General features: G+C 44.6%; 13 protein-coding genes, 2 non-coding genes and 2 pseudogenes across 24 annotated transcripts in view; 9 read left to right on the forward strand and 8 right to left on the reverse strand.

Moving 5' to 3' along the window:
- Positions 1–4610: 4610 nt before the first annotated feature.
- On the reverse strand, positions 4611–56558 carry LOC122726637 (CGRP receptor component). The gene is made up of 6 exons (XM_043964474.1): positions 56434–56558; positions 42605–42641; positions 39790–39888; positions 34324–34418; positions 15632–15689; positions 4611–6517 (listed from the first exon to the last, which is right to left on the reverse strand). The coding sequence occupies exons 1-6, from the start codon at positions 56439–56441 to the stop codon at positions 6377–6379; spliced, it is 438 nt and encodes a 145-aa protein (XP_043820409.1). The 5' UTR covers positions 56442–56558; the 3' UTR covers positions 4611–6376.
- Positions 56559–61895: 5337 nt separating this feature from the next.
- ASL (argininosuccinate lyase) lies at positions 61896–80125 on the forward strand. Of its 4 annotated transcripts, none has more exons than XM_044002897.1 (17): positions 61896–62012; positions 62355–62413; positions 68852–69046; positions 70219–70302; positions 70840–70896; positions 71075–71172; positions 72425–72502; positions 72588–72665; positions 73075–73127; positions 73858–73920; positions 74167–74281; positions 74818–74902; positions 75136–75195; positions 76360–76443; positions 77271–77381; positions 77537–77643; positions 79202–80125. In XM_044002897.1, the coding sequence occupies exons 2-17, from the start codon at positions 62402–62404 to the stop codon at positions 79344–79346; spliced, it is 1425 nt and encodes a 474-aa protein (XP_043858832.1). In that variant the 5' UTR covers positions 61896–62012; positions 62355–62401; the 3' UTR covers positions 79347–80125. The 4 variants fall into 4 exon arrangements, with proteins under 4 accessions (XP_043858832.1, XP_043858835.1, XP_043858834.1 ...); XM_044002900.1 differs by having other exon boundaries at positions 77271–77351; XM_044002899.1 differs by lacking the exon at positions 61896–62012 and adding an exon at positions 62025–62194.
- A 14301-nt stretch (positions 80126–94426) lies between these two features.
- Positions 94427–110719, forward strand: GUSB (glucuronidase beta). 2 transcript variants are annotated; one of them, XM_043999357.1, is made up of 12 exons: positions 94428–94709; positions 98189–98374; positions 99869–100050; positions 100595–100737; positions 101117–101304; positions 101747–101899; positions 103037–103215; positions 103315–103461; positions 104081–104165; positions 105921–106097; positions 108114–108249; positions 109886–110719. In XM_043999357.1, the coding sequence occupies exons 1-12, from the start codon at positions 94506–94508 to the stop codon at positions 110059–110061; spliced, it is 1956 nt and encodes a 651-aa protein (XP_043855292.1). In that variant the 5' UTR covers positions 94428–94505; the 3' UTR covers positions 110062–110719. The 2 variants fall into 2 exon arrangements, with proteins under 2 accessions (XP_043855293.1, XP_043855292.1); XM_043999358.1 differs by lacking the exon at positions 105921–106097 and having other exon boundaries at positions 94427–94709.
- A 2375-nt stretch (positions 110720–113094) lies between these two features.
- VKORC1L1 (vitamin K epoxide reductase complex subunit 1 like 1) lies at positions 113095–162458 on the reverse strand. Its single transcript, XM_043999359.1, has 3 exons — positions 162180–162458; positions 121497–121606; positions 113095–116907 (listed from the first exon to the last, which is right to left on the reverse strand). Exons 1-3 carry the CDS (start codon positions 162368–162370, stop codon positions 116681–116683), a joined length of 528 nt encoding a protein of 175 aa, XP_043855294.1. The 5' UTR covers positions 162371–162458; the 3' UTR covers positions 113095–116680.
- A 19812-nt stretch (positions 162459–182270) lies between these two features.
- Positions 182271–184091, forward strand: LOC122755300 (annotated as a pseudogene).
- Positions 184092–186672: 2581 nt separating this feature from the next.
- On the forward strand, positions 186673–195240 carry LOC122755302 (annotated as a pseudogene).
- Positions 195241–203984: 8744 nt separating this feature from the next.
- Positions 203985–206233, forward strand: NUPR2 (nuclear protein 2, transcriptional regulator). The gene is made up of 2 exons (XM_044004631.1): positions 203985–204430; positions 205356–206233. The coding sequence occupies exon 1, from the start codon at positions 203993–203995 to the stop codon at positions 204392–204394; it is 402 nt and encodes a 133-aa protein (XP_043860566.1). The 5' UTR covers positions 203985–203992; the 3' UTR covers positions 204395–204430; positions 205356–206233.
- Positions 206234–218450: 12217 nt separating this feature from the next.
- On the forward strand, positions 218451–223878 carry CHCHD2 (coiled-coil-helix-coiled-coil-helix domain containing 2). The gene is made up of 4 exons (XM_043963113.1): positions 218451–218609; positions 221896–222139; positions 222836–222995; positions 223546–223878. The coding sequence occupies exons 1-4, from the start codon at positions 218560–218562 to the stop codon at positions 223554–223556; spliced, it is 465 nt and encodes a 154-aa protein (XP_043819048.1). The 5' UTR covers positions 218451–218559; the 3' UTR covers positions 223557–223878.
- A 14597-nt stretch (positions 223879–238475) lies between these two features.
- On the reverse strand, positions 238476–249784 carry CCT6A (chaperonin containing TCP1 subunit 6A). The gene is made up of 14 exons (XM_044004267.1): positions 249505–249784; positions 248964–249027; positions 247925–248059; positions 247001–247174; positions 246387–246490; positions 245143–245253; positions 244816–244975; positions 244636–244718; positions 244019–244115; positions 242606–242753; positions 241654–241787; positions 240233–240335; positions 239808–239880; positions 238476–239540 (listed from the first exon to the last, which is right to left on the reverse strand). Exons 1-14 carry the CDS (start codon positions 249639–249641, stop codon positions 239468–239470), a joined length of 1596 nt encoding a protein of 531 aa, XP_043860202.1. The 5' UTR covers positions 249642–249784; the 3' UTR covers positions 238476–239467.
- LOC122727113 lies at positions 242017–242158 on the reverse strand. Its single transcript, XR_006353067.1, has one exon. It is a non-coding gene; the product is annotated as a small nucleolar RNA SNORA15 (small nucleolar RNA).
- On the reverse strand, positions 247282–247415 carry LOC122727120. The gene has a single exon (XR_006353074.1). It is a non-coding gene; the product is annotated as a small nucleolar RNA SNORA22 (small nucleolar RNA).
- A 10812-nt stretch (positions 249785–260596) lies between the features above and the next one.
- PSPH (phosphoserine phosphatase) lies at positions 260597–283245 on the forward strand. 2 transcript variants are annotated; one of them, XM_044000601.1, is made up of 7 exons: positions 260599–260899; positions 266826–266957; positions 273358–273516; positions 274400–274534; positions 278043–278188; positions 279704–279852; positions 283052–283245. In XM_044000601.1, exons 3-7 carry the CDS (start codon positions 273377–273379, stop codon positions 283157–283159), a joined length of 678 nt encoding a protein of 225 aa, XP_043856536.1. In that variant the 5' UTR covers positions 260599–260899; positions 266826–266957; positions 273358–273376; the 3' UTR covers positions 283160–283245. The 2 variants fall into 2 exon arrangements, with proteins under 2 accessions (XP_043856537.1, XP_043856536.1); XM_044000602.1 differs by lacking the exon at positions 266826–266957 and having other exon boundaries at positions 260597–260899.
- A 12405-nt stretch (positions 283246–295650) lies between these two features.
- NIPSNAP2 (nipsnap homolog 2) lies at positions 295651–320501 on the reverse strand. Its single transcript, XM_044000600.1, has 10 exons — positions 320391–320501; positions 316454–316593; positions 316327–316372; positions 310640–310734; positions 310205–310275; positions 308988–309128; positions 308105–308136; positions 304993–305087; positions 299328–299411; positions 295651–296880 (listed from the first exon to the last, which is right to left on the reverse strand). Exons 1-10 carry the CDS (start codon positions 320453–320455, stop codon positions 296816–296818), a joined length of 834 nt encoding a protein of 277 aa, XP_043856535.1. The 5' UTR covers positions 320456–320501; the 3' UTR covers positions 295651–296815.
- A 1385-nt stretch (positions 320502–321886) lies between these two features.
- On the reverse strand, positions 321887–326623 carry MRPS17 (mitochondrial ribosomal protein S17). Of its 3 annotated transcripts, none has more exons than XM_043964528.1 (3): positions 326505–326623; positions 324554–324693; positions 321887–322555 (listed from the first exon to the last, which is right to left on the reverse strand). In XM_043964528.1, exons 1-3 carry the CDS (start codon positions 326602–326604, stop codon positions 322289–322291), a joined length of 507 nt encoding a protein of 168 aa, XP_043820463.1. In that variant the 5' UTR covers positions 326605–326623; the 3' UTR covers positions 321887–322288. The 3 variants fall into 3 exon arrangements, with proteins under 3 accessions (XP_043820463.1, XP_043820464.1, XP_043820465.1); XM_043964529.1 differs by having other exon boundaries at positions 326436–326564; XM_043964530.1 differs by lacking the exon at positions 326505–326623 and adding an exon at positions 326296–326429.
- Positions 326624–333730: 7107 nt separating this feature from the next.
- Positions 333731–391055, forward strand: LOC122756337 (merlin-like). Its single transcript, XM_044005581.1, has 18 exons — positions 333731–333866; positions 338523–338651; positions 339764–339889; positions 341727–341849; positions 352542–352625; positions 354350–354418; positions 356786–356868; positions 360525–360600; positions 367717–367854; positions 369244–369318; positions 373397–373510; positions 374132–374254; positions 374479–374696; positions 377065–377167; positions 377980–378107; positions 382450–382603; positions 390288–390494; positions 390930–391055. The coding sequence occupies exons 2-18, from the start codon at positions 338562–338564 to the stop codon at positions 390963–390965; spliced, it is 1947 nt and encodes a 648-aa protein (XP_043861516.1). The 5' UTR covers positions 333731–333866; positions 338523–338561; the 3' UTR covers positions 390966–391055.
- Positions 391056–392432: 1377 nt separating this feature from the next.
- On the reverse strand, positions 392433–402190 carry SBDS (SBDS ribosome maturation factor). Of its 3 annotated transcripts, none has more exons than XM_044001120.1 (6): positions 401902–402190; positions 398861–398990; positions 397133–397333; positions 395855–396019; positions 394991–395162; positions 392433–392822 (listed from the first exon to the last, which is right to left on the reverse strand). In XM_044001120.1, exons 1-5 carry the CDS (start codon positions 402027–402029, stop codon positions 395034–395036), a joined length of 753 nt encoding a protein of 250 aa, XP_043857055.1. In that variant the 5' UTR covers positions 402030–402190; the 3' UTR covers positions 392433–392822; positions 394991–395033. The 3 variants fall into 3 exon arrangements, with proteins under 3 accessions (XP_043857055.1, XP_043857054.1, XP_043857053.1); XM_044001119.1 differs by having other exon boundaries at positions 392433–392825; XM_044001118.1 differs by lacking the exon at positions 392433–392822 and having other exon boundaries at positions 392835–395162.
- Positions 402191–403118: 928 nt separating this feature from the next.
- The window catches only part of LOC122753604 (S-adenosyl-L-methionine-dependent tRNA 4-demethylwyosine synthase TYW1-like), a 244033-nt gene continuing 73503 nt past the window's right edge, over positions 403119–573648 (forward strand). Inside the window, exons 1-13 of the mRNA XM_044001116.1 lie at positions 403119–403250; positions 407751–407884; positions 410808–410957; positions 414532–414633; positions 415895–416089; positions 417940–418224; positions 419939–420061; positions 458931–459048; positions 481791–481843; positions 486324–486442; positions 502976–503085; positions 520307–520484; positions 536317–536452. Of these exons, the coding sequence (XP_043857051.1) occupies positions 403121–403250; positions 407751–407884; positions 410808–410957; positions 414532–414633; positions 415895–416089; positions 417940–418224; positions 419939–420061; positions 458931–459048; positions 481791–481843; positions 486324–486442; positions 502976–503085; positions 520307–520484; positions 536317–536452 (1833 nt within the window). The 5' untranslated portion in view covers positions 403119–403120. The remainder of the gene's footprint in view (positions 403251–407750; positions 407885–410807; positions 410958–414531; positions 414634–415894; positions 416090–417939; positions 418225–419938; positions 420062–458930; positions 459049–481790; positions 481844–486323; positions 486443–502975; positions 503086–520306; positions 520485–536316; positions 536453–573648) is intronic.

The following is a 573648-nucleotide window of genomic DNA, read 5'->3' on the forward strand; positions in this document are numbered from 1 at the left end:
TGGAGCAAGAACAGAGCAGCCAGGACATTTAACTAGCTAACTTCTCACATCTTCAAGCTTTTCATCTGTAGAACAGACATAATCCCCAACCCTGCCTGTGTAAAGGGCATGGGGGTAAGTGCAAAAAACAGTCTGTGCCCTGAAGAAGCTTACAATCCATTGGGGGAGACCAGCCCAAATCATTGGGTATGAACAAAGTGGAAGTGATCCCAGAGGAAGGGCATTAACAGTGGGGAGGACGCAGAAGGTGCAATTCCAGTTGTGTTGGGGGAGGCCAAGAAGGCAGAGGGACAGGGGAGAACATTCCAAGCATAGGGAAGAGTCAGCGTGAAGACGCACAGTGGGGAATTGAAGTGTGGATTGGAGGAACTGCAGGAAGGGAGGTGTGGGATGGTAAGTGAATGGATGGGAGAGAAGTATAAGGTGCAATGAAGGGCTTCGGATGCCAAAGAGAGCATTTCACATTCGATCCTGGAGGTAAAGTGGAGTCAGAAAAGTTTATTGAGTAGGAAGGGATATGTGTGTATGAGTGTGAGTGTGAGTGTGGGGGGGGGAAAGGGAGAGAAAGAGAGAGAGAGAGAGAGAGCGAGAGAGAGAGCCATTTCTGAACTTTAGAAAACCCATTCTTATTTTTAAAATGGGATTCAGATAGAAATGGTGTGAAGACAAGGTACTACCCTGATTTGTTGCTGAGTTGTTTCAGCCATGTCCAAATCTTTGTGATCCATCCTGGGTGTCTTGCCCTTTCCTTCTTTGTTCACTTTATAGATGAGGAAACTGAGGCAAATAGGATGACGTGATTTGCTCAGGGTCATACAGCTAGTAGTCTGAAGCCAGATTTGAATTCAGGTCTTCTTTACTTTAGGCCCTGCATTCTAACCACTGCAGCCTTAGCTGCCCTACTATCCTGATATTATTCCTTTAAATTTAATATTTTATAGAGAGTTTATTGGTTGAATTCTCTAAGATATTTTGAGATCTGTTTGTACTATAGGGACTTATTGCCTGTTAGGTCATGAAAAATAGTGAGTTTCCAACAAATTATCTTAACCACCAGGTCACACAATTACAGGTATTCAGTAGGTGCTTAGTTTTTGCAACCTACAGGGATGCACCGCACTGTCTCCACCATTTCTTTGCATAATCTGCATGGGTCACTAGATCTGGGCTTCTTAAAGAGAACTCTTCTGTAATTTCTGGTGTCATTGACTTGGTTTGTCATCAAAACCTTCTTGGTTTCCACAAACCAATCTGCTGACTCATCCATGTCTGAAGCATCTTTGTTCCCATACTGCTAGATGGGCTCAGGTGAACATCCCCCATGGAGGGCTCTTGGCTTCCTCTCTTCTATCTCAGGGCATGATGGGCTCCATCCAGAAGCAGACCACTTCTGTTCCATTCAACAAAACTGATGCATGGATGGATGTACCAGTTACTGGCCTTTTACTATCATTGGCAAAGTGGCGTCCGCTTATTCCAAAAATATTTCAGTTAGATGTTTGAACTCTGTCATGTATTCTAAGAATGTCTATTAATCATCTTCTTCCTTTTTGGAACCGGGAAAACAATAAATACACACAAGGTAATTGGAAAGAACAACAAAACCACCAAAAAAAATTTGAATGCTGTTAAATTCTAAAGACTAAGCTTAGGGGGCAGCTAGGTGGCGCAGTGGATAAAGCACCGGCCCTGGATTCAGAAGGACCTGAGTTCAAATCCGTCCTCAGACACTTGACACTAGTTGTGTGACCCTGGACAAGTCACTTAACCCTCACTGCCCCCCCCCCAAAAAAGCCTAAACTTAGCTCCAAAGAAGAGATGAGCTGTCTACCTCCCCCAGCTTCTTTGCAGGGGATGACACAGATACAGAACACCGAATTTTCGGATATGTTAGGTTTCATATGCTGAACCTTTTTTTCCCCTTTCTCTTCATTCTTTATTATAAGTGATGGTTCCCTGGGAGGGGATGAGGATAGAGATACCATGGAAAAAGTAGGTGATACCATCCACCTCCCGAGGAAGAACTGATAAACTGAAGTACACATAGCATTGTTTTATATCCATTTATGAATCTGTGTCAAATGGTGATCTTCTCCAGGGCAGGGCAGGGCAGGCAGGGAGGGAGATAGTTCAGAACTTAAAATGTAACCAAAAATCAATTAATTTAATTTAATTTCTAAAAAAGGATGGTGATAGAGGGGATTCTTATTCAGCTATAGGTTCCCTTAGACGGTCATCCCTTCAGCCGTCCCACTTCTTGCACTCTGTGATTCTGTTAAACAAGAAAGGGACGGCTGAAAGGAGAATGATGTGGTGCTTTCTTCCGTGGTCAGTTTCCTTGATGGACTCAAGTCCACTTCTGGACAAATGAAGAGACTGACCCCCAGAGAGTGGAGCTGATTGGCCATTTCAGTGGGTAGGTGGCAGAAGCTGGAGGAATTGCCACTCCTAATCTGTCATCTTTTACAATATTTTTCTAAGCTACCCTTGGGGGACGTTAGAGGGGGAAGAAATACCTGGACTTAGAAAAGCTAAGGGACTCAAAGAATGTAAGCAGACATCGGACTTTAGTCCCTGAACCCAAGGAGAGTTAACTCTCGAACCCTCTCCCTTGTTCTAGTTCACTGAAATGTCTGAATTCATTATATGTAAGACCCCTAACTGCTCATGGCCATGATTCTGTGACCATTTCTCTTCTCTGTGTCTCAGTTTCCTCTGTTGTAAAAGGGTTGGATTGGTTGATTCCTAAGGATTCTCCTGCCCTCCAATGTACACTGGATCTTTGTAAATGAATTCAGTACAGAACCCAGCCCACATCTGGGACCTCACCAATGACAATGATATTTCTGATAATGGCTCCCACAAATACCCGCTGCTGCCCTCACACTGGATTTCTTTCTTTCTATCTCTCCATCCATAAGAAGCCAACTACTCAAGAGTTCTAGGGCGTCCCCGGAGCCCAGCAGACACCTGGAAATGATTTATCGTTCGATGGACTGGGTGGTAAAGAGAGCTGCCATGCAGTAAATCACCTCACCCACTTTAATTCAAAGAGAAACCTCACTGACAGGGACACATGCCCAGCCTCACAGCCAATGCTCAGCGTGCCAGACAAACTGACAAGTGAATCCCTTGCTCACTTCCGAGGTGACCGTAACCTGGCTCAGCTTGATCCAGGGAGGGGATGACCTGGCTCAGCCCAATCAAGAGGAACCAAAATGGGCAACTGCAGCCACATCAACGTTCCAGATGGTGGCATTAAAAGAAAACACATCAGAAAAAATGTGGGCAAAGATCTGGAGAGATGACGACCCCTTTGAAGGAAAGAACCACAGCCCAGACATTTGTGACCGGCCAGTACGGTCTACCCAGAATCCCCACTCAGTCTGAATATAAGGCTGAATAAGAATGAATTTTTCACTTGATAATTACCCTAATTTGGTGGTTCCCATTCAGAGGCCCAGGGGAAAGAGTCCTGGACTAAGCCAGAGGACCTGGGTTCAAATCACAGTTTCTCATCTGTAAAATGAGGAGTCGCTAGGTGGCTCAGTGGGTAGAGCAGTGGGCCTGGAGTCAGAAGGGCCCGAGTTCAAATCCAGCCTTGGACACTAGCTGTGTGACCCTGGGCAAATCACTTCACCCTGTTTACCTCAGTTTCTTCATCTGTAAAAAAATGAGCTAAAGAAGGAAAAGGCAAAGCACTCCAGTATATCTGCCAAGAAAACCGCAAATGGGATCACAGAGTCAGACACAATGAAGTGACAAAAAGAAAAGCAAAGTGATACAGGCTGTCCTATATAATATGGCCAGTGTATGGGGTGGCTGTATTTCTTTGTGACAAAGGAGGATTTAGAGCCAGGCTGGGGGTGGTAGGGTCCTGCGACTGTGGTATAAAAGCAAAAGGTGTCAAAAAGACTAAATTAATAAATCAAATATAATTAAATGAGGATGGATAGAACGGTTTTTAAAAAAATTTATTTATATCTTTTGCTTTTACGTAATCTTCCATTGTAAATCTATCTCACCTTCCACTCCCCAACAATCCAGCAAGCCATTAATCATAAAAAATAATTGAAGGGGGCAGCTAAGTGGTGCAGTGGATAAAGCACTGGTTCTGGATTCAGGAGGACCCGAGTTCAAATCCGGCCTCAGACACTTGACACTTACTGGCTGTGTGACCCTGGGCAAGTCACTTAACCCTCACTGCCCCACCAAAAAATAAAAAATAAAAAGGAAAAAAAGCAGTTCACCAAAACACCAAGTCTGACACTATCTGAAGTATCCTGTACCCACAGCCCCCCACCTCTGCCAAGGATGGAGGGAGATGCATTTTCTCTCTTCTTCAGGGCCAAAGATAAGTTATATAGCCTTTCCTGGCTCCAATTTCTAAGACCCTGTGTCTGGTGTTTAAGCTGAAGGCTATTCTCTCACCTCTAATTTACCTGTTGGAGAAAGGGCAGCTAGATGACACAGTGGATAGAGCACTGGCCCTGGAGTCAAGGGAACCTGAATTCAAATCTCACCTCAGACACTTATTAGCTGTATGACCCAGGGCAAGTCACCGAACCCCCATTGCCTTAAACATCTGGGGCCATCTCCAGTCATCCTGACGTCTATCTTGCCACTGGACCCAGATGGCTCTGGAGGAGAGAGTGAAATCGGTGACCTTTCACAGCTCCCTCTCACTGAAATCCAATTCAGGGCAAGTCATGACATCACCCTGATGTCATGGTCCTAACAACAGCAGCCTGCTGGAGAAGCAGGAGAAAGAAACAGAGCTGAGTCAAAGGACCTGGGTTTGAATCCCAGCTCTGCCTCATTACTTTTCTATGACCTGGGGCCAGTGATTTTGCCTCTCCAGGCCTCTGTAAAATGAAGGGGCTAGACTGGATGACCCCCGTGGACCTTCTGACTCCAAAACTTTGATCCATTTGTGGCAAATGGAGGGGACCATTAGCTGGGGCTCGAGTACTCCCCAAGCCCTGGGCTGGACCAGGAAAGGGATGGGTTTTAAACCAGGCCCAGGAACGGGAGGGAGGGGCTCTTTAAGCCATCTTGGTTGGGCTGGGGGAGAGGGGGGGGTCCCTCCCTTCCCTATTCCTTCCCCTGTTCCTCTCTAGATTAAGGTTTCCTAAAGCGACGTTCCATTCAGGACGGGGTGTTGTGGGATTCACTGACAGATGTGGTCTCAGCATCCAGCTGTTTCTACTTAATTTGGTGATGGTGGTGGTGCTGTTGTTAAGAGAAAAGGTTCAGAGGAGTGATGAAGAATGCTGAATGCTCCCCACATCCTTCCAGGGAGGTGACAGCCCCACTCTGCAGAAGGAGGCATATTTCTGGACAGGTAGCCAGTGGAGGGATTTTTTCTGCATATATGTCACAGAGAGCTTGTCTTTCCTTCTTTTCTTTTCTTTTTTTTTTTGGGGGGGGAGGAGAGAAAACATGTGCTTGTTAACTGAATAAACTTAACCCCCCCAAAAAAAATAACCAGAAAAGAAAAGGGGGGCAGCTAGGTGGCACAGTAGATAAAGCACTGGCTCTGGATTCAGGAGGACCTGAGTTCAAATCCGGCCTCAGACACTTGACACTTACTAGCTGTGTGACCTTGGGCAAGTCACTTAACCCTCATTGCCCAGCAAAAAGAAAGGAAGAGGAGAGGAGAAAAGAAAAAGAAAGAAAAGAATAGAAAGGGTTCCACCTTGGACGGCAAAGCTCCAGAAACCAAGGCTAAAGACAGGAGCGGTGACTCCATCACCACAAGGAATCTCTCTCTACCAACACAACTGAGTGTCTGAGAGGCACCTCTAAGGCAGCGAGGGGTCAGATACTTGCTAGGGTCACACAGCCAGCATGTGTCCGAGATGGGACTAGAACCCAGGCCCATGAAGCCAGCTCTCTTACGCCCTAAGCCAGAGCCGCCTCCGCTGAAGGAAGATCTTGAGACAATAAAATGACTCTAAGAGCACAGACCCTGGGAAGAACGGCTTTCTTTTTAACAATGACTCGCCCCTTCTCTTCCTTCTTTATGGTTCTCTAACAGAATAGTCTGTAACTGCCCAAAGAGCCTGCAGAGCGAGACTGCAGAGAAGGTGCTTTGGGGGGAGGTGAGCATAGGCAACCATTTAAGATGGTGGGGCCAGAACCAGAGAAAAAGAAGTCTTGGCCCCAGGGGGTGATGGGCTGGTTCCCACCCTTCCCCGACCCCTGCCAACCCTTCTCAGCTGGCTCTTCACCATCCCCGCCCTGGTCCTCCACGGCTGATGGGGAGGGGGCTGCTGTAAGGCAGACAGTAAGCCACTGGCATTCTGGGGAGAGACTAAATGGTTGTGAATGTCTTTGAGGTGCTCAGCCCACTCTTTGGAGCCCGGCCTTGGAGTTACTGCGGGTCCCCTTCATCCACTGCCATGCTCTCGGGCTTCTCCTCAGTTTCGGGGTCCCCAGGGAGGATGCTGGTGACAGTCTGCAGGAGGTCCTCAATCTGCTCTTCCGTCAACCTTTCTTCACTTTCTTCTACCATCTGCAGGGAAGAAAACCCAGCAGCCCGTTAGAGGAACCGAGGCACCAAGGCCCAGTGGATCGGGAAAGGCACATAGGAATGGAGAGTTAGGGCCGGAATGGACCTCGGGGGTCACTCAGCATGGACCTTGGGGGTCACTTGGTCCAGCTTCTCATTTTACTGCTGGGGAAGCTGAAACTCAGAGGGGTTTAAATGATCTGTCCAAGTAGCTGGGGCAGAATTTGAACCCAGGGCCTCCTGGATCCAAGCATAGTGACCTATTCCTTAAGCCATACTGCCTCTCAAAGGGCACCAGACTTGGGAGCTAGGAAGGTCTGGGTTCAAATCTGGCCTCAGCCATTTACTAAGCTGTGTGGCTCTAGGTGGGTCCCTTGCCCTTTGAGGATTGGTCTCATTGATCCATAAAACAAAGAAGCCCTAAAGCTAAGAGGCCAACACGGGCACAACCGCAGCAGACACCGGGTGCATGGATTAGTTAGCTCTGCTTGGATTCTTTTTCCCTTTTTTAAAAGTTCTTTGTCATAAGAATGGGCAAAGAGGAGGGGGAGAGAATGTCATACCCAGGGATCGACTGGGATGGGGGCAAGCTGGAAAAGGCTTCGAATGCCAAGCTGAGGAATCTGTATTTTACCTTAGAACAATTGTTAGAATCCTTTTGTTGATGGGGGTGCACAATCTGAGTCTGCCCCTCCCCATATATGCAAGCCTGCTTAGTTATAAACCATAAAGGAGGTCCCAAAAGGTGACCATGGCTCCTGTACAGATTATTGTGCACCTTATATAATTAGTGCACATCAAAATAATCAAAAGGATAATGTAAATATGAAATTTTTAAAAATATATGAAATGGGGCGGCTAGATAGCAGAGTGGATAGAGCACCGGCCCTGGATTCAGGAGTACCTGAGTTCAAATCTGGCCTCGGACACTTGACACTTACTAGCTGTGTGACCCTGGGCAAGTCACTTAACCCCCATTGCCCCGCAAAAAAAAAAAAAAAAAAAAATATATATATATATATATATATATATATATATATATATATGAAATACAGATTTGGTCCTCAAGGTAACAGGGAGCCACTGGAATTTAATGAGCCGAGATTGGAGCTGTGTGGAGGACAGACTGGAATGGGGAGAGACTAGAGGCAGGGAGGCCAGTCGGGAAGTTGTTGCAGTATTACGGGAGGGAGGTGAGACAGGCCTACATCAGGGAGTGGAGAGAAGGGGGCAGACGGAGCGATAGTGCGGACGTGGAAACCTCCGGATGTGGCGCCTGGGACAAGGGTGTGTGGGGAGCAGAGGAGGATGCCAAGTCCGGCTATCCGGGTACCCGTGCCAGAGGCAGGAAGTCTCCAGAGAGGAGAGAGTTTATAGGGGGAAAGAGAATGTACCAAGACCTGCAAATGTAAACTGAAATCTTGGCAGATGTGAATCGGACAAGGGTAAAAATAAATGGGGCCTAACAGCACTGGGCTAGAGAGGACCATGAAAACTGCCCAGTCCCACCCCTCTATTTTATAGGTTGCGATAGCAGAGGCTCAGAAGGGGAAGCTATTTACCCAAGGTGACCCAGCAAGTCCACGACAAAGCTGGGATGACAGTGCAGAGCAGCCCCCACATCATCAGAGAACCATCCTGGGCTTTCCTCGGCCCACCACACTGCCTCCCATGATGCTTTGGTTGGGGGGATATCCCACCACGGATCCCTTTCAGAAAATAAAATGGTCCAAAGGATGCGATCTCTTTGCCAAACGCTCCGAGGGGAAATCTCTGTTTCATCGAGCAGACACCGAGCAAAGCTGGGGCTGCCAAAGGTGTTAAAGCCACACAAGTAAGGGGCCTAAGGGGCACTCCCCACCCCTAGCCCCGGGGTCAGCAGGAGCAGGGCGAGGGGAAGGCCAGGTTTGGGAATTTAACCTGGGAAAAGAAAGCTCCCCGGCTTGTCTGTGAGGCTTAGGGAAGGATTCGGATGCTGGAGATGGGGACCAGCTGTTTTCCATTTCCATGAGAGAGAGAAAGGGTTTTATAAAGAAGGGAGGAGAGATTTGAGACAGGGCAAAGTGGTACGTGAGGACAGGGGGCCGAGGAAGAGGGGGAAAGATGCATGACTCTGCATTCAGAACAGATAATAAAGAAAGATGTGTTTAAATAAAGCAAGCTGGGGAATGCCCTCCCTACAGATGCCTAGAATGAAGATAGATGCCCGACTGTCCCGGACTTTAGCAAATCCTTCCTGGAGCGGGTTGGACTAACAAGGATGCCCTTACCTGGGTTCAAATCCTGCCTCGGACACTGACTATATGGGTGACCCTTGACAAGGCCTCAGTTTCCCCAACTGTAAAACAACGGGCACAGCCCAGCTAGCCTCTGGAGATCTCTCCCAGCTTTAAATCTATGACTCACAGACTCAGGGCAGAGGCCCCTTTCTGCCCAGCAATACAGAGTACCGCTGAGGTGACATCAGCAACTCCTTTCATTTCTATTCAATCCACAAGCATCTATTAAGCTCCTTCTCTGTGCCAAGCCCTGTGCTAAGGGCTCATGAACAGCACCTGACTTCAAGGAGCTGCCCCTCTAATTACACGCTCTCTGCGGTAGCCTTAATATCAATGTCATGGAATTAATACATTAATGTAATGTTAATTCTATCCTATTCCCAGGCCTGGACAGAGAGGATAGTGAGCGGTCAGGCTTCTCTCCTTCTCCCAGGCCTCTTGGGCCTTGTCCTAAGAGCTAAGACCAAAGGGAAGTCGAGCTCTCTGCTCTCACTCAAAACATCTGACCCCACAGAGGCCCCCACAGCATAAGGCTTCTCTTATCACACCTCCCCCTCACCATGTGGCTAATTAGACATACTTTCTTTATTCTCTCCACTCTCATCTCCCCCCCCCCCCAATCTTAAATATATAACAATATATGCTGTTCTCCAGCCACAAAAGGGGCTAAGCTGTTCTGGACTAATGGAAGCCAGGTCTGTCCTTCAATACAGAAAACACATCTCTCACACACACACACACACACACACACACACACACACACACACACACACACACACACCCTTCCTTCACAAATTATATATATTTTTTAAAGTATACACAATCTCTTCTGCCTGGAGTGACTTCATAGTGTCAACTCCGTCATCCTAGAAACTGTTAATTGACATATCCTCAGGAAAAGGGCGTAGGATCCAATGTGGGGAAGAGAACAGCTTTTTAAAATATATATGGAAAAAAAAATATATCATTTGAAAAAGATCTGAGGGTCCTAGCAGACCACAAGCTCAATGTGCATCAACAGGGAGATGAGGGAGCCAAAGAAATCAAATGCTCTCCTGGGCTGCAGGATAGGGGAAGGCACTGGGGAAAGGGGAGGAGCCTTCCAGCAAAAATGAGATGGGGAGAGATGTCAGCCAAGGCCGTCTTCCTCCAAGACCATTTTGAGAATAATGGAAAATGGCCAAGCAAAACAGAGGCTCCATAAACAGGAGAGATGCACTCAAAGAAACACACGGGGGTGGTAACCACCCTGCCCCCCAGCCCCAGCCTGAAGAAAAAAATGTCACAATGGCTGTGAGTGCTGAGGGGGCCCCATCGATCACTGTGGGAGGAGGCAGAGCCCACAGAGCAGAATCCCCAAGGTACCCCCATCTAGGAGATCTCAGGCGATCAGAGGCTAGAGTCTCGGCCTCGGGGATCCCTCCACAGCAGGGGCAGGGTACAGGTGGAAGAAGCACCTACTATGTGCCAAGCACTCTGCTAAACACTTTGCAAATATTGTCTCATTTGATCCTCATAACCCTGGGGGCTGCATAGCTATTATTATCCCCATTTTGCAGTTGAGGAAACTGAGGCAACCACAGAGAGAAGGCTCTGGTCCTAGCTCAGCTTCCTGGGACATGACTGCAGGAGTGGGGGGTGGACATCCTGATTCCAAAGGAGCATCCCCACCAAGCTCTCTGCTGCCCAAGCTCCCAAAAGATAAATGAATGGCGGGTCAGAAAAGACACCAAAAATAACCCTGAGGGCAGCTAGGTGGCGCTATAGTGGATTAAGCACAGGCCCTGGATTCAGGAGGACCTGAGTTCAAATCCAGCCTCAGACACTTGACACTTACTAGCTGTGTGACCCTGGGCAAGTCACTTAACCCCAATTGCCTCACTAAAAAAAAAAAAAAAAGATGATGGTGAAGATATTGACAAAGATGACGAAGATTAAGATGATGATATCAAAGACTCAGAGCTGGAAGGGACCTCAGATGCCACCTAATCCAACCTGTCATTTTACAGATAAGGAAACTGAGGCTCATGGGTGAGCAGGATCACACATGGTAGCAAGTCTGTGAGTCAGGATTCAAAACTAGGTCTTTCTGACTTAAATTCTGGTGTACTCTCAGGGAGATACTTGTACCCAAGGATATGCTAGTAAATATTTAACAACCAGCACTCTAGAGGAAAAAATATGTACCCACAACACATTTTTAAGTTTAATATTCACTCATTTATTTGTTTGGTTTTTTTCGGGGCAATGAGGGTTAAGTGTGTGCCCCAGGGCAAGTCAATGGACCTCTACCCAATTGAGCATCCTAAACTGTCAAATGGAGAAAACAACAGCACTAACTTGGTAGGGTTAATATGAGGATCAAAGACATAGTAATATTTCTAAAGCCTGTATATAGTAAGTGTTTAATAAATGCCTATTTCCTTCCTATACAGAGCGATGACATCAGCAGATCAATTCAGCAAGAAAAATACAAAGAATTTTGTTGTTGCTGCTGCTGCTGTTATAACTTGAAGACCTGACATTGATCCTGGCACTGCCTGACTGGGGCGGAATTGGAATGACCACAATTCCAGGTTCCAAAAGATACAGACTCTCCCTCGGATTCAATGATTCACAGGATCTTTGCTTCAGGCTGGAGGGAAGCTCAGAGACCTCTAGTTCAACCCTTTTTCTCTAGAGATGACCCTCTCTGAGGCCCGGAGGTTACACCCAAGGTCACAGAGATGATAAATGCCAGGGGAAGGAAGGACGTGAGCCCAGGCCCCCGACTCCAAAGTCTGTGCTCTTCCCACTGGCCTATGCGATTACCATGTGCCAGGGACCAGGGGGGTCCAAGGGGACAGCCCCTGCCTATAAAGAGCTTATATTCTACCCAGGGGAGAAAAAGTCAAGGGATACATAAATACAAACCAGACAGAAAACAGAAGAGGCATTTTAGGGGCAGGGGATGGGAAGTGCCTATAAGTGGAGGGGCAATGAGAAGCCAGCTGGCTGCAGCCAATGAGAAGGTTGTCTGGTGCTGGGCAAAGGGGAATGGCAGCCACACAGAAATCCTCATTCCCCTTTCATTTTCCCTTTCACAGGATGAGATTTGTTGTTGTTCAATTGTTTTTCAGTCGTGTCTGACTCTTCGTGTCCTTGGCAAAGATACTAGAGTGGTTTGCCATTTCCTTCTCTAGCTTATTTAATAGATGAGGAAACTGAGGCAAACAGGGTGAAGTGACTTGGCCAGCGTCATACAACTCATCAATGTCTGAGGCCACATTTGAACTCAGGTCCTGCTGACTCCAAGCCCGGGGGCTCTATCTATACCACCCAGCTGCCCAGGATGAAATTAATTAACCTCTTCTCTGGGGGGCAAGTGGTGGTCCTTAAACACTTGTACTGCTTAGAAAATCCTAGAGATGTCACTACCCCAGTGCAAGGGAGAGAATCTCCAAGAGGGGAAAAGGAGAAAAGAGAGAATCTCTCATGGTGGGGGGGGGGGGGGGCAGGGATAGGAAGGAAGGGAGGGAGAGAAGGAGAGAAATGAAAGAATCTCAGAAGGAAAAGAGGAGGAAAGAGAAAATCTCTTAGAAGGAGAAAGGGAAAGAATGTCAGAGGGAGGGAGGAAGGGAGGGAGGGAGGAAGGGAGGAAGGGAGGAAGGGAGGAAGGGAGGAAGGGAGGAAGGGAGGAAGGAAGGAAGGAAGGAAGTCTCTGAGAAGGGGAGAGGGAGAGAGCATGTTAATGAGGGGAAAGATCTCAGAGATAAGGCCCAGATGAGGATGCTGCTTTCTTCCTTTTATAAGTCACTATGACACCATGATCCAAGCTCCAAGCAGAGTTCCTTCAGCTCCTCCTCCTCCTCCTCTCCCCTCCTCCCTTCCTCCTCTCCCCTCCTCCCTTCCCTCTCTTCCTCCTCCCTTCCCTCTCTTCCTCCTCCCTTCCCTCTCTTCCTCCTCCCTTCTTTCCCTCTTCCTCCTCCCTTCTTCCCCTCTCCCTCCTCCCTTCTTCCCCTCTCCCTCCTCCCTTCTTCCCCTCTCCCTCCTCCCTTCCCCCCCTCTCCCTCCTCCCTTCCCCCTCTCTCCCTCCTCCCTTCCCCCTCTCTCCCTCCTCCCTTCCCCCTCTCTCCCTCCTCCCTTCCCCCTCTCTCCCTCCTCCCTTCCCCCTCTCTCCCTCCTCCCTTCCCCCTCTCTCCCTCCTCCCTTCCCCCTCTCTCCCTCCTCCCTTCCCCCTCTCTCCCTCCTCCCTTCCCCCTCTCTCCCTCCTCCCTTCCCCCTCTCTCCCTCCTCCCTTCCCCCTCTCTCCCTCCTCCCTTCCCCCTCTCTCCCTCCTCCCTTCCCCCTCTCTCCCTCCTCCCTTCCCCCTCTCTCCCTCCTCCCTTCCCCCTCTCTCCCTCCTCCCTTCCCCCTCTTCCTCCTCCCTTCCCCCTCTCTCCCTCCCCCCTCTTCCTCCTCCCTTCCCCCTCTTCCTCCTCCCTTCCCCCTCTTCCTCCTCCCTTCCCCCTCTTCCTCCTCCCTTCCCCCTCTTCCTCCTCCCTTCCCCCTCTTCCTCCTCCCCCTCCTCTCTGCTGCTTGCCACATGTCCCTGAGCCAGAAACAGCACATGGTGCTGGTTAGCGTTGGCGGAAGAGATAGAGACACAGCCTGTGACCTGTAACCCAGTGGGACGGGAGTCACAGTCTCGTGGTGGATTGTTTTCAGGGGCTGGTTTTTTCAAGCTTAAACCCTTTTAAGCTCACAGTTTTTGATGTCAAACAGGTAAAAACAGCAGCTGCTTCTTGGGAAAAGTGGGTGAGGGGCAGAATCTCTGCCAAACCTCCCGCCCACGGATGTCCGGCCCCTTTGGAAAGACACTTGGTGGAGAGTGGTATCCTAATTTAACTTTTCTGTCTGTTTGAAAAGGGCCAAAATGGCTCCAGAAAACAACAAAAGCTTTTCTGTCAACACAGAAACAAGAATTAAACATTTTGGAATTTTTCCGGGCTAGGCCTGTGATGGAGACATGGTAGCAGACTAGGTAGTGTCCTAGACCTGGAGTCAGAAAGACCTCTGTTCAAATTCTACCTCAGAAGATTGCTAGCTGCATGACCTTGTGCAAGTCAGCTGACTTCTCTGGGCTTTCATTTCTTCATCTCTAAAAATCTGAGGGATGAACTCAATGACTCATAAGGTCCCTTCTAGTTCAGCCCAAAGTGAATCAGGGGTAAGATGTGAACCCGAGGCTTCAAAGTAAGTGCTCTTTCCACATCTAACTTATCCCAAGTTTCTACAACTAGTAAATATGCCAGAGGCAGCACCTGAAGCCAGGTCTTTCTGACTCTTCACCCATGTGGCTGATGAGCAGTTTCAGCAACATTTAAAAACAAGATCTTAAAATGATTGCCTCTTCCCACCTCTCCTGCTGTGGTGAACAGAGAGCCTGCCTTAAGGCTAAGGAGTCCGGCCTTTGAGTGTTCGACTCTAGGTGAGCAAGTAGGGGTTCTGGGTTAACTCTACAGGGCAGAAAGGGCGCTGACCTACCCTGGCAGAGGGAGTTTCCTCACCTGGGAGTTCTTTATACCAGTGAAACAACAGGACCAGTCCCTATCCCCATTCCCCACCCCCTTCCCCCTAAACACCCCATTCAAAAGGATCTATATATAGGAGCAGCACTTTGGGTTTTTTGTGTCTTTTTTTTCTTGTACACTTTCCTCAATTTCAGTGAAGACATATATATTATCTCAAAACTATTTGGGACAGAAAAGACCTGGAGGGAAGAGCCAATTACTGTACATTTGTCTCCAAAATCTGTCGCCTTTTGTGGTTATGCTTGTCGCTTTATTGCCTTAACAAAGTTTCTTTGGCCAATGCATGGGGCCGTTGACCTGAAAACAGCCTGTCATTTGGACTTCATTAAGCCCTCTCTCCTGCATAGCCCAAGGAGGTCATTATGATCTCTTGATACTAATAGCATCAGAGCTTACATCTCTGGGCCTCATCAGCAGACACTCCGGGATGAGGCCGCCTACAGTGACATGGTTTATTGGCGATCACTGTGGGACTCCCATTCTGTCTGTGCATGGAAAGAGGCCACCGGGCTTGTGGGTCCCCAAGGCCCATCTGCATGCCGAGTCAACGCAGATTCCCTAGAAGCCAGCCAACTGACACAGTTGCTTCCCAACACCCTTCAAAATCAGGACAAATCTATGCAGCTTGGTACACTGGATTTAAAATAAGAGGATCTGGGCTCGATTGCCAGTTCTCACCACGTAGATGGCAGAATATACAGAACACTGGCCTTGGAGTCAGGAAGACCTGAATTCAAATCCAATTGGAGATGCTTACAACCTATGGGACCTTCAGCAAATTCCCTCCCTCAGCCCGTTTACTCATTTGTAAACTGAGGAGAATAAGCACAGCATTGTTGTGAGGCTCAAATGAGAAAACATGTAAAGTGTTTCACCAACCTTAAAGCACTACACAAATGCTAATCATTAGCTATCATTATAATTACTTCCCCTTCAGGGGCTGGACTATGGATGGCTTCTGAGGCCACATCTAAACCGATGGCCTCATCAATCTTGCTCCTACCCTGTCTGGCTCATTCTCCAGATCCCAAGCTCGGAATCACAGAATCTCTGGGTTGGAGCAACCCGTACCTGAACATCTATTAAGTGACAAGAAGCAGTCACCTAGCCTTCGTCTGAAAACTTCCAGGAAGAAGGAAGGAAGCCAGAGAGCTGCCTCTCCCCAATCCCAGCTCTGGGGCCAAGCAGGGCCAAGTCCCATTCCTCATCCACGAGGCAGCCCTTTAAGTAAAGATGCCCTGAAAGACAGCGGGTCTCCTCTGCCTTCCAGCCTCTGGCTCGCTCACCAGCTGGATCTCCACGGCAGTCACGGGTCTGTGATTCACCAGCTGCAGCTTCTCAGCCCTGTTAAAAGCAAAGGACACGTCTTACACGCTTGCAGGTGCGGCAGACCAAGTGTATCTGGAGTCTGGAGGAGGCAGGTTCAAATCTGGCCTCAGACACTTACTACCTCACCGACGCAGCCTGTTTCTTCATCTGTAAAATGAGGAAGATAATAATTTCACCCACCCACCTCCCAGGGTATAAAATGATCTTTGTAAGCACCTTTAGAAAATGCTGTTGTTGAGTCGTTTTCAGTTGTGTCTGCCCCTTCATGACCCCATTTAGGGTTTTCTTGGCAAAGATACCGAGGTAGTTTACTGTTTTGTTCTCCAGCTCACTGGACAGATTAGGAAACTGAGGTTGTGACCCTGGGCAAGTCACTTAACCCCAATTGCCTCACTTAAAAAAAAAAAGGAAACTGAGGTCAACAGGCTTAAGTGACTTACCTAGGGTCACACAGCTACTAAATGTCTAAGGTTAGATTTGAACTCAGATCTTCCTGACTCCGGGTCTGGTGCTCTATTCACTAAGCTACCTAGCTGACCAGCTGCTAGGTGTGTTGTTTAAATTCTAAATGTGTTGTCTAAAAAACCTAATGCATGGCGGCCTTAAGTTAGAAGCTTTAGCACCAGTCTTTGGGCATTAAGCATACCAGGTATTCACATGGAGTTCAGAAAGTTAAGAAAAGGCCTGTCTAGCCTAGAGTTCCAGCCTGGTCGGGTTCTTCCTCAAGTCCTCCGCCATGAGCCTGCTTCAATCATGAACTCCCCTCAAACTGAGTGTGGAAGCTTTTTATAGGTCTGGAGCAGAGGCGGTCCTTACACACTGCTTCAAGCTGATTGGTTCACTGGACTTGAAGGTGGTCTCGAGTTGAGTTAGCTAGCCAGGTGTATTACAATCTAGTTAACCTGAAGTAAGCTAATCAGCAGTCAATCACTCTCAATTCAATCAATTTAGATTAATCTCCAGGTGGGCCTTTAAGTATCTGCTAAATCCCAGTATTTTCTTACATAAGTATTGTTTTCTGAGTCCTTTCCATGCAATCGGAGCTGAACAAAGAAATGATGGAAAACTGGGAATAAAAGAGCTTTATTTGCCTCGCCCAATAAAACAAGGGGATTGACCTAAATATCCCTCCAGTTCCAGCTCTATGATACTAAGCTCCTAATTGGGCCTTTGATGATTCCCTCTCAAAAGGGGTCTGTCAATTGTAACAGGTAATGGTATATCTTAATGCTGTAAGAGTCAATGAACAGCTGTGTGACCCTGGGAAAGTCACTTAACCCCAATTGCCTCACTAAAAAAAAGAAAAGTTAATGAACAGAAAGTACAGGGAAGGGTGGAAGACTTATATGAACTGATACAAAGTGAAATGAACAGAACCAGGGAAACAAGACACATACACAATGACTACAACAATACAAATAGAACAACAATGACAACAACAGCAAAGGCAGACACTGGATGCTGTGTAATTAGAAGGCCCAGGCTGGATACCAAAATAGAGTCATTGCAATGCACCTCCCTTCCTTCTCTGCAGGTGAAGCAGTGAAAAAAGTACCTGAACAGGCTCTGGAGTCAGAGGACCTAGATTCAAATCTTACCATTGCTGCTTAACATGTATATGACCTGGGGCAAGTCTCCTTATCTCTCTAGGGTAAAAAGAAAGGGGTTGGGTGATGGCCTCTTTGATCCGTTCCAGTTCTAGATGGAGGGGGCCTATAACTAAGGATACAGAAACTTGCATCTATTGTCAGGCTAGAAAGATGTTTTGGTTGGATTCGCTGAGCTGCTTTTTCGGTCTCTTTTTTATTCTATATTATAGCAATAGGGGGAGAAGAGAGTGGGCAATGAAAATGATGTAAAAAATGAAAGATATTAATAACTTTTTTTTTTTGCTGGGGCAATGAGGGTTAAGTGACTTGTCCAGGGTCACACAGCTAGTAAGTGTCAAGTGCCCCATTATTAATAACCTTTTAAAAATTGGTCTGTTATATACTCTATAGGGCAGCTAGGTGGCACAGTGGATTGAAAAGAGGGTAGGAGGGAGAGAAAGTAGAGTTTTATTAACTGAAAAAAAATAAATTTCATTTGAGAAATGGAAGAAAAAAGGGAGAAAGAGCAGGAGGGAGGAAGGGAAGGAGAAAAGAAGGAAGGAGGTGGGGAGAGGGGGAGAGAGAGGGAAGCAGGACAAGATGGTCTCTCTAGACTCCAGGCATTTTCTCTTACTGCCTCACCCCCATGCCTGGAATTCTCTCCTTCCTCTGCTCCAACTACTGACCTGCCTGGCTTCCTTTAAGTCCCCACCAAAATCCCATCTTCTACAGGAAGCCTTCCCTGACCTCTCTTAATTCTAATGCCTTCCCTCTGTTCATTATTTCCTGTTCATACTGTATAGAGCTTGTGTTTGTTTGCACGTTGTTTCTCCCATTAGACTGTAAGCTCTTTGAGGGCAGGGACTGTCTTTTGCCTCATTTTGTATCCCCAGAACTTAGCACAGAGCCTGGCATATCGCGGGCACTTAATGTTTATTCGACTGAACTGAATATCATAGAATGTTTTTTTCCCCTGGAGGGGTGGGGGTGGATGGAGCTCCCCCACTCAAACACAACACAGGGCTCTGCCCATAGGACAGAGAGGGGCTGCTCTTTCCTCCCAATTCTCCCAGGTCGGAATTCCGCACCTGAAGACCACGAAGAACAAGTCCCAGAGACCTTCTCCTCTGGTTCATCACAACAGAGCCAGCCTGGCGTGGAGGAGGAGCTGAGAAAATTCACCTCTCTCCACTCTTTGCAGAGGAGGAACATGGGAGTGGAATATTGCTCCCCCATCAGACACAGCGCACACTGGCTGGTTTTGCTGAACTGGTGTTTTTCCCTCTTTCTTTTTTTCATTGTTGTTACTAAGGATGGTTCTCTGGGTAGGGGAGGAGGAAGGCATACGTTCAGAAATGAAGATGATGTTTTTTAAAAGTTATAGATAGGGGCAGCTAGATGGCGCAGTGGATAAAGCACTGGCCCAGGATTCAGGAGGACCTGAGTTCAAACATAGCCTCAGACACTTAACACTTACTAGCTGTGTGACCATGGGCAAGTCACTTAACCCCAATTACCTCACCAAAAAAAAAAAAAAGTTATAGATAGAGATGAGGAAGGTTTGTTTCTTTTGTTTGTTGGGTCTAAGATGTCTGAGGTTAAGTGGTCAGCCTTGGACCAAGCTGGAGCCGGTGTCACATTCTGAGTCTCCAAAGAATGTCTTTTGCCCCTAAGAATAAAGACTTTGAACAAGTTTGGGGCTGCAACATCACCGACTGTGACTGCAGCATCGCTGAAAGGCCTGTTTGTCTTCTCTCGTTTCCAGGGAGTCAGAAGGAGGCAAGAACTGGACGGGTCAGTTCTGTGATAACAAAGGCAGCATACATCCAAGGCCTTGCTCCCAATGGGTGTTCATGGTACAACCAAAGAGGTCTAAAGTTTCCCACCAGTCCCTGGTTCTGGGGTCATAGGACCTGGGGTCTAAATCTCCCCTTTGACCGTTGTTAGATGTGAGCCTCGGCAAGAATCGATAAGCATTTATTCAGAACTCACTGTGTGCCAAGCGCAGGGATGGGTTCTGAGGACACACACACACACACACACACACACACACACAAAGACTCTGGACCAACCTCCCCAGGCCTCGATTTCCTTATCTGTAAAATGAAGGGGTTGGTCTGGATGGCCTCCGAGACTCTCCCAGCTCTAGGACTCCGATTCTTTGGCCTGAATTCTCTCTCAATCTCTGAAAATGTTTATGCTGGAGGACCAGAGAAGGTGTCAACCTGCTTCAGTAGAGGGATTTCCTCATGCAGGGAGTTCAGATGCCATCTCCACCACCTACTTTCTTTGTAACCTTGGAGTCGCTTCATCTCTCTGGGACTCAGTTTCCTCCTCTGTAAAATTCAGGGGGGCCACACTCAACACCCCTTAAAGTCCCCTCACTCAATATGAGCTCCTTGATAACCAACACTGGTTTTTTGCCCTTCTTTGTAACCTTGGTGCTTAGCACCATGGCTTAGACCTAGTAAATGCTTAATAAATCATAATGCTTGTTAAATAAAATGAATGCTTAATAAATTTTAAAAAATGCTTGTTGACTGATTAAATATATCTATGATGCTATTGTAATAATTGTTTGTTGATTTGAGTTAGAATTCCCAGTGACAGCTAAGAAAGTCCTCATTTCTTAGAAAGGTGGGCTTTTTAACCACATTTAACTGCTCTTTTTTTTTTCTTTTTGCGGGGCAATGGGCGTTAAGTGACTTGCCCAGGATCACACAGCTAGTAAGTGTCAAGTGTCTGAGGCCAGATTTGAACTAAATCCAGGGCTGGTGCTTTATCCACTGCACCAACTAGCTGCCCCCCTTAACCACATTTAAACAAATAAATACATTTAACAAATAAACAAACCTTGACTAAGTTCCTACTATATACTGGGCATCATGCAACAGGCTTTGGAAACAAAAGCGATGAAGGAAGCCGACCCTGTCCTCAAAGAGCTTCAATTCTATCCCTCCATCAATAAGCATCAGTCCTAATGTGGGCAGGAACTGGGACCAGTGCTGGGGCTGCCAAGACAGACAAACAGTCCCTACCCTCAAGGAGATTACATCCTATCAGGGAGACAACCAGGCTAGCTTCAGCAACAAAAGTCCATTGGGGAGGGGGGGCAGTTAGGTGGCGCAGTGAATAAAGCACTGACCTTGGATTCAGAAGGACCTGAGTTCAAATCTGGCCTCAAACACTTGACACTTACTAGCCATGTGACCCTGAGCAAGTCACTTAACCCTCATTACCCCCCCCCAAAATAAAAAAGCCCATTGGGGAAGAGAGGATTGTCAAGAGCCAGCAATAAGCCTCCATCATTGCCCTAACCCACCAAAAATTAAAAAATGATTACCAATAATAATAACAACTGGCATTTATGAGGTACATTAAGGCTTGCAAAGTACTTTGTAAATATCTCATTTTATCCTCATAACAACCCTGGGATGGAAGTGCTATTATTTTCCCTATTCTACAGTTGAGGAATATGAGGGATACAGAGATTAAGTGACTTGGCCAGGGTCACACAGCCAGGCTGTGTCTGAGGCTGGATTTGAATTCAGGTCTCCTTGACTCCAGGTCCAGCTCTATCCACTGGGCCACCTTTTAATCTCTCTTTCTATGTCTCTATCTTTGTTTCTCTCTCCTTCTCTGTCTCTGAATCTGTCTCTCTATCTCTGTCTCTCTGTGTGTTTCTGTCTGTGTGTCTGTCTGTGTTTGACTCTCCCTCTGTCTCTCTGTCTATGTCTCTGTTTCTCTCTGTGTATCTCTGTCTCTGTCTCTCTGTCTCTCCTCTCTAAAAGCAGTGAGCTTCATTCTAAGGAAAAGAAGTCTTGGTGCTGGTAAAGTCTCCCACCTGAGCTCAGCGCCTACTCAGGAAGGAATTCCCGATTTGAACTTGATGGGCTCAAGATGTAGACAGAGCCGTACATTTCTGTACGTGGCCAATGTGGGAATGTTTTCCTGAACTGTGCAAACTGGTTATGAAAGGTTTCCCCCACCCCAAGTAGAAGAGGAGGGGGGCGGGAGGAGAGAGAAAATAAATGTTTGTTAAACGAAAAAAAAATAATAATTTACTGATTCAAGGAGAAAAAGAAAAGTCCAGGTTCCCAGGCAACCGTTGCCTCCTCTGGCAAAATGGAAAGCATCAGAGGGATCGTGGGCCTTGGGGGGGTCTCCATTAGCAAATGGTTTTCTTGCCTTGGCTTCTGTAAATTAAGTTGCCGGGCATTATTGTCCCAGCCCTGCTGGTGATGCTGGATTTCTGACATGTGAAAAGTCCTCTCGCCTGATGGGAAGAAAAGCTGCTTCCTCACGTCATTCAAGAGCCTGTTCCTAAAACACAGGCCTGCTTATGCAAAAGGCCACAAGAACCAAGAATTGAAGACACAAGGCAAAGGTCACCAGAGAAGAGGACACGGGAACTGCCAAATCACTGGGGCAAATTCTTTCTTAGGCTTTGACTGGCTTTCTGACTTAACTCATGTCAGTAAAGCAAGCCCTGGGCTGATTGCTTCATTCCTCCCTGATCCAGAAACTTCAGTGGCTCCCTACTGACTCCTGGAGAAAAGGCAAAGTCTTCATCTTCACATTGAAGGCCTTTCACAATTCAGCTCTAATCTACTTGGCCAGTCTCATTGCACATTCCTCCCCTTCATAAGCCCAACATTGCAGCCAAACGGCTCTATTGAGGTCATTCCCCAAACTCAATCCGCCGCCCCACCCACGCACACACCCTGCACACACCCTCCCCTCCACCTCTCCGTCCCCCTGGAAAGGCTCCCCTCACAGGCTGTTTCCTACACAGTCTTTCATGATCCCACTAGGATGTAGGGACCTTTCATTCCTCAAGGAATTATACATATATGGATCTGCGTATGGGCCTTCGCCTCCAGCAGAAAGGAATCTCCTTAAAGGAAAGGGACTGTTTTCCTTTTGTCTCTGTGTCCCTGGTACCACAAAGATCACTGGAATTAGCATTAAAGGACCCAAATTCAATCCCATCTGTCCTCCATCCACCCATGCATCCATCCATCCTTCCATCTATTCATCCATCCATGCATCTATCCACCCTTCCATCCATCCTTCCATCCATCTATCCACCTATCCATCTATCTATCCACCCGTCCATCCATCCATCCTTCCACCCATCCATCCATGCATCCATCCTTCCATCCATCTATCCACCCATCCATCCATGCATCCATCCTTCCATCCATCTATCTACCCATCCATCCATGCATCCATCCTTCCATCCATCTATCCATCCATCCATCCATCCATCCTTCCATCCATCTATCCACCCTTCCATCCTTCCTTCCATCCATCCATCCATCCATCCATCCTTCCATCCATCTATCCACCCTTCCATCCTTCCTTCCATCCATCCATCCATCCATCCATCCATCCATCCATCCATCCTTCCATCCATCTATCCACCCTTCCATCCTTCCTTCCATCCATCCATCCATGCATCCATCCTTCCATCCATCTATCCATCCTTCCATCCATCTATCCACCCATCCATCCATCCATCCATCCTTCCATCCATCCACCCATCCTTCCATCTCCAATCCTTTTATAGATACAAAGACAGATAAAGTGGATGGATAGATGAGTAAGTAGATAGATGGAGATAGAAAGGTAGGTAAGCAGGTAAAAACATAAAATACATAAATAAGTAGGTATAAGGGCAGCTAGATGACATAGTGGATAGAGCATTGGCCCTGGAGTCAGGAGGACCTGACTCCTAAATCTAGCCTCAAGACACCTGACACTTACTAGCTGTGTGACCCTGGGCAAGTCACTTAACCCCAACTGCCTGATCAAAAAAAAAAAAGTAAGCAGGTATAAAGATATATAGGAAGAGAGATATCTCTAGACAGATTAGACAGATGATAGGTAGGTAGATAAGACAGACATATCTAGATAGATAAATTAGATAGGGGGATGGATGGATAGGTGGGTGGGTGAGTAGATGGATAGATGAATGGATAGAAGGAAGGAAGGAAGGAAGGAAGGAAGGAAGGAAGGAAGGAAGGAAGGAAGGAAGGAAGGAAGGAAGGAAGGAAGGAAGATGGATACATCCAGATAAATAGGCAGGTAGGTAGATAAGACAGATAGACTCTGATACAGATAGAGAGGATCTCCAACTATGTGGGAGCGTTGAGCTCCCTGGAAGTGACCAGACAAGACTTCAGGGCTGCCTCTAATAAATGATGTGAAATGATGTACACACAGGAATTTTTCTTTTTATAGAATCCTACACCAAGAGCTCTGAGGAACCTCAGAGGCCGTGTTGTTTCAGCCATTCCCCCACCCCCAAGTTGGCTTGTGTGAGCAGAACTTCCCCCATCTCATCTTCCTGACCAGCCCAGCAGTTGGGAGGAGACCGCTGGCTTTTTCTCTCTGGCCAGTTCTTGTAGACATCTTCTCCTCCCTATCGGCCCATCTGCTCTTATTTAACAGGTCATCACCATTTTGGGACGGAAACATCTAAATGGAAATCAGGCCTAAGGAGAGTGTTTTAGGCAGAGGACATTTAAGTTCAGCCAGCCACATCAGAAGTCTCCTCGTCATAATAATAAATGACTTACAATCATGCAAGGCTTTAAATGCAAATTATAAACAGGTGATTTCTCTTAATCTTCAGAAACCCCCTGTAAGGGCCACTCTTAGAAAGGCAGATTAGTACAGTGGACAGAGCACTGGACTGGGAGTCAGGAAGACCCCAATTCAAGCCTCACCACTGCCACTGACTGTCTGTATGACCATGGACAAGTCACTGAACCTGAAGCTCAACCAATCACTCAACAAGGGCATTTATTTATGTGTCAGGAGCGGGCCAGGGGCTAAGAAGACAGACACAAAAAAGCCTTGTCCTCAAGGAGTGTACAATCCATCACTGAGACACAACAGCATTGGAGCCCTGGATTTGAATCCTGCCTCTGACCCGGGTGACATCAGACAAGTCACTTAACCAGGCATCGAAAGAGGCGGTTAGACTAAAGGGCCTCTGAGGTTCCCTCCCACTCTAGACCCATGAGCCCATCACACGAGTTCTTTCTCTCCATCAATGGAAATGTTCAGACTGGAGGACTGAGCATCAGCCACCAAACCTTCTTAAGAAGAAGAGCTGACAGCAAGGTCAGCCCTGAGTTTAAAGGAGTACCTGGGAGGATGAATGGCAGCACGACTCCCCCTGGTGGTAGAGAAGTGAAGCTCACAATAGTTCTTTCTTCTCTCCATCCAAACCAGAGGTTTGCCCTGATGCCACCTCCCCCTGCCCACCTGGAACAGCAAATGCAGCCTGGACCAGACCTGGGGAGACCCTGGCTGCCGTCTTCCCTGCAACTCCACCTTAGGCTGAGATCTAAACTCACTGGGGAGTGAAGGAGTACAAACTCACCAAACCCCTGACACAGGTATCCACCTGTGAGGGCAGGGAGAGAACACCAACCAGGTACCAGCACTTTATCATCATCATTTCATTTTATCCTCACAGCAACCTGGCAGGCAGATGCTATTATTATTATCCCCAGTTTACATCTGAGGAAACTGAGGCAGAGAGAGGTTAAGTGACTTACCTAGGGTCACACAGCTAGTAAGTGTCTGAGGGCAGATTTGAACTCAGGTCTTCCTGACTCCATACCCAGGGCTCTTTCTAGTAATGATGGTATATTATTTCACAGCTGCCCAAATTCCTACTGCACGAGGTCTGACCAGGGCACAGGGTATAGGCATGTAGCAAGCACTTAATAAATGCTGATCCCCTCTCCCAAGGGAAAGGGGTCTCCTTAGGCTCACAAGATCACAGACAGTGCTGGAAGGGGCCTTCCCGGACACCAGGCCCAACCGCCTCATTTGTATGTATGTATTATTGTAAGTGTGCATGTATATGTGTATATATGTATGTATATGTGTGTATGTGGGTACATGGATATATATACACATGAATATATGCATAGATATGGATATCTCTCTTGTCCCCCCATTAGACAGCAAGTTCTCTTCCTCTCTAGAGAAAGCTAGGTGGCGCGGTGGATACAACACCAGGTCTAGAGTCAGGAAGACCTGAGTTCAAATCCAGCCTTAGACACTAGCTGTGTGACCCTGAGCAGTTCATTTAACCCTGTTTGCCTCAGTTTCCTCATCTGTAAAATGAGCTGAAGAAGGAAATGGAAAATCGCTCTAGGTTCTTTACCAAAAAAAACTCTAAATGGGGTCATGAAGAATCAAAAAAGGCTGAAAAATGACTCAACAACAGATCTCTCTCTCTCTCTTTATATCTATATCTATATATCATCCTGGGGGCAGCTAGGTGGCTCAGTGGATAAAGCACAGGCCCTGGATTCAGGAGGACCTGAGTTCAAATCCGGCCTCAGACACTTGATACTCACTAGCTGTGTGACCTCGGCAAGTCACTTAACCCCCATTGCCCCACAAAAGAAAGAAAAAAAGCATATATATCATCCTCCCATTAGAATGCAAGCTTCTAGATAGACCTCTATAATCATCTATCTTCCTAATCTAATTGCTCTCCACTCCCCACTCCACCCACTTCCCACCACTGCTTTGCAAACAATAAATGTTTAATAAATATTGACTAAACTGGGGATGAGGAGGTAGGGTGGAAGAGCGCCTTAGCCCAGGGAGAAAGAATGAAGAAATGACTCCCTCCACACCCAGGTCTTTAGAATCTCTGGTTTCTTTTGGTGAGGCAGTTGGGGTTAAGTGACTTGCCCAGGGTCACACAGCTAGTAAGTGTCAAGTGTCTGAGGCTGGATTTGAACTCAGGACCTCCTGAATCCAGGGCTGGTGCTCTACTCACTGCGCCACCTAGCTGCCCCTCTGGTTTCTTTTTAGACCAAGCTTAAGCTTCACCTACAACAGTGTCCCCCCAACCCCAAGCTGTGAAAACCCTCTCCACAAGGTTCTGTGGCATCAGTTTTGTAGGAGTTTACATGTGCCTCAATATGTACAAGCTATGTCTCCCATTAGACTGTAAGCTCCTGGAGGACAGGGACTATTTCCCTTTTTTTTTTTTTTTTTTTAATTTCTCAACACCTAGCAGTGCCCAGGACAGAGTGGGTGATTAACAAATGTTTGTTGATTGACTGTTGCTATGCTACTCGAGCCACCAGCATTTTCCTTCCCAAAATAACCTTAAGTAGAAAGTAGACTGGGGTAAGATTTGGCCTTAGCTCCCCACCCCGCAAAAAAGTTTGTTGTTTGTTTTTTTTAAAAGAAATAGTGAAAGGGGAAAAAAAGCAGGAAGAAAAAACCCAATCAGTTTCACCTGGCTGAAAGTGACAGAGAAACAGAGCCCCAGTCCCTGGCCGAGCTGAGTGCCTGGGTTTGAAGGAAATATCTGGGCATCAATGCGCTCATTCTTTCAGAAAGAAATCGCAGCAGGGGCCTGTCTAGTCATCTCTGCTCACCACCTTTCTCCAAAAGGAAGAGGGAGAAGAAAGCAGCCTTTGGGGACTCTCTCTGGCCACAGAATCATAAGATTTTACGGGGAAAAATAGTAGAAGAGAAAGAGTCCTCAGATAACATGGAATGAGGCTCATTCCTCATTTATAGGGTTTTGAGGCTGTTTGCACAGGGGTTCCCAAGTGAGAATTTCTCTGGTCAGGATCCTCTTTTCTACAGAAAAGCTTAGAAACAAGATGCCCATCGCGACATGAAGCATCACCCCATACAGCAGAAGCTTGCTAAGCAACATAACTGAGTCATTATGTTATTTTACTGATACATTCTTGTTTTTATATCACCTTCATTCCCCAAAATATATCCCCTCCTCCTCCCCTACTAGGGAGCCATTGCTTGTATGAAAAGATAAACAAGAAAGAAGGAAAAAAAAATTAAAAAAAAAAAAAGAAGGAAAAAACCTTTGCCCCAAACCAACCAACAGACAATGTCATGTACTGGAGCCTTGCCTGAGTGTGCAAGTCATTTAAATTCCCTCCAGCTCAATTCCCTCATCTGTAAAATGAGGGGGTGGGCTTATGGTCACAAGGCCCCTCCCAGCTCTAGATCCAGGATCTACTAGCCAAGTCTGAAAGCATAAGCAAGATTCCACTCCCATAGTACCCGACCCCTGCACAGAGATTCGGGTTTTTCTCAACTCCTCTCCAAAGCCCAACTTGATGATTACAATTACACCATATTAAGTTACAATTCTTTTCTATCTATTTAACCTTGTAGTCGCTGTAAACCATGATTCCCTTACAAATGCCTGATCTCTATAGAGTAGGGGTCTCCAAACTTTTTTGCTAACTCTGATCATAAAAAAGGACACATGCCCACAGACAATATGCATATATTTGTAAATTATATCTTTGTAATGTATTAATCTATTTACTTGTATGTTTATAAATTACTTATGTAGTCATAGCATAGTCCTAGATTTACAAATTACATATATTCACATGTATATTTCTGAATGGCATAGAGGAACGATTTCATTCATAATTATTTTCATTACAAAACTCAGAGAAAAATTAGAAATTTGAAAAGGATGAGATAAAGATGAGATATCTTTTGATCCTAAAGTTAACAGGAAGCCACATGTGTTTACAGAGTAAAAGAATAACCTCTGCTTTAGGAGGATCCCTTCCACAGCCACATGGAAGATGGTTTGGAGAGGGGAGGCAGGGAGCCAGAAAGGCCAATGAAAAGGCCAATGTGATAGTCCAGTCAAAAGGTGATGAATTCTAGGCACACAGCAGGTGCCTAATAAATTTTTGCTGATTGACCGACTAACTAAAGTAGGGGGATGCTGGGTTAGTAGAAAGAAAGGGGTCAAATGAGAAAGGATGACATGAATGTAAGAATGGCCCCAACAGGGACGGAGGTTGTGAACCTGAATAAGTGGAAGATGGCAATGCCCTGGGACAGTAATGACAAAGTTAGGAAGAGGAACAGGGTGGGAGGAAGGGGTGTCATAAGGTCTGTGGTCTTTCACAACCCATTCACGCCCACTCATTTTGTCCCACCCAAAAAGAAAAGTGAGGAGGAGCTGGGAATCTTACCTGACCCATCACTGCCCTGGAGCACACAGCACACCTGCTGTGATCACCAGGTGATGTAACCAGGTGATCTGGCAGGCAAGGGATGGGCAAATGGGAGGAAGAGAATTTGCCCAAAGGCATTTGTACTGCCACTACTCTGGGCACCCAGCTATTGCTCAGGTTATAACTGCCCAGACAGCAGGTTCTCAAAAGACTGAAAAAATGCTCCAAATTACTATGCAAATTCCCAGAACAAGCAGGTTTCTCTCTCACACCCACTGGATTACAAAGATGACAAGTAACCATTGTAGGAGGCAGTGCAGAAGATCCAGGCCCTGGGAATTGGTCCAGAGCTAACTAAGCTCTAACCTTTAACCTCTAACCTCTAACCTCTTTAACCTCTAAGCTTTAACCTCTGACCCAGTGACATTACCACAAGATAAAATTTCCTAAAAGGCCCAAAGGGGAAAAGGACCCCCATGTACAAAAATCTTTATAGCAGTTCTTTTTGTGGTGGCAAAGAATTAAAAACTGAGGGAAGGGGCAGCTAGGTGGCGCAGTGGACAGAGCACTGGCCCTGGAGTCAGGAGAACCTGACTCCTAAATCTAGCCTCAGACACTTAACACTTACTAGCTGTGTGACCCTGGGCAAGTCACTTAACCCCAACTGCCTCACCAAAAAAAAAAAACAAACACACAAACAAAAAAAAAACAACGGAGGGAAGCTGATTGATCGAAGAATATCTAGACAAGTTATGGTCTGTGAATGTGATGGAATACTACTAGACCACAGGAAACGATGAAGGGGACTATCACGGAGAAAGCTAGGAAGACTTATATGAACTGATGTGGAGCAAAGGGGACACGTTACACAATAATAGCACTGTAGGGGGCAGCTAGATGGTGTAGTGGATAAAGCACCAGCCCTGGATTCAGAAAGACCTGAGTTCAAATCCGGCCTCAGTGACACTTACTAGCTGTGTGCCCCTGGGCAAGTCACTTAACCCTCAATGCCCCGCAAAAAAAAAAGAAACTAGAAATCTTATAAAAACAAATGTTGAAAACTATCTCTACATGTAACTGGAAACACACACAACACACACACACACAAAATAATAATAATAGCATTGTAAAGGAAAACCGCTGGGAAAACCTTCAGAACTCTATGACTCTCTTGGACGATGGTGAAAAACACCTCCCTCTTCTTGGTGATGGGCTCATATGAAGGTTCAGAATGAGATGGGCATTCTCAGATAGGCCCAATAAGCCACAAGACTGTTTCTGCTTGCCTGCAGTCACAGGTGACAAGGGTGGGCTTGTTCAGGGGTTGGGGGATGGCGAAGTGATAGTGATGTGGAAAAAAGAACATCAATGGAATATGTTGTGTGTTTTTTTATTTACTTTATTTATTCATTTATTTATTCATTCATTCATTCATTCATTCATTCATTTATTTATTGCAGGGCAATGAGGGTTAAGTGACTTACCCAAGGTCACACAGCTAGTGTCAAGCGTTTGAGGCCACATTTGAACTCAGGTCCTTCGGAATCCAGGGCCAGTGCTTTATCCACTTCGCCACCTAGCTGCCCCCTGTTGTGTGTGTGTTTTTTTAAAGGCACTTCAGGAGGGGCAGAGACAAGCTGTCTAACATGTTAAGATGGATGTATAATTTTTTTAAATCGAGCTGTAAACATGGCAGATTCAGTTTCACAGGCAAGCCTCTTTTTCCTTCCTTTTTATATAAAAATGTTTCTATGTTGATAACTACCAGGCCCATAATTTAAAAAATAAAATAAAATAATCAATCACATAGAAGATGTCAGTACAAGAAAGAAAATTTTTAATTATTTTTTTTAAAGTAAGCTAAACAGACCCCAAAGAAGTCAGAGACATCAAAGATAAAGGAACAGGATTCCTATGTACAAAAATAATTACAACTGCACTTTCTGTTGTAACAAAGAAATGGAAACAAACCACTTGTTCTCTGGGGGATGGTATTCCATGGTAACATGGCCCCATGAAAGGGCTGAGTCTGAATCCAGGCCCTGCCTTTACTACCTTGTATGACCTTGGGCAAGTCATCTGCCCTCCTTATTTTAATAAGGGGGTTGATCCAAATAATCTCTAGGGTCCTATATACCTATAATGTTATGATCCTAATTAGGCTTAGCATTTTTCCAAGATGAACTCACCAAAGAAAGTCACAGGGAAAGAGCAATATTGGCAAACTCAAGAGGAGATGTTGGCAGGCCACTCTGGGCTGAAATGAACACCAGTGGGGAGGGAATGTTTATATGTCGACTGTTTATATGAAGTCCTTAGTAGCTGAACTTTCCTTCCCAACCATTTTATTGTAAATTCTGATCTTGAAAGAAAGGGAAATGAACAGAAAAACCAAGAGAAAACTATTCCCAGATTAAGAAAATTCGGCTTCTCAGCAATACAGTGGCACAAGATAGTTGCAAAGGACTTGTGATGGAAGATGCCCTCCAAATCCAGAAAACAAAAGAACTATGAAATCTAAATGTATATTGAACCATACTTTTTCTTATTTTTTTTTTGAAGTTTTTCCTTTTTACTCTGATTCTTCTTTCACAGCATGACTAATGGAGAAATATGTTTAATGTGATTGTACATATATAACCTACATCAGATTACTTGCTGTCTTGGGGAGGGGGGGAAGGGGAGGGGGAGGGAGGAGTCGGAGGGGAGGGAAGGAGAGAAAAAAAAATTTGAAACTAGAAATCTTGGGGCAGCTATGTGGCACAGTGGATAAAGCACCAGCCCTGGATTCAGGAGGACCTGAGTTCAAATCCAGTCTCAGACACTTGACACTAACTAGCTGTGTGACCCTGGGCAAGTCATTTAACCCTCACTGCCCTGGGGGGAAAAAAAAAGAAACTAGAAATCTTATAAAAACAAATGTTATGGGGCAGCTAGGTGGCACAGTGGATAGAGCACTGGCCCTGGATTCAGGAGGACCTGAGTTCAAATCCAGCCTCAGACACTTAATACTTACTAGCTGTGTGACCCTGGGCAAGTCACTTAACCCCAACTGCCTCACCAAAAAAAACCAACAACAAAACCAACAAACCAACAAAAAAACAAATGTTGAAAACTATCTCTACATGTAACTGGAAAATAAAATACTTTTTTAATACATTTTTTTTAAAAAGAAGATTCAGGAACTCGAGTGCTAACCTTGTCTCTGGGAGAGACTTTATGGGGAGTGGCAATCCCTGAAAATGATACTATAGCATCCTGCCTCTTGACAAAAGAGGTGATGGACTCAGGGTACAGATGGAGATAGGGTTTTCCGATATAGTCACTTTGGGAACTGGAAATAAAATACTACTCTGCCAAAAGAAATGTTAAAAAAAAGAAAAGAAAGAAAAAGATGGATTTAGATCGTTAAAAGCATTTTCCTTTTCATTTTCCAATGGGAAGGAAAGAGAATACATTTTTGTTCATTGAAAAAAATTAAAATTTTAAATATGCTTTAAGATAATGATTTAGCAGTACTTTCAGTGGTTCCCATGGAATGGCTAAACAAATGGTGGGGGGTAGGGGTGGGGGGGTGGGAATTACTTCACAGTATAAAACAAGCATGAAGAACCCAAAGAGGCCTGGGAGAGCTTAAGAAGGAAGAGCTAATAGAGCACCAGCCCTGGCGTCAGGAGGACCTGAGTTCAAAACCAGCCTCAGATACTTAACACTTACTAGCTGTATGACCCTGGGCAAGTCACTTAACCCCAATTGCCTCACCAAAAAAAAAAAAAAGAAGGAAGAGCTAGAGAAAGACTCTACACAATGACAACCCTGTAAAGAGAAAGAATAAAACAAAACTCAACCCTGGAGGATTATAGCAACCAATAAGCTTGACCCAAGAAAAGAGTTGAGGAAATGGACTCCCCTGCTTTCAAGGCATTGACAGGGGTCATTGTGTTGTTTAATTTTATTGGAATGCTGTTTTTTGGGGTTTTTTTTCTCTTTAAAAATAATTTTGGGGGCAGCTAGGTGGCGCAGTGGATAGAGCACCAGCCCTGGAGTCAGGAGTACCTGAGTTCAAATCCAGCCTCAGGCACTTAACACTTACTAGCTGTGTGACCCTGGGCAAGTCACTTAACCCCAAATGCCTCACTTAAAAAAATTTTTTCTTATAAGAAATGGCACACACTGAGTTGAGGAGGAAATGGATATAGTGAAAAATGACTATTAAAAACATAACAGATCATAAAAAGGGGGGCTGATTGATAGAAGGGAGGATTAATTAGGGGAGGCAGTGGCCAGAAGAAAAACACTTTTGAGGATGGACAAGAAGAAAGGGGAGAAAAAGAGAAAGAGAAAAAGAGAGAGAGAAACACAGAGGAAATAGGATGAAGGGAAATAGAAAATAATTAGAACCGAAAAAAATTTTACAGTAAGTTTCTCTAATAAAGGCCTCACTTCTCAAATATAGATTTATATATATTTAAATTTATTAAAATAAGAGCCATTCTGATCGATAAATGGTCAAAAGATACAAAAAGGCAGTATTTGGACAAAGTAATGAAAGCTATGTATAGTCATATAAAAAATGCTCTAAGTCAGTATTGATCAAAGAAATGCAAATTAAAACAACTGAAGTACTACTATATACCTATCAGATTGGCTAACGTTACAGAAAAGGAAAATGACAAATGTTGGAGAGGATATGGGAAAACTGAGATACTAATTCAGTATTGGTAGAGTTGTGAACTAATTCAATCATTTTGGAGAACAATTTAGAACTATGCCCAAAGGGCTATATAATTCTGTGTATACCCTTTTACCCAGCAGTAATACTACTGTCTATATCCCAAAGAAACCAAAAAAAGAAAAGGCCCTAAATGTACAAAAATATCTATAGCAGCTCTTTTTGTGGTGGCAAAGAATTGGAAATCGAGAGGATGCCCATCAACTGGGGAATGGCTGAACAAGTTGTGGTATATGATTGTGATGAAACACTACTGTACTATTAGAAATGATGAGCAAGGGGGCAACTAGGTGGCGCAGTGGATAGAGCACCGGCCCTGGAGTCAGGAGTACCTGAGTTCAAATCCGGCCTCAGACACTTGACACTTACTAGCTGTGTGACCCTAGGCAAGTCACTTAATCCCAATTGCCTCACTACAAAAAAAAAAAAAAAAGAAATGATGAGCAAGATGGTTTGAAGAAAACCTGGGAAGAATTACATGAACTGATATAGTGACGTGAGCAGAACTAGAACACTGTACACAGTGTATGATGCTTAACTGTGAATGATTTAGTTCTTCTCAGCAATACAATCCAAGACAATTCCAAAGGACTTATGATGAGAAATCTTATCTACCTCCTGAGAAAGAACTGATGGATAGTCTGAATGTCAATCGAAGCATACTTTTTTCACTTCCTTTATTTTTCTTGGGATTTTTTTGTTTGCGTTTTCTTTCACAATATGACTAATATGGAAATGTTTTGCATGACTGCACACGTATAACCTATATCAAACTGCGTGCCTTCTCAATGAGGGGGGAAAGAAGGGAGGGTGAGAATTTGGAACTCAAAATTTTAAAAAACAAATGTTAAAAACTTTTTATATGTAATTTTTTATATTTTTACATGTAATTGGGGGGAAATTTAAAATGTTTAAAAAAGGATCAATAAAAATAATTTTTAAATTGGAGGGGAGAACATTGTTCCTATTTGTATAGCATTTTCACTGAAGCCCTGTGAAATAGAGAATATCATTATCCTCTTTTAGAGAGGAAGAAACTGAAGCTCAGAAAATTCAAGGGACTTGTCCAGGGTCTTACATCCAGGACCTGAAGTGGAAGCTTTGAACTCCAAGGTTGATGGTAACACCACTGAGCCACATGGCCACTCATGATTAGAACAATGGCCTCATCTGAATAACGGGCACCCACATCACAATACCAACATGCTGATGCTCCTAAAGGACAAATATTTTCAGGGCAGAGTTGCTGAGAGTGGCCCTCCCCAAGGAATAATTTCCCTCACATGACATCCCTTTTCCTGCTTGTAAGATGTAAGACTTACTTGGTTAACTTGTGACTCTTCATGGCTATGAGGAATTCCCTGAGGATCTCCGGGCTCTGGTGCCTGCAAGGAGTTTTAGACAGGTACTTCATCGTCTGGAAGGAAGAAAAGGAAGAAGGGAAAGGCATGAAACAGGGAGCAGAGGCGGGGAGCACACAGGAAGGATTCCAAATTGGCCACACTGCCTTCCAAGAGCGTCTGAATCAGCAAGTCCCACACCCCTGACCATCGTCCAACGCACTCATTGCCCCAACACTGGCCAGGCTGATGCTGGGAGAGGCAATTGACCTGAAAAGAACCTCGCTGATGGAAACAGAAGGACTTGGCCAGAAGACCCAAGAGCTGGAAGGGGCAGCAAGGGTCATCTGGTCCAACCCCCTCATTTTACAAAGAGGGAAACTGAGGCCCAAAGTTACACAGAAAGAGTTCCAAGCAGGATTTACACTCAGATCCTCAGAGTTCAGAATTAAGTCTCTTTCCACAGTGCCACAATGTATACATAGGTTATGGAATCCTTAGTTTGGGGGTAGAAAGAACTTAAGAGATGAGAGAGCTTATGTTTAACACTAGCAGCCTGAAGCCTGGAGCAGGGAACAGTTTGGTCCAAGGTCACACGGGTGGAAAATAGCAGAGCCAGGATTCAAATCCAGGTCTTCTGGCACCAAATATAGATGCCTGTCTCTCCTGCATCAATTATGTTACTCCCCAGAATCAGGGTGATTTTAAATGGACTCCAACTTTATTTGTTTATTTGCTTATTAACTTATTTCAAATTGCCATCTGTGATTTTATCCATGGAGAAATAAATACCCAGCTTCCAGCAGGGGCCGTCTCATGGTGGGGGCCAGCACAGGAAGAGTGCCCACACACAGGAAGCGCCGAATGGGGCACTTCAGGGTTGATCAGGCCCATTAACACTGGGGCTGCTTCTCCAACTGAAGCTCCTGAAAATGCTCACAATTCTTTTTGTGGGGTGCTCGTGCCGTCCCCACAAAAAACTCTGGGTTTTACGCATTTTCTTTGTACATACTGATGTGTTCCCCACAGACTTTCATAGAGCTAAGAGATAGCTTTCATATAGACGGCTCTTTGAGCTCAGGGACTGTCTCATTTTTGTCTTTGAACTCCCACTGACTAGCACAGTGCTTAGTACACAGTAGGTACTTAATAATTACAGACAGCTAAGTGACACAGAGGATCCATCACTGGACTTGAGGTCAGGAAGATCTGAATTCACATCCTGACTCTGACATTTCCTCAGCTTTGTGATCCTGGGCAAGTCACTTAACATCTGTTACTTCAATGGTAAAATAATAACAAGGGATAATAATAGTACCTAACAATGATATTTTATTTATATTATATTAATGGTATAAGTTAAATAATATATCAAAATAGTATGTATTTAATACTAATAACATTCCCAGGGTCATTTGTGAGGGCTGAGAAATTATTTATAAAGTGTTTTTCAAGTCTTAACACTATTACACAAATTCAAGATATTATTGTTATTGTTGTTGCTATTGTTACATATTATGTCACATATTACATGTAATATGTAATTATATTATGTTTATATATCACATATTATATGTTTATGTTAAATATGTTGATATATGTAATATACAATTCTATTTTATTGTATTGTGTATGTTCTTGTTATATATTTAGATTAAATATAATTATATTATTATAGATATTACTGTTATGTATTATATTCTATGTTATATATTATTATATTGTCATTACCGCTGTTTTTATAGAATTACATTGTTATTATTATCTCACCTCAGACAGTGTGACCCTGGGACTTATAACTATTAACTCCCAATTGTCTTAAACATTCGGGGTCATCTCCAGTCATCCTGATATATATCTCACTACTGGACCCAGACGGCTCTGGAGGAGAAAGTGAGGCTGGTGACTTTGCACAGCCCTCCCTCATTCAAATCTAATTCATTGCAAGTCACAACATCATGACATCATTTGATGTCATGGTCCTATTTGAGAAGGCCAAACAACAACAAACATTATTATTATTATTATTATTATTATTATTATTATTATTATTATTATTATTATTATTATTATTCATTGATATAGAATCATATTGTTGTTTTTATATAGATGATACATAATTACATTGTTGCTATTATACAATTGTTGCTATTATATATAATGATATTAAAATGATTGATGTTATTGCTACAGGATTATATTATTGATGTTATCATATAAATATAGTATTGTTATTGTGTTAAGATAATGGATTTAGCAGATACTCAGGGACCCACCTGGAGATTTAAACTGATTGAATTAGATAAGGCAACAGACTGTTGAAGCTTACTAAGAGCTTAAGCACATCCGGCGGGTACTTAAGAAAGTAGTTGTTTTCAGAAGCTAACAACTTTGAACTTTGACCACCTTTGGGCCCAGTCAACTTGAAGAACCTCCCATTTCTGGGAGGGGAAGAGGAAGGAGGAAGCAGAGGCTGCACGGAGAGCTCGCTCTTTTTGGCTGGTGGCAGAGGACTTCAGAAGTGGAAGCTAGGGAAGTCCAGGATCGTCGGGTTATAGGAACTCTGTTCTCAATCTTTCTCTTTCTTTTACTATTTTTCAATAAACCCGTAAAAAAAATCCTAAATTCGTTTGTCAATGATTTTAGTCAGTTTCCCCCAAAACTGGGGGAACAGATTAGAATCCACATTTAGAATTTTAAATTACACATTATTATATAATTATCATTGTGGTGGTTATTATTTTGTTATATATTGTTTAATTATACTATTTGAGGGTGTTAGTGCATAATTATATGATTGTGATTGTTATATAGTTGGGTTGTATAAAATCTTAATATTAATAATGCCATTATAATATAATTCCTGTTGCTGTTATTGTTATATAATGTTACATAAAATTATCTTCTTGTTGGTGCTGCTGCTGCCATGGGACAGTTATGGTGACAACAACAAGAGGTGGTTTTGCTACGTGCTTTGGGCAACGGGAAGAAGGAAGCCAGCCATTGACGCATCTACCTCCCTGCCAGTCAGTCGCAGGGAAGGCTCCAGGCCTCGGCCATGTTTCAGGGAGGGTGACCCCAGATGGAAGGCCTGTGGGCAGCTCCCTCTCCTCTGTTACCAGGCCTTGAACTTCCGTTCCAGCTCTCACAAAAGCTTGTCCCCTTCTGTGACCCAAGAGCATCAGTCAGTCTGCATACTTGGCCCCCTTCCCCAGAAGGCCAGAGGAAGGGGAAGAGGGACTGGGGAAGAGGAAGAAGGATGAAGGCTGTTTTGTATGCAAACCCCCACCCCTCCCTCTTCTAGCCCGGCTGCCCCCTCCCCTGCCTGCATCTTCTGTCCTTGAGGCCACCCAACATTTTCCAGGCCAGCCTGAGAACAAGAGACAAGTTCTCTTTACAACTTTTAACCTCGTCTGCGGTCAGTGGGAGGGAGAGGTCCAGGGAGGGAAATTCATTCCTTGGACTGGAGCCCATGCAGATAAGTACGTACAGATGGACGGTTTCAAACGCCAACTCCCCACGGCACGGGGTATAAGGCGAGTCAAGAGGAAATCTCTCTACCAATACCCTCTCAATGAACCTCAAAATGGGCCCCAGTGATAGAGAAATCAGGAACAAGATGGCGACCCAAGACCCCCACCTCCCTCAGTCTAGTCTGACCTGCAATGAGAGGACACTTGAAAATGCAGTCGGGAGGGGCAGCTAGGTGGCGCAGTGGATAGAGCACCAGCCCTGGAGTCAGGAGGATCTGAGTTCAAATCCAGCCTCAGACACTTGACACTTACTAGCTGTGACCTTGGGCAAGTCACTTAACCCCAATTGCCTCACCAAAAAAAGAAAGAAAGAAAATGCAGTCAGATAAGCCAAACACATCTTATTGCAATTAATTGACAAAACATAAGTGAACTCCAAGATGGCATGGCTACTTCCACCATCTGAAAGAGGAGGATCAGGAGAACCAAACGCTAACTAAGTTGTACCACATGCTCACACTGTATAAACTGTCTCCCTCTGTACTCACCATTCTCTGCCTCAGTTTTTCTACCTTTAAAATGGGGGCGGGGGGGTCAATATTTGCTACCTTAAGCATCTCCATTTCTCAAGAGCCCCAACAACTCAGCACAAAAAATGCTCCCAAAGGCAGCTAGGTGGCGCAGTGGATAAAGCACCGACCTTGGGTTCAGGAGGACCTGAGTTCAAATCCTGCCTCAGACATTTGACACTTACTAGCTGTGTGACCCTGGGCAAGTCACTTAACCCTCATTGCCCCACCAAAAAAAGAAATGCTCCCAGTCCACGAGGTGTTGGTGGAACCAGATGTAACCGACTGAGCTAATTCTTAAACTGTTCATGTGAGCATTTATACACCTCAGAAATTGGCAAATGCTACAAATTAGGATTTAATTTATTGTTTTGATGGTCTAGACTTTAAAAAGTGGTAGATTTAATGTTTATCATGTAGATTAAACTTAAAGGTGTGTTGAAGGTGCAGTTTTTCCCTCCTAGAGAGCCAGTTGTCAAACATCTGCATGCCCATTGCTGCCCCAAGCAGCGACAATCATAAAGCATTTAATCAAGTTAAAGCACAGCTAGAAAGAGTGGGTAGAGCTGAATTCTCACCCAGGCTCTGCCCCTAACTTGCTATGTAACCTTGGACAACCAGCCTCTCCTCACTCATATGAAATATGAGGGGGTTGGATAGAATGAGCTCTACAGGGCCCCTTTTGGTGCAGATGAGCAAACTGAGGCAGACAGAGGTTAAGTGAATCATCGTCATCATCACAGCCGCAAGAACAATAATAGCCAACATTTATATAGTGCTTACTATATGCCAGGCGTGGTGCTATGGGTTTTATCGACATTATCCCACTTGATCCTCACAACTCTCGGACAGAGAAGGAAACTGAGGCTCAGACAAGTTAAGGGATCTGCCCAGGGTCACACGGCCAGTAAATGTTCCCCAGGGAGATGTGAGCTCACCCCTCCCTGACTCCAGCATTCCATCCAAAATGCCAGCATGAATCCTGCCCTCACAAACGCTGACCCACCCAATTCCAGCTGCCTCAGGCTTTGGACTTCTGCCTTCCCCGGAAAGTCCCTCTCTGACCCCGAGCATGTGTAACGCTCACCTCTGTCCTCTGCCCCACTGGAAGGGCCCCCTCAGCAGGGGGCCATGGAGGGAGGGGGGGGGGAATGGGGAGGCAGTAATGAGGGAGGGGGGCATAGAGGAGGGGCTGAGGAGCAGGGACTCAGGCAGGTGGGGCCCCCAGAGGACAGATGACCCAAAAAATATAGAGACACCTCCAACTGCAACTTATTTGGCTCTGAGTCAAACCAGGTGGCCATTGGGATCTTGGCCAGGAAGCAGCTGATGGTGGAAGGGGGAGACAGAGAGACAGAGACATAGAAAGGAAAGGGTGGGGGAGAACGAGCACCTTGCAGGCTCACCTCGTACATGATGGTGTTCAGGTTCTGCTGCCCAGAGCTGTGTTTGTTCTTCCCACTCTCTTTCCGCTGCTCTTTGAGATCCGTGAGTAACTGGAATACCTGGTGGAGGGAGACCACACAAAAAAGTTTCGATGAGAAAATCTGAGGCTTTAAACTAAGAATGCTCTCCCCTCCCCTCCCCACCTCTAAAACAAGAGACATTGGAATTCAGTAGTTAGCAAGCCCAGAAAACCTCACCTTGATTTAATCTTGCTACATGTATGATCCTGGGTAAATCACTTAATCTCTCTGGGCCTCAGTTTCTTCCTTCATAAAGTGGGTGGGATGGACCTCTGAGGTCCCTTTGAAGAGGACAGTGTGCTAGAGCTAGTCAAGAAGACTTGAGTTCAAATACGGCCTCAGTTACTTACTGGCTGTGTGACCCTGGACAAGTCACTTATGCTGTTTGCCTCAGTTTCCTCATCTGTAACATGGGAATAATACTAGCACCTACCTCCCAGAGCTGCTGTGAACATAAAAAGTTTCCTTCTAACTTGTAAAGCACTTGGCAAACCTTAAGGCACCATATAATACTAATTATTATCACTACCGCGGTCATTATAAAATGAGATAATAATTGTAAAAAGCACTTGGCACATAGTAAGCATTATATAAATGTATTATTATTAGCTATTATTGTCATGGGCAGTTAAGCGGCACAGTGGACAGAGTGCTGGGCCTGCAGTCAGGAAGACTCATCTTCCTGAGATCAAATCTGGCCTCAGATACTTACTAGCTGTGTGACCCTGGGCAAGTCACTTCACCCTGTTTGCCTCAGTTTCCACATCTGTAAAATGAGCTGAAGAAGCAAATGGAAAACCACTCCAGCATCTTTGCCAAGAAAACCCCACGTGGGTTCACGGGAGAGTCAGACACAACTGAACAACAACAAAAATCACTGTCGTCATTATTATTACATCCATGTCTTTGATTGTGTCTGACACATCCTCCTTTTGCTTCCTGACTTCTCATCCATAAAAAGAGAGATTTGGGCCTGCATTGGTCATATGCCAATGAAATCACAGGCTGGGGTCTAAACCAAAGCCAAGCTGTTTTTCCACACCTGAGTGATTCCTGCAGAAAGAGGGAAGCCTGATTCTCCTAAGAGGAAGTCTGCTACAGAGTCTGGAGGAATAGCAAATGGGCAGGTTGGCCAAAATGCTACAGAACCTCTCCCCCTTTCCTCCCCCCCCCCACCCCCTCTCCCATCCCCTGATCCAGGGCTGATGTCCTTGGTTCTCCGAGCTCAGGCAAAGCCAATGCTATCAAAGGGAGACGTCACACACAAAGAAAACAAAACCCTTCCTGTTTTTGAAAAGCAAAAGGACCACAGAGAATGGAGTCCAGAGGAAGGGCCAAGGTCTCTGGCTGGTAAGGATGAGGCCCCTGTCCTCGCTGGTCCTGCACAGAGCTCACAGGAAGCAGACCCGTGTGTACAGGGAGTGACCTGCCCACAGCTGGGGCCACATTCTCCCAATCACAGAGATATGACTCCCAGGGGCCAGGCCTGGACGGCCAAATATGCAGAGCCAGGGCAGGCAGGGGGCTGGGCTGAAGGATGAGCTGGAGGGCAGGTGGACCACAAGGGCGACCTCACCCATGATCCCAAAGAAGTCACGGTCCCCACAGGCTTGGATGTGGCTGCTTTAGTTCACTGGCTAAATATGCTCCCTTCCTCCCCACCCCCAACCTAATACGTCCCTACACCTCTCATTTGTATATTTGATTTGAGGTTTGCAAAATCTTTATAAATCTTTTTAAATCTTTATGGGGGGGGGGGGCGCAGCTAGGTAGCACAGTGGATAAAGTACTGGCCTTGGATTCAGGAGGACCTGAGTTCAAATCTGGCCTCAGACACTTGACACTTACTAACTGTGTGACCCTGGGGAAGTCACTTAACCCTCATTGCCCTGCGAAAAAACAAAAAAACAAAACAAAAAAATCTTTATGAGGAAAAATGTATTCTCTTCATTGTTATTATGGATACAGCTTTCAATATTTTTGTTGGGTTGAGTTGTTGCAAAGATCGCTGTACCTACTTTACAGAGATGGAAACTCAGACTAAGTTAAGTGCCTTGTCTATGGCCACACGGCAGGATCTGGACCCAAGCCTCCACACTCCCAGCCAAGCTCCTCTCCCACGCTGCAGGTTCTGCCGGACAATTCCTCCAGTCCAGAGCTGATCTCGTCCCTTCCAGCTCAAGCTGCGCCCGTAGCTCGGCAGCATCTCTAAGAACCACTACAGATGGGAAGCCCTCCACAACAGGACGCCCCCTTCCTCCATCACCCCCCTTTTCCAGCACTCTGCAGTCCAACCACACAGGCCAGCCCAGACTCCCCATATCTTAATTCCAGGCACTGGCTGTCCCGAGTCCATGAGCCCTCCTTCCCCCTGCTTTCCTTCCAAGATCAGCTCAAGCCCCACCCTCTTCTACTGATGCCTTTCCTGATTGGATTAGGAATCGAGAGGACCTAGAATTGAGTCCTGGCTGCCTACTCCTTAGAGGACTCTGCGCAAGTCAATCAACCCCTTGGGCCTCAGTTTCCCCATCTGTAAAATGTGAAATCACACACACTAATGGCCCTGGTGAGAAGCTAGATGACCTTTGATCTCTAAATCCTTTAACTCTGACAGCCAGTGTCTAAAGGATCAGGGATGGGGCTGAATGGCCTGTGAGGTCAGGGCCATCTCCGAGGGTCTATCTGTCGCTCACGGGGTTCAGGAGCCACCAAGGACCAAGGCGCTTGTCCGATAATCCAACCCAGAGCCAATTACCTCATAATTGCTGAGCAGAGCGGCATTGGCATCCTTCCTGCAAAGGAAACAGAGAAAGAAAAAACACAGTTATAATCCCATCAAGAAAAACAGAGCAGCAGGAGGATGCTACTAAATGACCTCTAAAGTCCCTTCTAATGCTGAAACCAAGATCTAATTAAACCACCTCCTATTCCCTTGGGCCTTACAGGAAAGTGGGGGTCAGTGGGAAAGAAACAAGCCTCCCCAGGTACCTGGGAGGGGCCTGGGCCTCTCCTCTTCTTAATCAACACATACCAATTCAACAAATAGGGTGAGAAACTACCAGAAGCACTGTAGACAATGGACTCCAGGCCTTGAGTCAGGAAAACTCATCTTCCTAAGTTCAAATATGGCTTCAGACACTTCAGTAGCTGTGTGACCCTGGGCAAGTCATTTAAACCTCTTTCTCTCAGTTTCCTCATCTGTAAAATGAGCTAGAGAAGGAAATGCCAAACCACTCCAGTGTCTTTGCCAAGAAAATCCCAAATAGGGTCACAAGGAGTCAAAAATGACTGAAAATGCCTGAACAGCAATGTGCTAGGCACTGTGCTAAGCAATAAAGATACAAAAAGAGGCAAAAGCCAGTCCCTGCCCTCAAAGAGCTCGCAATCCAATGGGGGAGACAACACGCAAACAAATATATACAAAGTGAACTCTATTCCAGAATAAGAAGACTAGAAAGTGAAGAAGGAGTCAGGTGATGAAGCATAGAGCACTGAGCTTGATGTGAGCCTTGGGACCAGAGCTTGAACCCTGACTGTCTTCTCACATCCTTGAAGAAGTCTTTGGAGTTTCAGCTTCCTCACCTCTAATCCGAGGGGAGTCGGATGAGACGTGCACTGAGGTCGCCTCTAGTTCTATGCTCCAGAGGATAGAGCGGTGAGATATGTGTGGTCTGCAGGGAGGGAAGGAAGCAGAGAGCAGGGGCTGAGTGGAGCCTTCGGACCTGGATGCTCAAAGGAGAGTGTGGAAAGTCCCTAATGTCATCAAAGGAAGAGCAGCAGGAACAATCTCTGCATGTGGCTGCAAGAGCTGGAAGGAGATCAAGCTGAGCCCTGAGAATCAGGGAAGAAAGAGAGCCAAGGAGGATTGGGCCATGTTGGGGAAGGCCTGGTTTGGGCCTGATTCAATGGACAACAGTGAATCACAGGATGTTCTTGGACCAGGGAGCAACAGAAGTAACCTGACGTTGATTATGCATGTGTTGTCTGGGAGAAGCAGGTTGGTATAGTAATAGACATGGACATGGACATGGATATAGACATAAAGATGTATATAAACATAGGCACAGACACAGACATAAACACAGATAAAGACACAGACATAGACATAGACATAGGCATAGACACTGACACAGACATAGGCATAGACACTGACACAGACATAAACATAGACACAGATATAGATATAGACATAGACACAGACACAGACACAGACATAGGCATAGACACTGACACAGACACAGACATAGGCATAGACACTGACACAGACATAAACATAGACACAGATATAGATATAGACATAGACAAAGATATAGACATAGACACAGACACAGACATAGGCATAGACACTGACACAGACACAGACATAGGCATAGACACTGACACAGACATAAACATAGACACAGATATAGATATAGACATAGACAAAGATATAGACATAGACACAGACACAGACATAGGCATAGACACTGACACAGACACAGACATAGGCATAGACACTGACACAGACATAAACATAGACACAGATATAGATATAGACATAGACACAGACATAGACACAGACACAGACACAGACATAAACACAGACAGAGACATAGACATAGACACAGACATAGGCACAGACATAGACACAGACATAGACATAGACATAGACATAGACATAGACATAGACATAGACATAGACATAGACATAGACATAGACATAGACATAGACATAGACATAGACATAGACATAGACATAGACATAGACATAGACATAGACATAGACATAGCTGGCCTGGGAACCAGGAAGACCCAAGTTTGAGCCCTGCCTCTTGGCACACACTTGTTGTGTGACCCTGGGCAAATTAATCTCTTGGTGCTCTGCACAAATTTCTGATACCATACACTCCAGAGAAGGTGCCAACCTGCACTAGTAGAGTTTCTCCACCTGGAAGTTCCCTAAATCAACGAAAGCAAAGCTCTATTCTCTAGTCTATATTTTGGACGTATACACATACACACACACAAATACTGTAGGATCACAGATTTTTAGATGGAAGAAACCAAAGAGATCGAGGCAAATTCTTCCTCATTTTACATATAAGGAAACTGAGGCTCAGAAAAGCTAAATGACTTGTGGGAGGTTTACAGTTTCACAGATTTAGAGCTGAAAGGAACCTAAGAGGCCATCTAAACCAACCCCTTTATTTTACAGATGGGGAAACTGAGGCCCATAGAACTCAAGTGATTTGTCCAGGCCATACCAGTAGCTCAATTTAGAGTAGTAAGAGGTAGGGACTACACAGAGGCAAATTTAGGCAGGACTGACAATTAGAGTTCAATTAATTTGGGCCTTCACCTTTCTGGTATCATAGATCACTCTCCCTTTGGCAGGCAAGGAAAGCCTATGGACCCCATCTCAGAATAATTTTTTTTCAAACAATTCATAATGGAAGGAAAAGCTAAATATCAACGAAAGGTTAGTGAAAATAAAGGTTCCCGCCCCCCCATTCAAGTTCACAGGCCCCTGGAAATCTAACCATACCTTCCTCAACAAAAGCTATTCTAAAAAGGAATGAAATTTCTTGCTTTCTCAGTGAGGAGGGAGGAGAGGGGAGAGCAGAAGAGAAATTGGAACACAAAAAAATTTTTTTAAGAATGTTAAAATTTGGGGCAGCTAGGTGGGGCAGTGGATAGAGCATCAGCCCTGGAGTCAGGAGGACCTGAGTTCAAATCTGGCCTCAGATACTTGACACTTACTACTCCTTTTACATTTTACAGATGGGGAAACTGAGGCCCAAGGGGTTGATAGACCTTGTGCAGAGTCCTCTAAGGAGTAGGCAGCCAGGACTCAATTCCAGGTCCTCTCGCTTACTAGCAAGTCACTTAACCCCAATTGCCTCACCAAAAAAAAAAAAAAGAATATTAAAATTGTTTTTACATGTAATTGGAGAAAAAGTTAAATATTAAATTAAAAGATAAATTAAAAGTGGAATGAGTTGCATTGGGAGAAAAGTGGGCTTTCCCTCATCAGAGGCTGGATTTATTCCATGTGTTGAAGAAATCTGTGCTCAGGTGTATGTTGGATGAGATGGCTACTGAGCTTCCTTCCAACTCGGGAATTTTGTGATTCTGTTCCAGGACTGGGATTTCCTGAAGTCTAAAGTTGGGAAATACACGAGTCTGTTACATCACGGAGAGGGAACAGGAGGTAACAAGTGGATGGTCTTTGTGTTCCATCCATCAATATCCCTGTCATGTCAAGAGGAAGGTCCCCAGCATGTTGGGAGGATCTCTTTTCATCTTCCTAAGTAGAATATATGTTCTTTGAAATCAGGGATTATTTTCATTTTGGTTTTTGTGTTCCCAAAGCCTAACAATTTCTGGTAACAGAAGGTGTCTAATAAATGCTTGTGGACTGAATGACTCCAGGACATTTGTTCTGACCAATAAAAAATGAATTGGACCACACAATGGGTCTAGTCCTGCGCCTTGGTTGGGATTCATGACAGCTGTGGTATGACCATCTATACCTGACCCCACTGGTGCCCCATGGCCTTTGGGTTTTTTTGTTTTTGTTTTTGGAGGCAATTGGGGTTAAGTGACTTGCCCAGGGTCACAAAGCTAGTAAATGTCAAGTGTCTGAGGCTGGATTTGAACTCAGGTCCTCCTGAATCCAGGGCCAGTGCTCTATCCACTGCGCCACCTAGCTGCCCCACCCCATGGCCTTTGGACCCTAGGGACGGGCTGTTGCAGTGATGAATCACTGCTTTAGTAAATCAAATGGGAGACATAGAGAAAGCTACCTTCCCCCAAATGACCTCACCTCTCATTCATTCCATGAAATGGAAAGATGAATTTCCAAAACAAGACCACAGGAAGAAAAAGATCTAATTAGTGTCCACAGTATCTATCCATCTCAACCTGAAAAATGCTAACCAGATCCCACTGATCCTTTACTCATTAAATAATGTAATTCAATTTAATGAAAAGGCAGGGAGGCTTATGGACTGAGGACAATTTGTGAGACCTAAAATGCTTCTGAATGGATGGTTCTGTTCTAAACGGCTTAGCCGGCTCTCTTCTCCTAAAAGATTTCCAGGGAAGGCAAAAGGGGAAAAAAATATATAGGAATCTTGGGACAGCTAGGTGGCGCAGTGAATAGAGCACCGGCCCTGGAGTCAGGAGTACCTGAGTTCAAATCCAGCCTCAAACACTTAACACTTACTAGCTGTGTGACCCTGGGCAAGTCACTTAACCCCAATTGCCTCACTAAAAAAAAAAAAAAGATACACAGAGAATGGATGCAAGGTAACCTTAAAGAGGATGGCATTTATAGCTGGACATAGTGGGGGAGGGAGGAAAGAGACCAAGAAAGGCCTCCTTTGCCACTGAACAAGTATTTCTTAGAAAGTGCCTATAAACCATAGGGCCTCTAGGTGGCGCCACAGTGCACAAGGCAGCGGGCCTGGAGTCAGGAAGATTCGCTCATCTTACTGAGCTCAGATCTGGTCTGAGACACTTACTAGCTGAGTGACCCTGGGCAAGTCATTAACCCTGTTTGCCCCACTTTCCTCATCTGTCCAATGAGCTGGAGAAGGAAATGGCAAAACCCCTCCAGGATCTTTGCCAAGAAAACCCTAGATGGGGTCCCAGAGAGTTGAAAATGACTAAACCACAACTTATAAACCAGTGCTACGTTCCTAGGCTTTTGTCTTTGTGACCCAAGATCTAGCCCAGCCAACTGACCCACTTATTAATGCTTGTTGACTAATAGTTCTTCCCAACAGAAGATCCCAGGTCTAGAGCTGCTGGTGATCTCACAGGCCGTCTGGGCCAACCTTGCTGCCCGCCCCCCCAGTCCACAAACACACTTTATAAATAAGGAAACAAAGGCCCAGAGTGATTAAGTGACTTCCCCATCCATCAATTAACAAGCATTTATTAAGCACTGACATTCCTGAGATAGAGAAACAATCTATAAGCTGTCAAAGGAGACAGCGTTACATCTTCTGTATATATACGGGATCAATCTAAAATAAAGACAACATATTTAGAGAGGGTGGCTACCAGCATGGAGGTATCAGGAAAGAAAACAGGCATAAGGAAGTATCTGACTTGGATCTTCAAGGAGGAGCAGGAATCTCAGGGGTGGAGGAGAGAAAGGCATTCTGGGCACAGAGGATGACCAGTATGGAGGTGCAGAGAGAAGCTGGTCCGGATGGACCAATGTGGGCATAAGGAGAAATGATATGTGATGGAAAGAACAGGAAGACAAAAGGTTCTAAAAGTCTTTAAAAGTCAAATGGAGGGGCAGCTAGGTGGTACAATGGATAAAGTACCAGCCCTGGATTCAGGAGGACCTGAGTTCAAATCCAGTCTCAGTCACTTGACACTAACTAGCTGTGTGACCCTGGATAAGTCACTTAACTGTCACTGCCCTGCCCCCCCCCAAAAAAAAAAGTCAAATGGAGGAGTTTCTCCTTGATTCTGGAGGCAAGAGAGAACCAAGGGGGTTTACTGAGTGTGAGAGTGACATACATCTATCTGGATGAGAGAAAGTCACTTGGCAGCTGTGACGGGCAGGAGTGGAGAGAGCCAGGTGTGAGAAGCGAGGAAGGTTTGAACTAAGGCGGTGGCTCTACAGTGGACATCATGGAAGCAGAAACCAAGGACATGACAAGTGATTGGATACATGGGGTGAGGAGGAACAAGGTGTCTGTCCAGGAGAAGTCTGAGGTTATGAACCTTCAACAGAAATAGGGAAATTGAGCAGAAAATGCGGTTTGTGGGGAAAGATAAAGACAAGAACTTCTATTTCAAACATGTTGGGTCTGCGATGCTTCTGGGACATCCAGTCTGAAATATGTAGGACCAGGGTTTAGAGAGAAATCTCTTGGGAGTATGGAGAAATAGAGAGATGAGAGAGAGATATGAGGGGGGAGGGAGGGAGAGAAGGATGGACAGATAGACACAAATCAAGAGAACGACAGGTGGGGGGGCAGATGGACAGATGGCAAAACAGATAGCAAGGCAGACAGGTAGATAGGCAGATAGATAGATGATAGACAGAAAGATGGATAGATAGATGGATAGACAGATAGGAGACTGAAAAGGACTGATCAGAAAGGTAAGAAGAGAACCAAGAGAGACGCGTCAGAAAAAAATCTAGAGTTGAGAGAGGATACAGGTAGAGGGGAGTGGTCAACAGAGCCAAATGCTGAAAAGAGGCCAGTCACACTGTCAGAGGCAAGATTTGAACCCAGGTCCTCGGATTCCAGGTAGGTGGTGCAGTGGACAGAGCACCAGGTCTGAAGTCAGAAGTACCTGAGTTCATATCTGGCCTCAGATACCATATGACCCTAAACAAGTCACTTAACCCTGTTTGCCTCAGTATCCTTAGCTATAAAATAACCCAGAGAAGGAAATGGTGAAGCACTCCAGTATCTTTGCCAAGAAAATCCCAAATAGGGTCATCAAGAGTTGGATATGACTGAAAAACTACTAAACAAAAACAAAAAATCTGAGATTCAGGAAGTAGAAAGGGTTTTCTCCTGAATCACTGTATCCCCAAGAAGCAATGATAAAGCATATTCAATTAAAATGAGTGTTTATTAAGAAGCTACTTTAGGGCAACTAGGTGGTGCAGTGGATAAAGCACTGGCCCTGGATTCAGAAGGACCTGAGTTCAAATCTAGCCTCAGGGGGCAGCTAGGTGGTACAGTGGATAGAGCACCGGCCCTGGAGTCAGGAGTACCTGAGTTCAAATCCAGCCTCAGACACTTAACACTTACTAGCTGTGTGACCCTGGGCAAGTCACTTAACCCCAATTGCCTCACTAAAAAAAAAAAATCTAGCCTCAGACTCTTGACACTTACTAGCTGTGTGACCCTGGGCAAGTCACTTAACCCTCACTGCCCTGCAAAAAAAAAACAAAAAACAAAAAATAGAAGCTACTTTAAACAAAACCTTTTATCATGATACTCAGAAGATATAGTAAAAACTGAGGGGAATGAATCAATCAATGAACAATGAAGTCCTATGCACTGTGCTAAGTGCTTGGGATAGAAAGAAGCAAAAGATAGTCCTTGCCCTCAAACAGTCTCCAATCTAATGGGAATAAATCAGGATGAGCACAAAAACTGACTGGGTCAGGTCAGCAAAAAGCCTGGTAGTCACATGGGTCATCAAACCCATCAGTGGCAAGATATAACAGCAGGATGGGGGCAGCTAGGTGGCACAGTGGATAGAGCACCAGCCCTGGAGTCAGGAGTACCTGAGTTCAAATCTGGCCTCAGACACTTAAAACTTACTAGCTGTGTGACCCTGGGCAAGTCACTTAACCCCAACTGCCTCACTAAAAAAACAAACAAACAAACAAAACAACTGACAGTATCAGTTAGTCACTCTGAGCCTCAGTTTCTCCTCCTCAAAAGCAGGGAGAAAAAAAAAAAGCAGGGAGCTCAACCCATAGCTACCTCAAAAGGATATTGTTCTGGTGAATGAGATTATAGGGTTAATTCTATTTTGTTTTTTTTGTTTGTTTTTAGTGCTCAACCTGGAGCTCAAGTAGACCTGGGGTCAAATCCCACCTCTTACCCTGAACAAGTCATTTAACACACTCTGGGACTGTAGAATGAGAGGAGTGGCCTCAGTGACCTGTAAGGTGCCTCTGGGGTCTAAAGCTATGCCTCCCATCTAGTCCTTTTTTTGTGTATGTGTGAGGCCACTGTGGTTAAGTGACTTGCCCAGGGTCACACAGCTAGTAAGTGTCAAGTGTCTGAGGCTAGATTTGAACTCGGGTCCTTCTGAATCTAGGGCTGGTGCTTTATCCACTGCGCCACCTAGCTGCCCCAACCTCCCATTTAGTCTTATCCATACTCAAACACAATTCTCCACTCAGCTCAGATTAGTGGTGGTCCAGCCTCTGCCAGTCTAACAACCTCCAAAATCAGCAACCCTTTGCAGGGAAAAACTACATAGTGACCTCATGTTTCTTCTGCCCCCTCTGAACTCAACTACTAGGAAGGGATGGTCCTTGCAGGTGGCCTGGCCATTTAGTTTCACAATCATTTCACAATAATTTCACAAAGTTGTGAAATAAATCAAAATAGGAGTGATTTTACTCACATAGAAAAATAAACCACTGACTATGGCCTCAAAACCTGAACAACAGTGCCAAAAGCTATGGACTCATGACAGTAACCAGGGAGTGCCCAGCCACATAGCTTGGTGAAAGTCGGGAAAGGTCTGCTTTTTTAAGGACACTTGGTTATCATCCCAAACATGGGCGAGGGGAGACCCAAACACCTCCTAGTGGAGCCCTGCCAGAGGCCTGCTTTCCAGTCCTCAATTCCAAGTTTTGACTGCCCTTCTAACAAGCCTGGCTTCTGTTTCCCTGGCAGCTGGATTCGGGTGTTGAGAAAATAAGGAAACAGGGAAAACAAAAACAAAATTCCCCTAGGCAGACACCAGAGTCTCCCCAGACATGACACTTCATTCATTCTCTAAGCTAGGCAGGGGTCTGGGGTTTTCCACAGATGCTGGCAGACAAGGAGCTGCCTGTGCAGCCAGATTTCCAAAAAGCCACTGACAGGGCAGGCAGGAGATACCAGAACCAAAGAATCTGAGCTGCCTCATTTCAGAGAGGGGAAACTGAGGCATGGGAAGGCTGGTACCCAGCTGGTCAGCATCTGAGGCTCAATGACTCAAACCAGCATTAACCCACTCCACCAGAGGGGTCTTTCCCCAGTGACACCCAACAGTGACAAGCTAGAAACCCCTACTCTAAGAAACAAGATTTTAACATCATTTTCTCTTTTTTGCTAAATGAGATAAGAATCGATCTATTTAATGAGCCTACTTACTAATATGCCCCTTGACCTTGGGGAAAAAAAAGGCGGGTTAAGACCCATTTAGATCCGGTCATGTTTTTGTTTACGCTGGATCTGTGGGCTCACCAATGTGGGCAACTCACTCCCACGGGTGTCCGAGCCTTGTCACCCCGTGGATCTCCCATAAATGATGCTCCAGGGCCCTCCCAACACACAGCCTGGGGTCTTCTTGTGTCTCATAGGCATCCCTGTGCCACACTCCTGGCTGCCTACTGGATGTCCAGCAGACACCTCAGACTCAACATGAACAAAACTGAACTCATCACCTTTCCCCCCAACCTTCCCCTCTTCCAAACTGGGGTCAAAGGCCCGTCATCCTTGGGCATCTTGGCAGCCAAATAGACTCCCCCCTCTCCCTCACCCCTCCTACCAAATCAGGGGCCCAACAACTTTGAAAGACGTTAAGACGTCAGAATTCTGATCAATGCAACAACCACCCGTGATTGGAACATGCTACCCACCTCCTGACAAAATGGTGATGGACACAGGCTGCAGACTAAGAAATGTATTTTTGGACAGCACCAACGTGGGGGTTTGTTTTGCAGGACTATGACTGTTTGTTACATGGGTTTTGTTTTTGTTTTTATTTTTCCAATGAAAGGAAGAGATGGGAAGGAGAAAAATGCATTTTTGCTATTTTTAATATTAGATATATAAATATATATTCTGGGGCAGCTAGGTGGCGCAGTGGATAGAGCACCGGCCCTGGAGTCAGGAGGACTTAAATTCAAATCTGACCTCAGACACTTAACACTTACTAGCTGTGTGACCCTGGGCAAGTCACTTAATCCCAATTGCCTCACGAAAAAAAAAATATATATATATATATATATTCTACATTGTACATAGTAACAGCAATATTATATGATGATGAACTGTGAATGACGACTATTTTCAGCAATACAATGATCCAAGACAATTCCAAAGGAATCATGATGAGAAATGTTATTCACCTCCAAAGAAAGGGTCAATAGAGTCAGAATGCATTGCAGCATAGTCTGGTTTTTTCCTTGTTTTTTGGGTCTGTGGTTTTCTGTTGCAACACAGCTAATATGGAAATGTTCTGCATGACTTTCTGTGTATATTTTATATCAAGCTGCCTGCCTTTACTGGAAGAGAAGGGAAGGAAGGAGGGAGAGAATTTGGAACTAATTTTTTTAAAAGGAATTAAAAAGTTTTTTTCTCTGTAATTGGAAAAAATATTTAAATACACACATATATAATAAATATACATATGTATGTATGTGTATATACACACACCTATACATACAGGAGCTGCTAGATGGTGCAACAGACAGAGCACAGGCCCTGGAGTTAGGAGGACTTGAGTTCAAATTTGATCTCAGACACTTAGTAGCTGTGTGACCCTGGACGAGTCACTTCACTCCAATTGCAAGATATAGATATAAATACATGCGTATGTAAATATACATGCATATATATATGTATGTACATGAGTGCATATGTGTGTATTCATTCTATAGTCAGAGATTTGGAGGTCAAAAGAAACTTAAAGGTGAAGTTAATTCAATCATTCTAGACCCTAAACAACAAAAATAAGTAATATGCCTTAAGATAACAGAGATGAATGGTGAAGCAGAGATCTGCCCCCCATGTCCTGATTCCAAATTCATTACCTTCTATTGCACACCAGATATATCAGTTATCCCTTGCTCTCACCTACATATATTCCATAACTATACATACACACACATATATTTAAGTCTCTTATCACATTAGTAATAATAACTCTAAGATTTCATGGGTTATGGGGAATTCCCAGTGTGAAGAACTCCCTCTACTGATGCATGGGGGCTACTCAGTCTATAACTTTCTTTTTTTGGTTAGAACTGTGATTTCACTCCCATTACCCATGCAGGGCACTCTTCACCTCATGGTCTCAGAGAGTGGCTCAGGGCTCAGAGATAGCGTGGGATGTTACCAGGGTCACAGAGGCAGTATGTAAGTAACTTATGGCTATGCAGCTGTTCTGATCTCAGCAACCATTACAACAAGCTTCCTCATCTATGAAATGGGGACAATCCTAGCACACACCTTAGAAGCTCAAATAAGATAGTATACAAGAAACAGGAGGCAAACTACTTACATCCCCATATAAATGTAAGTCATTCTCCTTGTTGTTGTTAAAAAGGCAGCACAGCCTGGTGGATTGAGGGCTGCTCTTATAGAACAGAAGGCAACTTCTAAGCCAATCTCCTTATTAGAATATAAGCTCCAGACAGTTCGTGGCCAAACAAAAGATAGAAAGCATCAGAGAAGGTACAGGCAATTATAAAGTCTTTGCACAAACAAAACCAATGCAGCTAAAATTAGAAGAGAAGCAGGTAAATGGGAGGGGGAAATCTTTTCAGTAAGTTTCTCTCATAAAGGCCTCCTGAACTGATTCAAAGTTAAAAGAATATGAGAGGGGGGCAGCTAGGTGGCGCAGTGGATAGAGCACCGGCCCTGGAGTCAGGAGTACCTGAGTTCAAATCCGGCCTCAGACACTTAACACTTACTAGCTGTGTGACCCTGGGCAAGTCACTTAACCCCAAATGCCTCACTAAAAAAAAAGAAAATGAGAGGGGGCAGCTAGGTGGTGCAATGGATAAAGCACCAGCCCTGGATTCAGGAGGACCTGAGTTCAAATTTGGCCTCAGACACTTGATACTTACTAGCTGTGTGACCCTGGGCAAGTCACTTACCCCTCATTGCCCCACCCAAAAAAAAAAAAAAGAATGAGGCATTCCTCAATTAGTAAACAAATAAAAGGAAATAAACTGGAAGTTTTCAGAGGAAAAAATTCAAGCCATATGGGGTGGGGAGAGCTCTAAATCACCAATAATTAGAGAAATGAAAATTAAAACAACCTCTGTTTACCTTAATCCACTGGAGAAGGAAATGGCAAACCACTCCAGTATCAATATGGACAATATAGTACACCAGGTCAAGAAGAGTCAGACACAACTCAACAACAACAACAACAAATGGTTATTTTAACAACCTCACATTGATCCAATTGGCAAAGTTCTCCAAAAAAGGGGGAAAAGGAATGGACAATTCCTTTAAAAAAGTAAAATAAGAAATGCTGAAGGAGCCATGAGAGAACAGGTGCATTAATACACTGTTGGTACAACAGTGAATTATCCACCCTTTCTGGAAAGCAGTTTGGAGTTTTGACCCCAAAGTTATTAAATTGTACATACCCTTTAAGCCAAAGAAACTACTACTAGCAATATCCCAAGAGATTCAAGAAAGAGGGAGAAGGCCCACATGTACAAAAATATTTACAACATCTAATGTTGTGGTGGCCACAAACTGGAACTTAAGGGAAGAGACGCTGAACAAGTTCTATAGTATAAGAGAAATGTTTCAGGAAGTGGCTTCAAAGAAAACTGGGACTTGCAGTAATTAACACACAGTGAAATGAGCGGTCAGGAGCACCATCTTCACAATAACAAAAATACTATAAAGACAGAGAACTTGGTAAGATGACTAAGGACAGAGTTGATTCCAGAGGGCTCTCAATGACACATGCTCCTCACATCCTGGTCATGGGTTCAAGAGGGCACATACGTATTTTAGGGACATGACCTGTATGGTAAGTTGTTTTTCATGACTACACATTTGTTGGGAAGGCCTTGTTTTCTTTCTTTTTTAATGAGAGGGAAGGAAAGAAGGTAGGTTTTGACTAATTGAAAATAATAAAACAATTTTCAAAAATGTCATAAGCCCCCTTCCTGGAAGGATCTTTGTCAGCCTGTCCCTAGCACCTGGCCCCATGCCCTGCATACAATGGTCCATTAATAAGTACTTGCTGGGGCAGCCCTGGATTCGGGAGGACCTGAGTTCAAATCCGACCTCAGGACACTTGACACTTACTAGCTGTGTGACCCTGGGCAAGTCACTTAACCCCAATTGCCTCACCCCCCAAAAAAAATATTCAAAAAAAAAAAGTATTTGCTGATTGATGGATTTTGAGATGAGGAAACTGAGGACCTCAAGTCTAGCCGAGTTCAGAGGGCACTCGGACCCCGGGTCTTCCCTGATTCCAGGCCTGGGGGCCAGGCTCAGCACGTGCCGATGATATGACCCATGGCTGGTCACCTGCCACTTTGGCTGGCCCAGACCTCCGGGTTAAGACTACACAAAAATGCTGACAAATGAAAAGAATTAACCAAGTAGACGCCGGGGAAAAGCCAGCGAGCCTGCGCACTGCGAAGGAAGGAGGCAGCCAAGGCTGGGCAGTGTCCAGCGTCTGAGCGCAGACGGGGGCGGGGGGATCATGAAGGGCTCCAGGTTTGAGAGGGGAGGGTCCGAATTCGGGAGGTGGAGGGGGGGAGGGTCGGGAGGGAAAAGTGTTGCTGAATCACAAACACGCCTGAGCCCTCCCCAGATGTTCCCACGCTGTGCCCCCCACGCCCCCACCGCGGCCCAAGCGGAGACGTGGATGGGGACACGGACACGGAAACACACACACAAAACGCACACACACACACAGTAGGGGTCCAATAAACGCTTCCAAATGCACACGCATGCACGCCTAGAAATGCACGCGCACGCACGCACAAACGCACATGTGCACCACACGCACGCACACACACGCACGCACACACACGCACGCACACACACACGCATGCACACACACATACACGCACCCCAGCCCGGGCCTCCCTCTCTCCCTCCCACCCGCGCGGCGCTGCCCACTCACACTTCCATCGCGGCTCCTCCTCCTCCTCTTCCTCCTCGCTCTCCTCCGGGATCCGAGTTCCTCACCACGCTGCAGGCCGAGGGGCCGGCCGGGGGCAGGGCTCCCGTTACGTCACGGAGTCGCCCAGCCTCCGCGCGCGCGCACTCAAGACGGGGCCGCCTCCGAATGCACGCGGCGCGCTGACTTAGCTACGAGCCCCGAGCTGCGGGGCCCAGCCCTCCTCCCCTGTGGCCCGGGTGGGGTGGGGTGGGGTGGGGTGAGGCGAGGCGAGAAGCACCCGGAGAATGGCTGTATTTTAGAGAGCAAACTCCCTGAGGACAGGGACTGACGCTCTTTGCATTCCAATCCCCTAGTTGGAGTTTAATCAATTCTTGTCCACTTATCGATTACTGCCAGCCCGAGACGCCCGGTAGAACCTGGCAGTGTCAATCAATCGATAAACATTTATTAAGCCCCAGACTTGCGCCAAGCACCTTGGTAAAGAGTTGGGGAGGGGCAGCAAGATGGCGCAGTGGATAGAGCACCGGCCCTGGAGGCAGGAGTACCTGAGTTTAAATCCAGCCTCAGACACTTAACACTTACTAGCTGTGTGACCCTGGGCAAGTCACTTAACCCCCATTGCCCCACAAAAAAAAAAGATGCTTAATAAGTGCTTATTGGTGATTGAATCTCCCATTCCACTTCTTTGCACTAGTGGTGATTGAATCTCCCATTCCACTCCTTTGCACTAGTGGGGGATAGGGGTGGGGATAGTAGGTACTTAATAAATGTTTGTTAATCAAGCAATCAATCAGCACCTAGTTTTCTTCCCTGAGATGCTGAGACAAGGAAAGCACAGCTACTCTTAATGACTTGATTGATTAATACCAATTAGAAGGTGGAAGGGAATTTGGACAGGAAAGACAGGAGAAAACTGACTTCAGTGGATTGGGGTGGGGGGGTAGACTTGGATTTTGAACTCGGTCTTTCTGTGTTGGAGATCAGAAAGTCTTCCTAGTGAAGCCACCAAGCCAAGATTATTGCCTTTGCCTCAGTTCTCTCCCGTGGCTGGATTTTCTCAATACAAAATTCTTGGAGTTTTTGCAAGTCCAAAGGACATTTAGCTAAAAGTCAGTGTGTACTTCTCTTCATCCTGCTAGATTATAAATTCCATGAAGACAAGGATCGTGTTTTATCCCATTTTACTAAGTGTTTGATGAATGAATGGAAGACCTTGCCTATGTTTATCTTTGTCTTTCAGGATAGGTCTCGATTTACTCCAATAAGCACAAAAATCCTGTTAGAGGAACCATTTTCTGCACACTTATTTGCTTTCTCACATGAAAAATTGGTGATTTAATCATTGGACAGAAACAACCCAAGAATGATTTAGAAAGACAAATCCTAGCAAGCTGATTGAGTGGCAAAGAAATTAGATGACTTATCCAAGGTCACGGAGCTTAGATTTAGAGTGGGAAGGGATATCAGGGTGGGCTAGTCCAAACCAACGCCTCACTCCAGAAGTATCAGATTTTTCCACCATATTGATCCAGCTGGTAAGGCACCATTTGAACCCAGGCCAGACCTCTCTCTCTTTTTCGGTGAGGCAATTGGGGTTAAGTGACTTGTCCAGGGTCACACGGCTAGTAAGTGTGAAGTGTCTGAGGCCACATTTGAACTCAGGTCCTCCTGACTCCAGGACTGGTACTCCATCCACTGCACCACCTAGCTGCCCCCAGACCTCTCATTTTCTAACCCCAGCACTTGCTTTGTTTTGCCACTTCAGCTTTTTCCTGCCTACTTAAGAAAAATTTAGGGAAGAATAATAATTTCTAATACTTAGTGTTCTAAGGTTAGCTTATATTAATATATATGCACATATACTCCCTTTACATATATTATTTCATGTAATCCTGGGGGTGGGAGCCTGCAGGGAGCTGTTATCCCCATTTTACAGATGAGTAAAACTGATCCTGAATGTACATAATAAGTCTTTTTATTAATGGCTCAGGGTCATCATCAGCCAAGGTCTAGTGGAAAGATGGCTAGACCCCAGCCAAAAAAAAAGATGACTAGAACTACAGAGTTTTTTCTACTGTCAGAATTAGAATCTGGACAAGTAACTTAACCATGTACAAGGCCCTGACAGTTTGAATCTGGACTCAGACAATTACTAGCATTGTGACCCTGGGCAAGTCATTTCACCCCATTGGCTTCGGTTTCCTCATGTGCAAAATGAGCTGGAGAAGGAAATGGCAAAAGCACTCCAGTATCTTTGCCAAGAAAACTCCAAATGAATGAGGTCATGGAGAGTCAGACACACTAAAGTTCTTTAACAACGGCTGGCATTTATATATAAGTATCCAGAACACTTTACATACACAATCTCATCTGGTCCTCACAATAACTGAATAAGGTAGAATGTTATTATCTCTCTTTTACAGATGGGGAAACTGAGGCTCGGGAAGGCTAGCCATCTTGCTCAATGTCACAAAGTGTCAGAGGTAAGATTTAAACCTAGGTTTCCTGGCTCCAAAGCCAGTGTATTTAATAATAACAATAATAACAATAACAATAATATTAACCATACACATTTTTTAAAACCAATATTCATAATAATAGAGACAGCTGATGGTGCACTGGGCCTGGTGTCAAGACCTAACTTCAAATGCAGCTCAGAAACTTACTAGCCTTATGACCCTGAGCAAATCATTTAACCTCTATTTACCTCAGTTTCTTCAAATGTTAAGTAGGGATAATAAAACTGCTTGAAAAAAATAAAAATTAAATTAAAAAAATAAATAAAACTGCTTGGCTTCTCAATGGAGGGAGAGAGAATCTGAAGCTTAAAATTTTTAAAACGAATGTTAAAAAAAATTTATAAATTAAAAAAATGAATGCTAAAATTTGTTTTATATGTAATTAGGGGAAAATAAAATACTAAATCAATAATAATTGAAAAGAAAAAATAAAATAGGAATATAATGGCACCTACCTTGATTTTAGTTCAGTGCCTGGCCTATAACAGGTACTATATAAATATTTCTTCCTTTCCCTATCCCTTCTTTAATAATAATAGCTAATATGTAAATAGCGCTTTGAGGTTTGCAGGCCTCATCACAAATATCTCATTTGATCCTCACAACAACCCAAGGTGAAAAAAACAAAACAAAACAAAACAAACAAAAAGGGGCAGCTAGGTGGTGCAGTGGATAGAGCACCAGCCCTGGAGTCAGGAGGACCTGAGTTCAAATCTAGCCTCAGACACTTAACACTTACTAGCTGTGTGACCCTGGGCAAGTTACTTAACCCCAATTGCCTCACCAAAAAAACAAAACAACCCAAGGTGGGCTGAGAAGACATAGAAAAAAAAAATGAAACTTTACCTGCCCTCAGGGAGTTTATCTTCTATTGGAGTTAAAGCTGGTACACCAATGAGTAAGGCTCCATCTGGAAGAGAGTTTGGGATTCCCAGAGTTTTTCCAGACTGAGGATAGCCTACATCCAAAGATATGATGGAAGGTCAAGGATAGGAGGGATCAGTATAGTTTGGGGTGTATAGTGGGGGAGCAAAGTGAGATCAGTCTGGAAGGCTCCACTGGGAGCAGATTTGGGTGTTTGACATTGGAATTGTCGAAGACTATGAACGCTAAATTGCTAAGTTTGGATTTTTTCCTAGAAACACGAGGAAGCCACTAGGACTTTTTGAGCATCGTGGTTGCATCAATGACATCAATTGGGCATCAATGCAAAGCACAAATTGGAGAGAAGAGGCAGACCAATTAGGAGGCTTATTGTAGCATCAAATCCTGCTGAGTCAGGTCCACTACAACTCAGAAAAAACAAGTCCCCAGGAAGGGACAAACTAAAACTGACCAACTGAGCTCCAGTGACATTTTGTAGATGGTGTAATGATGTAAGGGCTCTCGTTGTACCCATCGCTGAAGTGTATGCACAAGGAGTTCAAAGACATGACCCCTGCCCTCTCTGCTTACGGTATAAGTGTACCTTGCTGGTTCTGAGGTCAATGCTTCTGGCACAGGACAGGGACCAAACCCAAAGCTCAGGCCAGGCAGATAAATGGATCTGGTATTCTCGGTGGTCCGTGCCTGTTAGTAGTTTTGCATGAGATCCTGGCGAAAAGCAACTTTCAGAAGTCTTGCAGAAAAAAATGTCCAGTGTGGTCAGAACCTTGGACCATAACCTATATAAGGAAGACCAAGGCTGAAGCTGGATGAAAAGTATATAGCATGGGAGGGCAGCATGGCATGGTGAAAAGAACCTTGTAGTCAGAGGACCTAATCTTTGTGGGAAAGAGCCTATATCTGTATAATCTTGAGTAAACTCCTTAAGTGACCTGTGCCTCGGTTTCCCTATTGTAAAATGAGGGGGTGGTCCTCTGAGGGCCCTTGCAGCTCTGGATCTGGGATCTGAGCATGGTGGGGTTGAGTTCAGCTTAATCTAAATGGGAAGGGTGGGAGACAGGTGCAGAAGACAGGGAGGACACCATGGAAGGATGATATGAACCCAGGAGACATTTTATTTTCTTTTTTAAAATAATAAACATTTTTATTTATAGTTTTGAGTTCCAGATATTATTCCTCCCTCCCCTCCCTCCTCCCTAAGGTGGTAAGCAATCAGATATGGGTTATACATATGCAATTATGTAAAACATGACCATATTAGTCATTTTGTACAAGAAAACTTGAATAAAAGGGAAAGAATGGGGGGGGGCAGGGGCAGCTAGGTGGCAGAGTGGATAAAGCACCAGCCCTGCATTCAGGAGGACCTAAATTCAAATCCGGCCTCAGACACTTGACACTTACTAGCTGTGTGACCCTGGACAAGTCACTTAACCCTCATTGCCCCGCAAAAAAACTGAAACAAACAAATTAATTAATACATACATACATAAATACATAAATGAAAGGGAAAGAATGAAAGAAAGTGAAAAATAGCACGCTTCAGTCTGTGTACAATCAATATCAGTTCTTTCTTTCCAGGTGGAAAGTCCGTTTCATCATTTGGGATTGTCTTGGATCATTGTATTGCTGAGAATAGTTGTCATTCACAGTTCTTTATCGAACAATATAGCTGTCACTGTGCACAACGTTCTCCTGGTTCTGCTCACTTCATTTCATCAGTTCGTATAGGTCTTTCCACACCTTTCTGAAATCATCCTGCCTGTCATTTCTTATAGCTCAATAATATTCCATCACCACCATATACCAAAGCTTGTTTAGCCATTCCCCAATGAATGGGCATCCCTTTGATTTCCAGGAGACAGTTTCTTAGCCACCCTGAGAAGTTCTCCTGGTGGGGAAGTCACACACCCAATCGGGCAGCCAGATTTCACCACAGTTAAGGTTCAACAGTTGGCCACACAAATACGGGCGGCGCCGGGTGACGCCGGGGACAGGAGGCTGCCAACTGGAAGGGCAGGTAAAGCCACAAGCCCCACCCCCACTCATGGAAGGCTTAGATTGGTGCAGCGTCCAGAGGAGGAGGGGCCTGGGAGCGGGACCTGCTGACGTCATCCTCTCTGGGAAGGAAAAACCTTGGAGGAGGGACTGGGGTCTCGGCAGAAGCTGTTGCATCAGGTGAGTCTGTGCTCCTGTCTGCAACCCCCAGGAAGGGGGTGTGGCAGCGGGGGTAGCGGCGTGTTGCCCTGCCCTGCCCTGCCCTGGCCTGGCACGCCTGGCCAGAGCTCGGGACTCCCCGGTGGCCAGGGGACAAGAGCCCGGAGGACGGTCACGTCCCTGCCCTGGGCACGGAGTGGACGGTGGGCTGCCAGGGTGGGGGCCGGCCGGCGGCCTTGTCCCTACTCTGGCCGTGGAGTGGTTGGTCAATTGCGAAGGGAGTGGCCGGGACCCCGCTTTGGGTATTGGGGGGTGGGCTGCCAGGGGACGGCTAACCCACACCATCCCTGTCTTACTTTCCAGATTATCCAAGGTCTGAGATCAGCAAAGGGGAATCGGACTTGTCCAAAATGGCATCGGAGGTGAGCTGTCTCTCTACCTCATCTCGGACACCTCTAGCTCCACCTGCGCCCCCGGCCCTCCATCCCCTCCATCCCCTCCACCCCCGAGGAGGGTTGGGGCAAAGGTTTCCTTGTCTCTGAACTTCTCTCCTGAGGAAATGCTAGAGCTCCCTTTAGAGTCTGTAGGGGGTGGAGGTGCAGGGGAGGAGGACTGATCACGGGACAGGAGTTAAGGGAGATGCCCCTTTCTACCTGCCTCCCGTCCCTAGCCCCATCCTCACTCACATTCCCTCGCTTTCCGGATCACAATGAGTAGCCTTCATTCCTGAGGTCTAGCAAAGCAATGGTCAGGCTTTTCCACCTTATTCCTCTCCTCCTTCCTTCTCCCCTGTTGGTCCCCTACCCTATATTCTCCCTTGCTAAGTAAGAGCCAGCTAACTTTTATGTGAAAACTCTCACAATATCCCACGTGTGGAGCGCGGCCGGCCCTGGCGGCCCTAGCGTGGCAGACGCGGTCCTCCCTAAGTCTTGCTTTGCTCTTTCTCCACATGGCCCAGATCTGGTGGCCCCGAAACCCACTGGAGCCTGGGGATCCACCATTTCGAAAATTGTCTGGGAAATGACTCTTTAGGGGTTGGGGAGAGAAGAGGGAGTAGGAGGAAATAGCGCAGCGCGTTAAAGACTAACCATGCCTGCCCTCCGCCTCCCCCCATACTATGGGAAAGAGGCCTGGCTCCATCTCCAATGCTTACTTACTATCTGTGTGGCCTTGAGCGAGTCTCTTCTCCCTGAGAAGGCAGTGGGCTAGCTGGTCTTTGAGGTCACTTGTAGCTCTAAATCTATAGTCTTATCACCTAGATTCAAACCCTGGCTCGGCCAGTCACCTTGGACAACCCATTTATCCTGCCCCTGCCTGGGTCCAATGAGGGAGGTTCAACTTGCATGAGCTCTCCATCACATGATGCTGCTCTCTGCCTCCTCTTTTCATGGTCCCTCTCTCTTTGACAGATGCACAGGCCTTCCCCAGCCTTTTCAGATTTCCTTATTTGAGGTCTGAGACTTCCTTGGACTCCAGTGCCCCGAACTTCTTCTGATCTTCTAAATCTACCTAGCCACTGCTCTTTTTTAGGGAAAGCCAATCAAGGGGGACGCTGGGAAGGGCGTTGTTCCAAAGAAACCAATAGGGGCAAAGTGCAGAGTAGGGTAGGGGAAGAGGGGAAGTCAGCAAATGAGGCAGAAACTTGGACTGTTGTCTTAGCTAATTTGCCTGGCTCATTCTGCAGCCTAAGGGCCAGGGGCTCGGAGACCAGGATCCGGGGTCCTGTTCCTAGCCACTCGGGGGTGATGAGTCTAAGGCAGATGACTTGAGCTCCCTTGGTTTATCTGTCAAATGGGGATAATAATAGCTGACTGCTTCTATGGGGTGGTGGAAGGGCCACTGAGGTCAAGATCCCTCTGGGCTCTGAACCGTTGGGATGAGAGGTGCAATTTGCTGTGTCAGAGGGTGGTTACAACCCACTTGGTGCCCTCCTCACCACGTAGATGGAGCACTGACTGGGAGTCAAAAGACCCAGCTCTGCTCTTTTGAACAAGTCAGCTTCTCCAAGCCTCAGTTTCCTCATCTCTAAAATGGGAGTGATGATGGTGGTGGTGACAATGATGATGGAGGTGACGAAGATGATACTTTTCCTCCCAACCTCCTTGGGTTGTTTCCAAAACCAAACAAAATACTTTGGGAAGTTACAGACAAGATGCAAATTATTATTCTTATCCCACTGACACCAGCGTAGCCCAGAATCTGCCTCTGGCTATTATTTCAGCACTAGGAGAGGAGGGAAAGCAAACCACTTTATGGTTTCTTCTTTGTCACCAGCCTGGCATGGTGTGGAAACAGCCCTACTTTGGAGTCAACAGTCTTGGGTTCAAATCCCAGCTTTGCCTCTTGTTACCTCTGTGACCTTAAACAAGTCACTTGGCCTCCATTTTAAATGATCAGGGGACAGGATTTTTAAGCTTGGGATCCAGGAATAGATTTCAGGGGATGAATGAACTTGGATGGTTAAAAAAAAACCAAAATCTTTATTTTCACTAACTTTTTGTTTCCTCTGTAATCTTACATATTTTATTTTGTGCATTTGAAACCCTGATTCTAAGAAGAGGTCCCTGGGTTTCACCAGACTGCGTGCCCCAGGGGCCCAAGACACCAAAGGGTGAAGAATCCAGGACTAAATGATTTCCCACCCATTTTTAGTGTCCACGATATCCTTTTCACGTCCTGAATGAAAATCATAGAATCACAGAGATCAAGCTGGCATGAAGCTTAGAGGCTCAACCTCCTCTTATAGTAGAGGAAGAAATGATGGCCCAGTGAGAGAAAATACCCAGGCCAAGGTTGCTAAGCCAGGACCCACCCCCCTTCCTTTTTTTTTTTTTTTAATAGTGAGAGCTAGGGGCAGCTAGGTGGTGCAGTGGATAGAGCACCCGTCCTGGAGTCAGGAGTACCTGAGTTCAAATCCGGCCTCAGACACTTGACACTTACTAGCTGTGTGACCCTGGGCAAGTCACTTAACCCCAATTGCCTCACTAAAAAAAAATAGTGAGAGCTCTTCTTTTCTTTCCCTTTCTTTCTTCCTTTTATCCTTCCTTTCTTTCTTTCCTTCTTTTTTTTGAGACAATTGAGGTTAAGAGACTTGCCCTGGGTCACACAACTACTAAGTGTCTAAGTCTGGATTTGAACTCAGGTCCTCCTGACTTCAGGGCTGATGCTCTAATCCACTTCACCACCTAGCTGCCCCTAGGGTTTTTTCTTCTGAACCACACTGGTGGGGAACCTTGAAGACCCTCCCCTCCCACCTGGCAGGCTTCCCAAGCTTCAAGAACTCATCCCATTCCTTCCCCCATCTCTGACATGTCACCAGCCTCACCAGCCTGGAGGCAGTGGGACCCTCCTGCAGAGATGCCAAAGGCTTCCAGGAGGTTTGCAGTTTTAATCTGCAACCTGACTTGAACACCCAGGGCTGGTTGGAAGCCCAGAACTAATTGATTTGCTTTTGAAACTTGGAGGCACTTAAGTTGTTGTTAATACCAGCAACAGCCCAGGGCTAGGACTGGGGTGAGTCATTTGGGAGGAAATGGTGCCAGATTTCAGCCCCTAATAACAATCCTAATATGACTGCTAATTATTATTATTATTATTATTATAACATAGATTTTTGTGATGCTTTAAGGTTTTAGATTCAAAACAGACAGCATGAAAGAGATCCCACCATCAAAGAGCTTATATTCCTCTGTGGGGAAGGAAGGTATGGAGGAAGATTAAGAGTGAAAGGAGATGATGGGTGAGGACATCTAAATATCTAGAGAAATAGTAGGAGGGAGCTGAGGGGATTCATAGCAGGTAATGAGGTCAGGATCTGGCTGGGTCCAAGTCCTGCCCGTGGCAAACTAAGATAGAAATGGAGGCCACTGAATGGTACCTAAATAACCCTGCAGAAACATATTGACTTAGAAAACCATATATTAACATTATCTATGTTTCATTGTATTTTGTGTATTTATTTATCCTTATTTTTATTTCTTTCTTTATATTGTCAAATATTGCCCAATTGTATTTTAATCTGGTTCAGCTCCAGGTATATTTGAGGTAATTCTCTAAGACTCTTAAGTTACTGAAAAGCTGCTGACCTGCATTGGTGGAGGGAGTTTTCTCCTGTGGGACTTCCCTATAACAATAAAATCACAGATCCAGTCCCTATCCTTAAGGTAGGAGAAAAGCTCTTTCCTTATACTAGGAAGGCAGTTATGGTATAGTGGAAAGAGTACCATAGCTGCAGAATCAGAGGACCTGGGTTCAAATTCGGCCTCTGCCCCACAAGTCACTTGAGCTCTCTCATCTTTGGGCTTCTCTTCTGTGAAATGAGAGAGTTAGATGAGATGCCTGATAAGGTACCTTCTACCTCCAGGCTTGTGAGCCTGGGACAAGAAGTCTTGTCCCTTTTGAATCTAGATCCGTGGCCCTATGAACCTGTAAGTCAGGATTGTTATCCCCATTTTGCAGATGAGTAAACCAAAGCCCACAGAGGTAATGTTAATTGCCGAAGGTCACACAGCTAAGACTGAGAAAGAATCACACTTGAACCCAGCTCTCCCCTGTGTCATCTTCCCATTCAGTATTCCATCTCCAGCAGAAAGACTGATACTGGTCCTCAGGCTGGGTTTGCCCACACTAGCCTGTGCTTCAGTTGGGTTCAGCCCATCCAAGGATGCTGGGTCTGCAGGATGATCAAGGTCATGGGCAAACACAGAATCCAGGGGCCTGGCTGGTTCCCTGTATCTCAATTGGCTGACTGAACTATGTGGTCACTTAGAACTTTGACCCCAGAATGTCAGGGTGAAGGGTCGATACGATATTTCTCTTTGCACGTCCAGAAATGGAGAAATAGTGATGAGGGCAACAGAGATTGCAGGGGCTGAGAGAAAGAGAGAGAGACAAGTCAGCTGCCCTCCCTGGACCCCAGTTCCTCTGTAAAATGAGGGAGCTGCACTGGGTGGGCTCTGAGGTCTTTCAGATATTCCCAGGAGCTGGTAGTCATGTGTCAGAGGCCTTGAAGTCAGAGGGTCCTGGATTTAGAACTGGGAGGGATGCCATCTGGTCTGATCCCCTTATTTTACAGATGAGGAAACTGAGGCACAGAGAGGTTGTTAAAGGACTTGCTCAGGGTCACACAGCTAGTGCTGAAGCTGGGAGAGGAGCTGGTATTACTTCTCAGACTGACAGGGAGGACCAGGGACAGGGGTGGGTATAGAGAAAAGCTGAATGAATACCAGGGGCAGAGTCCTCCCAGTCACCCAATAGCTTCTGTTTACAGAAGAACTGTTAGGTAACTAGATAGGTCTCTTCTGCCAAAACAAGTCCCAGGCAGATTCGAACTCAGGTCTTCCTGAGCCTATCCATCTTGACTCTGTCACAGGCTGGCTGGGTGAGCTCAAGCAATTGACCTAACTTCTCTAGGCTTCTGTTTCTGGGAACAATCACACCTCCTCTGCTGATCTCTCCGAGAATTGTGAGAACCAGAGAGATAAATGAAGTGAAAACTCTTTGGGAGAGACCACCCAAGTCCTCTAGAAATAGCAAATGAACAAGTCAACGCAACAAGCATTTATTAGGCACTTAGTATATGCCAGCCATTGAGCTAGGCAATAGGGAAACAAAGAAAGACAAAAATCATTCCTGTCCTCAAGGATCTTACAGTCTGATAGAGGAGACAACATGCAGACAATATCTGTGTTCAGTTGTGTCTGACTCTGTGACCCTGTGGACCATATCACACCAATACTGTCCATGGAGTTTTCTTGGCAAAGATACTGGAGTGCTTGGCCAATTTCTTCTCCAGCCCATTTTACAAATGAGGAAACTGAGGCAAACAGGGTAAAGGGATTTGCCCAGGGTCACACAGCTAGTAAGTGTCTGAGACTGGATTTGAACTCAGGTCTTCCTAACTTCATGCCCAGCACTCTATCCACTGCTTGTCACCTAGCTGCCTCAAAAGGAAGCTATCTCTTTTTTCTTTCTTTCTTTCTTTCTTTCTTCCTTCCTTCCTTCCTTCCTTTCTATCTATCTACCTACCTACCTATCTATCTCTGTGTCTATACAAACGCTGTCAACTGGAAGCAATCTTATAGGGAGGAATGAAGATAGAGAAAATAATTAAAATTGATAATTAAGATAGAATTAAGGCTGGATGGGCAAAGGCTTCTTGGAGAAGACTCAATTTGAGCGGAGTTTTGGAGGAAGTCCAGGAAGCCGGGAGGAGATGAGGAGAGAGTTCCAAGACCTGGAGTCCTGCAGGAATGGTGAAGGCTGGAAAGGCGGAAGGGGGCCTAGCTGTACATGGCTTTAAAAGCCAGAGGATTTTATATTTGATCTTGGAGGTCATAGGGAGCCACTGCAGTTTGTTGAGTACAGGAGGACTGAGTAGATTTGGAGGAACTATTTACACAGTAGTTGGAGCCCACTGCTGGCTTTTGGAGGCCTTGTGTTCACCAGAGCCTAGCACAGTGTCTGAGGACACATAGTGAGCATTAAATAAATGATTGTTGATTGAATAATTGGCATGCCCAGATGGGGCAGCTGCTCAGGTACAAATCTGTCAAACAGGAGATGTCTCTGAGCTTCCTCCATCACACCTAGGTCTCAGGGACTCCCGCTCTGTGTGGACGACACCCCAGGAGCTGGTGCTAAGCCTTCCTTTCAAACTTACCTGCCCGATGTTCTGGGCTCTGCCCCCTGATAGCGGGCAGCTGGCTGCTCTAATTGGTGGGGAAATGATGCCTTAGAAGCTGAAGCCGGTGCCTTTCCATCCCAGCCTGGGAGGGTCTTGGGCCCTGAGGCTGGGCTTTCTCCTAGGCCAGGGCCAGGATCCTTCAGGTGCTAATGGTGTGCCCTTCTCTTCCGGGCAGAGTGGGAAGCTGTGGGGCGGCCGGTTTGTGGGCTCCATCGACCCCATCATGGAGAAATTCAACTCGTCCATCTCCTACGACCGGCGCATGTGGGAGGCCGACATCCAGGGCAGCAAGGCCTACAGCAAAGGGCTGGAAAAGGCCGGGCTCCTCACCAAAGCCGAGCTAGACAAGATCCTTCACGGCCTCGACAAGGTACCTGGTGTCTCCCCTCTTCCCCATGCATACCCCCAGTGGGCCTCAGAGAAAGTGACCTCCCCATGCATGGGTATTCTCCTGTTACCTAAATTCAGCGCTATTTAACTAGGAGAGGCAGGCTGGTATAATATGTGGGAAGCCAGCCTCAGGGATGGGACGTCCAAGATTCAAGTGTCGCCGCTGACCCACACTGGCTGCGAGACTGAGTAAACCACAGTCTCTCGGTACCTCCTGAAGCTCTCTTAAGACTAGAAGGTGTAGGGGGCAGCTAGGTGGGGCAGTGGATAAAGCACCAGCCCTGCATTCAGGAGGACCTGAGTTCAAATCCGGCCTCAGACACTTGACACTTAACTAGTTGTGTAACCCTGGGCAAATCACTTAACTCTCATTGCCCCCAAAACAAAACAAAAACAAAAAAGACTAGAAGGTGTAGAGCAGGTGCTGATCTGCACCAGGAGAGGGATTTTCCTCAGCAGGTAGCTCCTTAGCCGGTGAAATCATGGGTCCATCCAGACCCAAAATGACAGAGAGACGTGTGATGTGCTTATGAGATAGCGTGATGTGGTGGGTGGGAAAACTGCTGAAGTTGGAGTCAGGAGATATGGGTTCAAATCTCAACACATTAGCTTTACAGCCCTGAGTAAACCCTCCCTTCCCTGTGATGATATTTGCACCCTCTCCCCCACGAGGTTGTGGTAGGGAAAGCACTTTGTAAAAAGCTTAGCACACTATAGGAATGTCAGCTATTCTTATCCATGGTGTCAGCCCGCGGTAAAGATGCCCGGGGTTTTGAGGAGTTACCCCAAGGATGGGAGGTGTCCCACAGGAGCTCCCAGAATACACCTTCAGGTACAGCCACTGTCTTTGTGGGGCTCTGGGGGATGATCCAATTCAACCCAATCCAAGGAGTGTTTATTAAATACCCACTGGGTGCTGTTTGCTGGGGATGCAGAGACAAGGATAACAGCCCTAGCCCTGAAGCTTACGCCCTGCTGGGGGGCACATCCTGGAAACCAATGGTGATGTGAGGACAGAGAGAGCACTAAAGGGGAAAAGATCAGGGTGGGGTCTGGGCAGGTGCCTCCAGGCTTTCCCCCTCCCACTGAGGTATCAGCATCTGGGGCACAGAGGAGCCCCCCTGAACCTGGGGCTGGATGTCATTGACACAGGTGGCTGAGGAGTGGGCCAAAGGCACCTTTGCACAAAACCCCAACGACGAGGACATCCACACCGCAAACGAGCGGAGGCTGAAGGTACGGCCTAACCCGCACTCCCTTCCCTTCACCAATCAAGCATTTACTAAGCACCTGCTATGAACCAAACCCATGCCAGGTGCTGAGGGACTCCCTGCTATCAGGGGAGACAACATGGACATGTCAGTACACACGCAGTAAATACAAGGCAAATGGGGAGGCCATCAGCCAACAGGGCAAGCCTGACTCCCCTTCACTCCCTCATGTCCGAGGCCTTCCTGGGCCCAAGATGCCATCCTCCTGTTCAGTCCTGTGGCCAAGCTGGGATGCCCTTAGGCTGCATTGGAAGGAGTTCCTGCTAGAAAGAGTGGGATAATAAGGGGGGGGGGCTCTGTCTGTTCATCCACAAAGAAGGGGAAGGACAGAGACCGTGTGGGTGGGGGTGACTGAGGGAGCCCTGGGAAGGCCTGACCCTGAGTGAAATGGGGTCCTGGGGTCTAGATGCCAGGGAGAAACCCCGTTCTGTGCCCTGGCAGGCTTGGGGGGAATCAGTGACCGTTTGGTGACCCTCTGGGCCTGTCCCCCACCTCTCCACAGGAACTCATTGGGGAGACGGCAGGGAAGCTACATACTGGACGCAGCCGGAATGACCAGGTAAGGCCCCCCCAGCCCCACATGACCACATTTGACGGCCTGTCTCTCGCCCCACAATGCCCCATCTTCCAATCCATGACTCATCATTCAGGGGTCTCCCTGTGCCACCTCCCTGGCTCTCAGGCTGCACAGGGCCTGGACCCCCATGTTTCTGAGAGTCTCCCCTCCTCTCCGGCAGGTGGTCACAGACTTGAGGCTCTGGATGCGAAGGTCATGCTCCGCTCTGTCTGCCCACCTCCAGATGCTCCTCACGACCATGGTGGAGCGGGCTGAAGCGTGAGTCATGCCCTCCTGTAAAATCCCACCACCGCAGAGTGGCTGAGCTCCCAGGGGCTGTAGTCATCCACCCTGGCTTTTGACAGAGGACCTAGAAAGGGAACTGAGATGGTGTGCGTGGGAGGGAATGCTGGGCTCCCCTCAGAGTCTAACAGTTAATCGAGAAATATTTATTAAGCTCCTACTATTACAAGGGGTGGTAGAGTGGAAAGACTGTTTCCTTTGGAGGTAGAGGATCCAAGTGCGAAACCTGCCTTGTCGGTTATTGCCTATGAGACCTTAATCTCTAGGCCCGTTTCCTCACCCCTAAAATGAGGGGGTTGGACTCAGTACCTCAAAAGTCCCTTCCAGGTCTAATTCTGTGAGCCCGTGATATGGGTATTTAGTGGAACGAATCCCCCAACTCCCTCGTCATAGAAGGGGGGAGGGCACATACATGGGTGGAGAGGGAGGGAGTGCACAGAGAGGAGATGCTAAACATGGATCCACTTTTAGCAAACAGGGATCCAGAGTCCACTGAGCTGAGGACAGAGAGGGCAAAGGTACCTCACATAGCCAGCAATGGGGACCTCCTGGTTAATGTTTAAGTATCTCCCCCTCCCCCTGCTGTCCTGGGAGCACACGCGGGGGCACTAGGCCAATAATGCCAGTGCTAACATTGGGCTCAGCCCCCAACTGGATAGAGGGGATCAGCTTTCCTGGTCAGTCAATAGTCAACAAGAACCTACTATGTGCGAGACACTCAGTGAGGCACTGGGGATATTTTTTTTAAGGCAAAAACATGGTCCCTGTCCTCAAAATGCTTACACTCTAACAGAGAAGGCAACATGCAAAACATCGTACATATAAAATAAATAGAGTGTAAATGTCATCTCAGAGAGAAGGGACTGGAGGGGGACAGGACAGGCCCCTGCAGAAGGTAGGAAGGTAGAGGGTACTAGGGAGAGCTCTGTAGGCAGGGGGATCAGCCACTGCAAAGGTGTGGAGGTGGGAGATGGAGGGCTGGGTTTGAAGGCTAGCGAGGTTAGGCCCATGCACTTGCGAGAAGCCTGGAGAAGGTAGGAGGGGAGAGGCCATGAGCCACAGAAGGACCTCTGAGATACAGTCACGTCCCTGTCTGTTCCCGGGTGGCCCTGCTGAACAGCCCTCGATCCCATATCGGCGCAAGCCAGTGGGGTAGCGAATCCGGATGGTATTGTCCCCCGAGAACTGCTCTGGTTGTGTTGATGGTCCTTCTTTGGTCCTGCCCCAGGGAAAAGGATGTGCTCTTCCCCGGCTACACCCACCTACAGAGGGCCCAACCCATCCGCTGGAGCCACTGGATCTTGAGGTAAGGGCTGGTGCCCCTGGGCAGGGTGGGGTGGGGGGGCACCTTCAACCCCCTCCTGTGCTGACTCCTCTCCTGTCCCCCACAGTCACGCCGTTGCCCTGTCCCGAGACCTGGAGCGTCTGATGGAAGTCAGGAAAAGGATTGATGTGCTGCCCCTGGGGAGGTGAGTGAGGGACGGGGCAGGAAGGGAATGTGTGGACCATCTAGCATATGGGGTCGCTAGACCAGGGGAGGAAGCTGAGGTAGCGAGAGGGGAAATAGTGGGATTGGGGAGTTTGGCAGCAGAAAGGGACCTCAGTGGCCATCTTGTCCGGTCCATGTGGAGTTAGAGACCTCTGCCTTAATCCCACCGTAACCAGCACTGGTGGCCCTGGACAGGTCCCTTCATCCCATCGGGCCTCAGTTTTCTCATCTGTAAAATGAGCACACATATTATTTCTCTCATAGGGATGAGAAGAAAGCACTCTGTAAATCTTAAACGCTCTAGGGATGCCAGTTGTCTTAGCATCACGATTATTGTTAACTAGAGTTTTCCCATGTCTCCCTTCCTTCTTCCCCACTACGTCCTCCAGTGGGGCCATCGCTGGCAACCCCTTGGGAGTGGATAGGGAGCTGCTACGCAAAGGTAAGGCCTGCCCCGAGGTAGGAGGCATCATCTCCTCTCCCCAGGCCCCTCTGCCCCCCTCCATAGAACCTCAGCTCAAAGGTCCCTGAGGCGTAGGGTCCTAGACTCAGCAGCCCAAGCAGCCCAAGCAGGGCCTTGCCCAAGCTCACTCAGGACACCCCTGGACAGGGCAGGATTCCAACCCGAGTCCTGTGCCTCCAGTTCCAGAGTTCCTCCCATGGGGCCATGCTGTGTCCTGGATGTCGGAGCAGGAAGGGCCTTTGGGGGCATCTCTCCCTTTGGCAGGGCAGTCTATGGACCCCTGGACTCCTTTTTGTAAATGCATCAAACAAAATCCATAGGATTACAAAGGAAACCAGGGTAATGAAAATGAAGATGAAATTGTGTCTCCCATCCGAGCCCGTGGACGGCCTGACGTCTGTCCATAGCATTCATGGGCGCCTTGGGTTAGGAATCCCAGATCTAGTTCAACCACCTTGTTTGACAAAGGGGAAACCGAGGCCCAGAGAGGAGAATTCCTTTGCCTAAACTCACAGGGCTCTTGGCCCCCAGACCAAGCTGGCCTTCTGAGCTGAATGGCAGACTCTCCCTCTCCTACCCACCCCCTCCAGGGGGGGCCAGGAGGCTGAGGTGGGGGCTTTGTCAACGACCTCCCTGGGGGTGCTGAGGCCCCCCTCCCCAGGGCTGGGGGAAAAGCTCATCTTCCTGTGGATTTGTTCCCATCCCTCAGAGTTGAATTTCAGCGCTATCACCCTCAACAGTATGGACGCCACCAGTGAGAGAGACTTTGTGGGTGAGTCTTGCTCCCCCCCATCCCCTCTCCTTTGCCCCTGACCTCCCTCCCCGCAGCTTCCCTTCATTCTCGTCCCCTTCCGCACCCTCCCCTCGACGCCTCACTAAATCCCAGGGATTCCACCATGGGTTTCTCCGGAGGTCCTGGGTCTATCCCCCCATAGGGAGGCAGAGGGCCAGTGGGGCAGCTAACCCCTCAGGATGATTCAGCCCTAGGACATTCTTCCTTTTACCCATACCCCCAAAGCCGAGTTCCTCTTCTGGGCCTCCCTGTGCATGACGCACCTCAGCAAGATGGCGGAGGACCTGATCATTTATGGCACCAAGGAATTCGGCTTCGTACAGCTATCCGATGCCTACAGGTAGGGGCGAGGGCTGACCCCTCCGTGCCCTGACCTTCTCCCATGATGGCCAGGCAGGCCGAACCAGCCCCGACAACAGAGCCTCTGGATCCTCCCCACATGGACTCCCTTAGCTTCTTCCCCATGTTAACCAGGCCCTGCCTGGCTTGACCCTTGGCCACAGAATCCAGATCAAGGGCTGGAAGAGACCTTGGAAGCCATTGAGTCTAACCCCCTCATATTACAGACGGGGAAACTGAGGCCCAGGGAAGTTAAGTGACTAGACCAAAGTCATGCAAATAGGGTGGAAAGAGGCCTTTTGAGACCAACTCCCTCATTCTAGAGAGGAAGAAACTGAGTCCCAAGGAAGTTAAATGGTATGCCCAAAAGGAGTAAGAAAGATGGGATTTGAACCCAGGTCCTATGAATCCAAGGCAAGCCTTTCCATTGTAATTTTCCTACTTCCCCCATCTGGGAGTCCTCTGGGATGCAGGTCAAGCAGGACAGTGGGATCAGAATCCTCACCCCTTTTAAATATGTGGTTTCTGTGTCCGTAGCACAGGGAGCAGCCTGATGCCCCAGAAGAAAAACCCAGATAGCCTAGAGTTGATCCGGAGCAAAGCGGGGCGTGTGTTTGGCCGGGTGAGGGCCTTGCCCAAGAGGAGACTGGAGGAACATGGAGGGCAGGGGCGGTGGGTAGGAGGAGGGAGAGGGCTGCCAAGGGCAGAAGATGCTTGTACTCAGGGCGGGCTCCCATACTCCCATGAGGCCAAGGTCTCCCTGGCAGAGCTGCCCCGCCCCTCCCACACCCATGTCCTCGGCCTCCCCCAGGGTCGAAGCCTGGAAGTCTCACCCCCAGCTTTCCCATCATTCAGTGTGCTGGGCTCCTGATGACACTCAAGGGACTTCCAAGCACCTACAATAAGGACTTACAGGTATGGCCTCTCCCAGGACTAACTGACATATACCCCTCCAGTAGATTATAACCTCCCTGAGGGCAGGGCCTCTTTTAGCTTGGTAGATGTCAGTCAATAAACATTAAGTGCCTACTATGTGCCAAGCACTGTGCTAAAAGCTGGGGGTACAAAGAAAGGCAAACTTGATCCCTGCCCTCCAGGAGGGGAGGAGCCAGCACCCCTCACAAACAAGCTGTATGTGGCAGAAGCTGGAAACAAGCAGAATTAAGGGGGATCTGGAAAGGGTTCCTGTGGAAGGTGGGATTTCAGCTGAGACTTTGGAGCACACAGTAGGTGCTTCATAAATGCTTGTTGCTTTATTGACTGCTAAAAAGCCGAGCCAGGATCGCCACACAGGGCCTCTGAGTCCAAATTTAGTTCCCTTTTCTGTACAACAAGATACCTCTCTCTGTGTACCCACATGCCTGCTCACCTATGAACAGAAGTGTGTTTGTACAAAGACCTGCCCTGTCACCTCTGAGTATAAGTTCCCTTCCAGGAGCTAGATGGCTCAGTGGATAGAGCACCAGGCTGGAGTCAGGAAGACCTGAGTTCAAATCCAGACTCAAACACTTCCTAGCTGTGTGACCCTGGGCAAGTCACTTCACCCTGTTTGCCTCAGTTTCCTCATCTGTAAAATGGACTGGAAAAGGAAATGGCAAACCACTCCAGTGTCTCTGCCAAGAAAAGCCCCATATCCCTCACTGTAAAAATGCAGATAATAATGGGACCTACCTCTGCAGAGTTGTTCTGAAGATCAAATGAGACAATACTTGTAAAGCATTTTTGTAATGCCTGGTACACAGTAGGTGCTATATAAATGCTTAATGCTGCCTTTTCCCCTTCATCCTGCATCCACAGACCCAGGAAAGCAGAGCTCCTCTTTTATAGCCAATAAAACCTCTTCTGCTCCCCACTGGGGCCTCATGACTGGGTCTAGGGGCCCTGGGGGGCAGGCAGGCACTTTCCAGGCACTTGGGGCCAACAGAGGAAGCTAGGGAGGCTGGGAATCGATCTCCTTGTACCCATAAAGGAGCATAACATTGAGAGTTTGGGGGCAGGGGGAGGGAGAAGATCCAGAGAGGGGACTCCTCAGCTCTCCCCCCATCCCTGCTAACATCTCTTCCTGCCTTGGCCCCCCAGGAAGACAAAGAGGCCGTCTTTGAAGTTTTTGACACCATGAATTCTGTGCTTCAGGTGGCCGCCGGCATCATCTCCACCATGAAGGCAAGAATGCCTCCCACATCAGGACTCCCCTCCCCCAAATCCTCTACCGACCCTCTTCCCTACTCCTCCAACTCTGCTAGACCCAAGGAGAGTCTGGGCAGGGCCGAGAGAATAAGGGACCATCAGAGGAACACGGGGGAAGATGGGTTCAGTCCAAAGACCCAACAGGAGCCCCATTGAATTTGGAATCCAAGGACTCCCCAGTTTGGATACAGGCTCTGGTGCTCCTAAGCTGTGTGGCTTTAGACCAGTCACTTACCCTTTAAGGGCCTCTATTTCCTCATTTGTAAAATGGCAGGAGGCTGGTCAAGATGACCCCTAAAGTCCCTTCAATCTCTAAGGCCACAAAATGGTATATTTTAAATTTAACAAAATTGGTTTTTTAAAATACATTTTTATTTCATTAAATATTTCCCAATGACAAGTAAAAAAATCTTAGCCATCTTTTTAAAAGTTTGAGTTCCAAATTCTCTCTCTCTCCCTTTCTTGAGAAGGCAAGAGACTGGATATCACTTATACCAGGGAAGTCATGCAAAACATGTTAAAAGTGGCTTTAGGGGCAGCTAGGTGGTGCAGTGGATAGAGCACTGGTCCTGGAGTCAGGAGAACCTGAGTTCAAATCCAGTCTCAGACACTTGACACTTACTAGCTGTGTGACCCTGGGCAAGTCACTTAACCCTCATTACCCCATAAAAAAACCAACAAAGCAAAACAAACAACAACAACAATAACAAAGTGGCTTTAAAATGACCCTATTTGCATGCATTCTTTGATAAACATATTATTTCCTGGTATTTTTCATTGTGTTTTTCCATGTGTTTTTCCAGATTAACAAGGTGTGCATGGAGGAAGCCCTTAGCCCAGACATGCTCGCTACCGATCTTGCCTACTACCTTGTCAGAAAGGGGGTAAGAGGCCACAGACCCAGACTCAATGAGGTGCGGAGATTTGGAGCCCCACAGCCCAGGAGCCTGGGGCACCTGGGAGCCCAGCCTCCAGGCCAGGGGACTGAAGAAGCATCCAGGAGAGGAGGGAGACATGGGAGGGAAGAGGAACAGACAGGGTCATCATCCTCCCTTTCCCTCCCACCCAGATGCCATTCAGGCAGGCCCATGAGGCATCAGGAAAAGCTGTCTTCATGGCCGAGACCAAGAAGCTGGCCCTCAGCCAACTCTCTCTGCCGGAGCTGCAGACCATCAGGTGGGAAACCCCTGCCCAGGGGCCCCCCAGCTCTGGCTGTCTTTCCACTCCTCTCTGTGGAATTCAACAAACATGCATTAAGTACCTACTGTATACACAAGCACGCTGCTAAAGCCCTCCCCTAGGACTCATCCTGATGTGGAGGGCAGTGTGGCTTCTCATTGACCGTGCCAGCAGAACCCAGGTCTGGGCAGGCCTTGACATTTCTTGACAGAGAACACACTTTTCCAGGTTAAGGGAAACAATATCAGCTAGGTCAAGTGGGCAGGTTGTTTGTTTTTTTAACCACATTCTCTGCCGGAGGCCAAACATAACATTACATGGTAGGGGCTGCCCTCGGCCTCGTGGAGCGACTGCTCACACCCGTGCTAGATCACAGTCTTCTGATACTGAATCAATCCACAAGTCTGTATTAAATGCCTACTATGGGCCAAGCACTGGGAAAAAAAGAATTAGTCCCTGGGGGGAGGAGGAAGGAAAATACATAAACAATGGGGTACTGGGAAAAGAGCACTGCTTCTGGAGTCAGGATCTGGGTTCAAATCTTACCTCTCACTCCCTGTATAACCTTGGGCAAACCACCAACCCGGCTGGGCTTCAGTTCACACTCGTGTCCTTTTCCTGAGTAGGTGTGAAGCATTCTCTCAGGTGCCAGGGATCCAGAGAGGAAAATCAACCCAGATCTTCTCCTCAGGCAGCTTACAGTCTAGGGGGTAGGGGGTGGGGCAGAGAGAATGCAACATATACAAATAATTATAATACAACGAAACAGATTTAATCTGGGAAGGTCCCCTCTCCCTCTGCTTTTGCAAATGGGAAAACTGAGGCCCTGAAGTGGTTAGTGATTTACTCAAGGGAATAAGGATTTCTATAGCTTCTACTACTGTGTTCCAGGCATGTTACAAAAGTTATCTCATTGGATCCTCTCAGCCACCCTGGGAGGGGCGGGTGCTATTAGAATCTCATTTTACAGTTAAGGAAACTGAGGCAAAGAGAGGTAAGTTAGTGTGTGTCTGGGGCTGGGCTGGAACGTGGGTCTTCCTGACTCCAGGCCCAGCACATTATCTGCAGTACCACCAGCTGCCTCTGGGTGGCAAGTGACACCCAGGATTCAAACCCAGGTCCTAGGTTTCCATTGCCTCCTGCTGCCTCCCTAGGAAATGGTCAAGTAGAGTCAGGAAGGAAGCACTGCCTTCTAGCCAGGGGCCAGTGTAAAATCAGGGAGAGCTTCCCAAAGGAGGCAACACTTGAGCTTGGCTGTAGGCAGAGGCCGGTGGAGAATGAGTAAGATGATGTTGGGGAGGGGGCAGCTAGGTGGCGCAGTGGATAGAGTATGTGCCCTGGAGTCAGGAGGACCTGAGTTCAAATCCAGCCTCAGACACTTGACACTTACTAGCTGTGTGACCCTGGGCAAGTCACTTGACCCTCATTGCCCTGCAAAAAAAAAAAAAAGATGATGTTGGGGAGGCCAAGAATGGGAAGCTGGCCTGGGATCTTATGTAGGACAAGATGGGCATCCCCCTGTCCTCACACCTTCCCCTTCCTTCTTTCCTCGCAGCCCCCTGTTCTCCAACGACGTGAGCCAAGTGTGGAACTATGCCAACAGCGTGGAGCAGTACAAAGCCTTGGGTGGGACAGCCAGAAGCAGTGTGGAGTGGCAGATTCAGCAGCTGAGAGACCTGCTGCGGACCCTGCCGCAATAGAGACCCCCGCCTAGCCCCCCACCCCTACTCCCAGACTCCCGGGGGAATAAATCTCAGTGGGAGGACTGGGTGTTCACATTCTGGCTTAGCCATCATCCTGGTGACAGCAGGAGTGGTGGCACAGTGGAGACAGGGTGGGGCTGGGAGCAAAGGAGACCCGAGTGCAAATCCTGCCTCATAGCTGGGACACCCTGACCAAGTGACTTAACCCCTCTGGGCTTCAGTTTCCTCATCTGTAAAAAGGAGGGGGTTGGGGCCTCCCTTCTAGTTCTGAGTCTATGGGCTTATATTCCCCCTTATTATCACGTATTCCATGAGGCTGAGGTGCAGCAGGTCTGGACCTGGGAGAGAACAAAGGAAAAGAGAGATGGGCAGAGGAAGAGAGAGAAGGGACTCGGTCCCAGCCTCTGGACCATCACTGCCCTTGGCCTCCTTGCTCTCTTCCCCGGGGATTCTCGACAATCCGCCGCCCCACCCCGGCTTCATTTACTGCACTGGTCTAACTTTGGAAGGCTTGTGCTTTGGCCCCAAATCAGGCGTATAGAAAACCCAGCGTGATCTGTAATCCCCGCGATTTTGTAGTGTCTGCTTACAAAAGAGGCTCCCAATGGATTCATCAGCGAGCACTTGTCAAATGTCTCCTATGTGTTCGGGGCTGGGGATATACAGACCAGAATACTGCCTGCCTGCAAGCAGCTTACCTTCTCTGGGGGAGGGGCAGGGAATAACCTTTATCCATATAAGTAGATACAAATAAACAAAATATATATACAAATACACACACACAGTCAAAGAGCATTGATTAAGTGCCCTCTATGGGCCAGGCAGAAAACAGGTATAACATTTAAATGGATATCAATATCTAACCTATATATGTATGGATATGGATAGATGTCAATATCTATATTTGTCTATATACACACATATATGTATACATGTATACACCAGCATCTTGTTGGTACAGTGGATAGAGCACTGAGCCTGGAGTCAGGAAGATCTGAGTTCAAATCTGGCCTCAAACTCTTACTAGCTGTGTGACCCTGGAGAAGTCCCTTAACCTCTATTTGCCTCAACTCCCTCATCAGTAAAATGGGGAAATTTTATATTGCCCCCCAAAAAGGGGGAAATGCCAGGGGACACCTTCCTCCCATTTACCCCCATCACAAAGTTAGCAAAGTGTTTTCAGATGACCCAATAGGAGGGAAGCATTCCAAAGCTCCCCTAGTTGCTTAGGAGACCCAACCCTTATATCACACCCCTGGCCATGACCACTCTCCACTACCCCCTTGCTATGCCAAGCGCTAGCTTCAAGAAAGTCCTGGTCACCAGCAGCAGATCCAGATGTGGCGAGCTGGGATGCCCACACCCTCCCTCTCCCTGAGACACCAGGGAGGAGCATCATCTACTTGAGGGAACCCGCTCCCCTTGATCAGAACTTGACAGAGAACCCTAACTTCTCCCTCAAGATGGATGGCTAAACCGCAACTAATCTTCTATGGGAGGCGGATGAGTGCCCCCAGGCTATTATTGCCTGGGATAGAGTAGGTGGGTGGATGAGAGAAAAGCCTTCTGCAGGTTGGATGGGACCTCAGAGGTCACCTGCTCTCACTCCCTCATTTGCAGAAGGACAGTTTGCTTTCCCAATATGCATTTCTTCTGAAAACCTGATTCAGGGAGGGGAGAAGGAACAATCCCTATAGATTATTTACACCTAGAATCTTCTTTTAGAGTGTTCTCATTTTAGGGGTGGGCCACTAGGTGGCACAGTGGATAGAGTGCTGGGCCTTGAGTCAGGAAGACCTGAATTCAAATCCAGCCTTAGGCACTTACAAGTTGTGTGATCCTGGGCAAGTCACTTCACCCTGTTTGCCTCAGGTTCCTCATCTGTAGAATGAGCTGGAGAAGGAAATAGCAAACCGCTCCAGTCAGTATCTTTGCCAAGAAAGCCCCAAATGAGGTCACGGAGGGTCAGACATGACTGAACAACAACATGATTTTAGGGGTGCAACCTATATTCAGACCCAAATGAGCACCTCCATTAGGATGACTCCCAAAGCTATATCTCCAGCCCTCACTTTTCTCCTGAGTTCTAGTGCCATGTTTTCAAGATTACTGAGAGTGGGGGCAGCTAGGTGGCGCAGTGGATAAAGCACCCGCCAGGGATTCAGGATGGACCTGAGTTCAAATCTGGCCTCAGACACTTGACCCTTACTAGCTATGTGACCCTGGGCAAGTCACTCATTGCCTTGCCAAAAAAAGAGGTAAAAAACCACTATTTAATTTGGAGTCAGAAAGCATGACCCAATCCTGCCTTATTACCTGGGTGACCATGGGCAAGTCACTTAACTTTTTTTGAACTCGGTTTCCCCATATGGAAAATGATAGTTTCCCTTCATGGGACCAAATGGCCTCTAAGATCCCTTCCAGCTGTCAATCTATGATCCTGCCTCTGCTCCTTGCTAGCTGGGTGGCAATTCACTTAATTTTTTGTGCCTCGGTTTCCTCCCTTTTCTAAGTGAGGGAGTTAACCAAAGTCCCTTCCCTCTAAAAAACTCAGGATCACATGTCCAGAAGCCTACACAGCCTCTGCTTTCTCTGACTCCACCTTCCACTCTCCTGCTGACATCCTGGGATCACCTCAACACTGAGACAGAATGTCCTCCTACCTTTTCCTAGGATGACAGATTTAGAACTGGACGAGATCTTGGAGATTGCTTATCTGATCTAACCCCCTCGTTTTCCAGATGAGGAAACAGGCCTGGAGGTTAAGTGATTTGCCCAATGTCACAGAGGTCAAAAACAGAAGAGCCAAGATTACAAGTCAGGTCCTCAGTCTCCTTATCCAACACTTTTCATTGTACCACAGTGCCCTGAGATCCCTGAAACACATGTTTTCTCCCTCTGCAGAGCTGGTGACCACTCCCTGCATTCAGCCTTCCAAGGTGGAAGGATGGACGAGCAGGGACGGCCATGTAGTGCATGTGGATCTGGCGCTCTCCCAGAATAAGGCCCAGCAGAGTTCCAAGGGTAGCCTGAAGAGTTTGGGGTGTCCTCTCTAATGCTGTCATCAGTTCAAGCTCCCACTGGTTGTGTCCCCGTCACTGTTGGGTGCCACTGACTAGCACCCCAGGTCTATTTAACCTCTTAGCTTTAACAAAGGGATATTTACTTGATCATAAGCAGGAACAAAAGTACAAATATGTGGGGAGAGTAGGCTTAGACTTAACAAAGGTTCTACATAACCTCTGCCCCACCAAGTTCACATCCAGACGAGTCTGGATGAATCTTAGCTACCATGGGAATGTGTACCAAAAATCACTCCAGAAGGTCATTCCTTGCTCTTCCTGGGCATCAATGGTAGGCTAGCTGCAAAATCTGGCCCAGATTCAGACTCACAGAATCTGATAATCACTCTCCTGGCCTTTCAAAATTCTCATGGTCAGAACCTCCATATTGATCTCTAAAACAGAAAGGAAATGGACAAAGGACCCAGACCTATACCCTTGGTAGGGAGAAGAATCAAGTCCTCTCTTCATGTAGCATCGTGTCTCCCAGATCCCCATGGGCAGAGAGCTGCCATGGAAAATATGGTCCAGGCGCTAGTCCATGATACCTTTTCTTTTTTTCTTCCCTTTCTTTCTTCCCTTCCTTCCTTCCTTTCTTCCTTTCTTTCTTTCTTCCTTCCTTCCTTTCTTTCTTTCTTTCTTTCTTTCTTTCTTTCTTTCTTTCTTTCTTTCTTTCTTTCTTTCTTTCTTTCTTTCTTTCTTTCTTTTTTGCAGGGCAATGAGGGTTAAGTGACTTGCCCAGGGTCACACAGCTAGTAAGTGTCAAGTGTTTGAGGCCAAATTTGAACTCAGGTCCTTTTGAATCCAGGGTTGGTGTTGTATCCACTGCACCACCTAGCTGCCCCTCCATGATGCCATTCTGAAGGCACCTCCTAGTGCTTTCGATGTAGACAATCAAAGAGGCGGCCATTTGCTGCATGTTTAGCAGACTGGAACCAATTATGGGCTGTCTCTGTAGGCTCCAATGTCTCGCCAAAGCACTTCCATCCCAGGTCAGCAAACTTCTCCAGGAATCAAGCTTTCCAGCCTCTGCTGTATCAGGTATCTGCTGCTTTGGGGAATCAGCTGAACATGTTGATGCACTTTACCCATGCACCAGTCCCCAACTTACAGATGAGTAAATGCATGTTAATGCCTCACTTACACAAAACTCTGCCATCTGGCAACTTCACCTATCTAAAACAAAGCTTCTTAGACTGTGGGTCACAACCCCATATGGGGTCATGTAATTGAATGCGGGGGTTGCAAAAAATCTGGCCAAAGTCAGTTATGTATACGTATTTTATATACTCATGTATCTGGGGTCGTGTAAAAATTTCTCTGGCAAAAAGGGGGTCATGAATGGGAAAAATTTAAGAAGCCCTGATCCAGAACATGGCCAAGAATCAGGTGGGCAGCCCTTGAACAGCCCATATTCATAATGCAAGGTTCGTGTACCCTGCTCGTGGAGTGGCCTCTTAAACCTTCAATCAGATTCTATTTACTTTTGCTCAAAACAAAGGTCCATAAAGATTTTTTTTATCTGGTTGAACAAACACCCAGCAGGTTGGAAGTAGGAAGAGGGCGCTATTAATAGAGGCCTACTCAGGAGTAAGTGACAGCTGACCGCAAGGAGACAGAAAAGCAAAAATAAGAAGCCCCAAAATACATCATTCTAGGGAGATTTAGTGCAGGGGCAAACAGCCTTACATAATACAATAGGTGGTGAAGCTATCACTGTATCACAGCTCAGACAGAAACTGAATATTCATAATGATAAATCATCAAAAAAAAAGTTTACATTCTCTTCATTTTGTTCTATTTAAGGTGTCAAAGAACTAACCAATTGGAATTATGCCATTTTTATTTTGGAATTATTATGCAATTATGCAAAAATCACCAAATTGCTCATTCCCTTCCAAGGAAGGAAAGAAAGAAAGGGGGGAATAAGGAGAAGAGGAAGAAAAGGAAGGAAGGAAAGAAGGAAGAAATGAAAGGAGGAAGGAAGAAAGGAAAGGGAGGAAAAACAGCAGAAATGAAGGAAGGAAGGGAGGGAGGGAGGGAAGGAGGAACAACAAAATTAATTCAGAGAATGATAGGAAGACATATTAAGTGACACAGAATAAAGAACTCAGAGAGGCAAGAAAAATAGATCCTCCAAAAGGATAACTCTGTAAAAAAAGACAATGTGGACAGGAATTCGCGCTCTAATGTTTTGATGGCTCTGTGGTCTCCTTAATGGCATGGTCCTTTCAGTGGTGCACATCACAGCCTATCCAGGCTTTCTCATCCTATGAGTCTCTTGCCTGTGCTCTCCCATAATTCCTCCACCACACGCTTTGGATCTTCTCTTCCTCTGATTCTCTGGACATTGCAGGGAGACTAATGGACGGCATCGACTAGATCAGCTCCCAGGTCACCCCCTTCCCCTTGCTACATGGGATCCTAGATCTGAAGCTGGGAGGGGAGACCATCTAGTCTAATCCCCTCATTTTACTCATGAGAAAACTGAGGCCCAGCAAGGGATTTAAGTGATTTGCCCAAGTCATAAGTTACCACCTGGTCTGCTTTAGGCAATTATAATCAATCCATCCATCAACAAGCATTTATTAAGGGCCTACTTTGTGTCAGGGACTGTATGTATGAGGTGCTAGGAACACAGAGGCAGAAGTGAAGCACTACCTGCCCTCAGGGAGACTACATTCTTTTGGAGAAGATAAACATGTACATAAATAGGAAAATACACCACAGACTCCATAATTGGGGGTTGGAGGGGAGGCCCCAGGTCAGCTTTGGATAGTTCCTCATTTCCACCTCATACAGTATGGGGAGAATTCCGGACATTACCTCTCACACGACCACCACCTAGCCCTCAAACACAAAGTTAACAAAGGAAAAGGTCCAAGAAAACAGACTAGGATCTCACAACTGGACAAGAACAGTTGTCCAGTGATCAGCCCTCCCCGAAAGATGCCGGTCGGGTCTCAGTCACTTATTGAGTCATTTGGCTCCCGGCAGTAAGAGCTGAACGTCAGGCCACCTGGGTGGGCGTAGTGGGGTGGGGAGAACCAGGAATCCTAAGCAACAGAGAGGGACTGGTAGAAGCTGCAAAACCAATTCTTAGGTTCAAGTCATTTATCCAAGCTCTTTTCTAGTCCCAAGAAGAGTTAAGAGAGCAGCTATCTCAACAGTCACTGTCACAGGCTACAGCTACCAAATATCTGCTGCGAGGCATTTATCCTTGTTCCAAGTCTAAGTCCTTGGCAACTGACTGGGGCAAGAAAACATCTCTGAGAGGAGTGATCAGGAGAGACCCTTCTTCAACCAACTGAATCAGATGGAGGGAGGGAGGAGCAGTTGGAGATCAGATGTGCCCTGATCACGCCATTCTGGATCACAGATTTGGAGTTCTAAGGGACCTCAAGAGGCAGGATTTGAAGTCAGGTTTTCCAGACTGAGGAGGAAGGTAGGTGGTTTAGTGGATAGAGCACCGGGTCTTGAGTCAAGAAGACCCGAGTTCAAATCCAGCTGTAGACACTTAGTAGCTGTGTGACCTTGGGCAAGTCACTTAACTTGTTTGCCTTGGTTGCCTCATCTGATAAATGAGCTGGAGAAGTGTGAGGGAAAAATCCATCCTCTTCTCAATAGTTCGCAGGAACTCAGCAGTGAAGTGACAAAGGCTTTATTTTCTTCTCATGAGAAGGAGGCACCCTAGTGTGCAGCTAGTGGGTGCCCAGAAAGGGGGCTCGCAGGCCCTGTTTTATACCCTAGTCCCTAACTCGAATGGACCTTCCCCTTTTTCAGCACTGGTGGGGTTACAATCTACAGGCAAAAACTAGCTAATCAGAACGCAGTATTCCCACCCCTCTTCCTTGTATGGGCATAACTCAGGAGTGGACCTTATACTTCCTTATATGGACACAACTCTGGAGCAGACCTTATTGAGACCAGGGCTCCTTGAACCATGTGACCTTGCTAACCTGAGGGGGAGGAGGGGATCTGAGACCTTTGTCCTACAAACAGGTCAGGGGGAGTGTGACTGACTGTTAGATCCACGTTGAGAGGAGACAACTGCCCATTTCTCACAAGAAGGAACTGGTATCTCCGCTAAGAAAACCCCCTGGATGATATGGTCATGAAGAGTTGGACACAACTAAATGACTCAACGACAACATTCAAAGTCTATCACCCTACCCACTATGCCACCTATAGATGCCATAATGCCCACAGTCCCAAAGGGAATTGAACCAGGATTCAAATCTCCATTTGAATCTCTGGCTCTAAACAAGGTGCTCTTTGCTTGCATCCTGCTACAGAAGGGAGGATCCACTCACTAGCTGAGCTGTCTTCAAATATTTGAACGACTGTTATATGGGAAAGAGATTTAGATGTGTTTTGCTTGGAGGGTATCCCAATGAACAAGGAACCCTAGAGGGAAGTGGCAGGCTCAAGAGGAAAGATGGCTGGGGCAGTTAGGGAGCATAGTGGATAAAGTACAGGCCCTCAGACACTTGGCACTTACTAGCTGTGTGATCCTGAACAAGTCTCTTAAAAAAGAAAGGAAGGGGGGCAGCTAGGTGGCGCAGTGGGTAGAGCACCGGCCCTGGAGTCAGGAGTACCTGAGTTCAAATCCAGCCTCAGACACTTAACACTTACTAGCTGTGTGACCCTGGGTAAGTCACTTAACCCCAATTGCCTCACTTAAAAAAAAAAAAAGGAAGGAAGAAAGAAAGAAAGAAAAGAGGAAAGATGGCTAAAGCCAAAGTCCTCTGCACCAAGCCCAACTGCCTTTCCTTGGATCCTGATAAATCACAAAGTCATCACCATAAATCTTAGTTCTCCTGTCTCATTCCTCCTATTCCCACATCCACCCCCAGTGCCAAGCCCTTAGCAAGCATTGGGCATCTGTTGCTTACTTAAAGAGACTAAGGAAATGCCCCACACACACACACACACCTCTCCATTGCCTTAGACTTTCTGGACCCAAGCACTAACAATTGCTTGGAGCAATTGACCCGAGGATAGGGTACAGACAAAAGTCATACAAGCTTTAAGAAGCACACGCCCTCAACTACAAAGCCCATGGGCTATTACAATTACTAGCTATGAAAATAAGGGTTTATGGAAGGGCATGCACAGAAGAGAATCACAGAGAATGGGGAAGCTCTGGAGAAGCTAAGCTCTGTCCCTGGGGAGGGAATTCCCAAGCCAGTCAGATCACAGAGATGCAAAAATAGCCCAATTGTATTATGATTATTAACGCGCCATTCAAGTTCTCTCCCAGGGTTATATTATGGTAGGGGGATCGCCCAACTGACACACCAGATGTCAGTGTCTACATGCACTGACCTTGGATTCAGGAGCACCTGAGTTCAAATCCAGCCTCAGACACTTGACACTAGCTGTGTGACCCTGGGCAAGTCACTTAACCCTCACTGCCCTGCCAAAAGAACAAAAAGAACCAGCCTCAGTGAGTCCAAAGAGGCTCTGAGGCCCGCCCACCTCTTAGTCCTGTGACCCAGTGGGGAAAAGGGCACTTCCAAGTTTTCTGCAGTTTTGCTGTCTTACAAAAGATCCTTTCATCTTCTTTTACTTAAATGCCAGTGTGTGTGTGCGCGCATGCGCACGTACACGCTCACGCAAGCCCATGCACACATGCATGCAGTCATTCACTGACTCATCCAAGCAGTATTTATTTAGGGTCAGACTCTGTACAATGTCCCAGGTTTCTCATCGCACATTGTCCCTGTCCTCCCATAGCTTACAATCTAATTGGCAAATCAGCAAGTATTTCTGAAGTACTTACCATGTGCTTACTACAGGGTCACTCGGTGGCACAGTGGATAGAGTACCTGGCTTGGAGTCAGGAAGATTCATCTTCTTGAGGTCAAATCTGGCCCCAGATACTTAGTAGCTGTGTGATCCTGGGCAAGTCACTTAACCCTCATTGCCCCACAAAAAAAAAAATTCTCTGTGCTAGGCATTGGGGGAGTGGGGCACAAAAACAAATCAGTCTTTGTCCTCTAGGAACTTACAATGTGTAGAAGGGGAAGGAGTGAGGAACAATATATATGCATATAAATAAATTCAGAGTAAACTGAGGAAAGGTGGAAAAGCTTCCTATAGAAGGTAGTGTCTGGCCTGATCTTTTAAAAACTTTTATCAATTTTTTTAAATAACAAAAATTAATTTTTCTCTCCCCCAACTGAAAAAAAATCCTTGTAACAAATAAGCATTGTCAGGCAAAACACGTTTTTCTAGCACCCAAATAAAAGACTATTTTATTCTAATTGACTTGTGTGTCATTGATGTGGGAGGGAAGTAGGGTCAAAATGGCCATGAGTTGTCCCAAAAGAATTACAAGACTCAATGACTCAGTTTCCCAAGTTTTATTGCAATACTGTGGGTGAACACAGGGAGAGAACTAGAAAAGTGGAAAGGCATAAGGGGCAGCTAGGTGTTGCAGTGGATAGAGCACTGGCCCTGAAGTCAGGAGTACCTGAGTTCAAATTCGACCTCAGACACTTAACACTTACTAGCTGTGTGACCCTGGGCAAGTCACTTAACCCTAATTGCCTCACTAAAAAAAAAAAAAGTGGAAAGGTATCTCTTGAATAAGGAAAGAAAAGACAGTTATATTTATAGTATAGATAAATTGATTATCAGTCTCATTATAATAATCTCTACCTTAGGGAGGTACTGGGAAGGGTTTATCCTAATTTGGACTTCCTGGGGTCCTAAGCCAACCCCTGAGGCAGGTACCTTTTTCCATAGAGGTGTGTTTTGGGGGTTTACATGTCATAAGGTGAATCTGGGGGCAAATTTGGCCTTTCCTGTGCATGTTACCTCAATTTGCCAAGATCAGAGTGTCCCTGTATTTTTCACTCTCATGTCTAGTTTCAAAATATTTTCATTTATCAGTTAGAATTTCGATACTGTGTATCATTGTTATAGTTAAGGTCCCTATGACCTGCTTCTTTGTGGTTTTGTTATGAGTGGTGATTCATGTGGGTAACAAGAACCTAGGCCCTGACTTGTTTCCCAAGTTTTAAGTTATCTATTAACCCTTTTCAGAACTGGGGCCTGTAAGTTATAGCCCCTCTTGGAGCTCAGATCTAAATTACAGCACATTTCTTAGGTTTTTCTGTTAACCCCTTTTAAGCACTATTGATAGCGACTATTGATAGGTTATCTGTTAACCCTTTTGGCCTCCTCCATCACCAAGAGGTGTAATTATTTTATTCATTTATTTTTTGGGGGGTGAGGCAATTGGGGTTAAGTGACTTGTCCAGGGTCACACAGCTAGTAAGTCTTAAGTGTCTGAGGCCAGATTTGAACTCAGGTTCTCCTGAATCCAGGGCCAGTGCTCTATCCACTGTGCCACCTAGCTGCCCCGCGGTATAATTCTTTAAAGAGGAATACCTAAGAACCCCTACCACCTATTCCCCACCCCCACCCTGACTGGGTCTGGCGCCGAATGTGGGGCATGGAAAATTCCTCTTTCCTATCACCACAAAACCCTGAACTTGGCAAACCACGAAGGGCCTTCTGAAACCTGAGTTAGGCCAGACCCAGTCACAGAAGAAGAATCTTCATCCCTTTTTCCCTTAGATATTAGAGAAAGTGGGGAAATGATCTGTGTCTGGCCTAACTCAGGTTTTCTCCTTCAGAAGCTAAACTGAAGGATGGATGGGGTGACCACACTTGACTATGGAAAGTTCCCTTTAGGGGTGGGGTGGGGGAAAGATTCTTGAGAGTCAGGGAGGGCAGCTAGGTGGCGCAGTGGATAGAGCACCAGCCCTGGATTCAGGAGGACCTGAGTTCAAATCTAGCCTCAGACACTTGACACTTACTAGCTGTGTGACCCTAGGCAAGTCATTTAACTCCAATTGCCTCACAAAAATAAAGAAAAAGAAAAGATATTCAGGGAGAATTTTCTTTTGGAATGATAGTCCTGACCTCTGAAGTTATCTCTGTCTCCTAGCTCAGGTAGTAGCCACAACTTTTTTGCTAAAGAATTTAATCTCCCCTTACTTCTTAGGTGTGATAGCTAGTTTAAACTTTTTTTTTAAGTGAGGCAGTTGGGGTTAAGTGACTTGCCCAGGGTCACACAACTAGGAAGTGTTAAGTGTCTGAGGCCGGATTTGAAACTAGTTTAAACTTTAATAGTCCCTTACTTCCTCTATATGTCCCAACCCCATATCAATGCTACTTCCTTGGTCATACTGGGTATTGAATAGCAACACCCCAAGTCATCATATATCTCTTCTCATTTCTGTTGAGGTGAGAAGGGTACTTCAAAACTAGTACTTTAACCACTTCTGAGTCTGAAGTCCAGTGAAAAGGGCTGGATTTTAAGAAAGATGGTGTGGATTCCATTTTCATCTACCTATGGCGTTCAGCCTTTGTCAACAGTATGTGTTGAACTGATGGTCAGATGAGAGCAAGGCTTTCTGGGACTAGTAGAGTAGGAGCCCAGGGAGAAGGTGCAGTGGGACAAGACTATGGGAAAGCAAGATGTCGCCTGCTCTGATCTTTTGCTTGTAGTTATAAGACATTCTTAAATTCTCCTAGTGTGAAGGCTTTGCCCTAATCTGAAAGAGAAACCTGAGCAGTGTTTAGGTAACCTTTAATTCTGAAGCAGTGTCCTGCTTCCTTCCCTCTCTCCAGATCAGCCTGGGGGGCGGGGGGGGGGGGGGCGGCTAGGTGGCACAGTGGATAAAGCCCTGTATTCAGGAATTCCTGAGTTCAAATCTTGCCTCAGACACTTGACACTTACTACCTGTGTGACCCTGGGCAAGTCACTTAACCCCATTGCCCTGTAAAAAAACAAACAAACAGATCAGCCTAGGGACAATTTCTCCCTGAAGTCATGAGGCAAAGGTGAAAGGTCCTTAAATGAGTCACATAAGAGAAGGAAGAAAGCTTTTCTTCAGCCAATGGAAATATCTGTCGAGTTGACCTTAGACCAAGTAGAAAGAGAACGCTCAAGGAGATATTGAGTAGTTTTAAGAAAATTATATTCCAGGGGTATGCCAAAAGTCCTACCTTATTGCTCTTTCTGATGAAGCAAACTCTTAAATGAACTTTTACCCTAAATTCTGAAACTAAAGCAGCTAGGTAACACAGTGGATAACATGGAAGGCTTGAGTTCAAATCCAGCCTCAGATGCTTACTAGCTACATGACCCGGGGCAAGTCACTTAACCTTGTTGGTCTCAGTTTCCTCATCTGTAAAATGAGCTCGAGAAGGAAATGGCAAAATCACTCCAGTATCTTTGCCAAGAAAACCCCAAATGGGGTCACGAAGAGTCTGGAATGACTGAATGACAATAATAACTGCAACTATAATTTAGCTCACTGTGTGATTTAGTCTATTGTTTAAGGATATCATAGATTATAACTTGTAAACGAAATTCTAAATAAAAAAGTTATGTGGAAATGTTTTGTATGACTACACATGTATAACATATTGAATTGCTTGAGTTCTTAAGGGGGGGTGGGGAGGGAGGGAGGAAGAGAATCTGGAACACAAAATTTTAAAAATTGATGTTAACATTTGTTTTTACAACAACTTGTGAGAGAGAATTCCAGAGCCATGGATTATTTCTAACCATCTTTGGCACGCAGGGTTGAACAGAGGAAAACAAATGTGAGTACAAGTTCACTTCATTGGTGAATTCTTTACTGGGACTCCCTGCCTTCGATTTCTCTTTTCTCCAACCCATCCTTTCCATTGTTTCCCTGTTCAATAAATTCCAGTGGCTTCCTGTTATTGGCTCTCTCACCCACCTCTGCCATCCCCACTCTCTAACTTATTATTTTTTTCTTTTTTTTAATGTCTTCTTAAAAGTTTATTAAATTAACCTTTAATTTTTTTCTAAAAATGTCATTTTTAAAACTTAAAAAGAATTGAGAAAATAATCCAGCTAGCCATTGAAGTCTTTCACTTATTTTTATCTCTCTCTCCTGGCTCATTCCCTACTGCCTACAACCATGCCCATGTCTCCCTCATCCTAGGGAAAAAAAAAACCAAAACCCACTTGATGCTTCCATAGCCTCCAACTCACCTTCTGCCTTTTGTGGCTAAACTCCTCAAAAAGACATCTACACCAGGTGTCTCCACCTCTTTCCTTTCCACTCTCTTCTCAGCCCTTGGCTTTTGACCTTATCGTTCCATTGGAACTGCCCTCTCCAAAGTGACCGGCGAGGGCAGCTAGGCAGTGCAGTGGATGGAGCACTGGCCTTGGATTCGGGAGGACCTGAGCTCAAATCCAGCCTCAGACACTTGACACTTACTAGCTGTGTGACCCTGGGCAAGTCACTTGACCCTCACTGCCCTGAAAAAATTAAAAAAAAAAAAAGTGACCGGTGATCTCTTAGCTGCCAAATCCCATGGCTTTTCCTCTAGCCTCTTTTCTCCCTGGCCTCTGGGAAGTCTTTGACACTGTCAATTACACTTTCCTCCTCTTCTTCTCCTAGGGTTTCAGGGCATCATTCTCTCCTGATTCTCTGCTCCCTCTCTGTCTCCTTGGCTGGATCCTCTCCCGGATCACCCCCTCTAACCACGGGTGTTCTCCTGGACTCTATCCTGGGCCCTCTTCTCTTCTCCTTTTATACTCCGTTGCTTGGTGATCTCATCAGCTCCCATGGATTTAATTACCATCTCTAGGCTGATGATACTTCGATCTACCTAGTCTGGCCCAATCTCTCCGCCAAAGTTGCATGTCCATCCACCTTCCAGACATTTCCACTTGGATGTCCAGTTGACATCATAAATTCAACGAGTCCCAAACTGAACTCATTCTCTTTCCCCAAAACTGTCTTCCTGCCCCCACCCCTAGCTTCCCTATTACTATGGAGGGCAGCCTCCCAATCCCTCAGGCTCACAACCTATGAGTCATATCTCTCACCCTGCCGTGTCTCAGATGGTGCCCAGGTCTGCTGATGTCACCTTTGCAGCCTTTCTCAAATGCCCTTTCTCTCCTCTGACATAGTGGCTGGCCCCTTCTCAGGTGCCCACCCTCATCACCTCACACCTCGATTATTGCAATAGCCTGATGGCAGGTCTGCCTGCCTCGGGTCTCTGCTCACCCCAATCCACTCCCTGTTCAGCCACCAAAGTGATTTTCTTAAAGCACAGGTGGGACCTGGTCACCCCTCTACTCCAACTCCCAATGGCAAGAACAAATAAAAATGCTTGTTTGGCATTCAAAGCTCTTCATTCCCTGCCCTTCCCCCAACAGACACACACCTTTCCGATTTTCTTTCACCTTTTTGCCGAAAGTATTCTTCGATCCAGGGGCAACTAGGTGGCACTGTGGATAGAGCACTGGCCTGAACTTGGCAGGACCTGAGTTCAAATCTCACCTCAGCTATACTTACTCGCTGTGTGACCCTGGGCAAGTCCCTTAACCCCGATTGCCTCAAACATGCAGAGCCATCTCCAGTTGTCCTGTTGTATATCTTGCCACTGGACCCAGATGGCTCTGGAGGAGAGGGTGAGGTTGGTGACCTTGCACAGCTCTTCCTCACTTAAGTTTGAGTTCAGTGCAAGCCATGACGTCTGTCATGTCACGGTCCTCTTGGACGATGAAGGACAAACAACAATTCTTGGATCCGGTGCCTCTGACCTCTTGGCTGTCCCACCCACAAGACCTCCCCCCTCTCAGCTCCGGGCACTCTCTCCGGCTGCCCCCTAAGTCTGGAATGCCCTCTCCCCCCTCCCCAGTCTGCTAAAAACCCCCCGTTCCACAGCGGGAAGTCTTGCCCAGCCCCTCGGGGGCAGGCCGCGTGGATGGGCATCCCTGGCACGAGTCTGTAGAGCGAGTCTGGAGGCCGGCCGCCTCTGCGTTCCTGGCCAGCCCAGCCCGTGGGGGCTGAGCCTTCATCTCCAGCTGGGACTGCCGCGCCCCCTGGCGGCCAGAGGAGGCGTCTCCCAGGGGCCGTGGCTCCCCCCAACACATTCCGGCTGGCTCCTGCCCTTAACCAAAATGGCCCACTAGGAGTCCACGTGACCCGCCGAGGCTCCGCCCCCTCGCCTTCAAGCAAATAAGGAGGCCGGTTCCGGGCCGCATGCAGGAGCGGGAGCCTGGACTGAAGCCCGAGCCGGAATCATGGCCCGAGGGCTCTGGGCAGCCGCCCTATGGGCTGCGATCTGCAGCGGGGCCCTGGCTCTGCAGGGCGGGATGCTCTACCCGCAGGAGACCCGGAGCCGGGAACGCAAGGACCTGGGCGGCCTCTGGGACTTCCGAGCCGACTTCTCGGACGACAGGAACCAGGGCTTTCGGGAGGAGTGGTACCGGACACCCCTGCGGGAGGTGACCTGTCGTCCTAACCCTGGGCACCGGGCACCGCGGGGCGGGGGGTAAGAGGGAGGGAGGAGAGAGACTCCCACCGCCCAGCCCGTAGGGAAGCGGCTCTGACCGGGGCTGGACAAGGATGCCCCTCCCCGGGCATCTGGGCTGCGGGCCCAGTGGGGCTCAGGTTCCTTCCAGCTCCCACTACAATGCCCTTAGCTTCCCCCCTCGCCCTGGCGCAGTTTCTAATCGGAATGCCTGTTTCCGTTCCCTTTTAAGTTTGGGAAGCTTGGGGTACACTCTGAACGTGGAATCTCTGAGCTTGAGTTCGAGTGTGGCCCAACTCCGACCATCTGCGTGACCCTGTACCAGTCACACAACTTAGTTCCCTCCTCTGTAAAAAGAGGTGGTTGAAGCAGATGGCATCAGAGGTACCTACCGTCTCTAGTTCTGCGATTTTTTTGATCCCCGTCTTTCTGGGTAAGGCCAAGAGGACTTCCTGGAGAAGGCTGGATTAGTTTCCCATTGTTTCTTGTCAGGTACAGCCCAGAAAAGCTAGAGACCCAGGTGAAGAATGGGAAGGGGGGCCACACTCACTAAGGTGGGACTTTGCAGTGGGCAGGTTTGAGCCTGCTTCCTGGGAGCTGAGTGCCCATCGCTGACTCTCCCTTTCCCCCAGGATCTGCTCCCTCACCATCCTCCATCCCAGTCTCTTGTAAAAACCCCTCCATGCTCTAGCAGTGTGATACCCGGAAAAGAGGCCTGCCACTACTTCTTGGGTCTCCGTTTTCTCCTCTTTAAAATGGACGTGGTTGTCTCTAAGAGTCTTGGAGAGGTGAATTATAAGGGCAGGGTGCTTGGAGGAGGCAGATGACCGAAAAGAAGGAAGAAAGAAAGGGGAAGTGGGATGAGCAAGAGAGCATGAGGGTGCAAGCAAATATGGGATAAAAGGGGGAGGGGAAGCTGAGGGACCTAAGTGGAGGGGCTAGCCTTAGGGTTCCCAGGAGCCTGTTATTCCCTTCCCCAGAGACGGGAAGCAGGTCACACAGTCCTAGAGAACCTTAGAAAGTCAGAGCCAAGAGCTTAGAGGTCATCTAAGCCCATTTCACAGAGGAGGAAACTGAGGCTCAGAACGGTAGCAGAGTTAGAATTAGGTCTCCAGGCATTTTACAGGGGAGGGAGTTGAAGCCCAGATCGACTTGCCAAGGACTGCCAAGTGTGTTCTCTAGAATCCAGTGCAGCAGGTGCTCAAGTAGAGAGGGTAGAAGGCATATCCGTAGTCATGTGCTCCTCTCTTCCCCATAGGCTGGTACTTTCAGCACATTCACGGTCTTGAGTGAGCCTGTTCTTTCCACTTGTCCTAGCTGAGGAAGAGAGGGAAGGGATATGTGTATGAGGGGGAGGAGGAGGAGGAGCAGGCCCTGCTTCCTGATTCAGTCCTATTTACTACTCATTATTTCCAGAGACCAGCTTTGTGAGATCCAGTAGAAAACCTCATCTGTTACATGATACCCCCACACCCCCTACCCCCACCTCTCTTTGACAGGGAGATCAGTCAGTCACTCAGTCAGTCAATAAACATTTATTAAGGGCCTACTATGTGCCAGGAAGCCATCAGTCAGAGAATTACAGAATATTGGGTCTAGAAAGGACTTCCGACAGCTTCTCCTTTTGATACCTTCTTCCAATTTCTCTGACACCCAAAGTGGGGAAGGGATTTGCTCAAGGTCACAGAGAGTTAACATCCTAGAACTGGGACTAGATCCCGAAGGTCCTGCACCCCCTGAGTCCCAGACTCTTCTGTGTGACTGATTTATGCCTGTAAGTCAATTTTCATGATCTCATCAGTCTATTGGCCAGTGAGAAGCTCAGATTCTAGACCTGCTCCCTTTCACTTGGAGGGCTTAGGAGGAGTTTCTCCTTCTCTTGGTAGGTTCCTAGCTTTGAGACCCTAATAATAGTCACTGACGTTTTGTATACTGGGCATCCTAGAAGTCTTAGTTCAGTTTTAAGCTTTAATGGCTTCAATCTTTTCAGTTCATTAAATATTTATAAGTACCTGTTATATGCCAGGTACTGTGCTAATCACAATACAAAGAATTCTTCATTTTAAATTCAATCATTTATTAAAGATTAAAACCATGCTGACTTTTGGAACATATATATTATAGTAGAATCTTAGACTCTGCTTAGACTTTTGGGGACATAAATATTATACTGGAGTCTTGGACTCTATATTTTGACTTTGGGAATATTTGTGTATCTATATGTATGTTTGTATATATATATACACACATATATGTGTGTATGTGTATCCTCAAAGTCTCATTATATGTAAATATAATAGAATGTAAATATTCTATTCTATTTATTATAGTCAAAAATACTGTATACCTGCAGAAGTGTGACTTGCCCAGAGTCACATAGCTAGTAAGTGTATGAAGCAGCATTCAAATCTTGGTTTCCCTTTCTGTTCAATCCACTAGCCAAACCCTTCTGGCCATTATCCCAGCCAGGAGACACTCCTCTTTGGCCTTTGACTGGCAAGGCCTGGTTTCAGCCAGGTAGAGCTGACAGCTCCCCTCAGGCTCCATTCCATCCGGTTCTTATCTTCCCTAATAACTGAGTGCGAAAGAACTAGCCTATGGCACCCAAGGATTCCAAAGAGCTGGTAAGGGCTTGGTCCCTCTGATTTCAACTCCAGAGTCAGACAGCAACCCACAGAGCTGAAATTCCAGCTTCCTAAAGAGGGCAGAAGATCCTATCTCGCAGCTGTATACTTCCAGGCACACCTGTTTTATGTCAAATGACCCCTCCTGTCCTTCAGAGGGGAAGGTTCCCCAGGCCGCAAGCTCTGGGTTCATGGGAAGAGCCTTGTTGGGCAGGGCAGGTGTGGGTCCAGCCTGAGAGCCTGGGATCACCTCTCGGTCACCCTATAAAATGGAGAGCTGGGGGCAGCTAGGTAGCGCAGTGAATAAAGCACCGGCCCTGGATTCAGGAGAACCTGAGTTCAAATGTGACCTCAAACACTTGACACTTACCAGCTGTGTGGCCCTGGGCAAGTCACTTAACCCCCATTGCCCCACCAAAATAAATAAATAATATAAAATAAAATGGAGCACTGGAGGGAGGCACAGAGGTCTCCAACTCAGGGGTTTTTCACCTGGGGGTCCATGAACTTATTTTTAAAATATTTCGAAAGCTCTGTTTCAACATACTTCGTTTGGGGTTTATTTTATACATTTAAAACTATTATTCTGAACAGAGGTCCCATGTTTCCCCAGATTTCTGCCACAGAGGGTCCACGGCCCAGAAAAGGTTCAGAACCTCTGATCTAGCCCAAACTCCGCCCTTTAGAGAGGGCTTAAGGCACTTGTCCCCAAGGTGGCCAACAGTAGGGGCATCTGAACTCAGATCCTTTGACCTCCAATCCAGTGGGTTTTCTTCTTCCCTACGGGCCAAGATAATCATCACCATCTGTTCCTCCTCTCTGCCTCCAGTCAGGGCCTGTTCTAGACATGCCTGTCCCTGCCAGCTTCAACGACGTGGGCCAAGACCACAGGCTTCGAAACTTCATCGGCTGGGTGTGGTACGAGCGGCAAGTGATGGTGCCTCAGAGCTGGGCCCAAGACCCCCTCACCAGGGTGGTGCTCCGAATTAGCAGTGCGCACTACTACACAATGGTGGTCAGTACTGGGCTGGGGGTTACGGGAGCCGAGGGTTTGTGCGGGATATCTGGGGGGAGCCCTGAATGCTATGGTGAAAGAGGATGTGTGTGTGTGTGTGTGTGTGTGTGTGTGTGTGTGTGTGTGTGTGTGTGTGTCTTTCTGTCCCCCTTTCTGCCACCTACTGGTTGCGTGACCCTAAGCAAGTTGTTCCACCACAAGGCTTCCAGTGCCAGTCTGGAGTGTACCAACACCAGACAAGGCTGCCCAGACGCAAGAGTGGTAAGGAGGCCAGGTTTGGCCTTCAAGCCCACCTCTGGCCTCTTTTAGACCCTGGGCCCTCAGCACTCTCCAGTGGCCCAGGGGCAGCCTGGCCTACCCACCCAGTGCTCCTGCCTTCACTGTCCCAGCAGTGTTGCTGCCCCTGCTCCTGTCCTCTCAGGGGCCTGCTCTGAGCTCAGTCTCCCACAGGCCCTTGTCAGAACATTGGCTCCTCTCTATTGGGCCACCTTCCCAGGCCCACCTTCTCCTTAAAGAGCCACTTCAATGTGGGAAATGCAGGGAAAATAGTCCCAGGTAGAAGATCCTATTGACACTCCTTAAATCCCCAGACAGACCTGGCTACTGTGTACTAAAAACAGAAAAAGAATCAGTTACAGTTTTCATTTCTACACCCTCTTAATTTCTAAAGATTTCCCTCCTTTCCCTCCATACCCCCATCCTTTGTAAGAAAGAATCACAAAGAGGGGAAGAAAAAGCCAGTTCAGCAACATTGACTAATCCATTGAGGCCTAGCCCTGTATGCATACCCTTCTCATACCTCTTCTCTAGGGCCAAGCTTGGTCAGTAGACAACATTCAGATTTGATTCGAAGGGGGTGTCATTATTTCCATTTATATTGTAGTTCTTGTGTACAAGGAGGCAACTCAGTGGATGGAGCACTGGGCCTGGAGTCAGGAAGACCTGAGTTCAGATCCAGCCTGATACTTACTAGCCGTGTGACCCTGGGCAAGTCACTTAACCTCTGTTTGCCTTCATCCTCTAGAGAAGGAAATGGCAAACCAAGGCAGTAAAGAAAACCCCAGGGACAGGATTGGCTGCTGTGCTGTGGTCCATGGGACCACAGAAAGTCAGACACGGCTGAACAAGCTCGTGTCTATATCATTTCCCTGGTTCTGCTCCCTTCTCTGTGCCTCAGTTTAAGTGTTCTTCATCCACCATTTTTCAGGGCCCAGTAATGCTCATGTTCAGTTTGTTTAGCTCTTCTTCAGTCAGTGGGATTACTGTATATGACCTTTGTGAAGCATTCGAGACTGTGTGAGTGTGTGAGTGTGTGTGTGTGTGTGTGTGCGCCATGTGTGTGGAGAGTACACCCATGTGACTTCATATGTACACGTGTGTGTGGAGAGTGCACCTCTGTGACTTCACATGTGCCCATAGGCATGTACAGACTGGTGGTCCCCCCCACCCTGTGCACTGTCTCTCCTCACTCCCCTCTGCTCCCCTTTTTGTCAGTGGGTGAATGGCGTCCAGGTGGCCGAGCATGAGGGTGGCCACCTCCCCTTTGAAGCCGACATCAGCAAGCTGGTTCGGTTCACTACCGGGAAACCGAGCCGCATCACCATCGCCATCAACAACACCCTCACCCCACACACGCTGCCGCCGGGGATCATCGAGCACAAGACTGACAGAACCCGGTGAGCAGGTGCCCCCTTGCCCCACGTGAGCCTTTGTGGAATCTCAGATCCAGAGCTGGAAGGGCCCCAGGGCCCATTGAGTTCAACCCCCTCATTTGACACATGAGGAAACTGAGGCCCCGGAAGGTTGGATGGTTAAGTGACTCACCCAACGTGTTGTTCGGTGGTTTCAGTCATATCGGACTGTGACCCCATTTGGGATTTTCTTGGCAGAGATATGGGAGTGGTTTTCCCTTTTCTTTCTCCAGCTCATTTTACAGATGGGGAAACTGAGGCAAAGAGGGTGACGTGACTTGCCCAGGGTCACCCAGCTAGGAAGTGTCCGAGGTTGGATTTGAACCCAGGAAGATGAGTCTATGCACTATGGCGCCACCTAGCTGCCCCAGCTACCCAGAGGCGCCCCTGTCCTCCTCCAGGGTCAGTCCTTCTTCCCCTGGGCCAGGCCCTCCATAAGGGAATAAGAGCCAAGGGAAAGCTGACTCAGGCTCACTGCTGAGTGGGGGGGAGGGTCGAAAGCGCTCCTTTCCTTGTTGCCCCAAACCAGGTATCCCAAGCATTATTTTACTCAGAAAACATATTTCGACTTTTTCAACTACGCGGGACTGCACCGCTCTGTCTTCCTCTACACCACCCCGGTCAACTACATCGATGACATCACTATCACCACCGATATAAACGAGGGCACAGGTGAGGGGGGTGGCCTTCTGGCCATGGCTTGGGAGGCCCAGGGGAAGGGGCAGGGCTCCCATCTAGCCCTCTGGTCTCTGGGTACATCATGCCCACCTCCAGGCCCCCCCGCCGCAGGGGACGGCCTTCTAGTCAGAACATCCCCAGGGTCCTTCCCGAAGCCTCTCTTCACCCCCTCCAGGGCTCTCTAAAGAAGCCTTAAGAACCAGCAGGGAACTGAGGGCTATAGGCCGATGGACTCAGCCAAGGATGCCCACGAGGATTCTTTCTGCTCTCCCCAGCACCGCCCACTTAATTCCTGCTTGCCACATGCAGCCCAAGCCCTGGCTTCCTCCTGGGTCTTCCTCTCACGGTTCTGATGTGTCTTGGTCCCCTCCAGGCCTGGTGAACTACCAGATTGTTGTGAAAAGTAACGAGTCCTTCTGGCTGGAGCTCCATCTCTGGGACCAGGAAGGGAAGTTGGTAGCCAAAGACGTGGGGCCCCGGGGGCAGCTGCAGGTGCCCAACGCCCAGCTCTGGTGGCCTTATCTGATGCATGAACAGCCGGCCTACCTGTACTCACTGGAGGTAATGTCTCTCTGCCCCCACACTTTGTTTGGAGGCCCAAGCTGGGACCTTGCCCCCGCAGGGAAGGGACGCTCCCTGGGAAATGTGCCTGGCAAACGGTCCCCGGGCTCTTCCCGGCCTCTCAGAACAGCTCACATTTTCATCACACCAAGAATCTCACTTACAACAAAATCTAAGAAATGCTAAGAATTCCTGTCTCCAGAGCCAGAAAGTGAGGAGGCTCAGGGAGGTCACTGGCTCATCCAGTTGGACTTTCTTACTTTGTTTTTCAGTTTTTTCACTAAAAATCGACTTTCCTTCCCGCCCTGTCACACTGCCTGTCTGACTCCTTACCCTGAAAGGGCTCAGAGTGGGCAGCGGGAAAGAGCAAACCTTCGAATCTTGGGTGGGAGCCTGCCCCACCCCCCTGTGACCCCTGTGTCCTGTGCTTTGGCAACCGCAGGTGATTCTAACGGTAAAAACAGGAGACGGGACCGTGCCTGACATCTATACCCTTCCCGTGGGCATCCGCACCGTGCAGGTCTCCAGCAACCAGTTTCTCATCAACGGAAAACCTTTCTATTTCCATGGGGTCAACAAGCATGAAGACTCTGATGTGAGAGATGGGCTCAGGAGGAGGGGCACCCATGGGGGGGGGTTTGGGGGGGTTAGGGCATCCATCCAACACAACCAACATTACTGATAATAACCCAGCACCACTGTAGGGGGCCCTACCCGCAAGGAGATTACATTCCCAAGGGAATATCACCTGTACTCAGGTCACTGTAATGTAAGAGAGTCAAGGGGGGCAAAGGAGAGATCAAAGATAAGAATCAGAGATCAAGATTTGAGGAGGGAGGGGAGAGAACAGGGAAGGCCCCACACAGGTGATGGTACTATATAACCAAGGGCAAAAACAAGGAGGAGCACACGCTAGGCTTGGGGACCAGCCTCTTCAAAGGCCTGGCAGTGGGAGATTCTCACATTCAAGGAGCAGCTCATGGTCTGTCTGGGCTGTGGAATAGCCCAGATGGAGAGCGATGCAGAATAGGCTGTAAAGTTGGGGGCAGGCCTTCCAGCTTGTGGAGGCTCCAGAGGATGAATGGGATCCCGTTGGCATGAGGAAGCCCCCTCAGATTGAGCAAGCTTGTCCTGCCACTCCCCTGTTCAATTGACTCCTCTGGGATCAAATCCAAATTCCTCTTTTGTGCTTGGAGTCATCTACATTTCCAGACTTATCAGACACGACTTCTTCACAGGCTCAGCTGACTCAATTTTTTTTGGTGAGGCAGTGAGGGTTAAGTGACTTGCCCAGGGTCACACAGCTAGTAGGTGTCAAAGGTCTGAGGCCAGATTTGAACTCGAGTCCTCCTGAATCCAGGGCCGGTGCTTTATCCACTACGCCACCTAGCTGCCCCCTTTAGCCTTTCTTTGTAACCCTAGTGCCTGGCACACAATGGGAGCTTTGGGAATGCTGGCTAAGTGCTGTGTGGAGAGATTGGAGGCGAGGAGTCAGATTAGGAGGCTGTGAACAAGGGCCTGACTTAGGACCATGCAAGCTCAGAGGGGCAGAGGGACAGATGATCCCCCTGGGACCAGATCTCAGCCACCCTTGAGTTTTGTGTGTGCAGCTGGTCAGCCTCTGGGATTAGGCTTACGCTGAGTGATGGGTGGGGTGGCTCTCTATGTCCCTCCCACCCCACCCTGCTGCCTTAACTTGGCCAACACAGGTCCCTACCCCCTTCTTCCCTAGATCCGAGGGAAGGGATTCGACTGGGCTCTGGTGATGAAGGACTTCAACCTGCTCCAGTGGCTGGGGGCAAACTCTTTCCGTACAAGCCACTACCCCTATGCCGAGGAGGTGATGCAGCTCTGTGACCGATACGGCATCGTGGTCATTGACGAGTGTCCGGGCGTGGGGATTGTGTTACCGTGAGTATCCTCCTCTTGAGCTCCCTGGTACAATGGAGTGCTGCTGCTACTGCATTGAGGGGGCTGATACCAACCCCTCGCTCTCCTTCTTCCCCATAGGGAGAGCTTTGGGAACATCTCTCTGAATCACCACCTAGAGGTGATGGAGGAGCTGGTCCGGAGAGACAAGAACCACCCATCCGTGGTCATGTGGTCTGTGGCCAACGAGCCCGTTTCCTGGCTGGCACCTGCTAAACACTATTTCAAGTGAGGCCCCTCTCTCTGGGCGGCACGTGGAGCCGTGGGGTGGCCAGGAAAGGGAGGCTGCCTGTCCCGGGGCCAGCCTCAGGATGGTCTGGGGGATGTCTCTGCTTGGAGGGAGAAGCAGCCAAGGTGAAAGCATGTTTCTGCTGTTGGATCATCGGACCCATCTTGGGTCTTCCTGATTCCAGGTCCAGGGCTGTTCTGCTGGCCTGCATGGCCCAGACCCCACCTGGACTAATCCTTCATAGTCCAGCGGCGTCCCACATCTCCCCCCTCCCCTGCCCTGGCAAAATGGCTGGACAAAGCCTGCGGGCTGGGCTGTTAGGTCTTCAGAACAGATGGTGTTAAGCAGACAACACCAAGTCATGGGTTCCTGGCCCCCAGCCTGCTCTGGGTCACTCATTCTGGGGCCACAAGTAGCAGGAAATGAGAAGACCCTCTACCCGCCTTTCCCCCTACCCCCCAACACACACACTGAGAGCCCCAGGAGGCTGATCTTTGCCCACTCCTGGGGGCAGAGGAAGGCCCACATGAGCAAGGGCTGCTGGAGGAGGGAGGGGAGTGGTGACCAGGAGCCCTTCGCCATTCTGATGGGTGGCTGCCTGTGCTCTGCCCTGAATAGGACCCTGATTACCCACACCAAAGCCCTGGACCCCACCCGACCTGTGACCTTTGTGTCCAACTCTAAGCCTGAGGTGGATCATGGGGTGAGTGCTGAGATGGCTTCACTGGCTCTACTTCTTGTCTGCTTTTGCTTGGTCGGGCACGACACGGGGAGACAGAGGAGTCTGGCCCAAGTGAGGCCCCCAGAACGGGTCTGGTCCTTCCACCGCTTTAGTCTGTGCTGTTTATTCTCCAATTATCCAAGGGTGGGACCGAGTGGCAAGGATCTAACCTGAGCCCTGGCACACATGATCTAGTCTTTGGCCAGCTGACTCCCAGGTTACTGCTGAAGGGGATAGAACACCCACTGCCTAGCCCCCCATCCCTTCATTCCACAGAGGAGGAAGCCGCCCCAGACAGTAGCTGGTGCTGGGGGCTTCTTGCCCTATAGCCCACCAGTATTTCCCTGCTGCCTACCATCTTGAAAACCAGGAGTGGGGAAATGGGCCCACTCCCCATTTCTTGTTCAGTCATTTCAGTCACATCCAACTCTTCATGACCCCATTTGGACTTTTTCTTTTTGTAGGGCAATGGGGGTTAAGTGACTTGCCCAGGGTCACACAACTAGTAAGTGTCTAGGGTCTGAGGCCGGATTTGAACTCAGGTCCTCCTGACTCCAGGGCCGGTGCTCTATCCACTGTGCCACCTAGTTGCCCCCATTTGGGCTTTTCTTGGCAAGGACATTGGAACGGTTTGCCGTCCCTGCTTTATCCTTGTTATCCTCATAAGAGGTCACCCAGATTAGGAGTGATCAGAGACAAGTCAAGCCTGCTGCCGAGGCCTTGTTTTGTAAATGTCTGCTTGATGGCACTCCCACCACCTTTGAGGACTTGGGAGATGTGCGCTATAGAGATCGCACAGAAAACACCCTGATTTTGTGCCTCCTTCCCTGGGCCCTTCCACGCCAACTCTTCCCGTGAAGAGGGTGGCTCTCCTGACCTCGCCTCGTTCCAAAGACACTTGGACTTGAGCTGTAGTGCCCCCCACATACACATGCACAGAATCCAACCCATCCAGGGCTCCCCTGCATCGTGGATGCGCCCCAAAAGTTCAGGGAGGAAGAGCCATTATTGAGAGAAGACAGATCACTTCAGGGCAAACACAGATTGGGCATTTTTATTACAGAGGCACGATTATTAAGCTCACAGCAGGTCGTTACACATCAGAGTTGTTCCTCCCGAACCCTATGGCACCATTCCAGCTCAGTTCCTCTTCCCTTCGGTCCATCCCTCAAGGAGTCCCTTTCTTCCATTCCCTAGTGAATTGGACCCCAGCCCAAAAACCTTACCACCAAACTCCCAAGTGGAACAGTGTCCGGGGGAAGGGGATGCTGTCTTGTTGACCTCCCATGAAACTGGGCATGAACCCCTCCTAAATCCTGACATCATTCCTCACCCTGTATCCTGGCCAGCCAGATGTGTAAAACAAGCTAAGCCTATTGCAGTCCTTTACTGAGCACATCTCCTGCCCACCAGAAGCAGGGTAATCTTTGGAGGCAGAGTTTGGGGAGGAAAACCAGTCTGCTCAACTCATACGGCCAAACTGCCCGGTGCTTCTGTGATGAGGGATGGCTTTATCTTAAAAGAAAAAATTTTAAATATCAGTTGATCCGAACCCACCTCACATTCTGTGGGCTGAAAAGCAGGGCTGTTTTGCTTCTGTAAAGACTCGGGCTCCCAAATTGTCTAGGCTGAAAGGGCCGGATCCCATTGCCCACTGGCCTGCCCACCACAGCTCTGGGGATTCTGGGAGTACACCGCCATGCCTGACTAAAAGCAAGCCTTTAAAATTCCTCTCAGGCTCCATACGTGGATGTGATCTGTATAAACAATTACTATTCCTGGTACCACGATTCTGGGCACTTTGAGGTGATTCAGCTGCAGGTTGACACCGAGTTTGAGAACTGGTATAAGTTATACCAGAAGCCAATTATCCAGAGCGAGTATGGAGCAGACACCATCGCCGGGTTTCACCAGGTGAGGAAACACCATTTTGAGCTTTCTTACTGGGGCGAGGCTTGGTCGCCAGCTCTTCTCCGGTCCATTTCCTGTGGTATTTGTAGTGCTAGCAAGCCCCCACAGCGGGAGGCCCCTCCTGGGCCTGTGTCATGTTTCATCTCTTATGGGAGCTGTTGTTGACTTTCAGCCCGTGGTCCTCTTCATTCATCTCCGTGGCTGGATCCTTTTTCTCCTCTCAGGGGCCCTGTCCAAGAGCCAGGGAAGCCCTCACTTGGCTATGATTGTATCCCTGGAAGTCTCCCTTTGAACACCCTAAGGATCGAATGATGGATTCCCTTTTTAAGCTGTCTGGCTCTGCCGAATGTCATCCCTACACTAAACAGATGCACCAGAGCCCCCTTTCTAGTGGGATTAAAAAAACACTTGTAGTGCTTATATGCACCATGTACACACCCCCGGTTTATCCAGCTCTGTAAACGTGTTGATGGTTGTGCATCAAAGCACACCATCACAGTGACATACCCAACAGGTACGGTTCTAGGAACCATAAAGCCTGTTGTTCCCCCTCATAGGCAGCGAGGGGGACTGTGTCAATCTTTTCTCATGGACCCTTTCTCAGAATAATGCTTTAAAATGCATAAGCCCATGGGATTGCAGGTTAGTATAAAGGTCTAATTCATATCCCCTTTAAGTTCATGGAGGCGACCCCAGATTAAGAATTCCCTGTTCTCCACGGGTATTTGCTTAGCATCTCATTCCTCATCTACCCTTTGTGGGGGCAGTGGGGAGAAGAAATGATGATGCAGAAAATACCAAAAATCTCAGGGCTTGGGAGTGGCTAGGTGGCGCAGTGGATAAAGCACTGGCCCTGGATTCAGGAGTACCTGAGTTCAAATCTGGCTTCAGACACTTGACACTTACTAGTTGTGTGACACTGGGCAAGTCACTTAACTCCCATTGCCCCACAAAAAAAAAAAAATCTCGGGGCTCCACGTCTTAGGGAATTCCTTCTACCACTGCAGGTTAACACCACCTCTGTAACACTGGATTAGAATTGTCTAGACTGTGCGTGCGTGCGTGCGTGTGTGTGTGTGTCTTGATCCTGGCTTCCCCCTGGCTCTCTAGCCACTACACCACACTTCCTCTAACCTTTCTCTGCCCCAAGGCCACCTTTGGTACTAAGTCAGAACATCCAACAGATTACTCTCTGTGGTTGGGATAAATCATCAGAGAAAATCATGGCCTTGGGGCAGCTAGGTGGCGAAGTGGATGGAGCACTGGCCCTGGACTCAGGAGGACCTGAGTTCAAATGCAGCCTCAGACACTTAACACTTACTAGCTGCGTAACCCCGGGCAAGTCACTTAACCCCAAATGCCTCATCAAAAAAAAAAGAAAAAGAAAATCATGGCCTTTGCTCTCCATTACTGAAAACATGCTTCTTGGGCCTCCAGAGGCATCCAAGACACCACATGGGGGGGACCTCTGTTATAGCCAGCCTCATTTTCAAAGCCCTTGGCTACCTGGGAGCCAAGATTTAATTAGGATCTTGGAATTCCAGCCCTCCTCCTAACAAACGCTATCTGGCTCCACTCACCCTCAGGGCTGAGGTGACAACGGGCAGCACCAAGATCTTGGGACACTCCAATGAGCTGGTTAGAGCAGGCTGTCTCACGGAGGACCACTACACCTCCCCTGGTCTTTCAGACTGTAGTTCTTGGCCCTTTGGCAGCAAACACCCTGTAAAAACTGTTGGAGTTAACCAGCCTGTACTCCTAGTCAGTCCATGCTCTTTGCTGTATAGTGAACATGCCGTCCACACAGGGCAGTCTGAAATCCAGAATCACTCAAATTGGCCAAGTCCTGTGCGTGCATCAGCAACTCCTTGAGTTCTAACACACAAAAATGCAGGTTGGTCCATCTGGATCTTCTCTGTGCTTCCACACATACCCTTGGAGCAAAGCCATTGAACCAAAGAAGCTCTCCCCAGTAACCACCATGTCCCCTCCTTCCTCTTTCTCTCTGGCTCTGTTTAGGACCCTCCACTAATGTTCAGTGAAGAATACCAGAAAACCGTGCTGCAGCAGTATCATTCGGCTCTGGACCGAAAACGCAAACACTTTGTGGTTGGAGAGCTTATTTGGAACTTTGCTGATTTCATGACAGATCAATGTGAGTGGCCCTGCCTGTCTTCCCTCACTTCTACTTCTCCTTAGTTACAAACACACTGCCAACAAGTTATGGGCAGCAGGACACAATAGATTGCATAGAGATTTTGCTAGGAGAATCTGGGGATCAAGTACTGATTGTAAACCTTTAACTGAACTTGAAAATATTTTAGGGTAGAAAAGCAAGTATTAGAATCAGTCTGTCTTACAATGCCAGTAGTGTGAGTTACTACCAAACTCACCTGTTGTTTCACTTGGGTTTAGAACACATCCAATGTCTCAAGGGTTTAACAAAGAAGCCAGCTTCAGAAGCTGATCAATCCCATTGGGTTTTTTCCTTTTGATGGGAGGTGGGTAGAACATAAGAGATATGAACCAGAAGTTGCCTAGATTGGCATCCTTTCTACAACAAGCTCCAGGAGTTGCTTTGGGGGGGGGGGTTAGGGGAGGGGGTCTAGTCACCCAGACCTTTAGTGTTTTAGTTGGGAAGATTACTCTATTGCTGTGAGGTAGTTTCTTTTGATAAGGAAACTCCCTTTCCTAATGTAAATCCTGTTTTGCAAAATCTAGTCTCAGAGTTGCAAGGGACAGAGAGAGCTAAGTGACTTGTTCAGGGTCACCCAGCCAGTACCTGTAACAGGCAGGACTTGAACCCAGATCTTCTCCGTCCCTTGGCTAACTATCCTTTAGACGGCACTGCTTCTCTGGTCTCAAATACACTAATTTTCAACACTGTTGAAAAATGTTCAATCCATTTTCCAAAGCTTGTTTGAAGGGACAATCACCTGTCTGACAAAGAAATGGTTTCACAGAAATTCCTCATTGTCAGATAAATAGGCCTATTCGAAACAAAAGAGAATTGAGTATATGCCTGTGACTCTATCTGTATCTGTTTTGTTTTAGTTTTTTTTTTCCCTAACAAAGATATAAAACTGTAGTTTTGGTCAAGTAAAATTCTTATTTCCCAATTCCTGTAACATTTTTAGAAGCCTAAAAATGCCGTGATATTATCATGGACTAGGGTGCAAAAGGAAGTCATAGTGGTTAAAGTTGTTTTTAAATGTTAAAGTTCAGCTAAGAAAACAAAGGAGAGAGGGAGGAACAAGGCTACAAAAGGGCAAGGAGTCAAGGGGGAGAAGAGAGAGAAATGATAGAGACTTCTGTTTGACTTGGTGTAAGGAAGTGACTTCTGTGTCAATCAGGAGTCCCCAACCTTTTCATGGAGAACAGTTGGTTTTCATTTAATCACATTCTCTTTGCAATCAGGTGTCTGATCAGAGACAGGTTTACACTGTTCACAAAGAGAAAGGGGGGAGGGGGAGGAATGCCAGAGGGCCAACCAGTAGACCCCCAACTTCTAGGGGCTCATTTTGAAGTTTCTGCTCAAGGAACCAGATGAGAATGTTCTACTCTAGCATTTATTTGGGGATATTACCATAACACTAATCCTTTAAGTTGGCCTCAATAACTCAGTAGAGCCTACCAGTGTTTCATGTGGACCTTTTTTTTTTTAAATCTGGTTTTCTGAGCTTAAAAACTATCCCTGCCCAGTCTAGTAAGTTGGGATCTAGCCCACTCATATGCAGCAGGCAAGAAGACTAAGAAAGGGGCTTCACTGTGTTCTTTTGCCTTGTTTTCAGCACCACAGAGAGTGGTCGGGAATAAGAAGGGAATCTTCACCCGACAGCGACAACCCAAAGGCTCAGCCTTCCTTCTGAGAGAACGATACTGGAAAATCGCCAATGAAACTATGTATCCTCGTTTAGCGGCAACACCAAAGCATTTTGAAAGCCGGCTCTTGTACTCCATCTTATAATAAGAACTGTTTCTCCAAACCTGGAAAGAAACCTACCAGGAAGGTGCTTGATTTGCAAGGGACTCCTGCATTATCAACTATAGTTTACTTGGGGGGGGGGGCGGGAAAGAGAGAGGGAGCTTTTTGATGAAGTTCTGCAAGACGGGATATGTATTGTCAAGGATGAATGAGACCTTTTTCCATAAGAGGAATGTATTTTTTAAAGAACTTGCTATCCCTAAGTGGGAGGCCCTACATGAAAAATATGGCTGACAAGAATTTGAGACCAGTTTGATAGAGAAGTGTGCCTTGTTCTCCCATCCCTTGTGCAGATGGACTCTTAAAATTGGCGTGTTTTAATGACTAGACAGTATTAAAGCTATGCTGTTACAAAATTGTATGCTTTCCCAACAACTGCCCTATGCTAGCACAAAAGCAAAGCCTGGTCCCGTAACACGCAGTAAGTTTTCCTCCACCCTGGACACCACCAAATCAGTTGGAATGAAGTGAGAATTAATAACACATGGTTATTAACATGGAATTAATAACAATGGTTTCTTCCTTGTAACCATGACTGAACTTCACGAGGACCAAAACCCTAAATGTATGATGTATAGGGGACACCGACTTCACTTTGTTGTTACTGATTTATAGGAGTAAAGGCCTCCATGATTCTTTACCTATCCCCTTTCTGCCTGCTTGGTAACCAATCATAAGAGCTTTCGATTATGCATCCTTCTTCCTTACAACCCTGTGATGTAGATAGTACAATTATTTCCTTTTTGCAGATCAGGAAAACGAGGGTTGGAAAGATGATGTAACTTCCCAAATTATAGAACCATAGATTTAGAGTTGGAAAGCCATAAAGTCCAATCTCATTTTACAGAGAAGGAAACTGAGGCCCGGAGAGGATAAGTGACTTCTCTAGGGTCACACAGCTAGCAAGTGTCTGAGGGAGGATATGAACTTGGGTCTTCCCAACTCTGAATTCCCCACTCTTACCCACTACAGCATCCATCTACCTGCCTTTTGAGTCCTGGATGTCTCTTCATTGGTCTCTTGAAGTTATCATTCATAAAAGAGGTTATTTTACTGAAGAAACCTCTATCATTGTCACCACCACTGCTCTACTTAGTGCTGGGGGGAAGGAATTAAGATAAGCCTAAGGCTCCAGTCTGTATCCCAAATTATTAACTCTATCCCATATAGTACAATATGTTTGAAAGGGGGCTACTGTCACAAACTTCAGACTCTATGAACATTTCTTTTTCATTTTTAGCATTTTTTCCTTTTTCCTTTTTTTTTGTTTGTTCATTTGTTTTTGCAGGGCAGTGAGGGTTAAGTGACTTGCCCAGGGTCACACAGCTAGTAAATGTCAAGTGTCTGAGGCCAGATTTAAACTCAGGTCCTCCTGAATGTAGGACCAGTGCTTTATCCACTGCGCCACTTAGCTGCCCCCAACTTCAGTCTCTTCAGTCTCTTAAAGCAACAGCCCACCCTCTCTCTATTCTCAGAAGAGAGTATTTTATAAAACCCATGGGAAGAGGCCTCAGTTTCCTCACCTATACAATTTAGGAAGCAGAAGAATGACAGTGGTAAACAAACATTATTCAAAATGAAAGCTGACATGATGAATTAAAGTCTTCCCTAATACCCATTTTAGCCTTGCTTCCCAACACTTACCAAAGCAGTGCCTCATTTAGTATGCTATCTAGCCCTTCAAAACAACCACCCACAGCACCATCAAATCAGCCCCGTTAAAACTGCACTTAGTTGATCCCCCAAAGAACCATACTCTTCTTTTGTCACCAGAAACACAATGTCATGAAGCTTCTCGAAAAGCATCAAATTCCATACTATTTCAACACTGACAACGTCACATATAAAACCATTAGCCTATAAGAGCCACATGAAAAATGACACCAGTCAAAACCGGTAGGATGAATGTTTTCCAAATTCCTGAGCCCTCCCATTTCACTGGACCCGAGGCATCAGGAGAGTAAAAACAATATCTGTTCCAACTATGAAGTTAAATGTTCTTCGCATAGATTTAAAGATGCTTAAAAGCCACAGTGTTTTCCACCAAAAGAAGGGACATTCCCACTTTAGAAGATTGGAACACTGTCCAAGATGCACGAATCCAAAGCTATGAATCTGAAAAAAGAAAACCACTTAACACAATTCTGTAGACTTGAAGCACTGCAAACAGTTAACACCTTAAAGTCGTGGATTCTTGACTCCAGACAACCATATACCCAAGTCATAATAAAAGGACAGAAATTCCTGGAACTTGAAACTTTAGAGACTTAACATTTCAACTTCTTTTTTTTTCTTTCTTTCTTTTTTTTTTTAGTGAGGCAGTTGGGGTTAAGTGACTTGCCTAGGGTCACACAGCTAGTAAGTGTTAAGTGTTTGAGGCCGAATTTGAACTCAGGTCCTCCTGACTTCAGGGCCAGTGCTCTATCCACTGCGCCACCTAGCTGCCCCAACATTTCAACTTCTTAAGAAATCACATACGAATTTTTAAAAATTAGTAATCACAACTAAGTACACTTCTAGAAGAGTATCAATGTTTAAATAAAAACCATCTAAGGCCCAGCCTGACACTCCAAAGGCCTCTGCATTTAGGTTCGTCCAAGCTCCTGATTGGAAATGCGGAACTGCAGGATAAGAATGAGTGCAGCAAAGACTTCCACAGGAAATGTCAACATTTATTTTATACCAAAAAGTTCTGTGCAACAAATAAGCATTCTTACATATTTACAGGGTTAGTTTTTTCTACCAGTTAGAAAAATTGTGTCCCAAATCTTTCATTGAATGTATCTATCAATGCTGTTCAAAGGATGATCTGTCTGGTGCCTCCTCACTTTAAATGAATGTTTACTTTGGAGATTAAAACACTAACAATAAATATTTCCGAGGGAATGCACTATATGGATCAACCTATGCTGAACACTGTGGCCATGCTTTAAGCCAGGTTAACAAAAATGGAACATTTGCCTTCTCTGGACTAATGTAAAGACGCTCAATCAAACAAGACTGGCCAAACCAGAGTGGAGGATTATCAGATGGTTTATTGAGGGTTAATCCACCTAAATTCAAAGCCCCCATGGCTGGCTGAAGCCTCGAGATGAGATGGTTCTGATGGTCAGTGCAGGTCGGTGTTCACGTTGCCTCTTCCAGATGTGAGTTGCTCCCTCAAAGAGGCATCAAAGGTGGGAGAAGGGAAAGTGTCTGTCCCCTTGAAATCTGTCTGTATTGGTCTAACACTGATCTTCAGCTGGAACTTGTCCAGTCAACTCTGTCAGTCTGAGAATTTACCCCAAAACCTTCCTGTTCCACCACAAGCAAGTAGCACAAATCCAAGATTCTAAAAGAACTGAAGACTCTTGATGCTTTTTGCTGTTGCTTGTCCTTGGAAATATAAAACTATGAGAGCTGAAGTCAATCAGGGTTTAGTCTTCATCATTTTCTACCTCTCTGCCTTAACCTTATGTGCCTGTAACCCAAGAAATCCCAAGATTTCTGGCAGCCAATTCTTGATTTTTTGCTCTTCTATCTGAAAGTAGTCAAGTCCACACACTTTGGGACTCTTAATAATAACGGATTTAATGAGAAGTTGCATGAAATACAAGTACAATTCCTGGCACACAACTGGTTAACCCTGAGCTATTTCACCATAAGAGAAAAGGTTTTTCACCCCAGACATCAGATAACAAAAACAGAAAAGGAAAAAAAAAAAATCCCAAACCTCCCCCAGACCCCCCTAAAGAACTTGTAATCCCACAACTTGTTTTGATCATTTCATCAAATTACATTCAAGACTTACAAAAAATGTGTAAGAGAGCTTCATTTGTTCTGAGTCAATTCACCAATAACACGAACTACAAAAGACCCTGCTTTAAAAAAAAAAAAAGGCTAAGAGTTTTAAAAATTATCTTTTCCCTAACCCATTCTTCATAGATGTTGGCAAATCAAGTTAGCAGGCTAAAACAAACATCCAATCCAAAATGCTTTTCCAGTCTACAGCAACATTTAAATTTGACAGATATCGTGGCTTTTATTGAGGGGGGCGGGGTGGGGGGGTGCAGGGCAGGATCAACTGAGGTTTAAAAAAAATCATGAAATCAAGATTCTTATTTGGAGTACAGATGCTTATAGAGACAGTTACAATGAATGGTAAGCTGGTACATCAAGCAGCACATACTTATCTCTTTTGTGGAGAAAAAGCACATTAAGTCTACTAGTCACAGGAATGTATCAAAATAACTTCTATACAAGATATTAACCAGTGGTGTTTCCCCTAAGACTTAGGAGAGGAAAAGAAAGGAAAGCCATAAGGGTCCCAGTTAAATGTTAGACTCATGTCCTCTCATCAAAGTTCAAGTTGTCTGAGAGAGAACTAAACATCAAGAGAAGCTTCAAGTGTATGCTGTTGGTTCATACAAAATGTGGTGGGAAATTGTCTCAAGTTGGGACAAGAACGTGCAGAGTGCTTCCTAAGTGATGGTGTTTCACCACAGCACTCTTAATTGTTAGAACTTCTCCTCCCAAATCTTAGATAAGAGAACTTAAGTGAATTACCTTAGCAAAACTGCCAACTATTTTTCACAAATTTATCAATGCTCTCCTCCCCAAAAAACCCCACTGCTGACATTCAAGCATTCACTGTCTTCTAGTGTTCTTAAATCATTAGAGTACAAGAAATTCATATTAGAAATTGGTTCTTTAAACATTCACATTCACAGGAAAAGGAAGTTTTTGTTTCAACTGGATCAGGTCATTTTTAAATAAAATGGTTTCTAGTTTAGAGTATACATCCAGATCCCTTATATACCTGCTTGGAGGGCAGAAAACACTACTGATTTTATGAACTGCAAGACTTTAGTTGGAAAAAAAAAAACAAAAAACAAAAAACCCCAAACCCAACCTACCACATTGTTGCTGAGTCTCCAGATTCTGACTTTCTAAGCCTGCTGCTCTCTGCCCTCCAGTCTTCACACATTAATTCCCCGAGCCTGGTCAGCTACACTTGAACACAATGGCTAATGGAACTGGAACCAACACTATTGCTACTACTCAGCCTAAGGTCCAGAATGACCACATACAGTGCTTTCCTATATACTGTGAGTTTTTCTATTCCATTCAAGTGGGGGGGGAGGGGAAGCAAGGACACTTCTGCCTGCTGAGTTCAACACACAAAATATTTGGTTTAAGGATTGAAGACAGAAGGCACTTTTAATATTCTGTTTTAGGATGTTGACCATAGAAACACACTGTCACAATTTCCATTGGATTTATTCAGATCAGCTTTTTAAAAAAAACTTCATCCTGCACTTGCAGTGGCTCTCGTCAAGAGCAACGCCAGTGTTCCTGCAGCCTCCCTCCCTTTGCTACCTACAGTAAGTACTTTCTTTTCCCTCCCATGCAGACTGAGTCTCTTGTGAGAAGTGCAGGGTGTCAGACCTAAAGTTCACTCTAAATATAGTACAAACCGGAGATTCTAAACCAGACCACTCTGTCTCTTAGCTAGATGGAGCAGAACTCATCCACTCGGGAAATCCCTCTGGAGCTACGCAGGACCCAGATCCTCCTGGGCATTCCTTGGGCTTGCTTACACACCTGTTACCAGTGAATGCTAACACTGCTTGGCTGTCTGGCACCAATTCGAATATAAAACGTCTGCAGGAAAACTCAACTGTTGGAAGAAATGAAGCCCCTAAGAACCCTTCCGTTAATATCACCAACTTCACACCCCATCCCACCCCTTTCCCATACTTCACGCCCCAGAGACACCTTCCTCATGGCCAGGTTTGGTCACTCATCCTGCGTAGGGAACCACTGGTCCCATTTCATGATTTCACATAAGCTTGACTGGGGCCTTCTTTCAACTTCAGTTTCTTCCTTAGAGAAGAGGTACAGGGAAGGCGGACCAACACCCCGAGGGTCCATGGGGCTGGCTAGCTCTGCAGCCACAGCTACTAGTGCTGTTGCTGAGATGCTACCCCCCCTGCATGAGCTTCCTGACTCCTGCCACTATATTTCATTAATCAACTATGAGCTGAGAATTCTCCATCGCTATCCTTTATACTAAACTGTAGAGTGAGCTCTGCAGGGATGGATCCAATATTTCTACCTTTATTGACAATATCACATAAATGGATTCTAGTTGAATCTACATGTTTCAATCCATCGGCTAAAAATGTATTACATACTGTAAACATGGCAATATTTAATACAGTATCTCTATTCTAAAATATTTTCATGTCATGATCACATTTTTAATACCTGAAACTGAATTTATACATGTAAGAGAATTACTAGCAACTGTTGCTTCACTTGACAATCGGGGACTGGGGAGGAAAAAAACCGACACTTTGTTATTTCAGAGGCATCTTCAAAGGAAAGTTAAAGCTTGTCTTTGATTGGCTCGGAGTATCCTCTTTTGTATCCATATTCAAACGGAAGAGATTGACACAGAAAATAGATAGGGCCCCTTCTAATTTACAGGATTTTTTTTAAAAATCAGTTTAAGATTCTTAGGGAAAGTGTCTGATATGAAGAATAAAAAAATGACTGCCAAATAAACTGAATGGGCAAAGGGTCTCCAGACGGTCCCTTCAGAGCTTGCCAGGCTGGGTTAGTCCTGTTTGGGTGGCAGCTGCCGTTTCCAGGCATCGTTCAAGTAAACGAGTCGTTTGTAGTTGATGATGAGGAGAATGAAGTTCAGCGTGTAGGTGATAAAACAGAGAATGCAAAATTCCTTCAGCACAAAGTAGAGAATGTACGCCAGGTACAGGGACCCTAACACAGACACTATGGAGGAGGTCATGAGGATTAAAGCTGCGACTGCACTGGCTGTCATGCCTGCAGGAGAGAGAGAGAGAGAGCAATAGCAGAGTCAATCACACCGAGGGAGGAAGCCCCTGTACAAGTGTAAAAGATGATTCTTTTGGAGTCTGACATTTACCATCATCAACACATGCCGATCAAATGTGGCTATGTCTGGGGCGGCTGGGTGGCGCAGTGGATAGAGCACCGGCCCTGGAGTCAGGAGGACCTGAGTTCAAATCCGGCCTCAGACCCTTGACACTTACTAGCTGTGTGACCCTGGGCAAGTCACGTAACCCCAATTACCTCACCCCCCCCCAAAATGTGGCTATGTCTGCAGGCCGCCTGTCCTCATTTTATCAGGCCCATTTGGGGCTGGTTCACATTACTCAGAAAGGGACTTCCACATTCCAGCCTTTCCCCTTTCCCAAACCCTTTGTTCACATCTTTTGCTGCATTTTTAAAATATGCAAATCACTTAGTAAGAAAAAACTGACCTGTGCATTCCGCTAGGTCTAATCATGCAAACCCCAATCACTTTCTTAGGGGAAGGACATTCAAGAGCTCATTTGACCAAAAAAAGGGAGGGGGGGCGCAGCTAGGTGGCGCAGTGGATAGAGCACTGGCCCTGGATTCAGGAGGACCTGAGTTCAAATCTGGCCTCAAACACTTAACACTAGCTGTGTGACCCTGGGCAAGTCACTTAACCCCAATTGTCCCACCCCACCCCCCCAAAAAAAGAGCTCATCTGCTAAGAATCCATGGACTTGCCGGTTAAGTTTTAAAGGTTAAAATGTTGGTATTAGCTGTACTACAGACCTCATTCTTCATACAGTATTTTGTTTTCATTTTTTTCTTCATTGAAGAACTATTTCCATAGACAGCATCACTGGCAAAAAAGTGCTGCAAATATATTCCAGGAAACAGAATTCCCATAGAATTCTGGAAGCCAACTGACCATCTGGATAACTCTACATCTACTACATAGGTATATTCTACTTTGGATACAGCACAACACAGAAAAACCCAAAGACAAAGAAAGGGTGGGATTCCCTGAAACAGAAATGCACTTCGAATAGGGAAGAGATGGCTACTGGAGTGATGATTGCATGGGAATAGCAAATCCCCAGGGGAGGAAGCTGGCTCTACCACCACAGTGATGTCAGCACCTGCTCTGCCACTTATCTTCCTGGACAGTCACACCTGAGGGCACAGAGAGGTTTAGTCATTTGCCCAAGGTCACACAGACAGGATGTGTCAAAGCTGGGCCTGGAGCCCAGGTCTACCTGGCTTCTACCCTCACACTTCAAAGATGACCAGTGTCTGTTACACTTCTCTTCCAGGTCCTGCCATACTTCCATTAAATACCTCTTACACAGGGGGATGGACAATTCCTCAGCAGAATAGAGCTCAGGGACAGAGCACAGACTAAGGGAACTGGGGGGGAGGAGACAGAAGAAAGCCATCCAATAGCACCAACCTATTAGTGCCAAAAACCCACTTTAGCTAAGTAAGGCTTCAATCTCCTTTGGCTAACGAGTCTATTGTGAACTGTTCAGGTGTCCCTCTTCCATATAAAATCATCGTCCTTGGGGACCTGATGTGCCAAGAGATGGCTGTGTCACCTTCCTATGCCCGCGATGACCTCGATCCATTCCCACAAACCTGTATATGACGTTTGGAGGGATTCTGTAGGGAATCTAGCTGTGGCAACCAAGAATTTGGGATTATCAGGGATGTCCCCTACCCCACCCACGGCACACGCACTCAAAGCTCCCAAATCCCACCTAGTACATGCTGTAGCCTCATATTACTTGGCAACTGTCATCTGTCACAGACATTTTTAATGCATTACAACATAAACATGGGGGGGGGGGTGTTATCCTATAGTGAGCTGGCAGCTTTTCTCAGTACCAGCTGCCTGGGGAGAAAAGCATCTTAGTATCAGCCAGGAGGAATGGTGCCTCACTCATCTAGAGTTCTTCTGAGAGGGGGCGTAGCTGATGAAACTCTGCCAAAGCCCTGACTAATGCTCAACACAACACAGGTGATTTTTTTTTTTAAATGATCACAATAGGATGACAGGGGAGTATGCTGGAAACAGCAATGGCTTAGGAAGATCAAAGTTCTGCTGCCAATTCTACTACTGACTAGCTTTGTGACCTTGGACAAAGCACTCCCCCTTTCTGGGCCTATTTACCTCATCTGTAAAATGGGAGAGCTGGGCTAAATGACCTCTCATATCCCTTGTAGCTCTAAAAATCCTAAGGTTCTCGTGAATAAGAAATGGCTCAGAGTCTCTAAATAAATAAATAGTCATGTTTCTAGAGTGTGAAGATGAAGATGAACAAAGGCTTGGTACAACTGGCACAAGAACATTATGATGCATCATGTGAAGAGAGAAATCACTATGCTTATGGGCAATATCAAGCTCTCACAAATCAGGAAGAGGGAAACCCCAAGACAATAAAGATAAACTGAAGAGAAATGCCCACATTGCAGGCATATGGGCATAAAAATAACAGATGCTCCGAGATGAACAAAAATAAGGTAGTGGGCTTATGGACAGACACTTCAAAGGCAATGAGTCCAGTGTCTCAACAACCCAAGAAAGGGCTCTCAGTGTCACTGCAGCCTGCTGCTTTAAGAGATCCGTTCGGTGTGCTGTGCTGGCCAAAAGGTTTACCATAGATCAATTACCATAAAGAGGTCAAACAACATCAATGCTTGGACACACCCATGGTGCATATACATCTGAAATCCATGTAGTCCAGAAGTAGTACATCATAAGAGAGAGAATGGAAAATAAAAAAAGTCTAGAGAAAGGCAGCTTAATAACAAGGGAGATGAAAGAGGCTAGGGAACGAGAATACTTCCTTATGAAAAGAAAAAATATGAAAGAAATTAGGAAGGATGTGTGTATGGGTAAATAGATTTTTTTCCCACAAAACTCTTGGAATACTCGATAACTAGAGGGCATCCAAGGGAGCTTGAAGGAGTTAGTTCTAGAACAAATAAATGGAAATATTAACTGACACTGAAAAGAGTCAAGTCATAAAACCCAGTTCCCTAAAAGAAGGGATAGACGGAAAACAAGCAAGCGCAAAGAACATTTAGATGAAATCATGGGAAATAACAGCTGTTTGGGGATCTCACCATGACCTCCCGAGGTTGAGATCTTGGAAGACCATGGGATCAAAGACTTAAAACTAGAAAGGATCCTTAGAGATCAATGAGGGCAAGCCCCCTATTTTATAGATGTGGGGAGGTTAGCCCCAAAGGTAAGAAGCAGAGTAAAAGGCTCATGTCCTTCCACAAGCTATTTCTCAATGTCCACTTATCTACCAAATGAATCCTATTTCTGATGCAGTGTAGAAATTCTTACTTTTCTTACACTGTTTCATTCCGCACTACTGCCTCCCAAGAGCATAATAAGTATATTATGAAGTGAAAGGCAGCAGAATGTGGACAGAGAAATAGTTGGGGGGGGGGGGCAATGCCAGACCCTCTTGGGTTTGAGCCTCACCTCTAACACAGACGGGCCATCTATGGGCAAGTAACTTACCTGGGTGTTCTCCTCTCTAAGACTGCCCCCTTCTCCCAGCAACTTCACCCTAAAAGGTGACAAAGCTGAGCCCAGGACCTGATTGGCCCAGGGGGCTGAGGCTCAAATGATACCTGCCTCAATGGTCTAAGATTCCAGGTTGTGAGCAGCTGCCAATCTTTATTAGTTAGAGGAAACTTTCTAACCAGGATGTCTGAAATCACAGCTCCAGGGCCAAACCAAAACAAGGCAAAACAAGGCAAATAAAAAACCACAATGTGGAAGAGTGATTCCGTGTCCAGTATGGTAGCAGATGTAGATTACAACACAAGGCCTGGCCTATAGAAATTCTAAGGAATTTACAACCTAATGAGCACAAAATCTGCAAGTATAACATAAGTTCATTTTTTAAACATGAACACAGAAAAGATATTCATTCAACAGGGACACACCAGCATTTCGGCTGAAGGGCTGGGAACCCCTATGAATGAGCTTTCTTATGTCCTGAAGTGACCACGAAGCCAGTGTGAACATGGCCAAAGACCATCAGGAAGCTGCTTCAACAGGGATGCAATCAAGACCGGGAGAGCTTTATCGACTTACAGGGCAAAACCAGCCTAATTCATGCTGCAGAGGGAGAGCTGAACCCTGGTGGATAATGGAATGTCCTAGAAGGACCTGATTTAATCTAAAATAACTTCATGTCAATCAGATTGGAAAGAAAACGATCTCATATAAATTAGGAAAAAAAAAAAAGATTCCCAATTTATGGTATTAGAAAGATTTTCTCTGTCTTTGGAGAGGTTATCCTGGGCATCAGAGCCTGAAAATCCTTCTTTAGCCTAAACAGCTCTGAGTTTAGCTATATTCATATCAGATGTTGGCTGAGCTAATTCCAAGGTTTAACACTAACCATTCTTTAATGTGTTGTGAATTGTGGGCTCGTTTATTAATACAGCTCTGTTCAGTAAATCAGACCCTCCTTTTCATAGAACAATAAAAGCAGCGTTTTGGTTTTTTTCCCTGGCCCAACACACTGCATGCCAACAAACGGATTTCATACTACTGATTAAAAACTTACCAAGTAACAGCTGTAGTATATAAAATATAAGTCCAAAAACACTGTTTGGCTGGTTTATTGCACTGTCCTTTCCAAAGATGGACCCCAAAAGACCAAATCCTTGACCCCATCTGTAAAAGAAAGAACATCAGGAATACTACATTTGAATCTCCACATACTTTTAACCTAAAATAATCCCCAAACACACTATCCAGTTCAAAAACATCAATCACATTCTCTGGTCAAAAACGTTCATTCCCTAACTATTTTAAAAATAATCATTTGTCCATATTAGGAAAATAACTTTTAAAGCTTTGTACCAAACAAATCAGTACAGTATTTTTTTTTTTTAGTGAGGCAATTGGGGTTAAGTGACTTGCCCAGGGTCACACAGCTAGTAAGTGAAATCAGTACAGTATTAAAGTGGAAGCACCGGTTTAGATCTAGTCTTGAAAATTAATACAATTAATAATGCCAATCTGTGGACCCACCCTGGACAGTCCCACTTGACCACACTGATTTCTAGAATTCTGATACCAACTTCAGCATCTCTTGCCTTCTTACTGCAGGCCCAAAGTCACTTCTTGATAGGGATGTCGTTTTCATTATGAACATTGTTATTAATAAGATATTTTCTCCAGTTAAGCTAACCAACACCATCCACAGTTGTATGCTGCAAACTGACAAACGGGTCAGACACAAGGCATTTGTGGTTCTGAGCTTATAAGACACTTCCTCTTTTTGTTAGTGTCAACATGAAGCATATTAGAACCCAGGAAAGGCAGTGCTGTGTAATAGTTAGCATGCTGGATTTGGGAGCCAGACCACATGCCTCTAAGGATTACTAGTTGTATGACTCTGGACAAATCATTGTAACCTCTTTGAGCCTCAAGTTTTCTTTTTTTTTCTTTTTTTTTTTTTTGCAGGGCAATGGGGGTTAAGTGACTTGTCCAGGGTCACACAGCTAGTAGGTGTCAAGTGTCTGAGGCTGGATTTGAACTCAGGTACTCCTGAATCCAGGGCCGGTGCTTTATCCACTGCGCCACCTAGCCGCCCCAGCCTCAAGTTTTCTCATCTGAAAAATAAGGCGATTATAGTCCTAGGTCCTAGTTCTAAATCTATGATCCCTTTCCAAAGAAAAGCCGCACAGACACTTCTGGAAACTTGTTCCCAAGGAACAAAACATAAAAGACTCTACTTGGTTTTTTTAAGTGAAATTTTAAAAGACCAAAACTGCATAAATTCATCATTCACCCAGACGTTCATCTTTTGTTTGTTGGACAGTCGAAAGACTATTTGAAGACCCAATTTAAAGTTTTCAATAGGATTAAAAACACACAGAGCTCCTGACATAATTACCCCCAAAACAGCAATAAATAAAATTTTCAATAGTCTCCCATTTTACAAGAAAAGAGGGATGCTAAATTTTTGATCTACACAACCTGACCTGAAACCGGATCTAACATGATTCCATTTTTTATTTTTAAAAATAATTTTCGGGGCAGCTAGGTGGCGCAGTGGATAGAGTGCCGGCTCTGGAGTCGGGAGTACCTGGGTTCAGATCCGGCCTCAGACACTTAACATTTACTGGCTGTGTGGCCCTGGGCAAGTCACTTGACCCCAATTGCCTCACTAAAAAAAAAAAAAAAATTTCAAACTCTAAAATGATTTTGAATAAAAGGACTAACTGTAACCCTCTTTGTGAAAATCAATTGGAAAAGAGTATAAATCAGTAACCAAACACTTTAAAAACCTAAGATTTGATGTAAAAAATAGGTGAGAATGTGTTGTACCAGAAGCAGCCCAGAATTTGGAGTCAGAGGACCAGAGAGAGTATCTGTATTATGTTACTGATTACTTTCGGATCTTGAGTTTCTCCATATATAAAATAACATAACAAAAGCAGATCACTCGATCAAACAACCAGCAAGAAGGGATCTATTGGCTCTTCTGTGTCACACATTGGGGAAACAAATATAAAAAAGGGACAGGATTTGCCCTAAAGGAGATGAAGGCTCTCCCAGGCCTGTTCCACCCTCTTTCTTTGCAAATGTGATGGTGTTGGGAGTCAGCCCTGATCCCGACCTGACAGACTGACAGTTGGTCCACAGGCTTTTCTTAGGAAGTCCCATTTTAGGACCTGCAAGTTGATCTTCCTTCCACACAGGCAATCTCATGCCAATCCAGCACTGCCAGCCTTCGGCCCTCCCAAGGGTAATGGAAAACAGCTAGGGAGGCTTCCAAGAAGCACTGAGGGGACAGACGATGCTTACTACATGCTAGGAGCTCTTCTCTAAAGCAGGCAAGGGCACTCAGAAAGAGGATTATTTCTGAATTTGTTGAAAACATGGCACCAAGAGTTACTGTCCCCCATAAGGAATACACGAGAAATTATTTCTTTAATGTAATTATTGAGAGGCAGACTGATATAATGACTAGAGAGCCAGCAAGTCCTGGATTCCAGTACCCCTCTGACACATACTGGCTGTAAGACCTTGGGCAAGTCACTGAACCTTATCAATGCTTTGGGAAATCCCAGCTGTAAGTTGCTGAGAAGATGCAACTGCATTACTAGAGGGAGTCTCTTCATCTGGGAATTCCTCAAGACACTAAAAGCAAATATCTAGGGCCTATCCCTAATGTAACCTGTGTATCTAGATCCACATAGTGCACAAACACTAAGTAGCCTTTGTGAACCAGAATAAGCTGAAATGATAACTTAGAAATTCTTTTTACATTTTCTTTAAAAGGAGGTGGACCACAGTGACAGCAATGTTGTTTGATGAAGGACGGTGAATGACTTAGCTCTTCTCAACAATACAATGACCCAAGAGAATCCCAAAGGGCTCATGATGAAGCAGACTGTCCAACCCCAAAGAGAGAAGTGATATTGACTGAACACAGACTGAAGCAGGCTCTTTTTCACTTTCTTTTTCTCCTTTTATTTGAGTCTTATACAAAACTTTAAAAAAAAAGCACTCGGGCATACTTCAGTTTCTGACTATTGAATACCATTTGGGCCACTGCATTTTGGTACCCAAAGTTCAACTTTTTTCAAAAGCCCTTCCCTGTACATTAGCTCACGACCTTAATAACAATCTTGGGAGAAAAGCGGAGCAGGCCTTATGTTGTCCACTTTACGTACGGGAAAACAAAACCGTTTAGAGACTTGACCTAGGTCTCACTGGAACCGGCGATTGGAATCTGGGTCTCCTAATCCTGTGGCACACTATAAGGGAGAGAAGGAGGGGTGGAGGAAAAAAGGAAGAAAAGAGAAGAGAAAGGGGGAAGATGGGAAGAAAGAGGGAGAGAAAGGAGAAGAAATGGGGGGAAAGGTGAGGAGGGAGGGGAAGAGCAGGAAGGCCTCCCTGAGAGAAAGAAGGGGAGAAATAAGAGGGAAAAAGGAGGGGGAGAAGAGGAGGAGGGGGAAGGCAAAAGCAAGGAGGAGAGAGGAAGTGGGGGAAGAGAGGAGGAGGGCAAGAAGGCCAGGCTTCTCTGAGAGAAAGAGAGACACAGAGAGATATGGGGAGAGAGATGGGGGCAGTGGGGCTGGGCTGGTGATATCCCTCCCTCCACTAAGGCAGATCAGCCAGCACCATCCCTACCACTTCCCATCTTGAAGAGTTGCTTTAGAGCACTCAAAGGTTAACTCACTTGCCCAGGCAAGACTTGAACCCAGGGCTTCTTGGCTTTCAGACACACGCTCTTACTGATTAGGATAAACCGGTTCTTTTAACCATCACCTTGGTACAAAAGGTCCTAAGAATCCTGGCAATCGCAACCAAGTGAAGTCCATCACTCACATTTCTTACAAGGTGGAAAAGAGGGGAGAATTATCCTGCAGAGGACAGAACTAGGTTCCATGGCAGGGACGGAGCAAAACTCAAGGAGTAACTTCCTAACTCTCAGCTGCCCCAAAGCGGTGTGGGCACCAAGGAGGTAAAAATAACCCTCCTAATAATAGCTACTATTTGCAAAGCCCTTGACATACATACCTCAGTGGAGCCTCATAACACCACTTGGGGTAAGGGGTAGTCTTGTCCCCACTTTAGAGATAAGAAAGCTGAGGCTCCCAGAGGCGCCGTGGCTTTCCCGTGGGATTGAGTCAGGCCCAAGTTCGTCTGATTGCAAGTGTCCAAGGTCAGCGCACTGGCCATGCTATCTAGAGGGTTCCTCCCCTCTACCCATGATCCCACTGCAAGTCCTTTATTCCCACCCCAGATAGTGGAGTTGTCAGTTATGTTAAAGAAGACATGCCTTAGAAAGGGGCCAACCTGAAGGACCTTTAAGGTTTAAGGGTAGGATTCTATGAAATACATTAAATTTTAATGCATTCAAACCAGATTTGGGGCAGCTAGGTGGCGCAGTGGATAGAACACCAGCCCTGGAGTCAGGAGGACCTGAGTTCAAATCCAGCCTCAGACACTTGACACTTACTAGCTGTATGACCCTGGGCAAGTCACTTAACCCCAATTGCCTCACCAAAAAAACCAAACAAACCAACCAGATTTACTCATTTGATTAAATATGATGCTATAATCAAAGCTGTGTAAAGCAGATTTTCATAAATCCCATTTTCAGTGAACAAAGGAGAAGTTTGTAGCTTAACCTAATGTAACTCAACAGTAAATGTTCCACAGAAAAAAGTTCACACACCCCCCCCCCAGGCAATTGGATCAGTTTTTTAAAACAGGGGAGTGGAGGTAGCAGGGGTCAGTGGGGATCAGTACATAGATATCTAAAGATAGTATCCACCAGAGGGCAGCTAGGTGGTGCAGTGGATAAAGCACCAGCCCTGGACTCAGGAGGACCTGAGTTCAAATCCAGCCTCAGACACTTGACACTTACTAGCTGTATGACCCTGGGCAAGTCACTTAACCCCAATTGCCTCACCAAAAAAACCAAACAAACCAACCAGATTTACTCATTTGATTAAATATGATGCTATAATCAAAGCTGTGTAAAGCAGATTTTCATAAATCCCATTTTCAGTGAACAAAGGAGAAGTTTGTAGCTTAACCTAATGTAACTCAACAGTAAATGTTCCACAGAAAAAAGTTCACACACCCCCCCCAGGCAATTGGATCAGTTTTTTAAAACAGGGGAGTGGAGGTAGCAGGGGTCAGTGGGGAACTGTACATAGATATCTAAAGATAGTATCCACCAGGGGGCAGCTAGGTGGTGCAGTGGATAAAGCACCAGCCCTGGACTCAGGAGGACCTGAGTTCAAATCCAGCCTCAGACACTTGACACTTACTAGCTGTGTTACCCTGGGCAAGTCACTTAACCCTCATTGCCCCGCCAAAAACAAACAACAACAACAAAAAAAGGATAGTATCCACCAGGGCAGACAGATATTCATTTCATTTCAATACAAGCTGAATCAACCAGATGACAACCAGGGGAGGGGGGGGGGAAGCATTTGTTCATCTTTCACCTTAACTGGATCTTCCTCCAGCAATTTGAGTTGGCAATCAAAAACATGCAACACTTTCCCAGGGGAATGAAGTAAGACATTTTTGAGCGATTTCTACACTGCCCCCCTTTCTGCCAGCTTCTTTAGCCAGGCCTACAACCAAAGGGGAAAGAAGTCTTGCTGGTTCTACTGGGAATGGGGACAATTTTTTAAAACATGCACCTCATCTCCCTCTTAACAGGAAAAGTCAAAGCTCAATTATTGGCTGTATTATACTTTTATGTTCTCAGAAAAATAATTCACTCCATTTTAATGATGCCTTTTGTTTTCACAGTACATTCATTTCCAAATATATCCTTCCTCCCCTTCTACCCAGAAATGCATTTCTTTTAAGAGATTTAAAAAGAGAAAAGCAGTTTAGCAAAATTAACCAACAAATTGATCATGTCTGACCGTAAAAGAACTATTCCACACCCATAGTCCCCCACCTCTGCAATGAGAGGAAGGAGACTCACTTCTTCAGTACTTCTCTGAGGTCAGGTCTGGCCATGAAAATTACACAATATTCCATTACATTCTTCTGGTCTTTCCATTTATATTGCTGTAGTTGTCATATGTAGTCTCCCTGGTTCTGCTTACTTTATTCTCAGTGAATCTGTAAGCATCTTCCACGCTTCTCTGAATTCTTCAGTCACCAGCCATTCTTACAGTACAATTCTATTCCATCATGGGTGTGCACCACAATCTGTTTAGCCACTCCCACCCCCCAACAATGGGCATCTATCTACTCTGTGTCAGTACTTTGCTACCACAAAAAGTGCCTCAATCTATATTTCTATATATCCTATAGGACTCTTTTCTCTCTGTCTTTGACCTTTCAGGGCTGTAGAATTCCCATATTTTGCAGAGGGACAATATGAAGGCCTGGCCCAACAAATCAAAGGTCCCTTAGGGTAAACATCGTTTTACCTGATTGGCTATGCAAACGGGCCTTCCTGAAAACAAGCAAAGCACAAACCACACAGGCTTCTCCTGAGACACATGGGAATTTATGGTCCATCTGGAGACATCATTATCTGCTGTCTCAGCTCCCCAACACTCCTGAGCCTTTGGGCTTACACTTCCTTATCTTCAAAGATTCCCTGAGACTTCCTATTACACTGTTTGCTTTCAAGGTTTGAACTGTTAGGCTGATCTGCACTGTACAAACAGAATTAAAGGTATCCTGCTGGAAACCAAGAACCAGGGAGTTAATCAGTCCAGACCTGACTGGCTTATTAATAAAGATAACAAACTTAATGGTCCAGGGACCGTACAACAACCCCTTCTCAACTGCTTAAATACTCCCCTTCCAAATCCCGGGTCTCTCATGCAATGCATGGAAGCGAGTTACTGATCAGAATAAAAACAGATGCTTGTCTTTAAAACTGTGCCTCATTCTGTTTCTGGTTTTTGTGGGAGATAGTTAAGTTTTTGACAGGGCACATATGCCCAAGCAGTGGGATGCCTGGGTCAAAAGGTATGACTCTTGTATAGAGCACCGGCCCTGGATTCAGGAGGACCTGAGTTCAAATCCAGCCTCAGACACTTAACACTTACTAGCTGTGTGACCCTGGGCAAGTCACTTAACCCCAATTGCCTCACTTAAAAAACAAAAACAAAAGGTATGACTCTTTTGGTCACTTTTTTCCCTAAAGCATAATGCCACCCTTATTTGCCAAACATTCTTAAAAGATGAACCATTTCAAACGGACTGAAGATGAATAGCACCAATACCCAAAAAGCTGTAACGGAGATTTCAGCAACCTAAAAAAACCTCTTTGCACCTTAAATTTTGGCTTTACCGGCCCTTATGTCAGTAAAAAAGCCTAAATGTGAGACTGTAGCAAAAATTGTGTTTCCTCTAAACATGTTTAAATATTCAAACAAACCTCAGGACTGGGCACAATACAATAAACACGCATTTATTAAGCACCTGTTATTTGTCGGTCACAGGTGCAATGCTAAGCACTGGGGACAGAGACCAAAATGAATGTGCCCCTGTCCTCAAGGCCCCTCAGCTTACATTTTACAGGAGAGAGACAACCCACAAGCAAAATCAATACAATGATCTGGAAAGAGCATTAGCGACTGGAAAATCTGCAAAGGTCTCTGGAAGGGCTAGGACTTAAGCTGAGTCCAAAGAGATGGAGGTGAGGAGAGAGGGCAGTCTACGTGCAGGACAGCCAGGACAAAGTCCCAGAGGTACAAGATGGAAGGTCGTGTGTGGAGAACAGCAGGGAGGCCCACTTGGCTGAGGCAGAAGAGTGCAAGAGGGGGAGAAATAGGGAATGGGCTTAGAAAGACAATCCACAGTCAGATGGTAAAGGGCTTTAAATGCCAAACAGAAAAGAGCCACTGGAGTTTCTAGAAAAAGGAAATGACACCACCAGTCTTGGGCCTTGGCAGTGTCCCTTCTGAAGCTCTGTGGAAGATGGATTGGAAAGGGAAGAGGCTGGAGGAAGGGAGGGCTCTGTGAGAGTCACAGGAAAGGGGAAGGGGTGGGGGTCTGGCGCATGGCCACTGACTGGCCCTGGGGGCTGAGGAAGCATGGAGGGTCAATGATAGTCAGTGACAGTGAGGTGTTCCCTTCCTCCTCTGGAGGTGATAATTACATGTGAGAAAGAAGGCCTACCACATCACACACACACAGACTTTCTAGGCCACACAGTTTATCCTTGAGGCAATAGGGAGCCCCTGGAGTTGACTTACTAATGAATGATAAGTGAGGCCTCAGCTTTCTTTGCAGCTCAAGACACATTTTGCCTCCACATTCAGATAAAAGTCCCAAACCTTTTTTTCCCACCACATAACCTCTTGCCTGTTTTGCATATACAAGTAATTTTTCAATTAAAAGTTGCTATAAACTTTATAAACTCAACAAAAGGGGTGGGGGGGTGTGACTAAAATCCCCAATATGGCCAGGTCCTAATTAGTACAAGCAATGAATCTCCTGAACTTGTCACATATGTTCAAAGTTATAATAATGTAACATATGGTAACTGCATGCAGCCCAATGGAAATATGTGGTGGGAATTTGGAAAAATACAACTACTCTGAAAGATTCCCTCTTTTTGCACCAATCAGGAATGACCGGTAATCTAAAAACATTCTTTTCAAAGAAAAATATATAAACCTTAAGAAAAAAGAAATAACAACTTATTTAGACTGCAATTTCTTCCAATATCTTTTTGGTGTAATTAGAAAGTAGTTTCTGTTGCCTTAAAAAATAGTTATTGTCAATATGCATATTCTTCTTCTTCTAATTCTACTTTCTGTGCTGTTCATCTCTGCCTATGTTTCCATGTTTCTTTGTATTCTTTCTCTGTGGAAATGGAGTAAGAGACTTGGGTTAAAATTCTAGCGATATCAGTTGTGACATTTGGGGAACTCATCTGACCTCATAGTTGGCAATACCTGCTTTACAGAGTTGTTAGAAGGATTGCTCTCTGCCAATGTGTAACTCCAAAACACTGGATTTTTATATGATTGTCATTTCAATAGGACCTGTTACATTGATATGTGTTTTCTCACAAGTTCTTCAGCTACTGTAATTCAAAATTTTTTTTTTTTTGCAGGGCAATGGGGGTTAAGTCTGAGGCTGGATTTGAACTCAGGTACTCCTGAATCCAGGGCCGGTGCTTTATCCACTGTGCCACCTAGCTGCCCCCTGTAATTCAATTTTGAAACCTGAATTTAAGCCTTTCTATTTTTCCTTGTTAAATTTAATCTTATTGGAGGCAGCTAGGTGGCACAGCAGAGTCAGGAGTACCTGAGTTCAAATCCAACTTCTGACACTTAACACTTACTAGCTGTGTGACCCTGGGCAAGTCACTTAACCCCAACTGCCTCCCTAAAAAAAAAAAAAATGAATCTTATTTAGCTTCATAGTTTTAGCCAAACATTTGAATCTTGATTCAGCAACTCAGTGGCTTAGCTATCCCCTCCCAGCTTTGGGCCATGTGCATCTTTAATAAATAAGCCTTGTTGTTAGGTCTTTAGGAAACTGAAGTAACCTGCTGAGATGGTTCAGTACTCTGCTCCCCTGGGCCTCAGTTTCCTTCTGTATAAAATGAGAGGGCTGGATCAGAAGCCTCTGTGGGCCCTTCCAGCTCTAGACCTAGGATCCTATAAATGAGGTTGTAAATTAAAACTTACAAATCATCTTATCTGCGCATAAGACCAATCTTCTGATGCTACCATGGCTTCCTCGGTGATCCTCTTTATGTAATACGACTGTCTCTGTATTAATTGGGTGACTGTCCCACATTCTGCAGGAGACTTTTTCCCTAGTGTCATTTACTATTTTAGAAAACCCTTTAAAAATGTGCCAAAAGAAAAAACAAAAAAAAACCCAAAACCGAAAGCTCGGTCATTACGACGATCAAACTTTGGCCCCTGAGAAGAGCTGAAATAAACAACATACATGTACCTCACTGCCGTCTCTGCAGAGGGAGAAACCTCTAACCGTGGAATACACTTGTCTTCCATAAGCCACTGCTGAGAGCTTGCTTTTGCTGAACTGCTGCTGTTCTCCTTTTAAAACATCCAGGGTCGGGGCAGCTAGGTGGTGCAGTGGATAGAGCACCGGCCCTGGAATCAGGAGTACCTGAGTTCAAATCCGACCTCAGACACTTAGACACTTCCTAGCTGTGTGACCCTGGGCAAGTCACTTAACCCCAATTGCCTCACCAAAAAAAAAAAAACAAACAAAAAAAAACACACACAAAAAAAAACCATCCAGGCACTATCACTGCTGATCCCTCTCACTGCAGGACAGTCAACAACTATTTATTCTATGAAGGCCTTACAGTGTGCCACATCCTAGGATACAAAGTAACAGAGAAAACCCAAGCTCCTTAAGGAGCGCAACACACTCAGTGGGAGAAAGTGTGCAGCCCTGGGCCTGTGCACCTTTGGGCCTAGGCTGCTAATACCCTTGAAGGGACGGCACTAGTAGCTGAGGAGGAGGGGGGCAGACAAAGCAGGGAAGCCAGGGAGCCTAAGAGGAAAGAGAAGGAAGCAAGCAATTGAATTTATGCAGAAGGAGCGAGCAAGGAGTGGGAGTGGAAGAAGTGGGGAGGGGAGCAGAAGGCACCAAAGGATGGGGCCAAGGCTGTGAGCCTCAGGGAGCAGCAGGGTCCTCGAGGGGAAGGTTCTAGAGTCCGAGCCATTTCCAGGAAGTACTTCCAGTTTAAATTGTTCCACAGGCAAAATTTAGGAAGGAGACTAGAGGCCTCATAGATATGAGTCATCTCGAGAAAACTGAACCCGTACAAGCAAAAAAACAGAAACCAAAAAAACCAAGTGAGACCATACAGGGAGAAAAGAGAAGAGGGCCCAGGCCAGTCCTGAGGTATCCTCATACTGGGCATGGCATGGGTGACACCAAGGAGGATTGGCTGGGAGGAACACTCAAGCCAAGGCAGAGTCATGAAGAGAAAGCAGCTAGGAGAGCTCAGGAGAGGCTGGGCAGCCAGGTCTGGGCTGATTCTGAGGTTGCTGACACCCGCCATGGACAGCCTGGTACATTGGATAGACTCAGGTCCTGAAGCCAGGGAGACCCTGCTTCTTCCACTGGCTACCACTGGGCTTTGTTCAAGTGAACTTTTCTCGGGGGCAGCTAGGTGGCGCAGGAGATAAAGCACTGGCCTTGGATCCAGAAGGACCTAAATTCAAATCCGACCTCAGACACTTGACACTTACTAGCTGTGTGACCCTGGGCAAGTCACTTAATCCTCATTCCCTGCCCCCTCCCAAAAAAAAAACCCAAGAAACAAAAACTATAAAAAGAAGATAATACTGCTTAATGGGTATACTCCTACATGGGGTTATAGACATCAGATGAGATAATGTATACAAAGCACTTCGTAAAGCTTAACGAGCTATATATCATTTAAGTCATGGTTTGTTTGGTCCTGATAAAATAAGGCAACACTAAATATTTCTTTGTATTTATTTTATGTGGTTGATATAAAATTATATTAATTTTTTCCATAAAATGTGGCTTCTCAGAAGCTTCACAAACATAACGATGTAATTTTTTTTTTAATTTAGTAGATGTTGTATATATAAAACAAAGGAAAGAGGTCATGGGGGGGAATGGTTTGGGACTTTTATCAGAACGTGGAGGCAAAATGTGTCTGAGTTGCAAAGTGTTATTGCAGGGACACATCTAATGATCTAAATGGAAAGAATTTCACGGTAACCTGCAAACTCATTATTAGCAATTATGGGCTTAGAAGTGTTCAACAGATAATTGAATTGAGGTAGGTTCTAATCAAGAACAAAGATCAGACTTTTTTTTGGCGGGGCAATGGGAGTTAAGTGACTTGCCCAAGGTCACACAGCTAGTAAGTGTCAAGTGTCTGAGGCCAGATTTGAACTCGGGTACTCCTGAATCCAGGGCCGGTGCTTTATCCACTGCACCACCTAGCTGCCCCAAGATCAGACTTTTTAAAAAAAGAAAAGTAACAGAGTTAAAACTCCATTTTTATGCCCAGAAGCACATTAGAATGCTATGATCTTGAATAGGTTTCACTTACAAAGTACATGAATGGATGAAAGCGGAATTTAGAAACACAATTTGTTGTAAACAAGATTGGTAATTTCCCTTAAATAACACTTTTTCCCCCTAAATAAAACATCTCTTGTTGGATTCCTTTCACATTGTTGCTATGACCTTCTCTAAAAGATGTTTTTCTTATAATAAATACAACTAAGCAAAACAAACCAATATGTTTTATGATGGGGGCTTTATTTTCTTTCTTAAAAAATATCTTTCATTTAGCATTTATTTTTAGCATTCTTTTCTTTTTAAATTCTGAATTCCAAATTCTCTCCCTCCCACCCCTCCAAACTGACTGAGAAAGTAAGCAATATGATATCAATTATATGCATGAAATATTTCCATATCTGCCATATTTCAAAAAAGATAAAAATTTTCAGAGTGAAAAATTATACTTAAATTTACACTCAGAGTTCATCAGTTCTCCCTCTGGAAGTAGATTTCATTTTTTTCATCATGAGTCCTTTGGAAATGTCTTAGATCACTGTATTGATCAGAGTAGCCAAGTCTTTCACAGTCAATCATCATTACAACATTGCTGTTCCTGCACACAATGATCTCCTGGTTCTTCTCATTCCACTTTGCATCAGTTCATATAGGTCTTGCCCTGTTTTTCTGAAACCACCCCTTCATCATTTCCCACAGCACAATCACAATCATATGCCACAACTTGTTCAGATATTCCCCAACTGATGGGCATCCCCTTGACTTCCAATTCTTTACCATCACAGAAAGACCTGCTATATTTTTGTACATACAAGTCCTTTTCTTTTTCTTTGATCTCTTTAGGATACCAACCTAGCAGTGATATTGCTGGATCAAAGGGTATGCATAATTATATAGCCCTTTGGGCTGTAGGCTGTTACAGGCCCTTTGGATCTACTACCAAATTGTTCTCCAGAATAGATGGACCAGTTTACTACTCCAACAGTTCACTAATGTACCTATTTTTTTCCCTCATGCCCTTCAGCATTTGTCATTTCTTTCTTTCTTTCTTTTTTTTTTTTAGTGAGGCAATTGGGGTTAAGTGACTTGCCCAGGGTCACACAGCTAGTAAGTGTTAAGTGTCTAAGGCCAGATTTGAACTCAGGTACTCCTGACTCCAAGGCCAGTGCTCTATCCACTGCGCCACCTACCTGCCCCATTTGTCATTTCTGATAGGTTGGGAGGTGGTACAACTATTGAGTTGTTTTAATTTGCCTTTTTCTAATCAATCATTTAGAGTATTTTCCCACATGACTATAGGTTTGATTTCTGAAAATTGCCTGTTTATTATTTTCAAAAATCTGAGTCAGTTATATATTTGAGAAATGAGGCCTTTATTAGAGAAACTTGCTATAAAATTTTTTGATATTACTTCATTGTCTATGGTATCTTTTAGCAAAATGTAGTTTCCTTGATTATTTCTTTCTTTTAATTATGTCTGGTTTTGCTTTTGCCTTGTCTGAGGTCCTGATTGCCACCCCTGCCCTCTTCAGCTTACTGAAGTCCACTCCAGCCCTTCATTTCAACTTTCTGTCTCTTTCTGTTTCAAGTGTATCTCTTGTAAACAATTATTGTCAGATTCTGGTTTCTAATCTATTCTGCTATTCAATTCTATTTTATGGGATGTTCATCACATTCATACTTATGATTACCAATTGTGTATTTCCCTCCATCCCATTTTTCACTCTTTTCACTTTGTTTTATTGTTTCTTGATGTTTCATGGAATCATTAACCCTCTGCTTGCCCAACTCTAATTTTTAAATTTTTTTTGGGGGGGGGGGGGTTGAGGTAATTGAGGTTAAGTGACTTGCCCAGGGTCACACAGCTCATAAGTGTCAAGTGTCTGAGGCCGAATTTGAACTCAGGTTCTCCTGAATCCAGGGCCAGTGCTTTTATCTACTGCACTACCTAGCTGACCCCCAACTCTATTTTTTAAGGAATTATTTTCTTCAGTGATATTTTGTACCTCCTTTTCTATTTGGCCTTGTCTGCTTTTTAAGGAGTTTTGTTTTCTTCAGTGTATTTTTGTGCCTCTTTTATCATTAGGCCAATTCTGGTTTTTAAGATGTTTTCATGAGTATTTTTTGTGCCTCTTTTACCAAGCTGTAAATCCTCTTTTTATCATTTTCTTGCATCATTCTCATTTCTTTTCCCAATTTTTCCTCTACCACTCTTTATCTTTTTCTTTAACTCTTCCAGGAATTTTTGTTAGGCTTGTGTCTAATTAGCGTTTTTTCTTTGAGGCTTTGTTTTTATCTGTTTTCATATAGTTGTCTTCTTCTGAGTGACTTGGTCTTCCCAGCCACCTTAATATCTTTTTGTGGTCAAATTCTTTTTTTGCTGTTTGCTCATTTTTCCTGTCTATTTCTTGACTTTGAAATTTATGTTGGGTTATATGGATTCTGCTCACCTGGGGGTAGAGGAGGCATGTCCCAAGCTTCAGACTTTTTCATGCTGCTGTTTTCAGAGCTAATTCTGGGAGTCTGAAAGTTTTGGTGTTTTCAGGGTGGTATGATCCTGGAAGAAGTATGGTCACTGCTCTTCTGGTCTGCACTTTGGTCTTTACCCAGGAAGGGTCTTGCTCCCCTGGCACCACAAGGGCCAGCACTCCTCTTTGACCTGAACTGCAACCAGGGCCCCTGCTGCCATGTGAACAATCCACAGTTCTCCTCTTTGCCCTAGAATTGTGACCCAGAACTGCATTTGGGCAATAAAGCTGCCAATCAGTGCCAGCTGTACCTAGTGCCAACAAAGGGTCCCCTGTAAATCTCTTTCTGTACTCTTCTGCCTCTGTGTGATCCCTTTACCATCATCTCTGGGCCAAGAGCTCCCAAAGCTGCTCCGGTGGCTGCTGTTGTGCCACCCTGATATGTGGGCTCCAGACAAGCTTCTACCCTGGTGTCATAAACTTCTGCGAAACTCTTAAGTTTCCTCAGGTCAGAAAAATGTCTTAGCCTGACCTTGATTGGCTCTGCCATTCCAAAATTTTATTTGAGGCATTATTTTCCATTTGTTTGGAAGGGAATGTTGAGAATTTGTTTCAATCTAGGTTGCCTCTATCCACTGTCTTGGCTCTTTATTTCTCACATGTAATTCATCACCTTTCAAGGGGAGGAAGGGAAGACCTCACCATCACCGAGTATCATTGACTCCCCTGTTCCAATCCATCCTCCACAGAGCTTCAGAATGGGCACTGCCAAGGCCCAAGACTGGTGGTGTCATTTCCTTTTTCTAGAAACTCCAGTGGCTCTTCTTGGCTCCAGGATAAAATACAAATTCTTCTGTGTAGCATTTAAAGCCCTTTACCATCTGGCTGTGGGTTGTCTTTTTTTTTTTTTTTTTTTGTGGTGCAATGAGGGTTAAGTGATTTGCCCAGGATCACACAACTAGTGTCAAGTGTCTGAGGCCGATTTTGAACTCAGGTCCTCCTGAATCCAGAGCCAGTGCTTTTTCCACTGCACCACCTAGCAGCCCCTGGATTGTCTTTCTAGGCCTCAACCTAGTGTGCCTCCCTGCTGTTCACTGTTGGTCTGTTTTAACTGTATTTCTTTGTTATAAGAAAGCATTCTCTTGAGGAAGGTATAGCAACAATGTAAAAAAAAAGAAATCAATAAGTTATTTACCTTTTAAGTGTTAAGGAAAATCAATAAAAATCTACTTTTTAAAAAGGAATTTTACAGTTTCAAAGCCTTTTAATCTGATCTTCACAACCCTCTGCAGAATCGATGGCATGATTTCTATTTTACAGATAAGAAAATGAAGTTAAGTGACTGGTCCAAGTCCATGTAACCATTAAATAGTAGTTACAATTGATCCTAGAACACAGAGATGAGGAGAAGGAAGGAGGAGGAAGAGCAGGAGGGAGGAGAAGCACAGTTTAAACAATTTAAAAGACTGTCACAGGAGGTAACACTATCATCTACCTGTACATTAGTGTAAAAGAGTCATTTATCCTTAGAAAAGAAAAAGATGCTTCCGAGTCAAATGTTCAATGTTCAAAACCCAAACAACTTATTATTTTACTCCTTAGGGGCACAAACTTCTGTTCATCTTAACTGGAAGTACTTCTAATTCTATTTGGAGACATTACATTTTTCTTGGTAAATACTAGGAATAACACTAAAAATTAAAGCTGAGAAGAAACTTGAAGATCCTTTCTTTAGTCCAAACTACTCATTTTAGTTTTAAATTTTTTGCCAATAAACTTTATTTTCTTTCCCTCCCACCGCTCCAATGGGAAGGAAAACAACAACAAAAGCCTTATGACAATATCCAGTTAGGCAAAGCAATTCCCTAAATCGACCAAGTCCAGAAATGTCTGCCTCACGCTGCATCTCAAATCCATGACCACTTTATCCAGAAGGGGCTCAAACCCCTTCTTTTAAATGAGAGCCAGAAAAGGGAAAAGTGACTTGCCCAAAGTTCAAGAGTTAACGATTGACTCCATTTTCCCAAGGTCTTCCTGCATAAAATTTTACTTAGTCCCAATTTTTAACCATGCTGTTTTTATGTTACTTTATGGTAATAGCTAAAGAATATTTTAAGGATTGCAAGGTGCTTTACAAATATGTCATTTTATCCTATCCACCCTTCAGACTAGGTGCTGTTATTATCCCCATTACATTTGAGAAAACTGAGGCAGAAAGAGGTCCAGTGATTTGCTCAGGATCAAACAACTGGCAAATTACCAGATCTTTCTGACTCCAGGCCCAACATTCTATCCACTGTGTCACTTAGCTGCCTAGAGCATGTACAACTGGAATCATGTTGCTTGCAAGCATTTATGATTTCGTTACAAATCGTCACACTTATACCTTTGGGATTTTTTGTTTGTTTTTGCAGGGCAATGAGGGTTAAGTGACTTGCTCAGGGTCACACAGCTAGTGAGTATCAAGTGTCTGAGGCCAGATTTGAACTCAGGTCCTCCTGAATCCAGGGCCGGTGATTTATCCACTGCTCCACCTAGCTGCCCCCTATACCTTTGAACAGCATGCTCACTGTAATCTTCATTCACATGAGGACTAAGTCTAAAATGAGCAACAGGCTAAAACAAATAAAACTTAAATCATCTCCTCCCAAACTGCAGTGATTTGGGCCTTATCTCTCTTCTCAATGAAGTACCATCAATAAAGCCCACAGGCCCAGACATGTAGCTACCAAACAAACTTAGATTAGGAAAAAGTGGTCGTTAAGTTTCCTGCTTCTGATCGAAATTGCTTCACGACAACTCTGCAGAGATCAGAGGAAGTAAGGCATTACAAGACATCCAAAAGGGGCCTACGGTTCTTAACAACACAAAGTGACCACAAAATTCCCATGGGTTTTTAAGCTTATGAATCCTTACAAACAAGGGAAAGACTTTCATTGTCTCCCAATGACAAGTGCCCTATAATCTCAATAAATGTTAAGCGTTTATAATAGGAACAGAGATTCTTATCAAATCCTTGGTCAAAGGGACCACTCTTCCAACAAGTATTAACCCATTAAAAACAAATATACCGGGGCAGCTAGGTGGTGCAGTGAATAAAGCACTGGCCTTGGATTCAGGAGGACCTGAGTTCAAATCCAGCCTCAGACATTTGACACTTAACTAGCTGTGTGACCCTGGGCAAGTCACTTAACACCAAAAAAAAAAAAACTCCAACCAATAAATATTAAAAAAAAACAAAAAACAAATATACCCTTTCACATTTAACTTAAGCCCAGATCCTATTTAACTCAATAACTACTCTGAGATCTACTATTCCACTAATGAATTACAACTAGAAAGATGTAAGTTACTATTAAATCTTTAAATATCTCATGATATGACTGGTTTGCATATATACAGGACGCAGTAAAGATAAAATGAGAATGGATTTTTTGTTTTGTTTTTTGTTCGTTTTTTGCAGGGCAATAAGGGTTAAGTGACTTGCCCAGGGTCACACAGCCAGTTAAATGTCAAGTGTCTGAGGCTGGATTTGAACTCAGGTCCTCCTGAATCCAAGGCCAGTGCTTTATTCACTGCCCCACCTAGCTGCCCCCGAGAATGTATTTTTAAAAACCGTTTCTTAAAAAGGAAAACAATGAGTCATCATAATTATTACTATTAGAATAATGATGATAAAAGTACAACTACTTCCCAAAACATATCAGATCTATGTTTTAGGATACTTCTTGGAAACAAGAAATTCAGAAGATGAAAAAGAATCATATTTGAACTCCTATAAGGTGTAGCTTTTTCTACTGGTTAAAAATCAGATCAGCAAACCCTAACTCAACTCAGTAAGAATAATGAAATTAGTTTGTCTGGGTTTCAGAAGATTTTACATTAAAAGAAACGAAGAATCAGTATCTATCCTAATGTAAACAACTGTACCCAAATCTCAGACTTACCAACTTGACTCAATTTTACCTAATCAAGATATTAGGAGTTAATGAGCCAAAAAGGGCCCATTCATATACAAGAATCCTTCCTTTTCTCTCTAATACTGGCTGCATACTTTCGAAGAATTCAACTACAGTTCTTTGCTACCACAAATGACAAATAGCCAATCTCTACAGCAGGCGGCTTATTAGTATATTCGGGAATCCATCTTTTAGGGATAATTTATGCGGCTCTACTTTGCTTCCCAAACTAACTCATACCACCAGCACTCCAGTTACACCATCAGTAGATTATAAAAATATAGTTACTGAGCAAGTTGATTAAAATGATGATCTGCCACAAAAGAGCAGTACACAGCATGATTCCAAGGTCTCTCCTTAATATCAATATAATCCAATTACTACAGGAGCGGCTATAAATGCTTACATCGAGAAAGTCCAAGAATTTGAGCTAATTCCTGGGTCTATATTCTAAACCACCAGTGACTCACTGCTCTCTATTAAGATTCTATCATAAGATTTAAGGCCAAACTCAATTTGCACTTAACCATACCTAGCTGTTATATAAGAAGTTCCCTGAAGAAAAATGGGATCTTTCTAACAAGGATCTCCAATAATGGTGTGATCTTCAAGATCTACAGAAATTAAACACAAATAGATAAGACCAAAAGATAATCCCTAATGGAAAAGTCAAAAGACATGAACAAACGGTCCTCAAAAGAAATGGGCACCACAGAAATAGCCATCACACAAAAGACCACTCTAAGTCATTATGAAGGGAAATAAAAATTGAAACAGAGGTTTCCCCTGACACTGTGAAAAGTGACAAAGCTGCCATGACAAAATATGGAATTGTCCATGTTTTGGAAGGAGGCAGGCACAGCAGGGAAGAGAGGCTCAATAATACAGTGACCTGTTCCAATCATTCTGGAAACCAATTTGGAATTATATGCTAAGCAAGCAATTAAAGGATCCACAGCATTTGACCTAGAAATTCCACTGCTAGGCAAATACCCTAAACAGGTCAAAGAAAGAAAGCATCTCATACTTAACCAAAATATTCATAGCAAGGCTTTTTTCAGGGTAGCATAAAACCTGGAAACAAAACAGATGTCCATCATCTGAGGACTGGCTAAACAAACTGTGGCATATGTGGAAACAATGAAGTGTAACGGAATATTACTGTACCATAGAAATGATGAATATGAAGAATACTGAGAAGTGAAAAATTTTATGAACTAATACAAAGTAAAGTAAGCAGAACCGAGCAAACAAGATACACAATCACCACCACAATATATATGAAAGAATGATGACAACAAATTTTCAGTTGAATGCTGTGAAATTATACCGACCAAGCTTGGCTCCAAATGGTGGCTAGGAAAAAGCAGAAATGGGAATCTTTGGGGGCGGTATACTACGGATAAGGTGGGGTGCAGGGGATGGTTTTGTTGAATGATTTTCTTTGCTATATAAGGGAGGGCACCCTGGGTAGGAGAAGACACTCTGGGTGGGGACCAACAAAGGGAAGAAAATGGAAAATGAAGGTGAGATAAACCCAAAAGCTATCAATGACAGTTTTATATTTGAAAGAACAATGGAAAAAACAATGAGAATGCTACAAGTATGAACAGAGGGTATTACCAAGACGCCCCAAAATGGAAAACCCAACCTTTTTTTTTTTTTAATCATAGCTTTCAGTTCTGGAATTCTCAAATAAGGCTCAAAAATCATATGATAGTATGGACAGCTAGGTGGGCCAGTGGATAAAGCACCAGCCCTGGATTCAGAAGGACCTGAGTTTAAATCCAGCCTCAAACACTTGACACTAGCTGTGTGACCATGGGCAAGTCACTCAACCCTCATTGCCCCGCAAGAAAAAAAAAATCCATGATAGTGACATAACAATAGCCTGAAAATTCTAGTAAAACCAATCAGTTCTGAATGCTTATACTATTGGGGAGAAGGGGAAGAGAGAACTATTGAAACCAAATCTCTTGAAAAACCTCCAAACTGGTCCATGTGACTTTAAAAAATATTCTTATCACACCCCCCCCAATCTCCCACTGCTCCCCTCAACATTTAGGCAACCTGAATCTTGGGATTTAAATGGCAACAGACTACAAAAGGGATCAATGATTTAAGCCAAAGGGTGCTTACAGGTGGACGTTTTCGAAATGAAGACACTAGGTCCAAGGGAGGGGAAGCGCCTCAATGTTAGGCACCTCCGAGCTGTCTCTGGCTCGAAATCCGCCATCCTCAGACTCCAGATCGCCCCCCCCCCCACCAGACCACTCCAATTAGCAAGCATGTGGACACCCAGGCCCAATGTTACTGTATTTATTGCAGAGCCCCATAAGGCCCAGATCGCCACCTTTCAGACCTTTTCTGCTACCAGCAGCTGGAGCTATTGTGGTGCCCAGCAGGAAGCAGGCAGCCAGTTCCTGAGTCTGCAGTCAGGGCCCACTTGTCCTTGCAGATGAGTGACCCCGTGACATTTCCTGGGGTAGGTATCGAGCTTTGGGCGTTGGAGCCAAAAGCAAAGGCAATGAAACCCAACCTGCTACTCTCTGCTGGGCAGGTGGTGCTAAGCCAGCAGGGCAGAGTGGGAATGACCTCGGCAGCTCTATTTCAACATGGCTTCGAGTGTCTGGTTGGATAAATGGGGTTTTATTTTGTTTTACATGCAACTATGCTTAAAGTATACGTACTCTCAAAAAAAATATGTGTTTACTAGTTTAGATAATTAAAAGCGATACAACCTGAGCCAAAATAAACCTGAACACAAAGAAATATATGCTTGGTAACTCCTCTATTATAGAAAAAGATATATTCATTCCAGTGACAGTGATTCTTCAGAAACTTCATGAGCACTCAAAGAAGTGAGTTAGGGGTAAGAGAAGGGAAGCAGCCTGCTTTGGGGCTAACAAGAACCAGGAATCAAGACTCTAGCCCCAATTCTGGGTCCGTGGATAAGCCTCTCCTCTGGACTCTATTAAGGTTCACCATTGGTCAAATGAATGAGTGTACTAAATGATCTCTAAGGTCCATTCTAACCATGATCCTTTGCCATCACATCTACAAAAAAAGCACTAAGAAACACAAGCTAAACTAACATAAATGTGCCAAGAAACTTATGTCATGAACCAGAGGCTTACAGCAGACAGGAGAAGGTAAAAGCTGGGTTCGTGAAAGGAGAAGGGCAGAAACTGAGCCTGGAAAGCAGCAGGGAAGGACCAGGGACAAATGAGGGAAATTCTGAAGGGAGTGATGGGAGAAAAGTGGCAAGAGATAGCTCCAGGTCCTGGGGGAGGCTAGGCTTGTGAGTTAGGAAAGCAGGTTCATCCAACCCCAACAGCATCCTAAGGATGCCTGGGACCCTTTGGACTGTCTTTATAAAGCCCTATGTCTAGAAGAAATGTCAGCAGTTCTACCCACAGAGCCAGCCAAGATGGGATAATGTGATCTGTCATTATGACAGAGCAGACCAAAGAGAAACTGCACCTTGGCCTAGCTTAGTAGAGATAGCCAGGAAAAGGGAGGACAAAGACCCTCTCTGCTCTACCCTGGACAGACCCTATTTGAAGTCCTGGGTTCAGATTTGAGCAATGGGGTATTAGGAAAGACCCAGACAAGTTGCAGCAGGTCCAGAGGAGAGCGACCAATACGGTGATGGGGCTTGAAACTGACACCATCTATTCAAAAAGTCATTATTTAGCTGTGTGACCCCGGGCAAGTCACTTAACCCCAATTGCCTCACTAAAAAAAAAAAGTCATTATTAAGATGCCTTTGAGGGGCAGCTAGATAGCACAGTGGATAAAGCACCGGCCCTGGATTCAGGAGGACCTGAGTTCAAAGCCAACCTCAGACACTTGACACTTACTAGCTGTGTGACCCTGGGCAAATCACTTAACCCCCATCGCCCTGCCCCCCCCTCCTCAAAGATGCCTTCGAGCCAGGGATTCTGTCAGAAAGGAAGGACACAATGAGAGAGAACAAAAAACCCAAGATGAGCTCTTGGACAGGAGACTTCAGGGAAGAAGGATTCATCTTGTTTGCATGGTCCCAGAGGGCAGTCTCTTGGTTTGACAGAAGAGGAAACACATTCAACAAGTCATAGGGACGCAAAGGTCTTTATTCGCTGAAGGCCTTCACACTCCCTTGGACTAGGGCAGATGAGAGTCTACAGCTGTAATATGGGTCGTGTGTGTGTGTGTGTGTGTGTGTGTGTGTGAGTGTGTGAGAGTGTGTGAGTGTGAGAGTGTGTGAGTGTGTGAGAGTGTGTGAGAGTGTGTGTGTGAGAGTGTGTGTGAGAGTGTGTGTGTGAGTGTGAGAGTGTGTGTGAGAGTGTGTGAGAGTGTGAGTGTGTGTGAGTGTGTGTGAGAGTGTGTGTGAGTGTGAGAGTGTGTGAGTGTGAGAGTGTGAGAGTGTGTGTGTGTGTGAGTGTGTGTGTGTGTGAGAGTGTGTGAGTGTGTGTGTGTGTGTGTGTGTGTGTGAGAGAGCACACTAACATCCTTTAAAATACTTCTCAGACCCTTCAAAATAGCCATACCCACTTCCTGACACCTGAAATTCTTCCAACAAAGGGAAAAACTTGGACTTGGAATTCTTGTGTGAGGAATTAGCCAAATGTCAAAATTTTGCTAAAATGCAGGTTATTAATATGAGGTTCCATTAAAGAATAACCATCCAGTTAATCAACAAGTCTAGAAATGGATTCTTCCCTGTTTTACCGGGAGACAAGGTGGAGGAAGAGGAGGGTGCAGAAGGGGGAAGGTGTTACACTGACTTAAGAACCTTCACAACTTGAAGTTTGGCCCCATTTAGCTTCAAGTGAATCTAAAGAAATAGTTTGATCTGCAGTCTACAAATGAAGACAGTTGTGCTCATTTTTTAAAAACTAAAGGGATTTTACTCCAAAGCTTTTTCTTTTTTTTCTTTCTTTTTTTTTTTTTGGGTGAGGCAATTGGGGTTGAGTGACTTGCCCAGGGTCACACAGCTAGTAAGTGTCAAGTGTCTGAGGCTGGATTTGAATTCAGGTCTTCCTGACTCCAAGCCAGTGCTCTATCCACTGTGCCACCTGGCTGGCCCCTCCAAAGCTATTTCTTTTTTCTTTTTTTGCAGGGCAATGCGGGTTAAGTGACTTGCCCAGGGTCACACAGCTAGTAAGTGTCAAGTGTCTGAAGTTGGATTTGAACTCAGGTCCTCCTGAATCCAGGGCCAGTGCTTTATCTACTGTGCCATCTAGCTGCCCCCAAAGCTATTTCTTAATCAAGATATTCTAGTAATCTATCGCCCTCAAAACAGGATTAAGTGATAAATAAACCTAGGAGGAAGTCCAGGGAAATGGGAGCTGCACTTTGAGGGCAGGTTTGTCTTCTCTGTTCCAGGCCCTTTGCAGACATCTAACTGTTGACTGACAAAGAGAAATCAGGAAGAGTCAATCTGCTGCCCAAGTAGATGCCCTCCCTAGTCAGGCAAGACCTTGGCATCACTCCTCAACATCCCACACCACTGAGCGAAGGCAGTGACCGAAAACTAACTATCTGTGAGGGCAGGACAAATTGCCAAGTCATCACAGCGTCTATTACTTTCTGGACAGTCTTACCTATGGGTAAGCAAAAGCCCCTCTCCTACACACCTTTGTTTTATCATCAATAAAATGAGAGGAAAATAAATAAATCAATAAAATGGGAGGAGAAGCCCCAAACCTCACACTGTGCCAGGAGCAGGGCCTGGGCTTATGATTTCATTGACACGTGGAATTCCTGGGCAAGGAAGTGTACTGAGTGGTCAAAATGGAGAAAGCCAATATATGTCAGAACTCGACCCTGAACCTAGGTCTTCCTGGCTCTAAAGCTGGCTCCCAACCATGACCCGCTGCCTCTCTGAGCTGACAGTAAGAGAAGTAGTCCAGAAGGGAGGAAAGCTAACTCCCAGACACAAGATACCCTCATCAGACCACATCTACAGTAGCGTACCCACTTTGGGACACCAGGACTTAGGAGAGACCCTGACAGGCTAGAGCAGCCCTCTCCTACCAACTGCCTATGTCCTATACTGCCAATGTTTTTGTTGAGTTGTTTCAGTTGTGTCCAACTTTTCATGACTCCATTTGGGGTTTTCTTGGCAAAGATACTGGAGTGATTTTGCCATTTCCTTCTCCAGTTCCTTTGAAAGATGAGGAAACTAGGGCAAATGGGGTAAGTGAACTTATTCAGGGTCACACAGCTAGTGAGTATCTGAGGCCAGGTTTAAACTCGGGTCTCCCTGACTCCAGGCCCAGCTCTATATCCACTGACCCACCTAGCTGTATTACTAATGCCCATCTCCAACTGCATGAGCTGTAGTCAACTTCTCTCCCGTCTCCCCCAAACCCTGCCTTCTTCCTAACTTCCTTTCATTCTTCCTGTTACCAGGTTCACAACCTGGGCTCCTCCTTCTCCCTTCCAGTCAATCTCCTGCCAAAGTTTATCAATCCCACCTCCACAATACCTGCCCCCAGATCCTTCCTCTCCATTCACAACCCAAGACCACCATTATAGTGCCAGTTTTCATCACCTCTGACCCCAATTACTGCAAGAGCCTTTTAACTGGGCTCCCTGTGTCCAGGCCAACAGTTACCAAAGCACAGGGCTAACCATGTCCCTGACTTGCTCCTCTATTTGGCTCTCAAAGGTGCTCATAATCTGGTTCCAGATTCATGGGTCAGGGCTCTTCACACACTTAACATTCTAGGCACACTGGCCCTGCCTGCTACTTCCCACCTCCCCACTTTTGCCTAGACTGTCCCACATGCCCAGAATGGGCTCCCCCCATCACCCTCTGCAGTGCTGCCTCCTGTAGAAAGCCTGATCTGATCCCACCTCCAAGGAATTCAATTCGATATCGTTTGTATTTCATTGTCTATGCCCACAATGTTTCCTTCTCCCACCTCCACCGAATGTAAACTGCTTGAGGGAACTTGGTTTGTCTTTCTACCCCGGGGGGGGGGGGGGGGGGGGGGGGGGCCACGCAGAGTGCCTGTCACAGAGCAGGAAGACAGGGAGCGGATACGCACAGAAGGGAGAGGGAAGGGCCGTCATGGGGAAGAGGGCCACACTCTTGCTTATTAAGTTCAGACCTAGCTTTAGACTCTGGGGTTGGGAAAACTTCCTAGCGGCTTGGAAGTGCCCCAGAGGGCCTGGATGGCCAGGCTGAGGAGGCAATGGGGCCTCTCTCCCGGATGCTCTGCAAGCTCTTCCTACACCAAGCCTGATTCTGTAAAGTCCAAAGCCAAGTCAAGGACCCCTCAACGTGCAGATGGCAAAGGAGGGAATGAAGGGCACAACTGCCTGGGGGCTGCTCAAGATTCTCAGACTCCAATAACCCAAAGGGAGATGGGCAGACAAGGAGTAAAGAAACCTGGAGGCCCCTGGCCACGCGTTCAAGGCCCTTTGGGATCTGATCCTTCTGCAGAGCCTCAGGGACTTAACGTGGATCTCCACACAGGACTGAGAACCAATGGCCTACAACCTACAGTGAACCATCACCATCTGGGTTTTCATTCTTTAAGAGGTAAAAAATGCATCAGGCTCCTGCTAACCTTGGGAGCCAGCTCCTAGAATTAAAAAAAAAAAGTCAAATCTTGATCTATGTGACCATGAAAAAAATCTACTTAACCTCTGATTCTCCACGTCATCTTTCAAATGAAAAGGTAATCTGGGAGGTAGAGGTGAGGGAGGAGGATATTCCAGGAACAGACAACAACAAAGGCAAAGCTAAGGAGATGCCAGTGAAATGAAGCATCACATGTGAGGAACAAGTCTGGCTGGTGGAGAGGAAAGGAGAGGAGAGGGAGGGGAGGGGGAGGAGAGGGGAGGGGGAGAGGAGAGGAGTAACACATTAAGGCCCAGGAACAGGTAAGTTAGGGCCAGGCTGTGAAAGTCTGGAAACACCAAACAGCTGACTGCAGATTTTCTCCTAGGGGCAGTAGAGAGCTACTGGAATTTATTGAGCCATCGTTACTGTGACACCATCCAGACTTTTAGCAGCTGTCTGGAAGATGCACCTGAAAAGGGAAGAGACTGGAGGCAGGGAGACCAACGCACAGGCTACTGGAAGAGGCCAAATCCAAAGTGATGAGGGTGTGAAATAGGGTGTTGGCCATGTGACTTGAGAGAAGGAACTGGATTGCAGATGCTTGGAGAGGGAGAAGCAACACTATTAGGGAAGTAAAAAAGACCAGTGAGTTTGGGGGAGAGGGCAAGGTAAGATAATCAGAGTGAGCAACAATGAGAATGGAGAAAAGGATACAGATGCAAAGCATATAATGGAGGCAAAAGTGATGGGGCTTAGCAATGTGGGGGAGCAAGATGATTCATAGTTAACCCTGCCACACCGCAGGGGTTAGGAGCATGGAGCCCCCACTCATCAGAAATTTTGGCCCTCTTTTCATACCTGAGAAGTCGAAATTTTTTCTTTTTTCTTTTATGGGGTGCCGACAGTACCCTGCTCTAAAATTTGGGTTAAGTATTTGGTCATGGGCTCTGTGGCATCTGCAAAACTCTATGCCTTTCCATGGGCTGTTCCCTCCTGGAAGCCCTTAGCCCATTCAAATGCTCAGCTGGGGGGGGGGGGGCCCTTCCTTTTCTGCTTTCCTCAGCTGTTAGTGATTCCTCAAAACCTTTTCCTACACCTTGAATTTATTCATTTGACACTATACTGTAACCCCTCCTTCCAGGGGAAAATAAGTTGCTTAAGAGCAAGGACTAATTCACAGTACCCAGCACATAGTAAGCACTTAACAAATGTTCATTTATTGATTATTATCTGGTCAATGTTTTTAGTGGTCTGTCTCTACAATCATCAATGTAATAAGCAAAAGCAGATAAACAAACTCTACTTCCGTCCAAAAGCCTATTTAAGAAGACACGTCTTCCACACTCGACTCCCAAAGGGAAGCCCCCTGAATAAAATGTTCAAGTTACAGAGCCTTTATGTGGAGCACATAAAGGGACTGATAAACTGAGTAACTTTAAAAACCTCAACAGCATAATGATGACTTCTGATTGTGAGACACAATAATATGCCCCTGCTTTGAAAGCACTTTATCAACTACCAGTTTCTCTTAATATGCATCAGTCACTAATGCTTTCCAGGTTAAAAAATACTCTACTACAGCAGCATTCACACAACCACTGCTGTAGGAAGCTTCGCCTGAGAATTAGCATGAAACGCTCTTAATTTAGACCCAACTTCCTAAACCAACTCCACAGAATTGTCCCAGAAAATGAAAGTAACCTATAAACAGCTGGCTAGGTAGGCAGCCAAAAGGTCTTTTGTATCCCCGCTGACTTTAAAGGGAAAAAGTGGGGTTTTAGTTAGCTTAAACTTAAAAAAAAAAAACCAACTACACGAGTTCAAAGTAGCCGATAACTTCACCCTAAAATATACCATATCATACACCACTAAGACCCCAATCATGCAGGCAATCAGGATTTTGATAGTCAACGGCAGATGGTGTGTCATGCAAAGGAAACTGGCATGGGATTAATGTTTGAACAAACAGGACGAAGTCAATGCAGTACAGCCAAAAGAAACCACGATTTAGGCCAATGTAGATCAAGCTGCCAGGTCTTCATCCTCCCTCCTCTCTCCAGGTGTTTAGCAGTCACTCACGCTGTGGCTCCCTCCAATACTGCCTTCCTCAGAGCCCATGTCCAGTGGCTAAAGGCAGGGATGGTCAGAGGTCAATCTCCCCATGGCCATTCCTCTGCCTGACCATCCTCTCCCCAATGGGCCTCACCTCTCTTACTAAGCCTCTTCTTCACCCTTACCAAGACCTACAATTCCTCTACCCCTTAGGACTTTCGGAGACCATTATCTCAACTTGAAATTCACTTTCCTCCCTTCCCAATCCTGACCCAACAGTTTCTAATTCAATACCACAAGTGGACTCCAGCCCCGTGAGTCCTGCCAGGCCCTTATCGGCCTACTCGACATGCTGCCAAATGGAGCCCAGAGGAAGGCCAAGGGCCTTCACCGCAGAAAGGCAATCCTTTTGTTCTTCTCACCCCACTACTCTTCTGCTGAGGACCCGGATTTTAACTTTACAGGGAGAAATGGATGCTCTCTGCATCCACTACCCTCTCCTCCTTCCAGGAGTCTCTCCTGCGGTGGTCCTTCTCCTTGCTAGACCAACTCCTATATCCGGGCCCTGGAGCCCTCCCCCTCCCTTCTTTTCCAGCAGATCGCTCCTCCCTCGGTCATTTACATTTTCTCTAATCTTCAATTTCTTCCTATCTGCTCATGCCTGTCCTACTGCCTTCAAACAGATGCAAGTCACCTTCATTCTTAAAAAATCTTCACTAGGCACGCACTTACTATGCCCCTGAGCATCATTCTAACTTCCCCCTTCTCCTAGGAAGAGCTGTTGACACTCACTGCACTCACTTCATTTCCTCATCCCTTCACAATCTGGCTTCTGACTCCATCGCTCAAGTGAAAGTGCTCCCACCAGTTAGCAATGCCATCTTCATTGCCAAACAGGACAGTCTTTTCTCCGTCCTCACTGTTCTTGAACTCTCTGCTCCCAACCTCCCAACCTCTCTTTCTGGATACTCTCTCCTGGTTCCCATCCTGTCTGACCCTTCTTTCTCAGTCCTTTCCAAGTACAAAGGCCTATCCTGGGCCCTCATCTTTTCTCTAGATTCTTTCAGTATAGAGACCCTCACAACTGTCTCACCTCCCACAAGTTTAATTATCAACTCTACAAAGACGACCCCTACCCTTCCTTCTCCCCTGAGCTTCATTCCCAAATCTACAACTGTTTATTGGACATTTCAATATGGACATCCCTTCAGCACCTCAAACTCAGAATATCATCTTTCTCCCCAAACCTACCTCCTCTTCTAAATTTTCCTCTTCCTAGTTAAGAAACAACCAGAGGGGGCAGCTAGGCGGCACAGCGGATAGAGCACCGGCCCTGTAGTCAGGAGTACCTGAGTTCAAATTTGGCCTCAGACACTTAACACTTACTAGCTGTGTGACCCTGGGCAAGTCACTTAACCCCAATTGCCTCACTTTAAAAAAAAAAAATGAAGAAACAACCAGAGGCAGCTAAATGATGCAGTGGATAGAACACTGGCCCTGAAGTTGGGAAGGAGCTGAGTTCAAATCTGACCTCAGATACTAGCTGTGTGACCCTGGGCAAGTCACTTAACCCCAAGTGCCTTAAACATCTGGGGCCATCTCCAGTCGTCCTGATATATATCTTGTCAATAGACCCAGACGGTTCTGGAGGAGAGAGTGAGGTTGGTGACTCTGCACAGCCCTCCCTCACTTCAATCCAAATCACTGCAAGTCATGATGTCTCCCTGATGTCATGGTCCTCTTTAAGAATGAAGGACAAACAACAAGAAGAAACAACCATTTTTCCAGACTCCCAGGTTTGTAACCTTGGCCTTATCCTCTATTCCTTATTCTCTCTCACTCCATATAGCCAATCGATTGCCAATTTTTCCCATTTCTACCACCACATCAGGCAGCTAGGTGGTACGGTGGATAGAATGCCAGTCCTGGAGTCAGACACACGCTAGCTATGACCCTAAAGCAAGTCACGCAATCCTGTTTGCCTCAGTTTCCTCATCAGATGAGCTGAAGGAGATGGCAAAACACTCCACTACCTTTGCCAAGAACACCCCAAGTGAGGTCACAAAGAATCAAACATGGCTGAAATGACTGATCAACAACAAAACTACCAATCTCTTCTCTCTACCCACAGGCACTTCTTTATTTGGGGTCACCATTACCTCTTGCCTAGACCACTGAAACGGCCTCCAAATTAATCTGGCTCGCCTCTCCCCACTCCAATCAATCTTCTACTAAGATGACAAAGTAACTTTCCTTCAGCCCAGCTCTGACCATGTGACTCCCTCTACTCAATTCCAGTGGCTTCCTATCACCTCTAAGACAACACATCGATTCCTGTTTGGCTTGTAAAGCCCTTTAAACTCTGGCCCCAACATATCTTTCCCGGCTCATTAAGCACCAGTCCCCTCTCCCCACTGTCTGGTTCTGCTAAAGTGGCCTATTCTCGAGGCTCACACTAAGCGGGGGGTGCTCCTGCTCCTGCTCCTCCTGCCCCTCCACCTCCTAGCATCCCTCCCTTCCTTCAAGAGGCAGTAAGCCCTACCTTCTATAGGCTGCCTTCCCTGGGGCTCTCCCTCCCTCCCTTCCAACCAGATGTTCTGTATTTATTCTGCATATCCTTAGATATGTAGGACCAGGGTTCCTCATGGAACTGAAGTTCCTCGAAAGCAAGCATTGTTCCAATTTGTCTGTGTATGCCAAGAGCCTAGCACAGCACAGCGCCTTACACATACAAGGCTTGCTGATGGAGTAAGCGAGTTGTTAAGATTGCTCTCTGCAAAATGACTGCTTGGATTTGTGACCTTCTTGAGCCAAAAGAATTTTTGACCTTCTGAGTAATCACCATAGGAAAATATTTATTCCAATGATTCTCAAAATATTTTCAAACTGTCATTTTGAAATAGCTTTTAAAGCTAATTTAAGCCATACAAAAAAGTCAAGTTTCATTTTCTAACCATCCTTTGGTTTTGCCCCCAAATAGCATTATCCAACCTTAATGATGCTCTTTATTCCACTTTAGTTTCAAATGTTTGGCTTCTTCCAAAAATCAAATCCATTCTCAAAAGTCAAAGATTTCCTGTGTCCAACAACGAACTGGGAATTGCAACCAATGACTGGGAATGACCCGGTAAACTGTAGCATATGGATGCAAGGAATTACCCTAAGCAATTACAAAAATAAATACATTGAAACATGGGAAGATAAGAACAGCACACAGGACGGTGAAAACGAAGAACTCTTTCCACTTCAAGAAAATTCAAGGTCAATAGAATGGATGATGATACTACCTTGTTAAAGGTAATGCACTCAAACTCCATTTCTTTTCATAATCAGTAAAATAACAGAAGTATGTGGTTTCAAACAAGAAAGAGGCAAGTCCCCAAAATAAACAACTGTTATTCTACCATAATCCTAGAAAGGAAGTGAAAGTACTTCAGGGCTCCTTCACCTATATAATTAGTACATACCAATATGGTTCCCTCAGATGAAAGATGCATTGGAATAATTTTCCATCTCCACACATCGCACTGTGAGCTGTTTCCTGGGGTTGGTGTTTTGATTTGTGGTCCAAAATGATGACTTTATCTGTAGAGGCCTACATCTCGGCCTTAGCAGCCCTTCTTGCTACCTGAGGTCACCAAGAAAGTGACTTGTCTAGGGCCACACAAAGTGTGGGTCTGAAACAGAGCAAGGACCTAAAAGGTTTTCTACTTGAACCTCTTCTATTTAGCAGAGGAAGAAGCTAAGGGCAGAAAGGGTAAGTGTTGTCTATAGTCAGTCATGTGAGGAATAAGTGGAAAAGCAGGGACTCTGAACAAAAATTAAATCCTGATCCACCAACATACTGTTCCACACTGGCACACCATTTTCAAAAATTCTTCAACCTAAAGCACAAAATATCCTTGGCACAAAAACCCATTTGAGCCCTTCTTTCCCAGACATCTCTCTGGTAATTTTTTAAAAGGTATCAACCTAGGGTGCTTCAGTACTGACATACTAAGGAAATTCCTTTTCAAAATGATATACTTTACTGAATGGCATCTGGTCATCTCTAATCATATCAAATAATATTTACAAAGACAGTAGCAAAGTAATGTTTTATTTCAATTTTTAAAACTGAATTAGAATGGGGGCAGCTAGGTGGCACAGTGGATAAAGCACCGGCCCTGGATTCAGGAGCACCTGAGTTCAAATCCGGCCTCAGATACTTGACATTTATTAGCTGTGTGACCCTGGGCAAGTCACTTAACCCCCATTGCCCCAGATAAGAAAAAAGAAAAGAAAAAAAAACTGAATTAGAATAACTGAAACATCTTTTCAATCACCCAATTAATTAAGAAGCTCAAATCACTTGCAGGAGTGTGTTCTAGAAAGCAGTTGGTTATCAATAAAAATTAAGTGCCTACTATATGCCAGGCACTATGCTAAGCACTGGAGACACAAATGAGAAAAAGACACTTCCTGTCCTCAAGGAGCTTCCAATCTAATAAGGGACAACAACACACAAAAAAGGAAGCTGAAAAGCATGTGGGGGTTGGCACCAGGGAGTACATACAGACCCAAGATGAGTACCCAAACAGAGCAGGTGATGATAAATTAAGTCAGCTGGAAAAGGCTAAGCACCCCATAAAGGAAGACCTTGGGAGGAGTCCATTGTTCAGCCCTCCAATCAGAGGGGAGAGGCAAGTGAGGCTGCTAAGGAGGTGATGAGTATCAAAGCTGAATCATTCTCCAAGATTATGACAGTTCAGCTGATGATCACAAGATAATAACTGTCATGTAACAATCACAATGCTGTAATACTAATTCATTCAACAAGCATTTATTAGGCACCTACTAAGTGTCATGAACTATGCTGGATACTGGAGATACAAAGACAAAAACCAGAGTCCTTGCTCTCAAAGAGCCAATATCTATCTTTTTTTTTTGGGGGGGGGGGGAATCAACATGAATACAATTAAGTAGGTACAATTTTGTGCATATGTGTGTGTGCCTGTGCATGTACATATATGTGTGAACACACACATATAATTTTCTTTTAAAAAATAATAAATGAGTGCCTGGAGCCTTACAGGCTCTAACCAACTGTGATATTCATAGGAGTGGAATGTCAGAGATGACACTGGAGATGAGACTTGGAATTCTCCATGGTGGAAATGAGGAAGGAGTGAATTTCAGGCATAGGGACCAGACTGTACAAAGGGTCTTGTTTTACTTGAAGAGATCCATACACAGATAAGTACTAATGCTAGGCAATTATTTCTATAGTGTTCTCTTTTCTTTTCTTTTTTAGTGAGGCAATTGGGGTTAAATGACTTGCCCAGGGTCACACAGCTAATAAGTGTCAAGTGGCTGAGGTCAAATTTGAACTCAGGTCCTCCTGAATTCAGGGCCAGTGCTGTATCCACTGTGCCACCTAGCTGCCGATGCTAGGCAATTAGCTGATGGATCAAAGGAAAGCCAGACAAGGCTTGGAAGGCTTTATGGAAGGAAGTGGTGGCACCTGAGCAAAGGGTTATGAACAGTGAATCAGGTAAGGCTATAGATTCCAGACAGAGAGATGACTTGCATCCATGCACACCGTGGGGGACAACAACCTGCTAAGTTTGCAGGAACAACTGGAAGTCCAGTTTATTAGCAGAAAAAGTGGTACGGAGAACACTGAACGTAATGGATCATAAGACTTAGGAGCTGGAAAGGAAACTGGAAGTCATCTATCCAATCTCCCCTTACATTTTAAAGGTTTATTGATGACTTTTGTTTTAGAAAAAAATCATTTCCAAATATAGGTTCTTCTCAAAAGACCCTCCTTTTCACAAAAGAAAGCAATGTGAGTACAACCAACCTTTAACACAACTATATCTGTCAGTACCAAAATTCAGCATCTGGCATCCTCTCTTCTCTATATACTGAGGGGCAGGGACTTGTTTCATCCTTTTGTCCATGGAAACCAATGTTAGTTACAGCATTTAATCTGAGTCAGACTTTCTTTGAATGCTCTTTTCATTAGCATTAATCATCATTGGGCCTGTTTCTCTCCTGCTTCTGCTGCAGCCACTTCAAAATCAGCCCATGTTTCTTTGAATCCTCATTTCTTGAGGCACAATAATATTTCAAACCATTTCAAGTATAGGTGTGTTCAGGCATTCTCTCCCTCCCCACCCAAAGTGATGGACATTGCTTTTTCCTCCCCGTTATTTTGCTCCTAAGCTCTGCTATGAGCATTTTGATAGATACAAGACTTTTCTGTCTTTGAGCTCCTGGGAGTATATACCCAATAATGGAATGGATGATGAGCCAAAGGATATATGAACAGTCATGACTTTTCTCCCATAATTCCAAACTGTTTTCCAGAATGGCTGGCCCAGTTCACAGTTCCACCAACTGTCTATTAGGTATGCCTGTATTCCTACAGACCTTCAGCATTATTTCCATCTTTTATCATCTGGGCTAACTGGTTGGGTATTAGTGAAGCTTCAGTATTTTAATTTGCAAAATGAGGGTGCAAATGACCTGCATTTTAAAGATAAGGAAAAAAGACCTGGAGAAGGGTCAACAAAACACCCAAGATCACACTGTATCAGAGCCCAAATTCAAACTCAGGTCTCCTGACTCCAAATCCAATGCTCTCTCCATGGCCTAGTTATACACTAGGGTTTTTCTAGTCTAGAGATGTACAACACAGAGATGTAGTGGAAAACTCAAGTCTAGGCTGAACAGATTAAAATGTAACTGATAATTTTTTTTTTTTAGTGAGGCAATTGGGGTTAAGTGACTTGCCCAGGGTCACACAGCTAGTAAGTGTCAAGTGTCCGAGGCCAGATTTGAACTCAGGTCCTCCTGACTCCAGGGCTGGTGCTCTATCCACTGCGCCATCTAGCTGCCCCAACTGATAAATATTTAACAAAATAAAGAAAAATACAAATAAACCACAGGTAACATTACGTTTTAAAACTAAGTCAATATGCAGCATGGGGATCCTTATGTAGGGATTAGTGATCCCCATTTCTACATGAGTTTGACACCAATGCTCTTGCCAATCTTAAGATGTAAAGCATGACAAACAGGCGGGTCATTCAATCCTACACCCGTTTCCTCCTCTGTAGAAGGCAAGAAATTCTTGTACTACCCATCCTGGGAAAGAAGGGCTTACGAGATCACCACGGAGGCCCCGGGCCTAGGTTTGAATATCTGAAGATCTTCCAGGGGGCAGCTGGGTGGTGCAGTGGATAGAACACCGGCCCCGGAGTCAGGAGGACCTGAGTTCAAATCCAGCCTCAGACACTTGACACTTACTAGCTGTGTGACCCTGGGCAAGTCACTCAATCCTCACTGCCCCGCCAAAAAAAAATCTTCCATAGCTTTCCAACCTGACCCACCACAGATCTGGGAAGCTCACTGGTTCCCATGTGGCTCATGGGCACTGAATGAAGAACGTTTTTTTGTCCTGCTAGTTATGAATGGGCAGTGACTTCTCATTTAGACTCCATAATTAAAGGTATCATTTAATACCATGTCATAACTAGCGCTCACCATTCCTGTGGGCTGAGTCCTCAGTAACTGACACCAAGCACCCATGAACAAGGAGCGTGTCCTGTACCATTCGAAATCTCTGTATTTTACTATATCAAGCATCACATGGCCCAGATCAATGACATTCCAGCCTCACCTGGTATCCAGCTCTCTGTTTATAATAAGTAACTCCTATAAAGACCAGGGTTGCAACTACTTAATCCTATATAATAAAGCATTAGCTTGTTTTCAACTAGCAGCTGTTAAACTCTTGGGTTGAAGAGTTAGGAGACCTGGATTCTTGTTCTAGGAACGCTAAGAACTTCCCATAACTTTGGCAGATCTGTGGGTATCCACTTTCCCAACTGTAAAAAGAAGGGTCATATTTGTCCTACCTGCCTCACAGGGTTATTGTTAGGGCAAAATAAAATAATCCATTTGGAAGTGCTGTACGAATGGAAAGGATTTTTTTTTTTTAATTAAACTGAGTAAAACTGACTAACTCAGAAAGTCCCAAATAAGACAAGGAGAGAGACAGGCATCAAATATCTGTATTTGCAAAGATTATGATTATTACTTATGCTAAATTTGAAAGCAACAGGATTACTATCATATTCTTTTTGTGTGTGTGTGTGTGTGAGGCAATTGAGATTAAGTGACTTGCCCAGGGTCACACAGCTAGTGTCAAGTGTCTGAGCCTGGATTTGAACTCAGGTCCTCCTGAATCCAGGACCAGTGCTTTATCCACTGTGCCACCTAGCTGCCCCTTATAATATTCTTTTTTTTTTTTAAATAAATTTTTTGTGTGTGTGAGGCAGTTGGGGTTAAGTGACTTGTCCAGGGTCACACAGCTGTTAAGTGTTTGAGGCCGAATTTGAACTCTGGTCCTCCTGACTCCAGGGCCAGTGCTCCATCCACTACACCACCTAGCTGCCCCTTATAATATTCTTTAAGGAGAAATTATCAAAAAACAAATGTTGAAAACTATCTCTACATGTAACTAAAAAATAATAAAATACTTTTATGATAAAAAAGGATAAATGATCAACTCCAGAGTGTTCTGTGAACAGAAAGAAAACTATTCCCTAAAAGACAAATTCTGAAATACAAGGAACTCAAGAAATGAAACATTTGTTCACAGCATTTCTTCATTATATCTGTAAGGCACTGTGACACATCAGGCCTTGGAAACCCAATAATATTTAGACAATTACAGCTACTATGATTGTGTACAGTGGAAAGAACACTGACTTTAGGGTCTGAGGATGGGTCGTCCAATCCCTCATGGGTTACTTTGGGCAAATCACCTGGTCTAAGTCCCAGTTTCCTCATCTGTAAAATTGGAAGATTAAGCCAACTGATCTCGGCATTCCCTTCCATCTAGTTCTCTAATCTATGACCTCAGTTTCCTTCCCATTTCAATCTCCTAACACTAAAATTGTAGAATTCTTCTGGCTTTTTCCCTCTAAGTTCCTTATCAAGAAACAAGGGTTACATAATACTGACATACGTATCTATTTTACATGTATGTGTACATACTTATTTGTATATGCACACATAGGTAGATTTTAAATTAATTTTTGTCCAAGTTAAGCACTAGAATATTCACATTTTCATAGGACCACAAGTTTAGAGTTGAAAGGAACTTCCAGTCCAACTCCCTCAATTTACGGATTAGAAAACTGAAGTACCCAGGAGTTAAGTGACCTGTCCAGGGTCATACTGCTAATATCCGAGGTAGCACCAGAACTGAGGTCTTGCTGACTTTAGGTCAGATTTTTTTAAATGGGGTCCATGGATTGATTTCAGGAGATCTGTGAACTCAGATGGACGGAAAGTTACATTTTAATTGTGACTAACCTCTAATTGAAATTTGTTGGCATTCCCTCCAATTATTTATAAACATTATCCTGAGAAAGGGTCCATCCACCAGATGGGCCACAATATGCCACCTTGCTGTGTCAATGAAAGGAAATCCTTCTTCCAAGCTGGAATTCCCTGGCATGGGCTTTAAAAAAAAACCTGGCTCTGTGACTTTGCTGGTGTCAGGCACACCGTCCCTCACTGCAGAGCAGCAGTGCTCTAAGTCGCCCTTAGCTGCAGCTACCCAAGGCAGGTAGCAGAGGTGAGTGATGCTGGGAGCCCCATGGTGCGGGCTCCTCCATCCACTCCACCAAGCTGCTTCCTGCTCAGATCTAAGAAGACACAGACCAGCCATGATTCCAGCGTCCTCCCAGGCCCTGCTCAACCTACACCAAGGGCAGGAGGCCTTTTGTGATGCTCCAAGCTTTAACCACCTCTCCCAATCTCCCAAATGACTCTGTATTTCATTTCTTTGAGTTGTTCCCTCCCCTACAATAAAATAGAAGTTCCTTGAGGACAGGATCGGTTCCATTTTTGTCCTTTTATTCTCGGAGACGAGTAGGCACTTAATTAGAAAAGGTCCCATAGAGAAACAGACATAAAACATTTGAATTCTATTCCCTGACTGCCACTAAGTCAAAGGGAGGCACTGGGCAAACTAGCTTGGTAAATCTGTCAATGTTATATCAATCTGTTTAATAAACGATGATCATCATCATCGTTGTTGTTGTTGTTGTTGCTGTTATTCCCCTCTTTACACCTTAGTTTCCTCAAATAAGGGCTGGGCTAGGTGATTGGAAGTCTTTTCTAACCATGACCCTCAAGGAATTGGGCACCAAGCCCAAAAGGAATTTAACGGATCACTCTTTCCCTTCCTATTACTTTGTTTGGACAAGATATGGAGGGGATGACTAACCAACAAATTTTGCAATCCAGAAAAACTTTCTATGGACCCAATCATTCTGAAAATGATTTCCAAAACTGTCTCGAGACACTGAGAAGTTGTCATGTCTGTCAGCTGTATTCTCTCAAGAGGTGGGCCGCTAGGTCCTGTTTTATATAACGTGATCTAGACATCACCTATGAAGTAGTCTCAGTTCTGGTTCTTGTTACACTTCCCAAAGTGCTTAAAATGGTCTTCAGTTCTATTCTTATATGGTGCCTGGGGAGCAACTGAACAGCCCAGGAACGATGTAAATTCAATGTGTACACCTTGTCATCTCAAGGAAGAAAAGCTTAAATAACTGAAGAGTCTATGATTCACCTGATGCCTTCTAAAAAGGTGCACCAACTTACAGAAAGAAAAGCTGGCTTTTGTAGTCTATCTATGTTGCTGTTAAAAAAAAATCTTAGGCATCTTTCTAATTCCTACCTCATCCTTATCTGACAGCATACCTACAGACTGAGAAACTGAGATAGGGAGGTTAAACAACTCCAAGTCACATGAGTTCATGCTGGAGAAGGGAAAAGAAGTCAGTCAGAATCTTCATTAAATCTTATGCTGTCTCACCTTAATTCTCCCATTCTACTAGCTCGAACTTTCTTTCCCCCCCCCCAAACTTTTCTACATTAGTGATATTGTTAATATTTCTGCTGCATGACAATTAATACCTGAATCAAATAACAAAAAATATGACTAGAAGTATTAAATTGATGTTCACATGTGTTTTTGAGGCTATTTCACATTAGCCACATTCATTCCATTAACTTCTAGAGGAGAAATAAAAGTAGGTTTAAGGTTCTAAATTCTCCAAACTACTTCAAAAAATAAATTAAGATGGTATATCAAGTCACGGGGGAGCAGACTTATTGGACATGATCTTTAATAAATCTCTTATCAAGAAATTCTTTATGACCATCTACCATGATCTCTTTGGCAAGTGACAACACATTCCTGTATTTCCCCGCCTCTCCCTAACATAAGGTTTGCTCATTCTTTTTCACCTCTCCCTAAGAACCACATCTTCTCCACACATTTAAATAATCCTGTAACCTTAGTTTCAGTCCCAAGACACTATTCCAGAAGCAGCTAGGTGGCACAGTGGATAAAGCACTGTCCCTGGATTCAGGAGGACCTGAGTTCAAATCTGGCCTCAGACACTTGACACTTACCAGCTGTGTGACCCTGGGCAAGTCACTTAACCTTCATTGCCCCTCAAAAAAATAAAAATTTTAAAAAAGACACTATTCCAAAGCAGGAGGGTTCCCTAAAGCCATTAAGTCAACCCCCTAATTACAGATGAAGAAACTGAGGCCAGGGATTGCCTAATGACAACCAACCCCAGCAAGCACAATGTCACCATATCTCACTTAGAATTACACTACTCCTTTGACACATGGTCATTTTTTTTCCTCTGTTATCAATCTCTAGGAAGTACAAGACCAAAAATGAAGAGAGGGCATAAAAACAAACAGGCCAATTTCCCCCCAAAAGAAAAAAGGATAAAATAGTCGTCGATGCGTCTCCCAAAAGTACGTTCTCTTAGAGAAAGTTAATCAACTCCGAAGTCCGAGGGATCAAAGACAACCCCCACACCCACCCTGGCAGCTGTGCCCAGCAGGATGAAATTCTCGGTGCGGCTGTCTAGCAGAGGGGAGGACAACAGGTCAGAAGATGCTGATTGAAATGTTATCGCTGATAACGTCCCCCAATACCAGGAGGCGGAGCTAAGAAAAGGTAAGAGGAGGAACGCCAAGCACGGACCCGGCCAGCCCGGTCCGGACCCGGCCCCCACACCTGGAGCTTCTCTCAAGTTTGGGGCTCGAGAATAAATCAAAGAACTTGTTCACGAGCAAACCCCAGCTCGGGGGGCGCCGCTCAGGAGAAGAGGGGCCTCTCCGGATGGGGGGAGGTCACCCCCTGCCCCTCCTCTTCCCCCCCCCCCCCCGCTGTTGCCTCTCAAGTCATCCTGCACAGGTGCCGGCCAGAGCCTCCCCCGCCCTCAGTCCTCCTCCAGGAGAATGGGCTGCCTCCTGTCCAGACACCCGCAACATACGGGGGAGGACCGAGCGTCTGGTGGCAGGGCAAGGTCACAGTCGCGGGTGGGGGCCAAGCGCTGCCTCGCCCACGCCTCCCGGACCCTCCTCGGACAAGAGAGCCCCCCCAATCCCCTCTCTCTCGACCCCGGGACGCCTGCCCCCACTTACCTTTCGGGGCCGGGGGAGGGCGGACGCCGGCGGGCAGAGAGGCCGGGAGGGGCCGGGCCACCTGTCCGTCCCGGCCCCGCCCGGCCAGGCCGCCCCCTCCCCCCACCCCGGGCCTCGTCGTCGCCCTCGCCCCGGCCCTCCCCCGGCCGCCCGCCCGGCCCGGGGCCGCGTACCTGGAGGAGAGGGCGGCGGAGCAGCGCACCCAGGGCCCCAGGTCGCAGAGGGCCCGCGCCTCGGGGTCCCGCTCCTTCTCGCGCTCCACGTGGTAGGCGTACAGGGAGAGCAGGATGCCGGCAGCGCACACGGCGCACCGGGCCGCCCGCTCCCAGCCCGGCACCGACACCCGCAGCACGGGCGCCGCCATCTTCCGCCGCCCGATCCTCCTCGGCCGCCGCCGCCGCCGCCGCCTCAGCCGCCGCTCCCCTCCGTCTCAGCCACCGCCGCCGCCGCCGCCCGCCGGGGCCCGATCCAGCCTCAGGCCGACCCCAGCGCCGGCCCCCGCCCAACCCCAGCCCCAGCCCCAGCAGCCGCCGCCTCCTCGGCCGCGCCGCCGCCGCCGCCTCTACCGCCTCCTCCGCGGCCGCCGTTGCCGCCGCCGCTGCCGCCGCCGCCGCACGCCGCCGCCGCGCCCCATTGGCTCAGCCGCCGCCGCCGGGCCCCGCCCCCTGACGGCGCGCGGACGAGCCGGGCCGGCCGGGCGGGGAGGGGGCCGGGAGGGAGACTGGGAGGGGGGAGCGGGGAGGGAGGAGGGAGCGCGCGCCCCGCCCCCGCCCCCGCCCCCGTCTGGCTGTTTCGGTCCCGCGCGGCTCCGCCCTGGGGAAGGAGAGGGAGTTGGAGCGGCCCTTGGGAGGGGCTGCGGCTCGGGGACGCGCGCAGAAGGGGCGGGGCGTGCCGGGAGGGAGGGCCGACGCCTCGCCCCTGGGATGCCGGCCCTACCCCGCTGCCACGGCGGCGGCGGTTGGGACCCGATCCTCTGAGAAGGGGACGGCTTGCCGCCCGCCCACGAGGGTCCTTTCCCAGAAATAGGTGGGGATCCCCGGAACCGCAAGCGCCCCTTCCTGGTCCAGAGGGGAGAGACCAACCCCCCCCCCCCCCGGCATCCCAGCTCCCCATCCCGAGCGTCCCCGCCCCATCCTCATCCTCCCGAGCGTCCCCGCCCCCATCCTCCCCAAGTTCAGGACACAGAGCCCCCAGCCGACCCGCACCTCCCAGGGGTGAGGTCTGTCCTAGGGGATGAAAGCAGCTGTCCAGCCTTGGGCCAGTCGCTGTTCCTGAGGGGCTAGAGAGCCGGCCCGACGCCCTGAATTCAGAGCTGCCTCACACTCACTGGCTGTGCGACCCCTGAAAGTCACTCAATCCTGCTCACCCTACACGTTTCCTGGGATCCAGTGACCCCGGTCTTGTGGTTGGTGTCCACTCCGAGATCTTTCACTGGATGTCCCCCCCAGGCCTGGAAAACACTCCCTGATTTCCCTGGCTCCCTTGAAGTCTCAACTCACCTGCAAGAAGCTTTTCCCAATCCCCCTGAGATGACCCCCTGGCCTCCATCCCTCCAGAGATCCCCTCCATTACCTTGCCTTACTTGTTACCCCCACTTGATCCTCACAAACAACCCCTGGAGGTAGGAGCTATTGTACGCTAAGGCAAACACACAAGCCCTACCTTCGAGGAAGTCACATTTTAATGAGAGACAACATGAAAACATTGGTCATACAAGATGCATTCGCAGTAGATGCCTTTGAGCTCCCTGGAGGTCCAGGCTGTACACAGCAGTCCAACAGAAGATCCCCCCTTCCTCCTTTGTGGAGCCAACCATCTGGAGGGTTTGCTGAGTAGAGAACTGCCCTACTTTTAAATTTCTCTGTCAAATGAAGTTTTCTGAGGTTTTCCTCCCTGCCATCGTCAAGAGTATATTTAGGACGACAATATGTAAATGAATGCATAAGACTTGGGGACAGGAGTACATTAGAAATATAGGAGTGAGAGAGACAGACTGAAAAAGAAGAGAGGAGAGAGACAGAGACAGAGAAAGAGCAGTAAAAAAGAGTACACAAGTCTGTCTTTTCCTAAGATGAGATATTTGCTTAACACAGTGCCTGGAACATAGTAGGTGCCTAATACATGCTTGTTCCCTTCCCCGATTTTCACTTCCCCCAAGCATGGCATGTGCCAAATCTAAGTTGATAAATGAAGCCAAGACCTCTGGCTCCATTGGTTAGGCCTAAAGGGAAAACTGTCTGCCAGGCATTTTCTACTGGGAATGCCTGCAAGGGTCAACTTAAGGGTGTGGCAATCAGTTGGAGGTCTGTCAGCTGCTTGTACACATGCCTGTCTGCTACAGGACCATGGAAAAATCCTCCTACCTCCCTAGATAATAAACAATGGGGGCTCCAAAGAGGTTCAGGGGCCAACTGATGGTAGGCACAAACATCATCTCCACATCCCAAGGAGAGACATTCTGCTTTTGTTACATCATCATCATCATCATGATGGAGGAAGAACAGTATTTTTTTTAAATGGCCAGTAAGGGAAAGGGTGGTGAACTCACCGATTATGATTGAATTGTGCTCTTCCTCTCCACAAAGATAACATCAGGGAACCAACCTAAGTAGGACATGGGGTGGGGGAGGGAGTCAAAATGATGGATGAGACAGCAACTCACCTGAGCTCTCCCCAAAACCTCTCCAAATACCTTTAAATAATGACAATGCCTGAAGCAGCAGAACCCACAAAAGGATGGAGTGAAATAATTTTCCAGCCAAAGACAACATAGAAGGTCAGCAGGAAAGTTCTATCACACCCTGGCGAGAGTGGAAAAGGGTCCAGTGAAGGCCACTCCGGCAAAGACCCAGCCCCAGGAAACCAGGAGCAAGCCTTAGGAGCCACTGTATCTGGTCAGAAGGAAATTACAGGTGTGGGTCTCTTTGCTAGCACTGAAGCAGGACTCTGTTACTTTGCCCATACTGTGATCCTAGTCTCAGTACTGGGTGGCAGTCCCAGGGCAAGGAGGAACACTAGCACACCAGACCTTGTGGCTGCAGTGGAGGACCCTCCTCACAGTTCCAGGGTAGAAAAGAGAGCTTGTGGTCATTCACAGACCAGAACATGGACCAAGAGAGTCATAAATACACCTCTCCTTTGATTACACCACCTTGGAAGAACTGAAAACTCACAAGTCCCTAGAAGTACCTCTGTAAAACAGTTGCACAACACCCCTGAAGCTTGGCACAATGCGCCCTCCACCCTGGAATCAAAGCCCTACTTTAACAAAGAGTTAAAAGTCAAGAAATAGGCTGGAGAAAATGAGTAAACAACAGAAAAAATTCTGGCCATAAAAAGTTAATACGGTGACAAGGAAGATCAAACACACCCTCAGAAGAAGATAACAAAGTCAAAGCTCCTACATCCAAAGCCTCCAAGAAAAATATGAATTGGTCTCAGGTCATGGAAGGGCTCAAAAAGGACTTTGAAAATAAAGGGAAGAGAAATGAGAGTGAATTGAGAAAATCATGAAAAAGGAGTCAATAGCTTGCCAAAGGAGACACAAAAAAAATAATGAAGAAAATAACACCTTAAAAACAGACTAGGCCAAGTGGTAAAAGAAATACCAGGGGCAGCTAGGTGGTACAATGGATGGAACACTGGCCCTGGAGTCAGAAGGACCTGAGTTCAAATCCAGCCTCAGACTCTTGACACTTACTAGCTGTGTGACCCTGGGCAAGTCACTTAACCCCAATTGCCTCACAAAAAACCCAAAACCAAAAGAAGTACCAAAAGCCAATGAGGAGAAGAATGCCCTGAAAAAGTAGGATTGGCACAAAAATTCACTAAGTAGGACATGTGCAGGGAGGTTAGCATTCCTCATACTATTTGGTTTGTTGGTTGGTTGGTTGGTCACCCAGGTTTTATGAATGTAGTATTCTTTCTCCTGCCCTCTCCACCAGCATAACCAAGTTGAAAAAAATCCCTTCCAGTTTCCTGCCTGGGGTGGATCAGGAATAAAAAAGACACAAATCCTCTTTTCCTCTGGCCAGGTTCCTATCCTAAATTGTAAAGAAAGATTCATTATGTCCTCATTATTACTATTCCAGTCATGAGCAACATTAAATATTCTGTTTCCTCATTACAGTATATCTCCCAATTCATTGAAGCATCATAAAGGGTCCACTTCATCATCACCCCTGGCCACTGAGTCCATTTCAAAGACTGGTATGGTTGCTCTGCCTGTGCTCTTACAGTAACTAGTCATTGGTAGATTGGCAAGTGAAGCCAGGAGTTGCCATGCCCAGGCTGGGAAGACTCCTCTGAGACTTAGCATACTCACTACATGACTCACTCTCATATCAGATGCTGCAGAAATCAGAGTCTCTAGCACACTTTTTTTTTTTTTTAAGTGAGGCAATTGGGGTTAAGTGACTTGCCCAGGGTCACACAGCTAGTAAGTGTTAAGTGTCTGAGGCTGGATTTGAACTCAGGTACTCCTGACTCCAGGGCCAGTGCTCTATCCACTGTGCCACCTAGCCGCCCCTCTAGCACACTTTAAAAAAAATGATCCCACAAAACACATCCCGAATATCCCCAGATCCTTGCTGATCTCAGAGATTGAAATGCCTGACTTGGTTTTCTTCATCATTTGTCTCTCACGTTGTATATTTATGTGACCCTTGTCTTAGAGGCCTTTAGGCTGTCTCAAGAGCCCTTTAAGTATTGGAGTTGCCTGTTTTCACAGCTCTTCCCTTGCTTATGCACCTAGATTCTTGACTCCATACCAGTGTGGAAAACCTTTTCTGTACTTCAGAAACCCTTTTTCAGGGAAGGAGCTTATGTTCTAGGCGGCACAGTCAATAGAGCACTGGCCCTTGAGTCAAGAGGACCTGAGTTCAAATCTCACCTCAAGCATTTACTAGCTGTGTAACTTAACCCCAATTGCCTTAGATATCCAGGGCCAAAAAACAAGTTGCAGAACAAACAGAGTATTAATGATCTACTTCATGGCCCTGTATGGGAAAATACCACAATGTTGATATGATGGGTTGATTTTTGTAATGATAAATGCCTGCTTCCTAAGTTTTTAAGACAAGAACTTTATTCTAAAAAGACAAGAGAATATCTAAACTTGCTGTTTTGTCCTTCGTTCTTGAAGAGGACCATGACATCAGGGTGATGTCATGACTTGCACTGAATTGGATTTAAGTGAGGGAGGGCTGTTCAAGGTCACCAACTTCATTCTCTCCTCCAGAGCCATCTGGATCCAGTGGCAAGATATACATCAGGACGACTGGAGATGGCTCTGGATGTTTAAGGCAATTAGGGTTAAGTGACTTGCCCAGGGTCACCATAGCTAGTAAGTGTCTGAAGTCAGACTTGAACTTCTGAGTCAGTGCTCTATCAACTGCTCCACCAAGCTAGCTGCCCCATGGAAATAGGGAGAGAATTAACCAAGACATAGTTGGTGTGTTTAAAGTAGAGAATGAACCCAAAAGAATTCTTCCAAAACACTAGATTCCTACTGAGGATATGTGTTTTAAACATTTGTCTGCCAATAGAATGCCTATGAATTTTTTATCATTTTATTTGTCTAAAAACATCCTAATTAACTCCCCTAAGAAACTGTAACTCTCAACAATTCACAAAAGGCCTGAGAATAAATTGGTTAAAAATCATTAATGCAGGGGTGGCTAGGTGGCACAGTGGATAAAGCACCGACCCTGGAGTCAGGAGTACCTGAGTTCAAATCCGGCCTCAGACACTTAACACTTACTAGCTGTGTGACCCTGGGCAAGTCACTTAACCCCAATTGCCTCACTAAAAAAAAAAAATCATTAATGCTTCACCTAATTTTATAATCTCGTTGTCATCTTTCCATGGACAATTAATGTCACTGTTCTTGAAATGGTTTTTTTTGTTTGTTTGTTTTTTGGTTTTTTTACTCAGGTACTCCCGACTCCAAGGCCAGTGCTCTATCCACTGCGACACCTAGCTGCCCCTGAAATGTTTTTTCAGAGAGATGTGTCTCCCATAGAATTCCTGTGCTAGCAATACAACCTGTTCTAGCAAGTCTTCAGGCCTGCAACTAGATGCCACTTCTCTCATGCAGAAATCACAAAAACATGCTTAACAAGGATTTGGTAGTCATGGACCAATTCCATAAATGTCCTGGAAGGCTCCGGATCCTCGGCTCTTTGATAAAACTAGAAAATGTCGCCTTCTGTACAAATCTAGTTTTGACTGGCATTAGGTCAAATTAGCTGGAAGCCCAATTAAATCCAGACATTATTGTTAGTGTCCTGCCTGTAATGTATCCAACTAGGTTCACAGACGAAGGAACTATGCAGCAAGCCACTCCCAAATCACACTGAAGGTCAGATTTTTAGCAAAGTGTTGTGCCGTGGATGTCTTATTACTTAAAATGTCTTTGGGAATTAAAGTCGCCCAGTTACCATTTCCCTTTAGACCTATTCCAGAATATAATTAAACCACTCAGGGACCTGGGAGATGAACAATTCCATGGAGCTTTTCTAAAATTCTATTTGTGAACCACATGCCTGCCACAGAAGGTTTGCTCAACTCATTCTCTCATACAGGTAAGGCACCCAGAGCTGTCTAGGATTTCACATTGTAGCAAACGATGACTCTACAGGAATGGCCCTTAATTTTTTCAAATCAGGATATGGGGGAAGTATCCTTATTGTTCATATAGGAAATGGGAATTCAGTTCCCCAATGGGAACACTTTTAAAATTACAGAGGAGGCGTGCTCTGGTGGGGACCAAAAAAATATGTTAGGAGTACAAAGACCTGGGTTCTAGCTTCATTTCTGCCATTATCAAGCTGTGTTGACATTGGGTGAGTCACCACACCTCTCTGGGCCTTCTCTTTCCTTATCTAGAAAATAAACTGTTTGCTAGACATGGTGGAAAGGCCTCTACTCCAGCCTTCTTGGGAGGCCTCTGAGGATGGTGGATGACTTCAGCTCTGGAGTTCTGAGTGGTGCTCACTGGCAGTCACTACTAAGTTAGAAATCAATAGGGCAAGTCCCTAGGAACTCAGGCAGAGGGTGACCAGAAGCATACGTCAAGAGGGTCAAATTGGACTATACTGATTAGTACTATGATGGGGCCCATGAGTAACTCCTGTACTTCTAGCCTGGGCAAGATGGGGAGGCCAACTGATAGACTAGATACATTGATGGACAGATGGATGGAATAAAATGAAATGTAATGATTGAGGACTCCAGAGAACCAATAATGAAACATGCTACGTACCACCTAAGAGAAAAGTGATGGACTCAGGGTAAAGAATGAGTCCACCCTGGATGTGGCCAATGGGGGAATTTGTTTTGTTTTATCTTGCATATTTTGGGGGTGATGGGGTGAAGGTAGGGAAAATCAATTTCGGTTAATTAAAAAAAATTAAAGTTTAAAATAAAATTTTAAAATAGGGGCAGCTAGGTGGCACAGTGGATAGAGCACTGGCCCTGGAGTCAGGGGTATCTGAGTTCAAATCCAGCCTCAGACACTTAACACATACTAGCTGTGTGACCCTGGGCAAGTCACTTAACCCCAATTGCCTCACCAAAAAAAATAAAAAATAAAATAAAATGAAAGATGATGGTGAAGGTTCCTCTCAACTCTGTGATTCTGCAGTTCCACTAGTCTTTTTTTTTTTTTTTAGTGAGGCAATTAGGGTTAAGTGACTTGCCCAGGGTCACACAGCTAGTAAGTGTTAAGTGTCTGAGATCGGATTTGAACTCAGGTACTCCTGACTCCAGGGCCGGTGCTCTATCCACTGCGCTATCTAGCTGCCCTCCACTAGTCTTTTCTTTCCCCACTAGTCTTTAAATAAAGAAAAAACTCCAGGAGAATCTTTAATAGTCCCACATAGGCAAGACAATAAATTTGGGAGTGATCACAGAGATGTACCCCTTACTTTCCACTATTCTGGCAAAATTACAGAATTGATGAATTTCAGTCTTTTAAAAAATGTTTTATTCATTTTAAACAAATAGAAAATGAGGGGAAAAAAGAACATTTCCAAGTACACAGCAGAACATAAAGAGATGATTCAATATACAAACATAAATTTCCATTGCAGACTGTACTTTAAAAAAAAACAACTATGTAATAAATACTACCTATTGTTTTCAAGAATACCCTGCTTTTCTGTGCTTCCTTCTAAGTTTTCTTTTGTTCTCTGTGATGTACTTTTTTTTCTCTCCCTCCCCACCCTGCCCTAGAGAAAGTTACAGTCAAATACGGATATATAGATATGCACACACACATATATGTAAGACCATATTATACATATTTCTATTTGTCAGTTCTTCAGAGATGAATAGCATTTTTCTTCAAAGGTCCAAGTCTTTCCATGTTTTTTCTATAATCAACCAGCTCATCATTTCTTATAGCACAGTAGTATTCCATCACAATCATATAAGACAGCTTCCCCATTGAAGGACATCTATCGTTTTAACCAATCTGATAGATGTAAGATACTATCTCAAAGTTGATATAATTTGCATTTTCCTAACAATAATAATTTAGAGCATTTTTTCATATAACTATAGTTTTGATTTCTTCATCAAAAAAGTGCCTGTTCATATCCTTTGTCCATTTATCAATTGGGAAATTACTTACATTTTTCAAACAATCTTTTACTACTGTGTATTGTATGTCTACTCTCTTCTTTTTTTTTTTTTAGTGAGGCAATTGGGGTTAAGTGACTTGCTCAGGGTCACACAGCTAGTAAGTGTTAAGTGTCTGAGGCTGGATTTGAACTCAGGTCCTCCTGACTCCAGAGCTGGTACTTTATCCACTGTGCCACCTAGCTGCCCCGTCTACTCTCTTCTACTGATCTACCTTTCTATTTCTTAGCCAGTACCATATAGTTTTGATATTTGCTGCCTTATAATATAGTTTGAAGTCTGATGCTACTAAACCTCCTTCCTTTTTTTATTAGTTTTTATGAAATCCTTGACCTTTCGTTCTTCCAAATGAATTCCATTATTTTTTCTAACTCTGTAAAATAATTTTTTCGTAATTTAATTGGGATGGCAGTGAATAGATTCGTTAAGTAAAACTGTCATTTTTATTATGTTGGCTTTGCCTACCCATGAACAATTAATATTTCTCCAATTATTTAAATCTGATTTTATTTGTAAAAGAATGTTTTATAATCATGTTCATGTAGTTCCTGGGTCTGTTTCGTCAGGTATACTCACAGGCATTTTATAGTGTCTGCAGTTATTTTAAGTGGTCTAAAACAATATTAAATAATATTGGTGACAGTGCAGTTTCCCTGTTTAACTCTTTTAATTAAATCTATTTTAGCTTTAACTTTGTCTGAGATCATGATTGCTACCCCTACTTTTTTCTACAACAGCTGAAGCATAATAAATTCTATTCTAGCCCTTTATTTTAACTGTGTATACCTCTCATTTTTTAATTATGTTTTTCTCGTAAGTAACATTATCAAATTCAGATTTTTAATCCATTCTATCCTTTTCTTTTTTATGGGTAAATTCATCCCATTCACATTGAAAGTTATAATTACTAGCTGTGTATTTCCCTTCATTCTATTTTTCCTCACTATCCTTCTCCCCTCTTTACCCTATCCCTAACCACTACCTTGCCCTCCTATTCCTTAATCTACTAACCCCCTCTAATAGTTTCTCCCTTATCCTCTCCCCCAACCCTCCTAATTCTTAATCTATACACCCCCGTTTATCCTATGCCCTCACCATCTTATTTCTTTATAAATTTAGAAGTCTTTTTATACCCTTCTAGATGTATATGCTATTTCCTCTTTAACCCATTTCTGATGAAGAATTTCAATCTTGAAAGGGACCTCAGAGGCCATCTCATCCAATCCATACCTGATCAAAAATCCCTTCCTCCACACCGTCAACAAGTCATTATTCAACCTTAGCTTAAAGACCTCCAGTGAGATGAAACTATCCCTCAAAGGAAGTCTTTTCCACTTGGGGATAGCTCGAATTACTGGGATTTTCCCCTAAAACTGTCCCTTTGCAACCTATATCCATTGCCCTAGCGCTACCCTCTAGAGTAGAGCAAAATAGAACAACAGAAAGTTCTACCCTTCAAACCTCAAAACCTGCCACTATGTTGGGCTGTCTTTACCCCTCTAAGCTGAGTATCTTGAATGGCTGCTATTGATCTTTGTATGGTAAATTCTTCAGCCTTCCCACTGTCCTGGCCATGATCATTTCCATGAATTCAGAATTATTAATATCCTTCCTAAAACGTGGCACCCAGAAGTAAACCCAGCACTTCAGATACTGTCCAGTCTGGGCAGAGGACCCGACTATCACCTCACATCGGGGGCTTTCAAAAGGGCGTTCCAAGGCACACCAGTATGCCGTGAGTTTCACTATGAATTTTGGGTGTTATTGTAGATAAGAAAATTGTAAGTAATTTTGTTTACTATAAATTTTACTCACAAGAATTCATAGTATAGCAAATATAGTATTTGCAAAAATAAATAAAACTCGTTTCTGAAGGTGCTCACACAAACCTCAAAACACCTCAGACTTTGAACTTGCAAAGAACTCAATAAAAACAGCTGCTTTTTTGGAAGAGAAACTGCACATTAATGAGTCTCCCAGCTCTCCCATGGTGTTACCACCTTAGACATTCAATGTGCCACAAATACTCTTAGCAAAGAATTCCACACCATTTGCAACGTGGAAAAAAAGTGTGCAAACCACTTCACCACAAACTCCCTCAATGGAGCCTAGAATGGGAGTTTTTAATCGGGGGCCCTCTGCCCCTAGTAGATGTCAAGGGACTCTGTGAATTTTTTAAAATTGATAAATATTTCGGTCTAATTGGTTTCCTTTGTAATCCTGTTCGTTTTATTTTATGCGTTTAAAAGCACCACTTTGAGAAGAGGTTCGGTGTTTTACCAGATTGCCAAGGAGGTCAATGACACACAAAAAGGTAAGATTCTGTCCTACCACCCCTGGCTTAAAGCCCCCAGGACGGTGGGTGAGCAACCTGAGACAGAGCTAATGGATGACATGGACAAGGGTTACACAGGACAATAAGGCATGGATTGGTTGCTCTGTGCACTGACAGAGAAAGTACCATTAGGATGAGATCACTTATTTCAAAATAAGTTAATTCTAAGTCACAGGTTGAGGAATACCTGAGATGTCAAGAGAAATTTTGCATGTGTGTGGTACGTAGAAGGATGATCGTGGTAGATGCATATTACAAAGTTTCCACTTGTGGCTGCATTATTATTATTATTTTTTTTTTTTTTTGCGGGGCAATGGGGGTTAAGTGACTTGCCCAGGGTCACACAGCTAGTAAGTGTCAAGTGTCCGAGGCCAGATTTGAACTCAGGTACTCCTGAATCCAGGGCCAGTGCTTTATCCACTGTGCTATCTAGCCACCCCCGTGGCTGCATTATTTTTAAGGTCATTTAAACAGTCTTATGCTAGTAGCTCTGATACATAGAAAGGAGTGTTCTTTTATGCATCTTCTTGAATTCAAATCCAGCCTCAGACACCTCCCAGCTGTGTGACCCTTGAATGAATGACCATTATTTAAGGCACTGAATGTCAAATTTCTCATCATGTGAAATGTCTTCAAGTACAGCATTCTAAATATTAAAGAAGCATATGAAGAGGCAGTAATGTTAAGAGAGCTCTCACCCAGCACAAATGACTTGAGGAACATAGGGAAACATGCTAAATTTAAAATACGATTTCAAGAAATCGTACTTAACAGAATGTTGTGGTTTCATAGTCAATCCTCTCTTTTGTTTCTCTTTATACTGAAATTTTGTTTGTTGATTCATATTGATATAAATTATACTATATACTAAAAATTCCTATTTGTTTATAACAAAATATTTTAAATAATTAATAAAATAATGATAAATTACTTTTGTCTGTGATATTACATCAAGTTGTCATTTGATCAATTATCCAAAGGACTAATAAGACTATTAGGAAGGTCAGAGATTTACTACATTTATACATATTATTAACTGTGATAATGATGAGTAAAAACTTCAATTTAGATAAAGGAATACCCTGACTCATTTAAAAGATAAGTTGAACATGAACAATTTTTCTGCAAAGATCATTCTACATAATCCTAAGTGATTTACAAAAGACAGAGACAGAGAGAGACTTGACATTTATTCCTGTCTTTCCAAAGAAGTTAACAAATCTTGGAGGAAAATAATAGTTATGAAATATGGTTTTCTCAAGTGTAACATGGGTAATTAGGAGAGAGGCCCCCAGAACTCTTGGGCTAGTACCTTTCCCATAGAACTGCTACACTCTGGTGTCTTCCCATTGTGCTATACTTATTTTGGAGCATATTTTTCCTTTGATCTTCCTTGGAAGGGAGGGGAGGGGACTTCTCTCCCTACTTCACAATCCCAGCAGCCTTGGAAACCTGGATTCATGTCAATGGGAGTCAACAAGTGCTTGTCTAAATGAGCCTTAGACAAAGCTTTTCGATCATAGCTGACGTGTGTATATGTGTGTTTATTGACACTTCTAGTCCTTTCAGTAACCTTGAGTGTTTGAGAGGTCAGAAGATCTTTTGTCAGATGTGGGTTGGGGGCAGCTAGGGGGTGCAGTGGATGAAGCACCAGCCCTGGATTCAGGAGGACCTGAGTTCAAATCTGGTCTCAGACACTTGACACTTACTAGCTGTGTGACCCTGGGCAAGTCACTTAACCCCCATTGCCCTGCAAAAAAAAAAAAATATATATATATATATATATATATATATATATGTGTGTGCGTGTGTATGTATGTATGTATGTATGTATGTATGTATGTATGTATGTATGTATGTATATGTATGTGGGTTGGCCATGAGGAGGTGATTTCCAGAGAAGCTCTAGTAAAAAAAAGTGCTACCACCAGGATGATTCTACAACCAATGGGCTACAGCCAAAGCCATAGGTAGCAACCAAGAGATCTGGACCTTGTGAGTTGTTCAGGAAGGCTGATATGAGGTACAAGTGAATTGTCTGATTCATAGTCCCACAAAGCACCTTTAACTTTCAGGACAATGTAATAAAGTTGATGGGTTATTGTGGGGGGTTTTTAAGTATTTAATCCATGTTCATGAGTCTTTTTTTTATTTTAAGCATTTATTTTATGTTAACCATCCCATATGCAATAGCTGTTCTATCCCTGGTATCTCTTTTGTACACAGAGTACCTTTTCTAGAAGGTGCCCTATTAATCCCTTTTAGGAGAGACCCAAGACATGGTATATACATAAGCTTTGTTTAAGAGATCTGCACAGGAACTCTGAGATAGGACTACAACAAGCTAGACAATGAGAAAAAAGCCTTTGGGGTCAGGCCCAGTAGGACTGAACCTGCTTCATGGGAATCCGGATCAGGAGCCCCTTGTGAGAGGGAGCATCCCCAGTACATTGGGTAACATCAGTACAACATGCAAATGGAAGTCAGAATTTGTAATATCAAAATGCATCATCCCAGAAACCCAAAACTTACATCAGACTCAGAAGTGAATGTGCTATTGATTTGGTTCTTTGACATTCATGTCTGTCTTCATGCAGAATCAATCTCCCAAAGAAAGATAGTCAGGGGCAGCTAGGTGGCACAGTGGATAAAGCATTGGCCTTGGATTCAGGAGGACCTGAATTCAAATCCAGCCTCAGACGCTTGACACTTAACTAGCTGTGTGACCCTGGGCAAGTCACTTAACCCCCACTGCCCCGCAAAAAAAAAAAAAAAAGTGTTTAAAAAAAAAATTCGGAAGCAATCGAAAGTTTCTCCACAATCTGCCTTCTGTACCATGGCAATATTCCTACCCCAAGTTGGGTTTTTAGTGAACTATTTTGTTTGGGTTTTTTTGTTTGTTTTTGCAGGGCAATGGGGGTTAAGTGACTTGCCCAGGGTCACACAGCTAGTAAGTGTCAAGTGTCTGAGGCTGGATTTGAACTCAGGTACTCCTGAATCCAGGGCCGGTGCTCTATCCACTGCGCCACTTGGCTGCCCCTTTAGTGAACTATTTTGACCAAAATCCACACTGTCTGAAGACTTGCATCTGAATGACTTTGGGCTGTCTCCAAAAATCAAGGCCACTTTCAAAGGACAAAGATCTCCCAGGCCGAGGATAGGGTGAACTCTGAAGGCAGTTCCAAAGAAGGGTTCCAATAACATTTGAATGAAAGACATATTTTTTATGTAATAAACATTTTTATGTATAGTTCTGGGTTCCAATTTTTATCTCTCTTTTCCTCCCTCCCCTCCCTACTCGCTGAGGCGGCAAGCAATTAGATATGAGTTATATATGTATGATTATGCAAAGTATTATCATATTTGTCATTTTCTACAAGAAAACTTGATTAAAAGAGAACAAATGAAAGCAAGTGAAAAATAGCATGCTTAATATCAGTTCTTGTAAAAGTCAAGTCATTCACAGTTCTTCATCAAACAATATCACTGTCTCTGTACACACTGTTCTCTTGGTTCTGCTCATTTCACTATATATCAGTCCACACAAGTCTTTCCAGGCTTTTCTGAAGTCATCCTGCTTGTATTTCTTATAACACAATAATATTCCATCACCATCATAAACCACAGTTTGTTTAGCCATTCTCCAATGGATGGGCATGCCTTTGATTTCCAATTCTTAGCCACCACAAAAAGAGCTGCTAGAAATATTTTTGTACAGATAGGTCTTTTTCTCTTTTGGGGGATGTCTTTGGGATATAAACCTAGCAGTGGTATTGCTGGATCAAAGGGTATGCACAGTTCTATAGCCCTTTGGGCATAGTTCCAAATTGCTCTCCAGAATGGTTGAATTTTTTCACAACTCCACCAACAGTGTATCAGCGTCCCAGCTTTCCCACATCCCCTCCAACATCCGATATTTTCTGTTTTTGTTATGTTTGCCACTCTGATAGGTGTGAGGTGATACCTCAGAGTTGTTTTAATTTGCATTCCTCTGATCAATAGTGATCTAGAGCATTTTTTCATATATGATTATAGATAACTTAGAACAAGTGTGAAGTCTCTCAAAGGTGACTACTTCCACAGAGTCAAACTTTGTTTGATTAAGTATTTTGATACACCTAACTCATGGGTTCTTAACCTGCTAACTTGTTATTTTAAATAAATATCTGGATAATTGCATTTCAATAGAATTGGTTTCCTTTATAATCCTGTGTATTTTATTTGATGCATTTGAAGATATAATTCTGAGCGGTGGTCCACATACTTCCCCAGATATTGGCAAAGGGGTACAGCACATCGACCAGGTGAAGAACCCCATTATTTCATCAATGTTGGTACTTCCTCCACCAAAACAGATAATTTCTCCACACACCCTATACAACTCCTGCCCAAGGTTTATCATAAATCCCCCATAAAGCACCTGTGGAGGGTGGTGGCAGCCTTGCTACTCTTTTTTGTATCTTGAAAGTATTTGCATATCAGTCTGAGAGTTCTTGGGTTGTTTATCATTAACTTTAAGGTACTCCCACTCCTTTACCAAACAAAGAAGACCTGAAGCAGGGCTAGGCTTTCAATGATTCCCCAGACCCCCTTCCCTGCACACTCCTGCAAAAACCCCTCTATTAGGGGGCAGCTAGGTGGCAGCTAGGTGGCTTAGTGGATAAAGCACCAGCCCTGGATTCAGGAGGACCTGAGTTCAAATCCGGCCTCAGACACTTGACACTTACTAGCTGTGTGACCCTGGGCAAGTCACTTAACCCTCATTGCCCCACCAAAAAAAAAAATTTTTTTTTTTAAACCAAACCCTCTATTTAATGCCATCATTGTAGGGGTTGCACTATGTGGTTGCCGATCACAGATCACACTCTAATAAGAATTAAAATCACTAACTCAAAGGGCCATGGAAAGACACACCATGGATCTAACCCATTTGCTATGGCTACTTGCATGCAAAAAGTAGAGCTCACTGAGAATTTAGTCCAATAAAACCTGTGGTCTTTCTACACTAGGGATATCAGTCAAGAGAGACACAACATAGACACTTCTCAGAAGAGCTTATAGTTGAATAAGAAGGAATCTATTTCAATGGTTGTTTGAAAAAGCCCAGTCTTCTACCTTTATCGTATATGTTTCTTACACCATCATGAAAGGTGCCCAATGGAACACACTGGTCCTGCCAACGTTAGGGACCATAGTCCAAGGTGGAAAAGCTCTAGAGAAAGCTGTCACTTCCTCAGCCCCGATGACAAGCAGCGTGTCCCTTGCCTTTTGTACCCTGGCCAGCCCCATTTCTCAACCCTCCACTTGTACAAGCTTGTTAGCAGCATAATCTAATGAACCAGCTCTGCAGCCACTCGTCCTTGTTTGCTCTGGAGGGCAAAGGCTGCCAATGACCCAGCCCAGTTCCCAAACTCCTAAGTTTCCTCCTCTGTATACAATGGGGGGGGGGAAGGGCTGGAAAACTTTCATGCTGCTTTCTCGCTCCAACACTGTGACTCTGTGTGATCCCAGGGTTTCCATTTCTTTCTTCAAATTAGATTAGTGGAACCTAGGTTTCTCAGGAAGGCCCAGATGCTGTGGCTCGCTTACTAACTAGCTGTGTGACCCTGAACAAATGACTTCCCTTCTTTGGCTTCGCTTCCCTCACCCATATAATAAGTAGGGTGAACTGGATAAGCTTTGAAGCCCCTGCCAGCTATGAAAATGTCATAATTATAAGTTGCCTTATTCTTGCTGTTCTTTGTTATAGTTCAGTCGTTTCAGTCACATCTGACTCTTTGTGAGCCCATTTGGGGTTTTCTTGGCAGAGAGACTGGAGTGGTTTTGCCATTTCCTTCTCCAGCACATTTGACAGGTGAGGAAACTGAGGCAAACAGGGTAAAATGACTTGCCCAGGATCACACAGTTCAACTAAATCCGAGTCAACAAGCATTTAATGAGCGCCTACTATGTACCAGGCACTCTATTAGGTTCTGGGGGAATAAATGCAAAAGTGAAACAATGGTGTCCCCAAAGAGCTTCTCTTCTGGAGAGAAACAACATAAAGAGATAAATAACTGAATGAATGAATAAAGAAAGAAGGAAATAGATGAATAAATCCACATGCACACATACATATAGGTGCATATACGTATACATGCACATATGCATGTATGTATCAGGCATACACAAGATGTTCCAAAAGTCTTAGTGCAGTTCTAAGCTATGACAGTGTGTTTGTGTATATGTGTGTGCATGTATATAGACACACATATGTACACAATGTGCATGGGCACACGCCATGTACGGTATGTGCATGCACACATATGTGAGCCACTTACATAAACAGGTATACATCTATATATCTCACAGGCTGAGTTTAACCTCCCAACCCCAAACTCCACTATCAGTTGAGGACCCCACCCCCCAAGCCCCAGAGCATGTCGAGCTACTTCTCTTCTTTGGGATAACCCTGAGGGATTGAGAAAGGGTCTTCAGATCAATCATGAGTTCCCTGACTAATATGTCTCTACAATATCAATCACTAGTAATCATCGATCCAATATCAATTCACCAGGCACTTGATCTCTCTTTAATATTATCTAACCATGGTGAAGTGGATACAGTATCAGTCCTGGAGTCAGGAGGACCTGAGTTCAAATTCACTCTCAGACATTTACTAGTCGTGTGACCCTGGGCAAATCACTTAACCCCAATTGCCTCAAAAACAAAATAACGGACACAAATGAATTATCTAACCACTGATTACTGCCCAACATTTTGACTAGTAATGACTTCAATATCATTGATAAACAGCTGATATATCATCCCAATATCAATTAAGCAATTAACATTCATTAGTTTTGCAAAGAGATATTTACTGGGAAAGTACAAAAAGAATGAAAGAATAACAACCTCCTAAAATAAATAGATAGATAGATAAATAAATAATAAAAGGCAGCGAGGTGATGCAGTGGATAAAGCACTGACCCTGGATTCAGGAGGACCCGAGTTCAAATCTGGCCTCAGATACTTGACACTTACTAGCTGTGTGACCCTGGGCAAGTCACTTAACCCTCACTGCCCCAGAAAATAAAAATAAACCAGGAGGCCTCTCTCAACTACCAGCTTGATTTCTAGGGGAGACAATACTCAGAACTAAAGTGATGACTATCAACATTCTCCACCACCAAGTTCACTTCTGGTTGTGGCATAACTGGTAGAGAAGCTTTTCCTTGACTTTCTTAGCTACTGGACCCATCTAAGCTCTAGGGAAACAAAAAAAGGCTTTCTTTTCTTCTTTTTTTTTGAGGCTAGCGGGGTTAAGTGACTTGCCCAGGGTTACTGTCTGAGTGCCTAAGGCCAAATTTGAACTTGGGTCCTCCTGACTCCAGGGCCAGTGTTCTACCCACTGCACCACCAAGCTGCCCCATTACAGGCCCTGCTTTCAAGGAGTCTAAGGGGGCAGCAATATAAAAACAAGCAATATGTGGGATAAATTTGAGATGATCAAGAGAGGGAACACACTCCTATTAGAGGGGACTGGGAGAAGCTTCGGGAGAAGCTTCAGTAGAATTTGAGAGGGTAGCTGGGATTGAAGGCAGCCAGATTTTACAACTGGCTAACTGATTTATAGGAAGGAAAGGTTAATGCTAAAAGGAATGTGCTGAAAAGTTCACTGCTGAAGGGAAACGATAGACAGGGTTCTGTAGGGGAGAAAAGGTGGCTAGAGGGAAGCTGCCCACTTGACTCACTGTTTGCTCAGCTGTCTGCTCAGCTGTCTGCTGTACCTCCACACCCTGCCCACCTGAGCATGACTCTGCCCTGTGGCCTCCTGGAGGTCTGGGCAGTGAGTCCCTGCCTGAGAACCCTGCCCCGGGCACACTGCTCTCTGTCCTTCCTTCTCACCTTCTACCTGCTTCACCTACACACCAGCTGCCGGGGTCCCCTACTTCCCTCCCTCCCTTTCCAGCTCCCCTTTATGTTGTGTCTCCCTCTATCAGAATGTGAGTTTCTTGAGAGTAGGGCTGTCCAAAGACATCCCCGCTAAGAGAAAAAGCCCTATCTGTATGTACAAAAATATTTGTGGTGGCTAAGAATTGGAAATCAAAGGCATGCCCATCCATTGGGGAATGGCTAAACAAGCTGTGGTGTATAATGGTGATGGAATATTACTGCACTATAAGAGATGACAAGCAGGATGACTTCAGAAAGGCCTGGAAAGACTTGTATGAACTGATGTATGGTGAAGTGAGCAGAATCAAGAGAACATTGTGGGGGCAGCTAGATGGTGCAGTGGATAGAGCACCGGCCCTGGAGTCAGGAGTACCTGAGTTCAAATCTGGCCTCAGACACTTGACATTTCCTAGCTGTGTGAACCTGGGCAAGTTACTTAACCCCAATTGCCTCACTTAAAAAAAAAAATTAAAAAAAAAAAAAGAGAACCTTGTGCACAGACACAGCAACATTGTTTGATGAAGAACTGTGAAAGACTTAACCATTCTCAACAATACAATGATCCAAGACAATCCTATTGATTAATGAAACATACTATCGACCTCCAAAGAAAGAACTGATATTGATGGAACACAGACTGAAACATGCTATTTTTCACTTTCTTTCATTTTTTATTCTTTTATTCAAGTCTTCTTGTACAAAATGACTAATATGGCAATGTTTTACATAATCGTACATCTGATTACTTACCACCTCAAGGAGGGTAGAGGGAAGAAGGAATAAAAATTGTAACTCAAAACTATAAATAAAAATGTTTATTACAAGAAAGAGAGTAGGGGTCATCTAGTTGTATTGTTTTGTATCTCCAGGGCTTGGCACAATAGTAAGTACACAGTAAGGACTGTTTAATAAATATACTCTATATCTATCTACCTATCTACCTACCTACTTTATCTATCTATGGATCTATCCATCTTTCTATCTATCTATCTATGGCAACTGGGTGATACAATGGATAGAGAGCTGGGCCTGTAGTCAGGTAGACTCATCTTCATCAGTTCAAATCCAGCCTCAGACATTTACTAGCTAAGTGACCCTGGACAACTCACTTTACCCTGTTTGCCTCAGTTTCCTCATCTGTCAAATGAGCTGGAGAAGGAAATGACAAACCGCTCCAGGATCTTTGCCGAGAAAATTCCAAAATGAGATTATGAAGAGTAAGACACAAGTAAACAACTCACATCCATCAGTCTGTGGGTCTCTCTGTTTTTCTATCTAACTCAGGGTAACTCCACTGTAAAGGGTCAAGAGAGTCCTCTTCTTCTTCAACATCTTCCTGCCTCTCACAGCCATGAAGGTCGAGCTGTGCGGCTTCAGCGGGTACAAGATCTACCCGGGTCATGGGAGGCGCTACTCCTGCACTGACAGGAAGGTTTTCCAATTTTTGAATGCAAAATGTGAGTCTGCATTCCTTTCAAAGAGGAGCCCTCATCAGATCAATTGTACTGTTCTGTATAGAAGAAAGCACGAGAAGGGACAGTCAGAAGAAATTCAAAATGACACGGGGTAGGGGGGTTTGGGATAGGGGTTAGGGGTTTGGGGTAGGGGTCCCTAGGAATTCCTCTTTAAAGAATTACACCCTCTTGCACACAAATCCAATAGAATAAGATTGAAGTTTATTTAGGGGCTGGGGAAGGGAAACCAAGAGAGAAATCCTTTGAATTCTTCTCATGGGGAGGAGGCATGGCACAGAGTCTGGCTCTGAGATACCAATCTCCTCAAGCAGAAGACAGGCAGATACTTTTATAGATGTCCAATGGTGGTCTGATGAGGTGATCGTCTGACTATGGAAAGTTCCCCCATTGAGGGAGGAACATTCCCCACTGGTGGTGTCTGGGGGAGTTGGGTAAGGGGTGGCTACGAATCTCTCAAGCCATCTCTCTGCTCCTCCAGCCACAGAGGTAGCAGCCACACCTAATCTTATCTCCCCAGGAGTGAGGGAGACTAGAATGAAGGGTGGGGGTCCCTGGAGCTAGCTCAGTCCGATCTGGTTCTACTTATCTCTTTGGGTATGTCTGTCCTCTGGTTAAGTTTCTCAAGGAGAAGGTTCCTTGATGTACCCCAGAGAACTTCTGGGGTGCTCTGGGCCCATAACAAAAAGAAAAGAACTTGCTGGGCTGTTAAATTCCAGAGGGCCATCTCTGGGGCTTCTCTCACTGATAGGAGGAAACAAAGAGGAAACAAAACCCTGAAGTTCGAAAGGCCCAACAAGAACAAGCCATCAGAGCTACCAAATGTCATGGAGAGAAATGGTGTCATGGGGGGATTTCCCCCTAACAATGGGGTAGGGGGTTAGGGGTTTGGGGTCCTTAGGAATTCCTCTTTAAAGAATTACACCCTCTTGGGGCAGCTAGATAGTGCAGTGGTTAAAGCACTGGCCCTGGATTCAGGAGTACCTGAGTTCAAACCTGGCCTCAGACACTTGAAATTTACTAGCTGTGTGACCCTGGGCAAGTTACTTAACCCCCATTGCCCCTCAAAAAAACCCTCCCAAAACCAAAAGAATTACACCCTCTTGCACACAAAAGCAGTTAGAATAAGACGGTAGTTTATTTAGAGGAAGGGGAAGGGAAGGGGAACCATGAAAGAAGTCCTTGGACTTCTCATGGGGAGAAGGCATAGCACAGAGAGTGGCTCTGAGATACCAATGTCCTCAAGCAGATGGGGGTGACCATCTGACTGTGGAAAGTTCCTTTAGTGAGGGAGGACCATCCCCACTGGTGGTGGCTGGAGGAATTGGGTGAAGGGTGGCTGCAGATCTCTGGAGCCATCTCCTCAGGACACAAAGGAAGCAGCCACACCTAATCTTATCGCTCCTGGGTTGAAGGAGACTAGAATGAAGGGTGGGGGTCCCAGAGCTAGCTCAGTTTGATCTGGTTCCACTTATCTCTCTAGGCGTGTCTGTCCTCTGGTTTAGTTTCTCAATGAGAAGATTCTTTGATGTGCCCCAGAGAACTTCTGGGGTGCTATGGGCCCATAACACAAGGAAGCAAAAAAGGCTAAGCAAGCAACTAGGAAAACAGCTGCTAAGGCTCCTACAAAAGCAGCACCTAAACAAAAAATTGTGAAGCCAGTGAAAGTTTCTGCACCCCAAATTGGTGGAAAATGTTAATTGTCCACTAAATTGGACTAAGTAAAATAAAATTTAAAGCAACTGTGTTGATGTAAAAAAAAAAAAAGGTCAAGCAAATAGGAAAGATGAGATTTTGGAAAGTCAAACTTTTTATTTTTTTAAGTCAGGTTCACTGCTTCCAGTCCTGCCTTGGAAGAAAAAAAAAGTCATTACCAATTAAACTAAAACTCTGAAGTTACTCCTTGTGGTTCCCAGGGTGCAAAATAAAGAAACATGAGAATACTTGGGAAATCAAGAAGAAAATTTCTAAGTTAGAGGTGTGACACAAAATTTAATAATCTAGGTACAGATAAGATAGTTAATGAATGGATAAACCACTTAGATTTGATGGGGCTGCCTTATTATCCAAAAGAATTTTATGAAACCTTGAATTAACGAGATCAAAATGCCCTCCAACAGAACCCAGACAATGTATAAGTGAGCATCAAAAAAACCCCAGAGTTATCTGGGGTGCTGCATACCATTGGCCTCTCCAAATGTCTGGGAGTTTATAGCTAGCAGATAAGCCCCCATCCGCCGTGACTTCTTTCCCCAGGAGTAATTGGGAGGTTTTATAGCTTGAACAAGAACCATCCTGTTTTCCTCCTCATACTTGTAAAAACATCTGGGCATTCTTCTCCATGACACCCCCTTTTGAATCATATACTCTTGTCATATTGTTTGCTTTTCAGTCTGAGCTGTCAAACTGATTTGTATCACACTAATGGAACTGAAAACATCCTGGGAAAGTGGAAGTTAATCAATCTGGATCTGATCGATTTGCCAACAGAGACCTAAAACTTGGATGACTAAGGTCTAGTCAAATACTCTCACTAACAAATGGGTTTGAGCTTCTTCTTTGGAAGGAGTATCTAATGGTATAATAAGCTTGTGTTGTGTTTTCCTATCTGCTCTCTGATCTGTTCTGTAAATTTCTCACTTTGTTTTCTGTAGGAGACAGTTATGAAAATATTTTTTTTCAGAGTCCAGCATCTTCCTTAATTGTCACTACCCTCATTTCCTTGTTGCCAATGGGAGATTTCAAGCTCCTTCATCCCCCCTCCTCCCCCCACCCTGGTCTCATGCCCCGTTCCATTTCATCAGCAAAGGAAGCAGTGAGCCAATACTACATCCTCCCAAGGCTGCGGTGGCCACCACTTTGGACTTTTCCCCAAGGACTATGAAACAATAAAAGAAGACAAAGCAAACATTCAAATCAGCACAGCCATTAGTGCCTGCTTTGTTCTCCTAGACAAAAGCCCGGCTCATCAAAATGTACTGGGGAGCAACTCAAGCAAAGTGGACGTCCAAAAGAATGGACCAGTTACTGTCCTGGATGCATTGGAAATGCTTTAACAATACAGAGTGTGTTTCTTTTTCACCCATTTCAAGTTCAAGAAAAGGTCTCCTTTGTTCAAAGACTGGCATGAGAGAAAACAGGGGGCCCAGTTTGGAAGAAATCCCCACTAACTGAAGAGTAAGATTCAGCTGGAGCTCTGCATTGTGCATGAACTCAATTCAACAGCACAGTTGAAGCCAACTTTTCTTCTCTCCACCTATTTCAGGCATCTCCCTTGCTTTGAACCTTAAGGAGTATTTTGTACTGAGTGTCTCACATGCCTCCTCACCTCCACCTCGCAGAGTGCCTCTTTTCATTTACGGCACAGTCCAAAAACCTAGGAAGGTAAAAATGTATTTGGGGCAAGGGAAAAAATATTTATTAAGTGCCAACTGCATACCTGGCACTTTACAAATATTATCTCCTTTGATCCTGTGGTGCTTTTTTTAATCACTTGCTATGACTGTGTTTTATAATTAATTAATTGCAATTGAACCAGTTTGGGCAGTAAGTATATAATTATTTTATTAATCTAATATATCAGTAAAGAATTGAGGGGCAGCTAGGTGGCACAGTGGATAGAGCACTGGCCCTGGATTCAGGAGGACCTGAATTCAAATCCGGCCTCAGACACTTGATACTTACTAGCTGTGTGACACTGGGTAAGTCACTTAACCCTCATTGCGCCACCCCAAAAAAAAGTCTATTTAAAAATTAAGCCATCCCCATCTATAGTTTTAATCTACTCCCCCTTGGTTGTTTTTTTTTTTAATTTGTCTTTTAGAAATTTGCAGTAATGCAAATTCTGGTTGAGGTTACCCAGATATCTCTCCATTACCTATCTGGAATATGTTATAGTTGTGTTATTCATTGCCTTAGACTGTTAATGTGCAACCTGGGATTTGTAAAACAGCAGCCACTTTCTGCCCTGATGATATTTCTATTATAATCATTATATTATATTATTATTATTATGGTGAAGCAAAAAGAATCAATCCAGCCAACATATGAAGCCCCTACCATGTGCAAGGTGCTAGGGATAACAAGTACAAAGAATGAAAAAATCCCCATTCAAAGTGAACTTACGGGAGAGAGCAAGGGTGTATAAAAATATATCCAACATGAATATCAAGTAAATAAATACAAATTTATTCAAAGTAGATAAATACAAGATAGTTAGGGAGGGAGGCTACCAGGGGTCGGGGGGTGGGGGGGATTAGAAGGAATCCAAAGCAGAAGACCATGCCTAAACTTCATCCTAAAAGAAAAGAACTCAGCCCAAACCATGCTGCAGAACCCATCATGACTAGGTGGGAAAGGGACAGCAGTGGAAATCAAGTCATTCACCCTCAGTGATTCATCCTCATTCTGGGAAAAATATCTCACAATTTGGAGCAATCAAAAGGAAAGACTGGGGAATGGGCAATCCCGGGGGGGGGGGGGATGGAAGATCCAGGAGAGAAAATAAGCGCTACCTTAAAGCGAGTTTGGTGAAGAAGCTATGAACTCCTTACAGAAATCCAGTGCTGAGAGACAAGAGACGGAAGAACAATGACACAAACTGTTTGGCCCGAGAAGATTTAACAGTTTATAAGGGATGATCCTCGAAACACTGATAACGCGTGGATGGAGACAGAGGCTGTGAACTATCGTGATGGGACAGGTGAGACGATGGATAATTGGCTCTGGAAGCAGGAGATGATGCTAGGAAAGTGAAATGGGTGGACATCAGTGACAAGTTCAAGTTTTATGCCAGTCATTCCCAGTTCATCAAACAGGAGCTCACTGAAGTGGCGGCCATGGATGGTTTTGTAAACCCCACATATATTTCAGGTCTTCAAATGAACAGTGGTGGATGGTACAGAACACAAATTAGGGCAGGTCACTGTTTTTTTTTGGATGAGGCAATGGGGGTTAAGTGACTTGCCCAGGGTCACACAGCTAGTAAGTGTCAAGTGTCTGAGGCTGGATTTGAACTCAGGTACTCCTGAATCCAGGGCTGGTGCTTTATCCACTGCACCACCTAGCCGCCCGCAGGTCACTTCTTTTGATGGTAGCTTTAATCATTTCTGAAATTGTGCTTGAACGTTTTTACATTCCAGGTATGATCGAAAATAGAGTGTAACACTTAAAGAAAAGAAAAGCTTTTTAGCTACGAAAAGAGGAATACAAGAAGTAGCCTTTTGTACATCTTATATTTAGGCATGGCTTAAACCAAATTAAATTACTGCTGCTTTTGGAAGAACTGCAGACCTAAATAAATGACTGAATGAATGGAAAAAAAAAAAAGAAGAGAGCAACTCTATGGAGCAAAAGTCAGTCGGAAAACAGACATTTATGAAGCACCTACTTTGTGCCAAGCATTGTGCTAAGAGCTGGGGAGGAGAAGAAAAGAGGCAAAAGACAGTTCCTACTTTCAAGGAGCTTACAATCTAATGACGGCATTTGAAAATGTGTGTGTGTATAATATATGTATATGCATATTATATATACATATATATGTGTATATATATATATGTCTGTGTGTATGCATATGTAGATATATACCCAGAGCGAGCAAACTATATCTAGGAGAAACAGGAAATAATTAAAAGAGGGAGAGCATTCGAATGAAGAAGATTTAGGGAAGAATTCCTCTAAAAGACGGGATTTTACTTGGGACTTAAAGGAAGCTGGGGAAGCCAGTAGGCAGATATGAGGGGGAAGAGTATGCCAAGCACGGGGTCCTAGCCAGAGAGAATGCCCAGAGCATCCCCCAGCTGAGAGATGGGGGGTCTTGTTCATGGAACAGTCAGGAGGCTAGTATCCCGGGATTGTAGAGGGCTGGGGAGTAAGGTGTAAGAAGAATGGAGAGGGAGGAAGGTGGCTGGGTTATGCTGAAGAGAGCATTTCACATTTCCTCTTGGGGACAATAGGGAGCTATTAGAGCTTACAGAGGAGTGGGGGGGGGGGACATGCTTGGACCTATGTTTTAGGTAAATCACTGGTGGCTGAATGGAGGATGGAGGGACCTCAGGCAGGCAGGCAGGCAGGCCCACCATCCATCAGCCTCTTGCAATAGTCCAGGTGTGAGGTGATGAGGGCAGTGTCGGAGGAAAGGTGGGTGTGTATTTAAGAGATGCGGCAAAGTCGAAATCCACAGGCAAAGGTGGGGAGGTAGTGCATTCCCAGATCGAGGAAACAGAGATAAGAGATGGATGACTGTGTGGGAGGACCAGAGAGAAGGCCAGTTTGGCTGATTCACAGAGCGTGGGAGGGGGACCAATGAGACTGGAAAGATTGACTGGGGCCAGTTTAATTTAGGACTTTAAAAGCTAAACTGAGGAATTAATCCTAGAACCTTTGATAAGAAGCCACTAGAATTGTCTACACTGAGGAGGCCTTTGGGCCAATCTCTGCTGGAGCAGTGAGTAAGAGTGAGGGAGAGACTTGAGGAAGGGACACCAATTAGTTGTAATAATGCAGCAAAGTGGTAATGAGGGAAAGAACTAAGGAGCCAGCTTTGTGAGTAGACAGACAGGGCCAGATGTAAGAATCATTTTTAAAATTAAAATTAAAAACCAGTAAGATTTGGCAACTACTTGGAAATGTGAGATGAGGAAGAGTGAGGAGTCCAGGATGATGCTGAGGTTATGAACGTGGGAGACCAGAAGGACAGTGGGGCCTTTGATAGCAATAAGGAAGTTAGGAAGAGGGGGAGGGTTTAGGAGAAAAGGAAATGATTTCAGTTTTGGACATGGTGAATTTTAAATGTCTTCAGGCCAAGCAGTTTGAGATGTCTATTAGGGAACTAATGATGTGAGACCAAAGCTCAGCTGAGGGAGAAAGCTAGAGCAGATACACAGATCTGGGAGTCATCGGTATAGAAATGATAATTAAATCCATGGGGACTCATAAAGAGATGGAGAGAGAGGGAAAGATGGAGATAGTTGGAGAGAGAGGAGAAATGGCAAGAGAGAGAGAGAGGGAAATGGTGAGAGACAGACAGACAGACAGAAGAGGATCTATAACAGAACCTTGAGGAAACCCCACAGTGAGGGGGCATGATAAAGATGATGAGAAAAATATGTCACAAAGGAATGAAGAGAACCAGGATAAAGGAATGTCATTAAAACCAACCCCCCCCAAAAAACAACAACAACAACAACAACAAAAAACCCAGAGGAGCAGCTAGGTGGCACAGTGGACAAAGCACTGGCCCTGGATTCAGAAGGACCTGAGTTCAAATCTGACCTCAGACATTTGACACTTCCTAGCTGTGTGACCTTGGGCAAGTCGCTTAACCCACATTGCCCCCACCAAAACAAACAAACAAACCCAGAAGGAAGCAAGTATCGAGGAAGAGAGTGGTCAGCAGTGTCAGAAGCGGGAGAGATGGAAGGAAGTGTGAGGACTGAAAAAGCCCATCATATTTGGGAATTAAGAAATCATTAGTAACTTTGGAAAAAGCAGCTACAGTTGAATGATGAGGTCTGAAGCCAGACTGCAACTGCAGGGAAGGGGTGTAGCTAATTCTTTCTAGTAGTTCCCTGGAGAAGGGACAGAGAGATATAGGACAATAGCTTGAGGGGATGGCATATCTATTGAAGATTTTTTTTTAAGGATGGGGGAGATTCAGCCATGCTTGAAGGAAGCAAGGAAGGAGTCAGTTGGTAGGGAGAGGTTGAAGACATGAGGAAGGGTGGGGAATGATTGAGGGGAGAGGATCTCTGATAGGGGAGAAGAGGGGACAAGATCGGGGCCATAGGAAGGGAGTTGGCCTTGGCAAGGAGGAAGGCTGCCCCTGTGTCAAAGACTGGGGGAAAGGAGATGGGAAGAGCTGATGTCAGGGGTTTTGCAATGACTCATCACGCTACAATTCTCTCCTCTGCTACGTGGAAGGGTACAGGGGTGATGTGGTGATCTGTAAAGGCCTTTGAGACAGGCTGTCAGAAGGTGCTTCTGAAGGGCAGTGTGATTGGTCATTCTAGGCCAAGTCATTGATGATGGTACTTTGCACTTTGGTGTTTGTGCTAAACCTGATTTTTAAGCACTTGAAGACTTTATTTTCTAGAAAAAAGTTTTCCTTTGTCTTTCCTAATGAATGACCTTTGTTGTCCAGGATAAGAGTTTCGAAATATTTGAGCAGCCAGGTGTTGCAGTGGCTAGGGCGCTGGCCTTGGAATCAGAGAGACTTGGTTCTGAGGCTAGCTCTGATCCACGGACTCACTGTGTGATCCCGGACAGGTCACTCAGTCCCTTTCAAACTCAATTTTGGGCACCTCCATTCCACAATAAGGAAGCCTAGTGAGATTTTGGTTAAAGAAAATGAGCCAGAATAAAGCTGAATGTCAATTTTATAGAAGCAGGCTGAAGAGCTGAAATAATAATTTCATGGGGAGATGGTATACTATACTAACCTGTGGTTTTATCTATGCAGAGAATTCCCTCTGTGGAGAAATCCCCCTACTGGTATATGAGACCATTTGTAATTTATCATCTTAGAAAGTCACCAGGGCACTTAGAAATGACTTGCCCAGGGTCACACAATTAAGTGTGTGTCTGAGCCAGGGTGTGACCCTAAGCCTTCCTGACTCTACTTTCCAACAATATAATTATTATGTCAACTATAATAATAATATGTCAATAGGAACAATGAGTAAATATTACCATAGTTAGATGGATGTCATAGGAAAATTTCTCTGGTCACTGGAAAACAAAATTAATGAATTTAGAAAAATAGCTAACATTTATATAGCACTTACTGTGTGCCAAGCACTGAGCTAAAAATGTTTTACAAATATTGTCTCATTAGATTCTCACAACAATCCTGGGAAACAGGTACATTATTTTCTTTTATTTTTTTGCAGAGCAATGAGGGTTAAGTGACTTGCCCAGGGTCACACAGCTAGTAAGCACCAAGTGTCTGAGGCCAGATTTGAATTCAGGTCCTCCTGAATCCAGGGCTGGTGCTTTATGCACTGTACCACCTAGCTGCCCCGGAAACAGGTACATTATTATATCCATTTTCTAGATGAAAAAATTGAGGCACATAGCAGTTAAGTGATTTGCCCAGGATCACGCTGCTAGTAAGTGCCTAAGACTACATATGAACTCAGATCTTCCTGGCTCCAGGCCCAGCCATCTAGCCACCCCCAATTCAGAAATCTCATAAAAATCCCAAAGGTCACAAAACACCAAACACTTGGAAAATACCCCCAGAAGACTCTAAGCAAGCTTCTACAGCAGGGCACTAGGGAAGATTCTATGGGCACCAATCTGAAAATCTTGGGACTAGGAAAGCTTTCTATAATGAACGGCTTTGAAGGCAACTTTGTCATCATGGATTTTCTAAACGGCTCCAGTGAGTTGTGATGCCTGGGGAACATCAAGGTTTGAGCTTGGTTGCTTTTTGAAGATGTCACTTCACTCTGTTTGCCTCAGTTTCCTCATCTGTCAAATAAGCTGGAGAAGGAAATGGCAAATCACTCTCGTATCTCTGCCAAGAAAACCCCAAATGGATCGTGGATCATGAAGACCCGGATATAACTAAAAATGATGGAAGAACAACAAAATAAATTCTTTTAAAAATATGACAAAGCCCCATAGAGTTTATGTTCTTTAGGAAGAAAGGAAAGGAAAGGAAAGGAAGGAAGGAAGGAAGGAAGGAAGGAAGGAAGGAAGGAAGGAAGGAAGGAAGGAAGGAAGGAAGGAAGGAAGGAAGGAAGGAAGGAAGGAAGGAAGGAAAGAAGGAAGGAAGGAAGGGAGAGAGGGAGGGAGGGAGGGAGGAAAGAAAGAAAGAAAGGAAGGAAGGAAGGAAGGAAGGAAGGAAGGAAGGAAAGAAAGAAAGAAAAGAAAAGAAAGAAACCTTCTATTTTTCCAAAAAAGAGAAGAGAATGGAACCAGCAAACTCTAAACCAATGAAATTGACTTTTATCGGGCAGCTAGGTGGTGCAGTGGATAGAGCACCGGCCCTGGATTCAGGAGGACCTGAGTTCAAATCCAGCCTCAGACACCTGACACTTACTAGCTGTGTGACCCTGGGCAAGTCACTTAACCCCAACTGCCTCACCAAAAAAAAGAAAAGAAAAAAGAAATTGACTTTTATCCTATTGTTATAGGTATAGGTTAGAAAACACCCAGGAAAGCAAGCATTGGTCATAAATGGCCATAGGGGTTCAATCCAGAGTTGACCAAGTCCATTTCCTTTTCTGATAGGGATCCTAGAATGGTAGATCAGGAAAGGGCTAGAGATAGAGTTGAATTTTTTTTCTTTTTCTTATTTTTTTTTTTTGGTGAGGCAATTGGGGTTAAGTGACTTGCCCAGGGTCACACAGCTAGTAAGTGTCAGGTGTCTGAAGCTGGATTTGAACTCAGGTCCTCCTGATTCCAGGGCTGGAGCTCTAGCCACTGTGCCACCTAGCTGCCCCGATAGAGTTGAATTTGATTTACCTAGATTTTAGGGACACATTTAACAAAGTCTTTCATACTATGCTTGTGGAAAATATAGGGATATGTAGCCTCAGTAATAGTACAATTGGGCAGATTCTGAACTCATCGAATGGTTGACAGCAAAGAGTAATCGTTAACGATTCAATGACAACTGGAAAGGAGGTCTCCAGTGGACTGTCCCAGGGATCCCTTCTGGTTCCTGTGTAAACAACACAGGTTTCAGTTTCTTGAATAAAAGCATAGATGCTACATAAATAAAATTTGCAAATAATAATACATTAGAAAGGATAACACCAAAAAAAAAAGGGGGGCAGCTAGGTGGCTCAGTGGATAGAGCACTGGCCCTAGATTCAAGAGGACCTGAGTTCAAATCTGGCCTCAGACCCTTGACACTTACTAGCTGTGTGACCCTGGGCAAGTCACTTAGCCCCAATTGCCTCACCAAAAAAAAAAAAACAACAACAAAACAACAAACAAAAACAGAAAGGATAACACATTAGACGAGTCAAGATTGAAAAATATTTTGAGGAGATTGGTATCTCAGAGCCACTCTCTCTGTGCCATACCTTTCTCCCCATGAGAAGTCCAAGGACTTCTTTCATGGTTTCCCTTCCCCCTCCCTTCCCTTGCCCCTAAATAAACGACCATCTTATTCTAAAAAGAAAGAAAGAAAGAAAGAAAAGAAAGAAAGAAAAGGAAGAAAGAAAGAAAGAAAGAAAGAAAGAAGAAAGAAAGAAAGAAAGAAAGAAAGAAAGGAAAAAAGAAAAGGAAGAAAGAAAGAAAGAAAGAAAAGAAAGAAAGAAAAGGAAGAAAGAAAGAAAGAAAGAAAGAAAGAAAGAAAGAAAGAAAGAAAGAAAGAAAAGAAAAATACCTTGAAAAATTCGGCCAAATGTAATAATATGAATGCAAATGCCAAATGTAAAGTGCTTTGAAGGCAAAGCATTCTTTTTTGGATTCAAAATATCAACTGTGAAATTATAAGAAGAAGAAGGCACAGCAAGACACCAATTTGACTGAAAAAGATTGGGGGCTGGGGAAGTGTTGGAGTTTCTGGATTGCAAGCTTGGTATGAGACAGTGGTGTGATATGACAACCAAGAAAGCTAATGAAATCTTAGGTTGCATAAGAACCTGGAGTCTAAGATTAGGGAGGTGATAATGGCGCCGCATCTGCCCGGCCAGACCACTTTTGGACTATCATCTCCCATTCAGGCTGTAATAAGCCAGAGAGGAAGGTCCAAAGGAGGACAATCAGGATGGCCAAAGGCTTCATATGAGGATCAGTGGTGGGAACAGGGGACATTTAGCTTGAAGACAAAATTTAGGACAGGTTGGCTGGCTTCAAGTATCTGAACGGCTGTTGCATAGAATCATATTAGACTTGTTCTGCTGGCCACAGAGATCAGAAGGAAAAGCAAAGGATGGGGGCAGCTAAGTGGCGTATTGGATAAAGCATTGGCCTTGGATTCAGGAAGACCTGTGTTCAAATCCAGCCTCAGACACTTGACACTTACTAGCTGTGTGACCCTGGGCAAGTCACTTAATCCTCATTGCCTTGCCAAAAAAAAAAAAAAAAAAAAGGCAAGGGATGGATGTTACAAAGAGGCAAGTTGAGGCTTGAGGTTTGGAAAAATTTCCTAACAGTTAAATCTGTACTAAGGGGAGCAGGCTGCTTCAGGAGGCAGGAGGTTCCCTCTCGTTGGGGGTTTTCTTTTATTTGCTGGTTTGTTTGAAGCTGGGTCTCCACAGCCTGGAATTACGTAGTGGCCACTCACAGCCCCATCTCACTGCTCTTGGGATCAGATATAAAATGCTGCACTTGGCATTCCAAGCCCTTCATAACCTAGCCACCTCCTCCTGCCTTTCCTGTCTTCTTGCACCTCACTCCCTGAGGCATACTCTTCCGTTCCGTGACACTAACCTCCTGGCCATTCCATAGACAAGACACTAGGCATTTTCTCCATGCCTAAAATGTTCCCTCTATCCCACTCTGACTACTGACCTCCTTAGCTTCCTTTAAGTCCCAACTAAAATCCCTTCTTTTACCTAAAGCTTTTCCCACACCCCTCTTAATTCCAATACCTTCCCTCTGTTAATTACTTCCTATTTCTCCAGTAGATAGCTTGCTCTGTATAGATTTGTCTCCCGATTAGATTATAAACTCCTTGAGGGCAGGCATTTGTCTTTTGCCCCACTGCTTAGCACAGTACCCAACACATAGAAGGCACTTAATAAATGTTCCGTGATTGGTTGACAGGCTCAGAAGCGTTGACCTGCTCCATTTCCTACTTAGGTTGGTTCATCCTTCCTTAGACAGCCCGGCAGCCTCCTGCTTCCAGTGGCTCACTACATTGGTGTCATACTTAGCACAGATGCCTGAAGACTTTTGCCTATTCTGTTTTGTTTTTTGTTTTTTGCGGGGCAATGGGGGTTAAGTGACTTGCCCAGGGTCACACAGCTAGTAAGTGTCAAATGTCCGAGGCCGGATTTGAACTCAGATACTCCTGAATCCAGGGCAGGTGCTTTATCCACTGCGCCACCTAGCTGCCCCCCTTTTGCCTATTCTGTAGCTCAGAATTCCCAAGTCAAGCAAATCACCAGCATCAATCTCCCCTAGTAGCAGGGATTACACCTATGCCTCACCATGCGTGGCTCCTGAAGGTTTACAAGCAAAATTTCAGTGACTGCCCATTGTATATCTTGTAGAGGGGATTCATGTTTGGATCTAGGTTGAGCTAGAGAGCCTCTAACGTCCCCTCCAGCTGAAATTCGGTGATCCTAGATCTGGAGCTGTCAATAGTACACCTCCTGGGCAGACAGAAACTGGGCTGAATAAGGGATGAAATCTGTCGGCTCCTGTTTGCTTTTGCATTTCTTTTTGACTCACTAAACTAGACAGCTTTTATCGAATTCATCTAACTAGACAAAGCTAATTTAAATAGTTTCAGTCATGTCGGACTCTTCATGACCCCTTTTTGGGGTTTTCTTGGCAAAGATACTGGAGTGGTTTGCCATTTCCTTCTCCAGCTCATTTGACAGATGAGGAAACAGGGTGAAGTGACTTGCCCAGGATCACAGTTAGTAAATGACTGAGGCTGGATTTGAACTCAAGGAGATGAGTCACCCTGACTCCAGACCTGGAGCTCTATCCACTGAGCCCCCTAGCTGCCTCTGGTTTTAGTGTGTAGGAAATCATGGGAAGAAAAAAATGAAACCTGGAATAATAATTACAATTCTGCTTCATTATTTGCACGGATTGATGTCATGCCCAAATTACAAATGTGTTACGCATGTGTAAGGGGGGACTGGATGTGGACTCTGTCCTTAGCCCATGTGGGCTTCCTGGTGGGGATTATGGAACATTCAAAATATTCACATTCTGCCAATCCAACCCTTCGAGGGAGGCTTGGTGAACATACTTCTGGGCAGCCCCTCCTCTCTCACTTTAGCACAGGTATTCTCTGTTGCACAGAACGTGATTTGACGATGACTTTGATCAATATCGTCGGCATTTCAGGAAGCCAAAGCTGAGAGTAGTGCATGCTACCCTAACTACCTGAATCGAATTCAAAAGGAAGCTCATTGTGTGCTGTGGCCAGCACCGCAGAAGTGCTTAATCAGGGCTATTGGATGGGTGGGGCTGTCCCGCCCCCTCCCCCCATAGTGACTAAATACTGCCTGAAAAGGTTTCTGTTTATGGAGAGGGATATCTGCACACATTCCTTAATTGAAAGAGATCCACAGTGATGCCCAAGCCCGGCCGTGACAGGGTGGGAACCCAGAGTGAATTAATCATCAGGAACACAGAACTGTCCATCAGAATGAGGCTCAGCTTCCAGGCAAAGAATGGCCTGTGGGTGTGGGCCCAGCTGGTGGCTTGAGGCTGCTTTCCTATTTGCCTGGGAGCCACAACGTGACTGAATTTGGGCTCACTTTTTTCCTTCCGAGTTGCATGGAGTCGGGGTATGAGGATGGAAGCAATGCATCAGTGATTTATTAAAAATAGTCCTCCGGGACTTGTCCTCTTAATGAGTCACCAAAATTGCACTGCTCCTCACGATGTTATGTAGGCCACTCTCCTCACTCCTAATTATATGGCACCAAATAAGAGAGTAAAATTTTTTAAATGGGTGGTTTTGCAGGCAGCCTGCCACAGTAGGGAAAGTACTGATTGTGGACCCAGAAGGTTTCTGGGAATGTCACCACCCCCCCCCAAGCCCCCACCCTGTGGGACCTTGGGCAAGTCCCTTAACCTCCATGGTCCTCAGTTTCCCCATTTGTAAAAAAAAAAAAAAAAAAAGGAAGTGAACCTAGAGGGCTTTGAGACCGCTTCCACCTCTAGATCTCATCCTATAAGCCACTTCATCTTCCTGAGCCTCAGTGTCCTCGTCTGTAAGAGAAGAAGCCTGGACACAGTGGCCTCTGGTTGTATCTTCCAACTCTGGCTCTATAAGCCTGCCAGCCAGGACTCCAGAATAACCAGGAACTGAAAAGATGTCTTCGCCTGAGCATCGATGATGTTCAGTCAGTTTGGCCATTTCTAGGGAAGAGTGGGTTGGTTAAAACCACCTGAAAGGGGCGGGGCCACCTCCTCTGGCTTGTCATATTTTCCCCAGAGTAGTTTCTCCGGAAGGAGCGATTAGATCATTACAACTAGGAGTTGATGGAAGAACTCAAAAGGTGCAAACAAGATAATTGTCCCCCAGATGCTGGCCTGAGGTGGTGAAGTCTAGACCTCAAACTTTTCTAGCAAAAAATAAATAAAATCTGAGAGCATGGGACGTGCCCCAATTAACCTGGGCTTCTGCTCGTTTGAATGGCACACCCAGGCCCTATCTGGTGCCATGGGCTGTCAGGGTTGGGCAGGGTCAGCAGCGAGGCTGTGAGCTTGACTCATCTACCCTGGGGTTAGCCTGCCATTGTGTGATAGGCTCCCTTCCCAGGCTGGAACCGGCTTCTGCCTCTTGTGGCTAGGGAACTCTGAGGATTTCCACCTTAACATGGGAACCACTCCTGAGTCACTGAAGAGGCATCGTGGGGGGCAGAGGACAGATGCCTGGCTTAAAGGCAGAGGACCTGAGTTTTGAGTCATAGGTTGGCTGGTGACTGCAATCCAGGGGAAATGAAGTCATTCCTTCCTCTCTTTTCTCATCTGTGTCCTCCTCAGTTCCAGATTCTGCGAAGGGAAGAGCTGAATGAGATGATCTCTAAGGTTCTTTTCAGTACTAGAACCTGTGCTCCCATGGGAACTTCTGTTAGAGCTTGGGAAGAAGAGCCACTATTCTAGAACTATCTAGAAAGACTCCGACAGGGATTAGAGGAACATCCACCAGAAGCAGAGAATATTGTCCCCTTGGAGGTCCAGATCTTCTTCAGCTATGCCATTGTCTCTGCCTGGGCCCACTGGATACTTGGATTCAGCCCCAGAACCATCCTAGGCTCCAGAACCTGCCAGGATCCAGGGTTCTAGCCCATTTCCTGCCTATGTCTCTACCATGGCTACCTTGGACCTTGCCTTCCCCCTTCCCTTTCCAGCTTATCCACTATATTGTCTTTCCTTATTAGAGCATAAACTCACTGAGGTCAGGGGCTGTCTTGCTTGCTCGTATATGTATTCCCAAAACTTGGCACAGTGCTGGGGACATAATAAGTCCTGAATAAATGCTTTCTCTATCTCCTGGAGAACAAAGTAATCTTATTTTCAACAAATCTTATGTTCAGTAAGTTCATCTGTAGCCACGTCATTGTGAGTCCTCCCTCTTCCAGTGAGATCTCATACCTTCTGGTACTAGTCAACTCCAGTCCATGCCCATCTATATCAAGTCTTCCCAAGGGGGTCTACCCAACCATCTGAGGAAGGGGGCGGGGTCTTCCTCTATTTCCCTTAACTTTATATGATTATCATCAATAAACAGGCCTGAGGTCACTAAGACCCCAGTACAAATCCACCCTCAGACACTTACCTGGGGTGTGATGCTGGGCAAGTCACTTAACTGCTGCCTACCTCAGTTTCCTCATCTGTCAAATGGGAATGCTAACAGCACCTAGTTTCCTAGCCCTGAGGATTGCTGGGAGGATCAAGCAAGCTAATGTATCTAAAGTGCTTTGCAAACCTCAGGGCGCTACGTGATCCTGAGTTACCATACTTTCTCCCACTTGGGTCTCCCAGCACAATTGGCTCACTTCCATTTTTAGTCCTACTCCCTTTGACACCTTTCAGACAGCTTCCTTTACTCTTGTTCATCGTTGCTAAAAAGTGCTGTGGCCTGTTTATACATCTTTTTTTCCCCTCACATTAGATAAAATCCTCATCTCCTGTCAATAGCTGCAACAAAAAACCAGAGTTGAACTATCTCAATGATCCCAGATTTTGTCTATGCAGGCACTCCCCCTGCAGTCACATGTTGTAGAACACAACTTCTCCATCTTTTGTGGTTGCTGTTCGGTTATTTTCAGTCATGTTTGACTCTTCTTGACCCCATTTGGGGTTTTCTTAGCAAGGACACTGGAGCAGTTTGCCATTTCCTTTCCAGTTCATTTGACGGATGAGGAAACTGAGGTAGACAGAGGTAAGTGACCTGCCCAGGGTCACACAGCTAGTGTCTGAGGTAAAATTTGAACTCAGGATAAAGAGTCTTCCCAACTCCAAGACCAGCACTCTGCACAGTATGACGCCACCTAGCCGCCCCTCTCCATCTTTTAGCAGGTGGTCTTTGTGGGTTGTTGTGGTTGAACATTTAGCCAACCTGCACCTGGCTCTGGTCCTCAGACAATCAGCACTTCAATCCTTTACTAGGCTTGAAGTCTTGGTGCCTTGGTTTCTGCCAGTCAATGCCAGAGCTAGGCTAAACTTCAGTGGCTTTTAAGATGTAGGGACAACTTCAGGCAGTGAAGGAAAAGCAAAAACTATTCTTGGTGAATTCTGCATATTTGTCTTGTTGGCCCTAGATTGAACAGAACCATGGGATTTTACGTCTGCTGGCTTTCCCTTAGCCCTACCCTAGTACAATAAGTTAAACTCTAATATAATTGGAAGGGACGTCAACAATCATCTAGTCTGGCCTTCTCATTTTACAAGGAGGGGAAATGAGGCCTCAGTAGGTACCCAAGGACACACCAATTTTTTTTTTTCTTTTTGTAGGGCAATGGGGGTTAAGTGACTTGCCCAGGGTCACACAGCTAGTAAGTGTCAAGTATCTGAGGCTGGATTTAAACTCAGGTCCTCCTGAATCCAGGGCCAGTGCTCTATCCGCTGCACCACCTAGCTGCCCCCAGGACACACCAATTATGAGACATTATGAGAAATGTTTCAACTGGGTCCAAATGGGTCTCGGTTGTTTTGGTTTTTTTCCAGGGTGAAATTGAAAGATCCAAGACTTTTCCAAATTGAGTTCATCCAATCTGACACTGGGACTGGCATGGGGAACTCTCACATGAGGAAAGTCCTTCCACCAATACAAGTTGGCACTTTCTCATGTCTTGGAGAGGTGCCTGGGGGGCACCGAGAGGTTGTGTGACTTGCCCAGGGTCACCAGGCCAGTATGTGTCAGAGGCTTGGCCTGAAACCCTGGTCCTCCTTGCCGAGGCAGGTTTTTGATGGGGTGGGAATGGAATGGGTAGAGTAAGTCTGTGAATTTGAAAAGCAATGAAAGAAGAGAAAAATTAGAAGTAGATTTCCTAGCTTCCACCACTATGGATAGCAGATGTCTTCCTGTCCAAACAAGGGATTCTTCCAGAATCATCTAAGTCCAGTAGGATGGGACAAAAGTCAAGAGGATGGGTGACCAAACTCTAAGTGTTCCAGAGCACCTGCTTCAGCCACCTCCACGGACGTGAGAACAAATTGTTCACATCTGCCCATTCTGCCGGGAAAGTCTTCACATGCTTGGGGCAGACACTCCCCCCACCCCACCCCAACTCACCCACAGGCTTGAGGCCTGTCACTTATCTTCAATCTAGTTTAACCCGTTGGCTGAGATGGTTTTACCTGGGTGTGGCCAATGTACATACCACCATTCCTTGGAACCACACATCATTATGTTATATATTTCTAGAAATATGACCAAACAGATCATCGACTATAAGAGGTGAACAGTTGACAAAAGAATTGGATATAGCCAAACAAACCACATCAATAACAATGAGAGAAGAGTGAATCAAGACCCAAACAACCCTGAGATTTCACCACACATCTTACAGCTTGGAAAAGATGACAGAGTATGGCAACAATCAACTTTGAAGGGAGGGAGTGTTGGGGGCAGATAGGCCTCCTGGTATGTTGTTGTTGGAGCTGTGAACAAGTGCATAACCATTTAGGAAAGCAATTTGAAATTATGCAAATAAAGTGATTAAGATATGCATGTCCTTTGACTCACAGCTTCCATTACTGAATTTCTTCCCTAATGAGAGCATTGATGAGAAGAAAATCCTGGGACCGCTAGGTGGCGAAGTGGATAAAGCACCGGCCCTGTATTCAGAAGGACCCAAGTTCAAATCCAGCCTCAGACACTTGACACTTACTGTGTGACCCAGGGCAAGTCACTTAACACTCATTGCCCCGCCCAAAAAAAAAAAAAGAGAAGAGTGTCTTCGTACATGCCAAAATATTTATGACAGTGCCTTTCCTAATGGCAAAGAAATGGTGTTCAGGAATGCCCATCGACTGAGAAATGGCTGGTTGTGGTAAGTGGATGTAGGTGAGCATTACTGGACTGCCAGAAATGATGAATGCAGAGAAGCATGGAAAGATTTGCATGAACTGATGCAGGATGAACCAGAGACAAGATGGCAATATACACAATCATGACAAAAATGTAAATGGAAAGGACACACATACACCAAACGAAAGTGAACATAGCAAAATTATTAAAGAACAAGCATGGCCCCAAAGAAGAGCTATTGAGAAGATACCTCCAGCTCACTTTTTTTTTGCAGAGGTGGGAGATATGCAAGTGTGGTACACTGCATATATTTTCAGACTTTTTAGATGAAGTGATCAGTTTTGTTGATTTGTTCATCTCTTTTTCTTTTTTTTTCCTTTTTTTTTTTTTTTGTGAGGCAATTGGGGTTAAGTGACTTGCCCCGGGGTCACACAGCTAGTAAGTGTTAAGTGTCTGAGGCCAGATTTGAACTCAGGTACTCCTGAATCCAGGGCCAGTGCTTTATCCACTGCACCACCTAGCTGCCCCATCTCTTTTTCTTAACAAAGATTATTTCATGCATGGAATGGCTCTCTGAAGGAGTGGGGGAGGAATACTGCTTTTGGGTTTTTTGCAAGACAATGAAGGGTAAGTGACTTGCCCTGGGTCACACAGCTAGTGTCAAGTGTCTGAAGCCTGATTTAAACTCAGGTCTTCCTGAATCCAGGGCCAGTGTTTTATCCACTGCCACCTAGCTGCCCCTGGGGGAGGAATATTGGAAGAAGTTTTGGGGGCAGTTAGGTGGTGCAGTGGATAAAGCACCGGCCCTGGATTCAGGAGTTCCTGAGTTCAAATCCGACCTCAGACACTTGACACTTACTAGCTGTGTGACCCTGGGCAAGTCACTTAACCCCCATTGTCCCGCAAAAAAAAAAAAAAGGAAGTTTTGGTCATGTTTTTAAAGAAAATAGATAAGAGACACAAAGAGTCACTAAACAACAGCTTAGAAATCTTTGATTATAGAATGGTATTGAGAAAATTCTCCCCAAGAGCACTGGACAGGAAAGTAGGAGAACTGAGTTCTAGTCTCACCTCTAAAATTTATGGATCACATAATTATTAATTTGGAACTAGAAAGTAACTTAGCTAGTCCAACCCCTTATTTTGCAGATGAGTAAACTGAGACCGAGGGAGAGTAAATGCTTCCTAGACCAAGATCACACGGAAAGCAAATGACAGGTCATAGATGGGATGACATAGAGCTATAGCTGGAAGAGACCTCAGGGACCATCTTGTCCAACTCCCTCATTTTGCAGATGAGAAAACTGAGGCCCAGGAGAGGAAGTGACTTGCTCAAAGTCACACAGGTTTAGTAAGTAGCAGAGCTGGGATATGAATCAAGGTGCTCTTATTCTTCATTAACTAGTGGACCAAATGGCCTCTGGGGCCCTGTCCAAGCTAGATCCAGGATGATTCCAGGGTCCTCAGTGAGCGGGCTGGACTGGGGGACTGGGGGCCACTAGTTCCCTCCCAGGATGCCCAGGGCATGCCTCAGTGTCCTCATTTGTAAAACGAGGGGCTGGGATTAGACAGATGGCCCCACAGAGCTGTGACCCTCTGGTCCTTTATCAGCCTATGATCTGAACATACAGGTGTCGGATGGATCCGGAAATGGGGGGGGGTATGCCGAGGAGCTAGCTCAAGGATAGAGACAGAAAGTTAGAACCAGTAAATGAGGCAGACAAATGAGCTGTAGGCGAAGCACGGTGAGATATAAATGCTAGCTATTATTACTGGAGATCTTCTGATAGATAAATAAACCAATACGCAAAGCCCTGTGCAAATCCTAAGAGCAACGCGAGCCGTCGTTTTTATCAGCCAGCTGTAACATACGCAAAGCGCTTTGTCGGTCTTAAAGCGCTAACGTTACCATCGGGTGCACACAGAGAAACGCAAAGCGCTTTGCAAGCCTCACGACTTTCCAGAAAGGCTGGCTACGTAGAGTACCTTCTATTTATATCATAGAGCATGTCATCCTCATTATTATTAGGCAGACAGGTGGATGACTTCACTGTCAAAGTAGGCAGAGAGACGGACGGACGGACGGACGGACTCCGGAGAACTTAGTAAGCAGCTTCTATATACCGCGTTTAAAGACAAAGTCCTTTAGCCCCCTAGCTAAGCATGCTGGGATCGGTAGTTCGGAAGGGTTCTTTAGGTTGTAAGAAGTCCCGCGAGAGTATAAACGAGAAGAGAAGGCATGATGAGCGGGAGGACCCTCCCTCTTCAAAATTCTACAAGGAAGGAGGGAGCTAAGCCGGCAGCTCAATCTACTAGGGAGGGTTTCCTTGCTTGTGGCTAGGCGGGAGGAGGTCAGAGTAAGGCGGGTGACGTAGGTCGGACGGCGATTGGTTGCGCGCTCTTGTGACGTAAGTTGAGGAGCGGGAAGCGCAGGTCCCGCCCCTCGGCTAAGCCAATGGTGGTCCCGGGCTCATGTCACATGGCGGGCTTCTTACTCTCGAGGGGAGCGCCGAGGCGCCCGAGTGCGCCCCCGGGATGGAGAGCGAAGCGGAGCGGCAACCGACATCGCCCCTGCCGCCGTCCCCGCCGCCGCCTCGGTTCCAGCCCCTGACCCGGCAGAAGTCGCAGGCAGAGCTGCCGCTGGCGAGCTTCGAGGAGGAGCACTACGACTGGTACGACTACTACAACCTGCGGGAGTATCCGATCCGCGGGCCCGGCTGGAGCAAGGGACGCACCCGGCGGGAGCGGGAGCTCCGCACCAACCGGCCAGTGCCCGCGGGCCATGAGCGGAAGATTGCCCAGAAGCTCTACAACAGCCAGCGGAAGCGGCGCCAGCGCCAGCTGCAGCCCCGGCCTCGCACCCGACTCTGCTGAGGGGGCGGCTCCCGCGGCCCTGGTCCGACGGCCACGGTGCGTGTGCGCGTGCGCGCCCGGCGCCGGCTGGGTTTAGGACTTCCCGGGGACCCAGACCCGTTTCCGGAGCTAGCCCCCCTCCCCTCGTCCCCCGAGACCGCGCCTTTGTGGCGCTTTGCGGAGGCGACCCCATGAGCCCGGGGCTAGCCGAGGGAACTCCGTTTTTCACATGGGGAAACTGAGGCCAAGAGTTCAGGGATTGACCCGAGGTCACACAGCCAGGCAGCGTGCAAGGCGACATTTGAACTCAGGACTTTTAAATTCCAAACCCAAGAGCCCATCAACTGCCCATAAGCTGCCTGTCCTCTGTGTCCTCTCCCCTGGGCCCAGGAGCCCCGCCCCACCCCTTCCAGAAAGTCTACTCCCGAGGCCAGGGCTTTTTAAGTGGAGTTTTCCCAAGGTTTAGTCATTTAACACCCAGAAAAGTACTAACGTTTTGTCCATTCACAGTTCAACTGACAGCCTGCTCTTCACACTAAAGATAAAAGATAAAGCTTTTATTAAGCGGTCGGCAAACATTTATTAACCGCCTCCTGTGCCCCTGGCGCAGGGCTGAACCGGGGACACAAATTCGAGGAGAGGACAGTTCCTACTCCCAAAGAGCTTCCCTTCTAAAGGAAAATTTCCCTCTTTAGACTGAGCTCCTCCAGCACAGGGACTGCTTGGCCTTAGCATTGTGCCTGGCACATAGTAGGTGCTTCGTAAATGCTGATGAATTGTAAACGGACCAGTGAGATGTGTTGGCTTTTAGAACTGGCTTCCATTATAAAACCTTGGGAGATGCCACTTTAAAAAATCCCAGGAACTTAAAGTCCTTTGAAGCTACATAGACATAGACGATCCTCCCAAAACCGAGTGTTGCCCCCATGGTGACCCTCTCCGGGAAAAGATCCATTATCTTTTTGTGTTTAATTTTTTGCAGGCTGCACAGAGGACATGTTAAAGTCTTTTCTCTGACTCCATCTGTAACTGTTACCATAAGGGAGAGTCCATGTTGGTCACCAAAGCTTTCTCCTTGACACCTCAGTCAGTGCCTTTTCCCTTTGAGCTGTTCCTTCAGTAAGATCTGTGTACAGTCCCTTTGGGTGTGTCTTCTCTTTAGGATTCCTCATTAAAGGAGAGCAGCAAGAATGACTTCAACTCTTCTCTTTTGGTCAGTTAATGTTATTCCGAACACAAAAGTGGTTTTAAAATAGATGCTTATAAGACATTGATGGGATTGTGGCAAATGCTGCTTTGTAGTTTAGATACCAGAATAATAAAGATTTAATCTGTTGTATTATATAGCAGGGCTGCTTAAACTTTTTCCACTCGCGCCCCCTTTTCACCTGCGACCCCAGGTACATAGATAAAACAAGTATGTATAACCTTTTACTGTTGCCAGATTTTTTCACAACACCCACACTTAGACCCCATATGGAGTTGAGACCCACAGTTTAAGAAGCTAGAATATATAGTGCCTGTACATGTGCTTTTTCCAGCACTCACTCATCACAATGGCAGGCTTATGTTAGGTAAGTTAAAAATCCACCAAGACTGATTTTTGCAAATGTGCTAAAAATAATCAGGAGGTATACTTAGCACCTGTGCAGAGGCCTGAACTTGGAGTCTGGAGCCTAGATTTGAAGCCTGACTCTGCTAGTTAATACCCAGTCTGACCTTGGGCCAGTCTGCTTTTAATATGGGACCCTTAATTTCTTCATCTGTAAAATGAGAGAGTAGGATACATCATCTCTAAAGACCTAGGGCAGTTAGGTGGCACAGTGGATAGGGAAAGGGCTGGGCCTAGAGTCAGGAAGACCTCAGTTCAAATCCAGCCTCAGATACTAGCTGTGTAACCCTGGCTAAGTCACTTAATTAACCCTCTTTGCCTCAGTTCCCTCATCTGTCAGTTGAACTGGAGAAGGAAATAGCAAACCACTCTAGTATCTTTGCCAAGAACCCCCAAATGGGTTCATAAAGAATTGGACACAACAACAAAGACCTCTAAAGATTTTTTTTAACACTTAAAAAAAATAGACACTTAAAATTACTATGGAAAATACTTCATTCCAAGGCTAATATTTTGTGGTGAAATAAAAATACTTTCTAAAAAATTAGATATTTTAATTGTTATTCTTCCAGAGACCAAGATACGGTTTGAGTTTTTTGTTTTATTTTATGTGACTGAGAACAGGATTCTCAGAAGCATTTAGTTGTTTTAAGCTTCATGCTTAAAACAGTTCCCTGCTGTTGGGCAGTATTGAATGTTCTTGTATCTGAAGCTTCTAATATTTCCAGGAATAAAAGAGAAATTATAACAATTCTTTTTTTTTTTTTTTGGTGAGGCAATTGGGGTTAAGTGACTTGCCCAGGGTCACACAGCTAGTAAATGTTAAGTGTCTGAGGCCAGATTTGAACTCAGGTCCTCCTGAATCCAGGGCCGGTGCTCTATCCACTGCACCACCTAGCTGCCCCCATAACAATTCTTTATGAAGTTAAACTAATTAAGTGTGGTGAAAGCTTTTCTATCTCCTTATGGTCAGCCTCTCCTTTGATCTATGCAGCATTTCCCCACTTCCTTACACACAGATGATTGGCTTAAGGTGGATCCAGATGGAGCCTACAACAGATGTTGGGGGATCTGTTTTGTCTTGACTGCTTATTTGTTGTTTTTTTTTAGTGAGGCAATTGGGGTTAAGTGACTTGCCCAGGGTCACACAGCTAGTAAGTGTTAAGCCTCTGAGGTTGGATTTGAACTCAGGTACTCCTGACTCCAGGGCCGGTGCTCTATCCACTGCGCCACCTAGCCGCCCCGACTGCTTATTTGTTAGAAGAGGTTTGGGAATGGCTTAAAGGGAGAGAAAAGAAATGCTTGCTGATAGGAACAAACAACATCTCCATAGCTTCATTCCTCACTTTCATACCCTATACCTAGTATCAGGTCTTAAACCTAGCCAGTCATTAAGTTGACTTTTCCTTTTGAAGAATCCTATCAGTAGTAACATGTTCCTACAAACACTGCCCTAGGCCGGTCCTTACAATCTCACCACCTCCAACTTGAATTCAACAACATACATTTATTAAACACTGTTAGTCGATTGACAGCATGTATAGAATAATAACTTTGAGAGGGAGAGAATGTGAATAAGGGGTCGTGGGAATCCATAAGGCTTTGTGGGAGATGGCACCTTTCCTCTGCTTTAAAGGAAACTAGGGCTCAAGGCGGCACTGATGTGGCTTTTGCTCCCTAGGAACCCAAAAGGCAAGTTAAGTCTTCTGGCAGGGTTCTGACTGCTCACCCACCTCCAGTCTTATCTTTTCCCTGATCAATCTGTCCTGTAGACACCATTGCTGTGCCAGTTTTCTCAGGAGCTAGGTGGCACAGTGGATAGTGCCGGGTCTGGAGTCAGGAGGACTCATCTTCAGTTCAAATCCAGCCTCAGACACTTAGCAGCTGTGTGACCGTGGGCAAATAATTTAATCATGCTTGCCTCTGTTTCCACATCTGTCAAATGAGCTGAAGAAGGAAATATCAGACCACCCTGGTACCTCTGCCAAGAAAACTCCCAATGGGGTCACGAAGAGTCGGGCATGACTAAGCAACAACAAAATAGCAATTTTCTGAAATGCCTTTTCCATCGTGAAGCTTCCTTGCATAAAAAACTGTACTGGTTTTCCCTGATTTGGCAGACACTCTGTGTCCTCTGCCCAGCCTTGCCCACTCTCCAACACAAGTGCTTTCCATCCATCCATGGATCTTCTCACTAAATCCTGAATGCTTCCTCTGTCCAACGTCCCTGCCTCCTTTTCACCCATCCAAATCTGACCTGTCCTTAAAGTGCTTTGCCACCTTGGTTCCTCGGAGACTTCTAACTCTACATGAAACCTTTCTTAATACCCCTAGCTAATAGTGCCATCCTCAAGCTACCTTGGATTAATTTTGTATACTTTATGTATTATCTCATACGTTTTCACAGGTCCCCCACCTGTTCTCAGTAGAGTGTGAGCTCCCGAAGGACATGAGACCATCATTTTTGTCCATCTCCCCAGGGGCTGGAGGCTGTGTGCTTGGAGAGTTGGCCAGAGCCCGGGAAGATGTGTTTCAAGTGCCCACTTGATTCATGCTGGCTGTGTGACCCGCCTTGCTGGAAGGAGTTGCCTCATCCCAGAGTTTCCTAAACATATGGATTCACTGGTCAAGCCCCTATCCCTTTTCTAGCTTATCCCCAGGGCATAGCACAGGGTCCGGCAAATAGAAAACCATTAATAAACGCTCATTCGTTGATTGTGGTGGGGAGTGTACCACACCCCTACCAGCTGAAGGAACCAGGCATGTTTATTCTAAACTAGAGACTTAGGGTAGGATGAGAATCAGGTTCCAGTATGGGAAGGACTGGCCAGTGGGAAAGGGTTTATAGATTTTTTATTGTTTTTGTTTTTCAAACCAACAAACTATTAGACACCTGCTGTATGCCAGGCACTGTGCTAGGTGCTGGTATGGATACAAAGAGAAATGAAGTTGCTGTGAGGAAGATGTTTCTTGCCTCAAGCCTAAACCATTCTGACAATGAGATCTATTGAAAAGTCAAATAAGATTGAGCAAGCCCAATATCTTAAACTATTTACATGGCCAAAATGGATACATGACCTAAATAAAAAGGAAGATATTGCAAGAAAATTAGAAAAACATGGAACATATCACCTATCTGACTTATAGATAGAACAATCCATGAATAAACAAGGGGTAGAGATCATTGTGAGTTGTAAAATGAATAATTCTGATCACATTAAAAGAGTTTTGTACCAATTAAACCAGTGTAGTCAAGATTAGAAGGGGGCAGCTAGGTGGCGCAGTAGATAGAGCACTGGCCCTGGATTCAGGAGGACCTGAGTTCAAATCCAGCCTCAGACACTTAACACTAACTGTGTGACCCTGGGCCAGTCACTTAACCCCAACTGCCTCACCCCCCCCAAAAAAAAGATTAGAAGGAAAGCAGAAAATTGGGGGAGGGGTATTTTATAGACAGTCTCTTAGATAAAGGTCTCATTTCTCAAATATATAAAGAACTTTATCACATTTATAAGAATATAAGTCATTCCCCGATTGATAAATGGCTAAACAATAGACACGCATTTTTTCAATGAAAACAGCAAAACTATATGTAGTCCTATGGAAAAAAATGCTTTAAATCATTATTGATTAGAGATATTAAAACAACTTTGAGCTACCATCTCACATCTATTAGTAGCTAAAATGATAGGTGCCCTCCAGTGGGGAAAAACTAAAAGAAATTGTGGTGTATAATTGTGATGGAACATTATTGTGCTATAAGAAATGATGAGTTGATTGATTTTTGAAAAACATGGAAAGACTTCCATGAAATAATGAAAAGTGAAATGAGCAGGACTGAGAGAATGTTATACAAAGTAACAAATATTATCCTAAGAATAATTAATTCAACTTGACTATCAGAAATACTCAAATCGGGGCAGCTAGATGGCGCAGCAGATAGAGCACCAGCCCTGGAGTACCTGAGTTCAAATCCGGCCTCAGACACTTAATACTTAACTAGTTGTGTGACCCTGGGCAAGTCACTTAACCCCAACTGCCTCACTTAAAAAAAAAAAAGAAAGAAATACTCAAATCAACTACAAAGGACCTGTGAAAAATGCTTTCCACCTCCAGAGGAAGAACTGATAAACAGAAGTATATATGGTACTAGACAGAAAGATAGATGGATGTGTGGGTAAATGGATAGATATGATATATTTGTGTTTAATTGTAGTCTTCTCTAGGAAGGGATGGGGAGGGAGAGAGAAAAAAATAAGTGCACCACCAAGAATAAAAGAAAGCTTCAGAGGAAGCACAAAAAAGCAAAATGGCTTTGAAAACAATGTGTAGTATTTGTCCCATAGGTGTTGTTTTTTTTTTAAGTATACTGTCTGAAATGGAAATTCATTGTTTTATATTGAATCCTCCCTATGTTATGTTGTGTACATGGAAATATTCTTTCTTTTGTCTTTTTGTATTTAAGTTCAAAACGATTTTTTAAAATGAAAGTAGGGGCAGCTAGGTGGTGCAAGCACCAGCCCTGGATTCAGGAGGACCTGAGTTCAAATCCGGTCTCTGACACTTGACACTTAACTAGCTGTGTGACCCTGGGCAAGTCACTTAACCCTCATTGCCCTGCAAAAAAAAAAAAGAAAGAAAAGTACAAAGAAAGACCAATAAGCTAGACAAAGAACAGTGGTTCTTAATGCTGTTTGCATCATGGGCCCTTTGCAACCTGGTGATGCCTAACCTTTTAATGTTATTAAATGCATAAAACACAATGCATAGGATTACAAAGAAAACCAATCCTATTGAAATACAGTGATTTTGTAAAACAAGTTCCTGGGATATAGTGAGTTCCTGTTAAGTACTAGAGATCTTTGAGTGAAGGCTGCATGACCCTTTCTTGGGGAAGTTGTTGAGGGGGCTCTTCTATGCGTTGGAATGAATGGCCCCCAGAAGACTCTTCCACCTCTAAGATTCTATAGTTCTGTGAAGAGCTCATCGATTAGAGCCCAAGCTGCTTTTTACGATTTCACTTGTTTTCTATATCACTCTTTGGGCACATATTCACATATTATCTAACTATGCCACGTGGCTATGATTTCCCTCCTCCAGAAGGCCTCTTAGTCCAGATTGTATGAACCCTTGCCCTTAGACCCTTGGGAGACAGTATGATGTGCTTATAAAAGAATACTGCGGGGATGCAGCTACGCATCAGCGGATAAAGCACTGGCTCTGAATTCAGGAGGACCTGAGTTCAAATCCAGCCTCAGACACTTGACACTAGCTGTGTGATCCTGGGCAAGTCACTTAACCCTCATTGCCCTGCAAAAAAAATAAAAATAAAATAATATAGTGTTTTTGGTTGTCATCCCTCTGTTAGATTGTAAGTTCCTTTCTTATATAAACTTTCTCTTCCCCAGTGGTTTGAACACAGTCTGTGCTTACTCATTTATTGTTTTGGTTTCCTAGCCACACTGGGTATAGGACCCTTAAAAAAAAGTATATTTGACTTACTGAAACTTAGAAAAATATACATTGAGACATCAATAGTCACAAACGTGACTTTTTTCTCCCCTGCCTTACATTATCTCCTTTATGCAAGGACTCTCTGAGTCTTATCTCCCACTTCCACACTTTCTAGTCCACATTTCTAAATACCTGATGAATATACTGTAAGCACAGTATGCCCTTGTTGGCACTTCCACTCAATGTGTCCAGACTTAGCTAGGCCTCTCCCAAGCACCACCCCTCTTTTCAACTACCCTATATTTTCTGATGGTACTACTGTTGTTTTTCCTTTTTTCTGGAAGAGGACCGTGACATTGGGGAGGTGATATCATGACTTGCAATGAATTGGATTTAAGTGAGGCAGGGCTATGGAAAGTCACCAGCCTCTCTCTCCTCTAGAGCCATCTGGGTCCACTGGCAAGATATACATCAGGACAACTGGAGATGGTAAAAGGCAAAGAGAGGGAAAGACCCTCAGGGTTTTTGACCAAAAGAGATACAGTTGCTATCTAGGCCCACCCTGAACCAACAATTTGTATTCCTTTGGGCAGAATGCCCACAGGTAGAGGGGAGAGAAGGGGAAGGAAAGAAAGAGAGAGGGAGGGAAGGACGGAGGGAGAGACAGAAAGAGAAATAGAGAAAGAAAAGAAAAGAAAGCTGGTCAGTTGGGTCTCTAGTGGGACAATACAAATTTGTCTGCAGAAATCTCACAACATTTCTTGGGATGTCTTCTAAGGACCACTTCTTTATTTTTTTTTTTAGTTTCATGTTCAATCATCTTTGTTATTTTTTTAAATCATGAAAGTATTTTGTTCTTTTCTAGTTACATGTAAAGATAGTTTTCAACATTTGTTTTCATAAGATTTTTAGTTTCAAATTTTTCTCCCTCCCTCCCTTTCCTCCCCCCTCCCCAGGACAGAAAGCAATCTGATATAGGTTATATATGTACAATCACATTAAACATATTTCTGCATTAGCCATGTTGTGAAAGAAGAATCAGAACAAAAGGGGAAAACCTCAAAAAAGAAAAAACAAAAACAAATATAGAAACAGTATGATTCAATCTGCATTCAGAATCCACAGTTCTTTTTTCTGGATATGGAGAACATTTTCCATCATGAGTTCTTTGGCACTGTCTTGGATCATTGTATTGCTGAGAAGAGCTAAGTCTATCACAGTTGATCATCACACAATGTTGCTGTTACTGTGTACAACATTATCCTGGTTCTGCTCACTTCACTCAGCATCAGTCCACTTAAGTCTTTCCAGGTTTCTCTGAACTCCTCCTGCTCATCATTTCTTATAGCACAATAGTATTCCATTGAATTCATATACCACAACTTGATCAGCCATTCCCCAATTGATGGGTATTCCCTCAGTTTCCAATTCTTTGCTACCACAAAGAGTGCTGCTCTAAATATTTTTGTACATGTGGGTCCTTTTCCCTTTTTTATGATCTCTTTGGGATACAGACTTAGCAGTTGTATTACTGGGTCAAAGGGTATGCACAGCTAAGGACCACTTCTTAAAGCTAAAGAACTCTGGCCCAGGTCTCATTTTGCCATTGTTTGGGTTCTACGTGGCCCAGGGTGGGCCTAAATAGCAACTGTATTTCTTTTGGCCAGAAACCCTGATGATCTTCGTCCCCTTTTATCTTTTTTTTTTTTTTAAATCAGGTAAAAGAGGCCCTTTTTTGCCTTCTTTCTAACCTAGACTTAATCACTGAATGGGGGTGCTGCCTCAAACAAACAGACTCGTGAAAGGCCTTAGCTTAAAAGGCCAAGGTCTCCCACTGCATTCCATCCATGGGGCCACGTCCACTTGTGCTACAATTATATTAAATATAGTTAGAAAAAAAATTAAGCATACTATTTTTCACTATTTTTGTTCCAAGTCTTCTCGCATAAAATGACTAATATGGAAATGTTTTACAGGATTGCATATGTACAACCTACATCAGACTGCAATATCAGGGAGGGAGGGAGAGAGAGAATTTGGAACTCAAGAAAACACGAAGGAATTGTCATGGTGAAATGGTGGTCTTTAGGTATTCCTCTGTAAAGAATTACACTCTGGAACACAATCCAATTAGGGTTAAAACGGTCTTTTATTTGGCCCTGGAAGGCAAAGATTTAGCCTCAAGGGGAGGAAATGGCTTAGAATCATCTTCCTCCCAGAAAAGATGGAATGCAAAAGCTTTTATAGAGGATAGGTGAGGTGACCACCTGAAAAGGAAAAGTTCCTTTTGGGGGTAGGGTGGGAAAAGATTCCTGAGAGTTGGGGGATGTTCTTTTCTTGGAATGATAGCCCCAACCTCAGGGGTTATCTCTGTCTCCACCTCAGGTAGTGGCCACCAGGCCTAACTTTCCTGCTATAGAATGTTATCTCCCCTTTCCTCTTAGGTGACTCAGTCTTGATACCTAGCCAGCCAATTTAAACTTTAATAGTCCCTTGACTCCTTGATATGTCTGTCCTGTCCTAAGCTCCATGTCATGAATGTTAAAAATTGTCTTTACAGGGGCAGTGAGGTGGCGCAGTGGATAAAGTGCTGGCCCTGGATTCAGGAGGACCTGAGTTCAAATATGCCCTCAGACACTTGACACTTACTAGCTGTGTGACCCTGGGCAAGTCACTTCACCCTCATTGCCCTAAAAAGAAAAGAGAGTTCCTGCTACCAAAGCTTTAGTCCTGAATCACCAATTGCCTGTCTGGTTCAAATTGGATGCCCTGAAAAACTCTCAAATTCAACATGTTCAAAATGGAATTATCCTTCTCCCCAAACCCAACCAACTTGTAAACTTCTTTTTTCTTTAGGCAGTGGGGTTAAGTGACTTGCCCAGGGTCACACAGCTAGTAATTGTCTGAGGTTGGATTTGAAATGCAGGTCCTCCTGACTCCAGGACAGTGTTTTCTTCAAAGGTACTACTGTCCTTCCAATCTCCCATGTCCATAACCTTGGTGTTACCTTCAACTTCTCATTCTCCCAAATTCCTCATTTTCAATCAATTGCCAAATCTTGCCATTTTTACCTCCACAAAATCTCTTGAGTCTAACCTACTGTCCTCCCCCTCTATTTTCTTTTCTTTTCTTTCTTTCTTATTTTTTTTTTAGTGAGGCAACTGGGGTTAAGTGACTTGCCCAGGGTCACACAGCTAGTAAGTGTTAAGTGTCTGAGGCTGGATTTGAACTCAGGTACTCCTGACTCCAGAGCCGGTGCTCTATCCACTGTGCCACTAGCTGCCCCCTCCCCTCTATTTTCAACAATAATAAAGAACGGGGCAGCTAGTTGGTGCAGTGGTTAAAGCACCGGCCCTGGATTCAGGAGTACCTGAGTTCAAATCCAGCCTCAGACACTTGGCACTTACTAGCTGTGTGACCCTGGGCAAGTCACTTTACCCCCATTGCCTACAAAAAAAACCCAAAAAAACAAACAAACAAACAAAACAATAATAAAGAACAAAACCCTCACAAGAAACTCTCAGAGAGGGTGGAGCCGAGATGGAGGAAGAAAGGCATTAAGTGCTCAGAGCCACTGAAACAATTACTCCAGAAACAGCTGTCAGACAAGGCCACAGACAGGCTGAGACTATTTTCCCGCCAAGGACAGCTTAGAAGCTTGACAGGAGGGAGCCCCTGTACTGGACTGGGAGTAGAGTCCAACCCTGACATCGCGATGACACAGATCCAGCCCCAGGCAAGCTCTGCTAGAGAAACTTACCCCCAAGCCTCCGAATCAGCTGCAGTGCCAGCGTCTTCTGGAACTAAGCTTATGGTCAGGCAGGAGGCCCAGGTAGGGGAGAGGCCCAGGTAGGGGAGGGGCGCAGGCTCCTCAGAGCTAACAACCACAGCACACAAAGTTTTGCTGTCTGGTTAATTAGCAAGTTGACCTGAGGTTATCTTCAGACCAGAGCACAGGCCAGGCAAGAGAAAAACCTGCCCTTCCTTAAGCTGAAACATCTGGGACCCTCTAAAGTGGGATAATTGGAATGACACCCCCTGCTGGGAGCAGGCAGATCTCATACTTTAGCCACATGTTTCTCTTTACTTTTATATTGGGATATACTTTAATAAATACTTAATGCCCAAAGATTGGCGCTGTACCTCTTCTAATTTAAGGCGACCACTCAGATTTTAGACATCACAGTGAGAATTTTATTACACGATGATTGGAAAAAGATGAGGCTGGGTTGGTGCTGAGGACTGAAAGAAGGAAGATTGACCGGCAATGATGAGAATTGATGAATGGTGCTTGATTGATGGTGGTGGCAAAATGTATGGTACTTATTTTGCTGGGCTATTGTGAAGAAAATTCTTTGTCAAGCTTAAGGTACTATAAAAGTCATCTATTACTGTTGTTGCAACAATCAACCTTATAGGTTCATTGTAGGGAAATCTTTAAAGTACTGTATGGGGGGCAGCTAGGTGGCACAGTGGATAAAGCACCAGCCCTGATTTCAGGAGGACCTGAGTTCAAATCCTGTTTCAGACACTTGACACTTACTAGCTCTGTGACCCTGGGCAAGTCACTTAACCCTCATTGCCCTGCAAAAAAGAAAAAGAAAAAAAAACAACACATGGGAGCAGCTATGTGGCACAATGGATAAAGCACCAGCCCTGGATTCAGGAGTACCTGAGTTCAAATCTGGCCTCAGACACTTGACACTTACTAGCTGTGTGACCCTGGGCAAGTCACTTAACCCCATTACCCGGCAAAAAAAAAAAACAAACCCAACAACACTACTCACAGAGACTAGCAGAGCAACCCCCCATGCTGGCCATGTCCAAAAGTGCTTGTCTTGTTCTGGATTTTAAGGACACAACTTCTTGGGCAGGAGGTAGGTGAATGGTTAATGCTTAGTCCTCCAGACTCCCATTGTATCATCATAGGCAGAATTCTAAAGACTTTCAAAAGTGTTTTTTAGCATGTCATGTAAGTTATTCTAGTTCTGGTCATCACATCCATTCATAGCGAGCTTCCCAGTTTCCTCTGAATCTGTCCATTTCTTACAGCACAGTAATATTCCATTATATTCATCTATCACAATCCCTAATGACTGGGAGCCTCCTTCATTTCCAGTTTTTGCGACCATGAAAAGAGCTGCTATAAGTATTTTTGTATTTATATATGCTGAGCCCTGGTTCAAGCCCCCATTGCTTCTCTCCTCACTACTGAAATGGTCTCCTGGCCTCCATTCTCTCCCCATTCCAATCTATCATCTGTACACAGTTGTGCAGATCTGACCACGTCACTCCCCTACTCATTAGCCCCAGTGGCTCCCTACTGTCGATAAAATAGAAATGCCTAATTTTGCCTTCTAAAATCACTCCCACCTGGTTCCAATCTATCTTTCCAGCCTCCTTATGATTATAACAGTATTCATAGGCTTCACATACATTAGCTCATCTGATTCTCACAACAACCCCATGAGGCAGGCGCCATAATGACCCCCATTTTACAAATGAGGAAGCTGAGGCAGATGCGTTAATTGACTCGCCCGGAGTCACTGGGCTTGAGTTGGCATTTGAATTGAGGTCTTCCCGACTCTCAAGTCCAGCATACGAGCTGCTTGCGCCACCTAGCGGCCTCGTTCTGCATCACTCCTCTTCGTCTAGCTCCCCAGCGGTGCTCTGGCTCCGGCTGTTTGTTCCTCCTCACCTCGGCTTCACAGAATCCCTCTCTCCAAGATATTCCAGCGCATCTTCTACCCAGACTCCCCCACGGCTCCCAAGTGCTGCCGATGCCCCTCCCCCCAAACCACCTTGTAGTTCTATTTTGGCGTACACGAGTGTTTTCTCCTCGGACAGAAAGGACCCTCCCGGGCGGCGGGGTTAAATCTGTGTAACGTGCGCATCCCCAGCACGTAGCACAGCACCCGGCGCAGACACCTTGTTGATGACCATTTTCTCATCAATTACCAAAGCCCGTAGTAGATTCTGCCTCCACGTCTTTCCCACCGCCCCCCCCCATTCTCCCCAAGTTCAGGGCGCTTGTCTAGGCACATAACCTCCCGATTTCATCTTTCTGCCCCCAATCTTTCCCCTCACTAATCTACCCTTCCCACCACGGCCCAAATCACCGTCCTAATAAACTTTACTAAACCTATCTAACCCGGCATCAAACCCCTCTTCGGGCTGTCCCCATGCCTGAAATGCTGCCTCTCCTCACCTGCACCTGCAGGCTCAGTCCAAATCTCACCATCTGAGAAGCCTTCCTGCCCCGCTCCCCCTGCCGCATGCCAGTGCCTTCCTTCTCTCTATAATTACTGTCTCTTTGCATCTTGTCTCTATATAGGTGCTTCCCTTTAAACTGTGGGCCCCTTGAGAGCAGGACAGCACCGAGCCATAACGCTTGGGCTCGGACAAAAAAGCAGGTGCCTAATAAATGCTTGTTGGCTGGCTGGCTCTACAAGCAGGCGGCCCCGGCGCTGGACCCACGGCAGGGTCGGGGCAGTTGGGAGCACAGGGATAGGGATATGGAAATGTGGAGGCACGCCTTGAAGGCCGCCTCGGAGCTCTTCGTCCCGGACTCCGGTCAAGTCCACAAGAACTTATTATGCACCTACTATGTACGTGCTTGGCGCAGGGAATACTAGGAGGGCTGCCCCAGTAGCTCTGTCAGCTGCGTCCTTGAGCCCAGTGACAACTTGGAAAGTTCTCGGAGGTAATTCTGGCCCTGACTGCGCCTAGTTGGCCAATCCCACATTTCCCCGCCCCCTGGAAAGAAGATGTAGATCCGTTTCTAGTCTCAAACCGAGTGGCGGTTGCTAGGCAACCACGTGTGCTTCCGTCTTAAAAAACGGAGGGGAGGGGCCCGATGAGTGACGTCCAACGGGCGCGACACGTGACTCCGCCTAGTGACCTTCACCGATGCGGTCAGAGGGGGGCGAGCCGGAAAGGCCTTGCGAGGAAGGCACTGATTGGCTAGAGGAAGCTCGCGGAGGCAGACGGCCGCTGATTGGCCGCGAGTGTGCAGGTGGGCGGCCGCTAATTGGTCGAGGGTGTTGGTAGCCATTCAAGGAGCGGTCGCCTTCTCTCTCCTCTCATTTCTCCCCAGGACCTCTGTCTTTAGGAGACGACTATGCCGCGCGGAAGCAGGAGCCGGACCTCCCGGGTGGCCCCCCCGGCCAGGTAAGAGGCGAGGCGAGGCGAGAGCGGGGTGACTCCGGCGAGAAAAAGGCGAACAGCGGCAGCTCGAAGCGCCGTGACGCAGCCGGGAAGGCCGCTGGGGGGGAGGGGCGGCTAATGCGAGGGCCCCCCATCAATCCTCCCCCCCCCCACTCCTCTTTGTCGCATGCGCGTTGCCCCCCCCACGGCCCACGTGGTTCCCGCCGTGGGGGGCCCTTCCAAGCGTTCTCCTAGTCCGGGGCTGAGCGGGTCGCCTCCTGCGGGGCAGGCCCCGCTCCAGAGAGGATGGAGCTTGGAGCCAGACAACGGCCACTCTGCCCCATGCCTGAACACCCAGGGGGCCGAAGAGCCGGGCGCTAAGCGGTGTTAGGTACACCCCACGCCCGCTCCGTGCCCAAGTTTACCTCCCTGCGCCTTCAGGGTCCGGGCCTCAACTACCGTTAGTTACGCCAAAGCTTCGTAAACTTTCCACTCGAGACCCTTTTTCGCCGGGAAATCTTTACACGACCCTGGGTACATAGGTATATAAAATAGGTATACATAACCTTTTATTGTGGTTAGATTTTTTTTTTTTTGCGATCCCCACGTTCATGTACGCGACTGGACCCACATTTTAGGAAGTTTTGTTTGGTTTGTTGTTTGTTTGTTTTTGGTGGGGCTGTGAGGGTTAAGTGACTTGCCCAGGGTCACACCGCTAGAAAGTGTCATGGGTCCGGATTTGAAGTCAGGTCCTCTTGAATTCAGGGCCGGTTCTCTATCCACTGCGCCACCTAGCTGCCCCTGGAAGTTTTGTTTTAAGCCGCTAAACAAAGGACAGAGAGGACGGCAAGTTTTATTTCAAAGTAAAATTGTAATGAGGTTTCTAATGTTAAAGCCAGAGTTCACTCATCACTTCCTCAGCCCACCCCACTACCCTATTTCTGCAACTCTTTCCTGAAGTGTGGTTCCGAACGTTTTTTAATTCCCTAAACCCCTTCAACAACAAAATAAGTATTATAACTCTTACTTACTTACTGTTTTAAGAGCTGTCAGCTCTGTGGACCACCTAGGAAGGTGGTTGTGTCTCACGCGCTCAGTAAGCTCCAGTGGCTCCCTGTAATATCCATGATGAAACATAAAATCTCTTTTGGCTTTTCAAGCCTTTCATATAACCTGTCACCCTCTCCATTCCCAGGCATTATGCCATTCAGTGACTCGGGGCCTCCTTGCACAACACTTTTAACTCCAGGTAGTTACACTAGTTTTCATAAGTGCCTGGAATGCTCTTTCGTCTCCATCTCCTGGCTTCTTTTAAAGTTCAGCTAAAATCCTTTTTTTGTTTTTAAATAAAAGTTTTTATTGAAAAGTTTTGAATTCCAAATTCTATCCCTCCCTCCCCACCTTCTCCCTGAAGTGGTAAGCAGATAGAGGTTATGCATGTGCAATTATATAAAACATTTCTGTATTAGTTAGTTCTGTATAAGACAACTCGAATAAAAGAAAAAAATGGAAGAAAGTGGAAAATAACATGCTTCAGTCTGTATTCAAACAATATCATTTCTTTCTTTGGAGGTGGATCGTATGCTTCATTAGTCTTTTAGGATTGTCTTGGATCATTGTATTGCTGAGACTAGCTAAGTCATTCACAGTTCTTCATTGAACAATATTGCTGTCACTGTGTACAACATTCTTCTGGTTCTGTTCACTTCACTACGCATCATGTTCCTTCTAAATCTTTCCAGGTTTATCTGAAATCATCCTGCTTGTCATTTCTTATGTAGCACAATACCATTCCATTATAATCATATACCACAGCTTGTTTAGCCGATCCCCAATTGACAAGCCCCCTCCCCCCTTTGATTTCAAGTTCTAAGCCAGCTGTGAAGAACTGCTTTGAATATTTTTGTACAGGTCCTTTCCACTTTGGGGGGATGTCTTTGGGATATAAACCTAGCAGTGGTGTTGCTGGATCAAAGGGTGTATGTACAGTTTTATAGCTCTTTGAGCATAGTTCCAAATTGCCTTCCAGAATGGTTGGATCAGTTCACAACTCCAAACAGTGGAAAACCCTACCTTTACTACTCTGACTTCCTTTTGTGATTATCTCCAATTTATTCTCTATATCTTGCTTTTATATATTTGTTTGTACATGGTGTCCTCTTCCTTTAGACAGGAACTGGTTTTTTTCTTTGTATCCTCAGGGTTTAATTAATTCAGAGTAGATACTTAATGAAATGTTATCAAAAAAATATTTAAGTTCATGGACCCCAAGTTAAGAATCTCAGTTTAAAAATCTTGCTTAGATCCTCACCATTTTGTTGAGGGCCTAAAGACTATGCCATACACAGTTATGCTCTGCTGGTACCATTCTCACCCCATTATGGGCACATCCTTGGCTTCCTGTTATGTGAAATGAGGGATTGTACTAGATTAAAGGTCCCTTCTGCACTAAATCCTTTGAGCCTAAATGTAATCCACTGCTTGAGTTTAGCATGGGTCCCACCCCCAAGTCACATGAGACTTGATCTACCCATCCAGGATTACTTGGGCTTGGGTGTTTATCGGTCCCATCCCTGTTTTTATTACTATTGATTATAAAGGCAGGATCTGTTCGGCACTTGAAGATTTTCAGATTGCTTCTATGTTTCATTTCATTGAGACTTCAAATTACTTTATTCTACATGCAGCAGGGGATATTTTAAAAAACCCACAGATATTGAAGTGATTTGCCCGAGGTCCCACAGTGACAGCCATTGAACCCAGTTCTGGGTCCATGTATGCTAACATTTTTCTTTTATGCCAGGAGGGTTTTTGAGATCTTCTGTCAGTTTAGTATAGAAGCGAATATAATTCCTGGTTTGGGACTATGTCTGTAACTTCCATATGATTCTGCTTTTAAACAGTTTTTTGTTGATATCTTTCATTTTTACATCCCCTATATTTTCCTCTTTTCCTAACTTAGTATATGCAAAGTGTTTTCAGCATAACCCAGTGACATTTGGACTTTGTATAGTAATAATAAAAAGAATGAACAATATTTTGAATAAAGAGTCAGGTTGTTGAAAGTAAGTGTGCAGGGCAGCTAGGTGGCACAGTGGTTAGAGCACCAGCCCTGGAGTCAGGAGGACCTGAGTTCAAATCCGGCCTCAGACACCTCACAATTTACTAGCTGTGTGACCCTGGGCAAGTCACTTAACCCCAATCGCCTCACCAAAAAAAGAAAGAAAGAAAGTAAATATGCAACATTTTCTCCCTCCAGTTTGTTAATCTTTGTTAGTTTGAGGCAGAATCTTCTGTTTCTCTTTTACAGTCGGGCACCCCCAATGAGAGCTGCCCCAGCACCAGCAGTTCACCCTCCAGCAGCAGCACCACCCTCTGCAGTTGCACCACCCTCTGCTGCACCCAGGCAGCCAGGGTTAATGGCCCAAATGGCTACCACCGCAGCAGGAGTGGCAGTGGGCTCAGCTGTTGGGCACACCATTGGTCATGCCATTACTGGAGGCTTTGGTGGTGGAAGCAATGCTGAGCCTGCAAGGCCTGACATCACCTACCAGGTAAATAAACCCAGGATGTTTTAGTATATACTGCGTGGATGCCTTATCCTCCCCAAAAGCTGCCACTGTCTTATTCAGTAAGGGGCATTTGGCAATGGGCACTCTGGATGGATTTAAGCCATACCAGATGTTGTGGAGGGGACTGCATTTCAGTCTTCTTGTCTGTCAGTCTCTCCCTTAGTCACATGTTTTTCTGTTTCTTTTTCTGTGCTTTGTGTGAGATGTCCAAGTGCTTTTTGAGGCGGGGGGGGGGGGGGGGTGTGTGTGCAGGGCATTGAGGGTTAAGTGACTTGCCCAGGTTCACACAGCTAGTAAGTGTCAAGTGTCTGAGGCCGGATTTGAACTCAGGTCTTCCTGAATCCAAGGCCAATGCTCTATCCACTGTGCCACCTAGCTGCCCCTCTATAAGTGCTTTTTAAAAGATCCAGTGTAATGATTATCTTCCAGTTTAATTTTTAAAAATAAAAAGGGGGGGGCAGCTAAGTGGCACAGTGGATAGAGCACTGGCCTTGGATTCAGGAAGACCTGAGTTCAAATCCGGCCTCAGACACTTGACACTTACTAGCTGTGTGACCCTAGGCAAGTCACTTAACCTTCATTGCCCACAAAAACAAAAAATAAAAAGATGTGTTTGTTCTTAAAAAAACAATTGCTCAAGATGCCTTTCTTCAGTATCTTAACATGCCATCTTCTCAGGAGCCTCAGGGAGCCCAGCCAGGGTACCAGCAGCAGCAGCAGCAGTTTGGCCCCTGCCACTACGAGATGAAGCAGTTCTTAGAGTGTGCCCAGAACCAGGGTGACCTCAAGCTGTGTGAGGGCTTTAGCGAGGTGTTGAAGCAGTGCAGGTTTGCAAACGGTAAGTGCGGATGCATCGTGGCGGTACCCATCTCAAAGCTGTGGGGGAGAAGCATCTATTTCTTGTCTTGTGAAGGTGGCTCCATGCTGCTCCTAGTTCTGAGAATTGCTGCTCCAGGGCCTACGCATTCTTTGTACAGATGGTGACATCTCTAAGAAATGCTAGCAGAAACTTCCTTTCGTGGGAGGGAGATTCCTGCTCTGCACAAGGAGAACTTTGCTGCAGTTTGAGCTGTCAGTAGAATGGGCTATAGAAGGCAGTGATGGGTTCCCTGTGGTGGTTGGGGGTCTTTGAGTAGAGCCTGCATGGCTGCTGCTTCTATAGCATCCCTCATCCCTAGCACCTTAGGAGACGTGGCTGCTATTGTTTTAACTGAGGAAACAAATGACACGCCTGTGATGTGACATGAAGGCAGAATTGGAACTTAAGTCTTCTGGCTGGCCCAGATCTGGTACAAAGGCCTGTACTTTAGGCTCTGAAGGATTACAGTCGCTAAGCCTTGATGTAGATGCTTTCAGTAAATGTTAATACTCCTCTTTTTCTTTTGCAGGATTAGCCTAATTGAGACCTTCAAAAGAAAGAAATGGAAAAATCACCTCTGAAGACCAATCGAATTTATTAATCCATAATTGATAGGGAAATGATAAAGAAAGCTGAGACCACCCATACTTTGTTTCTTTGTCTATGTCACTAACAGAACAGGCTTCAAGGGGAGGGACGGATGGCATTCGAACTGTGGAAATAAGGAGATGATATAAAATGTTGGGACAAGACAAATGCTTGTGTGGTCTCCTCAAAATGAATGATTGTGATGTAAACTCTTAGCAGCAAAAAGCATCTTAAGTTATGGATAGTCATTCAAATAAAGCTATTTCCTCCTGGATGTGAGGTCTGTGAGTGTGGGAATGGGAACTTGGCTATCCTTGGTTGGGGGAGGGGGTGATAAAGCACAGCTAAGGTGGAAAGGGGAATGGCTTTTTTAAAGCCCATGGATCTTTTGGGGGGGGGGGGTCCATTGCTTGCATTGCTACAGCACAGCCTTGCTGGTTTCCAGATGAAGCCATGGCTTGACCTTCCCAGCTCCTGCCATTCACATAAGTGCTTCTGTGAGCCTTGTTTTGCGCAACCCAAGAGGTCAAGGAGAAAATTGATTGTGTTGTCAGAACTGCCCTTCAGAGTTGGTGAAGGTCCAGTTCTCTGGTGTGTGTGCATGTTCCTCATGGCCTGTTGGTGATGAAATCCAGAGGCACGTGTAGTTTTCCACGGAAACCTTAAGGGGACAGCTGTGATGTTTAAAAGGTGCCAGGATTGCATGGGTCCCACCTGCTTTTATCTCGCAGTAAGGTGGGGGGAGGGTCAATGCTCATCCTACATCAGTCCCAAATGTAGTAAGGAGGGATTGGAGAGTAATAAAACATTGGAAAGATAGGAGGGGTCTAGGTTACAAAGGGTTTTGACTGCCAAATGAGCATTTAGTATTTCTCTGGTAGACTAATAGTTTACTGAGCAGGGGAGTGACGGTCAGACCTGCGCTTTAGGAGAATCACCTTAGTGGCTTGTAAGGGGTTAAGAGTGAGAGGAAGTGGAGGCCGATTGTAAATGGCCTTTTCCCGGAGTTCAGCTACAAAAGAAGTGATACAGGATGATTGCAGGGGTGGAAAGGTCAGGGTAGAGTGGGGTCAGAAGAGAGTGGAGCAAATAGCAGATTCCCTGGGGCCGGGCACCATTGGCTGGGAGTGTCAAGGTTGAGACAGCTCAAGGAAGTGGCGCTTCTTAGAATGTGGGCCACCGGCCAGTGTCGGATACTCAGCCCCTTAGACGCCTGTAGCTATTTAGGGCTATCTGAGGGGCATGAGGGCAAAGTGGGCCTTCAGAGCTTGAGTGGGTGAGCCAGTCTTAAAACCACTCAATTCCTCCTTTGACCATTTCCTTCGAGACCTTCCTGTGATGAACATACCCTAAACCTTTTCACAAATTCAATTCGGGGAACGTTTATTAAGTGCCTACTGTATGTGAGGAACTGTTATGGGCTGGGGTATCTCATTTGAATGGGTCGGCAAAAGAACCTTCTCCTTAAGAAACTAAACCAAAGGACAGACACACCTAAAGAGATAAGCAGCACTTATCTCTTGGAACGGCTTTAACTCCAGGACCACCACCCTTCATTTCAGCCTTCCCCACCCCTGGGGAGACTAGATTAAGTATGGCTGTTGCCTTTGGGGTGTAAGGAGGAGAGAGATGGCTTGAGAGATCAGGAGCCGCCCCTCACCAACTCCCCCAGCCCCCCCTCCCCTAATAAGGAAACGTTCCACAGTCAGAAGATCACCTCATCAGACCACCATCCGTCCTCTATAAAATTCTGCCTGCCTACTGCTCCCGGAGAAAGGTGTCTCAGAGAGCCTCGCCTCTGGGCCATGCCTTCTCCCCACAAGAAGTCCAAGGATTTCTCTCTTGGTTTCCTTTCCCTAGCACCTAAATGAACTATTATTTTATTCTAATTGGATTTGTGGGCAAGAGGGTGTAATTCTTTAAAGAGGAATTCCTAAGACCCCCTACCCCAAACCCACACTATTTCCCCATAACAAAAGGAATCTGGAAAAGGGGGTATGGGGGCATCTTGTGCAGGCAGAGCTGCAGATCATGGCTCATTCCTCCAAGGAATGGGGAAGGCTATGTTCTCTATTAAACCTTAGGTAGTTGTTCTAAATTTAGTTGCCACCCTTACCCCATTTTCTCCGGACCTGGTGTTCTTGACCTTTTGCTTATTTCTTGCTTAGGGGAGAGTCTGGAAGGGCTTTTGGAGAAATCTGTTAACATTTTAGTGAAACGCAAGGTTTTGAATGTGCTTGTCACATGAGAGGGAGGTCCCTATTCTCAAGGACAGCCACACACACAATTGAAGTGTGAATCCAGGGCCTTGTTCAATCAAACAGGTATTTTGCTGAGTAACAAGTGCTTGGTGTGGATGGGTGCTGAACTTACTGTCCCAACTTCACAGAGTGTGCCCTGTGAGGCTCTAAGATAGTTTACAGAACTGGAAAGAAGCAGCACAATTAGACACTGTGCAGACTGATCCTCTATAAAGTTTCAAAACAGGTTCATACATTATAATGGAGATGCACGTGCCCAGGGACATCCCTCACCTTTAAGGACCATATCATGGAAGGTAACTCCCATGATCCCCCAGGGCACTGCTCCTGAATGGACAGACTCTTGCTTGCCATGTGTGTGATGAACCAGGAGAGGCAGGCTTAGGCTTGACCTAATGAAAAGCTTCCTGAACATTAGAGCCTCCCAAACGTAGAGGGGGAGGGAGGGATTTAAGCCATACCAGACGTTGTGGAGGGGACTGCATTTCAGCCTTCAAAATCTCCACTCAGAGGCTGAATTGTACTGACCAGTAGTTAGACCCACGGCGATATTCTAAATTACGTTAATGACAGTGATAATCCACACGAATTCTACTTGGACATCTGCTGGAGGATCATCCTCACAAACAGGGAGGGAGGGAGGGAGTGCACGGAAGGAAAGCTGGATTGGGAATGAGAGGCCCAGCCTGGAATGCATGATTCGAGGTACAATAAAGGGAGATGGAGATAAAGGATTTCCTCCCTCAGTGAATTTAGGACTTCTGAAGGAGCTAAGCGTGTATGTGAGATTACATACATCACTAAGCAATCGACCTTTTATAGTGGAAAAATCACAGAGTGGAGTCAGCATAAGTTCAAATTCTTGATACTTGTTACCTATGTAACCTTAATCAAGCCACATCCTCCCTAAACTTCCAGTTTCCCTGTGTATAATGAAAGGCTTGAGTCAGATGACCACAAAGGTCACATAGTCCTTCCAACTTGATAGCTGAGCCTGTAAGTACGAGTAAGGCTGGGCGTTGTCAAGGTCCATCCAAATTAACAAGAGCTTCTCTAATTATCTGGTATTTCTCTAGTAAGAATTTGGTGGTTCCGGTGGTATCTTCCTCCATTAGAATGAGATCTCCTTTAGGGCAGGGATCCAGATTTTATCTTTCTTTGTCTTCCCTTTGCTTGGCACATAGTAAGTTTAATAAATACTAGTTGACTGACTGACAACCTACTTAGGGTGCTAAATTTACACAAAAACTATAATACCTTTTAAGGAGGAACCATTATAATATTGTTCAGTTATGCCTTACCCTTCTTGAAACCATTTGGGGATTTCTTGGCAAAGGTACTGGAGGGGTTTGCCATTTTCTCTTTCAGCTCATTTTACAGATGAGGCAACTGAGGCAAGCTGGGATTAATTGACTTGTCCAGGGTCACACAACTAGTAAGTGTCTGAGGATTTGAACTCAGGTCTTCCTGACTCCAGTTCTATCCATTGCACCATCCAGCTGCCCCCAATCATTATAATAGTTAATATTTATATAGTCCTTTTAAGATTTGAAAAGCACTTTATAAGTTTTCTCCTCATAAAACCCCTGGGAGGTAGGTACAATTATATCATTATGTATTTTGTATATATATGTGTGTGTGTGTGTGTATACATATATATATTATGTATTTTGTATATATACATATATATGTTATATGTTATATATAATGTATACATTATAGCTATTATTATATTCATATGTGTATATGTGTACATGTGTATATATAAACTAAATGTCCCCATTTGTAGATAAGGAAACTGAGGCAGACAAGGTTAAGTGACTTGCCCAGGGTCACACAGCTAGTAAGTGATTGAGGCAGGATTTGAACTCAGATCTTACTGATTCAAAGTTCTACATTTTATCTGCTGCACTACCCATCTGCCTAAACAATCTGGTATAGCGGTTCTGGATTCAAATGTCACATTTGTTTGTAAGTTCTATAGGACCTTGGGCAAGTCATTAACTTTCCCTCGGCCTCATCTGTAAAATGAAGAGTATGGATTAGAGCAAAGCTTTCTAAACTGTGGGTGATTGCTCCATAGGAGGTCAAGTAACTGAATGTGGGGGTCACAAAACATTTGGCAGCATTCAAAGGTCACATATGCCTATTTTATATAACTATGTACCCCGGGTCACATAAACATTTCTTAGGTGAAAAGGGGCAGTGGCGAGGGCAAGATTAATTAGACCTGCATTAGAGGATCTCTGAGCTCTCTATCTGGGCTCTGTGATGGCTTCAGTCATCCCCTCTGTGCCTAGAATCTGAGCTCTGACCTCCGAATGTATGGCAACCACACACAAGGCAAATCCATGTTCCCCGATCTACCTGTATTTTGCCTCCCTCACAAACTCCTTTCCAAAGTAAGGCCCCCCCCCTCCCCCAGCGCAGGCTGCTTGCTACTCTCCCCTCAGCGAGCTGTCATGGCTCCAAGGTTTCCACATGCCATGTATTTTGGGCATCTCCATCTTCAGATCGGATATCAACCCAAAGAGCTCTGTCTCACATCCCGGTTGTGAGTGTGAGCCTGGGGCTCATTCCCCACCTGTTCCCATGGCTGCTCCTCCCCACACTGGGATTGCTGTCCTCCTGTCCCTTGCTGGGAGGCCTTGGTGAGTAGCCAGCTCAGGGATCGATGTGCCTGCCACCATCCTTTAGGAAGAACTAAGGCAAGAAGAACCTCAGAATTACAGCGACTAATGAGCCTAGGTTAGCACCATAGGAGTCCTCCATGAAGCAAATAAATGGTTGAGGGCACTTGGGCATCATCATCTCCTGGTGGGAAACTTTCTCTGGGCCCCAATTGAGTTAAAGACCTTTAAATGGAGGGGCAGCTAGGTGGCACAGTGGATAAAGCACCGGCCCTGGATTCAGGAGGATCTGAGTTCAAATCCAACCTCAGACACTTGACACTTACTAGCTGTGTGGCCTTGGGCAATCCTCAATGCCCCGCCAAAAAAAAAATAAAAGGAAAAAAAAAAGACCTTTAAATGTCTCCACTACAAAACTCAGACCCGTGCCAGGGATAATGTTTGTAGGTCATGTGCGCACAACCAGTTTGACAGGGGCACCTAGAGCCTGAGAGGTCATTTGTCCAGGTGGGGGAAAGGTTGCAACTGAGATCCATCCCTCTTTCCCTTCTCCAGGGCCTCCTCTCTTCTGGCCTCTGTTGGCTCAAAGTTGTACTAAGGTCTTGGGAACACTACATAGCAACCTATCTTTGCATAGAAGGAACAGAGACAGAGGCAGAGACAGACAGACAGAGAGAGGGAGACAAAGAGACAGACAGAGAGGGAGGGAGAAAGGAGAGAGAGAGAGAAAGAGACAGAGACAGAAAGAGAGAGAAAAAGAGACAGAGGGAAAGGGAGAGGGAGAGAGAGAGAGAGAGAGAGAGAGAGAGAGAGAGAGAGAGAGAGAGAGAGAGAAAAATTCCTTTGACATTCAGGAGTGTCCTGATAAATGTTTAACAATTGGCTCTCAAAAAAAAAAAAAAAGAGACCACAACTCACTTTTGTTTTTTTTAAGTGAGGCAATTGGGGTTAAGTGACTTGCCCAGGGTCACACAGCTAGTGAGTGTTAAGTGTCTGAGGCCGCCTTTGAACTCAGGTCCTCCTGAATCCAGGGCCAGTGCTCTATCCACTGCTCCACCACCTAGCTGCCCCCACAACTCACTTCTAAGTTTAATTTACATTATTAATTATTTTCTCTCACTTTCTTAAATCTTGGCAGCAACAACAACAACAAAAATAAATCAAGCGCCAATTTGTAACACTGATTTCTAGGATGTGTGTATATATATATATATATATATATATATATATATATATATATATGTATGTATATGTATATGTATATATATGTATATATATATCACATTTCAATGTATTCATATTTTTTTTACATATAAGGTATTTTATTTTTTCCGTTACATGTAAAGATAGTTCTCAACTTTTGTTTATACAAGCTTTTCAATTTCAGATTTTCCTCCCTCCCTCCCCCCTCCCCTAGACAGCAGGTAATCTGATATAGGTTATATCTATATATCTCTATACATATACATATATCTATCCATCTATCAATGTATTCATATTGAAAATTTTAACAACCAGCTCTCCTCTCCTAAGCTACTTCTGGCTGGTTTCAGCACAGTCTTGGCTACAGTTGTCCTTCCTGAGGTCAACATAAGACTGACCTCTTCAGAACAGGAGAAGAACTGATCCCTTCCTGTGGGAGTTTCCCAGGGTCTCTGTGATGAGGGACTGATGGCCCAGCAAGGCTTACTGACCTCACACTCTTTGGACACGGATAGTTGAAGTTCCTTTCAATGCCAAGTTCCCTCAAGTAGAGTTGGGGAGGGGATGTGGCAGGGGAAGGGCCCTGGGGGAGGAGTTACAGGAGGACAAATTCCAACCATTTTAGAGCATCCTTTCAGCTTGGGGGCAGGGTGTGGGCTCCCTAACCTCTAGGATCTAGGAGTTTGGGGATTAAGGGTTTGTTGTTTTTGTTTTCTGGAGGGTCACACTTTTTTCCTCTTAGGGAGTTATAAGCAAATGACTCCCCCAAGAATCTACTCATTGTGTCTGAATCCAGATGTGCTCCTAGTAGCACAGGGTCACAAATTTAGAGCTAGAAGAGAACATAGGGGTCGTCGGGTCTGACCCTTTCATTTTACAGATGAGGAAACAGAGGCAGAGAGATAGCAACTTGTTCAAATAAATGTAAATGGAAGAGACAAGATTCGAACCCAGGTCCTTTTGCATGAAATCCAGGGTTAGTGAACAACACGTGGTGGTGGTGGGGGGGTCTCCTTGATGTAGGAGGCAAAAAGGGGTTGATACAAGACCTAAGATCCAAGTTCTAATTCAGATATGAGCTCTAAGAGGGATTCAGATGCCAGTTAATGGATAGTTTACAAGTCAGGATGCTAAGTTCTCTTGCCCACAGTAACAGGGAACAGAGGGAGAGTCTATGAAGACCTTAGACTATAACAGTGAAAAACATGATAGGCTATAGAGATTTAGACTAGAAATAAAATAAAAATGAAGATGTTTTGAAACTAAACATGAGAACCAAAAAGAGATATGAGCAGAAAAGGCCAAATTTGTCCCCAGATTCACCTTATGACAGGTAATCCCCCCAAACACACGTCCACAGAAAAAGGTACCTGTCTGGGGGGGGGGTTAGTTTAGGGTCCTAGGAACTCCAAATTAAGATAGGCCCTCCCCTGTCCCTCCCTAAGGTGGAGATTATTATAATGAGACTGATAAATCAATTTATCCATACTAGAAATATAACTTTCTATCTTTCCTAATTCAAGAGATTACCTTTCCACTTTTCTGGTTCTCTCCCTGTGATCACTCACAGTATTACAATAAAACTTGGGAAACTGAGTCACCAAGTCTTGTCATTAATTCTTTTGGGGACGACTCATGATCAACTTGACCCTAAATCCATCCTACATCACCCTCAGGAAGGGGGCAGGGCTGGTCCCTCCAGGGCTGGTCCCTCTAGCCCCGGATGCTGCTGCTGTTGCTGTTATTCTAAACCCCACCTCAGTCACCAGGCCCTGACCTAAGGGCACAAGAGCCTCTCAGAAGGGCCAACATCCTGAGGCTGCCGGGCGTCAGACACACCAGGATCTCCCTGCCAAGGGGTGCCCCTGGGACCCTGCCAAGGCTTCCGTGAGAGATTTCCCCGTTTCTTCAGTTTTCCCTTTCCCCCTCTATCCTGTGTTCTGCCCATCAATAGTCTGAGGTTTTTCTGAGGCCCCTCAGACCAGTCCAGAAGGACTAGAGTCTCATCCCTCAGCACCCTTTGTACCTCTGCCACTGTCCTAACCAGCCGTCTTCCGTCTCCCATGGGCCTGGCTGACCCTCCCGAGGAAGGGCTTCTGGGCCCACCTCAGGGTTCTGGGACCCAGAGCCAGAAGTTCACCAGGATGGGACGCAGGGCCGTTTGCTTCCTCTCGTGGAGGCTGGCCAGGGGGTGGGGGTGTGGAGGAGCCATCTTTCTGAGCTACAAAACCAGTTATTTTATTAACTGAACAAAAGAAGCAGTTGCCCAAGCTGTCAGCAACATTGGGTAAGAGGACATAAGGTTATCAACAAACATTTGCTGAGAACCTGAGTCACTCCCCAAACCTGGAATGTCCTGCCCTTTCCCTCCCTTCCTCCATCCCTGACCATCTTCCCTTCCCTTCCCAAGCCTCCCCCTCCAACTTTGCCCAGTGCTTGGAACATAGTAAGTGCTTAATAAATGCTGGTGGCCTACTGTCAATATACAGGCCACCTAAAAATCCTTCAAGGGCTATCGGAGAGAACTCTGGGAAGCTCATCAATCAATTCCCAGTGTCTGACTTGTTCTAGGCAGAACCAAGAGGAGTGGATGGGGCCCAGAGGCAAGTTTTCAGCTTGATGCCTGGGTAGAAAGGGCTGGTTCAGGAGGGGGCTGCTTTTTCCCCTGAGTGGAAGTCTTGGAGTAGAGGCCGGCTGAATATTTGGCAGGTGGGTTGTAGAGGGACAGACTTGGCAGGTTCCTTGCAAATCTACTCTGGGATTCTGAGCTGTAACAAGGACCAAGCAAGTGAAGAGGCCCACACTTCAGGCAGGAGAAGCTGAAGAACCCAGATATATACCATCCACCCACCTGCCATCCCACGAAGCTATTCCCTCAGGGATTGGGAGGGGCAGTTTTCTATTTTTGTCTCCAGCACAATCTTAGCTTCTTGTCAGGCTGATCACTGGGACCAGCTCTGCACCCCAACCCCCAACCCCCAGCTTAATACAGACCCACAAAGCTGCAGTCTGACTGGCTGCAGCCTTCCAGAACCCAGGGTCCTCTCTAAATCATGATTTTGATGAAGGAAGCCCTGAGTTCAAATCCAGTCTCAGAATCTTATAGCTATGTGCCCTGGGCAAGCCACTGTTAGACTGTGAGGGCTTGTCCTTTGCCTTTCCTTGTACCCCAGAGTTTTTTGTTTTTTTGTGAGGCAGTTGGGGTTAAGTGACTTGCCCATGGTCACACAGCTAGTAAGTGTCAAGTGTCTGAGGCCAGATTTGAACTCAGGCACTCCTGAATCCAGGGCCGGTGCTTTACCACTGCGCCATCTAGCTGCCCCTATCCCCAGAGTTTAACACAGCATGGGGATTAAAATTGTCCAACCTATGGGGGCAGCTAGGTGGCACAGTGGATAGAACACCAGCCCTGGATTCAGGAGGACCTGAGTTCAAATCCGGCCTCAGGCACTTAATACTTACTAGCTGTGTGACCCTGGGCAAGTCACTTAACCCCAATTGCCTCACCAAAAAAAAAAAATTGTCCAACCTTCAATGAGAGACCACTGAGGCAGAGCTCTGAGCCAATGGCACTTCATGAAAGGGTCCATGGTCCCATCTATCCTAGATTCTCCTCACAATCTGAGATGCCCCCTTCTTCCAGGGCCTTATCTTTATAAGGTTTGACACCTGGTCACTCTAAAGAGGCTACACAAGTACAGAATCCCATTGGTCCACAGATCTTGCTTCACAGGCCAAAAAAATGATACATCAGCTAGAAAAGGTATGTCAAGGGGGTAGTGACTTGGGTTGGGCTAAGCATGGGTCTTCTCCACTAAGTGGTCATGAGATGGTCACTTGCTCATGTTGGACAAGAGAGTGGTCTGGAGATATAAAAATAAGTAGGGGGACTTTTCCATGTAACTGAGTCACCTCTGCCACACTGGGCTTCCTATGATTAAGCAAGTGAACTTACAATTTGCAGCTCACAGCTCAGGGGCCTAATATACAGAACTTATAATCACCACCCCTATGGAACCATATGAAATGGATCAGTACTGACTGGAATAGAGGAGGGGGCCACATGAATTATTTCTCACAGTAGTGCCTGGCACAAACTGATCTATAAAAAGGGGATAATAATTGTGTCTACTTCAGAGTAATATGAATTGTGGCAGCCATTCTAGAAATTAGGAAAAAATTATGAAACTGTTCACATCCTCTGTCCCAGGGATACCACTTCCAGGTCTATACCCCCAAAGAGACCAAAGAAGGAGGAAAAAACCCTATATGTACAAAAATATTTATAGCAACTCTTTTGATATTAGCTAAGAACTGAAACAAAGGGGGCGTCCACCTATCGGGAAATGGAGAGGGAATAAGCATTTATAAAGCAACTACTATATATACCTTCCTTCCTTCTGTATGGCCAAAGCCACACAATATAGGCCAGAGACAGGTGAGTCAGGAATTCAAGAGAAAGTTTATTTTCTAAGTGAGGAAAAAGGCTTGCAAGCAAGGAGGAATCATAGACACATGTGCAGAGGCCCCCTCCCCTAGTGTGTGTGTGTGTGTGTGTGTGTGTGTGTGTGTGTGTGTGTGTGTGTGTGTGATCTGAGGTAGTATGGAGACATCTCAGTATTTATACTATTATATATACTTATTTGTATATATATAGATCTGAGCCAGTGTGGGGACATCTCAGTATTTATACTATTATATATACTTGTGTGTGTATACACACACACACACACACACATTTATAATACTGACTGCTCAGTGAGTTGTAGCCCTACCAGTGAAGGAGCAGCAAGCATATGACGTTTGATTCACTGCAGGACTTTCCGATTTTGTTCAGTGCTTGTCTTTGATCAGAGAACACCTGAATTGTGTGACTAGCCCAAAGAGTGAGATCATCCAGAGGGTAACCACAAAGGATTGTTGTCCTGCCAAGCTCAGGGTGCAGCTTGTCCACAGGACCTTAGCTCTGGAAAACAGGGGATCTAAGTTTTACTTCGTCTCTTCCTCTCTCCCTCTCTCCCTCCCTTCCAAACATTAGCTTAATTGATCCTCATAACAATTCTAGGAGGTAGATACTATCATTGTTTCCATTTCACAGAGGCAGACAATGGTCTTAGTGACTTGCCCAGGAATACAGACCTAATGAGGATAGATTGGTACCCAGGTCATCCTTACTCAGGGGATAGAGCACAAAACCTGAACTCAGAAAGACTCATTTTCCTAAGCTGGGCTCAGACACTTATTAGCTGTGGGACCCTGGTTAAGTCACTTAACCCCGTTTGCCTCAGTTTTCTCCTCTGTCCAATGAGCTGGAAAAGAACATGGCAAAAGCACTCCAGGGTCTTTGCCAAGAAAACCCCAAATGGGGTCACAGAGAATGTGACAAGACTGAAATGACTGAACAATTTCCTTGCTCAGCACTCCATCCATTGTTCTACCAGCCACCTCTGTTGAATGGCTAACAAGATGGAATAGAGCCATGGTAATAGTCCATAAATATTTATCAAGCACCTACTATGCACCAGGCACTGTACAAAGTACTAGGGATGGGGCAGATAGGTGGTGCAGTGGATAGAGCACCAGCCCTGGAGTCAGGAGTACCTGAGTTCAAATCCGACCTCAGGCACTTAACACTTACTAGCTGTGTGACCCTGGGCAAGTCACTTAACCCCAGTTGCCTCACTAAACAAAACAAAACAAAAAAACCCAAAGTACTGGGGATACAAATAGGAAAAAGAAAGTCTCTGCCCTCAAGAAGCTTACAATCAAATGGTGGAAGAAGACACACAGAAGTTAGCTGAAAAAGGGAAGATTGTGCTACAAGAAGTGAAATGAGCCACCTTTGGTCAGTTAACTGAAAAGGGCCCTCTTCTGATTTTCACTCCTTGTAAATCACTGCTCCTGCTCCATATAGCACTCCACACTGTCATTTTTCTTATTAGTTAAGACTCTCTCAGCCTGAATTTTCTGGTGCCTCATCTTGTGCTGAGCCACGCATGCCTCCAGGACACTTCCGGCCCTCTCCAAACCACATTGCCACCATACTCTCCTCATTCCCACCATTAGAATGTAAGCTCTTTGCAATTTGGAACTATACCCAAAGGGCTATGGGACTTTCATACCCTTTGACCCAGTGGTACCACTGCTAGGTCTGTATCCCAGAGACCATAGAAAAGGGAAAGGGACCCACATGTACAAAAATATTTATAGCAGCTCTCTTTGTGGTGGCAAAGAATTGGAAATCGAGGGAATGCCCATCAATTGGGAAATGACTAAACACGTTGTGGTATATGAATGTAATGGAATACTATTGTGCTGTAAAGAAACAATGAGTGGGGCAGCTAGGTGGCGCAGTGGATAGAGCACTGGCCCTGGAGTCAGTAGTACCTGAGTTCAAATCCGGCCTCAGACACTTAACACTTACTAGCTGTGTGGCCCTGGGCAAGTCACTTAACCCCCATTGCCTCACTAAAAAAAAAAAAAAGAAAAGAAACAATGAGGAGGAGGAGTTCAGAGAAACCTAGAAGGACTTACATGAACTGATGCTGACTGAGAGGAGCAGAACCAGGAGAACATTGTACACAATAACAGCAACATTGTGTGAGACTTGGTTCTTCTCAGCAGTGCAAAGATCCAAAACAGTTTCAAAGAACTCGTGATAGAAAATGTTCTCAAGATCCAGAAAAAAGAATTGTGAATTATGAATGCAGATTGAACCATACTGTTTCTACTTTTGGACTGTTGTTTTTTCCATTCTTTTTTGAGGTTTTTCCCTTGTGCTGATTCTTTCACAAGATGACTAATGTAGAAATATATTTAATGTGATTGTACATATACAACCTATATCAGGCTGCTTTCTGTCTTGGGAAGGAGGGAGGATGGGAGAACTAAAATTCCTGTGAAAACAAATGTTGAAAACTATCCTTATATATAACGAGAGAAAAAAGAATGTAAGCTCTTTGAGGACAGAGACCCTGGTTTGCCATTATGTGAATCCTTACTGCTTGGCACCTAACAAGGGCCTCTACTAGAGTCAGAGACAGACTCTCTAAAAGGGGGTTGGGGACTCCACACCTGAACAAGGGTCACAAGTTATCCTTATTCCCAGAGTAGTGCCTCCTGCACCAGGGGATTTATGGAAATGCCTGTGGCTGGGCGGGCTCATCTACACCATGTGCCTTTTGAGAAAAGCAGGAGCACCACCTAGTGGCCAAATAAAGAGCAGCCTCATCCTTGCTTACTGCACAGGCGTCTCCTCACTTTTCTGTGGGCCCCTCCAAGCCTGGCTTCCTTGTCCCCAAACCCCAGCATGTTGTGAGCCACAAGCCGACATCCCAGCGCTTCATTCACGTTCCGCCCACAGGGCTGGTCCTGAAGTCCAGGCAACAGCTCTTAAGGAAAACCAAAGGTCCTCGGAGAGACAGTGCTGGAAGGGTAGCACAGAAGCGCTCTCCACTAGCCCGGGAGTGCACAGCACAGCACAGCAGCAGGCAAGGATTGTTCCAGCAGGTCTGCGGGAACATTCGACCAGATTAATGGTAGTTTAAGTTCATTAGATCGCTTCCTATCACTTGCCTCGCCCAGTTTTTTGCAGCATAATTAGCAGTTCTGTTAAGATGGATGAGAGACTGTTAATGCTTTTTTCCAATACAGATGGGGATGATCTTGTTGGAGGACAGGTCTGGGCCCTGAGTCAACCCACACCAAAGACAAGTTTTTTCTCTTCCTTCCCTCAAAGGGAAGGATCATGAACATCTACATGGAACTGGCTGGTAACTGCGGGCAGCCATGACGGTCCCCTCGGAGAATTTTTTTTGTTTTTTTTTAGTGAGGCAATTGGGATTAAGTGACTTGCCCAGGGTCACACAGTTAGTAAGTGTTAAGTGTCTGAGGCCGGATTTGAACTCAGGTACTCCTGACTCCAGGGCTGGTGCTCTATCCACTGAGCCACCTAGCTGCCCCTCCCCTCGGAGAATTTTAAAGGGCCATCAGCTAGAGGATGTTTCTCGGCCCATATCTACCCTCATGTGTCTGATGCATCAAGTGCACCAATCTACATCTTGGCCTTGCCCTGGACCACGCCCCCCTCCAAGGCCAGACTGCAGTGAGGACACACATGCTGGTAGTATAGAACCCTTCCTAGCTCTCCTGGTTCGGACCTAATGATTTGGTTTGTTAAGGGACTTGACTAAAGCAGTTTGGGAGCTTGGACTGCCTGTGCCAACCCCACACTGCCTGGCCCTGTTTGGACAAGAATCCCCCTTTTCTCATTTCAAGTCCAGTCCTTAACAAACCAGCACTGTCCATTATGTCCTCAGAGATCACACACTCATCACACCTGGTTAAGTATCAAGAGCTCAAACCTTCATCTTCTATCCTGTGGCCCCCACCCCCCCATGTAGATGTAAGCTGCTAGAGGGGAGGCAATCTTGTTTTTGGCTAGCACTTTGCCACGACACACAGTAGGGGCTTTTCCCCTTTAGTACCTGGCACCTAGCAGTGCCCTACATAAAAGATGAGCCATTAATGCTTGTATTAACAAGTAAAAATGACCAAACTTAACCCTGAACAAGTGAGAAAATTCACCTCCCCCTTCTGTGCAGAGGTGGAGGACGTGAGATGGACTGAGTGCTGTCCATGCTAGTGTCTGACTATTCCTGCCTTTCCTGATCTCCCCCCCATCCCATCTTCCACCCATATATACTCTGCATATACAAAATGCAGCCATGGGGATTCAGGGTGTGGAACACTGGAAAAGCGAGTGATATGTTAGCTGGTTTCACGTCACTGTATCTTTCTCTTTTTTATTCTTGGTTTCAAGGAATGGATGGTTGGGAAGGGGAGGATATAGTCAGAAATGAAAGTGATATAAAAACAAGGTATCAAGAATTTTAAAAAAGAAAAAAATCAGCAATACATTTTATACACACCCAGGAATGAGTTCTACTATTTTACATCCAAAAATTAAAAGGCACCCCCCCCCAGCCCACCATAGGACACACTTTTCTAAGACCACACACTAAGGCAATTGGACTTTTGTCAAAATAACCTAAATAAAAAGGTTTTAAGTTAAAAGCTGATAAGAATGGGTTCAAGTCAATCTGTACAAGTTACTAGTAAGACTGACATTTGACTAATACATAGCATTACTTTTCTAAGTGCATATTAAATATCCATCAACTCTTTCTTTCAACAAAAGGAAAATCTTAGAGAAAATACAAACTAACAATTTACTTTCAACAAAAGCTTTTATGCTTTAGGGCTTGCACTAGAACAGAAAAGTGGTTGCAGAAGGTAGAATTCATCTCAATGATGAGAAACCTTCAAGCCCCCTTTGTGTCTAGATTTAGACAGAACGAAGCCACTGGAGAAGTCAGACACTGTAAAACCAAGCACAACTCTATGGGACACAATGAAGAAACGAGCAAGGTCTAAGCTGCACACCAGAGCTACTAACACAAGACATGAAGCCAGGCAGGACGATTATCGATTGGGTAAAAAGGACCGCAGCTTTAATTGTAGGCCTCAGTGCAATTAAAAAAAAAAAAATAAATACTGTAATCAATTTTAGGACCTTACATTTGAATACGGGCCAATAATTTCAGTTTGAGAAACCCAGGTTTGCTGCAACAGTAAGAAAAACAATTATTCTTTGGAAAAATCCTTTGGTGGCTGGCAAGAAAAATTCCGCCGCCAAACACACATTTTGTTGTTCTTTCTGTAGGGCCTTCATGATTCAGCTGATTAAGACAGAAACCTCTGATTCCACTCAACCTTTCAGAGAAGACATTCCAGCACGCATGATCTCATCAACCAGGAGAATATTGGTGGCAATCACAGTGCTGAAAGGAGATTTAAGGCATTACATACTGACCAGAATCAAGTTTGACTTTTTTTTTTAAGTGAGGCAATTGGGGTTAAGTGACTTGCCCAGGGTCACACAGCTAGTAAGTGTTAAATGTCTGAAGTCGGATTTGAACTCGGGTACTCCTGACTCCAGGGCTGGTGCTCTATCCACTGTGACCCTGGGCAAGTCACTTAACCCCCATTTCCCTCCACACAAAAAATATATTACAAGACTACCATACCCTCACCTCTTCCCTACTTACCAAGAGTGAAGCAGCTGCTTCTTGACACAATAGTTATCCCAGATGCCAGCTTCAGCCGCATTAACTGGCTCACCTGTAAGGGAAACCAAATGACCCCCTCAAATTGACCATCTGGATGCCATCTTCCCTGGAAGGACCCTGGCAGCAAAAGGCCCAGGAATACACCCAGTGTGATACCAGCTACCTTTGGGGCTCAAGAATATCTCCTCCAGCACCCACAGTTTGTTCTTAAGCTGGAGGCTGTAGACTTGTTTTGCAAAACATTCTGGCAATGAAATTTCAATATGATGAATTGGTTTCCTTTATAATCCTCTTTTATGTATCTCACAAACCCATTTTTCCCGGGCAGGGCTGGTTCCTGGAGTACCTGAGCACCCTGATCTGAGAAGTCAATCCCAGCTTCCACAGGGGTACCAGCCTCTCACCTGTCTTTAGGTCAACACCAACAAGCTGTCCTGACTCCGAATGTTCGGCCTGTAACTTGACTAGTGTCTCCTGAAGGTCAAAGCCAGAGTTCTGAGCAAGAACCTTTAAAAACAAAGACAACATTTAAACTTTCAAAACATAAAAGGCCCCCACTGGCTAATGAGAATAAAAGTCATTTTCTGGTGACATTTATCCTGAAGCAAGGTAAACCACACACCTCAAGGTGGATAAGATCTCCAGGCACTTGGGGCACAGTGGACAAGGAGATCGAACCTAGAGACTGACCTCAAAATCTTGCCTCAGACACTTACTAGCTGTGTGACCCTGGGCAAGTCACTGTCTGCCTCAGTTTTCTCGCCTGTGAAATGGGGGTAGTACCACTTCCCAAGGTTGTTGTGAGGATAAAATATCTTTTAAAGCTCTTTCCCAACCTGAAGGCACTATATAAAGGATAGCCATGGCTATTTCCGAATTCATCTAATCCAACACCCCCATTTTACAGGTGAGGAAACAATACCAAGAAATGTCTCCTCTGCCAGTTTGAAAAATTTCTCACTGAAAAATAGGATCAGGTCCAGGCAAAAGCCCCATTGGTGGCCTACCACAAAATCAGTGCAATTCAAGTGCCGTAAGGTCACTGCAGAAGCCACCAGACTGGCCTGAAATGGTTGGAAGAGACCTCCTGGCAGAGCCCCCAGTCAGCCTGATTATGGGTAGCCCAGAGGGAAGCCTGCCCACGCTCAAAGATCTCTGGGTGTGACACTGCCTCCATACCCAGGGTGTTCATAAACGGTTTCATTTGGGTCATACTCAGAACTGGGCGAGCAACATTTGACTGGTCTTTTGGTGTGTTTTTTTTGTGGGGCAATGAGAGTTAAGTGACTTGCCCAGGGTCACACAGCTAGTAAGTGTCAAGTGTCTGAGGTCAGATTTGGTTTTTTTAGTGAGGCAATGGAGGTTGTGACTTGCCCAGGGTCACATAGCTATTAAGTGTTAAATGTCTGAGGCCGGATTTGAACTCAGGTCCTCCTGAATCCAGGGCTGATGCTTTATCCACTGTGCCACCTAGCTGCCCCCACAAGCAACATTTGAAACAAAGATATGCTTTCATTTTTTTAAAGTGAGGCAATTGGGGTTAAGTGACTGGCCTAAGGTCACATAGTGATATGCTTTCATTTTAATTAAAGCCACAAACTTCTGACTTAATTACTTATTGTCTAAAAGCAGGGTTTGGCCTAGAAAAAAGCTAACAGACAGTGGGAACTTCTGAGGACACTCATGGTCCAGTAGCTGTAATGGACATTAACAGCTATTTTACAAGTGAATCATGCTATGCCCAATCTAGGATTATTTAAGGCACATGGACATGTCTTCTAAATATTAAGGTCATCAACAAACCATCAATTGAACTTCCACAAACCTTGGGAATAATGAGCAATGCATCAGCAAAAGCTTGCACTCCAAGACGGGCCCTTCCCTTGACATTGGGCTTATGTTGGATAAGAGCTTCAGCTATAGCTACCTCCACTGCGCCAGCACCGGGAACCACACAGCCTGGGGAGGGAAAGGAAGACACTACAAATGGGGGGAAATGTAAACCTGTAATAAAAAGGCTTGTCTGCTAGAGGTTGAGGGGTTCCCCCCCCTCCCTGGATGAAACGGCGCCACCTCTTCTGCTGTCAAACCACCTGCTTCCAGAAGAATGGCTGCTATGGTCTTCGACTCTGTGATTCTGGCTCATTTTTCCCATTTCTCAAGCCATCCTTACAAAGTCAGGGTAAACACCTGTGATTCCTTTTAGCAATGGCATGCCAACGACAACCCTTAGCATCCCATTAAGACCATTTCAAAGGAGAAGTATTTGCTTTCGCATGGTGTCTGGCTGTGCTGACTACTGACAAAGAGAACACAGTATTCATCCATGCACTTAGAAAGTAAAAATAATCCAACGAGTTCAACATATACCAACCCATTCACCAGCCAAGACCTGGAAACAAAGAGATGCCTCAACTTGGGGAATGGCCCCAGTGTGGCATAGTACACAAACGTCATAAGGGAATATGAAGATCACAGGGAGGCAAGGGAACAAATGTGAACCAGTGCCAAATGGACTCGGCAGAACCAGAATCACAACAATGGAAATAGAAATGCAACCCCATAATCCTAAACACAAAGTGTGGCCCCAAAGAAGGACCATGAGAACACATTCCCCCCACCCCTGGCCTTTGTGGAACTCCTATTCCCCCCACCTAATTCTTTGTTCTAACCGAGAACACGGAGTGGGGAAGGATCCATTGGGAAATCAAAGTGACATGAAACCTGCCAATGGTTTAACTGAAGCCACTGTGTCCCGTGGAGATGACAAAGCTTACCATCTTCAATGGCGTTCTTGACAGCTCTCAGACCGTCTCTTACTGCATCCTTGATCTGCGTAATTGTATGCTTATTTGGTCCTTTGATCAACAGTGTGACAGATCGAGGATTGCCACATTTTTCAATAAAGGTGAATTTCTCTTCTCCCTACAAAACATGTTTATGAAAACACCAGAAACACTGGGTGGCACCCAATGAGTTCTAAGGCATCACCAGTATTATTTCCAAAAATAGGACATGGTATATATGATGTGATGACAAACTCTAGAAGAGGGACACCACAAGCCTCACTCACTCCTGTCATGACACTGCTCATGTTAATGATGAAAAAAATTAGCTATTTGATCTTGTCAGGTGACTTCCTTTCAGAACATATTTAAGCAGCAATTAAGGTTTATGAATAAGAGATATTATGAAGTAGGCAGCTGGGGTCCAGACCAAACTGTGTTTCCAGTTTGATGTCAGTTGCCATTTGGAAGAAGGTTTGGGGGGCAGCTAGGTGGCACAGTGAATAAAGCACTGGCCCAGGATTCAGGAAGACCCCAGTTCAAATCAGGCCTCAGACACGTGACACTTACTAGCTGTGTGACCCTGGGCAAGTCAGCCCCCATAAAAAAGAAAAGGTACGAACATCTATTTTTGTGCTGTCTGTAAATAAGTAGGCAATGTAACAGGCCATGATTACTACAGACTGGCAAATGCACTTTGCCTTAAAAGGACCCCAAACAGTGAATTTTCTAAACAATGCTGGCCCAGTGGAATATGGGATGCTAAGTAGGGATACACAAAGGGAGGCAGTGACTTGCCTCTTCTTCCCACAATGAAGCCAACATCACTTGGGGGGGGGGGGGGGCGGCGGCGGCTGGGCAATGAGGGTTAAGTGGCTTGCCCAGGGTCACACAGCTAGTAAGTGTCAAGTGTCTGAGGCTGGATTTGAACTCAGGTCCTCCTGAATCCAGGGCCGGTGCTTTATCCACTGTGCCACCTAGCTGCCCCCCTCCATCACTTCTAAAGTCGTCTTACAGCTAAGTGCTAACACACTGGTCTAAGGGAAACATCTGTAGTATCAGAAACACTTTTAGTTCAAAGGATACCTCATATCTCCATGGAACCAAATGTTTATTCTGCATTATTTAAACAACAAAACAAACACACAAACAAACCTAAAGCTTAACAGATAATGTCTAGCGTCAAATTCCACTTAAGATCTGACCAGCTTTTGACAATGTACTGGCTGGGCAAATCCCTGTGAAGTACAGAGGAATGACTGATCTACTCTAGTAGATATTTCCTCACCAAAAGAGCTCTCTACACCTATGTAATCAAAGGTCTACCCAACAAACAAGTCTCATCAAATCTCAAATGCAAAATAAAAATGGACGTAATCAAGAGTCAGAAAGAAACAGACTTACCAGTGTGTATTCATAGACAAGTCCTGCATGTCCCAAACAATCAGCACTTAGGTCATCTAGAGAATTCATGGCCATCCCACCACATGCAAGAGTCAACCTCAATTAAATAAGGAAAATTTACTTTATATTTCAACGTTAAGAAAAATTTATTCCCCGTAACAACACCCAATTCATTACCATATTTAGATGGGAGTTCTTAAAACTAGTTCCCCTAGTTCAGTGAGGGTAATATGATGATTCACATGTAGGAATTGGCATCCTTATAGTTCCCTCAGGCCACCCCGCCCCAATTACACCCTTTGGCCAAGGATTTTTGTCTTTAGGCTCAAAATACCCAGGCCTTGCAAACAAAAAAGCTTCCAATAACTACAGAAACAAACATTCTTGCTTTCTGTCAATTTGCATTACACATTAAATTTGAGTTGGCAGAAGGCAGTCAGGGGTCCTGTGCCTGATCCAAGCATAAAAGCCACTCTAGTTACAGGAATACACAGAGTCCAGGGAGTGGAAGGAAAGGACTGAGGAACTGACCACTCATAGTATGTAAGAAGTGGCTGTATAAAAGCCCAATTACATGTAGTAAATTTAGATTACTTGGTCCACCCACCAAAACTTACCTCTCCATATTTCTTCTTTTTGCTCTGCGGAGAGCTACTATGCCTTCTTTTGCAAGAGCATCTAAAGAAAACGGGTCAATTCCCTGCAATGATTAAAAAACAAACAAAAAAACTTAAAAAAAGACCAGACTATTTAGGTGATTGAGACCAGACCACATAGCATTACAATTTCATTCTCACCTTTTGATTAATAACAACAAATCCTTTGTCTGAATCACCACACACTTTTCTTTTCAGTTCCACTATTTTCTTTACTCTATCTTCAATGAATTTCCTTTCGGCTTTTACTAGTTTCTCTCTCTCTTCTGCACTTTTGTAAAAAAATCCAGAATTCACTTCTCTAAAGAAATAAGAACAAAACTATTTAAAAAGCCAGTAAAAGAATACCAAATTCACATGTATAGTTTCTGAAAATTCAAATGTCACAGGACCATAGATTTAGAGCTGCTAGAGGGATTCTTAGAGGTCATTAACTGCGATCAATTTACGAAGGCAGCCTCAACTTACGTTTTTTCATATTCTAATGACACGTTGCATGTAAGAATGTAAGCATCTTCTATTCTTTTCTTCATATCAGGATGTCGGGCACCATGATCCAAGACCAGTCCTCTGATCAACCTATTAAAAGAAGTTATTATAATCTATCTGAAAAACAGTCTATCAAGCAATGAGATATAAAAAAGCAAATTCAAGAGAGACAACTTTAACAGCTTCATTCACAGCCTTTAAAAGTTACTATTTTGTTTTAAAGCCCTGAAACAAACTTGTCCTTGGGGACCTGTTCCCCACTCAACCCCACCAAAAAAACCTGGGCAGATGCCATTTACTAAATGCAGCTAGCTTTTTAAATTTTTTTTGGTGGGGCAATGAGGGTTAAGTGACTTGCCCCAGGGTCACAGAGCTAGTAAGTGTCAAGTTTCTGAGGCCAGATTTGAACTCAGGTCCTTCTGAATCCAGGGCCGGTGCTCTATCTACTCTGCCCCCTAGCTAGATTAACAAGCAAACAAGTGAGGGAAAAACATTCTGACTGGACAGCCTCACCACTAATGGATTGGGTTTTGTGCCAGCCTCTCTCCACAAGACCTTTGGCATAGGCCTTGTTCCTTCTAAATACTACCCCAGCAGTGCTGGGTGGTGGGCTCTACATACAACATACAAATTTACTCATTTTCCTACAGAGTTCTGCCAACCACCAACGCAGCATTAGCAAAACTTGCATAGTGGGGCAGGTAGGTGGTGCAGTGGATAAAGCATGTGCCCTGGATTCAGGAGGACCTGAGTTCAAATCTGGCCTCAGACACATGACAATTACTAGCTGTGTGACCCTGGGCAAGTCACTTAATCCCAACTGCCCAAACAACCCCCCCACCAAACAAAACAAACTACACTTGCATAGTGTGTGATATACAGAATTCATCTATGCAAAAGACCTATCTCCATTACTCATCCAAAGATATCACACACAAAGAGACAAAAATATACCTCATGGCACATTCATTCTACAAGTTTCCCTAAAAAATTGCTTCAATTTAATTCAACAGTTAATACAATAAAAATTCAGTCAATAGGGGCAGCTAGGTGGTGCAGTGGATAGAGCATCGGCCCTGGAGTCAGGAGTACCTGAGTTCAAATCCAGCCTCAGACACTTAACACTTACTAGCTGTGTGACCCTGGGCAAGTCACTTAACTCCAATTGCCTCGCTAAAAAAAAAAAAATCAGTTAACATTACTAACAACTTTTAACTACCTACGTTGTGTCAGTTTCCGACTTATGCTTCATCTCCATTATCTCTACCATGAAAAGATCGACAGGTTCACCTGGCTTCCTGATAGCCAGCACTGAGTCTACCACCGCCTGAAACAGAAGGGGACACAAAGATAAAACAAACAAGGCTGTTGTCCACATTTTAGTCTAGTCCCAATTTTCTTAAAGGCCATTAAAATCAACTATCACCCACCAAAAATACATCTAGTCTCCCCACACACATTGCAGCTTCAAGGTAGCAATCAAACTAACAAAAATTGTCAATTCCTAACGTAAAATGCCGTTTCCTAATTTCATGGCTCCCACCACAGACCTAGTATTACGCCAGGCCCAGAATCACCACTGCTGCTCTTTCAAACAAAAGTCAGTATGCTGACAGACACACAGGTCAAATCAAACTGCAATACAAATCTCTGTATTTGTATATGTATCTCTAAGCTCTAAATGCTAAGATGAGAAAAGGTTTTAAATTACACATAGAACAGAACTCTAATACCACACACACAGACTGGTGTGTGGGACACTAGCAGCCTTTCTGCTTCTCACTTTTCTATTTCACAACATGGGGAGCCCGACTTCTGCACTGTCTCCAACACCTACCTCCGTCAGCACGTCAGCCAGGTCGGCATTAACTTTGGTGCGCAGGGATGTCCGGGCCACATCAATGAGGATTTCTCGATCTATTTCCTTGCTTATTTTTATCTGATCCAAGACTTCGAGGGCCTTCGTCTTGGCAGCTTCAAATCCTTCTGTGATGATTCGAGGGTGCAGACCCTGTTGTTTATAAAGCCACCCATTAGCCTCCTCACCAATCAATTCTGGCTCTAAGCTTAAACCATTTTTATATAGAGCAGGGCCCATTAGTTACCACCACGTCTCAGAAATGTGCTGCCCTTCTGAATACATGTAGAAGGATGGACAGTCCTTCCAACGCAGAGGAAAAGAGCAGATGTTATTCTGGCACAGACTTTACGCCAAGGGAACTACAAAGCACACTTGGGTGTTCTCCGTGCAAATGATGAGGAATAAGGGACACCCCCCCCATCTTGATGCTTTGGTTAGGCATATTTTCCATAAGTTAGCTGGAACTCCACTTAGAAAACAACCTCTCATTTTCTCTAAATTAAACAAGTTAGGAAATCTATGGCACTGAAAGCACCTCAGACAAGTCCTTATGGTTGTCTTCCACGACTCTCCAGTATATGAAACCTTCTCCATCCTGTCCCTCCTTCCCTTTCTAATAAATTGGTTCAATGTACAAGAGGTTTTGACTGGCCTCAATAGAAGCAGCATTTAGGGCTAAACAATAGCCCTGATCCCCTCCCTTCTTTGCTGATAACTCTCAGAAACTTTTCATTGAGAAACCTCACATTTTTAAAAGTTAAGATAAAAATAGCTGCTAACCTTATCTTTAGTTACATAAGGGGCAAATCACTAATAGCCCCTTAAACCTGCCAAGAGCAGACAAATAAAACATTTCCTATTCAGAAGAAAATACCACAGGAATGTGACAGTCATGTGTACTTCAGAGATGTAGAGATCCGCCTGCTTCAGCAGCTCTCCAATGATGAGAACATTTGAAGTGGTGCCATCGCCAGTAATGTCATCCTGGGCTGTAGCCACTTTTGCTATCAAGGAGGCTGTTGGGTGCTGAATTTGCTAAAAATAGAGAATGAAAATTATAGAATTAAAATTTGAGAGAAAAGACGGATAAATTGTAAGTAACAAAAATACTCCCCCCCCAAACAGTCTGCATTAAAAGCTTTGAATAAATGTCGTCTCACGGACAAAATGAGGTGGGACTAATGAACCTCAAAAGCAAATAACAACTATCAATATATGATTGTCACTCATTATTAGAGTCCCTGCTACAATATGTATATGACATGGGGGAAGCTAGGTGGTGCAGTGGATAAAGCACTGGCCCTGGATTCAGGATGACCTGAGTTCAAATCTGGTCTCAAACACTTGACACTTACTAGCTGTGTAACCCTGGGCAAGTCACTTAACCCCCATTGCCCCACAAAAACGAACAAACAAAAAAATGTACATGACGTTACTTAAATAAATAAATCCTGTTACAATAAGGTTTTAGAATATCACTTAAATTTTTCCTGTTATCTTAATATTAATAGTAATGGAAACAGAATTTCAGCTGAAAACAGACAATTAAATCCTCAGAAAATAGATTTCTCTTTCTGAAGGAATCTTTGACTATTTAGCTCAATTATTAAAAAAAACTAACCAGGACCTCTTCGCCAGTTAACGGCAGAAAATAAGAGATAAAAGGGGATAGTGATAAGCCTAGAGTCTGGAAGCCCTGAGTTTGAATCTGGCCTTCAGTATCACATATTAGCTGTGTGATCCCAAGGTGATGACCAGTGCCCAGCACGCAGGAAGCCCCCACGGATAATAACCCCTACCCCTCCATTTTTCAGGGATCGCTGAAGACACAGGCTAAAAAGTGACCCCCAACTGGGGCACACGAGGCCCCGTGATCGGACTTCGGGGGTCCTTCCTAGCCCGCTCCCCGCTTTGGGGGCCCGGCCCGGGGGCTGCTCACCATCTCGTGTAACAGCACGTTGCCATCCTTGGTGAGCTTGATGTCTCCCGCACCGGAAACAAGCCTAGTGGGGCAGAATGACCGATCCACTGGTCAGGGCCAGGCCCAAGGCCGCCCTTGCACCCACTCTCTCGCGTGTTCGAGCACAGTCACAGACGCGCACGCGCGCACACGTTCCAGGGTTGAGGAGTAGGCGCGAGGTCTTGGGGTGTCCCCCGGCCCCGCCCCAGGAAACCCCCCCTGACCCCCGGGGGCCGATTTTTAAACTCTAACCGGGCGCACGGCAGGGGGCACTTCCATCGGTCGCGTTTTCGGCTTCCCCTCCTCCCTCCACGAAGCCAGGCCCGGGACACGGGCCGACTGTCGCCCGCCAGGCCGGGCCCACGTGAGCTCGGGAGAGCCGGAAGGCTCGGACCGGATGCTGGGCCCGGCGGACGGTGGCCGCCGAGGCCCCTCCCGCGCAGGCCCCGCGCCCCCCCTTCCCCTTCCCCTCCCCCTCCCCCAACCCGCCGGCCGCGCGCTCCCGCACCCGGAGCCTTACATCTTCATGGTGCCCTTGGGCCCTAGGTTGGTCCTCAGCACGTCCTGCAGCCCCCGAGCCGCGCTGATGTTCACGGCCAGCGCCGCTTGGGCCCGAGCCACCTCGGCTTTAGGGTTGAGCGCCTTCACGGCCGACATGGCTGCGGGAGAGGAGCAGGAGGAGGCGGCGCAGGAGAAGGAGCTCGGGAAGTGCTCAGCTCAGCCGCGGCCCCAGAGCTCGCTGCGCGTGGACCCGCGAGACGAGACGAGAAGAGACCCAGCCCCTTCTAGAAACCTCCAGCGCCTCCGGGGCCCGCCTCTCGAGCCTCCTGGGCGGCCGCTCGTCATTGGGCGCCAGCGGCCCACACGCCGCCGCCATTGGGCCGCGGACCTGCTCTTCCGCTCTCGACCCACCCCTCCGGCCCGCGGCTGCCAATCCCCCGCTGGCTCCGCCCCCTCGCTCCCCGCCGTAGACGTAGGGACGAGCTAATTCCCATGGTAACGAGGCATCTCTTCCTGCCCTGCAGATGCAGGTCTGGGGAACGCAAAGCTTGTCGGATGTGGGGCCTAGCGGGGCAAGTGGAGCACAGGATCTACCCGTCCTCGGGAGCCTGGGAACGCCGCCGCTTTGGAAGCGCCTACCCGAAGTCCAGTGTCACCGAGTTTAGGGATGAGCCTCAGTTCCCCTCCCTGTAAAAATGCGCCCAAGCGTACTTTCTCGGCATTGCAGGCTCCGAGCACCCTGGTGCAGCAGGTGTTCTGAGGATTGTAGGGGAAAAGCCCTAGTCTTAGTACCCAGGAACAAAAAGCAAAACAAACATTGAGAAACCAAAATAGGATTGTACATTAAAGTGTAAACTTCGTTAGGGACAAGGGACAGGGCCTGGGCTCGTGATTTCATTGTTATAGGGAACTCCCGGTGGGAAAATTCCTTCTACCCACCCAGATTTCCCTGCAACTTACCCTGAAGCATGAACTGAAGTTGTGACTTGCCCAGTTGTGGGAATCCAGTTGTCTTGTAAACAAAGAAACGTGTACACAGCCAGAAGTATCAGAAGTAGGATTTGAACTCAAGTCTTCCCGGCTTCTTCCCAGCCTTTATCCATTTCACCAAGATGCCTTTTTCCATTATTATCAATTAAAAAAACCAAAATGCACAAAAACTTGTTAACTAACAGACTAATAAAAACAACCTATTTGCTTCCATGTTCCTTTTTGATCTTTTTCTTTGTGTTTTTATTTTGTTGGTACTTTTTTTACAATTATTGTTCTGATTTTCATCAACTCAAGTTTTTCCATATTTCTTTATACTCTTTATTATTTATCATTTCCTAGGTGCAGTTAGTTACATTCACATGCTACAGTTTTTTCTGCCTTCACAGTTGTTTATTATTGCAAATAAGGCTGTTGGGACTATTTTTATACACATACCTATGTACCTTTTCAATAATACCCTTAAAACAGTGCTTCTTTAACTTTTTGGTCTGAAGACCCCTTTAAAAATTACTGAGGACTCCAAAGAACTTTTGTTTATGTGAGTTATATTTATCAACATTTCCAGTGTTAGGAACTAAAGCTGATAAAATTTAAAAATATTTATTAATAGTAAACCTGTTACATGATAAAGTAAATAACATTTTTAAATGAACAATATATTTTCCAAAACAAAATTTAATAAGACTGGCAGTATTTTACACATTTTGCAAATCTCTGATGTCTGGTTTACTAGAAAACAGCTGGAGTCTTATATCAGCTTCGACATTCAATCTTTTGAGAGATGTTGTTTGACTAAAGTATGAGAAGAAATCTAGCCTTTCACAAATAGGTAGTTGGAAAAGGGTGGGGCATTAAAGGCAGAGAACATCTTTGTATTATTATGAAAATAGTTTTGACCTTGTAGACCCCCTAAAATAGTCTCAGGGAATCCCTGGTGTTGTTGATAATCCCTTGAGAAACCCTTCCAAAAAGATGACACCAACTCAATTTCAGAGCATTTGTGTGCTTTTTCTCCAGTTCTTTATACATTCATTGAATCTGTGCATTTTCCCATTTCAGGAAAACTGAAGGTGTAGCCTTTGCTTACTATTTCCATTTTGTAAAACAAATTAAAGCAACTAGGGAAGGGTAGCAAATGTACTTTGCCAATATTGGTCAGAAATATATTATTTAACATGTTAGAGCTTAAAATACATTTCTAAGAATTTGAAATAAAGATTGCAGGAATAATGTAGGAATTTATGTGCCAGGGCTGGAGAAGCACAGGTGGCAATAGGTCCTTCAGTGCATCCATTTCTAACATCTAAAGTTCAGGGAATCTATTTGCAGTGTAGGAGATGTGCTCGGAAAATAAGCGTGTTTTGAACCTGAAATAAGAATCCCTTAATTCCCATAGCACTTTATATTCAATGCATGTTCACAACATGCATTTGAAAATGGTTTGATCCTCATAACCCTGAGGTAGGTAGAATAATGTCTTATTCCCATTTTGCAGATGAAAAAACAGATTAAGTGATGTCCCCAAAATCATATAGTGAATCACGGTAGAGACATGATTAGGGTTTCAGATGCTTGACTTCTAGGTAGTTGTTCTTTCTTCTTTACCAAAAGATCAGTGAAAAGAAATAGGGGGAACAACTAGGTGGCATAGTGGCTATAGGTCAGCTTTGTAGTCAGGAAGACCTGAATTCAAATCTAGCCTCAGACAAGTCACTTAACCCTGGGCAAATCACTTAACCCTGTTTGCCTAAAAACAAACAAACGAAAAAAGGAATAGGGGAAATAGTTGGTTGAAAAGATGCAGAAAGTTGCCTCTAAGTTTAATGTTTCACCTATCATCACATATATGAGAAGACCTTAATTAAAATGAAGATTTTCATTTTCAAATTAGTTTGAGGAGGTAGGGCAGCTAGGTGGTGCAGTGGATAAAAAAACCCTCTTCTTTGTTTGTTTGTTTTTTTAGTGAGGCAATTGGGGTTAAGTGACTTGCCCAGGGTCACACAGCTAGTAAGTGTTATGTGTCTGAGGCTGGATTTGAACTCAGGTACTCCTGACTCCAGGGCCGGTGTTCTATCCACTGTGCCACCTAGCTGCCCCTAAAAAACTCTCTTCTTTAAAGATTCATTAATGTTTAAATCTATGTTTAGTGGGAAAAATTAATAATTTAGGTGAATTTTTAAAAATACTTCAAGAAGTGAAAAACTATTTGGTTATCAACTTCAGATATATTCTAAAATTAGTTACATGGGTTTAAAGAATAGATTGAAGGGTAGCTAGGTGGTGCAGTGGATAAAGCACTGGCCCTGGATTCAGAAGTACCTGAGTTCAAATTCGGCCTCAGACACTTGACACTTACTAGCTGTGTGACCTTGGGCAAGTCACTTAACCCTCATTACCCTGCCAAAAATAAAATAAAATAATAAATAGTGATGACAATGATCTCAATGATAACAAGGAATCTTTGGTGACCAGATCTTCCTTCTATTGAGCTGAATTCTGCCCCCTGCAACTTCAACCCATCTGCCTTAGCTCTGTGCTCCAGAGCAGAGACATCAAATATTGGCCTGCTCTCCCCTCTCCCCAGGGTAGTCGGAACCATGGAATTGAAGAAGGTGATGGAAATATTCAACAAAATCAATGAAAATACAATTGAATAGAAATCATATTGGTATGGGATTTTCCAAGTCAGTGTGTGGCTGGTAGAGGGCCTTATGGATGGTTTCGTGGTCCAGTTTCTCCTTGAGTTTGACACCCTGGCTCCAGAACATAGCAGAATAAAGCTAGATGGAAAGAGGGCATCCCTTCAGATATTGAAAGGAAACTATCATGTCTCTCTCCCCCAGCTTTTCTTTCCTTTAGCCTAAATAGCATCAGCAGTTACTTGTCCTCCTTATGACATATTTTCAAATTCCCTCAAAATCTTGGTCATCTTTCTTTTGGGGGGGGGGGCAGGGCAGTGAGGGTTAAGTGACTTGCCCAGGGTCACACAGCTAGTTAAGTGTCAAGTGTCTGAGACCAGATTTGAACTCAGGTCCTCCTGAATTCAAGACCAGTGCTTTATCCACTGCACCACCTAGCTGTCCCACATCTTCCTTTTGATTTACAGAGAATAGCAAGTTAAAATCGCTTAAATTATGTACTTCAGTAAAATTATTGATATAATATTTTATGTAGCATAGGGTACCCTTAAGAATGAAGGACCACAAGGAGCAGCTAGGTGGCACAGTGGATAATCTGGCCTCAGACACTTGACACTTGCTAGCTGTGTGACCCTGGGCAAGTCACTTAACCCTCATTGCCCTGCAAAAAAAAAAAGAAAGAAAGGAAGGAAGGAAGGAAGGAAGGAAGGAAGGAAGGAAGGAAGGAAGGAAGGAAGGAAGGAAGGAAGGAAGGAAGGAAGGAAGGAAGAAAAGAAAGAAAGAAAGAAAGAAAGAAAGAAAGAAAGAAAGAAAGAAAGAAAGAAAGAAAGAAAGAAAGAAAGAAAGAAAGAAAGAAAGAAAGAAAGGAAGAAAGAAAGGAAGGAAGAAAGAAAGGAAGAAAGAAAGAAAGAGGAATGAAGGACCACAGAGTGAAATGTTAATAGTTGGTGGTAGCAAATTAGCACTTAGCACAGTGCCTGGTACATAGTAGATGCTTAATGCAAGTTTATTGATTGGTTGATAAGAGTGGTCTCTAAGCCAAAATTAGGTTCTTATTTCATAGTTCCTTGTGGGTCTTAGAGACTGAAGTCCAAGTTCTATGATTAAAGCAACCTAGTATTATGTAGAGCCTTTTACATTTTTTCCCCCCACAGGGCAATGGGGGTTAAGTGACTTGCCCAGGGTCACACAGCTAGTAAGTGTTAAGTGTCTGAAGCCGAATTTGAACTCAGATCCTCCTGAATCCAGGGCTGGTGCTTTATCCACTGTGCCACCTAGCTGCCCGAGCCTTTTATATTTTAATACTAATAAGTACCTTTTTATATGTTACTTTGTTTTTTAAAATTTTATTTTATTTTAAATTTTTTTCCAATTACATGTAAAGGTTTTTTTTTAAGTTCCAAATTTTTCTCCCACCCTCCTTTCCCTTCCCCCTCCTGAGACTAGCAATCGATCTGATCTAGGTTATACATGACAATATGATAGATACTTTGTTCTGGGATCTCATTAGTTTGGAAAACCTATTGATAACTTGTCCTCTGAAAGATAGAGCCAGTCCACCCAACATGTTGAGGGCTTTCTTTTAGATTTCTTTATTCTGTCTAGATGACAGCAGAGCCCTAAGACTGTCCATCAGTGACCCTTTACTCTTTTAAAAATATATTTTTTTATTTTTTTAACCATAAAAGTGTTTTATTATTTTCCAGTTACATGGAAAGATAGTTTTCAACATTTATTTTCATAAGATTTTTCGTTCCAGGGGCAGCTAGGTGGCGCAGTAGATAGAGCACTGGCCCTAGATTCAGGAGTACCTGAGTTCAAATCCGGCCTCAGACACTTAACACTAGCTGTGTGACCCTGGGCAAGTCACTGAACCCCAACTGCCTCACCAAAAAAAAAAAGAGATTTTTAGTTCCAAATTTTTCTCCCTCCCTCCCTTCCCTACTGCCTCCCCAAGACAGAAAGCAATCTGATATAGGTTATATATGTACAATCACATTAAACATATTTTTGCATTAGTCATGTTGTGAAAGAAGAATCAGAACAAAAGGGGAAAACCTCAAATAAGAAAAAGTAAAAACAAAAGTAGAAACAGTATGGTTAAATCTGCATTCAGAATCCACAGTTCTTTTTTCTGGATGTGGAGAATATCTTCCATCATGAGTTCTTTGGAATTGTCTTGGATCATTGCATTGCTGGACCCCTCACTCTTGACACATAACCAGCTCAAACCCTTTTCCAGAAAACATTTCCTTGATGATATCTTTTATGCAGTTTCTTCCTTGAATGTGTTCATGCGTAATGATGCTGCAGCCTACTCACTTGTATCTTGTCCTCTGTCTCTCTGGGGGAAATCATCAACTTTAACTCTTCACTAACTGTCTTGGTCTCTGCCTTGTAACCAGAAGGGACCATGAAGAATAAAGGTGTTGTTTTTTTCAATGGGTTTTTGAACTTGAGTTCATCAAAAGCAGCATGCAGTTTCCCAAATGGCCCACCTTCTTTGTGCTAGTTCATCTTGGGCCTGGTTCAAGATGAAATGAGAGGGGGCAGCTAGGTGGCAGCTAAGTGGTGCAGTAGATAGAGCACTGGCCTTAGATTCAGGAGGACCTGAGTTCAAATCAAGCTTCAGACACTTGACACTTACTAGCTGTGTGACCCTGGACAAGTCACTTAACCCTCATTGCCCTGGGGGAAAAAAAAGATGAAATGAGAGATAATTTGATTCAATACCCTCCTGATTCTGAGACATAAGCCAGAAAGAGGTGTACTCACAAAGGGTATTTGTCATGTTAAAGGGTCTAGTGAGCAGCAGAGTCCAAGAAGAAAAGGAGTTCTTTCTCCATGGGGAGGTCCTCTAAGGGCTCTTCATTATATAGTACACATCCCAAATATCACAGAACGTTGTAATCACTTTGGAGTGTTCCAAGTAGATACAGAGAGTGCCAATTGTCTAGATTTCGACAGGAAGTTGGATGGACTCCTAGAGCTGTTTCATCAAGATTTTCATCTTAGACACTGGACATGTATAAAGAAAGGATCCCACAGGGGCAGCTAGGTGGTGCAGTGGATAGAGCACCTGCCCTGGAGTCAGGAGTACCTGAGTTCGAATCTGGCCTCAGACACTTACCACTTACTAGCTGTGTGACCCTGGGCAAGTCACTTAACCCCCATTGCCTCACTAAAAAAAACAAATTAAAAATAAAAAAAAAGAAAGGATCCCACAGTTGGATACATGATCGATTTGCTCCTGAGAAATTCTATCTAAACTGTATTTTTGTAAGTTAATTTTTTTTTTGTGGGACAATGGGGGTTAAGTGACTTGCCCAGGGTCACACAGCCAGTAAGTGTCAAGTGTCTGAGGCCGGATTTGAATTCAGGAACTCCTGAATCCAGGGCTGGTGCTTTATCCACTGTGCCACCTAGCCACCCCCAAGTTAATCTTTAAAACAAATGAAAGGAATTTAATGTTTGAAAGTCATTCTACTGTTCTACTATAAAGTGAAGACTCCTGTCACGTTTAGAATTACTTCTTGAAATCTTGATTATTTTTAGAAAAATTCACATTTTTGTATACCAGTTTTGCTTTCAGAACAAGACACAAAGGCATGGCTCTACTACATTATACTGAATTTTGTTGTTTTTTTGTGGGGGGGCAGGGCAAGGAGGGCTAAGTGACTTGCCCAAGGCCATACAGCTAGTGTCAAGTGTCTGAGGCTAGATTTGAACTCAGGTCCTCCTGAATCCAAGACCAGTGGTTTATCCACTGTGCCATCTAGTTGTCCCTATACTGAATTTTATATAGTTATCTTGCTGTTCCACAATTTATAAACCTAGGAATTGATATGATATACAATACTTTCTTTACAGAATGTTCAGGACCCTTAGCCAAACCAAGAATTGGCAAATTTCCTTGACTTATATTTTTTGTATTTTCTTTATTCCAGTAAATTTACTTCTCCATTTGTTCAACTACTGCTTGTGTTGAATCCTTGGTTGTATCATTGCATATATTTGTCTTACTACATGTTCAGCCTTCCTTTTAGACCAGCCTTTGCTGGGGGCACCTTTGCCCAGACTCAGAAACGTCTCTGGCAGGAGTTGGTGATTCACCCTGAGCTACAGAGCAGAATCCAAGGTCACACAGTTTCCTCTTCTCTCCAATGACAGCTCTCCATCTCCTATCTCCAGTCTAGAGGAGCCTATTCTAATCAATATCTGGAGGAGCCACCTTCCTAGCTCACACCTAAGCACTGCCTGGGGCCTCAACTGAAATTGCTTCCTTACAACAGCTCCTCTGCTACAAAGCCCTGTCTAAACAGCTTCTACAACTTCCTCTGTTGCTCTCCTCCCCGGTGCTGGATGGATGTCCGACTGACCAAGGGCTGCTGGTTCATTGATGAACAAATGATAGTTCATGGAAAAATGGATGCTTCCAGCAGCCCCTCATTACCATTTCAGCTACCTATTAAATATCTGGAAACTATGAATAATGACATAGAGCAACTCTTTTCTATTCAATCATATTTATTGAACTTTTAAAATATCTGTAGTTTTCTTGTTTTCCCCGACTAAATCCTTACTCGTGATAGTTTCAACATGCCACAGAACACTGGGTACCCACTATCAAGTTTTTCCCATAACAACCTTTGTGAATGAGTTTATTAGCACACAAATACCTTCAAATTTACTTAGGTTGTTACTGTAACCCAGTTGTTATCTCAGGTGACTGAGCGGGTTCCCTGGCCAGAGCTGTGTGAATAAGCAAACTCTCCCAACAGAGGGACCCAAGTCCACTGCTGATCTCTTTACTTAGCTCTGGATTCCTTTTGTACACCTGCCTGCCAAAGTTGAAAGTTGGAATCACTGGGGTTTTGCCCCAGAGTACTCACCTGGTTGGGTGCCAGCCTCCCTCTGCTCCTCCTTCTTCCACCCCAGGGCCAAACTATCTATCCCACCCCCACAAGGTTCATAGGCTCACTGATTTACAGTTGTAACCACTGTTAACAAACACTTCTTCAGCCAAGATTTCTTGGTTTTACATTCCTTCCATTACTGGTGTTCACTGGAATCTAACTTTCTCTGGAAGACACCCTATCTCTTGGCACATCCTCCAAGACTTTTCCTTCTCTCACCACCACCAGCCTGGACACAAAGGGGCAAGAGGAGTAATGGGAATATTTTTGCCTCCCCCCCTTTTCACTTTCAGACCCTCCCTCTACCTCCATTACTCATTCATTCCCTCTCTCCTCTAAAATTCACTTCACCTTGTTCAGATCCTTGTTAGTGTCATCAGGAGCCTTCAAGTCACTCTCCCTCAGCAGTAGGTTCAGTAACTGGGTCATAGTCTTCTTCTTCAGCCCAACCCCCATGGCTTGACCCAGACAAGCCATCCTTGTACTGCATGACTCAATGACTCATCTTCAATGGATCATCAATCACTCAGGCCAATAGTACTCTCTACCTCAATCAATAATAAGAACAGTTCGCATTTACAGAGTACTTTAAAGTTTGCAAAGTACTTCTCATACATTATCTCATTTTATTCTCATAACCCTGTGAGGTAAGAGCTAATATTATCATCACCACATTATACATGATGAAACTGAGGCTCAGGAGGGTTAAACAATTTGCCTAGGATAACACAGCTAGTAAGGATCGGTGGCAGGATTCAAACCCAAATCTTGCTGATTCCAGTGTTCAATGCTGTATTCACTATACAAAACTGTTTCAACATCTCAGGAATGTTATCATCAGTCATCTCACTGTGGTGTCCCAGGCGAGCCCATCCCTTCCACAAGGACATGTAGTCAAACTTTACAGTTTGGTAAGGAATTGAAAAACATGCTGACCTCATGGAAAGAGTATGAGATGTTATTTCACTTCCAGACTGTGTCACTCCTTACATCTAGGTCTATGTTTGTTTGTTTGTTTTTAAATATCATGGTATTGGTCTTTATTTTATTTTGTTTTTATGGGGGCAATGAGGGTTAAGTGACTTGCCCAAGGTCACACAGCTAGTAAGTATCAAGTGTCTGAGGCTGCATTTGAACTCAGGTCCTCCTTAATCCAGCTCAGTGCTTTATCCACTGCACCACCTAACTATCCCCTTTATGATCTTTTTTTTTTTTTTTTTGGTGAGGCAATTGGGGTTAAGTGACTTGTTCAGGGTCACACAGCTAAGTGTCAAGTGTCTGAGATCAGATTTGAACTCAAGGACTTCTGACTCCAGGGCTGGTGCTCTATCCACTCCCTCTATGATCTTTTAAGCACCTTAAGTTTACCATAATGTCTTGGTCTGTCCTCTCCCCCAGTTAAAAAATGGTAGTCCCTACAAATCACACATGGGCAGACGGCCCACATCTCCAATTGTGGATGCGAACATCTCTCTGGGCTCCTGGGTATGCTCAGGCAGCTCACCCGGTGTAGTAGCCACTCTCTTTCCATAGGCCCCTAGTTGGCATAGTGGATAGTGAGGGATGGACTTGGAGTGAGAAAGACCTGAGCTGAAATCTTAGACACTGATACCTGTGTGACCTTTCCTCATCTGAAAATGAAAGCCCCTCCCCCCTGCCCCGGCTTTGGGAATTTTCTCTGGCTGTCCCCCATCCCTTGAATACTCCTCATCTCTGCCTCCAGACTTCCTTCAAGTCCCAGCTAAAACCCCACCTTCAGCAAGAAGCTTTTCCTGGTCCTCCCTAATCTCAGTGCTGCCCCTGTGAGATGATTTCTAATTTATCTTGTTGGTAGGTAATCCTTGTGTTCCTCATTAGACTGGGAACTCCTTGAGGGCAGGGAGCGTCTTTTGCCTCTCTCTGAATCTCCAGAGTTCACCAAAGTGCTGAAGTGCCCAGCACGTAGCAGGCACCGAATAAATGCTTGTTGACTTGATCTGTTACAGCACCTGCCTTACAGGTTGTTGGGAGGATCAAATGAGGAAGCGCCAATAAAAGTGCTTTGCGCATTTTAAAGTGGAATAGAAACGCTACCTATTATTTTATTATTATTTCCCGAATACTTTTTCCAATGTCTTCCCCTCCCCCTCAAGGAGTTCAGAGCAGTGTGCTGTCCTCTCCGGGTAAGTTACAATACTTCTTTCTGTCTTCTTTTCTAGAAAATGAGGGGGTTACGTCAAGTGACCTCTAAGAGTCCTGGCAGCTTTAACATTCACAAAGTCTGGAGTCAGGACCTGGCCTTTTTCTTTTGGGGGGGGAGGTTAGTTCCTGGTCTTTGAGAAGACAAGAGTACACATTTAGGACTGTATTTGCTTTATTGCGAAAGAAAACGATCAAATCCTTTCTCTTCAGTGACCCTCCCTCCCTGTGCCCCCAGGGGCTAGCTTTTCCAATTCTCACCCAAGTTGGCTCACTTGGTTTAAGGTCATTGAACTTCCCTGTTGAGTCCTGTACAAAAAGGAGGTAGAAACCATGCTGTTTCTGACTTTGGGGAAAGAATGCTGTACCGCGCGGTCTGCTGGTCCTCACCAACCAACAGGAGAAGGAGTAGGGTGGTGCTAAGGGAGCCACTCCCTCCAAGAGGCAGGGCTACGGGGTCTCTTCTAAACAGGTTTCAGACCTTCGAGATCCTGGAGGCTTTGGTTTAGGAAGGCATTATGCAAAAATCCCCCAAGCTTGCTCAGCAGATCTGAAATGAGCATTTATTAAAGTCAGCTTTCTCCCAGAAGGGTCATCTTCTTCGGATCCCCAGCATGTGACTGGAAGTCCAGACTGAAGCTTCATTCCTCTGCAGCCGGAAGGATTCACACAGGGGCTTCGGTACTCTGTAAGTCGAGAGGCATGCATGTACTGATCTTCTCTTACAGGACACTGGACTGCACTCATGCCCTCAGATCGACCTGGCTTGGAAATTCTGTAGAGCCAGAAATGAGGGGCAGTGTCTGGGATTTCAGGACTTCCTCCATTCATGAGTGGATCTGTTGATTTCTCCAGCTTGGATTTCTCCTCACTCTGTCTGCCTGTTAATTTCAGGATGAATGAATGATGCAATCCTATGTGAGAGAGCCATCAGCCCACTATGGGGGTGGTGGTGGTGGTGTAAAATCCCTAGAGTCTGGTGCTAAGACTCCGATAATTGAATACCTTGGACTCCCTCCTTCCACCCTATTAGCATTTAAACCGTAGTTTTAATATTTTTGTCCACTGTGGCCATTGGTACAAAAAGTCAACTGGTGGGTTGCACATTCATTCATTCAATGGATAGCATTCTCTTTCCCTTTACTTATGTCTGGGGCAGGAATACTTGTGGGTTGATTAATGTTATGGGAGAGCAAAGAAGAAATTAGTTCGACACCTTGTGTGTTTTATCACAATCCCTAGGTACGTTTTCAGTGTCATAATAAGGAGAGGCTCCCAGTAGAAAGAAGGTTGACTGTGGAGTCTGGAAGACACCGGTTTAGGCTCTGACTTTGACACAAATTAGCAGTGTGCCAACAAATGATTCACTTAATCTCGCTAACCCTATAAATTGTCGGTATGGAGCAACAATAATGACAAAGAGTGCAATCCTGTACAGTTCAAAGCCATCGGGCAAACTGAGAGACAGCAAGGCACTGGGGATGGGGTCTTGTCTGTCATCTGGATGACTTCGGTTCAAATTCTTCCTTCAATACCGGCTGTCATTTCACCTTTTTAATGCCCATTTTCTTGTCTGCAAAATGGTCCCTTTCAACCATAAATGTATAAACCTCTCTGTGAAGTTGGGGAAATGAAAAGGGTGTTTGTTGCAGGTTGAATGTTTCATTAATTCCCTAGGAGATTCTGAAGGATTCTGGGCAGTTAAGCTAGAGTTGAGTAACACCTGGGTCATAGGTACCTCCTGGCAGCTCCAAGACCTCTAAAGCCCACAGTTAAATATAACACTCACTTTGGCTAAAAATTGACAACGCCGGGGGAATGAAAGGACAAAAACAAAACGGGCCCTGCCCTCAGGAAGTTTACAGTCTTTTGCCCTGGTTTGACCAAGGAAGCTTTTCAAGGGCTTCATCAGTAATTCAGAGGGTCTCCTTCCTCAATTCATTTAAATATTATGATCCCCTCACCCCCGGCCCCGCTGGATCTGATTTCCTTTTTTTTTTTTTTTTTTGGCGGGGTGATGGGGGTTAAGTGACTTGCCCAGGGTCACACAGCTAGTAAGTGTCAAGTGTCTGAGGCCAGATTTGAACTCAGGTCCTCCTGAATCCAGGGCCAGTGCTTTATCCACTGCGCCACCTAGCTGCCCTGGATCTGATTTCCAAAGAAATGCCAAGCCTACCAGAAGAACCTAAGTTTTCTGACTTGGAGTTTGTAGCCATTTCTGTTACAGCTCCACTGACCTCTGGACTGTTCTTGGAAAGTCTGAGGCTTCTTTTTGTAGCAACAGCTGGATAATACTATCAATCACTCAATTACTAAGCATTTATTTGACCCTTACTATGGGATCTACCCTCCTGGGACAGTCCTCTTGAAATCTGGGAGTTAGTTATAGCATGGGGAATGCCCTCCACTTAAAGCAGATCTTCAACTTAATGGATAAATACTAGGTTTTTGCCTGAGCCATAGAAAGATGAAGTTACCTACCTAACTTCCCAGAAATGGGCATCAGGAGTAGGATTGGAACTCAGATCTTCCTTACTCCAAGTTTGGCCATTGATAATAATAGCCAGCATTCACATAGCATTTACATTTTTGCACACTGATTCACAAAGATGATCTCATTTGGTCCTAACAACAGCTCTGGGAGGTAGGTGCTATTATTTGCAGCCTCTCAGAGCTTCAAGCCCAAACCATGTGGGGAAGGGCTTCTGCTCAGCCAACTGGAAGGAAGGAAGGAAGGGCATGACTTTAGGCATGGCGGTGTCCCTTTTGGTACACCTTGTTCTCTTACAGGTGAGTACTATTTGTCATACTGAGTCTTCACCTCTCTCACCCCTGTCGTAATAAAGATAAACTAGTGAAGGTGGAAGGCATCATGGGAGAGTGGAGACAGACAGATCTGGGATGGAATCTGTGATCAATAGACATCTAGCCTTGAAGTCAGAAAGACCTGGGTTTGAGCCCTGAAAGAAAGGTCCTGGGTTTGAATACTGTCACCTGTGTGACATCAGGCTAGTGGCATAAGCTCCATGGATCTCCATTTTCCCATCTTTAAAATTGGGGAGTTGGGGGCAGCTAGGTGGCACAGTGGATAAAGCACGGGCCTTGGATTCAGGAGGACCTGAGTTCAAATCTGGCCTCAGACACTTGACCCTTACTAGCTGTGTGATCCTGGGCAAGTCACTTAACCCTCATTGCCTCGCAAAATAAATAAATAAATAATTGTTAAAACTGGGGAGTTGAGGGGCAGCTAGGTGGTACAATGGATAGAGCACCAGATCTGGAGTCAGGAGAACCTGAGTTCAAATCCGGCCTCAGACAATTAGCACATACTAGCTGCGCGACCCTAGGCAAGTCACTTAACCCCAATTGCCTCATTAAAAAAAATTTTTTAAAATAAAATAAAATAGGGGGCGGCTAGGTGGCGCAGTGGATAAAAGCACTGGCCCTGGATTCAGGAGTACCTGAGTTCAAATCTGGCCTCAGACACTTGACACTTAACTAGCTGTGTGACCCTGGGCAAGTCACTTAACCCCCATTGCCCTGCAAAAAAAAAATAATAATAATAAAATAAAATAAAATAGGGGAGTTGGAGTAGTTGACCTTCAAGGTCCTTTTCAAATCTTATCCTGTGAACCTGTCTTCCTGAACTATGGGGTAGGTTGGCTGTCTGTATTGTGGAGGGAGTTTCTATACTGGGAATCACAGATTCTGACTAGTCTTATCCCCTGAACAACCTACTGCCTCACAGGGTTATTGTCTCTAGTCTGATTTCTGGGGAGGGCCCTTAGAACCCCCTTTATTTAAAAAAAAATTTTTTTGTGAGGCAATTGGAGTTAAGTGACTTGCCCAGGGTCACACAGCTAGTAAGTATCAAGTGTCTGAAGCTGGATTTGAACTCAGGTACTCCTGAATCCAGGGCCAGTGCTCTATCCACTGTGCCATTTAGCTGCCCCCTCACAGAGTTATTACGAGGACCAAAGGATAATTCCTTTGTAAACCAGGAAGCCTTTTGGAAATGTGAGCTGTTATTGTTGTTATTCTGGGAAGATTCTGAGCATGTGGGTTTGAGTCCTCCACTGCAGTAGCCACCTGCCAGATGATGCTTTCTGAAGCCCCTTTGAGCTCTAGATTCTATGATCTTGTCCTACTCTGACGCTTTATCTCTACATAAAGCTACATGGCAGGGGCAGCTAGGTGGCGCAGTGGATAAAGCACCAGCCCTGGATTCAGAAGGACCTGAGTTCAAAATCCGACCTCAGACCCTTGACACTTACTAGCTGTGTGACCCTGGGCAAGTCACTTAACCCCAATTGCCTCACTTAAAAAAAAAAAAGCTACCTGGTGTTCTCAGAAGCTATGCTGGCATCGCATAGCTATGAGAGAGTTCTACTAAGCTGGTAGAAAGACTTTGAGGATGGCCCAGCATTGGACCAGCCTGGCTCAAGTTTAGAGTCCTATCCCCGAGGGTTGGCCAGCCAGTCCACAAATGCAGCCCATGGGCCCCTCCACTAAGGTGGCCTACATTATACCCTGGCTTCCATTCCTTCTCTACATGTGGCCCTCCCCGAGACTTCCAGATATTCAAAGATCCAGAGTCCATTCTAACTATACCATTTTCTACCCCTGTGTCCCTCAAAGTGGATCTTAACCATTGGCCTGGGTTGTCCCTTTCCTAATCTAGAGAGCATAGTCTTACTGACCCCCTCCACACACACAGTGAAGTATTGAAGTGTGTGAGGGGTGCTCTGGGCTAAGAAAGGGCAAGAGTTGTATTTACTGAATTGTTTGGTTGACTTCCTTTTGTCTTTTTTTCTTTTTTCACTCTCTCCCTTTCCCTTTCTCTCTCTCTGTCTCTCCCTCCCTTTCTTCCCCCCTCTCCCCCATTCTCCCTCTCAGTTCCTTCTCTCTCCCCCTTTCCCTCTGTCTTTGTCTCCCCTTGACTTGTTTTACCTGATGTCCCCAGGCTTCATCCTTTGTTTTTCCTTCTTTCTCAGTCCCAGCATGTTTACCCTTTTTTCTTGTCTTTTCATCTTTCATGAAGCGCTCATGTTATAACTTCCAGATCTTGGCTATACTGTTTTTTTTTTTTTTTAGTGAGGCAATTGGGGTTAAGTGACTTGCCCAGGGTCACACAGCTAGTTAAGTATTAAGTGTCTGAGGCCGGATTTGAACTCAGGTACTCCTGACTCCAGGGCCGGTGCTCTATCCACTGCGCCATCTAGCTGTCCTTATACTGTCTTTTGCTTGTGCAATAGGCCCCTTCCCAGACTCCAAGATCTTCCTTGGAATTCCACTGAATTTCTTTTCTCATTTCAAAAGGGGACAGGGTTCTTCTCAGCTCTCATTTCTTGCTTTTGGAGTCTATGTAAATGTACATGGAGTGTCTTTTCCTTCTTTCCCCATCTCTTTTCTCAGTCACCCTTCTTCCTATTTTCTTCTTCCTTTGTAACCTGCTTATCATGTACAGGCTACTTTGGGGGTTATACCTGGGCTTTTGCAGAGTGGAAGCAACAGAACAAGACATGCTCTATCTTTGTAGCTCTTGAGCCTCAACCAAATGTTTGAAGGAGGTAGAGTGACTAAGAAAGACCTAGTAATCCAGCCAATTACAGAAGATCCCTTTTTATTTTTTTAACCAAAGGAAACTCCAAATACTGTCAATTGCCTCTTGGACACTTTCCATGAATGAGTCATCCTCAACTCCTCACTCTCACTCATCCCTCATATCCAAATCTCATCTCTTCCCTTCATCCCTCCCTCAGGGCCTCATCACTTCTTGCCTGAACCATCACAGTAGCCTTCTAAATGGCCTCCCTGCCTCTCATCTCTTCCCTTTCCAATCCATTCTCAGTCTAAAGCCCTACCCTCTTTCAATAAACTCCAGTAGTTCCCTGTTACCTCTGGGATAAAATAGGAAGCTATCTAAAGTTTTTTAGGCTTTCCAACTTTCTTCTTCTTCTTCTTTTTTTTTTTGGCGGGGCAATGAAGGTTACGTGACTTGCCCAGGGTCACACAACTAGTAAGTGTCAAGTGTCTGAGGCTGCATTTGAACTCAGGTCCTCCTGAATCCAGGGCCAGTGCTTTATCCACTGCGGCACCTAGCTGCCCCCTCCCCCAACCTTCTTATACTCCTTTCCATGCACTCTGTGACAGTAAGCCTCAAATATTGTCCAGCTTCACATGGGACTTGCTATCTCCCAACTCCGGACCTTTGCCCTGGCTGTTCCCCGTGCTTAGGACACCTTGCCTCCTTCTAGTTTCCCCTGCTTCATTCAAGACTCAGTTCAGGTCTGGTTTGCAGGAGGCCTTTCCCAGCCCCCTAAGCTTCCAGGGCCTTCCCATCTGAGATCTCCTTCTATCCATTGTGTATGTATCTCTACTTAATTACATTCTGTTTCTCTCATTAGAATGTAAACTCCTTGAAGGCAAGTACTCTTTTGACTTTTGTCTTTGCAATCTCCACTTAACAAAATGACCAGCACCTCATGGGTGCTTAATAAATGCTTGTTCATTGACTGAGAAATAGACAGGGGCCATAAAGAAGGTGAATCCATACTATTTTTGTTCTTTCCTTCACTCATCATGATCATACTTTCTTTGTGATCTCTTTCCAGATTGTATTTGTGTTTAGAGAGCTCAGGAAGCCTTTCATAGAGACATTTGGAGCTGGGATTCCATTATCTCCCTCTCTTTCAAAGGAGCTAGCTGTGGAAAGCAAATCCTTTAGAATTCAGCACTGGAGACACGTGAGTCTGGCAGCTTCTGCCTCTTCTTGCTTTTCAAATATCACCTATGTTTAAGTGCTATATGTTCTAAAATAGTGGCTGGCACCTTAACTCAACCAATAAATGTCCATGGCATGTGTAAAATATCTGGTTCCCCCTCAAATGACAATGGGTAGCTAGGAGGGTACAGTCAATAGAGCACCAGCCCTGGAGTCAGGGGGGCCTGAGTTAAAATTTGGCTCAGATACTATCTGTGTGACCTTGGACAAGTCCCTTAACCCTATTTGCCAAATTCTCTGACTCCAGAGGTACAGCTTTTTCCACTGGAAAACACTGCTTCCCCTACCTGTGCCTTGTGCCTTTTCCCTTCCCCCGCCTCAACTGGGATCTTACCCATTTCCCTGAGTCATGCCCTTCTCTGAGGTATAGGGAGCACACTCATGCCCCTGGCGGAAAAACACCCACAGTTTCTTGGCCCAGAGTTTCAACTGGGATTGCTTTTCCCAGGTTGGGGAACAGAGAGCCTCTGGGCATCTCAGGAATGGCAGGAATGGGGGTGGGAAGACTTTGGAAAGATGGGATTGGGGATGAGGCCTTCAGCTCTGAGCCATGGCAGTGGTAATGAGACTCAGAACCAACAAGGGTTGGAGAGTGGGATCAAAGATCTTTGTCACTAAGGAGACCTTCAGACAAACATCCAGCCTCTCTGTGCCTCAGTTTCCTCCTCTGTCAAATGAGGGTGCTGGAGAGGTGATCTGATGCTCTGTGATTCCATTCAGTCTTTTTTAATTTTTAATTTTTAAATTTTTTTTTAGTGAAGCATTTGGGGTTAAGTGACTTGCCCAGGGTCATACAGCTAGTAAGTGTCAAGTGTCTGAGGCCGGATTTGAACTCAGGTACTCCTGACTCCAGAGCCAGTGTTCTATCCACTGCGCCATCTAGCTCCTCCTCCATTCAGTCTTTGACAGATCATTAGTGTATTTACTAGCAGTGTGGTATATTGGGTAGATTGGAATTGGGAAGTTGTTGTTCAGTTGCATCCAACTCTTTGTGACCCCATGTGGGGTTTTCTGGGCAAAGATACTGGAGTGCTTGGCCATTTCCTTCTCTAGCTCATTTGACAGATGAAGAAACTGAGGCAAACAGGGTGAAGTGACTTGCCCAGGGTCACACAGCTAGTAAGCATCTGAGACCAGATTTGAACTCATGAAGATGAGTCTTCCCGACTCCAGGCCCAACGCTATGTGTATTGTGCCATGTCAAAAATATGGCTCCAGAACTTGCCTTTGACACTATAGCTGACTGACCAAGGACAGGTCCCTTAATCTCTCTGAGTCTCAGGCAACTTTCTGAGAGTGTAAATGAAACTCTCTGTAGGTAGAGAGAGTTCTTACACTGACAAAATCTGATGTCTTTTAAGGGCTCACAATGAACACTGAACTATCTGTGGTGTCAGGAAATACTCTCAGCAAAGATGTAATAATACAATGCAATCATGTGGTGGTTTCCACTTAACCAGACGATTTCCATGTAGATGATCTCATATGATCTTTTCAATAAGGAAGTGTGATTATTCCCATTTTACATACGAGGAACCAGAGGCTCATAAAGATTACAGGATATGACCAAAGTCATAGAGCCAGTAGATGATGGAGCTGGGACTAGTTCGGGACCAGTTCTAGATTCTATTCTAGTACCTTTTTTTTGGGGGGGGGAGCAGAGCAATGATGGTTAAGTGACTTGCCCAGGGTCACACAGCTAGTAAGTGTCAAGTGTCTGAGGCCTGATTTGAACTCAGGTCCTCCTGACGCCAGGGCCGGTGCTCTATCCCACTAGTACTTTTTTTACAAAAAGTTTTTTCTTCTTTTTTATGCTTTTCATACTGTTGTTATCGTCTGGTGATAGTGCTCTTAAGACCTCCACGTAGCAAAGGAATGCAGTTAAACAAAAAACAAATCCACCCTTTGACTATGTCTGACAGTATATGCTGCATTATCCCTCTGTAGTCCACCACCTATGGCCACCCATGTTTGTGGATATTGTTCATCACCTCTGCACATCCTGCTTGGCAGTTTAGTATAGGACGAGCTTTTTGGATAATGGTCAGTTATGCCTCAGGACTTCATTGTTCATAGCCCTCTCTTCCTCTTTAAGAGGGATTAATGGTGAGGTGGTTGCCATTGTGCCTAGGGCTATGGTGGCAGTAGGTTCATGCTTTATAGTCACAAAAAACCCACAACCACCTCCCCAAAGCCCTTTAGCTTGTCTGGAACTGGATTATACATCAATAAGTTTGTCTGCTTATTTCTACAAGAACAGACTGACTTTCTTAAATGGATTTTTTACTTCTTTCCTTGCCCATGCATCACTGTGCCTAGTGTTTCCCAAGATGCAGAGTGTTGTGGCAACTTACAGAGCTTATTAGAATTCTGGGCTACTTAAACTATTATATTTTCCATTTTAAAAAAATTAAAATTTTTTTAATGAACAGAAATTATTTTATTTCCTTCCCACACTTCAACTATTTTTTTTAAAGAAAAAGAACAAATTTCTGAATTGGCTATGCCCCCCCAGATATATGTCTCTTTCTACAACCTGGGGTTCAACCTCTGTCTGGCAGGAAGTGGATAAGAGGCTTCAACACTGGTCCTCTGGAATCATGGATGGTCATCACATTGATCAGAGTTCCTACAGCTTTCAGAGCTGTGGGTTTTTACAGTGTTGTTGCTATTGTCTAATTGTTTTGCTGGTTCTGCTCCCTTTAGTGTGAATCAGTTCATAGAAATCTTGCTAGGTTTCTCTGAAACCATCCCCTGCATCATTTCTTATGGCCCAGTGATTTTCCGACACATTCATATGCCATCATTTGTTCAGCCATACCCCTTAGTTTCTAGTTCTTGCTACTGTAAAAAGTGCAAGCTGGTCCACTGTTGGGGTCTCTTTCGGGTTCATCTCAGTACATAGGACTACTCTGGTTCACAAAAGCACCCATCTGTCTTCTCTTGTGCCTCTTCTGCAGACACTTGCAGATCTGGGTTCTGGTCTTCCCTCCAACAATTACCAGCGGAGGGGTCTTAGCAAGTCACTTACTTACCTTCATTTCTCTGGGTCTCAATGATGAAATGGGGGCGATATCACACCTGCCTGTAAGATGGGGGTGATTTCTCTCAGTCTGTATCACCTTTGAGATGTATGGTTCTATTCTAAGTGCCTAGCCTTGTAGGACAAAGGGCAGCAGAGAGGCACATGCCAGACACCAGTCACATGTGATGCATGTAAACAGTTACCAAGGAGAGGAGCAACAGTTACTGAGGAGAAGTGGTATTATCCTTGGAGCACTGAACTGGCCGTGTAGCAAGGGCAAGGGACGGGTGGAACGTGTGCTCCACTGGTATCCACACAACATGAAGGGAACAGGAGGCTTCTGGTACATAGCAGGGACCCTTGTAGTGTATTTAGGAGAAGGCATGGAGGAGAGTCATGTGGGCTGGGTGGAATAGATGGGAGTCAGTAGTCACATTAATATAATATAATACAATATAATATAATACAACATATAATACAATACAATATAATATATAAATATAATTGCATTTATATAATTCTTTAAGGTTTGCAAAACACCATACCTATGTTATCCTAAGGATTTTCTATTGTCTGCAGGTATATATGTACATATTTTTTTTGGTGAGGCAATTGGGGTTAAGTGACTTGCCTAGGGTCACACAGCTAGTAAGTGTTAAGTGTCTGAAGCCGGATTTGAACTCAGGTCCTCCTGAATCCAAGGCCAGTGCTCTATCCACTCTGCCACCTAGCTGCCCCATCTGCAGGTATTTTAAATGAAATTTCTCTATCTCTTCCTGCTGTGGATGGTTGATAATATAAAAAAATGCTGATGACTTATATGTATTTGTTTTATATGCTGAGGAGGCTAGGTGGCTAGTGGATAAAGTGCTGGCCCTGGAGTTAGGAAGACCTGAGTTCAAATTCTGCCTCAGAAAATTAGTAGCTGTGTGACCCCAGGGAAGTCACTTAATTCTGTTTGCCTCAGTTTCCTCATCTGTCAAATGAGCTGGAGAAGGAGATGGCAAACCACTCCAGTATCTTTGCCAAGAAAACTCCAAATGGGGTCACAAAGATTAGGACATGACTAATTGACTAAACAACAACAAACATTTTATATTGTTTGCAGTTGTTTAAATGGAATTTCTCTTTCTACCTGTACATGTGTTATCTCATCTGCTTCTCACAACCATTCTGGGAGGTTGGTACTTGTTATTATCCCCATTTTACAGGTGGAGGAAACTGAGGCTGGAAGAGGTTAAGTGACTTGCCCAGTGACTTTTCACACATCTAGTGTCTAAGGTAGAATTTTAACTCGGGTTTTCCGATGCCCTAACCACTGTGGCACCCAGCAACATCATCTCTAGCAGGAACAAAGACTGTTACAAGAACTTTTGAGTTGGGAAAAATGTTTTACAGTAGGAATTCTAGGCTGTTAAGATGCCCACTGCATCTTCAAGCATGGCTGCCAAAACATGACCCAGATCTAAGCCTAATCGGTCTGCTGGTGATGGGGGACAGAGCCAGCAGAGTGCTATCATCTCTGACTTGGCTGTTTGTGGGGACCTCACCTTTGGCACTCAAACCCAGCTTCCAGAGTCCAGGACCAACCAGTCATATAGATAAGATAACAATGTAAACAACCCCAGTGTTTGTCCACCATTTATCCTGTTAAAAGTCTTCTTAGTGATATCTCCCAATTTATAACGCTCCTTTTGGCTGAAGTTTTGCATTTTTTGTGCAAGTCATGCCCATTCAGAGTTTAAGACTCAGTGGGATCATCACGCTCAGTCCACATTGTCCTATTTAAGTTCTCTCTGACAATCAGCCACAGTCGTCCCTTGCTGAACTTTCAGGTCTTGCAAGATTTTCCACCTACGCAAAAAAGTGGAGCCAAAACCTTGAGCAAATGATTGTGGATTTAATTTCTTCCTGTGCTCAGTACACAGAGAGATGAGATCTCTGAACTGCAGCCTCCACCTATTGGCATCTTGAATGCCAGCCTCCAGGGGCTGCAGAAAACAGGTGTGGACAGCAGGAGCCGTATCACATGTCCCAACCTGAAGATAGGCTGCAGCAAGATGAGATGTGAAGATGACTGTCACAATCACCCACAACTTTATGGCAGCCGTTGAGTGAGACCACACAGCTGCTTGTGTTCCAAAGTTCCTGGAATTTTGAGGGAAATTCTGTCCCTTCAGACTGTAGAGGAAGGAAAATTAGAATAAAACCCTATAATATGGACTTGGCACAAAATCCTTTAAGATCTTTAGAAATTGGGGCAGCTAGGTGGCACAGTGGATAGAGCACCGGCCCTGGAGTCAGGAGGACCTGAGTTCAAATCCGACCTCAGACACTTAACACTTACTAGCTGTGTGACCCTGGGCAAGTCACTTAACCCCAATTGCCTCACTAAAAAAAAAAAAAAGAAAAGAAAAAAAAAAGAATATCTTTAGAAATTAAAAAAAAAGAAGAAGCTTTGAGCCTGGTCAAGCCTTGAGCTTGCTGCCGATGATGTGTTACAGTAGGAATCAATTTCAGAGCCAGCCCTTACGAATGTGTTTTCAACTGCATTTAAAAGGGGACTCATTAGATTAGGATATCTGGTGGACACCTAACACCCTAATGAAGGATACAGTAAGGGCCCCATTAATAATAGCTATTGTTGGGGCAGCTAGGTGGCAAAGTGGGTAAAGCACTAGCCCTGAATTCAGGAGGACCTGAGTTCAAATCCAGCCTCAGACACTTGACATTTAGTAGCTACGTGACCCTGGGCAAGTCATTTAACCCTCATTGCCCCACAAAAAAATCAGAAAAATAAATGAATGAATAAATAAATACATTTAAATAATAGCTACTGTTTATATAGTGCTTACTACGTGCCAGGCACTGTGCTAAGCACTTTACCAATATTATCTCATCTGATCCTCACACCAGCCTTGGGAAGTGTGTGCTGTTATTACCCCTGTTTTATAGTGGAGGAAACCAAGGCAGACAGGTTAAGTGACTTGCCCAGGGTCACTTAGCTAGTAAGTGTCAGAGGCTGAATTTGAATTCATTTCCTTCTCCAACTCATTTTACAGATGAGGAACTGAGGCTAACAGGGTTAAATGACTTGCCCAGGGTCACCCAGCTAGCAAATGCCTGAGGCTGAATTTGAACTCAGGTCTTCCAGACTCTAGACCTGGCACTTAATCCATGGCACTACCTCCTCGTTTCTCTTTTTTTTTTACTGTTGTCTACTAATATCTCAGACCGGTGCTTTGCACATAGTAGATACTTACTAAATGTCTGTTGGTTTGAATCAGATTGCTTATATCTCTCACCCTTTTCTTAAATGCCTTGTTTTGTCTTGCAGAAGGAGAATTCTCTAAAGGATGGTCTCCCACTCGGAGCTGAGGGAAATTTTCTGCTCTGCCGATGCTGTCTGTTTTGACGTTGACAGCACGGTCATCAGAGAAGAAGGAATTGACGAGCTGGCCAAGTTCTGCGGTGTTGGGGATGCTGTGTCAGAAATGTATGAATAATTAAACACTGGGTCTCTCTTCGGTCGGCTGAGCACTAGAGAATCACTAGGGGAGGCTAGATAGGAGTCAAAGTGCACCAACTTCGCTTGTGGGCTTGCCCACATGGACATGGCTCAGTGGCTTCACCTCCCTCTGAGCCTCCATTTTCCCATCTCTGAAATAGGGACTTTTCCGGGGCTGAATCTAAAGGCATCTACAAAGACCCAATAGCCACTGGGTGCTCCTCAGATACAAGGGCCCTGAGTTAGGTTATACTATGGAAAGGGCTGGAGTCAGTGGTCCACTCACAGGATGATCTTGATTCAGGAGGTGATACACATTTGTGTCAGAATATTCAGACAGATTGGTAAACTGACTCACTCAGAGAGTCACCTTCCTCCCCAGGTTGCGACAGCTTTCTCTGGGACCTACTCTCAGCCTCCATAATTATCCATTTTGGGGCCCCTGGGAACAAAGGTCATTCCAAATGCCCTGCAGCACTGTGGAGTTTCCAGGGAACACCTCTCCATCATCCAGCCTTCCTGTACTGCTTTCTTTAATACCCTGGATTGGACTTCTGCCATTGTCAGGTCAGACACAGGGGAAAGCTCGTCTGCCCTTCTGCTAGAAGCTTGCTCTGTCTTTTGACCCTTCCCCAGCTCCCCCAAGCAGCTAGCTCCCAAGTAAGAGACAGCTGTTTAGGCAGTGGGGATTTCTCAGGCCCCCAGGCTGGGCCTCTGGAGAGCCCAAGCCCATGATGTAGAGTAGGCCAGTGCATACGACTCGGAGTCAGTTCTTTAACAGTTGACTTGACGTGGCCTCATCCATCTGGTGCTGTGGTGTGGCTGGACAGGGGAATGTGGTCTGCATTGATTTGTTGAATCTCCTTCTCAGGACCCGAAGAGCCATGGGCGGGGCGGTGACGTTCAAGTCAGCCTTAACAGAGCGATTAGCACTGATCCAGCCGTCCAGAGAACAGGTGCAGAAACTCCTGTCAGACCACCCACCACACCTCACTCCTGGGATCAGGTAGGAGGAATCCTCACTTCCCAGTGCTTTACAAACATCCTACGTATGGGTTCTCTCAGTTGAGGCCCATGAAGGACCCACTCGTCCATCCTTCAGAAAGATAGAAGGGCTCAAACTGGAGTCGTGGGGCCTGGGTTCAAAACTTGGTTCTGCCATTTACTACCTGTGACCTTGGACAAGTCATTCACCTTTCTTGGCCTTAGTTTCCTCCTCTATAAAATGGGAACACTGGGCTTAATACCTTCTGGAAGGTCCCTTCCAGCTCTGAATCTATGCTCCTTTGCTGATAATTGATAGCCTTCATTTGATACTTCAGGGCAGCTAGGGGGCGCCATAGTGCATAGAGCACCAGGCCTGGATTCAGGAAGACTCCTTCCTGAGTTCAAATCCAGCCTCAAACACTTAGTAGCTGTGTGACCCTGGGCAAGTCACTTCACCCTATTTGCCTCAGTTTCCTCATCTGTCAAATGATCTAGAGAAGGAGATGGCAAAACATTCCACTATCTTTGCCAAGAAAAGCCCAAATAAGGTCAAGAAGCATTGATGATGACTGAAAAACAACTAAACAATAAGAACAACTTGACATTTTATACAAATACTGCTTTAGACTGAGGCAATTAGGTAGTACTATGCATAGATAGACCGGCAGACCTGCCACTGGGAAGACCTGAGTTCAAATCCGTTCTCAGACACTTATTAGTTGTGTGCCCCTGAACAAGTCATTTAACTTCTGTCTTCTTCAGTTTTCTCAATTGTAAAATGGGATAATAATAGCATCTACCTCCCAGAGTTGTTATGAGGATTAAATGAGATAATATTTGTGAAGTCCGTAGCATAGTTCCAGGCACATAGTAGGTGCTATGTAAATGTTAACTTGTACTAGTAGTGGTGGTGGTAGTAGTGGTACTCGTAGTAGCAGTAGTGGTGGCAGCACTAGTAGTGATAGTGGTTGTAGTATGGTGGTGGTGGTAAGTGGCGGTATCATTTAATCTCTCTTCTGTGTGAGCCTTGAGTCTCCAGATGGATTGTATGCTCCTTGAAGGCAGGGATGGTGCTTTCCATTTCTCTGGATGCAGACTGTACTTGTGAGGTCAATCATCCTTGTCTTGTCAAGAGAACAGGAGGAAGGTGCTTAGAATGTTGGGTTGGGGGCAGCTAGGTGGTGCAGTGGATAAAGCACCGACCCTGGATTCAGGAGGACCTGAGTTCAAATCCAGTCTCAGACACTTGACACTTGCTAGCTGTGTGATTCTGGGCAAGTCACTTAAGCCCCATTGCCCCTCCCCCCCAAAAAAAAGAATGTTGGGTGGATGGGACAAGATTTGCAGGGAAAGTACAGGGATGGTTGGATTCCCATGTACCCACACCCATGCACTCACAGATCTAGTGGAGCAGGCTGTACATCATTGTAAGCACTCAGTCAGTTTATCTTTTTTTTTTTTTTTTTTGCAGGGCAAAGAGGGTTAAGTGACTTGCTTAGGGTCACACAGCTAGTAAGTGTCAAGTGTCTGAGGTTGGATTTGAACTCAGGTCCTCCTGACTCCAGGGCTGATGCTTTATCCACTGCACCAGCTAGCTGCCCCTCAGTCAGTTATTCTTGACCAATCGATTTCCATAGCCTAATGAATCACCATTTTCATGGAATAGTCTTGATTCATGTCTAAGTTGACAGAAGAGGGATGCTGGAGCATCATTAGGCACAACCATTTTGTGACAGCTTCCTGATTAATGAAGACTCAGAGTGGGGAGTGCCACACCAGACCCCAGGGCCATTGATAATTCTGTTACTATATTGAATTCACTCTATCCTTCCAACAATGCAGATTGTGGACCATCCTTGCCTGTGCCACTCATAAGGTCACTCACTAAAACTGATAGGAGAGGTACTGGTCCTGTGATTTCATTGGTATAGGGAACTCTCAGGTGAGCAAACTCCCTCCACCAATGCAGGCCAGTGCCCTCTCTGCAACTTACAATGTTGCCTGAGTGTAACATACTGAGTTGTCTGAATGGTTAAGTGACTTACCCGGGCCCCCATGACTTGTACCCAGGTCTTCTTGGCTTTGAGGGCAACTCCCTATCCACTTCGCCAAACCACCTCTCTCTTAAGATGGGTATTATCAACAATACGGTTAAAATAATAACTGTTTCCTAAAGTGAGGAGGTGAGGGGGCAGGGTTGGAAACTTTTCCACCGCCTGGAACAGGAATACACAGGGTTGGAACTCCCTCATTGTGGTTTTAAGACTGGATGTCACACTAGAGTTTTGTTGAAAAGCTTTTAAAAATATGTTAGTACAATTAAAATATTAGAGGAGAATTGTAAGACTTGGCGCTGGAACTTGGGACCTTTGTGGTTATTTCATCTAACAACTCCCATTTAAAAAAATTTGTATTTTTTTTCAATTTTTTGTGAGGCAATAAGGGTTAAGTGACTTGCCCAGGGTCACACAGCTAGTACATGCCTGAGGCCGGATTTGAACTCAGGTCCTCCTTAATCCAGAGCTGATGCTTTATCCGCTGTGCCACTTAGCTGCCCCAACACCTCCCATTTTATAGAAGGGACTGAGATCATACAGGTAGTAAGCAATAAATGCAGGATTCAAATTTGGGTCTTGGGTCCCCAATCTCCAACATCCTTTTTTTGTGCATCACATTGGAAATTTTGCTACTGTTGGTTACTCTAACGATGATAATGATGTCTTTCTCTATTGATGTAGACTGGCACCTGCTCTTCAGTTAAAACTTTCCTTGGGTCTTTGTTGTTGTTGTTGAGTCAGTTTTCTTTAGTTTTGTCCAACTCTCTGTGACCGCATTTGGGGCTTTCTTGGCAAAGCTACTGGCATGGTTTGCCATTTCCTTCTCTAAATCATTTGATAGATGAGGAAACTGAGGCAAATAGGGTTAAGTGACTTGCCAAGGTCACACAGATAGTAATTGTCAGAGGCCAAATTTGAACTCAAGTCTCCCTGATTGCAGACCCAGGGATCTATCCACTGAGCCACCTTCATGCCTTTTTCAGCTACCTTATGTACAATATGGAGCTAAACTTAGGCTCAAATGTTTTGTTATAGGTAGGTGGTGCAGTGGATAGAGTGCCAGGCTTAGAATCATCTTCCTGAGTTCAGGTGTCCTCAGACACTCATTATCTGTGTGACCCTGGGCAAGTCATTTCACAGTTTGCCTCAATTTCCTCATCTGTCAAATGAGCTGGAGAAGGAAATGGCAAACCATGCCAGTAGCTTTGCCAAGAAAACTCCGAAAGGGTTCATGGAGAGTTGGACATGACTGAAACAGTAGAAAAAGGAAATTACACCATAGATATGTCATATTTATAAAAACCTTATTTTCTTGAAGTTAGTGATTGCTCTAACCAAACCAGGAGAATTAAGAAGCCACGAACCTAAGCAAAAGCCCTAATATGAGATACAAATGTATTTCTGGGGCCCGTCTTTCATGGGCTTCCCTTTGTTCCTTCTCTTTGCTGATTTAATTTCCATCACCCCTAGGGAGCTGGTGAGTCGCTTACAGCAGCGGAATGTTCAGGTCTTCCTAATATCTGGCGGGTTCAGGAGCATCGTAGAACACGTCGCTTCAAAGCTCAATATTCCCACCACCAATGTCTTTGCCAATAGGCTAAAGTTCTATTTCAATGGTAAGTGTCCATTTGGGATACTCTTCTTTCTCATCAATTTCTGTTTCACTGATACAGACTGTTCAGATAAAGGGGTCACTGGGGATGGGCCCAGGCTGTGGGAATAGTTTAAGGAACAAAAAAGGGTCTCCCCCTACATACTGAGACAAGTCAACCTCGCTAGGCTTCATTTTCCTCACCTTTAAAATGAAGGGTTGGACAAGATGGCATCTGAGAGCCCTTTAGTCTTTAGGTCTGTGACCCTATGTGTATTGGCTCCGAGGTCAGCAGTGACCATCATATCTTTGCCCATCTATTAGTATTTGGTAAAATGCCTCCGTTTTCACAGATAGGCTTTTTTCCCAAGGGATCTATGAAGCTGTCTTCTGAGCACTTTCATTCATTTGATTCCCATTAGGTCATGGATTCTTAACCTGGGGTCCATGAATTTGGGTCTTAGGACTCTGCTGAATGAGCCTGGTTACCTCTAGAAGTCTCAAAACAAAATTGGTTGAGTGGGGGAGAAGCGAGAAGGAGGAAGAGAATTTGTAACTCAAAAAAATGTCTTAAATAAATGTTAAAAATATATTTTTGAGGGGGAGGGGGTCCAGATGTGTGATCCCATTCACATGCCATCAAGGCCTTTGGTGATGGGGCAGCCAGGTGGCACAGTGGATAGAGCACCGGCCCTGGAGTCAGGAGTACCTGAGTTCAAATCCGGCCTCAGACACTTACTAGCTGTGCGACCCTGGGCAAGTCACTTAACCCCAATTGCCTCACTTTAAAAAAAAAAAAAGGCCTTTGGTGAGAGTGGGCTAGGCAGAAGGTATTGTACAATCCAATGGGACATTTCCAAGAAGAAGGAGAGTCCCTACTGTTGGCAAGATAGTAAAGACAGCCTTTTGTGAGAACCTTGGGCTTCTCCAGCCCCCATGACCAGCTCCCCATGGGCTTCCTGGGGAGTCCAAGAAGAGCTCCAAAATCCTCCTTTCCTTCTCTTTTTACTCTCCAATCAATCAATCAATCAATCAATCATCAATCAACAAGCATTTATTAAGCACCTACTATACGCCAGACACTGTGTCAGGCACTGGGGATGCTAATGCAAAACTGAGACAGTCTCTACTCTCAAGGAAATAACAGGGAAGATAATGAGGACATGTGTGAGTAAAGACAGAAGAAATATCTAAGGAGAGGCTAAAAGGAACCAACAACTGAGGGGGGAGGGGTGGCTGGTGAAAGTTGGGATTCTCAGAGATGGAGGGGAGGAGGGCAGGCCTTTCAGGTCATAGGGCCTTTGGGTAGGGCAAGAAAGCCTGCGGGCTGGATTGTAGACTGCATGATAGGAAGCAATGTTTAATGAGTTTGATAATAATAATGGCAGTGAGTTGTGAAGTGCCTTAAACGCCCAACAGAAAAGCTGATATTTGAACCTAGAGGTAATAGGGAGCCACAGACGTTTATTATTATTCCACCCTCCTGGTACATTTGTAATATGGAAGGAAGGAATCTTTAATCTATCACTGTTCTTTCCAGGTGAATATGCTGGCTTTGACGAGAGCCAACCAACGGCTGAGTCTGGTGGGAAGGGCAAGGTGATTGGACTCCTGAAGGAACGGTTTCATTTTGAGAAAATTGTCATGATTGGAGATGGAGCCACCGACATGGAAGCTTGTCCTCCTGCTGTGAGTTCTGCAGATGTTAATGCTTGTCCTTTATTAGCAAACAAAATCAGAGGCGTGAGAAGGTCTTTTCTCCCTACATCTACAGGGGCACGGGCATAGGCTTTGGAACCAGAGTCCTGTCTCTGTGACTTACAGCCTGTGTGGCCCCAGGCAGGCCACTTTCATCTGGCTCCTCAGCTAGAAAATAAGGGGGTTGAACTAGATGGTTCCTGAGGTCCCTGCCGGCTTTTTTTTTTTCAAGGCAATGGGGGTTAAGTGACTTGCCCAGGGTCACACAGCTAGTAAGTGTCAAGTGTCTGAGGCCCGATTTGAACTCAGGTCCTCCTGAATCCAGGGCTGGTGCTCTATCCACTGCGCCACCTAGCCTCCCCCTCCCTACCAGCTTTAAATCTATGATCCCAGAGGGTCCATCTCTGCCACTGCAGAGACCAGGGAACTGAGGCTCAGAGAGGTGACTACCCCATGGCAAGACTCATTCCCTTACAGCTTTTGGTCCTTGTCATCTTCTGCTCCCATGTACGGTCAGGGAAGAGAATGGAGCATGTGGATCACAGAATCATAGTTTTAATTGTTGGTTTTTAAATTTTTTTTTTTATTTTTTAGTGAGGCAATTGGGGTTAAGTGACTTGCCCAGGGTCACACAGCTAGTAAGTGTTAAGTGTACAAGGCCGGATTTGAACTCAGGTCCTCCTGACTCCAAGGCCGGTGAGAATCATGGTTTTAGAGCTTGACGGGACCTCTCATTTTATAGATGAGGAAACCGAGACCCAGAGACCTTTGAAGTGGGATTTGAACTTTGGTCTTCCTAACTCCAAGTTCAATACCTTGTCTCAAAATACTGAGTTTGGAAAAATAACTTGAGGCAAATGTATGGATGAACCACAGAATTTGAATTTTATCCTCTAATTCCAAATTCAGTGCTCTCCTTTTTTTTTTTTTTGAGTGGGGCAATGAGGAGTAAGTGACTTGCCCAGGGTCACACAGCTAGTAAGTGTCAAGTGTCTGAGGCCAGATTTTAATTCAGGTCCTCCTGAATCCAGGGCTGGTGCTTTATCCACTGGGCCACCTAGCTGCCCCCTCAGTACTCTCTTAAAAAAAAAACCCCAAACCATTGATAGTTTTTAATCGCTTACATCACCATTGACTCCACAAAGTACTTTGCACCTCATAGGCATTTAAGAAAATGTTTGTTCAATTGAATTAACTCCTGTAGATAATGGGGAGCCTTTGGTTGGTTTTAAAAATGAGAGTAGGGGGCAGCTAGATGGCGCAGTGATCAAGCACCGGCCCTGAAATCAAGAGTACCTGAGTTCAAATCTGGCCTCAGACACTTGACACTAGCTGTGTGACCCTGGGCAAGTCACTTAACCCTCATTGCCCTGAAAAAAAAAAAAGAGAGTAAAGATAAAAATGATGCATTTGGGTAGATTAATCTGACTGACTTAAGGATGGATAGAATGAAGAAAGGAAATAAATGTTTATTAAGTGCCTACTATGTGTCGGGAACTTGGTAAACTCTTCCCTTATGTTATCTCAGGGAGAGGCTGTAGGCAATTGGTCAGCCATCACAGTAATAATCCTGCTGTGGTGGTAAAAGCAAAGTCCTTGTTGGCAAGAAGCAAGAAGGGGAAGAAAGGGAAGGGACTTTTTAGAAAGTTGTGTGTGGCTTTTTTTTGTTGTTTTGTTTTTGGCAGGGCAATGAGGATTAAGTGACTTGCCCAGGGTCACACAGCTAGTGTCAAGCGTCTGAGGCTAGATTTGAACTCAGGTCCTCCTGAATCCAGGGCCAGTGCTCTATCCACTGTGTCACCTAGCTGCCCCCAGAAAGTTGTGTGTTTTACACCATGTCTATACGCACTGGTATAGACATGAGAAAGGGAGAGGGATCTGACGACTTTCAAAGATTATCACTTTTGTTTTATTGAAGCACTTTGGGTTTTATTGAAGCACAGGCTCTTCCCAACAAATACCCCAACAAGCCTCCCTAGACAGGTACCTTCCCAGAACAATCATTAAGCAAAATTGTCTTTCATCCTGATCGGTTGCACCTGAGAGCATGAATCAGATTCCACTTTCCTGATTGACTGACGGAGAAGAGAAAGGCTGGATGCTTTACTTCCGATAGTCCACTGCCAACATCGGACTAATGTCTGCCCCAGTTCTGCTGCCTTTTCATGAGGGCAATATTTGCATGTAATCATTGTGTAATTGTTCGACAAGCTCTGCTTCTCTTACTCTAAAGACAATTAACTGAGAATAACATCAATGAGGGCACATTCTCTAAAAAATGTCATTGTACTGATCATGCCTGGAGCTTGCTGAGCCTCCCCCTTGAGAGGTGGGGGCGCTTGCTGCCCGCAGGAGTCTGGATCAATTTCCTCCCCCAGCTCCTCCAGGCCTCACTGGTCTCTATTTGAATTTCTGTCTGTACCACCTTATTAAGCACTTGGCCCTCTCCAGTCTTGGCAACATGTCAGAGACCTGTGAATTTAATAGAGTGGGGACTTCCTTCCTCCACCAACTGGTTTATTCCTCAGTGGATAGTTGGTATGGGAAATTGTCTCCGATTCAGAGAACTTAAGTGGTCTACCCAGAGTCATCCCGTTCTTGAAGCCAGGTGCTGCTTTCTATTCTCTGTGACCTCGGTCTCACCTTCCTTGTTAGATCATAAGCTGTTTGAGGGCAGGTCCTAACACACTATTTACTCAATGGATTGATTAGTATGGAGGTTCAAGATGAGGTACAGAGGAATGGTTCTCTTTGCTGAACTGGCTCTAAGATCTATTGGGGGAAAGCCTTCATTAGAATGGAAGTTCGAGGGCAGCTAGGTGGCGCAGTGGATAAAGCACTGGACCTGGATTCAGGAGGACCTGAGTTCCGATCCGGTCTCAGACACTTAATGCTTACTAGCTGTGTGACCCTGGGCAAGTCACTTGACCCCCAATTGCCTCACTTAAAAAAAAAAAAGAATGGAAGTTCGATCCTGGTAGGTACTATGTTTTTCTTTTTCTTTACTTTTCGAGCAGTTAGGTTCCAGGCACATAGTAGGAGCCTAATAAATGCTTGTTGACTCAGGACAAGTGGGTGGTTCCCTCCCTACCCTCCCCCTCCCCAATTTATGATTTATACTTTCAGGCTCAACACCTGTGGCTGCATAATTTTCTTCTGATGTTTTTGATTCCTTTTTTCCCCCTTTTAGGATATTTTCATAGGCTTCGGGGGAAATGTGATCAGGCAACAAGTGAAGGACAAGGCCAAGTGGTATATCACTGACTTTGGGGAGCTTCTTCAAGAACTGGAAAAGTGACGTCTGATTTAAAATAGATGAAATAAATAGGCACATATGTTTTATTAGCATTTCCAGATTAATTAAAGAGAACATTTATGCGGCTCGATAGTGTTGGCTTACATTTACCCATTGCCTTTTTTACATGCCCCAATTTGGTGTTGGTCCCTCTGCTGTGCTTTCGGGTTAACTAGAGACTGCTTCCTCACTGCTGACCACTGAAGCTCACGGTTTAAGGTCAGCTGAAAGCATTCCTCCTTGCTTGACCTTTGAGTAGAACACTAAGCCACGGGTGGAAGTCCCCTCTCCCCCATAGGAATGTGTCATATGTGGGATGGTACAAAGGTCTCATTTACAGAACCCTAGAACACCAAACAGAATTTTTGGTGTCTCAAAACAAAATTGTTTGTCCTTAAAGATCAAATGAAGAAAAAAATGCTACTAATTCCACAGGAAGATTGGCAGGTTCTCCTCTCCCTATTGAAGTCAGAAATAATTCTCAACAAGTGCTATGCAAACAATTGCAAAAGTACACCTGTAAAGTTGTGAAAGTTACAACGTTTGTTTTAGTTCTCAGCAGGGCTTAGCAAGAGATACTTCCAAATGTGACTTGAAAACACCAGGTCTCTCTATCTCTTCCCTGTTTTCCAAATTTAGTGGGGAAAAGGAGGTTGCTGGGGCAAGAAGCACGCTATAGACACATTTGAGACTTGAAGAGGGATTTTCCAATGGGAACTTATTCGCAAAACTTACAGGCAAGTGACTGACTGGACAAATGCTTTTCAGAATTTGAGTCTCTGCAGCACTTTAAGGGGCATGTGAAGCAGGGTTGGCAAACTCTTCTATCAGGCTGCAAATAACTAAGCAGTTGTTCGCTCCCGGTGAATTGGCAGCTGTCCATGAACCTGTCTTGTTCAGCCTCCATTTTTAGGAGTGCCATGCACAGGACTTGGGCAGACATATTAAAGTTTCTAACTTAAGTTCAGAGAATAGTCTTGAAAACTTTTTAATATTTGAATTAAACACATACAGATACACACAGACACACACAGATACACACACAGTGTTCCCTTCCTTGCAGGACAAAGAGATGATCTTTATAAAAGCAAAAGATTATTAAAATGCTTAAGAGGTCTCAGGCCTCTTTACCCATGAGGAGAAAGCTCACCAAATCTAGCCCTCCACAGATCAGTGATTTGAATAGCAACTGTGACAAGGAAAGGCTGATTCTGGCTCAGATCTGTCTAATCAGCTGGGAAATGTCCCCTTGTCCCCAATAAAACAATTGTCCCTCTTCCCAGAAGGCTTCTCAGCTCTTAAGGAGCTGTGGGAAAAACCCAACAAACCATCCCCCACACAATGGTTCCTTTATGTGTGTGCTGGAGGGGGTGAGTTTAAATTTAAGCAATGGAGGACTGGCATCCTGGGCGCCCTCTAGTCCTGCACACTGTAGAAACTTATCTGTGGAGCTGCTACACAAGGAGTTATGGGCCTGGTTATACTGGGACTGCATTCAGATAATAAAAATGTTCACTGGAATCCGTAAGTCATCTTTTCTCATTTTCATTCATCTGGGGAGGATTTCTACTCATCTGGATAGGGGGAAAAGGGAATAATTTGGGTGACAAACAAGCTAGAGATTTCAAATCTATTATGGAAAAATGCTGGAAGAATGGCTTTTGTTGCTTTAAAAAAAGAGAAATTTATGGCTTTTGCCCAACCCCTCCAAGGTTTCTTCTGTATCTGAGGTTATTCTCCTTGAAAAGACTGAGCAGCCATGACATCGAGGTATGTCTGTCTGGTTTCTACTCCAATAATATGAGATCCTCACATTTATAGTGTTTAAATTTAAAATTTCTTTTTTCCAATTAACAAGCACTTCTCTTCCTCCCATCTCTTCTTCCTTCCCATTGGGAAAAAAGAAAAACAAAACCATTGTAACAAATATGCATAGTGCCAAAGAAATATTACTATGCTTTCCATTAGAAACATTTATTTTAACTTTAAGCTAACATCAAAGCATTTCTAAGGGGGAGAGAGAGAGGGAGGGAAGGAGAGGGGGAGGGGGGGAGAGGGAGAGGAAGAGAGGGAGAGAGAGAGAGAGAGAGATATTCAAAATATCATAGTTTCGGGGCAGTTAGGTGGCGTAGTGGATAGAGCGCCGACCCTGGATTCAGAAGGACCTGAGTTCAAATCTGGTATCAGACACTTAACACTTACTAGCTGTGTGACCCTGGGCAAGTCACTTAACCCTAATTGCCAAACCAAAAAAAACCCACACGCAAAATATCATAGTTTCTCCCACCCTGACCTTTGTATGTGACTCTACTCCTGGAGATCTGAGATAACTTTTATAGGAATCTTGAACAACAACAAAAAGATCATAGTAGGTTAAAATCCCAGAATAGTCACTGCTCAGTTCGTCCCTTGATCACCCCTACAAGGAAGCAAGAGTGTTTGAGGATGTTGCTCCAGTGGCAAGACCACAGGGAAGACCGCCCTTAGGGGAAGGGCAGAGCAGGAGAGACCTCACCTGACAGCTAGAAGAAGACGAGCATTTTGGTAGCTCCTTATTTTAACTAATTAATTTTGCCAATAGAGTGCTATTTGATGGGCCTAAAAGATTGAGAGATTCTTCCCATTCAGAGTCCAGAAGACCTGGAATCAAATCCCAGCTCAGACATATCCTATTTGTGTGACTCTGGGCTAGTCACCCAGCACCTCGTTCCTTAAGACTATTTATTGTTGTTCAGTTGTTTCCTGACTCCATTTGGCATTTTCTTGGTAGAAATACTAGAGTGATTTGCCATTTCCTTCTCTAGCTCATTTGACAGGTGAGGAAACTGAGGCAAATAGGGTTAAGTAACTTGCCAAGGGTCACACAGCTAGAGTCTGAGATCAAATTTGAACTCAGGTCTTCCTGACTCCAGGTTGACATCCATTGTGCTTTGAACTACTTTTTTTTTTTTTTTAGTGAGGCAATGAGGGTTAAGTGACTTGCCCAGGGTCACACAGCTAGTACGTGTTAAGTGTCTGAGGCTGGATTTGAACTCAGGTCCTCCTGACTCCAGGGCCGGTGCTCTATCCACTGCACCACCCAGCTGCCCCTGAACTACTTATTGTAGAGAAAGTGCTGATCCTTGGTAGAAGTTTTCTCCCCTTTTCCTTTGAAATCACAGATCCTGCCAAAATAACATTTGAGGTTAAGCTTAGTGGTCTGTATTTGCTGAAGAAACACAAATGTTAATCAATGCTCTGGGTAAAATCAAAAGATCAATTGGCATTTGGTAGGTACATAGTAGGAGTCCAATAAAATGCTTGTTGACTTGTTAGACTTCCCTTTCGTCATCTGAAAAATGAGATGACCTCTGAATTCCCTTCCTGCCTTAAATCAATGACCCTAAATCACAAACCCCAACTCTGACACTTACTGCCTTTGTCACCTTGGGGAGGTCTCTTCCTCTCTCTTGGCATCAGTTTTTCAAATCTGCAGCTGAAGGAAGGGCCCAAGATTCAGGTCAGGAACAGGAGAAAAAGCAGTTTCTAGAAATAATAATAACAACTAGCATTTACCTAGTGGGGTTTTTTTGGGGTTTTTTTGTTTTTTGTTTTTTTGCAAGGCAGTGGGGTTAAGTGACTTGCCCAGGGTCACACAGCTAGTAAGGGTCTGAGGCCAGATTTGAACTCAGGTCTTCCTGAATCAAGGGCCAGTGCTTTATCCACTGTACTTCCAGCTAATTGGGTTGAAGAAGAGAGGAAAGAGGTGGCCACCAAATCACACCAATCAAAGTTAAAAAAACAGTTCTAGGGAATGGAGAAGTCAAAAATAACCAAAATGGAAAGGAAACTCTTAACTTTGAAAGTCAGATGCCACTCGAGGAAGCTCAGGATAATGAAAACCCTGCTCAGGAGGATTTAAAAAGCCCTACATGGTCAATTTGACTTGACAACTTTCAAATCAGGCAGTTCAAAGCTAAAAAGGGAACAAATAAAAATAGTTGCTGAGACTGAGGGTGTGAGATACACACTTTGTACCTGGTGCAACCAAAGGCCCCACACTCAAAGTCACACCAGCACCTAAAAATAAGCCATGCTGTTCAAATTCAATCTCCCCCTCATGTACTTCCTACATGAGAACTGGCCTAAAAAGAACAAGTTAATTGTCACTGAAAATAAGGAGCGGGAGAAAAATCTTAATTAAAACCCAGAAAATAACACTGTTATTCATTCTTTTTTTTTTGCGTATTCATTCTTTTTTAATTTTCTTTTTCTTTTTTTGACTGGAGCACTTTGAATTTAAGAGTAGAGAAACTGATGATCTCATTAACCAGGGTTATTAAAGTAAACAATATTCTGAGAAATAAGCAGAATTAAAACTAAAGACTGCTTTTCTATTTACTTTGAAAAAAGGATTTGAAGTTAATTATTGACCATATTCTCCAACTGATATGAACAAAGCACCAGGATATGAAAAAAACAGCAGAAATACACTATGAAGGGCCATGTTTTATGTTTTTTCAGTGTTTATTCTATTTCTTTAAAAGCCATGTAAGGAAGTCAAAAAGAGGCAAGAAAGAGAAGCTAACACCAATTCAATTTAAACAGTGTCTTTTGGAGATTAAGTTCTAAGCGGAGAGACTGTGAAACTTGCAATATTTCATATGGCGCTAATCTGGGCATTATGAATGTTCAACAGATGGTAGATGATGATGGGGGTAGTGGTGGTGATGGTGATGGTGGTAATAATGATGATGAAATTAACAAACTCAAATAAGCAGAAATTAAGCGACTCCACAGAAACCTGGGTCCAGTCACTTTTGAATAAAAGACCCCAGGCTCCTGTTCACTGAGCAGCCACCAAAATGTATGGTGTTTTGTGGGACCCCAATAATTTGCTCATTTACTCAGATTTTAATCAGACTTCAATAATGATAATGATAATGACCACTGTAACAATATAATACAATAATCACTATTGATATCATGCTTATGATGTGCCAGGCCCTGTGCTAAGCAGTTTGGAATTATGATCTCATTTGACCCTCACAATCACCCTGGAAACTAAGTGCTATTATGATCCCCATTTGGCAGATGAGGAAACTGAGGCACACAGAGGTTAAGTGACTTGCTGCGATTGGATTTGAATTCAGGTCTTCCTGGCACCAGGTCCAGTGCTTTATCCACTGTGCCACCTAAAGAACTAGATTGAATGATGATATAAAATTCAGAGAGAAACAGCAGTAAACTCCTTTATCCAGGCCAGGGCTCTAACCCTGAAGCCACAAGCTCCAGAAGAGGCATGTTACCAAGAAATCCAGCACAGGCTCAGCAACACCTTGAGGGAGGTGGGAGATAGCGCCTTGGAGGGATGGAAGTCCAGACTGGGGAGGTGATGCTGAGAACAGAGACAGCCCACTATCCACTATGGAGCTTTGACCAGGGGCGTTGAAGCCTGACAGCATTCTGTTTTGTTTTGTTTTGGTTTTGGTTTTGGTGAGGCAATTGGGGTTAAGTGACTTGCCCAGGGTCACACAGCTAGTAAGTGTCAAGTGTCTGAGGTCAGATTCAAACTCAGGGACTCCTGACTCCAGGGCCAGTGCTCTATCCATTGCGCCACCTAGCTGCCCCCGACAGTATTCTGAATAAATACAACAGGGGGAGGAGGGGAGAAGCAGGTGACCAGGCTCTGAATAACTTATTCAAGACTTTGGGAGGGGGCAGAGCCTGGCTCTGGCACAACCAAATAATAAATTAAGGTTGGAGATACGGGTAAACAGAAGAAAGCACTGAACACTATAAAGAAATATTGTGGGTCAAGAGATGACTAAGAGGTAAGCTCCCTTGCCCCAGTAATTCTGTGATGATTACAAGGAAATCCTCAGAGAAAAAAAAATGGTCACAAGTTCTAAGTGGAAGAAATTAAGCAAGAAATAAAAATGGAGTTAGAAGTGAAATAAGAACTGTGGAGGAAAGAACTGGGAAAATATATAGCTTAGAATAGAAGGTAGAAATCTTACCCAAGTAACAGACTGCCTGAAAATAATATTAGAGCAGATAAAATTCAGTGACTTTTAAAAAGAACAAAAGTAAAAGATTGAAAAATATAACAACATATAAATTATCTACTGTTTAAAACAACTGATCTGGAAAAACATATTAAGAGATTTGGGGGGGGGCAGGGCAATGAGGGTTAAGTGACTTGCCCAGGGTCACACAGCTAGTGAGAGCCAAGTGTCTGAGGCTGGGTTTGAACTGAGGTCCTCCTAAATCTAAGACCAGTGCTTTATCCACTGCGCCACCTAGCTGTCCTCTCAGGTCCTGTTGAATCCAGGGCTGGTGCTTTATCCACTGTGCTACCTAGCTACCCCTAAGAGATTATTTGAGAAATATTAGACTCCCTGAAAACTATTAAGAAACAAAAAGCCTGGATACCATATTTCAAGATGTGATAAATGAAAATGGCCTAGATTTACTAGAAACAGAGGGCAAAATAAAAATAATAAGTCCATTGGTCACTTGCTGAAAAAAATCTCGAAATGAAAACATCTAGGAATATATCAGGCAAAATTCAGAGCTCCTAGGTCAAAGAAAAAACAATACTGTAAGCAGCCAGAAAGAAAGAATTCAAGTATCAAGTGATTTAGGATCACACAAAACTTGGTACAAGAAAAGTGTGGATCATGTTTTTCAAAAAAGCAAAGGGTAAAAAGGCTTATATATAAAAATAATTTACTCCCAAAGACTGAATATAGTCCTATAGGAGAAAAAAAAAAGAATCTTTATTGGAATAGAGGATTTTTAAGCATTGCTGATAAAAGGACCAATGCTGAATAAAAACTTTGAATTGCTAGCAGAGAAGTCAAGGTTAACCCAGTTAAAGGTACAGTTGAGTAACTGGAAGAGGTTACGTGGTGATAAAATACTTCTATTCTATTAGGGAGAGAACAGATAAATATATCTTCAAAATCTCATTGTCTGCCAGGGTCACAGAAGGAAATAAATGAGATAAACAGAAAGATTGAAGAGTGGCTTTCTTCTTTACTGCTTGTCTTAAGAGAGGAAAGAAAAGGAAGGTAAAAAGGAATATACCAAGAAAGGAATAGAATTTACTATATGAGAAGAGATACAAAGGAAGGAGTAGAAGAATGGGAATCATATGGACCTCACTCTTATCTGAACCTGATTGAAGAGGGTTAAACACATACTCCTACTCATAAAGAGTTTTGTGTGCATCAAATTTAATAAGGAAACAGGTAGAAATAGGGTAAAAGGACAGGGGGGTTTAAGAAGGGTGACAGAGTCAGGAAGAGAACAATTACACACAAAAACCCAACCCAAATCAGCTTCAGTGGGTGCATCAGGAAAAGACAATTATAAAGAAAGAAGGGGTCTGGGCCAGGGGAAGAGAAGTGGAGTAGTGAAATAGAAGCAGATGGCTTCAGTTATAGATTACATCCTTTTTCTGTTGCCACCCCCTTTTTCTTTTTATAGAGGAAGACGAGATAGAGAGAGGGAAAGTTTTTTTAATTTTAATTTTTGGTGAGGCAATTGGGGTTAAGTGACTTGCCCAGGGTCACACAGCTAGTAAGTGTCAAGTGTCTGAGGCCGGATTTGAACTCAGGTACTCCTGAATCCAGGGCCAGTGCTTTATCTACTGTGCCATCTAGCTGCCCCAAGAGGGAAAGTTTAAAAGGATATGATGAAGGGAAATGCACAATTAATAATTATAAATGCCAATGTAAATGAGTTGAACTTACCCATAAAATGGAAAAGGATAGCAGAATTCATTAGAAAGCAGACTCCAATAATATGTTGTTTACAAGAATCACTCTTAAATAAGATTCACATAGAAAATGTGGGGCTGGAGTGGAATATATTATGATTCATGTAAGCTTAAAAAAAAAAGGCCAGAGTAATGTGATATTTAAATTCTAAATGTGATGTCTAAAAAATCTAATGTGTGGTTGCCTTAAATTAGAAGCTTTAGCACCAGTCTTTGGGCATTAAGCATTTATAAAAGCATACCAAGTATTTTGGTTCTTCCTCAAGTCATCTGCCACCAGCCTGCTTCAATCACAAACTCTCCTCAAACTGAGTGTGGAAGCTTTTTATAGGTCTGGAGCAGAGGCGGTCCTCACACACTGCTTCAAGCTAATTGGTAGGCATCATCCAAATCCATTGGTTCACTGAACTTGAAGGTGGTCTTGAGTTGAGTTCAAAGTCCTTAGCTTCTAAGAACAATGCCTTCTTAAGGGCTAGCCAGGTGTACTTACAATCTAGTTACCTTGAAGTAGGCTAATCAGCAGTCAATCACTCTCACTTAATTCAATCAGTTTAGATTAATCTCCAGGTGGGCCTTTGAGTATCTGCTAAATCCCATTATTTTATCACAGTAATAAACACGATCCCAGACAGGACACCAGTAAAAATATGATTAGGGACCCCAAAGTGTCCTCTCAAACCTAGTCAAAACTAGCAAAAATAGAAACGATAAAGAAGTTAAGGACATCAACAGAAATTAGATGTGCTAGATCTCTGGAGATAACTAAAGGGAAAGAATTTCCCATCTGTGTATCTTTTTTTTTTTTTTTGTGAGGCAATTGGGGTTAAGTGACTTGCCCAGGGTCACACAGCTAGTAAATGTTAAGTGTCTGAGGCCAGATTTGAACTCAGGTCCTCCTGAATCCAGGGCTGGTGCTCTAGACATTTCGCCACCTAGCTGCCCCCCATCTGTGTATCTTTACAACAATTGTCAATGTATGAGGGCATAAAAACCTTATAAACAAAGACAAAAAAGAAGAAATATTAAACACATCCTTTATTGAGCACAATGTAATAAAATTACAAACAATAGAGGGTCTTTGAAGAAAGAATTCACATTTAAAAAGGAGAAGAAATAATTTATTCCTAAAGGATTGGTGGGTCAAAGAAAATAACATAGAAATAATAGGAAATTTTATTAAATGAAATGACAACAGTGAACAAACATACCTAAACTTTTAGGATGTAGCCAATGTAATCCTTGGGGGAAAATTAATATCATTAAATATTTATTAAAAAGAGAAGAAGGGCAGCTAGGTGGCGCAGAGGATAGAGCACTGGCCCTGGATTCAGGAGGACCTGAATTCAAATCTGGCCTCAGACACTTGACACTTATTAGCTGTGTGACCCTGGGCAAGTCACTTAACCCCAATTGCCTCACCAAAAAACAAAAACAATGACAACAAAAAAAAAAGAGAGAAGAAAATTAAATTACCAAAATAAAAAAATGAAAAAAGCAAAACCTGTAACAAATCAGAAACTAGAAATGATTTTATACACCTGCCAACAAAATTGCTAACTTAAAGGAACTGGAAAAAGATTTGTAAAAATATATTCTACCCAGATTAACAGAACAAATGGACAATTTAAATAACAACCTCAGAAAAAGAAATCAAAGCCCTACAGCAAAGGTGTGAGCCGATTCTCCCATGCCCCCTCTTGTGCCTGTAACTTGGCTCCACGCTTCCTCCATCTGTGCCTCACCAAGGGTGTTCTCTATGTGTGCCCATCCTTCCTACAGATGCTATGTGCTTCTGTGGGGCTCTTCTTATTATGCTGCTTACTAAATGCTTTTGCTTTGAAAAAAGACAAAAGAAATGGCAGGTATAGCAACAAGACAAGAAAAATAAATTAGAGGGGAATAAGCATTAAAAAAGTGAAAAAAATTATTACATTTTGCCATATGATGGTCTACTTAGAGATTCTTTCAGATTCAACTAAAATTAATTGAAATAATTATAGCAAAGTAGAAGGATATACAATAAATCTACACATTCACTTTTCTGTATATTAGTAATGAAATCCAAAGCGAAGAGATAGGGAGAAAAGTTCTATCCAAAATAACTATAGAATGTACTTGAGAGTCCATCCACCAAGATATGGTATTATATAACTATAACTACAAAACTTTTTTTTTACAGAAATATAGACCAAAATAATCGGAGAAATAACAATTGCTCATGGTTGGGCCATGCCAACAAAAATAACTAAATTAATTTATTTATTCATAAATAATTAATGTATTCTATATAGCAAGTATAAATTAGCATAATTCATCTGGAGGAACAAAAAATATCAAGAATCTCAAGGCAAATAATGAAAACAAGTGGGAAGGAAGGGAGCTTTGTAAACCATATTACAAGATAGTAACAATCAAAGCTACTTGGTAGGGGCAGCTAGGTGGTGCAGTGGATAAAGCACCAGCCCGGGATTCAGGAGGACCTGAGTTCAAATCCGGCCTCAGACACTTGACACTTACTAGCTGTGTGACCCTGGGCAAGTCACTTAACCCTCATTGCCCTGCAAAAAAACCACCAAACCAAACACACACAAACTACTTGGTACTTTTAAAGAAATTGAAAAATTAATCAGGGAGGACAGATTAGGAATAAAAAATTCAGAAGCAAGTGAACATAGTAGTATAGTGTTTGATGAAGCCTAAAACCCTAACTAATGGAGTAAAGACTCACTATTTGATTAAATTTGCTGCAAAAAGTGCAATGTGCTTTGATAGAAATTAAGTTTAGACTGTCATCTCATGTCATAATAAGCTCCCCATACTTTTTGGGGGGCAGTGCAATGAGGGTTAAGTGACTTGCCCAGGGTCACACAGCTAGTAAGTGTCAAGTATCTGAGGTCAAATTTGAACTCCTGACTCCAGGGCTAGTACTCTATCCACTTCACCACCTAGCTGCCCCCTGCCAGCTGGATTTCTGAACCAAGTTCAGAGACAAAGAACCATGACTTAGGCAGTAACAGGACAAAATTAACTATAAATAAAATCAGCTTTAAAAAGGCAGAATCAATCTGATTATTTTAATCATGAAAAGCAGAAGAGTACTTTTTTAATCACTGGAGAGATAGAATCAAAGGAGATAAAATGGATAATTTTGATTACATTAAATTGAAAAGCTTTTGTACAACTAAAAACAATGAAACTAAAATTAGGGAATTGGTGGAGAAAAAAATCTCTGCAGCAAATTTCTTTGATAAAAGTCTGACAAACAAGATATATATAGGAATTGATTTAAAAGTATAAGAACAAGGGGGTGGCTAGGTGGCACAGTGGATAAAGCACCGGCCCTGGATTCAGGAGTACCTGAGTTCAAATCCGGCCTCAGACACTTAACACTTACTAGCTGTGTGACCCTGGGCAAGTCACTTAACTCCAAGTGCCTCACTAAAAAGAAAAAAAAAAGAAACTAAGGGAGTGCCTGTCAATAGGGGAATGACTGAACAAATTATGGGCTATGAATTTAATGTCATATCATTGTGGTATTGTTTTTCAGTCATGTCCAACTCTTCGTTTGTGGTTTCTTGGCAAAGATACAGGAGTGGTTTGCCATCTCCTTCTCCAGCTCATTTTACAGATGAGGAAACTGAGGCCAATAGGGTTAAGTGACTTGCCCAGGGTCACACAGCTAGTAAGTGCCTGAGGCCAGATTTGAACTTAGAAAGATGAGTCTTCCTGATTCCAGGCCCAGCATTCTATCCACTGTACCACCTAGCTGCCTATTACTGCAGTGTAAGAAATGACAAAAAAGGAAAGATTCAAAGAAGATTTAATACAGGGACTACATCATTTCAAAGGAAAACAACTTTGACAGCCTTAAGAACTCTGACCAATGCAAGGACAAGTCAATGTAATGATGAAACACTATGCTTCCCACTTCTTGACAGAGAAGTGTTGAGCTCAAGGTGCAGAATAAATAAGGCATTTTCAGACATGGTCAATGGGGATTTGTTTTGCCTGACTATGCTAATGTGTTTCAAAAGAAGAGTGGGGTTTTTTGAGGGGGAAGGAGAGAAAAAGATAGGGTAGTGATAACAGTGGCAAAAAGACAGAAAAGAGTGGCAATAAAGCATTTAAAAAAATGCACCAGAGAGATTAGGAAGTTCAGAAGCCACTGTGTGATGAGATCTGTGATTTCATATATAATCTTTTTTCGGATTTTCTTCTTTTCAAATGGAAACGTTCATGTTTGTTGGTGATTGTTGGATTCAGAAGAATGAAAAAACCTTTTTAACATAAGATTTTATTAAGGAAAAAAACTAGTGTCTATAAGGCAGAAACATTAGAGAACCACTACCTGCTTTCGTTTGTTTCTTGTGAAGCTAAGAGAAGTCAGTCTTGTCTAGTACTGTTAAAAGCCAACAAGGACGGGGCAGCTAGGTGGTGCAGTGGATAGAGCACAGGCCCTGGAGTCAGGAGGACATGAATCCAAATCCAGTCTCAGACACTTGACACTTACTAGCTGTGTGACCTTGGGCAAATCACTTAACCTCACCAAAGGGGGGGGGGGGGAAGCCAACAACATTGGGAAGGGAACATGCCCATTGCTTTTATTACACAGTTCCTGAGGTTCTTTTGGTGGTGGGTACACTGGAAAAACAGACTCATTTGTTTGTGGAGCAAATCATTTGCCACTGCACAAACACACAAAAGGACTGCAATAATGGCACCAGAAACGTGAAAATTAAAAGGATTTTATTGACTTCATCTGCTTTTGCAGAAAAGCATTGACATGTACAAGTTAGACATCGGGGAAGAGATTCGTATACACTGTATTTCACACAGCAATTTTTAAACTCTGGGTCAGACAAAATGTTCATTTCAATAAGATTTCCACAATATTACAGACACGAACAAAATTGTTATGCTACATTCAAAAATGAAATCAGACAGAACTGGACGGAGTACTCTGCCGTATGCCAATCTGAACATCTCAACATGCACCACCTTCACATGGCCTCAGAAATATCTGCTGTATGCTTATTAAAATATTAACTCAGAAAACACGTCTGAGGGTCACATGTAATTGCTTATAAAATAAAACCTCTTTTCCTAGTGCTATGTGTTTCATTATAGAAAAATATTTTTTAAAAAAAATCAGTGCTCTTCAAGATGTTTATTTCAAAACTAGAGACCATGCAGTTCAAAGAACACGTTCGATGCAGTGATTTTTTTTCCATATAGACATCATTATAATGCTTTATCAAAACGGAATTCTTGCTCAGGTGTACATATCAGCCACGGCCAGACTGGCCACGTCACACAGTTTTCCAAGATTCATAACTTATTACAGAGGAGAATAGATCAGAACACGTTCAGGTGCTGGGTACACACGTTCATGGTTCTTTCTAGTTCAATAATCAGAAAAACTGCTGGAGTAACCGTACTAGAATTAGGAGTGAACGACGTGAGTACAGAGCTCTTCCTGAAACAGGAAGGAAATTAATCTGAGCCCTGTAATTCTTCAATCTATTTGCTTATCATCAATCAATATTAATAAATTGGTTTCATGATTGGGTTCCTATTAGAAAATGATTCTAATTGTAGTCTGTTTCCTCTTTTCCCCATTGGGCTCGGGTAAGGTATGTCAGATCAAAACAGTGATATTTCATCAAAGACCACTGAGCACTGTTAGAACGAGCCAATTTTCTTTTTTTCTTTTGTAAGTAACTTTTATATGAACATTTAGAGTCTAAAGAAAAGAGGTCTCTCTAATAAGCTACATACAGCAGTTTTATATTTCAATGTTTCTTTCTCACCATGATATACAATGTATACCATAAAATGAATTTAAGACAAATACTTGTCACTTAACTCTATGGAGGCACATGACAATTCCAACTTTACTTGAGGGGTGAAATCTTCAGGGGTATCATGATTCTTGACTCCATTTCCTGAATTAGGGGCACTGAAAAGAGGACAGAGATGCAGGTTAAGGAGGGTTTTGTGTGAGTCTTAGTGCTATAGCGTGCTCATTCATCCCAGTGATGCTGCATCATACAGAATCCCATGAATGACTTTCTCAAACATATTATGACACGGAGTTTTATGTACAAAGAGAAACTGTAAAGAAACAAGTGATATTGTCCAGAGTGTTCTAGGGGGCATAACAGGCAGGGTCAGGCAGACCTGAGTTGGAATCTGGCCTCAGACTGTTACTTGTTGTGTGACCCTGGGTGAGTCACTTTACCTCTACCTGCCTCAGTTTCCTCATCTGTAAAATGGAAATAACGGGAGCACCTCCCTCCCAGGGCTGTTGTGAGGATCAAATGAGAAAACTCTTGTCACGTGCTTCACCGACATTCAAGCCCCATATAAATGCTAGCTCTTGTCTTGGAGCTGGAAGGAATGTGGTGGTACACCAGAATGATGGCTGGGGATCATGAGTCTGGAGCCAAAAGAGCTCTCAGAGACTATTTCCTGCATCCCATTTTATGGCTAAGGAAGCTGAGGCTTGGGGAGTTTAATGACTTGTCCAAGGTCATCCAGGAAGAGACAGAGGCAAGTTCTCTAGCAGGTCTGGAGCCTGCGCTGCAGCCAGTGATGGATTTCTGAGTGTTCTAACAATGGTCTAACCAAGCAGATCTGAACAAGGCTCAGCATCCACGTACAGGAAGGAATACCCACCAGAGTTAGGTGAGGGTGGGGTTGTAGGGGGTGGGGGGTGGGGAGATCTTTGTCCTCAAACTCTCCTTCCAGCTAAGGTGACATGATGTCATGTGACGAGGTAATCCCAAGGGATTTTGCATGTTACATCCTGTGGTGTGTGTGCCAGAGACTTGAACAGCCATATCCCATACACTTTGGTTTTATAATTACCAAAGAATACTTCACTTCTCTAAATGGTAAAGAAGACAGAAAGGAAGAAAGGCAAACTTACATCTAACTATGGAGCAATGGATTTAGCTAAAAGGACTCAGGAGTGGGCTGATTTGCTCTTCCCCTCCTAGGAAACCCAAGATGGCCAGAGGGGCTCTTTCTCTTATTTTCTTTCTTTTTTTTTTGTTTTTGTTTTTGTTTTTTTTTGCGGGGCAATGGGGGTAAAGTGACTTGCCCAGGGTCACACAGCTAGTAAGTGTCAAGTATCTGAGACCGGATTTGAACTCAGGTACTCCTGAATTCAGGGCCGGTGCTTTATCCACTGCGCCACCTAGCCGCCCCCCTCTTATTTTCTTAATGGTGAACAATCTGCATGTGCAAACTCTAGGTTAGCAACGTTGTCTGACCTTCTATAATGTCATTGATAATTATTCCTAATAATGATTGTCCAAGAGAATCTGACATGTTATCCGTTTGTATTACATTTATTTCAGTTGTTTTCTCTTAAAAACAAGTGAGTAGGGGGCAGCTAGGTGGCGCAGTGGATAAAACACTGGCCCTGGATTCAGGAGGACCTGAGTTCAAATCCAGCCTCAGACATTTGACACTAGCTGTGTGACCCTGGGCAAGTCACTTAATTCTCACTACCCCCAAAACAAAAACAAAACAAACAAACAAACAAAAGTAAGTAGGGTTTCACTGCATACAGGCAATTTTTTCATTGAATTAATTAACCTAATTAAGTTAATTTTCAAAACATGTTTTTTAATTGGCACGACAATGAAGCACGTCCTAAAGAATTCTTTTTTTTGGGGGGGGCAGGCAATGAGGGTTAAATGACTTGCCCAGGGTCACACAGCTAGTAAGTGTCAAGTGTCTGAGACCGGATTTGAACTTAGGTCCTCCTGAATCCAGGGCTGGTACTTTATCCACTGTGGCACCTAGCTGCCCCCTAAAGAATTGTTTCTTAAAATAAAGTACGGGGCAACTAGGTGGCGCAATGGATAAGGCACTAGCCTTGGATTCAGGAGGACCTGAGTTCAAACCCAGCCTCAGACACTTACTAGCTGTGTGACCCTGGGCAAGTCACTTAAACCCCATTGCCCTGCAAAAACAAAACAAAACAAAACAACAACAAAAAAAACCAAAGTACTATCAGGAAGCAGGTGCTTCCTCTTCTGCCTTTTCAGAGAAGTCAAAAGATAAGGAAGAGGGGGCAGCTAGGTGGCACAGTGGATAGAGCACCGGCCCTGGAGTCAGGAGCACCTGAGTTCAAATCGGGCCTCAGACACTTAACACTTACTAGCTCTGTGATCCTGAGCAAATCACTTATCCCTCATTGCCCGGCAAACACAACAAAAGAAACAAACAAAAAAAAATAAAATAAACAAACAAACAAAAAAGATAAGGAAGAAATTTACCTAACTAAGCTGTAAAACTCTCTTGGCCAATTCAGATTTTTGAAAGAATGCCTTTGAACAAATGCTGCAACTGCCCAAGGCCCAGTCAGCCATGTGCGGAGTATGAAGCTCTTACCTGTATAATATACCAACTCTTCCCAGCCGTGTTTATGCCATGCAGCATTCCTGGTATCTTCCCTGGACTGCAGATCTTTGTAAGCTTGAAAACAAACAGATGGAAGCTGACTTTAAAACCATGGAAATGCCCTACATTTCATCACCATATCCTTTAGTATTTATTTCAATATGTTTGCTGTTTTTGTTAAACGATAAAAAGATTAAGGGAAAGCTGGGGAATTCTGTTTAAATGTAGCGCCCTAGGGGCAGCTAGGTGGAGCAGTGAATAGAGCACCGGTCCTGGAGTCAGGAGTACCTGAGTTCAAATCCGACCTCAGACACTTAACACTTAGTAGTTGTGTGACCCTGGGCAAGTCACTTAACCCCAATTGCCTCACCAAACAAACAAAAAAATAAATGTATTGCCCTGAAGTGAGAGTCTGTACCTGCCATTAATTCACATCTTTGCTTACCCAACAGGTATTCATTGTCTTCTGGTGTGTGACAATGTGCCTGTTGTGTTCGCAGCAAGGCAGTGTGGGAGATAGAAGGATGAATGAGCCATCATTGTTCCTGACCTCGAGGAGTTTGTAGTCTAGTAGAGAGCAGGCCACCTTCAAAAGCTTCATGTGTGGGGTGATTATATTTGGAATATAACTAGAGTTTTTGAGGAAATAGGTGAAACAGAACCATCGCTTCTATGAGAAACCAAACAATTGTTTAGCAGATTATAATGCTCTGTTCTCTCTCACTCTCTTTTTTTTTTTGCTGGGCAATTGGGTTTAAGTGACTTGCCCAAGGTCACACAGCTAGTAAGTGTCAAGGGTCTGAGGCTGGATTTGAAGTCAGGTCCTCCTGACTCCAGGGCCAGTGCTCTATCCACTGCGCCACCTAGCTGCCCCTTAATGTCCTGTTCTCTCAAGGGAAAGATAAGATAATTTGAATGCCAAGTTCACTTCTTCCACCTTTGAGATTGAACTCCCAGAGGGCAGGGACCATTTTTGCCCTTCTTTGTAACTAAACCCTGGCATGAGTTTGTTGATTTGACTTTAAAAGGAATTTAACATCAACAATAAATAAGGTAAAGCAAGAGAGCACAGATATCATACTCTAAACATCGTTGAAAGGTGAAACAATGCCATCCAGAAAATAGGATCTGATCATTAGGAAAGTCAATGGCAAAATGGGAAATGCCAATGTATGACTAATTGGCACAATCAAACTTCGACTAACTATCGACCAACCTTCCTGGCTTTCTAGGCTGCTCTCCCCACATTCCTCTTGGGTTTTCCAAAAAGGACTGGCCCTTCCTTATAGATACCACCAGAGGATCTGAGCATTTCTTACTTCACACATGGAAAACCAGCCAATCATAGTGTGTCCAAGGTAATCTTTGGGCTTCATGCCTTTAATAGATCCACAGATGGTTGGAACTGGAAGGGACCCTAATGACAACCCAATCCAACCCCCTTTTTACAGGTGAAGAAACTGAGGCATTAGAAGGATGAAGCAGTTTGCCCTTTAAGGTCACCAAACTGATGGATGATGGAGCTGGGATGGGCATTCCTCCAGGCAGCCGAGGAACTTACTCAGCGCTCCTCAAACACAATTTTGAGTGGGAGAGGAGAGTTACAGGTTCAGAGGCTACTCTGAACAAAGAAGCCCCTGAAGGCATTGGCCGTGTCTACACTGTTCGCTGTGCTGTATTACTGTGGCCATTGGCACCTCAGAGAAGCTCCAGAGATAGGACGAGCCATGGTGCCAGATACTGTGGTTCATGGGAGGCACAGATTCCAATCTTTACCCAATCGATCCATCAATCGACAAACATTTATTAGGTGCCTGCAATGTGCCAGGCACCACACTGAGTGCTTGGGGACTCAGAGAGAGGAGCTCACATCCCAACAGAGGAAAACAAAGAGCAGACTTGACAAGGAAAGGCTATGCAGCCAAAAGGCAGGTGGTGAAGCAAAATATTGTTCTGAAATTCTTTGCAGATGTTGAACCATCTAGTTATGGATCAGTCCCACATGACGTAACCACCTCAATCAGAGGAGCCACTGTTTGGCTGGAAGGTTCTTCCTGAAAGCCTCCAGCCCAATAGTCTTTGAAAAGGCAGGAGATTTTTATCAGCAAATGCAATATACTGAGCATCAAGTGATCTTCCAAGGGGAGCTTTAGCCATGGCTGGGATAATGTATGAGGCTGTAACTATGAAAATTGGAGTGACGCCCCCTGATGGAGAGATACTATAGGAAAGCTTCGCCACGAGGAGAAGGCATCTGAGGGCAAGCCATGTGGCTTGGAAGGTCAGTTCCTTGGCATCGGGAAGTGACATTTGCGCATGGGTACTGTCGATCAAAGCTACCAGCCAATGTGTATGGGTGGATGGGATGTTTCTGGTTTTGACAGGAGGCTTGTGGGACAAAGAAAGGGTGAGGTTCTCTCTCTTTTTTGCTAGGACCTGGGGTGGAGTGGGGCTGGAGACGCTGGCTCCCTGAGATAGATAGATGAATCTAGGCCTCTTTCTCTCTCTTCACCAAATTCTTATGCTCCTTAATAAATGCTTAAAAGTCTAAACTTTTGCTAAAGCTTCTAATTTATTGGCAACCACTCATTAGATTTTTAGACAGTCTAGCTAGAATCTTAGCCACCTTACAGACAGAAACTATTCAGATGGTGACCATGAAGTATTCATAACACAGCAGGTGCAAAACAGCAAATCAAGACAATGCAGAAGAGCGTTTTGACTTTGGGGGACAATTCATTGCTGAGAACCCCATTCCCTGAGCAATTTCCTCATATTTCTGAAACCTGCTTACTTTGGCAATACTTACTAATTAACTTGATAACCAATGAAGGTCAGAAGCCTGAATTGGTTGCCATGGGATATTCTAAGACTTAGAAGGAGCCTTCCAGTATATTGGGTAGACTTACACGAAGGACTTATGGGAACAGAGGGGCAAGAATCTATAGATCTGCAGCAATGGAAGTAGGCACCTTAGGAATAACATAACCAACAGGACCATGGAGGTTTTCAGGTATTGCCAACTTGTACCATGGAGGGGTGTGCTACTGAACTTAAGTCCCCTCAGGGTTTAAACAAAATAGGGTCCAGATAAACCATTCTTTTCACATGTCACCTCTGTAGGTTTCCATAACAGAAAACCACTCATGATTGGCAAAATTTCATCACTCCAGAACTTTCAAGGGCGTCACACATTTATTTACCTATTGCTTAACAGAGAACAAGGAGAAACATGAATGGACAGAGCCAGTTTTTGAACTAATGCTATCATCTTTTTGTATTTTCAGCAAAAGATTATTTTAGAACTATGGGTGGATTTGAGACTAGCAAGGCTCTTTGATTGCTTAACAACTGTAGTTCCCTCTGAGGAATACAGGTTAGTGTTGGGACGTTTCACTATCTTCCCTGCTCCTGATGTTACCTCATTGATAAAATCATTGAGAATATAAAATTATATTCTACAAGAGATTTCTTGAGAAAACAAGCCATTATGAAGGTATTTCAAAAGACTTTCAGGCATTATACCATTAATGATGCACTTTTTAAAGCTGATTGTACCTGGAATTTTTTGTTTTGTTTTTGTTTTTTTGGTGAGGCAATTGGGGTTAAGTGACTTGCCATGGGTCACACAGCTAGTAAGTGTTAAGTGCCTGAGGCCGGATTTGAACTCAGGTCCTCCTGAATCCAGGGCCGGTGCTCTATCCATTGCGCCACCTAGCTACCCCTTGGAATTTCTTTAAAAGCCAAACACTGAGGAGAAGTTAGAGAAAAATGTGCTCTGTTGTCCCATCAGCAGAAGCATCATCTTCTGATGATGAATTTGTCAGTCCTGTCCCAGATGCCCTGGCACTATCCTTGCCAGGGTGACAGACACCCCTCTTTCATACCCAAAGAACAAATTTAGAACACAGATGAGCACAAGGCCCCACGGATATAGGTGGAGTCCTTTAAGTTAGTGATGGAGAAATTACAGATGAGATGGTGTTTGAAAAAGTGCTGACAGGTCAAAAAACTGTGATGGCATCAGGAAAGTCTTTCTGTACATTGATAAAGCCATTTGGGACAAGGTCAAATTAACCTTTTATTTCTTATTTAATTTTGAAGAAAAGTAGTTTTCCATATTTTGCTGTCTGAGTAGTCATACATCTGTACATGTTCCACTTAATCTTTAAAAGAAGGGGGAGGGGGGCAGCTAGGTGGCGCAGTGGATAGAGCACTGGCTCTGGATTCAGGAGTACCTGAGTTCAAATCCGACCTCAGACGCTTAACACTTACTAGCTGTGTGACCCTGGGCAAGTCACTTAACCCCAATTGCCTCACTTAAAAAAAAAAAAGAAGGGGGAGGGGGCAGCTAGGTAGAGCAGTGGTTAAAGCGCTGGCCTTGGATTCAGGAGTACCCGAGTTCAAATCCAGCCTCAGACACTTGACACTTACTAGCTGTGTGACCCTGGGCAAGTCACTTAACCCCCATTGCCCCGCAAAAAAAAAAAGAAGAAGAAGAAGGGGGAAAAGGAGCAAAATTATATTTAGGGATTTTTTTCATCAAAGCAAAACTTTTAAAAAACATTCATTTGTTTTTATTTGTAACTCAACACCAATAAAATAGGCATTTCCACATACACAGAAGAGTAAAAGAAGATGTCTGCATATAAAATGACAAATTTCTACCATGTAAACCTTGACTTTCTTTTTCTTAAACTCAACTTGTAGCTATGAAAGCAAGTCCTGAGACCATGGATGGGATCAGTATCCCTTGCCAATGCTGCAACGTCAGCTACATTGCATCCTCAGCGTTATCACATGCACTAGAGCTCATCATGTCCTTGAACTATTAAGAAAAAGTCTAACTATACTTAGTCAACTCTGTTAATAAAGCAAGGAAGTATAAAGCACATTGTAAAATATTCTAAATGCAAAGGATTAACTCTCAGCTATCTGGGAATCTTGGTTATCTAGAATAGCATTTGCTGAGGGTTTGGGGGAGTATGCTATGTGTCACTTAGTTCACTAACCTTGGTCAACTGGCAAGGCTCGGGAATGGGATATTTTAAATAGCTTGATTTGTTGGTCAGTTGATCCAGATTGCTTCTGTTTCACATCGTCCATCTTCTTCCACCTTCCCATCATCACCTTCCCTTGAATTTGTCTCCATTTTTTATGTCCTTTGTTCTTTCTCTACCTGGCTTCTTTTTCTATCTCTTCCCTCTCCTACAGTTTTTATTCTGTCAATCAATCATGGTGCTCATTCCATTGGTGGGGCTTCTGCCCACTGACCCAAACAGACCTTTGCTATGAACTCTGTACCTATGTGTCTTTTTTTTTTTTTTTGTGGGGCAATGAGGGTTAAGTGACTTGCCCAGGGTCACACAGATAGTAAGTGTCAAGTGTCTGAGGCCGGATTTGAACTCGGTTCCTCCTGAATTCAAGGTCGGTGCTTTATCCACTGTGCCACCTAGCTGCCCCCCATGTGTCTTCTTGAACCCCCAGCTTTTTTTGGACTCCCATCCCTTACAAGTAGTTGGCTGTAGGAGAATGGCTAGCAAAGGCTTCCCTTTATTATATCCCCCATGTGCCATCATGCTCATATGGGGATGTACACTTAGCATACATCCCAGTGAATCTGGGCCTGATAAGAGAAGGAGAAAAAGATTCTTACCCCAAAGATGATGTACCATATACAACTGCCCAATCTGAGAGAAAAACCCTCCAACTGCTTCTTCATTGTCCTGCCTAAAACGAATTGCACGAGCCCTGTAAAAGAAAATAATTTCCATTCACTACATGACAGATGGGAAAAAGGGTGAGTAGACTGAATCTTTTCTAAATCACACAACAATTATATTTAAAGCAGAGCTAATCCCTGCCAATCCCCACATGTTGACAAATGTTATAATGTAGGTAAAATAGATTAACCTTCTCTACCCAGCAAGTGATCACTTTCCTAGGCACTGCTGTCTCTTGAAAACATCTTTGCCATACCTACTGCTGTCACCTGCATTGGCAGGAGAACTGGGTTTAAGAATGTTCTGATGAGCTTTTGTAATCTAACACTTACTTCCAAGTAATAGGAGACATGTGACTATTACCTGTCAAAGAATATAACTGCTCTCTTATATGATGGGTTTTGAGTTCCTAAAAAAAAGAGAATGTTCTTAACATTAATACATGTCTCTCTCTCTCCCAAATCAGGTTATTTTTTTTTTTAGTGAGTATTACAACTACTCTCAAATTTAGAATTTTTAAGTGATTGATTTTCTGTCAATCAAAAGTGGTAATTCTGATCAGCAAATTAATGAAATTAAACAAATTGCTTTAATGTGCAGAGTGCATTGTATGTTTCATTTTAAGTGATAAGCATTCATTCTTATTTAGTTTTGAATTTTTCTAATTCATTTAAGGTAAGTAAAGAAAACTTACACTTGGCTGAGCCTGACAAAATTCATAAGGACATAGTAAGGTAGTCACCACTTAAAACCTATTTGTCAAGAGACATATCAAATGCTGAACTAGCTCTTTTTTTGTTTTTAATTGCAGGGCAATGAGGGTTAAGTGACTTGCCCAGGGTCACACAGCTAATAAGTGTCAAGTATCTGAGGCTGGATTTGAACTCAGGTCCTCCTGAATCCAGGGCTGGTGCTTTATCCACTGCGCCATCTAGCTGCCCCCTGAACTAGCTCTTAAAAGTTAATTTCCTTTTGGAAAGAAAACTTATTGGTAAAATATTGGAGTTAGAGGATTTAAAAAAAAGCATTTCACATCTATATCTGGTTTCTCTATTAACAGTCTTAAATTAACAATATGTAAAATCTACTTAATAACTGAATGTCTTCAATGATTGACCATATAATCGTATTTGTTAGCAAAACGTTGGTATACAATAGCCAGTGGAATAACTTCTATGCATATGCTCTCTCACTCAACACATTGAACGTTCTGGCTTGCATTATTTGGCCCAATTTAAAAACGAGTCACTGGAGGCCAAGGTGGTGGAGTTTACAAAAGATTAAGTGAGTTGAATTATAGGTACAATTCAAGCAGAAACTGTGGGAGAGTAAATTACATACTGGCAGCTAAGCTTATGGAAACATCATTTCCAAATTAAAAAACCCAAAACAAAACCCAAAACACTTTGTATAGGCAGACACTCTGATGCATACTTTCACTATCCTTGGGCCAAAGTACATGGAACTAGACTAATATTTATTTCCAGAAGACAGTGAATAAGGAATAATCTTGAGTTAAATTAGCAACTACATTTTCATGGCTCTTGAAAACTATTCTGGGCGAAATACCTTTGTAATAGACACTTACTTCTCCATCCATTTTCTACTCTAAAAATTCTTTACTTCCTAAAGATTCCAAAAACAACTGGACTGGAAAGTATCAGAAGTTTTCTATCGCATGTTGCTAGAACCATGTGACTGGCAGGAATGGGTTCATTTCTCCAGACAAGACTAAGATTTCCCTAGAACTAGAGGAAAAGGAAGATGATCTTTCTGAAAGATCCTCAGGGATGGATATTCAATAACCTTTCTTCAAGGTGGCAACAGTATTTAATCATACCATCATGGAAGTTCTTCCTTATTTCTAAACCTAGATCTCCCTCAAGAGTCTTAAGATAATTTCCTTTCTCTCTTCTAGCCTTGAAAACCGTGGGTAGGTAGGGCTTTCTTCGAAGGTTGACTCCATGTCAAAAAAAAAAATCTAATGCATGAAAATCCAACATGTAAAGGAGATGCAGTTGAGGATGGTTATTTACATTGTAAAAAATTCACATTGAGTGGGCGTTACTATTTATATACTCATGTCCTTGTTTGTCAATTATTTTACTAGAGAGAAGAAAGAAAAAAGTGGGAGAAATCCCTGCCAACTGAAGATTAGATGGAAATGGAGATGCCAATTACTCATATGGTCACGATGAAGGTAATGGGAAAACAGGATTTGACTCACCTCCTTTTTTTCTAACGACACATTTAATTATACAAAGTGAGGCAAAGGTCATAACCTATCATAGATCTGAAGGCTTAAGCAATCATTCTTTCCTCTGTATACAGTTAATTCCCTTCATCTTTTCTCAAGTCTTGATTTCTGCGCCATCATTGATTTTTGTTGCTTGATTTTTGCATCTACTCAGTGCTCTGCATCCTTTTTAGAACATCCACAGCAAAGTTGACCTGGACACTCTCCAAGAAGGGCCTCCTGATATAGTAAAAAGAATCCTCACCAACTCTCACATGTCATATTTCCATCATCATGTTGGCCTGATCTCACTGTTTTTGCCCTAGACATTTGGCTCATGGCCCATTCTGACCCTAAGGTCTTTTACAGTCCCACTTAGTCCTAGCCAGTCATTTCCCATCTTGAATCTACTGAAATTAATGGTGCTTAATCCTTAAATATTGTACCTTATATTTGCCTTGAAGGGAACTTCATCTTGTTTTTGGTAGATAATTTTGGTCGGCAAAACTTTGAATTCTATTCTTGCCTGCTGAGGTATAACACCACCTAACTTGGTAAAGAAATTGGTTCTTTGCTACTCAATCTAAAAAGACAAACAAGGGTAGTAGCCACATAAGTGAGAAAATATATTTGTGAGTGAAAGTAATATTTTAGGAAAGATGAGGTCTGTGAAAATGAGAAAAGAATTCCTAAGCTAGTGTCGAACCCTGACACCAAAGATCCCAAACTCTGAGACAGAGAGATGAAAGAATGGCCCAACACAATCCATTAGTAAGATTTAGAAACTCACCATGCTGCCATGAACTTACCAATAGTTGCCCCATTCAATCATCGTTCCTGGCTGAAAGAAAACATTTTTGTTTTGGAATGTTGGTTCTTTGATTGGGGAATCATTTCAATGAAAAATACAGAGTGAGGCCAACTAGTTTGTAGCTCACTTAACAAAAAGACAGCCTTGATTTCTAATAGCCATCATCCACTTGGTTCATATTTCCCCTACTTAGAATAGTCATCTTTGGCTTAATTCAAGTCAATAATGCATGGATGGTAATAGCTTAAAGATACTTGCCTTAAGCAAATATCCATTCACCCCCACACGCGTGCACACATGCACACGCTCGCACTCGTGCTGCTGAAATCTGTCCCACTTCTATTGTGTCTTTAGCCTCTTCACACACACAAAATAAGACCATTATAGATTCAATAAGAAATTCAATTTTTTTTCATATTTGGGAAAAAAGGACTTAGGAGGGTGCTCCACATTTCTAGTAAAAAATAAAAGTATCATTTGAGACTAAGCTCTATTAAGATTTAATGGATGTGGTCACGAGGAGTAGTAATCCAGGTTGTCTGTAGTTGAAGTTGCTTTAGGCTTTGGTTTGGGAAAGCACACTTCCCAATCTGATGGCATCTCTGCACTTTTACACTGAGGCTATGATGGTTGGTTTGGTCATCTGATTTTTATTAGCTCCTCTAATTCCACTGTCATAAGAGCTATAAAAAAAACTCTGGAGTTTTAGGCCTTTCCTCTAGAACAGCTACGAAATGCAACCAGGAGAGAGGCCAAAGAATGGGCAGTAAGTAGTTCACAAGATAGGAACAGTAAGAGTAAGTAAGAGGGAGAAGTGATGAAGGCACAGAGGAAAACCGAAGAAGGGAGAAGTTGGGGGTACGGCTTGTTTTCGTACTTACTCTAAGTTGGTAAGACCTGAGTTCATAGATATTGGGCCCCGGTCTGGGCACAGGTTCATTCCAGAAACTGAATTCTAACAGCAGCTGGTTCTTTCGAGAAAGTAGCATGTTACCTCTCTCCTTCCGGAAAGCCACAAATTCCTTTGAAAGAAAGTTGCCATGAAATTTTTCAAGTATATGTATCCAGAAATGCCTATTAACAACATGAACTCTTTGCATCCTGTCTAGGCTACACTAAGTTCAATTTTTCCCAATAAATCTCACCTATACTTTGGGAAAATAAGCTTATCGATAGTTGACAATTGATATCAGCAGAGGTCACTTGGGGGATCACAAAGAAAGAGTGCATACATAACCCCAAGCCTGCCATGTTAATGATGTGTGCATTAAAGCAATGGTTCTCAAGCTTTTTGGTCTCAGGACCCCTTTCCAATCTTCTTCTTTTTTTTTTTTGGTGGGGCAATGAGGGTGAAGTGACTTGCTCAGGGTCACACGGCTAGTAAGTGTCGAGTCTCTGAGGCCGGATTTGAACTCAGGTGTTCCTGAATCCAGGGCTGGTGCTTTATCCACTATAGCACCACCTGGCTGCCCCTTGCCCTTTCCATTCTTAAACCTTACTGAGGTCCCCAAAGAACTTGTTCGCGTGTTTTTTATCTATTGGTATATACCAGATTAGAAATGAAAATATCTTAGTATTACTGTGAAAAGTTTTGACCCTGCAGATCCCCAGAAAGGATCTTGGGGAAGCCTGAGGGGCCCCAGGACCATACCTTGAGAACTACTGCATTAGAATGATATTCCAATCAGTTTGCTTACACCTAGGGGTGAGGGTAGTGGACAGGAAATGATGGGGAGCAGCTGAGATGGCCACAGGAGGCATAAGAAGCTAGCCCAGGATTACAAATAAGACATGACCCACAAAAAAAAAAAAAAAAGAAAAGCCATGAACAATTTACAAAGGAGCTATTTTGCTTACTGATGTCTAAAGCAGATGTACTTACTATGAACATTTCAAATGAAACCTATCATTTCTAAGCTACAACTCACTCTTGCCATGAACTGTTATTTTAATGTCAATACAGACACTATTAGAAAAAATCTGCAGATCAAAGTGTGTATTTTTAGCAGAGAAACAGATGTAGAGAAAAGAGACACTTAATCTAGACTAACAGATACTATTGGAAGTTAGAATTAGCAAACATTTAAAAAAATCATACCTTATTTTCTCTGAGCTTACTCATGACCTCATTGAGGGCTGGGTAGCCTCCCTCATACCTCCAGAGGTGGACTGAAATATATTTTTAAAAATACATATACATTTAGAGGTTCATGGTAACAGCTCAGTTGATTTAAAAATATGTTACACACAGAGAGTTGACAGTAGCAAATTGTAAGTGTACACAAAAGTCAGTCTAGGCATACGAATTATTGAAATAAATTTAAACATTTAAAGGCAATGAAAAATTCTATCAAACTAGAAGAAAAAACATATTTCCTTTAACCATGAATTTGTACAATGATTTTAGAAAGTTTTTCTTGCAATCAAGCCTGGCATCGGAAAATGACTTATGCAATTCCAAGAAAGGTTTAAGAGACAAGGTCCATTCCAGCATTATGGCTAGGATCTAAGAATCATTCTTAAGATTTCTTACCAGCCTGATCTTGCTCCCCGTACCATGTATTCCAAGTCCCCACCAATGTACAAGGGTAGTGTTTTTCTTCGTGAATCTTTGGTAGTACCTCTTGACTTAAAAAATAAAGGAAATAAAAATTCCATGTTTTCAACTAGTCTGGTTAATCAACCAGCAACATTTTACTGAGAACTTAGCAATGTCTGGCCCAGCATTGGCTGTTTGGCCAACTATTTAAAGGGCACTATAAACACATTTATACATTTTGTTAGACCTCTTGGCAGGATTAACATCTTAGGATCCTTTCCATCATCTAGTGACACCTTCCTTGAATGTCTGGGATCGTTCATCACCAGGGTAAAGTAACTGTCTCATATCCACGAGTTGTGACCAAAAAGGAAGAAGAGTCAAGGTTCCAAAGAGGACAGAAGAGGGAATATTTATGATCATTTGATTGCAGATGGTTGGAAATGCTTAAGTCTGTGGGGGATAAGGTCAAGAACCACCGGAGATGTGACTTAAAGAGGACGGAGAAGAAGGAAGAGAGAAATTGTGGAGTGAGGAGAGTAGGCAGTAGTGATGAGGCCAGCAAGGAGTAGATCCAGGGGAACATGAAGCAGGAGCCAGGAGCCACGGCTTGTGAAAGAGCAGAGTCACTTGGGAACTTTCCCATCAGATGCAATTCCTCTGCATAGCAACAAGGGCCTCAGCCACAAGGGAACCTGAAGAAGCTGAAATCACATCAGCAGTAGAGGCTGTGAGCAAGAATGCCAGGGCAAGCGTTCTGATGATCTCAGTCTGATTCGTTCTGAACTAATCAAAGGTTGGAGGTTATAGAGCCCCGGGGGATGCCATACATATGCCCGTACTGTGAGCGGCTGGTGCGGACGGAGATGTTTGGCATTGTTTGCCACGTGTTCTGGTGAGAGGAAGCCTTGAGTGATGGCCAGAGTTCAACTTGGGAGTCAGAAAGACCTGCACTCTACTCTTTTGTTTTGTTTTTTTAGTGAGGCAATTGGGGTTAAGTAACTTGCCCAGGGTCACACAGCTAGTAAGTATTAAGTGTCTGAGGCCAGATTTGAACTCAGGTCCTCATGACTCCAGGGCTGGTGCTCTATCTACTGCACCACCCAGCTGCTGCCCCTGGGCTCTACTCTTGCCTGCCCATAGGTGGTCACCTACCCTCTCTACGCTTCAGCTATCAAAGTGGGGGGTGATTTGGTTTCCGTGCTCTGCCAATGAAATCGTAGATGCCCAATGTGTTCTAAACTGTGGGAAGTGGAGTTTAGAAAGTCATTCCTCCAGGCTAGGGGAACCTGAGTCATCATGGACCCCATGGTCCACGACATAGGACTCTCCTAGGTCCTAGCAGAGAATCTAGATGAAGATGAGTATGGGATCCTTCAGACCTTGAAGTCCAGCTGAAAGACCTGTCTGGGCAGAAGAGGAAGGGTTGGTGAGGAAGATTCCAGATGGGCTGTGAAAGCCAAAAGGTCTGCCAAGCCAATGCCACTGGTTGGAAACCAAGAGCCTGGTGTCCCAGGCCGCCCAGACAGCAGCCGGTTGGCTGACTTTAAGATAAGACTGAGAAGTAGCAGAGGAAGGGTCAGGCAGGCCAAAGAAGAGGAACGTGGGGTGAATCAGGTGTCTTTCTCCTGTGAGTGCGCCTGTGATGCTTTGATAGCTTTTCCCTTTTGAAAAATTCTCCTAATCTCCTGTATGTTTCCTTGTAATGTTTTCTAGCAAAATCCATCCTCCCAAACACTCCCAAAGAAGGGCTTTCTGATCTTCTGCAGAGCAAGAGAAGGGGCAGAGTCGAGGTCTGCAGCCTGTAAGCTAACCGGGTGGATGTACCTGAACTTGACAGACACCATGCTGAGGAAGGGACTTAATATAATGGAATGAAGAGAGCCCTGAATGCAGTCAGAAGGCTTGGGTTCAATACTGCCTAGAGGCAGCTGAGTGGTACAGTGGACAGAGTGCTAGCCTTGGAGTCAAGAAGATCTGAGTTCGAATCTTGCCTCAGAGAGTAAGAGCTGTGTGACCCTGGGCAAGTCACTCACCCCTCTCTACCTCAGCTTCCTCCTTGCTTAGCAGGGGGAGAATAACAGCACCTACCTTGCGGGGTTATTGTGAGGATAAAATTAGATAATATTTGTAAAGCACACTTCAAACTTTAAAACCCCAAAGGGAAATGCCTTATAAAATGAAAAACAAAACGCTTAATCATTGGGTGAGCATAAGCTCTCTAGTATGGGGACAATCATCCATGGGACACTGTAGTGAGTCTAGTGCTCCTAAGCCTTATAGCACTGCATTAATGGGAGTCAAGGCACTAAAATCTTGGTGGCCCAGAAGACCTGCTAGGTCCTTCCCAAGGCCAGAAGTGTGGGGCCCATGCTGTATTCCAGTCATAGCATGTCTGAGGCCTGCAGGAACTTGTAAGTTTCACCAGTTCTAGAATGGTGGCAAACCAAGACACAGATCAAGAAAAACGCTGCCGTTGGGGGAGGAGCCTGAACCTGTGAGCAAGGCCTTGACGACCGGCCATAATGTTCAGTCTGTATTCCAAACTGCCCCTGGAGAAAGGCGGGGCAGAAGATGGGCAGCTGCACTGACTCTGGAAGAGAGTACACAGGACTCTGCGGGCATGATTGGCATATAGCCAGGAGAGGAAGACTGGCATGCAATACTGGCTCTTATTAGGGCATGCTTTCTTTTTTTTTTTTTTTAGAATAAGATGGTAGTTTATTTAGGAGCAAGGGAAGGGAAGGGTGGGGGGAGGGAAACCATGAAAGAAATCCTTGGACTTTTCATGGGGAGATTTGGCATAAAGCACATGGCTCAGAGGTACCAAATCTCCTCGAACAGGAGACTGGAAGGTACTTTTATAGAGGACTGCCCGTGAACAGTTCCTTTAGTGAGAGAGGACCATCCCCCACTGGTGGTAGCTGGGGGAATTGGGTGAGGAGTGGAGGACCATCCCCCACTGGTAGTGACTAGAGGAATTGCTTGAGGGGTGGTTACGGATCCCTCTTCAGAACACAAAGGCTGCAGTAGGGCATGCTTTCTTTTAAAGTGTGATAGGACCCAAGGTCTCAGAGAGCATGGATGATCTCTGCAGATGCTGAGGCAAAAGAAGTTTCTGCATGCCGTATACCATGGAAGCTGGTATCCTCATGGGCTTCATGACTTTGTTTTTTAACCTTTCACAGACCTTTGGTTTCCTTTGTATCTCTTGGTATTGTATTTTGTGCAAGACTCTGAGACGGGGTTGATCGAGTACTTTAAGGAATGTTACCCTCACAACACTGGGAGGTAGCTTCAGTTATTATCTTCATTTTATAGATGAGGCCAACAGAGGTGAAGTGACTTGCCCAGGGTTACAAAGCTAGTAAGTGTCTGAGGCAAGATTTGGACTCAGGGCTCTATCCATTGTACCAGACAGTTGCCCAAAGGGTCCATGAAAGAGAAAAGGATGTTTTACACCAGGGCTTCTTAAACATTTTCTACTCTCAAGACTCCTTTTCACATGAGAAATTTTTACCTGACCCTGGGTACATGGGTATATAAAATAGGTATACATAACCTTTGAGTGTGGCCAAATTTTTTATCACCCCCACATTCAATTAATTGACCCACAGTTTAAGGAGCTTTGTTTTACATGACTTGCCCATGACGAAAAGGGAAGAGAGAAACCAAGATTTCCGAAGACCAATATCTGGTAAATTACAAATTCAGAGATTTTTAAGAGAAAATATAATTGACTGTGACTTGTTTGTGTTTCAAAACTTTAGCTTTTCAGAGTGTAACCTGACATGAGAAAGCTGAACAGAACTGGACAAGAAGGAGCCCATTAACCTCCATAACCCCTCTGTGTGTGTGTGTGTGTGGGGGGCGGTAAGATGTGTAAGTTCATAGCAGACTTCTCATCATTGGCCAGTGCTGTGGCTCTCAAGGAGGAGAGAAGCACATTTGTAAGGTCGTCCATTCCTTAGTGTCACATGCCAAAGGTATGCAGATCTGCGGGACTAGAGGGGAGACCTGATTTTTGGGAAGAGTGGTCCATAAGACAGATAAGGTAGACCCAGATTATAAAGACTAGACAGTGAGACAGAAGAGTTTAGCTTTAATGAAGCTAGAAATTTGGAGTTACCGAAGAGATCTAATCAGAAAAGTTACATGCCAAACCTCATAGTCTATACATTAGTGCTGGTCAAGAACGTTAGTCCAGGGACAGCTAGGTGGCGCAGTGGATAAAGCACTGGCCCTGGATTCAGGAGGACCTGAGTTCAAATCCAGCCTCAGACACTTGACGCTTACTAGCTGTGTAACCCCGGGCAAGTCACTTAACCTCGATTGCCTCACCAAAAAAAAAAAGGAAAAAAAAGAACGTTAGTCCAAAAGGAAAATGCTAGATGGATTGGGCTAAGGACAAGCTTGGTGAGGGGGCTGTTGAAGTAATCCAGTTCTGAGGCAATGAAGATGTGGAATCGGGTTCTTGACATGGGCATCAAGAAGAAAGGAAGGATGTTATGACCAGTCCTTGGTGACTCCCTAGATACTGAAGATCAAGGAGAATGATCACTCAGAGGTGACTCTGATGAATTTTGAGCTCAAATTACTGGAAGGATTGTGGTGCCACTAATAAAACTGGGATCTGGATTGGGGTGGTGGTCGTGGGGAATAGGACTGTGGGGTTAGGAGTCAGAAGGGACCTCAGAGGCCATTTAGTTCAAATACCTCATTTTCCAGATGAGGAAACTGAGGCTCAAAGAGCCATCTAGTCCAACCCATACCTAAACACGAATCCCCATTACAACTTGCCCCACAAGAGCTCATTCTGCCTTAGCTTGAAGACCTCCCCTCCCCACCTTAGAGGAGGACAGAACCACTACACCCTGAGGATGCCCATTCTAGCTTGAGAAAGGTCTAATCATTAAGTAGATTCTCCTGACATCAAGACTAAGTCTGCTTCTCTTCAACTTCTATCAGTGGAAGGAAAACCAGTCTAGTTTTGGACAAAGTGAGATTCAGAAAAATTTGCCCAGAAAAACGAGTCCCGATTTAGACAAGGTGAGTTTCAGCAACTGGCAAGACTGGAAGTTCAGGTTGGGGGGGGGTGGGGCATCTGCAGCTGTAACAGCTGGAAGGTCGAGAATGAAGGAGAAGTAGATGGCTTGGGTTTGCTGCAGAATCAGATTTTTATTTAAAATATGTAGGGATAAACAAGAAAATCTATACTATGGTTGTTTTTCCCTGAACAACCCTCCCATAAAGGGGGTAAAAGTTTTTGCTATTGGACATTTCTGGGCTTTTGGAAACTCCCTTTGAACCTTGGTAGAGGCTACAAAATCACCTTTACCATGTATGCTCTTGTATATGAGGAGGATGAAAAGGTGGTTTAATGCAAAATTCATGAGAAGCCAATCAGTTCAATTTTCCCACTTCTCTGAAGATAGCTAAATTCCAAGAGAATATACAGGACTTTACACCATATGAGGTGTATAGGGACATATCCTTTCACTTCAGTAACCTCACTGGGGTTCAGTTTAAGAGCCTTTGCAAAGAGAGAATAGTTTAACAGGAATGCTTCCCCTTTAGCAATTTCCAGAAGAGCCAACACACACACACACACACACACACACACACACACACACACACACACACACACACTTCACCATCTCCCCCAAGTCAGGGGTACATACCAAATTTTGTTGTATGCTTCCAGGCACTCCGGCTTCACATTGTGAACTGAAACAAGAACATTCAATAATAAATTTATGAGCAAAGGAAGGAAATTCAAATATCAAAATGTAAAAAACCCCCACTCACACTGTATTTTGTACAGACTGCTTGTTTCCTTTTTGGCTAGAAGATTGGAATGAGCATCTTTTCTTGGGTCAACTTTCCGGACAAATAAAGATTTTAACCAGCTATCTTCACGAGGTCTGTTGGTAGAAGTTGCCAGACCCCTAGGAATGAACAAATATGTCAGTACAGGTTTAATAGAATTGCAGTGGCTTATATGTGTTGGAATTAAGTAGAGTCAAATGACTATATTTTTCCTTTTTTTTTCTTCCCATGGCAATGGGGGTTAAGCAACTTGCCCAAGGTCACACAGCCTGTAAGTGTCAAGTGTCTGAGGATAGATTTGAACTCAGGTCCTCCTGAATCCAGGGCCAGTGCTTTATCCACCGTGCCACCTAACTGCCCCCCAAATGAGTATATTATTCACAGAAGAGAGCATTAGGTGCCCATGCCCCACATTTACTAATCATCTGACCTTGGAAGGGTCACTTCAGTTTCCTCACCTGTAAAATGCAGATGATAACCTTGCAATTTCTACCTCACCAGGTTCTGAGAGATTAATTTATAAAACTCAAGAGTGCTTAATATACACAGGTGTTATTCAAACTGGCTTATCAAAATGTATTATAGTATTATCGAAGCTTAAAAAAACTATTCAAACATTTTATCAAGTTATCTCATCTTATCAGGAGAGGCAGAGTACTAGTTTATCACACTATTTTAGCCCCAAAAGTGATAGTCAAGTAGAATGAGAAAGATTTTTGACACTGCATTTCTTTTCTTTCTTTCTTTTTTTCTTTTTTTGACACTGCACTTCTTACCAGAGCACCCATACATAAAAATTTTTGTATTCGGATTCTATGAATACACTTCTCCTTTCAGCTTTTGACAAAGCAAAATTTGCACAAAGAAAATGAAAAGTATTTCCCAAATGACTTTACACTAAGGGCAGTCTTCCTACTGTAATTAAAACCTAAAGACACAAACACCACCCACACAGAACAGATCAGATACTTTCCAACTTCTTTTTCTTTTTTTTAAGACCCTTTGTGAAGGTTAACTGGGTCTTTTATTTTTATTTTTTAATTTTTAATTTTTTTGGGGGGGTGGGACAGTGAGGGTTAAGTGACTTGCCCAAGGTCATACAATTAGTAAGTGTCAAGTGTCTGAGGCTGTATTTGAGGTCCTCCTGAATCCAGGGCCGGTGTTTTATCCACTGCACCACCTAGCTGCCCTCATACTTTCCAACTTCTAAATGAATTTCTACTGCAATATTCAATTGATCAATAAGCCTTGATTAAGCACCTACTGTGTGCCAAGCAATGCCTTTAGTATACATGCACTGTCAGAGACCAGACAGGCACTTTTACAAGGTGGTACCGGTCAGTGAACATTCTCTGCAAACCCTTCCTCAACTTCCTTACCAGTCTGGTGGATCTTCACTGTCTTGGCCCAAATTATGTTCTGTCCCCGTCCTACCACCTCCATTAAACCTCTTGCATTCTCACTGCCCTGTAGATCAAGTTCAATCCCTGGAGCAAGGCTTTAAGAAGTGATCTGCACTCAGAAAGGAGTATCAAATGAATTCTGAGGATCTCTCCTGGATATATTACTTGTAACTTCTTTCACCATCTCTCAGTAAAGTCAACTCAACAAATATTGCCTGGGGCAGCTAGGTGGCTCAGGCCCTGAATTCAGGAGGACCTGAGTTCAAATCCAGCCTCAGACACTTAACACTTACTAGCTGTGTGACCCTGGGCAAGTCATTTAACCCCCATTGCCTCACCAAAAAAACAAACCCAAAAAACAAATATTGCCTGACCTCTTCCTATGCAGATGGTCCTGTGCTGTGCCTGAGGTAATTATCAAATTTTCAGTCATGACAATTGTGCCTAAATAAAAAATGCTGGAGGATCTTTGTTCCTCCCTGTAAAGGCATAAAACAGCACATTATGCCAGGCCTGTGCATCAGGGATCTCCTGTAGCTTCTGAATTTAAAGGAAATGAAGACAATGACTACTTAGTCACAGAGTAGCACAGAAGTGTTACTTTGTATACCCTATCCAGGCAGCCAACAATAACCAAGGCTGTCTGACAGTTCTGAGCAAAGTGTGGGAGGACAGGACAGAACAATAGCTGGTAGCTGGTAATTAGGAAGGTGACCTTCAGGGTGAGGAAATACAGGGAAGAAAACGGTCAAGGATACAAATCTCCCTCTGTTCCACAAGATAAACACACATGCTCATAATTGAAAATCTTACAAAATCACACACATCTGTTCTTATTCAATATATCCACCTACTATGTAAAATTGTGTTTTTCTTATTCTTAAGATTAACTTGTTGCTCTTACGAATCTACTGAACTCGTCTTCTTCCCAGTGCCAGTCGTTAAAAAAAAAAAAAGCTGCTCTGGACCCTAATGACTTTTACTTATATCAGTTTAAGATGGTGTTGGGGTATTAGCCAAAAAAAAAAAAAGATTCTTAAAATCCTCACAAGGTTAAAAACAGCAAAAAAGGTCAATAAATAGAATTACATTTTGTGTAGGTTAATATTGTACGTTGGAGAGTATCTTGTAAATATTTAAGGATATCTCTTACTGGCACACACAAAATACAAAACCAAATAATCTGGATAATCTCTACCATATTTTTTTTAATGAAGTTTAGGTTTTGGTCAATTTTAACTTTTATTCTGGCAATCTATTATTAAACTTCATCAGAAATTTAAAAATCAAAACTGATTGCCTTGAAAATTGCCTTTTGAATTTGAATTAGATTACTTGCCTTCACTGAAATTAAAACAATTTCTTTGCTTTGTCTGCCTCTTTAGCAATCCCTTAGTATATAAGAAGCACTTTGAGAAAGGCAGTTTTCCAAAGTGTCAGATCAAAACATCAAAAGACATTCTCTGCCAGTTTGTGGTAAAGGTTGGAATGATTTTTTTTTTTAAGGATAGGAGCGCTGGCTGTGAACTGAAGAAGCATTCCAATGAATGCAGATGCATAGATTTATTTGGGAGTTGGAAGAAGGACCTGCAAGCATCATTTCGCTGCCACGTTTATTTTCCTATCATTGTTTCACTCCTCCGTGTGTGTGAGTGTGTGTGTGTGTTTGTGTGTGTGTGTTTGTGTGTGTGTATGTGTGTGTATGGTGCGTGCCCAAATACACCCGAAGTGCCTGGCGATAACATGTACATGAAAAAGAGTGGGAGTGGAAAACATCTAAATAGGAAAAACAAACCTTGTCTGGTGCCTTCTCACAGGCCCAGGGGAAGGCGTAATGAAATTGCTGAGCTCTGCGAGAAGTTGTTCTGGTCAGTTACATGCTAGGCACCCCTGTCAGTTACCTGGGCGGACCGCTAGCCACGGACTACGTGTCACCCGCGCTTAGGGCCCCTCAAAACCGAGCAAATTTAAAGCTGTCTCTAAAAGGAGGCCGAGGACGACCTGGGAATTAGAGGTCCGGACCTGCAGGCAGAGCCAGAAGGCCGGCTTCCGGGAAGGGCAATGTCACGGTCAAGAGTCCAGGTGTCCGGAGACGTGTCAGTGCCTCGGGCACTGGCCCGCGGCCCGAGGGCTACAGCGGCGAAGCGGGGGCCAGCGGGGATCGAGGCGGATGCCTGAAAGCTCCTCCTCGGCCACGGCTCACAGTCAGGTCCGGCCAGGCCGCCCACTCCCACGGCCACGGTCACGGTCGGTCCCCCGGTCCCGCGCCCCCTCCCTCCCTTTTGGGGTGGCCCGCGGGGGAAAGGGCCCCTCGTTCCCGCCCGACTCCCGCCCAGGGCAGTCGGGGCGCTCGGGCCCCTACAGGCCCCCGGTCGTGACCTTGAACCCCGGCTGGGGCTGCCTGGCAGTTGGGGTGCCGGGACGGGGACTCTGCCCGGCCCAAGGCCGCTTGCGGTTTCGCCCGCCCTGGCCGAGGTTCAAGGTCATGGCCGGGCCCGCCGGGCGCTGCTCACCTGAGGGCCGGCCGCAGGCGAGGGGGCGCGGCCGCTCCCAGGGACCGCAGAACTCGCGCCGCCATCTTGCTCTGGCGCCTCCACTCGGCCCCTTCCCCTCCCCCCCAGCCCCCCCCGCCCCGGGCCGCCACCCCCTCCCCCATGCCAGCGCCGCTTGACGGAGGCCGAAGGGGCGGGCCCAGGCTGGGCGGCCTGCGCTGTGCCGCATCATGCCGCCACCAGGGGGCGTCCTGGAGCGCCGCCCCGCGGACACCATGGGCAATTGCAGCCTGGGCGCCCTTCGGTGCACTTAACCTTGGAGAGGCCACCTTGGCTCCCGGGCGCAGCAGAGCGCCCTCCGCCCAGTCTCTGAAGGCTGCGCTGCTGGAGACTCCCTCTAAGCGAGCTCCCAACGAAGCCGGGTCTGAGGCCGCAGCCCCTGGACCCCAAAGGTTCTCACTTGTTCCTTAAGCAGGGGGAGTGGGGGGAGGGCGAGGGCTGGACTGTCTGAGATATTGTCTAACAAAGCAATTGGAGGAGAGACTCTGGGGGGGGGGGGGGTCGGGAAGACCCTGGCTGGCTGCTCAGCTCCTGCCCCATAACCGTCCCACACCACCCCAGACTGGACATTTTGGGGGTAAATGGCTGATGGGCATTTGTATGGGGAATTTCCTCAAGGGGGACCACAAGGCAAAAAAACCACAAAACCCCCCCAAAACCTAACAATACACACGATTAAGAGCATGAGGGACCTCTCATCTGTCCAACTAGAGGGGCCACTTGAACTGACTGAGCACTTCTTGGCAAAGTCTGTATTTTGTCAATCTAACTTTGAAGAGGTCTATTCTTTTGCCTTAAAATACATTGTTGGAGGGGGCAGGCTAGGTGGTGCAGTGGATAAAGCACCTGCCCTGGATTCAGGAGGACCCAAGTTCAAATTTGGCTTCAGACACTTGACACTTGCTAGCTGTGTGACCTTGGGCAAGACACTTAACTCTCTTTGCCCCCCCACCCCCACATTGTTGGTGTTAGCAATCTTCCCAACAATACTCCATAACTCGGTGACAAACAAAACAGCAAAGTGTCTTGTAAACCCAGCACTATTGAAGAATTCTATAATTTGGTCCTAACACTTCACAACTTTCTGGTTGACACCCTACAGTCCAGTGAGACATGGGCACAGGTGGTGCAGCAATCCTCCCTCCCTCCGGCCTTGTCCCAAAAAGGCTCATCATTAAATGCAACCTGTAACTACTTGGTTTGGAAACAAATTCCAGCTAAGATTTTATCACCAAAGGAAAGCCTCATTTTAGGGAATTTTATATAAAGGAATGAACATTTTGCTTCTTGGAAACAAAATATGTCGCAAAGATTCCTTTTCCCCAACCCCTTAAAAGGTTGTATTAATTCAGTTTAATCCATATAAATAAATCTGGCCATAAAACTGAAGATTTTCTTTCCCTTTACTATCAGAGGCGAGAGAAAAACAATACAAATTGCTAAAAATAAAATCCCACTTGAAGTACTTCCAATATGTTTTACTATTTAAAAAAGGATCATAATTTACAAACATGTTCCCTACTTGCCCTCCCCCCCAAGTTCCTACGTTTTTTTTAAAAAAATTCTGTAGGCCAAATAATTCCATTTCCCCAGTCAGCTTATTCGGTAATGTCGCCTGTTGCTATAACCTCAGAGACTCCAAGAAAGTGATATTTACATTGTTATTCTGATAAGGTAATTTGAAACAGTTACTCTCCATTGGGAAGACATGTTCTTCAAAAAGTCCCTTGCATATTGTTTCGTTTGGGATCCTTCATCTTCAGAAGGCCGGCTGGAATTGAAAACGTTTACGGAAACATCTCCTGCCCATATGTTTAGTGTGTCCGTCCCTTTGCAGACTTCTTCGGGCCTTCATGCTACTATGCTGAAGGAACATCGAGTTCTTTTGCACTGGGGTTTAGTGGGGCACTCTCAGAACTCACTGGGCTTTCCAGGTACGCGGTTCCTGCACAGGGTTTCCCGGTAATTGGGTCGATGACTCTTCCAACTTTGAAGATGATCTCAGCCAATTCGTGTTTCACGTGCTTGGTTCTTGGCACTGGCAAAGCGCGGAGAAGCACGATGTCTCCGACTGTGCACTGCTCAGAGGCATCATGAGCAAAGTAAGTTTTACGCTTATTAAAGTACTGTTGAGAGAAGCAAAAAGGTCAAGTTGGTAGTGAAAATGATTTGACTTCATAACCTAATAGTACAATGCAACACTTCTGCAAGTCTTCTCTGATGACATTCTGCTGGTATCCACAAGAGGGTAAGACTGATGAGAACTGACCTGGGAACCCTGTTCCTGGGACTTGACTTTTAGGATGTAGTTAATCAACAATACTGAAGGAACAAAGTACTTTCCACATAGTTCTTATGTGCATCCCACAATTGCCCCCCCTAGGTCTCCGTAGCTTTCCTCTACAGATGGGGAAATTGAGGCTCAGAGGAGACTTGCCTCTGGTGGCAAAGCCAAGATCCAAGGTAGAAGTGGAACCCAACACACAGGCCCTTCTTCTGATCTCCCATCACCCACCATGGTTACCACCCATGGAGACTTTTTGTTTGTTTGTTTTTTGGTGGGGCAATGGGGGTTAAGTGACTTGCCCAGGGTCACACAGCTAGTAAGTGTCAAGTGTCTGAGGCTGGATTTGAACTCAGGTCCTCCAGAATCCAGGGCTTTATCCACTTCAACACCTAGCTGCCCCTCCCATGGAGACTTTTAAATATTTGTAGCTGTACTGTGTACAAGAATGAAAAATGGTCAACAACCTGGAGTCAGGAATACCTTAGTTCTAATCTGGTCTCACTTACTAGTTGTGTGACCCTGGACAAGTCACTTTACCTCTGTCTGCCTCAGTTTCCTCATCTGGAAATTGGGAATAACAGTACCCAACTCCCAAGGTCGTTGTGAAGATCAAATGAGGTATCTATAAAGTACTTAGCAGAGTGCCTGGCACATACTGAGCACTGTAGAAATGCCAGCTCTTATTACTGAATATGAAATGGGGAGGATGGCTGAATAAATGGTAGGATGTCAATGTAATAAAATACTAAAGTGACATAACAAAGGAAGCAGAATTAGCTGGTGAAATGGATGGGTCAGGAAGATTCCTCTTACTGAGTTCAAATCTGGCCTCAGACAATTACCAGCTGCATGACCCTGTTTGCCTCAGTTCTTTATCTGTCAAATGAGCTGGAGAAGGAAATGGTGAACCACTCCAGTATTTTTGCCAAGAAAACTCCAAGTTGGACAAGACTGAACAATGTGAGAGTATTATTAATATTACAGGGGCCCCCTGTTGTGTGAGCATGTGACCCTTCTCAACCAATTAGCTTGAAGCCGTGGGGTGGGGAGGGAGAGGGAGGGAGAAGGCGAGAGCGAGAGAGGGAGAGAGGGCTGGAGGGGGGGAGAGAGAGAATGAAATGGTTTTGGGAGTTGGTGGTTGGAACCGCATGGGGTTGGCAGCTGAACCAGGAGTGGTTGAGGTAGTTAAGGTTTTACTCTTTTTTCATAGACACTTGTTCTCTCTTTGTTAACCTCTAATATATATTTTTTTCTTTTTTTTGTTGGGCAGTTGGGGCTAAGTGACTTGCCCAGGTTCACACAGCTAGTAAGTGTTAAGTGTCTGAGCCCGAATTTGAACTCAGGTCCTCCTGAATCCAGGGCTGGTGCTCTATCCACTGCACCACCTCTAATATATTTTAATAAATGTTTAATACCTAAACTGTGAAACTGTTATCCTAGTTAGCTTTCCCCACAAGGGATAGGGTGGCCACACACATTTGGTTTTACCTGTCACAACAATGACAAGACATTGATGGGGACCAGATATTAAAATGACACAAATAGAATTGATTGGATTTAGAGATTAGAGACACTAAGGGAGTAGTATGTAAAGTATAAGCTTGTTTAAAGTAGATACAATTTGAAATGTGTTCACACTGAGTTTGGCATCTAATTTATAACGACATTTATTTGCAAAACAAGTTTTAAAAGAAGGGTTAGATTTGAGTGAACTTAGCCAATAATGGTTTTTCCACCATATAAATGGCTTGGCTCATCTCTGAAGGAGAGTGACAAGTGAAATCCTGTGTGTTGTGCTTTATAAATCACATTTAATGATAGCCATGATAAGATTCACCTTTAGTAAGTAGGGATCCAGAACAAGTCTGTTTACTTGCACTTTGGCAGTTCTTTGCATGGCTGTCCCAACCACCTTCCCCACGATCCATTTGGCATGGACAGCAGAACGAACAACGGACATTTTGCAGCCTGGGTCACCTGAGGAAGAAATTTCAAAGTTTAAACACCGTCTAGTTGGTACTTATGATGGATAACACAAGGAAATATCCTTCTGTTCAGAGGACCACCCAAGTCCATGAAATCGGGTCCCACTGAGGAACGCAGGATGAGAGTTTAACCAAGTTCCCTATTTTGCTTCCTACTTTTCACTCTCACCCAAGAGGGAGTCGAATACACAGAAACCCTTCACTGTTTCTGGAACCTGGCAAGAATAATCAAGCAGAGAGAGGAGTGTTTGAGCCCAGGCTCGGCCACGTGGCAGCAGGCACATCTCCTCCAGTCTACCAGACCTGGTGTTGTCCTGATTAGGGGAAACCTTTGGAAATCAGGTGAAACTTATGGATCCCTTCTGCTAACTGTCAAGTCATTTCATCCAACTCTTCGTGACCCCGTTTGGGATTTTCTGTGCCAAAGACACTGGAGCGGTTTTGCCATTTCCTTGTCTAGTTCATTTCACAGATGAGGAACCTGAGGCAGAGGGAATGAAGTGACTCACCCCGGGTCACACAGCTAAGTGTCTGAGGCAGGACTTGAACTTAGGAAGTTGAGTCTTCCTGACTCCGGGCCTGGCACTCTTTCTACTGTGCTACCTAGAATTCTGCTAATACTGGTTTTAAAACACATGGGAGGGGGCAGCTAGGTGGCACAGTGGATAGAGTACCGGCCCTGGAGTCAGGAGGACCTGAGTTCAAATCCAGCCTCAGACACTTAACACTTACTAGCTGTGTGACCCTGGGCAAGTCACTTAACCCCAATTGCCTCACTAAAAAAAAAAAAAAACACATGGGATTAGAAAAGCACAGAATTATGTTGAAACCGTCATCCAAATATTTAATAAAACAAATTCATTAACCTCGGGCCTTGGTCCTTGGCCTAGCCTTCTGGGGCCCTTTCAGCTCGATGTTCAAGTCTGAATCTGACTCCTAAAGGTGAATAAATCTGATAATAATCCCTGGATCACAGCTATGGAACCGAAAGGGGTGGCTGGGGCTAGAAAGGACCACACAGCCCCAGTCCCTCCTTTCACAGAACAGGAAACTGAGGCCCAGGGAGGTTCAGTGCCTTGTTCGAGGTCGCAGTCCGCTAATGAACATTGATTAAGACCCGTTGCGGGTCAGGCGCTGCACCGGGCAGGGCACGGGGAACCCTTCCTTACAGGAAGCCCGGGGGTCAGTAGGGCAGCCTCGCGGGCAGGGGGGCGGCCAGACACGGCCAGGAAGGAGGAGATGGAGGGTCCTGTCCACGAAACGGCCGAGTCCGGTGTCGGTGGGACGGGCCCGCGGTCTGAGGAGGAGGGGGTTACACGCTGAGGCCTGGGGCGGGAAACACTCGAGAGCCTCCCCCCCACTTCGGGATCCCGGACCAGGCGCTCAGAGGGGCATTAATCGGCCTCCAGGCTGTTAACAGCCGGGGGCCGCTACACGCGATCACGCAACCGCGTGCCAGGCCCCTGCCTCGGTTTCCCCCCTGTAACGGGGGGTCGGGGCCCCTTCCAGCCCAGGCCGCACGCCCCTTCTCCCGCCGGGTCGCGCTGCTCTCAGGCCTGACCCTCCTGGGGGGCAGAGGGACGTGTCCCTTTACCCTCCTCGGGCTTTTCCGCGGGTGCCGGTTCCTTCTCCAGCCCGAGGCCCGGGCCTAGAGGCCGCGGGTCCGACCTCGAGCCCAGGCCCGCAGCTTCCTCGGCCCTCCCGCCGCTCCGCGGGGTCCCAGAGGCCTCGTACCCCGACCGAAAGCCGTCCCCGCATCCGACGGCGACGCCTCCACACACCGAGCCCTGACCGTTCCCTCACCTCCAGCCCTGACCTCTGAACTCCGACCGAACGCCGGCGTTCCACGGCCCGGAAAACGTGGTGACGTCACGGCGGACGGGGCGGTGCTCGGCCGCTTCATGCCTGGTCGTCCCGCCTCCCCTGGGCGCAGCCAGAATATCCACCACACGCTCGGAGGCGTGGCCTGAGATCTTCCCCGCCCCCTTTCCCATTTCTCCCAATCATAAGGCCCGAGGGCGGTTGGTTGGGCAGGTGTCAGGATGCCGCGCGGGCGGAAGTGACGGCGGGTTCTTTGCGTTCTTAAGAGTCCCGCGGAATATGAACCGAAGCGTCTCGGAGCTCTAGCGGGCTTTGCGTGCCTTGTCGCGTCCTGTGCCGGCTGCCCCCGGCATCGCTCCGTCCCGTGGCCTCCTCTGAGCGCTCAGGCACAGCTCGGGGCTTGGAGCTCTCCCCGCCCCAAATGTACGTGGATGGAGCCTGTTCATCCCCAGACTCGGGGGGCGATAACCACGTCAACAACAATAGTGTCGGGGGCAGCTAGATGGCGCAGTGGTTAAAGCACCGGCCCTGGATTCAGGAGTCCCTGAGTTCAGATCCGGCCTCAGACACTTGACACTATCTGTGTGACCCTGGGCAAGTCACTTAACCCCCATTGCCTGCAAAAAACAACAACAACAACAACAACAATAGTGTCTGACCGGTGTAGGGCTCGAGAGGTTGCCAGGAGTAGCTTCCCCATTGTACAGCTTGAGGAAGCCGAGGCTTTTAGAGGTAAGAGGATGCAGCGTGCAGTGGAAGGAAGGGTCCTGGCTCTGGGTTTGAATCCCGTCTGGCCACTTACCACTACTGTGTGACCTTGGAAAATAAGCTTAGCCTCTCTGGGTCTCGGTTTCTTCCACTGTAAAATGAGGGAATTGGGGCAATCCATCTATGAATCTTTGCTCCCGTGCCTTAGCTGCCATCACAAAGCTAGTAAAGGATCCAAACTAGTTTCCCCATAGCCTGCAATCCCATCACACGGAATCCTTATCTTTGTGACGGCTCTCTATCACCCTACATCAGCTCTCTGGGCAGAATTTTATTTTTTAATTTTAATTTTATTTATTTATTTTTTTTGCAGGGCAAATGGGGTTAAGTGACTTGCCCAGGGTCACACAGCTAATAAGTGTCAAATGTCTGAGGCCGGATTTGAACTCGGGAACTCCTGAATTCAGGACCGGTGCTTTATCCACTGCGCCACCTAGCTGCCCCCAGAATTTTACGTAGAGAAAGTTAATGGGCTCCTAAGGTTTTAGAGTTTGAACTCTACAAGAAGATGTCTTTCAGGGCTTAACATCCGTTACAACAACCACAAGAGGTAGCTTAATTCAGGTTTTATAAACCCTGTTTTGTAAAACAGGTGAGTATTCAGAAGCCCTGAAAATTGCAATCACTTGTCCAGCTAGAGTCCGGCTGAATTCAAACCCCGGCATCTAGCTATATTTCTGATATACTAAGCTTCCTGGGGACTGTGGAGATGGAATTCAGTTCAACAAATATCAAGCAAGTACAGTACTGCTCAATTGGCTTGGTGTTTGAGAAATCAAAGATAAAAATGAAAACCTAATGCACTCTAGAGATTTATTTTAGATATACATTCATTCAGTCAACACTAAGTGCCTAGATTTTGTCAGGCCCAGTGCTAAGTGCTGGGGATATGAGAAGTAGCAAAAAACGGTCCCTGCCCATAAGGAGCTTACAGTCTAATGGAGACAACATGCAAACATACCTATGTAAACATATACATACATAGATGTTTATTTTATATTTTTAGCTAGCCTGCATGTGATATATTACAAATATCTGAACCATTTTTTGTGTGTTTGAATAATGTTTTACTAAAATTATATGTAGATCACATGATCCACAAAACTAAGACTGGCCTTGGGCTTTTGCTAAATTGAATTTGACTCTCACCTGAACAGTTTCAGTGTATTTATACAAGTAACAGTCATGTTTTTCCCTCTAACACAAATAGTATAAATAGCTTCAAAAATATGAAGCAGTCCATTTATCCTTTTAGCTTTTCTTATTGTTCTAGGGTCCTTAGCCTTTTAATCCAAAAAGTGAATGGTAGATACCCTTCTTTAAAGATCATGTACACAAACTATGTCTGCTAAGTTGGGTGGGAGGGACAGTTCAATAAACACAACCACAGGTTGGAATGTCAATATGATGGCAAAGAATTGGAAATCAAGGGAATGCCCATCAATAGGGGAACGGCTAAACAAGTTGTATATGAATGTAATAGAATACTATTGTGCTGTAAGAAATGATGATGGGGGCAGCTGGGTGGCTCAGTGGATAGAGCACCGGCCCTGGAGTTAGGAGGATCTGAGTTCAAATCTGACCTCAGACACTTAACACTTACCAGCTGTGTGACCTTGGGCAAGTCACTTAACCCTCATTGCCCAGCCAAAAAAAAAAAGAAATGATGACCAGGAGGAGTTCAGAGAAACCTGGAAGGACTTACATGAACTGTGCTGACTGAGAGAAGCAGAACTGGGAGAACATTGTACACAGTAACAGCAACATTGTGTGATGAACAATGGTGATAGACTTAGCTCTGCTCAGCAGTGCAAAGATCCAATACAGTTTCAAAGAACTCGTGATAGAAAATGTATGTTCTCAATATCCAGAAAAAACTGTGAATTATGAATGCAGATTGAACCATACTGTTTCTACTTTTGGGCTGTTTTTTTTCCTTTTTTGTTTTTTCTTGAGGTTTTCCCCTTGTGCTCTGATTCTTTCACAAGATGACTAATGTAGAAATATGTTTTTTTAATTTTTAAAATTTTTTTAGTGAGGCAATTGGGGGTTAAGTGACTTGCCCAGGGTCACACAGCTAGTAAGTGTTAAGTGTCTGAGGCCAGATTTGAACTCAGGTCCTCCTGACTCCAGGGCTGGTGCTCTATCCACTTTGCCACCTAGCTGCCCCTGTAGAAATATGTTTAATGTGATTATACATATACAACCTATATCAGACTGCTTTCTGTCTTGGGAAGGAGGTAGGGAAGGGAGGATGGGAGAAAAATTTGGAACTAAAAATCCTGTGAAAACAAATGTTGAAAACTATCCTTTTATGTAACTGGAAAATAATAAAATACTTTAAATTTTTCACACCAAAAAAAAAAAGAATGTGAATATGAAAAAAAAGGAAGGAAATAATGCATTTATTAAATACCTACTGTATCCGGCAAGTGCTTTACAAATGTTGTTGCTCACAACAACCCTGGGAGGTACATGCAATTATTAACTGTAAAATCCACATTTTACAATTGGGGAAACTGGGGCATACATAGGTTAAAGTAATTTGCCCAGGGTCACATAGCTAGCAGGTGTATGAAGCTAGATTTGAACTCAGGTCCTCCTGATTCCAGGCCCAGCACAGTTAGATTACTTGTAAATGCTGATGAAGTGAGACTTCAATCTACTTCACAGGATCAAAGAGCCTTCAATCAGTCTTTCAAGAAGTATGTATTGGGGCAGCTAGGTGGTGCAGTGGATAGTGCTCTGGCCCTGGAGTCGGGAATACCCGAGTTCAAATCCAGCCTCAGACACTTAACACTTACTAGCTGTGTGACCTTGGGCAAGTCACTTAACCCCAATTGCCTCACCAAAAAAAAAGAAGTATGTATTAAGTGCTTACTAAGAACATCCAGCCCAACCCCTTCAGTTTGCTGATGGAGAAGCTTGGGCCCAGAGAACTTCAGAGGTGTTTCATATGATTTGCCTTGAAAGACTTGGATTTGGAATTGAGATGTTTGGTTTAACATCCTCCTATACCATCAACAAAGACCAGATGTGTGATCCCTGCTCAGAATCTCTGTCTGCATTCTCCTTGGACTCTGATTAGTCACCTTGCCTCCTCCTGGTTTAAGGCTCACTAGGCCATTTCTTAGCTGTTTATTTTTCAAGCTCTGTTACTGAATGCTTTTCTCCCTCCCACCTCCCCAAGCGTACACACACAAATCAGCACTACCATTCCCCTATATATGTTGTCTTCCCCTGTTAGAATCTAAGCTTCTTGAGGGCAAAATTGATTGCTTAGTGCTTAGCATACTGTCACATAGTAAGTGCTTAGTAATTTTTTTTAATTCATTCATTTGTGAAGATCAATTGAGATAATAATAACTAACATTTATATAGGGAGAAGTAGTTTACATATGATCCCCATGACAATGTGAGGTAGGTATTATTATGCCCATTTTATAGATGAGAAAACTGAGCCTGAGAGAGGTTAAATGACTTGCCCAGAGTTACATAGCTAGTGCATGACTGCTGAGGCAGGATTCAAACTTAGGTCTTCCTGACTCCAAGGCTTCGACTCTATCCACTGGGCCACCTAGCTGCCTCTACTTATGTGTGAAAAGTGTGTGTGTGAGCTCTCTGTCTCTGTTTCTGTCTGTCATATTTGGGTATCTATCTATCTTTAGATATTCCTATCTACAGATGCTGAACTATGTCTATATGTGTATATGTATGTCTATATGGAAAAAGTTTGAGTATTACCCTGAATTTAAGACTACAAAGAATTTTCTAAAATATATTTTCCAAGAAGAAACACTCAAGTCAAGTGAACAGAATTTATTAACTGGTTGCTCTATGCCAGACACTGAGCTAAAGTGGAGTATACCAGAGGCATTTGTGAGGATTTATTTACTTAATGGTGCACTGAATGGTGGGATACAGAAATATAAAGAAATGCCTTCAAATCATTTCTCTGACCATATCATTCCTCTGCTTCCCATGGCCTATAAATAAAGACCAAAGTATTTGTCATGACATTTAAGGCTCTTCATGCTCTGGCCTGAACTGATCTTTCTGTAGGCTTAGCTCCTACTTTCCCATCTCAGGTACCCAAACTTTTCCTGAAAAACCAAACCTAACCAACAACAACCTGTGTGTTGACCATGTTCATTCCATCTGAAATGTCCTTCTTCTTTATTCTATCCATCTGTCCAAACACACCTATCTCTTTAGGCCCATGTTCAGCATGACCCTGGCCAGTAAGGAGTTTTCGGTACAGCACAGTGGAAAAAGCAAGAGATTTGGGCTTGCAGGCCAGTAACAAAGGGTGGGCCCTGCTCATTAATTACTACTCATTTGGGCCTCAATTTCCTCATGTATAAAATGAGGGGGAGAAGTTAGATGATCTCTAAGGTTCCATCAAGTTCTAAATTGTGTCATCCTGCATATATATTTGGTTCTTATACATGTACTATTGATCCACTGTCAGCTTCCTTCATGAGGCAGCCAATGAATAGAATGCTAGACCCACCTGGCATCAGGAAGACCTGAGATCTCTGGTGCAAGGTGACATTACTCTCTAGGACCCTCACTGTAGTCAAAGGATGATGGTTCAAATCTTAGCTCTGTTACTTATTGTTAATTTAAATATTATTATGCATATTATCTACTTCAGAATACTTGTGGCAAGCCTCATAACTTTTCTGGGCCTTAAGTTTCCTCATTTTTTTCTTTTTTTCTTTTCTTTTTTTTTTCCAGGGCAATGTGGGTTAAGTGACTTGCCCAGAGCCACACAGCTAGTAAGTGTCAAATGTCTGAGGTTAGATTTGAACTCAGGTCCTCCTGAATCCAGGGCCAGTGCTTTATCCACTGTACCACCTAGCTGCCCCATTTCCTCATTTGTTAAATGAAGTTGTTAGCCTAGATCAAGTATTCTTCCTCATATGTTTTGTTTTGTTTTTTTTTCTGGGGCAATGAGGGTTAAGTGACTTGCCCAGGGTCACACAGCTACTAAGTGTCAAGTGTCTGAGGCTGGATTTGAACTCAGGTCCTCCTGAATCCAGGGCCAGAGCTTTATCCACTGCGCCACCTAGCTGCCCCCAAATCAAGTATTCTTAACTTGGGTGTCCATGAACTTTAAAAAAAATCATAACTAATTTATCGTAGCTGGTTTCTTTGTAATTTTATTTTATGCTTTTGAATCATTCTGAGAAGGGCTTCACCAGATAACCAGAGGGATCCATTACTCAAACAAGGTTAACCCCTGCAGCAAATTATCTCTAAGGTTTTTGACAATAATAGTAGGTATTATTTACATAGTATTTTAAGGTTTGCAGAACCCTTTATAAAATATCATTTGTTCCTTAGAACAACCCTGGGAGTTAGGTGCTATTATTATTCCCATTTTTTGTTGTTGTTCAATCATATATGACTCTTTGTTGGCCCCATTTGGGGTCCTGGAGTGGTTTGCTATTTCCTTCTCCAGCTCATTTTACAGATGAGGAAACTGAGGCACACAGGGTTAAGTGACTTTCCCAGAGTCACACAGATAGTAAGTGTCTGAGGCTGGATTTTAACCCAGCATTTCTTGACTCCAGTTCCTAGGGTTCCATCCACTGCACTGCCTGCCTACCTATTTACACTTCTTTGTCCTATGAACTAATGGGAATAAATGAGCTAGGGCTCATTGACTTAACATTTACTCACACTCATTATCTGCAGGGCCATGGAAACCATAGTTTATTGTTGTTGTTGTTTTTATTTTGGGGGGGTTGGGCAATGAGGGTTAAGTGACTTGCCCAGGGTCGCACAGCTAGTAAGTGTCAAATGGCTGAGGCTGGATTTGAACTCAAGTCCTCCTGACTCCAGGGCCAGTGCTCTTCCACTGTGCCACCTAGCTGACCCCTGTTGTTGTTTTTAAATTTGTTTTTCAGAGACACCTCATCTACCTATCAGTGGCTACAATTATCCCTTACTGTTTTTTTGTTTGTTTTTAGTGAGGCAATTGGGGTTAAGTGACTTGCCCAGGGTCACACAGCTAGTAAGTGTCAAATGTCTGAGGCCGGATTTGAACCCAGGTACCTCCTGACTCCAGGGCCGGTGCTCTATCCACTGCACCACCTAGCTGCCCCTTTTGTTTGTTTTTTAAAGCAAGCTCTTTGCTCTCTGTGAATCCACCATCATTTTGGCCCCTCTGCTGGCAGGTCTGGGGTCCACTGGACAGGTGCAGCTGTGAAAGTGACTCCATAGGCTGGTCTGTTTCAAGTCTTTAGGTCACCTTCCTCAGAGCAGGAAGGAGTTAATTCTCCTCCCTCCGAGTTACCTGCTCAAGCAACTCTTGGCTTTGTCAGAGGGCGCTAAGTGACTGCTCTTCCTAGGAAACAAAGAAAGGGAGAACTTAGAAAACCATCTCTCGAGCTTGTTTGTGTGTGTGGCAGGAGCCTGGGAGGCTGTCTGTGGCGGGATCCTGGATGTCTGCCCTAAGATGTGGAACTGGGGGCTCCGAAGCATCTTGTCACTCTGTCCTGCTTCCAAGAAGAAGCAGGCATCTGACTCCACTTGGGGAATTTAGACTTTCGTGAGTTTGCTCTTAAGGTAAGAAAATCCTTGACTGGCTGAGATTTGAAAGCCACCTTCTGGCGAGAGAGCATTTGCTGTGGCTACAGCTTTTGAGCTCGCAGAAGTAATTGAGAAGGAAATGAAAACAATTAGCCCGGGTTCTCTTTTCAGCTGTTCCTGGGCTTCTTCCATTCACTGGACGCCAGGCTAACCGGAAAAAGCTCAGACAACGAAATTGGACATGGAAATTGATGTCAGTGTTTACCCCCCTATGTATGGAGCAGGCAAAAATCTCTTCAGGTTATACAGTATTGGAGGCATATCAGAAGGGAATGATGCCTAGGGACATCAAGGGATAGCTAGAAGATCAAAGAAAAGGATGGGAGAAAGGTGACATTATCCTTACATTTAGAACCTGTGTAACGTCTGGGTATCGTATTTTAGTTTATCTCTCTGAAGAGCAGATGTCTGTCCCGGTGCTCAATTATGCACAAGTGCCTTACAGATACATTCTTGTACTTGGTGACTTTCAGAGCACATTGTAAACACTAATTAATTCAGTTGTTTTGTACTTCTGTTTGGTGATAACCTTTAATAAACTGTGTGTTGTTTTTTTTTGGGGGGGGGGATGGGAAAACCTCTAAACAGAGGTTCAATACAACCATTAAATATGCACAATATCTAGTCCCCTCTGTATTTGTAATAACTTGAATGAATTAATGACAATAGTTTCTATTTGCTTTTATTTTCTGTTTTCAGTCTGTACTCAAATAGACCTGAAGTAGATGTGTTAGATGATAGGTATCTTTTGTGAAGGTCTGTGTTATTTTTACATTCCTCATGACTGAAGAAATGAGGTGTTGATTTTCTCTGCCGCTTTTATTCTCCCTTGACCTCATTTATTGTGATTCCTGCTTTCTGGGCTTGCCCACCGACTGACAGAGTGGACCACACCTAGTCAAAGAGGACTGACGGTTCAGCCAAGAATGACAATTGGGGGTATACTTCATGAGCTAATTTCATGAAAAAGCTGTGGAAAATGATATTAGGTTTGACTAGAGCACTCTGTCCCTCTGTCTCACTGTCCCACACAGTTTTGTGAGTAGTGAAGGAGAATGTGACAGAGCTACATAGATTTTTTAATGGTAGTGGCTTGTTTCAAGAATTAATTCAGCTGGTCCATAGACTTTGGTTTGGTTTGGTAAACTTTGATTATGTTTCCAAGTTCCAGGATGATGATCAGAAAGTTCCTACCTTCCACTTATTGTCATCGGTGAATTTTGAACGAGTTAACAGAACAAAGGAAGCAGTTTTGGTACCTGTTTCTCTTTTCATTTTGTCTCCAGCCCTTAACGCTTAGAAAGATGTAGCTAGGGGGCAGCTAGGTGGTGCAAGGGATAAAGCACTGGCCCTGGATTCAGAATGACCTGAGTTCAAATCCAGCCTCAGATACTTGACACTTTACTACCCGTGTGACCCTGGGCAAGTTATTTAACTTAACCCTCATTGCCGTAGCTAGACAAACAGTTGTTAAAACTTTTTTTTTTTTTTTTTTTGGTGAGGCAACTGGGGTTAAGTGAGTTGCCTAGGGTCACACAGGTAATAAGTGTCAAGTGTCTGAGGTCACATTTGAACTCAGGTCCTCCTGAATCCAGGGCTGGCAATCTATCCACTGCGCCACCTAGTTGCCCCTAAAACCATATTTCTTTCTTTCTTTCTTTTTTTTTTTTGCAGGGTAATGAGGGTTAAGTGACTTGCCCAGGGTCACACAGCTAGTAAGTATCAAGTGTCTGAGGCCAGATTTGAACTCAGGTACTCCTGACTCCAGGGCCCGTGCTCTATCCACTGCGCCACCTAGCTGCCCCCTTAGTCTACATTTTTGATGAGCAACTAGGATTGTAACGTTTTAAAATAGTTCTGGCCAATCAGGGGTTATGGGGTTCTGTCTATTTGCTGTGCTTTAGACTATAACTCCATTAATGCAGAACATAAAGTGAGAATTTCAGCAGAATACAGAATGACTCAGTGGGCAAAGAGGGGCTAACTTTTCTAAGCAGCTCTGTGGTCTCCTTATCTGTGTTTAACCTTGGGCAGCTTACATTCTCTGCCTCAGTGTCTCAATTTTGTTATCCAGGAGGTGAAGTTGAGAGTAGCTCAATAATGGCTCATTAATCTGATGATGGAGAGTGAACTTTTTACATGAATAAATTTTCCAAATAGTTAAATATGACTATCCTTTTAAACACAAAACTTCAAAAAAAGTTATTTAAGATGGAAATCTTTCTAAAATATGCTACATATTGCCTTTTTGAGCAGAACATCCTGAACATGATTTCTTGACTTGGGGTCATCATTATAAATAACAGTGTCAATGTAGAAGGATACAATGTGGTATAGCAGAAAGTTATTAAACTGGGAATCAGGTGCCTGGTGTCCAAGTCCTGCTCTGTCACCAACTAGCTGTGTGGCCTTGGGCAAGTCACAGGCCCCGGGTTTCTTCTGCTGTAAAATGAGAGCATTGAAATCCACTCTGGTTTTAAATATCTTGGGTTCTATTGTATATCTAGAGTTGGTCTTACATTAAAGCCCATCTTTTAGTTTTTAAGGTATGTGGAAGGGCCAGATGGCTTGACCCATATGGAAATGAATGTGGTTAGTTGACTGTGATGACTTGCTGGACTCTGGAATTTTTGTCTAAGTCTGAGGGACACTAGCTCCTCTTAGGCTGGACTTTTAAAAATTTTTGGGTGGGGCAATGAGGGTTAAGTGACTTGCCCAGCGTCACACAGCTATTAAGTGTCAAGTGTCTGAGGCCGGATTTGAACTCAGGTACTCCTGAATCCAGGGCCGGTGCTTTATCCACTGCACCACCTAGCTGCCCCTTAGGCTGGCCTTTTTGATGTCCTAGGTACCCTGGAAGCAATAGCAACACCTTGAGTCTTAGTCCCATGGACCAACCAAAGGGACCAAGTTTTGGCATCTCCTTTCCCTCCTTTCCCCAGAGCAGGGGTGAGATTTGAACCCTGATTCCAAGTCAATATTCTCCCCCTGATAACTAGAAGTTAATTTAGAGAAGTTAACTTTTTGAAGACCAATTTGTATGTCCCCAATCCCTTGAGGAGAAGGCACTTACCAAGTGTTTGCTGAATGGTGGCAAGTTGGTCCTGTGCTAATGGCCTGAGGCTAATACTTCTCAAAGTCTCGGCATCTGCCTTTCTTCGGGTTTTCAGGCTCTTCTCCTTGATATCAGCTGTTTCTTCCAACTGAAGTCACTGCTCTTGGCTGTTGCAATTCATAAAGTCCTAGGTTCTTAGATTTAGAACTGAAAGGAACTTCAAAGGGCACAGAATCGTTTTACAAAAGAGGAGAGTGAAGTCAATGAAGCGATTTACTTAAGGTCACATGGGCACTAAAGTGTCAGGGATAGCATTTGAACCCAGATCTTTGGACTCCAGAGCCTATTCTCCTTTTATTGTTTGCCCACCCCTTCTAGTTTGCTGGTCCTGACTGATGATTTGGAAGAGCAGATAATAAGTCTAGGGAAGAGTTGAGAAAATGTGTCTTTCTTTTCCCTTTTACAAGGTGGGAGATTCTGAATTTGGGATAATCAATGCATTTACGATGAACTCTATTGATGTGGTAGTTGGTTTTACTGAACTACTATTTTTCTTTTTCCTTTTTTTTTTTTGTTAAAAAGGAATGACCTTTGTCCCTTAGGGACTGGGCAGAGAAATGTGGTATTAAGAAAAAAAACAATTTTTTTAAAGGTGGATTGGGGCAGCTAGGTGGTGCAGTGGATAAAGCACCGGCCCTGGATTCAGGAGGACCTGAACCCCCATTGCCTTGCAAAAACAAACAAACAAAAAAGGTGGATTGTGAAACCCCAGATGCACAGAGGTAGAATCCAGCCAACAGAGGTTCACTATGATGTGGTTAAGATTAGAGAGAAATGAGGGGCAGCTAGGTGGCACAGTAGATGGAGCACCGGCCCTGGATTCAGGAGTACCTGAGTTCAAATCCGGCCTCAGACACTTAACACTTACTAGCTGTGTGACCCTGGGCAAGTCACTTAACCCCAATTGCCTCACTAAAAAAAAAAAAAAAGAAGATTAGAGAGAAATGAAATCATACAATCTGTTTTTTTGTTTTGTCTTTTTTACGGGGCAATGGGGGTTAAGTGACTTGCCCAGGGTCACACAGATAGTAAGTGTCTGAGGCCGGATTTGAACTCAGGTACTCCTGAATCCAGGGCCGGTGCTTTATCCACTGCGCCACCTAGCCGCCCCAGAAATCATACAATCTGAGGCCACTGGGTGATATGTCTAGAGGATGTTTCAGGAAAAAGGAAGAGAAATCTAGGTTCATTTGCAGAAACAAATCAGGAGCTGGAAAATGTGTTTGGAACTAAAGTGAATAACATACAAAGTATTACTTAAATTAAATTGAATAATTAAATTAAATATCCTATTTGTCAATAGCAACCGCTTCAGTGGCAGGATTATGGCTTTGATTTGGCTTAGAAGTGAAAACGCAATTTGCATGTCTAAAGCGATAAAACTCCATTCTGCAAAGCTATTTTGGAGAAGAATCATTTTCTACTTGCCTCATTTCCATTTTATGAAATATAACTTTAGAAATCATTTTTTATAATCTGGAGAGATGACTCCTTTTTTTATTATTGTTCAATATCAGGTCAATTCATCGACTGGAAGGTCGTTATTTCAAAAAAATATGTCCATCAGGGGGTTGAAGAAAAAGCAGCCAAAGACTTTCAAAGTCAAAGTTATCACAATGGATGCCGAGATGGAATTCAGCTGTGAGGTAAGAGACACAGTGATATATTTTTATAAATCACTCAGAGAAAAAGGAATCTTGGCTTTGGCCATTCTGGTTTCTCTGGGAAATATTTTATAAGCACCAGGAGCAGAGGAATGTGTAGGAAAGTATGAAAATTGTGTAATTTTCATGGATTTTCATTAATTTGCACAATTGATTTTTTTTTTGGGGGGGTGAGGCAGTTGGGGTTAAGTGACTTGCCCAGGGTCACACAGCTAGTGTTAAGTGTCTGAGGCCGGATTTGAACTCAGGTCCTCCTGAATCCAGGGCTGGTGCTCTATCCACTATGCCACCTAGCTGCCCCTTAATTGATTTTTTAGTCTCCTGAATACTAAATGAATTAGCTGTTAGTTACTCAGACTTGAAATCTTTTACCACTGGAATCCTGGGTGAATGTGTCACAGTGTTAGGGGCTGTCTTGATGCATAGACACTAACCAGAAGCACATGTGTATCAGTAGGACAAGTTTGCACAAAGCCCCACAGTAAATCTTCCTTTTTGGCTTCCAGGAACTCTATGTTGACCAGCTGCACATGGGTTATTCTATTGACTTGGTGTTCTTTATTGACCTTCTTAAAATACTGTAGAGAATAAGAGGATGAATCTTTGACAGTGATCCAGGTGTTGGTAAAGGCTTATTCTTCCTTCAAGACTTAGCTGACAACTTGGTAACACCAATGAACTAAGCATTTCTTAGATCAATGATGCACAAATCTTTGGTACCTTAGTCTGAGGTGCTTATCTCTGATCAAATGGGGAATAGTAAAAGCAGGATACTCCATTCTGAGAAGTGGCGAGAGTGATTTCAACACCTCTTCCATTTGGGGACATCTCTTCTTGTTTCTGAGTGTCCTGAGTACACGAGGCCATTTCCCTCCACATAGGGATTTCCTGGTTCTAGCCTCAGAGCTATGGGCAGTACTTACTGAAGATGGAAAGGTTCAGTGAGATGCCAACAATCACAAGGAGTTTCTTGATCTAAGGCTTTGGCTGATAACATGCTATCTATAAACTAGAATGGTTGAGAACAGTCAGGCAGATTGAAAGAACCCCCTAGACATCATGAGGATTGAGTCATATTCTTATTCTTCTTCCAGATGAAATGGAAGGGGAAAGATTTGTTTGATCTGGTGTGCCGAACTCTAGGGCTCCGGGAAACCTGGTTCTTTGGCCTTCAGTATACCATTAAAGGAGTCTGTGCCTGGCTGAAGATGGAAAAAAAGGTAAGGAAAACCCCCAACCACCAACTCCTTAATAGAGTGAGTCTTTTGGGAAAACATCACGTAAATGATTTCTTACATGGTATTTAGTTTAGGTGTGACAACAACTCTAGGGCAGTTAAAAGTGTTTCTCATGATAAATACATGTGACACAATATACAAGAATAGAAATGATAGTGAATCATATATTTAAAAAAATAAAATGTTCATGATTATACAAATATAACTTATATCAGATTGCTTTCTGTCTTGGGGAGGGGGGAGAGAGGGAGAAAAATTTGGAACTCAAAATCTCATAAAAACAAATGTTATGGGCAGCTAGGTGGCCCTGGATTCAGGAGGACCTAAGTTCAAATCTCACCTCAGACATTTGACACTAGCTGTGTGACCCTGGGCAAGTCATTTAACCCCCATTGCCCCACCAAAACCCCCACAAAAATAAATGTTGAAAACTATCTTTAAACGGATATTGATTGAACACAAACTGAAGCATGCTATTTTCACTTCTTTAATTTTTTCCTTTTATTCAAGTTTTCTTATACAACTTGACTACTATGGTCATGTTTTACATAATCATACATGTATAACCTATATCTGATTGCTTACCACCTCAAGGAGGGGCAAGGGGAGGGAAGAAAGGAGGGAAACCAAAACTATAAACAAAAATGTTTATTACTTTAAAAAGAAAGAAAACTATGTTTACATGTAATTGCAAAATGATGAAATACTTTTATGATTTAAAAAATAAAAAATAAAATAAAATGATCAACATTGGAAAAAGATCCTTCAAAACAGGTGAAGATCTGAGGATACGTGCCAAATAGTTTCTTGTTAACTGTCTAAAGTCTTTTGTTTCTATTGAAGCATGAAACTTTTCCTACAGATTTGCTGGGGGTAAAATATGGACAAATGCCTTCTCTGTGTTGGTTTTTTGCCCACTGGTTTCTAATATACTCTTTCCTTCCATATGTGGTTGCCATTGAAATGGGCATTGTTGGTCTTTTTCCCAAAGAAATCATGGAAAGGGGAGAGGGACCCACATGTACAAAAATATTTATATCTGCTCTTTACGTGGTGACAAGGAATTGGAAGTTGAGGGGGTGCCCATCAATTGGGGAATGGCTGGACAAGTTGTGGTATATGAATACAATGGAATACTTATTGTGCTGTAAGAAATGATGAGCAGAAGGAGTTCAGAGAAACCTGGAGGGTCTTGTGTGAGCTGATGATGAGTGAGATGAGCAGAACCAGAAGAACATTGTACACAGTGTCATCAACATTGAGTGTTGACCTACTGTGATGGACTATATTCTTCTCACCAATGCAATGGTACAGAAGAGTTCCAGGGAACTCATGATAGAAGAGGATCTCCAAATCCAAGGGGAAAAAAAAAAGAACTGTGAAGTATAGATGCTGATTGAACCATACTATTTCTTTTGTTTTGGGTGCTGTTGTTTTTTTTTTCTATTTTGAGGTTTTGCATTACTGCCCTGATTTTTTCTCTTATAACAGGATTAATGCAGAAATAGGATTAATGTTATTATGGATATATATGTGTGTGTGTATCTATATATCTGTATATAGATATATAGACATAACCTATATCAGATTACCTGCTGTCTAGGGGAGGGGGGAGGGAGGGGAGGGAGGGAGAAAAATCTGAAATTGGAAAGCTTGTATAAACAAAAGTTGAGAACTATCTTTACATGTAACGGAAAAAAAATAAAATACCTTACATGAAAAAAAAAAAGAAATGGGCATTGTTAGCACGATGACTTTCCTCTGCAGTTCCTAATACTTAGCATTTTGCCTCTTTTTATGTTTGCATGCTTGGAAACAGGTTTTGGAACAAGAAATTCCCAAGGAAGATCCAACACAGTTCCGGTTTTTGGCCAAGTTTTACCCAGAGAAGGTGGAGGAAGAACTCCTTCAAGAAATCACTCAACACCTGTTTTTCCTGCAGGTCAGGGGGCTGATGGAAATAGTACTCTTTCCTGAAATCCTTACTGTTCTGCCTCCTTTCCCTTCTAAAGTGCCTTAGAATAGCATCAATCAGGTTTCCTATACCTTCCCATCTGTCTGTTTTGTGAGGAGAGCTAAGTGTTACCTAAAGCCACTCTATTTACATACCTGCCATTGGGAGGTGATCAAGCTGAGAGACTTCAGAAGATGCATGGTTTTGTAGAAAGAGAGAAGAGAGAAGCTTGGGTTTGGATCCCACCACAGCTACTCAGCTGGGTGATTGTGGGAAAGTCTTTTTTTTTGCTGGGCAATGAGGGTTAAGTGACTTGCCCAGGGTCACATAGCTAGTAAGTGTCAAGTGTCTGAGGCTGGATTTGAACTCAGGTCCCCCTGAATCCAAGGCCAGTGCTTTATCCACTTCACCACCTTGCTGCCCCCAGGAAAGTCATTTAATCTCTCCGAGACTTACATTGTCATCTTCCAAATGGGAGTGATAGTTATGGGGATAAAACACTCCTTGCTTTTTATAGGGTCAAGATATTTGAGCCACTCTGACTGCCTGTTATTTCTGCTAGGGTCTGTTGACTTTCCAAGGTTTTTCTTTGCTATATATGTGAAAGTGAAACAGTATATGTAGCTAGAATAATTGGAAAAAATGAACCACGAAGGTCAGCAGAACCATGCTTTGAATAATCAGTTGGTGATCCTCAGAGCTAACATCCTTCCACCCTTGTATCAGTGTTTGGAGGTGGCACAGTGTTAGTGTGCTGACCTGGAGTAAGGAAAACCTGAGTTCAAATGCTACCTCAGATATTCATTAGCTGGGCAATTCCTTGTCTGTAAAATGAGTAGAACTTAGCTCCCAGGGTTGTTATGAAGATCAAATGAAATAATATTTATCAAAAGTGCTTATCATAGTGTCTGGCACATAGTAGGCACTTAATAAATGCTTGTTTCCTTCCTTCCTTCATATTCAGATCATGATAAGCTACCAGTAAGCTCAAGAGTTTAGTTGTTTGTTTCTCATAAATAGTGGTTTATTTGTTTTTGTTTGTTTGTTTGTTTTGGTGGGTTTGGAAGCTCAGAGAACATGTAAACAAACCCATAATTAGAGGGAAAGGGGCAGCTAGGTGGTGCAGTAGATAGAGCAACGGCCCTGGAGTCAGGAGGACCTGAGTTCAAATCTAGCCCCAGACACTTGACATTTACTAGCTGTGTGACCCTGGGCAAGTCACTTAACCCCAATTGCCTCACAAAACAAACAAACAAAAAAAAAACCCCAAACAAAATAGAGGGGAATTGTGACTTGAAAGATTTAATTTTTTTCTGATTCATTTCCGGACCAGCAGTGAACAGACTCCAGAATGCAGTTCTCTTCCATTATGTGATGAAATATCCTTGGCTGATATTTACATAGCACTTTGACGTTTTGGAAGTGCTTTATACACATATACTACAGACATAGTTACCCCTATTTTAGAGTCAATAGGCATGGAGCTAAAAAGTCTCATTTGGTTGTTGTTCCATCCTGTCTGACTCTTCATGAAGCCATTTAGGGTTTTCTTGGCAAAGAGAATGGAGCGGTTTGGCTATTTCCTTCTCCAGCTCATTTGACAGATGAGGAAATGGAGGCAAACAGGGTTAAGTGACTTATCCAGGGTCCCACAACTAGTAAGTATCTGAGTCTAGATTTGAACTCAGGTCTTCCTGACTCCAGGCCTTGTGCCATCTAGCTACCCTAAAAAAAATAGGAAGGATTAAAACTCACAGTTGTTTTTTGTTTTCACTGATTCCATACTAAGAGCTCTTCCCACTATACTGTGCAGTCTCTCGGTTAAGACCAAAGTTAACAGTTTGAAGACTTGTCTGGGTGCACAGAGTCTCGCGTTGTTGTAGCCTGACATAATGCTTTGCTCATAATAGGGGTTTAATAAATGTTTCTTGAATCAATTATTCCCCCAGATGCTGTTGGGTAGGATATTCATAGGGTTAAAATACCTGAATTTTCCCTTTGACCTTTGAAGTGTTACTTGATGATGGTTTTCCAAAGCAGGGCTTTAGAACTTTTTCCGCTCGAGACCCTTTTTGGCCCAAGCAAAATTTACACGACCCCAGGTCTATAAAACAGGTACACATCGCCTTTTACCATTGCTAAATTTTTCATGACACTCACATTCAGTGACTCGACAACCCAGAGTTTAAGAAGCCAGGGTCTAGAGGCACCTTGGAGTGACAGGAGCACCACAGTTTTCCTTGAAGTTGCACAACAAAACCCACCTTTTTAGTGTTTCTTTTCTTTTGAACCTGCCTCAACTGGCCTTAATGCTTAGAGATGCAATTAGCGAAATTCTCCTCATTCCAAAGCAGGAAAGCTGGAGACCAAAACATATTTGAACTTGCACAGTGCCCTGATGATAAAGCATTTAAGGTCACACCTGATTGTTAATTGCAGAACATGTACAGACAACTGGATCTTAGTAAATTTCCATTTTACATCTAAACCATCCTGGCAACATTTACATAACTTGTAGTAAGGGGATCCCGCAGGAGCCAAATATATGGGACAAAGCCTAGGCCTCATTGCTTATGTTTGCTGCATAGAAAGGTAAAGAAAAGAATGATAAAGAGTCGTGGTAGTATTTATTTATGTCAAAAACAACATACTCAGAAGTGTCTCTCAGTCATTTTCTGTGGTAAAATACACTGTTTGTATCATTATGAGGATTATAAAGACTTTCACTTGGGAAGCAAAATATTTTCCATTTTTCCATTTTAATAGTTCGGCAATGCCTTTACCTGTGTTTCAAATCAAACCCATTTACTTGACTCATCTGAGAATAGAATGCAGAGAAATATGAGTCTTCCGTGGCTGGGCTTCTGTCTGGCTCAGGACGTTTTTGGAAGGAGAGCTAAGTGTGACTTGAAATTTCTCACTTTTTCCACATGGGACCTCGTTAAGACTGGGAGCTAGTCTTTCCTAATTCTTACTTTGTCCATCTGAAGGAGAGATTTGGGTAGACATCTCAGGATGGGCTGAGGCAACAGCTAGCAAGGTTCCCAGAAACTGGCCCATAGAATGGGCTGAGTTGGAAAGAAGCAAGTGATGAATGCTCTTCCCGTGAATATGGTACCATGAGTCATCCTGCTGATTCCTGTGTCTGAATTATGTTGGCTTTCCTTTTAGTTCCTCCTTCTGTTAGGAGAACACATCTGCTATTGCCACTGAAATAAGATCCTGGGAGATAATAGGGAAAACATAAGGGATGTTTACATTCTCCCTGTGTTCACAGTGTCAGGCTTGAAGAAGTTGTTTGCTTTCCATCATTTAGACTCCAAAGTCATATTTCCTTTTCAGTTGATATTTGATAATATTTAAGTCTTCAAAGCCATCTAGATTTGGGGATGGGTGGGGTAGGTGGGGCAGGCTTCAATTCATTCACCAAGGTGGATAAAATGGGTAAATGGGGGAGGGGGAGGGAGGAATCTCCAATTCTTTATCAGTGTAAGGTTTTCTAGAGGTCTTTTTTTTTTTTCGGGGCAATGGGGGTTAAGTGACTTGTCCAGGGTCACACAGCCAGTAAATGTCAAGTGTCTGAGGCCGGATTTGAACTCAGGAACTCCTGAATCCAGGGCCGGTGCTTTATCCACTGCGCCACCTAGCCGCCGCCCCCCCCTCCCCCCAGGACTTTCTTAGGGGAGAAATGGGCCTCAGATTGTGTGGAATGGATGGGCTTAATTCTTTCTTTCCAAAAAAGTCCTAAATAAAATAAATATCTGAGTTGTCACCCAGTAACAACTTATCTTTCTGGAATGTGGCTCCCTTAGCAGCCTCAGCTATCTAGAATACCATCCCCAAAAAGGAAATAAACAGAAAAGACTTCTAAACAGCCAGAATAGATGTCACAAAACCCATTCATGAAAGCTGATAGCTAGCATTATCTCATTCAACTCATTTTACAGAGACAGACAGAGGTCAAGTAACTTAGTTAAGGTCACATGACTAGGAAGTTTCTGAGATTAGATTTGAACTCAGGTTTTCTTGACTCTGGGTCCTGACATAATTGTAGGCTATTAGGTAGCAAAGACCATAGAGTTACCTTCAGTCTTTCCCAACATCAGGGTCTTTTCCAATGAATCCCGTCTTCTCATTATGTGGCCAAAGTGTTTAAGCCTCAGCTTCAGTATTTGACCTTCCAGTGAATGGTCTGAATTCATTTCTTTAAGTATTGACAGATTTGATCTCCTTGCTGTCAAAGGGACTCTCAAAAGTCTTCTAGCACCACAAATTTGAAAGCACTGAAAGGCTCTCAGCTTTCCTTATAATTCAACTTTCATAGCCATACATTGCTCCTGGAAAAACCATAGCTTTGACTATATGGACCTTTGTCAGCAAGACGTCTCTGTTTTTTAGTTTGCTGTCCAGATTGGTCATAGCTTTCCTTCCAAGAAGCAAGCGTCTTTTAATTTCATGGCTGCAGTCACTGTCTGCAATGATCCTGGAGCCCAAGAATATAAAGTCTGATTTTTTCTCGCTCTATTTGCCAGGAAGTGATGGAACCAGTTGCCAAGATCTTAGGGGTTTTTTTGTTGTTGTTTTTTTTTTTTTTACGTTAAACTTTAAACCAGCTTTTATATTTTTGTCTTTCACCCTCTTCAAGAGGCTTCTTAATTTTTCTTCACTTTCTGCCATCAGAGGGGTATCACCTGCATATCTGAGATTGTTGCTATTTTTCTGGGCAATGTTAATTCTGGCTTTTGATTCATTCAGCCTAGCATTTTGCATGATGTACTCTGCATTTAAACTAAATAACCAATGAGTTATTCCTTTTTTAGTTCTAACTATTGCTTCTTCTTTTGTGGGGGAAGGGGTTGTGGGGTTGGGACATAAACTGACCAGCTAAACTAAAGGACAGACACACCTTGAGAAGTAAGGGAAAGAGGCAGCTAGGTGGCACAGTGGATAAAGCACTGGCCTTGGATTCAGGAGTACCTGAGTTCAAATCCAGCCTCAGACACTTGATACTTAACTAGTTGTGTGACCCTGGGCAAGTCACTTAACCCTCATTGCCCTGCAAAAATTAACACAAAACAAAAAAAAAAACAAAAGAGAAGTAAGGGAAATAAGCCCCTTAGGTGTGGCTGCTGCCTGGTCAGTGCCAGGGGACAGAGATAACTCCAGAAATCAGAACAACCACCCTCACCTGACTTCTCCCAACCCACCCCCAGTAAGGACTTCGGTCCCCATCTACCATCTAAAAAAGCTTTTTCCTTTCTCCTGTTCCCAGAGATAGGTATCTCAGAGAATCATCTCTGAATTATCTCCCTTTCAGAGAAGGCCTTGCCTTCTCTCTTGGTCTCCTTTCTCTCTCTCTCCTTTTTTTTTTTTTTAATGAGGCAATTGGGGTTAAGTGACTTGCCCAGGGTCACACAGCTAGTAAGTGTCAAGTGTCTGAGGCCAGATTTGAACTCAGGTACTCCTGAATCCAGGGCCGGTGCTTTATCCACTGCTCCACCTAGCTGCCCACTATATTGTACTTTAAAGGGAGATTTCCTTGCAAAACGCCCATGAGGCTGATTATTGCAACAACAATAATAGCTTACATTTATATAGTACCTTATTCCTGACAAAGAATTTTCTTCACAATAGCCCAGCAAAGTACCGTCATCTTCATCCTCATCTTACATTGTTCTTGCCTCTTCTTCAAAATTTTTCCCCCAGTTAGTACTATTGTTAACTGTGTTTCTCTCCATCCTATTCACTCCCCATGATATTTATTCTATTTTCTATCTTCTTTTACCCTTTTCCTCTTCAAAAGTGTTTTACTGAGGCAGCTAGATGGCGCAGTGGTTAAAGCACTGGCCCTGGATTCAGGAGTACCTGAGTTCAAATCTGACCTCAGACACTTGACACTTACTAGCTGTGTGACTCTGGGCAAGTCACTTAACCTCCATTGCCTGCAAAAAACCCCAAAACAAACAAAAAGTGTTTTACTTCTGGATCGTTGTCATTTTTAATATTATACCCCAGTACTGCTTTTCTCACCCTTTTGTTAATGATGAGGGCTTTTTCATTTCTTCTAAGGGATTCTTGCCCTCATTAGTATATGTAATGATCACCTGAATTAAATTCACCCATTCCTGCCTATTTGATTTCACTGATACCCAAGATGTAGATATTGAATTTTCCATCTCCTGTTGGACCACATTCAATTTACCTTGGTTCATGGAAGTCAACGAATCTAATCCTTGCCCAAAGCATTATTCAGATTCCTCTGTGTCTAATCCCTTATTCTCAACTTTTTTTTAGGCAACCTATTCTGTTTTGAAACATAGCTGATTATTGGGAATTTTCTCCTTTTATTGAGCTGACATATACCTTCTTTTTAAAATTCTACCCACTCGGGGGGGCGGCTAGGTGGTGCAGTGGATAAAGCACCAGCCCTGGATTCAGGAGTTCCTGAGTTCAAATCTAGTCTTAGACACTTGACACTTACTGGCTGCGTGACCCTGGGCAAGTCACTTAACCCCCATTGTCCTGCAAAAAAAAAAATTCTACCCACTTTTCCTCATTCTGCCCCTCTAGGCCAAGTAGAAACTCTTCAGATCCTGATCAGAGAAGGCAGGTAAATTTGGAATACGGTTTAGAAATTTGGCATCCAAAACTTGGTTAAATAATTGAAATTAGAAAAAGAAAGTTATGCTTAAAGCAGTGAATTCTCAGCTAGTCAGAAAATTCTACCACCCAGAATGACATTGTCTCCAAGCTTCTGATTAGTTGAGGCCTTACCTAGATTATATAAATTTACTATTTTGTAAAGTCATTGTGAGTTCAAAGGGTGCTTTGTTTGGATTTATTCAAATCGCTTAACCTCTATCTGCCTGTTTCCTGTGTCATATCACACTGATGATTCATATTGAATTTGCAGTCCACTAAAACCCCCAGATATTTTCAGACAAATCTACCTTTCAGTCTTCCTCGGTCTCCCCCTAGTCTTTTACTTGTTAGGTTGATTTTTTCAAATCAGTTTATAAGATTTTACATTTATCTCTGTTAAATTTTATCTGATTAGATTTAGCTTAACATTCTAGCTTGGCAACATCATTTTGAGCTCCACCTCTGTCATTCAGTCTACTAGCTATTACTTATAGCTTTGTGTGATCTGCAAATCTTATAAGTATGCCACCTTTATCCCTGGCACTGATAAAAATGTTAAAACAGCCTGAGCCTGAGCACACCTCCCTGGGGTCTTCTACTGGACAAACTACTCTCTTCCCACAGTTGCTCTTTGGGTTTGGAGATTCAGTCTGTTCTGACTCCAGCTAATTGTACCATCATCTGTTCCATGTGGCCCCGCTGGTTCCACTGGGTAGCATGAAACTCAGTTGAATGTTGCCCTACAGTCTAGGAAAACTATCATCTTACCTTGATCTACTAGTTGGATAACCCTATCAAAAAAACCGGAAATTACCTTAGTCTGACATAACTTCTTCTTGATGAAAATGTGCCAGTGAATATTGAATTTTTCCAGGAATCCAAGGCAAAATCATTGGCCTTAGTTTCCAGGGTCCATTTTCATTTGTCTTTTGAAAATCAGGGCATTTTTCCTTTTCTAGACCCATGACACCTCTCATTCTCTACAATCTTTCAGAGATAACAGTCCTTGTGATTCAGCAGATAGGTCTCCAGATCTTTCCAGAAGGGTCAATGGAATTCAACTGGGCACAGTGACTCAGCCTCCTTAGAGGCAACTGGACATTTTCTTACTTACTGCTTATCTTGGGTCTCAACTCCTTATTAGGTATTTTTGTTCTTTTCAGCCCAAAGATAATTTTTGTTGGGAAGGAGAAAAAAAAAAACCTCAAGCAAAATAAAAGTTGGACAGCTCTACTTCTACTCAGTCTGTTGTCATGATTAGATGAATAAATTTTTTTTTTTTAGTGAGGTTAAGTGACTTGCCCAAGGTCACACAGCTAGTAAGTGTTAAGTGTCTGAGGCCGGATTTGAACTCAGGTACTCCTGACTCCAGGGCCGGTGCTCTATCCACTGCGCCACCTAGCTGCCCCTAAAATTTAAAAAAAAAATAAAAATATTTTTTAATTTTCCAGTTACATGTATATTTTCTAATCTTTTTTTTTTTTTAAGTGAGGCAATTGGAGTTGTGACTTGCCCAGGGTCACACAGCTAGTAAGTGTTGAGTGTCTGAGGCCAGATTTGAACTCAGGTACTCCTGACTCCAGGGCTAGTGCTCTATCCACTGCTCCACCTAGCTGCCCCTACATGTATATTTTCAACATTTGTTTTCATAGGATTTTTAGTTCCAAATTTTTCTCCCACCCTCCCTTCCCTCCCTCCTCCCCAAGATGGAAAGCAATCTGATATAGATTATATAAGTACAATCACATTAATCATATTTCTGCATTTAGAGGAATAAAAATTTTTTTAAGTTTTGGTTCTTACAGTAATGAATCCTCAGCTGTCCAGAAAATTTTGCTAGACACAGTGTTTTAGTCCCCAGGGTTCTTTTCATCCAAAGACAGAAACTGTTGCATATTGGTCTACTTAGGTCTGGCACCTAGTAGGTGCTTAATAAATGTTTTTGATCATTCCATCTATCCCATCCCTACTCCTACTCCATTGTCCATTGTCAATATGGCTAAACAAAGTCCTAAATGTTTTTATTGTCTTTAGTTTCCTTCCCTGTCTTAGCTCTTTCTGAACTTGGGCCCACGTGTATACCTGGGAAAGTAGTTACAAAGAATGTGTGAATGGGAGCATAGTTTTAGGACTTTCCAAGCACATCAATATGCAAATAGTTCTTCCCCTTCCTACCCCCTCTTCCCCAACAGAATATGTTTGCATGGCATCCTGGAATCTTTCACAACCTGAAAGTATCCTTGGTTGCTAAATCCAGCTGTGGCCTCACAGGCACCTTTGTGGGGGTGACAAGGGAAGACCCAGATTCTCAGAAACTCCCAGGTCTTGGTGCTCTCCCAGATGATATTATCCTTTTCCACCTTTCCAACCAGATTAAAGCATTTCCATAGGGGATTTCCAAAGTAGGAGAAGTTCTCTAGGGAAGGGTGTGTTCCATAGAATGTGCAAGTGATGTAAAAAAAAAATTTTTTTTTTTTTGCTGGGGCAATGAGGGTTAAGTGACTTGCCCAGGTCAGGCAGCTAGTAAGTGTCAAGTGTCTGCAACTGGATTTGAACTCAGTTCCTCTTGAATCCAAGGCCGGTGCTTTATCCACTTCACCACCTAGCTGCCCCCGTGCAAGTGATTTTAAAGTGATATCATTAGGGTTTGGGCCACCAAGAATTTCTATTCTTATTCCTACCAATCCAGCAAGACAAATAAAGGGCCTTCCATGTGGAAAAAATCTTGCTAGTCTGGGATACCAAGAAGGAAGTAGTCTTTCCAAGAGCTTCTGTGGTGGGTTATAACTAGGAGGCAAGTCAATCCAGGTGGCTCAGAGGAAGGAGAGAGTACTAGCCATTGGGGGATTCATTCATTCAGAAAGTCATTCAATCAATATTTATTAAGGGCCTACTGAGTGCCAGGCACTATGCCAGATATACAAAGAGATATGGAGATGAAAAACGAAACCGTCTACCCTCAAACCACTTATAGTCTCATAGGAAGGGGACATATACTAATTAGTTTGTGTGTGTGTAAATATATATATGAGATATATAATGTATATATTTATATATAATATGTATAAGAAATCTAATTGGTCAATACACAATATATCTAGATGCCAGGAATTTCAGTGTATGGCGGTGGGTGAAGACTCTAATACATGGGAGGACCAGGAAAGCCCTTTTATTGGAGGGGCACCTTGAGCTCGGGGTAGGAGGAAGCTTGGCATTCTAAGAGGGGAGGCATATCGGCCTTGGTGGGCAGGAAGTTTATAGAAAGGCACAGAGACGGGACTGAGGTCTATGAGGAACAGGTCAGGAATGTAGACTGTAGGAGAAGGGATGTATCACTGGGGAAAGATAAGTTGGAACTGGATTGTGAAGGGCTTTTTTTGTTTTTAGTGAGGCAATTGGGGTTAAGTGACTTGCCCAGGGTCATACAGCTAGTAAGTGTTAAGTGTCTGAGGTCGGATTTGAACTCAGGTCCTTCTGAATCCAGGGTGGGTGCTCTATCCACTGCGCCACCTAGCTGCCCCCCCCCTTTTTTTTGGTGAATATAGCATAATAATTTAACACAAAGTTCGCTTAGAACATTTTTTGACTTGATTCAAAAAATCAAAATGAAGACAATCTGAACAATACGTCGTCCCCTTTCTAAGCTGCCTTAGCCTATTGGATGATGAATGCAACCTCAGTTTTCACCAGTATAAGTTGCACAAAACCTTTTTTACAAAATTAAAATGAAGGGGCAGCTAGGTGGCGCAGTGGATAGAGTATAGGCCCTGGAGTCAGGAGGACCTGAGTTCAAATCCAGCCTCAGACACTTAACACTTACTAGTTGTGTGACCCTGGGCAAGTCACTTAACCCCAATTGCCTCACTTAAGAAACAAAAAAAATTAAAATAAAAAGAATAGGAAAGAGACCCTCATTGTGCTCCTGTTGTGGGGACTTATTTACTTGATCACTGGAATGTTTATTTGACCACTGGTACCTTTAACAAAATCCTAACTTGGGGCCAACTAGAATCAGGCATAATTGTTATTATGTCTTAGGTGAAGAAACAGATATTAGACGAAGAAATCCATTGTTCTCCAGAGGTCACTGTTCTGTTGGCTTCATACGCTGTCCAGGCTAAGGTGAGTGTACAGAACTTTTGCCTTTACTTTTAGCTTTTTAAAAGTTTAATGTCATTGGAAAAGTTGAATATTGCTTCTTACTGAATATAAAAAAGCACATACCACGGACTGTTTTCCTAAAGAAACAAGGTAATAATGTAAATAACCTCTTTGGGGAGGATGAAATACATTCAATCAGTTCAATAGTGTTTTTTTTTTCTTAGTCATGCCTGACTTTTTGTTTGTTTCTGTGCTTGTTTTTTTTTGGTGGGGCAATGGGGGTTAAGTGACTTGCCCAGGGTCACACAGCTAGTAAGTGTCAAGTGTCTGAGGCCAGATTTGAACTCAGGTCCTCCTGAATCCAGGGCTGGTGCTTTATCCACTGCGCCACCTAGCTGCCCCCATGCCTGACTTTTTGTGACCCCATTTGGAATTTTCTAGGCAAAGATATTAGAATAGTTTGCCATTTCCTTCTCCAGCTCATTTGACATATGAGGAAACTGAGGCAAACAGGGTTAAGCGACTTCCCCAGGGTCACACAGATAGTAAGTGTCTGAGGTTGGATTTGAACTCAGGAAGTTGAGTCTTCCTGACTTCAGGCCTGGTGCTCTATGCATTAGGGCGCCACCTAGCTGCTCTTCAAGTATCTTTAGGGCTGTTATAGAAAGGCAGTGTTGGGGCAGCTAGGTGGCGCAGTGGATTGAGCACCGGCCCTGGAGTCAGGAGTACCTGAGTTCAAATCCGGCCTCAGACACTTAATGCACACTTACTAGCTGTGTGACCCTGGGCAAGTCACTTAACCCCAATTGTCTCACTAAAAAAAAAAAAAAAAAGAAAGGCAGTGTTGGAGTAGTGGAGTAAAGAGCTGATCTTGGAACCAGGAAGATCTGGATTCAAGTTCTGCCTCTGACAATCACTGGCCACATGACCCTGGGTCAGCCATTTGTCTCTGAGCTTTCTAGGCACCTACCTAAGTCCAAGTTGTGGAGAGATTGCTGATCTGCATCTGGAAATCACGGGTGTGGTCCCTGTTCTGACCTTGGCCACCAGACTGCAGGGAGGCACTTCTCTGTCTCTGGAAGTACTCTTCAATCCAGGATCACTGGCTGCCAAGACAGCTAGGTGCTGGATGAACTAGAATGATGGGCCTTCAGTCAAGAAGACCTGAGGTCAAATCTTTGTCTCAGACACTTACTGGCTGTGTGACCCAGGGCTTGTCACTTAACCTCTGTTTGCCTCAGTTTCCTCAACTCTAAAATGGAGATAATAATAGCACCCCCTCCCCTAGGGTTGTTGTGAAGATCAAATGAGATAGTAATTATAAAGAGCTTAGCACAGGGCCTGGCGCATAGTAGGTTCTATATAAATGTTAGCTGTATTATTATCTCCCAGCTCTGGGCATCTTCTCAGCTTGTCCCCCATGCCTGGAATATTCTCTGCTCAGCTCTGTCTACCAATTTCACTGATTTCCTTTAAGTCTCAGTTAAAATCCAGTCTTTTGTAGAAAGCCTTTCCCAACCTCTCAGTTAATCACTTCTTACTAATCCTCCACAGAGCTTGTGTGTATAGATTTGATTATACATTGTCTCCCCCCTTAGATGATGAACTCCTTGAGGGCAGGGACTGTCTTTTGCCTCTTTTTGCATCCCAGCACTTAGCACAGTGCCTGGTATACAGTGGGTGCTCAATGAATGTTTACTGATTGATTGATCTTCAAGTTAAAAGGAGTATTGTTTATATTTCAGTATGGTGACTATGACCCTAACTTTCACAAGCCAGGCTTCTTGATCCAGGATGAGCTGTTGCCCAAAAGAGTAAGTATCTAGAAAATTAATTGCATTTCTCTCCCCCTTTTGGGTTAAGAGATGTCATGAGACGTTCGTGATGAGAAAGGAGGGGATTCTTAAGAGACAGCTTTTCTCTTAATTCTGCCCATCTCTGTGCTCTCCTTCCAATCCTTCAAGGCCCCTGGAAATCCCCACTTTCTCTGTGAAGCTTTGTCCACCCACTTCAGCCAGCACAGATTTCTTTCCTTCTAACTTTTAAGGGCACTCATTCTCTGACCCCTGAGTTTCCTCATTCAGTTGTATTTCATTTTGTACTTTAGCACGGGCTCTGTGCATCCTAAGGAGTCTGGAATAGAGTTTAGGGACCCATGAATTGGCAACTTAATATTTTGATAACTTTGTTTCTGTCAAATTGTTTTCCTTTGCAGTTCCACAGGCTTCATCAATACAAAGAAGTAAAGCACCTGCTTTACTTTACAAGTGTTGTTCTGTGTTTGCAACTTGGTCTAGTGTTAAGAATATAGACTGGTGGGGGCAGCTAGGTGGTGCAGTGAATAAAGCACCGGCCTTGAATTCAGGAGGACCTGAGTTCAAATGTGGCCTCAGACACTTGACACTTACTAGCTGTGTGACCCTGGGCAAGTCACTTAACCCCCATTGCTCTACAAAAAAAAAAAAGAAAAGAAAAAAGAAGAATATAGACTGGGAGGCAGGAGACCTGGGTTCTAGTCCTGTCATTGACTCTGAGACCTTGGGAAAGTCATTAGACTTAAAGGTCATGAGTTTTCCCCTCTCTCTGGCCTCGAAGATCTCAGAGGTCTCTCTTAGCTCTACAATCCTATGAGTCCCCCAAACATCTTTTTTTTTTGCTATTGTTAGTGAGGCAAATGGGGTTAAGTGACTTGCCCAAGGTCACACAGCTAGTAAGTGTTAAGTGTCTGAGGCCGGATTTGAATTCAGGTACTCTTGACTTCAGGGCTGGTGCTTTATCCACTGTGCCACCTAGCTGCCCCCCCCCAAACATCTTTGAAGGAAAGACCTGGAAGGTTCTGGGGCTCTCGGCTGCCTGGTATCCAACATAGGTAGCATGGGGGTTCCACAAGGATTTTTAATTAAACTGGAATATATGGCATCTTCTGTGCCACGTGGAAGGATGAGGCTCTTGGGAAATGTAGGAATGACAGCCAGCCCTCTTTTCAAATAGCAGAGCAATACTCCTTGTTTGCTGTGTGTGAGTGTGTGTGTATGCGTGTGTGTGTGTGTGTGTTGATTGACACAGAGGCCAAAGGTCAACCTCTCATTCATTATTCTTTTCTTTTCTTTTTTTTTTGTGGGGCACTGAGGGTAAAGTGACTTGCCCAGGGTCACACAGCTAGTAAGTGAAGTGTGGGAATACTCTCCCCCACAGATACTGAGTGTAGTGGTGGGTGAGTGTGACCTGGATTGATGTATGGATTGTAGTGGATTTATTATTTCTATACTTGCTTTATAAAGTATAAAATACCAGTTTTTTCTTTGCCTTATTGTTGAAGAAATGATTATCTAGTAGTTTGCTAAGTGTTGTTATTATGAATGGCTGATTTTGTGTAAATAGAAGCACCTCAGTGGAAATCTGAGGGTTGAAGGGGTCAATAGGGGAAATATATTGCTCCATAACAGGGTTACCTCTAGGGATTTGAGAGAGCTGGAGCGTAACTTCGTGGTGGGGGTCCTTCCCTGGAAATGCAGACTTGTTAGTGTGAGGGTGGGTTGGTGTGAGTAAGCCAGCATAGGGAATGAAATGGGAATCCACATAACCTGTTTGGAAGGGGCAGCTAGGTGGTGCAGTGGATAGAGCACCAGCCCTGGAGTCAGGAGTACCTGAGTTCAAATCCGGCCTCAGACACTTAATGCACACTTACTAGCTGTGTGACCCTGGGCAAGTCACTTAACCCCAATTGCCCGGCAAAAACAAAAATAAAAATAAAATAACATCGCCTGTTTGGAAGGTCTGAGCTGCCACAGTGGGTGGCCAACTGTTACACCCTCCTTTGTTACATTTAGTAAGACTCCATCTAAGAATACGGTCTTTTTTTACCTCTTAGGACTGTTGTGAGAACCAAAAGAAAAAGCATACATGAAGTGCTTTGTGATAGAAAAATGTTAGCTCTTATTATTAACGAAATTATCCTGTGATGGAAATTACCCAGAGCAGTTGCTTTTGGGGTTGAGGAAGAGGAGGGTGATAAGGATGGTGGCGGTGGTGAAGAAGAGGAGGGGGAGGAGGAAGATGAGGATGTGGAGGAGGAAGGGGAGGATGCTGCTGCTGAGGATGACAATACCGCTTCCATCTTTAGCTAGCAATGGAGGAAGCTTTTCCTCCTCAGAAGTCTCAGTTCTTCTTTTTCTTGGCAGGTCCTCAAGCAGTATCAGATGACAGTCCACATGTGGGAAGAAAAAATAACAGCCTGGTATGCAGAGCACAGGGGTATTGCCAGGTAGGGAAACACAACCCACATTAGAGAAGACCATGGGCACCAGGCTGGACTGTTTGAAGCTACTGGAGTCAAGCAACCAGCATTTTTTTTTTTTTTAGTTCTCAACTTTTGTTTATATGAGCTTTACAATTTCAGATTTTTCTCCCTTCCTCCCCTCCCTCCCCCCTCCCCTAGACAGCAGGTAATCTGATATAGGTTATCTCTATATATCTATATATCTATATACATATACATATATATATATATACATAATAACCTTAATCCTATTTCTGCATTAATCCTGTTACAAGCGAAAAAATCAGAGCAGTGATGTAAAACCTCAAAATAGAAAAAAACACAACAGCACCCTAAACAAAAGAAATAGTATGGTTCATTCAGCATCTATACTCCACAGTTCTTTTTTTTTTTTTTTCTTGGATTTGGAGATCCTCTTCCATCATGAGTTCCCTGGAACTCTTCTGTACCATTGCATTGGTGAGAAGAATATAGTCCATCACAGTAGGTCAACACTCAATGTTGATGATACCGTGTACAATGTTCTTCTGGTTCTGCTCATCTCACTCATCATCAGCCCACGTAAGACCCTCCAGGTTTCTCTGAACTCCTCCTGCTCATCATTTCTTACAGCACAATAGTATTCCATTGTATTCATATACCACAACTTGTCCAGCCATTCCCCAATTGATGGGCACCCCCTCAACTTCCAATTCCTTGCTACCACGTAAAGAGCAGATATAAATATTTTTGTACATGTGGGTCCCTTTCCCCCTTCCATGATTTCTTTGGGAGAAAGACCTAAAAGTGGAATTGCTGGGTCAAAGGGTATGCACAGCTTTATCGCCCTTTGGGCATAATTCCAAATTGCTCTCCAGAATGGTTGGATCAGTTCACAGCTCCACCAACAATGCATTAGTGTTCCAATTTTCCCACAGCTTCTCCAACATTTATTATCTTCCCTTTTTGTCATTTTAGCCAATCTGATAGGTGTCAGGTGGTACCTCAGAGTTGTTTTAATTTGCATCTCTCTAATCATTAGAGATTTAGAGCATTTTTTCATATAGGAATAGATAGCTTTGGTTTCTTCATCAGAAAACTGCCTGTTCATATCCTTTGACCATTTCTCAATTGGGGAATGACTTGGATTCTTATAAATTTGATTTAGTTCCCTATATATTTTAGAGATGAGACCTTTATCAGAAGTACTGGCCTCAAAAATTGTTTCCCAGCTTTCTGCCTCCCTTCTAATTTTGGATGCATTGCTTCTGTTTGTACAAAAAATTTTTAATTTAATATAATCAAAATCATCCATTTTGCATTTTATAATATACTCTATCTCTTGTTTGGTCAAAAACTGTTTTCCTTTCCAAAGATCTGATAGGTACACTATTCCTTTCTCTCCTAATTTACCTATGGTATCACCTCTTATGTCTAAATCATGTATCCATTTTGACCTTATTTTAGTATAAGGTGTAAGATGTTGGTCTATGCCTAATTTCTGCCATACTATCTTCCAGTTTTCCCAGCAGTTTTTGTCAAATACTGAGTTCCTATCCCAGAAGCTGGAGTCTTTGGGTTTATCAAACACTACATTACTAGTGTCATTTACTACTGCATTTCCTGAGCCTAGCCTATTCCATTGATCTACCACTCTATTTTTTAGCCAGTACCAGATAGTTTTGATGACTGCTGCTTTATAGTAAAGCTCCAGCAACCAGCATTTATTAAACACCTATGGTATACCAGGCTCTGTGAACATGATTCCTGGATTGGTTGCCTGGATTGTGGTTTACAAGCTGTAATTATCCTGGATCCTCAGTCAAATACTGTCATTGCAGTGTGTAAGGGCCCCTTCTTTATGAAATAACATGTATAATGAGATTTGTACATCATAATGCTATTTTATTTATTGCATACAATTATTAATAATAGGGGACACAATGCATAGCACAGAGAGGCTTGTCTGTGCCTTCTTTTTTGGTCCTACAACAATCCATGGGGGTCAGAAGGATAAGCATCTGCAGGATTTACAAGAGGAAAGTGAAGCTCAGTGAGAACCCTGGAGCGGTGGTGGTGGATAAGGAGAGCCTGGCTTTCTCTTTTCTTTTCTTTTCTTTCCTTGGCAATGAGGATTAAATGACTTGCCCAGGGTCACACAGCAAGTAAGTGTCAAGTGTCTGAGGCCAGATTTGAACTCAGGTCCTTCTGAATCCAGGGCTGGTGCTTTATCCACTGAGCCACCTAGCTGCCCCCTAGAAGATGGTCCTCTTGCTACTTATAGAGTTCAGCCTCCTTGGGTATTTCTATGTTGTGCCATCTCTCTCTCTCTCTCTCTTTTTGCAGGGCAATAAAGATTAAGTGACTTGCCCAGGGTCACACAGCTAGTAAGTGTCAAGTGTCTGAGGCTGGATTTGAACTCAGGTCCTCCTGAGTCCAAGGCCAGTGCTTTATCCACTGTGCCACCTAGCTGCCCCTCATCTTTCTCTCTCTCTCTTTTTTTTTTGGTGCCATCTATTTAGATTTGTGGGAATCTGCCAGAAGACAGGGAGGCTGCCTGGTGTTGGGGCAAAATTGGCTGGACTGGGAGTGAGGAGAAATAGGATTAGAATCCTTGTCTTAACACTCATTAGCTATATGATCTTCAGAGTATAATTCACTTTTCCAACTCTCAGTTGGTAATTTGAATGGGAGTAACAATGCTAACTGCCCTTCCCTTTCCCTCCAGATTCATAGAATCATAGGCTTAGAGAGGATATTGGAGGACATTTAGTCCACCTTCCTCTTATTATTATTTTTTTTTTGGTGGGGAAATGAGGGTTAAGTGACTTGCCCAGGATCACACAGCTAATAAGTGTCAAGTGTCTGAGGCTGGATTTGAACTCAGGTCCTTTTGAATCCAGGGCCGGTGTTGTGCCACCTAGCTGCCCCCCCTTCATCTTTTTACAGATGAGGAAACTAAGGCACAAGAAGGCTGGAGGACTTTGCGGTGGTCACCACAGCTAGTATTTAAGGTCTTCTTGACTCCAAGCTCAGTGCTTCCTCCACTATACCTTACATTGTTATAGTAAACCTTACACTGTAAACTTTAGATTAATATAGTGTTGTAACTTTTGAGTAGGAAGGGGCCTCAGAGGTCACATAGTCCAACTCCCTCATTTTTACAGGTGAGGAAATTGAGGCCCACCCAGAGTCTGGGATTTGTCTGGGATCACACAGATGTAGGAAGTGGTGGAGATGAGTTCTGAAGCCAGGTTCCCTGACTCCAAGTCCAGAGCTTCTCCCACTTTTTTTTTTTTAAAGTGAGGCAATTGGGGTTAAGTGACTTGCCCAGGGTCACACAGCTAGTAAGTGTTAAGTGTCTGAGGCTGGATTTGAACTCAGGTCCTCCTGACTCCAGGGCCGGTGCTCTATCCACTGCGCCACCTAGCTGCCCCTGAGCTTCCACTTTGCCTTGCTGAAGATTTCCTTCATCTGTAATTATAGCAGATAAAAGATGTAACAAGTTGTATTTATTTTTTAAACATCCTGCAGAGTGATTAGAAATCAATCAAATTAAAAATATGATTAAGTTGAATGTTAGCATAAAAGGGTAGATTTTTAAAATAAGGTAATAGAAGTAATATTTTAGCTTTTTCCTGAACTTTGTGTTTGTTCTCCAGGGATGAAGCTGAGATGAACTATCTAAAAATTGCCCAAGATTTGGCGATGTATGGTGTCAATTACTTCCCCATTGAAGTAAGTAGAATTTGCTCTTAAATGGGTCAAGCAAATCTCTTCAGTTTTCAGTCTCTTCATAAAGGCTGCTTTTTTCAGGGTTATTTTGGGGATTACCAGTGAAATGCATTTGGGTGTATTTCTAGATTGCTGTCCCCTTTTCATTTGCAGACCCTTTTCCAAGCTGGAAAATGTCAAGTGCTCTGAGGACATGTTAGATATAACCACGTTTGAGACCTTGGGATCCCAGAAAGACTCAGCCCGAATAAATTGACTGGAATGATTTTTTGTTTGGTTGTTTTTTTTGGTGAGACAGTTGGGATTAAGTGACTTGCCCAGGGTCACATAGCTAATAAGTATCAAGTGTCTGAGGTTGGATTTGAACTCAGGTCCTCCTGACTTCAGGTCCAGTGCTCTATCCACTGTGCTACCTAGCTGCCCCTGGAATGATTTTTTATAGATGTTAAAAAGATCTGGTCTATAATATACTTTCTAAACCTGAATCCAGAAAAAAAAAATAGATGTAGAAGAGACTTGTATTCCTGGAAAACCATTCAAGGGTCTTATCTAAGGCTTTATTAATTGTGTAGGCTGTACAAAACCAGCCAATGTTGTAAGCTAAGCTAACAACTGAAAGAAAATTGTATAAACGTGAATAGAAGCAGGCCCAGGAGTAGTGGTGGGACTTTCTTTGAAGGAATTGTCCTTTGTTAGTTAAATATTTCAGCACACTGAATTCTTCAGTCTTGTGCTTTGGGTCTAGCAGGTTCAGCAGAATTGGGAGGGCTCTGAGGAGTCCAGTGATTAGCTAATTATGCCTGTCATCTGAGGTCCTGCCTAATGAGGTGCAGAGAGGCTCATTATCAGAAATAGGCCTGCCTGGTGAAGAGGCTTCTTCACTAGTGGCCACTTACATTGGATACCCACTAAGGCCTGGTGAGTTTTCAGTCATCACCATTGGCTGGAGGATGCCACCAATGAAGCCACATGGAAGAGAGCTGGTGAAGGGATGCTTTATTCTTGACATGCTCATGAAGTGATCCCCATCTCCCCACTAAGCTGAGAGAGAGAAGTTACATTCATTCCTCTTCTTCTAAAACTGGGCTGACACCTGGGTTCTTGGTTCTCCCGTCACTCACAACTGCCGTACTAGAATTTCTCTGGATGTTACCACTTAAGCTTTCTAAATTCTGGCATGGATAGGAGGCAGCTTCTTTGCAAAATGTGTGTGTGTGTGTGTCCCTTCTGTGGATAGCTTCTTTCTTTTGGAGGAAACAATGTGGCAGAGTGGATAGAGGAACAGACATGGTATCAGGAAGACCTAAGGTCAGATCTCTTTCTCTGAAATATACTAGCTCTGGGACCCAAATCACTTAACTACCGTCTGTCTCAGTTTCTTCATCTGTGAAATGGGGGGAAAACCTACCTTCCAGGGTCGTTGAGAAGATAATATTTGTAAACAGGCTTTGCCAAGGCTAGCTATTATTATTGTGGTTATGATGATTATACAATCCCTCCCAGTTGGTGATTCTTCTTTTTTTAGCCTAAATTGGGTCTTGTTTGGATAGCGTGAGTAGAGTTGTTATACATAGCTTTCAGGAAACGACTGTATTCTAATTTAATTCTACTCCATCCCCCACACAGTATTTACCTCCTTGCAATGTGCCAGCCATTGTGCTGGGCACTGGGAATCCAAAGACAAACATGAAAACAGCCCCTCCCCCCAAGAAGCTTACATTCTACTGGAAGTCAATGACAGGTACCCAGAGATAAGGACAAAGTGAACCCAGGCTTCTCAGAAGCCTCTGGTGTTTATGACTAGTACTCCCTTCTCCCCCTTCTTGAGTGGTCATGGTGCTGCTCTCTCCTGGTTTTCTTTCCTGTTTGATTCTTCTTAGTCTCCTCTGCAGGGTCATCCTCTGTGTTTGCCTCCTATTTCTAGGTGTGTTCTAGCACTCTGTTGGATCTGTTTTCCTCTCACCACATACTCTTTTTTTTTTTTTTTTTTGTGAGGGGCAATGGGGGTTAAGTGACTTGCCCAGGGTCACACAGCTAGTTAAGTGTCAAGTGTCTGAGTCTGGATTTGAACTCAGGTCCTCCTGACTCCAGGGCCGGTGCTCTAGCCACTGCGCCACCTAGCTGCCTCTCACCACATTCTCTTTTGTTTATCTGATCAGCCCCCATGGGTTTAACTAGAGTCTCTCTGCAGATTACTCCCAGGTATACAAATCTAGTCTCATCTCTCTCCTGATCTCTAGTTCCATATCACTGATTGCCTGCTGGATCCCAACTTTCATAGACATCTCACACATCCATCCAAAACAGAATTCAGTTCGATTTGAACTCCCTAAATCCACTTCTCTTCCTAACTTCTTTATTAAGGGTTCTACCATTTTTTCAGGGTTGTAGGTTTGTATACTAGAAATCATCCTTCATTCTTCTCTCAATTCCAGTTCCAATCATTTGTCAAATCTTGTTGATTCTACCTCCACAATAGGTCTCACGTCTCCTCCCCTCTCACTTGACTCTCACTATCAGACTATCAAGTGGATTTATCACAATCTGCCCCTGGGGTTGTCTTTCATGGATGGGCTTGGCTGGACTTTCCCACATGCACTGGACACTCCAAGCAAACTACCTTCCACCATATTCCTTTAGCACTAGTGATGTGAACACAGAAAGGAGTGGGGCCATGAATCTGGACATGAGGATCTTTGCTGGCTGCTGATGGATTTAGTCTTAAAATACAATATTATTTATGTTTGATTCTGATTTTGTTTATTTTCTTAAATGTTTCCCAATTACCTTTTAATCTGGCTGGAGATGTATGTTGGACACCCCTGTTTGACCACATACTCCGTCTTCTGCCTGCATGTCTTTAACTCATGTTCTTCTCTTTGGTTAGTTCTTCTCAAAGGCCATCTCCTAACAGAGTGGTTGCTGTTAGTGTTCCCCCTGATTTTACTTTGTCATTATTTTGTGTATACTTTATGTTTTCTTATACTTGCGCACACATTAGTTCCTCTCAGTAGAATGTAAACTCCTTGAGGTCAGGGGACTTTTTGGTTTTTGTCTTAATATTCCCAGAGTTTAGCTTTGTGCTCAGCATATAGTAGATGCTTAATAAATGCTTGTTGAATGGGATAGAACTGAAAGATCCCTTGTAAGAGCTGACCTTTGAGCTTGAATTAAGCTAAGGACCACCACTGCTATTGACACCCCCCACTCACTACTAAGACTACTACTACTACTACCTTCATTACTACTATTACCATTATTACTCCCACTACTCTACCACCACTACTAGACAATTACTACTACTGCTACTATGAGTACTACTAATACCATTATTACTATTATCACCACCCGGCCAGCTAGGTGGAGCAGTGGATAAAGCACCAGCCCTGGATTCAGGAGGACCTGAGTTAAAATCGAAATTCAGACACTTAACGCTAGCTGTGTGACCCTGGGCAAGTCACTTAACCCCAACTGCCTCACTAAAAAAAACCCCAAAACTATTATCACTGTTAAGGGCTAAAATTTTAGCTAGTCTGTCTAAAATATCTAATGAGTGGTCGCCAATAAATTATAAGCTTTAGCAAGAGTTAGACTTTTAAGCATTTATTAAGGAGAATAAGAATTTGGTAAAGAGAGAGAGAAAGGCCTAGATTTCTATCTATTAAGGGGAGAGCACATTTCTAGCTCCACTCTCCACCAGAGTCCAAAGGAAAGAGCGCGAGACCGAGCGCCAGTCTCTTCCTTCCTCCTCCCACTAGCCCGCATCACTTCCTGACGCCAAAGAAAAGACTCCTGGTCTTGCCCTCAAAGACCTTCGCTTCATGGACAGAACTCTTCTACAGTAAGTCTCCAGCAGGTGACGTCATTCCAATCGTTACATCACCACCACCACCATTACTGCTGCTGCTGCTACCACCACCACCACCACTATCACCACCACCTTGTGTTTATATAGTATATTATGTTTTTCAGTTTGATTCCATTTAATCCTCTTAAGCACGCTGTGAGGTTGGGAGGCTGGGCAGTTAGGATTATGATTATTTAAGGAAGATGATAGAGAACTTCAGAAAGCTTCAATGACTTTTCCAGGGCCAAACAGAAGCCAGGTCTTGTGATGCCTTGTCCAGTGCCCCTCTTCTTCTGCATGGGACTTCTTTTCCTTGGATGTGATGGTGCAATGACCTGGGCTGATGTGTCTTGGACAGAGCCCCCTGGAGGAGAGACCATTACCAAGGGAATGGCTTCTGCCCACACTGGCATTCATGGTTATTCCATGTAGCACCAGTGTCTCAGGGAGAGATGGGAACATGAGCTGGTGTTTACTATGGGAACATTAGCCTTGAATGAATGGATATATTATTAACCCAGGAATGTTTCAGTCAACCAGAACCTTCACAATGCTTCTCCTTGTGTAACAGACCATGCTTTGAAGTTGTTCAGCCTTTTGATCTCAGGGATCGGTAACATTTTGGCTCCCGATTCTCTGGCTTGTGAACCTGTTAACGTTTTCCCTGGCATCTGCCCCTACAGTTATATCTGACATGCCAGGGCAGCTCCAGTAAACCACCAGGCTGGCTGGCTTCCTACCCAGTTTTAGTCCTGGCAGGTACTGCTTCAGGGTGCTACGATGCAAGCTGTTTTGTTCCCCTTATAGTTTCATAGAGAAGAACCCAAAGATCAGGGGGACATGTGGCATTTTAGAAACCTTACCTTCTGCTGTAAGAATGTCTGCATTGAATGTGGGGAAATAAGCCATCAAGAAGTTATTTAGCACCTATTGTGTGCCAGGTGGGCAGTTAGGTAGCACAGTAGACAGAGTGCCAGGCCTGGAGTCAAGAAGACTCAGCTTCCAGAATTAAAATCTGACCTCAAACACATAAGCTGTGTGACCCTGGGCAAGTCACTTCACCCTGTTTGCCTCAGTTTCCTCGTCTGAAAATGAGCTGGAGAAGGAAATGCAAACCCCTCCAGTATCTCTGCCAAGAAAACCCCCAAAAGGGTCATAATTAGTTGGACAGGTTGGAAAAAACTGAACAAGAACCACAGCAATATGCCAGGCAATGGGTTAAGCTCTGATACAAAGAAAGACAAAAACAGTCCTTGCTCTCAAGATATTCACATCTGATGAGGGAGACAACAAGTAAAATAATGATGTACTTACAAGATGTGTACAGGGCAAATTGGAGATAATCTTAGAGTCAGCAAGTCCATGATCAGTTATTAAGCACCTACTAAGTGCCTGGCATTGGTGGTACAAAGAAAGCCAATCTCACAGGTGTGAGGTGCTATCAAAGTGCTTGTATTCTTTTTTTTTTTAATTTTTTTTTTTTTATTCTTTGCAGGGCGATGAGGGTTAAGTGACTTGCCCAGGGTCTCACACAGCTAGTAAGTGTCAAGTGTCTGAGGCTGGATTTGAACTCAGGTCCTCCTGAATTCAGGGCCGGTGCTCTATCCACTGTGCCACCTAGCTGCCCCCAAAGTGCTTGTATTCTAACAGGGAAAATACTCAACTCAAGGAGCTTACAGTCTTTTAAACAATTTTAAAATGTTTAATTTCAGTTCAAAATTCTCTCCTTCCTTCCACTCCCTCCCCCATTCATTGAAAAAGCAAGAGATAATGATATCGATTATAAATATGAAGTCATACAAAACATATTTCCACATTAGCCATGTTATATAATAAAAAAGAGGGGCAGCTAGGTGGCACAGTGGATAGAACACCGGTCCTGGAGTCAGGAGTACCTGAGTTTAAATCCGGCCTCAGACACTTAACACTTACTAGTGTTAAGGGCTAAAATTCTAGCTAAACTGTCTAAAATATCTAATGAGTGGTCGTCAATAAATTATAAGCTTTAGCAAGAGTTAGACTTTTAAGCATTTATTAAGGAGAATAAGAATTTGGTAAAGAGAGAGAAAGGCCTAGATTCCTATCTATTAAAGGGAGAGCACATTTCTAGCTCCACTCTCCACCAGAGTCCCAAGGAAAGAGCCCCAGTCTCCTCCTTCCTCCTCCCACTAGTCCGCATCACTTCCTGATACCAAAGAAAAGACTCCTGGTCTTGCCCTCAAAGACCTTCGCTTCATGGGCAGAACTCTTCTACAGTAAGTATCCAGCAGGTGGCGTTATTCCAATCGTTACACTAGCTGTGTGACCCTGGGCAAGTCACTTAACCCCAATTGCCTCACTTAAAAAAAAACAAAACAAAAAAAACTAAATAAAGAGAATATGCCTCCATCTGCACTCAGAGCATCACTTGTTTCTGGAGGTAGACAGCATTTTTTTTTTTTTTAGTGAGGCAATTGAGGTTAAGTGACTTGCCCAGGGTCACACAGCTAGTAAGTGTTAAGGGTCTGAGGCTGGATTCGAACTCAGGTACTCCTGACTCCAGGGCCGGTGCTCTAGCTACTGCACCACCTAGCTGCCCCTGTAGACAGCATTTTTCATTGTGGGTTCTTTGGAATGATCTCGGGTCATTGTCTTGATCAGAGTAGCTAAGTCTTTCACAGGTGATCATCTTTAAGATATTGCTCTTACTGTGTACAATGTTCTCCTCACATCACATTACATCAGTTCATGTAAGCCTTCCCAGGTTTTTCTGAAACCATCATGCATCATTTCTTTTTTTTGTTTCCAGTCATTTCTTATAGCACAATTGTACTCCATTACAATCATATACCACAACTTGTTCAGCCATTCCCCAGTCCATGGGCATCCCCTCAGTTTCCAATTCTTTCCCACCACAAAATCTGCTATAAATATTTTTGTACAAATATGTCCATATCCCTTTTCTTTGATCTCCTTGGGGCATAGACATAGTGGTATTGCTGAGTCAAAAGGTAGGCACAGTTTTATAGCCCTTTGGCTATATGAATTTAAATTATTTCTCCTGTGCAATTCATTTTCTGTTTCTGTCACATTAGCCAATCTCACAGGTGTGAGGTGCTATCAAAGCGCTTGCATTCAGAACAAGGGAAGGTAACAGACAAACAAGATAACATAGAGACAAGATAGATACAGGGTAAACTGGAGCTCATTAGCAGTCACTCCAATGTTTGCTTTCTTTGCTTCAGCAGATTTGTCTTTTTAACTTCTTTGTTCTGCATTTGGTTCTTTTGCAGCAAAATAAAAACCACAGAGATCTCTTGCTTGGTGTAGATGCCAAAGGGATCCATGTCTACAGCATCAATAATCGGTTCTCTCCAAATAGATCTTTTGAATGGAGTGCTATCAGAAACATTTCCTACAGTGAGAAGGAGGTAGGTGGGGGTGGGTGGACCTTTCATGTTTTGTGAGAGTGTGGTTGGTTTGAGCTTTTTAAAGTACAGCCTGTTTGGGCCCTGGGATGAGAGAAGGTGAGTCATTCTTATTTTTTATTTTTATTTTTTTGCGGGGCAATGGGGGTTAAGTGACTTGCCCAGGGTCACACAACTAGTAAGTGCCAAGTGTCTGAGGCTGGATTTGAACTCAGGTACTCCTGAATCCAAGGCCGGTGCTCTATCCACTGTGCCACCTAGCTGCCCCAGTCATTCTTATTTAAAGGGGCATGCAAAAAAAAAAAGGAGGGAAAATAATCCACTGAAAGAATTGGGGCTTCCAGAGGGGGGACCCCCCCCCAGCCCCCACCACACCTTCTCTGAGAGAAGACTGATGATCACACTCTGCTGGTGCTGCCAGCTGGGGCAAGTTGTAACCCTTTCTTTGACATGTTTCCCATCAGAATGCTTGAGTGAAGATTTGGTAACAGGAGGCAGATTTACAAAAGACCTACTTGGCTTCATGAGTCAGAACTAGGGGTTGGGAGCCCAGGGCACTGATTGCAGTGAACAAAGGAAGTGGAGAGCCTGTTCTTTAAGCTCAACTATTACCCGGCAGGAGAGGATGATGGGAGGGAAATGGCCTGAGGGAAAACCTCTTCAAAGCTGTGATCCAAGTTTGGTAGATGCAAAGAATGGACTGGAGCAGGCTGCAACAACTCACAAATCAGTGCTTGATTGATTGTTTTGTTGACTGTCTGGACGTGAGGAAGCGATGGAGAAAACGTGTCCCATGTACCTCCCAAGCTGGTTGTTAAACATTCACCAGCACAACATTGAGTATTTGGCTCTGACTCCTAGGAAACTCCCTTCTGGTGGGGCCCTTGGGTCAGCTTGCTGTTTCTGCGTCTCCCCCACTGTCTTTGCATTCATCTGAGTTGTCAACCTAAGCAAGTGAAGCATGGAAAACCAAATATGAAACTGCAGCTCCCAAGCCCACACATTGTCGTAGGGAAATGAGTGAATGAACTTCTTGGAGCAGAAAACGCTTTACTCCTTTGTGTTTCTTCTGCTTGCCTCCAGCTCTTTCCCCTTCTTGTGGCTGCACACTTGCCTGGTTGTTTGTGTGCCACCGACAAGTGGGGGCTCTTTGCTGCTCCCCACAAGGGGCTGTGCATGTGGGTGCTTTCTGGCTCCTGACTCGAGGCTGAATCGGGCTGTCCTTTTGGCAGCTGCCATGTCAGGGCCCGCACTGGGCCAGATGTGCCTGCTAACTTTCCTGTCCTGGAGCCTCCACTGCCTATCTCTTGGAGTCCTCCTGGTCAGCAGGGAGCTGACTCTTCTGAGGAGACCCTTGGCTTGTTAATGACCATCTTTTCCTCTCTCCACCAGTTAACGATTAAGCCTCTTGACAAAAAGGCAGAAGTTTTCAAGTTCTTTTCCTCACAGCTGAAGGTGAATAAATTGGTAAGCAGTTACCCTATTAAAGTCCTGTAAATTACCTGATTTGAAAAAGAAAAAAACAACACCCCAAACAAGCCGATAGGGGTGAAGTCAGAAGGTCTGTTATTGATGTAGTTCAAGGAATGCCCTCTGCAGTAGAAAGGTGAGAAAAGGACACTGAAAGGGTGTGTGTGTGGGGGGGGGGGGCCGAGAAAAGAAGCAAAATCACTGTTTCATCGTGTTTTACTTAGAGAATCCTAAGTGTTAACCTGGAAATTAAGGAAACAATTGTTATGGGGGAAATGGGGTATGGGGTTTGGGTTCTTGGGAATTCCTCTTTAAAGAATTACACCCTCTTGCACACAAAAGCAGTTAGAATAACACAATCAGTATAAGGCAGAGGAACTATAGCTCGTGGTATGGCAAAGCTAGGAATACCCAAAGGTGGGAACAGAGGACAGGGTTTTTAATGGGGTAACAGAACAAAAAGGGAACCAAAAGATGGCTCCAGAGTGACCCATAGCTAATTAATTAATGTAAATGAACCTTTGATAAAAATAATGGAACTGCTCCTAAGTTAAGTCTAGGCATTACTGACTCAGAATAGAAAGTATTTAATGTAGGTGGACCCTTTTTACATAATAACAAAGTCCTGGGAGTCAGTTGGGGACCGTTGGGAGGGGATAAGTTGCTTGGGGGAAGGTCCTTAAGTCCATCAGGAGTCTGGAAATGACAAAGACAGTCAGCCCCGGGCAATTCACCTGCCTGCGAAAGAGGGGACTGGGGGGGTGGGGGGGAATCAGTTCTCAGTAAATTTTGCTGTTCTCATAAGAGTCAACAAAACAAGTCAGTTGAGCCCAAGGACCAAACTCTTCTGTCTGAATTCTAGGCCAGAAATGGAATTCTGCTTCTATTCACTGACTTAACCAGGGCTTCTCTGTCCATGAAAAGATAAATAATAATTGTTTTCTTCTGGGGATTAGGGACATGGAGTTTAGAGAGTACTGGAGACCCTCTGAAGCAATAGCCATTATGTTTAAAGCAGCCGCCTGTTCCCAGACTACAAGATCAATCCAGCAACTTTCACGTTTGCCCAACAGTTTTGATAAGCTATCGTGCCACGAGGGGCAGTTAGGTGGCTCATGTGTCCATCATCATTGCTACCGGAGAGGCTGAGGATGGTAGATTGCTTGAGCTTACTGGTTCTGAGCCAAAATAGGCCTAAAGCTGAGTGGGGGCACCACTAAATGTGGTGCCACTATGGTGAGCCTTCGGGAGAAAGGGGCCACTGGGCTGCCTGCCTAAGGAGAGATGAGCCAGCCCAGGCCAGAATTGGGCTGGCTGAGGCTTCCATGCTAATCAGCAGTGGGACCAACCTGGTGGCTGACCTTCCAGCCTAGGCAAGATGGGGAAATGTAGTCTCAAAAGAAAAAAGAAAGAGAAAGAAAAAGAAAGAAAAGCAATTGTATTCAGTGATGGCCTTGAAAGACTTTGGGGATGGTTGTGCCTTGGGTACAGCAACAATGTGTAAAATGTGAAGTTGTGATTGAGTTCTTAGGTGTGTGGGTGAAAAGGTGGAGGGTGAAAGGGAAAGGAAGAAGGAAGGAAAGTGAAAGGACAGAAAGAAGGAAGGAAAAAGAAAGGAAGGAAAGAAAGAAGGAAGGAATAGATGTGTGGGGAGAGCACAGCTGGTCACCTGTCTACTGACTGTGGAGGGAGCAAGTTGGAACAGAAGCCTGTGAACACAAAGGCCTTGAGGGGTGTTGTCAGGTGCCAGATTATGGACCAATTGGCTGCAGTTTTTTCCTATTGTGTCTTTTGAAATGGGGGCAGGTGGCACATTGGATAGAGCACCGGCTTTGGAGTCAAGAGGACCAGAGTTCAAATCCAGACTCAGACACTTAGCACTTACTAGCTGTGTGACCTTGGGCAAGTCACTTAACCCTAATTGCCTCACCAAAAAGAAAGAAAGAAAGAAATTAGATGGGGGTGCCTGTCCCTGTTCTAGGTTTTAGGGAACTTAGCTGGGGTTTCTTGTTATGTTCTTTTTTTTTTAATTAATAAAGTATTTTATTTTTTTCCATTACATATAAAGATGGTTCTCAACTTTTGTTTATACAAGCTTTACAGTTTCAGATTTTTCTCCCTCCCTCCCCTCCCTCCCCCCTCTCCTAGACAGCAGGTAATCTGATATAGGTTTTATATATATATATATATATATATATATATATATATATATATATATACATAATAACATTAATCCTATTTCTGCATTAGTCATGTTATAAGAGAAAAAATCAGAGCAATGATGAAAAACCTCAAAATAGAAAAAAACAACAGCATCAAAACCAAAAGAAATAGTATGGTTCATTCAGCATCTATACTCCACAGTTCTTTTTTTTTTTTCTTGGATTTGGAGATCCTCTTCTATCATGAGTTCCCTGGAACTCTTCTGTACCATTGCATTGGTGAGAAGAATATAGTCCATCACAGTAGGTCAACACTCAATGTTGATGACACTGTGTACAATGTTCTTCTGGTTCTGCTCATCTCACTCATCATCAGCTCACACAAGACCCTCCAGGTTTCTCTGAACTCCTCCTGCTCATCATTTCTTACAGCACAATAGTATTCCATTGTATTCATATACCACAACTTGTCCAGCCATTCCCCAATTGATGGGCACCCCCTCAACTTCCAATTCCTTGCCACCACGTAAAGAGCAGCTATATTTTTGTACATGTGGGTCCCTTTCCCCTTTCCATGATTTCTTTGGGAAAAAGACCCAAAAGTGGTATTGCTGGGTCAAAGGGTATGCACAGCTTTATCGCCCTTTGGGCATAATTCCAAATTGCTCTCCAGAATGGTTGGATCAGTTCACAGCTCCACCAACAATGGATTAGTGTTCCAATTTTTAGCTGGGGTTTCTAATACATTGCTATTTATAAATTAGAGGCTTTAGCTTCAGTTTGGGACATTAAGCATTTATAAAATAATTTTAAATGTTAGTAAAGAGAGAGCACATGGCTCAGAAAGTTCAGAAGCCCTAGGTATCTAGGATAGAGGGAACAGAGAGAGCGCCTTGTAGCTGCCTCCTCCAGTGTTGTCCCAGGTCCAGAGAGCGAGAGAAAGCATCAGCTCCCTGTGGTCAGGAGGAGAGGCTGTCCTTCCACACTGCTCCAAGCCAATTGGCTAGCATCGTTCAAATCTATTGGTTTACTGGACTTGAGGGTGGTCCGTATTAAAATGAGCAGTAGGCGCTGAGGTCAGAGTCCAGAAGACGATGCTCTGTGGGGAAAGGCTTCCAGGAAAGTATGGTTTTCATTTCTAATGTCTCTATTCACAGTTCAAGGTCCAACTCGACTGACTCTGGACTGGCCTTAAAAAAGTCAGGCAGTTAGGCCCTTGAGTGGGGGAGGCCTCTGGGATCCTCAAAATCCATTATTGCCTCACACTATGGATTTCAGAACATTCTTTCAGAAAGTATTCAAGTACCAGGCAGGGAAAACAGAGACAAAAGTGAAAGAATTCTTGCCTTCAATGAGCTAAGAGTCTGATGGGGGGAAATGATGTGAACGAAGAGAAGTAAACATAAAAGTCATTTCCAGGGTTGGGATTGGGGAGGCATTTGTAATAGGGGGAGGAGCTGGAATCAGTGCAGGAGCAGGTCCCTGAACTGAGCCTTGATTGAAGTCAGTTTCAGACTAGGTGACTTTGGGGGTGAGGGTGGGGGGCGTCACTGAGACCCTTTTCCCCTCTAGATTTATGGGCCTGGAGTTCCTTAGTCTGATTCCAGAAGGCAGGGGTAAGGAGGGAGTTGTCCAGGCATGGGTAACAGCCATGGAAGTCACAGAAATGGGAGAAGAAATGGGGATGGGTCACTGCAAGAAGACCAGCACCGCTGGTGTGGAGTGCCCGAAGGAGGGTGATGGGCAGTGAGTTTGGAGAGGCTGAAGGGCTGCCAAGGCAGAGTGCCCTGTGCTTGCAGCATCCCAGTGTGGCAGCTGTGTGTGCAGGATGGACCGAAGAGGCCGGGGATCGGTCAGGGTGCGGAAGAGTCCCAGTGCAAACCTATGAATCATTGGACACTTTTGTTTGGTAGATTCTACAGCTGTGCATTGGAAATCATGACCTATTCATGAAGAGGAGAAGGGTGGACTCCATTGAGATTCAGCAGATGAAGGCTCAAGCCAGAGAAGAAAAAGCTCGGAAGAAAGTGGGTTGGCTATTTCCTGCTTAGAAGCGTGTTTTCCCTCTGAGGGCTCCCTTCCTCTACCACTTGCTCCTCTGGAGGTTACTGTGAGCCGATGGGATGAGCCTTTTCAGGAGATTATCCCTGAAGTGTTAACTATTTCCATCCTCAGGATCACATCTAACCTGGGGTTCACCCTGACCCTCGCCCTCTCCCGTCATTGTTCGCTATGGCCGAAAGAAATGGCCTGAGAACATTGGGGATTTGGTGTGATCGAAGGGCTGGTGGAGCTTGAGTGAGGAGGACACCTGTGTGAAGTTTCCCAAATGTTCCCCCAGGCTCTCAGCTCTCCATGTGGGAAGTGTGTTCTTTCTTTCCCCATCCTGTTTGCTGATTTCACCACTGTTCAAAATTTGCCCATCAGGTTCTCAGTTGTAGGCACACACGTGCAGTCCGGGCAGACAGCCGCAAAATGTCTTAGCTTACAAAATCCAGTAAGTGCAAACAAAAGTGCTTTTTTGTTTTTAAGGTGAGCCCTAATTCAGTTTTCCCCCAGTCTAGTTCCATTCGAGGAATAAAGGTGGTGGTGGTGGTGGGGTGGAGGTGGACATGGAATCTGCATGTCTCCCTTTGTCTCTTTTCCAGATGGAGCATCAGAGGCTAGCCAGGGAGAAGCAGCTCAGAGAAGAGGCCGAGAGAGCCAAAGATGAGCTGGAAAGGCGGATGTTTCAGCTGGAAGCCGAGGCCCGACAGGCCAATGAGGCCTTAGTGAGTATCTCCCTGAAGCACACATGTTGCCAGGCCGTCCTTCCCCTTCATTTTATAGAAAATCCAACTCTGAGGGGCCTAAACTTGTGTGGCTTTGAAAGTCCCCTGCCCTTGGTGGAGAAAGCCTGCCTGGTTAAGTCTCCCGGTTATCCTCCAGGTTGTTGTTGCTTTCCCCTTTGACCCGGGCCCTTCTAGGAGCTAAACCCAGTGCCATGTTTTTCCAGCTCCACTCCAAAGAAACAGCAGAGCTGCTGGCAGAGAAGGCTCAGATTGCTGAGGCAGAGGCCAAGCTGCTCGCCCAGAATGCCGCAGAGGCTGAGCAGGAGCGCCAGCGGCTGGAGATCACGGCTCTGAAAACCAAGGAAGAGAAACGGCTGATGGAGCAGAAAGTGAGGGATGCAGAAAGGATGGCTGCCAAACTGGTCAAGGAGTCCCATCTGAGGTGAGGCAGAGGGGCCCCTTAGGACACTGACTGTGCCTTTTCTTGGCCCAGGGGTGCGGGCTCACCCCCGGGCCTGACATCACAGTTGCTGACATTTTTTATGGTGGGTGAAAGTTTCAAAGCCCATTCTGCACATGCTTGTGTTCCATCGTTACTGTTTGGCTGGTGAGGACTCTGGGGCCCAGGAAGTCTTAGGGATTTGCCCATGGTGACACATGGATGTGGGTCAGAGGCATGACTCATTTTGCGTCCACAGTGCTCTCCCCTGTATTGCTCTGGGAGCAGCAGGAGGTTGGGTACAGAAGCACCACAGTCCTCTTTCTGGAAGGCTTTTTGGCTGGCTCCTATGTGTTCCATTTGCCAGAAGGTGCCTGTGCCAGTGCGTGCCAGTCTTGGCCAAGTTAATATTGCAAAAAGTTTTGTAATGCACTGATAAAAACGATGTAGCACATGTGCTGGGGCTCATTCTCCCAGCTCCCACAGGCTCCAGTACATTGGGTGGTCAGAGCTTGGCCATTTCTGAGGACTCATGGATTATCCATTGTTATAAAATGGCCAACCAGACTTAATTGTCTTTTAGAAATGGGCATTTACCAAAGTGATATAGGAAGAAGAGTTTGTACAAGATATCTCCCCAAACAGGGGAGACAGTCTCCGGCAAGTATAGGTGAGAGTTGGCTCCCTCTTAGAACACATGTGACTCAGGGGGTAAAATCATAGCTCCTGGAAGTACCTTCTGTCAGATTTCTGGGGACCTCCTGAAGATCCCCTTTTGTGTGGCATAGTTTTCTGCTAGGCCTGAGGGTTGGGGCTCCTGTGGAGTCATGATGCCTTTACCCAGTATGTTTAATTTATCCTCAACTTTTTTTTTTTAGTGAGGCAATACTCATGTATTTACTTTTTTTTTTTTTTTTTGGTGAGGCAATTGGGGGTTAAGTGACTTGCCCAGGGTCACACAGCTAGTAAGTGTTAAGTGTCTGAGGCCGGATTTGAACTCAGGTCCTCCTGACTCCAGGGCCAGTGCTCTATCCACTGCACCACCTAGCTGCCCATATCCTCAACTCTTGATGTAGACACTGTCACGAATTACTGCTGTTCTGGGGATGCTGCTAGGATGGGAAGGCCAAGCCTTCTAGATTGCTTGAGGTTTGCAACATCTTCCTCTGGTCCAGGTTGGGGGCGGGGCAGGGGCTCTGCTCTGCCCCCTCAGTGATTTGCTCTCAGGGGGCTTGGCTGGGCTGCTCTTTGCTGCTCGAATGTCTGACTTCTTAATGAGGTCTTGATTCTGTGAACGATCAGAGGATCTCTTCAGCCCATTCCAGCATGCTTTGTGTGGGGACTCCTCTAGGCTTCACTCAGTGATGTTGATACCTTCCAGATCAAGGACTTTTCACACTTACTGGGGGTACCGAACAGGCATTTTATCCAAGTGGAGTGAGGTGCTCGGTTGATTCAGAAGAGGGCTTTGTAAACTTTCAGGTGCTATAGTCATTAGTGGCATGAATGTTCTTGTTCTCCCTCCCCTTGGGCAGAGAGGACCTGGGTTTTCAGGACTCTGAGATTCATTCTCTCTTCCATGGTCCCCCTGGTGGACAATGGCATTATTACCAGCCAGGCTGGTTAATATTCTGGCTGAACCAGCAGAAGGAGCTTTTGGGGTATATAATGCGGACCCATGTAAAGATCAACATTGTGCTCTTGGCCAGTCTAACTAGCTAGGACAATCCCTGTTGTCATTCAGTACGGCTTGGTGGAAAGAGCGATGCATTCACAGAAGATCTGGGCCCAAATCCTGGCTCAGCCACTGACTGCCCACGGGACCTTGGCTAAGCTATTTCCTCTTTCTGGACCTCAGTTTCCTATTATGTCAGGTATGTTTGTGGGTCTTTTGAAGTTCCTTGTTGCTCTAAAGCAACTGATTAATTAGTTGACATGGCTAGTATATTTTCATCTGAAATATTAATATAATTTAGTGTTTTAATATGGTTTTATCAAATGTTGAAGATAGTGAATTCATGAAAATATTGGCATTTTCAGAAAGGTTCAGTGGTCTACAGCTGATTAGAAGAGATGAGATCTTTAGGTGAGCAAAGTCCTGGTGAATGGCTAGGGATGGGAGAGTTAAAGGGACTGCAGAGCCCAATGAGGATGAAAGAGGTCGGCCTTGGGGAGCCAGTGACACGTTTGCTTTGTTTGGAGACAGTTCACTAAGTCTGCAAGGGTAGATTAGGTGCCTCCTGCACACACCGGGGCCTCCTGCCTTTTATGGGATGGCGGCATGGCCTTTTCCCATAGAGCATACATAGTTTGGAAGCGGAAAGACTGGATGACGTCCATTGCTTCACCTGGGGGATGTTTTGTCTAACAGAACCAAGGAAACGGAATACCTGAAACAAGACCTGAGCGAAGCCAGAGAAGCTGAGCGCCGAGCAAAGCAGCAGCTCCTAGATGTCACCTGGGTCTCTCATCCTGTATGTTTACACGTCGGCACTTTATTGAGATGGTGGGGTGTCTTACAAGAGGCATAAATCACAAGGGAATGCCACCTCACCCCAGTGAGAAAGAAAACATCAATCAGTAAACATTTATTTATTGTCCACTATATGCCAGGCCTTGTGCTAAGTGCTGGGATACAGAAAGAGGCAAAAGACACTCCCTGCCCTCAAGGGGCTGATAGTCAGCACACAAACAAAACACATACAAAATCAGCTGTACACAGGATAAGTAGGAGATAATTAAAGGAAAGATGGCCCTGGAATTGAGAGGGGCCTGGGACGGCTTTGATGCCTCAAACCATCATCTCACACATTTGCCTGGTGCCTAGAAATTGTAGGTACTGGGTCACCTTAGTTATATGTTATTCCATTCATTTAGCTAGCATTCGAGACTCCACTCTGTGTACTACATCATACCTGGCACTCTGGCAAACAAAGAAGATGCAGTGTTTGTCCTTAAGGAGCCATTCTGTTGCCAAACCTTAAAACCCCATTTTATTCTCCCTGGGAAACTTAAGGATACGCTCTCCATATACTCATTTCACAAAGGAAGAGAGTGCTGTCTGGCAAATCGGGGCCCAGTTTGAGACTCTGGTCTCAGTTAATTTTCCCAGTTCTGCCAATGATACCTGCTGGGATCTTAGGAAAATCATGAAATCTCTCCAGGCCTTATTTAAACTCTTTCTAAGCAGTGAATGATGTTTCTAAAGCAGCTGATGGGCTCAGACTGAAGGCTCTAAGTACATAAAACTCCTGAGCTGAAAAACAGGGCTCTTTTTCTTTTCTAGCACACAAATCTGTATCCTCAACCTTCCCCTGTTGAAGATGGAGACCTTGGAACTGAAAAAGGATGTATGAGGTTTGATTTGAAGGATATTGACCTGAAGAGACTGTCCTTGGAGATAGAAAGGGAGAGGTAGGTACTGCCTCTGAGCACCAGCGTTATCAAATGTGTGTGTCTGGGGAGTCGAGATAGACACACATACACACACACACATATAAATACATACTACAACACATGTATAATAGGTATACACACATATGTATATACATAATATACGTCAGTTGGTTGTTCTTCAGTCTCGAAGAGGACCAAAATGACATCCCTGTAATGGAGCCAAGGTATAGTGTGTCTGACTGTGGCTGATCAGTCCAAAAGGAGCCCGGAATGCTCTACCACAGGTTTGGTACAAATAATCCATGGGAACATTTGGGCTGGATTCTCTAAATTTGCACATCTCATGTTTCTTTTGAGCTGCTTCAATCCTGCTTTGCTCATAGAGCACAGCACCATCTCTGATGAGGGTGTGCCATGCGGGGCAGTCCTGTGCCAGTGTCTCCCATGTCATTCAATTCCAAAATTATTATTTTTTCCCCAAAAAGTTAATTAATTTTAAGTTATGCATGTGTGGTCACACAAAACATTTCCACATTCATCAGGTTGTGAATGAAAATAGACAAAAAAAACTCAAGAAAAAGGAATTTTTAAAAATTATGTTTCAATCTGTATTCAGACACCATCAGTTCTTTCTCTGGAGATGGATTGCATTTTTCGTAAGTCCTTCAGAGTTGTCTTGGATCATCGTATTGCTGAAAATAACTAAGTCATTCACAGCTGATCATCTTATAAGATTGCGGTTACTTTGTATATTGTACATTTCATTTTGCATCCCCTCATGTAAATCTTTCCAGGTTTTTCTGAGAACATCCTGCTCATCATTTCTTATGGTACTGTAGTGTTCCATCATAATCCTATCCCACAATTTGCTCAACCATTCCCCAATTGATGGACATCTCCTCAATTTTGAGAATTCCAAAATTCTTTTGTTTGTTTGTTTGTTTGTTTGTTTTGTGGGACGATGAGGGTTAAGTGACTTGCCCAGGGTCACACAGCTAGTAAGTGTCAAGTGTCTGAGGCTGGATTTGAAGTCAGGTCCTCCTGAATCCAGGGCTGGTGCTTTATCCACTGTGCCACCTAGCTGCCCCCAAGAATTCTAAAATTCTTAAGAGAGACCCCAGGGCCATCCTTTATTGCTTTTTCTGACCACCATGAGGGTACTTGTCTTCTGTGAGTTCTCCATAAAAGTCTTTAAGGTAAGTGTACACTTGGCATTTGAACAACGTGACCAGCCCATCGGAGTTGTGCTCTCTGCAACAGAATGTGAATGCTTGTCAGTACAGCTCAAGAAAGGACTTCAGGGTCCAGTACCCTGCTGTGACAAGTGATCTTCAGAGTCTTCCAAAGACAATTCAAATGTGAGCGATTCAGTTTCCTGGCATGGCGCCAGCATACTGTCTAGGTACGTGTGTTTATATAAAATGAGTTGCTACCTGAGATTTCAAGGAGCTTTGTAAATGTTGGCAGAATGGATTCACAATCCCCAAGGCCTAGCTATTGACCCATATTGATCCAATCTTTAGATGTCTTGATTCTACGATTGGATGGCCTGCTTGTTCAGTGTTGTTCTTTGTGTTTGTGTAAGGGAGCAGAGTAGCAAGATTGGAGGCCTGGAAGCCATTTCTCCTGTTAAATGAGTCGGTGACATTTAACCTTCATTCTTTTTTTTTTTTTTTAGTGAGGCAGTTGGGGTTAAGTGACTTGCCCAGGGTCACACAGCTAGTAAGTGTTAAGTGTCTGAGGCCGGATTTGAACTCAGGTACTCCTGACTCCAGGGCCAGTGCTCTATCCACTGTGCCACCTAGCTGCCCCCTAACCTTCATTCTTTAATGTGAGAGATGATTCAGATGTCAGTGTCAGTTGTTCCTCATGTGCATTGGAATAATGAAGATCTGATTATTGAGCTGTGATACCTGTTTTGCTTTGTTCTGGAAGTGTCTGATAAAATCTAAAAATGAGAGCTCTTCCACAGGGCAGTGTAGTCCTGGCCCCTTCTATAGGGAGAACTCACTAAATCATGATAAATCTTTATTGTTGTTCATTTGTTCCAGTTATGTCTGACTCTTTGTGACCCCAATTAGGATTTTCTTGGCCAAGATACTGGAGCAGTTTGCCATTTCCTTTTCCAACTCTTTTTATATAGATGAGGGAATGGAGGTAATGAGGGTTAAATGACTTGCCCAGGGTCACACAGCTAGTAAGTGTTGGAGGCCAGATTTGAACTCAGGTCTTCCTGATTAGTCCTGGTGCTTGATCCACTGCACTACCTAGCTGCCCTAGTGAGTGATCTAGATGTTGTCCAAAGAGGGAATGGGAATTATTCTAGGTAACCTAGACCTCTAGAGACTTTGTGACCAGTGTCACTGCTGTGAAGGACTTCTTTCCTTGTTTCTTCTGACATAGTCAGTGCTCTTGAGAATGGTTTCCTCTGTTGAGTGAAGTGAAGACCTGGAAACTCACCAGAAGAATGTAGAAGGGAGCAGCTAGGTGGCACAGTGGATAAAGCACCGGCCCTGAATTCAGGAGTACTTGAGTTCAAATCCAGCCTTAGACACTTGACATTTATTAGCTGTGTGACCCTGGGTAAGTTACTTAGCCCTCATTTCCCACCCACCCCTAACCCCACCCCCCCACCCCCCCCAAAAAAGAAGAAGAAGAATGCAGAAGTCACACTGGCAAGTTATCATTAAAGAAAACCACAGTCAGCCAATCATCAAGCATTTATTCAATAGCTATCATGTGCCAGGCTCTGGGTTAAGTGCTGGAGATCCAGAGACAAAAAGGAAGAGAGTCATTGTCTTCAAGGAGCATCTGTTCTACTGGAGAAGACACAGACACATGGAAGTGTAGACAGAGGATTGTAGATTCAGAGCTCAAAGGGACCCCAGGGCCATCCATCCAACCCCTGCATTTCACAGATGAAGAACTGAGGTGGAGGTTAAGTGATTTGCCTAGCATCACATAGCTAGTAAGTGTTAGAGGCAGAGGCTGGTCCTCAATCTTTCTGCCTTCAAGCCCAACACTCTGTCCACTGTGCTGTGCTGATTGGGAAGTCGTGCTTCTAGGAGAGGGGAATCAGGAAAGCCCGTGTGGACAAAGCCTGCCTGGACAGGTGGCCCTTGAGCTGTGTCTGGAAAGAAAATCAAGTAGAGAGAATGTCCCAGCCTACGAGAAGGCCTGGGCAAAGGTAGGCGAAGTGTCCTGGGGGCAGAACAGCCAATCTGCCCTGGTGGCTGGACTTTAGCATGTTGGGAAGTGATGAGCTGTTGGAAGGTGGCCACACTGTGAAGAGATTTAAATAGAGATGCACTTCAATAGATGTTCAATTCAGTAAGCATTTATTAAGCTCCAATATGTGCCCGGGCCCTGTGCTAAATGCCAGATACAAAAAGAAGCAAAAGACAGGCCCTGCCCCTAAGGAGCTTATAGTTTAATGGAGGGAGACAACATACAAACAGACACAAACAAAACAAGCTCTATACAGGATAAGTAGGAAATAATGTAAAGGAAGGTGCTGGAATTGAGAAGCATTGGGAAAGGCTTCCTGTAGAAAGTGGGATTTTAGTTGAGACATAAAGGAGGCCAGGGAGGTTAGTAGTCAGCAGAGGAGGGAGAAGGTTCCCGGCAAGAGGGACAGCAGAGAAAATGGGAGTCATAAGGTGATACTTGAAATCATGGGGGTTGATGTGGTTGTCAAATAAATGTAGAGAGAAAAGAGAAAGACCTCAGGACAGTTAATGGGTGTGACATGAATGGTGAATCAGCAAGGGAGACTGAGAACAATAGGTGGGATGCAGAGCCCAGAGCTAGGAGACAGCCATGTTCTAACAACCCACCCCATGTAGGAGTGACAAAACAGGAAGAGAGAGGGGTCTGCAGGATCCATGCTGCCAAGGGGTTAAGGAAGTTTGAGGATTGAGAAAGGGGCCTTAGATTTGGCATTTACTCCAGAGACCACAGGTAGTTTAGGAAAGGGCAGTTTCAGTTTAGTGATGAGAATAGAAACCCCTTTACTGGAGATTAGGAAAAGGGAGGAGAGGTAAAGTAGGCCCAGAATCAAGGAGTTGGCAGAGAAAGGATGGAGGTTTTGTCTATAAGAAATTCACCCAAAACAAACATAGACACAAAGAAAAACAATCCATGCACGCCGGTGTGATTCATTAATCTGAATCCAAATGCCACAGCCAGAAATCGTCATTTAGAAACTGGCATAAGCTCCAAATTGTAATGAAATAACATTAAAATGAAGTAATCTAAGTCTCATTTATCTGTTTAGTTGTCCAGGAGAGACCTGATAATAGATCATGTGCGAGGTCAGTGAATATTACTTCTGGGTCATCTGCCCTTCTGTGGTTTTCAGGTTAGATTATTTGGAGAAGAGGAAAAATTTTGAAGATCGATTAAAAGAACTGAAGTCTGAAATACATGCCCTGAAACTTGAGGAAAAACAAAAACAAAAGAGACCAGTCTCTTATTGGAATGAAGTCTTTGTATCAGTAGACACCTTAAAAAAGGTATGTAAAGAGAAGTAAACAAATAAGGTACTATGCAAAAAGTGGTGAATTCAGCCCAGTGGTGACTATTCCCAACATCCTCTCCTCTTCTTATTTCTGTTTTTTACTCTTCTTCCTTCCTTTCCCTTGGTTTCCTTACACCTGTTCCAAGTAGCTTCTTTGGGTCCTGACTTGTGATTCCATCTGTGTAAGGACCTCTCCTTTCTTAAGATTATCAACTATTCGGGGCAGCTAGGTGGCGCAGTGGATAGAGCACCGGCCCTGGAGTCAGGAGGACCTGAGTTCAAATCCAGCCTCAGACACTTAACACTTACTAGCTGTGTGACCCTAGGCAAGTCACTTAACCCCAATTGCCTCACACACACACAAAAAAAGATTACCAACTATTCTATAGTTTATAGTTTAGGGAGTTGGTTGGGGCATTGAGAGGTTAAGTTTTTCTTTTCTAGGCATACACAGCCAGTATGTGTCAGGGACAGGATTTGAAACTAAGTCTAAGAAGACTTGGGAAATATTTAAAACTTCAGATATCCCCCAGGATGTGTACAGGAAAATCTCATTACTGGGATGACAGATGAAAAGAACCAATCTGCACTTGTTTCTTGGGTTTCTGATTTTGTCACGATGCCTTTTTAAAACTGGAAGAAAAAGTGATCCACAAAATACACAGAAAACACTAAGAAAGGCAACCTCCCAAGGATGCATCAGTTCTAGGAGCAGAGTTCACAGTCCCTGCATCTCGGATGCGTGTTGTAATTTGTCTGCCATTTTCTGAATGAAATGGGATTATGAAGTTTGATCATGGGAATCACTTCAGTTTATAGTTATTGAACACCTACTGTGTGCAAGGTACTGGGATGACACTGCCTAACACCAAGGAGCTTATGTTTTCCTGGGGTAGATGTATTTACTGGGGAATATGCTGCCCATTATAGTGTATTGGAGGCAAAGGAGAGATCCAGGTAGAGAACATGAGTCGGAGAGCAACAGGAAAAGTCTCAAGCTGAGTCTGGAAAGAAGAGAAAGATTCTGGAAGGTGGAGATGAGGAGGAAATGTATTGCAGGCATGGGAGATGGCTTCACAAGGTTGGACAAAGCTAATATTCTGAGTTAGCTGGTCAAAGAGTCATACAAGCAGGGCAACTAGATGGCGCTATAGTGGATAGAGCACTGGCTCTGGAGTCAGGAGGACCTGAGGGGCAGCTAGATGGCGCTATAGTGGATAGAGCACCGGCCCTGGAGTCAGGAGGACCTGAGTTCAAATCCAGCCTCAGACATTTAACACTTACTAGCTGTGTGACCCTGGGCAAGTCACTTAACCCCCATTGCCTCACTAAAAAAAAAGAGTCATAGAAGCTCAGTTTGACCTGATCTCAGTGCATGTCTGGTCCATTCTGTATTTAAGAAGAATCCAAGAGGTCATGCAGGCTTCCCTCAAAGATCTCCAGCAAAGAGGAAGCCCCTGTATTCCAAGGCAGCCCGTTCTACTTTTGGATAACTTCGATTGTTAGGAATTTCCCCCCATACATTGAGCCTTAATCTCTGTGTTTGCACTTTCTATTCATTGCTTCTAGTTCTGCCCTCTGCAGCCAAGCAGAACAAGTCTAATCCTGTTTGCCTGTAATAACTCGACATTTGAGGTCAGTTGGCAGTGTCCCCCAAATGTTTTCTTAGTGATGCTATGTTCAGTTTTCTTCTTTCATTCATTTCTGGTCATGAATGAGAAATCCTCTAGGATTTGAATTGGTGGTTTTTGTTATTTGATTAGTTTTTTCTTAGCCGCTAAAAGCATCTTTGCTGCTGTTTGGATACTACATTTCGGGGTGATCCGATTCTGGAGTTCCCTTCTTTTTTGTGTTCTATGATTTTTGTTTGTTTGTTTGTTTTGCTGGGCAATGAGGGTTAAGTGACTTGCCCAAGGTCACACAGCTAGTAAGTGTCAAGTGTCCGAGGCCAAATTTGAACTCAGGTCCTCCTGAGACCAATTGGGATGGGCCAGGGCTGGTGCTCTATCCACTGTGCCACCTAGCCGCCCCTAATTTCTTTTTTTTTGGCTTATTAACCACTCTGAAAAATCTCGTGAATAGATCTAGCTTAACTTTGGGGGCTTTTTACTTTCTTGTTTTTCAGTTTCTTTTATCCCGTAATACTTATTCATTTTGTTGTAGCCTTTTTTGGTCCTTTTGCCAATCTTTTCTTCTCTGTGAGATGATTCTTCTTGTTTTAAAATTTTTCCTGTTCTTTTATTTTTATATGTTTATCATTGTTTTTGAGGTGATTTAAGGGATCTAATCTAAAACATGAACACTCGCTCCATCGTTTTATTGGAGAATCCCTTGAGAGGATCTTTCCATCCCATGGACACCAGGGAATCTCCAAATAAAAATTCTTGCCATCGACCTTGAAGTGCTGGGTTGAAGGAGGACCTCTATGAAGAGGACCTCTTCTGTCTTCTTTATATTAAGCTTCTTTATAGGAGGCATGGAGAATTAAGGTACTCACTGACTCCTTGCCTGTTATAAACTCTGAAGAGGCTTCGGTTGGTCCCATGTGTGGTAAGATTATTGGAATTTGGCAGACCAATTGGGATGAGCCACACCTGGCCTGCCCTGAGCGACGATTTGGCCCTCACACAGGAAAACTTCTTGGGTCTACATGTGCCATGGTGGTTGTAGTCACACTTTTGCTGTCACCACAACTTCCCTTGGAAATTCCAGGTAATCTTTGATATAGGTATGATTTGGGTGGGCTTGGCCTAGCCTTTTCAGAAGTTAAAAAGATTTGTAATAATGATGATGATAATAGCTAACACTTACATAGAATGCTTTAAGGTTTGCAAATCACTTGACCTATGTTATCTCGTTTGATCCTCACAACACCCCTGGTAGTAGGTACTATTATTATTTCCATTTTACAGTTTAGGAAATTGAGGCGGCCAGAGGTGGGTGACTTGCTCAGGGTCACATAGCTAGTGAGTACCTGAGGCAGGATTTGAATTCAAGTCTTTTTGACTCCAGGTCCAGTGTTCCATCCACTTCACCACCTACTTGCCTCATGCCTCATGCCTCAGGTTTTGCTCATGGAATGACATAGATATAATGATCACTTGAGACCCACTGTCATGAACATCTGAACTCTCTGTCCCTTCTGTCCTTCAATTCAGTTCATCTCTTGGTCCACGGAGAGTCATTCTAGGCTAAGGTAGCTTCTGTCCCTGTCTGTTCACCTTTTAGTGGTTTTAGAAATCCATCCATAAAAGTCATGGAGTTTTTGGTGTGCTAAGGACTGGTTCTCTTCTTGTATATATTCATCAATCAACCAGTCAATCAACCATCAAACATTTATTAAACCCCTACTATGAGCTAAGTACTGGGAATACAAATAAGTTGAACACCATTGTCCCAGACCTTAAGGAACTCATGTTCTAATGGCAGAGCCAACGTATAAATAACCGCACATACAAGATGTATGCAGCACCAATGTGGGTCATTCCAGAGGAAAGGCCAGCCGTTAGTCGGGAGGAAACAGGGAAGGTTTGAGCCTTGAAGGGAGGCAAGGAAGTGAGTGGGCAGAGGTGAGGAGTGAAAGTATTCCAGGAGTGGAGGACACCGAGGGTCACGGATGAGGCACAGGAAGAAGGCCGGTGTCTCTGGGTCACAGAGGACATGGGTGAGTAGAGTATAAAAGACTGGAAAGGTGGGAAGGGATTTTATATTTTATCCTGGAGGTAAGAGGGAGCAGCTGGAGCTCACTGAGTATTGGGGTGACATGGTCAGATGTGTGCTGTAGGAAGATGGACAAGAATGGGGAGAGACTCTAGCCCTGGAGACTGAGCAGAAAGTTATGGCAGTAGGCCAGGGGTAAGGCGATAAGAACTGGCACCATGGGGATGGCTGTGGGCGTGGAGGGGAAAGGACATGTTGTGAAATGCCAAGAGACTGGCACGATTGGTTGTGTGGGGTGGGTGTGAGAGGGGAGGTGGGGAGGGTGCCTTGGTTGTGAGCCTGGGCTGGTGGGACAACAGCGGTGCCCTTGACTGTAATGGGGGGTTTGGAAGTGGTGGTGGTGGTGGTGTTAGGGAAAGTGAGGGCAGTTTTGGCCATGTGAGTTTAAGGTGTGTAAGGGACATCCAGTTTGACATTCTGATAGGCAGCTAGAAATGTGTATCTGGAGGTCAGAGAGAGATTAGGCTGGATTGGAAGTAAGAGGGAAGAGGGGATGGTTTTGGGGAAAAGAGAATGAGTTTTGTTTTGGACATGATGTGTTTGAGGTGCCTGCCACTTGTCTTTTTATTTATTTATTTATTTTTTAGTGAGGCAATTGGGGTTAAGTGACTTGCCCAGGGTCACACAGCTAGTAAGTGTTGTGTCTGAGGCCGGATTTGAACTCAGGTACTCCTGACTCCAGGGCCGGTGCTCTATCCACTGCACCACCTAGCTGCCCCCTTTTAATTTATTTAAAAAAAAATTATATAAATTGATTTGTTTAGGATTTTCCCCTAGTTATATGTAAAAAAAAATTTTACATTGATTTTTTTTTTTTTTTGGTGAGGCAGTTGGGATTAAGTGACTTGCCCAGGTTCACACAGCTAGTAAGTGTTCAGTGTCTGAGGCCGGATTTGAACTCAGGTCCTCCTGAATCCAGGGCCGGTGCTCTATCCACTGTGCCACCTAGCTGCCACTTCACTTAACCCCAACTGCCTCACTAAAAACAATAAAATAAAATTAAAAAAAACCCTTTGTGTTCCAAATTTTCTTCCTCCTGCCCTCCCCACCCCTCCCTAAGAAATCAAGCAATTCAATATAAGTTATATATCACAGCCTTCTTCTTCCTCCTCTTCTTTTTTTTTTTTTTGCAGGGCAATGAGGATTAAGTGACTTGCCCAGGGTCACACAGCTAGTAAGTGTCAGGTGTCTGAGGTCAGATTTGAACTCAGGTCCTTCTGAGTCCAGGGCCAGTGCTTTTTCCACTGCACCACCTAGCTGTCTCCAACACATCTTCTTTAAGATGTCCAAAGTATAGGAGTCTGTTCTGGCCTCCACAAGGATGACAGAAGCCTGGCTATTACTATTGATATAATTTCCTTGTTTATGGAGCCTCTGTGCACAGCCCAGTTTCTTTGTTTGTCTGTTCATCCTGGGCAGGTTCTCACATTACTGTTCTAGTGGCTCACCCTGTTCCCTGAGTGTCACAATTTGCCACTGACACACCCATCCCCAGACAGTCTCCATTAGAAGAAATTGAATCACTGGGTCTATACCAGTTGTGTTGACGTCTCTTCTGGGTGACCTCTGTGTCCTGATTTCTGGAGTCTTTGTAGGACCCAACTGGGGGTAGACACACAAGGCCCTCTGGGACACAAAAATGTCACACAAACTCTGTCCAGAGCCGTATCCTGCAACAGCAAGAAGGACAGTGAAAGACTCTGTCTTACCACAGCTGGAAAGCTGCAAGCTGGGAGCCTCCTCTCTTTTGCCGATGTGTTTAGGCGCCACAAAAGCCTTTCCCATGGCTGGGGCTGACCTGACCAAAGTGTCCCAGCATGAGCAGCGGGCTCTCTTGTCATCCTTTCCTGGTCAGTGTTAGAAAAGGTGGGCAGCTCGAGGCTGGACCTGCTGTGTTTCCTCTCCTAGTGTAGGGGATGGAAGAGTCCAGAAGATGGAGGCAGCCATTCAGCCAGAGACGGGGCCTGGCTGGCCAGCCCTCATCTAGCTTCTCTGGGCCTCTCTTTGTTCAAAGGTGAAAGGTGGCTACGCAGAGTGTCTGCTGCCTTATTGGGTTGTTGTGATGATCACATGAGATCCAGAGCATGTCAACGCCCTGTGGTCCATGAGGTGCCATGCCATTGTGAGTCATTACTTTTATCAGTTCTGACAGTAACTCGAGCATGTCCCCTTTCCTGAGTAGGTCTTTCTCCTTGGGCCCTGATGATTGCCTTTGACCACAAGCATATTGATGAGAATAGATCAATAAAAATGCCCTCAGATCTCTTCTATGTTCCCTCTGTCTGTTGTCCTTCCAATCTCAGCAGCAAATGCACTGGTAAAGCGTGGTTCAGCTGGTTCTAATGTCAGCTTCTTTAGAGGTTGGTTGGTTGTTTTTTTTTTTTTTAGTGAGGCAATGGGGGTTAAGTGACTTGCCCAGGGTCATACAGCTAGTAAGTGTTAAGTGTCTGAGGCTGGATTTGAACTCAGGTACTTCTGACTCCAGGGCAGGTGCTCTATCCACTGCGCCATCTAGCTGCCCCGGTTTGTTTTTCTTAAGTGGCTTTTCCCTGCTCTGTGACTTGGTGCTATTTTTGAGCTATCATCTTCCTCAGCACTTTATGATCTGTTTATGATCGATCACTCCCTCAGCACATATGTTTCGGACATTACATCTCCGTATCTCACCCGGGCTGAAAGTGCTCTGCCCCTCATAGAGCCAAGTCCCCTGCTGATTGTTGGGGGGGCTTTGGCCCACTCCATTTCTGACCTGGGCTGGTTCACCCTTTTTTAGTCAGCCAGGTGGCCCCCACTCTAAGGGACTTATTCCATGGCTGATAGATATGGTAGAAACACCAGCTGTGCTTTACCCTCTGCAGCTCAGGCATCTGCCAGCCTCAGTTTCCTTGGTGGAAGGATTCCAGGCCTTGGAGACCTGGGGCCTTCACTGGTATTTTTAAATGAGCTGCAAAGTCTTTGGGTCCTATGTCCTGGCAAGGAGTTTAAGGCTCCTCCCCCATGAAGGTCAGGATGGTTTCATTCTTGTCTTTGTACCCTCAGAGTCTAGACCCGCAATGACTGTTGATTGACTATCTGATTGACAGGCTGAGGGTGTTTATGGAGCTCTTCTGCCTTCACTGTTGTGATACTTTTGCATCAGCTAAATTGGTCCAAGAAGGGTTGATTTTAAGAATCAGCAGCTTTACTCTGGCCAATTCCTCCACAAGTCAGGTTGGAGTTACTGGAATTTCACAAAGTATCTTCTTTCTCTATTGTTTCTTCTAATCTGATCATATTTATTCCAACTGGTCAGTGATTTGACAGGGCAGACGGATGATTTTGAAATAAATGCTACTTTTGCAATCAGCTATTTCCTTCCTCTTGAGATAATTCAGTTTAATTTTTTGTTTTGTTTTGGGTTTTTTGTTTGTTTGTTTGGTTTTTTGTGGGGCAATGGGGGGTTAAGTGATTTGCCAAAGGTCACACAGCTGGTACGTGTCAAGTGTCTGAGGCTGGATTTGAACTCAGCTCCTCCTGAATCCAGGGCTGGTGCTTTATCCACTGCGCCACCTAGCTGCCCCTTAAATTTTGTTTTTAAAGGTGATGTTTGGTGTTTGCCACATTTTGTTCTTTCTGCTTTTTTTTGGAAGGAGGTTTTTATGATGTACTGGTTTGAGGTCGCATTGCTTTCATTTCATGATCCCTTGTCATATTTTCTGACAGAATTTCCCTCATCTTCTTGGACAAATATATTTAAGGTATTTTTTATTGTTAGTCTTTGCTTTCACTTTGCCTTCCTTCCCAAATCGATCCCTTTTGACTTCCTTGAGGCAGAGAGCTGTCACTCAGAAAGAGGTTTTTATGTGTACTTTGTGGCCAGCTGCGTCATTAGTTTACGGACGGGGGTGGTGGGGGTGGGGGGGTGGGGGAGCACTACAGTGGGATGGCATTTTGACTTGGGTATTTCTTTGCTTTTGAAGGCACCATCGTGGATTAAGCCAAATGAAAAAGGAGGCCGATGGGAGGAAAGTCTCCAGAGGGCCTCCCCTCCTGATCCACTGAACGCTTTGAGTAGCTGGCCACGCAACAACAACAACTGCCATTGCACAACAGGAGAAAAGTGTTCTCGAACCAACACCTTAGTTTCTAATAATGTGGGAACAGGAACGTACAAAAACATTGTGAAGGTAAAACACCATTTTGCTTCTACCAAAACGATGGGCCTTTTTTATGCTTCACGAAATTGTCCAATGTATATGGTCAGTTCCACTGTTTTAATCATTGATGGAGGAAAGAGCCTTTCAGTCAGCCCCTCCCCTGGTGGTGATCGGACTCAAGGTTTTAATGCTTTTCACGGGTTCTTTTCCATCATTAAAACTTTTTGTAGGCCTCATGCTTAGGACCGTATGCTGAGATTTCATTCTGAATGCAATTTTCCTCTTTCAAAACCTCTCCCTGCCCAAAGTAATACATTGCTTAGATTGCATTTCAAACTCACACAGATTAATCACTTCTCCATTTCAGCTCCATTGGAGCTCTCAGGAAGAAGACCCGTGCTGAATCAAACTGCTCTAGTCCATAGGATTAATTTAACGTGGGGGAAAAATGTGTTTTTCATCTAGGTTCAGCAGCATGACTCGGATGTGATCTACATTTGAAGTTTTTTGGACACATGGCTTCCAGAAGGGGAAAAAGTCTAGTTTGTGTCCAAGTGCCTTCTGCAGGGGTTAAGCGTAGCATCCATGGGGGCTTCATCGTGTTCCATGCTTCAGAGAGGGCCACCTCCTTATAAAGGAGTACCGAGGACTCTTCTTGATGTGGTTAATTTAGAGGGTGGGCCCCGAAGAAAAGGACCCTGTCCCTGGAAGAATGGCTCAAGTCCTGCAAGTTGTTTGGACTCGATTCTGGACGCAGACTGTTCCTGTCGTCTTGGTATGGAACGTGTTGGCTTACCCTCTGATCACGCCTGGTGTGGATGAGGTAGACATTCTGTCTCTGCCCCTGCCACCCACTATGTAGTGCTTGGTCACTGGCTTGGGCTCCCTCTATGGCTTCTGGAGCCTCTCTGGCTGGGAACCTTTTGACCCTGGCCTTCCTTGCTGGCAAAGGTACACGTCTTCAGCTGGAGTCCTAGAAGACCCTTAGCTCTTGTCCATTCCAATTTCCTTCTCCCAGTCTTGGCATGGGGCTGGGAGAAAAAGTAAATCTATATCCATTTCATATTCTTTTCAGTGATGAACACTATTCTTCTTTTCAACCCAACATGAACTACCACTTAGCAGTTTTAACGTTGACCTTCTCTCCCATGTTTTACCGTGGTGGTAGCCTAATAAGAAAATGTCAAGCCCTGCTAGTTTGGTTTCTCTTATGGGTCTTCAATGTTAGGCTGACATCAGAGAGAAAGGTGGAGGCTCTCTGTGAGTATCACTGTCTCACACCTAAAAGAAGTGGCAGCCTCCCACCTCCCTGAGAAGGTTGAGGTCACCTGACTCCCCTTGTCCACACGGCATAACTTCTCAGAAACCTCACTCTTCTCCATTCCTCAGAGGACGAGCCGGGCCTTCTCCTTGGTGACAGTAATCCCTCCCACCTTCTGTTTTCCCCTTCTCTGACCGGCATCTTTACTTTCTTCTCTTCCATTAACTCCATTCTGCATGCAAGCATTGCCTCCCCTATTAAAAAAAAAAGGGGGGGGCAGCTAGGTGGCGCAGTGGGTAAAGCACTGACCCTGGATTCAGGAGTACCTGAGTTCAAATTCGACCTTAGACACTTGATACTTACTAGCTGTGTGACCCTGGGCAAGTCACTTAACCCCCATTGCCCCGCAAAAAAAAAAAAAAATAAGCCTTTTCTCTTCTAACCTTAACCAAACTACCACTCCATCTTTCTTTTCTTTTCATGATCAAGTCTTTGGCCCTCCCACTGCTTTCAGAGATAGCATGTTTCTAGAAGCACACCCCACTCTATATTGTCAAGGCCAGACCCAGAAGCCACTGGTCTCTGCTTGAGTGGGTGGCTGTGATCCTCATGAAGTTAGAACCACCTTCCTGAAGGCTGTGAAAACACTCAGTTGTTTCTTTTTTATTTTAAAAAATTTTATTTTTTTAATAATCAAAAATTGATTGTTCTCTCCCCATGCCCTTCCCTTCAACCATGTTAGAAAAAGAAAAACCAAACCCTTGTAAGAAAACCAATTCCCACACTGGCCACATCTGAAAATGTGTTTTGTTTTTAGTCCATGCCCTCTGTGGGCAGGCCACATCCTTCATCAGGAGTTCTCTGGAATCATAATTGGTCATAGCATTGATCAGAGTTGTCTTTACAGTCCTGTCATTGTAGGAACCATTCTCCTGGTCCTGCCCACTTCCCTCTGCATCAGTTCATGCCAGTCTTCCCAGGTTTCACTGGAGCCATCCCTTTCTTCGTTTCTTACAGCTCAATGGTAGTTACACTCACATGCTATTTGTTCAGCCATGCTATAGTTGATGGGCACACCCTTAGTTTCCAGTGCTTTGCTACTACAAAAAAAAGAGCGGCTATAAATATTTCTGTACATTTTGGCCCTTTCCCTCTTCCTTTGATCTCTTTGGAGCATAAGCCTACTAAAGGATAGTCAATTCAGTAATACTTTGGGCATACTTGCAATGCTTTCTAAAGTGTTTTTTTTTACCACTTCACGGCTCCACCAACAGTGCACTAAGGCCTGTTTCCCAGCAGCCTCCTCAACATTTGTCACTTTCTTTTGGTTGTCCACTGTCAATATGATGATAGATGGATAGAACCTCAGATTTCCCTTAATTTGCATTCCTCTAATTATTAGTGAGTTGGGGTGGTTTTCCATATGGCTGTTAATAGCTTAGGTCTCTTCCTTAGAAAACTGCCTTTTCACGGTCCTTTGACTATCAACAATGGGCCCTTTTAAATGTTGTGTTTTACCCATTAGTTGACAAAATTCATGCTTTTAGAAAATCCTTATTAGGAAAACATCAACCATTCATCTGGGCAGTCAGTGAGAGTCTGGTTTGCTTATGTGAGGATTTCCTCATAGGCCAAACTGAGTATCTGAATGTTACAGGTATATCAACAGAATACACCTAAGAAAAACCAATTTATTGGCCCCAAACAAGCAGTCCTCTATGATGGCTGACAAGAACCCAAATGAATGCACTTCATACACCTTTAAAAGTTAGCTTCCTCACGTCAGGGGTTCTTCTGCCTTTTCTACTTTCATTTTAGCCATTACTCTAAAGATGATGACTGGGGGATTAGGACATTTTAACATTTCACTCCAACTCCCACTAAAGATGTCTTCTTGATCAACAAGAGACAATTGTATCATAAAGAGTTAATAAAGAAGCACCATAGCACTATGGTTAATGATAAATGCATTTAATGCTAACGACACTTTGTAAACTGATTACAAAAATGTCTTGGACAGAACTGTAAAGCCACTGCCAACTTGTTGGGCACTCTCTGCGCATGTCAAATACCATCATTAATATTCTTTTCCACACATGTGGAGCAGTAAGAATATTGTGTCCTACTAGAAGGAATGTAAAACTTGAAATAACCATTTTTAATACACAATTTTAGTATAAAATAATTTAGTCTTAGGAGATGTTTGTATCTGAGAAAGGCCTAATTAGGACACCTGGTCCATGATCAGGGTATATGATTAAGAAGTACCTATGACTTGTATATAGGGCTTTTTTACAAAGGGAATTTATTTATTTTCTATTTTTTACTTAATTACTAAGGAAAAATATTATTTTGTTGAAATATATCTCTGTTGCATAAAGCTATCGTTCATTTTCTGTAATGTAACCTCTTTTAGGAGAGTTTGTCTTTAAAAAAAGTCTATGCCCATTCATTTGGATGTTTGTATTAAGTAATTAAACTTTCTTTTACAAGGCCAAAAGAAGGCATGTTATTTCTCAGTCCTACATCATGAAGAATGTAAAACTGACAAAACAGGAAAATAATGTTTAGAAACACACGTGCCATTGTTTAAGAAAAATAATAGAGGTTTTTATTTGTTACATATAACTTCATTTGTATTAACATATATTAGAAATTTAAAAATTATCATGAATGACTATATATATTTTTAACCAAGGATAATCTTTTATATTTTGGCAGCATGTTTATTAAACAAGAATACTGATGGACTCTTAGTAACTGCATATATACACACACATTAAAAGCAGTATGATTTGGGAAGTCACAGCACCCAGCTGAACATTAGGCCAAATGAAAATTACTCAAATTCTGTCATATAGAGATGCTATGGGCTTACATTTTTCTGCACACATTCCATTTCTGTCAAGGGACATTTCTAAAGCATGAATTTTTAGTATAAACTATGAGACAACTTTCATGGATGTAAAATTAACCAAGAATGACCACTGTCAAAAATTAAGGTGACACAGAGAGCCCAGCTGTCCAGGCAGAATGCAAAATGGGAAGAGATTTGCCCATTCTTTTAATATTAGTAGTCCAACTTGACCAGCCTGGATGCATTTATCTCACATTAAGATTTTTATATTGAATATTCTGTATACAAGTGACTCATTGAGTTCACATACACACACTAGAAGGAAAACCTCAAATTAAGCAGTTTGAGCAAGTGTTTGGCAGAAAAAAAAACCCACAGAAGCTAACATTGTGAGGGAAATGAGAACACCTGTTAGTGTTGTGTTTACAAGTGAAGAGACAGTGAAAAGCTTTCATTCAAATTTCTCATCTCCTTCTTCCACATCTTTCAAGCTGAGAACTTCCAAGGAACCTTTTCCTTTTGTCTCCCTCTGTATCAGCTCATCGATTTCTCTAAAGCAGCCGGGGTCAATTAGACACACCTGAAACATTTAACAGAGTTCTTTGATAGGGATAGACAGACAGACATAATCTTTGTCTCTACAACTACAGATGTGAGGATCTTTCAAGACACAAATTGGCCAAATGATCTTTTTTTGGTGGGGCAATGAAGGTTAAAGTGATTTGCCCCGGGAATCTACCTTTGCAGGGTTGTTGTGAGGATCAAAATGAGCTAAAAAATATTTTTACACATTAGGCACCACATAAATACTCTCCCACTCTACAGTCCCCCCAAAGCAAAATCAAACCCCCCCAAATTATCACCATGGTAAGCCAATGTACTCGATACCACTAGGTTTCTCATCTGTGAATATTTTAAAAGCCTTAGATTTTAAAACATTATAAGCTCAGTCTATGAGCTGTGTGCTTTTGTCATTTCTTTGGAACATTCTGTGGGGAAGTGCTCCGATCATTTCATCGATGTGATCATATGGACTTCCATCACACTGCCCTGCGCTCAATGAATGTTGCTGCCAGGCTTCTTAAAGTGCTTCCCTCCCCAGGCCAGGAAAACAGTCACTCTTTAGCACTGTTATCTATAACTTTGTAATTTCAAACACTTTTCCCTACACACATTTTACCATGCGCTACTTTCCAATGTGTCTTGCAACACAATTGCAGAAATAACTTAGAAAACAAATTGACAAAGGAATAAAATGATTTTTGAGCTTACTATTTCTAACTGTTCACCGTAGTCTTCGCTTTCTATCACCTTGAGCAATGGTTTGAGTTTTTCTTTTAGCTTTTTCCCCTCCCTCACAGGTAGGATGAATCGAAGCCTCATGTGAGCCCGCTCAATCTTCATGCTTTCCTTCAACTGTTTTATTACTTCCAAGGCCTATGAAGATAAAGGAAAAGTTATTCAACTGGTCACCTCTTGGTCACCTTTACGATTTCACAGGATACTCATTTCCTTGGCTGCCCCCCATGCCTGGGAGTCTTCTCCTTCCTTATCTCCACCTTCCCCGGCTTTCTTCAAGTCTGAGCTACAATTCCAAGTTCTACGAGAAGCCTTTCACAATCCTCCTAAAGAGCCTTTCCTCTGCTGAGTATTTCTTTTCTATTGTTTTACATTTTTTCTTCATCATTTTTTCCCAATTACATGTAAAGATTTTTTTGAGTTCCAAATTCTCCTACCCTCACTTTCCTCCCTCCTCCCTGATATAGGTTATACATTACAATCACGTTAAACATATTTCCATTTTAATCACAGAAGAGAAGAATCAGTACAAAAAGGGAAAAATCCCACAAGAACAAAAACTAAAAAGCAACAACAAAAGTGAAAATAGTCTGCTTCGGTCTGCATTCAGACTCCATAGTTCTGGGGGCAGCTAGGTGGCGCAGTGGATAAAGCACCGGCCCTGGATTCAGGAGTACCTGAGTTCAAATCCGGCTGGGACACTTGACACTTACTAGCTGTGTGATCCTGGGCAAGTCACTTAACCCCCATTGCCCCGCAAAACAAAAAACAAATAAACAGACTCCATAGTTCTTTTCTGAATGTGGAGAGAATTTTCCACCGGAAGTCTTTTGGCATTGTCTTAGATCGTTGTATTGCTGAGAAGAGTTAAGTTTATCCCAGTCTCTGGATTATTTCTAAGACTCCTCTTCCTGAGTTCAAATCTAGCCTCAGACACTTACTAGCTGACTCTGGGCAAATCACTTAAGCCTGTTTGTCTCAGTTTCCTCATCTGTCAAATGAGCTGGAGAAGGAAATGGCAAACCGCTCCGATATCTTTGGCAAGAAAATCCAAAATGAAGTGCTGGACATGACTGATAAATGATTAAACAACAACATTTAGCATGATGCCTGGCACATAGTAGGTGTTTAATAAATGCTCATTTACCTAACTGAAGACTGACAACAGGATAAACACCATGTTAAACCGAAACTTATTTCCCTGGACAGAATTTCGAGGATACTTAAAACCCCAAGCACCCACATACTGACCTGCTGCTTTGTACTCTTGTTGGGTTTGACAGAATAGTGGATATCCTTCATTGCTCTTTCAATGAGGATGACAGTGTATGGTCTCTTTGTTTCAGGATTTACACATTTATCTGCTACAATTGTTGCAATGTCCCTAAACATTTGCTCCAGCTGTGTGTGTCGTTCTTTATCTGACACCTGTACTTCTCCTTTTGTTAAAATCTAGAAGGAATAAACATTATTTATCAAACACATTTTTATTGATATTGTTTGGGTTTTCATCACCTATATTTCTCAATGTACTCGTGCCCCCTTCCTGAGAGCCATGGCTTAGAACAAAGGATAAAAAAGCTTGGAAGAAGGGAAGGTGCCTTCTCATAGCTCTCTGTAGGTACTAAAGGGGACTAGAGTTTTGCTGCATTCAGTTTCGATGAGCTGTTTTTTTGCCTTGTTGTAATCATTGTGAATATCAATTTCTTGGTTCTGCTGACTTCACTTTGCATTAGTTTCTCTATCTTTTCTCATGCTTCTCTGTTTTACCCAGTCACTGTTTCCTATAGCACACTCATGGACTTCAATCTTTCATCATCATTATCTACTTTTATAACCATTAATTTTTAAGTGCCCATATCATAAGCTAGTTGACCTCCAAAGATAATCTGCTATAACCACAAAGATGACTGAGTTTCTGGCATGAAAATCATTATTTTAGATATGAGGATGGAAAGGCCTCTATTCATTAAGGTTAACTGGATTATTATCTGTGCCATGTGAACAACTGTAGAGCCTCTTTAGTTTGGGATGATGTCTGCTAGAGGGAACTGGATTATCTATGAAATTTGAATGATGGCAGTAAACATTTTAAGTATTTCTAAGTGAGTAAAAAGAGCCAGTTAAAAATCTAATTTTAGATAAGCCATAATGAAAACTGGTCACAAAAGGAGAACATAATTTGGAGAAACCTGAAATTTCTTGAGGTACAGGTTTGAAAAAAGTGACTGATTATCAGACTTAAATCCTTTTTCTTTTCCAAACTTTTCTATTTTAAAACTATGATTTCATTAGTATTAATGACTACCAGAGCCCTCCTATTCTTTGTTAAGTTTTTATGAGTTGCTGTGGTTAAAAACTTTATTCAGTTGGTGGCCAATTTTTTAATCAGAGACCTCTGCCAACTAAACTAAGCTGGTCACCACACCAGAGACAGCTTGTGCCTGTTGTGTTTGGCAGGACTTGCTTAAGTTTGAGTTCTGCATCTTCCTGGCATCAAGATGAAGTAGAGAGGCAGCTAGGTGGTGTAGTGGATAAAGCATCAGCCCTGGATTCAGGAGGACCTGAGTTCAATGCAGCCTCAGACACTTGACACTAGTTGTGTGACCCTGGGCAAGTCACTTAACCCTCACTGCCCCGCAAAAAACCCCCCCAAAACAAAATGATGAAGTAGAGAGCAAGGCTTGGGTGGATCCCTAGGGTTCCTTCCAGCTGTTATGAGTCTATAATATTTTAAACATTTGGACCTTTTTAGAGGAAGACATTTTTATTAAGCAGAAAGGCAAGACACCCACATCTGAATTATTACTCAATTCTGAATCGGTGTGCTTCAAGTTAGCCAGGTAACCCTGCTGCTTTAAAGTGCTTTCCAGGGTGAGCAACGAAGTCAGGAAAAGAGCCCAGTTCAGTTTGGAACATCTACTTTGGAGAATAAGAAATACAAAACACTCCACTCATATCAGATTTTTCGCAGCTCACCTGTTTACATATTTCAGTCTGGTCATCAGTTCCAAAAGCACTGATAAGATCTTCCTTTTTAGCAACCTGGCCTTTAGAAACATTTACAAACACGGAGTGGGTCTGCAAAACTTCATCAAGATCTTTTTCCCTGAATTGAGGAGGGTTGGGGAGGGGGAGGAAGAAGAGAAAGTCACCCATGAATACAACTGAGAGCTTCAGAAAGTCCTGCTATTTCAGTATACCAGAATGCTCTTGTCTTCAAGAACATTCTGGGTCACATTCTCAGTAGCAACACAATGTCCTGTGAACTGATTATTCTCAAGACAATAGGCCACATTACACTATGCCTCTGATTACCCAACAGGAAGTTCCTAGTACAGTTTATTGCCAGGGTCTGCAGGCAGCAATGATGCTACTGAGCATTATGGATTTTAGAAATGAGAGGGATGGCAGAGGTCAATAGTTCCCACTCATTTTACATAATGAGAACCCCAGGCCCAGGTTGATCAAGGGATCTGTCCAAGGTCACTCAGCAAGTGGCAGCACTTGTGTTTGAACGAAGGTCTTCAGATGCCAATTCTAGGGGCATTTCCACTTCTCTGCAGTATTGGGTAAAACAATCATCACAAACATTTTCATATAGTGTTTTACTTGTTATTTCTCCCTTGACAATCACCCTGTGAAGCAAGCACTATTATTACCCCAATTTGTAAGTGAAGGGATAAATGGCCACAGGGGGAAAAGGGGATTTAAACCCATATATTGCCATCAGTATTAGCAGATGTACCCATGTGCCAGCAATCCACAGCAGGGACAGTGAAGAGATGTGGGGGGTGGGGAGGGGGTTGTTGGGATGATGCTGGCTCTGGCCTGATCTCAGATTTTTAATTCAATTCCTCAGATCCCATACTCACCCATCTCCTGGAGAAGCCTGTGATTATCCCCCTTTCTGGCTAATTTTCAATCTCTCCTTAACAACTGGATCCTTCCCTATTGTTTACAGAGACCTAGCTTTACAGAGTAAAACCTGATTCTACCATCTTTGCCATCCCCATCAGTCTAGAGCAGAGTTTCTTAACTTTTTTTATGTCCTGGACCCTCTGTGGCAATCTGGTGAAGGATATGGACCTTTTCTCAGAATGTTTATAAATGCATAAAATAAAATACACAGGGGGCGGGGAGGGGGGAGGGCATGGGCGTGCTCAGGGCAGCTAAGGTGGCGCAGTGGATAAAGCACCAGCCCTGGATTCAGGAGGACCTGAGTTCAAATCCGGCTTCACACATTTGATACTTACTAGCTGTGTGACCCTGGGCAAGTCACTTAACCCTCACTGCCCCGAAAGAAAGAAAAGAAAAAAGACAAATTTTTCTCATTCAAATTCCATCCCACAGTAGTGATGGGGGGGGGGTGTCCATGGGTCTTGCTTTTGTTGGTCCCTTGTTCTGGAAGAAGACCAATAACATTAGGAGGGTGATGTCTTTATTTGCAAGTGAACTGGTTTTTGGTGGAGCAGGGCTATGCAAAAGCATCATCCTTACTCTCTCCTCCAGAGTCTTTAGAATCCAGTGGCAAGACATGGGTCAAGATGAGTTGGCAATGCCTGCCCCTGGGGTCCCCTCCCCAATCACCTTAACCTTGTACTAACCCCTTTCCTTCTCACGAAAGAATTAAAGGCCTCACTGTCCTTAATGACACCCAGGCTCACAACCTTCTCTTCCTTTTCTCCCTCCTCTTCTTCCCTTCCAATCTAATCCATTGTCAAGTCCTGCTCCTTCTCCCTCCACAGCATCTCAAGCTTTCTCCTTCTCTACACCCACATCCCCATGATTCTGGGTCAGGCCTTCAGCACGTTGCTGGACCTTTGGAATAACCTCCTAATTGGTCTTCCTCAGCCAATCCGGGGGGCCCCCCCTCCCTCACCCCCCTCCCTTAACGTGCACCTCTTCCGTGTTTACGTTCTTATCTCCCCCCCCCCCAGTCCCTATGTAGGCCCCTGGAGTGCAGGGGTTGTTTCGTCAGCACCTACTATGTGGCACGCATTGTGCTAAGAGATGGGGGTATAAAAAAAGGGGCAAAACCCGGGCCCTACAGTTAAGAAGCTCAAATGGGAGAGAAAAGCAAATACGCACGACAAGCTCTATGCAGGATAAATAGGACATGGGGAGACACTAGAATGCAGAGGGGTTGGGAAAGGGGTTTTAGTTGGGCTCTGATGGACGCCAGGTGGCTGGAGAGCATTCCAGGCCCCCGGACACAGCTGTCAGACCCGACTTGATACCTCCCATAGCTCCCTATTACTTCCAGGATAACTCCATGACGTTCCCTGTCTGGCATTTATGGCTCTTTATAACCCGGCCCCTCAGTGCCAAGCACACAGACCGCCCGCCCACAGCATCTGTTGCCCCTCCCAGGATAACTCATCACCTCTAACCTCCCACCTGCGGCTAATACAGCGGGGGACGGGACGCCCCCCCCCCTCCCGCCTTGGGGCTGCTGGGTGGGGAGCCGAACCCGCTCCCAGGCCTTCGTCTAGAGAGGGCCCGCCGCCGGGCCCCCCCCCCCCCGCTGCGCCCCATCCCCTTTGCAGCCTCCTTCCAAGTGGACCCCACGGGGGCGGGGGTTTTCTTTTCCTCGTCTGTATCCGCAGCGCCCGGCACACAGCAGGCGTTTAATAAATGGCAAGGAACAGCCATTTTGCTTGCCCGCCACACTCCATACCCAGCCTACCGCCCCGCCCCCAGCCGGGGCGCCCCCGTTCCTCACCCCCCCCCATTATCCTGCACTTCTTCCGTGTTTACGTTTCTTGTCTCTCTCTCTTCGCCGCCCCCTCCCCAGCTCCCCCGTAAGCCCCTGGAGGGCAGGGGCTGTTTCGCCAGCTCCGGCACAGAGCCCGGGACCCCAAGTGCTTGAACGCGGCCCATCAGAGGGCAGTGACCCCCCGCCCAGCCCCCGGGTCTTTCCTCCGGCGGAGCTCGGCGCACCGCAGGGGATCTAACAGGTGCGAGCGGGAGGTGGGCGCTCACGCCAAGCCCCCAGCCCCGCCCCTCCGCTCACTCACACGCCGCTGCGCCAGCCCACGACCTTGTTCTTGTAGCAAGCGATCTCAAAGCGCTTTCCCCCGCGCTTCATGCGCACCACGGCCACGTTCGTCAGGCGGATCTGGTTGGTGGGCGTGAAAATCGACATCGTGGCGGCCGGTCCTCACCCGGTGGGCGGACTTGTTAACGGCCGCCGGCCCTCGAGCAGGGTGGCGCAGACTCTCCGCGGGAGGCCTCGAAGCTGAAGCCGCTGCCGCTCCCACAACAACCTCCGTCAGGCGTTCTAAATGCGCAGGCGCCGGGAAAGGACTGGGGAAAACAGAATTTAACATCATGTGGTACGTCGGCGTAACCCGAACCAATGAGAAGGCAGAAGGCAGGAGCACTTGATGGGCCCTTGGCTTGACCAATGAGAGATGAGCAACGGCTCTCTTACGTTTTCTTTTACTTCTCTCCGGTATTACCCGGTTGCTTTAGGCTGAAATTGAACCACCTTGTGGAGTCGGCTTTTATTGACCGGGTGGAAACCTGTATTCGGAGAAATAGGGTTCCGGGGCGGGCGGAAGTCCGCCTTCACTCACTGTTGTCCATCAATCAACTGACATGCATTAATGTTAGGTGCTGTCAGGAGGAGCTCACAAGCAGAGGCAGCTAGGGGGTGCGATGGTTAGAGCACGGAGAGCTGAGTTCAAATCCAGCCTCAGATCCTACCTGTGGGACACTGGGCGAGTCAATTCACCTATTTGCCTGTTTCCCCGTGTGGAAAATGGGGATAATAGCACCTACTTCTCAGGACTGTTGAGGATTGAATGAGATAATTGTAAAGCGCCTAGTATGCAGTAGGCGCTACATAAATGTTAGCTTTTATTACTAAAGCACTTAGCACAGTGCCTGGCATTCAGCAGGTGGCTAATGAATGTTAGCTATTATTCTTTACACATCAAAGCTGCTAAAGGGCAAAAGAGCACTACCTCAGGAGTAGCAAGGGGTGGGTTCAAACCCCACCTCTGAGGCTAACACCCCTGGACTTCCGTTTTTTCATCTGTAAAACAAGTGGACAGTAATAGAGGATCCCTCCCAGTTCGATACTGTATGATCCTGGACAGGTCCTGGGGGCAGGGAAATCACTATGAGGACCTTAGGGAGCCGTTCTCCCATTCACAGGACCATGGGGGCGGGGCTGGCGGCCGGAGACCCGCCCCAGGAACTGGAATCCCGCCCACTCCCGCCCGCCAACCAATGACGGGCGCCGACCCAGCTGCCCCTCTCCCCGCCGCCCGGCCTCCCGGAGCCCGCAGCTGTAGCGCCTGTTGGGCTTCCGCTGCCTGCGGCGCTGCGACTGTGCTCCCGCCACCCGCCGAGGACATGGGTAAGGTCCGCTTTCGGTCCCCGGCTCCCTGGGTCGGGTTCAGGCTCGTGCGAAACCTGCCCTGGCCGGCTCGGAGGCTGCGCGTCTCCTTCCCCGGCCGAGCCCAAGCTCCCCCCGCGCACCGTTGGGCTCTCTCGGGGGCCGTCCGCACGCGCATGCGCAGGCGCGCTCGCTCCCGTTGGTGCGTGCGCGCACGCGCATGCGTGGAGGCGGGACGGAGTGGAGATTGGTGGGGCACACGTTTATGCCCAGCGATTGACTGTTCTCTTGACCAACGTTTATTAAGCACTCACCACGTGCTAGCTGGGCGGGTGGTAGTGGTGTTGCTGCAGCTGCAGCCAGCAGAATGAGGCAAAACTCCAGCCGCCCCTTCCCTTCTGAAACTTCCATTCCATTGGGGCCGACCACGTGGTCATGGCATTCTAGAGCCCGCCTGGGCCGATAGCTGGATTTCAGACGAGGAAACAGGCTTGGCTGGGGATACACAGCTAGTCGGTTTCAGAGGCTGAATTTGAACTGAACTCTTCCTGACAACGTGATTGCTTGGGCTCAGCAGAAATCAAATCATCAAACGTTTATTAAGTGCCTGCCGTGCTCCCGGCACTGTGCTAAGCAATGCCATTCTTGACTATTGTTGTGTCCTGGACCGCCTTTGATCCTGTGAGAAGCCCTGGGGGGGGGGGAAGCGGGGGAGGGCCCCCCCCCCTCCAGTGCCTTCCCTTTAAGACAATCCCCAGCTTATCCCATGTATTTCTTAATTGCACCTGGTTGTTTTCATGTCGTGTCTTTTGCACTGAGCTCCTCCGGGGAGAGGGGGACTGTTTATTGCCGTGTGTGTGTGTGTGTGTGTGTGTGTGTGTGTGTGTGTGTGTAGGTGCTGGCATCGATAAATGTTTATTGAATGATTCTCCGTCCGCCACAGTCCCTGGAGCAAACCTCAGAAGCACTTTTTTCCCCTCTTTTTTTTTTTTTGCTGGGCGATGAGGGTTAAGTGACTTTCCCAGGGTCACACAGCTAGTAAGTGTCAAGTATCTGAGGCTGGATTTGAACTCACGTCCTCCTGAATCCAGGGCCAGTGCTTCATGCACTTTGCCACCTAACTGCCCCCCACAAGCACCTTTAAAAATTTTTTTTATTTTGGTGAGGCAATTGGGGTTAAGTGACTTGCCCATGGTCACACAGCTAGTAAGTGTCAAGTGTCTTAGGCTGGATTTGAACTCAGGTCCTCCTGACTCCAGGGCTGGTGCTCTATCCACTGCACCACCTACCCCCCCCAAGCACCTTTTTAAATGCCTAGAATCACATAAGTAAGATTACCCAGAAAGCCAGTTATATTGAAATATAGTTACTGAGGTATTAAAAACAAGTTCCCCTGTAGATACAATATAAGTAAATTCAAAATACATCGATACAAAGTGACTACAAGGCAGAAGGGGTGGGGGAGGCCTTGTGTAGGAGAAGGAAGCTCAGTTTGGAAGGAAGGAAGACAGGGATGCTAAGAGGTGAGAGAGATGAGGACGTTGCAGGCATTAGCGATGGCCAGGAATCAGAGAATGAAAGCACAGAGAGAGGATGTCTGGGCCACCTTCTGCCCTCATCCTTTCCTTTCCCCTTTCCCCTCTCTCCTTTCCCAACACACACACATTGGGAAAGGACCAACTCCTTTTCAACTGGAGGGTTAGTTGCTAAGGGTCCCCTGGTGCCCCTTGTCACTGGAGAGATGGGGTGGTGGGCCACGTCTTGCTGGCATTCTACAAAGGCTGTCTCCCATGTTCAGAATGCCCAGTTATCCCTTCCACATCACCGGTGCTAGGGGCATACATAGCACCCCTCTATCTGGAAAATCTATGCAGTTTTTTGGCCCTCCCAACAAAGAAGTCTGAATTTTTTCTTTTTTGGGGGGTACATATAGTAACTTAGTGTAAAATTTGGTTTAAGTATTTCAGCATAGGCTTGATGTGGGATGGAATTTGGGGTCAAATTGATCATGAGTCATCCCAAAAGAATTATAAGACCCAGTTTCCCAAGTTTTATTGGAATGCTGTGAGTGATTGCAGGGAGAGAACCAGAAAAGTGGAAAGCTATCTCTGGAATAGTGTGGGGAGGTACAGGGGAGGGCTTATCCTAATTTGGAGCTCCTGGGGTCCTAAGCCAACCCCCGAGGCCATTTTTGGGGTTTACAGGTTTTAAGGTGAATCTGGGGACAAATTTGTCCGTTTCGGCACATGTCACTTTCTGGTTTCCATGGCTAGTTTCAAAACATGATTTTTTTCTAGTCTGAATTTCTATAGGCTATCATTTAGTCTAAAGTCATCATGGCCCAGCTCCCTCTGTTCCCCTTATGGGTGCTGGTTACTGTGGGTAAGAGAACTTAGCATCCTGACTTGTAAGTTATCCATTAACTGGGGTCTGACTCCCTCTTAGCACTCATATCTGAATTAGAGCTTGGGTCTTAGGTTTTTCTGTTAACCCTTTTTTCACCTCCTACATCAGGCTCGTTATCCTCTGAAGGTCTTTGCGTGTTGTCTGTGGCTTCTGCATAACTCCCCCCGAATATCTATTTAATTTCTTATGCCAACCTGTGATATATTGAAACCCATGATGGGAAAAGTCACAATGTGGAAGGGATAATTGTACTCCTTGCATGCCCTCTGCCTTCTTTCTCTCTCTCTCTCTCTTTTTTTTGGGTTGGGGCAATGAGGATTAAGTGACTTGCCCAAGGTCACACAGCTAGTAAGTGTCAAGTATCTGAAGTTGGATTTGAACTGAGGACCTCCTGACTCCAGGGCCAGTGCTTTATATCTCTGCCTTCTTTCAAAGGTCAGCTGAAGCACTCCCTGCTTCCAGAAGCTTTCCTTTTGCCCTCTCCCTGGAGATTACTCTGTATGTATCTCAGATTTAGTTTTGTTTTTTTTTTTGGTATGTATTTCCTCCCAGTAGAATATAAATTTTTTGAGAGTTGGCCCTGTCTGTCTTGGCATGTGCCTGGCAGATGTTGAAGTCAGTGCTTGTCAGATGTTGCTGTGGAATTGGGGACCCTCTGTGTGACCCTGAGCAAGTCACTGGGGTCCAGTTTCCTCAACTATAAAATGAACAGGCTGGACTTGATGACTCTCAAGGCCACTTCATAAATCCAGAGTGTTGAGAGACTTCTGAGGCTCTCACAATTTGGGGGTGAGGAAACAGGCCCAGGGAGCCAGGGTTAGTTACCCAGGTAGTCAGGGGCAGAATGGAGATTTGAACCCAGGTCCCGTGACTCCAAATCTAGTGTTTTCTCCATACCGCAGAGCCCATAGCTGGGTTTGACCTGGGATATGTGGCTCACACCCCGGAGGTTCTTGGGGCTTCAGTGACTTTCTGAGGGTCATATGGCTTGTCATGTGAGACACCAGCAGCCTTTGGCCCCAGGTCTCCCTGATTCTATGCTGCTGCATATTTCAAGGGTACTTTGGTATTGAATCTGATGGAAGCGGCAGTTTGCATTGACGTGGTCATTTTGTGTCCCTGTGATAAAAATGCTTCGTGGAATCTCCAGCACTATGGAAACAAAAGTGCTTTGGGTAGTGTGAGTACTGAGTCCCCATTTTCTAGTTGAGGAGACAGGCCGTGATTGTGAAGTGCCCTCTTAGGTCCACCCCTCTCAAGCCTTGTCCAGAAGGCCGGTTTTGAACCCAGATGGTCTGATTCCAAGCCCAGCACTTTTTTTTTTTAAATCTATGTCTCACCTATTCTTTCTGATAGCAGCTCACCAATTTGTCTCATTTTATTTTGTGCTAGTGAAAACATGGCCAACTTTCAACGTTTTGAGGCAAGGGACATTGAGCAAGTCTGGTTTCCGTGACATTGTAGGGTGTATTGCATTTGGCAGCTCCATTAGTCAAACTTTATTACCATGTAAAAGGCATGAACACAGCTGGAATAGGCAAACATGCTTGATAAACTCTGGTGGCCTGTTCAACCCTTTGCAGTAAGCCTCCTTTTGATCTTTCTTGTCTAAAGAGGCTGGATGGCCCAAAGTATCTGCTTTTAACAAGGCAGTAGTGTGAGCACAAATGAGCTGATTCTTCTGTTGGCCCTACAGATGGTTAAATGTATTCATCTAACACGGGAATGGGAAGTTCATTTCCCAGAAGCCTTTGTGGGAAGTAAAGAAACCTAGACACTGCTCAGTGAACCTAAAGGTATACATGGGAGTTTGCCCCCTCTCTGTACTCATAGAAGTGCTTTCTTGGCACAAACTGATCTTTGAAGAATAGGAACTCATTTTCAGGTGCTTAGAGAAACACTGAACACTGTCCAGCTGCCTTCTCAGAAACAGGTTGTGTGAGTGGCTTAAGTATTGAGTTGAATCCTGGTAAATTAATATAGCCAGAGTTCACTCAGGGCTCATACAGGTTAGATTTACTGGTGCTACTTATTTGAATTTATAATGTGTTTTAATAGGAAAAAAAAAGATTTGCTCATGCTATACTTACCTATGCGGGTGTCATTTCTGTTTAGATGCTCCCTTGGATGCGTGGGACCACTTCTACGTGCCTTTGAGAACCTTGTGGGTGAACAGGTTTTATGTGTACTTGGGTCTTGCCTTCGGCATTAGCCTGTGCCTCTGTGTCCAAGTCGTCATCAAAAAGCTCGTAAGTAGAGTTATTTCTGAAGGGGATGGATGGAGGTTTGCTGGGGTTCAGATTTTATGTATTCGGTTCCTAAAGGTTGTAGAGTATGTTTGTTGCTTTACTCTTTTATGGCTCTGCTAAGACTGAGTGAACGAATGAAAATGCATTTATTAAGCACTTACTGTATGCCTCAGATTAAGAAGATATCAAAGTTCCGTAATAATAATAGTTAGCATTTATATGGTACTTTGCAAAGTGCTTTACAATTATTCTCATTTGTGCTATTATTATTCCCATTTTGCAGATGAAGAAACTGAGGCCAAGGGTAGTATAAGTGATTGTGAAGCTAGGAAGAGTTTGAGACTGGATTTGAACTGAGGGCTTACTGACCCTATAGGCCCAGCTCTTTATCTTTTGTTGACACTTAGCTATTTTGTATTGAAAAATTTAGCTTGAAAATGTTTAGTTTTGAAAAAAATAGTAGCCGCCTCTCCTCCTTTCCCTGTAGTTCTTACAAATCTAGAGGGGACAGCACACATATGGTTGACAGAGTTAGGGTCCAGAAAGTTCTTCACAGGCTTGGAAATTGGGCAGACTTGAACAAGTCTGAACTTTATTTGAAATTTAAGAGGGAGAAATGTAAAGTGTTACATTTGGGTTCAAGAAATCTACATCCCAATGATAGGATGGGAAGAGTGGCTGGTAAGCAGATTGTCTGAAGAAGTGCCTGGAGTCTGAGAGGACCAGACATTTAGTGGGGATGTGGCAGCCCTAAAAACTGGTCCATGTCAGAATCAGGTTTTTTAATGCAAGAAATAAAATAACATTGTTACCAAGGAGATAGATTATTTTGAAATGTGATATTTTTAAAAAGCAAATTCATGGGCAACCAGGTTGAGAAGCCCTGTGCTAGCGGCAGGAGGGATGAGCAAGGGCAGAATCTGATTGGACTTGTACTTTAAGAATGTTCATTTCACAGCTTGGGGAAGGTGGATCAGGCAGGGAGAGGCTGGAGGTGAATCGACCAGTTAGGGCCAATTGCAGAAGTTGAGGTGGCAGGTGGCGAGCCCCTGAAGGAGTATGGTGGGAAGGGACAGATGTGAGAGGTGGCACCTCAGTAACCTGAAAGGTGAAATGAGGAGACTGACTTAGGTGATTTCTAATGTCTCATTTAGATCTAACATTCTATTATTCTATGAGTCTGCAAAGTGAGTTCTTAGGGGCAACGAGAAAGCCAAAAACCTCGATAAAGTAAGTATTTAGTTGAGTTACTCATGAATTGTCTCCTCACCATCGATTAGTCTTTTTTGTTTTGTTTTTTTAGTGAGGCAATTGGGGTTAAGTGACTTGCCCAAGGTCACACAGCTAGTAAGTGTTAAGCGTCTGAGTGTCTGAGGCCGGATTTGAACTTAGGTCCTCCTGACTCCAGGGCTGGTGCTCTATGCACTGCGCCACCTAGCTGCCCCCATTGATTAGTTTTTGTTGTTGTTGTTGTTTTTTTTTTTTTTTTGAGGGGCAATGGGGGTTTAGTGACTTGCCCAGGGTCACACGGCTAGTAAGTGTCAAGTGTCTGAGGCCGGATTTGAACTCAGATACTCCTGAATCCAGGGCTGGTGCTTTATCCACCGCACCACCTAGCTGCCTCATCAATTAGTTTTAAAAAAACTTACTTTATTTTAAATTTATGGAATAAAAAAAAGAATTTCCACAATACAGTATAATAAAAAGATAATTGCACACAAGCATGTAGATCTATTATGAACAACTTGCTATGTTAAATAAATCATCAAGTTATCACATAAATTTCATTAAAAGAAATAAATGGGGCACCAGGTAAGATACCAGGGGTGAGGCAGAGAAAAGAGCTGAACATGAATCTTTAGGTCATGAACCTGGACGATTGGAAGAAGAGAGATGCCCTTAATAGAAATAGTGTAGTTTAGGAAGAGGAGAGAGACTGGGCAAAGAGAATGAGTTTGGGTTTGGAAATGTGGAATCAAAGCCTTGTGTGACATCCAGGAGGAGAGGTCCAGCAGGTTGGAGATCAATCAGTCAATCCATGAACAGTTACCAAGCACCTGCTATGTGCCAGGCACTGTGCTAAGTGCTGCATGAGGGATGGGAGGTGGAAAGAGAGATGAGGGGATTTATATGTAGATCTGTGAATCATCTCCATGCTGATGATAACATGATGACAGAGAGAGAGAGAGAGAGGGAGAGAGAGAGAGAAAGAAAGGAGAAGAATATGAAGGAGGAGGAGGAGGAGGAGAGAAAGAAGAGAGAATGCCAGCTGAGAAGAGAGCCTTGGGAGCCACTCACAGTTAGTGGACAGGAGGGGGAGCATCATGCTACAGAGGAGGTTGAAAAGGAGCAGTCTGACAGGTCGGGGGAGGACCAGGGGAGGGTGGTGTCCCTGAGAGCATCCACAGGGAGGGGATGGCCAGAAGTGCTGGATGCTCCCTAGAGGTCAGTGAGGATGAAGATTTAAGACAGCGCCACTGGATTTAGTCAGAAAGAGATAACCCTGATCTGGGAGAGAGCCGTTTCAGAGATGGATCGGGCAGGGCCGAGCTGGCTTCAAGTCCACAGCAGGGCTTCAGTTTGCAAGAGGGATTAGGTTGGCTTGGTTTGGCCCCAGAGCTCAGAGCTCAGAGCAGTGGGTGGGAATTGGGACTGGAGCTCTCAGACTAGAATGGGCGGCCTCTGGGCGGGGTCTTCGCTCCTTGGGGATCTTCCTGTTAAGGCAGGATTACTCCTTGTGGAACAGGTAGTCATGGGGCTTCTTTTTCAGGTGCTCTCTAAGGGTACTTCTGCATCTTAGGATTTTAATTTCCTAACCTCATAAGAAGTCCATTTCTTTACCCATTTCTGTCATCAGGAAGGCGGGGGATTGTAGAAAAAGATTGATTATGACGGCCAAAACGTGTACATTTTTGTCTTTAAGGGTGACAGAGCCACAAAGAAATCTTCCGTCCAGAAGGCCCCCACGGCCCGAGTGACTCCTGTGGCCAATGGTCCCAGTTCCCATCAGAAGAAAGAAGTCCATGTTTCTGGGGTAAAGGTCTTCTATGCTTCTCAGACCGGCACCGCCAAGGTAAAGGGGCCTCGCTGTCGTTTTGACCTTTGGTTTCCAGGCTTGTTCTTGTGAGTCAGATTGACAGTTTTATTCCTAAAGTTTTTGTTTTCTTCATCTTTCCTGCTGCCCCCTCGTGAATATTGTGCAGAGCAGAACTTTCATTTTTGTTTTATGGAAAAGGCTCTTTGTCCTGTTTTCTGCCATGACTGTGCCCTTCTCTGAGGAGGGTGGGCCTCAACTGCTGGGAGGTGGCAAGGATCAGAAGTAATAGGTGGGGTGGGGGTGGGGCTGGAGGGGGTGTCTGGGTCTCGTGATCAGCCACCAGCCCCATGTGGCAAAGCACCCATGGCAAAGTCCCTGGATCAGGCTTTCTCACCAGGTTTCTTTAGGTGGGTTCCATGTGTGATCCTAACAGGTTTGGCCTTCTGCCTTTCCCAGGCCATAGTAGACTTAAAGCTCCTTGCTGAGGCAGGCGCTGCTGGACACAGACACATTTTTAGCAGGAAGAAGGCTGATGGTAGTGGAGAAGACAAAAAGCCTCTGAGGTAGATGGGGGGCTCAGGAAGCATGGCAGCCCATGGCTGTTGGCACAGGGGCAAATCTCCGTGGCTCAGGATGCTCGGAGGGCAGGATGGTGTGCAGCGCATGTGTGGGGCAGGATTTACAAGATACTCCAGTGTCATCGGGACATGAGGAATTACAGCCGGGCTCTGGACATAAGGGCCACATCTGGTTCTGAACTGACTTAGCAGCAATCCCCATTGCTCCCATTTCTGTAACATGTCCTAGGCACAAGGCCTGGTGAAGCCCCTTGCAGCTGTGTTCTCCTTTGGACCTAGAAGGAGTTTCCTCCCTGGGTTAGAATTAAAGTCACAGGCCTGATTAAAAGGAGGCCAGGACGTGCGTGATCCCCTTTATTTTATTATGTTGTCCTCCTTATATATATATGTATTTTTTTGGTGAGGCAATTGAGGTTAAGTGACTTGCCCAGGGTCACACAGCTAGTAAGTGTCAAGTGTCTGAGGCCAGATTTGAACTCATGTTGTCCTGAATCCAAGGCCAGTGCTCTATCCACTGCACCACTTAGCTGCCCTGTCCTCTTTATATTTTATTTTTAATTTTTTAATTTTTAAAATTTTTTGGTGGGGCAATGAGGGTTAAGTGACTTGCCCAGGGTCACACAGCTAGTAAGTGTCAAGGGTCTGAGGCTGGATTTGAACTCAGGTCCTCCTGAATCCAGGGCCGGCGCTTTATCCACTGTGCCATTTAGCTGCCCCCACTCCTTATATTTTAACTTGACACAGTCACAAAGCTGACCCAGTGCCTCTGTGGCTTCACAGGCCCTGGGCTTAGCTTTGGGGGTGGCCCAAAGATGAGTCTCCCAGGGCAGCTCCCTAGGAAAACTCCCTGGGTTTTCTATCTCCTCCTACTACCTTGTTTTGGGTTGGGGATGCCACAGAAAACTGACAGAGACCCACGTCAGCTCCTAGTCATCCATGGGCTAGGAAGTCACCTTGCTGGCTGCTCTAAAGGCTTATGGAAGTTTTAAGCTGTGATCGCTTGTTGGAACAGCCTTTGTCCAGGACAGAAGGGAAGTACGCATGCGTGAGCTGTGAACAGGCACGTCATCCCTCCTTCCTGTCCATTAGTCCTTGCTGGCCTTCTGACTAGCCCTGGGGTGGGGTGGGGACTGGCCCTTCTCACCCTCACCCCAAAGGGGAGTTTTGATGGTTTTCAGATCGATCCACCGCTCCCTATAGTAAATCCCCCCTTTCCCTGGGAGCTGTCTAGTGTTCTGCCCTCCAATCGAAGGCCCGCTTTCCCTGTGAAGCCCCCTTCTTGGAGAGAGGACTGGGGAGTGCTAGGGTTGACCCCTTCCCCTGTACTTGGACAGTGCAGGTCACTCCCACCACTGCTGAGGGACAGGGCTTGGGTTTGCTTCTCTGTATTGTGGCTCTGGTCCTTGTTGCTCCTTAACCTTGTTCCTGCTTCTTCTAGGGAGGGGAGAAGGGAAGGGAATAAGCATTTATATAATGCCTACTATGTGCTAGGCACAGTGCTAAGTGCTTTTTACCAATATTACCTTCATTTGATGAACTTGATGTTCCAGGTTCCAGGACCCAGGGGCCTCCTCCCAGAGGTTTGTTCTGTGTACATTCCCCCCACCCCCCACCCCGTCAGTGTGTATCACAGCCTCTTGCTCATGTCCCTGGGGCTTCTGGCTTGGTCTGGGGCTCCTCCTTGCACCACCAGCTCACTACCTCCCTTTGGAGGCTTCCTCTGCTTTTGGTGCTCCACAGTCCCTGGAAAGCCACGGGGCTGCTCAGGCTTCCTCCCAGGCTTCCTCTGACCACCTTCTTCCCGGCTCTCAGTCCTGGTTCGCTTCCTGTCCCTAATAGTCTGGCCTTTTTAAAAGAAGGCCAAGTCCAAGGATGTGTGATTCAAGGAGTCGCCCTCACTGTGGGCAGGGGTCAGGGCAGGATGCTGGGCCAGCTGGGTTCTGCCTTCTCAAAGGGGCACCTTTGTCAAGGGCCTCTTCCTTAAGCAGACAGAGGAGGGATTCAGAAAGCCCCCAGGGGGCTCTCCTGGGCACACACTTACTATGTAGATCTTTGTAACTACTTATGCTTAAAAATAGCTTTGATGCAGAATCCATTCAGAATTCTTTTTACTTCCCCAGTATTCCATTCTGTTTGGCCATTCACCTCTCAGTTTACGTCCCTGTTTTCCTTTCTCCAGCCACAGTTGGTGGAAGCGTTACTCTTCTGTTCATACTTTGTAATTTAAGCACTGCTCACTATCCCAATAAGTCCTTTACAGTTTCTTATCTTCCTCCTATCTATCATTTGTAAGAGCAAAATTGTAGGGTTCCTTCTCATTTCTATACCCTAGTTGAATCAACCATTTGCCAACTATTGGACACTTAGGTTGTTTCCAGTTGTTTGCAATTACAAACAATGCTGCCGTACATCTGTGTGAACAGATGTATCTTTTTTCTTTATGATAATGCTCTCGGGGCACATGGGATGATTGGATCAAAAGGTATGATCACAGGGAGACAAGGAGAGTGCTGTGCAGAGAGAGCCAGACACCTCTGATCCTCGGTGTCCTCATCTGTTCATTGAGGAGGAGACTGGACCAGAGGATGCTCTAAATCTGGGACCCCAAGGTGGTGCTTGTGCCACTGTTTGGGATCTGCAGGAGGCTGTCTGCTGCGATGCCACTCCTTGGCTCTGCCAACCTTGCCGAGGGCCCCCAGGGCCTGGCAGCATTGTCGGGTCCGAGCCTCGGTGGAGGGCCTGAAGTGATCCCCTCACTCCATTCCTCTGGTCCTTAGGGAGGCGAGAATTTTCTTCAAGCAATTGTTTCCAGTGTGTTTCTTCTTGTAAATTCTGTTTGTGGCTTTTGACCATTTACCCAATGAGATGCAATCTGTGATTGCCATGGAGGGAGTTAATAAAAAAAAAAAGTCGGTGTTTAAAAGGGGTTAAGAGCAGTCCTGGAAAGTTCACACCTGCTGAAATGGGGTCACTTACGGGTCCCCGTTACTCTCAGTCTCTCGAACACTTTGTCTGATTTTTTTTTCCCTCAGGGATTTGCAGCAAGTCTCGCCCAAGCAGTAACGGCTCTTGGATTGCCTGTGGTGGTCATTAATTTGAAAGACTATGACCCGGATGATCATCTGGGGGAAGAGGTAGGTGATGGATTGTCTTCTGTCTCTTTCACCACTGAAGCACCTTCTGGTGTCTGACTCCTTGGCTGCTCAGGAATACTTGGGTCTTCTAGAATCAATTTAATCTAGAAAAGGATCTTTGTAGAAGGGAATCTGAGGCCAGATGATCCCTGTTGTAGCCATCACTCTGAGACCCTGTGGAATCTGAGCCTGGGAGGACTGGAAAGCCTGTGTCTGCAGCCTGGAGGGCTGATGATGTTACTGTTATAAAAGACTATGTAACAATCGCGATTGTTGTGAGATGGATAGTATTACATTGTAGTATATTGTTTATGGCAATATCATATATTATTGTATGCTTTATATTATGTAATATCAACAACAGCTGGCATTTATGCAGCACCCTAATGTTTGCAGAGTGCTTTGCATACATTATCTCATTTGATTCTCCTTAACAGCCCTTTGAAGTAGGCCTCTTATTCCTCTTTTACAGGTGAGGAAACTGAAGCTGAGAGAGATAGGGTGACTTACCCAGGGTCATACCGTTTGCACGTGTCTTCCTGGCTCCAAGCCTCTGTACCGTGCCACCAAGTTGCCCAGACTAGGTGCCCTCCAGCACTGAGTGTGCCCCAGGAAGTTTCCCATCTGAGGCCTGACTGGGCCCTCCCTTACTCGGCTTTGGAGATCAGACAAGATGGGGCCCATGCTGGGTGGGAGGCCTGGCTGGGGCCATGTTAGTTACATGAAATTTGGCTTCCCCATCGCTCTTTACCTGCAGGGGTATTTTTCAATGTGTAGAGGCCACAGGCACATTTCATGTGCTAACACAAAGCCTCTGGTCTTTTTGCCACCTTCAGGATGGTCTTTAGACCCTTTTCTGTCCCTTTATGTCACTCCCTCTTACTCCCCAGGACTCAGAGTCCCTACTCAAGAAGGAGACCGTGACACTTAAAAAGATTCCTGGTGCCCGAGCATGGGGCTAAGGGCCATGGGGCTCCCCGGCAGTTCTTCTTGCTCCATGGATGCCCTTGAGGCTGTGGGAGGTTGAAAGGGCACAGCTCACCACTTCTGGGCACCACATCCTCTATCGCTAGCCACCCTACTTCTCTCTTCTATGAAACAGGGATAATCACAGCTCTTCTCTCTCAGTTTTGAGAATTAATAACACATGAGAAAGACTCTTCCATTTCTTGGAGGCCGAGACAACACGAATTGAGTTTAGAAAGATACCCCTTTCATTAGGATGATTGGGAAATCCTTTGGGAATGCTTTTTATTTGTAGGTGACCAGTAAAAGTATCTGCGTCTTTCTGGTTGCTACGTACACGGATGGCCGACCACCAGACGGTGCAGAGTGGTTCTGCAAATGGTTAGAGGAAGCCTCCAGTGACTTTAGATTCGGCAAGACTTATCTGAAGGGCATGAGATATGCAGTGTTTGGACTGGGAAACTCAGCGTACGAGAGCAACTTTAACAAGGTGAGGGGTCGGCTTGCATCCCCTTGGTGGGGGTAGTTGGGATCGCTCTTCCGTTCCAGGGTCTCCCAGCAGGATTGTCCCACGGGGATGGAAGCTCAGAAGAGCTGTCCCCACAGCAGCAGGGGTTCTTGCTCATTCCCTGGTTGCAGAACGTGACCCTTCAGGTGGTACTGGACAGTCTTCATGAGGTGCTGTGACCAAAGACATTCACTCTCTGGTGGTGGGATTTGGAGAACTGGCTCTTCAGTGATATACACAGCTTCTCTTGGGGCTGTATTCAAAGCCTCATCAGCTTGTCGTGGGACTTACTAGAGGCTGGCACAGCCTCCTCCATCATGCCTTGGTAATCAGTGGGGTAGAGTCTGGCAAAAACACATGAACACTGGGTCGGGTCTGATGGGGCATACCTCATCCTGTACCCGTAGTCCTCCACTCTCTGTTGAGAGGGGAGAGGTGCAGTCTCACCAGTTACGTTTTGGGGCAGAGTTGATCATTGCGTGTCACCCTTGACTGTTCATCCTTCATCACCCCCATGTCTGACCAGTTGCCAGTCGGGTTCACCTCCTCACCTTCTTGTATTTGCCTCCTCTCTCCTGACTCCACAACCCCGAGCGTGGGCCCCCTTGGCCTCTTTCAGGAGCCTCCTGATTGCTGTCCCTGTACCCAGTCTCTTGGAACCGCTCGCTCCCTTCCTGGGTCTTCCCAGTTTCCCTTTCCTTCGGAGACCTTTCCTGATTCTCTTACCTCCCCACATCACTGAGTGTCTTGCACATGTCCTGTATCTACTCATCTGTGAGCATTTGTGGCTCCTTAGTAGACTGGGAACTCATGGAGGGCAGGGGTTGTCTTACTTTTGTGTCCGTAGGCACACCAAGTTGGTGTTTATCACACGCTTGTTGGCTGATTGGTTGTTTGATTTCAGAAGTAAAGGAGCAGCTCCCACATTCAGTGGGAGCCTGTTTCACAGCTCTCACAGTTTCATCAGTCTCTGTTTGGGCAGGGGTTAGGTGGGGGAGGGGTCCTATAATCTGCCTCAGGGGGTTTTCTGCATAGTAGGACACTTCAGAGCCACTTTTTCAGATAAAGGTCCCTTGAAACCTGATGAGCTTGTAGGACAGACTCCTCCTGCTAGTCACTGCGGCCGCTCACTGCTGCCTTCTCTCCAAGGGGCTTACTGCTGTCCAGGAACAAGCCTGGCTTTCTCTGTGCTGGCCCAGACTGTAGGCCCAGTCATAGGTTCACCCCAAAGGCCAGATGGGGATCCCAAACCTTCCTCAGGGCCCACCGGCTTCACTCTTTACTTTGACTGCATTCCCTCACTCTGTCAGCCTCCCCAGCCAGCGTAGATGCCTAGCCCCAGGTCCTGGCCTGGTTCTTGGCAGGGGGTGAGCTCTTTTTGGACCCTTCCCTTCTCTGATTCTTGGGGGCCCAGCTCGACAGACCTGAAACACTTTGGGGGTATTTGAATTTATTTGCTCTTGTCCTTTTTCTGTGCTCATGGGAAAGCACAGGTTACAAGTCCCCCAAATGAGGCCGGATGGTGCTCCTGTTGAAGCCTTCTCTAGATCCATTAGCCCTGATTCCTTTGGGGCTCATTTCAGTCCCTTCGTGTGTTTTTTTCTGTGGGGCCGGAGCGCTTGCCCTTGGAAACATCATTTATGATCAGCTTCTGAGGTGCCCAACCCATGAGTCTTGGCACATTTGCTGAATTTGTGTTTTACCAAATTGGTTGTTGGCTAGTAAACTTGCCATGTTGAAATTCAGTCTTTTCTGTTTAATTTCTCTACCTCGGCCTTGACTCACACTCAGGACCGGGTCCCTGCATGATTGGTTTCCCTTGTCTCTTGCAGGTCGGCAGAAATGTTGATAGATGGTTGTGGATGCTCAGTGCCAGGCGGGTCATGACCTGTGGGGAGGGTGACAGCAATGTGGTGAAGAGCAGGCACGGAAACCTGGAAGCGGACTTTGCCGCTTGGCAGGCCCACTTCCTTTCCCAGCTGCAGGACCTAAGCCGAGGCAACTTTGGTGAGAAGAAGGCCTGCCGCAAACACCACGAGGGCAGCTGTGAGAAAGGCAACTGCAAACTCAAGAAGAAGGAGGGCAAGGGTGAGGGGCCCCGGCGGGAGGCCCCAGAGGTACGCTGCTCCCTGTGCCCATTCCTGCCTCCCTCCCCTCTCCCTCCTTCCTTCTTGCCTTCCCTCCTTCTCTCCTTCCTTCCTTCTTCCTTCCCTCCCTCCCTCCTTTCTCCCTTCCTTCCTTCTTCCCTTTCTCCTTTACTTTTTCCCTTCTCTTCCTTCTTCCCTCTCTTTTTCCTTTTCTTCTTTTTCCCTCCTTCCTTCCTTCTTTTTCCCTTTTTCCCATCTTCCCTCTCCTTTTTCGTTCCTTCCTTTTCCCTTCTCTTTTCTCCTCTTTCCTTCTTCTAACCCTCCTTTTTCCTTTCCTTCTTCCCTCTTTCCTCTCTTCCTCCCTCCCTTCTTCTTGCCTTCCCTACTTCCTTTTTCATTTCCTTTCTTCTTTTCTACTTAACTCTCTTCCTCCTACCTTCCCTTCCTTCCTTCCTTCCTTCTTCCCTGTCTCCTCTTCTCTCCTTCCCTCTTCCTCCTCTTCTTTCCCCCTTACTCCCTCCCATCCTCCCTCCTTTCTTCCTTCCTCTATGTCCCCCTTTCTCTACATATGCCACACACAAGCTATTTTATTGTATTTCATCCATCTGGAAGGTGCTGGAGCTGCCCCACTGCCCAGCAGCCTGATTTTAGGGGGGACTGCATCCATTCTGACAAGAAACCTGAGGTGCCTTTTCCATGATTTACTAATAATGATGACAGTCATCCTAATAATAACCAGCCAGCTCCCATTGAGGGCTTTTGGAAAAGCTCTCCAAAGGTGACATCACCTTTGCTCTTAAAGTCCCAGAGGTGAATCTTCTACACCAACAGCCTCCAGCCATTATCTGCTCTTCTCCACTGGCCCTAAGACTATTTACATGGAGTCTGAGCACAGTGATGTCTAGTCTCTCCTGCCCCATTCTCCCTGGAACAAGGAGCACCCACCTGCCAGGGGAGTTCACCGACCATCTCCAAGTCAGCGAGGTGGCCGCTGTCTCTGACCCACCACAGGGAATGCGATGGGTGATTTGCTTCTTTTTGCAAAGAATCCTGTCTCGCTTTTTCTGTGAAGACTGCCTCGCACAGAGGGGAGAGGCTGGTTCCCCTCTGTCTTCCCAGGGGGAGATGGCACTTAGGGCTCTGGTGCTGGCGTCTAAGAGAACGAATGAACAAAAAGCGTCTCTTCAGGGCTTACTCTGCGCCCTGTGCCGAGTGCCGGGAAGATGCCTGTGGGCCAGGGGAGAGAGCCTGCCCTCCAGGAGCTTACATTCTAAAGAGGGAGGCCTCACATCTGGGTTTTGGCTTGTGAAGCCACAGGGCTGGGATGGGGCTGGGTGGGCCGTTGGCTGGTGTGCCCTGTCCTGGCCCACAAGGGTGTCTGTGGATTATGGTGCCTGGGTTGGCGGTGGGATGCACCAGGAGATGGGCAGAGGCCCCCCCCTCCCCAACTGAGGTAGAGAGCTTGCCCCAAGTGTCATGCAGATCCTCAAGGGCTCTCAGAAAGACCGTCCTTAGTGAACTTCAGGGGTCTGCCCTGAGGCTGCGGGGGCATGGCTGGGTCCTCCAGTGGGTGCTCCCCCCCCCCCCAAGTCTTTCTGAAGTTGTCACTGGGCTCTGGGAAGGGGAGCACTGGGAACTAAGAAGGCCGCATAGCTCTGGGCCCTCAGTGACCCAGCCTAGAAGACCCACACTGACCCTTTAAAATCGACTGAAGAACCTTTCTTTGCACATGTTTGTGCTCCAGGAGGAAGAACAGTTTGAAACCACGAGTGAGGAAGAGTCGGGCGCCGAAGAGGGCCGGAGCCACAGCCCAGTGGTGGACGTGGAGGATCTGGGCGAGATGATGGGCAGCATGAAGAAGGCGAAGGTACTGGTCTGTTAGCCGGGGGCTCTGGCCACAGCACCTGGGAGCCTCCTCCTTCCTAGGCACTCAGACCTGTGACGAGGAGCCGCTGAGTCACTGTCTGCTGGGGGTTCTCAGGCATCTGGGGGCTCTGGGAAAATAGGCCAACAGGATGTTTCCTACAGGCTTTGTCCCTACGGGCTGCAAGGTGGTTAGGTGGGTGGGGGCTTGCCTTGCAATCAGATAGACCCGAGTGTGAATTCTGCCTCATTCACTTATTGCTGTGTGACCCCAGGCAAGTCACTCAAACATCTCTGCCTGTTTCCTCATCGATAAAATGGGGATGATAGTAGTGCCCCCTGCTGAGAATGATAGTGAATGACAGTGAAGATCAGGAGGGATAAACTCGGGAAAGCACTTTGTAAGCCTTAAGCACCCCTTAGCCCCTTAGAGGCCCAGCTCCTTTGGGTGGCCATGGGTAGGGGCCGGGAGATAGTGGTCCTGGGCCTTTGGCAAGCGTCCCTTCTGCTGAGCTGGCCTCAGTTTAGTGGGAAGTGGACACGCTTTGCTCTCGAGGTCAGGAGAGAAGTTGCACACTTGTGTGATCATGCAGCCCCTCAGTAGAACACATTGGAGTACACGCGCCCAGTATCTGTCCACTGATTTCTTGTAGATATTGTAGGAAAGTTTTATGGACATTGTAGAGGGTATGGGTTGTACCTGTGGAGCTTAGTCCTATAGAATCGCTTTGAGCGCAGAGAAGTGACTCCCCCAGGGTCACACAGCCTTGAACCCAGGACTTCTTTGTGTCAAGTCCAGTTCTCTGAGCTCCACGACATTACATGGTAAGACCATTACATTAGAAAACATACATAAACAGAAATGGAAAGGCATGAAGTAAAGATAAAGGAAGCCACAGTTTAATGATAATGGTTAGTAGTTGCTAGCATTTATGTAGCCCCTTTATGTAGCCTTTCTTCTCACAACAACTGTGGTGGGTGGGTGCAGCAGTGACGTGACTCACCCAGGGCCACACACTTGGTCTTTAAAAATATTTATTTTTATTTTACCTATTAATGCTATAAATCCCTCCTTTTTTCTTACTACTAAAATAATGAATAATAGTATTTCTTATTGAGAGAAGTGTAATTCAATATGCTTTGTTGTTTTAGACAATCTTGGTTTAACTCTTTGTGACAGAGCAGTTTGCAGGCCTGTTTCCAAGCTCAGTTGTTTTCAGCATTTGGTTTCAATGGTCATCATAGCTGAAAAAAGAGAACTCCCAAAGATATGCAGACCCCTGGGAAGAGCTACATTGGATGAGACAGTGGAAGCAGCTCTGTTGTGTTTTCCCTGTGCTCGTCCATCACTTAAGCCTTTCTTGAAGGGCAGTTACTCTCTTACTCACTCTTGAATTGTCCCTTCTACCTACAAGGGACACATCATGTTCCTGGCAAGAGCCTTGTTCTTCCTTTTGGCCATTTTTGGGTGTTTGTTTAGTTAAAGCTAAAGATGTAAATCCACGTAGCCAGGCACTCAGTATTCTGAAAGGGAAGGGATGGAAGAGGTGCCCGCCAGCCCCTTGGCCCACAAGGCTCCTGCTACTCCTCAGGAAGCTGTGGAAAATGTCCATGGAGTGCCATTGATGCCTTAGTGTAGGGAGGGCCCCAGTGGCATCTGCCCGTGTATCGATGCTGTTTTTTTAGATTGAGGAGTATATAAAGAGAGGGGCTAGTGTTTTCTACCTGTCCCCCACGGATCGTGCATCTGACGCTGGAGACCATCGATTAGAGGATCTGGCTTCTGTGAGGGGAGAGGACTTGAGGCTGGGATGCTGCAAACTTGGCATGCCAAGACACTGAGTCCTGGTTGTTGTTTGAAAGCTATGTTATCTTTTCTTTTTATTAAAGAGTAGCTAGATGTCTGAGGCAGCTGAATTGCAAGTACCTACAACCATAGAATAGGAGTCAGGAAGACCTGAGTTCAAATCTAGCCTCAGACACTCATTGGCTATATGATCCTGGGAAAGTCACTTAACCTCTGTGTGCCTCAGTTTCTTTTTTTCTTTTCTTTCTTTCTTTTTTTTTTTGGTGAGGCAATTGGGGTTAAGTGACTTGCCCAGGGTCACACAGCCAGTAAGTGTTAAGTGTCTGAGGCCAGATTTGAACTCAGGTCCTCCTGACTCCAGGGCTGGTGCTCTATCCACTGCGCCACCTCGCTGCCCCTACCTCAGTTTCTTCATCCGTAAAATGAGGATAATAATAGTACCTTCCTCCCAGGATTATTGGGAGGATCAGACGCAGTAACATACAGAAAGTGCTTTTTAAGAGCTTCTTTGAGTGATACATAAATGTTAGCTGTTATCATTATTCTGTGATGATGATGGTGATCTAGAACAGCTTTATAGAAAAAGAACTCGTGCTCGTTAAATAGTCAGCTGTATTTCAGACTCATGGTCTCAGTTTATATACTACACATGTTTAGTTTTGGCGTCCTGTTTGTTTCCATATCTATCCATATATCTGTCCCTTTCTTCTCTCTTATCCAAAGAACTGTCTTTTCTAACAAAGAATAATGAAGAAAGAACAAAAAAAACAAAAAACAGTTCAGCAAAACCGACCTAAGAACATAAAGTCCTTGGAGAAAAGCTTTGTATCTGATAGGAATGGCTGGGAAAATGGGTTTTGGCAAGACTGAGGTTTGGCAGAAATTCAGATTAGGCCAGCATTTTACACCACTTACCAAATAAGTCAAATAAGTATGTGACCTGAATAGTAAAGATCACACCATCAAAAACAATTTGAAGAGAACCGGATCAAGTACCTTCCATTGCCTCGGAGGGTGGGGAGAATTCTTAATTACACAAGGGGCAGAGGCAGTCATGAAAGAATATGATTTCAGTTAGATGAAACTGAAAAACTTTTGTACTACCAAAATCAGTACAAGTAAGATAAGGAGGGAAGAGTTTAGTTGGGGAAGAAGAAATCTTTGCAATGAATCTGCAGAATGTCATTGTGGTCTGGTAGGGTATACGTCTTGAAATCAGGAAGTCCTGAGTAAAAAACCTGCCTTAGTCACTTACTGTCTGACCTTGAGTAAGTTACTTAATCTGTTTGCCTCAGTTTCCTCATCTGTAAAATGAGGGGGCTGGGCTTATTGGTCTTCAAGATCCCCCTCTATTCTAAATTGACTATCCCATCATCAGGGTCTTATATCTAAGATGGGTAGGGAACTTGCACAAATAAGTAATATCTCAAACCATTCCATGATAGGTGGCCAGAGGAGGTGAACTAACCATTTAAAAAAATTGCAAACCATTGACAACCACATGAAAGAGTGCTCCAAAGTGTTATTAATAAGAGAGATACAAATCAAGCAGCTGTGATATTTCACCTTACACCTAGCAAAATTTGCAGAGATTTCAAAAGATGGAAGTAGTCATGTCTGAGAGGTTGTGCCAAGACAGGTATACTAATACATGGTTGGTGGAGCTGAAAGAAATCTGCAATTACGCTAAAAGAATGACTAAAATGACCATGCCATTTGACCTATAGGTCTGCTTCATTGTTAGACATATGCCCCAAGAAAGTCATAGATAGAAGCAAAGGCCCAAAATGTACCAAAATATTTGCAGTAGCATTTTTTTTTATAGTGCATATGAATGTAATGAAGTACTATTGCCTTGTAAGAAATGACTGATGAAGACTGCAGGGGTGAATGGGAAGACTTTAATTCACTAATAAGCAGAGTCAGGAAGACTGTACACAGTAACTTTAGCAGTGTAAACAGAAGGAACCACAGTAATTGATCAGAAGTGAATAACACAATTATAATGATCTGAGAAGGTACCTCCCTTCCTCCTTTTCCGAGGTGAGGGTCTATGGAGGTGGAGCACAGCCTTCCCCTTGCAGTGATGTCATTATGATCAGCTATTTCATTTTACATTCTGTACTTTTCGTGGAAGTCCATGTTAGGCGTTATCTTGCATACGGCCTCTACGCTAAGCATGTGTGTATGTATTGGCACAACCTCCACACATTTTCAGAGCTGATGGGGGATGGGCCTCGGTTCACCCAGCCGTCCTTTACAAGGGTCATCCCAGCTTTGCCGTGAAGGGCACCGTGGCTGCAGTGGCCTCTTCTTGGGCCATATTCCCTGGAATGAATGGCTGGGCTTTTTTGCCTGCTGCCTTAAGTCTTAGAGGTTGCTGGGAAGCCGCAGGGGACACAGAGCCTGGACTCAGGAAAACCTGAGTCCAAATCCTCCCTAGTTGTGTGACCCTGGGTGAGTCACCTGTTCTCTGCCTGCCTCGGTTTACTGATCTATTAGATATGGGTAATAATAGCACCTCCCTCCCAGGGTTGTTGTGAGGGTCATATGAGGGAACACAAAGTGCTATTACTGTCATTTGTAGCATTGCTGTGACTGAGGTGCTTGGGACACCTTTCCCAGCTGACCCAGGGCAGTGTGGGCTCCCTCCTGAGTGTGCAAAGACTTGGGAGACCAAGCAAGTGAAAATGGCCCGGTCACCACTAGAGGGCAGCACAAGCCGCGCTTTTGGCCTCCTGGTGCTGGTGCTGGAATGAACTTGGCAGAGAAGGGTCTTGGAATGCTCCCCATGGGGCCAGCCCCAGACCTGGCCAGGGGAGCTAACATCCTCGCGGTCAGTGTCTAGCTGGGGCAGCCGGGAGGCTGATGTTCTTCCCTGTGGTCTGAGCAGAGGAGATGGGAGGGGCCCCTCTGGTGTTTCAGTATTTTAGTGCGATGATCACAGGGCCATAGAGCTGCACGGGAACCCCTCCCCCCATTTTACAGATGAGGAAACTGAGGCTGTGGTGCCCAGCCCCCTCACCTGCTGACCATTAGGCAGAGGGACAGGATTGGCACCCAGGTCTCTCTGTCTGCGGCCAGTGCCTACACGCCATGGTGCTGCCTCTCAAATGGCACATCAAGGTTGAATGCTTTGGTCTCTACTACAGACCTTTCGCTGCCTTAGTTTCTCCTTTTGAGTGTTTTTTTTTAAATAACAAAATTTAATTAAACAAATTCAAGAAAGTTATGAATTCAAATCAGCTAACATCTGTGAAGGATCACGCACTATGCTGGTGTGTGCTGTGTGTGCCAGGCCCCGTGCTAGAGGCTGAGAGCTAGAAAGAAATAGTCCCTGCCCTCAGGGAGCTTACTTTTTGTTTGTTTTTGGTGGGGAACAGCCTGTATGCAGTTAGGGCTGCAGGATACAGTATTATGTGGGGGGCGGGGATCAGGAAAAGCTCTAGTACATAGTTGGCTCAGATCCGAGCCTGGAAGTGGGTCAGGGTTCTAGTTGGACCAGGTGTAGAGAAGCCCAGGGGGAAGGCTTAGAAAGAAGGCTGCCTGGTGCCTGCTCCCGCGGAGCCGCTCGCTGGGTGGTGATGGGGGTGGCCCGGCTCCTCTCAGGAGCTCCCCTTTCCTTCTGTAGCTGCTTCCTCCTCACTCAAGGCCAGGCTTCATCCATGGGAAACTTTTTAGTGGGTGTCGGGTGCCTCGGAAGGAGGACTTGTGGTCCCTTGGGTCCCATGCCAGGCTGCTTTTACCTGTATCACCTTGCTGGAGCTACCCAGTAATCTTAGAAAGGAAGGACAGCTGGTCCTTCTCCCGCCCCCCCCCCCCCAGCTCCTAAGGCCTTTTTTTGGGGGGGGGGGTGTTTGCAGATATCAGACTTGTGATTTTATTGCTATGACAATTCCCAGGGAGGGGATTGGCACCTGCCCTCAATCCCAGAGTCTGGGAGTTGCCTGGAGTGCCGCAGGCTTGGTGACCACCAGCGATGCCCAGCCTGGACTGATGTGGTGGAGACAAGGCTAGAGCCTGGGGCTTTGTGGCCCTGAGGTCACCTCTCCACTCCATCTGCTGCTCCTTGGGGGCTCTCATGTTCGGTGACTTTCCAGCTTGTCACCACATTAGGGGCTGCCCATGCTGCCCAGCTGCCTGTTGTTAGGGGGGAGTATTTCCTGGATGTCAGCTTTACTCTGGGATAGGGCGCACACAGGTGCTGTTTAGGCATGACTCCTGTTGTCTGAGCTTCCAGCTTGAAAATCCCACATGTAGGACGTTAGGGAAGGGTAGGGTAGGGTAGGGAAGGGAAGGGAAGGGGCAGTGGAGTCATTTTGTCATTGTGATCAGGAAGGTGCTGCATTATTAAATCGATCCCGGGCTCAGTCGACATCCGGACTGCCTGTCGAAGGGTGTGCAGACTTCTGACCCATCATTGTCAGAGGGCACTTTGTTACTGTTCAGCAGTAAACACTTCCCTGGCTCCCCATAGGATGCTCTCCACTCCACAGACAAATAGCTTATCAGTATCATTGGTTATGGAAATAAATGGCAAATATTTGGTGGAAGTTCTCCAGGGAAACATTTGTTTATAGCCATTTGAATTGCAAAATGAGCCCCCGAGTGTGGCCAATTTCTGAAATAAAAATACTTAGAATTGTGGTGGGTTGGATTTGTGGCTGATTCTCTGCTTATGAACCTGGTTTTTTGTCTGTATCTCTCAGTGCTTAACTCGTGCCAGAGGTGGAAGGGAGCATCCCTTCCTCACACCCTGCCTGGCCCCTTGACTTCACGAGTCATGGACTCGTTCTTTTGAACCTGACTTTCCCCTATCACGGCTGCTGTGGGGTTTAGGGGCAACCGAGCTTCTCTTTTTCAAGAGCAATCTGGGCTTCACTTCTTCCACATGATGCTTTTAAAAAAGTTTTTATTGATATTTTCTCTTTCTTACATCATCACTCTAGCCCACATATCCCCTTCCCAGAGAGCCTTTCCATATGGTAAATAGTATTTTTTTTGGAGGGGGCGGAGTCAGCACAACTGACTGCATTGAAAAAAATCCATGTAATGTGTAACTAACGCCTGTAGGCCCCTTACCTCCACCAAGGGGCAGGTTGGGGGTATCTTTTCATATCTCTTCATTCAAGTCCCCTCTTGATCTTTATAATTTTGTTACATTTTCTTTTGATTCTTTGGTGTGTAGTCGTTCTGTCCATTTTCATTGTTGTAGTCACTGTGTATATTGTTTTCTTGCCTTTGTTGACTTCATTCTGTGTTTGTTTTTGTATTTTCTTTCTTTCTTTCTTTTTTTTTTTTTTTTTATGGGGCAATGAGCGTTAAGTGACTTGCCCAGTGTCACACGGCTAGTGTCAAGTGTCTGAGGCCACATTTGAACTCAGGTCCTCATGAATACAGGCCCAGTGCTTTATCCACTGTGCCACCTAGCTGCCTCCCAGCTTTGTTTTTCTGCATTCATCATTCACATCATTGCTTGAAACAGTAATATTCCATTATGTTCATGTACCTTGGTTTGTTTTACCATTTCCCAGTTGATGAGCATCTCCTTGTTTCTAATTCTTAGTTATTGCAAAAAGTGCTGCTATAAATATTGGAGTATATGGGATCTTTTTTCTTATTAATGGATTCCTTGGGCCATAAGCCCAGTTATGGAGTCTCTGGCCCAAAGGGTATGGTCGTTTTTGTCACTTTTTTGCATAATTCCAAATTACTTTCCAAAATAGTTGTACCATTTCACAACTGTACCAACAATGTATTAGTGTGCCTATCTTCCCACAGCCCCTCCAGCACTGACTTGCCATTTTTTGTCATTTTTGCTAATTTGCAGGGTATGAAGTGAAACTTCAGGGTTGCTTTGATTTGCATTTTTCTTATCAGTAGTGATTTGGAACTTTTTTTTTCTTGTGGTGGTGAATACTTTGCATTTCTTCTTTCAAGAAATGTTTGTTCTTGTCCTTTGACTATCTATTGAGAAATGACTATTTGTTACATGCCCCCCCCCCCATATTGCTTATATATCTTTGAAACCAAACTCTTAGTGGAGAATTGGACGCAAAGTTTTTTTTCTGCCATTTGACTACTTCCCATTCTTACCCTACAAGCTTTAATGTTATCTGAGCAGAAATATTTCAGTTTCAAGTAATCAAATTATCTGTTTGATGTTTTGCAATTGCCTCTATCTCATTTGGTTAAGAATACTTCTCTTACCCTTAGTCGTGACAGGTATATGATCTATTTCTCTTCTAATTTTTTTGCGTGTGTAGTATGCTCTTTAATATTAAGGTCTCATATCCATTTAGAATGTATTTTGTGTAGTGTGGTGTGAGGTATTGGACTATCTAATTTCTGCCAGACTGCTTTTCAGTTTTCTGAGCAGTTTTTATCAATTGAGGAGTTTTCCCCTGGATAACTTATGGTTATTGAGTTTTATTGCTTCTGATTCTCCTTGGTCTAGTCTGTTCCATTGGTCTGTCTCTCTATTCTTTAATCAGCACCGTATGGTTTGGGTCTGGAAGTGCTATTTCCCTCCTTTTGTCCTTAACTTCTTTTCATCCTTTCCCTTGGCACTCTATTTGTTTTACCAAATTATTTTGAACTGACTATTAGGATATGAACACAAGGTTCAGTAATTCTTTTTTTTTTTTTTTTTAATTTTTGCAGGGCAATGAGGGTTAAGTGACTTGCCCAGGGTCACACAGCTAGTTAAGTGTCAAGTCTCTGAGGCTGGATTTGAACTTGGGTACTCCGGGTACTCCTGAATCCAAGGCCAGTGCTTTATCCACTACGCCACCTAGCTGCCCCCCAGTAATTCTTTTTTAAACTTTATTGGTCACATAGGTGGTTTAAAATCTCTTAAATGACTTAAGAACAGCTTTGTAAATAATAAAGCAGGATATTAATTTATAGTCAATTTATATTCATTCATCATATTCAAAGTGTGATAACTATTTTTGTGTATATTGAATACTCATCGGATAAATTTAGCAAAAGAAAAAAATGAGATATGTATGGCCCTCACATCAATGTTATCTTTTTTTGCTTGTTTGTTTGTTTGTTTTTGGAGCAATGAGGGTTAAGTGACTTGTCCAGGGTTACACAACTAGTAAGTGTCAAGTGTCTGAGGTCAGATTTGAACTCAGGTCCTCCTGAATCCAAGGCTGGTGCTTTATCTGCAGCACCACCTAGCTGCCCCCACATCAATGTTATCTTTTTTATGTAAGATTTTTTTTTTTTTAATGTATGAGGTATTTTATTTTTTCCATTACATGTAAAGATAGTTCTCAACTTTTGTTTATACATGCTTTACAATTTCAGATTTTTCTCCCTCCCACCCCTCCCTCCCCCCTCCCCTAGACAGCAGGTAATCTGATATAGGTTATATCTATATATCTCTATACATATACATATAGATAGATATATATATATACACACACACATATATATACACATAATAACATTAATCCTATTTCTGCATTAATCCTGTTACAAGAGAAAGAATCAGAGCAGTGATGCAAAACCTCAAAATAGAAAGAAAAAAAAAACCAACAGCACCCAAAACAAAAGAAATAATATGGTTCAATCAGCATCTATACTCCACAGTTCTTTCTTTCTTTTTTTTTTTCTTGGATTTGGAGATCCTCTTCTATCATGAGTTCCCTGGAACTCTTCTGTACCATTGCATTGGTGAGAAGAATATAGTCCATCACAGTAGGTCAACACTCAATGTTGATGATACTGTGTACAATGTTCTTCTGGTTCTGCTCATCTCACTCATCATCAGCTCACACAAGACCCTCCAGGTTTCTCTGAACTCTTCCTGCTCATCATTTCTTACAGCACAATAGTATTCCATTGTATTCATATACCACAACTTGTCCAGCCATTCCCCAATTGATGGGCACCCCCTCAACTTCCAATTCCTTGCTACCACGTAAAGAGCAGATATAAATATTTTTGTACATGTGGGTCCCTTTCCCCCTTCCATGATTTCTTTGGGCAAAAGACCTAAAAGTGGGATCGCTGGGTCAAAGGGTATGCACAGCTTTATCGCCCTTTGGGCATAATTCCAAATTGCTCTCCAGAATGGTTGGATCAGCTCACAGCTCCACCAACAATGCATTAGTGTTCCAATTTTCCCACAGCCTCTCCAACATTTATTATCTTCCTTTTTTTGTCATTTTAGCCAATCTGATAGGTGTCAGGTGGTACCTCAGAGTTGTTTTAATTTGCATCTCTCTAATCATTAGAGATTTAGAGCATTTTTTCATATGGGGATAGATAGCTTTGGTTTCTTCATCAGAAAACTGCCTGTTCATATCCTTTGACCATTTCTCAATTGGGGAATGACTTGGATTCTTATAAATTTGATTTAATTCCCTATATATTTTAGAGATGAGGCCTTTATCAGAAGCACTGGCCTCAAAACTTGTTTCCCAGCTTTCTGCCTCCCTTCCAATTTTGGATGCATTGCTTCTGTTTGTACAAAAATTTTTTAATTTAATATAATCAAAATCATCCATTTTGCATTTTATAATATACTCTATCTCTTGTTTGGTCAAAAACTGTTTTCCTTTCCAAAGATCTGATAGGTACACTATTCCTTTCTCTCCTAATTTACCTATGGTATCACCTCTTATGTCTAAATCATGTATCCATTTTGACCTTATTTTAGTATAAGGTGTAAGATGTTGGTCTATGCCTAATTTCTGCCATACTATCTTCCAGTTTTCCCAGCAGTTTTTGTCAAATACTGAGTTCCTATTCCAGAAGCTGGAGTCTTTGGGTTTATCAAACACTACATTACTAGTGTCATTTACTACTGCATTTCCTGAGCCTAGCCTATTCCATTGATCTACCACTCTATTTTTTAGCCAGTACCAGATAGTTTTGATGACTGCCGCTTTATAGTAAAGCTCCAGGTTTGGTACCGCTAACCCACCTTCCTGTGAATTTTTTTTCATTATTTCCCTGGATATTCTTGATTTTTTGTTTTTCCAGATGAATTTTGTTATTATTTTTTCTAGCTGTATAAAATAATTTTTAGGTAGTCTGATTGGTATGGCACTGAATAAGTAAATTAATTTAGGCATCAATGTTATCTTAATTGAGTAGTACAGTTAACAACACAATAGTATAGGTGGTACAGTGGATAGAGCCCTATGCCTGGAGTTAGGAAGACCTGAGTTTAAGTCCAGCCTCAGACACTAGCTAGCTCTGTGACCCTGGGCAAGTCACTTAACCTTTATTTATCCCAACTTCTTCAACTATAAAATGGGGATAATAACAGTACTCACCTCCCCAGGTTGTTGTGAGACTCAAACAAGATGATATCTTTGAATGCTTAGTATGTGCTTGGCACATAGTAGGTACTATGTAAATGTGAGCTATGATGTGGGAATAGAATCAGCGTTCTGCCCTCTTGCTTATAAAACATCTTGGATTTGAAGAATAACAATTCTTTTTGCTCCTTAGTTCACTTGATCCTTACAGCGGATGTCGGAACCAGGAAGGGCTGGTTTGATGATCTTTGTTTTGAGATGAAGACATAGATTTTGGTGCTGGGAAGTGTCCCAGGCCCTCAGACGTGGTCTTCTGCCTCTAGGTGCCTGCTGGTTTTCCTTTACGTGGCTGCCCTCTCTAAACTTCTGGCTTTGTTCACACTTGGAGGTGAACCTGGGCTATCGGGCAGAAGACTGGGACTCTGGGGCCTCGGTTGGCCTTGTGCCCCAAGGTAGCAAGTGTGAATGGATGTCAGGGCTTATGAGGAGCCCGAGTGAAGCCTGTTGATGTTTAGCAGCCCTGAAGGAGACAGGGGAAGTCTGACTTGGGACCAAGGGCACATCTTGACTTTTCTTCTCATGTCTGGAGTGCTTAGAGCCCTTTCTTTCTATTTCAATCTTTTTGCGATGCTGAGACATCAGTGTATTTGGAAAGGCATCACTGTGCAGCACTGGTTTTGTAGCATCTGTATTTCAATAACTTCTGGCTTGTCTCCCCTCTCAGTCTCTGTCCTCGCCCCTCACCTCTTCCCTGGCCAATCTGGCAAATGATTACTTACTCAGCTGCCTTTCTCATAGGAAGAGCTGCTGAACGGTGCAGTGGATGGAGCACTGGGCCTGGAGGCAGAAAGACCTGAATACAGGTCCAGTCTGAGACCCTTATGAGCTGTGTGACCCTGGGCAAGTCACTTCACCTTGCTTCGGTTTCTTCATCTGTAAAATGAGCTGGAGAAGGAAATAATGAACCACTTCAGTGTCTCAGGAAAACCCCAAGTGGGGTCACAGAAAGTTGGACATGTGTGAAACAACAGAACAACAAAGAGACATCTAGAGGCACTTGGGTATTAGACTTGGGTTCAAGTTTTGGCCCTGCCCTTGACTAACTCCTTTGTTTCTCTCTGTCTCAGTTTTCTTACCTCTAAAGTGAAGGGGTCGGACCAGGTCCAGCCCTCAGTTGTTCCCGTCTGTGGTGCCATGGGGAGGCTCGGTGTGCTAGAGTCTACGGGCCTGGGTTCCCCTCTCCCCCTGGTCCTTATTGATTTTGGGAGGGGGTTCCCAAAGCCTCTCTGAGTCTCACAAGTTTCCTCATCTGTAAAATGGGGGTAAAAATGCTGGAAGCAGCTGCCACTCACCGTCTTCAGTCTATCACCCCGCCCCCTCGATAGAGCATGCTGTTATTCCCATTTTACAGGTAAAGAAACTGAGGCTGGGGGAGGGGCAGTGAGACTCAGGCTGTCTGCCTTTGGGTCCAGGCTTCCTTAAAATAGGAAACCCCTTAATATCAGGGTAATTTTCTTCACGTGTAACCTCAATCTTCCTAACAATTTAAGTCTTTCTAATTGTCCTCCAGGGAGATGAAATATTAAACAGGAATTACCCTTTGCCCTTAACCTTCTGTGCTTTGTACTAAACAATTGCACCTCCATGCTTTTGCTCCTTTTAGATGCTATTGGCCCAATCCTTTAAGGGCATTTAGTTATTTTTGCCTCGTTTGGATGTTTCTGATTTTCCCGCATCCTTCGATGAAATCCTTCACCAGATAATTCACTTTGATGGAAAAGCGCCTCTTGGCAGTGACTGACCTTGGGCAGGTTCTGACCTTCCCTTTTCCCTTGGCTCTGGATTCAGACACACTATGCCTTCCTTTCCTGTCCTTCAGAGTTATTCTCTCACCATTTGCTAGACACAGTCATGTGGCACCAAGTGCTCCTATTTTTAGCCCCTAAGGCCATGACTATTAATCAGAGATGGGCCATCTTTGAACACGGAGCCTTTCTCACAGCTGGGAGACAGTGATAAACTTGAAATACTGATTTGCCAAGGACTGATTCCGGAAAATTTCATTGCTTCTTTAACCTTTAAGACCATATTTATAAAGTGTATTCATGAATAACAGTAATTTTCTTTTGGGGATTTGTGAATAAGCAATTAAGTGCATGTGCATGCATTGTGTTTAAAGATGGTCTTTCACCTGCTCCGCCAACAAATTCAATTCAAGAAACATTTGTTGCAATGATTATATTGCTTGTGGTGATTAAGCCCCAAACTCCTATTGGTAGACTAGACATGGAGCTTGGAGGAATGAACAGCTCCTCTACTACCCATTCACGCCCCATGGTTTTCCTGAAGTCTTGCTTGGACCAAAGGACTCTTTTCACTTCTGAGCACACTAGCAAACCTTGGTGTGCTAAATAGGAGAAGCAGAGGCATAAACACGGACGTCCTTTTCACAACTAACTACTGAGTTTCCCACTAGCTTCTGTACTGATGAACTAAAGCTGATGATAGTGTGATAAAATCTTTAATGTCTTTACTTCAAAGACAGGCGATATGAGGTTCCATTTCCGGGTGCTAGATCAGAGTATGTCTGTCCTGGTAGGCCTGAGGGTGTGGTAATGACCAAAGCGCTGTCCTTGAAGCCAGAAATACCTTGGATAGAATCCTGCCTTAGTCATCAGTTCCTTGTATGACCCTAGGCAAGTCATTTTAACCCCCTGAGAGTCTGTGAAATGGGGACGATAAGAAGAGGTTACCTTAGGGTGTTGTGGTGAGTATCCAAAGAGATGATGCTTGTGCAGTGCTTGCACCATCTGTTCATTGTTGTTGATGTTGTTGAAGCATTGCTGAGGTATTGCTGAACCTGGGGGAGAAGCATCAGTTTGATAATTCTTGTTGGATGTTGCCATTTTGTGCCCCCAAGGTTTGTGCTTATCAGGGGAGCCAACAACAGTGCAGTCAAGAGTGCCAGTGGTAACTTTCATCATCATCTGCCTTTTTTTTTTTTTTTTTTTGGCCAATCTAATGGGTACAACATATGAGGTGCCGTCTGGAAGTTGTTCTGATTGGCATTAGGGAATTTGAGCACCTTTTCCTGCAGTTAGGAATAATTTGTGTCTTTCGCCTCAGAAATCACCATTTCTTATTCTTTGACCATCTCCCCATTGGGGAATGTGTGTGTAATTCTCATGGGTTGTATCATTGGATCTTAAAAGTCAGGGGGGAAGGGACTTTAGAGGTCATCTCTTCCATCTCCTTTTATTTTCCAGGTGAGGAAACAGGTCTAAAGCGGTGAGATGATTTGCTGAAGGTCACATGATTATTAAGTAGGTTGGATAGGGTTGAAATGAGGGCCTCTGATTTCCCATCAAAGGCTCATTTCTTGGGAGATTCTGGAGGTTGGAGCTTTTGCTGATGTGTTTGCTTCTCCCCAATCTGTTTCTTTCCTTTTAATTTTTTGGCTGTTGCTTTTTGTTACAGGTTCATTTTTTCTTTACATAATCAAACTCATCGCTTTTGTCCAGTAATTTCTTCCATTTGTTTGATTAATAAAGATGTCCTACCTTTCCATAGTTGGCTGAAGCACATTATTCCTTCCAGTTTTTAAAAAATGGTTTTGTTTTTAGCCTTGAGAGCATTAATCTGATTAGAGTTTATAGTAGTATACTATGTTGTCTGGGGAATATATCTAAAATCATTTTTTGCCATGCCGTTATTGTTTTCCCAACAGATGTTATTTAATAATGATTCCGCTTCCCAGTGCTTTTTGAGACATGAGTTTATCAACCTTTTACATTAGCTGGATTCGGTTTCTGGATTTTCTAGTTTGTTTCAATGATCTGTTTCTCTATTTCACCCGCCCCAGACCCAGACAGTTTAAAAAAAACCATTATTGCCTCATCCAGTACGTTGGGATATGTGGGATGGCAGGTTCCCCATACCCCGGTTTTTGTCAGAGCTCTCATTTTCTGTTGAATTTTATTAGGACTTTTATCTAATTCTGTGAAGCAGCTTATTGGTATTTTGATTGGTATTGTGTCAGAAGCATTGAATTTGATTGCCAAGAAGGCAAAGAATTGGAGCACAATTAAGTGTTAATGTGAACCTGGAGAATCAGCCTCGTGCATTTTGTAGCTATTGGCCTTTATATCATGTCAGTGAAGAATCAGAGATCAACGGTGGGAGAGACAGTGGCCAGATTAATGAGTGAACCCTTGGATACCTGTGGGCCTGCTAATTGTTTGTCAGCATAAACAAGGCCTGCAGTCTTCTTAGAGGAGCAGGGAAGAAAGTGGGTTGAGCTTGGGGCTTCAAAGGGCATTATAAATTTGATGAAGTTCAGACAGATTTAGGAAATTCATTTATATTTGCAAAATGGGAAACTGCTTTTGTTTACTTAAAGGCAAATAAGATAGTAAGGGTGGAGCCTCGTCCAGTGTGAAGGAGGCATCTGATAAATTTGGCTTGACTTAATTTGAATTTAATAATTACAAAACGTGAAGTAGAAACAGAAACAGCAGCGCATTCCTGATCATTCTTCCATTCGGCTGGGGGAAGGGAGAGGATATTATGTGTTACTGCACAGAAAGGGCACCCCTGGGGATTTGGACCCATTAAAATCGGGAGCAGGCAGATAATAGTTTATTTTTAATTCAGAATAGTAAAAAATAAAGCATTTCCTGCATCATTTTGTCTTGACCTTCACCTGGGTGATGTCGCCCATGGAACGCCGGCCTGACTTTGAATCCTCCCTTGACATTGCGTAGTTGGGCGTTGCTGGGCTAGTCACAGGCTCTCTGCCTCGGTTTCCTCATCTGTAGAGTGAGGACACTATCGCATCTCTGACACAGTGAAGTTGGGAGGATCAGATGGAAAGATACGTGTGGGCACCAGCCTTGGCCTGCTGCCCTCCAAAGCATGCTCTGAAAATGCTGGGACACACAGAAATATCTTCCTCTTCTTACAAAGGGAGGACCTAGTGTTTTCAGAGGCTGTGTGGCGTAGTGGCGAGAGCCTTAGCTTGGAGTTAGGAGAACCCAACTTTGACTCTGACCTTAGGCTGTGTGATCCTGGGCAAGTCATTTAACGGCCCAGAGCCTCAGTTTCCTTCCTCATCTGTAGAATCAGGATAATAATAGCGTCTCCCTTGAAGGGTTGTTGTGAGGTTCTAATGAGATAATAACACAGTGCCTGGCACATGGTAGGTGTCCTATAAATCCTTCTGCCCTTCCCTGCCCCCTGCTACTCCCCATTGTGAGGATTAGATGAAAAGTTCTCTGTCAGTCTTAAAGAGCTATAGAAATATTTGCTGTTCTTCTTATTTTTTTTCTGGGCAATGAGGGTTAAGTGACTTGCCCAGGGTCACACAGCTAGTAAGTGTCAAGTGTCTGAGGCTGGATTTGAACTCAGGTCCTCCTGAATGCAGGCCTGGTGCTTTATCCACTGCACCACCTAGCTGCCCCTGTAGACTTTTTTCTCATAGCTCTCATTTCTCTTTCCATTCTTTCCTCCACCTCTCTAAATCTTCCTTCTATTTCTCCTACTTTCTCTTCAAAGTCCCTTTTGAATGCTTCCATGGCCTGAGACCATTTCATATTTTTCTTGGAAGCTTTGGATATAGGGGCCCTGAGGTTGCTATCCTCTTCTTCTTTTTTTTTTAAAGTGAGGCAGTTGGGGTTAAGTGACTTGCCCAGGGTCACACAGCTAGTAAGTGTTAAGTGTCTGAGGCCGGATTTGAACTCAGGTCCTCCTGATTCCAGGGCCGGTGCTCTATCCACTGCGCCACCTAGCTGCCCCGCTATCCTCCTCTGAGGGTGCACTCGATCTTCCTTGTCGCTAAAGAAACTTTCTATTTTTCTCAGCTTTCTTTGCTTGCTCATCTTGCCGTTTTTTCCTTGACTTTAAGCTCCCCCTTACGGTGGGCCCTGCTTGCAAGCTACACTGCCCAAGCTTCAGAGGGTCCCAGGTGTCTGGGTTCGAGGGAGGGCAGGTTTTTCTCTCGCCTGGCTGTTCTTGGGTCCCGAGGTAGTCTCAAGACAACTTTCTAGTTAAGCAGCAGCAGAGGGGTTTTTAGCTTCGAGGAGCCTGTGCCCTTCCCTTACCTGGGCCTCTCCCTGGTTCCCTGCTGGGGTGGGATATCTGAACTCCTCCTCAGGTCCCGCAGATAGCCCTGTGTTTTCTACCAGCCCTGGCCAGCCGTTCAGCCTTCTCACCTGATGGTAAGCTTAGTTCCAGAAGACACCAGTGCTGCAGCTGATTCAGAGGCTGGGGGTAAATTCCCCTTGCGCATTGTGTTTGGGGTCTGTGTCGGTGCCATCAGGGGTTGGATTCTGCTAGCAGCCCAGTGTGGCCCCTTTAATCTGGAAAATAATCTCAGTGTCTTTTTGTGGGTTTTACCACTCCAGGGCTTGTTTTATTGTTGCTTTTGGGGTAAATTGTATCAGGAGCTCTGTGTTTCTGTTTTTTAAAAAAAATTTTTTTCGAGAATAATGTTGTTGTTATTGTCTAAATTGACCTCCTGGTTCTGCTCACTTCGTTCATATCGGTTCACACAAATCTTCCCAGGATTCTCTGAAACCATACTTTTCATCATTTCTTATAGCGCATGAGCACTCCATTACATTAACATACCACAATCTGCTTAGCTGTTCCTCAGTTGATGAACAAGCTTTCTCAGTCTCCACTTTTGTATATAGAGACTCTTTTCCACTTCCTTTGATCTCTTTGGGGAGGGGGGTGCAGGCTTGATCACCAGGTCACAGGCTGCAGCCAGTCTAGGGCCTTTTGGGCCATTGCCCCAAATTGCTCTAAAGAATGGCGGGTCCACCCCCTGCTCCATCAACACTGTGACACCAATTCCTCCTGAGGGCACGATCAGAAATCTACCTGCTTGGTAATTCACTACATGTGCTCTGGATTTACCTGGATGCCTCATCTGGAAAACAAACGAGAGGTTTTTAGCTCCATTCCTGTTGTTGATGTTGTTCTTGTTTAAATTTTCCTCCTCTAAGATCAGAACTCCTTCTTGGAGAATGACTTAATGTCTTAACTAATTTAGGTCTCCTCATAGCTTGCACTGTGTGAAAGTCTCTTTAAGGCTGTAGATGATGTTGAGAGAGATGCCAAGTTTTGTTGCTATTTAGTTGTGTCCAGCTCTCTGTGACTCCATTTGGGGTTTTCTTGGCAAAGATTCTGGAGTGGTTTTGCCATTTCCCTTTCCAGCTCATTTGACAGATGAAGAAACTGAGGCAATCTAGGTCGTGACTTGCCCAGGGTCACACAGCTAGTCAGTGTCTGAGACCAGATTTGAACTCATGAAGATGAGTCTTCTTGGTTCCAGGCCCTTTGCTCTATTCGCTGTGCCTCCTAGCTGCTTAGGGAGGCCAAGGGACATGCACTAGTGTCCCTGCCTCCAGCCTGGTCCTGTATGGCCAGGGAGGCTTCTTTATTTGCAGTGAGAGACAGCGTGGTAGAATACTTAGTTAGAATACCTTAGAGCTTTAGCCCAAACTCTTCATTTGGTATAGGAACAAACTCAGCTGCAAAGAGTGACTTGTCCAAGGTAACCCCACCAGTTAATTCTAGAACCAGGGCTGGAGTGCTGATTGTCTACTTCTTAGTCCAGCCCTCTGGCTGAGGTGTGGAATGAGGAAGGAGAATTCAAGGGCAAGAGAAAGCACCTGTCTTCTCTAAACTAGTTTCATTACTGAGAAGATTTTGAGCCTTCAACAAAGGGGATGATCATCTCATTGGACTCTGCACTGGTTGCACCACACCTGGAGTATTATATACAGTTCTGGCTAGCTTATCATGTGTTTTTTTTTATTTCAGAAAATTAAATTTCTTCAATTTACAAGCATTTATTTTCTCTCCATCCTGCTCTGGAAAAAAGAAAAATAGAAAAACAAAACCCTTGTAGCAAACCTGCACAATCAAGCAAAACCGATTTCCCTGACAGTGAGAGAGCACATACAGAGGGAGATAATCTCAGGGAGGATTCAGGATTGGCCCAAAGACCTGAGATCGGAGTGTCTTAGGGAGGCCTTGTTGGCATTTTCACAGAGTGGGGCTGCTCTGTGTAAGAAGAGGAAGATCGAGTTATTATCCTGTGTGGTTTCAGAGGACAGAATGAGATTCGAATTCAGCACACATTTACTGGAGATACTTAACTGTGGACACAGTTCTGGGGTGGGCAGATTCTGGCTGAGCATCAGGAAGGACTTTGTCATGGTTGGAACTGTCCAGCCTTGGGAGGCAGCGAGTTCTCTGCTTCTAGAAGGGCCTGGATAGCAAGGTATAACCCAGGACTTCTTCACTTTTTTTTTTTTTTTGGTGTCCTGGCAGAATAATGAAATCTGTGGACCTCTTCTTAGAGTAATGTTTGTGGGGCAGCTAGGTGGCGCAGTGGATAAAGTACTGGCCCTAGATTCAGGAGGACCTGAGTTCAAATACAGCCTCAGACACTTGACACTTATTAGTTGTGTGACCCTGGCCAAGTCACTTAATCCTCATTGCCCGGCCCTCCCCCCCCTCCCGTCCAAAAAAAGTGTTAGAGTAATGTTTGTAAATGCACAAAATAAATAGGATTATTAAGGAAATCAGTTAGGTTGAAATAGTTCTCAAAATGAAAAACAAACGAATGAGCAAGTCCACAGATGCCAGGTTAAGAAACCCTGTAGTGGAGGCTGCTTCCTTGTCCAGGTTTTTGTGGGTTGATTGGCTCCTTCAACACTTATGGGTCTATGAAAGATGATAAAGAAGGATGGTGGCTCTGGCAAGGCTTAGCCCACCTGTGGGCAGCTCCCCATGGCTGCCGGCTTCTCGAGAAGCAGGCTTGGAGCCCCGCATTTTCCAATTTTCTGATTCCCTGTGGACAGGCTTTTAATTACTTTCTCTCCTGGTTAAGTGAGTGGCAGATTCCCACGAGCCCAACCGCACGCCTGGGTGCTCTGATTCAAACGGCCGACAGGTGGGGGTCAAGAAAACCGTCTTTCTTTTAAGTGACTCGAGGAGGTTCCTGGATGCAGAGCAAAGTAGGAGCTAGGTATGTTAAAGAAATTCCACTGAAACGTGATTGTCCTCATACCATTTTGGGTTTGATCTCAAGTTAGAAGCCGTAGGAAGAGACTCTTGCTCCAAGGACATGTGGCCTCATTCTGTTGAGAGTTCCCAGGAAACCTTGAGCCCCAAACTCTCCAACTGAACTGATTCTTCTCATTTTAAAAACCATTTTATTCGGGGTGGGGTCGGGTCCAGACCTATGATTTCATTGGCATAAGGAATTGGCTCCCTCCACCAAAGCAGATCAGTCCCAGCTTCAATCTCAGAGGGATGTTGGGGGCACAGATAAATTCACCGACTTGTCCAGGGTCACACAGCTAATCCTTCTTAAAGGTGCGGCTCGAACTCAAATCTTCCAAACTCAGGCCTGCTTTCCATCCACTAAGCCAGTTGTCTTGTTTTTTTTTCCTTTTTTTTTTTTCAGTAGAAATAGAAAAAAAAAAAAGGAATCTTCAAAGAAGTGTTTTTTTTTTTTTTGAAAGTTCTCAAGGGGTGGGGATTTTGGTGAGTGGGTTTGGGAAGACTCCTTTCCAGGGTCTTGTGAGGAGAAGCACTGGCATTTTGGGGGATGGTGCTATCCATGAGAGGTCCTGTGAGCCTCTAATGTTACCCTGGACCTCAGAAGAACCTCAAAGGTGGAAAGGATGTTGGGGGCAGCTGGCCTCTCTGGGTGTGGTGTGGGTGCTAGTGACTCCGGATGGCTGAGAGCCTTGCCATGTGCCCCATTCCATTTCTGTTCTTCTCAAAGCTTTAGCAAACTTCCTCCAATGTCTGTGGGCAGCTTCTGCCCATCAGTCCTACTTGTCTTCTGGGCCAAGCCAACCATACCAGATCCTTCTTTGTTTCTTTTTTTTTTTTTTGGTGGTTTTTTGTTGTTGTTTGTTTTTTGGTGAGGCAAATTGGGGTTAAGTGACTTGCCCAGGGTCACACAACTAGTACATGTCAAGTGTCTGAGGCTGGATTTGAACTCAGGTCCTCCTGACTCCAGGGCCAGTACTCTATCCACTGAGCCACTTAGCTGCCCCAATATAGGAGAAATAAGGTCTTTAATCGAGGCAGAGGAACAATATAGCTCATGGTATCACAAAGCCAGAAGCTAGGAATACCTAAAGATGGGAACCAAGGACAGAGTTTTTCTTTTTTCTTTTGTAGGGTAATGGGTGTTAAGTGACTTGCTCAGGGTCACACAGCTAGTAAGTGTCAAATGTCTGAGGCCAGATTTGAACTCAGGTCCTCCTGAATCCAGGGCCAGTGCTTTATCCACTGTGCCACTTAGCTGCCCCTCAGATCCCTCTTTGACAGCGTGGTTCTTCTTATGTTCAAAACCCCTACCAGGGACCCCTTTCTCAGGCTGGCAGGCCTCATTCCTTCCCCTAATCCTCTGGTGGTATGGTTTTTAGTCCCTTCTCCCCAGTCCAGGCTGCCTCCCTCTGTTCGTACTCCAGCTTGTGGGCCTGGTGCTGGACACTGCCTTACAGAGACGGCCTTGGCCACCTCCCCGTGGGCCGTTCGATTTCTTTTAGGGCAGGAGTGAGCTCCTTCCCTCTCCTGCTCATCCATACTGGGCCTGCAGTCCAAAAGAACTCTGGGGCCTTCCATAGCTGCTTCCTGGTCATGGACGCCCCAGCCTAGCCTCCCATTGGGAGTGTGTCCCATTGACTCCCTGGAGCTGGAATCTCCTTGATTGGCCACTTCCTCCTCTGGGGCAGATGGCAGCCTTCTCATTGTTTGCAATTCTTGTTCATCATACCCTCCCACTGATATTCCACTGAGGATCGGTCCAGTGCACAGGTTGGGGTGCTTACAGCAGTATAGCATACAGTACAATACCTTCATACCACCATCTGACACAGTGAGAGCTAAAATTCAGGTTAAAAATTGATTTAGTTGGGGCAGCTAGGTGGCACAGCTGATAAAGCACTGGCCCTGGATTCAGGAGGACTTGAGTTCAAATCCGACCTCAGACACTTGACACTGTGTGACCCTGGGCAAGTCACTTAACCCCCATTGCCTCGAACAAAACAAACAAAACAAAACAAATCAAACCAAAAAACCAACAAAGAAACAAAGCTAAGGACCCGGGTTCTGCTGACCAAACCCAGTCAGAACTTGATTTTTTTTTTGTATGGATCGTTGGGCCCATCTCTTGATCAGCCATAGGTCTCACTGAGGTGGCCTCGTAGTGATCTTGGGCTTGGTGTAATCTGCACAGCCAGCCTCCCAGAGAAAAGGGCTCACCAGCCACAGGGAGTGACTTGGGGCATCATGCCAAAGGTCTTCTCACCACCAAACATAGTGGGCTTTTCTCATTGTTTAACTTCGATTCTCTTACAACATTTGATGCTTTTGAGTAACCCCTTCTTCGTCTTTTTTTTTTCCCTTAGCAACAAACATTTATTTAATTTTTTTCCTGTTACATGTAAGGGTAGTTTTCAACATTCATTTTCATAAGATTTAGAGTTCCAAATTTTTCTCCCTCCCTTTCCTCCCCCCTCCACAAGACCACAACCGGGTTATCTGTGTACAATCCACAAGTGCTCTTTTTATCAGTTCTTTCTATGCGGGTGGATAGTAAGCGTCCTCATCAGTCCCTTGGGATTGTCTTGGATCATTGCATTGCTGAGAGTAGTCAAGTCGTTCACAATTGCTCATTGAACAATGCTGCTGTCATTATGTACAATGTCCTCCCAGCTCTGCTCACTTCACTAGAGTGACCCCTTCTTCTGCCTCCTTCCTCCTCCCTTGGCTTCCGGCACATCCCTATCTCTTCTGATTCTTCTCTCTTTTCTTCCCTGGCTTCTCATCCTCTTCTCAGCCTCCTGATGTCAGTTCTTCCCGAAGTCCTTTCTTCAGCCCTCTCATTACTTTATACTGTTTTTCTTGGCAGTCTCATTCACTTCCACAATTTCATCTATCACCTCTCCAAGCTTAAAAGTGAGGCAGGATAGGGCATAGTGGCCAGAGCACTGGACTTGGAGTCGAGAAGACCCGAGTTCAAATCCTCCTTCAGACACATACTTGGCTGGGTGATCCTGGGCAAGTCACCTCACCATTCTGTGCCCCAGTTTCCTCATCTGCAAAACAGGGATAATAATAGCATCAGGGTTGTTTTGAGGATCAAATGAGATACAGGGCCTGCCATGTGGCAATCGCTTAATAAATGCTTACTTACTAGCTGGCTGATGCATTCCTCAGCCCAGCGCGAGATTGCTCTTCCTTACGTTATATCACTCTTCTTCTTAAAATCATTTATTGGCTCCCTATGGCCTGTGAAAAGGTCCATGCTCTCTGGCCTTGCTCTGCAGGCTCTTTGTGACCTGCTGCCACCTGGCTGTGTGTTTGCCTGCTCTCCATATATTTGGCCTTCATTCCCAGGGGCGCCCTCCTCCCACCTCTCATCCTCTGTTGCTGCTGTGAATTATTTACAGGCTCCCTCAGATGCTGCCTCTGTTTTCTCTTGCCTGGAAATGACCTGACTGCTCTTGTATGCATTTGGGCATTACTTACTTGCTCATGTGTCCCCCCCCCGCCCCGCCCCAATTCCATGGGGGCATTTATGGCCAAGCATCATCCAACCTTTGTATTTCCCCTGTTGTTCTGTACAGGGCAGACTCTTCACCAAATGTTTGTTGAATGACTGAATGAAAGACTATTTACTTGACTTCTTTTTCTTAAGGATTTCCAGCAAAATGCTTTTGCGGCCTTCTTTCTAATACTTGCGAGTCCTCAAAGTCAGAAGTTTTTTCTTAAGATCTGTTTTGTTCCCTTTGGTTTTTTCCAGGGTGGTGATGTAAAAGGCTCTTCTCTCTCTCCCTGGTGAGAGCGAGCCCTACACCTGTCCTGGCCTCCTCCTTCCGTAGCTTCCCTTCCTGGGCTGGGGTGGGGGAGTGATGCAAGTGCATGTATCTTTCCTCAGCATTCCGGCCGCTCGCCTTTCTTTAAAGATCTTATTTTATGGCCATTTAGTTGCTCCACAACTCTTCTGGATTCTCTCCAGGGCCCCCTTCCCCCTTACAAAGCTGTTGTTTTCTGAAAGACTTGGTGAAGTGAAGTGGAGACAGAAACCAGGAGTTTTTACTGGTGCTCAGTGCTGGGTTGGTACTTCCTCAGGCCTCCGTCATTAATGATGATGAGGTTGGAGGGGAGCCTCACCCAGGGACACAGCTTGGCTTGTCCTCCACTGCAGTGCCGAGAAGCGACGACCGATGGAGAGCCGGTTCAAGAAGAGGCCTGTCTGCCCTTTTGGTCCCAGGGCGTCCTTCTGCCAGACTCCAGGTGCCTGCAAGTATTCTAATTAAAAACAATGTCCTCAAGAGAAGCTGCCTTTGCAAAGGTTGGATGGATTCTGGGCCAACAACTGCCCAAATGTGATCCCCACCAAGACGGGAGCTCTCATTGACACCTGCTCTTTTGTTATCGAGGTCAGAGAAGGGCGTTTTCTCTTTTTTTTTTTTTTTGGTGGGGCAGTGAGGGTTAAGTGACTTGCTCAGGGTCACACAGCTAGTAAGTATCAAGTGTCTGAGGCCGAATTTGAACTCGGGACCTCCTGAATCCAGAGCTGGTGCTCTATCCTCTGCGCCACCTAGCTGCCCCCTAGAAGGGCGTTTTCTCATGTGATGAAGCCTTTGGTTCCACGGTTTACACAACTCCTGCTGCAGAGGTGACTTTTAATCAAGGTAATCCCTGGTTCATGCTTGAACAGCCCTTTCTCTGATGCTGTTCTAGTGGGTTTGGACTTCAGGTTTCTGAACTTAGGGTGGAAGAGGTGGCAAATCTGATGGGCTACATTTTTAATGATGACCACTAGGTGGTGCCACAGTGCACAGAGAGCTGGAATGGGGAAGACTGCTGAGTTCAAATCTGGCCTCAGACACTAGGTGTGACAAGTCACTTCACCCTGTTTGCCTCAGTTTCCTCATCTGTAAAATCAGCTGGAGAAGGAAATGGCAAACCACTCCAGGATCTCTACCAAGAAAACCCCACATGGGTCATGAAGAGTCAGACAACACTGAGAATGACTGAAGAACAAATATTTGAAAGAATGTTTGTCGTGGTCCAGGTATGACCTTGGGACCTAGTGACCCCTGCCATGAAAATGTTGGTTATGGTGAAATCATGTGGGGGATGAATAGAGGTAAAGTGTTTAGAGGAGAGCTTTGTCACACGGCCCTCCTGTATTATTATTATTATTATTATTTTGTTTACGGGGCAACAGGGGTTAAGTGACTTGCCCAGGGTCACACAGCTAGTAAGTGTCAAGTGTCTGAGGCTGGATTTGAACTCAGGTCCTCCTGAATCCAGGGCCGGTGCTTTATCCACTGTGCCACCTAGCCACCCCCTCCTGTATTATTATTAAGGAGCTCATGTTTATGGAGTGCATTACAGTTGGTCCAGGGTTTCCCTTATAACTGAAGTTGTGCCCATTTTAAAGATGATGACAGAGATTCCAAGAGATGACCTGTCCAGCATCACACTGGTCACAGGGTCTTTGGTGAAACCAGGTGTTCTGACCCCAATTCCTGTGCACTCTCTACTACCGAACCCACCTTCTCATTTAAGGGGCACTGAGTTGTGTGTGCTTTGTGAGGCACAGACTGTCGTCCTACCATATAATTGGAGTGGCCAGATCAGCAGGTTGTTAGAGGCAGTACCCTCACGGCAAGTTTCCTATGCCAATGAGAAGGCCTGGATCTTCTGTCTGGGGGGGAAATCTGAGGCTTTTATTTTTTCTTATAGAAATGAGAAGTATTTCTCCTAAAACATGCAAAAATTGACTAACTCTTTTTCAGTTGTCATCTTTCTGCCCAAGATGTGTTGTGTCTCTTGAATCGAAGGCTCTCCCCTTATTCCAAGCTATGGGAAAGTGTCGGATTCCTCTGGAGATTGTGTGAGGGTCAGCTAGTGAGCCAGGTAGGGGTCATTGACAGTGTCTTCAGGATGCCCCAAGTGCCTCCCATGCATGTGTTAAGGCTTTCTTGAGAGATGTGGTCTTGGTGATGACCTTGTTCACTTGGTGCATCAGAGACAGAAAAGAGGCAGCAGCACTTTGCTCCCCAAAGGTGTTTGTGAGGGTCTTTGAGGTACCCGGCCCTATACAAAAGTTTGGGTTGATCCTCCCGCTTGGTAACTTAGATCTTGCTTTGAAGGGATTCCCCATAGATGGTGTGCTTCTCCAGATGGTGGATCTTGTCTTTGGGTTTGTTGGACTGGTTACATCAGGCTTCAGAAAATGCTGGGGCCTCCACAACCTGAAATTTGTGATCGCTCAGTAGAGATTGGCCCAGTAATTCACTTCCTTCTTGGCTGCCTCCTCCCACTCCCCCATCCCCATCCAATCTGTCTTCCAGTGGTATTCATTCTCCCTTGCTAAGGTTTCTCTCCACTCACAGCTGTTCCCCTCCCTCCATTAGGGCCTCATCAGCTTTCCTGTGGTTCTTTCTTCTCATTGTCTTCTCCAACCCAGCCTTGACAGAGCTGATCAAGTGTGATTCCTGCCACCCAGCACTGGCTGGGCCACTTAGGCTTAAGAAGCTTTGCCCTTGGTTTGATAGAATACCAACGCCTTTATTTGGGATTTAAAACCCTTCCCCATCTGGCTTCATTTCATCCATCTTTCTTTATGTGTTTGTTTTAAATTTCCGCATTTTCTCACGATTGACCGTTTGGGTTTTCTGCTTTCTTCTTGTGTTCCTCTTTTCCTGATCACTCGCCTCTCGTTTTCTCCTCCCTCTTTGATCCCAGCAGCTGGGTCGCTGAGAGTCCTCTACCCCCTGAGTTGAGAGTTCTTGGGGTCAGCTTCCTGGACGCTGCCATGACTAACGTTGAGGAAGAGTGGCCCGGCCTACTTGGGTTTCCTCCCTTTCCCCAGACATCCGTGTCCTTTTACCCGGCCTCTGAGATCGCTCCTGTGTCTGTTTCCCTCTCCCCTCCTCACTATTAGTACCTCTCCTTTTCCATCCTGTGTTTGAGCAGACTCACTGGCTGCTCCTCGTTGTGGGTTGGGACTGGGAGAGATGCACAGTGAGGTGCTGCTGTGGGGAAGTGGTCTTGGCCTTCCAAGCTGCACTCTGGGCCTCCAGCCTGGGAGTTTGTGCTCCCTGTGCCTGCTACCTGGAATGGATTGGGTGGGACAGGGAGAGTGAGTATTGACATTGTCCTGTTAATGCACGAGGCTTTTCTGTTTTCTTATCTTGTGCCTTCAGCTGCAGTGACTTTGTATCTAGTATGGAATTGTGGTGTTTTTGTTTTCTGAGGTTGTTGGAAAATAGTCTCCACCTTGTCAGTCTTATGACCATATTCCCTTATGTCCTTCCTTCCTTCCTTCCTTCCATGTGTCCATCCTTCCATCTGTTCCTCCTCCCCTCCCTTTCCCTCCCTCCCTTTTCCCACCTTCCCTTTCTCCTCCCTCCCTCCCTTCTCTCCTTTTCTTTTTTGTTTTTTTTTTTTTTTTTTTTTTTCGGGGCAATGGGGTTAAGTGACTTGCCCAGGGTCACACAGCTAGTTAAGTGTCAAGTGTCTGAGGCCGGATTTGAACTCGGTGCTTTATCCATTGTGCTATCTAGCTGCCCCCTCTTTTTTGTTTTACTGATGCCCTTTCCTTTTTATATTGGTGTCCCTTCCCAATGACACCCCTTCACCATGGGAACCTTCTGTTATAGCAAAGAAGGCCACTAGACAACACAAATCCTTCTGCACCTGGGGTTACCCCCTCAGTACCAAGACAGGGAGCCATGCTTCATCTCAGCTCCATCCTCTGAAGTCATGATGGGTCTGCAGGGTTTATCTTTTTTTTTTTTTTTTTTGCGCAGGGCAATGAGGGTTAAGTGACTTGCCCAGGGTCACACAGCTAGTTAAGTGTCAAGTGTCTGAGGCTGGATTTGAACTCAGGTCTTCCTGAATCCAGGGCCAGTGCTTTATCCACTGCGCCACCTAGCTGCCCCCCTTTTTTTTTTTTTTCTGCAGGGTTTATCTTAATATTATTGTGACTGTCTTGTAAATTGTTCTCCTTGTTTCATGTATATGGTTCACACACATTTTTCCAAGTTTCTCTGAATTCTTATTGTTGGTCTTAAGGCCCAATCGGGCCACATTTGGTTTCCCCATCAGTGGACACTCACTTTGGTTGTAGTTCTTTCATTCCCCAGAAAGTGCTGCTCTAAATCTTTTTGTTTATTTGGGACCCTTTCTTTGTTCTTTGACCCTTTTGCATCTATATCTCATTGTGCTTTTCCTGGATCAAAGGAGAGGTACAATTTTCATGGCTTTCCTGGTATAATTCAAAGTGGTTTTCTCCGATTGTTTGCTGGGTCCAACAAACAGTGAGTTACTGTACCTGTTCCCCCTCTGGACCCTCCAGCGTTTTCATTTTCATCTCTTGTGGATATTTGCCAAATCTAATGGGTATGATGGGAATTCTCAGCGTTCCTTTCATTTACACTTTGTCGTAGTGTTTGGGAGCATTCTTTCATGTAGTTGTGGATAATTTGCATTTCTCCTTTTGAAAACTGCTTGTTCATACCCTTTGAACACTGATGTCTTAGGGAGTGCTTCTTGTTCTTCTATATTTGTGTCAGTGCCCGGAGCAGACCTCTCTCAGAGATTTGTTGCAAGAGTTGTGGGTTCCCCCCGCCCCGACTGATCGCTTCTTGTCTTGCTCTAACTGCATTGATTTTGTTCTTTGAAAAGATTTTAAAATTTATTTCATCCGAAGTGTCTATTTTATCTTTGATGTTCACCCCATGGCATGTTTGGTCAAGAATCATTCCTCAGCTGTGCTTGTATAAGGCATTTCCTTCCGTTCATCCCATCTTGGGATGTGTCCAGGCTACCTCTCTGGAAGGATTTCATGTGACTTCCCTTCAGGGTTTCTGCCCTCCTGCTCAGTTGCCTTCCTAGCCATTCCCTGTGCACTTTGCTGCCTTTGCTGAGGCCGTACCCCATATTTGGAGTGCTGTCCCTCCTCTGCTTCTTGGAATCTCTGGCTCCCTTCAAGGCTCAGCTCAAGGACCATCTTTTAGTTGAGTTCCCTTACAGGTAGCCCAAGTTCTTATTGAATCACTTGGTATATACTCTGTATGTATTTATCTGTGTCTGTGTCATTTCTCTCCAGCAGAGTCTAAGTTTCTCCTCCTCCTCCTCCTCCCCCTTCTCCCCCTTCTCCCCCCTCTCCCCCTTCTTCCCCATCTCCCCCCTCTCCTCCTTCACCCCCTTCACCCCCTTCTCCCCCTTCTCCCCCTTCTCCCCCTTCTCCCCCTCCTCCCTCCTCCCATTGGGGTTAAGTGACTTGCCCAGGGTCACACAGCTAGTCAGTGTCAAGTGTCTGAGACCGGATTTGAACTCAGGTCTTCCTTAGTCCAGGGCCAGTGCTTTATCCACTGCACCACCTAGCTGCCCCTGAGTCTAAATTTCTTGAGGGCAGGGATCGCTTCCTTTTTATCTGTGTATCTGCAGTGTCTTGCACAGCGTCTCGCATGTTACAGGTGCTCAGTGGGTGCTTTTGGAATGGGGTGGAATTCACACAGGAAGAATCAAGTGGATGCAATGGGAAGATGACTGGGTTTGGTGCCTGAGCCTGCCTCTTTCTGGCCTTAGGCGTCCTAGAAGATGGAAGGACTGGACAAGGTCACCCCGGAGGCCTTTCCAGCTCTAGCTCTCCCGTAGGACACTGACTTGTTGAGGCGGCCCAGCTTTACCTATATTCTGGAAAGGCCTGGACTAGAATTCTAGGCCTAGGACTCCACGGGGAATTGATTGGATGCTCGTTAGGAAAGTGTGCAGTGCCTTCAGGATCCCCAGCTGGTTTCTGATGTAAAGTGACCGCAGTGTTCTTCCAGTGATGAACAGCAGGATCTCATAGAAACAAAAATCAGTGCCCTCAAGGGCTGTGGGAAGACACTTGGTGTTGTGAGAAGGGAGCACGTGCCCTGGGCTGGGAGGGAGGGAGGCTTTGGAGCAAGAAGCGGACGTACAAAAAGCATTGTTGGCAAGAAGGAGGTGAGCTTGTGGTGGTGGAGAGGAAGGCTCTCACAAGTCTGGGCCCTGCTCATCTAAGCACTTTCTTTAAGTGTCCAGACGGCCACTCAGAGTCCTCACGGAGAGAGAAAAACGGGCTCCGTTTGGATCTGAGAGTCCAGGCGACTTGGGCCCTGGAGTTTTAAGGCTTTGTCTCCGGGCTGCTTTAGCCCTTGCTCGTGCCTCCTCACCCACACTGATCAGGCCCCGGAGGCGTCAAGTATCCTTCCAATTCGTGTTTCAGGAATGATGTGTAGGTGTGTGTGTGTCTAGGGAGGGGAGTGGTGGGGGGTAGGAGGGGGCTTTAACTCCTTTCTAAGTCAGTGGGAGCATCCAGTGATTTCTCCAGGCCCGGGAACCTTTCTGACCTTAAGCAACAAGCTGGGATTTGACTTACTGCGTTTCTCATTTTTGTCATGACTGACCTCTTTGTGAGTTAAAAAATTATCTATCTCTCTATCTATCCATCCATCATCTCTCTCTCTCTCTGTCTATCTATCCTCTGAACAGGCAGATGTTCCTTGATGTCCCTGCTGTTTCTCTTGCTCACCTCCCTGTAGCTCCCTCCAAATGCCTTGAATGATGAATTACTGGACCTATGATGCTCCTTAGAGAAGCCAGCTCTTCCCACTAAAGCTAGAAGGGTTTTGGGGCAGCTAGGTGGCTCAGTGGATAGAGCACCGGCCCTGGATTCAGGAGTACCTGAGTTCAAATCCGGCCTCAGACACTTAACACTTACTAGCTGTGTGACCTTGGGCAAGTCACTTAACCCCAATTGCCTCACTAAGAAAAAGGAAAAAAAAGCTAGAAGGGTTTCTCTCTCATTGTTCTGATGATAACTTTCTCCCAGACCTACAGCATATGATGTGTCCTCAGCTGTGCATGAAGCAGCGGGACCAAATCTGGGACCTGGAGTTGCCGTTTCTGCCAAGGTCATGTAGCTCTGGAATTGGAGAGTCACAGCCCCAGGGAAGGGGTGCAGGAAAGCACCCCCCCCTCCCACTCCTTTGCAAGGGGCAGGGTGAATGGTGCAAACAGCACCAGAGGTTTGTTTGGTGACGGACTGCTTGGTTTTGCTGATTGTTTTCCTCTCTTTTTCTTTTTTTTTTTTTGGGGGGGGGTGTTTTTGCAGGGCAATGAGGGTTAAGTGACTTGCCCAGGGTTACACAGCTAGTGTCAAGTGTCTGAGGCCGGATTTGAACTCGGGTCCTCCTGACTCCAGGGCCGGTGCTTTATCCACTGTGCCACCTAGCTTCCGTCTTTCCTTTTTCTTTAAAAAAATTTTGTGTTATAAGGAATCATTCTTTGGAAGGGAGGAAGTGGGGGGTATAGGGAGAAATGTAGATGATGGAGGAACATAAGGTATCAATGAAAACCTATTTAAAAAAAGATAAGAAAGGTGACTTGTCAAATCTTGGTCAGGGTTATTGATGTTCCTGCAATTAAAATGTTTGTCGTTTGGCTTCCAATCGCTTTGGGGGGAGGGAAAGCATCTCATTCATTGGCCATGTTTCTTTGTAGAAGAATTTGCTTCCTTGTGCTCAGAGGAGGATTGATTGCTCCAGAATGGGGATCCCTCGCACCCTCACCTCTGTTTTTCCTGTCCTTCAAGAGTTTCTCTCTCTCTTTCTCTCTCTCCCTCTCCCTCTCTCCCTCTCTCTCCCCTCCTCCCCCTCTCTTTCTCTTTTGTGGGGCAATGAGAATTAAGTGACTTGCCCAGGGTCGCACAGCTAATAAGTGTCAAGTGTCTGAGGCCAGATTTGAACTTGGGTCCTCCTGAATCCAGGGCTGGTGCTTTATCCACTGCACCCCTTAGCTGCCCCCTTTTCTTTCTTTCTTTGTTTCTTTCTCGTTCTCCCTCCCTCCTTCCTTCCTTCCTTCCTTCCTTCCTTCCTTCCTTCCTTCCTTCCTTCCTTCCTTCCTTCCTTCCTTCCTTCCTTCCTTCCTTCCTTCCTTCCTTCCTTCCTTCCTTTCTTCCTTCCTTCCTTCCTTCCTCCCTCCCTCCCTCTATCCCTCTCTCCCTCCCTCTATTTCATCAAGAGAAGCAATGTTTATATTTTATAAGGGAAATCAATAATTTATCCTATGAGTTGGCCCAGAAAATGTTTCCTGGCTTTCTCGACAAGTTTGTTCATTTCACCATGAGGAATTCAGAAACATTAAAAAAAACAACTTCCCTTGGCATTTGTAGAGCTTGGTAGAGTGGTTAGGGGCCAGGGGCCAGGGGCACAGCTGGTGTTTGACTCTGGGATTTAAGTCATTTTTGGAAAAAGCGAGCAAACCAGAGACCTTTTGTTTTTTTTTGGTGGCCAAAGTTTTCAGAGGCAAGTAGTGATGCCTCTAGTCAGTTTGCTTGTGATTTGTGGTGGAAAAACATGCCTGCGCCCAGGATATACTTCAAAGGCTCTAAGTCACCTCAAGGTGAAGGCTGGCTCATCATGCGGCTTCCCCTTCCTGCCTCTGCCTTTTGCCTTCAAATCTGTAAATGACAAAACAACCACAACAATCCCAAAGCATTAAAAAAAACGAGAAAAGCAGATGAATGGAGTTGTTTGGTTTCCACCAAACACTTGAATGCTGTGGAGGAGAGGAGAGCGAATGATTGATGTTTTGTTTCTAAGTTTCCTCAAATCCGTCTGGAAATGCGTGGCTAAAAGCCGTATTAACAGCAGCAAAATTCTCCATTAACTTCACATTTGGACTGTATTTAGTCATTGGAAGCATCAACTTTCACTGCAAACAGGACTTAGTAATGGGAGGCTACTCTACGCACTTGACAGCTCTGCCCCTCCGCTCTCCCAGGCATTTTCACTTTCTTTGCTTTCCTGAGGGAGTCACTAAAAAAAAAAGAAAGAAAAGAAAAGAAAGACTAGAGGAGGGACAGGAAATTACCTCGGAATTTCATTCTTCTTTCACTTAGTCAGCATGAACTGATGTAGCTTTTACAGAAGAATGGGTGCTGGGTGTTCCTCTCTGGGCTTGGTATTGTGTTTGAACCTGAGCTCAACAACTTCCATTGGCTTATTTCTATATTTTTATTTATTTACTTTTCCCAAGGGCATCTTCTATTTTTTCACAGGGCTCTTTGGCTGGTGTCTCTTTCTCCTTGTCTCTTCGCAGAGTTTCATCCCTTACAGCAAAGATGCAAGGGTGAGGGGGAGGAGGGAGGAAAGCTAACCACACATGGGCACGTCCACCATTAGATGTAGAATCACCACCCACAGCGCCCTGCCTCTGCCTCTCTGGGGCCAAACATGGGCTTCCATATTTCCTGGCCTCCCATTTGGGTTCCTTTGTTGTTCCAGTTACCGTGTGATGGTAAGTTGCTGGGGACCTTGTCCAGGTTCTGCTGACTTTGTTACACGTTTGCTTGTGTCGATCTTCTTTTGCTTCTGTGAAATCTCTGTGGGTGTCCTCTCTCACACAGAGCTGGATTTGGTGATTTTCATGAACAGCCTTTCATCTGCCCACTCCCCAGTCAATGGGCTTCTGCTTTGTGACTGCAGATAATTGAGCGCCTGGGAGACTTTTCTCTCTGTCACAGCACAGGCCTGGTATGTGCTTTCCTGTCTTCCCCAACCCACCTGGGGTGGTGGTAACCTTCTGCCACTGGCCCCTCTTTAGCTCTCCTTAGGTGTTTCCTTCCCATCATCAAAGATAAGCTTCTAGAGGACAGGGACTGTTTTGTTTGGCTTTTGTTTTCTCCGTGCTTAGTACAGTGAATGGCACATAACAAATGCATAATAAATCCCCTTCCTTCCTTCTTTCATTTATTCATTCATGCATTCCTTCATTTTACATTTCAGGAAACTGAAGACCCAGAAGTCAAGTGACTTCCCCAGGGTCAAACAGGCAGTAATGCCAGAGGCAGGACTGGCACCCGGCTCTCCTGATGCCAAAATCAGTTCTCTTTCCCTGTACAACATGGGGGGTTGCCTTGTGGTGGGATTGTCGGGGCAGAGGGAACAGATCCTTGAGTTGCTTTCTTGGCATGATTCCGACTTGCTTCCCGGAATGGTTGACCCAGCTCACAACTCGGGCCTCACGCCCGTGGCTCCCCACCCCCTTCCAGCCATGACTCTTCCCATGGTGAGGCTGTATGACTCCCTGGCCCTATGACCTTGGGCAAGTCCCTCACCTTCTATGACCTTCATCGGGAGTCGTCCTTTTATTCCTCATTCCCTAGGCTGGTGTGAAGATCAAATGCGAGCTAATCACTATGGAAGTGTCGCTCATGTGCCAGCGCTAACTGTCCTGCCCGACCTCTTCTAGAGAAAGCACAGTGAGCTTGTCAGCACTTGAGGGTCAGTCTTCACCCCTGTGGGCTAGAGTCTCCCTGGCGTTTTAAAGAGCCGCTATCATGACTTAATTGATTGCTTAAGTTGCATGTGAAAATGACCCTCTTCAGAGGGTGAAAACTTTTCATTTAGGCAGCCTACGGCACAGTCCTGTGCAGAGCCTGGGGTCAGGGAGACTTGAGTTCAAATCTAGCCTCAGACAAGTTGATTAATCTCTGCCTTAGTTTCTTCATTTGTTAAAAGGAGACTATAATAGCATCTGCCCCCTTCCCCTTGCTGTTGTGAAGATAAAATGAGATATTTGTAAAGCATTTTGTAAACTTTAAAGCACTGTAGAAATGCCAGCTGTAGTAACTGTTTATTAATGATGCTTGTTAATTATTCTTAAGGATAATGTTATTCAGCAAATGTTTATTAAACACCTCCAAAGTGTGGGGCACTTGGGGTTGCAAGTGTAGTCCCTGCCCCAGGGGTGCTCACAGTTTACAGGACGTGTGGACAAGGGTAACACTAGCTATAATGGGCCACGGGCAAAGGCATGGGCACTCTTTTTGCGTGTGGGTGGACCAGGTGGCCACACAGGTGCCTCCAACCCTCTGATTCTGTGGTTGACCCTGCACGTGGGTTCCAGCCACAGTCGCCCCGATGCTGTGGGCTTCAGTTTCTTCATCTGTAGAACAAGAGGGTTAGGTCAGATGATTTCAAAGGTTTCTTCTAGCTCCAAGGCCTAAGAGGATCGTCCCCCCCCCCCCCAATGCCACATCAATGTTTGGGGAAGAGAGAAACCCCTTCCTTAGGTGGATGGTTAAGGGGAGGGTCCTTGGAGGTGGTCCCTGAGTAGGACCTTGGACAGAGAGAAGGATTTAACAGGAAGAGAAGTGGGGGGAATATGTTCCAGGCCTGGGGTTTGGGGAGAGGTTGGCGAGGGAGAAAGTCGCCTGGGGCAGGGGGGAGAGGAGGAGAGACAACCTGGGTGAATGCATGGAATGGGAGGTGGCAGGATGAGGTTGGAATGATTTCCAGTTCAGTTTGACTGGAGCTGAGGGTGTGCAAACGGGAATAGTGTGAGCTAAGTCTAGAGAGGTAGGTTAGTGCCAATTGGGGGGGCCTCAAATGCCAGGCTAAGAAGTTTGTGTTTTGTGATATAGGCAGTAGGGACCCATGGATGGTTCTTCGTTTAGGGACAAGTGCTTTGAGATCTACAAAGCACTTTCTCCACAGGGATGCTGTGAGGTGGGTCATGCAAACATCATTCATCTCCAAGCTGACAGTGATTTTCCACGGTGTCTGAGCCGGCATTGGAACCCACAACCCGTGATTCCAGATCTAACACACTGGGCTCAGTGCAGGGGAGTGGGGGAGAGGTCAGAATTGACAGTGACTTCCAAGTCTTCAGCCTCGTGGGAGTAGGGAGGGGCTGGTTGTGTCAACAGGAATACAGGAGAGTTGGGAGGAACAGCCTGAGGCCCCTAGGGCTTTCAGTCATGTTGGTTGAGTTTGAGGTGCCGGGGAGGAGACAGGAGAGCTTGTCTGGTGGCCTGTGAGTTCAGATGAGGGGCAAGGACTGGGTAGGTAGACCCCTCTGCATGGAGCTAATGAGGAGTGTGGAGGAGAGAGGTCAGGGCTGGCTTCTGTGTTTATTACTGCTGGGGCTGGAGTTTTAGTGATGAGGGGTTTTGCAAGTCTGAGGTGGAGACCAGTGGGATGTTGGTGTGTATGTATGTATTGATGAAGCTGGGTGCTGCAGTGAACCCAGCTCCAGGCCTGGAGTCAGGAAGACTCATCCTCCTGAATTCTGATCCAGCCTCAGACACGGACTAGCTGTGTGACCCTGGGCCACCCTGTCTGCCTCAGTTTCTTTATCTGTAAGGTGGTGATAATAACAGTACCTACCTCACAGGGTGAGTGTGAGGATCACAGCCCTTCCCTTATTTCCTTTCCCCTAGAGACTTCTTTTTTTTTTTTCCTGATAAAAGTATTTTATTTTTTTCCAGTTATGTATAAAGATAGTTCTCAACATTTGTTTATACAAGCTTTCCAATTTCAGATTTTTCTCCCTCCCTCCCTTCTCTCCCCCCTCCCCTAGACAGCAGGTAATCTGAGATAGGTTTTATTTTTATATATATACATATACATAGATATACATATATATAATAACATTAAACATATTTCTGCGTTAGTCATGTTATAAGAGAAGAATCAGAGCAATAAGGAAAAACCTCAAAATAGAAAAACATCAGCACCAAAAACAAAAGAAATAGTATGGTTCAATCAGCATCTATACTCCACAGTTCTTTTTTTTTCTTTTCTGGATTTGGAGATCCTCTTCCATCATGAGTCCCCTGGAACTCTCCTGTACCATTGCACTGGTAAGAAAAATCTAGTCCATCATAGTAGATCAACACACAATGTTGATGATACTGTGTACAATGTTCTTCTGGTTCTGCTCATCTCACTCAGCATCAATTCATGCAAGTCCGTCCAGGTTTCTTCCCCTAGAGACTTTTTGAATTTGGTATGTTCTAAACAGAACGCACTGTCTTATCCCCTCTTCTTAACTTCTCAGTTACTGTCCAGGGCACCAGCCTCTTCCCAGGCACCCAGGCTCACACCCTCCCAGGCCCCCTGAATGCAATCAGTTGTCTGGTCTTGTTTCTGCCTTTGTAGCATCTCTTCTCTCCTCTGCCCCCCCCCCAAAGCCCAGCTCTGACCCTGTGGTCCCCTCTTCCCCATCCCCACTGCCAGGGCCTGGCTGGCTTTGAATGCCCTTTATAATCTCACCTCCTGCCCCTTTACACTTTTCATTGCCTCCCCTTACTCTTGGAACTGGTGATCCCACTGGCCTCCCATCTCTTGATTCTTGGGTGTTTTCACTGGCTGGTCCCCAGGCCTGAAATACACATCCTCCCTCCTTCTCTCCCCACCCCCACCCCCCACTTCCTTCAGGTCCCTCCTAAAACCTCCACCTTCTGCCAGAACCTTTTCCCTGGCCTCTTTAATTGGAGGATTGTTGTCTCTGGGTAGATGGGAAGCTCCTTGAGGGCAGCCATGATTCTGTCTTTCTTTGTAACACCAGTGCTTAACACAGAGCCTGGAACATAGTAGATGCTTGGTAAATGCTTGGTGACTCTCTAATTGATAACTTAATCTAGGATCTAGGGGGAGAGAAGACCCCTACAGTGCTGCAGAGATGGTATTAATTTGATTATGACATTAGGATAAAGAGAGAAAAGTCTGAGGTGAGGCAGAGGAAGGAGAGAGCTTTTTTTAAAAAAATAATAAACATTTGTATTTATATTTTTGAGTTCCAATTTTTATCCTTCCTTTCCTCCCTCCCCATTCCCCTCCCTGAGGTGGTAAGCAATCAGATATAGGTTACGATTATGTAAAACATTACCATATTAGTCATTTTGTATAAGAAAACTTGGATAAAAGAAAAAAATGAAAGAAAATGAAAAATAGCATGCTTCAGTCTGTGTTCCATCAATATCAGTCCATCAACAGTCCTCTGGGATTGTCTTGGATCATTGTATTGCTGAGAAGAGCTAAGTCTATCATAGTTGATTATGAACAATATTGATGTCTCTGTGCACAGTGTTCTCTTGGTTCTGCTCACTTCACTATATATCAGTTCATACAAGTCTTTCCAGACTTTTCTGAAATCATCCTATTTGTCATTTCTTATAGCACAATAATATTCGATCACCATCATATACCACTGCTTGTTTAGCTATTCCCCAATGGATGGGCATGCCTTTGATTTCCAATTCTTTTTTTTTTTTTAACTTTTTTTTGGTGAGGCAATTGGGGTTAATTGACTTGCCCAGGGTCACACAGCTAGTTAAGTGTTAAGTGTCTGAGGCCGGATTTGAACTCAGGTCCTCCTGACTCCAGGGCTGGTGCTCTATCCACTGTGCCACCTAGCTGCCCCTGATTTCCAATTCTTAGCCACCACAAAAAGAGTTGCTATAAAAATTTTTGTATAAATAGGTATTTTTCTCTTTTTGGAGATGTCTTTGGGATATAAACTAGCAGTGTTATTGTTGGATCAAAGGGTACGCACAGTTCTATAGCCCTTTGGGCGTAGTTCCAGGAAGAGTTTTTAAATGGGGCAAAGTGTTGAGAAAAAAAAGCTGGGCTTTGAATATGGACAGGCGGAGGAGAGGGTGGGCATTACAGGCCAAGGAAGGGCCCAGGAGTGGAGGTGGAAAAGTGTTGGGCAGAGACTGGTTGTGGACGGCCTTGGACGCTGGGCTGGGGAGAGGAGGCTTTGGAGATGGGCTTGGTGTTTGTTCTGATCCGAGATTTCTGGGAAGGGGACCCTGGAGAGGAGGCAGAAGGTGGGCTCTGGGTCAGGGATGGACTTTCCGTGTGACACCAGGGAAATATTGAACTTCCTCTTCTTTTTTTTTAACTTAGAAAGAAAGGGAGCAGCAGGACATGGAACTGGATTTGTCCCGGAGAATGGGGAAGAATGAAGGCAGTGAGAAGCGAGAGATGATCACTCCAGCTCTCCGAGAAGCCCTTTCCAAACAAGGTGAACGTCTCAGCCAATTGTTGGTAGATGACATTATTTTTGAAGCTTGCTAATGTGGGGCCTGCTTCCATGAAAGGAGCAGGAGGAGGAAGCAGGTATTTATTTACTCTTGTGTCCTGGAGTTGGTTCAGCAGGTACAAGAGAATGAGCAACCAATGTAGAATGCCATGATTGTGTTCTTACCACCCTGTGCCCAGGCCCTGGGTGCCCCCTCTGCTCCTTGTGCCCAGGCTTTGGCCCTGAGTGTCCCCTCTGCTCCCCTGCCTCTCTCGTGCCCAGGTTTTGACTCTGGGCACTCCCTCCATCACCTCTTTTGTGCCCAGGCCTTGGCCCTGAGCCTGTCGTCTCACCTTCTGCCCCCACCCTTCTTGTGCCCAGGCTTCTGCCCGGGCTGGCTGTGCAGAGCAGCAGCGTTCCCATTGACCTCGTCTGCTCATCTCTGCTGGGGGCAATGTCGAACACTCTGGGACAGCAGATGCCCTGAGTTCATCTCTGGCTTCTTACTGGGTGACTCCTGGTGTGTTACACCTCAAAGTTTCGGCTCACTTCCTCCTCGTCATCTCTTTCTAACTTCGGTTTCTGTCATAGATTTCAAGGATGGGATATTTTAGTGCTGAAATTTATTTCAAAAGGGTGAATGAATTTAAATGAACCGTGAAGATGATCCATTTATGACATGCGGCTCTGCCCTTCTCAGGAGAGTACATATCAGAGTCTTGAGCCCCATCCTCTCTCTGGCCTTTCTCCAAATATTTCTGTGCTCTCACTCCATGCCAGACTGGGAACTTGGAGACCGAGGTTCAGCACAGTGCCACATAAAGCTACCTGTACGCACTGCCAGGCTCTTTAAGTCAGATTTAAATTAGTGGGTTGTTATCGGCATGGAAAGTGTCTGAGTTGGTATTGTTTTCACTTAGTCATGGACAGACTAAATCCTCACACTCTTCCCCACCCTCCCTTTTTTCTTCTTTTCCCCATTGTTGGGATCTCCTCTGTTGATACATTTGCTTATTAAGTTGAATTGAATTGAGGCTTGATTGAGCTCAGTGACTTGAGAAGGCATTAGATCCAATTCTTTTTGAATCCAGTCTTCTTGTTTTAGAGTTGGTCCCATCTCCACTCCCCTAAGGGCAGCTGGCTTGCACAATGGATAGAGCACTGGGCTTGGAATCAGAAAGATTCATCTTCATGAGTTCAAATCTGGTCTCCGACACTTACTAGTTGTGTGACCGTGGGCTAGTCACTTAACCCCATTTGCCTCAGTTCCTCATCCGCCAAGTAAGTTGAAGAAGGACGAGGCAAACTACTCCAGTATCTTTGCCAAGAAAACTCCAAACGGGGTCAAAGAGTCAGACCCGACTGAACAAAACAACTCCCCCAATTCCTTTAAAATCTATGATTTCATTTGCTTAAGGAACTCTTAGTGGGGAAACCCCAGATCCCTCTGCAGATGGGAGACTTTTCTGTGATGTAATCTCTGGGAGCCACCCTGTGGCACTGAGAGATCAAAGGACTGGCCTGGGCTCTCCTGCAGCCTGTAGGCCCTGAGGAGTCAGTTGAACCCAGGCGGCCCTCTCTGTATGAGAGGAGTCCCATATCCCGTTGCTTGTATCTCAGTGGTTCATGAAACCCTTGTTAAGGCTCGTGGTGGTAGTGGTGTGGGTGAGGGGCTTCATGCCTTAGGTGGTCTTCTTGAGTTGCTGGGCTAGAACTGTCATGTGGGACTGATCTGGGGATTGACCTCTCTGAATTTGGCCCGGGAACCCAGGGACACCTTTTTCTTTTTTTAATCATAAAAGTATTTTATTATTTTCCACTTATATATAAAGATAGTTTTCAACATTTGTTTTTATAAGTTTTTGAATTCCAAATTTTTCTCCCTCCTTCCCTTCCTTCCCCCCTCCCCAAGACAGAAAGCAATCTGATATGGGTTATATATGTACAATCACATTAAACATATTTCTGTATTAGTCATGTTGTGAAAGAAGAATCAGAACAAGGGAAAAACCTTAAGAAAGAAAAAAACCAAAAAAAAAATGAAAATAGTATGTTTCAATCTGCATTCAGATCCCACAGTTCTTTTTCTGGATGTAGAGAGCATTTTCCATCCTGAGTCCCTTGGAATTGTCTTGGATCACTGTATTGCTGAGAAGAGCCAAGTCTATCACAGTTGATCTTCACACAGTGTTGCTGTTACTGTGTACAATGTTCCCCTGGTTCTGCTCACTTCACACAGCATCAGTGCACTTAAGTCTTTCCAGGTTTTTCTGAAATCTGCCCGCTCATCATTTCTTAGAGCACCATGACATTCATATACCACAACTCATTCCTCCATTCCCCACTTGATGGGCATTCCCTCCATTTCCAATTCTTTGCCACTCTCATGGTCCATAAGGGATCGCTTTCCCTGCTTGTGGAGCCGAACAAGAGAAGCTCTCCCCAATGTGCTTTGGAAAACTAGATTCTTGTCTGTGTTGTCTCCCCTGTTAAAATGTGAGCTTCTTGGGGCAGCTAGGTGGTGCAGTGGATAGAGCACTGGCCCTGGAGTCAGGAGGACCTGAGTTCAAATCCAACTTCAGACACTTTACACATTTACTAGCTGTGTGACCCTGGGCAAGTCACTTAACCCCAATTGCCTCACCAAAAAAAAAAAAAAGAAGTCAAAATGTGAGCTTCTTGAGGGCAGGAACCAGCCCATGTTTGTCTTTTTACCCCCAGGGTCTAGCGCATAATAGGCCCTTATTGATTGCCATTAAAGGCTCTGTAGATGACGGTAACCACGCACTTACTGAAATGATTATACAAGATCCTGTGGTTGGTTCCTCCTCAGCCACTCATCACAGGTTTAACTTCCTTCCTTTTCAGTGGGATCCCTTGGGCACAATTAGGCAGAGAAAAAAGCCCCAGAAGTTAACTCTGCTATTGGGGGATGCTGGGCCTTGGTCTGACTTTCATTCATTGCCCTTTGGACGCCGTGCTAATCATTTATATCGTCCAGGAAAATCGATGTCATTGATGGCAAAGTAGGTAAGCTTAGTACTGATCCTAGGAGTGTTAGTGCTGGCGACGTTGTGGCAATTTAAATCTGACCTGACGCTGCCCAGACCTCCTGGAGCTAGTTTCTTAAGAGCGTTGTGCTTCATCCAAGTTTCTGAGCAGCATTTGTATTTGGTCTGAGGTATTGCTGAAAGCTTCGTTTGGAGAGCAGATGTTGCTGCTGAAGGATGCAGAGTGCATTTGAGGTTCAGCATCCAGTGGTTTGGTGAACAACAAACCACAGACAGAAACATGGGAGGAGATCGTGTGGGGCTGGGGATGGTGGCAGCTCAGAACTGCTTCCCAAGGTGCCATACAGGAATACTGTATTGTTGGGGGGGGTGGTGGTCATGATAAAGAAAAGACAGACGAGAGGAGGGTGAGACCTCATCAGGACAAGAGCCCCGTGAGTCTAGCCCTTGTGCTAGCCAGCCCAGGGTTCTGCATTGGGTGTATTCAGCAAGCAAATGAATGAATGACCCTTGTATGTGGGCGTGTCCAAATGAAGGCCAGAGCTACTTATCCTAAATTGGCCTTTTTAGACACTTAAGAATACCTAGAAAGCAAGATTGACGTGGTCTGATGCAGAATGAAGCAACACCTGTAGTAACTGTGCCCACCTAGATGGAAAGAGTGACTGTGGAGCAATTAAAAGTGAAGGTCGTGGAATTAGAGGACAAGCCTGGCCCCCCCAAGGAGAGCCAGGAGAAGATGCTCCAGCCTCTCCTTTTAGCGGTCAGGGCCACAGGGCTGGACCCCTGCCGAGATTTTCAGACTCTTCCTGCGTCTGGATTGGTTTTGCTGACTTTTTCCCTCCTTTTTCCTAAAAAATATATTATATGGGATGACCCTCTGGGAGAGAGGAGAGGGATTCTGGGAGGAATTCTGGTGATGGAAAAGCAAAAGATATCAATAAAAAGGATACACAGATAGGGTTCTTGTCTTCTGAGTTTATCACCATTCTGACTGTCATTGTTGCAATGATCATTAGATAGTTAAGGGCCCCAACCTAATGGGAAATCCGTCACTCTTACTGTCACTTATCTGATTCTGATCCATGTAGCTGGTGCCTCTCAGTGATGTGAGATGTCTGTAGTCCTGGGGGACTCAGCGGTTGTTCCTCGGTGTGGTGGTGCCACACAGGAATACTGTATTGTTGGGGAGGTGGGGAGATGGTCATGATAAAGAAAAGACAGACGAGAGGAGGAGGGTGAGACCTCATCAGGACAAGAGCCCCGAAAAGAAAACACGTGCTCAGAGACTCCTCTGCTCTCAGGTCTGGTGCCCAGACAGGCAAAGAAGTCCAGGCTGTAGAATCAAGAAAACCAACCCTGTCCAGAGTTACCAGCACAGTCTGAATGGTAAGGGCCCCCAGATCCACATTCATCAACCTTTTCTGTCTATGTGTGTCTGCCATCCCGCCATCATGTAGACAGAAAAGGCTGATGAATGTGGATCACAGACCCTGACACCCAAGGCATTCTACCATGTCCCATGTATACCTTGATTTAGCATATTCATGCCTGTTATAGTGACCAGGTGCCTGGAGTCTGCTTACACTAGGCTGATGCCTTTGGCAAAGGCTCTGGATGGCTCTCCCTAAACTCTGGGGGCCCTTACCATTCAGACTGTGCTGGTAACTCTGGACAGGGTTGGTTTTCTTGATTCTACAGCCTGGACTTCTTTGCCTGTCTGGGCACCAGACCTGAGAGCAGAGGAGTCTCTGAGCACCTGTTTTCTTTTCTTTTTCTTTTTTTTAATCATAAAAGTATTTTATTATTTTTCAGTTACATGTAAAGATAGTTTTCAACATTTGCTTTCATAAGATATTGAGTTCCAAATTTTTCTCCCTCCTTTCTTCCCTCCCCCCTCCCCAAGACAGAAAGCAATCTGATATAGTTTATATATGTACAATCATGTTAAACATATTTCTGCATTAGTCATGTTGTGAAAGAAGAATCAGAACAAAAGGGAAAAACCTCAAAAAAGAAAGAAAAAACCCAAAGTGGAAACAGTAAGGTTCAATCTGCATTCAGAATCCACAGTCCTATCTCTGGATGTGGAGAACATTTTCCATCATGAGTTCTTTGGAATTGTCTTGGTTCATTGTATTGCTGAGAAGAGTTAAGTCACAGTTGATCATCACACAGTGTTGCTGTTACTGTGTACAACGCCCTCTTGGTTCTGAGCATGTGTTTGCTTGCCTCCTTTTTATGGGGGTGCACCATTGGTGGGGTGCATATGCTCAGTAGACCCTGGAGCTAGACTTGAAGGAATCTGGGCTCTGCTTCTGTTTCCTGAGATGCAGAACTGGGCCAGTTTGCTGTCCTATTGGGGAGTCATGTGTGGAGCTTGGCTCATCACCTTTGTTCAACAAGGAGACCTCAAAGAAGATCGGTCTCTTTGGCTCTATGACCTCAGGACTCATGAGGCATCCAAATTCTCTTGGGTCGTCACGCTTGTGGTCAGCATTCTGGGCACCAGATTCTCCATAGGGGATAGGGGATGGGTTCCTTGGATTCAGTCTTCCTTGGGCTTAGCACTTAACACAGTTGTAATCAGTGAGGGAGACTGGGGAATGAGAGAAAGCAAGAACTCTAGCAGGTGTTTGTACATGTATTCTCTCTGTCATAATTACAGTAATTATATCTGTTATTTATGTAGTATCTTTCTTCCAAGGGGCTCAGTGAGCTTTCGGCTCATTCATCCTTCTCTTATCTGAGTAGCCTAGGACACAAATATAGGGACTGCCCTTCCCTCTGATAGATGGATGAGGGAAACTGAAATGTTGGGTTGGAGTCTCGTTGCTGGCTCCAAGTAGGTGGGAGCTTAGTAGGTGCTAAGTGTGGGGGCATGAAGGAAGACGAACAAAAAACTATGTTTCCTGCCTGCAAGGAGCACACAGTCTAATGAGGAGACAGCATGCAGACAACTCTTTACATATAAGAAATACAGAGTAGAAGGGAATCTCAGAGGGGAAGGTGCTATTGTGGGGGGGATCAGGCAAGAAAGTATCTTGTGTGGACAGTGAGATTTGGTCTGCGTCTTTAAAGGAGGCTGAGTCCTCAGCTCTTGGTCAAGCCCCTTAGGGAAGGGAAGTGAGGAAAGGAATAAACATTTATATAGTGCCTGCCATGGGCCAGGCTCTATGCTAAGGGACTGAGTAGGTGTCACATACTCTTCCTTGCAGCCAAGACTAGAATCTACTTCTTTTTTTTTTTTTTTAAGATTTCTTTTTTTTCTTTTTTGGCAGGGCAATGGGGGTTAAGTGACTTGCCCAGGGTCACACAGCTAGTAAGTGTCAAGTGTCTGAGGCTGGATTTGAACTCAGGTACTCCTGAATCCAGGGCCAACGCTTGAACCACTGCGCCATCTAGCTGCTCCCTTTTTTTGTTTTTTTTTTTTTTTAGTGAGGCAATTGGGGTTAAGTGACTTGCCCAGAGTCACACAGCTAGTAAGTGTGTGTTAAGTGTCTGAGGCCGGATTTGAACTCAGGTACTCCTGACTCCAGGGCCGGTGCTTTATCCACTGCGCCACCTAGCTGTCCCTAGAATCCACTTATGCTGGTTATTAGCTGGGCCTCCTCTTGCCTTAATGACACTGCCTTCTGGCCTCAGTGGAGCATGCCTATATTCATGCGGTTGTCTTCGCTGTAAGTGTGCCTGCCATCTCTGGATTCTACATTCCTCAGCCTCTCAGGAGTGTGTAGCCCTTCCATCATGACCAGAAAGCCCAATATGGGGACTGACCAGTGAGGGGCAGAAAATGTGAAGAAAACAGGACCCTGAAAATGTTCTTGAAAGCAGCTGCTGGGCAGCTGCTGCTCTACTCTCCAAGAGCTATTAATAAGATTGTTCTCAACTAGAGCTTTGGACAGAAAGATGAGGTGCTTACGTTTGGCTAAACTGCCCGGAGACATTTGTTGGCCAGGCCTGGTCTTGTTGTGGTCAGCTATTGCAGGCTGCAGCACGTTCTTGGCGAGTGTCTAGTAGCTGTCATTTGTTGGCAGGTCTGATTTCCTCCCTTGTTCACCCGGGGCATTGACAGTGGGTTTGAGATGGTGGATACCTGATTATCGGTGTCAGCAGTGGGGGTGCTGATCTCTTGGGGTGGGGCTGTGCGCTGTGCACTAAGGACTTGATGCCTTGTTAATTCCAGACCATGCTTGGAAGTATCTTAAAGGTAATCGGAGAGAGAAGTAGAGAGAAGAAGGCCAGAGGAAACTCTGATTTGGAATCTAAATTTATGTGGCATCTCTGCATTTGGAATGAACGGATACAATTTTCTCTATGTCAGGTGTTTTCCCCCCAAATAATTTAAAAGAAGTAAGATTTCATCGCCTCACAATGTCCATGCCTCATGAAGACTCCCTCTAGCTGGCGTTGGTGAGCACTGATGAGACAACTCTTTTTATTAGGCCCTTTTTGTGTGCACAGCTGAAGGCCGGCCATTCGGGAGAGGGTGCCGGGCTGGAAGGAAGCGTGGCAGAGCTCAGTCATGCAGAAGAGAAGGAACTCTGCTTCTGGCTCACATAAATTCATTTCCTCATGCGTTTTTTCAGGGGACTGTCTTAAGAAGATACAACCAGCCTCCCAAACCCAGCAGAGGGCCAGTGGCGATGCTTTGATGGTAAAGGGAGCCTCTGCCTTGTGTTTCAGAGGTTTAAGTGGGCTGGCTGATACCTTTCCAGATCCTCCCTCATAGGGATGTGGGAAGGATGAATGGAATGAGAGTTGCTACCGGTAGACAGGAGCTTCCTGCAAGAGCAGCAGATGTGCTGGGAACTACATGTGACTCATTCCTAGTAGCAACCATAATAATGGACAGTTGCAGTAACCCCACCTTTCCAACTTGAGCAGATTATTTCATTCAGCAAATCTAGGCTTTCACTACGTACATTATGATTTTCCTTTGCAAGTGGGTGATGTAGATACTGTTTTGGACAATCAGGTTCTTTGGGAATTTTTTCCTCAACCTCCTTCTCAGATGGTGTGTAGCTGTTTAGATATGGAGGGTAGGATGACTCTGGTTTTCATAGACTTCTCATTATTCTAAAGTAAGAAAATGGCTTGGGAATCATTGAAATATAAGTCTGGCCTTGTGGAGGATTGGCAATATTAAGCTTCAGGAAATCTCCTAAGGGCCTTGTGAACTCTGAGATGACAGTAACCTTACCAGAGCCCACCAGTCACTGGTTTTCAGGACATGCTCAGTTCGTGCCTCTGAGGTACAGTATGTCTGACAGTTGCTGAAAATTTCCCACACTGTCCTAGTTTGGTCCTTCAGGCTAAAAATGTATCAATAAGATTTAGCTTTGTCCCATCAGCAAGCAGTGTTGTTCACACCGCATCTGGGGGAGGAAATGTAGCAGCAGCTGAGGGAGTGGAGGCTTCTGCCTGCTGGGGGAAGGCTGAGTGTGGGGAGAGGCTGAACATTTTGAGAATTTGCATATGTGGTGGTCTGCATTGCATGCAGCCTGAGGGTTTTTGGTTTGAAGGCATTTTTAGACTACATTTAAGCCGCAGAGATGAAGGATGACCTACCTGATAAAGCCTGGCAGAGAAATGTTTAGTGGCCGTGGCCCACTGGTCCTCAGCAAACAGATGTACACAGATAGGACCCAAGAGGGATGGATGCCCCTGGAGCTGTGGGATTCCACAGAAAAGACCAAGGGACCAGAAGCAAGAGTCTTCAGTGGAGTGTATGCATCTCATGGTATATAGAAGATAATCCATTGGGGTTTGGGCTTGGGAAGAAAATATTAGAACTTCTGTTTATGTATTTTTTTCTTTTGGTGAGGCAGTTGGGGTTAAGTGACTTGCCCAGGGTCACACAGCTAGTAAGTGTTAAGTGTCTGAGGCTGGATTTGAACTCAGGTAGTCCTGAATCCAGGGCTGGTGCTCTATCCACTGTGCCACCTAGCTGCCTCTCGTTTATGTATTTTTTAATCTCAAAAAAGAAGGAAATTGGACTTTGCTAATATTTAACACGGATCCTGATGTGGTCCCTGTCTTATGGCCCCATGTCATGGATTTGAAGGGGGCACCCTCATTAGTTTGCTCCCTTTCACCTCCATTTTGGCATGTCACAATTTACTGCTGAAAAAGAGGTGTTAGTGAGTTTTCTAGTTTTAACCGAACATGTTAACTTTGAACATTTCCTGCAAAGAAGTCTCAGCTTGAGGACTCTACTGAAAAGGTGAGGACAAAGAAGATGGCAGAGTGTGCACAAGGTTCTCATCAGCCATTTCATGAGGTAACGATGACGATGATCTCATCAGATCTGACAAGAAGTTGGCCAAGAAGACTCAGAATTCTCAAGAAGAGAATTGGAGGGGGCAGCTAGGTGGCGCAGTGGATAGAGCACCGGCTCTGGAGTCAGGACCTGAGTTCAAATCTGGCCTCAGATACTTGACACTTACTAGCTGTGTGACCCTGGGCAAGTCACTTAACCCCAATTGCCTCACCAAAAAAAAAAAAAAGAAGAGAATCGGAAATGTGGACTAACTTCTGCCATATTGCCGTATTTAACTATGAACCTTGTTCTACTCGTGTATTAGGTCATTAGATCTTAGGTATGAAGCCATGATGATTAGCACGTCATTTACAAATGAGGCTTTTGTTCACAAAAACCTGTGAAAATATCTGTGTCACCCCTGAAAAAACTTGGAAATGGAATTTTCTAACCTGTTTAAAAATCTTCCAAATGAAGAATTTCAGTAAGTGTTTCGAGCTCATTTGTTAAAAATATAAAAATGCAGTGCCTTCCACTTAGTTTGCAGGAGCAACTGCTTGACATCACGGAAGACAGAAATTTATTAGCTGAATTTCAAGACAAACTCTTGACTAATTGGAGGATAGTTGGTAGTGCAGTGGAGTAAGGAGGACCTGAGTTCAAATTTGACTTCAGTCACTAGTTGTGTGACTCTGAGCAAGTCATTTAACCCTATTTGCCTCAGTTTCCTCATCTGTCAAATGAGCTGGAGAAGGAATGGCAAACCACCCCAGTATCCTTGCCAGGAAAATTCCAGATGGGGTCATGAAGAGTCAGACGTGACTGAAAATGACTCAACAACAGCCAATGATCTCCTTCCATCTGAATCTGTATCTCTTTGTAAAGTCTCCTTCAGCCACGATAGCTATTAAAACCAGATGTCTCTATACATTGTCCATTTCATTTTTTCTTATGGCACAGTATTATTCCATTATGTTCATCATGTAGCACAATTTGTCTAGCCATTCCCCAGAAAGAGGACAGTTCATTAGTTTCTAGTTTCTGACTACCATGAGAAGAGCTGCTATAAATATTTTTGTACTTCTAGGTTCTTTTCCTCTCTCTTTGATCTCTTTGGAACATAGGCCTAGCAGTAATATTGCTGGCTCATAGGTTATGCAGAGTTTGGTAACTTTTTGGGCATAATTCCAAATGCTCTCTAAAAAGGCTGGACCAGTTCACACCTCCACCAACAATGCACTAGTATAACTTTTCTTCTAGTATCTCTGGTATTTGTCATTTTCTTCCTTTGACAATTTGATAATAGATGTGAATTGGAAACTCAAATTTGCTTAAATTTGTATTTCTTTAATTATTAGTCATTTTCAACATTTTTATATGATTGTTGATATAGCTTGGCTTTTTTCTTTTGAAACCTTTCTGTTCATATCCTTTGGCCATTTATCTGTTGGAGAATAATACTTAGAAAATAATGTAAATTAGTTTATTATGGGTCTTGGAAACAAGACCTTTAGCTTCAGAGATTTTCACCCCTCTACATTTATACACTTTAACAATCTAAATATGAGATTCTTGACCAGTGACAAATGAATGGACATACCACTGGGAACAACAGAATTGTATCAATCTTGAAATTCTCGCTATAAATGAAATCAGAAAGCCAAGAGCGGCTCATAGGTTATCCTTGGAGAGGCAAATGAAAGATTTGGTAGAGTTGGTTTTATTGTGTGACTAAAGGCCTTAAGGAACCTCATTTCATGGGACATTTGGAGTCTATTAAAATGTGGGCTCGTAAACAGGGATTGTTTTGTTCTTTGTTCTTTTATCCTCAGTGCTTTCTTGGTGCTTAATAAATCCTTGTAGATTGGTTTTGCTTATAATAAGCATTTGTAAAAAGACGGCCGTGAAGATAATTTGTTGGCTGTGCACCAACATTTGTTGGAAAGGTTAAACATGTAGAGAAATTCTATGAAGATGCTTCAGATTATATTGTCATTTACTTTGATACTTAGTGACTTCAACACAAAGGTGGAAGTAGCTGAGGATGGTGAGAATTATTTCAGAAAACCCGGCTCAGGAATAAGGAATGAGAGAGGTTAAAAACTTGAGGGCCCATGGAAATCTTGTGCCTATTGACATGAATACTTTATTCAAGAACAGAATTGTCAGGGGCTGGAAAACACAAGCACCAAATAGCATCAGAAAAATGATACTAATTATATCATAATAGACAGAAAATGACTTGTTAGCAATATGAGAGTTGTTCCTAGCCGCTTGCTTATGCTAACTTGTGAGGGCAAAGATCAATGCTACAAGAGAGAATAGAATAGAAAAAACAACATGTGGTTAGCTGAAACAACACATTCTTGACCTATCTACACAAGGTAGCAATCATGCAAAGCATATAATGCTTGAAAAAAAGGGTAGCAGATATAGACTATATCATAATTTCATGTAAAAGTTTAATTGTAAATCAGTTACCAGGGACCTAGAAAGCCTCCAAGTGCCTTAGTCAGCAAACTCTTAATTTACATAGAGAGAGATGGCAGCTAGAGGCAAGTCAACTGGTTGGTGTAGTCTTATTGAGCAGGACAACCCATTTCAGTTCCAGATGTGCTTACAAAAGAAATAGAAGTATTGGAGAGAACAAAGAGAAAGAAGCAGCTGAATAAGACTGAGTGTACCTAGAGGAGATCTGTACTTGGGGTGGGGGGGGGTGGTCACACAATTATGTATGTGAGTGGTCAGGGATTGATTCACAAGGAACTTTAAAGGGAGGAACATAGCAAACACATGGAAAAACTCCCAGAAGTCATTAATTCTGAGAAATGGTGGCTGAGTGAGAACATCAACAAATCAGCCCAAATGCCTTCTTTCCTATTTGTCTAAAATCTTTTTGAGACTCATCTGCACACATATTGAAAGCATTCTCAATGAAGCAAGCCTTTACAAGCAGTATCCTACAGTAGACCACGTCTTTACCATTGCCCTTCTGACTAAATACAAGATTTTACTGTGTTGTTTGTTGTGAAAAAGTGTTTGACTTGGTAGAGCAGAATGATCTTTTACAGGCTTTTCCCCAACAAGGCATCTCCATGTATTTATCAAAATAATTCGAGAGAGAACAACTGTGTTGGATGACCCTCTTCCTCATGAATATGAGGGAGGCATGCTTACCAAAGTGGTTCACCATTGGGATGGAGGAGATCCCATGCAGAGTCTGAGCTGAAGAGGGATTCTCTTTGGACAGTGAAGGCCTCTATCTGGTCCTGTTCGTGGATAACATCATGCTGCTTTCATCAAGCTCTGGAACTTTGCCAAGCCTCCTGGTAGAGAAAGGAAACCACTCAAAAGAGTTTGGTTTAATCATTCACACACCAAAAACCAAGTCAGCGTAGAGTGTCTGTTTCTTTTAGGACTATTTCCTTTCAGTCACTAAACTATATGTACTTTTTTGACCCAACGATATCACTGCTAGGCCTATATCAATGAGATCAAAGAGAGAGGAAAAGCACCCTCAGGTACAAAGCAATTTATAGCAGCTGTTTCTGTAATGCCAAAGAACTGGAAACAGGTGATGCCCACCAATCGGCAAATGGCTGAACACATTATAGAATATGAATGCAGTGATGTTGTGGGGCCATAAGAAATGATGAAAGGGATGGTTTCAGACAGACCTGGGGAAAATTTGTATGAACTGATTTAGAATGAAATGAGTGGAAGTAGAAAAGTTCAGACCATACTAACAGAATCGGGAAGACAAACCGTATTGAAAGACATCAAGGCAATGATTCTAGAAGACTAATGATGAAGAATGGTATCTTCTTCCTGCAGAGAGGTAACAGGCTTAAATACATTTTTGGACATAACCACTATGGGTATTTGTTTTGCTTGCCTATGCATATTTGTGACAAGGTTTTTGTTTTATTTTTCTCCCAGGGGAAGGAGGAGGGAGAAAAAAATTAGGACAATAAAGAGGTTTAAAAAAAGGAATTTCTATTGCTTAGATTATGCCGTGTAGTTATAATAGACAAGACCTATTGAGCTTGTCCATCTCTGTATCAATGTGTGTATAATGTATTTGCTATAACACACATACTTACATGTACATATACATGTATCACAGCATGTATATAAATGCATACACACGTTATAGCATGTATACACATTTAGATGTATATTTATATATCTATATCTAATCTTTGGGACAGATAATACAAATAGACAATAAATTGGACCCAGAATCAAGAGGAAAGTCGCATGGCCACAATTCATGAAAATTGTGGTCTCTGAGAGATTTTAAAAATGAAAGTCATGCAGAGGGTAGTGTAGAGGGGCATAGTGAGGGTGGGCAGGCTATGACATATAACAAAGTAGGAACTTTAAAGAAATGGCTATTTGAAAAAGAATGAGGCACCGCAGATGGGTATGCCATGTGCTCCACTGGTATCCTTGGCATGTCCAGAGAAAGTAAAGATGCCCTCTGGCTCACTGGGTAGATCCCTTTTGGTGAAGTTAAGGGAGGGATATGAATAACAGGCCCCCAGTTTGAGCAAGCATGAGTGGGCTGCATTCTACGTTGTTGGAGGGAACACTGAAATCGATGATAATGGATCCATTTTGAGTGTTTGAGGGTGACACTATTGTAGGACTGACAGCAGTACATAGAAGCTATTATTTTGCCGTATTTTTCCCTATTAAAATGATACATCAAATTAAATAGTTGTAATAGTGTGGTACAATTGAGATGCTAATGTAGGTCTGTCCTTATTCACAAAGCAGATTATTTCTGTTTTTTCTTGATAGCCTATATCTTCTTTTTGTGTCTTGGCTGTATGTTTTTGACTGCAAAAGCCATTAAAAAGCCGTTATAAATAATTGATAATACTAATAAAAAGGGAATTCTCAGCAATAATTCCACGTGAATATTCAAAGTAAATGTTCCTCCTCATTTTATCAGCTACTTCTGTTGTCCACTTCAGTACTAATTTGGCGTCTGATGGTTTCAATGATAATATTCCAACTTGACTTGGCTACAGTGGATTATATGCTATAGGGCATGGTTCTGACCGATCATCCTTGCTATACTATCACATGACCATAATCCTCCCTCCCCCTTTTTCTTTGGAGTTGGTATAGACACTTTAGCTTATGTATTTTTCTAGCAGAGCCCAATTACTGAGACTCTGTCTGGGGAATAGCCTGCCAGATTGAACGACAGATACTAGTTTTATTCATCAAGCCCCCTTAAGACCTATTCCTGTGTGCCTGTATTCCTGAGACTGAATACCTCTTGGTTTTGGAGGGTTACTCCTTTTTTTTTTTTTTTTTGATGCTAATGCTCCATATTTATTAAGTATTTTTAAGATTTGCAAATTTCTCTACGTCCAATATCTTATTTGATCCTCACAACTTTTCTGTGAGGGTATCATTAGCCAAATTTGAGAGACAACAGTAGAAAGAACATTGGATTTGGAGTCATGGGATCTATGTTCAAATGCTCCTTTTGTCATTTAGTACTAATACGACCTTGGGCAAGATACATAGCCTCTTTAGACCTCTTCCTTAGTTGTAAAATCAGGGAGTTTGACTATGTCCTCTGAGGTTCCTTCCATATTAGGAAAAACACATAGAAATTGGGACTTGTCCAGTCATATAAGCTGATAATCATCAATCAATCATCAATCAAAGATGGAAACCTAACTATTCCTGATTTCAAATCTAGCCAATGATGCTAATGAGCCCTCTCTCTGAACAATATATTTTAAATAAATACTTGTTTCCCCCTCATTCCTATTTTATTGCCTCAGTATGGCATTCAGGGGATTCTAGAGCAAAGGTTTTTAACCTTTGGAGTCATGGTTTCTCTTGCCTATTTGGCAAATCCATTGGAACCCTCCTCAGAATGATATTTTTAAATAGGTAAAATATATAAGATTACAAAAGAAACTAATAATTTTGAAATTTAGTTAATTATCCATTATCTATCTATCTATCTATCTATCTATCTATCTATCTATCTATCTATCTATCTATCTATCTTCTATCTGTCTCTCTTTATCTGTGCATTGTTCATAGAATCCAGATTGAGAATCCCCTCCTAAACTCTTTTTTTTACATATAAAGTATTTTATTTTTTCCGTTACATGTAAAGATAGTTCTCAACTTTTGTTTATACAAGCTTTACAATTTCAGATTTTTCTCCCTCCCTCCCCTCCCTCCCCCCTCCCCAAGACAGCAGGTAATCTGATATAGGTTATATCTATATATCTATATACATATACATATATATATCTATACACACATATATACACATAATAACATTAATCCTATTTCTGCATTAGTCCTGTTATAAGAGAAAAAATCAGAGCAATGATGCAAAACCTCAAAATAGAAAAAAAACACAACAGCACCCAAAACAAAAGAAATAGTATGATTCAATCAGCATCTATACTCCACAGTTCTTTTTTTTTTTTCTTGGATTTGGAGATCCTCTTCTATCATGAGTTCCCTGGAACTCTTCTGTACCATTGCATTGGTGAGAAGAATATAGTCCATCACAGTAGGTCAACACTCAATGTTGATGATACCGTGTACAATGTTCTTCTGGTTCTGCTCATCTCACTTATCATCAGCTCACGTAAGACCCTCCAGGTTTCTCTGAACTCTTCCTGCTCATCATTTCTTACAGCACAATAGTATTCCATTGTATTCATATACCACAACTTGTGCAGCCATTCCTCAATTGATGGGCACCCCCTCAACTTCCAATTCCTTGCTACCACGTAAAGAGCAGCTATAAATATTTTTGTACATGTGGGTCCCTTTCCCCCTTCCATGAATTCTTTGGGAAAAAGACCTAAAAGTGGAATTGGTGGGTCAAAGGGTATGCACAGCTTTATTGCCCTTTGGGCATAATTCCAAATTGCTCTCCAGAATGGTTGGATCAGTTCACAGCTCCACCAACAATGCATTAGTGTTCCAATTTTCCCACAGCTTCTCCAATGTTTATTATTTTCCTTTTTTGTCATTTTAGCCAATCTGATAGGTGTCAGGTGGTACCTCAGAGTTGTTTTAATTTGCATCTCTCTAATCATTAGAAATTTAGAGCATTTTTTCATATGGGAATAGATAGCTTTGGTTTCTTCATCAGAAAACTGCCTGTTCATATCCTTTGACCATTTCTCAATTGGGGAAGGACTTGGATTCTTATAAATTTGATTTAATTCCCTATATATTTTAGAGATGAGGCCTTTATCAGAAGTACTGGCCTCAAAAATCGTTTCCCAGCTTTCTGCCTCCCTTCTAATTTTGGATGCATTGCTTCTGTTTGTACAAAAAATTTTTAATTTAATACAATCAAAATCATCCATTTTGCATTTTATAATATACTCTATCTCTTGTTTGGTCAAAAACTGTTTTCCTTTCCAAAGATCTGATAGGTACACTATTCCTTTCTCTCCTAATTTACCTATGGTATCACCTTGGAGGGTTACTCTTAATGACTTTGAAGACATTCTGGGGACTTGGTCCTTGGTTTATTTGTGATGTACTTGCCCCCTTAAGAGGCACCTGGAAGGTGGAATGGATAGAGGCCAGGCCTCGAGTCAGGAAGACTCCTCCTCATGAGTTCCAGTTCAGCCTCAGACATTTACTAGCTGTGTGATCTTGGGTAAGTCACTTTACCCTATTTGACTCAGTTTCCTCCTCTGTAAAATGAGCTGGAGAAGGAAATGGCAAACCGGTGCAGCATCACTGCCAAGAAAACCCTAAATGGGGTCACGAAGGGTCAGACACGACTGAAACAACTCAACAACAGCTGCCCCCTTAAGAGACAGTTCCATATTTCTCTGCTTAATGCTTTCTCAGAGCATGAAAGGCTTGTTTTTCTGGACTCCTGGGTTTCTTCATGGGTGAAGGCTTTTCAAACATTATCCATTTGGGGCCAGTTGGAGATGTTGTGACAGAACCTGGCCTTCATTCGCTTTGGGACGTGGGCTTGCTCTCCAGCCCTTAGCTTCTTTGCAGTGTGGACGGCATGGGTTCTCTGCGTGGCAGACACCAGAGCCTCTAGTTCCTTCTTTAACCAGCTCCGGCCTGACTCTTGGCAAATGCTGTCATCCATAGTTATGCGATGAATTAGGCTTTGATTCTGCACGCAGTCAGAGACAGGCTTGGCTGCACCAATTTGTTTAATACTTCTTCAAGTCATATTTACAAGTCACTTAACACCCCTTCCCAGGAAATAGTGATGAGTTCTGGAGTTACTGAATCTTTTTTTTTTTTTATTCTACCTAGGGTTCTAGGAGCTTAAATTTGTTAGAATAAATTTGGGAGATCCCTATAGACTACACACAGTGTCCCCAAAATCTTAGTGCAGTTTAAAGCTTTAATTACTTAAAACCATATGAAGACATTTGGGAGATCTTGTATATGGTTTTATAACTTATAAAGTGCTTTGCATACTTATCTCATTGGATTCTTATAGTCACCTGGTGAGAACATAATGTCGGGGCAGCTAGGTGGCGCAGTGGATAGAGCACTGGCCCTGGAGTCAGGAGGACCTGAGTTCAAATCCAGCCTCAGACACTTAACATTTACTAGCTCTGTGACCCTGGGCAAGTCACTTAACCCCAATTGCCTCACTTAAAAAAAAAAAAAAAGAAAAGAAAAAAGAAAAAAAGGAACATAATGTCATCACGCTCACTTTGCAGTTATGTGATCCCCATGTCTCCATTTTCTGATTCTGTACCTTTGTACAAATAGTATCCTATAGCTAGAATTTCCTCCCTCCTCCACTTTGAAACCCTTTGGTTCAGTTTTGTTTAACTCTTTGTGACCCCATGTGGGTTTTTTTTAGCCGTGATACTGGAGTGATTTGCCTTTTCCTTCTTTTTTTTTTTTTCCTTTTCTTTTTCCCGATTTCCTTCTCCAGCTCATTTGACAGATGAGGAAACTGAGGCAAACAGGGTAAAGTGACTTGCCCAGGGTCACACAGCTAGGAAGTATCTGAGGCCAGATTTGAGTGCAGGAAAGTGAGTCTTGCTGACTCCAGGCCCAGCGCTCTGTGCACAATGGCGCCACCTTCTGGACATTACTTTGCATGTATTTTGTGTCTAATTACTTGTATCCACATTGTAACCCTTCAGTAGACTTAGCTTTCTGAGGGCAGGGAGTGGTTTTTTTTTTTTGTCTTTGTATCATGGGCTCCTAGCACTGTTCCCAGTGTGTAGTAGGTGCTTAATAAATGAATAAATAAATGCTTGTTGAATTAAGTGATGAAACTGAGGCCCAGAGAGATTAGGTCACAGAGGCTAGCTGGTCCAAATTGTGCCTGAATAAGAATGTACTCTATGGAAAATACAGCTTTCGTGTAAAGACCTTGAAGGAGGGAAAACCCATTACCTCCTGGGGGGCTCTATCCATTTATGGACAGCTCTGATTATTAGGAAGACTTAGTGAGAAATGAGGCAGCCTACCAGAGTGGGCTTGGAGGCAGGAAGGGGCTTAACAGAAGGGAATAGCAGCCATCAAGGGCCTACTGTGTGCCCTCCAAAGTGCTAGGTGCTTTATCAATATAATCTTGTTTGACTTAGGTTCACATCCTTCCTCGGATACTTACTAGTTATGTGCTACTGGGCAAGTCACCTAACCTTGATGTGCCTCAGTTTCATTTGTTAAAGAAGAGAGTTGACCTTGATGGTTGCTAAGGTTACTTTTTTTTTTTTTTTGCAGGGCAAGGAGGGTTATGTGACCTGCCCAGGGTCACACAGCTAGTAAGTGTCAAGTGTCTGAGGTTGGATTTAAACTCAGGTCCTCCTGAATCCAGGACCGGTGCCCTATCCACTGCGCCACCTAGCTGCCCCTCTAAGTTCACTTCTTGATGTAAATCTGTGATCCTATGAGGCACAGCTGGTTGTCTTGGTTGGGGCCTTAGTATTCTCTCTAACACATCATATTGACTCCCCATTGGTGATGATGTTTCCATGATGAAATCCAGCAAGCCCCTTGGGAGAATGCAGGCGACCTTGGATATGGGGTTTTTACAATTTTTGATAATGTGTAGAAACTCAATTTACTGACCAGATTCTTTTGTTAGACGTTAAACAGGTGATAGAGCTTTAGCCTTTGGAGCCCACCTTGGGGGTGAAACAGATCTAGGGGCACCCTCCTACCGTGTGCTTCCTGCCCCTCAGATAGATGTGGCGACCCTCCTGTGGAGAAGAGACTGAGTTTCCCAGGGCTTCATCACAGAGGAGTGAAACAAGAGGCAATTTCCCTTTATGTCCCTTAGGTTACCATTCACGATAGAGAAGCTTTGCTGCTTTCATGTTCGTCCAGGGAGGAGGCCTGAGTTTCCCTTGTCAGGGGCTCGTGTTATCTGGATTTTCCGGGGCTCTATTTCCCTTGAAGGTGAATACATTGTCTTTTAGAGATAAAACACTTGTAGACTGTTATGGAGCTGAAAATTCAAACAGACAAGCGTCAAAGGTCACCCGTGACCCCATTTTCCTTCCAGAAGGATGACTCTCCTATATTGGGAAGACTCCCCAGTATGGGAGACAGAGGAACCAACCTCCCTGCTCACTGATGTCATGTCTTGGTCAGCCTTTTACCTCTGACCCATATGGGCTTCATTTCTAAAGAGGAACGATAAGACTCCAAGTGTTTGTAAACTGGAAAGGAGCGTACAAAAGTGAATGACTTTGCTGATCCTCATAGAAACAGTTTCATACCCTTACCCGCCCTGAATGAGACCTTGGAGGAACATTTTTACGCTTTCTCAGTCTCAGGGACTTGGGCTCTCCCTCTTGTTCTTCCTTGGCATCGGTGTCGTGTCTAGTATAGGCTGGAAGATGACTTGGAGAAATACTTTTCTGGGCTGTACATTTTGAGGTTCTGGTAAGGGTGGTTCAGTGGCTTTACAAATTGGTTTTGTTTAATCTTTCATCTCTGTCAAGTCTCCTGCAAGTTCAGAAAGCCCTGGCCTCTAAGTCCCAAGGCCCTTCCTTTTCCTCCAGCGGTTGAGAGGCATGTGAACCCTCCGAGTAGGAAGCAGGGGAGTCAGTAAGAGAGAGTTGGGGGCAGCTAGGTGGCGCAGTGGATAAAGCACTGGCCCTGATTCAGGAGGACCTGACTTCAAATCCAGCCTCAGACACTTGACACTGAATGGTTGGTTTCTGTAATGTGGCTAAAATTCTAATGAGTGGTTGCCAATAAATTAGGAGCTTTAGCAAGAGTTTAGACTTTTAAGCATTTATTAAGGAGCATAAGAATTTGGTGAAGAGAAAGAGGCCTAGATGCCTACATCTATCTATCTCAGGGATCCAGCATTTCTAGCTCCCCTTCCCATGAGGTCCTGACGAAAGAGAGAGAGCCTCACCCCTTCTTCCTCCCAGAAGCCTCCTGTGAAAACCGGAAACATCTCATCCCCCCCCCCCCACCCCTCCAAGCTGGTAGCTTGGATCGACAGTACCCATGAGCAAACATCACTTCCTGACGCCAAGGAACTGACCTCCCAAGCCACATGGCTTGCCCTCAGACATCTTCTCCTCATGGCAGAGCTTTTCTACAGTAACTCTCCAGCAGGTGGCATCACTCCAATTGTCACAACATTTACTAGCTGTGTGACCCTGGGCAAGTCACTAAACCCTCATTGCCCCGCAAACCAAACCAAACAAATCCAAACATAATTGATGTCTTTTGGGGGCAGCTAGGTGGCACAGTGGATAGAGTACCAGCCCTGGATTCAGGAGGACCTGAGTTCAAATCTGGCCTCAGACACTTGACACTTACTAGCTGTGTGACCCTGGGCAAGTCACTTAACCCCAATTGCCTCACCAAAAAAAAAAAAAAAGAGAGAGAGAGAGAGAGTTGGATTAGCCCAGGACCCCCAAGGGCATTGGTGCCAGTCAGGGTAAGGCCTCTGGAATAAGAAGATCCAGGCTTCTGGGAAGCAGATACCATTCCACACTTTGGCTTTCTCGTCCTGGGTGGATTCCTAGTCTTTGTGCTCTCTCATTGGCAACTGCCTCCTGTGAACAACTCAGATCCTTGGTTAATGGTGTCCCGGGCACTTGAATGAATGACTGACTGGGCCAGACCTTTGGATCACCTCTGCTTTCCTCTTGTCTCATCTCCTTTGCTCTAGGAAGGCAGTCTTCTTCCTTAGACTCAGGAATGACAATGCCACCCCCAGCAGGACCTGGCATTTATATCATACTTGAAGGTTTGTAAAGCCTTGGGGCCTGTTTGGGACTTATTAAGTTGTGGTGTAGACAGAGTAGTCTGATTCCACCTCCCCTGGTCTGCTGCTGCTGACAGTGGCTTGTTACAGATGGGAAATTTCCGGGTCCTGTTGACGTTGTTCACCTCTGGGATGAAAGATGTGATCAGTTAGTTCTGAAAAATGGTCTAAGCACATCAGCGTCCTCAGAGGCTGAACTTCCTGAGCTCTGCAGCTTCAGACCTAGCATGTGTGGGTCCAGGGAGACTTGGGCTGGCTGGGCTGGGGTGAGGGGGGCATGCTGCCGGCTGTGTTGTCATCCTGTATCGGGATCCCACCACGTGTTCCCAGCTCACGACATGGTTTTCCCTACGGCTGCAGTGTAGCTGCCGAGCAAGCTATTGTAACCTTAGGTTCCGTTATTGGAAAGATGGGCAGTGTGGTGAAGTGGAAAGGGCCTGGGGTTTAGAGTCAGAAGACTCAGGCTGAACCTTGGTCCCTCCACTTTTACCCTGCTGGACTCTGGGCAAGTTGTGAAGCCCTTTGGTGCCCGGGACAACTCTCTAAGACTGTGAGTTACAGGGTGAAGGGAGTTTGCACACTGGGAGCCCTTTACATAATGATGTCACATATTTGGAACCCCTGACCCTGTAAACAGATAAAAACAAGAACCCTCCTCCCATTTATTTAGCAGTGTCAGGGTGCTCTGACATCACCAAGCCCTGTGAGGGAGGTGGTGGGAGCCCAGAGTCACTGGATGTACCATCGGGCTGGGGTGAGTGTCCCCAGTGGTGCCTTCCTCCCCCCTATTTTATTTTTGGTTTATTGGATTTGGGGGTGGGGAGAGTGATGCATTGGGAAAAGAAGGGGCTGTAAAAAGAGCAAAGATACCAGTAGAGATTAAATATGTAGGAATGAGCAATAAACAATAGTTGTGATGGATGATCTCTGATTTACAGAGAAGGATGCTGGTGTCCAGAGAGGTTAAAGACTTCCTTCCTCATCCAGGGTCACACAGCTAATGGCAAATGTCTATTGCTGTAGGGAATTCTTAACTTAAAAAAACAACCTACTTTGGTGTTGCGTGGGACCTTAGGAGCTACCTCATCTAACCTCTGACCTCTGATTGATTCCTTTGCCAACATCTGTGGCAGATGGTGATGGGAGTGGCCAGTGAAGCAGGGATTTTCTGCTTGGTAGCATGTGGGGTGGCCCACGACTGACTGAGTTCTGCTTCCCTTGGCAGGTTATCAATTGATTGGGAGCCACTCCGGGGTGAAGCTGTGCCGCTGGACCAAGGTATTTATTGAATCGTTAAAATCTTGTCGAAATCTGTTCTACAGCATACGCATATTTACACACACACACACACACACACACACACACACACACACACACACACACACACACACACACAAACACACACACACCCTCCATGCACTGTCCCAGAAGTTTTTGTGGCTTTAATGCCTTAATGAGACAGTCAGATTTTTGGGACACCCTGTATATGATGTGTGTATATAATATATAAAAGATATTTGATGTAAAAATAGGTATTTTAGATAAAAATGAAATATAAGATACATTTTACTTAAAATATAAACAAAATACATTTTGTATAAAAATATAAATATAAACTATATTTTGTGTAAAATATAGTTTATATAAAACATACATAATTTATATTACACACACACACACACACACACACACACACACACACACACACACGTGCATATACACTCCCTGAAGTTTGCTTTGGAGCAGCACTACACATCAGAAGAGTAGCAGCTTTGTTGGCTCCTGTTGATGCTGCTGTCAGCAGTCAGGTGCAGGCACTATTTATTCATTCATTCATTCCTTCATCTATTTATTTAAAGTTTTGAGTTCTAAATTCTATCCTTCTCTCATTCCCTCTCTCCCTCCCCTCCCCTCTCCCTGAGGTGGTAAGCAATCAGATCTAGGTTATACATGTGCAATTATGTAAAACATGACCATATAAGTCATGGTGCAGGCATTTTTGATGTGACTTGGGAGCAGTGTTATGGTTGATCCTGGCTATCTAAGACAAAAATTCCTCTGTGAGCAGCTTCTCCTTTTCCATGAACAGTTAGAAGTGAGCAGGAGACCTCGGCAGAACCAGGAGCCTGGCAGAGTTTGCCTTCGGCCCTCTTCCTGGGTGTGTTCTGCCCCGCCTCCCCCATGCCTCCATAGCTTGGGGTATGGCTGTTTTGCAAAAAGCAGAAGCAGGTGTTGAGGTTCTTGGCCAGGCTCTACTGACCAGCTGTGGGACTCGGGCAGTTCTGTTGACTTCCCTGATCTTCAGGTTCACAGAACTTTCTAGAATTTAAAAGTTGGAAGAGACCAAATGGCCACCCAGTCCAACCCATCTCTGGGAAAGAATCCTTGCCATGACCCACCCACCCACCAAGGACTTGTTCAGCCTTTGCCCGAAGCCTCCTGGTGGTGGCTCAGTTCCCTTTGAGATAGCGCTACTTGTTGGGTAGTTTTTCCTTTGTGAAGTCCAAGTTTGCCTTTCACAACTTCTGCCCATTGCTTCTAGGCCTGCCCCTTGAGGGCAAGCAGAGGGAGCCTCAACTTCTCCACATCCTTTTTTTTTTTTTTTTCGGTGAGGCAATTGGGGTTAAGTGACTTGCCTAGGGCCACACAGCTAGTAAGTGTTAAGTGTCTGAGGCCAGATTTGAACTCAGGTCCTCCTGACTCCAGGGCCGGTGCTCTAACCACTGCGCCACCTAGCCGCCCCCTCCATAGACAATTTTATCCTTTTCTCTATTCTTTTAGTTTAAAACTCTTTTGATTAGATTGGTGGGAAAGAGGGAAGATTCATGCTCAACAGCCTTTGTCGGCGTGCTTCATCCCTGACCGGGAACTTTTATTGTAGACAGTGGTTCAGGAACCTTAGTCTTAAGTCTTAGACATCTTGTTCTAAGCCAGCTGTTTAATTTCCTTCTTATGGTTTCCTCATCTATAAAATGAAGGGCCTTGGCTAGGCGACCTTTGAGGATCCTTCCAGTTTGAAATTTTTGAAGTATCTGAATCTTTAAGTGGCTAAAACATTTAGCAGATGGCTTCTTGCCACTAGATCCATTAGCGTTAAGGGATGGGGATTAGAGAACAGCAGGGTTTGCTGTTCAGGGACCTTTCAGGTTGGGGACTTGGGGAGGACATCCAAAGGACCGGGAGATGGAAAACAGTGTCGGTATCTTTGGCCCTTGGGTTACTAGCAGGGAAGAATCTAGGGAACGTAATGATTGGGGATTGGATTGAGGACCTTTTGTCTTTTAATGAATATGGGTTTTTGTTTTTTTTTTGGTGAGGCAATTGGGGTTAAGAGACTTGCCCAGGGTCATATAGCTAGTAAGTGTTCAGTGTCTGAGGCCGGATTTGAACTCAGGTCCTCCTGAATCCAGGGCCAGTGCTCTATCTACTGTGCCACCTAGCTGCCCCATGAATATGGTTTTGAGAATATGTTTGTATAAAATTAGTACTAAATGGCATATTAAGAAAAAAATTTAACTATAAATGCTATTTATAGATCCTAGAAAAAAAAAGAAAAAGTAAAAACTTGATTTTGTCATGTAAAAGTAATATTAATTATAGTCATTTATGAAAACTGGGGGTAATTACCATATGTGCAGTAACTATATGTCCATTATACATGTATATATTAAATATTTTGTTGTTCAGATAACCCCACTTGAGATTTTCTTGGCAGAGATACTGGAGTGGTTCGCCATTTCCTTCTCCAGCTCATTTGACAGATGAAGAAACTGAGGCAAGCAGGGTTAAGTGACTTGCCCAGAGTCACACAGCTAGGAAGTGTCTGCGGGAAGACTTGAACTCAGGAAGATGAGTCTTCCTGACTCCAGGCCTGGTGCTCTGTGCACTGTGGCGCCACTTATTAACATATAGGACCATAGAAAGTGAGCACCAGACTCCTGTCACTTGCCAAATGTGGAAGCTGTGGTCCAGGGATGTCGAGTGATTTGCTCATGATTACAGGACTAGTTGATTAATCTCGACTTCTAGTTCAGTGTTCTCGCCTCTGTCAGATAAATTTTCAGGTTTTATTTGTTTACAGTATATACCCTGCTTGTATCTTCTGTTCATGTAACTTTAAGACCAGACCTTGCTTCTGGTCTGCCATATCTTCCTCCAGGGCATCTTCAAGTCTTTCATTTTGATGGTTTCACTGCTATAGCTTGGGAGCCTGGCCAAGGAGCCTTGTCTGCGGTTGCTTCTGCCCTCACTGTGCAACCCTGACCGAGATCTTGGCCCCCGCTCTGCGATTTGGCTAAATGTGCCCATCAGGAGTGGGGAGGTTGCGAGATTTTGATGTAAGACATTCTTGGGGGTCTTCTCTTTGCCCTTGTCAAACTCATGTGCTTTTCCTTGCTGTGAAGACTAATTCCATTCAAAGATTCCATTAAATCAACTCCAAGAGAACAAGAATAACAGAAACAATATTTAGAATTGGCAGGTATCCAAGAACGGGTTAGGCCCTGCATCCAGCCAGTCAACGTAGAGGGAGGCTCATTTCCATTCCTGAGCTGGGGAGCAGGGGAAGGGGTGGAGAGGGACTGTCAGCCCAGCTTCTGCCCATCTGTAAGGCTGGGAGGGGTGAGAGGAAGGGGGATGGGGCCATTTCATGGAGCCTCCCCAAGTGAGCTCTTTCATTGCCTCATTCATCTTTATGTGGGTGGGGAAGCAATGGATATTATAATACTCTGTGCTTTTGTAATCTCTATCAGCTCTATTGAAAACCCCCTTTCTGTGACAATTTAGAAGTTAGGGCATCTGTAACTCTTAGTGAAATGCCAGCAACAAACAGAGTGCAGCATATGCCCCCATCGGGGAGGGGAGGCCTGCCCCCGGCGCATCAGGCAGGAGAGAATCACGGCCGGCACACGTGCACATACATCCACATGTGTTTAAACCACGATGGGGTTTGATATCTGGTTCTCAAGACTAATGACTAAATCTGAGCTGGAATATTTTTACTTTAGAAACAAGACATCTGAAAGCATTAAAAACCAAACCTCTGAACTACCACGAGTCCTGAGCAAGAGAGAACTTGGGGAAACCAATTACTTTAGACAAAAGACTGGAGCATCTTGTGGTGATTAATCAGCCTGCGGGTTATTGTATTTCAGTAAGGGGCAGTCACGAATTGTGTGCTGTTGACATGAATGTATAAATATTTGTTTTGTCACAGACTCTTGTGTCAACTGAAAGGTCTGCTCTAGGTTATTCTGGAATAAGCAAGGTTACACTTCATTATTCATGGTTGCCTAAATCACTCTGCCTTCTTCAGTCAGTTCATGGATGGATTTGAAAATCGAGACATTCCTTTGCTTCCTTCTTTGGAGAGGTGGTGGACCATGGATGGGGAATAGTGCACCTGCTGTCAGAAGTGTTGGTTGGCTTGGCTCAACTGTTTTTTCCTCCTTTTAGTCAGTGTTACAAGAGATGGCTCCTTGGCTAGGAGTGGGGGTAGGGGAGAAGAGGGAAGGAGATGGAAGAACAAAGGATACTAAAAATTAAATCAAATTACTTAGGCCTTTGTTGCTGATCTCTTAGTGTTACTGAGCCCCAGGGCTGTTGCACTGGGTTGAATCAACAGGCGCTGGGTGCTGTCTTCTCTCATTCCCTCTTGGGGAGAAAGATGTGTTATTATCTTTAAAGTCATTGATGTCATAATTTCAAGCCCTTGACTCGTGTATGTAAATTAATCTGCTGTTGGTTTGGTTTCTCACAGTCCATGCTGCGGGGCAGAGGAGGCTGCTACAAGCACACTTTCTATGGCATTGAAAGCCACCGCTGTATGGAGACCACGCCGAGCCTGGCATGCGCAAACAAGTGCGTCTTCTGCTGGAGGTAAGGGCCTTGCTTGATTCTCCCTGGGAAACAGCGCTGCTGGGGGGCGTGGGGCCCGAAGTCTTCTGTGCCCACTGCCTCAGACGCCTTCTGCTCGTCACTAAGCTTCCTCTCCTAACGTCAGTGAGTTTGGGCACTTGGAAATCTGTGTGTGTGGTGGGGAGGGGGGCTGTGTGCTGGGATCCAGGTCAGCCATCCAGCCAGCATTGAAGGAAGGCTCCTGATGTGTCTGGCCCTGCCCAGGGTGCTGTGGATGCCCTCAGGAAGCGGGCACTCTCTTGGGGGCAGGCTGGGAAGTCGTGTGCAGACACAGGCCAGTCTCAGTGCCTCCCCCAAGGCCTTGCCCTTGGCCGAGGCACTTGGTAACTGTTGGCCAGATCAAATTCTGGGAACTTGAGGAGGGAGAGAGCCCTGGGCGGAGCCTGGAGGGCTTCAGGAGTCCTTGGCCTGAGAGCCTTCCAGGCCCAGTGACTGCGGTGTGGAGGCTAGAGAGGAGGCAGATTGCGGAGGCCCTGAATGCCAGGCCAAGACCCAAATACTCTAACCCAGAGCCATCAATGGCGCCGAAGGCTTTCTGAGCAGGGCATCGAAGTGGAGGTCATTTCCACAGCAGTCTGGACAGTGGACTCTAGGAAGAGACTGAGGGGGCTGGGGTGGGGGGGCCTGAAGGAACCACGTGGGAGGCTGTAAATAGTCCAGGAGAGAGGTAATGAGGGGAAGGACTGGGAGAAGGGGGAGGCAGGGGGAGGCATGTTCTAGCTCTGTAAGGGAGAACTTTCTGATGGAATAGGTTGCCTCGCTGGCAGTGGGCATCCAGAGGCTGGATGGCCCCCGGGGCTGTAGGATTAGAGCAGATGACCCTCTGGGTCCTTGTGACTTTGTTTTGTTTTGTTTTAGTGAGGCAGTTGGGGTTAAGTGACTTGCCCAGGGTCACACAGCTAGTAAGTGTTAAGTGTTTGAGGCCGGATTTGAACTCAGGTACTCCTGACTCCAGGGCCAGTGCTCTATCCACTGCGCCATCTAGCTGCCCCCATCCTTGTGACTTTGAAATGAGAAAAGCAGGCCTACCCAAGGCACTCCAGGAGACTTACCCCCCCCCCCCATACCAGGCCTTATAAAACTGAAACTGTCTATTTGGAGAACCCTCTCCCAAAAGAAAGCTTGCCCTGGGGTGGTCCATGAGCTTTTCTTCTTCCTTCTTAGGATGGACTTGCTCCGCCTTCTGCTTGTTTCCGTTGAATTCCTGTTGTTGCTCATCTCTTAGAAATAATGTTCTCAGGACAGCTAGGTGGTTCAGTGGATAAAGCACTGGTCCTGGATTCAGGAGGACCTGAGTTCAAATCCAGCCTCCGACACTTGACACTTACTAGCTGTGTGACCCTGGGCAAGTCACTCAACCCTCATTGTCATCCCCCCCCCAAAAAAAAATAATGTTCTCCCCTTCAGAAAAACACTCTCTAATCTTTGGGGTCTCAAATAAGGAAATTCAGATGCTGAAAGGATACTTTCAGGTGTTATAATTTGTTGGGAAAAATTATTCTTGAATATACTGCTTTTCAACTTGTTGCTGTTATATCTTGTATGGGGTTGGATGTGAAGCAATTCAGGAAATTGGGAATTTGCAAATGAAAGGATTGTCTAAGTCATTGAGGAGGCCCCTATCTTCCTGAGCACCCCTCTCTGCATTTCTAGGGACCCTGCTAGCTCTAGTTCCTGTCTAATAATATTCATAAATCCTATTGCTTTAATTTTGGTAAATGCTAGAAAGCTGATTTATCAATTTGCACCTGACTTTCTACAAAGCAAATAATTTTTCTGATTGTGCTTAATACCATTCTAGTTCATTTATCATCGTGGTTAAAATGAAAACTGTCTTCACTAGAATATTTCATATCCCTGTTACCAATAGATTGTATTCTATACAATTAAAAGAATTAAGAATCAAAAATAGGTGCACAGGAATGGGGGAGTCTCTTGTTCAGGGTGATTTGCTGGGGTTAGCTGTGGGACCTTGTGGGCATTTGAATGATATTCCAGTTAGATATAAATAGGGAACACTAGGCATTTCTTGCCCAGTGCGCACCATTTTTCATTCTAAACTTGCTGGACAGGATGGGCAGTCTCTGCTTGAGGCCCCGGCCTTGGGGAGCAGATGCTTTGCATTTCAAGATTAGAAGTGAATTAATGGAGCTCTGTAGGGAGAGCTTATATTTATACTCACTACCTGTCTCAAGCCAACCATGTTCTATCACGCACTCAATTATGAGTGCTAAATTCACTCACACTAAAAAAATAAAAAGAAGAAGCAAATAGCAAAAGCTTCACAAATTCATTAACTTAATGAGCTTGTAGAACGACATGACTAAATGTAGCCTTTCATCGACCAAGCCTGCTGGTAAAGAAATATTAATATATTAACTTTTAAAATTAGAGTTTACCATCTGTTCCATTTGAGGGTATTACAGCAAACACATCAGAAAAATCCTAGTAAAACATTGTCTAATAGCTTTCACAAACTTTTTCTTTTCTGCTTTTTGGAGAGATACTCTAAATTTATTTTAAAAATCTTCACAAAGTCCACAGAGTTCTAGTGCCTAAAACTGGCCCTGAGTTCGCACCCAAGAACGTTCTTCTGCCATGCCAGCCACCTTCTCCCATTGATGAGTTCCTTCTGGGGGGGCTCAGTTTTGGGGATGAGCCCAGGCTGGCCACTCTTTGAATGAGGTAGCTGTGCTTCTGGCCTTTCCTACTGTACCCCTGTGTGGGCACCTTCTCTCCCCATTCCCATTTATCATCTCCTTTCTATGTGTTGTGTTCTTCTTTTAGAATAGAAGCTCTTTGAGGGCAGGGACTGTCTTTTCTTTTTGCTTTTATTTGTATTCCCAAGGCTTTGCACAGCGCCTGGTACATAGTGAGTGCTTAATAATATGCTTCTTGCCTGCATAGCCTGTCTACCTCAGCTTAGTTGGGGGCAAGGAGGAGGGAGGGAGGGAGGGAGGGAGGATGCCACAAGTCCTTACCATCTTTTTTTTTTTTTTTTGAGGCAATTGGGGTTAAGTGACTTGCCCAGGGTCACACAGCTAGTAAGTGTTAAGTGTCTGAGGCCGGATTCGAACTTAGGTACTTAGGTACTCCTGAATCCAGGGCCGGTGCTCTATCCACTGCGCCATCTAGCTGCCCCCTTACCATCTTTTTTAATGAAAAAAATCTAAACACAAAAAGAAAAAAAAATTCCATATAAACAGTAGAACATTAAAAAAAGATGATTCTATGTGAATCTGTGAATCTCTATTCCATGTAGTTTGCTTCTGGCTATTGATTCTTTTTTTTTTTTTTAAATAAATTATTTTATTTATTTATTTTTTCCCGTTACATGTAAAGATAGTTCTCACCTTTTGTTCATACAAGCTCTGGCTATTGATTCTTGAAGGCCGTGCCAGAGGACTTCCATGCCAGGCCGACCTCCTACTAGGCTGGGAGGGCTTGGAATAGAGTCCACATGAGAGTTTTCTATTCTAGGAACAGCTTGGTGGAGTACAGAGAACTAACCAATGGTCCAGCCAGTTGTGATCCATTGTTTGGTCATGGTGATCCACGAAGCAAAGATACAAAATAGCCTTTGGTCCTATGTGCTGGACCCCTTCCCACTTCTGCAGGGACAGTGACAGAAAAGGAGACAGAAGATTATATGAACCCCCAAAGCTTTAGGCATATCTATCAACATGAACATAGCTGCTGTTGCTCTCAAGGCGAGCTCCTCTAAGAAGAGGGAGGATCCAGCTTGTACTGTATTAGGAGAAAAATGAGGAGATGCTTGGCAGGCATCTCCAGGCCGAGCTGCTGAAACAGGCTGTTAGCCCTGAAAAATTGACAATGGATCAAAAAACTGATATTGACACAGAGTCGATGCTACCATTTCCCCAACATTTTTTATAGATGTAGATGAACCATCACAGTGAGGACTGAAAAGGGCATGAAAATTGTAAACAAGAGTAGGGATGAACAAGGGTAAGGATATAGTATCCAAAGACAATAATCAGTTTAGAATATAAACTTATTTGGAAAACTTTACAGGGGAAGTTGATGAAAGATCATTAAGAACCTATTATGTGCCTGCAGGCACTATGTGGGGATCCTGAGAATACAAAGATAAAAATGAAATGGTCCTCGCTTTCAAGGAACTAGCATTCTGCAGGGGCTGTGGGTCAAGCAACTTGTGTACAGTGTTAAGGGCTAAAATTCTAGCTAAACTGTCTAAAATATCTAATGAGTGGTCGCCAATAAATTATAAGCTTTAGCAAGAGTTAGACTTTTAAGCATTTATTAAGGAGAATAAGAATTTGATAAAGAGAGAGAGAGGCCTAGATTTCTATCTGTTAAAGGGAGAGCGCATTTCTAGCTCCACTCTCCACCAGAGTCCAAAGGAAAGAGAGTGAGAGTGAGCGCCAGTCTCTTCCTTCCTCCTCCCACTAGCCCGCGTCACTTCCTGACGCCAAAGAAAAGACTCCTGGTCTTGCCCTCAAAGACCTTCGCTTCATGGGCAGAACTCTTCTACAGTAAGTCTCCAGCAGGTGGCGTCATTCCAATCGTTACAACAGTTATGGTGGTGATAATGATGATGAAAGCATTTATTTTCAGCTACTATGTGCCAGACACTGTTCTAAACACTTTATAAATATATCATCTCATTTAATCCCCACAATGACCCTGGAAGATTATTATCCCAGCTGCTAATTGTCTAGGGTCAAATTTGAACTCAGATCTTCTTGACTTCAGGCCCAGTGCTCTATCTGCTGTGTCACCTTGCTATAGAAATTGTTTTGTATTTATTTAGAAGATAGATACAAAATAATTTCAGAGGGCTAAGCACTAACAACTGGGAAGACCAGGACAGACCATTGGTAGAAAGTGGCCCCTGAACGGAGCCATCACAGAATTTGAGAGTTGGGAGTGATCTCATTGGCCATTCAATTTAACTCCAAAGGATGTTGCATGATAACATACCTCAATTTGTTGTTGTTGTTGTGTCATGTCTGACTCTTCTCGATCCCATTTGGGGTTTTCTTGGCAAAGATACTGGAGTGTTTTGCCATTTCCTTCTTCAGCTCATTTTACAAATGAGGAACTGAGGCAAACCAGGTTCACACATCTAGTAAGTGTCTGAGGTTGGATTTGAACTCGGGTCTTCCTGACTCCAGGCCCAGTACTCTGTCCACTGCACTCTTGGTGATCATCTTGTTGTTCATCCTACATTTTTGAAGAGGACCAGTGACATCACGGGGCCTCATCTTGACTCCTGCATGAGCTGGATTTAAGTGAGGCAGAGTTGGGCAAAGTCGTCAGCCTCACTCTCTCTTCTAGAATGATTGAAGTCCAGTGGCAAGATAGAAATCTGTGTGAAGACCTCCCAGGAGGGGCACCCCGCCGTCCTCTCTTGAGGCCGCCCGTGCCACTTTGGGATGGTTCTCATTGTTCTCCAGATAGCTGAAAGAGAGGAGGCAGCTGAGGAAAGAGTGGTAACCACTGCCCCGTGAGCCAGACTGTTCCAGAAGAACCCACATGTGCTGTGAGGGCATCCTTGTTGGAAGCTGAGAAGCTGACTTGGTGGGCATTTGCCTGTGATAACAGACTGTACCTTCATAGCCACAATGATATCACTATGCATCATGTTTTTGATTGTATTAAAAAACCCAAAGTGTTCGATTGACTAGAGCCGAGAGCTCTCAACAAGCTGCCCCTTGTGCATATGGAAACTCATGCCAGATTCCTTTTTTTTGGGGGGGGGGCAGTGGGGATTTAGTGACATGCCCAGGGTCACACAGCTAGTAAGTGTCAAGAGTAAGAGGCTGGATTTGAATTCAGGTCCTCCTGAATCCAGGGCTGGTGCTTTATCCACTGCGCCACCTAGCTGCCCCCAGATTCCTTAAAACATGTCATGACAGAGGTATTTCTGATTTTGCTTTGATCATTAATTGGAAGGGAGAAACAAAATGGGGATGTAGCTCATCCAAGGTGCTTATCATCATCTTGGAGGGTGTCCAGTGCAGAGTATGGATGGAAGAGAGGTTTTTTGTATAAGGCGAGGTTGTCCAGACCCTCCCATTTCCAGATGACATTTTGCTGATTGTGCCAATCCCTGCAAACGCCGAGCAGGCTCCTTAATGAGATCCAGAGTCATTCAAAAGAGTTCATCCTCACTGGCCACATAGGAGCAACCTTGTGCCTGAAAGAATGCCCCTGGCCTTGCTCATGCTGTGCATTTGAGTGTATGACCCATAGAGCTGGTCTATCTGGCACAGATCTGGGGTAGATATTCCATATGGACAATGAGCCAGGCCCAGAATTGGACAGGAGGAAGAAAGCAGGTGGACTTGCCCTTCAGAAAATGCTTCTAGTTATTGTAAGCTTTTCCTTGAAGCCAGAGTCCATGGTTTTAATATTATTCCCACTATTTTGTCTGGCTTTGAGTCATGAGACCTCATAAACTTGGTGTACAAGTTACACCGAGGGCCCTGGATCTGCTTATGGGACAGAGGTGGGTGCGTAGATGGTGCTCAAACATTGGACAGGAAAATATCACAGAAGTCAGCTGAGAATTGCAATTGTAAAAAATGAGGTGGGGTATTTGTGCATCCTCAAGAAATATATAGGGTGGTGGTGCTCAGGAAAGTCTTGTGGGTGATGTCTCCCAACCCCATGTGGAATATTTCTGGAGAGACTTGGACAAGCATTGAACAAGATGGGAAGGTGTGGGGGTGGGGAGTCGCATTAGTGAGGTCACAGATAATAACTAGCTCCTGTCATTTTAAATGGGCTTCATTTTTGCAAGTTAAATTTTCTTTCAATCAATAAAAATCTGCCTTTTCTCCCTTCTGCCTCTGCCTACCCCCAAATGAAAAAGAAAAGCAACACCTCCCCCACCATTATGAACATGTGTAGTCATGTAGAATGCATTTCTGCTTTGGCCAAATCCCCAAAGATTCATGTCTCAGTCTGCATTGAGTCCATAATCTCTGTCAGGAGGCAGGCGGTGTGTTTTTCTGTGACTCCTGTGAAATCAGTGATGGTCATTGTATTGGTAAGAGTTCCTAAATCTCAATGTTTTCCTTACAACATTGTTATTTTATGACCTGTTCTTGGTTCTGCTTATTTCACTGTCAGTTCATACATGTCTTCTCAGATTTCTCTGACACCATCCCCATCATTGTATCATAGCTTGCAACACAAGAGTATCTTATCACACCCACATAATGATTGAGGGGACAACCCCTCAGTTTCCAATTCTTTGCCACCACAAAAGTGATAGCCACAAGTATTTTTGTATATATGAGTCCTTTCCCTCATTTTTTGATCTGTTTATTAGCCTTATATATAGACCTAGTAGTAGTATCACTATGCTAAGAGATATTCACAGTGTAATAACTTTTTGGGCATAGTTCCAAATTGCTTTTCAGAATTTCTGGACTAGTTTACAGTTCTACCAACAGTACATTAATATACCTGTTTTTACATAGCCCCACTAGCATTTGTCATTTTTTAAATTGACTTTACCAATCTAATGGATGTAAGGTGCCCCATCAGAATTGTTTTAATTTGCATTTTTCTAATTATTGGTGACTTAGAACATTTTTCATATGCTATTGATACCTTGAATTTCTCTGAAAACTGTTCACATACTTTGACCGTTTATCAATTGGGGAATGGCTCATATTCTTGTAAATTTGAATCAGTTCTCTGCGTATTTTTAAAATTAGACTTTTATCAGAGAAATTTATTGGAAAGATTTTTTCTTCCCACTAAATGTGCTTTATACCAATTAATTTTAGAATTTGATGCTGTTAAGGTCTGTTCGCCTTCCCTTCCCTTCCCTTCCCTTCCCTTCCCTTCCCTTCCCTTCCCTTCCCTTCCCTTCCCTTCCCTTCCCTTCCCTTCCCTTCCCTTCCCTTCCCTTCCCTTCCCTTCCCTTCCCTTCCCTTCCCTTCCCTTCCCTTCCCTTCCCTTCCCTTCCCTTCCCTTCCCTTCCCTTCCCTTCCCTTCCCTTCCCTTCCCTTCCCTTCCCTTCCCTTCCCTTCCCTTCCCTTCCCTTCCCTTCCCTTCCCTTCCCTTCCCTTCCTTCCCTTCCCTTCCCTTCCCTTCCCTTCCCTTCCCTTCCCTTCCCTTCCCTTCCCTTCCCTTCCCTTCCCTTCCCTTCCCTTCCCTTCCCTTCCCTTCCCTTCCCTTCCCTTCCCTTCCCTTCCCTTCCCTTCCCTTCCCTTCCCTTCCCTTCCCTTCCCTTCCCTTCCCTTCCCTTCCCTTCCCTTCCCTTCCCTTCCCTTCCCTTCCCTTCCCTTCCCTTCCCTTCCCTTCCCTTCCCTTCCCTTCCCTTCCCTTCCCTTCCCTTCCCTTCCCTTCCCTTCCCTTCCCTTCCCTTCCCTTCCCTTCCCTTCCCTTCCCTTCCCTTCCCTTCCCTTCCCTTCCCTTCCCTTCCCTTCCCTTCCCTTCCCTTCCCTTCCCTTCCCTTCCCTTCCCTTCCCTTCCCTTCCCTTCCCTTCCCTTCCCTTCCCTTCCCTTCCCTTCCCTTCCCTTCCCTTCCCTTCCCTTCCCTTCCCTTCCCTTCCCTTCCCTCCCCTCCCCTCCCCTCCCCTCCCCTCCCCTCCCCTCCCCTCCCCTCCCCTCCCCTCCCCTCCCCTCCCCTCCCCTCCCCTCCCCTCCCCTCCCCTCCCCTCCCCTCCCCTCCCCTCCCCTCCCCTCCCCTCCCCTCCCCTCCCCTCCCCTCCCCTCCCCTCCCCTCCCCTCCCCTCCCCTCCCCTCCCCTCCCCTCCCCTCCCCTCCCCTCCCTCTCTTTTCCCTTCCCTTCTTCTGTTTCCTCCCTCCCCTTTCCTTCCTTTTACTTTCCTCAAGGAACTTATATTCCAATTGGGGGAGCAGTGGCCAGAGAAGGTAGTTATGGGGGAAATCACAAAGATGATGAGTAGAACACTTTGCAGAGGCAGTGGTAGTTATGGTTTGATTACATTTCTCAGAGAAAGAAGTAGAAAGCTGGGGGTGGGAGGTGTGCACAGTATACACGCCGCTCCAGGACAGGGCAGAAGATGGGGACACCAGGTCCTGGGGATGGGAGCACCATAGCTCTTCCCAGACTTGTCCTTTTGTGGTTTGATTTGAAGAGTGGAGCATTAACAGTATAGGGAGAGGCAAGATGGAGAACAACTTGGGGAGAGGGGAGAGAAGACACATGGACCATGTTTAGGTGAGTCCTTAAACTCTGCAGTGTTTGAGTGTTGGCTGCATGGCTTATCCCACTGCTGAAGGCTGTGGTTTTTGTTTTTGATTAGCGTGTTTTTTGGTTATAGCAAGGCCTTCTTTCAGATGGGCTGGATTTCTTTTGCAAGTTCACACAGTTACCTTAGTCCTAGTATTGGCCTCTGTTATTCCTTCATTTAGGTTATATGTGTAGTTTTTTTTTTTAAACGCAGTTGGCCAAATAGAGATGCAGAAGTGATCCTGAAATCGGTTATAGGTTGTATAGAATCCAGCTGTCCTGACATTCTGGGTAGAGCATATTCAAGCAAAACCTGATTTTATTTTATGTTCTGGCAGAAGAGCTAAAATCCAGTGAATTAAAGGCTGGTGATTAGGTTGAAAGTATACCCATGTGGAGACATCAATCAGTCAAATGCGATTTAAATTGCTGGGTGCTTTCCTGTACTTTTGAGTTAGCAGTTAAACCAATCAGAAGGAAATATTCCCCAAATGAATCAGCCAAAAATTCTTGCCACAAAATTTGAGTGTTTTATTTTTCCAGAGGAAATAATAATACCGCCAACAATTGGCTTGCTTCTCTCGAAGCAAGAATAGATGTCGTTGCTTTTTCAGAGAAATCTAAATGCTTCATTAGTTCTGAAAAGTTTTATGTGGCCCATCTTGGTAGTTTTGTTAGGAAGGAAATCTCTCAGTGGACTGGGGGAGGACAGATCCTTCATGCCCCTCAGGAAAAACAGTAAATTGCAACTTTTGAGTGGGAATCTCAACTTCCTGCTTCGCTCTACTTTCTTATCTCTTCTTGAAAAGGGGCATTTTAGCTTCTCTTGCAGTTCTTTTTCCATCTCCATTCATCTTGCAGTACCACCTTTCCATGATGAGAGACACATCTGTCAAGATCATCTGCAAATGGAATTGGGGAGGTTGTTAATTTCTAGTGCATAGTTATGCATAGCAGACAAAATGCTTTTCTCTCTCTGTCTCTTTGTCTCTGTCTGTCTCCTTTCTCCTTTCCCCTCATAGAACAAAGTGAAGTCTATGATATATTTCTCTCTGGTGATATAATTTTCTCCTCTACTCAAGTGTTGTCATTGATTTGAGTTGGAATTTATTTCAGAGATAAAAATAATGCCCTCCTTGGTTCAGTTTTGCAGTAAATTCATTTGACCTTCAACTCTCCCAATCTGACCCTTCTGTTATATCCCTTGAGAAGGCTTATGGCACTTAGTCAAAGTAGCCAAGAACTGTAGCAGTTAGGCAGCATTTGAGAATTTTGTATCCTTGTCCCCTGAAATATCTGCATTCTGTGGGAAATGGCATGATGAATTTTTAAAGGCTTGTTGTGCCATTGGTAAATAGAAGTTTATTTCTGAGGGGAATATAGATGAGGTCCGGTTGTAGGACACATTGATTTGCTAAGGAAGGACCGGCACAATCTCAGAAATCCCTATTGCATACACCTGCTTTCCCCAGTTTTTTATCACTATTTGTTCACAGGAATGGGACAATCGAGTTCTGTGCCTGTGTTTGGAACCTGCAAATCCTTTCTTCCCAAAAAAGTAGGTTGTAGGTTAAATTAGAAAGTTAGGTGGCACAGTGAATAGAGCTGACCAGCCCTGGATTCAGGAGGACCTCAGTTCAAATCTAGCCTCAGACACTTGACACTTACTAGCTGTGTGACCCTGGGCAAGTCACTTAACCCTCACTGTCCTGCAAAAAGAAAGAAAGAAAGAAAGAAAGGAGGAGACAGTGTGGTCACAGCTCCCCCCAAATCTAGAAATGCTAAAAAACCAAAGTTCTAAATCTCCTTTTAGTTAGGCGATATTAAGGAGAGGTCACAGAGTCAGTTGGAAAAGCAGCAGAAGAGTTAGGAAATGTGTCTTTGAGAAATGGGAAATCAACTCCCACCATTGTGAAGAGCAGCTTCCCTCTTCCTCTTAGCAATTACACAAGCAATTTTCCTTGACAGGTAGAGTGATGACATAAGTAGGATATTCTAAAAGGTGACAGCTGTGGGATCATGGAGGTTGGTAGAGAACAAAAGTCCAAGTTTGGTTTTCTTCTCTGCTAGCTTTCCTCACCACACAGTCAAACTTTGGAAAGGCTTATATACCGAGAAGGAACATGGTAGAGTGGCTAGAACTCCCACTTGGAATCAGGAACACCCGGGTTTGAATTTTCTCTAAGATATTCACTGGCTCAGTGACCCTGGGTAAGTCATGTGATCTCTTTGGGCCTCAGTTTCCTCATCTGTTAAATGGCTAGGGTGGAGTCAGTGGCCTTGGAGGGTCCTTACAGCTCTCTGATGTGTGCCATCAACAAGCATTTATTAAGTGCCTCCTTTGAGTGAGGCACTGAAGGGAGAAAGAAAACATGAGCTTCCATTCTAATGGAGAAAGGGGGGCACAAGGACCTGGGGAGATCAGGAATCCATTCATGTAGAAGGTGGGGCTTGAGTGGACGCTGGAAGGGAGCCCATGATTCTGCTTCCTGTCTTCTCCCTCTTTTCTTGACTCTGCTGTCTGGCTTCCACCCTCATCATTCAATGGAAGCTGCTCTTTCCAAAGTTACTAGTGGGGGGCAGCTAGGTGGCACAGTGGATAGAGCACTGGCCCTGGATTCAGGAGGACATGAGTTCAAATCCGGCCTCAGCTACTTGACACTTACTAGCTATGTGACCCTGGGCAAGTCACTTAACCCTCATTGTCCCGCCCCCTCCCCCAAAGTTACTAGTGACTTTTTTTTTTTTTTTGCTGGGCAATGGGGGGGTTAAGTGACCTGCCCAGGGTCACACAGCAAGTAAGTGTCAAGTGTCTGAGGCCGGACTTGAACTCAGGTCCTCCTGAATCCAGGGCCGGCGCTTTATCCACTGTGCCATCTAGCTGCCCCCTACTAGTGACTTTTAATCGCCAAGCCGCATGGCCTTGTCAGGACGTTTCTGCAGCCTTTGTCAGTCGCCCCCTTTTCCTGGTGCACTCTCTCTTCTCTGGGTTTTCGGGTCTCCTGTCTCTCTGACTGCTCCTCCTCCGTCTCTTTCCTTGGATCTTCATCTGTGTTTCACCCACTAACTGTGGATGTTCTCCAGGGCTTGGTCCTAGTCCCTCTTCTCTTTTTGCTCTTTATTATCTCACTTGGTGAACTCACTGGTTCCCATGAGTTCAGTGATCAAGGTGATGCAGATGATTCCTAGGTCTGCATCTCCAGTCCCAATCTCTCTCCTGAGCTCCATCACAGATGGCCTCTTGGGCATTTCCATCTGGGTGTATCATAGTCATCTTAATATGTCCAAAATAATCATCTTCTCCACCCTCTCCTTCTTCAGAACTTACCATGATCCCCACCAGCCTTCTAGTCACCTGGTTTCACAACTTTGGGGTTCACTCCCACATATCTAATCAGTTGCCACCTATTGTGATGTCTTTCTCTATAACATATCTTACACACATGCCTTTTCTTTCCACTTTAAGACAACTGCCACCCTGGTTCATTCCCTTAACACCTCTTTACTTGGATTGCTGCAATAACCTCTTTTTTTTAAAGGTTTAAAATAGGTTTTTTTTACAATCAATGAAAATCTGCATACTTACCCCCCCCAGCCCATCGACAAAGAAAGAAAAACAAAGCCTCTGTTACAAAGATGTATTGTTAATCTTGACAAATTCCTGTGTTGACCTTATCCAAAAAACCCCAGGTCTCATTCTGTGTTTAAACCATTGCCTCTGTGGCAGACAGTGGGGTATGTTTCATCATGAGTCCTTTAGAATTGTGGTTGGTCATTGCATCGAGCAGAGTTCTTAAGCCCTTCAGCCCTTCAAAGTTGTTTGTCTTTACAGTATTGTTGTTAATGTATAAACCATTCTCTCTTTCTGCTTACTTCATAACTGCATCTGTTCACACAAGTCCTCCCATGTTCTCTGAAACACTTTATCTTTTTTTTTTTTTTTTTTTGGTGAGGCATTTGGGGTTAAGTGACTTGCCCAGGGTCACACAGCTAGTAAGTGTTAAGTGTCTGAGGCCAGATTTGAACTCAGGTCCTCCTGACTCCAGGGCCGGTGCTCTATCCACTGCACCACCTAACTGCCCCTCCTTTATTATTTCTTACAGCATAATAATATTCCATCATGTTTAGGTATCATAACTTGTTCAGGCATTCCCCAATTGATGGCTCCTCCTCCTCCTCCTTCTCCTTTTCTTCTTCCTCCTCCCTCCTCCTCTCCTCTCCTCCCTCTCCCTCCTCATTTTTCTTTTCTTCCTTTGCTACTACAAAAGTTCTGCTATCAATATTTTTGTGTACTTGTGTATTTTTCCCTCTGTTCCCTCTTTGGGTTATACATGCCTAAAAGTACTATCTCTAAAACAAAGGATATGTACAGTCTAGTAACTTTTTAGTAAAATTTTAGCTCGTTTTCCAGAATGGTTGAACCATTTTATGATGTCATCACTAGTGGATTAATATACTTCTCTCCATCCCCAACATACATATTTACCTTATTCAATTTTTTCCATCCTTGTATGTAGGAGTTAAAGCCTCAGAGTTTAAAAAGATTTGTATTGTTCTTATTTATGGGTGATTTGGAACATTCTGTCATATGTTCATTGACTGTTCATATCTTTTTCTTTTGAAATATCTTCTTTCATCCTTTGACCTCTTCTTTGGTAGGGAATGGCTCGTTTTTACATATTGGTATCAATTCTCCATGTCTTGACTATCTGACCTTCAGCAGATATGTGTGTGTGTGTGTGTGTGTGTGTGTGTGTATATATATATATATACACACACATATCTATATCTATCTATCTGTCTATCTATCTATCATTTATCCTATCCATTTATCCACCCATTTATCTATCTTTCTATCTGTCTGTCTATCTATCATTTATCCACCCATATCTGTCTGTCTGTTTTTTTTTTTTTTTAGCCCAATCAGCTGTTTCTCTTCTTTTTCTAGCTACATTGATTTTTTGGTTTGCACTATATACCAGGCAGTTTTGATATGTAATTAAAACTGTCTTTTTATGTTTTATGTTCATGTCTTTCCTTTTTTAATTAGACATTTTCCCCTGCAGCCATTGATGTGCGAGGTACTGCCTTCCATTCTGCTCAGATTTTTATGTTCTAACCTAAAAGGTCATAGCACAAAAGCTTGGTTTGGGCTGTTTTTCTCCTCTCTGTCTCCCTTCCTGAGAAGGCCAGGATTGAAAAGCTGGAGCTCATGCCTAGGCCTTGTTGCCTCCACCCCTTTGCAGAGATGTACTAGAGCACCAACTTGTGGCAGTCTGTTCCTGTGAAGCACACTTGTGCACCAGGTGGTTGAAAGGTATCTTTAATTAACTCTAGAGAATGTCAAGATTAGATGAAAAGGCTAAGATGAGCTAGTGGAATAATGACATCCACTTTCCGGCTGTGGCCAGATTTGAATGGGTTTGCTGTAAATGGCAAGTAGGTTAATGTGGTTGCATTAACTCTGTCACCAAGGATGCTGATTGGATTTTCTGAGCTATGGCTCTTTGGCCAGACTAATAACAACAGCAAGAAGAAGAACCACCACCATCATGATACTAAGGTAATCTGGGAAGCTTGTGAGTCCAGAAAACCTTGAGGGGTGGGAAGGTTTAGGGGATAGAGCAGTGGACCTGGGTTCAAGTCCCAGCTCTCTTCCTTACTACCTTTATGTCTCTGGGAAGGAAGGAAGGAAACATGCACTTCTTGTGTGCCAGGCACTGTGCTAATACAGAGGTGAGCAAAAAAGGAAGGCAGATCTTAGCTTCAAAGAGCTTACCTTCTCTCGAGGGATGACAGTGCTGAAAAGTGGGGGATGGTGGGAGAGTTTTGAAGCTGGGAGTAGGACTGAGAGGGGAATGAAAGCCGCGTTGGGGCCTTCCACGGGATGGAGGCTACAAGAGGGACTCAGCACAGTGACATGGGGCAGCCATTGCAGAGGGCATGCCAAATTGAGAAGTCTGCTCTGGTGGTTGGCTGTACCTGGGCAAGGAAGCTTCAGGCACTAGGGAAAGTTGCAGGATTTGACAGCATGGTTTGGATGTCTGGAAGCCAGAGCAGTGTCTGGAGGGGAATGGAGGCCTCAGGAGCAGCTCGCCCATGGGCCACAGCCTCTCTCTCTGCTCAGTGTGGAGGTGGAGGGCCCTGGGCTAGATGACTAAGGTTCCTTCCGGTTTAAAAATGAGTGATTTGGCTGACTTGGAGAGCTAAGGCATCTATTGGATCAAATGTAGACTGTCTCTTGCTGACGGATGTCGACTCATCAAGAGGATGCTTTCTTTGAATTGTTTTTCTGGCATTTGGGATGAATTTGCCCCAATCCCTTAATACTTTCAACTGTTATCTTCTGTTTCCAAAAGCAGACGGAGAAGCAGGCTTTGGCCATGGAATCCATTCACAAATGTGGTCACCCTCCCATTCCCAGGCACGATGTCCTGGCTTTCTTCACTGGGCATTGACAATTTTTGCCTTGGAAGTGGGGCATGGAGATTGTGCCGACTCTGGTGATGAAAAGAGGGAGGTTAGGGATGTGTGTGTGTGTGTGTGTGTGTGTGTGTGTGTGTAAATGGCAAGTAGGTTAATGTGGTTGCATTAACTCTGTTACCGAGGATGTGTGTGATGGGTGAAGATAGCTGAGGACTGTGGATAACTTGCTTAACAACCATAAGGGTGCTAGAATTTATGTAGGGCTTCCGGGTTTGCATAGTGCTTTTCATCCATGATTTCACTTGGTCCTCACAATAGGCCTATGAGGGAGGTGATCATGGTCTCCATTTTACAGATGAGGGAATTGAGGCAGAGAAAGGTAAGGCAAAGAAAGATCAGGGGGTGTCTGAGGCTAGATTTGAATTCTGGTTTTTGTTCTTTTTTTTTTTTTTTTTTGCAGGGCAGTGAGGGTTAAGTGACTTGCCCAGGGCCACACAGCTAGTAAGTGTCAAGTGTCTGAGGCCAGATTTGAACTCAGGTCCTCCTGAATCCAGGGCTGGTACTTTATCCACTGCGCCACCTAGCTGCCCCCAAATTCTGGTTTTCTTGACTCTAAGCTCAGCATTCTAGTTATTGGGCCTCTTAGCTTGCAGGATCACAGTGTTGAGAATCTTCCCCTGCTATCTGGCAGATTCACAGGTTTGTGATGGACTCCAGAAACTTGGTTTCTTAACCCTTCCTTTTAGCCAGCCGCGCTAACCAGTTACAAGTCTTAGGGAGAAGCTCTTGTGATCTGGGGGCATGAAGTTTCCAGAATTGCTGATTTTAGAGGGAGCCTTTAAGAACTTTGCCTCCTCTCTCTTCAGGCACCACACCAATCCTGTGGGCACCGAATGGCGCTGGAAGATGGATCGACCCGATATGATCCTGCAACAGGCCATTGAAAATCACCAGAACATGATCAAACAGTTTAAAGGTATTTCCCTTCTCTCTAATGCAGGATCCTTTGCCTCCCAGCAGCCAGACCTCCCACTCCAATCTGGCTGTGACACGCACGGGGTCTGAATTGTCTTTCCTTTGTCAAATGTCTGGGCAGGAAAGTAAGAATTCTGAGCCATCCCCCGCACAGGACTGTTGGCTGTTTTTTTCCTCTCATCAGTAGATTTTGCTTCCTCTCTGACTTTAAAAAAGATGAATCATTAAAATAAAACATCTTCTTGCCTTTGGGCCTCAGAGGCATCTTTCCTTTGATCAGGTTTTCTCCCACAGTTCCCCAATTACCTGGGGACCTTTTTTTGGGTCAAGTTTTTCCAGTGCACAGTGTTAAACACTGAGCTGATATGGTTTTGGGAATGGGGTGGGGTGGGTCAGGGGCTGCTGTAGCAATTTAGTAAACAGCAGAATTTGAATTCTACGTGTTATTCATCTTTTCTTTTGTTGGGGTTTAGAAGAGGTTGGAGACCAGGATATGTGTAGGTAGAAATGGATCCGGGAGTTTGAGAGGCTGTGTGTGCAGTCTGCGCCAGTGGAGGGAATGGCCTCTTGGAGGAGATCCCAGCTTGCTCAGAGGGGCCAGACAGGGTGTACGGTCTTTGCTTCTGCCCATTTCTCAGACTGACCCAAGTGTGACTACTTCAGTGCGTGGCACGTGAGACAGGACCATGGCAGCAGGAGGGTGTAGTGTTTGTTCCCAGATAAGGTTTAGCTTGGAGCTGACCTCTTCTGTAAAACTCATCCGGCGGATTTGGCTCTCCACTGGCAGTTTCTGTTTACTAGTCCTGCAAATACGATCTGACAGCCTAAAAAATTGTCAGCGCCCTCCAGTTATCATAGTGGTGATGCTCACCTGCATAGAGCCAGTCTTCACACCGCGATTTGTCATTTCTCTTTTTACTGAAATCCTTCTAAGTCACCTGTCTGAATTCAGACCACCCACTGCGAGAAAATGAAGTGCCTACTATGTGCCAAGGACCACAGGCCTTCCCCTCAAGGCGTTTACAGTCTTTTGTTGGAAAACAAGTACAGAGAAAGTTAAATGCAAAATACACACAGAGTAATTTCTTGGCGGATTGGACAGGCCTGATATGAAGGACAGTTTGTTCATCTTTGGATGGAGGTGCTAGAGTAGACACTGGAAGGATGGGTCAGTGTGGGATCTGTACATGGACGGGATGATGTGGTTGGGTGTGAGATAGTGGGGAGGCCTGGCAAGGCTGGGGAGCTGTGGCTTGGGGGAGGGGCAGGGGTTAACAGCTCAGAACAGGGCCAGGATTGTGGGCCTGCTTTGGTCTGATTGGCTGCACTAGGCCCTCGCTGACCTTGGCTGCTCCATTTCATGGGACTTTGCCTACAGAGGGTCAGTTGCCCCCCTTCCCTCCTAGCTCCCAGAGGTTCTGCTCTGCCCAGGCCCCTGCACCGCTTCCTTTAGAAGAGGCTCCAGTGGCTGTTTGTCGGGTTCTGTCCTGGTGCATTTGGAGTTTGACCTTGGTAAAGGATTTACAAATGATTTAAAGTCCCCCCCCAAGGTGTCTGATGTGAAAACATTTTAGAAAGGTCAATGTGTGGATGTAAAATACTACGATTGCCAATTATCTTTAGGCCCAAGAGTCACAGGACCTTTATCAGCTCATTTGGGAGGAGGCCCTCATGTGGAGGGCAGCACAGTGGATTTGGGGAGACCTGGAGCCTCGGATCAGGAGCCACCGTGTGATCCGGGCTTGGAGATGCTCTTTGTTCCCTTCCCTGCTGATGGGTCGACTCTCTCCATGCCTGGCTCTGCTCTTGCCCTCTCCCCAGCCGTGGAGCATTGTTAGGTGGAACCCCTAAGGCTCCAATCTTCATTCATTTCCTAAGGAGGCTTTTGGTGGTGCTCATGGATCAGGTAGGGATAGCGCCAAGGGCCTTGGGAGTGACCAGAGCCTGCTCTTTGGCCTTGCCCGATTCTGGGGCACTGAGTGGATTCGGGTCTTTGAAGACCAGGCCCCTCTGGGCAGGAAAACAGATTCGTTCTGTTTAATTAATTGCCTTTTGATTTTATGTGCAGCTGTTTTGAAAGCCTCTGCTTTTTCTCTCCCAACTCTGTTCTCATTTTTATGGGTCTTTGCATTAACTACATCCCACTTAGGCTAGAACCTTCCTCCCTCCCTTAGAATGGACTCTGCTCCACAGCCAGCTTGGGCCTTAATGTGCTTGGCTCCAGGCCTCCGGCCCTGCCAGCCCTGCTCCTCAGACCATCAAGTCAAGTTTGTGGGTCAGGCCTTCCCGCCCCTGCTCTGGATGGAACTCCCCCCACCCCCATTTCCATTTCTCTTTGTCTTCTTATCTTTCCCCCACTACTATGTAAAGTCCTGGAGGGAAGGGACTGTCTCGTTTACTGGAGTCTGTATCCCTGTCACTTAGCACAGTGATCGGCACATAGCCAGGGAGTAATACATGTTTGTGCTTGCTCTCTGTCTCTGTCTGTCTCTGTCTTTCTCTGTCTCTCTGTCTGTCTCTGTCTCTGTCTCTCTTTCTCCCTCCCTCCCTCCCCTCTCCTTCTTTTCCCTCCCAGTTTCCCTTTCTCTCCATCCCTCCTTGTCCCTTTCTCAAACAGGTTAAATAGCTACTTAATCTGGGCAGGTCGCAGGTGGTTCAGGTTTTCTTGGGTATTAGGCCCAAATCTTGCCGAAGTCTCTTTCTGTACAGCTGCGAGCTGCGAAAGCTTTTTGCATGTTTGAATACAGTTTCATTGTATTTACACCCATGAAACTATTCTTTGCCGCCCAATAGGAGAACAGGTGGTGGGTGGGATTTGGCTGACCCTTGTCGAGGGAGGGATGTATCCTGCTGAACGTTTTTAGGTGCCAGCAAGTATTTATTATGTGCCTGCTGTGTGTCAGGTACCATGCCCTAAGCGTGGGGACCTTCCTTGTCTTTGAGAAGCTCACGGGCTAATGTGTTTTCGAACTTGTTTGCAAGGCTGCTGGTAAAACACTGTTTATGTTTTGAACTTGGGGCCTCTCCTCATGGATTTGGTCTCCTCCTCTGATGGGAGCATTTCATCTCTCCTTTGAATAGAGCAGTGGTAATCTCTCAGTCCCTTTCTCTTATATACAACTTTGATTAGATGCCCCTGGGGACGATGCCACTAATCTCCAGGGGAATATAGCCAGTCTTTTTGTGGCAAACTATTGTTTTTGGTGAACTTGACTAGTCGATAATGAAAAATGATCCTACCGAAGCCCTTTCAAAGTAAAACCTAAATCTTCTCTCCTGAACAGCAATTTAGGAAATTGGCAAATGCTAAGTCATAATAATTTCATATTCAGATAGTGTTCCTCTGGGCTGAATGCTTGGAAAGAGAATTATATTTCCTGACAAGGCACATGGGGGGTATCCGCTGGTGTTTGAGATCCAGGGGAGGGCCTCACTTGTCTAAGTGACTTATCTAAAATTATGCCCTCTGTTTCCCCATAGCCTTCGAAAGTGATGGAATTGGCTTTGGGGTGGGAGGGGGCTTTGGTTCCTCCTAATACCACCTCTTGGGGTGGCTGGAGAGCATCTGGGAAGAGGTGGCAAGAGAGGACACTTTCTCCTTGAACACCTGTAAGAGCAGGATGGAGGCCCATGCCGTCCCCAGACTAGGGTCAGTGCTGCCTACATTGGGGGTGGTGGTGAATGAGAATCCCTGGGGTTTTTCCTCTCTTTTGAGTTGTCCTTGATTCTCTTCATAATCGCTCAGACTTGTATAGTCCTTTTTAGGGTCTGCAGAGGGCTTTCCTGGCACCCACTTTGTGAGCAAGGCAGTAGAACATTGTTACCCCCATTTTATGCAGTTGGGGAGTGAGTTTCAGGAGAGTGCAGGCTTCTGCTTGGTTCACATTCCGAAGCCTGAGCCAGAGGCTCAGGCCTTTGTTCTCCACAGCCTCTAAGCATCAGCGTTCTAATGGGAAGCCAGGCTAAAATTTATTAGGGACAGAGTGTCTTAACTTTTATACTATTGTTTTGTGGAGCTGCAGCTGCATGAAAGGTAAAATCTTAGGTGATATCAAACAAAGGCATAAATGAATCATAGGTTTCTGCCAGTGACTTAAGTATTTGTGGCCTTTTGTGAGAGCAAGGGGTGAGCTTCAAGAAAGCTTAGGTCAGCGAGCTTGGAGAGGGGATGGCTTCTAAAACTTCATCTGCCCCTGCTCCCCGTATGCCAGAGATCCGAATGGGAAATGGATCCTTTCCCTGAGTCATTCCCACATAGGAGGCAGAGCAGTTTCGACGATTCCCTGGGGGACTTGAAGAAAAGTGGTGGTGTCTAAAAAGGCCTTCTGGGCACCATTACTGTTGGCTGGAGAGAGAGTCTCTTTTGCATGAGCTCACATTTATTTATCTGCCTGCCAGGGCTCTGCTTGTCTTCAGGTTGCGGCAGGGGAGGAAAAAAACAGCGTTGTAGCAGGGCAGGTCGTCTACATCTTTAAAACCCAAGTCTCACCTTTGAGGACTTACATAGCTATTTGTTTAATACTTTTTAATTTACTCTGACCTAAAATAGATCAGCCTTTTTGGAATGTCTGCCTCATTGCTATGATAATCATAGCAGATCTTGCAATGAAACTACCACAGAACGAAAGGAAAAACCCGAGATGTGTAAGATGAAAGAAATTATTTGTAAGGTGCTAAAGCTCTTCCGGGAAGATGGCAGAAAGCTGATGCATCCCGAGGAAGGACGCTGTTTCATTCCTGCTAAGGGTGTCCTAGCATCTTTGGGGGCCATTTTGGATAATGGCCGCTTGGCTCATTTTCTTGTGTCTGGGCACTACTCTGCCCCGGGCACTGTTGGAGACAGGCGGTTGTCCATCATTTCACAAGGGAATGGAATTCCACAGCTTCACTGAGTGAGTTTCTCCAGTAATACCTTCTGCTCTTCTGCCATTTAACTCAGGAAACACCCATCAGACGTACTCTAGAGAGCCCTGTGCAGGGGACCAGGGATGCACAGCCCCTGCCCTGAGGAGTTTACTTTCTATGTAAGGGCTGTGACGAATAGCTAGCTATGTTATTTAGGATTTTATTTTCCCAAATTACATGTAAAAACAAATTTAACATCGATTTTTAGAACTTTGTGCTCCACATTTTCTTCCTCCCTCCCTCCCTGCTCCCCTTTAAGAATTCAAGCAATTCAACATGTTACACATGTGTAGTCATGCAAAACATTTCCTCATTAGTCAGATTGTAAAAGAAAACAGACAAAAAAAACTTTAGAAAAAGGAACTAATAAAAAAATTATGCTTCAGTCTGTATTCAGATACTATTAGTTCTTTTTTTTTTTTTAGTGAGGCAATTGGGGTTAAGTGACTTGCCCAGGGTCACACAGCTAGTAAGTGTTAAGTGTCTGAGGCCGGATTTGAACTCAGGTCCTCCTGACTCCAGGGCCAGTGCTCTATCTACTGCGCCACCTAGCTGCCCCCCATTAGTTCTTTCTCTGTGGATGGATTGCATTTTTCATAAGTCTTTCAGAGTTGTCTTGAATCATTGCATTGCTGAAAACAACCAAGTCATTCGCAGCAGATCATCTTACAATATTGCTGTTATTTTGTATACAGTACATTTCACTTTGCATCAGCTCATGTAGGTTTTTCCAGGTTTTTCTGATAGCATCCTGCTCATCATTTCTTATAGCACCAGAGTGTTCCATCATAGTCTTATCCCACAATTTGTTCAGCCATTTCCCAATTGATGGGCATCTCATCAATTTCTAATTCAACTTTTTTTTTTTTTAGTGTGGCAATTGGGGTTAAGTGACTTGCTCAGGGTCACACAGCTAGTAAGTGTTAAGTGTCTGAGGCCGGATTTGAACTCAGGTACTCCTGACTCCAGGGCCGGTGCTCTATCCACTGCGCCACCTAGCTGCCACTCTAATTCAACTTTTAAAAAAAAATCTCTTTTAGGATATTAACCTAGTAGTGGTATTACTAGGTCGAAGAGTATGCATGGTTCTCTAGCCCTGTGGCCATAGTTCCAAATTGCTCTACAGAATGTTTGAGTCAGTTTACAGCTTTACCAATTGTGTATTAATGCCTCATTTCCCCCATATCCCCCACGACATTTGTCCTTTTCCTCTGCTGTTCTATTATCCAATCCAATAGGTATGAGGTAGTTCCCAGAATTGTTTTGACTTGAATCTCTCCAATCAATAGTGAGTTAGAGCATTTTTCCCCCATATGGCTATAGGTGGAATAGCTGTCTATGTAGCCCCCCTGCCTGACCCTCTGAATCCATGGCTACCTTTTCCTTCTCTCACAGAAGCAGTTGCCTTTTGTTTCCTTAAACAGAGAGTGGTTCCCTCTTATGCCTACCTGGGGCAGTCTGCCTTCTGATGTAGACTTGGAGTTAGCCAGTTGTGCTGGTGGACTCCTCTTCTTGACCCTTTGGATAGAGCCTCTGCTCCTTCAATACTAATACCAAGTAATCCATTCTTGTCAAAGGTAAAATTGGGAATGAGTGTCTTTGACTTGGAAATCCAAGTACATTTTCCATCAGAAACCCGGTGTGTTATTAACATCAGTGAGTTGTAGTTGAAATATACTTTATGGCTTTGGGGAGCTAGCCTGGAAAGAGAACCTAATTACCTTCCAGATTTAATTAATGTATCTCTGGAAAAATTCCTTCTGTCTTGGACACAACGGACGTGAGAAAAACATTTTGCCAGTTGAATATTTCTTGTCATTATTTTTCCAAGACTTGAGATCAGCTTACTATTTAGTATTACCAATGTTCAGTAATCCTGTTCCTTTATCATTTCTTTAGCATCCTTCTTATCTGATTACTAAATCATTTCCATTGGCCTTGCCTAGCTTGCTGGTTCACCTCCCACTCAGGCCTGCACACCAACCACTGCTATAAATCCTGCTTGTCCCACCTGGTACATTAGCTTAATGGCTTCCCTCTTATCGATACGGTTGCATTCCTTTAGGATCCCGGGCATCCTTGCCCTCTTTGCTTTCCAATTTCAGCTAAGTGGCCAGGTTTGAATGGGGTGGGAGTCCTGCCTGAGGCCAGAGGGAGTTTGTGTCAGGGCAGGCTGGAGGTGAATGAGAACGGTGGACCTTTGCACTAGTGTACCTGTTTCTGGCTGTCTGAAGACATTTTGTCTCATTTCTCTTGATTTACCAATTCCTTAAAATGCCTCATTCTCATGACTTTTCCCAGCTTTTTTTTTTGTGCACATGCAAAATTAACCAGCCCCTGCTGTCTGGATGTGGTCAGAGTGTCCATGCTAGTCAGCATTTTCTCCATGTAAGGCACTCATCTCTTCATATGACAGGGGCTCTTCTTGCATTGGCCAGTTAATGTTTTTGATGTAGAAATATAGTTGCATCCTTTAACTTTTGTTGTTATTTATACCATGTGTGGTAACTGATAATTAAATGAATGAATCACTGAAGGAAATGATTGATTGAAAATTTTCTGTTGTAAACCTTGAGCCATTGAGGAGAAATTGGGGTTCCCTAGGAATGAACAGGGGCAGTTGGGTGGTACAGTGGACAGAGCATTGGGCCTAGAGAGTCAGGAGGATGTGAGTTCGAATCCAGCCTCAGATACTAACTAGCTGTGTAACCTTGGGCAAGTCACTTCATCACCCTGGTTGCCTCAGATTCCTCAGCTATAAATGGGCTAGAGAAGGAATGGCAAAGCCCAGTATCTCTGCCAAGAAAACCCCAAATTGAGTCATGAAGAGTTGGATATGACTGAAATGAACAATGCAAGAACAAATATAAGTCTTGCTGCTCCACTTACTAGGTGAAATAAAGTCCTTGTTTCAGCCCCATAGCCTGGCATTTGGGTTTATTTTCAGGATCATGGGATCTAGAGCCAGAAGGGACCTTCGAGATCATCTGGTCTGTGTCTGTGACTATCCCTTCTCCTTCCTCCCTCCTTCCTCCCTGCTTTGGTTTAATTGGGGAGGAGACTGAGGCCTAGAGTAGATTCAGTGACTTGCCTAAAGCTGTCCAGTAATTATCAGAGAGGGGATTCACACTCACATCTTCTGCCCTCAGATTCACTGCTCTTCCCAATACTCCATGCTCTCCTTCCACACTGACTTTCTAGGCAGTTGTCTAAGTTTGATTCCATCTGGAACACCCTCACAATGAGCTGATGTCTGGTTTGGTCCACCATTTTGAAACAAGATGGTAGTTGATTAAAATTTTTGGGAGATGACTTTTCCAAAGACAACAATGAAAACACGTTCTTTAGTTTTTAACAGATTTCAGTGAAATTTAATATGATCTTAGAAGTTTCAGAGATACATTGTTTTAGGGGAGGATATGGCTTCTTTTGTTATATTAAAAGAAAACAGGTGGGGCAGCTAGGTGGCACAGTGGATAAAGCACCTGCCCTGGATTCAGGAGGACCTGAGCTCAAATCCAGCCTCAGACACTTGACACTTACTAGCTGTGTGACCCTGGGCAAGTCACTTAACCCCAATTGCCTCACCAAAAAAAAGAAAAAGAAAAAGAAAACAGGCATGTTGCTGGCATCATTTAAAAGACCACCCCTTTATCCGTGGTTCCTGCATGTTGTTTGTCCCTTTAGCCTCTCAGTGGTACAGCCGTTGACACAAAGCAATCAACCTGCCTCAGGTTGGAGGTTTGGATGAGGGAAGGGGGAAGCAAAGCAAAGAGTGTATCTTTGCATAAGGGATTGAGGAGAGATGTGCCGACAGGCTTCATTCTTTCCTGCCAGACTCTAGTGGTGCCTTTTCATCCATAGCTCAAGGTTGAACCAAAAATGGAGGGTATTGAATGGATAACAAGTAGAGTTTTAAAATAGAAGGTAGGTATGCTGAGGGGTACTTGACAAGAAGAAGTCGTTCATTGGTGGAGAAAGAAATGGGGGAGAGAACACTGAATAAAAAAGCTGTTTACATTAATAAGTAAATTAAACAATGAAGAAAGAATAAATGAAAATACGTATTTCCAGACCCTTCTTTGTCTAGAAACGAACAGTGAAAGTTCCTGTTAGTTGGATGTATGTCAGCTGCATAATTGTCTTTGTCCTTTAGCCAGAAATGCCACTTTGAAGAACTGTGAATTAAATTTATATTGTTATGTGGTGAAGGGAGAGGCGTATTTAAACCTTAGTATAAATTTTAAAAATAGGAATGATCTGTATGATCAATGTAAATGATAATACTGGCTGAGCAGTTTTTAAAGGTGGAGTGGAGAATATTTCTAGAGGGGGGGAGAAAGTTTAGAAGCTCATAAAAATATTCTCATATATTTAATGAAACTCAGTAGGAACCTGGCGAACACTATACCATAAGAAGGCATCTGGGATTAAAGAAGAAATATTAGGTAACAGGTATAAAACACATTGTTTAATTAAGAAGAAAATCATCAATTTGTAGAGTAGCGAGGCTGTATGTTCTTGGGAAATGTAGTTTGTCAAAAATATACAGCTTTAGGGAAAAGCCTGGGGACTTTTTGAAAGCATTTCTTATAAATGACTTGGAAAAAGACACTGTACTGGTAAACATTGCTCTCAATTTGCTGTTGGAGAGGGCAGGTAGGTGGCACAGTGGATAAAGCACTGGCCCTGCATTCAGGAGGACCTGAGTTCAATTCAGCCTCACACACTTGACACTTACTAACTGTGTGACCCTGGGCAAGTCACCCCTTATTGCCCCGCAAAACTAAATCAAACCAAACCAAAAAAACCAAAAACAAAAACCCCAACAAAAAAACAACAACCCCCAAACAAAAACAATTTGCTGTTCCAGTCGTGTGTGTGGTGTCTCCTAGGCTGCCCTCTGTCCCTATCCCTCCTGTTTCAAGGAAATAAGAAGGTAGTCTTGTCTTCTCCTTGCTTTCCTCTAAGACAGTGAAGTATGCCCATGATTCTCAAATCCATTTGGGTCTCATTTTTCTAAATTCAGTTCAGTAAGTGAGCTCTGGCTACGAGATCTCTACTGGTGTACCAGATAGGATATGGTTAGTAATTAACTGAATGCTAAAGGATGATTTAGTTAATTGATTGATTCTCCCCCTCCTCCTTTTCTCTCTCTCTCTCTCTTTTTTTTTTTTGGTGAGGCAATTGGGGTTAAGTGACTTGCCCAGGGTCACACAGCTAGTAAGTATTAAGTGTCTGAGGCCAGATTTGAACTCAGGTACTCCTGAATCCAGGGCCAGTGCTCTATCCACTGTGCCACCCAGTTGCCCCTCCCTCTTTTCTCTTGACTAGCAATTAGATTAGTGGATCTCACTACCCTTTTCCAAGATAACAAACTTTGAAAAGGAACATACATTTTCTCAAGTAAAGGAGGCTAAAGTTGCCTTTATGTTTTTTTGAAGTCTTTGCTGTTTTTAAGGCTATTAGGAGAACTTCTGATTACAAACCCTTCCATTTGTGAGGGTAACCACAGGATTGGAAAAATTTGCTTTTCAGTGAAAGTGAGCAAATATGATGGATCTAGATATTGCTATTTGGGGACTTGTCTAGTTGATCAAAGTTGTTTCTAAATAGTTTATAAGTCAACCCTACTGATCAGTGACTGCATCTCAGTTCCTATACACTTAATGAAACCTTAGAGACCTTGTACCAGCTATAATCAACTCCCTGAAGATAAACCTAATTTTAGAGTTCAGATTGAATCTACCCTCTGCTCATCTGGGGATTGAAGATAATGATACTCTATTATGGCCTTTGAATACTAGGAAATTTTATATCTAATTTTGAGTTGCCTAGGCAACACGAGGTTAGTTAAGGACCAAGTTTCAATCTGGATTTTAAAAACTTAGTTCAGACACACTCCACACAAGTCCTATCCTGATGCCTCATCATGGCATGGAGACCCCTTGTTCTTAAAAATGATGCCAGTGGAGCATGGCTGGGGTATCTCTCATCAAGCCAGAAGCCTCTTGGATGAGCATTACAAATATTTTATTTGGGAAGAAAACCAGAAGACAGTGATTTCATGAGCACTGAGAGTGGCAGGCATATGGCGTCCCCAGAACCACAGGGTCATAGTGACCCAGAGCTGGAAGGGACCTTAGGGGACAAGAAAAGACTGGACACCCACTACTGAGTAGCAGTCACATCAGAATCTGCTGTCCGTGTTCAGCCCAGTCATCGGCCAGTTAGAACCAGGATCAAAAACCAATATTGAATTAGTAAAAAGAAAAAAAGATATCACTGTGGGGGCAGCTAGGTGGCGCAGTGGATAAAGCCCCGGCCTTGAATTCAGGAGGTTCTGAGTTCAAATCTGGCCTCAGTCACCCTGGGCAAGTCACTTAACCCTCATTACCTGCCCCCCCCCCAAGTAACAGAAACAAAAAGAAAGGAAAAAGATATCACTGGGTAGAATAACAGCAGCTCCCACCAGAGTTGTGTTAAACAAAACTCTTCACTCTAAAAAAAATGGGAAATGGAGAGAAGTAAAACCTCGATTCTATCCCCATTTCTTATGGGAATTTCAATTCAATTCAATAAACATTTGTTAAGCCTGTTGTGTGCCAGACACTATGTTAATGAGACCAGAACCCATATCAGCTGGCAAACACTTGATCTTTCTGTCAAGTGGAGGGTCATGCTAACCAAGGGTAGCATAATATGACCTTGAGAAACATTATTGAGGAGGACGATGGATGATGTTGAGCAGTGTCACCTCATGAGATAGCCGGAAACATGTAAGAAACAACCTGTAGAAATCTTGGTGTGAAACCCCCTTCAGCCAGGATGCCCCAAGAGTTCTAGAGATGGACATGGAAAGAGGATATTCATGAAGTGTTTATTTTAACAGTATCTTCTTGTCCTTAGCAACTAGTGCAGAACCTCATACATAGTAGGAGCTTTAAAAAGTGTGCCGAATTGAACAGAATGTGCCAGTGTTTCTATGACAATCTGTTCTCAGAGTCAAGGCGAATGGAACCATCACATCTGGGCCCTGTCCCCTTTTCCCTTGATAATAATATGTCAGGAAAGGACTTGGGACTTGATGAAATTGGAAGAGCAGCTGATTTCACCAAAATCATATAGAAGAATTTTGTGCTAGCAGTGATATAGTTTTAAAGACACTTTAGGGATGGGTTTTTAAAGATATCTCAAAGAGAGGAAGGTTCAAAAAGATTGAAAAAGAACCTAGATGGGATGGTGCTCCCTCCACTCCCCCCTCTCCCCCATGGGCAACCAAGGATATCCGGAGGTGTTTGTGTTCTCTTGCAGATGTGAGCTTGGTTATTTTCTTTTCTTTTTTTTTTTTTTTTGCGGGGCAATGATGAGGGTTAAGTGACTTGCCCAGGGTCACACAGCTAGTAAGTATCAAGTGTCTGAGGCTGGATTTGAACTCAGGTCCTCTTGAATCTAGGGCCGGTGCTTTATCCACTGCACCACCTAGCTACTCCCAAGCTTGGCCATTTTCACTGAGTGTTAGCATTCACTGAGGCATAAAACAAAGGAAAACCTTTGCTTTTCTGAGGTGTTTGCCAGGATATCCTGTACTGAGTCCAATTACAAGGATTATGCCTCTAGTGAAGTTTTCCAAATACTTCTAATTGCAAATGACATTGTACTAATTGTACCAAGCCCTGGATTACTATGAAGTCCCTTTGGTGAAGTACAGAGTTATTCGAGATTGATCAGCCAAACAATCCTTACTGAAAAAACAAAACCAAAACCAAAATAGATGAAAAATGCAAACCTCCCGGATTACAATATGCAGTTGGATGGGAAGCCCTGAGTGAGCCCATGCCTATACGTGCCTCTCTTGTACAGATAGGCAGTGAACGTGGCCCAGAGCTGACTGGGCCAAGGAGATTCAGATGGAGCACATTGGGGAACTTGATCCCGAGAAGCTCTTTGTTGTGGATGGTGCAGTGGAAATGGTTCTGGATTCGGACTTAGGAGGTCCTGAGCCTCTGCTGCTTCCTAGCCGTGTAATCTTTAATGATTTCCTGAATGTGTCTTCACCTACAAAATGAGGGATTTTGACTCGGTGTCCCCTAAGGTCTCTTCCAGCTCTGGGTCTCTGTGATCCTGTGGTTCTGGTGATGCCATATGCCTGCCACTCTCGGAATGCCATCATCTAACACAGTTTACATTGTAGGAGATGTCCAGGACTGTGGACAAAGATGTGCCCTGGAGTAAGCAGACTGTGGCACATTCTTCCCCCCCAGTGACTTGTGTGATGCTAGCTGAGAGGAGCCCACCGCAAGGGAGACCTCTCCTGAGGAGGAGGAGCTCCGTTCTGATAGAATGAGAGTGAGGGATGACAAAGTGATCTCCCTCAGGCACACTCTGACCTTGTCCCTTCTCTGCTGAGTCAACTGCAGGGACTCTTTATCACCTCTAAGGATGAAATAGAAACCACCCAGTTTAGCTTGTAAGATCCTTCAGCACCTGCCCCAGCCCATCCTTCTGGGCTCATCAAACTTCATTCCCCTTCCTGAGTTCTGCCCTCCAGCATAGCCTCTTCTCTGTCCTCACCAACCCCCCCCCCCCCCCAATTCCACTGTTCTGGCTTCCAGGAATGAGCTCCCAACTTACCTTCATTCACCCTGTAGAATCCATCAAGTCCTTTCCAGGTGTGGTTTAAACACTACTGATTCCTTCCAATTCCATGTGCCTTAAAAACCAGATGCTTCGGGCAGGTGGGGCTCATTAGCCATGGCAGGCAACCCGCCTAGGGGAAGGAACCCTGATTTGAAACCTCCGCTGCCTTGCGGCTATACCCATATATGGGAAAGGCTTCGGGAGTTATCCCCGAGGAAAAATCAGGAGTCGGAGTCCCTTAGGCAGTTGGATGTTGGACATCACATCCCTCTGGCAACTCCTGTGGTGGCACTGGTGCCAAACTGTATTGGCTCTGCCTCTCCTTTGGATCCACCAATGTTGCGGAGAGGGAAAACCTGCTGCATGGGCAACAGCTTGTTTTCCATACTGATCTGCCCAGGCCAGCGCCCTGGAGAGGATACTCCAGCTACTCCTCATGGGGTAGATACAACACGGGATGCAGCAGTTACCGGTTATAAGTCACTCAGGAGCTTCGGCTCCCACATCGGACTGCACAGCCACACTGTGGCCTGTGGCTCTTCAAGATGCTGATCCATGGTCTTCCTCGACTGGTGGAGGCCTACTATTACTACTACCATGTGCCTTCCTTCCCCAATTACCTGGTATTTAAGTGTTTTAATCTGTATATATTCTTCATTGTCTCCCCTGATAGAATGGAAGCATGTTGCATGAAGGGATTGTTTGTATTTGTATCCATTGTGCCAAGCACATAGTAGGTGCTTAACAATGCTCGCTGATTGATTGACAGCAGCATACAAACAGCCAAAGGGCTGCCCTGGGTAGACAGAAAACACTCAAAGTGAGAGGGAAGACCTCGAGCACATCAGGTGGAGCCTCTGGTGACTTTCAGGAAGGAGTCATAGAGTCTCAGGGTTGAAACTTTGTCATCAGATCTAACCTGTGCACAGGCAGAAATGCCTACTGGGCACCTGACCAGTGTCAGCCCAGCCTTTGCTCGACCATGGATGGCACATGCTTCCCACGGTAAAGGGTTCATTTCTTGACAGGTCTGATCGTTAGGCAGTCTGAGCCTTGTGGGTGTTGGAGAGCAAGTCTCACCGCGCCTCCTCCTGGCAGCTCTACAGGTATAAAGTGGTGTGTGTGGGGGCCACAGGGAGCAGTTTTTCAGGGAGCCAATGATTGGGGGGAGCTTGCAAAAGGCTCATTTAGGTTTGCTATTAGGAAAGATTCCCTAACACCTGTGGCCTTCCAGAGGTCCAGGGGGCTGCCTTGAAGGATGCTGGGCTGCTCATCCTTGGGGTTTTCAGGCAGAAGCTGAATGACCATTTGTTGAGTATGTAGCAGTGGGGTGACATGGACTCTGAGGTCCCTTCTGACTTTTAAATCCAACGACTCTGTGACTTCTTCCACTGATGAAAATCTTCAACCTCTTGAGGACTTGTAATGGAGAAAAGAGACTGCTTGAAGCCCACAGAGGTCAATGACTTGTCCAGAGTCACACAGCGAATTATAGAGGCAGGATTTGAATCCAGGCATTCCTGACTCCAGGACCAGCATTCTGGCCAACCTCCTCATCCTCTTCCATTGGGACCACGTGGACTCTGTTCCTGGGTCCCTCGGCTTTGATGGGTGACATTCTGCCTCATCTCACCCAGAGTAGGCCTCCATGCCTCTTCCCCAGGGGGATCTCGCTGCCTTTCCACTTGTCCTTTGGGTATCGTCTGCCCCAGTCAGAGTGTGAGCTCCTTGAGGTCAGTCCCATTTTGCTTGCTTTGGTTTCTGTTCCTCGCACTCAGAACAGCAGCTGGCACATAGCAAGCTCCTGATGAATGCGTCATCGTCATTGATGTCGTCACTATCGCCATACGACACCATACAACACCTTTCTGCACCTGATGACTGAATGGACCTGGGTGTGAAGTGCGAAGGTGAGGGGTGGCTGCTTGTACGACGGGAGGCATTCACCGCACAGGTGAGATCAGGGACTTGTGGAATTACCTACTCTATTGAGAGCCAAAGAGGCCAAGAGAAAAAAATCCTTGGCAATAGAGCTATTAGAAGCTGACCAGTGAGTAATGGAGGAGACAGCTCTTGCTCCTACGTCACTCCCACCAAGTGTAACTAACACCTTTCCCCTGCTCCTGTCTGCTGGGGGTCTGGGATGTTGTTCATTTCAGTTGGATGCATTGGGCATTTCTCCAGTGGCTCCTTCTGCTTGGGCTATGGTAGTGATAAAGATGAAGTGGTCCCTGCCTTCAGGGAACTTAGGTTTTTAGGTAGATTGTTGGAAACCCACTGGGAAATCCAGATTCTCCTGTTTGGCATTTAAAGCTCCTCGCAGGCCAACTCCGTCCTCCATTTCCAGGTGTGACACACTTCACTGCCCTTCCCTCGCTCTGCATCTGAGCCACCCTCTTCTACTTGGCTTATCCCATCCCTGGGCCCTTGCATAGGCTGTCTGTCCCCTGCCCCTGGGACACCTTTCATCCTGCACTCAACGCATTGAACTGCTTCAACATAGAGAAAGAAATGATTTCATCTGAGTTTTTCTGAGAGATTGTGTCTTGGCCCTTCCAGGAACAGTCGCTAGGCACCAGAGGGAATCTAGGTATCGTTTTTTCAGAAATATGTTGGTAATTTTGATCCAGAGACGGTGCATGAGGAGGAGTCATTTGTTTTAGACTTGCCTGATGTACCTTCTGATCTCTGCCTTGGTGTTAAAGATGGAGGCTCGTTCAGGAGGCCAGCGGCAGCCAGCCTCATTTCCCCCTGCATCCTTCCTGTTACTCTGTCAGCATAATGCTCTTAGAGCACGGTTCTGGTCAGTCTTACTCTTTGGTTCTGTGGCGTCCCATCACCTCTCAAATAAACCTACATTTAGGACCAGTGGGCATCTGAATGGGGGGACTCAGACTCTGGGATTGATTTGTTTCTGAATTCCTGGAGGCTTGTGGTGACTTCTCACATGGAGGGGGAGAGGGGTCTCTTTTCTTAGGCACTGGTCAAGAAGGGCTGTGGGTATTCGAGATTATCATCTGTGTTCCTTCGGTGGCGCTTGTGTCCCTCTCTACACCCCTTGGACCGTGAGCTCCTTGAGGTCAGACTGTCCATTTTCATCTTTGGATGCCCGGTGTCTAACACTGTGCCTTGTCCAGTGCGATGGGGACTGTGATTTCAGCGTTGTAGGGAATTCCCAGGTGAGGGAATACCCTCTGTCGGTGCAGACTGTCAGCTTTTCTGCAGCTTGTTTAGTGCGCTGAGATAGGTAATTTTCCTGAGGTCACAAGGCGAGTATCTGTCAGAAGCAAGACTCGCACCCAGATCTTCCAGGCTGTGAGGGCAGCTCTCTTTCCCCTCCTACACACAGTCTTGTACAAAGAAATGTGTATTGTATAAAGTACTGCTGGGAGAGCTTCTCCTTCTGATACAAACAGAAGATAGCCCCTAAGAAAATTGGGGACTGCCCATATTGCTTCATTTAAGCAACCCCTAATGATTCAACTGAGGAGCCTCTGTTGACATTTTTCTGAATCAAAGAAACCCCTTCCCCTTTCTGTCTACTCCGATTGCTTCTGCCACCTCTGGATACCTCGCAGTGTCCCGAATTTCCCTCGTCCGATCCAGTTAGGAAGTGACGAGACGTCTTTGGTCTCCATCTGCCCTTTTGGGTCAGCTTCCTTGTTTCCCTTTCCCAGGAGTTCCCGGTGTGCGAGCCAGTCGCTTGGAGGAAGGTCTGCAGGTGAAGCATTGTGCCCTCTCGCTTGTGGGAGAGCCCATCATGTACCCAGAAATCAACTGCTTCCTGAAACTGCTGCACCAACATAGAATTTCCAGCTTCCTGGTCACCAATGCCCAGTTTCCCACGGAGATCAGGTGAGGGCTGTTTGCAGTGGTAATTATTCAGGCACCTTTGGCCTAGCCAGACTTGCCAATCAAAGCTGTGTTTGACTGATGAGTGACTGGGAACATCCAGACTCTGATTAAGCAACCTTGGTAGCAAGTGGGAAGTCTGTTCAATGTGGAGAATATGAGAGAATAACCGTTGATCCCTCTTCTTTCTGTTTTTTATAACTTAAAGTTTTATTTATTTTTTTTTCATCACTGCTATTTTCAAGTTGGCTCCCTATCCCTCCCTCCAATAAGCTTTCCCTTTTTTTTTTTTTAAATGTGAGGCAATTGGGGTTAAGTGACTTGCCCAGGGTCACACAGCTAGTAAGTGTTAAGTGTCTGAGGCCAGATTTGAACTCAGGTACTCCTGACTCCAAGGCTGGTACTCTATCCACTGCACCACCTAGCTGCCCATTGTTTGTATTTTTTGTTTTGGGTTTTGGTTTCTTGTTTTATTTTGTGAGGCAATGAGGGTTAAATGACTTGCCCAGGGTCACACAGTCAGTAAGTGTCTAGTGTCTGAGGCTGTATTTGAACTCGAGTCCTTCTGAATCCAGGGCCTGATTTTTATCCATTGCACTACCTAGCTGCCCCTAAGCCTTCCCTTTTAACAGGGAAAGAATTCAAGCAAAGCCTATAGATGGAGCGATGCTCCTTTTTGATGGTGTATGCAGCATTCGGAATCCGTAGGCTCCCCCACCTCATCCATTTGTAATCTCCTTCTCCCCGCCCATCCCTACCCTCCTTCTCTTTAAGGAAGGAAAGGAGAGAGGTGTCATTCTTCACCTTTTCACTGGGTTGGGGGCAGATTGGCTATTCTAATTACAACAGGGCTTGCCTTCATTTGAAGGTTATTTTCATTTGTATTATAGTTATTGTACATGTATGTATGCATACATGGGTATGTATATTTGTATATATGATAGGTATTTATCATTTTTCTAGTTTCTGGCCAGTTAATCTTTTTCCTTATCATCCTTTTGACTTATTTGTCCTGTAATCCCTATTTACCCACTCTTCATTTGCTTGCTTCTCCCACCTTGCCCTAATTTCTGAGTAGCAAAGGACTAGGTTCCTCCCAGAAATGATAGTAGTGACTGACAGCATGAACTTAATTAGCAGAGCTTGGGATATACTCTATTCCTGGTTCTATTATATCTAGGGTATGGGAATATTTTTTTGAACACTTTAGCTTTATTTTTTAATCATAAAAGTATTTTATTATTTTCCAGTTACATGTAGAGATAGTTTTCAACATTCATTTTTATAAGATTTCTAGTTCCAAATTTTTCTCCCTCCCTCCCTTCCCTTCCCCCTCCCCAAGAGAGAAAGCAATCTGATATAGGTCAAATATGTACAATCACATTAAGCATATTTCTGCATTAGTCACGTTATGAAAGAAGAATCAGAGCAAAAGGGAAAAACCTCAAAAAAGAAAAGAAACACCAAAAAGCAGAAAGAGTATGGTTCAATCTGCATCTAGATTCCCCGGTTCTTTTTTCTAGATATGGAGAACATTTTCCATCATGAGTGGGTATGGGAATATTTTAACCCTTATTTCCTAGGCACCCCCTCTTCAAATCCCCATCTCGTATGCCACTACATTCTGTGCTCTGGGAGATTTAGAATCTCGTTATGATTGATTGATTGAATAAATGAATGAAGCATTTATTAAGTGCTTACTATGTGCAAAGCACTGTTAGAGAATAAGGAACCATCCAATGAGAATTAGAGTCCAACTCCCCCCATTCTTTGCTGATTTTTGTATGTGCTCATGAAATGTCTTATCAGTTACAAAAGCAATTAAACATTCTCTCTGAGAAAGAAGAATTCTTCATGTTTTAAGGAAGAGAGTTTTAACCACCCCTCCCTCCTTTGTGTTGTGTTTGGTCAGCATGTGGTCAGGTTCTCTCTTGGCTAATCTCTTTTTGGCTATTTCGATGATATTCTCTTCAGGCTGCCTCTCTGTAACACAGCTAGGGTTGTATTCCAAGAAAAGAGGCTACCGCTCAGACTCTCAAAATAGTGGTTTTTTGTAAATAGACCAAATGAAAACTTTTTCATACGCATTTCTCGAAATCAGCAAATGCATTTTGTACAACTAACTGAAAGAACAGTTTCACTCCTTGAAACATGATTTATTCTTTTAATATTTGGGGGACTGCTAGACAAATGAGTTTTATAAGCAGAAGAACAGAACAACGTGAGTCTGATTTTAAATTGAATGAAAGATTTTTTTTTTTTGGTTGGAGGAGGTCTGGCCTGTGATTTTATTGGTGTGGGGAGTTCTGAGTTTAGACACCTCCTCCACTGCTGCTGATAGGCAGCTAGTAATAAATTACTTCATTGAATTTATGGCATTAGGTCTGAAGTTTCTCCTCTTTGGATTTGCAGGAAACTGGCTAGACATGGCCCAAATAAGGAGGAAAAGTCTTGCTTAAGCAGTGTGCAGAAAACAGCCCAGGCTGTGGGTCTTAAGGAGTATTTCTATTAAACTGAATGTCCCCGCTCATTGGCTCTTGGAATCCTGCTCCGTGCTGGGGTTGTAAAATTCTGTAAGGCAGCCCTCCCAGTAGCCCGTATAAAAGTTAATTAGTGTTCAATGCCAGCACGAGCCCCTTCACGCTCTTGGTGATTCTGGTGCTTTTTGGGGGTCAGATATTTGTGGGCATGACTGGGGGAACTTTCTTCTGTGTTGTGACATGTTTTATTTTGATGTGTTTTAAGAAATATCCATGTTTTTTTGGGGGGGTGGATTTTGTATGATATAATTTTCACCAAAAAGGAGAGTACATCCTCCACAGGGCCCTGCCCCTGGGCCAATGGGCACCCAGTTCCACACCCGCCTCAGGTGTTCTTTCTAGGTAATAATAAAGCTTCTGGGTTTGAGTTTGAATTGAAGAGGAAAAAGTAGCTAGAAGGAAGGAGCCACAGCGGGCAGGGGCTCCCAGGGATAAGGAAACCTGAGACAGACTGAGGCAGACTCAACCACCACTGTCTGCCCAGTGAACCCGCATGTGGGCTGTTGACTCGGGCAATGGTCAGCCTGGGGCATCTGCTTCTCAGGAAGACAGGATTCAGACCTGGCCAGGGGCTTGGCAGTCACCTAAGCATATCATTTCTTATGCAGGGGCTCTTGTAGACCCCTCTGCCAGTCTGGCAAAGCCTAGGGACCCCTTACATGCATAAAACAAAATCCAGGGGATTACAAAGGAAACCAGTGATTTTGGAATACAACTCTCCAAAGATCAAAGATGAGTTCATGGACTCCGGATTAAGGCCCTTCCACCCCACCCCAGAAGGGGAAGAAATTGAGGCCACAAAAGTTATGGGCACACACCACTTTGGTGGATGTTTTGGGGCACTGTGATCCACCGGTGCCGTGAGAGCTGGGTCCTGGCCCCAGAGAGAGGTCTTGTTGCCCACCTGGCAGTGGGCAGGGACAGGTCGGAGCCCTTTGTTGAGGTAGGAACGTGGCGCATGTCAGATGGCTGGGTTGGGGGCCCTGGGAGGTTTTAGTTTTAGTTGGTGCCTTCTGCTTTAATCTGGTTGTCATTTCTTAGCTCTCTACTCACCTTGGAAACCAAAACAAATTAGCTAAAGTTTTGACCTAGAGCTTGGGCCTGGCCCCATCTCATTAGAATGGGAGCCCGTGAGGGCTGCTCTTGTTTTCCCTGTATCTCCCTAGGCCTAGCAAAGGGCCTGGGGTATGGTAGATGCCCAATACACGCATATTTATTCACCACCTGACCTTGCTGCCAAGAGACTGGGCCTTCCTATAAACCGGCTGCCTGCTAGACTTGTTTCTGTTTGTATTATTATCATCATCATGAGTCCTCTTCTGGTTCTTCACTTTCTCCTTAGAAGTTGATTTTATTCGTATCTCTTGTCTTGTCTTACATCATTCCTCCTGCCTCGTCCTTCTCCCAGGGAGCCACCTGTATAACAGAGAAGGAAAAAGGTGAAAACTAAGCAACGTATTGAAGAAGTCAGACACTGGCTGAAATGTCCTGTGCCTTCAGTCTCTGAAGAAAGGGCCAGGGACGCGCCATCTCCTCCCTCTTCTTCAGGGCCAAGATGGTTCTTTATAACTGATCCACTTCAGCTTGGATTGTTTTGTTGTTGTGTTTTCCATTTGTCGTATTTATTCACTGTCTCTATTCACTTTTCTCTGCATCAGTGACACACAAGCCACAGACAAGTCTTCTCGCGCTTCTCTGACGGCGGTATGCCGTGAACTCTCTCCTTGCCTCCAAGGTGCAGCTTGAGGGGCTAACCTTCTGCCTGAAACCTTTCCTGCCCCTCCCGCCTGCTGATGCCCTGCCTCCCTCCCTCCCAAAGTCCCACGTGTTGATTTTCATTTACTCTCTTCTCTTCATACACTCCTCTGACGCTTTGTGGCCTCCCCTGGAGGACACAAGCTGCTGGAGAGTCAGATTGTGTTTTCATTTGTGCCTATGCCCCCAGCGCCTGGCACCGTGGCTGGCACGTTGTAGGGACTTGACAGAGACTTGTTGATTGATTGATCTGTAGTCTCGTGGCTGCCATTTTACAACAGAGCCTCTTTAGCACCAGCCTGGGCACTGCAGTGATCTAGCCGGTATTCCTTCCTGTCCCCTTCCCCTTCTGATCCATCCTCCACCCAATTGCCACAGAACTGATTGTGCCACTCCTTATGCTCTGAACCTTTCGGGGGCTCCAAGGAATAAACCCCAAGCCCCTCGGGATGGCCTTTCAAGGCCCTGCTCTCTTCCTAAAAGCTCCCTTCCCCCCTTTTTACAGGCCAGAAAAGGTGGACTAACTTTCATCCTTTCTCCCCCTTCTCTGCCTTGGCTGATGCCATTGCCTGAGGCTGGTACACTCTGATCTTTGCCTCCTCATCTTTTTACCTCTCACTTCAGAAGTGTTCTACTCCATCTCCCCCCCCCCCCCATCATAAAGGATCTTTCCTTCCTTGGATCTCTCATGGATACTTTCAGCTTCTAGCACACATCTCTTAGGTTATTTCTTTGTGGCCATAGTTCTGTACCAGACTGTAACCTCCATGAGGGCAGGGCCCACCTCTTATTAGCTTTCTTCTGTGCTCAGTGCTTCCTTAGATCAGTATTACATGATCCAAATTATCCATTTTACATCCATTGTATGATTATTTACCCAGCATTCAGTCGGTGCCTTGGCACTAAAAAAAGTACAGTGTGTTAAAATAGATGTGTTTGGGGCAGCTAGGTGGTGCAGTGGATAAAGCACCGGCCCTGGATTCAGAAGGACCTGAGTTCAAATTCGGCCTTAGACACTTGACACTTACTAGCTGTGTGACCCTGGGCTTAACCCCAGTTGCCCCCCCCCCTAAAAAAAAGTGTTAACTCTACTACATGCACACATGTGGTGCGCTCACTTGCGCGCGCGCTCGCTCTCTCTCTCTCTCTCTCTCTTACTCCCCATAGTTGAAGAACCAGACTGTATGTAATAGTAGTTCCTAATGTCTTATCCAATCCTCTTTCCTGTTCTTTGCATTTTAAAATGTTTGCTTTGAATGAGGATGAATGAAGTTTGCAGCAAACAAGATTTTAAAAATGAATAGATCCAAATGAAGCCACTCTTTGCCCCTCTCCTCTTGTGTTCCCCCTTTAGTGTGCCCAGGTTTTTGGGCATGCGTGGGTCATGGAAACTGTCAGGTTTTGACCCAGGTAGCTTGGATTTTAATTACCAAAGTTCATGGCTGTGTTTTTAAGCTCTAGATGACTCTGGATTGCTGGAGACAGGCTGCTATTTTGTGCTGATGACGGGCTCTGAAGCTTGCCTCACACATGCTTAGATAAACCCTCTTTTCCCTTAGAACCCCTCACTCTGCCTTTTGACTGCAGGAAGCACCTAGGTTGTCCTCCAGTCCATGGCTGCTTTATTGAGCTTAAAATATTGAGGCACTTCCTGTGCATCTGAATTGCCTGGAATGAAGGCACCTGAAAACCTAATTTGTCCAGAGAAAGGATCACAACAGTTAGATATGGTGCAGGAGGACTTTAGTGGCTCTTTCTCTTCAGGGGCCGGGCACAGAATGGAGATGCCCTGCACTGCCCTGGTTAAGTGATCCAGATAAACTGGAGATCTGAGATCTGAATAAGCAATGGAGGTTCGGGGACCTGGCCTGGAGTTCAGTTGTAAGATTTATGAGGCTTTTTTCTGAAAGATTATGGTCCAATCGAACAAGCTTGGTTGTGTAGTTTAAAGCCCCAGGGAGTGGAATGTTCTACTCCTGGGGATGTCAAAACAAAATCAGCCCAAGGGCACCTGGGAGACAGATAAGATGGTTTGTAAGACTGGTCTCTGTGTGGTGTGGCGGAAGGGTCACCACCCAGGGTGGGTGTCCGAGGACTTGTCCCTGGGTAGCTGTGCCTACATGGGCAAGGCATTGTCTCCATCGCTGTCAACAAGCACTGTTCAGTGCCCACTGTGTGCCAGGCACCTGAGGCTGCAGTTCCCTCACCTCTGTAGAAGGAGGAGGTCGGATGAGAGGGTTCCCAAGATTCCTTTCAGATCTGACATTGAGAGCTTTATCACTCTTACTTTGTTCTCTTGGAGAGGTGTTGAGAGTCTGTAAGGAGACATCATGGGTGTGTGTGCAAGCGTGCAAGAGTGTGTGTGTGTGTGTGTGTGTGTGTGTGTGTGTGTGCGTATGTGTATGTGGCCATCGCATGTTATCCTTGTGGCAAAGACTGTCAAATAAGATGGAGGACCCAGGCTCGCTCTGTGGGGATTTTCTTGCTCTTGACTAGTAGCTCCCCCACAGGGAATCTGGGAAGATGTATGTCCAGTACTTACCATCCCTTCTGCCCGGATATTCCTGCGGGTGGCTTCTTCCTTGTAAGCATGCGTGTGACAAGCGCAATGTCAGGAACCTCAAAGAGCTGTGGGGGGGCCCAGAGTTACACAGTCCCCCATTTGGGGGCTGCTGGGATGGAAGCTCCTCCCTGGCAGAGTCTTGGTGCTCTGCTCCCCAAGAGTCAATGGAAGGAGGAGGTTCTGGGTGGTCCTCAGCACTGCCTCCCAGTTGGGCTGCTAGAATCTCTAGCAATCATCACTGCATACCTTGGGGGCAATGACATATTTATTTTTCCTGTAACTCAGATGGCGAGTGGGTGGGACCGAGATGGCTCAGAAACGAGGCCCCTTCAGCTGCATTAATTTTTCAGAGAATCCACAGGCAGAGCTGGAAGGAACCTTAGAGATGGTCTTTTCCAGCCCCATCTTTTAACAGGCGAGAAAGCCAAGGCTCACACACTTCAAGGGACTTGCCCAGATTCACCCAGGTCTGTCTGCTACAAGTGAGGAGCAGGGCCAAGATCTGGGCTAGGACTTTGGGTTCCAATTTGTGTATTTCATTACTGTTGTGTGTCTACCATACTCTCAGCAGTTACAAACAACCTAGGGACAAAATCTCCACCTAAAACCTTAAAAACCAAGTTTCTGTTTAGAAACAAACGTCATCTAAAATTCATGGGAATAAAAGCTTCTCCCTTCTGTGCCCCTGGCCATTTTTGTGCTTAAAAAGTTTTGTTGTCTTCATTGACCTTTATACGGCGGCCATTGTAGGACCTCTGGCACGGGATATCTCCGCATGGCCTGGAAATGGCCATTGCTTCTCAGGGGCTCTTCCCACAGAGTGCCCTGGCTGCGGTGGGTCCTGCTGAACTGGTAGAGGTTTCCATAATGGGCCTTGCCCAGTGGCCTCCTGTCCAAAGCCAGCTTGGCCAGGTGTGGATCAGCTTCTCAGTGTGGCAGCTCCGTGATGCAGTTTTAGAAGGGCTGAGTTCTGTGTTGTGTGAGGGAGCATTCGTCACAGGCCCCAGAAGCTCTGATCACGCTTCCTGAAACACTGCAGGTCTACACAGGCAGAGGGGTCTTCTCTTTGGCTCTGCTGTGGAGACCATTTTCCAAGAGCTCCCTTGCTGTCACCCAGATGCCTCCTTCCATTGTCTCGGACTCTGTCTGTTAGTCACCCTCTTCTCTCTAGGTTTTCAGGACACTCTCTGCTGATTCTCCTCCTACCTCTCTGACCATTCCTTCTCTGTCTCCTTTGCTGGATCCTCTTCCAGGTCATACTCATTGACTGTGGGTGGCCTCCAAGGCCCTGTTGTGGGTCGACGTCTCTTTTCTCTGTATATTTTCTTGATTGGTGATCTCATCAGCACCCGTGGATTCAATGATCTTCTCTCTGATGACCTTCAGATCTCTTTGTCCATCCCTTAACCTCTCTCCCAACCTTTAGTCTTACGTCTCTAATTGCCTAGAGGCCGTCTCAGACTAGAAGTCCCACTGACATTTGTGTGTGTGTGTGTGTGTGTGTGTGTGTGTGTGGCAATTGGTGGTAAGTGACTTGCCCAGGGTCACACAGCTAGTAAGTGTTAAGTGTCTGAGGCCAGATTTGAACTCAGGTACTCCTGACTCCAGGGCTGGTGCTCTATCCACTGTGCCACCTAGCTGCCCTCCCAATGACATCTTAAACTCACTGTGTCCAAAACCAAACTCACTGTATTTGCTTCCATGTCCCGCCTTCTTGCTGCCATCCTTACACCGGTCTAGGACACTCCATCCTCCCAGCCCCTCAGGCTCCCACACCCCCTGTATCTGATCAGTTGCCAAGTCCTGTTGATTCTGCCTCTGTAACCTCCCCCTGGTGGTTCTTACACCTCACTCTCCTCCACACGCTCCTTGGTCCAGGGGCTCCCGGTTTCCTTGCTCTTTCTCTTGTGTGACATTCCATCTCCTGATTCTGGGGGTATCCTCCGGCTCTCCCCCATGTCCAGAACGTTCCCCTTCATCTCCACCTCCAGACTTCTCTGGCTTCCTTCCCATCTCCATGAAATCTCATCTTCTACGAGAAGCCTTTCCCAGCCCCTCTCAGATGTCCAGCCTTCCCTCCAGTCTGTCCTGTATGTTGTTTGCGTGTTGTCTCCTCCACTAGACTGGGATCTCCTTGAGGGCAGGGATGGTTTTTTGCCTTTCTTCCTATCCCCAGTGCTTAGCCCAGTGCCCAGCACACAGTAGGAGCTTAGTAAACACTCGCTCATTTTGCTTGGTTTTCCATATCTCTTTGTAGTCTTCACATTCATCATTTTTACGGCATATCGGTGATGCGTTGTATGAAGACATAGCAGTGTATCTGAGCGTCTGCTTGTCGGTTATGTAGATAGATTAAGCACTTCCCATGTTCCAGGCACTGGGCAAAGTGCCGGGGTTACAGTTCTTGCCCTCAGGGAGCTTACCTTCCAATGGGAGAAAGAAGCAGAGGCAGGAGAGCCAGAAAGGGGCAGGGTGTGTATGCAGCCACGCGGTGTGGACAGTGCTGAGAAGTAGCGCAGAGACCCGACTTGGGAAAACAAGCCGAAGGCTCATCTTCATCCCTCAGGGCTTGGCGTCCCAGAAGCAGAAGCCAGCATTGCAGGGGTGGGGATGAGGGGGAGGGTCATGAGGGCTGGGGGGTGGGAGGTGGGTATGGGAGGGGCAGGAAGTTGTTCTAGCAACTATGAATCATTTCCTGTGCATGCAGGGCCTTTTTTTCCTTTTAATGCTATCCTTGGCATATATTCCCAAGAGCAGTATTGCAGGCCCAGAGGGGATGGGCCATTTCACTGTTGTAGATTGCCCGGGTGGGTGGGGTGGGCTGTCCAATAGGCTGTCCCCATCTGTAATAGGTTTCTGCCCTGTTGGAGAAGAGCGCCTGTTTTCTAACAGCTCTGTCACCGTGGGAGTTAATCATTTTAGAGCAGTTTTGGCCAATCTCATGGGCATAGGGAGGTATTTTAAAACTTTTTGAAAACACGCATTTCTTGGTATTACGGGCCTGTCTAGTATCTTGATGGACTAGACTTCTTTCAATTAAAAATAACAAAACAAAACTCAGCCTGTTTGCCTTTTGTGGCTATGAAATAACTGATGCAAAACAGTTGGAAAAAACCACTGTGGAAACCTTGCGTAGGATTCTGTGGCATCTTTCCTCCAAAAATGAGGATATGGTTTTTTAAACAGCGGAATTTACTTTTACTGTGATGGATAGGTCACAAAGGAAGGGCCCCTTAAATTATATTTATTAATAAAGTTCTTGAATGCTTCCTCAGCAATGTGGGTCTTTGAATATTTATTTTACTTAGAAGAAAAAGTGTTGGATCATGTTTTCACAGTTCACGTCAGGTAAATGGCTACACATGATATATGTGTGGATAGATGATACGTGCACATTCATGTATTTTGATGATGGATACCACAGCACTGGTTGTCATTTTAGTCAGTTCTTGGCCTTTTGATTCTTCACCTTTCCCTTTCACCTGGAAAGAACTGACTGGGGAGTGATCACTTGTGAGAAGGAGCCTTATCAGATTGGGAGGGAGCCCCAGAGATCTGTTGCTATTCAGGGCCATGCTCCATGATAACTCTCAGAAGCTGCCTGCCCATCTGAGAGGTAGCTCCGCTGTAAGCCTTTCTTCAGCTAATATTTGACAAGTTTTCATCTCAGAAATGTCAATAGGACTAGGAAAACAGTAAAGAGCAGACTCTGTTCCAAGGAGTCTCTCAGATTTTATCTCTTCTCTTTACAACCAGATTTTAAAGAGGTAATGCTGTCCAATGGGTAGACCACTGAACTTGAAGTTGGAAGATCTGGGTTGTTTCAATGCAATTTGGTAAACATGTATTAAGTGCCTACTGCGTGCCAGCTACTCTGCTATGCCCTGGGAATACAAATAAGAAAAAAACAAAAGACAGTCTCTGCCCTCAAGGAGCTTACAATCTAATGGGGGAAGACAAAACACAAAAAGAATCTGAAAAAAGGTGGGTGGGGCATCAGGGTCAGAACCAAGAAGAGCTGGAGAAAATGGAGTTATCTGCAAAGTTCTGAACCCTCCATAAAGGAAAGGAGTTGAATCCTCTCCACTCCAGCCCTCCAATCAGAGAGAGGGAGTTAGAGGTGAAAGGTTAAAGTCCTGTTTCTGCTACTTTTTATTATTATTCTACCATTATGGCCATGAGCACAGCTTCCAACCTCTCTGAGCCTCAGTTTCTTTATCTGTACAATGGGACAGAAATACTTGACCCTCTCTCACTATGGTGATTAATGAGATAGGATGGGGAAAGTACTCTCTAACCCACATAGCAGTAGAGAATTTTATTACCTAATCATCATTATCACCACCACCACTACCACCGCCATCGCCTTTGTCACTAGTAAGTGTGCAGTTGGTTTTTAACTTCAGTGTCTTATCCTTAAAGAGAGCTATGTATGCCATAGTTTCTTTATGTTCTCATTACCCCAGACCATAGCATGAATGTGCTATGGGCTGAGCCCAACACTCAGATCAAGGTACACTCTCTGAACATCAGCCTTTTGTATTCTGGACCAAAAATATCTTTTGCAAAAATTTATTTTCTTTCCCTCTTGCCCTTTCCCCTGCTTTATTTAAAAATATATATTTATTACTTACTTTTTAATTTTTTTAGTGAGGCAATTGGGGTTAAGTGACTTTGCCCAGGGTCACACATCTAGTAAGTGTTAAGTGTCTGAGGTTGGATTTGAACTCAGGTCCTCCTGACTCCAGGGCCGGTGCTCTATCCACTGCGCCACCTAGCTGCCCCCTATTATTTACTTTTTTTTTTTTCGGGGCAATGGGGGTTAAGTGACTTGCCCAGGGTCACAGAGCTAGTAAGTGTCAAGTGTCTGAGGCCGGATTTGAACTCAGGTACTCCTGAATCCAGGGCCGGTGCTTTATCCACTGCGCCACCTAGCTGCCCCCCTATTATTTACTTTTAACATTCTTTTCTTTCCAGATTCTTTCCTTCCCTCTCACCCTTTCCCCACCCACTGAGAAGGCAAATATGATATCAATTATATATGTGAAATCACGCAAGACACATTTCAGTATTAGCCATATTGTAAAAAAAGAGGCAAGAAAAATAAAGCGAAAATTATACTTCAGTTTGCACTCAGAGTTCATCAGTTTTCTCTCTGTAGCATTTCTTCGTCATGAGTCCTTTGTATTTGTCTTGGATCATCGTATTGATCAGAGTATCCAAGTCTTTCACAATTGATCATCATTACAACATGGCTGTTACTGTGCACAATGATCTGCTTCTTCTCACTTCACTTTGCATCAGCTCATGTAGGTTTTGCCATGTTTTTCTAAAACCACCCCCTCGTCATTTCTTATAGCACAGTAGTACTCTATCACAAACATATGGTACAACTTGTTCAGCCATTTCCCAGTTGATGAAGATCCCCATAATTTCCAATTCATTGCCACCTCAAAAAGAGCTGCTATAAATATTTCAGTACACGTAGGTCCTTTTTCTTCTTCTTTGACCTTTTTGGGGTATAGATGTGGTAGTGGCATTACTGGATCAAAAGGTATGCCCAGTTCTATAGCCCTTTGGTCATAGTTCCAGATTGTTTTCCAGAATGGTTAGACTAGTTCACTACTCCCCCCAAAGTTATTAATGTACCTATTTCCCTCATCCCCTCCAACATGTATTATTTATTTTTTTTATTTTTATTTTTATTTTTTGGTGGGGCAATGAGGGTTGAGTGACTTGCCCAGGGTCACACAGCTAGTAAGTGTCAAGTGTCTGAGTCCAGATTTGAACTCAGGTCCATCTGGATACAAGGCCAGTGCTTTATCCACTGAGCCACCTAGCTGCCCCCAACAACATGTATTATTTCTGATAAGTGTGAGGTGGTACTTCAGAGTTATCTTTTTCTAATCAGTTGTAATTTAGAGCATTTTTTCATATAATTATACATAGATTTGATTTCTTCTGAAAACTGCCTGTTCACATTCTTTGACCATTTATTAATTAGGGAATAATTGATTAGGCTCTTATTTTTTATAAATTTGACTCAGTTCCCTGTATATTTGAGAAAGAGACTATAAAATTTTTTGATGCTATTTCATTGTCTATGGTATTTCAGTTGGGTCTGATTTTGCCTTTGCTTTGTCCAAGATCATGATTGCCACCCCCACCCTTTTCACTTTAGCTGAAAAGCATAATAAACTGTGTTCCTGGCCTTCATTTCAACTTTTTATGTGCCTTTCTGTCCCAAATGTGTCTGTTGTACACAACATATTGTTGGATTCTGCTTTCCAATCCATTCTGCTATCTACTTCCTTTCTCTTTATTAGCTCATCCTATTCACATTCACAGTTATGATCACTAACTGTATTTCCCTTCATCCCATTTCCCTTTGTTTATTCTTCTCTCTCCTTTTTTATCCTGTCCCTCCTCAAACGTCTGTTTTGCTTCTGACCACTGCCTTCTCTAATCTGTACTCCCCCTTATGATCTCTCCCCCACCCCCTTACCCTTCCCACCCTTTTTGCCCTTCCTGTCCCCATACCTCTTATTCCTTCTATTTCCTTATTGGGTAAGACAGATTTGTATACTGAACAGATTGTGTATGTGTGTGTGTGTACTTTTGGTTTGGGAACCCTGCCTGCCACCCTGTTCTTGTGCTTCTCATTCATTTATCCCAGGGATCAACTGTAAGCAGGTCTGAAATGTAAAATTCTATAAACGTTTTGAGAGCCTATGACATAGGTGTTAAATATAACTGTATGGGATATTATGATAATTTTCACATTGTACTTTTTAATTAAAATGACTTCGTTCTGTCTTTTGGATTACAATAATAAGGCAAGACAGGTAAATGAATAGTTTCTTCCTCATGAATAGCACTGAGGCACTTGCTAGGCAGAGATGAAATCAGGGAGGCTCAGCCTATTCCCCTCAGACCTTCTCTCCCTTCTGCAGGCAGCCAGACCTCTTGCTGCCCCCAAACAGAGTTATCTCTTTATTTCTTAGGAAGCCTTCCTGTCTGAGTGAACTGTCTCTAAGGATTACCTCTCTCTGTTCTCCTACCATTTGCTTCAAGCGTTACCTTGTTTTCATCATGGCAGTCTTAGAATTCATTCATATATTACCTTTAATGGGCTAAAAGTTTCAGGTAGTCATCCATGGGAATGATCGTTGCAGACAGGGAACTCTCTGGTGTGGCCATTGCCTTGGATATATGGGTACCTCTTTCCCTCCGACAAGTACTAGAGAAGAGAGTGATTGTAAAATAATCATCACTCTTGGATTTTACTGTTCACAATTCTAGGAGTTATGATGAAATAGTTCACATTTTATATTGGGCACCTTCAAGATAAACACCTTTTATTGTTAGTAGCAAGTATCCATTTAGGCTGGCGTTCTATAACCTTTCCATTAAAAAATAAAAATATTGTCAAGTTAAGGTAGCATAACTTGTTACCCAAATGGATGAGGTGCCTGATATAAGGATGATAAGGCAGGCTAGTGGTTTTTAAAGTAATGACACACTGTTTCTTTGTGTCTTTGGCAAATGGTCTGGTTTGTTTAGAAAAATTCTGTTGTAAACTAGAGAGATATTCCCAAGCCATACAAGACTTCCCCCAGTACATCAGCTTTGCAGATGGGTTCACATCATTTGGCAAATTTTTTCACTTGCTTATCTTAACTCTTCTTGAGTGACATTCTGAATCTCTCCTAAATCTCCTTGTTAGTAGGTAGGCTAAGAGAATGTAAGCATCTATTTGTGAGCATTTCTCTGAGTCCAAATCATCAGTCAGAATTACTCTCCTGGTGACTCATAGGAACAGTTGATCTTGCCAGGAGGAACCTAGAAAGCGTGGATGAAGAATCTTTGATCAGGAGAAGAGACCTCTCTGTACCCCCTTGCCGAACACATCATTTATCCTGAAGCCCTTGTCCTCTTCTCCTTTATGTTAGAGTGACCTGGGTACTGGCTGTGCCCCATTCCTAGTCCCTAAGCCTCATGGGGCAGGAGCCATATCCTCTTTGTTTTCATGCCTCTAGGACCTTGCATAATTGTCTTCACATTATTAGGAGCTTAGCGACTGTTGAATTGAAGCAAATTGACTTGTTGCTATTGGCCTGAGGGGCTATGTCAGCAGCACCAGGTCTTGGACACAGTTGATGTTTTGGTTGCATTGACTTTTATTTCCTGGGGCTTGGTGGTCAATCAATAAAATAATTCAATCCATAAACATTTATTAAGTTCCTACTATGTGCCGGGCAGTGTGCTAAGTGCTAGGGATACAAAAAGAAGCAAAAGACAATCCCTGCCCTCAAGGACCTGACAGTCTAACGAGGGAGACAACATACTTATATATTGTGCAAACTATATACCGGATAAATAGGAAGTAATTAACAGAGGGAAGGAACTAAAATTAAGAGGGGTTGGGGAAGGCTTCCCGTAGAAGACTCAATTTTAGTAGGGATTTGGTTCCATTAGTTTAAAGGAAGCCAGGGAGGTGGTAGGCAGAAACTTTCACTCCTAAGCCTAAACTTTGGCCCAGTTTCTTTTATATCATCACGAGTAAAGCTCTGGGCATTACAGTTCAGGAAAGACATTGATACGCTGGAGAGTGTCTGGAGGAAGATAATCAGGATGGGGAAGGGCTCCGAGACCCTGCTGTGGAAGTATTGGTCGAGGGAACAGGGCAGGCATGGAGAAAAGAAGACTTGGGGTGGGGGGTGTGAAGGGAGCGTGTGCTGTCTGTCTTTAAATGTCAGAAAAGGCTTCCCAACAGTGAGGGCTGTCCAAAGGCGAGATGATTTGCTTCAAGAGTTAGTGGGTTCCCTTATCCTTGGCGGTGTTAAGAAGAGACTGGGTGACTGCTTGTCAGGTATGGGAGAGGGACAATTCCTGGTCCCTTCCCTCCCTCAGAGGCTGTGATTCCTTGAAGTGAGATCCTAGCGTTGTCATCTCCCTCTCCCTCTCTCTTTCCCAGGAACCTGGAGCCAGTTACCCAGCTGTATGTCAGTGTGGACGCTAGCACCAAAGATAGCCTGAAGAAAATCGACCGGCCACTCTTCAGGGATTTCTGGCAAAGATTCCTGGACAGTTTGAGAGCTTTAGCTGCAAAGGTATGTGATGAGAAAATGTTGTACCAGTAGCTCACCTTTCGCCTGTCACGCCTGTCTCCCTTGCAAAGGCCAGACCCTGGTGCCCTTACGTGTCACCTTGTCTACCCTCCTCATTTTGTCAGCGGATTAACTGGGACCCAGAAGCATCAAGCCTCTTGCTCAGGTTTGTCAGCAAGTGTGGAGCTGAGTTCTGAACTGTGTCCTCCTTTTCCAAATCTAGTTCTGTCTCCTGTAGGATAAGGACCAAGATGGGCACTGGTCCCGTGATTTCCCGGCTAAAGGGAACTCCCCCTCCCAGTGCTGCTCGATACCTTCTCTGTGGCTTCTAGCCTCAGGGCACTGCCTGGGACACTGGGGGTGCTGGGCCAGGATGGTCGTTGGCCCAGCCGACATGGTGCCCACGCTGCCTCATTGAAGTGTAACCGCTGCCCTGGGCCTTAGGAGAATGATCTCGATTTTACAGATCAGGAAGTCGAGGCTGGGCCAGTGGAAGTGACCGACCGAGGGCCCACACTGAGGTCGTGGCAGGGGCAGGATGTTGGCCCCAAGCCCAGGGCTCTTCCTCACTGGCTCACTCAAAATTTCCCTCTTTTTGTTTTCCAAATGATTGTTTGTTTTCATCCCCCTCTGTTATCGGTCCATTCCCCCTGTATCTCTGTATCACAGCACTGTGCTCTTCTCCACATGGGACATGGGCTGTGTACAGCTGCACCCATTGTGCCCTCGAAGTGCTCACCATCTGGTGGGCTAGGAAAGACCCGATTCCATAAATGGCACAGGGGCATTTCATGGGTACAGGGAACTCCCAAGGGGAGGAATCTCCCTCCACCAATGCAGGTTGGCACTTTCTCTGCAATTTTTAAATATTGAAGGGTTGAATGACTTGTCCAGGGTTACACAGTCAGGGTATGTCAAAGGCAGCACTTGAACCCAGGTCTTTCTGACTCATGAGACTGACTCGCTTTCTATGTTGTTCCTAATACTAGTTGAAAACGTGAATATAAAACATAACACAGACATAATGTGAACGTAAATCCCAGATGTTGCAACATCAGCTGACGGGCCCCCTGCCAATCCTTGGCCTTCAGAGGTATGCCGATGTCTGGTCAGGGATTCTGATGAAAAACCTTCTCAGGAGCCGTAGCCCTCAGGACCCTTCCCACGAGCATCTCCTTCCCTGTCCTGACCCTCTGATTAGAGGTTGCATGGAGGCAGGGAGATCTACCATCACTTTGTGCTAGAAGAATTAACCCCAGCACAATAGCGTCCGCACAGTGGACGTTGCTTTGGTCTCTGCTCCCCTCTCGGTTTATTTGTAGAGGATGCTTATTGGGAAAAGGCTTTTAGTTCTCTCAGAGACCTTTGCTCCTGCTTTCCTGACCTCCCATTCAGCCACCCCAGCCTTAGTGGTCACTTTGACTCTGGTTAAATAGCATAAAAATTGGGGGCAGCTAGGTAGCGCAGTGGATAAAGCACTGGCCTTGGATTCAGGAGGACCTGAGATCAAATCCAGCCTCAGACACTTGACACTTCCTAGCTGGGTGACCCTGGGCAAGTCACTTAACCTTCATTGCCCTGCAAACAAAACACCCCCCCCCCCAAACCAAAAAAAAAACAAAAATAGCATAAAAATCTGCCTGATTCCAGGTAGGATAGAAAGAGCAGGGCTGGAGCAAGGGGCCTTCACCTGCAGTTCAGGGATGTGTTTTGTTTTTTATTTAATTAGATAATTGTGTTTCAGTATAATTGGCTTCTTTCGGCATCCTATGTATTTTATTTTATACATTTAAAAACATGATTGTGAGAAGAGGCCCATAGGCTTTACTGCTCTGACTGCCGAGAGGGTCTATGACCCCCAGAAAGTGCAGAAGCCCTGTCCTAAGTCAAAGCTTCTTAAGCTGTGGGTCGTGACCCCATATTACCCCATAGGGGGTCATGTAACAATGTGGGGGTCTCGAACAGTTGGGTGACAGTACAAGGTTATGCATACCTGTTTTACATACCTATGGACCCAGGCTTGGGTAAACATTTCTCAGGTGAAAAGGTGTTGCGAGTAGAAAAAGTTTAAGAAGCTCTGCGCTAGATAAACTCAGATGCAGCTCTTTCCAGAAAGAGAAGCCAAGATCAGAGAAGGGGGAGTTTACGGAACCGTTCAATGGATTTTCTTTTTCCTTTTGTCGAAAACATCCCCTGAAATGAGCCGGCCCTAGTTGTGGCGGTTGTGGTAGAGGGTGAGGGACCTCACAGGCCGTCAAGGTCACCCTCTGCAGGATCATATCCTCTGTGATATCCTCTGTTTGACCTCTGTCTCCTACCACCCATCTCCTGTCTTCCATGAACAACTCCGGTTCACTCCTCAGACTGCCCCCTCTGCAGTCCGCTGACGACTCCCTGAGGCTAGGTTTGGTGGCTGCCCCCTTCTCGGCTGGCAATTCATGCGCATGCTCTGACCTTCCTATGGAATGTTGCAGCCGGAAGCCCCTTGGGACAACACATTTATAGCTCAGCTCTCTCCTTCCCATTTCAGTGCCTATGCCTCTGTATGTCTGTTGTATGCCCTCAGTGTATGCTCCTACAGGTGTCATTGCTGGCTTTGTATCTCAGCTTAATTGACATCTGCCGGCTTGGATTGGATTGGCTCATGCCAGGCTTCACAGATTGTGACAAGTGGAGGCACATCTCGAATCCAGGTCTTGTGGCTCCTTCTGGAGTGGGCTTTCTCACTGTGTCTCTGCCTTGCCTGTCCCATGTGGAGGTCAGCATCAGGCCAATGGACTCCCCAACCTGCCTTCTTCCTTTGAAGATAGACAAGAGGTGCCTGCCACTTCTTCATTGGCCTAAATGTTCAACACCCAATGATACCATCAATGTTCCTGTTATTGGTCACATTAGGGGTAGGAATTGGTGCTAATAGGAATCTGAGTGATGCTTTGAGATACTTTTCACCATTTCCCAGCCCAAGCATCTATTATACCAGCATCATTATCATGAAACTAATTAGATTTGGAAAAGTTCCCCTCGGGCGGCCTTGTTTGGTATCCGCTGGGATTGGGCATCTGCTTTCCATGTATTTCGGTGCTGTTAAGACTTGATCTGCTCCTCCCCAGAGGTGTCCACCCCCACATTAGAGAGAGCTGTGCATTTTAAGAACATTCTCCAAGTGAAATACTCCATTAACATGTCATCCTCTTGAATTTCTTGGTGTAGCAGTTGGCTCCGCGTGATGTCAGGAAAGATTGATGTTACTGATTTTCAGAGTTCCCAAAGACAGCCTTTGGGAGATGTAGCCCTTGAATCACAACTGCCAACCATCCTTATTAGGACTGGAATCTGATGGGCTTAGGTTGATGCAAACACACGCAGAGACTTTGTTTGTTTTAGTAGAATGGGATAGCAGATACAGGGTTTTCTTCTGAAATTTGTGTCTAAATTTTATTTGATTTTCCCCGGGTAGAGGGTGTCATTCAGTCAATAAACATTTATTAAACACCCGCTATGTGCCAGGTGCTGGGCTAAGAGCTGAGGGTACAAAAAGAAGCCAAAGTCAGGCCCTGCCAACAAGGAGCTTACAATCTAATGGGGAGCAATAAGCAAACGACTGTACAAACAAGCTGAAGACAGGATCGGTGGTAAACAGAGAAGGGAGGATTTCTGGGATTTTAGGAAAGTAATGGCTTTTAACACATGGCTCAAGGTGAAAAGTGGAGTGAAATGAAAGCCCCAGAAGAGGATGTCTTCTCCCTTTTGCCCTGGCTGTTGACGATTAGCTGTTTTTGTTTCTAGTGGTTCCTCTGTTGTCAGACCTCTCCCTCTTTGAGTAGGAAGGGGTGAAATATACTGGCTGCTGTATCCCGTTGGCCAGGGTGAACAGAGCTAACAGATTTGTTGCCTGTATTTTCCCTCCAAAGCCGGCTTCTGTCATAGAGTTACTCTAGGACCAGAAAACGGTTAGATAGAAAACGCGTACCACCATCCAGCTTGGGCCATAGACTTTTATTGGCAGTGTGGCCCAATTGATTTTTGCCAGTGTCCCGTCACGGCAGGGTCAGGACTTTTAGGTATTTGATCTTCTTTTAGCTTTCTCTAGTTAAGACACCCTTTTCTCAGTAAACATTTTCATCCTCCACTGAAGGGAAGAATATGATTTTGCTTCACACGCATTGTCGGACGTCAGACTCTGAGTGGTAGCACTGCTTCTAGAGAATCGAGTGTGGTTTGTATCTCTGGGTTATTTCGCTACAAGTAGGGCTGCCCAGTGGGTTTCTTCATAAGACTGATGGGTCAGTTGGGACAGGACAGCCCAGGTCTGAGTCTACAAACCAAGCTCAGTGCTTATCAGACCATAACTGGCTGATGTCTGAGTGGTCGAGTGCTGGTGCTTTACTTGGAAATGGCGGTGTTGAAAGTGTGTTACAAAGTTGAGTTTGGCATCTGACTCAAGGCGACGTGTTGTAGTGACAAGAAGGTGGTTTCTAGTTAGGGAACTGGGGAGGGGGGACCTCAAATCCCAGCTCCGACCTGAGTCAGAAGTCACAGAGCCTCTCTGGGCCTCAGTTTGTTTATCTGCCAAATGAAGGAGTTGGATTCACTGATCTTTCAGTCCATTCTAGCTATAGATGTTGGTGTGTGTGCATGTGCACATGTGTATACAGGTGAGGATGAGAGGGATCAAGAGAAGAGGAAGGAAGGAGAAAGAGATAGAGAAGGGGAGAAAGGAGGCAGGGAGGGAGAGAGATTGAGAATGAATACACATTTGAGGTGGGAGGAGGAGTAGAGTGACCCCCCCCACACACACACACCTTCTCTAAGCAAGGACGTGTGGACAGGCCTTAAAGCTTCTCAACTCGATGACATGTTTTGAGTTGAGAAGATTCCATGAGCCTAGTTTCCTTCCCTTTTTGCCCTTTCTCCAGTCTTTCAGGCAGTGAGCAACAGGCCTGTGTTAGTTTGGTCCCTATTTAGCCCCAGGACTGTAACTTTGCCATTTCCAGAGTGTGTGGTATGTGCCATCTTTAATGTGATAAAGGGAAAACTTTTAGTCGACTCATCTCTCCTCCTTAATCTTTATTCAGATAGCCTTGGAAATGAATGCTTCAGTTTGAGAAACATGATGATATCAACAGGAGGGAAAAAGGAGGGAGATTAAGAGTGACTAGAAATTCTTTTAAAACTAGCCTATACGGCCCTGGAGTCAGGAGTATCTGAGTTCAAATCCGGCCTCAGACGCTTGACACTTACTAGCTGTGTGACCTTGGGCAAGTCACTTAATCCCAATTGCCTCACCAAAAAAACAAAACAAAACAAAAAAAACTAGCCTATGGAGACTTTAAAACAATGATTTGTTTAAGTGCCACATTTCACTAAACTTAATTTTGGGTCATCTAATGAATAGTAATTCCAAGTCAATTAAATGAGGCTACTGAATAGGAGCTTGGGTTTTTAGAAATGAAATAAGCTTTTTTTGTTGTTTGGTCATTTTTCAGTCACGTCTGACTCTCTATAGACTTGGACCTTTGCTTCCTGTCCCCATTAACATATCAGCCTTATGAAGAAACCCACTGGGCAGCCACGTTTGTCAGTGACACAAAGCAGAGATACAAACCACACTCGATTCTCTAGAAACAGTGCTACTGTTCAGATTCTGATATCCAGAATATGCATATGGAGCAAAATAACATTCTTTGCTTTTGTAGAGGATGAAAATATGTACTGAGGGCTTGGGAATGGCTGTCTTAGCCAAAAAAGGCTAAAAATAAGATGAGATGCTGGAATGCCCTACCAAGTCTTAACCTTGTTGTGATGGGACATTGGCAAAACCTGACTTGGAGTTTTCTTGGCAAAGATGCTAGAGTGCTTTGCTATTTCCTTTTCCAGCTCATTTTACAGGTCAGGAAACTGAGACAAACAAAGTCATGTGACTTGCCTAGGGTCACATAGCTAGTAAGTGTCTAAGTGTCTGAGGTTGGATTTGAACTCAGGTCTTCCTGGCTCCAGGACTGGTGCTTTATGTACTATGGCATCATCTAGCTGCTTGAAATAGGTTTATATAGGGCTGTAGATTTAGTCAGTCAGTAAATATTTATAAAGCACCCACTGTGTGGAGGGTACTAGGCTAAGCATTGTGGATACAAAAGAGGCTAAAGACAGTGGCTGCCCGCAAGGAGTTTACAGTCTAATAATACACAAAGTGAGCTATATATGGGATAAATAGGAAATAATGAACAGGAGGAAGGCACTGGAATTAAGGTGGGTTGGGGAAGACTTCCTGTAGGAGGTGGGACTTTAGTTGGGCCTTAAAGGAAGCCTGGGGGGGGTCAGGGGTCAGAATGGAGGTGGGGGGAGTATTCCAGGCATGGGGGACTATTCAGAGAAATCTGAGAGCTGAGAATCCTGTCTGTGGGACGGGGAGGCCCATGTCCTGGGACTGAAGGGCACTTGTCAGAGAGCTGGATATAAGAAGACTGGAAAGGTAGGAGGGGACCGTGTTCAGGGTCTTTGAATGCCAAACAGTGTTGGCTCCTGGAGGCAATAAGGATCCATTGGAGTTTATGAAGTGGGGAGGGGAGTGTGTGTGTGTGTGTGTGTGTGTGTGTGTGTGCGAGAGAGAGAGAGAGAGAGAGAGAGAGAGAGAGAGAGAGAGAGACAGACAGACAGACAGACAGACAGACAGACAGACACACACACACACACACACACACACATGGTCAGACCTTGTCATTTAGGAAAATCACTTTAGTGCCTGAATGAAGGATGGGCTGGAGTGGGGAGAGACTCGAGGCAGGCTGACCCCCAGCCGCCATTGTAGTAATCCAGGCGTGAGGTGGTGAGGATGAGAGGACTGGCAGAGGCAGAGGCGAGAGGTGCAATCAGCAGGCCTTGGTGAGGAATTCAGGGTGACTCCTGGGTTCTGAGCCTGAGGGACAGAGAGGATGGTGGTGTTGTCCCTATAATAACAGGGAAGGTCAGGGTTGGGGAATTTAGGGGGAATGTATGTTAAGTTTTGGACATGTTGAATTTCAGATGTCTACCGGACATCCGGTTGGAAATGTCTAGAAGGTATCAGAGGGACCTTGCAGACCATTTAGTTTGTGGCCCAGGAATGTGTTTTTATACTGTTTTGATAACTGTATTTCAGTATAATTGTTTTCCTTTGAAATCCTGTGTTTTTCATTTTATATATTTAAGAAACGTGATTTCAAGAAAGGATCCACTGGCTTCCCCAGCCTGCCAGAGGGATCCAGGATGCTAAAAAGATCAAGAATTCCTGACTTTAGTCCAAGCCACTCAGTTTACAGAGGAGGAAACGGAGGCCCAGAGAAGGTAGCTTTTCATCCAAGGTCCTGTAGTTGTAAGGTAGCAAGGTTGGGGTGTGGAGCCAGGTCTGTTCACTCTAAAACAAGAATTCTTGCCATTCCACTATACTGTGAATGTCGAACAGACAGTACACATGCACATATATAGACATGTACATACATACACACGTGTGTGTGTGCGTGTTTGTGTGTGTGTGTGTATATATATATATATATATATATATATATATATATATAAATAAAACCAAATACATAAATAAGGGGTTTTTAGGTTAATAGGCACCTTGGAGTTTAAATAAATATGACTTGTGTGCCATGTCATATTTCTAGTCTTAATAGAAGAATAAAAAGCTTTTAATAGCACCAGAAAACTTAAGACAATTTCAGGTTGGGAGAAAATGAATGAAGCTCCTGGACTTGACTTTTAGATGGCTGGAATTCACTTTAATTCTAGGCGAATGACTCTGTGCAAGATTCTATTGAATGTTCAAAACACAAATTGACTAACCTGCTCATGCTGGATGAATGTGATGGGGCCTCAGTTGATCATTTACGGCTCCCCTCCAGCAGAACCTAACTTCCTTGGGTTTTCACTAAGAAGTCATTTTAATAGTCTCTCTTCTCTCCCTTCCTCTCCACTCCCCGCATCAATAAACATAGATGCCCTTTAAGAAAATTTGTTGAGGGGCAGCTAGGTGGCGCAGTGGATAGAGCACCAGCCCTGGAGTCAGGAGGACCTGAGTTCAAATCCGGCCTCAGATGCTTGACACTTATAGCTGTGTGACCCTGGGCAAGTCACTTAACCCCCATTGCCTCACCAAAAATAAAATAAAATAAAATTTGCTGAGCTGAACCAGGCAAGCAAGCCTGGATGCTTTGTCACTTGTGTGAGCTGTCCACATGAGATTGGGCAGATGCATCAGCAGAAGCCAGGGAAGCGACCTAAGAAAGTAAAACTGGGAGCTTTGCCAACCCTGAGCACCATGGGAAAGCCCTCTCCCCAGTGTCACCTGGGGGTTTGTTGTCAGCGTTGTCACTTACAGGAGCTCTCAGGCGTTCCTGTCTTCTGTGTCCTTGGGCCTTAATCATCATAAATCTTTCCCAATCTTTTAGGAGGCACACCTCCAAAAATGTGCTGGGCTGCCAAGCAAGAAGCAAGCGTTCCCCACCACTTCCAGACCGAATATCAGAATTCACTGAATGCTTGGACCCATCTTAAGAAACCCGCTGCAAAGGGGCTGAAGGTTCTTGGCTGGGCCTCCCTTTTGTTGGTGGGAAGTGAGGATGCTCAGGTTTGGAGCTCAGTGCATTCCACCAAACCCATTGTTTGTGTTTTTCTAAAGCTCTCCCTGCACTTGGTAAAAGAAGAAAACTCACACTTGGTTTCCTCCCCTTTGATTTTTATTCAAGGTAAAAACAAGATCTCATGAATTTGAATTGACACCATAAATCAATCGAGTTCCTGGGAAACGATTTCCTTCTCTTGTAGCTACAAGATAAATTATGGATGGCGCTACATCTGTGGATTTCCATGATTTGGGACATTACTTTAGAAATACAGTTTGAAATGAAAATGGAGGAAAGCTGTTTCTCTTCTCTCTAAGATGCAAGTGACATCTGAATATCTTCTTTGTCCCCTTCACGCTGTTTATGTGGGTAGATGCCACATATTCCCCCATCAGGTAACATGTAGGGTCTTTTGTTGTTGTTGTTGTTGTTGTTTTTGCAGGGCAATGAGGATTAAGTGACTTGCCCAGGGTCACACAGCTAGTAAGTGTCAAGCGTCTGAGGCCGGATTTGAACTCAGGTCCTCCTGAATCCAGGGCTGGTGCTTTACCACTGCGCCATCTAGCTGCCCCTAACATGTAGGGTCTTTGAGGGAAATGATTGTCTTTTTTTTTTTTAATCTTTGTATTCCTACTGTGCCTAGCTCAGTATTGAGTAAATGCTTGTTGAACTGAGTGGCATAGAATGAGCTTAATTAAAAAAATCTGTGGTCCTCATATTCATAGGTAGCCAAATGTCACAGTGTATAGCGTGTTGGACTCAGGAACACCTGACTTTGAATCTGGCCTTGGACTCATACTAGCCGTGTGACCCTGGGCAGGTCAGTTAACCTCTGTCTACTTCAGTTTCATCATCTGTAAGAGGGGAATAACAGTAACACCTAGATCTCAGGGTTGTTATGAGGATCAAATAGTATAACACATAAAGTGCTTTGTAAACCTTAAATGGGAGCTATTATTATATTATTATAAATGGGAGCTGTGATTAAACTTGTCATTCTCCTTGTGGACAGTGGTTAACAGTCCTATAGCCACAAAGACCAGCGTTTGGATTGTTGGCTAAGAAATCTTGGAGCAGTCTTCCCCTTCAGTCTATGGCCACAATTGTGGTATTTCTGTGGATTAGCAACAACCAGCCCTGTTTCTGGTATCCTGGATGGTGTCCAGGTATTTTCCTCACAAACCTCCCTGTGTGTTGGGTCCCATAGAAATGACCTTCATGAAGAACTTCCAGGCTCACATGTGCACTCTGCTGGGGGCCTGGCACGTGTTCCCTGCATTACAGGAAGGACTTTGTTCTTCCCGGCTGCCCGAAGTGAACTTGGTTCTGGCAGACGCTCATGTTTAGGGGGTGTGAGAATGGGGTGAAGTGAAAGGGTCTGCTAGTGCCTGGAGGATGCTTCTGGGCTGGCTCAGACTTTTAGGAAATCCAAGTGTAAAATCTGCAACAGATGTTGAAATCAGTAACCGACTCTATGTCACTTTCAATTTAGAAAAATGCCTGGCGTACCCAGAGCCACTTTTCTGTCACCAGCTGTTTGTTGCTTCTAATGGCCTTGCTGACAAGATTCATTGATGTAATCATTTTGAATCCAAGCAAGTCCAATGGCACAAGGAGAGGCACAGTATTTAGTTAAATAAGGTTATTTATGCCTGCCAAAGTTTAAACAAATTATTCAGTAGGCAACAGAACATTTAAAAAAAAAGTTGAAAATCCCATTTTTCTTTTGTAGGTTTTTGTGTCTTGCTTTTTTTTTTTTTTACATCCCTTTCATTTCTGAATTTATTCTTCCCTCTCCTGTCCCCAGAGAATTATTGTTTGTAACAAAGAACAAAAGAGAAGGGAAAAAACGCAGTTCAACAAAACTAACCAACTCTCAGCCAGGCCTGATGGTGTATATCTTGTGTTCCACACCCACAGTGCTCCACCTTGGTAAATTTGGAAGGGGAGGTACATTTTCTCCTCTTTTTTTCTCTTTTCTTTTCTTTCTTTCTTTCTTTTTTTTGTGGGGTAATGAGGGTTAAGTGACTTGTCCAGGATCACACAGCTAGTAAATGTCAAGTATCTGAGGCTGAATTTGAACTCAGGTCCTCCTGAATCCAGGGCCAGAGCTCTATCCACTGTGCCACCTAGCTGCTCCCTTCCTCTTTTTTTCAATGCAAAACTGGATCATGATAACTATAGAGTATTTGGATTATTTTTGTTTTGTTTTGTTTTGTTTCCATTTACATTGTTGTAGTTATTGTGCATCTAGTTTCCCAGTTCTGTTTATTTCAGTGTGAATCAGTTTATCTGTGCATGCCCACCCTCTTCTGAATTCCTCACAACCATTGTTTCTCACTGCCTGGTGATACTCCATCATGTGCAGGTACCACAACTTGTTTAGCCATTTTATAGAGACAGGCACCTTCTTTGTTTATAGTCCTCAAAGGTCTTGGACACTTTATTTCCTTTTTTATTAGAATTCCAAATTGATTTCCTGGGTGCTTGGACCAAATAGCACCCACCTCCAGTAGCAGTGTGTCCCTGTGTCTATCTGTCCACAGCCCCTCCCTACACTGACTCCATAAAGACTTTAAAAATCTGTAAACTTCTTCTTTTGCTTATATATTTAGTCCTGTGCCCTCACTTTCTGAAGCAAAATGAAAGACATTTATTTAGGTAAAATGGAAAACAGTCTTAAGGTAGGCACCAGATTTTTCTCCGGCATTTTTCTAGACCCATTTTCTCATTCCCACGTGGTATCCCAAACACTGGGCTTAAAATGAAGGGGAGAACTAATTGTAAGCATCTTTCTCTATTGATTTTTACTGCGAGGAGAGGGGAGGGGAGGGAAGGGGAAGGGAAATAAACTTGACTTGGAAATAAAGATGATGTGAAAACAGGATTGCACATGCACCTGAAGAAGGATCCTTGCTTCCTCCCTGCCATGGCTCTTTCTAGATACTGACTGCATTCTATGGCTGTGGGAGGAGTTTTCAATTCTTGACTCTACCAATTTTCAGCATTAAGCCAGGTAGATTGGGAAGCTTTCTTCTTGTTCTTTTTTTCCCTTTATATTGGGACTATTTGGGTTTTAAAAATTACTATTCTGTCTCCTGTGCCTTAGCACATGCCTGAGCCGCAGGCAGCATTTCACAGATGCTTATCACTCGATTGGTGATACATCCACTACATGCCGAAATAGCCTGTCTAATACGCAGCCATAACAACTCCATTGCTCAGAAACCTCTGTGGCTCCCCAGGTCCGTTCCCTTCAGCATGAGATACAAAAGGCCCCAACATGCTGGGCCTCCCGCACTTCTGCAGCATTTCAGGGTACTTTCTTTTACCCGCTCCACTTCCTGGTGGCCACTGCTCTTTCCTTTCCGGAGCTCTCCTATATCTCCCCCTGACATCTCGACTCTCCAGAGTTTGGTCTGGTTGCCGCCTCCTCCATCAAGTCTTCCCTGACTCTCCCTTCCTTGAGCTAGAAGAGAATCCCATGTGGAACCTCTCAGGCCACCCTCTCTGCCCCATCTCTTCCCCACCCTTTTCTTTTCTAAGAGCGACTCCATTGGGTGTGTCACTCTAGCACCTAGCACAATGCCTTCCTTGCACATAGTAGGCACTTAATAGATGTTTTTTGAATCGAATTGAGTTCATTTACCTTAAAGACCATTTCCTGTAATAAATATCACAGGGGCATCTGTACTCTTTTGAAGCTTCTGAATTGAAGCATTTGGAATCGGGAAGACCTGAGTTTAGATACTGCTACGGACACACCCCAGCAAGTCACTGATCCTCTGCCAGCCTCGGTTTTCACACCTGTAAAATAGAATTAGTAACAGCACCTGCCAAAGAGAGGATGTCTGTGAAGGAGCTTTGGAAACCTTAAGGAGCCATGTCAGTTTTAGCTGTTAAAACTAGTTGGGAAAGCCAGTCAGTGGTGGCCATTTTGATTAGAATGTGGCATCCTCAGTGACGTACATCTGTTGGGGAGAACTGGACAGAGCAGGTGAGCGAGCCTGTTCGCCAGAGGTGATTTTAACATTTCCCACACGTCACTTTCTTCTGATTATGGATGATGTAGCCCTGTAATGGATGAGTCTCTTGATGAACAGCATTTTAGTGTGATTCAGCTTGATAACTGCTAAAAAAAATGAAGCGTTGCTTTTTCTAATAACTGTTGGAGAAACAGTTGTTCCCCAATTGACCACAGCATATTTTTAATCTATCTTCTAAATCTGTCTTGTCAGGTTTAATTGGGCCTGTGTATAATCATGCATTTTTCATGGTACAAAGGAGTAGGAGAAGCTAAATTTTGGTAGGGGAGCCCATGAAATTTATAGACAATTACTATAGATAGATGTGAAAATGTGTCAATAGTTATGGAGCGTGTAATGAAATTGTCATCCTAGCCAAAACCTTTGAAAGGACTCTCTTAGGCTAAAAACATACATAGAGTAATTTACAGGGTGAGCTCCAAGCCCTGGACAGCTCTGCTGACACTGGCTTCAGGAAAGAGTTCTGACTCACCCTGGAGATTAAGAAATTAGGGAGGTTCCTAGGTGGCGCAGTGGATAGAGCACTGGCCCTGGAGTCAGGACGACCTGAGTTCAAATCCGGCCTGAGACACTTAACACTTACTGGCTGTGTGACCCTGGGCAAGTCACTTAACCCCAATTGCTTCACACACCACCCCCTCCCCCCCAAAAGGAAAAAAAAAAGAAATTAGGGGCACTCTGGAAAACTGAGTAGAAAATAATTAAATTTTAAAAAAATTGTAATTTTATGATGAAGTTTTTCTAGGCCTTTTTTCTTATTTGCTTAAAATAGATTTTCAAAGTGTCCAGTGTATTTTCTGATGAAATCAGCCTCCAGTTGAACATGATTATGTGCAGTCTTGTGTTATTTGCCAGTCATTTCCTATATGGACAGGCTTGTTTCTTCATCAGATAAATAGGTAGACAGATGAAACATGTATTAAATGCTAACTAAATGGCACACTCTGGGGATACAAAAGCAGCCAACCAGTCCCTGCTGCCAAGAAGCTCATAGTCTGCTGGGGGAAGACAGTGCAGGAAGGGGCAGTGGAGGGTGGGGGAGCTCAGTGCTCAGCGCCGTACTGCATAGTGATAGGGGAAGGGAGCGGAGGGACCCAGTGGCAGAGCCCAGGCTACTGAGGGGCTGGAGGTGGAGAGCTGAGGAAAGAAGGTGTATAGAGGGGCTGAGATAGACCAGAGGCATCAAACTCATGCTCCAGTATCCCTGAGCCACATGAAGATGCCATTGGGAGATGTTGAACCACATACCACAGAGGTGATGGTAATTTAATTGGTACAGGGGCTGCAGGGATCTGTTCCTATTCCAGTTTGATCCCACTGAGCTAGACTGGAAGCTGTTTAAAGAAAGGAACCATAAATGGACTTGGTGCCTTGGAAAGAGGGCAAGGCTGGGAGCCCTGGGTTTAAGCACATCCCTGTTCCTCCCTACTTACTAGCTGTAGAACCTTGGGCAAGTCACTTGCTGTCTCTGAGCCTCAGTTTCCCCATATATAAAATAGTGCTGATGATACTTACATGTCACCCCAGTCGGGAGGAAAGCACTTTGCATATGCTAATGTGCTCTGTAATGGTGAGCTGATAGTATTAGGGTATTCTTGGATATTCCTGGTGTGACTCAGGGTAGTGTTGGCTGCCTACTCAGAGGTCATAGCATTTTCAAAGATGAGATTCCCCAGTAGCACTGGGATTTTAATTCATTGATTTGTTATTCTCGACACATTGCTCCCCGGCTGCCAAAAGTTACCATTTTTCTTTTGCTTGATGCTTTATCTGTACCCTGGGACCAGATGGCCCTTCCTCTACCTCTCTTGTATAATGAGATGAGACACAAACTTGGGCTGAACATTGTAATTGCAGAGGTAATACAGCGAGTGACTCCCCTTGAGCAGGTCGGGTTGTGTGCTTCGTGATAGGATGCCTGTGTGTGGCTTACACGGGTCTGTTTTGTGGGGCGTGACCAGATTTTTGATGTTTTACAGATGACCAGATGCAGAGACCCAGAAAGAAACCCGATGAGAAATGGTTGACGTGGTCTTCAGTGTATTTCCATTTTCTCTTTGGGGGTGCCAATGACAGGCTTTTCAATCATGATGACCCTTTTCAATCAATTCTTCAGCTGTAAACATGGTTAGGTCTCAGCTATCTGAAGAAAAATCACCTCTTGACCCTCCTACCCCTTCATGGTATCATGTTACCTCTCTTTTGTGTCAACCCCAAATTTTTGGCAAGAGTAGTCGACCATCGCTGCCTGCCTGCCCAATCACCGAAATCTTTCTTCCAATCTTCTCTCCCATCTCTCTCACTTTTAGGGTTAGAATTACCTGGTTTGGGGTTTGGGGGTGGCTAGGTGGCACAGTGGATAAAAAACTGGCCCTGGATTCAGGAGTACCTGAGTTAAAATCCGGCCTCAGACACTTGACACTTACCAGCTGTGTGACCCTGGGCAAGTCACTTAACCCCCATTGCCCTGCAAAAAAAACAAAACAAAACAAAAAACAACAACAACAAAAAAAAGAATTACCTGGTTTGTCTCTGCCTTTCCTTTTTTCTTTTCTTCTTTTGGGTAAGGGTATAACTGGGAATTCCTGCTAAGGAAACTCCCTCCATCAGGGTAGTGGCACTTGCCACTTAGTCTTAGAGTGTTGTTCGGGGACCCTGAAAAGTCATTTAAGTTGCCCTGGGTCACACAGCCTGGATATGTCAGAGGCAGGATTTGAATTCTGAAATTCCCGCCTCTGAAGCCCGCCCTCTATCCACTGTGCTGCACTGCTTCTCTCTACCATTCTTTCTGAAATTGTTCTAGTTTCTTTATATTTCTTAAATTTTGGGTTCCCCCATTATTGATGGTAGGGAGAATTATTGCTATAAGATCGCTGTTTTCCCAAAGGTCTTCCCTCCCCTTTCTTCTGAAGCAGGCCGTGACTTAGGGAATGCTGGCTCTCTGCTTCTAGTATTGTGTCATCACTTGGTTTGTCTTGTGGACAGTTTTAAGCATTTGTCCTTTTGGCTTAAAGGTCTGGTCATGATTCAAAGACTGCCTCAAAGTGGACATTTCTTCCTGGGAGCTCTTCAAAGTCCATGGGATTTCAAAATCTCCACCCCCCTCCTTTGAAAGTATTCTTGAGAGGAGATAAATGGGCGATTTAAAATTGTGTACATGTCATAGCTCATTTCTTCTGATTGCGTGTCATCTTCCTTGAGAGGCTGCCTCTGAGCCCAGTGGCTCTGGGCTGTCCCATGTCTTTGCTTGTCATAGGTATGGTGAAATCTGGCACTAATGTGGCTAGGAGATGCCGATTTGAAGGCTTTTCCCCCTTGGTGGGTTGTTTGTTTCTGTAAATGACTGCTTGCTTTTGATGATTCAGGAGTTTTCTTGAACACTTTCCTGTAGACAGGTAGTACTTGTAATTTTTTCTTTTCTGCTTTCTCGAGGCTGTCAGTAGCATGCTGTGTCTTGACTTATCCTTGAGATCTGTCACTTCAATTTGCATGGTTTTAAATGATCTTAAAAATGGAAGTATTTTTGGAGATTGTTTGTCTGCATCTCTGTTGTCAGCAATTTTGTTTTTATCCATAATAAGTCTAACGTTGGTTGCTTCTATTGATTTTTTAAAGTTTTCTATTCTAGTTTTCATTTCGGTCAAATTTTTCATGATTTCATCCTGGCTTTTTAAAAAGCAGTTCAAGATTCTAGCTTCAATTCTTTTTATGATTAAAAAAAATCACATAAACTCTTATTTCTGTTTATGATAATCATTCTTTTGTTGGCTTTCTTTCTCCCCTCCCTCCCTTCCTTCCTTCCTTTGAAGGAACAGGGTAGGACCTGTGCTTATATTACTGTAGAGCACTCTTGGTGAGGAGAGGCCCTCCACTAATACAGATCCTGAGCTGTTTAGTAACTTAATTTTAGAGAGTGACCTGGGACCCTGAGAGGGGAAGCTATTTCTTTGTCCAGTGCCTCACAACCCACTTGTGTCAGAGACTAGGATTGGACTCATTTGTTTCTGACACAAGGCCTGGTGTCTAGCTTGCTGCCTCTTTGCTTTTGCTTTTCTTAGTTCTTAATGCTTGGTAAAATTTGTAAACTGTGTCATCAGTCTGATTTATTTATCTCTTTGATTTTGGAATGTCTTCCATTGTTTCTTTCACCCATATTATTCCTGCCTTGTCAGCATCTCTCATAGACCTCTCCTTACCTCCGCTCACATGGGCACTGCTTGGTACACATTCTCATCGCATCATGCCGTTGTTAGCTGGCAGTGCCCTGCCTTATCTCTCCCCATGCTGATCCATCCTCCACCTGGCTGCCAAAGTGATCTCCCCAAGAACACATCTGATCGCGTAGTGCCTCTCCTCAATGATCCCCAGTGCTTCCTTCCTACTCACAGGATCAGATAGAAGACACTCTGTCTGATGTGGAGAGCCCTTCACAAGCAGACCTCGCCTTACTTTCCCAGGTCACTCTCCTCCACGCGCTCCACAGTCCAGTTGTACTGGCCCACACACTGATCCTCGCACCAGACACTCCATCTCTTGGTCGTTTCTCTCTGGCTGTTCCTGATGCTTGGAATGCTCTCCCTCCTCCGCTCTGCCCCTGGGTTTCCTTCAAGACTCAGCTCAAATCCCTTCCTGGTGCCCCGACCCCACCCTCCCAACCGTGCCTTCCCCTTGTTCTGCCTGTATCTTGTATGTCCATAGTTGTTGGCATGTTGTCCTCCCCATTCGTGCGTGAGCTCCTTGAGAGCAAGCACTGTTTTTTGCCTTGCATTGTATTCCTGGTGCTCAGCTCAGGGCCTGGCACATAGTAGGCACTTAATAAATACCTGACTTAGGACACCTTGGCTGTTTCTTTTGCTTAATGGTTTTTTACTTGGCATCATTGTTCTTTTTTGCTTTGTTGATCTTGGAGAAGAGATGACCCGGTGGAGACGTGATATCTGTCTCAAAGTCTTTATATAATCTTTTTGGAGGCAGGTAATATGTCATCCCTTCTCAGAGCCTACCCTAGTACTTTGAATACAGCAGGCACTTAATAAGCATTTGTCGGATTGAAATTGAATATTGGTCAAATACACAGAGTATATTCCAATTTAAGAAAAAACACAAACCAATCCTACACTGGGGCACAGCACACAGATACTTTCATAGGGCCACTGAGTAGCAGCTTGTGAGTTCAGGGGAAATTGCTTCCTCTCGCCTCTGAACAGTAGAGAGAAACAGAGATGCCGTCTCTACGTGGGTACTAGGAAGATGAATTAGGTGACATTGACAAGCGCTTATCTATACATAGGGTGATTGAGATCTTAGAGACCTGGGTAGTTTATGAGAAAATGGTGAATAACTAATTACAAATGGAGAGATATCTCAAAGCCAACCTGATAAGACCCTCTTTTTTCTGAATTCATCACATGGGCTAGCATTTAGCAAATGATTTTTGAATCTGCTAGAGCAGGAATCAGGAGAGCAGTGCTTTAGGGTAAGATCTGTTTTGTTCCAACCTTAACACAATTGCCTAGTTTTATCTTATCCTTTAATTCATCTCTACTTTTAAAAATTCTCCTCACTGAGTTTGTACTCTGTGCTAAGCACCAAAGGTATAATTTTGGTTATAGAATTGGGGTTAAACCTATGCTGTTAGAATTCTTTTTGAGGGGTGCAGTAGTTTGTCATTAGCCCTAGATATTGGATACCTCTTGGTTTCTTGTGAAAGTCCAACTCCTTAGGGTGTTATCATGGTGTTCAATGACCCTGGACTCCAGAGAGTTATGTCTGTGGTGTGGAGTGCCAGCCCTGGTGGTCTTGTCACCCTCGACCTCGGCCCAGTGTTAGGCTGTTGTCTGCAGATGGGACTGCCTTTCTTCAGAGATGCTTCCCACCAGAAAGTGGGCCACCATGTGAGGCAAGATTTTGGCCATGGCAGTTCATGAAAATGTTTCCTAATGTGTGTTGAGTCTATTTGTGCCAATGAAATGGAAGATCTTGAAGTCTGTTGAAGTATTTGCTGTGACTTTTTGGGAAGCCTCCTGGTGCGTCTGGTCATCAAAGGAAAGTCTGATGCTGTAAAGATCAGTATTATAGGAACCTGGAATGTGAGATCTATGAACCACTGTTACCTGGATGGGGTCAAGTGAGAAATAGATTAAATATCGACTTCTTGGGTGTCAGTGAACTTAAATGGATGGGAATGCATGAATTTAATTTAGGGTGAATGGGTGAATTTTGATTCATGACATATATTACTGTGGGCAAGACTCCCATAGAAGAAATAGAGTAGACTTCAGAGTCAATTAAAGCGTAAGTAAAATAGTATTGGGGAATAATCTCAGAAATGACAGATTGGTATCTGTGAAAACCCATGGCAAACTGTTCATTATTACAAGTCTATACTCTGTGAAGACCTACAGCATCTTCTAGAATAACGCCAAAAAACCAAACCAAAACAAAAGATGTCACATTCATCATTGGGGATTGGAATGCTAAAATAGGAAATAAAAAAAGAATTTGAACAACAGGCGACTGTGGCCTTGGAGAAAGAAATGAAGTAAGAAAGAGACTAATCGAGTTTTCTCAAGATAACTTGCTGGTCATAGCAAACATTCTTTTTCAGCAATTCAGAAGGCGGCTCTACACATGTATACCACCAGATGGCCAATATAGAAGTCAGATTGGTTGTATACTTTGCAGCCAAAGGCGGAGAAGCTCTACACAGTCAGTTAAAAAACAAGACTTGGAGCTGACTGTGGCATAGATTATGAGCTTCTTATGGCAAAATTCAGACTTAAATTGAAGAAAGTAGGGAAGACTCTCAGACTGTATAGGTATGAACTAAGTTAACGTCCCTTATGAACATGAAGCGTAAGTGGTGAACATATTTAAGGGATTAGATCTGGTAGATAGAGTGCCTGGAAGAACTATGGATAGAGGTTTGCAATATTGTACACGAGGCAGCAACAAAACATCCCAAAAGAAGAGCAAGAAAGCAAAATGGCTGTCTGATGGGGTTTTATAAATAGCTGAGGAAAGAAGGAAAGAAAGGGAAAGGAGAAAGGGAAAGATATATCCGAATGAAGGCAGAATTCCAAAGAGCAAGGGGAGATAAGAAGGTTCTCTTAAGTGAACAATGCAGATAAATAGAAGAAAACAATAGAATGGGAAAGACAAGAGATTTCTTCAAGAAAATTAAAGATATCAAGGTAACTTTTCATGCAAAAACAGGCAGGATAAAAGATAAAAGTGTTAGAGATGTTGGAGAAGATGTGGGAAAACACTAATGTGGGTGAAACACAAATGCACTGTTGGTAGGGTTGTATGCTTTTTTTTTTTTTTTTTTTTTGCAGTGCAGTGGGGGTTAAGTGACTTGCCCAGGGTCACACAGCTAGTAAGTGTCAAGTGTCTCAGTCCGGATTTGAACTCAGGTACTCCTGAATCCAGGGCTGGTGCTTTATCCACTGTGCCACCTAGCTGCCCCAAGTTGTAAACTTATCCAACCATTCTGGAGAGTAATTTGGAACCATGCCCAAAAGGCAAACTATGCATACCTTTTGACCCAGAAATACCACTACTGGGTCTGTATTCCAAAGAGATCATAAAAAAGGGAAAAGGACCCACATGTACCAAAATATTTATAGCTGCTCATTTTGTGGTGGCAAAGTATTAGAAATTGAGGGGATGCCCATTAGTTGGGAAATGGCTAAACAAGTTGTGGTATAGGAATGTAATAGAATAGTATTGTGTTGTAAGAAATGATAAGCAGGTGAATTTCAGGAAAACTAGCATGAATTGATCCTGAGTAAAATGAACAGAACCAAGGGAACATTGTGCATAGTATCAACAACATTGTGCTATCAATTGTGATAGACTTGGCTCTTCTCAGCAATACATGATGCAATACAGTGCCAAAAGACTCATGGTGGAAAATGCTCTCCGCATCTAGGAAAAGAACTATGGAGTCTGAATGCAGATTGAAGCACATTTTTTTTTTATTAAACTTTTGTTGTTGCGTTGTTGTTGTTTTCTCTTTCTTGTGTTTTTCCCCCTTTTGTTCTGATTCTTCTTTTACAACATGACTAATATGGAAATATATTTAATATGATTGTAATGTATAACCTATATCATATTGCTTGCTGTCTTTGGGAGGAGGGAGGGAAGGGAGAATGGGAGTAAAATTTGGAACTAAAAATCTTACAAAAGTGAATGTTGTTGTACACAGTAACGGCAACATTGTGTGATGAGCAACTGTGATAGCCTTAGCTTTTCTCAGCAATACAATGATCCAAGACAGTGCCAAAGAACTCATGATGGAAAATGTTCTCCACACCCAGAAAAAAGAACTGTGGATTGTGAATGCAGATTGAACCATACTATTTCTACTTTTTTGTTGTTTATTTTCCCCTCTTTTTTGAGATTTTCCCCTTTTGTTCTCATTCTTCTGTCACAACATGACTAATGCAGAAATGTGTTTAATATGATTGTACATATATAGCCTATATCAGATTGCTTTATGTCTTGGGGAGGGGGAGGGAAGAGAGGCTGGTAGAAAAATTTGGAACTAAAAATCTTATGAAAAAATATTGAAAACTATTTTTACACATAAATGGAAAATAATAAAATGTTTTTATGATTTTAAAAAAGCAAATGTTGAAAACTGTCTTTACATGTAATTGGAAAAAAGTAAAGGTTGGGTAAAAGAAAAAAAGTGTTAGGGATTTAATAGAAGCAGAAGAGATGAAGAAGAGGTGGTGAGAATACACAGAGGAATTAAATGAGAAAGATCTTAACAACACCAATAATCATGATGCTATGCTGCGGTTACTGATCTAGAGCCAGACATTCTGGTGAATGAAGTCAAAGGGTCCTTAAAAAGCATTTCTAACAATAAGGTTACTAGACGTGACAGAATTCCAGATGAGCTACTTAAAACCCTAAAGATGATGCTGTTAAAGTGCTACAATCAATATGCCAGCAAATTTGGAAGACACAACAGTGGCTACTGGATTGGAAAAGATCAGTTTATGACCCAGTCCTAAAGAAGGGCAATGCCAAAGAATGTCCAAATTAATAAACAGTTGCACTCATTGCATAGGTCAGCAAGGTTATGCTTAAGATTCTACAAGTTATGCTTTCACAATAGGTGAACTGAGAATTAACAGAGGCTTGTTTTTGAAGAGGCAGAGTAACTAGAGACCAAATTGCCAACATTCACTGGATTATGGAGAAAGTGAGGAAGTTCCAGAAAAAATCCCCATCTATTTCTGCTTCATTGGCTACACTAAAAACCTTTAAATGTATGGATCACACCAAAATATGACAAATCCTTAAAGAGATGGGAGGACCAGAAGAACATCTTACTTGTCTCCTGAGGAACCTGTATGTGGGCCAAGAAGCAAGAATTAGAACTGAACATAGAACAACTCATTGGTTTCATAATGGAAAAAGACTATGACAATGCTGTATATTGTTACCTTATTTATTTAACTTATATTTAAACTACATCATACAAAATGCCAGGCTGGATGGATCAAAAGCTGGAATTAAGGTTGCCAGGAGAAATAGCAACAGTGTCAGATATGTAGATAATACCATTCTGATGGCAGAAAGTGAAGAATTAAGAAGCTTCTTCATGAGGGCAAAAGAGAAGAGAGTAAAAGCTGCCATGAAGTCAAACATCAAAAAAATCAAAACCTAAAATCTTGCAACTGGTCCCATCATTTCCTGGCAAATTGTAGGAGAAGATGTGGAAGCAAGGTCAGATTTTGTATTCTTGGACTCTAAGATGTGGCCATGAAATTAAAAGACACTTGCTTCTTGGAAGGAAAGCTATGGCGCATCTGGACAGCAGGCTAAGAAGCAGTGATTTCACTGTGCTGACAAAGGTCCCTATAGTGAAAGCTATGGTTTTTCCAGTAGCAATATATGCCTGTGAGAGTTGGACTTAAAGAACGCCAAGTGCTACAAAATCAATGCTTTTGAATTGTGGTGCTGGAGAAGACAGCAAGGAGATCAAATCAGCCAACACTTAAAGAAATGAATTCAGGCCTTTCACTGGAAGGTCAAATACTGAAGCTGAAGCTTAAATACTTTGGCCACATAATGAGAAGACAGGACTCATTGGAAAAGACCCTGATGTTGGGAAAGATTGAAGGCAAAGGAGAAGGGGATGGCAGAGGATGAGATGGATAGATGGTGTCATGGAAACAATGAACATGAGTTTGACAGTCTTTGGGAGATAGTGGAGGATATAAGGACATGGCATGCTATGGTCCATGAAGTCACAAAAAGTTGAACAATACAGTGAATGACTCAACAACAACACCGGTGTGTCAACTTCTGGCAAATAACAAAAGTTTCCCAGTCATAAACACCCTATTTTACTTTGCTAAGCAGAGATGTCACCCTTGAGTTGCTAACATTTAGTCTAATTAGCACAGAGTATCACTTTTTCTTTCATGTGGAACAAATATTACTTATAATTTAAGTAATTGTTCAGCTCTGCAAGAATCTTTGTTCAGAATTAATGGCTTGATAAATGGGGCAGCTTGCTTCTTAACCTCCCCCTGTTAGCAGAATATTCCTGAGCACTTAAGAGCCAGGTAGCTCTTGGCCTGCTTCATGTTTACTTTAACAATAGCCGTTCATATACTGGCAGAGTGTTAGTGGCCTTGGGAAAACCCTGGTTAATATGAAGTAGATTACTTCTTCTCCCTTGCTTAAGGTCTTTCATTGATTTATTCATTAGAGCTGGTAGAACAGGCATAGTTAGAGAGACCATGGCTTTGGAAATTTCCATCTATCACTGTGTCTCCGTTTCATTTAAAACATTTAAGTCAGATTGATTTAAGTCACTAGTCAGGTTTGATTAATCAATTGTCCACCTTACAAAAATGATAGTCTTATGACTTGATATAACCCTAATATATATTCATCACAACTGACTGGGAGCTGTAGGTTTCATTTTTAGAAGCTATTCATTATACATCCAAAAGCAGTGGGTTGTCTCTTTTCTTCAGATTAATCTTGTAGCTACATTAGGAAACCGAACAATGACTTGGCTATTTTATTTAACAAAACTTACTGAGGTGGTTATATGTGAAGTCATTAGCAGTTGAATGATCCCTAGAATAACAGATTAAGCATAAATTTGAATTCCGTCCTACTTTATATCTCAAGACCCTTGGTGTTATTCCTTTGAACTAGTTTCTGATGAAGTAGCCATTCTCTTTGTGAAGACCAACCAATCTCTCTATATGTACCTCGATCCCATTCTAGCACAATTCCCTCATGTTAGTCCTCTTCCAGTAATCTTTAATCTGTTCCTATCTATTCTCTATCCATTGCTCATTCCCTGCCTAAAACATGCCCAGATCTTCACTATCCCTTTTTTTTTTTTTAATTTATTTTTTTTTTGGTGAGGCAATTGGGGTTAAGTGACTTGCCCAGGGTCACACAGCTAGTAAGTGTTAAGTGTCTGAGGCCGGATTTGAACTCAGGTACTCCTGAATCCAGGGCCGGTTCTTTATCCACTGCGCCATCTAGCTGCCCCTTCACTATCCTTAAAAAAAAAAAAAAAGAAAGACCCCCAAACTCTACCCTCCTCCTCAAGCTATCATCCTGTGGCTCTCTGCTCTTTTCACAGCCAAACTCCTGGAAAAAGCTGTTGAAACTTGTTCATAAATTTCTGGGAATTCTCTCCCATGGTACCTTTTAATCTCATCATTCAACCCGAACTGCTCTCTCTAAAGTTATCAGTATTACAATTACCCAATCTTAACATCCTTTCTCAATCTTCTTCCTTAGTGACCTTTGAGGTATTTGACGCTGTTGCTCATACACTCTGCTCTTAGATGCTCTCTTCTCTATGGGCTTTCATGACACCATTTTCTCTTGGCTTTTCTGGGTTGTAATCCATATCTCCCTGCTTTCCTCTCCCCATTGTGAGCATGCCTCAAGGCTTTGTTCTGGGTCTTCCTTCTCCCTCCCTTCCTTTCCCCCTAACCTCCACTCCCCCTCTCCCCCTCTCTCTCTTCCTCAATCTCCCCCCCCCCCACCCTGATTTTTTTTGGCTCCATTGGGTTGACTCATCATCTTTACTCAAGTGACTTGAAAAATCTATGTAGTATCTGACAGTGTTTTTCCTTCATTTAAGTCCAAGGTTATCAACTACTATTGAATATTTCTACCTGAATGACCTACAGACATCTTAAAACCAACATTTCAAACAGAACTTATGATCTTCCTTCCTAAACACAGTTCTTTTTTAAACTTCCCTATTTATATTGAGAGCACCATCACCTTTTGATTCATCCTGACTTGCAGCCTTGGAGTTAGTCTTATTTCCTGACTCTCCCTCACCCACATGTCTGTCAGTTGCTAAGTCTTCTTGATTCTGCCTTCACAGAATATTTGGCAAGTGTCCCCTTCTCTAAATTCACATGGCCAGCTCTCTAGTTCTTGGCCTAACAACCTCTTACTCAGATTCTTACAGTAGCCTTCTAGTTGGTTTCCTGGCCTTTGGCCTCTAACATCTCTAATGTGTCCTTCATATAGCTGCCAAAGTGATATTTATAGAGTATGGAGTACTTTTGTGTTAGAGTGCCACTACAGAAAGTGAGACTTTCATCTTATCAATAAACTCTTTAGATGATATGCCTACTAGTACAATTTCTGGGATAGGAAGTTTGAAGATTTATCACTTTATTTGCATAATTTCAAACTGCTTTCCAAAATGGACATGCTGATTCACACTTCTACCAAAAATATGTTCCTGTCTTTTCTTAACCCCTCCATATTGACTGTTCCCATCTTGTGTCATCTTTGCCAATTTTCTGGGCCTCAGATAAAATCTTAGGCTGGTTTTCATTTGTATTTCTCTTATTATTAGCAATTTGGAACATTTTTATGTTGTTATTAATATTTTTCACTTTTTCTTTGAAGAACTGTTACTTCATATCCTTTCCCCCTTATCTATTGAGAAATGGCTTTTGCTTGTCTATTTATCTATGTGTTTATTGTTTATATTAAAATCTTAGATACTAAACCTTTATCTGAGAAATTTGACACAACTTTTTTTCCATTTCACCTCTTTCTTTCTTAATCTAGTTACATTAATTTTATTTGTGGAAAAGCTTTTCAATTTTATGTAATCAAAATTAACCCTTTCATCTTTTAAAATTGATTCTATCCCTTGTTTGGTTAAGAATACATGTCTTGCAAAAAAAAAAAAAAGAATACATGTCCTACCTGTAGATATGAAAGGCATATGATCTGCTTCTCTTCTAATTTTTAAAAGTGTGATCTTTAATATTCATGTTATATATCCATTTAATATTTATTATAGAATATGGTCTAAGACTAATTTCTGCCATACCACTTTCCTGTTTTTTTTCCCCACTATTTTTTTTTCCCCAGTTAAACAAACATTTGTTTGTTTGTTTTTGTGGGGCAGTTGGGGTTAAGTGACTTGCCCAGGGCCACACAGCTAGTAAGTGTTAGTGTCTGAGGCCGGATTTGAACTCAGGTCCTCCTGGATTCAGGGCTGGTGTTTTATCCACTGCACCACCTAGCTGCTCCCCTTTTTAAAAAGTTAAAAAAAATTTTTTTTTGGCAAGGCAGTGGGGGTTAAGTGACTTGCCCAGGGTCACACAGCTAGTGTCAAGTGTCTGAGGTCACATTTGAACTCAGGTCTTCCTGAATCTAGGGCCGATGCTCTATCCAGTATGCCACCTAGCTGCCCCTAAATTATTTTACTTTATTTTATTTATTTTTTTTTAGTGAGGCAATTGGGGTTAAGTGACTTGCCCAGGGTCACACAGCTAGTAAATGTTAAGTGTCTGAGGCCAGATTTGAACTCAGGTCCTCCTGACTCCAGGGCCGGTGCTCTATCCACTGTGCCACCTAGCTGCCCCCTAAATTATTTTTTAATGCTATAAAATTTGGTTTTAAAAAACAAAAATGATATGCTATTTTAGCGTGACAAAGTTAAAATATGGGATTTAGTTAGAATCATAGCACTTCAGACGGTATGTTTTCCTTGCTCTGTGTAAGCACATACTGCCTGAAATAAAAACACCTTAGGGAGAAGAAGGTACTTTAGACACCATTTAAGCCAACTTTCATCTTTTCTAGATGAAGCAACTCAGGTCTAGAGAGGCTGAAGCTTGCCTGAGGCAACCTTGGAGCCTAGTTTTCTCACCTCCTTCTTATCATCTTCTTTCCACCGCCATTTTAACTGGCTCTTTCTTTTTCTGTTTGCCCAGAAGTGGGAATGAAACAGAATGCCTGCCTTGATTCCCACATGCTTTTTCTACTTAGAAGGAAGCAGTTAATGACATGTCTAGTTCTCACTGTCACTGTAGTTAAAATCCCATCAGAAACAATAGCCCTGAAATGGATTGTGGCTGGTGTAGATGATCGATTGTTCTGCATCTGGCTTGCTGCTATAGCCCGCCATCTCTCTTTCAGCAGGGAAGGCTTGACCCTGCTGCTGAACATTGATCAATGTAAGACAGTGGCACAGCAAATGATCCAAAAATGGTGCATTGCTCTTGGTGTCCAGTTCCTTAATCACATCTGAAAACTTAATGGAACACTAAACATTGGTTAGTCTACTAGTCTCATTTCCCAAACATTATGTGAAGATATAATTTCTGCATCTAAATACTTAGAAGACAAAACTATTCATTCTGATGACAATATGCTTTTTATACTTCTTTTTTTTTTTTTTTTCCTTTTGCACAGGACAGTTAGGGTTAAGTGACTTGCCCAGGATTACACAGCTAGTAAGTGTCAAGTGTCTGAGGCTGGATTTGAACTCAGGTCCTCCTGAATCCAAAGCCCATGTTTTGTCCACTGTGCCACCTAGCTGCCCCCACTTTTTATACTTCTAAAAACATATTTCTTTTTTTTAATCATAAAAGTATTTTATTATTTTCTAGTTACATGTAGAGATAGTTTTCAATATTTGTTTTTATAAGATTGCTAGTTTCAAAATTTTCTCCCTCTCTCCCTTCCCACTCCTCTCCCCAAGACAGCAAGCAATCTGATATAGGTTATATATGTACGGTCACATTAAACATATTTCTACAATAGTCATGCTATGAAAGAAGAATCAGAGCAAAAGAGAAAAACTTCAAAACAGAAAAAAAAAGGTAGAAATAGTATGGTTCAATCTGCATCTAGATTCCATAGTTCTTTTTTTCTGGATTTGGAGAGCATTTTCCATCATGAGTCCTTTGGAACTATCTTGGACCATTGTATTGCTGAGAAGAATCAAGTCTATTGCAGTTGATCAACAGACAATGTTGTTGATACTGTGTATAAAGTTCTCCTGGTTCTGGTCCTCTCACTCAGCATCAGTTCATGAAAGTCTTTCCAGGTTTCTCTGAAATCTGCTTGCTCATCATTTCTTCTTTTTTTTTTTTTTTAGTGAGACAATTGGGGTTAAGTGACTTGCCCAGGGTCACACAGCTAGTAAGTGTTAAGTGTCTGAGGCCGGATTTGAACTCAGGTCCTTCTGACTCCAGGGCCGGTGCTCTATCCACTACGCCACCTAGCTGACCCTGCTCATCATTTCTTAAAGCACAATAATATTCCATTACATTCATATACCACAACTTGTTTAGCCATTCCCCAATTGATGAGCATCCCCATAATTTCCAATTCCTTGCTACCACAAAAAGAACAGCTATAAATATTTTTGCACATGTGGATCCTTTTCTCTTTTTTTATGATCTCTTTGGGAAAAAGACCTAATAGTGGTATTTCTGGGTCAAAGGGTATGCACAGCTTTATAGCCCTTTGGGCATAGTTCCAAATTGCTCTCCAGAATGGTTGGATCAGTTCACAGCTCCACCAACAATGCATTAGTGTTCCAATTTTTCCACAGCTTCTCCAACATTTATTATTTTCCTTTTTTGTCATATTAGCCAATCTGATGGGTATGAGGTGGTACCTCAGAGTTGTTTTAATTTGTATTTCTCTAATCAATAGTGACTTAGAACATTTTTTCATATGGCAATATATAGCTTTGATTTCTTCATCAGAAAACGGCCTGTTCATATCCTTTGACCATTTCTTAATTGGGGAATGACCTGGATTCTTATAAATTTGATTTAGTTTCCAGTATATTTTAGAAATGAGGCCTTTATCAGAAATACTGGTTATAAAAATTGTTTCCCAGATTTCTGCCTCCCTTCTAATTTTGGATGCTTACTTCTATTTGTACAAAACCTTTTTAATTTAATGTAATCAAAATCATCCATTTTGCATTTCATAATATTCTCTATCTCTTGTTTGGACATAAACTGTTCTCACTTCCATAGATCTGAGAGGTAAACTATTCCTTCCTCTCCTAATTTACCTATGGTATCACCTTTTACGTCTAAATCATGTACCCATTTTGACCTTATTTTAGTATGAGGTGTAAGATGTTTGTCTATGCCTAGTTAATGCCATACTATCTTCCAGTTTTCCCAGCATAAAAACATATTTCTTGAAAAGAATTTTAACAATTATATTTTAAAATGAATTTAGATGAACATTCCTTTTGTGATTATAAAATGGTTTTGTTTCCTATATTGGAAGACAAAGAAACAGTGTGGGAAATGATGTAGGAGGCAAAAAACGGTTAACAGAAAAACCTAAGTCCCAAGCTCTAATTCAGATATGAGCTCTAAGAGGGAGTCAGACCCTAGTTAATGGATAACTTACAAGTCAGGATGCTAGGTTATTGTAACCACAGTGATCAGCACCCATAACGGGACCATAAAGGGTCAGGTCATATAACAATAAGACACAAGACAGGGTATAGAAATTCTAATGAAAAATGTGAAACTAGCCATGGGAAACAGAAAGAAGACGTGTAGAAAAGGCCAAATTTGTCCCCAGATTCAGCTTATGACGGGTAAACCCCCAAAACACACCTCCACAGAAAAAGGTACCTGCCTTGGGGGTTGGCTTAGGACCCCAGGAACTCCAAATTAGGATAAGCCCTCCCCTGTACCTACCAAGATGGAGAATATTATAATGAGTAGGACAGGCCTTCCCTTGTACCTCCCCAAGGTGGAGATTATTATAATGAGACTGATAAATCAATTTATCTATACTATAAATATAACTGCCTTTTCTTTCTCTATTCGAGAGATACCTTTCCAGTTTTCTGGTTCTCTCCCTGTGATCACTCACAGCATTCCTTTACATTCATAGACTATAACTTGTTCAGTCATTCCCCAGTGGATGGCCATCCCCTCAGTTTGTAATTCTTTGTCACCACGAAAAAAGCTGCTATAAATATTTTTGTGTATACAGATCCTTTTCCTCTTTCTTTGATCTCTTTGGGTATAGGTCTAGTAGAGCTATTGCTGGCAAACATGAATAATTTTCATAATTTTCCAGTGTCTCATCTCTTCTCCCCCACACAAGAACATCCAAAAAGAACCTCATATTTAGTAGGAAATCTTTCTCTGATTTGAATCTTATACAGGAAATTCTTTATCACACAATATATAACCTTCTTTTAAGTTCCCCACTTGAAACCAACCTTGAATGTGCCATGGAATATTATGTAATTCAGATGGACCTGAGAGAGAGCTCCTGCTTCAGGGCTGAATTTTGCTCTGAGTCAAATGCTTAAAACTAATAAATAATAAAACCAGGTTTATTTCATAGAAAATTTCTCTTGTTATATTTTCCTTTGTGTTGGAATAAATCCACAAACACCTGTATTTAGTTACCTAGATAATACGTCAGGTCTATAAATCAATTTTTTAGATATTTCTGATTATTTGTAAAACAGTAACTCATTTTGTAAGAGGGGTTTTGACTTTTTTTCTTTCTTTGGTCAGATAGTTTATGGAAACCTTGACTTTTCTATTTCTGATTCTCAGTTCATTCTTTGGAGAATTAGGGAGAAGACATTAATATTTTCTTCAATTTACTTGTCTATTCTAAAGATTTTGTATATAAGGGCCCTTTCCTTTGCTATAAGGATTTTTCAGATCTTTTTTCATCATAGGATGAGAGCTTTGGAGGTATTTTTTCTAAGAGCCTGAAAAATCAGTTGTTACTTTATGTGAAAAATTGTTTCAGACTCAAGAATTAGACCAAAGCCCATTGCTTTTTGAAAAATCCATTGACTACAGTGGTGATTGCCAATATTTTTGGAAATGTGAGTCCCTGTTATTATTTATTTAATTTTGCAGTGTATCTCCCATCCTGCTCCCTTTCCCTGATCTTTTAAGATGTCATATTTACTTTCCCCCCTCAATTAAAGCTACCTGACTCCCCCTTCTCTTAGTTTATCTCTAGTTATGGGGAAATTATCTCTGCATTCAGTGAAACACTAGACACTTTTCCATTCTTCCTTTTTGTGTCTTTCAAGTTTATCTCAACGTTTGTTACACCCTCACCATCTGAATTTCCGCTTCCAGCACTTCATCCCCACACTCTTGCTGGTTGATATTTCCTCACTTCCAGTCCCTTTCTATATCCTGCTACCGGTTCAGTCTTCCTAAAAGACATGCTTGTTCTTCATTCCCCCATCTCCACTCCACGGATGACCCTGCCCCAGAAGCAGAATAAAGCCTGGCTTCTGCAGCCAGCCCCTCATTTCCCTTTCCAGCCTCATTGTCCTCTTGACCTTTAGATGATGGGTCTTATCGTTTACTCGTTGATGTCTCACCATGTCTTGAACTTTACTGTCCCTGGCCCTTTGCTTAAGCTGTTCCATACAGGTGGGATGCTTCTTTTTCCTCTCTGCTTCTCCATAACGTAACTCTCTTTTACTGTACTAGACACAGCACCTGACATTTAGTAGGCACTTAAATATTTCTCAATTTCATTTAAATTATAATTAATTGTCCCTTCTTTTGAATCTATCTTGAGAATTTTATGATTCTTCTTGAAAATGTTTTAGAGGTGTTTCATGTCAGAAGTTCAGGTTTGAGGATTCCTTCCTTTCCAGGGGGAGCTGTGGGTGGGTACGATCCATTTTCCAGTCTATGCACTGTTTTGCATGTAGATTTTTGTATGAGAGTAAAAGCAACAGCTGTGTGAGCCACAGTTTAAACTGTTAAATTCAGCTTAAAGGAGGGAAGGAATTCTTAATTCTTGCCCTGCTCTGGTTTAGGTTTCAGTCTGCATGTCCCACACAGTGGGGCAGACACAGCTCTGTGTAGTTTTCTAAATGGTGTCTTAGTCTGTTCTAGCCATCTTGGGGCACAGCTCCAGAGGCTAATGAAACCGAATGCCCAGTGAAGTTCAAAATAATAATAATGACACTGGTTCAGTTAACTTATTTCAATTGAATTTTATTTTTTCATTCAACAACAACAAAAAATTATCTTCTCTTCCTCTTCTTTCCCTAAATAGAGATCAAAAGAAAAATAAAACCCCTGATGCAAAACATTTAGTCAAGGAAAGCATATCCAGATGAGGTAGATAGAACTTGTCACAATCAGAAAGACCTGAGGTCAAACGTGACCTAGGTACTTATTAGTTGTATTACCCACGGCAAATCTCTTTACCTCTGTTTGCTACAATTCCCAGGGTTGTTGTGAGGATTAAATGAAATAATATTGGTAAAGTGCTTAGCACAGTGATGGACATGTGGTAGGAGCTACAGCAATGTTTATTTACTTCTCCCTGTGTATACAAATAAACAGACACATGTATACATGCATATATGTATAAACACGTTTCCAATAAGACATATATGTGTATATATTTGTATGTACACACACCCACATCTCACTCTGTATTCCTCAGCTTCACCTCTCTGTCAGGAAGTGGCAGTAGCTTTCATCATGAGTCTTCTGGAATTATGCGTGGTCATGTCGTCATGTAAATCATTCTTTTTTTTTTTCCATCTCATTCTGCATCAATTCATACAAGTCTTCCCAGGTTTTTCTGAAAGCATTCCCTTTGTCATTTCTTTCAGCAAAATAATATTTTATCATATTTATATGCCACGCCTTTGGTCATTTCCCATTTGATGGGCATCCTCTCATATTCTCATTCTGTTCTCCCTCAAAAAGAGCTATAAATGTTCTTGTGCATCCTTAGTTGTAGTTTGTTTTGCTTAGGACTACTCTCTTCCTTGATCTATATTCCCTCTAATTATACTTTCTCTCTTTTCACTTTCCCTCCTATTTCCCTGTTGAGTGAAGTATATTTTTGTATCCAACTGTGTGTGTGTGTGTATTCTTCCCTTCTTTGACCAGTTCAGATGGAAGTGAGGTTCATGTGTCATCTTGTCCCCCTACCCTTTTTTCCCTTTTTGTATATATTTCTACTTTTCAACCTTCGTTATATGAGATAATTTCCCCATAACTTCCTTTTTCTTCCCCCTTAATACTGTCGTTTGAAAATTTATGGGATACCTGTCTCTTTCCCAAGCGTTATGGAATTTAGCTGGGGTTTCTAATATATTGTGACTTAGAAATTAGAGGCTATAGCACCAGTTTTGGGCATTAAGCATTTATTTAAGCATATTAAATATTAGTAAATATATATATTAGTAAAGAGGGAATACGTGGCTCAGAAAGTTCAGAAGGGGAGAGTCAAAACGCATCTGCTTCTTTTAGAGTCCCAGGTCAAGAGAGTGAGCGAGTGTAAGCTCCCTGCAGTCCAGAGGAGAGGCCGCCCTTCCACCCTGCTCCAAACCAACTGGCTAGCATCCTTCAAATCTATTGCTTTGCTGGACTTGAGGGTGGTCCGGAGCAGTAGGCGCTGAGGTCAGAGTCTAGAGGACAGGCCCTCGGAGGGGAAGGCTTTCAGGGAGGCGTGGTTTTCATCTGTATTGTCTCTGTTCACAGTCCAAAGTCCAACTTGACTGACCCTGGGCTGGCCTTAAAAAAGTCAGGCAAGGCTCTGGAGTTAGGCCCTTGAGTGTGTATGTGTGGGCTTCTAGGAGTTCCAAACCCCCATTATTTTCTCACACTCCATTACTGCCTCTCTAGCCTCCTTTTTTTCTTTTAAGATCATCAAGAACTACTCCAGGACTTGTTTAATTAGGCTCCCTTTATTACCCCTGAGCATGATAGGCTAGAGAGGGAACACATGTATCATCTTCTGATAGAAACAGCTTATCCTTGTTTAGTCCCTAATGATTGTTTGTATTTACCTTTCTGTGTTTCTTTGTAATTCCTATATTTTAATTTCATAGTTTCTGCACAGCTTTGGTCTTTTTATCATGTGATACAATAATGGAATTTGGCAGATGCCCAGGGGTCCCACCTGATTGATCTCGTATTGTTTGCGACACCGGCTAAGTACCTACTTGGGATGTTTAGATACCGGCCATACCTGGCCTGCCCTGAGTGATGTATACTGCTGATATCAGCAGGGGAAACCACTCTCGGCCATTCAGCTTGAAGGACCTCCCTTTTGGGGGAGGGAGAGAAAAAGTAGAAAAGGGAACGCCATGAGCGGACTGGAGAGGGGCTGCCCAGCTGTCTCCTATTGAAACTATGCACCCCTTCAACTTTAGCTGAGCTGGAAGCAAGTTTGGGGATTCAGTCAGTCTTTGCTAGAGCCTTGGAGCTTACTCATTTTTCTCTTTCCCTGTTTCCCTGTCACTGACTTTATTTCACCTTTGTTATATATTTTATTCCCATTAATAAAACCTGATTTGTTTGTGGAAAAGAGGCTGTTAATCTCCTTTCCTATTGGCCTGGGAGAAATAACTGAAAAAGGCAGTTTGGAAGGGAGGAAACTTTGGACCTAGAGGTCCCTCATTATTTTCTGAACCCCAATATTACGGCGAGCCGCCCAGTTAACTCTCCCCATATTAAATTTGGCCCCTACAATCAGAAGTGCTAGGAAGTTCTTTATTTCGTGAAAAGTCTATTTCCCCTCCCCCCCAATAGGATTATACTCAGTTTTGGGAAGTAGGTTATTCTTCGTTGTCATCCTGTATCCTTTGACTTCCATATTATTATATTCCAAGCTCTCCACTCCTTCATAGTGGTGGCTGCTACATCATGTGGGATCCAGACTGTAGCTCCTTGGTATTTGAATTCTTTCTGGTTGTTTATAGTACTTTTTCTTTGAACTGGGAGTTTTAATTTTGCAGTTTCTTTTGGGAGGTGACTGGTGGAGTATTTCTACTTTACCCTTGGTTCTAAGAGATCTAAGCATTTGTCTCGTGAGAGTTCTTGAAATAGGATACCTAGGCTCTTTTTTTTTGGTTATAGATGTCAGGTAGTCCAGTGATTACTGAATATTTTCTTCTTAATCTATTTTACGGGTCAGTTGTTTTTGCTATGAGACAGCTAAAATTTTCTTGTACATTTTTCAGCTTTCTGGCATTGTTTTAATGTTTCTTGTTGTCTCATGCTTTCTATTTGATTTATTCTAATTTTCAGGTTTGTTGCTTGAACAAGGCTTTGTACCTCTTATGACAATTATCTTTTCAATTCTTTCCTGGCTCTCATTTCTTTTAACTTTTTTTTCTTTTAGTATGTTCATGCCATTTCTAAAAACATTTCTAACCTTAAACTCCCTCACAAAAAACATTTCATCTCTTCAAGGAATTCTAGTTGAGTTTGTGTCCAAGATGTATTTTCCTTTGAGGCTTTGCTTGTTGTATATTGGAGTCATTCTCTTCTTCTGCCTTGATTGTCTCTGTCACTATAATTTTTTTTAGTGGGATTCTTTTTGTTTGCTCATTCTTCCAGCCTGTTTTCTGACTTCAGGCTTGATCTCAGGGCTAGGCTATGTGCACTTCTGGAAAGAAGGTCTAGGCTAGGCTGGTCATGTTGCTGCTTTCTTAGAGTCCTGAGCTGAAGGTGGGTGCCTGCAAGCTTGCCATGTTCCTCAGTGGTCTGTTCCAGGGCGAAGTCTGATCCATGGGCCAGGGGTTCTGTGGTGGGGCCAGGGGAAAGGGAGGTTTACTTTTCTCTTATGGATGTCTGATTCATTTCCCCTCTCTGAGATGATAGAAATAGAGATGTAATGGGGTGGACAGGTTTGTGGGTGTGGGTGTGAGTGTGTGCCTTTGTTTATACCTAACGGAAGTTTTAGCATGGAAGATTTTAGGTGTAGAAGATTCTAGAAAAGGAAGGGAATATTAGGCAGGAGGAGAGGGTATGTCTAGAGCCAAGGGGTACCCAATCTTAAAGGAGCTATGTGGATCTCATGTAAAAAACCAGAGGTTTTTTGGAACTTTTGTTCAGTTGTGCCTGACTCTTCGTGACTCTGTTTGGGGTTTTCTTAGCAAAGATCCTGGAATGGTTTGCCATTCCCTTCTTCAGTTCATTTGACAGGTGAGGAGACTGAGGCAAACAGGGTTAAGTGACTTACCCAGGGTCTGTGTGACCTAGTATTTTTGAAACTGGTACAATGGAAAAAGCCTAAAATTCTCCCCACTACCTCCCTTTTCCGTTTCAGTTGTGTCTTTATCCTGCATTTTTCTGTACCTTCTTTTGTGTTTAGGTCAAGCTGCTAGTTTAATTATCCCATCATTAATCAGAGTTTATACCATCAGTCCTTGTAACTGCAGCAAGAGGACTCAGATTGCCTTAAAGTTATATTGGCCCCATCTGCCCCAAGTGCCCCAAATTCTCCTTCTCTGGGCAAAGGGCACTTCTGAATAAAAGGAAAGTCAGCAGTCATTTTGGAGTTGCCTTCTCATTGCTGCTTTTCCTCTTCACATAAGAGCCTCATGTAAAGGAAGGATTTTATGAATTGATAGAATTACCTGGAGGATTTAAAAAAGAGTCTCCCTGGCTTTGTTTTGCCTTAGCACCCACGAGCTAAGTCTGCTTCACAGTCATCACCCAACATTTATAAAGCACATAATTGCATGGGGGCTGTACGGAGGGAGTCACAAAGACAAGTTCTGCTTTCCTGTTCTAACCTGTCATTTATCTCAAGGAGGCCTTCAGTGAGTGGCGATGAAGTAGGAAGACTTGTATGGTTCTTTAGGACCCATTTCTCTTTGGCGAAACCACAGATTCATTTGGTCCAACCCCCTGCCTTTGTTTGGGTAAGGTGCAGTATTCTAATGTATAGAGGACAGGAGCTATGCAAAGAATGTGACTACAAAACATACTTTTGGATCGAGCTCTATCCAGTAGTGGAATGTTAGCTCCCTGAGGGCAGGGACTTTTGGTTTTGAAAACGTCTTTGTGGGGGCGGCTAGGTGGCCCAGTGGATAGAGCACCAGCCCTGGAGTCAGGAGGACCTGAGTTCAAATCCGGCCTCAGACACTTGACACTTACTAGCTGTGTGACCCTGGGCAAGTCACTTAACCCTCATTGCCCCGCCCAAAACAAGCAAACAAACAAAAAAAGGTCTTCTGTTCCTAGCACCTGGTCTAGTGCTCTGAACTTACAGCATTGGATTGTGATCTTCTTTCCTTTGAGCTTAGGTGACTGAGGCCCAGTGGGTTCCCTCAAGGTCACACTGCAGCTAAGTAAGACATGCTGAAGTGACGGCTCCAATGGGGTCCGCTGCCTCCTTCGAATTGTGCTGTCAGAAAGGAGCTGCTTTGCCCTTTCCCTATGTGCTCATCTGATCCTACACTACTTATTTAATTTAGCAATTTGAGTACTAT

This window comes from Dromiciops gliroides, chromosome 4 (assembly GCF_019393635.1).
Source record: "Dromiciops gliroides isolate mDroGli1 chromosome 4, mDroGli1.pri, whole genome shotgun sequence".
In the NCBI taxonomy this organism is placed as follows: Eukaryota; Metazoa; Chordata; class Mammalia; order Microbiotheria; family Microbiotheriidae; genus Dromiciops; species Dromiciops gliroides.

Excerpts from the sequence above, each read along its gene's own strand:
- LOC122726637 (XM_043964474.1), bottom strand. Across the intron at positions 15,690-34,323 it reads AAGAGTCACAAGTTAACCAA|GGCTGAGAAGCTGCAGCTGG; the intron begins GTAAGTCTTACA and ends TGCTTTTAACAG. Across the intron at positions 6,518-15,631 it reads CTGCCGTGGAGATCCAGCTG|ATGGTAGAAGAAAGTGAAGA; the intron begins GTGAGCGAGCCA and ends TCTTCCCTGCAG.
- ASL (XM_044002897.1), top strand. Across the intron at positions 69,047-70,218 it reads TCCTTCACGGCCTCGACAAG|GTGGCTGAGGAGTGGGCCAA; the intron begins GTACCTGGTGTC and ends TCATTGACACAG. Across the intron at positions 72,666-73,074 it reads GATGTGCTGCCCCTGGGGAG|TGGGGCCATCGCTGGCAACC; the intron begins GTGAGTGAGGGA and ends TACGTCCTCCAG.
- GUSB (XM_043999357.1), top strand. The coding sequence starts at position 94,506 with ATGGCCCGAGGGCTCTGGGCAGCCGCCCTATGGGCTGCGATCTGCAGC. Across the intron at positions 100,051-100,594 it reads CACAAGACTGACAGAACCCG|GTATCCCAAGCATTATTTTA; the intron begins GTGAGCAGGTGC and ends GCCCCAAACCAG. Across the intron at positions 104,166-105,920 it reads AGCCTGAGGTGGATCATGGG|GCTCCATACGTGGATGTGAT; the intron begins GTGAGTGCTGAG and ends AATTCCTCTCAG.
- VKORC1L1 (XM_043999359.1), bottom strand. The coding sequence starts at position 162,370 with ATGGCGGCGCCCGTGCTGCGGGTGTCGGTGCCGGGCTGGGAGCGGGCG. Across the intron at positions 121,607-162,179 it reads TCCGCCGCCCTCTCCTCCAG|ATGGGGTCAAGGATTTGGTC; the intron begins GTACGCGGCCCC and ends TTTCTTTTACAG. Across the intron at positions 116,908-121,496 it reads TATACTACAGCTGTTACTTG|GCATGACAGCCAGTGCAGTC; the intron begins GTAAGTTTTTAA and ends TCTCTCCTGCAG.
- NUPR2 (XM_044004631.1), top strand. The coding sequence starts at position 203,993 with ATGTCACATGGCGGGCTTCTTACTCTCGAGGGGAGCGCCGAGGCGCCC.
- CHCHD2 (XM_043963113.1), top strand. The coding sequence starts at position 218,560 with ATGCCGCGCGGAAGCAGGAGCCGGACCTCCCGGGTGGCCCCCCCGGCC. Across the intron at positions 218,610-221,895 it reads CGGGTGGCCCCCCCGGCCAG|TCGGGCACCCCCAATGAGAG; the intron begins GTAAGAGGCGAG and ends TCTCTTTTACAG. Across the intron at positions 222,140-222,835 it reads GGCCTGACATCACCTACCAG|GAGCCTCAGGGAGCCCAGCC; the intron begins GTAAATAAACCC and ends CCATCTTCTCAG.
- CCT6A (XM_044004267.1), bottom strand. The coding sequence starts at position 249,641 with ATGTCGGCCGTGAAGGCGCTCAACCCTAAAGCCGAGGTGGCTCGGGCC. Across the intron at positions 245,254-246,386 it reads AAGTCGGAAACTGACACAAC|GTTGATCAGAGGACTGGTCT; the intron begins GTAGGTAGTTAA and ends TTCTTTTAATAG. Across the intron at positions 242,754-244,018 it reads TTGTCTATGAATACACACTG|GGAGAAGAGAAATTCACCTT; the intron begins GTAAGTCTGTTT and ends CATGTTTTGTAG.
- PSPH (XM_044000602.1), top strand. The coding sequence starts at position 273,377 with ATGGTCTCCCACTCGGAGCTGAGGGAAATTTTCTGCTCTGCCGATGCT. Across the intron at positions 278,189-279,703 it reads GCTAAAGTTCTATTTCAATG|GTGAATATGCTGGCTTTGAC; the intron begins GTAAGTGTCCAT and ends TGTTCTTTCCAG. Across the intron at positions 279,853-283,051 it reads TGGAAGCTTGTCCTCCTGCT|GATATTTTCATAGGCTTCGG; the intron begins GTGAGTTCTGCA and ends TCCCCCTTTTAG.
- NIPSNAP2 (XM_044000600.1), bottom strand. The coding sequence starts at position 320,455 with ATGGCGGCGCGAGTTCTGCGGTCCCTGGGAGCGGCCGCGCCCCCTCGC. Across the intron at positions 316,373-316,453 it reads CAGTCTGTACAAAATACAGT|TTCACAATGTGAAGCCGGAG; the intron begins GTGAGTGGGGGT and ends TTCTTGTTTCAG. Across the intron at positions 310,276-310,639 it reads CGGGGAGCAAGATCAGGCTG|TCCACCTCTGGAGGTATGAG; the intron begins GTAAGAAATCTT and ends AATATATTTCAG.
- MRPS17 (XM_043964528.1), bottom strand. The coding sequence starts at position 326,604 with ATGAAGCGGCCGAGCACCGCCCCGTCCGCCGTGACGTCACCACGTTTT. Across the intron at positions 324,694-326,504 it reads TTCAGAGGTCAGGGCTGGAG|GTGACCCAGGCTGCAAAATG; the intron begins GTGAGGGAACGG and ends TTTCTTCCTCAG. Across the intron at positions 322,556-324,553 it reads TGGATCCCTACTTACTAAAG|TACTTTAATAAGCGTAAAAC; the intron begins GTGAATCTTATC and ends TTCTCTCAACAG.
- LOC122756337 (XM_044005581.1), top strand. The coding sequence starts at position 338,562 with ATGTCCATCAGGGGGTTGAAGAAAAAGCAGCCAAAGACTTTCAAAGTC. Across the intron at positions 352,626-354,349 it reads CATACGCTGTCCAGGCTAAG|TATGGTGACTATGACCCTAA; the intron begins GTGAGTGTACAG and ends TTTATATTTCAG. Across the intron at positions 354,419-356,785 it reads ATGAGCTGTTGCCCAAAAGA|GTCCTCAAGCAGTATCAGAT; the intron begins GTAAGTATCTAG and ends TTTTCTTGGCAG.
- SBDS (XM_044001120.1), bottom strand. The coding sequence starts at position 402,029 with ATGTCGATTTTCACGCCCACCAACCAGATCCGCCTGACGAACGTGGCC. Across the intron at positions 396,020-397,132 it reads ACAAGAGTACAAAGCAGCAG|GCCTTGGAAGTAATAAAACA; the intron begins GTCAGTATGTGG and ends TTATCTTCATAG. Across the intron at positions 395,163-395,854 it reads ACGGTGAACAGTTAGAAATA|GTGTGTCTAATTGACCCCGG; the intron begins GTAAGCTCAAAA and ends TAAATGTTTCAG.